Consider the following 487,587-nt stretch of genomic DNA (forward strand, 5'->3'; position numbering starts at 1 on the left):
ATTAAAATTCCAATGAGTTACTATTTTTTCACCCATCAGATTGGCAAAGATTGAAAGACTAATAACTCGTTGTAGCCAAGAGTGTGGAAAAATACGCACTTTCATATATTGCTGTAGGCAGTACAAAACAGCACCACCTCTGGGTAGGGTAATTTGACAAGATCTGTCAAAATTTTAAATATACATATATCCTTTTACTGGCAAACTTATTTCTAGTAATTAAGCTCACAGATGTACTCCCACATGTTGAAATGATATGTGTATAAGGATATTTATTGCAGAATTGTTTGTGATCCTAAAAGCTTACAAAAAACATATATGTTATTCAAACTGAAACTGGTTAAATAACATATGACACACAGACAGTGGATTCTATGCAACATTTAACAACGAGGCAGCTCTGTGTATACCAAGGTGAACTATATTGTTAAAAGACAATCAGGGCTTCCCTGGTGGCACAGTGGTTAAGAATCCGCCTGCCGACGCAGGGGACACGGGTTCGAGCCCTGGTCCGGGAAGATCCCACATGCCGTGGAGCAACTAAGCCCGCGAGCCACAACTACTGAAGCCCGTGTGCCACAACTACAGAAGCCCGGGCGCCTAGAGCCTGTGCTCTGCAACAAGAGAAGCCACCACAATGAGAAGCCTGCACCCCGCAACAAAGAGTAGCCCCCGCTCACTGCAACTAGAGAAAGCCTGTGTGCAGCAGCGAAGACCCAATGCAGCCAAAAATTAAATAAATGAATAAATAAATAAATTTATAAAAACAAAACAACAACAACAAAAAACAATCAAGGTGCTGTGTGTGCATTTTAAGCTACCGTTTATGAGGGTGGGGCTGGACAAATACATATGTGTGCATTTCAAAATGCATAGACAATCTCTGAAAGCACACATCAGAAACATGTAACAGCGGTGTCTTCAGAGAGAAAAACTGGACAGATAGCAGACTAGGGCAGGGTAGGGCGGGGGGGGTCTTACTTTGCTTTTCACTCACTGTACCTCTTGGATTTTTATCTTGTGCATGATGTACCTATTAAAAAAAAATAAGTAATATTTAAAAAAAAGAAAGTGCGGAACAATGTATAATTTGAAGTGAGAGAGCTAGGTTCAAACTGCTATTTACTGCCTGGATGATCTCAAACAAGTGATCTTCCCTCTCTGAGTGTTTGTTTCTTTGGGGAAATACAGGGATAATATAATATTGTTGGGAGGACACTTGAGATATTGGATATGCCATTGCTTATAAGTAATAAAATGTTTCCATGGTCTGTTTGTCTAAGTATTCACATAAAGCATGGGAAAAACAAGCTGTCCCTAAATCAGGGCATTACTCAGGCTGGAACTGAGTCTCACACTTTGGGTTAATGTCACAAAGGGTCTTAGAAGTTTAAGAGCAGGACACAGGATCCTGCAGTGGTTCCAAAACTTGCTACATATTGAAATCAAATGGAGAGCTTTATGTCCCCCAGAATTTCATATTAATGGGTCTGCAGTACAGCTGCTCCGGCAGGTCATGTGAGTGTGCATCCGGATCTCGAAACCACTAGTAGTATGGAAGGAGTCTTACACAGTTAGTCATGGAATGTAGGTTCACACTCAGTTTTTGCCCCGACTGTGTAACCTTGGGCAAGTTAATCCACCTTTCTGGGCCTTCATAGTATATGTCCGTATCTTTTTACTAGCTGTGATCTCTGAAGAGCTTTATGGTTTGAATGTCCTGGGACTCTCATTTCTGTCAGGTGGTGTCACCTATGAAGAAACTCCTGTCTAAGACAGTTGGGAAACCAAAAAAGGGACAGAGACTGTAGTGCTGGTGGTATAAATAAGAATGCTCCTAAGATTCAGTCCTGACAATGAGGGCAGTGCCAGGTTTCTGGAAATGCTACTTTGATGCACAGTAGAAGCAGCTCTGAGCCATTCTGGCACTAGCTGGAACTTTTTATTTCAATTCACCTGAATTTATCTAGAACTCTTAACAGGCAATCTTACTAAATGCCATGGATCAACCTACTCTGCCCATTCTTGGTTAATGAATTAATCTTTAAAACTCTGGCTCTGAAACCAAACTGGTTAAGGATACTATGCCATTGACTGATTCACTCATTTATTTAATACTTAATACCCAAATATTTCTTGAGCACTTACAATTTTTGTGCTACTTGTGTCCATGCCTGCAAGGAATTATAAGTGTGAATAATATTATCTACTCGTCAAGATGTAAAATAATGTAGACATACAGATGGCCAACAGGTACGTGAAAAGATGCTCAACATGACTAATCAGCAGGGAAATACAAATCAAAACCACAATGAGCTATTACCTCACACCTGTTAGAATGGCAATTATCAAAAAGACAAGAAACAGCAAGTGTTGTCAAGTATGTGGAGAAAAGGAAATCATTGTGCAATGTTGGAGGGAATGCAAATTGGTATAACCACTATAAAATATAGTATGGATGCTCCTCAAAAAATTTAAAATAGAAGTACCATACAATTCAGCAATTCCACTTCTAGGTATTTATCCAAAGAAAATGAAATCACTAACTGGAAAAGATATATGCACCCATGTCCATTGCAGCATTATTTATAATAGCTAAGGTATGGAAACAACCTAAGTGTCCATCAATGAATGAATGGATAAAGAAAATGTGGTATGTAATATATACAATGGAATACCATTCAGCCATAAAAAAAGAATTAAATCTTGCCATTTGAGACAACACGTATGGACCTTGAGGGCATTATGGTAAATGAAATAATTCAGACAGAGAAAGACAGATACTGTATGATCTCACCTATATGTAAAATCAAAACAAAACAAAATCTCAAGCTCATAGATACAGAGAACAGATTGGTGGCTGCCAGAGGTGGGGGGTGGGGTGTGGACGAAATGCAAAAAAGGGGGTCAAAAGGTATTGAAAGAGACTGTAGTTTCTACAACTAAAACCAGGAGTTCAAGCAGTGTCCTTGAGCTACCGATTTCTCCTTCTACCTCTCCCCTCTGCTTCTCTTTGCATATGGCCTCATTCTCTCCTAGGGCAGAAAGTTTCACAGTGGCTTCCAGCAGCTGGCACTTACATCATCCATATAGCCTGCACCTCAGAGGAAGACTCTTCTGTCTTTCCTCATAGCTCCAAGAAAAAGCCTCCAGTTTGGGTCATGTGCCCACCTCTGAACCAATCGTTGTGGCCAGGGAGATGGAAGAGTCTGTTTGGCCAAACTTGGGGCTGGGGTGAGCTAAGCCCCATCTGAACAGCGTGGAAAGGGGAAACCAAAAAGCTGTGTGCCATCAATAGTCAGGCTGGCTGAGGAAGATGAGGAACAGCAGCTTTGATAAGGAGTCCACCACGGTAGAGGTGTAGGAATTAAAAGGGAACAGCCCAGGGCCTGAAAGTTGATCTCAGAGCTGAACAAAAAGATAATTGTGGTTCCATAGCAGCCTTAAGCACCACACACTTTAAATTCAGCAGATAGGGCTTCCCTGGTGGCGCAGTGGTTGAGAGTCTGCCTGCCAATGCAGGGGACACGGGTTCGAGCCCTGGTCTGGGGAGATCCCACATGCCGTGGAGCGGCTGGGCCCATGAGCCACAGCTACTGAGCCTGCGTGTCTGGAGCCTGTGCTCCGCAACAAGAGAGGCCGTGAGAATGAGAGCCCCGCGCACCACAGTGAAGAGTGGCCCCGCTTGCCGCGACTGGAGAGGGCCCTGGCACAGAAACGAAGACCCAACACAGCCAAAAATAAATAAGTAATACATAAATTAATTTAAAAAAAATTCAGCAGATAGTCTCCTAGTGGGGCCCAGAACAAAGCTGTGGACCACTACAGGCAGCCACAGGCATGCACCAAGCCATCTTTCTCCAAGTTGACAGATACAATCTCCTCTTTTGCTTCAGACCAAGTCCTAACCATTACTTACCATCACCTAAACCATTGATTGCTTCTCAAAATTTTCCCGTCTAACACATGTAAAGGAAATGATACACTTCTGTCTGTAAAGTGGTTATTTTATCAGTGATGTGGAAGAGAGAAGATGGTGAGATTTTTTTCAGAAGGAAAAGGCATGCCCCATGCTGCCATGGCAGGTGCATAAGGATGCTGAAAAGAGGGAAGAGGGAACAAAATTTTTAAAAAGCTCCCTAGGTGATTCTGCTGCACCCAGTTAGGAAGGCATGCCTCCCTCTCCTCTATGTTGCAACTGAGAATCAATATTATTCTAAATCCAGCATATTAACCCTGTAGGTCATCTCCTGTGATACCACCCACCTATACACAGCAATTGCCAACAAGGCAGCCGCTTGTAACAAAATCCAAATCTCAATATGTCCAACGTATCCTGTGGGGACACTTGCAAACACAGTGTTAAATTTCTTAACATTATGCCCACCCTCTGACCCAGTAAGTTCACTTCTGGGGATTAACTCTAAAAGAAATGGAAATAATCCATACAGAAAGAGCTTTGTAGACAAGATTTTCACTAAGGATTTACATAAAACAATGAAAAATGAAGTAGTCTAAATTCATAGGAAGAAATTGATGATAGCTGCTAACACTGATTAAATGCTAACCATGCATCAGGCTCTGTGCTCAACAACTCATTTAACCCATTTAATTCTCACAACAATCCAGTGAGGTTGGTATTATTTTTATTTTACGTATTTATTGTTTTACAGTTGGGAATTCAAGGCACATTGTGGCAAACACAGATTGCAGTTTTATGTAGTGATTAAATGCAATAATTATGAAGAGCTTGTAATAACATAGAAAAATTATTTGGTTGCAATATTGAGTGGAAAAATAAATAGATGGTATATCAATTATACAAAATATGCACACTAAAAAGACTTGACAACATATTAAAATGTTACCAATGTCTGCCTTTGGATGACAAATTACCTTATGTGTAATTTTCTATATTCTTTAGACTGTCTATAATGAGCATGACTGATTTTTAATATTAGTAAAAATAAAGCAAATTGATTGTTTAAAAGTTACCTTCATGTACACTAAAGCATTACGGGGGATATCTCTGGGTAAGTGGAATTGCGGGTCTTCTTTTTTGTAGTTTCCTATTTTCTGGTAATAAATATTCATTGTTTTTGAGAAAAGGGAAAAATAATTTTAAAAACATATTTAAAAATTAAAAAGAAGAAAAAAGAAATGTCACTTTAGATGCTATAAATGCAATAATTCATTCAAAGCATTTAGGGTTTCCTTCCTCGCTCCTTTTACCACCCAATTCTTTGTAACTTAAAATAAGAGACCATTATCAGTTTTTGCCTCATACAAAGTCATCTCTTGCAGCATTGTAAACCACAAACAGCAGGAAGTCACATTCACTGAGCTGTGCATTTGCAAAATGCATGAAGTCAGGAGTCAGTGTGAGCACTAGCCCTGGTTTGCAGAAATGTTTTACCAGTGCATCACAAATGTGGGTGGTGGAACTGAGTACAAAGACATTTTCAAGTCTTTTGAAAGAAAAGAGTATTCAACTTTCAGAAGCCAACACAGAGTTTAAAAGATTCCAGAAATAAGAATCTTCCGTAAGACCTCTCCATTCTCAGACAGCGAGTTGCAATTACTGTGGCACTGGAAGAGGTAGATACTAAGGTCACACAGCCCTGCCATTTACACCACCGAGAAACAGGCAGGTCTACCACCTTCCCTCCCTCCTTAATACAACCACCCAAGCCCAAGCTCTGGTCATTTCCTACCTGGATTCCATGTCCTCCTTACTTGTCTCAGGACTTCCACTCTTTCCTCTCTCTAATCTTTTCTTCACAGAAAAGTCAAAGTGATTATTTAAAAATATAAATAAGACCATTTCACCTCCTGCTTAAACCTTTGATGGCTGTCCCATTCCATGGCAAATAGAATGCATATTCCTACCCATGGTCTAGGAAATTCTGCAGCATCAAAGCTGCCTTCTCTCCACCCTCATCCTGGGCCACCCTGACCTCACCAGCTTCCCTGCAGCCACATCAGAGTTTGCCAAGATTTTTCCCATTACAGGCCTTCAAACCAGCTGTGGCCTCTGCTGGAAGAATTCTGCCTACTCTTTTCATGCTTTCAGCTAAATGTCAGCTCCTTTGAAAGGCCTCTCTGACCACCCAATCTAAGCAGCTGTCTTCCTCACCCTGCCCCCCATACTCTCTGCTATTGCACCCAATCATTTCCTTCATAGCACTTGTCACAATTTGACACATTATGAATATCTACATTTATTTACTTATTTATTGTCTGCCAGTCAGAGTGTAAGCCCCACATCTGGTTTACTTACCATTGTATTACTTCCCAATGTGATTCTAGAATAATGGTTGGCACTTAGTAGACTCTCCAAGAAAAACAGAACAAAACAAAGCAAAACTTGTGAATGAATGAATGAATGAACTCATTTCTATTGCTTATTCATTATGTGTCCTTGCAGAGCTTATTTAACCTCTCTAGGACTCAGTTTCTTCATGTGTACAATGAGAATACTAGTTACTATCTATGGATAAATGCTTGTAAAATGTCTGGCACAGTAGCTGTACAGAGCAGCTTAAAATTACAGCTCTCATGATGAAGTTTATTATGGGCTGGGCAGTTAATCAAGAAATCCCATTTTCATCTTGTGAACTGACAGGCAGAGCTTGTTCTTCTAACTAGTGATGTTGTTAAAAGAAAAAAAAGAACAGTGCCAGGAACAGAATGGAAGCTTGATAAATGTCTGATCAATGAATCAACTGTAAGCTAAAAACTTTAACATTCTAAAATTTAAGGGCTTCCCTGGTGGTGCAGTGGTTAAGAATCCGCCTGCCAATGCAGGGGACACAGGTTCGAGCCCTGGTCGGGGAAGATCCCACATGCCGCGGAGCAACTAAGCCCGTGCTCCACAGCTACTGAGCCTGCACTCTAGAGGCCGTGAGCCACAACTACTGAAGCCCATGTGCCTAGAGTCCGTGCTCTGCAACAAGAGAAGCCACCACAACGAGAAGCCCGTGCACCACAACTAAGAGTAGCCCCCGCTCGCCGCAAGCGCAGAAACAAAGACCCAACGCAGCCAAAAATAAATAAATAAATTTATAAAATTTTAAAAGTTCACCATGTGCATTGTTTACAATTTTAAAAATTGAACACAACTTAAATGTCAATCAATAGGAGAATAGGTAAATAAGTCTAGTACATCCATACAATGGAATTGTGTTCCTACATAGATTGGGGTATAAAAACTATTAGTTTTTGACATCTATAGATGAAATTACCAAGGCCTAAGGAAAAGAGGAACCTGAACAATTTTTTAAAAAGTGAATTTACTTTAAGAAAACAAGTACACTTTTGTACTGATATGTCCAGATTGGCTGTGAACTACCTTCAGATCTACAAAGGGAGCTTGAGTAATATAAGCATTATTCTAACAATCAAGGCCTGGCTTCTCTCATCCCGGCTCTGGCATTAGGTAGCTACTTGACCTTGGGTGGGTCCCTGCCTCTCTCTCTCAGCCTCATTTTGTAAAATGAAAGGATTGGACTAGATGATCCATAAGGTTCTGCTGAGTCTAGCATCCTGAGAGTTTAATACTTCATTTGCTATTCACAGCCTTCATTGCCAACCATCATTTCCTAATTAATAATGATAGCTTACCTATATTGCTTAACCTCATGAAATAACCACTGTTACTCTACCCGATGGTGGAGAAATTCAAATGGGGTCTATAAGTGTGGCAAACGAGGCATTACTCTATCACTCTAATTCTTTATAATCCAGAATTCCTGTTTGCAATCTAGAACATGAGCTCAAATAACTGTGTAATTTAGATACTCAAACTCAGAAATCTTTAATTTCCCAGGTTGATGCTCTACAGGATAGTAATTCACCAAATAACAGTCAATTGCTTACCAGTGACATTATATGATAATCTTATTACCCCTAATGTAGTAACAATTACCAAGTACTCAAACCATGACCTATAATTTGTAGCAGTATAGAATGGTGCAAAGAAAGCAGCTTCTGTGTCAGCCAGGCTTGGTTCAAAATCCAGCTCAACCCTTAATTGCTGTAAGATCTTGGATAAGCCCCTTAACTCCATGAGCTTCTCTTCCCTGTAGAATGAGAATGTCTCCCTCATAGGGCTATTGGGACTATATTAAATGATGTATATGAGGCACTAACCTCATTGCCTGGTCTGGTATGCGGTTGCCTTTTCCTATTGAAAACTGGACTCTGCTATGGTTTCCATTTGTGGAAAGGCAGAAGGAAGCTCAGAGTAATGGTGACCCTATCCCAGCCAGAAGCCAACTCCAGAATCCAGTGCCTGAGAAGTCAGCATTTCCTGGTTCTAAATCTTAGTGTAGAACCAGGTTGGTTCGCATCCATGCCTCATGAAGAGCAATTCATCTTTCTAACATTTCTGAGCATTTACTCTATTCCAATCATTTATCTGGCTGCTGGGGACTGAAATAGGAGTAAGATATATTCCTTTAATGAGGGTACAGGCCAGTGAGAAAACACTAAAAAAACAAAAGCAAAGTAAAAGATAATAATAACAACATGAATCCAAAAACATGCAGCATAATTGATGGTATAAATGGAGGTATAAAGAGTCCTCTGGGAGCATTAAGTCCTGTCTAAGTACTTGAGAAAAGACTCATGGAGGAAGGGACATAAACTGGAGAAATAAAAATCCACTATATAGAGAAGGGACTTCTAGGCAGAGAAATAGTATGCTCAAGGCCACAAAAGCTCTCATGACTAAAATTAGGTGAGGGGTAGTATAGACAGTGACATGTGGAATGCTGGGAGGTAAAACTGGAAAGGTGTTTGGTTGAGGCAGAGTGTGTCTTTAAAACAATTACTCTGGGAGTAGGGTATTTCCAGAAAAGGAACGGAAAGAAGGAATTATGCCAGATAATTACAGTAATCTGGGCCAAATAAAAGCTCTGAACTTAAGTATTGGCAGTGGGAATGGAGAGGGGGAAATGGATTCAAGAATCATTTAAGACACAGAAAAAAAAGGATTTGTATCTGACTGTATTGTGTTTGCCTGTTGGCTTCTTTTGCTGAACTGAGCTGCTTATATTCAGGGTCATGTCTTAATCATCTTTGTCTCTCCTGTTACAGCACAATATCTAGCAATGGTACATAGTAAATGGTAAGTAAATGTCTACTGAATGAGTGTGCAGGGTCAAGGAGAAGGAATTGTTGAGGATGGCTGCAGATTTTTTAGCTTGGATATTTGGATGGCTGATTGAACTAAGAGATTAAAATACAAGAGGAAGAACAGCTTGAGGTATAGAAAGTTCTTAAGTCCAGTATGGGACATGTATGAGGTAACTGTGGGACAACCCACAGTTGGATATCTTGGGTTGGGGCCCCATAGAGAAGTATGGATTAGAAAACTGGTTTTGGAATTATGGGAGAGAGAGATACCTGGGGAATGAGGCAGAGACATCAGATCTCCCATGCATAGATGGAAATTTGAGCCTCTCTAAATAGACTCTTCAAGCTCTCCTCTTTTTTTTTTTTTACATATATATTTTTTTAATAGTAATCTTTTATTTATTTATTTATTTATTTATTTTTATATTTTTTAAATTTTTGGCTGTGTTGGGTCTTCGTTTCTGTGCGAGGGCTTCCTCTAGTTGCGGCAAGCGGGGGCCACTCTTCATCGCGGTGCACGGGCCTCTCACTGTCGCGGCCTCTCTTGTTGCAGAGCACAGGCTCCAGACGTGCAGGCTCAGTAGTTGTGGCGCACGGGCCTAGCTGCTTCACGGCATGTGGGATCTTCCCAGACCAGGGCTCGAACCCGTGTCCCCTGCATTGGCAGGCAGATTCTCAACCACTGCACCACCAGGGAAGCCCCCAAGCTCTCCTCTTTTTTTATTACCTACCTGTGCTCTTCCCCCTCCCCTCATCTGGGTACAAGCTCAACCCTCTTGGATGTCAGCTTACTCAAATTCCCCATATGAATCTCAGGAGAAACACCCCAGTTGATCCTGTAAAACTTGGATAACTCCCTCTTCTTGCTCATGACCCAATCATTATAAAGTCTAGATACAGTAGAAGACTTAACCACCACCTCCACCATTTCCTCCATCCTTAGCACTCCCACAGCTTTCCAGTGGATTAGGAATCTCACCAGGGGTAACATAAGAACGAGAACTGAGAAGCCCAGTTTCACAAGAGTAGAATCAAAAATTGTCCAAAAAGCAAACCATACACTCTAAGAATTCCTATATAGAGGCAGGAAAACTGATGTTTAATGGCAACAACAATGAAAGGGTAATAGATCATCGATGGCTCCACTCTCCTTGTTAAATAAAAAATTAGCATCCCTCTTCAAGCACTCTCAGAGATCTCAATTTTGATATAAAAAGTGAGATGATTTAACCTTTTCAATTATAGATTCCCAAGTGATTCTCTAGCTCATAAAAATAATATGACCTTAAATTTAGCAAAGGCCATTTTATTTCAACGAAAATCAAACTGCTTTTTTTAAAAAAATATATTTATTTATTTATTTATTTGGCTGCGCTTGGTCTTAGTTGGGGCATGCAGGATCTTTGTTGTTGCGTACGGGATCTTCGTTGCGGCATGCGGGATCTTTTAGTTGCGGCATGTGGGATCTTTTAGTTGCAGCATGCAGGATCTAGTTCCCCGACCAAGGAATCAAACCCAGGCACCCTGCATTGGGAGCGCAAAGTTTTAACCACTGGACCACCAGGGAAGTCCCCAAATTGCTTTAATAAATTTATCCCACTGTACCTCAAACCATTCCTTGCTGGCAAAGAGAAGGCAGAGGTGGTTATCTCCAATTTTTTTTTTTTTTTAAAGATATGGCAATTTATTATTTATTTTTTATTTATTTATGGCTGTGTTGGGTCTTCGTTTCTGTGCGAGGGCTTTCTCTAGTTGTGGCAAGCGGGGGCCACTCTTCATCGCGGTGCGCAGGCCTCTCACTATCGCGGCCTCTCTTGTTGCGGAGCACAGGCTCCAGACGCACAGGCTCAGTAATTGTGGCACATGGGCCCAGTTGCTCCGCGGCATGTGGGATCTTCCCAGACCAGGGCTCGAACCCGTGTCCCCTGCATTGGCAGGCAGATTCTCAACCACGCCACCAGGGAAGCCCTGTTATCTCCAATTTTGTTGGACAAACCTAGCCACAGAGTTATCAAACAGTGGTATAAGGTTGCATATCAAGACAGCACGAAATTAATATCTCAATAGTCAAAGCAGAGGCTGAACACCTGGTTCAGTACTTTGCCCATAAGGCCAGGCTGCCTTTCAGTCTTTTAATGTTCCTAAGAAACTACTATCCCATAAAATCATCTTAGTCTTTTGACAAGAAGGAAAGAAAGAAAGAAAGAAGAAAGAAAGAAAGAAAGAAAGAAAGAGAGAGAGAGAGAGAGGGAGAGAGGGAGGGAGGGAGGGAGGGAGGGAGGAAGAAAGAAAGAAAGAAAGAAAGAAAGAAAGAAAGAAAGAAAGAAAGAAAGAAAGAAAGAAAGAAAGAAAGAAAGAAAGACACTTCAGGAGTCTTAAAAGAAAGGGTATCTAGGAAACCAAGGCCCAAACATGTGAAGTGATTTGCCCAGAGTCATATGGATATTGAGAAGCAGGGCTAGGTTATAAGCACAGAACTTTCAATTCATTTTTCAAAAGCTGTGGCTCTTACTATTTTTATAAAAATCACAATAATGCTTAACATTTACTAAGTATGCATTAAACTGCCAAACACTTGTTCTAAGCCTTCCCCTGCATGAATTTATTTAATCTTATGATTATACTCATTTTACTGATGAAGATAGTATAAAAATAGGTAAAATAATTTGCTTAAAGCTACATAGTGGGGACTTCCCTGGTGGTCCATTGGTTAAGAATCCGCCTTCCAATGCAGGGGACGTGGATTCGATCCCTGGTCAGGGAACTAAGATCCCACACGCCACGGGGGCAACTAAGCCCACATGCTCTAGATCCCGCACACCACAACTAGAGAGCCCACGTGCTGCAACTACTGAGCCCGCGCTCTGGAGCCTGTGCGCCACAACTAGAAAGAAGACTGCACGCTGCAACGAAAGATCCCTGATGCTGCAATGAAGATCCCGTGTGCTGCAACTAAGACCCGATGAAGCCAAATAAATAAATATTAAAAAAAAAAAAAGCTACATAGCTAATTAAGTAAAGGATCCAGAATTTGAATCTAGGTCTGTATGATTAAGCCCAAATTCTTTACCACTATGCAACACTACCCACAATGTCTTACAATTTCAGAATTTGAAGGAACCTTATTGATCATCCTTCTCAATGCCCTACCACCTCCATGAACAATCCTCCATATCTTTGATACCTAATGATCCAATATTTTCTTGAACACCCAGTGGTGGGGAATTTACTGTCTAAAAAGGCACCTCATGTTATTTTAGGGCAGCTGAACTCACTTCCCTAAGCCTTCTACTCACTGGTGCAATTTCTGGATAATAATGGATGGAGCAGTGTCCCTGAAAGACTTTAAAACGAACAAGGAAGGAAGGAGATGGCAACTCCAAGTGTAACTGAAAGTGGGGTCTGGCTGCTTGCCGCTCAAAAGCCAATAAAGAGGCAAGCTGGTGGAAAGGAAAGTTTGCTTTATTTTGGATGCCGGCAATGGAGGTTGTGGGGGGAGGGTGCATGCAGACTCCTGTCCAAAGGCCAACTCCTCCTTTCCCCTCCCCCCCAACAACCAGTGGACAAGAGCTTTTATAGACAGAAGGAGGGGGCTACATGCAGAAACAGCACAGTCCGCTCTGACAGTCATCTTGAAATTGGTCATCGGTGGTCTGACCAGTGTCATCTTGATTGTGTTAGGTACAGTTAGTCTTCAGTTCCAGGGTCAGTTTGTTTCCATTTCTTTGAGGCAAATTCTCGGAATTGTGGCAGCTTATGTCATGGCTGCAGTCTAGTCATCATGTAGTTAACTTCTTCCACCCAGTGGGGGTTTCAATATCTGTAAGACAGCTCACAGTATATGGCTCAGAATATTATCTGTAGCACTTGAGGAGGAACTATAGGTCTTTGACTATGCTTAATGACTACATTATTATTATTATTTGGTCTCCTTTGGCCGTTTTCCTTTGTTTCTGCATTTTCTCATTTCTCTGATTAAACTTATTCTTTGGCTGAAGTTTTTTCACAGACAAAAGGCAGGCTGAGGACATGGCAGGCAAGGACCATAGGGTCCTGCTCCATTTCACAAGGACAGCAAGTTTAATTTATGTGGTCAATGTACAAACAGATGCAACTTCTCTAGTTTTATTTCTCTCTGATCTCATGGAGATATTAATCCAGCAACAATCCAAAGAAGGTACTGCAATGTGTAAGGAAAATTTCAGCCAGTTCTTGTGCTATGAACAACTCACAAACCCTGAAGGAATATTCAGGGACATGTGGAGCCTCTCTCAGCAGGGGTATCCGTAACAGCTTTCCAGTCACTTCCTGAAGAGAATGTGTGGATACAGCCTCCAAAAGCTCCCAAATTCACCAATTGGTAGTGGATATTTTTTGAAAGCCATCTGGCTTAATTTGAAAGTTAACTGAAACCTGCTGACGGGAGTATGAAGACTCTCTGGTGGCTCACAATTACAAGATCCAACTAAAACCCACATTTCATTCTCCCCTTTTGCTCTGACTTTCTTTAGAGCCATTAATGTGCCTGTGATGGGGCTTAGAAAACACTCAGAGTGTACATAAATGCGTAATAGCACATAAAAGACCTAATAACACTGGGATTGGGAATTTAAATTAGTCTTTTTCCAGTTTGGGTTTGAGGGTCTTTGTAGAGTTTTATCTAGAATAGAATTATCTATTTGGGAATAATAAAAAAAAGTTTTTGAAATAGTTATGATGGTTGCACAACACTGTAGATGCAATTAATGCCATTGAATTATACACTTACATTGTTAAAAATGGTTAAAAGAGAAATTTTATGTTTTATATTTTTTGTGTATGTATTTTATATTATGTTTTGTGTTTTATATTTATATATTTACCACAACTTAAAAAATTAACAATGCAATACACCCCAAACCATCAAACTGTACACTTTAATGAGGTGAATTATATAGTATGTGAATTACATCTCAATAAAACTGCTAAAAAAAATAACAAATGGAACCTCAGAAATTATTTAGTCCTAGAAGCTCATTTTATAATTGAAGACACTGAGGCCCAGAGAGGGGAAGGGACTCTACAAAGGTTGTACACGTTTTTCATGTTAAAAAATAGTTCATTTTAGTTTTGTATTATGTGTCTTCTACCATGATAAAAAATATTTCATTTTGTATTTGCAATAGAGAGACTCATAGAAATCCACTTCATCTTAATAAATCTTAGTGAATAAAACTATAAAATATGACTGACTTATTAAGATTTTCTTGACCTCCAGACTGCTGGAAGATGTCTTAAATGAGAAATATCTGAATAACTTCTCTTTACTAATAAGCTGTAAGACCACTTGAACTCTAAGACAAAGGAGAGAAATTGTAGTTCCCTAAGAAGAGAGGAAACATGCCCACTTACAGCCTGACAGCCTCTTTTTAGGGCCTTCACCGAAGAACCCTGAGGTCTTTGGCCTTCAATCTTTTGTTAGATGAGTATCACTAGTCTCCAAATGGTGTTGACCAAAAAGAGTCCAATCACACCCCATGAACAACTTACATACCAATGGTTAGTCAGAAAATAGAGAGCTTATGAGCCAAATGAAGAGCTGAGAAAATGTCCTCAATAGTTCAAGCTAAAAAAGAAAAAAGAAACAGTTACATAGGAAAATAAAATGGAAAGTTTAGCAAAAATTCCTAAGCTGTTTGACTGGCTAAATAATTCCCAACAGTAGTGTCCCAGTATACTTAGGTATAGAGGTTTGTTGAGAGATGCCTCATTGTTATTAAAAATTAAAATATCAGTGTTTTAAAATAATTTCTTTTCTTAAAATAATAAAGTAAATAATGTATGTAAATCATCTGTTGCTTAAATCTGTGAAAAAAAAGTTTCTTTTGGGGGAAAAGTGTGCATTTATAAGTGTTGTGTAGAAGCAGATGTTTTTATTGTGTTGATGTAATTATTTTTAAGTGTTCAGTGTCTTCACTGCAGTATGAAATTCATTAAAAATCCATGTTCTGTAAAAAAATAAAAGGGACTTCCCTGGTGGCACGGTGGTTAAGAATCCGCCTGCCAGTGCAGGGGACACAGGTTCAATCCCTGGTCCGGGAAGATCCCACATGCCACAGAGCATCTAAACCCGTGAGCCACAACTACTGAGCCTGCATGCCACAACTACTGAAGCCTGTGTGCCTAGAGCCCGTGCTCTGCAACAAGATAAGCCACTGCAGTGAGATGCCTGCACATTGCGACGAAGAATAGCCCCTGCTTGCCGCAACTAGAGAAAGCCCACGCACAACAATGAAGACCCAATGCAGCCAAAAATAAATAAATAAATTTATTTTTAAAAAAAAGCTTTATGTAGTTTAGCTACATAAAGCTAAGTCACGTCATGGTTCAGTCTCCACATAAGTTGCGTTCAGCTATCCAATATAAACATGACAGAATGAAAATGTATATTTAGTTTCACTCCCTCCCCAAACCCAAATAAACTGATAATAAAGGAATAAAAAAGTTTTTAAAAAACTCACAAGATGGACCTAGAGATTGTCATACTGAGTGAAGTAAGTCAGATAGAAAGACAAATATCATATGATATCTCTTATATGTGGAATCTAAAAAAAATGGTACAAATGAAACTACAAAACAGAAGTAGAGTCACAGATGTAGAAAACAAATTTATGGCTATGAAGGGGGAAAAGAGAGGGGATAAATTGGGAGATTGGGACTGACATATACATGCTATTGTATATAAAATAGATAACTAACAAGAACCTACTGTATAGCACAAGGAACTCTACTCAATACTCTGTAATGACCTATATGGGAATAGAATCTAAAAAGAGTGGATATATGTACGTGGATAACTGATTCACTTTGCTGCACAATAGAAACTAACACAACATTGTAAATCAACTATACTCCAACAAAAATTAGTTAAAAGAAAATTCACAAGGATAAAGACTATGGAAAAAGTAAGGATAAATGAGACCATTGAATTTTTGGAAGATAAAAAACAGAGATGCTTTTTCCTCAGTGACTTAGCAAACCAGGGGAAGTTGCGAACAAAGTTGCTGAAGACGGAGATGTTGATAACATGTGAACTAATTTTTTAAATAATTTTCCCAGAAAAGTCTTAGGGCTTGGAAACACCAGGCATGGCAGCAGGTATTGGTCCTAAATCTGTATGCAACTCCCACTTCCCCTTGGGATGTATAAAACTACAAAAAAAAAAAAAAAAAAAAAAGATTTCCAACCCTTTTAAAAACATTTTAAAAATGATAACTCTTTTTGAGAACATCAAAGAGCTCAGTTCACAAGGCAACTGAGTAACACGAATTCCAAACAAACTCCTCCAAGGAGAAATAAAACACATAAACACTTGCTTTCGGCAGAGAATGGGAAAAAATGGTGGTTGTCAGATAAGCAGGTAAAAAGAAATCAACTGAAATGTTAATGAACTGTTGAAGCGCAAATGATGGGCAACATGTCAGCTTGGTGTAGCTGGAGGTCCTAGACACTAAGGCAGTTAGTACAGCTCACAATCTGTTCTTCATGGGCCTCTACTGGGTTGTGTTGGTAATGGACTCTTTCAATCTGGAAACTCTGGTTCTTCAGGTCTGGAAATTTTTCTTCTATTATGACTTTTATTCCATCTATTTTTTTCTGTTTGCTCACCTTAGATGTCAAACTTCCTGGACTGATTCCCAAGTTTTATCATTTTTCTATTTTCTATTGCTTTATCTTTTTTCCCATCCTATTCTCAAAAGATTTTTTTCAATTTTGTGTTTCATTTTTTTCTATGGAATTTTCAGTTTCACTCTTCAGGAAAGAGTTAACTTAGCAAGTCTGATGGTGCTATCTCTAGGAGGTTTTAAAGATGGCTCCTGGGAACTTGGTCTCTGGTATGCATTCCATGCTACTAAGTGATAAAAGTGTTTTGAGTGCCTGGGGCACTGAATTCTGTCCTATCAGCCTTAGATTGTTTGTGCAAACAATGTGATTTAGGATGAACACCTGCTTTTCTCCTGAGAGTATGGAACTTTGGTAATTGCGGCTGGTTGCACAGGCAGAGAGTACTTGAATGACTAGCAATAAAAGCTGTGAACTGTGAGTCTTAAGAGGGCTTATCTGGCAAAAACACTGTACAGGTTTCTATATTTCACTGCTGTAAGCCAAAGCATGTTCTCTACAGCAACCCCATGCTGCCCAGAGGAAAAACTTTGGAAGCCTGAGCTGGACTCCTTCAGACTCTGCCTGATGTGTCTTCCCCTTTATGATCCTGCTGTGTATCTTCTGCTGTAATAAATAAGAGCCATGGTTACAACCGTCTCTGAGTCCTTCTAGAAAATCACTGAATGTGTGGGTAGTCATGGGAATCCCTAAAACTTTCAGGTACCATATTTTTTTATTTCTATATGTTCTGTTTTGTTCTCTGATTGTACCTCTTTTGTTAAACCATGGCACTCTGCTCTTGTTTAAGGGATGCAGTATCTTCTCTTCCTTTTTAGAGAATTTTAATTCTAAACTTTTTAGGTATTGCTTCATATATTGTATTTTTTTTTCCCCTCTACTTGGTTTGGTCTCTCTTTTTAATGTTGGAGGCTTTCCCTAAATATTTTGCGATACTTGATTGTCCATTCATGGTTAATCATGAAGAATTAAAATACTGACGGAGGGTGTTTTGCATGGCTAAGGCTTGTTAAATGGTGGGCTTGACTGTTGGGCAAGCTGGCTTTCTTCACAGGGGGTATCAGTATATATAAGCTTTCCACCTTTGAACAGTTTCTTCAGAGAAGAATCCTTTAATTTTCCCCTTATGAAGTACATGCAGGGCTGCTGCATTTTTGTGAATAGAGTATGCAGTGTTTTTCAAACTTTAGTGCACATCTGGAGATATGTATATGGGCCTCTTGCTGCGAGGCCAGCAAATATTTGGGATGGGCCTACCCCATATGTGTCTGCCCTCAAACTCCTACCTCCTGGTAGGTAGAACTCTCTTGCTTCCTTCAGGGTGGCCATTCCACCCCTGTCTCCTTCTTGTGGCCCTAGGGGTTGTCTGCTCTCTACTCTCTTTCCAGGCTGTATGCCCCCTCTCTAGGGTTGCCTCCCACTTTCACCCTTGTCAGATAGGTTATGAACAGGACACAGTCTCTTTGCCTCCCCCATTCTCTGCTTCCCCAAAATATGCCCCATTTTTCATAAGTATACTCCAAATCAAGTGAGGGAAACAGAAGAATGACAAAAATAACAAATGTGAGACTAGGACAGCAGTTTTTGAACTCTTATAAAGTTCTGGAAATTGTTGCCCCTGATTTTTAGTTCCTAATTCTACTGGCCCCACCCCCACCTTGTCACCTCTTCCACCCCGTTCATATTGTACTATAAAAATAATAATAATAATAATAACTTTTCTTATTATACAAGTAATATAGAATTATAGTAGAAAATTATATAGCTAACATTCCCCATTTTCCACCACATACACACAAACAGAAATTTAAGTCATCCATAATCCCTCCATCTACTACTGTTAATACTTTGGTGTATTTCTTTCCAGTCTTTCTTCTATTCAAGAATGTTGATTTATATACATATATGATACATATTTTGCAAAACTGATATTGTACTGTACATATTTTTTTGTAACTCCTCTTTTTACTTAATAAATAATGGGCATCTGCCTAGTTAAATAAATATAACTCACAAGTCCAATTTAATTATGTAGATTTATCATAATTTATTTAACCAAGACCACATTGATGGACATTTAGGTTGTTTTCAAGTGTGTGCTATTATAAATATTGCAGGGATTAGCATACTTCCATAAATGTCTGCACATTTGTCTGTTGTTAATCTTAGGCATGGAAATCTAAGGAAGTCTAAGATAAGGTGTTCTAATTTACATTCCACCAAGAGTGATCCCTTTTGTTGCATCATTGATAACTGCATATCAGCATCCTTTTAAGTTTTTGATCACCTGATAGGCCAAAATTACATTTTATTTGTATTTGCATTTCTTTGATATTGAATACGTTTCTATGTTTACTGGTCATTTGTTTTTCTTTGTGACTTGCATTTTGTTACTCATTTTTCTATTAGGATAGTCAGTTTATTTATTCCTTTAAGGCAGTTTTTTGTGTATTAAATATACTTTTAATCTGAAACATATATTGTGAATTTTTCTCAGTTCATCATTTACCTTTTTATATGCTTATGATACTTTTGGACAGTTAGAAGATATGGACTTTTCCTCGTCAAATCTGTACATCTTTCCCTTTATGATTTCTGCCTGTGGTGTGCATTCTTTAAAAAGGTCTTCAGGATTTCCCTGGTGGTCCAGTGGTTAGGTTAGGACTCCGTGCTTCCACTGCAGGGAGCACGGGTTCGATCCCTGGTCGGGGAACTAATATCCTGCATGCCGCGCAGCACGCCAAAAAAAAGAAAAGAAAAAAGGCTTTCACTCCCTCCCACCCCTGCCAAAATATTTATAAATATTTCCTTCTAGTACTTTTACCCTTTTGTTTGTTTACATTTAACTCTTTAATTCAACTGAATTTACTCTAGTACATGGTATGTGTATTAGTTAGGGTTCTTCAGAACTGTAGCGGGGGGGGGAGGTTTGTGTGGCGGGGCTGGGGCGGGGGGAGAGAGATTGATTTTAAGAAATTGGCTTATGTGATTGTGAGGGCTGGCAAGTCCAAGGTCTGCAGTGCAGGCCAGCACCTGGAGACCCAGGGGAGAGGTGATGTTGCAGCTTGCGTCCCAAGACTACCTGCTGGCCAAATTCCCTCTTTGTCAGATGACCTCAGTCTTTTTTCCTCTTAAGGCCATCAACTGATTAGATGAGGTCCACCCACATTATGGAGGGTACTGATCATCCTTGACTTATGATGGGATTACTTTTTCGATGAAAATATTATAAGTCAAAAATGTATTTAATACACCTACCAAACACCATAGCTTAGCCTAGCCTACCATAAACATGCTCAGAACACTTACATTAGCCTACAGTTGGGCAGAAGCATCTCACATAAAGTTTATTTTATAATAAAGGGTTGAATATCTCATGTAATTTATTGAATACTATATGAAAGTGAAAAACAGAATGGTTGTGTGGGTACAGAATGGTTGTAAGCGTATCCGTGGTTTCCACTCGTGATCACATGGCTGACTGGGAGCTGCGGCCCCCTGCCCTGCCCGGAATCAAGAGAGAGTATCCTACTGCATATCACTAGCCTGAGAAAAGATCAAAATTCAAAGTTCTATGTATGGTTTCTACCGAATGTGTATTGCTTTCGCACCATTATAAAGTCGAAAAATTGTAAATTGAATCATCCTAAATCAGAGACCATCTGTAATCTGTTTTACTCCAAATCTATTGATTTAAATGTTAATCTCACTTAAAAAATACCTTCAAAGAGACATCTAGACTGGTGGTTGACCAAATATCTGGGTACTGTGGCCCAGCCAAGTTGACACATAAAATGTACCATCACAGTGTAAGTCACAGATCTAACTTTATCTTTGCCCTATTCTTTCTGAAAGTGGACCCCACAAAGCCCTGATTACTTCATATGCTCTTGTTATTCTGAGGAGGCTAAAAGCAGGTGTTGAACACATTTTTTTCTCTCTCTGAGCCCAGCCTCACCTTCTCTAGGGCCTGCAGATGTCTTTTCAGGCCCCTAGACCTCAAATGATAATTAGAGAAGAGCAGTGAGTGTGATCCAGTGTCCTCTTGTCTCCAAAAGTGGGGAGCTTGAACAACAGCAAATAAAAGGCATGCCCCATCCTGATATCTGCAGGGATCTTTGCCCATGACACTTGCCCTGTAGAAACAGCCACAAGCATGTTAAGTTTCTACTTATCTTCACACTCTATCGAGCCCTCTAACCATCGTTTCTCAACTACAAAGCAGGATCCAACTGCTCTAGAGCTTCCTAGCCATGGCATTATGAGAACATGGAGGCCACAGTGGAAAGTTTTACCTAAACATATGACATTATTATTATTAATAAGCACTAGCCATTAAGCACTATGAGAGCTTCAGATGAAAGTTTCACAAACAGGCCAGAGTGTCATATAATAAGGATTATAAGCTTGTAAGCATTTCACACTTGCTTTGTGATCAAAACAGAAAAGTCTGTATATATACATTATTAATCAATTCAGATGCCCCTTTAAAGGTGATTAATTGGGTCTGAGTTTCCTTCAGATGCTGTGACTCATTGCAGATTTACACCCTGCTCTGCCTGTTCCAGAACCCCAGGCTTTTTGCCCCTTGACTTGGCAGGAATTTACGTGTAAGGCCAGTCCTGGCTCTGAGTGTGAAGGATCACAAGTGGAGTATCATCCCTTGCATTTTGGAGGGTGCTAAATGCCAACTCCCATTACATGGGGAACAGAATGGACTCAGGGACATTGGTAGCAAGCCAGGCTGCCAGTCTTCCAGCCAGGCAACTCTGCCAACCTGCAACAAACGCTGCCTGGTCTAGCTATTTAGAACTGAATAATTGGCACAGACATAAATGCCTGCTGACTTGCATTTGGTGCCCCCATTTGAATTTTAATTCTTTCATTATACCACAGAGCATCCTTTTAAAAGATCCAGATCTTCCCATGATAATTAGACTCTTCCTAAAGTACCAGGAAGGCTGAATTATTCTTCATGCCTCCCTGATCTGGTTGCATTTAAATAAGGTGGTACTTACTTTCTGAGTCAAGGAAAGAGATAAGATGAGTAAGGCTCAACTCCCTTTTCAAAAGTGCAGACAACACTCCTAAAAATGCTTCCTGATATCTAGGTTGCATAGATGTGCTTTCTTGGGTGCCACAGGAGGGGAGCCTTGAAAAATTGGGCTTTTGGTGTGTGCTTCCCAGTGAATCAAGGCACTAACAGCCCTGTGAGGCTCTGTAAGGTTGCAGTAGTATGGTTTGTGTGTACCTTGATAAAGGATTCTGTTGCTGCTTCAATGCATTTACAAGCCCTCATTAAGATAGCAGGTGACTAGAGGGGAAAGGAATCCTCTTTGGTGTATTTTTAAAAAATCCTTTGGAAAGCTGCATCTAAGCACCCAGGATACATAGAAATGTAATTGTGATTCTCAGCAGGCTGAAACTCAGTAATAGAGAGCCAGAATAACAGATTTCACACAAGCTATTTATTCATTCGTTTATTTTTTATTCATTAATTCCTTTACTGAGTGCCTCTGTTATATACCAGGCTTTGGGTAGGATCCAGTCCCTGGCTTCAATGAGCTGGAAGTGTTAGTATGGGCAATAATTGGTGGGGTAGAGAACAGAGGGCAGGGGAGATAGATAAGTAAATAAGTTATTGATATATTGTGATAATTATTAAACAGCGGTGGGTACGAGTACCAAAATTCAGATGAAGAAGAATTTCTTAGGAATGGTGCCAGAAGAGGGTAGGAAGGAAAGGAAAGGCTTTACAGAGGACAGGAAGGTTTAGCTGAGTCTTGAATATGAGTAAGAACTTGTCAGGCAGACGAGGCAGGCAGAAAAGAAAGGCACTACAGTCAGATAGAGGAAAATGTACAAAATAAAGGGGGCATAAAACAACCTGGTGTGTGTAGGCTACTACAGGTTGGTATGGCTAAACCTTGGGAGCATGGGGAAGGGAGCAGCAAAAATGAGACTAGAGAGGTGGTCAGGGGCCAGATCTACAAGGATCAATACCATGGATCACATATCCCTAGAGCAATGAGTTCAATAAGCTGTACCCTAGAACTTGGGGTCACTTTGCACAAACCATGGCTACCCACATCTATCACTTCATTAAAGCCTATGGACCAAGTAGATCTCCCAGAGAGCCAAGGGTATGGCACATTCATTGCCTGATCTGGTTAATATGCTAATAAAGTGTGTACAGGCCCAGGCCCAGGGCCAATGTCCTGCAGTAGCCACTGGGTATCTGCTTTCTTATCACTATCCATCCATTAATTGTTATTCACTGGACACAATTATGCAGCCACCGCATGATATCTGTATCCTGCCCATCTTTCCTCATCTTGCCTTCAATGATGTCACAAGAGACATGCCTTGCTGTCATCTGGATATTCTGTGCTCACTCTACAACCCTGCTCAGCCATTCTAACGGCCCTAATCAAAAAAGGAAATTAGATTACTCTGGCATGACTTGTTCTACTGAAATGCTACTGACTTAGAGGCATTTCTGCTTAATTTGTAAGCACTCATAAGGCATTAATAGAATAAGCTTTTATGGAATTTTGCCTAGGATTGGTGCCAAACTCATGAATTCATAGTTCGTGAGTGTGGGGAGGGAAAATTAATTTGTATTTCCTAAAAATCAAGACACTTGCCCATACTTAGTCCTTCAGTATGATTCCTATTTTCTGTGAGTCCCTCAGATTATCAACAGTGGTTGTATGGTCTCACCAGCAAATCTCCCAATAGCTCGTGCAGTGATTTGCTTAGTCCAGAAGACAAACTCTTTTAGGACAGCTTTTACCCCGTATCTCCCCTCTCAGGGGATTTAGTCCCTTTTATCAGTTTGTCCCAGTCTTTTTCGTCAGGATAGCCCTGTTCTTGACAGAAAAGAAAGAGCAAAACTTGAGTTACCCATTAATCTTTCTGATTCTTCTTTTTTGTTCTGTTTCTTGAACAGCTGTTTTATGTTCTTGATGACTGTAAATTTTTTTTTTAAGTTTGGCTGGCTCAGAGCATTAACTCTCATTTTCCATATGTTTTATTTCAATGTTTAACATTCCCCAACATTCAAAGTGCACAGGACAAGTGCTTCCAAAGAGACAATTGATGGTCCCTGAAACCAAACATTTGAACTCAGTCTGAGTCACAAGTGGAACTTAGTGCTTCAGGAATTCTCTCAGAGGTAATACATCGTGAGGAAATCTACAGGGGAAAGAATTTTGTAAATCAACCTTGACAAGAAAGAGCCTTTGAACTTATCTACTCTGTACAACTCCACTTTGATATGTCTCTTTTGCATTAGTTGAGTATATAGATTCAGGGTTGAGAAGACAAATTATCTATATGACCTTCATTAATTTATAAAATGAAGAATTTTGGTAAGATAACTTCTAAGATCCCTTCCAATTGGAAAGTTCTACACCCCCAGAAAACCAAAGGGAAAGAGAACTAAAATTCATAGAAGACCTATTAAGACTATGTGTCATACTAAACTCAATACCTGTAACCTCATTTAATGCAGACAACAATCTTATGAACTGGCCCTATTTGGCAGATAAGGGAGCTGAAGTTTACAGATATCAGGCACCTTGTCCAAGGTCACAGAACTATTAATCCTGAATAAGAGGCAGAGTAAGAATTCAAATATTAATCCATCTACATCATTGGTTCTCAACTGGGGCAATTGCCCCGACCCCCCGGGAACATTTTGTAATGTCTGGAGACATTTTTGGTAGTCACACCTAGGGGACTGTCACTGGCATCTAGTGGGTACAGGCCAGAGATGCTGCTAAACACCCTACAATGCATAAACACTCCCCCACGACAAGGAATTCTTTGACTTGAAATATCAATGTGCTGAGGTTGAGAACCTCTAATCTAGAAAGCAGACCCAAGTGGTATGTAAATAATCTAAGTCACTTTTTGAATTAAGAAAACATTAGTCATTGCTACACACAAAGTTTTCTAGCTACAGAGAAGAACAAACACATATCCCCAAAAGAGATGTGGCCATTGTCCAAGTCTGAGAATTTTGCACCATATTCCATAATAGGCCCACAATTACATAACAGAAAACAAAAATTTCAAAGGCTTTCCTTCCAAATCTTTGGGTAAAACCCTGGAAGACACACCATGCTTATCCTATTGCTTGTCATATCCACTAGTCTAAAGCAAATATTATAGTTCTTAATGTAAACCTGTTATAAAAGACAGAAGAGATATGAGTGGCATATGAGGAAAGACCTCAAGATCATCTACGATTTTCTTTATATTGTTATTGGAGTATAATTGCTTTACAATGTTGTGTTAGTTTCTGCTGTACAACAAAGTGAATCAGCTATATGTATACATATATCCCCATATCCCCTCCCTCTTGAGCCTCCCTCCCACCCTCCCTATCCCACTCCCAAGGTCATCACAAAGCACCGAGCTGATCTCCCTGTGCTATGCAGCTGCTTCCCACTAGCCATCCATTTTACATTTGGTAGTGTATATATGTCAGTGCTACTCTCTCACTTCGTCCCAGCTTATCCTTCCCCATCCCCATATCCTTAAGTCCATTCTCTATGTCTGTGTCTTTATTCCTGTCCTGCCCCTAGGTTCTTCAGAACCATTTTTTTTTTTAGATTCCATACATACGTGTTAGCATATGGTATTTGTTTTTCTCTTTCTGACTTACTTCACTCTGTATGACAGCCTCTAGGTCCAACCACCTCACTACAAATAACTCAATTTCATTCCTTTTTACAGCTGAGTAATATTCCATTGTATATATGTGCCACATCTTCTTTATCCATTCATCTGTCGATGGACATTTAGGTTGCTTCCATGTCCTGGCTATTGTAAATAGAGCTGCAATGAACATTGTGGTACATGACTCTTTTTGAATTATGGTTTTCTCAGGGTATATGCCCAGTAGTGGGATTGCTGGGTCGTATGATAGTTCTGTTTTTAGTTTTTTAAGGAACCTCCATACTGTTCTCCATAGTGGCCGTATCAATTTACATTCCCACCAACAGTGCAAGAGGGTTCCCTTTTCTCCACACCCCCTCCAGCATTTATTGTTTGTAGATATCTTGATGATGGCCATTCTGACCAGTGTGAGGTGATACCTCATTTTGGTTTCGATTTGCATTTCTCTAATGATTAGTGATGTTGAGCATCTTTTCATGTGTTTGTTGGCAATCTGTATGTTTTCTTTGGTGAAATGTCTCTTTAGGTCTTCCACCCATTTTTGGATTGGGTTGTTTGTTTTCAAAATCATCTACTTTGGCCATTTCATTTTAGAGAGAAGGAAGCTGAAGCCCAGAGAGTTCAAATGACTTGCCAAAATACACAGCAAATAATGGGCAGGTCCAAAGATCACATGGCACTCAACACTAATTAAAAAATATATTTCTTAAGCAAATAAACAAATCAGCCTAGACCAGAAGCCCAGTGTCCTGACGCCACAGTCTACTGTGGCAGACCCTATCTATTGCCTACCCAACAGCCAAACTTCCACACACACCCTTCCTTGATCCAGAACCCAGATTTGTTCAGGTGTTAGGCAGATAGCAAAGTACTCAGGGAAGGTAGGACTAACCCTTCTCCAGGTGATGAGTCATCTAAGCCATTCATGATAATCTCATTCCTATTTGTTGGTGACGGGTTTAGGGGAGGACTCAAAACATAGGTATGGCCAGTGAGACTTTTAGAAGTTGAGTACCTTTTTGGAAAGGAGGTTTTGCTGTCACACCCAACTTCCCACTTTGAAAGCAGTCTTGAAAAAACACAATGCCTGCAGCTATCTAGGGCAGCCATTTTGTCAGCCTGAAGCTAAAAATCTAATCCTCTGTGAATGCAGAATAGAAAGATAACAAAAGCCTGGATCTAAGATAACCTGGAGTTACTTAACCAGACTTGGAACTGCTTACACCCTGTTTTCTTGATAAATGACATAAATATCTGTAAGATTTAAGACATTACTTATTGGGGCTTCTGTTGTTTGCAGCGAAGCACATTCTAACCAGTACAGCCTGGTACCTGCTTCCTAGAAATGGAGGGATTTCAAGGATGTCTTCTTGCTCCATTTAATCTCTCTCTCTTTCTCTTTTTTTTTTTTTTTTTGGCTTAAACAACATTTATTTTTCTCACAGTTCTGGAGGCTGGGAAGTCCAAGATCAAAGTACTAGCAGATCCAGGGTCTGGTGAGGGTCCACTTCCTGGTTCATAGATAGCTGTCTTCTCACTTCTCACTGCCCTTCACATGGCAGAAGGGGCAGGGGATCTCTCTGTGGTCTCTAAGGGCATTAATCCCATTCATAAGGGCTCTACCCTCGTGATCTAATCAACTCTCAAAGAGCGCCCCCCACCTCTTAATACCATCGCATACCCCCACTTTCCCTAGTGAGAGCAAATCACTCTCCACTTGGGGGTGCAGTAAAGGAAATCAGGTATGAGATACAACTTGGACAGGATGAACTATAAGGCTGCATAAACGATGAGCTTCTCTAACACCAAATAGTTGAGGGTAGTTATAAGAGTGTCAGATTTGGAGTCAGACTGCCAGGGTTCAAGTGGCTGCTCTAACCCTTACTAGCTGTGTGATACTGGGATATTTCAGCTTCCGTTCCTCATTGGTAAATTTGGGATAATTTGTGCAAGAAGTAAATGAAGTACCTGCGTAAAGCACTTATGAGAGCGCCTGGCACAAAGTAAAGGCTTACTCTGTATTTGTAATAATGATTGTGCTGCCATCATGTAACTTTTACTTTGAGGTAACCAGTTACCTATTTTAATCAGAAGGAGGAGGTTTCTATTGCTTGCAGCCAAACTACCAGGGAGAAGTGTATCACTCAGGGATTTTAGCTGCAAACAAAACCATTTTACCTAGTTTAGGCAGAAAAGAGATTTATGAAAGGCTATTAGAAAACTCATAGAATGCCTGGAAGGGCTGAAGGTTACGTCTCCAGGAATAACCCCCCAAACACACCACAGAGCTGCCCTGAGGAGACATAACTGTTGCACCACTGGGTAGAGACGCCAGCTCACCTCATGGAAAAGGTAGGGTCTGGAGGTCATCTCTAACACCTCTGCCTCTGACCCGTCCAGGGACTGCATCTACCAGAGACCACCATCACCAAAGTGGATTTTGTGGCACCTCTTCTTCATGTCACTAGGCTCCAAAAAAATTCTAGTATCTTTGATAAGTAGAGTTGGATCCCTGTGTGTGGATCCTGGCTGCAAAGGAGGCTGAGAAGGCAAGTTTCTGGCCTTCCCCTTGGATTGGTATGGACCTAAAAGGCCAAAAGAGAATTCACCAAAACCGGTAAGGATTTAACTTAAGGATGGCTACACTTTTAAAGAATAAAATTAGTTTAATCGTCATTCTGATGTTGTCAGGAAGAAGTAAGGGAAAGGGAGATGTAATTTACTCACTTACACAGTTACTCAAGCAAGAAACCTCCTTGCCACCTTGTCCCGCTTATCTTAAGTCTTACAAGTTTTACCCTTGAACTCTCTCTAGTGTCAGATCCCTCTCTCCATCCCCTCTGCCCTGGTTTAGGATCTTATCAATTCTTACCTGGACAGCCACCTAACAGGTCTCCCCACCTCTAGTCTAATTCCTCACATTGCTCCAAGAACAATGTTTGTGAAACAGAAATCTCATCATGTCACTCCCCTACTTAAAGAATTTAGTGGTTCCCATTTCTCACAGGATAGCAGGCAAAGCCCTTCATTACCTGATCCTGCCCATCTTTCCAGCTTCATCTGCTGTCACACTCATATACACCCTAGTGTAGAGGACATACACCCCAGTCACAGGGAACTTACCAGAATCCATTATGATGGGTTTTGTTCACATGACTTTCTTTTTGTTTTCTTTGCTTGAAGTTCTGCCCCATCTCTACCTGTGAAATCCTCCTGTTCACTTATGACCTGGTTAAGTGTCATTTCCTGTGTTCCCAGAGAGAATTTGGGATTCCTTTCTCTATGCATCTGTAGCATTTTCCATCTAAGTCTCCTGTAACATCCATCTTGTGGTGTGCTTCTGGCTTGATTCCATGGGTGTTCCTTCTCTAGGTCATGAGCATCTTAGGGACAAGGGTCTGATTTCAGCATCCACTGAGCTCTTATTGACTGACTGAATGGATGATGGTTGTAGTACATAACAAAACAAGTAGCACTTTGGATTTGATCTGACCTTCCTTCTTAGAGTATTCTAGGTTTCTCTTGGGTGGGGGGAGCAGGGTTGAGCAGAGTTTAATTGTATTAAAGGAATTAAATTAGTTAGGTTTGATATTACTTGAATCAAATGACCCATTACAGGTAGAGATGAACCGGTTTGCAGGGCAGAAATTGAGACACAGATGTAGAGAACAAACGTATGGACACCAAGGGGGGAAAGCGGCGGGGGATGGGGGTGGTGGTGGGATGAATTGGGAGATTGAGATTGACAAGTATACACTGATGTGTATAAAATGGATGACTAATAGGAACCTGCTGTATAAAAAATAAATAAAATGAAAGCATAAAAAAAAATGACCCATTACAGATAGGTGATTGATAGACTGATAGATAAATAACATGATACATTGATAGATAAATAACATGATACCTCTATTAAGATAGAGGTTTTTGAAACTACTGTTTTTAGGCAAACATTAGTTCTGCTGGTCATAGAAGGCCTCTCTGAGGAGGGTACATATGAGCAGAGACCTGAATGATGTCGGGGAGGGAGCCACAAGTATCTGGAAGATGAGTGTCCAGCCCCCGCCTCCTCCCCCCACCCCAACTGCTTCCCTAGCAGCTAAATTATTAAGACACAAAAGTGTATCTTATTCTTACTTCCACAGCGCCCCTTGGAGATTTGCTTTAATTTCTAATATAATTCAGATATCACGGGGAGGTTGATGCTCCTCCGATTGTTGGTCTCAAAATCCCCACTCAATGTCCTAAGGCAGTTCAAAGGCCTCCTTGAGATTCCGTGGCTCCCCAGGGGCTCCCAACATTCCAAGGTCTCCCCTCGATCTTATTTCACACCTGTGGTCTCCAGGGTGACCCAGGTGTTCAACTTCAAAGCCCTTTCCTCAGTGCTGTCCTCCCCACAGGCACACACACAAACCCACTCACACAAATATTCCTGAATACTGGTACACTTTACTGACAGTTGAGAGAATGGAGGGAGAGGACATTGAAGTGGTTTGCCTCACTTAAAAATGAACAAACTAACTTGACAATAAATGTGTAGCCTCTCTATTTAAAATGCCTTGTGGGCACCCCATTGTAGGAGACTCTCAACCACCTTCCCAGCTTCTCTCAGTCCCTCCCTCCTGTGGGGATAAACACAGAGGGGTACTGAGGAGGGGCACTCAAGCCAGTCTCGGTGGAGGTGTTGAGAGGAAGGCATTGCAGAGGAGGTAACAACGAAAGGGGGAATAGGGGTGAGCAGGGCAGGAAGGTAGATGACACAATGCATGGAGCTTAGCAAATTCAGCATGTGATAGAGCAGAACATGCATGTGGGGAGGTGAAGCTAGAGAAGCAAGCAGGGGCCAACATAAGAAGTTTATATACCCTGAGAAAACCATAATTCAAAAAGAGTCACGTACCACAATGTTCATTGCAGCTCTATTTACAATAGCCAGGATATGGAAGCAACCTAAATGTCCATCGACAGATGAATGGATAAAGAAGATGTGGCACATATATAAAATGGAATATTACTCAGCCATAAAAAGAAACAAAATTGAGTTATTTGTAGTGAGGTGGATGGACCTAGAGGCTGTCATACAGAGTGAAGTAAGTCAGAAAGAGAAAAACAAATACCGTATGCTAACACATATATATGGAATCTAAAAAAAAAAAAAAAAAAAATGGTTCTGAAGAACCTAGGGGCAGGACAGGAATAAAGACGCAGACATAGAGAATGGACTTGAGGACATGGGGAGGGGGAAGGGTAAGCTGGGACAAAGTGAGAGAGTAGCACTGTCGTATATGCACTACCACATGTAAAATAGCTAGCTAGTGGGAAGCAGCCACATAGCACAGGGAGATCTTTGTGTCCACCTAGAGGGGTGGGATAGAGAGGATGGGAGGGAGATGCAAGAGGGAGGAGATATGGGGATATATGTATATGTATAACTGATTCATTTTGTTATAGAGCAGAAACTAACACACCATTGTAAAGCAATTATACTCCAATAAAGATGTTAAATTTAAAAAAAAGAAGTTTAATGCCTCAGCTAAAGGGTTTTCATTGTATTCAGAAAGTAATGTGGAGCCAGTGGAAGATTTTAAAGGATAACACAAATAGATTTGTACTTTTTTTTTCTTTCTAAAAATCACTGCAAAGACTCCTTTGAAGATAGATAGATTGGAGGAAGGGAAAGAGCCTGGAGGCAGAGTGCCCTGGACTGGGGAAGGGAGACACAGTGCCAGAATGCTGGCCGTGGAGATTCAGAAGAGGGAACTGCTGGAGAGCTATGGAAGAGGTAGACAGGACACAACCTAGTGACTGACCGGGCAGTAAGTCAAGAGGATGTGAGGATTTGAGGATATTAGGATCACAGCAGGTTTCCAGCTGGGCAGCTGGTGGATGGTGTGGCCATCCACTGGGAGGTGGGGCACAGAAACAACCACACACTAATTTGAAGGCAGGTGATAGATCGATTCCCTCCAGTTTTCCCGTGCTGCCCATGGTGACTTGAACTCCCAGCCTACGGGACATCTGCTCCCCTTAACCCCCACCCCATTGCTGTCAGCTTCAGGAGGAACGGCAAGCCCCCTGAGCTCTGCACCAGCTGCAGCTGGGCACCTTTTGAGCCCTTCCTCTCTTAGCTGGTGGTGTGTGGCCTCCCCACAGAGAGCGGCAGCTGGACCAGCTGAGCAGAGGCAAGAGGGCACAGGAGGCAATTCGAGAAACTCTGAGCTGCTTAATAGCTGTGTGACCTTAGGCAACTCAGTCACCCCTCTGAGTCTTAGATTCTCTATCTATAACTTGGTGATGGGGGAGAGTACTTACTCTAGACTTGTGTTTTAAGGATTCACATAAAGCATATGGAAGTGATTCTGTAAAGTGTAAAATCCTATAAGGGGGGTGAGGGGAACTAATATTTGTGGATATATGAACTGAGAATCTCCACCCACCACCAATTCCTCTCAAGGAAGATCTAGGGGGGACAAAGACGGGTTTTGTGGAAGTTTCAATTCATCTTCATTGACTCAGAGTCCCTTTGCAGTGAAAATAGGCCCTGGGAGGAGGAGAACATAGCATTAGCACAATAATGTCAAGGTTAATATTTCACGTCTAGAGTCAAATCACTTTAATTGGAGGAATTTCATGTTATACTGGACTGTATGATCTTCATAAGAAAATAATTCTGGTACAGACATTTGCCTTAAGATTAATCAGGAAGAAAGAGGGCTCAGTCATTACTGACAGAGGGACACCAAACTGAAGTCCAGTTCTCACCCTCCCCCTGAGCCCACCCCCAGGAAGCTTAGTCTATCGCCTGCCCATGCTACCTACTCCCTTGTCTTTAGCAGGAGCCTGGGCAGAGGAAACCTCTGTTCACATCCAGCTGCAGCCTGCAGTGCAGGGTCTACAGGATATGAGGGACAAGGTCTGGGAACTCTGTCATGTGGGGAGGAGGAACAGAGTGTCTGAAGGAGAAGACAAAGGGGAGTCTCAAAAATGCGGTTATGGGAGGAGGACAAGTAATGATTGGAGACAGGAAGGTGGGGCAACAAGAGAGCACCCAGGTGGGACCTCCTTCAAATGCCTAAACAGGGAGAGCTTCCCTGGTGGTGCAGTGGTGAATCTGCCTGCCAGTGCAGGAGACACAGGTTCGAGCCTGGTCCAGGAAGATCCCACATGCCACAGAGCAACTAAACCCGTGCGCCACAACTACTGAGCCTGCGCTCTAGAGGTCGCAAGCCACAAATACTGAGCCCGTGTGCCACAACTACTGAAGCCCATGTACCTAGAGCACATGCTCCGCAACAAGAGAAGCCACTGAGATGAGAGGCCCGCACACCGCAATGAAGACCCAATGCAGCCAAAAATAAATAAATAAATGTTAATTAATTAATTAATTTAAAAAAAATGCCTAAACAGTGAAACTTGTCCCCACCCCCTGGTGCAATTCAAGGGATGACATAAGCCAGAGTCCAAAATCTCTGTCCTCCATCCTGGTGCTCTTTGCAGTGATTTATATGCCCTTTAGTAAGAGAACAGCTCAAGCCTCCAGCAGAACTTGGTGAGGACTCCATTTTTAGGAAGCTGGGCCTCTCCTGTACCTCATCTCCTGTCAGAAGCTCCCCTGCTACCCCCATGGGTTTCCAGGCACAGAGGATTAAGGAGCAGCAAATGCCCGTCCCAGCCAGGAGACACTGATCTGGTCTCCTCGTTCCCCTACCTCCTTGTTCCGTTTGGTAAAAGACACTCACAGTGGGACAGACAGGAAGGCTCTCACCCTTTCTACCCAGGACAGACCAGCACATGGGGGAACGATTCCTTCGCTTTAGGGATAAACAGGCTCAGAGGAAGAGCGTGCATGACCACCATCTCATCCACACAGTACAAGAGGAGCAAGCAGTCAAGGCCACGTCCAGCTGTATTCAAAGCCTTCCTGCTACACCAGCAGTGTACACATTTGCTAAACACGACAACCAGCCTGGCACAGTTGCTCCTTTCCAGACTAGGTTGACTCTGGTTCCCCTTCCCCTAAAACTCCTTACACACACACACACACACACACACACACACACACATCCCATGCTGCCACTGCCACCTCCACCCACAACACCAGGTTCCAACCCAATAACCACAAGAGGCCTTCCCTCAGGAAACATGACTGTCCCCAACACCATCCCTGGCCCCGAGCTGACTCAGGATAGTGGGGGACCCCAAGCTGCTCCTGCCCAGAGGAGCTCTCAATGTAGTAAGGAGACAGTCCTAGAGGCATGTGACACTGACCTGCTCTCAAAGAACATCTCAGTTCTGGGGTTCTGGGACCGCTCCACAAAAACCCAACTCTCCTCCTCCCCACTCCATCATGGGAAGTGGGAACCTGGGAAGAGAGAATGTTCTCAGGTGGCAGAGAAGTTATGTGGGGAGCACCAGTGGAGAGAGGGAGCTGAGAGAGTCTCCCTGACACCCTGATTATCTCCACTTCACTGGGGGCCTCAGGTCCCCTCCCCCTGCCTAGCTGCCTGATGTCCTGGGTACCAGTAAGGGCTCAGGCACCTGGAGATGGTCGCTGTGGCTGAAGGAGACCCACAGGGTAACCGCTGGTAACCCAGCTACACGTGATGGTGGCCAGTTGTCAGTCAGCTCCATCCTGGAGGCTTCCAGCTGGTAGCAGCTCTGAAGTCAGACAAGCAGTGACTCCTGGGCTTTCCCAAGGGATGGTAAGTCCAGGACCTACATACCAAACTGGTTTCCAACACCCACCAAGATAATCAGCTAGGTCCAAACAGGACTTCCTAAAGGCCCCAGGGTCTCAAGCCAGATGGTATATCTAGACTAGAAAAAGCAGAACATGTGAAGCTTACTCACCTCTGGCTGAAGCAGACAGAACAACAGTTCAATAAGCAGTTTTCATTCCATTATGTCATTTCACCTGCCTAACAACCCCGAGAAGGATTCTGCTGACTCTGACCCTCGCCATGCCACGCAGCCCCTCCGTGCCTCAGTAACTGTCTTTGTAAAGTGGGGACAATAAAATCACCTATGTCACTTTCTAGTTATGTGTCCTTGGCAATGTATTTAACTTAACTGTGCTCCAATTTTTCTCATTTGTCAAATGGAGTTAAAAATAGAACCAACCTCATGGGACAGTTGGGAAAATTATATAAGTTAATTCAGTTAATAAGTTAAAACAACAGCTGACTACATAGAAAGTGCACGGGAAATGCTAGCAACAATTATTCTTTCTGTTGTTATTATTGATCACAGGATTGTTAGGATTAATAAAATAATAGCTGGCATTTGTTGCATACTAACCATGTGTCTGGCACTGGGCTGTCTTTTCTAGGAACTACCTTGTATGGTAATGTTGAGCACATGCTGAGTGCAGCACCTTACACACAGAGAGCCCTCAATAAATGGTAGCCACTCTCATACTTCACCTTTTCCCCATTCTACAGAAGGGGAAACTGTGCAGGGTTTTAATGACTTACCCAGGGCTACAAAGCTAATAAGTAGGAGCACTTTGACTTGAATGCAGGTTTTCTGGGAAATAAATCCTTATGATCATACAACCCTCACCTCCTCTTCCTGCTTGGTCCTCAACATTTGCTCTGTAGCTAAAACTGGCTTGCCTTCAAGAAAGCTGCCAGAGGACACATCTGCTGCTCAGCTGGAAGGCACCTGGGCTGCTCTGCACACAGCTGCTATCAGCGCTTGCACTGGGACAGGCTGCGCTGGCCTCCTAATGGCTATTCTCCTTCAGGAGCCAGGAGCCAGGCTCCAGCAGCCACTGGTGTGGGTGAGTGAATGCGATGGGGTCATGGACATTCCCAGGAAGCAGACCTGACCCAAAATCTAGCTCTGCCCTTCTACCCAAACATCCCCCTCCTGATATTCTGTGGTAGAGCACACCAGAAAAGAGCCCTGAGTCTCCCTAAATTGAACAAAACAAGTCCACACTGGCAGCAGACAGCTGAGGGGTGACAGGTGTTTGCCTACATATTACATCTCAAAGGCAATATTTCACTGAAGACATGATTCTGGACTGTGGGCACGTCACTTCCCCTTTCTAGGCCACAGTTCCCTCATCTGTAATACTGAAATACTAAGACCCATCTAGCTGGGTTGCTCTAAGGACCGCATGAGAGAATGGGTGTCAGAGCACAGGGCCTGGCACCCAGTAACACAAGCAGGAGGGGAGTTAGCACACAGTGTGCCCTCCACAAATGCTCGCTGAACAGCTGAAATCTGACAGCCCAGAGCACGGCAGTGGAACACAGTAAAGGGGGCATGAGCACCGTGGAGTGGAGAATGTGGGGATGTGACACACCAACCTCCACTGAAGAATAAAAGCATGTGCCCAGTGCAGGTGGCTCTGACCTGGAAAAGGACACTCTCCTAAGACTTTACAAAACCCCACTTCCTTCTGTCATGTGGCAGAAGGCACAGACGGCAGCCATGGGGAGATGTGAGCAGTGGGGTGACAAGGAAGCAATGGCGCTGTCTTTACATTTGATCCCCAAGTATTCATGGAATGAACTGGTTCCTTGTCAAGGAACCGGCATGCTCTGGGAAGGACCCAGGAACAGTGGTGTACTGCAACTGCTCACCAGAGCCAATTGTTAAGTTTCCAGAACTTTTGCTAACTGGTTGTTTAACATGGTTGTTAAATATTATTTAAAATTATGTAAACTTTCAGTTAAGTAAATTATATTAAATGCAATGATAATAAATACTCAAAACTCATCACTTCCTAATTATTTTACTGTATTTAGATATGCTGCTAAGGTTCCTTACATCAATGCTCTCTGTATGAAGGAAATACTATCTCACAGTGTGCTACTGCTCATCTCTTCCCAAGCCCATGTTCAATGATGTCACATTTGAACTTAACTTTAAATCAACCACAGAGTATTTACACCACAGAAATGGGCAAACCTACAAATCATAATCTCCTCCCTGCCCTAGAGAGCCGGTTGTCAGACATTTACCAGCACACCACTGACAAAGAGCCTCCCCACTGTTCCAATGCCGCCAAGGGAATGGGATTCTGTGAGACTTTGGGTCGTGTTGTGTTTAATGCTCTGGTTGTGTTTTCTATGTTAATTAAATCTCTTCCCACAACTTTGTACTAAGAGTGCTTACAAGGCATTTCATGAGTCTAATAGTCCCAGGAGTACTGAAAGGGCACATTTCTGCAATGACTCATATGATAATGAGGGGGCTTCATGAATCGTGCTGCTGGAATGAAGTTATGCAGGAAGATACCAAAAAAAGAAGATAATCTTAGAACCTTCTCTTGTCCTCCTTAACCTTCAAGACTTATCTACAAGTGTTCAGTTCAATAACAGTTATTCCATACTCACCACTGTCAAGGTATTAGGCCAAGGGGAGAGGAAGGAATACACATGGCCTTATTTCTCAGGAACTTGCTCTCTCTCATCATCCCATCGAGGCCTACACTGAACTCCCTATTTCATTTTATTTTATTTTTTATTTTTATTGGAGTATAGTTGATTTACAGTGTTGTGTTCGTTTCAGGTATACAGTAAAGTACAAACTCCCTATTTTAAATTATAGCTCTCCTCCCCTGGCACTCCTAATCCTCGTAACTCTTTTTTCGCCATAACACTTGACACTTTCTAACACTATATAATTTACTTATTTTGCATGATTGGATTTACTGTCTTTCTTCCCCCTCTAGAATATAAGCCCCCAAGGGCAAGGATTTTCCTTTGGTTTGTTCCAGTGCCTCACACATACTAGGCCATCAAGATTTTTTAAAATATTTATACCTAACATACTAGAAAACACACTGAATCAAATTCTAATTTCTGCTCTACTACTTACTATGTAACCCTGGGCAGATCTGTGTACCTCTTTGAGTTTCCGGCCCTCATATGTAAACCACAGGATTTGGACAAGGCTACCTCTAAATTGGACAATGAAAAATTCAAAATTCAATGAATCTCTGTTCTACATGCCAATCAAGGCATGTGTGCCATATGCATAGCCATTTCTACAGGAAACTGTCTTTCTGCAGCTCCCAGCTCCAGGCAGCTATACCCAAATTCCACCATGCAGCCATCTGGTTTCCTTCAAACCTTCAAATTCTCCCTCCTGCCATACTAGCATGAACACCTGACCCCAAGGCAGACAGAGGTTTATTATGTGGCTCAGGAGAAAGATCTGCCAGATAGGGAAGACTGGACCAACTCAATTCTACTCTTAAGAATTTAAATTGGGAAATATAGATGGAATCGGGCAGTATACAGATGGTTAAAGGTCACAAGTTTGTGAGAAGCTGGAGAGGCCACAACTAGTGATAAATGAACCAAGTTAGAAGTCAGAAAAAAACCATGAGGTAGAGAAAAGACACAGAGTATACAGAGAAGAAGTCCGTTTTTAGCAAGAAGAGAAGTGGGCAGACACAGAGAAGCAGACCTAAGGGACAGTATGTGTGGCATTTCTTGGGAAACACTTTAGAGAAAATCCCTAAAGTCTGCTGCTGAGATCCTTAGAGGCACTGGTCCACTGTCCACCTCCAGTGCCATGCAGCTTGGCCCTGTTTTGCCTGCTGTTCTTGGATTTCCATGAGATTGTCTCCCCTTTGCCCCACAGACATTTCTTGTACTAGCCTGACTGAGTCTCTATGTGTTGCAACCAAAAGAACCCAGAGAAATGATGGAGGGCAAGCCCCACAGACTGGGTATGCTTGGTTGAGTGGTACATTCTACAAACTTGTGTCAATGACTTGTGTAATCCTGTAATTGTTGATCTCTCGATGATGCATGGCTCAGAAATGAGATGGCCCTGTTTAATACACTTTCCTTACAAGATCTGAACAAAGAATAAAATGGTTGGGGATGGAATAAAAGAAAAGAGAATGAATACTTATTTAGCTGCCTGCCAGGCGCTATACTAAGTGTATGTCACTTAATTTTTGCTGCAACCTTGTAAGGTAGGTATCATGCCCATGGCTGAGGTGATAAAATGGAACTTCCAAAAAAGTGACTTTTGTATTTCTTCTTTCCCATTGAGAACCCTGAAATTCCACTGTGTCTCTCTTCCTGGAGTTCCAGTTTTTATCCCAAGCTCCAATATGAAAGAGAAAATATAGGGAAATCCTCCACAACATTCTTCCCTCTTCTAATCTCTAGGAGCCTAGGAGAGACTAAAGCTGTCAATGAATTTGGCCTGATAAACCTAAGGAGAACTGAGAAGTTCTCCAGAGATTTTGCAGAGTACAGGGACCTATCACCCAGGGCCCACTTGAAGCCTAAGCCTGGGAGGGATGAGTTGATGCTGAGACTGCAAGACATACAGACAAGGTGACTCAATCCAAAAGAATACTATTTATCGGTGAGCTGTCACTCTATTCTGCACCAGATGAATAACTCTTTGACATTAAGATACCTGTGAATTCTGATGCCTTGCCTGTCCATGTACAGCAGTATAAGCCAGGATGGAAGTTTGGGGAAAAAATTCAATGAATCTGCATTGTCATTCTGGAAATGAGATTACTTGATTTTCAGTGGTAACAAGGAACGTCACCAACTCTCATCCTCCTCTCATTTTTCTTCTTTTTGCTTTACTCATCTACCTAACACTGAATCCACAGATGTCTCTGCCTGTGGGGTCAGCCTCCCAAACCAGTTCCTACTTCTAATAGGAGCAGGAGGTATTATCAGTAGCCTGTGTTCTCTTTCTCTCAATCCTATGAGCTTAGGGATTAGTCATACTCCTAGATTCAAGATCTGGTATCCTAGCCTCAAAACCACTGTGTTCCCAAGATCCCACCAACCAGAGACCTTCAAGATTTAGGGATAATAATGTAGGCTTTAAGGTTAGAGAGACTTAGATGCCAACTCTACCACTTGACCTTGCACAAGGACAGTATATCAGTCAGGATAGAATAAGCAACAGTGCTAAAAACTCAGCAACTTAAAATAAGAAAATTTATTTCTCATCACAACACATGGGAATCAGCACTCCACACAGTCAATCAAGCTAAAGGAGGTTCTATCTTGTAATGTCACCATCACAACACAACATCTTCAGGTATTCTAAGATGGTGGAAGGCTAAAAGGATCAAGCTTGAGTTTTTCACCATCTCATCCTGGAGATGACACAATGGTACTTCCGTTTGCCATCCATTGGCTAGAACTAGTCACATGGCCCTGACTACCTGCAAGAGATAAGAACACATACCCTTCTATATGCCCAGAAAGTGGAGAAAATTGGATATGACTGAATAAGTCTACTACAGCCAGTTTCACAGTATGTGACAGTACTGTGTGATTACTTTCTTCCTTCAAGGTTCCTATAAATCCAACAGACCAAGGATTCATTAAGCTAGGGGAAATCCCTCTAGCTTATGTAACTACTCATCAGAGGACTCCATCCCCACTTCTCCCTCACCCTCTATGGCATGCACAATGAACAGGCTCAGTTCGCCAGCTTGGGCTTAAGTCCAGGGAGTTTCTTCCTGGTCAGTCTTGCTCTACCGTCCTGCCTGATTTTCTGTCCTCCACCACCAAGCTTGATCTCTACCCTGAGAAGAAATCTGTAGGGCTGAAGTCTTGATGTCTTGTCTAGCTCTTGCCAGTTCTCTTTAAGACCAGTAAAGCAATGTTTTTAGCAGTGAAGTGATCTTGGATACTAGACTTTTTTGGGGCCAAACAATCCACTGTCACAACAAAGTTACTGCTGAAGATATAATCACTCAGCTATCACCAAAAAGTGATCTGCAGAAAAGGGTTATGTACAAAGATGCTTATTGAAGCACTGTTTGTAATAACAAAACATTGGGAATAACCTAAATGTCTAGCAAAGGGGACTATTTATAAATACCAATCATCCACTGATAGATGTACTGGTTTAGCCTGCCAAGTTCATCAGGGTAAAAAAAAAAAAAAAAAAAAGACGAACTCAGATCACTTACTGTGATGGGGTTAATGGGGAGCGTCCCTGTCACTGTAGGTCACAGTGTGACCTGCTCTAATTTTGTTTGTCCTGCAATTGTACTTTCCCAAGTAGATTTTCCAAGTGAAATAAGCCAGTCACAAAAGGACAAATTATGTAAAATACAACTATATGAGAGACCTATAGTAGTCAAATTCACAAAGACAGAAAGTAAAATGGTAGTTGCCATGAGCTGAGGGTAAGGGGTGATTAGTTATTATTTAACTCTGGGTCCAGAGTTTCAGTTTTGCAAAACGAGAAAAGTTCTGAAGATAAACAGTAATGATGGTTGCACAACAATGTGAATGTACTTAATACCACTGAACTGTACTCTTAAAAATGATTAAAATGGTAAATTTTATGTATATTTTACCACAATTTTAAAAAGTGAAATGTGTGAGTGAGTGTGTTGAGAGTGTGTGTGTGTATGTGTGTGCGTAGGCCTAGTGCTCTGCCTCTGGTAATGCAGAGAAAATGCTACAATTTCTTCCGAAATGTTCTTCCTTAGCTAGTGCAAGGATTAGCAAACTATGGCCCTCCAGCCAAATCCAGCCTCCCATCTATTTTTATAAATAAAGTTTTGTCAGAATACAGTCATGCCTATCATTTACATATCTAGGGCTGCTTTTGTGCTACAGTGGCAGAGTTAAGTAGAGAGATAGTATTGTCCAGAAGTCCTAAACTATTTACTATCTGGCCCTTAACAGAAGAAGATTGCTGACTCCTGCTTCAGTGCATTGAGAATACATGTGGAGGCCAGAAGAATGATCAAAACTTTAGTGTGGGTTTCAAGTCCTATATTTCAAATGAAACAGAGTCCACAGGCCTGGAGATTCCAGAGTTGGCATCTCTTCTCTATTCAGTTGTTCTCCAACTTCTCAACAGGTGCCAAGCCTTCATTCTAGACTCTCAGGATACCCCAGGAGGCTACCCTGGACCTGATAGGTGAAGGAGAAAATGGAGACAAAGGGAAGAGGCTCCTACCATAATCAGATCTATGGTAGATCTGATTCATTCTCTTCCTGGAGTTACATTGTTCAAGACCTTCCTCAGTTACTCCAAATTTGGAATGTACTAACAAGTTGGGGAAAGGACATCGTGTCACATTTGCAAGTGTAGATATAGTTTAGAAATCTGGAAGGATGTGTACCAACAAGTTCACTGTGATATCTCTGAGTTGTGGTATTATGGATAATTTTTAAAGTATTCTCTAGAAATTTATTTTATTGTTTGTTACAATGAGCATGGATTACTTTTATAATCAGAAAAATTGTTATTTTCATATTTTTTAAATTATTAAAAGAAAGAAACAGGAGCATGGCAGGTTGAAATCCAGGCAGAATCACATGAGAGACATTTCAGCAGGGTCAGAAATCTGGGTAACAATTAGCCAATCTCAGCTTGTTTTCTTGATCTAAGCTCTTCTCAGAAAGAACTGAAATCTGGCAAGCCCAATATTTTCATGGCATGTTCAGCCACATGGCCCATAAATTTCATTTGTCCTGGTACTCTCTAGTCCCCTAAGAACTCCTGTGCCCTCTAGACCTTTAAAAGCAGCTTCTAACATGCCACGTTTTTTCTCCATTTGGCTACAGGTTCTCTTTTCAAAGGCCACAGACACTGGTTTTGCAGAGCCAAAAAAGTCAGACAGACCTAGGCTGGACATGGGCTCTGCTACTTAGCTGAGCTTGGACCAGTTACTAAACCTCTCATCTATAGAAGGGAGGTAATCCTACCTTCAGGAGGAGAAGAAATTCTCCACTTTTCTGCCCACTTACCTCCCTCTTCTCCCAAGAGGACCAAACACTAATCTGAATTGTAAACAGTGTCTAGGTGGGTTCAAAGCTCATGTAGACTGGTAGCTCTCCCGCTCCTGCTCCTCCTTCCCTGGGGTAAGAGTGATCAGAGGAGCAGAGCTTTCTCCCATAAGGAAGGAGGCACAGCCATCTTGTACCCATTCCTGTGATTTCTTGTGATATAGCTGGTTACAAATTGGTGACATCCTAAGATTTAGGTTTAAATTTAGGAAGAGGAAAAAAGTTCTTACAAAACTTGAGATAATGTCATCGCATTGAGCCCCACCACTACTCCTTCCAGTGTCTACATCACAGAGGTATAGAGAGGACTAAATGAAACTAAATGGGATAAAGCAGCTCATTCAGAGCCAGGTGTATAGTAGAAGCTCAATATCAAGGAAATTTTTCTTTGTCCTCTTCCTTGTTCTCCTCCTCCCTCCATCCTCCTCCTCTTCCTTCATTCTGATCTTAGGACCCTTCCTCTAATCACCACATCATTTATCACACTAAATTATAAACACCAAATTTACTGGACTTTGAGTGCCTAGGAGGACTGAGTTGTATTTTTCTTATTCACCATTTAATTCCAAGAGCCAAGCACAGTGCCTGTTATAGAGTAGCTACTCATTTAATATTTGACAAATTGAAAGAATGAAAAAATGAAAAAAATAATAATGCATCACACTGATTCTCTAAATCTGTTCTTCCCATAGTATTTCCTATCACAATTAATAGCAACTCAGTCTTTCAAGTTGTTCAGGCCAAACATACAGTTATTCTGATGCCTCTCTTTCTCTAATAATTTATATCCAACCATCAGCAAATCTAGTTGACTCAAATTTTATCCTGAATGCAACCATTCCTCACTACCTTCACTGTGACCATCACTGCCAGGGCAAACATCTTCCCTAAGGTCCATTTTCAGTACAACAGCTAGAATGATTATTTTAAAATATTAGCCAGATCAGGTTACTCCTCTGCTCAAAACATTTCAGTGGTTCATCATTTCACACAGAAGATTAACCAAAGCCCAGTCCCAGAGTCTCAGCCTGAGAGCCAGCTTTCTAGGGCCACTCTTGATACCAATTGTCTTGGACTGGGTTTCCCCTCAAAAGCAGAGCCTGAGACAGACCTGTTAGGAAGCAAGAGAGAGGAACCAGAGGGAAAGAAACAGAGAAAGGAAAAGTCAAAGTGTTACCGAGTTCGTCACTACCTTGAGCAACCGGAGCTTAATCCAGGACCTTCTGGGGAGGCGTATAGAATGTGACACAGAAGAGAGGAATTGCCTGAGAGAGGGATGGGGGGATGCATTTATCCATCAGCCCCCATTACCCATTGTCACGGACTGCCCCATAGGGTGTTAAGGACTTCACACCTCCAGGCTGCACATGTGTGAGGGCCAGGCAGATTTCCATCGGGAATGGGAAGCGGAAGGAGGCAGAAAGCAAGGTATGCTCAGTGCAGCTGAGTCCAGATGCTGTCAAGTTACACCTGTGCAAAGATGGCTGTCACAGCAGTGGGATAAAAAAATGGGCCAAATCAGCAAACTTTTTCTGTAAAAGGCCAGATAATAAATATTTTAAGCTTTTCAGTCACATATTCCTCTTTGCTATTTTATAATCCTTTTAAAAATGTTTTAAGAAAATTCTTAGTTTGTGTGCCTTATGAGGACAGGCCATGGCAGATCTGACCAGTGGACTGTACTTTGCTACCCCCTAGCCAAGAAGATGTGGGGTCTTTCCTGTCCTAATAGAGAGGACTTCCCTGACTACCTTAATTATGAGTGCACCTGCCCCTCGCCCCTCCCGATCTCCCTTCTTGCTTGATTTTTCTCTTTAGCATTTATCACTTCCAAAATGTTATAGATAATTTACATATTTATTTAGTTTATTGTACGGATGCTTCAATAGAATGTAAACTTCACGCATGCAGGATCTTTCTGGTGTGCTCACTGCAGTATTACAGTGTGACTGCTTGACCCATAGTAAATTCTCAATACATTTTTGTTAAATAAATCAACACAATAGCATGCTTGTGTTTAGCACTTTACAAGTGACAAGTCTTTGATACACATTTTAATATTCATTTTTGCTTAATTTTTACAATGACCCTCTCAGGTAGGCAAAGCAGGTACTATTATCTTGATTTTGCAAATAAAGAAGAGAGGTTAAGCAATGAAGACAGCATTAGAATAGAAGAAAAACCAGGGACTCTGGATCATATAGACCTGGCTTTGAATTCTGGCTCTAACACTGCATGACCCTGCATAAGTTGTGTAACTTCTCTGCAATCAGTTCTTATCAGTGAAATGAAGATAGTAATACTTGCCTTACAAGGCTATGTGCAGATTAAATGAAATAGTATATTTGGGGAAATAGTAGTAGAATTTAATTGACAGCCCTTGGGCAGGAGTGTGGGAAAGGGCTTTTCACAGAGTACTTGCATCTTTATGTGCCATTCTACAGGAAAGTGACGAAAAACACCAGTCTGCAAATTCTAACCCCATCCATAGGAAGAAAAGGCACAAACACATCACAATTGTCCACAGCCATCATTTACACCACCTATGCCACTGCCCTCGGGCTCAGTTTTGTTTGGCTGCTTAGTATGGTTTTGTCTACAAGTAGGTTAAAAGGCCGTTTCTTTACTTTAGGCAGGTGTTCAGCTTGGCTGCAATATAAGCTGCTTCTTTCCAGTTGTCTTACTCTAGCTCGATGCATTTACTGACCTTGTCTGGCCCCCGTAGACATTTTGAGTTCTATACCCATGGCTTAGTATTAAGAATTTTGGGCAGCAGTCAAACCTAGGTTTGAATCTTGACACTACCATTTATTTAATCTCTCTGAGCTTCAGTTTCTCTATTTATATGAAACTGGGATATTTTGCCTCCCTAATGCTATGTGTCCTAAGGTATTAGGTATTAGCATTAGGTAGGGCTTAAGCCCCCAGTTTGCAAGGCTTCCAGTCCAGTCCCTTTCCTGATTTTCCAAAGCGACCCCAGCCTGCATATAAATGAAGGAAATGAAAAGCTAGTTCTGTTTGCTCTCAATGCTGTAGTCTTGTCTGTAACAGAAACCTCAGCATTCCAAAGAGATGTCTCTAATCCTTGCTGCTGTCACCACTGGTGCCAGAATAACTATCCCTGGAGCTTATGGTAGTTAGTCCTCAAAGACGGCCCCCAGTGATCCATCACTCTGCATATTCATTCTCTTAAATCTGGGCAGACCTGGAACTAACTTTTGACCAATAGCTGTGGCCAAAGTAATGCTGCGTGTCTTCCAAGGCTGTCATAAAAAATGATACAGCTTCTACCTGACTCCCTTGGAAAATGTGTTCTGGGAGAAGCCAGCCTTTGTGTTAGAATTCTAACTACTCTGGGACAGCCATATTGTGAGGAATTCCAAGCTACCCATGTGAATATGTCCTGTGGAAGAAATCAAACCCCTGATGGACAGCTGCAGATTTGCTCTTATCAACAGTCAGCACCAACTTGCCAGACAGAGAATGAAGAAGCCATTTGGATGTCCAACTCACTGAAGCCTCCAGATGACCCGAGCTCCAGCCACCACCTGATTGCTACTGCACGACAGACCACAGCAAGAGCTTTCTTACTGAGCCCAGAACAATGAGAACTAACAAATTGGCTGTTGTTTTAAGCTACTCTGTTTGTAGGAGATTTGATATGCAGCAATAGATAGTGAGTACAAGATTGTACAGACCATTGTTGCCTGGTACATCTGAAGCCACACAGCTTCTGCTTCTGGTTGCTGCCAGCATTGCTGGTGGAAATTCCTGCCCAGAAGACACTGTTCCTCAAAAGGTGAGGGAGGATGACTCTTCTCTCTGCATCATACTTGAACAAGGCTGCCCCATGACAAGATTGCTTCAAACCATTTCTCCAACTCCTTCTCCAGGTCATAAGCCTGCCACCAAGATGACTCAGTTGGAGCAGGTTCTAGGATCCACTGCCAAACTGACTGTATCAAGAAAGGTCCCAACAAAAAATACATAGGGTACTTTCAAATTAGAAAAATAAAGGACTATTTACAGAGAGTGGGTATAGAGGACCCACAAGGAATAGTGGGTTAATCCCAAACTAGCAACCTCAGTGGAATGTTACTACCTCTATGCCCATAAGGATGAGAGAAAGGAGCAGTTACTGGAACCTGAAAAGAGTCATGCAGAGAAGGCCACCTTGAGGGGAACTATGTATTTCAGTCTAGAGATGTAGCCAGCCCTAGGTAACATTTTAGAAAATGAGCCAGAGGAATAAATATCTAGAGCTCCTTCCCATGCCCTCCCTCTGATGTCCTGCTGGAGATTTTCACTGCCAAAATCAAGCAGAAGTTGGAAGTCGAGGAAGTCCATTGGTGTATTTTATTAGTCTATACAGGTCAGCCTCCTGGAGCTTAGATCAGGATGAGAAAGGACAAAGGAAGATATCTGGCATGTAGACCTGGATCCATCATTACCTAACACCTTCAGCCCAACGGTCCATCTCTTTCTCTCCTAATGGAGATTTTATCCTAGGAATCTCAATGTCACTCCCTGCCAATCAGATGAAACCCATCACCTTTCAATAATTTTGGCTCTTAGATAAGAAAAGTTCTGAATCCTTTCTCTCCCTAAAGACCCCTGGGTTCCTTATACAAGTTTGTCCACTCCACTCTCCAGCAATTTTAAGGCTTCAATTACTTCTCTCTCCCTGATACCTTCTCCAAAAAAACTTTAAGCACAGAACATTTCTGGAAGGCTATCCAAGAAAATAATTATTGTGGTTACAGTAGGTCTGGGGTAGATAAGAACTTCTAATTGTCACTTCTTCCGTTCTGTTTAAAAAAAAAAAATTGCCATGACCTTGAGTTACTTTTTATAATTAAAGTAAAATGAAAATAATAACATCTGTCTCATAGAAGAGAATTAAATGAGATAATGAATAATTCACTACTGAGCACATAGCAAGTGTACAGTTAATGACATTTTTCTTCTCCTCCTCCTCCTCATCTTTAAGTAATTTGCCCAAAGTCACAATAAAGGCTCAGATTTGACTTCAAGGTTCTGGATTCAAGTTCAATGTACTTTGTACTACATCACACCTTCTTTAATCATGCGAACAAAATCATTTCTTCCAAAACATACAGGAAGAAATGACAGCCAAGGCCCACTACTGACCTCTGTATACCTGCAGACATGAGGTTTCATAGTTCTAGAACAGAGGCCAGGGAGATGCACTGAGCTCTGAAGAACTTCAAGAACAGAAACAAGGAAAAGTCAACCATTACTATAATTCCTGTGGTTCTGAAGAAGGGCAGAGCAAGGAGGCAAGATCAGGATGGCCAAAGGGAAACGCCAAGGTCAGGGAAGTACCACCTCCTCTAAAAGTGGTATAAGAGTGACACCTGGCTCAGCAAACCTGATATTCCAAGCCACAATTACCTTCTTAACCCCTTTTCTTAAAAAAATCCCCTCTCGGTCTTCAAGAGGTTCTTTCCAGTGGAATATCTTTCAATTAAATAGGAAAAGAAATGAACATAAATAATTTAGCTTCAAGAAATTTCCTTTGCCTATGACTCTACTGGAAGCCATCTATTCTTCATAGACCCAATTCAGTGGCCATTGATGCTTTCCTGATCAATGCCATTACAAAACTGCAGCCTCACAGAGGCTGTTCCACTCTCAGACACTCAAAGTTTGTTGCAGAGTAAAGAGACAGGAGCCCATCTCTTTCAGCCAAACCCTGGACTGCCAGACATTGAAGGGTCACTGTATCAGTTCCTTCAAAGGCAGGTAGCCCATTATAGCGTACAGCCCCTCTCTTTGCATTCCTGGAAGGTGTTGAATCATTGGAGAAGAACTACCTGATGCTACACACATAAATGTCCCTCTCTAGTGATGCCAAGCCAGGCTCTAGATCAGGGCTCAGCTCCTCCTTCTTTTCTTTCTGTTCAACTGGGACATCCTTTCTATAGGAATGGGACAGCCTTTGCTCTTTGTTTCCATTTTCTGTTTAGAAGCTTTCATTAATTTATTTACTAACTAAAAAAAGTTTTAAAAATATATGTATGTGTAGTTTTCGTCTAATAGAGAAGACAGGCAATTAATAACTAGAACACAAAAGGATAACTGTTATAAATGAGAAATATAGGAAATGAGGACCACCAACTCTAAAAGGATGGAAAAGTTTCCCAGAGGAAATGTCTTTCGAGGTGAGTCCTGAAGAAAAATGAAGGTTATTTAGGCAAGTGTGTGTGTGTGTGTGTGTGTGTGTGTGTGTGTGTGTTGAGGGTGGGGGAAGAGAAAGTGACATATGTGAGGACAACATCAAGAAAGTACAGAGATTTTAAGAAATCAGAAGGGTTGAATATTGCTGGAATATAGCATGTGAGGTAGAGATGGACATGGTAAGAACTGTTGAACTGTACAGGTAAGCAAAGACCAGTCTCTATTTCTCCTCTTTATTTGGATGCTTTCATATATTTATTTATTCAATAAATATTTATTAAGTTCTCCACATTTGGCTATTAATGGAAGAACATGAAAGGCCTTGTAAAACCAGGTTAAGAAATTTTGTCTTTATTCTAAAGGCAGTGGGGTAACACTGAAGTATTTTAATCAAGACCAAGCTAGTGTCCTGGGAAAGCTGGTATCAATCACCAAGACCCCTTCAGGTTTTTTCTGAGGGAAGCCCAGGAGATTATCACTCAGATAAGATATAGGAGCCTGAGGAGAGTGCAGAGAACATGACCCTTCTGGGACTCTCACTACACTATGACAAAGTAAACACCAAGTGAAAATGTATTAATAGGTTAGAGATAACTATGCTCCCCACTTTCCTTAACCAGAGACTTCCTGGGGGACCTGGAGTCCCAGGACAGGAATCCCTTAGGGCACCTCCTAGGGTTGAGGTTCCCAAGGGTACCCAGAGCAGCTTTGTTATTAGATGCATAAACTTTTAGGACTGCTATGTCCTCTTGATGGGATGACTACTTTATTATTAGTAAATGACTCTCTTTATCCTTAGTAATATTCTTTTCTCTAAAATCTACTTTGTTTGATATTAACTTAGCTACTGAGCTTTCTCTTGATAGTGTTAAAATGACATATCTTTTCCATGCTTTTACTCTTAACATATTTATGTTTTCATATTTAAAGTGGGTTTCTTTTAGATAGCATATAGTTGAAATTTTAAAAAAATCAAATCTGATAGTTTTGGTCTTTTAACTCAGTGTTTAGATCATTTACATTTAATGTGATTATTGATATGATTTAATTTAAATCTACCATCTTGTTATTTGTTCTCAATTTTCCTCCTTGGTTTTTTTGTGTTTTTTTTGTGTTTTTTTTTTTTTGGCCATGCTGTCTGGCATGTAGGATCTTAGTTTCCTGACCAGGGATTGAACCCACACCCCCTGTGTTGGAAGCACAGAGTGTTAACCACTGCACCACCAGGGAAGTCCCTCTCCTTGGTTCTTTACTTTTTCCTCCTTTCTTCCTTCATTTGCATTCATAGATTTTTTTGATTCCCTTGTATTTCTTTTGTTGGCTTATTAGCTTATTAGCTTATCATAATAAGTGGCTTATTACCACTTTGCTGTGTAATTTTGTTGGTTATCTTATGGTCTCTAGCGTATATCTTTTTTGTTTAATTTTAAAAATATTTATTTATTTATTTAATTAATTTTGGCTGCGTTGGGTCTTTGCTGCTGCACACGGGCTTTCTGTAGTTGTGGTAAGCGGGGGCTTCTCTTGTTGCAGAGCACAGGCTCTAGGCACTCAGGCTTCAGCAGTTGTGGTACATGGGCTCAGTAGTTGTGGCTCATGGGCTCTAGAACACAGGCTCAGTAGTTGTGGTGCAAGGGCTTAGTTACTCCGCGGCATGTGGGATCTTCCCAGACCAAGGCTCAAACCCGTGTCCCCTGCATTGGCAGGTGGATTCTTAACCACTGCACCACCAAGGAAGTCCTCTAGTGTATATCTTTAATTTATCAAAGTCTACCTTCAAGTGGTACTATATCATTTCAAACATAAGGACCTTAAAATAATATATTTCCATTTCTCTTTTCCTGGACTTTTTGCTACTGTTGTCATATATTTCACTCCTAAGCTATCCAGTTTGTTGGCATCAAATTATGAGGCAAAAACTAATAGAATTACAAAGAGAAATAGATTACTCCATTTTCATAGTTGGAGGCTTTAACACCCCTCTATCGGAAATTCACAGATCCAACAGGGAGAAAATCAATCAGGACATAGTTGAACTCAACAACATCATCAATGGACTGAATATAATTGACATCCATAGACTACTTCATCCCACAACAGCAGAATACACATTCTTTCTCAAGCTTACATGGAACATTCACCAAAATAAAACACATTCTAGGCCAGAAAACACACCTTAACAAATTTAAAAGAATAGAAATCATACAATGTCTGCTCTCAGATCGCAATGGAATTAAACTAGAAATTAATAACAGAAAGATAACTGGAAAATCTCAAACTATGTGGAGATTAAACATCACACTTATGGGATTTCCCTGGTGGTCCAGTGGTTAAGATGCCATGCTTCCAATGCAGGGGGCGCAGGTTCGATCCCTGGTAGGAGAACTAAGATCCCGCATGCTGCATGGCACAGCAAAAACAAAAACAAAACAAAACAAAACAAAACCCCACACTTCTAAACAGCACATGAATCAAACAAGAAATCTCAAAAGAAATTTTAAAATATTTTGAACTAAAAAAATGAAAACACAACTTATCAAAATGTTTGGGATGCAATGAAAAGCAGCACTTCCAGAGAAATTTATAGTATCAAATGCATATGTTAGAAAAGAATAATGATCTAAAATCAATAATCTAAGTTTCTACCTCAGGAAACTAGAAAAAGAAAAGCAAATTAAATCCAAAGTAAACAGAAGAAAAGAATTAATAACAACTAGAGCAGAAATTGATGAAACTGAAAACAGGAAATCAATAGAGAAAATCGATACAACCAAAAGCTGGTTCTTTGAAAGGATAAAGAAAAGCAATAAGCCTTTAGCTAGGCTAACTAAGGAAAAAAGTAAAGAAATAGTGTAAAAAACTCTATACACAAAAACTTGATAAACTAGATGAAATGGACTAATTTCTTGAAAAGATACAACTTGAAAAACTCACAAAAGAAAAAATAGACAAGCTAAATAGGCTTATATTTATTTTTTCAAATTGAATCAGTAATTAATAACCTCCCAAAACAAAAAGCACCAGGCCCATATGGGTTCACTGGTAAATTCTACCAAACACTTAAGGAAAAAAATTATCCCAATACTGTACAATCTCTTTCAGAGGATAGAAACAGAGGGAATACTTCCTAACTCATTCTAGGAGGCCACCATTACCCTAATACCAAAAACAAAGATATTATAAGAAAACTACAAACCAATATCTCTCATGAATATAGATATAAAAACCCTCAACAAAGTATTAGCAAATTGAATGTATAAAAAGAATTGTACACCATTAAGAAGTGGGATTTATCCTACAAAGGTATGCAAAGTTGGTTCAACATTTGAAAACTGATTAATGTAATCAATCACATCATTAGGCTAAACAAGTAAAATCACATGATCTCACCAGTAGATGCAGAAAAAGTATTTGACAAAATCTAACAACGATTCATGATAAAAATTCTCAGTAAACTTGAAATAGAGGGAAGTTTCTTCAACTTGATAAAAGAATATCTACAAAAACCCTACAGCTAACATCATATTTAAGTGTAAGAAACTTGAAACTTTTCCACTAAGATCAGGTACAAAACAATGATATCCCCTCTCACCACTCATTTTCAACATATACTGGAAGTTCTAGCTAATGCAATAAAATAAGAAAAGGAAATAGAAGGTGTAAAGATTGAAAGGAAAGAAAAAAAAATTGTCTTTGTTTGCAGGTGACATAATTGACAATGTAAAAATCTGAGCAAATCAACAACAAAAAAAATCTGAAACTAGTAAGTGATTAGAGCAAGATTACAGAATACAAAGTTAATATACAAAAGTCACTCTTGTTCCTACATACCAGCAATGAACAAGTAGAATCTGAAATTTAAAACACAATACCACTTACATTAGCACCCAAAAAATTGAAATACTTAAGTATAAATCTAACAAAATATATACAAGATCTGTAACAGGAAAACTGCAACACTCTAATGAGCAAAATCAAAGAACAGCTAAATAAGTGGAGAGATATTCTGTGTTCACGGACAGAAAGACTCAATATTGTCAAGATGTTAGTTCTTCACAACTTGTTCTATAGATTCAATGCAATTTCAATAAAAATCCCAGCATGCAATATTGTGGATATTGACAAACTGATTCTAACATTTGTATGGAAAGTCAAAAGACCCAGAATGGCCAACACAATATTGAAGAACAAACTTAGAGGTCCGACAGTGCCCAGCTTTGAGAATTTATATAAAGCTACATGTAATTAATTAATTACTACTGTAATTAAGACTGTACAGTATTGACAAAAGAATAGACAGTAGATCAGTGAAACAGAACACAGATCTTCCTTGACTTATGATGGGATTATAACCCAATAAACCCATCGGAAGTTGAAAACATCGTAAGTCGAAATTTAACTTAATGCATTTATACACCTAACCTACCAAACATCATAGCTTAGCCTAGCCTACTTTACACATGCTCAGAACACTTACATTAGCCTAGAGTTGGGCAAAATCATCAAATACTGACTCTATTTTATAATAAAGTGTTGAGTATCTCACATAACCTATTGAATACTGTACTGAAAGTGAAATACAGAGTGGTTGTATGGGTACAGAATGGTTGTAAGTGTTTTGGTTGTTTACCCTCATGATCACTTGGCTGACTGCGAGCTGTGACTCACTGCCACTACCCAGCATCACAAGAGGATATCAGACCGCATATTGCTAGCCCAGGGAAAGATCAAAATCCAAAAATTGAAGTACAGTTCCAACTGAATGTGTATTGCTTTCACACCATTGTAAAGTTGAAAAGTTGTAAGTTGAACCATCATACATCAGGGATTGTCTGTAGAGAGCCCCAAAATAGAACCCCATAGATATAGTCAACTGATCTTTAACAAAGGAGCACAGAAAATATAATGGAGCAAGGATAGTCTTTTCAACAAATGGTGATTGAACAATTGGACATCCACCTGCAAAAAATAAATTTAGACACAGACTTTAAACCCTTCACAAAAATTAACTCAAAATGGGTCATATATCTAAATGTAAAACAACACAAAATTATAAAACTTCTAGAAGATAACATAGGAGAAAACCTAGACTACCTGGGTATGTTGATGACCTTTTAGATACAACACCAAAAGTACAATACATGAAAAAAATATTTGATAAGCTGACTTCATTAAAATTAAATTACATTCTGCTCTGAGAAAGACAATGTCAAGATGATGAGAAGACAAAAGGCAGGGTCAAGACAGTGGGGTACAAAGACCCTGAGCTCACCTCCTCCCACTAATACACCAAAACTACAACTACATATAGAACAACTCTCTCTGAGAATGACCTGAAGACTAGCATAATGGCTCTTCTACAACCAAGAATATAAAGGGAAAACCACACCAAGATGGATAGGAGGGGAAAAGAAGCAATCTAGTCAAGATCCACACCACCAGTGGGAGACTCAGAAGAGGAGGGGAGTATCACAAGCTTGGGGATCCTCCTTAAGAAGTGAGGGGTTCAAGCTCCACATTGGGCACCCCAGCCATGGGGTCCAGCACCAGGTAGATGAGCCCCCTTATCTGGCTTTGAAAGCCAATGGGGCTTACAACCAGGAGAACTGGAGGGCTGTAGGAAATCAAGACTCTGCTCTTAAGGGTATACACAGTTGCTCACTCCCAGTCCCAGTGCATAGGCAGCAGATTGAAAAGCGTCTGATGCGCTGGAAGACCTGCAAGAAGACCACCCCAGCACACACCCCCAGCCTACACTGGGCTCTGGCTCTAGGCCCTGTGGCTCCAGCCCCACCCTCCATCAAGTCAGAGCCACCAGCACACCCCAAGAGAAGCTGCAGCTCACACTAAGCTCCAGCTCTAGCCCTTCTTTTTCTGGCCTCACCTTCCACCAAGGTGGCAGCTCCAGCATGCCCCAAGAGAGCCCCAGCTCACACAAAGTTCCGCTCTAGGCCCTCTGGCTCCAGCCCCAGCCCCTGCCAAGGTGACATCCACCAGCATGCCCCAAGAGAAGCCATGGCTTGCACCAGACTCCAGCTCGAGCCACCCTACCCCCTGCTCCAGCCTGCCCCTGCCAAGACAACAGACCTGGCACACCAGGGGAAAAACTCCAGCCTGATATAACCTCAGATAGAACTCTCCCACCAAAGCCAATGGGCACATGCAGACTGCATAGGGATGCTCCCACACAAAGACACATCTTCAAGACCAGAGTAGGAAACTATTTCACCTATTTCATAGAGACAAACAGAGAAAGTCAAGCAAAATGAGGAGACAGAGGAATATTTTTCTAAATGAAAAAACAAGATAAAACCCCAGAAAAAAAAAAAAAACTAATTAAATGGAGATAGTAATTTACCTGATAAAGAATTTAAAGCAATGGTCATAAAAATACTCACCAAACTCAGCAAAAGAATAGAGGAACACAGTGAGAACTTCAGCAAAGAATTATAAAATATTAAAAAGTACCAATCAGAGCTGAAAAATACAATAACTAAAACAAAAAATACACTAGAAGGAATCAATAGCAGATTCAGTGATACAGAAGAATGCACAAGTGACCTGGAAGACAAAGTAGTGGAAATTACCCAATCAGAAGAGAAGAAAAATAATTAATGAGAATAGTTTAAGGGACCTCTGGGACAACATCAAGCATAGTAACATTTGCATTATTGAGGTCCTAGAAGCATAAGAGAGAGAGAAAGGGGAAGAAATTTTATTTGATAAAATAATGGCTGAAAACTTCCCTAAGCTAAAAAAGGAAACAGGTATCCAGGTTCAGGAAGCACAGAGTCCCAAGCAAGATGAACCTAAAGACATATCATAATTAAAATGGCAAAAGTTAAAGATAAAGAGAAAATTTTTAAGGCAGCAAGAGAAAAACAAAGAGTCACACACAAGGGAATCCCCATAAGGATATCAGCTGATTTTTCCGTAGAAATTTTGCAAGCCAGAATGGAGTGGTATGACATATTATAGTGCTGCAAAGAAAAACCCTACAACCAAGGAAACTCTACCCAGCAAGGTTATCATTCAGAATTGAAGGAGAGAGAGAGAGTTTCACAGATAAGCAAAAACTAGAAGAGTTCATCACCGCTAAACTAGCCTTACAAGAAATGTTAGTGGGGTGGTGGTGGTGGGATGAATTGGGAGATTGGGATTCACTTATGTACACTAATATGTATAAAATAGATAACTAATAAGAACCTGTTGTATAAAAAAAAAAAAGAAATGTTAAAGGGTCCTCTTTAAGCAGAAAAGAAAAGGCTACAAAAGAAATAAATAAGTGTATGAAGGGAAAAAAAATCTCACTGGTAAAGTCAAAAATATAGTAAAGGCAGTGAATAAACCATTTTAAAAAGCTAGTATGAATGTTAAAAGACAAAAGTCGTAAAATCAACTATGGCTACAATAAACAGTTAAGGGATACACATAGAGATGTAAAATATGACATCAAAACCATAAAACATGGGGGGGAGAGTAAAAAATGTACAACTTTTAGAATGTATTTGAACTTAAATGACTATCAGTGTGTGTGTATATATATATATATACATACATACACACACACACCTCATGGTAACCACAAACCAAAAACCTTCAATAGGTACACAGAAATTAAAGACAAAAGAACTTAAATATAATACTAAAGAAAATCATCAAACCACAAGGGAAGAGACTGAAAGAAGAATAGAGAAAAACTACAAAAACAACCAGAGAACAAGTAACAAAATAGCATTAAGTACATACCTATCAATAATCACTTTAAATATAATAGACTAAATACTCCAATCAAAAAACATAGGGTGAAAAAAGCAAGGCACCATCTATATGCTGTCTACAAAAGACTCATTTCAGAGCTTAAGACACACACAGACTGAAAGTGAAGGGATGGAAAAAGATACTCCGTGCAAATGGAAACGAAAAGAAAGCTGAGGTAGCAGTACTCATGTCAGACAAAATAGACTTTAAAACAAAGTCTGTAACGAAAGACAAAGGAGGCATTATATAATGATAATGGGATCAATCTAAGAAGAACGTATAACATTTGTAAACATACATGCAACCATCACAGGAGCACCTAAATATATAAAGCAAATATTAACAGACATTAAGGGGGAAATCGACAATAGTACAATAAGTATAGGGGACGTTAACAGATCATCCACACAGGAAATCAATAAGGAAAGAGTGGCCTTAAATGATACATAATAGTAGATGGACTGAATAGACATCTACAGAACATTCCATCCAAAAGCAGCAGAATACACATTCTTTTCAAGCACACATAAAAAATTCTCCAGGGTAGATCACATACTAGGCCACAAAACAAGTTTCAGTAAAGTTAAGAAGACTGAAATCATATCAAGCATCTTTTCCAACCACAATGGTAGGAAACTAGAAATCAGTTACAGGAAAAATCACAAATATGTGGAGACTAAACAACATGCTACTAAAAAACCAATGGGTCAATGAAGAAATCAAAATGGAAATTTAAAAATACCTTTCAGATGACTGAAAATAGAAATATAACTTTCCAAAATATTTGGAACACAGCAAAAGCAGTTCTAAGAGGAAAGTTTATAGGATTACAGGCCTACATCAAGAAACAAGAAAAATCTCAAATAACCTAACTTTCCACCTAAGTGAATTAGAAAAAGAAGAATATATGAAGTCCAAAGTTAGTAGAAGGAGGGGAATAATAAAAATCAGAGCAAAAATAAATGAAAGAGACCAAAGAAAAAATCAATAGAAAAGAACAATAAAACTAAGAGCAGGATTTTTAAAGGTAAACAAAATGTATAAACCTTTAACTAGACTTATCAAGAAAAAAAGAGAGACGGCCCAAATAAATAAAATTAGAAGTGAAAAAGAAGTTCTACTGATATCACAGAAATACAAATAATCATGAAAGAATACCACAAATATTTATATGCCAACAAATTGGACAACCTAGAGAAACAGACAAATTCCTAGAAACATAAAATCTTCCAAGACTAAGTCAGGAAGAAATAGAAAATCTGAATAGACCAATTACTAGTAATGAAATTGAATCAGTAATCAAAAAACTCCCAACAAATAAAAGTTCAGGACCAGAGAGTGTCACAGGGGAATTCTACTAAATATTTAGAGAAGAGTTAATACCCATCCATCACAAATTATTCCAAAAGATAGAAGAGGAGAGAACATCAATAGATGTGGAAAAAGCATTTGCCAAAGTTCAACACCCATTCATGATAAAAACTCTCAACAAAATGGGTATAGAATGTACATACCTAAACATAATAAAGGCCATTTATGAAAAACCCATAGTTAACATCAAACTCAATGGTAAAAAGCTGAAAGCAGAAACAAGACAATGATGCCCACTCTTGACAGTTGTATTTAATATAGTAATCAGACAAGAAAAAGAAATAAAAGGCATCCAAATTGGAAGGAAAGAAGTAAAACTGTCACTATTGGCAGATGACAAAATACTGTATGTAGAATACCCTAAAGACTCCAACAAAAAATTATTAGAATAAATGAATTCAGTAAAGTTGCAGGATACAAAATTAATATACAGAAATCTGTAGCATTTCTATACACTAATAATGACCTATCAGAAAAAGAAATCAAGAAATTCCATTTAATACTGAATAAAAAAGAATAAAATATCTCAGAATAAATTTAACCAAGGAGGTGAAAGACCTGTACTCTGAAAACTGTAAGACACTGATGAAAAAAACTGAAGACAATAAAATAAACAGAAAGATATTTGAAGGGACTTCCCTGGTGGTCCAGTGGCTAAGACTCCATGCTCCCAATGCAGGAGGCCTGGGTTCAATCCCTGGTCAGGGAACTAGATCCCACATGCCACAACTAAGAGTTCACATGCCACAACTAAAAATCCTGCATGTCACAATGAAGATCCCACACCAGCAACGAAGATCCCACGTGCTGCAACTAAGACCCAGGCACAGCCAAATAAATAAATAAGTGTTTTTAAAAAAGAATAAGTGGGAAAAAAAGAAAGATATTTGATGATCTTGGACAAGAGGAATTAATATTGTTAAAATGTCCATCCTACCCAAAGCAATCTACAGATTCAATGCAGTCCCTATCAAAATAGACATGGTATTTTTCATAGAACTAGAAAAAATAATCCTAAAGTTGTACGGAACCACAAAAGACCGCAAATAGCCAAAGAATCTTAAGAAAGAAGAACAAAGCTGGAAGTATCATGGTCCCTGACTTCAAACTATACCACAAAGCTATAAAATTCAAAATAGTATGGTACTGGCACAACAACAGACACATAGATCAATGGAACAGAATAGAGAGCCCAGAAATGAACACATGCACCTATGGTTACTTAATCTATGACAAAGGAGGCAAGAATATACAATGGGAAAAAGTCTCTTCAATAAGTGGTTTTGGACAAATTGGACAGCTGCACATAAAAGAATGGAATTAGAACATTTTCTCACACCATACGTAAAACGGAACTCAAATGCGTTAAAGATTTAAATGAAAGAGATGAAACTATAAAACTCCTAGGAGAAAATATAGGCAATATGCTCTTTGACATTGGTCTTAGCAATAATTTTTTTTTTCTTTTGGCCACACCGTGCAGCTTGCAGGATCTTAATTCCCCAACCAGGGATTGAACCCTGGCCATGGCAGTGAAAGCACTGAGTCCTAATCACTGGACTGCCAGGGAATTCCCTTAGCAATAATTTTGGACGTGTCTCCTCAGGTAAGGACAACAAAAGCAAAAATAACCAAATGGAACCTAATCAAACTAAAAAGCTTCTGCACAGTGAAGGAAACCATCAACAAAATGAAAAGACAACCTACTGAATGAGATAAGATATTTGCAAACAACATGTCCAATAAGGGTTTAATATCCAAAACATAAAGAACACATTAAACTCAATATCAAAAAAACAAACAACCCAATTAAAAATTGGGCAGAGGACCTGAATAGGCATTTTTCCAAAGAAGACATATGGATGGCCCACAGTCACATGAAAAGATGCTCAACATCACTAATCATCAGGGAAATGCAAATAAAAACCACAATAAAGTATCACCTCACACCTGTCAGAATGACTATAATCAAAAAGAAATAGCAAGTATTGGAGAGGATGTGGAGAAAAGGCAACCCTTAGTACACTGTTGCTGGGAATGTAAGTTGGTAAAGCCACTATAGAAAACAGTATGGAGGTTCCTTAAAAAATAAAAAAAAGAACTACCATATGATCCAGTAATTCCACTACTGGGTATTTATCCAAACAAAACAAAAACACAAATTCAAAAAGATATATGCACCCCAATGTTCATAGCAGCATTATTTACAATAGTCAAGATATGTAAGTAACCTAAGTGTCCATCAACAGATGAAGGGATAAAGAAGATGCGAGACACACACACACACACACACACACACACACACACACACACACACACACATATACTCACAGTGGAATACTACTCAGCCATTAAAAAAAAAGAATGAAATCTTGCCATTTGCAACAACATGGATGGACCTGGAGGATATTATGCTTAGTGAAATAAGTCAGATAGAAAGACAAATTCTGTATGTTTTCATTTATATGGGGAATCTAAAAAGCAAAACAAATGAAAAACAACAAAACAGAAACAAACACACAGATACAAAGAACAAACTAGTGTTTACCAGAGGGGAGAGGGATAAGGGGAGGGGCAAACTAGGTGAAGGGGATTAAGAGGTATAAACTACCAGTTACAAAATAAATAAGTCAAAGGGATATAATGCACAGCACAGGAAATATAGTCAATATTTTATAATAACTTTGTATGGTCTGTAATCTATAAAAATATTGAATCACTATGTTGTATACCTGAAACTAATATAATATTGTAAGTCAACTCTACTTCAGTAAATTTTAAAAAGAAGATGGTAAGACAAGCTAACAAATGGAAGAAAATATTTGCAAAAGACACATCTGATAAAGGACTGTTATCTAAAATATGCAAAGGACTCTTAAAACTCAACAACAGTAAAACAAACAACCTGATTTCTTTTTATTGAAGTATAGTTGATTTACAGTGTTGTGCCAGTCTCTGCTGTACAGCAAAATGACTCAGTTATACACATGTATACATTCTTTTTTTATATTCTTTTCCATTACGGTTTATCACAGGATATTGAGTATAGCTCCCTGTGCTATACAGTGCTATCATTAGGACCTTGTTGTTTAGTCATTCTAAACGTAATAGTTTGCATCTACCAACCCCAAACTCCCAGTCCATCCCTCTCCCTCCCCACCCCTTTGGCAACCACAAGTCTGTTCTCTATGTCTATGAGTCTGTTTCTGTTTTGTAGATAGGTTCATTTGTGCCATATTTTAGATTCCACATATAAGTGATACCATATAGTACTTGTCTTTCTCTTTCTGACTTACTTCACTTAGTATGATAATCTCTAGAGGCATCCATGTTGCTGCAAATGGCATTATTTCATTCTTTTTTAATGGCTGAGTAGTATTCCATTGTGTATAGGTACCACACCTTCTTTATCCATTCATCTGTCGATGGACATTTAACAACCTGATTTTTTTAAATGGGCCAAAAACCTTAAGACACACACCACCAAAGAAGATACACAGGTGACAAATAAGCATATGAAAATATTCTCCATGTCATATATCTTCAGGGAAATGCAAACTAAAACAAAAATGCAATACCACCTATTATAATGACCAAAATCTGGAACACTGACAATACCAAATGCTGCTGAGGATGTGGAGCAACAAGGACTCTCATTCATTGCCAGTTAGAGTGCAAAATGGTGCAGCCATTTTGGAAAACAGTTTGGGGGTTTCTTACAAAACTAAACCTACTCTTACCAAGGATCCAGCAATCATTCTCCTTGGTTATTTACCCAAAGGAACTGAAAACTTATGTCCACACAAAAACCTGCATATGGATGTTTACAGTAGCCATATTCATAACTGTCGAAACTTGGAAACATCCAAGATGTCCTTCAATAGGCAAATGGGCAAGCTCCTCAGCTGTCAGGAGCTGAGGATGAAAAAGAAGCTCACACACTAGGTCTCTATTCATGCTCTCCCTGGAATGCCTGTCCATATCTTTCCCATATATATAACCCAGCTCTTATCCCTCTCTAACAGAAAGCCAATAGGACATAATTTAATTCTCCTCTGAACATTTAGTCACCTTGCCCTGTACCTCTTAGAAAACATTCCACATTCTGGTTTTCATTTGTGGACACAATTTTGCCTCAGTCTATATTATAAGCATCTTAGTGACAGTGATTACTCTTTTGTGGGTTCTAATCCCATCTCTGCATAGAGCTGCATAAAGGTGAACAATTTTTTTAGCCTCTCTGAGCCTGGTTCCTCATCTGTAAAATAAGCATAAGAAAACCTTCCCTGCCGGTACCTCTTGGGGTTGTTGTGAAAGCCCATCAAAGTCAAACTTATTAATTTACCTTATAAACTGTGACATGTTAGGCAAATGTGACTACAAATGGGGACATTGAGGCACTAAATATATTTAAGAAACTTCTTTAGTAGGTCTCTGAGCAGAATTAAAGTGAGGCTACCCATCCTATTCCCATCTCCATTCCTCTGTAAGAGCAAAGTTAAAAGCATAGGCTCTGGAGCAAGACTGCCTGGGTTCTATGGGCTTTGGGCAAGTTATTGAACTATTCTGCAGGCACTACTTCTTATTCACTTTTACATCTACCAGGTGCATAACTGGCATCCAGTGTCAAAGGACCAGAGCAATGTCTAAGGAAGCAGAGGATCAGTTGCTACCCCAACTTGCCAGGTCACGGGCATGTCACCTAAACTCTCTGGGCGATTGGCTTTTTTTTTTTTTTTTTTACATCTTTATTGGAGTAAAATTGCTTTACAATGGTGTGTTACTTTCTGCTTTATAACAAAGTGAATCAGCTATACATATACATATACCCCCACATTTCTTCCCTCTTGCATCTCCCTCCCTCCCACACTCCCTATGCCACCCTTCTAGGTGGTCACAAAGCACAGAGCTGATCTCCCTGTGCCATGCAGCTGCTTCCCACTAGCTATCAGCTTTACATTTGGTAATGTACATATGTTCATGCTACTCTCTCACTTTGTCCCAGCTTACCCTTCCCCCCCAACCCCGTGTCCTCAAGTCCATTCTCTAGTAGGTCTGTGTCTTTATTCCTGTCCTGCCCCTAGGTTCTTCATGACCACTTTTTTGTTTTTTAGATTCCATATATATGTGTTAGCATATGGTATTTGTTTTTCTCTTTCTGACTTACTTCACTCTGTATGACAGACTCTAGGTCCATCCACCTCACTAAAAATGACTCAATTTCGCTTCTTTTTATGGCTGAGTAATATTCCATTGTATACATGTGCCACATATTCTTTATCCATTCATCTGTCGATAGACACTTAGGTTGCTTCCACATCCCGGCTATTGTAAATAGAGCTGCAATGAACATTGTGGTACATGACTCTTTTTGAATTATGGTTTTCTCAGGGCATATGCCTAGTACTGGAATTGCTAGGTCGTATGGTAGTTCTACTTTTCATTTTTTAAGGAACCTCCAAACTGTTCTCCATAGTGGCTGTATCAATTTACATTCCCACCAACAGTACAAGAGGGTTCCCTTTTCTCCACACCCTCTCCAGCATGTATTTTTGTAGATTTTTTCATGATGGCCATTTTGACTGCTCTGAGGTGATACCTCATTATAGTTTTGATTTGCATTTCTCTAACGATTAATGATACTGAGCATTCTTTCATGTGTTTGTTGGCAATCTGTATATCTTCTTTGGAGAAATGTCCATTTAGGTCTTCTGCCCATTTTTGGATTAGGTTGTTTGTTTTTCTGATATTGAGCTGCATGAGCTGCTTGTAAATTTTGGAGATTAATCCTATCAGTTCCTTCATTTGCAAATATTGTCTCCCATTCTGAGGGTTGTGTTTTTGTCTTGTTTATCGTTTCCTTTGCTGTGCAAAAGCTTTTGAGTTTCATTAGGTCCCATTTGTTTATTTTTGTTTTGATTTCCATTTCTCTAGGAGGTGGGTCAAAAAAGATCTTGCTGTGATTTATGTCATAGAGTGTTCTGCCTATGTTTTCCTCTAAGAGTTTGATAGTGTCTGGCCTTACATTTAGGTCTTTAATCCATTTTGAGTTTATTTTTGTGTATGGTGTTAGGGAGTGTTCTAATTTCATTCTTTTACATGTAGCTGTCCAGTTTTCCCAGCACCACTTATTGAAGAGGTTGTCTTTTCTCCATTGTATATTCTTGCTTCCTTTATCAAAAATAAGGTGACCATATGTGCAGGGGTTTATCTCTGGTCTTTCTATCCTGTTCCATTGAGTCATATTTCTTTTTTGGTGCCAGTATCATACTGTCTTGATTACTGTAGCTTTGTAGTATAGTCTAAAGCCCAGGAGCCTGATTCCTCCAACTCCAATTTCCTTTCTCAAGATTGCTTTGGCTATTCGGGGTCTTTTGTGTTTCCATACATATTGTGAAACTTTTTGTTCTAGTTCTGTGAAATATGCCAGTGGTAGTTGATACGGATTGCATTGAATCTCTAGATTGCTTTGGGTAGTATAGTCATTTTCACAATGTTGATTCTTACAATCCAAGAACATGTTATATCTCTCCATCTGTTTGTATTGTCTTTAATTTCTTTCACCAGTGTCTTATAGTTTTCTGCATACAGGTCTTTGTCTCCTTAGGTAAGTTTATTCCTAGGTATTTTATTCTTTTTGTTGCAGTGGTAAATGGGAGTGTTTCCTTAATTTCTCTTTCAGATTTTTCATCATTAGTGTATAGGAATGCAAGAGATTTCTGTGCATTAATTTTGTATCCTGCTACTTTACCAAATTCATTGATTAGCTCTAGGAGTTTTCTGGAAACATCTTTAGGATTCTCTATGTATAGTATCATGTCATCTGCAAACAGTGACAACTTTACTTCTTCTTTTCCAATTTGGATTCCTTCTATTTCTTTTTCTTCTCTGATTGCTGTGGCTAACACTTCCAAAACTATGTTGAATAATAGTGGTGAGAGTGGTCAACCTTGTCTTGTTCCTGATCTTAGTGGAAATGGTTTCAGTTTTTCACCATTGAGGATGATGTTGGCTGTGGGTTTGTCATATATGGCCTTCATAACGTTGAGGTAAGTTCCCTCTATGCCTACTTTCTGGAGGGTTTTTATCATAAATGGGTGTTGAATTTTGTCAAAAGCTTTTTCTGCATCTATTGAGATGATCATATGGTTTTAATTTTCAATTTGTTAATATGGTGTATCACATTGATTGATTTGCATATATTGGAGAATCCTTGCATTCCTGGGATAAACCCCACTTGATCATGGTGTATGATCCTTTTAATGTGCTGTTGGATTCTGTTTGCTAGTATTTTGTTGAGGATTTTTGCATCTATGTTCATTAGTGATATTGGCCTGTAGTTTTCTTCCTTTGTGACATCTTTGTCTGGTTTTGGTATCAGGGTGGTGGTGGCCTCGTAGAATGAGTTTGGGAGTGTTCCTCCCTCTGCTATATTTTGGAAGAGTTTGAGAAGGATAGGTATTAGCTCTTCTCTAAATGTTTGATAGAATTCGCCTGTGAAGCCATCTGGTCCTGGGTTCCTGTTTGTTGGAAGGTTTCTAACCACAGTTTCAATTTCAGTGCTTGTGATTGGTCTGTTTATATTTTCTCTTTCTTCCTGGTTCAGTCTAGGAAGGGTGTGCTTTTCTAAGGATTTGTCCATTTCTTCCAGGTTGCCCATTTTATTGGCATATAGTTGCTTGTAGTAATCTCTCATGATACTTTGTATTTCTGCAGTGTCAGTTGTTACTTCTCCTTTTTCACTTCTAGTTTTATTGATTTGAGTCTTCTCCCTTTTTTTCTTGATGAGTCTGACTAATGGTTTATCAATTTTGATTATCTTCTCAAAGAACTAGCTTTTAGCTTTATTGATCTTTGCTATCGTTTCCTTCATTTCTTTTTCATTTATTTCTGATCTGATCTTTATCATTTCTTTCCTTCTGCTAACTTTGGGGTTTTTTGTTCTTTCTCTAAATGCTTTAGGTGTAAGTTTAGGTTGTTTATTTGAGATGTTTCTTGTTTCTTAAGGTAGGATTGTATTGCTATAAACTTCCCTCTTAGAACTGTTTTTGCTGCATCCCATAGGATTTGGGTCATTGTGTTTTCATTGTCATTTGTTTCTAGGTATTTTTTGATTTCCTCTTTGATTTCTTCAGTGATCTCTTGGTTATTAAGTAGTGTATTGTTTAGCTTCCATGTGTTTCTATTTTTTACAGATTTTTTCCTGTAATTGATATCTAGTCTCATAGCATTGTGGTCGGAAAAGATACTTGATACAATTTCAATTTTCTTAAATTTACCAAGGCTTGGTTTGTGAGCCACGATATGATCTATCCTGGAGAATATTCCATGAGCACTTGAGAAGAAAGTGTATTCTGTTGTTTTTGGATGGAATGTCCCAGAAATATCAATTAAGTCCATCTTGTTTAATGTATCATTTAAAGCTTGTGTTTCCTTATTTATTTTCATTTTGGATGATCTATCCATTGGTGAAAGTGGGGTGTTAAAGTCCCCTACTATGATTGTGTTACTGTCAATTTCCCCTTTTATGGCTCTTAGCATTTGCCTTGTATTGAGGTGCTCCTATGTTGGGTGCATAAATATTTACAATTGTTACATCTTCTTCTTTGATTGATCCCTTGATCATTATGTAGTGTCCTTCTTTGTCTCTTGTAATAGTCTTTGTTTTAAAGCCTATTTTGTCTGATATGAGAATTGCTACTCTAGCTCTCTTTTGATTTCCATTTGCATGGAATATCTTTTTCCATCCCCTCACTTTCAGTCTGTATGTGTCCGTAGGTCTGAAGTGGGTCTCTTGTAGACAGCATATATAAGGGTCTTGTTTTTGTATCCATTCAGCCAGTCTATGTCTTTTAGTTGGAGCATTTAATCCATTTACATTTAAGGTAATTATCAATATGTATGTTCCTATTACCATTTTCTTAATTGTTTTGGGTTTATTATTGTAAGTCATTTCCTTCTCTTGTGTTTCCTGCCTAGAGAAGTTCCTTTAGCATTTGTTGTAAAGCTGGTTTGGTGATGCTGAATTCTCTTAGCTTTTGCTTGTCTATAAAGGTTTTAATTTCTCCATCAAATCTGAATGAGATCCTTGCTGGGTAGAGTAATCTTCGTTGTAGTTTTTTCCCTTTCATCACTCTAAATATGTCCTGCCACTCCCTTCTGGCTTGCAGAGCTTCTGCTGAAAGATCCACTGTTAACCTTATGGGGATTCCTTTGTATGTTAATTGTTGGTTTTCCCTTGCTGCTTTTAATATTTTTTCTTTGTATTTAATTTTTGATAGTTTGATTAATATGTGTCTTGCTGTGTTTCTCACTGGATTTATCCTGTATGGGACTCTCTGCACTTCCTGGACTTGAGTAACTATTTCCTTTCCCATATTAGGGAAGTTTTCAATTATAATCTCTTCAAATCTTTCCTCAAGCCCTTTCTTTTCCTCTTCCTCTTCTGGGTCCCCTATAATTAGAATGTTGGTGCGTTTAATGTCCCAGAGGTCTCTGAGACTATCTTGAATTCTTTTCATTCTTTTTTGTTTATTCTGCTCTGCAGTAGTTTTTTCTACTATTTTATCTTCCAGGTCACTTATCCCTTCTTCTGCCTCATTTATTCTGCTATTGATTCCTTCTAGAGAATTTTTAATTTCATTTATTGTGTTGCTCATCATTGTTTGCTTGCTCTTTAGTTCTTCTAGGTCCTTGTTAAACATGTCTTATATTTTCTCCATTCTATTTCCAAAATTTTGGGTCATCTTTACTATCATTCTGAATTCTTTTTCAGGTAGACTGCCTATTTCCTCTTCATTTGTTAGGTCTGGTGGGTTTTTACCTTCCTCTTTCATCTGCTGTGAGTTTCTCTGTCTTCTCATTTTGCTTACCTTACTGTGTTTGGGGTCTCCTTTTCGCAGGCTGCAGGTTTGTAGTTCCCATTGTTTTTGGTGTCTGCCCCCAGTGGCTAAGGTTGGTTCAGTGGGTTGTGTAGGCTTCCTGGTGGAGGGGACTAGTGCCTGTGTTCTGGTGGATGAGTCTATATCTTGTCTTTCTGGTGGGCAGGTCCGCGTCCAGTGGTGTGTTTTGGGGCATCTGTGAACTTATTATGATTTTAGGCAGCCTTTCTGCTAGTGGGTGGGGTTGTGTTGTTGTCTTGCTAGTTGTTTGGCATAGGGTGTCCAGCACTGTAGCTTGCTGCTCATTGAGTGGAGCTGGGTCTTGAGATTGAGATGGAGATCTCTGGGAGACTTATGCCATTTGATATTATGTAGAGCTGGGAGGTCTCTGGTGGACCAATGTCCTGAACTCGGCTCTCCCACCTCAGAGGCACAGGTCTGATGTCCGGCTGGAGCACCAAGACCCTGCCATCCACACGGCTCAGAATAAAAGGGAGAAAAAAATATATATATATAAATAGAATAAAATAAAGTTATTAAAATAAAAAATAATTATTAAAAATAAAAAAGTTTAAAAATTTTAAAAAAAGAAAGGAAATAGAGAGCAACCAAACCAAAAAACAAATCCACCAATGATAACAAGCGCTAAAAACTATACTAAAAAAAAAGACAGATGGAACCCTAGGACAAATGGTAAAATCAAAGCTATACAGACAAAATCACACACAGAAGCATACACATACACACTCACAAAAAGAGTAAAAGGAAAAGAATATATATATCATTGCTCCCAAATTCCACCGCCTCAATTTGGGATGATTCGTTGTCTATTCAGGTGTTCCACAGATGCAGGGTACATCAAGTTGATTGTGGAGATCTAATCCGCTGTTTCTGAGGCTGCTGGGAGAAATTTCCCTTTCTCTTCTTTGTTCACACAGCTCCCGGGGTTCAGCTTTGGATTTGGACCCGCCTCTGCATGTAGGTCGCCTGAGGGCGTCTCATCCCTGCTCAGGCAGGATGGGGTTAAAGTAACAGCTGATTCGGGGGCTCTGGCTTGCTCAGGCTGGGGGGAGGGAGGGGTACGGATGCACAGTGAGCCTGCAGCGGCAGAGGCCAGCATGACGTCGCACCAGCCTGAGGCGTGCCGTGCGTTCTCCCGGGGAAGTTGTCCCTGGATCATGGGACCCTGGCAGTGGCGGGCTGCACAAGCTCCTGAGAGGGGAGGTGTGGATAGTGACCTGTGCTTGCTCACAGGCTTCTTAGTGGCTGCAGTAGCAGCCTTAGTATCTCATGCCTGCCTCTGGTGTCCACGCAGAGAGCTGTGGCTTGTGGCCGTCTCTGGAGCTCGTTTAGTCGGCACTCTCAATCCCCTCTCCTCGCGCACCCTGAAACAATGGTCTCTTGCTTCTTAGGTAGTTCCAGATTTTTTCCTAGACTCCCTCCTGGCTAGCTGTGGTGCACCAGCCCCCTTCAGGCTGTGTTCATGCAGCCAACCCCAGTCCTCTCCCTGGGATCTGACCTCCGAAGGCCGAGCCTCAGCTCCCAGCCCCCACCCACCCCGGCGGGTGAGTAGACAAGCCTCTCGGGCTGGTGAGTGCTGCTCGGCCCCGATCCTCTGTGCGGGAATCTCTCGGCTTTGCCCTCCGCACCCCTGTTGATGCGCTCTCCTCCGTGGCTCTGAAGCTTCCCCCCTCCACCACCCGCAGTCTCCACCCGCAAAGGGGCTTCCTAGTGTGTGGAAACTTTTCCTCCTTCACAGCTCCCTCCCAGAGGTGCAGGTCCCGTCCCTATTCCTTTGTCTCTGTTTTTTCTTTTTTCTTTTGCCCTACCCAGGTACATGGGGAGTTTCTTGCCTTTTGGGAGGTCTAAGGTCTTCTGCCAGCGTTCAGTAGGTGTTCTGTAGGAGTTGTTCCACATGTAGATGTATTTCTGATGTATTTGTGGGGATAAGGTGATCTCCATGTCTTACTCTTCCGCCATCTTGAAGGTCTCCTGGGTGATTAGTTCTTGATGTATACCTCAAAGCCTCAGACAAGATGAGCTCTTTTTAAATTAACTTATATAATACCTTGAAGTCCTGTAATAAACCATTCTTAAAGGTCTTTTATAAAGGTTTTACACTTCAAAGTACAGGCTATCATTTTGGTTAAAAATTAAAACTTTACTGAGTGCAAGTATATTTGAAGGGCAAAACTCTTGGTAGGCTTCTTACCAGCTTTGCAACCCTGGCAAAGCATGCTCCCTGTGGCTCAATTTCCTCTTAAGTAGCTACATCATAGAATTGCTGTGAGGATTAAATATTTTTTTAAGCACCTAACACAGTAAAGCACAAGGGTAGCCAGCAACACCAACAATAATTACAATTTAGCTTTAAAAATTAATTTTAAAATGGATTTAAAAAACTTGAAATCAGTCTTCATGGATCCAATATGTTGGAATACCAGTCATTCACATTTACATTATCAGCCACCAGAAAGGTACCACCCAATGGTAATCCACTACTCTCTATCTTTGTTTGTATTACTCTTTTTCTCTGAAATAAGCTTCCCTTCTTTTTCACTTGATGAAATCCTAGCCATCTTTTAATGCCCAGATCAAACGTCATTTCCTCCAGTGTTTTCCCCACCCCCTCTGGGCAAAGAGAAGCTTCCCAGTGCCACATACTTCTATGACAACCATCATCATGTGTCATTTCAAATGCCACATTTCTTTATGTTTAGGTCTCCTCTACTAGACCATGAATGTCTTTGTAAGGATAAGAATGAGCACAAGGCCTGGCTCCTGGTAGGTGCTCAGTATATTTTTTAATTGTTTGAATGAATGAATAAGAACAAATAATTTTTCTGCTTTTAGCTGCTATTTAGTAAATTCACTCATTATTTATAACAAGAAGAAAGGGTAAGTTTGAGGCCTTGTGTAACTCTACAGGCTCAGGTGCAATCTAAAAAAAAACTAATCCGTTTTTTAGAAATTCAATCTCAAATAGAAATAGGAAAGAGTTTAGTGATGGTTACTCACTGCCTTGTGACCAGAAAAATAATTCTAACATAGAATAGTTCCAACTCTACATGCTGTTTTATTGAAAACATCAGAAAAGCTTCCAAACTCTTGGGAATCACATGGCTCATCTTTCTAAGTCAAGGCAAACAAGAATAAGAACAAATCCAGGGTTAGTAGACTGTAAGTGCCACCCCAAGCAGGCTTAAGGTTTCAAACAAGTTTGATTGAAAACCATGATTTGGCCTATTTTTTAAGAAAATTATAACTTCGTTGCTCAATTATGGATATTTGAAAACTTAAGCTGAATCACACATATTTATACTCTGGGATCTATTTTCCCAAAATGTGAGGAGTTCAAAAGTTTGAACAGAGCAGGTTTATAGCCATCACTAATTACCATGGGGACATGGGTAAGTTACTTTATCTTTCTGGGTATTAATTTTGTTCACTGCAAAATGAGAGCATTGGAATGGATAATTTTCAAAGTCCCTTATGACTCTCAGCAAAGTCACAGAAAAGGAGAAGCAAAGGGTGTCATTTGGAATAAGCAGAATTGGCATCTGCCAAGATGACATGTTTTGAGAGTCAAAAAGAAAGAACCTCGATCCAAAAATATCTGTCCAAGTAGGACCAAACCCCACAAGGTCAGCAGTAGGGAAGCAGTGAAAAACACAAGAGGCTTTGAAATCAGCCACACCTGGGCTCCAATCCCAACTCTGACACCAGTTTTCTGTCAGTGAGAAAGTAGCCTCTGTTTTCTCATCTGTGAAATGGTAATGCCCAGTCCACACTCTATGATCCAGGGTAGATCAATGACGGTCAAAGTACAGCAGAGCTCTGAGAGTGGCAGGCTTTCCCAGACTTCAGGGTTAGTAATTAGGCAGCAAATAATGAGTTTGTTTTACCAGCCTCTACTCCAACAAAAAGCAAGATGAGAGGGGACCAGTTGCCTTCTGAGCTTCCCTAGAAGAATGGACTTACTCTGGCCCATCAGAAAGCCCAGCCCCACTAGGAAAATGAACCCCTCCTAGGTCCAGCCAACATTACTGTTAATCATCTCTAGATAATAGTTGACTGTAGTATTGTTTTAACTGTGGTTGTAGGTTTTTTTGAAGCTGCCATTTCATCCCTACCTGCTAATACCCTCAATGAATTGAGAGTTGACTATAATCACATGTTAAGAGGTGATTTTATAGGTTATTTTACTTTTGTTCAATGGATGCCACAGAAATACCCTTTAATGATTTTTAGTGCCTGGGAGACTAGAGCTCAACCAGCAATTTTAGAGTTGAAAAGAATCTGAGGCCCAAGGCCCTCACTCACAAGCAGAAGACCCAGCCTTCCAAGCACCTTGAGAAATGTGTTTGGTAGAGATAAAAGGAGATATAGCCATGTGATCCTTCCCACATACGATTTTGGACAGGCTATAATGAGATGATTTCTGCCATGCATCTGACATGATGCCTAGCCCTAGGAGTGACTTATTAAATGGTAATTACTATTATTAAACACAGCTGATCTACGTGGTACCAAAGTCTATGACTGTTTTGCTGTGCCACACTGCCTCCCTACAAACACAATGGTCTCTGGACTTTTTGCATCATATATCACACTATAATTTTTTTTAATGTTAGCATACATACCATACTTCAATACATGTGTGTTTATTTATATAATATACATGTGCTACTTTACATGTTAAACCTTACACAAGATAAACATTTAAAAAGCCAGTAAAGTAAGAAAAAAATGCCTTTAAATAACCTTTATTTCATTAATCTCTGGAACCAAAACAACCTGTAAGCAATGCATTTGAATATGCTTTGTTATTTTTAGAATCTTGGTTTAATATTTTGTGTCACAGCAGTTTGAAGGCATGCATCTAAGTTCAGCTTATATCAACACTTAATTTTAATGGTTGTCATAGCTGGAAAAAGAACTTCACGTGGAAGTTCCAAATGGAACCAAATAGAAGTCTCTCACTGACTGCACTTATTAAATCATAATACTCTTTTTTCAGTTCTAGTCACCATTTATACAGAGATTATTGTTTAAGTTTGGCTAATAAATTTCCATCATTCTTGATGCCAAAAAATTATTCCTGCAAACAAATTAGAAGGAACTGAATATTGATATTTTTAACAAACATACCCAAAACTCACTAAAACTCTTTGGGAGATTATTAAACATACTGGAAAATTCTGTTTACAAGTTTATTAAGCATGCAGGTGACAAACATATATAATTTCTACAACTGAACAATATAACAATAGAAACATTCCCCAAGAGCTATTTTCAAAAATGCCCTCTGGGTTCTTTTTAAAAGCAGTTTGTTTCTCATTATTAAATGTCATTTTTACCATGAAGAGGCAAGCTATTTAATCTGTGCTTATTTTTCTTTTAATTTATCTGCTGGGTTACACACCACCAACAACTACCTGTCATCACATAAAAGGTCAATAAATTGAAGTCTTGTCTTTAACTTCAACAACATTTTTAAGTGTTTGACAAAAGATAAACAGTGAATCTCTATGTTCATGGCTATTCCTCGCTCTTTACAAAGCAGGAGTCAGCAAACTACAGCCCTTGGATCAGATACAGCCTGTCCCTATTTTTATAAATAAAGTTTTATTGGAACACAGTCACAATCATTCATTTACATATCGTCTATGGTTGTTTTTACCCTACAAAGGCAGAGTTGAATAGTTGTGACAGAGACCATGTGGCCTGCAAACACTGACTATCTTCCTCTTTACAGAAAAAACTTGCCAACCCCTGCTATAGATCATTATAAAAGTTTTACTGGGGCTTCCCTGGTGGCGCAGTGGTTGAGGGTCTGCCTGCTAATGCAGGGGACACGGGTTCGAGCCCTGGTCTGGGAGGATCCCATATGCCGCGGAGCAGCTGGGCCTGTGAGCCACAACTGCTGAGCCTGCGCGTCTGGAGCCTGTGCTTGGCAACAAGAGAGGTCGCGATAGTGAGAGGCCCGCACACCGCGATGAAGAGTGGCCCCCGCTTGCCACAACTAGAGAAAGCCCTCGCACAGAAACGAAGACCCAACACACCCAAAAGTAAAAATAAAAATAAAAAAATAATAAATTAAGAGTCAAAATGATTAAAAAAAAAAAAGTTTTACTATTAAAGGCTCTGTTTCACAAGATTCACCACACCTATTTAAAATTCCTGGAATTTTAAACACTATGGCTTTGAGTTCTTTGCTGCAATAGCTGTCTATGAATGATGCAGTGATTAAATTTCTCTTGTGGTTCTGTTCCTCTAGTCTTATCCCTTCCTTTATTAAAGAAGTCATTAATATATTTATAATTAATATATTCCTTCCAGGCTATCTTTCCCTCAGTGAAGACAGAGAGAGAAAATAGTTTTTCATGTATTTCATTATTGGAACAGAATCTAACAAATATCATAACTAAGACAAGTTAGAAACATCTGTACTTTCATCCAGCCATATTACAAATTTCCCACACTGTCAAATCTCTCCTAATGTTTGTTTTTCAGATCTTCAGCAATGTTTCCTATGCATTTTCCAGTGATATTCGCCAACAAAGGAACACATTTTTCTTTATTATTTCAGCCAATTCTTACCATGGCATGTATGTAGCTTTTTAACTTCTGTTCTTAAGCAAAAACTGTAAAGTTAGTAAAATTATATTAAGTGAATTTGAGCATTGCCGGACTATAACATCACTGTAAAAAAGGTGTAGAGATTTGACCTACATGTTCTGGACGCTTTGTTTCTAAATGTCATGATAATCATGACAGCTTCATGGATAAAACTCAAGCACAGTGTTTACTTTGGGTCACTGTCTATTGTTAACAGTATTAGATTTAAATCCATAGTTCAAGGCTCCATGAAATTTCTAATTTTCTGGACTACTTCTTGTCAGATCTGACTAGATCATTATTTGTTTTATCTCTTAACATAGCTGACAAGGAACTTGTAACAGGAGCAGAAGAGTATACTTGACTATTTTCTCGTTGTTTCCTTGTGTTCCCATTATAGGTATTATCTTCAATTCACAATTTCTTTACAGATATCTTTTTAAGCCTTTTGTCCACTTTGTGAGAGTAACTTTAGTTAAAACCGGATAATATACTACTTTTGTAATCTACATAGGCCCACATAAACTGCAATATACAGTTGATTCTTGAACAACATGAGGGTTAGGGGCACTGACCCCCATGCAGTCAAAAATCTATGTATAACTTTACAGTAAGCCCTCTGTAATATCCATGGTTCTGCATCGCAGATTCAACCAACCATGGATCATGAGTACTGTAGTACATATTTAGTGAAGAAAATTCATGTACAAGTGGAGCCATCTCAGTTCAAACCCATGTTGTTCATGGATCCACTGTGATGAAAGTATGCTGAAAGCCAACACCCACGAGAAAATAACCTGGTCGAGCCTTCCGTGTTGCAGAAGCCTCACTCTTGCATCAGAGCACTCTGTGAACCACACTTGACATCTGACCTATTTGAAGGCGCCAATGTCAATCCCTATGTTACATGTTAGTAATACTTAATTTTTCTTATTTTTTAGGTAAACATGCATAGAAGCCATGATTTTTTTCATAACCCAGTGGATTGTTTTGTGCAGTCCTCTTCAGAGACCACTGTACTACACAATGATTCTGCTATTTAAAAGAGTACAATATTCACGGGACTTCCCTGGTGGCGCAGTGGTTACGAATCCGCCTGCCAAAGCTGGGGACACAGGTTCAGGCCCTGGTCTGGGAAGATCCCACATGCTGCGGAGCAACTAAGCCCATGCACCGCAACTACTGAGCCTGCACTCTAGAGCCCACAAACCACAACTACTGAAGCCCGTGTGCAGAGCCCGTGCTCCACAACAAGAGAAGCCACTGCAATAAGAAGCCTGTGCACTGCAATGAAGAGTAGCCCTTACTCGCCACAACTAGAGAAAGCCCACGCACAGCAACGAAGACCCAACCCAGCCAAAAATAAATAAATAAATTTGTAAATAAATAAGTAAATAAAATAAAAGAGTACAATATTCAGAAGAAGGGAAGTGAAAGTTATTCTGTTAATACTTACTGAGCACCTACCATGTACAAAATATCCCAGCATATCAGGTGCTGTTTGAGTATTACAAAGATGAATCAAAATAAATTAAACATGGATCCTGCTTAACCTCTGGTCATTCATTCACCTATTCATCTAGTCAGCAAACAATTGTTAGATGTCTTCCAGTTCCAGGGATGGGGCCATGTACCTGGGTTTGGTGGCATGGAAACTTTCACTTCAGACATGGAAAACTATTCAGCCAACTTGAACTGACTTGAATATGTTGGTCATTATCATGGAAGTTTTTTCATTTTTTAGCCCAGAATTCATCCTCCCTTCTTAGTAGCACTCCAGTTTCCTTTTGGGTAACTACCTTTCCTCCATTATGAGACACTGAACCAAGCTGAAACTATAGGGTCAAAGACACCAGGAATAAGGAGAAATGCATGCTCTGCAGAGAGAAGACCAGAGTGGACAGAAACAGGAAAAAGAGACCAAAGGGTTCCTTAAAAAGAACAGGTTTATGTCCTTACTCTCTATTTCCCTTTTGCAGACCCTCTAAGGCCCAGCTATACTTCATTTCTTTTCCATAAACATCCATAGCATTGCCTCACTGTCCAGGACATGGGGTGTTATAACCACACAATAAGCATAACATTGTACTCGAGCTAATTTGAGTGTTTCTCTTCCTTGCAACCAAATAGTCCCTAACTGAGAATAATTTGGTCCCAGGAAGAGGAGATGCAAACAATAAACACTCAGAAGAAATTAAGAATAATTATCGTAGAAGAACTATGACACTTTCCTCCCTTTCCATCACCATTCTCCACATTAGATGAGGAACTGAGGTCTAAGATATACAGTGGAGAATCAGCTGGTTAAACTTTTACCTTGACTCTCCAGGCAACCTTAAGCAAAGTATCATTAGAAAGAGGAAAGAAAAAACTCATTTCCAGGTTACCTGACTGGAAATAGACTGAGGAAAAGATCCACTTATTACTGTCCCAGCTTGGGGCTCTGGTGTGGAAACTCCTTCCATCATTTCTCTGAGGGTCTAGGGGTTGCCTTTAGTCTCATAATTTTAGCAGGAACACCATAAGGGGTAGCTACCCAGTGGCAGAAGTAGACAGTATAAGCTGCTAAGCTGGGCATTGCTTCTGCTAGAAGGAAAGCTTCTGAGGATGTCTGATTTAAAATATAAAATAATCAAGGTTTCATGAAGAGTGAACACTTGATCTTCAGACGTCCTGGGAATAGGTAATGTAATATTTTCAATCCTATGAAAACTGCATAGTCAGCTGGCAATGTTTCTGATACAATATGACTCCAGGGCACAAAGACAAGGCCCATCACAGAAGTCTTCTCAACTTATTCATCCAGAGTTTTCGGGTGGTGGCCACTCTTGAATTACTTTTGTGACTCTGAGTCAGTGGCCCTTCTAACTTTGTCACCATGTTTCTTTCATCCTTCACACCTGAAGTTTTATTCCCTCTTTCCCCACCCCCTTCACTGAAGTCCTTAATGACTAGACTCAGGATCATCAGAAAGAACTTTTACAGCGAATGAAAAATCAAAGCAGGGTAAGAAAGGTAAGAAACCAATAACAAACAGTACCCTCCCCACCTTCCTCAAGAGCATGAAAGTACTTTTGAAACAATAATCTACAAAATAATATTCCCTAATATTATTGCCTAACATTGCCTAATACTGCCTATTTCCTGGAGAGGAATGAATATACACTCTCTCTCTCTCTCTCACACACACACACACACACACTTCCTGGAGGAAGGTGACCACCACTCAAAAATGAGTTGTTGGGACTTCCCTTGTGGTCCAGTGGTTAAGAATCCACCTTCCAATGCAGGGGACACGGGTTCAATTCCTGGTCAGGGAACTAAGATACCACATGCCACACATGCCATGGGGCAACTAAGCCCACATGCCGCAAATACTGAGCCCGCGCGCTCTGAAGCCCACACGCCACAACTATAGAGAAGCCCGTGCACCACAACGAAGAGCCCAATGCCGCAATGAAATATCCTGCCTGCCGCAACAAAGATCCCACGTGCTGCAACTAAGACCCGATGCAGCCAAAATTAAAAAATTATTTAAAAAAAAAAAAAGAAAATGAGTGCGATTCCTTCTAATTCAAAATAGTAAAGACAAGAAAATTTGGGTTTCCATTTTGATACAAATTAAACATTAAACAAATAAATATATATAAACTATAACCTATTGCAAAGCCCTTTCTGCCTGCAGATAATGATTTAAGTTCCACTAACATAAATGTTTTTATTGAAAAAGACAGGGGACTTCTAGATATTGGAATGGGGCTATCTGAGAGGAGCCAGAGGGACTGAGAAAGCTTGACCTCTAGGCCCTGGGTAAGTAGAGTTGACTCTTGAACAACACGGATTTGAACTAAATGGTTCCACTTATACATAGATTTTTTTCAATAGTAATTACTGCAGTACTACGTGATCCCCAGTTGGTTGAACCCATGAATCCGGAAGCATGGATGCAGAGGAACACGGATATGGAAGACCAGCTATAAATTACATGAAGATTTCCCACTGGAAGGTCAGCTCCCCTAACCCCTGTATTCTTCAAGAGTCCACTATACTTCACTTTGGTAAGATTCCTTCTAGTTGGGAGAACCTGAAGTCACCATACTTTGTGTCTAAGAAACTCGTTACTTTGCCACAGAGGTGAATCTTTGCTATCCCTGATCAGTAGGAGGTAATATTTAGCATAGAAAAATTACTGTTGAATATTGTGTTTCCTTTTTTTCTTTTCTAAATTGTAGCTTTTCATTGTGGGTATTATATTCCTCAATTAGACATGGGTTGCTGAACTAAGAGAAGTAGCATTCAAAGTCACCTGAGAAAAAGGAAGATCTCCCAGAGATTTGGACTTGGCGTTAAATCAGCTGGTAAAGACTACAAATTGTTTTTGATCTGGGGAGGAGGTGAGTCTATTTTAGGGATCTGTATCATAGCTGTGTTATTTTGGCCTAGAACATTCTTGGAATACTATTTTATGGAAGGAGGGTTTGTGTTAGACTGCACAGTAAGGGGTAGATTGTAGGAGACTGTGGTAAGTTATTTTCCCTCCCAGGAAGCTTTCATATGTTCCTTCTGTTAAGAGATTCTACTACCCTGACCATGTACTGACAGATGATCCAGATATGGCAATTCCCCTGGCAATAGCAGTGGTTCAAGATGTAGTATGTGACACAAGTAAAACCAATTAAAATCCTTCATCAAGATTGAAAAAGAGACTCTGGAAGAAAGGTAGTTTTTTCTTTTCTCTCGGATTCCTAAGCTAGGACTACCAGCAGCCATGTTCATATGGAAAAGTAGGAAAGAATGACACCAACATGCAAAAATGCAAGTAGAGATGATAATGAGAGCAGGAGAAAGAATTCTGGGTTTATGGAGGCCTTAGTTCTAATCCCTGAGGGCCTGATTCTTGCAGTTTTTCCTTAAATTCCGTGAACTACTCCATCTCTGCTTGTGATCCAATAAACCACCCCCCCTTGTCTGCGGAGGCTTGTTTAAATGGGCTTCCATCACCCTAAAGAGTCCTGACTAATAAATGCCCAGAACTATGTGGTACTTGGAGAAATAACTAAACAGAAGTTTAGTTTTTTGTTGGTGTTATTTTTTATTTTACTGAAACTGTAATACATGCCTAGGGTAAAAATTCAAACAGTACACAAAAGGTATATTATATAATTATAAAATAAGTCTTCCTTCTACCACCTTTAGAGCCCCTCTGCAGAGGCAAAAGCTGTTAGCAATTTCTTGTGTATCCTTCTAGGAATTTTCTTGAATTCACTTTACAGCACTCTAATGGGACAAGGAGAGAATGAAGGGAGTGAGATGTGTGGTTCCCAGATCTAGCTCAATAAGCAGAGATGTATCAATATTATCTCTATTTTTCCCTTTTCTGATTTAATGCACTTAAATTTGCAGTTGTAAGATTGTCTTACCATGAACTTTTCCATTTTTACATTTTTAAGTAAAATCCCAACAGGGGAGTACTAGCTAATGAGTTTTGTTTTGTCATCATGTCAGGCTTTTACAACATACTTTAAAACACCCAACATCTTGAAACAATTAACAAAACCACTGAACTTCACAGAAAATTGGTTTGTTTTCTTAAGGCCTATAAACACAGAGAGATTTATTTTTAACTCTATTATCTATGCTGCCTGCATTGAGACTTCCCTCCTGCAAAATAGTTAAGAGGTCAGACAATCTGTGTTGTTGCTGTGGTTTCATTTTTTTGTCTTTAAATTTGAGGGGCAAAAGAAATTGCTGGAAGACCGTATTTAAAGGTACTGCTGATTCAAATATATTTTGGAAGTAGCTACACAATATATAAAAGTATGACCAAAAATAGATGCTGCACAACATTGTGGATGTACTAAATGCCATTGAATTGTTCACTTTAAAATGGCTAACTTTCTATTATGTGAATCTCACTTCAATAAAAAAAAAAAAGAGTGTTCAAGAAAGTTCTACATTTTGTAAAGCAAACCTAAATTAAAAGATTTATTAAACTCAACATCTCTGACAATGCAAGAACTAACCTTTGTTGAGAACCTACTCTGGGAAAGACTCTGTGCTTAAAGCTTTCCCATAAACAGTAGACATAATAAGTAAATTATTACAGTATGTTAGAAGGTGATGGGTACTATGAGGAAAGAAGTAGAATAGAGTAAGAATAATTAGAATAGACAGCGGGGCAGAGGACAGTATTCAAAATGGTAGTCCTAGTAGGCCTCATTGAGAAGGTAACATTTAAGAAAAGACTCAAAGAATGAAAGGAAGCTGGTCAAGAAGATATCAAATTGGGACTTCCTGGCAGTCAGTGGTTAAGACTCTGCGCTTCCACTGCAGGGGTCACGGGTTCGATCCCTGGTTGGGGAACTAACTAAGATCCTGCATGCCACGCAGCATGGTCGAAAGAAGAGAAAAGAAAAGATATCAGATTTCTGGGGGAAGAATATTCAAGAAAAGGAAACATCCAGAAAAAATGCCCTGAGGCAAAGACATGTCTGACAGCAAGGGCAGCCTGGCCAGAATGGAGTAAACAAAGGGGAAAGTAATGGGAGAGGAGGTCAGAGGTAACTGAGGGCCTGAAGCCTTTGGAGGCCATGATGAGGACTTTGGTTTTTACTCTGGGTAAATTAAGAAGCCATAGCAGACTTTAGGAGTCATGGCTGAAACCAAAGACTGTGTAGAGAATGAAGTGGGGAGAAGAAGAGGGAGCAATAGTAGAATCAAAGAGACCTATTAGGAGGCTATTTCTGTACCTCAAGTGAAAGACATTGATCACTATGACCAGGGAAGTAAGAGAAGGTAGAAAATGGTCAGATTCTCAAGTTATTTTGAAAATGGAACTCATAGAATTTCTGATAGGCTGGATATGAGGTGTGAAAGAAAGAGAAGCATCAAGAATGAGTTCAAGGTTTGGGACTTGAACAACTGAAAGAATAGAGCTGCCATGCACTAAAGTGAAGATGCTTTGAGTGAAGAAGGTTGTAAAAGAGGCACAGGAAGTGGGAGGGGAGGGGGCAGAAATGACAATCAGAAATTCAGTTTGGGAAAAGGTGGATTTGAAATGTCTATTAGAAAGCCAAGTGGAGATACCTCAGAACTGAGGTGGCTTTTGGAAGTCTGGAGCTATGCAGTCCCTGAGCCTCCTTACAAGGCAATAATATTTAGTTATGTCTGTCAAACCCAATGTTTTCTTTTTCCCTAAAGAGTGAGGTCCTGACCTGATCTATCATCAAATTGTAACATAGTTCTTCCATACTTCTCTTCACTGTGCATCCCCTCACGTGCTTTTCTAGGTGGGAACATTAATTTATTTGAGCCAATGTGTATCACTCTTCTTTAAAAGGTACTAAGGCAACTTACTGCTATTTTTAAAAAGCTATGACTAAATCTTTTACAACAATTATGTTAAAAGAGTCTGCAAATAGTGACTGCCAAGGTTTATTTTCCCAGACTGTGTAGGACATATAGCCCAGTGAAGTGTGACACCCAAAAGGAACCTGGACCCTTATGACTGGGATATATCTGACATGAGTTAGACCAACTATATTAATTTCCTAGTGAAACCAAGAAGAATCCTGCAGGAACCACCAAGTACAAAGGCCCTTCCATGTCCCCTGCCTCTTGTTTATAGAAAAACTGAAGTCTCCCAGGCCTCCCTGAGTCATAAAAGAGCAGGCTCAGTTAATGATTAGCACAATAGAGTCACAGAATCTTTTAGTGTCTGATGCACATTCCTGTAGCCATGACATAAGCTGCTCCATCTTGAGCAGTACTGAATCTATGGCTAGCACAATTCCAAGAACTAGCCTCAAGAGAATGGGATTAACACTATTGCTCATAATCATCTGTATCTTTGTGGGTAACAAAATAATGGTAGCTTGCTCTGCCAGTGTATGTAAACAGGCAACTAAAATTGTCAGCAAAGGGATGCTAGAGACCCATGTCAACAACTTCCACTCTAAGAATACGGTGCCCTACAACAGCATGAAGAAGTAACACAAGGGTAGTGCGACTCCAACCACTCAGGGTCCTGCGATTTACATTAACCAAAGCCTCAGTTTGGCCGTCACCACCCAACACACCGATGGAGAGAGGGGTGCCTTCAAGATGGCAGAGGAGTAAGACGTGGAGATCACCTTCCTCCCCACAAATACATCAAAACTACATCTACATGTGGAACAACTCCTACAGAACACCTACAGAACACTGGCAGAAGACCTCAGACTTCCCAAAAGACGCCCTCAGGTAACCTACATGCAGAGGAGGGCCCAAATCCAAAGCTGAACCCCAGGAGCTGTGTGAACAAAGAAGAGAAAGGGAAATTTCTCCCAGCAGCCTCAGGAGCAGCGGATTAAATCTCCACAATCAACTTGATGTACCCTGCATCTGTGGAATACATGAATAGACAATGAATCATCCCAAAATTGAGGGGGTGGAGTTTGGGAGCAACTGTAGACTTGGGGTTTGCTTTCTGCATCTAATTTTTTAATGGTTTTATGTTTATCTTAGTTTAGTAATTAGAGCTTATTATCATTGGTAGATATATTTATTGGTTTGGTTGCTTCCTTTCTTTTACAATTTTATATATATATATATTTCTTTCCTTTTTCTCTTTTTGTGAGTGTGTATGTGTATGCTTCTTTGCGTGATTCTGAATGTATAGCTTAGGTTTTGCCATTTGACCCAGGGTTCTGACTGTCCTTTTTTTTTTTTTTTTGTATAGTTTGTAGCACTTGTTATTATTCATGGATTTGTTTTATGGTTTGGTTGCTCTCTTCTTTCTTTCTCTCTCTCTTTTTTTTTTAATTACTTTTTAATTTTTAATAATTTTTTTCTATTTTAATAACTTTATTTTATAATTTTTTTCTTTCTTTCTTTCTCTTTTTCTCTCCCTTTTCTTCTGAGCCGTGTGTCTGACAGGGTCTTGGTGCTCTGACCAGGTGTAAGGCCCGAGGCTCTAAGGTGGGAGAGTCGAGTTCAGGACATTGGTCCACCAGAGACCTCCCAGCCGCACAAAATATCAAAACGTGAAAGCTCTCCCAGAGATCTCCATCTCAACACTAAGACCAAGCTCCACTCAAAAACCAGCAAGCTACAGTGCTGGACACCCTATGCCAAACAACTAGCAAGACAGGAACACAATTCCACCCATTAGAAGAGAGGCAGCCTAAAATCATAATAAGGTCACAGACACCCCAAAACACACTACTGGGTGCGGTCCTTCCCACCAGAAAGACAAGATCCAGCCTCATCCACCAGAACACAGGCACCAGTACCCTCCACCAGGAAGCCTACACAACCCACTGAACCAAACTTAGCCACGGGGAGCAGACACCAAAAACAATGGGAACTACGAACCTGCAGCCTGTGAAATGGAAACCCCCAGACACAGTAAGGTAAGCAAAATGAGAAGACAGATACACAGCAGATGAAGGAGGAAGGTAAAAACCCACCAGACCAAACAAACGAAGAGGAAATAGGCAGTCTACCTGAAAAAGAATTCAGAATAATGATGGTAAAGATGATCCAAAATCTTGGAAAAAGAATGGAGAAAATACAAGAAACGCTTCACAAGGACCTAGAAGAACTAAAGAGCAAACAAATATGATGAACAAAACAATAAATGAAATTAAACATTCTCTAGAAGGAATCAACAGCAGAATAACTGAGGCAGAAGAACGGATAAGTGACCTGGAAGATAAAATAGTGGAAACAACTCCTGCAGAGCAGAATAAAGAAAAAAGAATAAAAAGAATGGAGGACAAACACAGAGACCTCTGGGACAACATTAAACACACCAACATTCCTAATTATACGGGTCCCAGAAGAAAAAGAGAAGAAAAAAAGGGGCTGAGAAAATATTTGAGGAGATTATAATTGAAAACTTCCCTAATATGTGGAAGGAAATAGTCAATCAAGTCCAGGAAGCACAGAGTCCCATAGAGGATAAATCCAAGGAGAAACACGCCAAGACATATTAATCAAACTATCAAAAATTAAATACAAAGAAAAATATTAAAAGCAGCAAGAGAAAAGCAACAATTAACACACAAGGGAATCCCCATAAGGTTAACAGCGGATCTTTCAGCAGAAATTCTGCAAGCCAGAAGGGAGTGGCAAGACATATTTAAAGTGATGAAAGGGAAATATCTACAACCAAGATTACTCTACCCAGCAAGGATCTCATTCAGATTTGACGGAGAAATTAAAAGCTTTACAGACAAGCAAAAGCTAAGAGAATTCAGCACCACCGAACCAGCTTTACAACAAACGCTAAAGGAACTTCTCTAGGCAGGAAAAATAAGAGAAGTAAAAGACCTACAAAAACAAACCCAAAACAATTAAGAAAATAGTAATAGGAACATACATATTGATAATTACCTTAAATGTAAGTGGATTAAATGCTCCAACCAAAAGACATAGACTGGCTGAATGGATACAAAAACAAGACCCATACATTAACTGTCTAAAAGAGACTCACTTCAGACCTAGGGACACATTCAGACTGAAAGTGAGGGAATGGAAAAAGATATTCCATGCAAATGGAAATCAAAAGAAAGCTGGAGTAGCAATTCTCCTACCAGACAAAATAGACTTTAAAATAAAGACTGTTAGAAGACATAAAGAAGGACACTACATAATAATCAAGGGATCAATCAAAGAAGAAGATATAACAAATGTAAATATTTATGCACCCAACATAGGAGTACCTCAATACATAAGGCAAGTGCTAAGAGCCATAAAAGGGGAAATCGACAGTAACACAATCATAGTAGAGGACTTTAACACCCCACTTTCACCAATGGACAGATCATCCAAAATGAAAATAAATAAGGAAACACAAGCTTTAAATGATACATTAAACAAGATGGACTTAATTGATATTTATAGGACATTCCACCCAAAAAGAGCAGATTACACTTTCTTCTCAAGTGCTCATGGAACATTCTCCAGGATAGAATATATCTTGGGTCACAAACCAAGCCCGGGTAAATTTAAGAAAACTGAAATCGTATCAAGTATCTTTTCTGACCACAATGCTATGAGACTAGATATCAATTACAGGGGAAAATCGGTAAAAAATAGAAACACATAGAGGCTAAACAATACACTACTTAATAACCAAGAGATCACTGAAGAAATCAAAGAGGAAATCAAAAAATACCTAGAAACAAATGACAATGAAAACACAATGACCCAAATCCTATGGGATGCAGCAAAAACAGTTCTAAGAGGGAAGTTTATAGCAATACAATCCTACCTTAAGAAACAAGAAACATCTCAAATAAACAACCTAAACTTACACCTAAAGCATTTAGAGAAAGAACAAAAAACCCCAAAGTTAGCAGAAGGAAAGAAATGATAAAGATCAGATCAGAAATAAATGAAAAAGAAATGAAGGAAACGATAGCAAAGATCAATAAAACTAAAACCTGGTTCTTTGAGAAGATAATAAAAATTGATAAACCATTAGCCAGACTCATCAAGAAAAAAAGGAAGAAGACTCAATTCAATAAAACTAGAAGTGAAAAAGGAGAAGTAACAACTGACACTGCAGAAATATAAAGGATCATGAGAGATTACTACAAGCAACTATATGCCAATAAAATGGACAACCTGGAAGAAATAGACAAATTCTTAGAAAAGCACAACCTTCCAAGACTAAGACAGGAAGAAATAGAAAATGTAAACAGACCAATCACAAGCACTGAAATTGAAACTGTGTTTTAAAATCTTCCAACAGGACTTCCCTGGTGGCACAGTGGTTAAGAATCCACCTGCCAATGCAGGGGACACGGGTTCGAGCCCTGGTCCAGGAAGATCACACATACCGTGGAGCAACTAAGCCCACGCACCACAACTATTGAGCCTGCGTTCTAGAGCCTGCGATCCACAACTACTGAGCCTGTGTGCCACAACTACTGAAGCCTGTGCATCTAGGGCTCGCGCTCTGCAACAAGAGAAGCCACCACAATGAGAAGGCTGCGTGTCACAACAAAGAGTAGCCCCCTGCTCGCTGCAACCACAGAAGAGCCCGCATGCAGCAATGAAGACCGAACACAGCCAAAAATAAAATAAATAAATTAAAAAAAAAAATCTTCCAACAGCAAAAGCCCAGGACCAGATGGCTTCACAGGCAAATTCTATCAAACATTTAGAGACGAGCTAACACCTATCCTTCTCAAACTTTTCCAAAATATAGCAGAGGGAGGAACACTCCCAAACTCATTCTATGAGGCCACCACCACCCTGATACCAAAACCAGACAAAGATGTCACAAAGGAAGAAAACTACAGGCCAATATCACTAATGAACATAGATGCAAAAATCCTCAACAAAATACTAGCAAACAGAATCCAACAGCACATTTAAAGGATCATACACCATGATCAAGTGGGGTTTATCCCAGGAATGCAAGGATTCTCCAATATATGCAAATCAATCAATGTGATACACCATATTAACAAATTGAAAATTAAAACCATATGATCATCTCAATAGATGCAGAAAAAGCTTTTGACAAAATTCAACACCCATTTATGATAAAAACCCTCCAGAAAGTAGGCATAGAGGAAACTTACCTCAACGTTATGAAGGCCATATATGACAAACCCACAGCCAACATCATCCTCAATGGTGAAAAACTGAAACCATTTCCACTAAGATCAGGAACACGACAAGGTTGACCACTCTCACCACTATTATTCAAGATAGGTTTGGAAGTTTTAGCCACAGCAATCAGAGAAGAAAAAGAAATAAAAGGAATCCAAATCAGAAAAGAAGAAGTAAAGCTGTCACTGCTTGCAGATGACATGATACTATACATAGAGAATCCTAAAGATGTTTCCAGAAAATTACTAGAGCTAATCAATAAATTTGGTAAAGTAGCAGGATACAAAATTAATGCACAGAAATCTCTTGCATTCCTATACACTAATGATGAAAAATCTGAAAGAGAAATTAAAGAAACACTCTCATTTACCATGGCAACAAAAAGAATAAAATACCTAGGAATAAACCTACCTAAGGAGACAAAAGACCTGTATGCAGAAAACTATAAGACACTGATGAAAAAAATTAAAGATGATATCAACAGATGGAGAGATATGCCATGTTCTTGGATTGGAAGAAACAACATGGTGAAAATGACTATACTACCCAAAGCAATCTACAGATTCAATGCAATCCCTATCAAACTACCACTGGCATTTTTCACAGAACTAGAACAAAAAATTTCACAATTTGTATGGAAACACAAAAGACCCCGAATAGCCAAAGCAATCTTGAGAAAGAAAAATGGAGCTGGAGGAATCAGGCGCCCTGACTTCAGACTATACTACAAAGCTACAGTCATCAAGACAGTATGGTACTGGCACAAAAACAGAAATATAGATCAATGGAACAAGATAGAAAGCCCAGAGATAAACCCATGCACATATGGTCACCTTATTTTTGATAAAGGAGGCAAGAATATACAATGGAGAAAAGACAGCCTCTTCAATAAGTGTTGCTGGGAAAACTGGACAGCTACCTGTAAAAGAATGAAATTAGAACACTCCTTAACACCATACACAAAAACAAACTCAAAATAGATTAAAGACCTAAATGTAAGGCCAGACACTGTAAAACTCTTACAGGAAAACATAGGCAGAACACCCCATGACATAAATCACAGCAAGATCCTTTTTGACCCACCTCCTAGAGAAATGGAAATAAAAACAAAAATAAACAAATGGGAGCTAATGAACCTGAAAAACTTTTGCACAGCAAAGGAAACCATAAACAAGATGAAAAGACAACCCTCAGAATGGGAGAAAATATTTGCAAACAAAGCAACTGACAAAGGATTAATCTCCAAAATTTACAAGCAGCTCATGGAGCTCAGTATCAAAAAAACAAACAACCCAATCCAAAAATGGGCAGAAGACCTAAATAGACATTTCTCCAAACAAGATATACAGATTGCAACAAAGATATGAATGGATGCTCAACATCACTAATCATTAGAGAAATGCAAATCAAAAACACAGCAAGGTATCACCTCACACTGGTCAGTATGGCCATTATCAAAAACTTTACAAACAGTAAATGCTGGAGCGGGTGTGGAGAAAAGGGAACCTTCCTGCACTGTTGGTGGGAATGTAAATTGATACAGCCACTATGGCGAACAGTATGGAGGTTCCCTAAAAAACTAAAAATAGAACTACCATAGGACCCAGCAGTCCCACTACTGGGCATATACCCTGAGAAAACCATAATTCAAAAAGAGTCATGTACCACAATGTTCATTGCAGCTCTATTTACAATAGCCAGGACATGGAAGCAACCTAAGTGTTCATCGACAGATGAATGGATAAAGAAGATGTGGCACATATATATAATGGAATATTACTCAGCCATAAAAAGAAATGAAACTGAGTTATTTGTAGTGAGGTGGATGGACCTAGATTCTGTCATACAGAGTGAAGTAAGTCAGAAAGAGAAAGATGAATACTGTATGCTAACACATATATATGGAATCTAAAAAAAAAAAAGGTTCTGAAGAACCTAGGGGCTGGACAAGAATAAAGACACAGACGTAGAGAATGGACTTGAGGACACAGGGAGGGGGAAGCGTAAGCTGGGACAAAGTGAGAGAGTGGCATGGACATATATACAATACCAAATGTAAAACAGACAGCTAGTGCGATGCAGCCGGTTAGCACAGGGAGATCAGCTCGGTGCTTTGTGACCACCTAGAGGGGTGGGATAGGGAGGGTGGGAGGGAGACACAAGAGGGAGGAGATATGGCGATGTATGTATACATATAGCTGATTCACTTTGTTATAAAGCAGAAACTAACACACCATTGTAAAGCAATTATACTCCAATAAAGGTGTTTAAAAAAAAAGTTACAGAAGATGGATCTTTGCTCATAATCCCATAGCAATGGATTTGTAAGCAGCTTTTTGCAGGCAGCTCTACTTCGGGAAGCAACTCTCTGCAGGAGACCCCTTTGTCTTGTCACTTTAGCAAAGCTATATTTTAACTAACCTGCGGCTCAAGCACACCTTTCAAATCTTTTGATCACACAGTGCCTCACCTAACTTTTTGGTTCTTTCCTTAGATCAAAGAAATGCAAATGAAGAATAAGTAATCAACGGATGACTAGATCTTTTCCTCATCTTCCCCTTCAGTAACCTTAAGAGCAAACTGTGCGAACGAGACAGCATCTAAAGAAAGATCACAAGGAGTCTACAAGCCTGCACCAGCGGGAGATGGTAACAAATCTGACCCCCTACCTCAATGATTAACTGAGATTACGTCCCCTTTTTCCCCTTTAAAACTTTCATGGCTGAGCAGAATCTTCATGGCTGAGCAGAATCTTCAGAGTTGGTTCTGGGACATGAATCTGCCTTTTCTCTTGATTACTGGCTTTCTGATTAAAGCAATCTTTCCATTCCTACCAGCACTTGTCTCTCGAGTACTGACTTTCAAGCGTCAAGCAGCCAAATCTCAGTTCAGTAACACTAGGAAGCAATATTCAGTATCTGACTGAATGTGCGTTAAAAAAATTGGTAGAGACAGAATAAACCAATAAAATCCACCCCAAACATTAACCTTAAATTTATCCAATTAATTTCAAACTTTCCTTCCCACCAAACCTCTCAAAGAGCACATTAAAATGAAGACAAAGGGATTTTTAGCTAGGGTACGCACAGGACACTATGGGTATCTCACAGCCATGCAGAGCAGGCAGAGAGGACAAAGCAAAATCCTGGCCCTAGAAGTATACAGTCAGATCTTTAGCAGGAGAAATAGGCCCAGCTGCAAAGGCAAATACCAGACTGGCAGCCAGATGGGTGAGGCACAGTGGCCAAAGGACATAGCAAGCCCAAGCATGATTGAAGCAACTCTTCCAATTAAATGGGTGGAGCACAATGGAGAGGAATCCAAACATCCTGTCTGCCCTCCCCAGTCAGGCAGACAGAAAGGTGGGGAGTTATTTCTAGACAAATTGTCCATGGGCAGCCATAGGCTGGTATAAAGATCCAGGTTCCTGTCCAGGGAGAAGGTTGGCACTGATAGGATATCAGGACCCAGTCCCAGGCTGAGTTCAGGGCCACTGTCCAGTCCTAAAAGGGAATAGTGCCTTTGGGCAGGAGAACTAGAGACCAGTATAAGCCAGATCTATGGCTTGGAACAACAATGAACAGGGAAGAGAACAAATGTCACTTGGGAAAACATGTCATTAGACCATCAAACCCCAAGTTCAGTCAGATGACTGACCACCAAGCCCTACCAATGGCACTGAGGTTGTTGATCTACTTCCTACCTGAATTGGTTTGGACTCAGAAATGGGAAGTGGGGGACAGGGAGGGAGGGCGACTGAAAGTGAAGTGCATCAATGGGCCCAAAAGGGAGCAGCTGGGCAACATAAAGACTTGGAAATTGAGGCAGGAGACCAAGAGGTTTGAATTATTTTGCTTGATCATGCACCATGCTCACCCTCTGATAGAGGTGCTAATGGAGAAGAAATGGCTACAGTTGGAAATCTAAGCCATTGGAAATCTAAGAGGGTGCATTAAGAAATAGTCATTCATTTCAAAAACACTCCAACAACATTTATTATAGCACCTACTATATTCATAGCTCTTGCTTTGGAACATGCAAAGATGCCAAAAACATGGTGCCTGCGCTCAAGTATCCTAAAGTAGAGCAAACATAGTAAGAGACCCACAAAAATAACTATACGATAAGTCTTAGCCAAATACTTGGAGCACAGATAAAAAATGAAGACCAGCCAAATGAATAGAAAAGTCTCATAAACTTTTGAGAAGAGACCATAGCCATTTTTGCCTGGACTACACAATTCTAGCCATTACTCTATCAGATATTTCAATCACCTCTGGGTGGTGCCAGCTGCATCTAACTCCAGGTCTGAAGTCACAGCCATTTTGACTTTTTCCATATCCCTTTCAATTATCTAAATGTTGGGCATTGTGGTCCTATAACAAAGGGAACTTAGGATTCTGAATAGCAGGACTGAAAATTCCCAGCTCTGTCATTTACCAAATAAGTAGCCATGTCAGAAAACAAACTTACAGTTAACAAAGTATAAAAGGGGTGAGGGAGGGATAAATTAGGAGTTTGGGATTAGCGAATACAAACTACTATATATAAAATAAACAACAAGGTGGTACTGCATAGCACAGAGAACTATATTCAATATTCTATAATAAACCATAATGTAAAATAATATGAAAAAGAATATATATGTTTGTGTATATATATATTTATGTATATGTATAACTGACTCACTTTACTGTACACCAGAAACTAACACAACATTGTAAATCAACTATACTTCAATTTTTTAAAAAAGTAGCTATGTCCACATTCCCTGACCTGCGTGACCTTCAGTTTTACTCCCCAGAAAGTGAGAATAAAGACAACACGTACTTCAAAAGGCTGCTTCCAGTATTAAGTGAAATAATGTATGTGAAAGAGTTTTGTAAACTGGAAAAACATTTATCATTTTAATGAGGTCCCAACTTGAGCCTAAACTGGTTTCAACCCTGGGTGGTGTGTTTGAGGAACTGGTATGTAGGGTGTCTGGGAGTCACTCCACGTGAGGATGAGGAAGTGGTTTCATCACAAGCCAGAAAAAGAAACACAGATGGGCGGGAAGCTTCAGACATCTGTGCCTGGCCGACACCATGGCGGGAGTCAGAACTCAGCAGAGAGGGGCTTCCTGCAGGAGCCGAGGGGGCTGTTTTCACAAAGGACATTACCACTTCAGGGCCTATGGACAAACTAAGATGCAAAATGGGGCAGAGTCGGGCTTTGGGGGTACAAGTGGGGAGGAGTGGAAGGGGGAGTGCTCTTCCCAGTGTGGGGAGAACTCCATTTGATGCTGCTTAGTCACCTGAAGAGTTTCCATATGAGGAGAAAGTGTTCTCAGTGCAGACAAGACCACATAAGGTACCCACCACAACCCACCCCCAAAGCTGCCAGGTGATCTAGAAACACTGCCAACATGGGTGTGAGAGGAAGAATGAGAGGGGTACTTGTGAGCAGCTGTGAAATGCTTCTAGGGAACAAAGTTGCAGGAGCAAGAGAAAGCAAAATATAGGTCATTGCCCCTAATAAGATCCCATCATCGATACTCACAGGTTGGTGAGGCCTGGAGAAACTCAAGTCACTTTATCATTGAGTCAGGCTGAGTGTTTGATACATTGTGAGTTCAGGTACCATTAGACGCTGTTCCCAGTCACTTCTTTTGCTTCATTTTTTCATTCTCAGGGATTCTGGGAATGCAGGTGTGTTACCCAGGAAGACTAGAAACCCCTTCTCTTGAGGATGACTGCCCAAGAGTGATCTGAGGCATTGGAAAGCACCCAGCTCATGCTTTCAACAAATGCTGCTCAAATCAGCTACAGCATCCAGTAAACCATTTCCCCTGGTTCCTATCAGTGTTTTCAAGTCTGGAAGAAGAGGGAAGATCAGGTGGAAGGATGTGTAAGATTATGACATAGGAGCTTCATGGTGGGTGGCAAAAGAGGGGAGAGGAGCAAGGACTGTACGCCAGCAAGAAAATGTAAAATTTCCATTTTAAGTGTAGATGGGGGTGGGAGGGCAGTGCAGGGAGCTGGGGGCAAAGGTGAGCCGGAGAGAACAAAATGTACCCCCTCTAAAGATACAGCATCATTAAGTCTAGAATTCTGGCCCAAGCATCTTGAGAAGCGCCTTAGATGTGCCCAGAATTGGACACACCACACAGACGCCTGCATTCACTCAGCAAGAAGAGAGTAAATAATTCATCCAAGGTCTGCCAAGACAGCTCCCTGGCACTATAATGCTCTCTGAGGTTGAAGGTTGGCTGTTGCCAGACAGGGAGGAGTAAACAACAGGGGTCTACTTAGCAATTTGAGATCTCTGTCCAAACAGCAGCTCACAGGCCACCCTGACCAGTCCAGCAGTGCCTGGCCCCCAGCAGTGTGTCTCGGTTCAGCTTCAGCAGCAAATCGCTGCCTCTGATAGAGCTGATGCCCATTTCTCCAGCCCAATCTGGGTTCTGAGTAAAGGAGACACGGCCCCTGACTGCCTTGGAAGAGCTCAGTATTAGAACAGGCTAGGGTGGGAGGCAGCAGACCCATGGGTCCCAAAATGGACAGTGAGTGGCTAACTGGTGAGTGGACAAGTGTGCGTTTGGGAGAGAGTGGGATTTCACAGAGGGGGAGTTATTTCAGCAGAATTTTAAATAGTAAGTAGGAACTCACCAGGCAAGAAAGGAAGTGAAGAGGAGTAACTAACTTTGTGAGAGCTTACTATGTGCCAGGCAATGTATAAAGAGCATTTTGGGCAGAGAGATTAGCTAGCAGATACAAAGTCTTAGAAATGTGAAAGTGAATGATATATTTACAGAAGGTGAACTTGGTCTAGATAATGTTTAGTGCATTGTGGGAATTGTCACAAGATAAGGTTAGAAAAGGCCTCAAAATCTTTAAATAAAATATATATATATATATATATATATATATTTTTACACATATGTGTGGAATGATATATGCCAATATATTAACATTGGTTATAGTGGTGAAGATTCTGGTGAGTTTCAATTTTACTTTTTTAGGTATCTATATTGTATCTTATTTTATTTTTCACCAAAAAAAAAAAAAAGAGGCTGAGGAGGTGGGTCTGAATACAGTCTTAGGAAGTGTGCACTTGATTCTGCAGGCACTGGGGAGCCACTGAAAATTCTTAAGGGAAAAACTGAGCTAACCAGGTGTGAGCCATCAAGAGCTGCTTAGGTGGGAGGCCCTTGGTTACTCACTTTGTTCCTCCTTCCTTGGGACCGGCTTCCCTGTGCCACCTGCAGACCCAGAAGTCAAGCCTGCAGGATTAAACCTCTTAGTCCAGGGGATGGGAGGCCTTTGGTAATGAGCAGAGGCACAGTCAATGCAAGTACATTTCTCTGCCCACGCAGAGCTCCCCCAAACTTGACAGCAGGCACAAAACAACCTGGCTCTGCCCCAAGCATGAAAACAAGGCGGGGAGGGAAGGACAGGTGGTGAAGCATTCACAAAAGCTAGAAAAGAGGCAGATCGGGTTTTTTTTTTTCCTACAATGTAGGAGCTTTTATTACTAGAAAATAAAATCCTGTCTGAGCAAATGCCAGGAAAACGATTAAGGGCTCAATTTAGACCGGGAGGCTTGGCTGGGCACTGCTGAGCAGAGAGCTAAACAATGTCAGCCCCACTCTTTGTGCACATCACGTTTGGGGTGAGCAGCCCAAGGCCCCGCCAGGCCTCTCGCTGCCAGTTCTGCAGAATTACAGTTAAGTTTTGGCCACTTGGTTTCAGTTAAAAGGATTGTGTAGAAGGAAGGAGGAAAGGCTCTTGCGTGCAGACCAGCTACTGCATCTGAGGATTGAGAAGAAATGCAGCCAGGGTGGTGCCAGGCCCTGCAGAAACTCTTCTTTCCTGTGGTTCTCAGGCTCCCCAGCCTGACCCAGAAAGGGCATGAGATGGTAGAGGAGCGTGGACTGGTTTTGGAGTCAGACAGACATGGGTTGGAGTCCCCAGTCTGCCACCTGTGGGAGCTTTAGGAAAGATTTTAATTTTTCCAAGCCCTGGTGTCTTCATGTAGTGAAGTGGAGATAATAATTTATAAAGTTATTATGGGGATAAAATGACATGATATATATAAAAGCACAAACAAAGTAGGCACTTAGTAGTTGGTAGTTTCCTCCTTTTCCCTTTTTTTCTTCAGGGCCTCCTAAGCCAAAAAACTGTGACATAGTGGGAAAGGCATGAGATTAGAGGTTGGGAAACTAGTGTTCTAGCCCTTGATCAACTATGAGATGTGGTGACCCTGGGCAAGTCACTCAGTCTCTCTGGACCGTACTTTATCCTGCTGAAAAATGTGGCTCTTGGATTAAATAATCCCTAAGGGCCCTTCTATCACTGACTTTCAATATTAATTATGATAACTACCACTATTAAACAGTTGCTATGTGCCAGGCGTGTTGCTCAGCAATGCACATGCATTATCTTATCACGTATTATTATCCCTATTTTACAAGTGAAGAAAATGTGGTTTACAAGAGCCTGGGAACTTGTCCCAGATTGCACAGCTAGTAAGGACAGGCCAGGAAGTGTTTGCCCTGACTCACTTTTTAAAACTAACTTATCTCCAGGGTTCCAAGTCTTTTTACTGAACAGTTAATAAAATCCAACCACTCGGAAAGTTCTAGGTCAGGTTTAAACAGCTGCCAATTCTTGGAACTATAGTTGGGGTTTCAGGCCTGAGGAATACTGATCCACTTGTAGCAACATGAAACAGGCCCCACAGAGAAAGAATCTTGTATCAGGAGGTGGGAAAGAGGCACTACAAATAAAAGCCCTGGGGCTTTCAATCAGGCCAGAGAGAGGACATTGTGATGGGGACCCAGGGAGAGCCAGGCAGACAGGTGTGTTGCCAACCAAGTGAACAAGCAGTCAGCAGTAAGGGTCAACACAGCAAAGCTGGCAGAGGCCTCACAGTGGCCAAACTTGAGTTCAAGCAAAGATACAGGCTATTTGGACTGCATCACTGTGGAGTGAGTGGGCTAGAGGGAGAGCTGTGACTTGGCAGCCAGCTGCTATTTCTAGACACAGACCTGAGTCTGACTGGCAACAAGGAAGCTCAGGAAGAAATACCGGAGCCCAGCACTCATGGCCAGGCCATGGAGCCCAGGGCTGAGTAAGTGAACTGCTATTAAGCCTCATATCAGTTATCTACTACTCAAGGAAAAACTGCCCCGAAACTTAGTGATTTAAAACAACAGAGATGTATTATTTCTCACAATTTTGTGGGTTGGCTGGACTCAGATGGGCAGTTCTTCAGCTCCATACTGTGTCAGCTGGGTGGCTACGTTCAGCTAGGAGCTTGGCTGGGGCTAGAATACCAAAAATGGCTTCACTCACACATCTGGCGATGGGCGCTGGCTGTCAGCTGGGACACCTCAGTTCTTTGTCACATGGCCTCTTGTCCACCAGGGCCTCTCTCCACCAGAATACACTGGACTTCTTTACATAGCAGGTGGCTTCCAAGAGGGCAACATCAGAAATAGGTCAGTACACAAAGAATCAATTGTATTTCTTTATACCAGCCATAACAATTTGAAACTGAATTTTAAATTTTAAAAACAGTACCACTGACAATTCCAAAACATGAAATACTTAGGTATAAGCTACAAACTATAAAACACTGATGAAAGAAATTTTAAAAGAGTTAAATACATGGAAAGATGCACCATATTCATAGATTGGAAGACTCAATACTGTTAATATGTCAATTCTCCCCATATTTATCTCTAGACTTATGGAAATCCCAACATTATGCCAATCAAGTTTTACAGCTATTTACAAGCTGATTCTACAAAAGGCAAAGGAATTAGAATAGCCAGACCAACTTTGAAAAAGAACAGCAATTGAATGGTTAAACAATCTCTAGTACATCCATATAATGAAACACTATTGAACAATAAAAACAAATGAAAGACTGACATACACAACAACTTGAATGAATCTCGAAGACATTCATTCTTTATTCTAAGTGAAACAAGCCAGACTCAAATTTTATATACCACATGATGCCATTTGTATGTCATTCTGGAAGAGACAAAAGATAGCAACTTACTATAATCAAGACCAGGTGATAATGAAGATAAGAAAGATCAATGAACAGAATAGAGAGGCCAGGAAGAAAACACATATGGCCAACTGATTTTTGACAGAGATACAAAGGCAACTAAATAGAAAAAAGTTAGATTTTTTAGCAATGGAGCCAGAACAAATGGACACCAATATACAACAAAAACATGAATCTTGACCAACACCTCACACCTTGCACAAAATTTAACAAAATGGATTATAGACATAAATGTAAAATGTAAAATTAGAAAACTTTTAGAAGAAAATATTTGTGACCTTGGGTTAAGCAAAGAGTTCTTAGCAGGACAACAAAGCACAATATATAAAAGAAAAATATTGATAAGTTGGACTTAAATTTTTTAATTTTTGCTCTATTAAATGCATTGTCATATCATTCTGGAAAAAGCAAAAATATAGGGGCATAGAAGAGATCAGTAGTTGCCCAGGGCTAAGAGTTGGTGGAGGGTTTTACTACAAAGAGGCAGCATAAAGGATGAGGGAGAAAACTGTTCATATTCTGATCATCTTAGTTACATGGCTCTGTGTACTTGTCAAAATCACAAAACTATATAACAACAAAAGTAAATTTTACTGTATGGGTATTTTAAAAATAAATAACATAAATAAAATTCAGCCAGAAATATATCTAGTCAATATTCCTCCAGACCTACCCTGGAGAGGATACCAAGTATTATCTCCATAGCAAACAAACATTTCAAAATGTTCATGCCCCTGTTAATTAAAAAAAAAAAATAAAGATTTAATCAAAGAAATGTCACTTTGCCTCTCCGTTACACATATTTTACAGTTTTTAATAATAGTACTGGTATGATAAAATGGGCACAATCAAATGCAATGAAAGGGCACGTGAATCAGTATGTTCTTTTTGGAAGGCAATATAGCAATATGTATCAAGAGCCTTAAAAGTGTTTGTACCCTTAAAGCCACTTCTAGGAATCAATCCTCAGGAAGTAATCAGAGATTTTGATGAGGTTCATTATCTTCTCTGCATTGAAATGCTATCTCCCTCATCACAGGGACAGACGTGCAGCGGCTTCTAAACAAATGCTGCCGACTATCTGGATGGCAACTGACTTCCATAAAACATCTGCTTCCAGCCAGGAGCCTAGTAGGAAGAGAAGCCTCTTCTGCTTGGGCCTGTTTGGTCAGGATGCTGCATTCTGTGTAACAGTGTTAACGACTGTCTACACTCACTGGGAACCACTGCAGTGGTGGTTACATTCCTAATGAGTTAGCAAGTGGTGCCCCTGGCTGTGCCCATAGAGACAGCAGGGGTCCTCATCCAGACTGATGTCTTCATGAGAGAAAAACCTAGGAGACCAGATGGAAGCAGTCAAAGAGACAAGAGAGTCAGTTCAGCAAATGCTGGGAGCTGCTGGGAAAGCCCGGAAACTGGGGCTGAGACTACACTTTAAGAGGAAGAAAGACCCTGGCATAGGACACATGGTCTAGGCCTTGTTTCCAGACCCCACCAGTGATGCCCATGCCCTAAAGAAAATTACTCTCTTTAATCTCAGCTAACGTTCCATTAATCCCCTTGCTCCGTGTTATTATCTGGACACTGCAACTCCACTTCCCAATTCTGGCTGAGTGCCTGCCTGTATATACAACAGCCTCTGTCCTGGCCACGGTGCTCCAGGGACCCCCTCAGTCCTGCTAAGTGGGCTCTCTCCTCTTCCCCAAGGCTCCTCAGCACCCCCTACCCACCGTATACCCCATGCACACCTCTCATACTTCCTCAGAGGTTATAACAGGCACTGTGCAGGCTCGGTTGATGGCACCAAGTTATGAGGGAAGCAAGGAATCTTTCCATAATAATGTCTCTTAAATTGGAGAACACTAACTCTGGATGTTGACTCTAACACAGTGACCATTCCTAACGTTTGTTTAGTAAGTGCTCACCATGTACTAGGCACTGTGCCAAGTGCTCTACATGCATTATAAATTGTTACAATTTAACTCACCCAGCAACCCTATTAGGTGGATACTGGTATGGGCTAGATACTGCTATTATCATTATTAACATCCCCATTTTACATATGAGGAATTGAAATCTCAGCAAGGAATTTTCCCAGGACAACAGGGCTAATAAGCAAACCAGAGACTTAGCTCTGAACTCATCAGTTAGTTAAGTATTGACAGAGGCCAGATACTACTAGGCATGGGGGCTGTAGGGTGAACAAGACAGGTCCAGTCCCTGCCCTCAAGAAACCCATTGTCCAGGAGATTACGTAAACCTCAATAGCTGCCCTAATTGGCCACAGAGCAAGGATTCAAAGCCACGTTTTCTATACCAAAGCCCAAGCATATAATTACAATATTTTCTGCTTCTCTCTTATAGGAAATAGTCCCTCTGTGAGAAACAAAGTCCTGGAAGTTCTCAGGCTGAGGTGAGCTACATACCTGTATGACCAGATGTTGATGATGAGTAGATGTTGTGTATGAGAGTACAGGATACATGGAATGCTTTTCAAGGCTTTGCTCAAACGTTACCTTCTCGAAGAGGCCACTCTAACCATGTGCCTCCTATCAGTACTGTCAACCTATCTTTCCCTGCTCACTTTTTCCATCCTACTTATCACCTTCTTTTGTAATATTTTATTTATTTATTACTCCTATTGTTTCATATGAGTTTCCTCACACTTTCTTATAAGTTCCCCAAGGACAGAGAATCCTACCTGTTTTGTTCACTGAGGTATCCCCAGTACCTAGACAGAGCCTGGTACACAGAAAGTACCCAGTAATTACTTTTTGTGTGAATCAGTGAAGGTGAAAATTATGTACAGGTTTAGAGGCAGACGGTACTAATTAGACAGAAGCCAAGACAGAGCAAGAAGAATTGAGCTGGGAACTAAGCTCCCAATTGGTAGGATGAGAGTTAACCTCCTGGCAGACAAGACAGGTGTGCTGTGAGAACTGAAGTGAGTGGCCAAAGCAGATCGCAGCCTGAAAACCAGAAGACCCTGCAGGAGGTAGAGTGGCTATGCTTCTCTGTGCTCAGAAGCACGTCAGAAATCTGACAGCCAGGAAGCCAGGGTGGATCAGGAAGTGTACAGCCATCTGTGTTCTGCAAGAACCAGGGAGCCAGGGGGTCAGATAAGCAGTCAGGGGTTGGGGATCAAAGCAGGCAAAGGCCTAAATCCAGGAAATCTTGGAAGGCAAGATAATGGTACCCATCCACCAAAACACAGAGAAGAACCTAATCCTGAGGCAGGAATTGTGGGAACTAAGGTTTCTTTCAAGTTTTCTCCCAGGAGGCGTGTGGTCCTTAGGACTGCAGGAGTGAGCAGGGCGGGGGGTATGGTTTAATGGCATGCTACAGCTACAGACAGCTGATTGTGCATATCTCTTCCCAGCTTCAAGTTTAGTGGCTTCACATTTATAGCATGAAATTGGCCAGGGTGGAAGTATTGACACCATGGAAATTAGCAAATGCTATAAATCAGGAATTGTTTGCTTGTTTGTTGTGTAGCTGGTTGTTAAACATTTACCAGCACACTACTAGTACAGTTTAGTATGGAACTGAGGCTGCAGGGAGGCTCGGTTCTCAGCTAGAAGATAGAGGTCGAATTGCAGGTAGGTATCAATACTTAGGCTAAGGCATACTCCATGGAAAGTACTTGTGCCCTTTGGCAACTGCAGATAGAGCAAGGAGCCAACTTAATAGCAAGCTTCCCTGGGGTTCTCCTATCCAGTATAGAACTTACACAGGAATTCTGTCTCTTAAATTTGGAAGAGAGAGACTTGTTTGAACCCATTTATTCGTTTATTCATTCATTCAACAAATACTAATCAAGGATCTATCATGTGCCAGGCTAGCACTAGACCGTAAGGATAATGAGACAGATTTGTTCCTGCCCTCATGGAACTTACTACCTAGCACAGGAGTCCACAAATTATGAGCTGACGACCAAATGTGGCTTGTAAACTCATTTAATACAGCCTTCAAGTTAGGGATGGTTTTTGCATTTTTAAAGAGTTGTAGGGCTTCCCTGGTGGCGCAGTGGTTGCGAATCCACCTGCCAATGCAGGGGACACGGGTTCGAGCCCTGGTCTGGGAAGCTCCCACATGCTGCGGAGTGGCTGGGCCCGTGAGCCATAATTACTGAGCCTGCGCATCTGGAGCCTGTGCTCCCTCCGCAACAAGAGAGGCCGCGATAGTAAGAGGCCCGCGCACCGTGATGAAGAGTGGCCCCCGCTTGCCACAACTAGAGAAAGCCCTCGCACAGAAACGAAGACCCAACACAGCCATAAATAAATAAATAAATAATTAAAGAGTTGTATAGAAGAAGGAAGAGGGGACTTCCCTGGTGGTGCAGTGGTTAAGAATCCGCCTGCCAATACAGGGGACACAGGTTTGAGCCCTGATCTGGGAAGATCCCACATGCCACGGAGCAACTAAGCCTGTGCGTCACAACTACTGAGCCTGCACTCTAGAGCCCACGAGCCACAACTACTGAGCCCACATGCTGCAACTACTGAAGCTTGCATGCCTAGAGCTCATGCTCCACAACAAGAGAAGCCACCACATTGAGAAGCCTGTGCACCGCAACAAAGAGTAGCCCCTGCTCGCCACAACTAGAGAAAGCTTGTGTGCAGCAACAAAGACCCAACGCACCCAAAAATAAAGAAAGAAATAAAATATAAAGAAGAAAGAAGAGGAAGAGGAGAAGAGATAGAGACCATGTGTGGCTTGCAAAGCCTAAAATATTTACAAAGCTGGAGGCATAACCCTCCAGACAATACTACAAAGCTACAGTAGTCAAAACATCATGGTACTGGCACAAAAACAGACAAATGGATCAATGGAACAGAACAGAGAGCCCAGAAATAAACCCACCCACCTACAGTCAATTAATCTTCAACAAAGGAGGCAAGAATATAAAATGGAGAAAAGACAGTCTCTTTAGCAAGTGGTGTTGGGAAAGCTGGACAGCTGCATATAAATCAATGAAGTTAGAACACACCCTCACACCACATACAAAAATAAACTCAAAATGTCTTAAAGACTTAGCTATAAGATATGACACCATAAAACTCCTAGAAGAGAACATAGGCAAAACATTCGCTGACATAAATCATACTTATGTTTTCTTAGGTCAGTATCCCAAAGCAATAGAAATAAAAGCAAAAATAAACAAATGGGACCTAATCAAACTTATGAGCCTTTGCACAGCAAAGGAAACCATAAACAAAAAGGTAAGACAACCTAAATACTGGAGAAAATATTTGCAAATTATGCGACCGACAAGGGCTTAATATCTAAAATAGACAAAGAGCACATACAACTCAATACCAAAAAAACAAACAACCCAATCAAAAAATGGGCAGAAGACCTAAATAGACATTTCTCCAAAGAAGACATACAGATGGCCAATAGGCACATGAAAAGATGCTCATCATTGCTAATTATTAGAGAAATGTCAATCAAAACTACAATGAGATATCACCTCACACCAGTCGGAATGGCCACCATTAAAAAGTGTACAAATAATAAATGCTAGACAGGGTGTGGAGAAAAGGAAACCCATCTACACTGTTGGTGGGAATGTAAATTGGTACAGCTGCTGTGGAGAACAGTATGGAGGTTCCTTAAAAAACTAAAATGGAATTACCATATGATACAGCAATCCCACTCCTGGGCACATATCCAGAGAAAACTCTAATTCAAAAAGATACATGCACCCCAATGTTCATTGCACTATTTACAATAACCAAGACATGGAAGCAACCTAAATGTCCATCTACAAAGGAATGCATAAAGAAGATGTGAGATATATATATATATATATATATATATATATATTTAAAACACACACACACACACAATGGAATACTACTTAGTCATAAAAAAGAATGAAATAATGTCATTTGCAGCTACTAAACAGAAACAGACTCACAGACATAGAAAACGAACTTATGGTTACCAAAGGGGAAAGGGAGGAAGGGATAAATTAGAAGTTTGGGATTAACAGATAAACAACAAAGTTCTATTGTATAGCACAGGGAACTATATTCACTATCTTGTAATAAACTATAGTGGAAAAGAATATGAAAAATAATACATATATACATATACACACATATATATATATTTCTGAATCACTTTGCTGTACACCAGAAACTAACACAACATTGTAAATCAACTATACTTCAATCAAAAAAAAATTTACTGTCTAGCCCTTTACAAAACAGTTTGCCAAATTTTGCTCTAGCAGTTGAGAAAAACCTTACTCTTTCACAGCTCCCCTAATCAGCCATTAAAAGGCCAAGGTTTGAATGAGGACTTGACCTGAAGAAAGAACTGTGAGTAGAGGAGGTGATGCTGATACTTATAAGGAATGAGTCTAGATATCTCCTGGGCTACAGCTCAGTGTCAGCTGATTAGACATGGGTAAATATTTGTAAATATTTGGCTGGCTGGACCAAGGATGAGACTGAGGTACACAAGTTCAGTGCAAGGAGAAAGTAGGTTGGGGATTAGCCCAAGAACTCAAGAGGGAACAAAGTCAGATGATCTTTCCTGAGCTGAGCGGTGAAAGTAGAGAACAATAACAACAGCTAATACTTCTAGAATGCCTGCTGTATACCACACATTGTTCCAAGCATTTACATTACTCATAGTAACACATTTAATCTTCCCAACAGCCCTATGAGATTGATCCTATTACTGTTATTCCCACTTGACAGATGAAGAAACTGAGGTACAGAGAGGCAAAGTAACTGCCAACAGTTGCACAACACAGCTTATAAGTAATAAAGCCAGGATTTAAAACCAGATATCCTATTGTAGGATCTTCATTTTTTGGGGTTTTTTTTAACATCTTTATTGGAGTATAATTGCTTTACAATGGTGTGTTAGTTTCTGCTTTATAACAAAGCGAATCAGCTATACATATACATATATCCCCATATCTGCTCCCTTTTGCATCTCCCCACACCCCATCCCACCCCTCTAGGTGGTCACAAAGCACCGAGCTGATCTCCCTGTGGTATGCGGCTGCTTCCCACTAGCTATCTATTTTACATTTGGTAGTGTATATATGTCCATGCCACTCTCTCACTTTGTCCCAGCTTACCCTTCCCCCTCCCCGTGTCCTCAAGTCCATTCCCTACGTCTGCGTCTTTATTCCTGTCCTGCCCCTAGGTTCTTCAGAACCTTTTTTTTTTTTTTAGATTCCATATATATGGATTAGCATACGGTATTTGTTTTTCTCTTTGTGACTTACTTCACTCTGTATGACAGACTCTAGGTCCATCCACTTCACTACAAATAACTCAATTTCATTTCTTTTTATGGCTGAGTAATATTCCATTGTATATATGTGCCACATCTTCTTTATCCATTCATCTGTCGATGGACACTTAGGTTGCTTCCATGTCCTGACTATTGTAAATAGAGTTGCAATGAACATTGTGGTACATGACTCTTTTTCAATTATGGTTTTCTCAGGGTATATGCCCAGTAGTGGGATTGCTGGGTTGTATGGTAGTTCTATTTTTACTTTTTAAGGAACCTCCATACTGTTTTACATAGTGGCTGTATCAATTTATCTTCCTACCAACAGTGCAAGAGGGTACCTTTTTCTTCACACCCTCTGCAGCATTTATTGTTTGTAGAGTTTTTCATGATGACCATTCTGATTGGTGTGAGGTGATACCTTACTGTAATTTTGATTTGCATTTCTCTAATGATTAGTGATGTTGAGCATCCTTTCATATGTTTGTTGGCAAGCTGTATGTCTTCTTTGGAGAAATGTCTATTTAGGTCTTCTGCCCATTTTTGGATTGGGTTGTTTGTTTTGTTGATATTCAGCTGCATGAGCTGCTTGTAAATTTTGGAGATTAATCCTTTGTCAGTTGCTTCATTTGCAAATATTTTCTCCCATTGTGAGGGCTGTCTTTTCGTCTTGTTTATGGTTTCCTTTCCTGTGCAAAAGCTTTTCAGATTCATTAGGTCCCATTTGTTTATTTTTGTTTTTATTTCCATTTCTCTAGGAGGTGGGTCAAAAAGGATCTGGCTGTGATTTATGTCACAGAGTGTTCTGCCTATGTTTTCCTCTAAGAGTTTGATAGTGTCTGGCCTTACATTTAGGTCTTTAATCCATTGTGAGTTTCTCTTTGTGTATGGTGTTAAAGAGTGTTCTAATTTCATTCTTTTACATATAGCTGTCCAGTTTTCCCAGCACCACTTATTGAAGAGGCTGTCTTTTATCCACTGTATATTCTTGCCTCCTTTATCAAAAATAAGGTGACCATATGTGTGTGGGTTTATCTCTGGGCTTTCTATCCTGTTCCATTGATCTATATTTCTGTTTTGGTGCCAGTACCATACTGTCTTGATTACTGTAGCTTTGTAGTGTGATCTGAAGCCTGGGAGCCTGATTCCACCAGCTCCATTTTTCTTTCTCAAGATTGCTTTGGCTATTCGGGGTCTTTTGTGTTTCCATACAAATTGTGAAATTTTTTGTTCTAGTTCTGTGAAAAATGCCAGTGGTAGTTGATAGGGATTGCACTGAATCTGTAAATTGCTTTGGGTAGTATAGTCATTTTCACAATGTTGATTCTTCCAATCCAAGAACATTGTATAGCTCTCCATCTGTTTATATCATCTTTAATTTCTTTCATCAGTGTCTTACAGTTTTCTACACACAGGTCTTAGGTCTCCTTAGGTTTATTCCTAGGTATTTTATTCTTTTTGTTGCAATGGTAAATGGGAGTGTTTCCTTAATTTCTCTTTCAGATTTTTCATCATTAGTGTATAGGAATGCAAGAGATTTCTGTGCATTAATTTTGTATCCTGCTACTTTACCAAATTCATTGATTAGCTCTAGTAGTCTTCTGGTAGCATCTTTAGGATTCAATATGTATAGTATCATGTCATCTGCAAACAGTGACAGCTTTACTTCTTCTTTTCCGATTTGGATTCCGTTTATTTCTTTTTCTTCTCCAATTGCTGTGGCTAAAACTTCCAAACCTATGTTGAATAACAGTGGTGAGAGTGGACAACCTTGTCTTGTTCCTGATCTTAGAGGAAATGGTTCCAGTTTTTCACTATTGAGAATGATGTTGGCTGTGGGTTTGTCATATATGGCCTTTATTATCTTGAGGTAAGTTCCCTCTATGCCTACTTTCTGGAGGGTTTTTATCATAAATGGGTGTTGAATTTTGTCGAAAGCTTTTTCTGCATCTGTTGAGATGATCATATGGTTTTTCTCCTTCAATTTGTTAATATGGTGTATCACATTGATGGACTTGCGTATATTAAAGAATGCTTGCATTCCTGGGATAAACCCCACTTGATCATGGTGCATGATCCTCTTAATGTGCTGTCGGATTCTGTCTGCTAGTATTTTGTTGAGGATTTTCATCAGTAATATTGGCCTGTACTTTCCTTTCTTTGTGACATCTTTGTCTGGTTTTGGTATCAGGGTGATGGTGGCCTTGTAGAATGAGTTTGGGAGTGTTCCTCCCTCTGCTATATTTTGGAAGAGTTTAAGAAGGATAAGTGTTAGCTCTTCTCTAAATGTTTGGTAGAATTCACCTGTGAAGCCATCTGGTGCTGAGCTGTTGTTTGTTGGAAGATTTTTAATCACAGTCTCAATTTCAGTGCTTGTGATTGGTCTGTTTATATTTTCCATTTATTCCTGGTTCAGTCTCGGAAGGTTGTGCTTTTCTAAGAATTTGTCCATTTCTTCCAGGTTGTCCATTTTATTGGCATATAGTTGCTTGTGGTAATCTCTCATGATCCTTTGTATTTCTGCAGTGTCACTTGTTACTTCTCCTTTTTCATTTCTAATTCTATTGATTTGAGTCTTCTCCCTTTTTTTCTTGATGAGTCTGGCTACTGGTTTAACAATTTTGATTATCTTCTCAAAGAACCAGCTTTTAGTTTTATTGGTCTTTACTATCGTTTATTTCATTTCTTTTTCATTTATTTCTGATCTGATCTTTATGATTTCTTTCCTTCTGCTAACACTGGGGTTTCTTTGTTCCTTCTCTAATTGCTTTAGGTGTAAGGTTAGGTTGTTTATTTGAGATGTTTCTTGTTTCTTGAGATAGGATTGTACTGCTATAAATTTCCCTCTTAGAACTGCTTTGGCTGCATCTCATAGGTTTTGGGTCATCGTGTTTTCATTGTCCTTTGTTTCTAGGTTTTTTTTTATTTCCTCTTTGATTCTTCAGTGATCTCTTGGTTACTTAGTAGTGTATTATTTAGCCTCCATGTGTTTGTATTTTTCACAGATTTTTTCCTGTAATTGATATCTAGTCTCATAGCGTTGTGGTCGGAAAAGATACTTGATAGGATTTCAATTTTCTTAAATTTACCAAGGCTTGATTTGTGACCCAAGATATGATCTATCCTGGAGAATGTTCCATGAGCACTTGAGAAGAAAGTGTAATCTGCTTCTTTTGGACGGAATGTCCTATAAATATCAATTAAGTCCATCTTGCTTAATGTATCATTTAAAGCTTCTGTTTCCTTATTTACTTTCATTTTGATGATCTGTCTATTGATGAAATTGGGGTGTTAAAGTCCACTACTATGATTGTGTTACTGTTGATTTCCCCTTTTATGGCTCTTAGCATTTGCCTTATGTATTGAGGTGCTCCTACGTTGGGTGCATAAATATTTACAATTGTTATATCTTCTTCTTGGATTGATCCCTTGATCATTATGTAGTGTCCTTCTTTGTCTCTCGTAATAGCCTATTTTAAAGTCTATTTTGTCTTATATGAGAATTGCTACTCCAGCATTCTTTTGATTTCCTTTTACATGGAATATCTTTTTCATCCCCTCACTTTCAGTCTGTATGTGCCCCTAGGTCTGAAGTGGGTCTCTTGTAGACAGCATATATATGGGTCTTGTTTTTGTATCCATTTAGCCAGTCTATGTCTTTTGGTTGGAGCATTTAATCCATTTACATTTAAGGTAGCTATCGATATGTATGTTCCTATTACCATTTTCTTAATTGTTTTTGGTTTGTTATTGTTAGTCTTTTCCTTCTCTTGTGTTTCTTGCCTAGAGAAGTTCCTTTAGCATTTGTTGTAAAGCTGGTTTGGTGATGCTGAATTCTCTTAGCTTTTGCTTTTCTGTAAAGGTTTTAATTTCTCCGTCGATTCTGAATGAGATTCTTGCTAGGTAATCTTGGTTGTAGGTTTTTCCCTTTCATCACTTTAAATATGTCCTGTGACTCCCTTCTGGCTTGCAGAGTTTCTGCTGAAAGATCAGCTGTTAACCTTATAGGGATTCTCTTGTATGTTATTTGTTGTTTTTCCCTTGCTGCTTTTAATATTTTTTCTTTGTATTTAATTTTTGATGGTTTGATTACTATGTGTCTTGGTGTGTTTCTCCTTGGATTTATCCTGTATGGGACTCTCTGTTCTTCCTGGACTTGATCAACTATTTCCTTCCCCAAATTAGGGAAGTTTTCAATTATAATCTCTTCAAATATTTTCTCAGTCCCTTTTTTTTCCTCTTCTTCTTCTGGGACCCCTATAATTCAAATGTTGGTGTATTTAATGTTATCCCAGAGGTCTCTGAGACTGTCCTCAATTCCTTCCATTGTTTTTTCTTTATACTGCTCTGCAGTAGTTATTTCCACTATTTTATCTTCCAGGTCACTTATCCATTCTTCTGCCTTAGTTATTCTGCTATTGATTCCTTCTAGAGAATTTTTAATTTCATTTATTGTGTTGTTCATCATTGTTTGTTTGCTCTTTAGTTCTTCTAGGTCCTTGTGAAATGTTTCTCATATTTTCTCCATTCTATTTCCAAGATTTTGGATCATCTTTACTACCATTACTCTGAATTCTTTTTCAGGTAGACTGCCTATTTCCTCTTCATTTGTTTGGTCTGGTGGGTTTTTACCTTCTCCTTCATCCGCTGCGTATTTCTCTGTCCTCTCATTTTGCTTAACTTACTGTGTTTGGGGTCTCCTTTTCACAGGCTGCAAGTTCGTATTTCCCATTGTTTTTGGTGTCTGCCCCCAGTGGCTAAGGTTGGTTCAGTGGGTAGTGTGTAGTCTTCCTGGTGGAGGGTACTGGTGCCTGTGTGCTGGTGGATGAGGTTGGATATTGTCTTTCTGGTGGGCAGGACCACTTCTGGTGGTGTGTTTTGGGGTGTCTGTGGCCTTATTATGATTTTAGGCAGCCTCTCTGCTAATGGGTGGAGTTGTGTTCCTGTCTTGATAGTTGTTTGGCATAGCGTGTCCATCACTGTGGCTTGCTGGTCGTTGAGTGGAGGTGGGTCTTAGCATTGAGATGGAGATCTGTGGGAGAGCTTTTGCAGCGTGATATTACGTGGAGCCAGGAGGTCTCTGGTGGACCAATGTCCTGAATTTGGCTCTCCCACCCCAGAGGCACAGGTCTGACACCCGGCCGGAGCACCAAGACCCTGTCAGCCACACGGCTCAGAAGAAAAGGGAGAAAAGAAAGAGAGAAAGAGAGAGAGGGAGAGAGGGAGAGAGGGAGAAAGGGAGAAAGGGAGAAAGGGAGAAAGGAAGAAAGGAAGAAAGGAAGAAAGGAAGAAAGGAAGAAAGAAAGAAAGAAAGAAAGGAAGGAAGAAAGAAGGAAGGAAGGAAGGAAGGAAGGAAGGAAGGAAGGAAAGAAAGAAAGAAAGAAAGGAGGAAAGAAAGAGAAAGAGAGGGAGAGAGAGGGAGGGAGGGAAAGAAGGAGGGAGGGAGGGAGGAAGGAAGGAAGGAAGAAAATGTAAAATAAAGTTATTAACATAAAAATAATTATTAAAAATTGAAAATAAAAAAAACTTTGCAAAAGAAGAGAGCAACCAAACCAAAAAACAAATCCACCAATGATAACAAGTGCTAAAAACTATACACAAAAAAAAACAAAAATGGACAGACAGAACCCTAGGATAAATCGTAAAAGCAAAGCTATACAGACAAAATCACACAAAGAAGCATACACATACACTTTTACAAAAAGAGAAAAAGGAACAAAATATATATATATATCTTTTGGGAAGTCTGAGGTCTTCTGCTAGCCTTCAGTCAGTGTTCTGTAAGAGTTGTTCCACATGTAGATGTATTTCTGATGTATTTGTGGGGAGGAAGGTGATCTCCACGTCTTACTCCTCCGCCATCTTGAAGGTCTCTGAGGATCTATGTTCTTAACCACTACACTGCACTCTCTCAGACAGACTGGTGGGAAAAGGAAAGAGAGCAGGTGGAAAAGGAGAATAGGAAAGAGTGTGGTGATTAGTCACATCTGAACCCAAAGGACAAACAAGGAAAAGCAAGTCCAGGCCACAGTCAGAGGTGACAGTGAGCATTTTCCCAATCACTTCCCAGTCATGGCTGATCCTGCTCTTTGCCAGACTCTGTGCCAGACTCTGTGCCAGATGCTGAGGGTACAGAGATGAGTCTGACTTGAGCTAGAGGGGACACAGTCATGAGTTAACAGGCAATACTAATACAGTCTGGATTAAGCCCTGTATAGCACTGTGGGGGCCCAGCAAAGAAAGAAGCTCCACCCAGTATATTTGGAAGCTATACCAGTAAACTTGGAGCAAGGTGCCAGGGGGATGTGGAGCTTGAGCTGCCGAGGGTCACCTGGATGAACCATCTCCAGATTATGTCACAAAATGACAAGGGTTCAAAGGACCACTGCAGAGTCCAACAAACATCCATGTGCCAGAAGAACAAAGCAAAGGCATAAATCCTGAAGAAAGTGGTGAGTCAAAAGCCTAGAACCTATTAGAAACAGGGGTGTGGTGGTAGGTAGGCAGCTGGGGAGCCCAGATCAACCAGCAGAAGCCAGATCGGAGGAAGGAGAGATGGAACAAGGGGACCTACACATGTCTGGGTCTTCATGCCATGCCACCTTCCCTACCTCACAGCTTTATCCCTCATCTTATTTCCTAACAGCTGACTCGCCACCAGCCTTATGAATCGGGAACTTACTGACTTTGGTGTCCTCAATGCTGGGGAAGACCTGTCCAGAGTTAAGCATTTTATGCTAATATTCCTCCTATACTCTTTCCTACCATCCAGGATAAGCCAATAGCCTTCCTCTAAAAGGAAGTGTTCAACTCCTTCTCTCACTCACATTCCTCCCCAGAAACATTCCATCTAGAGCTTAAGGCTGTCAGTGACCTGGCAGTGTTGGTGCCATTCACATTCTCCCTCTGGGAAATTAAGTGACAGCAGTCATTAAGACCAAGAAAACAGTGCAAGTCTTCAGTGGTTCTTTGCAGAGCAGAGAAATGTCAGGGCTGTTGGGTATCTGAATGGAGCTGCAGGTCCTGGGGTTAACGTAACAGAAAAAAAAATGACAGTGTACAGAGTTGAAGGTTAGTCCAACAATTATCAAGTCCCCAGGGAGCAAGTCTCAATAAAGACTTGTTGACTCTGTTCTAACAATAGGAAGGGTGGTAAGCTACACCATAGTTCTTCCTTCCTGATTTCCAGCATACTGACTGACATGCCTGTACTGGGCATTACCGTGCATGCAGTTGCTGCTGTGCTATTATATTAGGCATCCATGGGACTGTTTGGCCAAAAACCCCCTCCTCATGGGAACTACTCATCCCACCCCTATCCACATGGCAAATTCCTATGTGGCCTTGTCTTCCCTGACACATTTGACTAGTTAGAGGTGAAGCGCTTGACCCTACGTGAGTTAACCAGAGCCCTTCTTTGAGATTCTCCTAACTGGAATAAGAGAATCGGTTTCTCTTTGGTGGTAGAAGTTGAAAGATACAAACTTTAGGACACTTTAGTGGCTACATTTACAACCATGTGGAGGAATGCTGCCTGCAGGAGAGAATATTAAAATGCAGAAAGAAGCAGAGATTAGGAAGATTAAAAAAAATTCTTGGTAGCATCCAACTCTAAGCACCCAGTTATTCTTGAGGCCAAGTTACAGCCATGCTTCCGGCAGTTTGGTTATTAGAGTCCATGAGGAATTAAATTTGCATTTTTTTGCCTAAGTTACTTCCAGCTTGAGTTTCTTCTAATTGGTTATAACAGTCTAAATCAACCTGGACTTCTGGTGGCACCAACTATGTGGTAGTATGGAAAAGGAGAGTTGTCCAGAAGGCCCCCAGAGACTCCCTACTTTGCTCTCTTAAAGACAGTGTCAGTGTGCAGTGGTGATCAGTCCCCAGCCCAGCCAGACCACACCAAGTCCAGTGTGAGAGGAATAAGGAGCTACCACCTTCTCTATGCTTATCCACACTGCATGCCCCTCTGCTTGCTCTAGCACCTTTCTAACTGCTCATTTGCTCAGCCACTCCAACTGAGGTCTACTTGGTCTGTTTCTCTGGATTCTAACTCACTGCATCATTCCTAGATATTTCTTCCCTCTCAGCATGTCCTCAAGGTATTCAAACCCTCCAACCAGCAAGCTAAGTTAGCCTCTGCTATTCAGCATCACGGGCTGAGCCTAGGTAAGCAGTGTAAATCAGTAAATATTAAACGGTAAAGTATAGACTAGAAATGCCCCCAGGAAGTCAGAAAAGGGAAAAATCAGTGCAGAGTCTTGTAGAACAGATAGTTTAGAATTTGCAGAGATAGAAAGGACATTCCAATCTGGAAAAAAATAAAGACACTGAAGTAGAAAAGAGCTTGAGGACCAGAGGCCTGGAGATAAGAAATGAACCTGACTGGAGTGAGTGCTACAAGAATGGGACCATAATGCCATTTGCAGCAACATGGATGGACTTAGAGATTATCAAACTAAGTGAAGTAAGTCAGAGAAAGACAAATATCATATGACATCACTTATATGTGGAATCTACAAACATAAAATGATACAAATGAACTCATTTACAAAACAGACTCACAGACTTTGAAAACAAACTTATGGTTGCCAAAGGGGAAATGTGGTGGGGAGAGATAAATTAGGAGTTTGGGATTAACATATACACACTACTATCTTTAAAATAGATAATCAACAAGGACCTACTGTGTAGCACAGGGAACCCTACTCAATATTCTGTAGAAACCCATATAGGAAAAGAATCTGAGAAAGAATGGATATATGTATAACGTGTAACTGAATCACTCTGCTGTACACCCGAAACTAACATAACACTGTAAATCAACTATACTCCAATATAAAATAAAAAATTAAATTAAAAAAAAAATGGGGGGCTTCCCTGGTGGCACAGTGGTTAAAAATCCGCCTGCCAATGCAGGGGACACGGGTTCGAGCCCTGGTCTGGGAAGATCCCACATGCCGCAGAGCAACTAAGCCCGTGTGCCACACCTACTGAGCCTGCGTGCTGCAACTACTGAAGCCTGAGTGCCTAGAGCCCATGCACTACAGCAAGAGAAGCCACCACGACGAGAAGCCCGTGCACCGCAACGAAGAGTAGCCCCCACTCGCCACAACTAGAGAAAGCCCACGCGCAGCAACGAAGACCCAACGCAGCCAAAAATAAATAAATAAATAAATTTGTAAAGCAAAAAGAAGGGGACCAACATTAGGTAAATCTGAGAGACAAAACGGGGTCAGATTATACAGGGTCTTAACAATAAGGCAGAGGAGATTAGACTTGATATGCCGGCAGGTATTTTGATCAGAGAAAGAAGGAAAATAATGGTTTAGCTATGTATTTCTCACAGAGGATGAGAATCTCCCTGAATTACAAAGAAGATAAAAGGGGGGATAATGCTTATTCTCCCTACCAAAAACATTTTTCATTTTTCTAAAGGATTTATCATTGCTTATTTGGAGACTTTTCATTGTTAGGGTATTGTTCAATATAGTAATTTAGAAAATACAGACAAACAAAATAAAAAATGAAAGTCTCCCAAAACTTCATGTACAAAATAAGCATTAAGATATTTATATACATCCTCCCAGAATAACTTACAATATGTATTAATTAAAAATTGATTTATGTTATATAAATATGGCTTTTCTCACTTAGCAATATGTTTTCCATTGGTTGCTTTGAGTGGTAAATTCCTCTATTATATTTAAAATATTACCTGATTCAAAAAAATAAAATTTACATGTATCTTTTTTATAATTTTATTCATAGCTCAGATCAACATTTTCCTAAATTTGTTCTACAGAACAGTTAGAGCTACAAGATATTCTGCCCCAAGTAACAGGGTTATGTTTAGGAGAGGCTTCATCCCTTGTGGAAATTAAAGGTTCTTAGGTGTTCTACAATGAATTGATGAAAGTTAAATGAAGTTTGATCCAGGAAATACCTTCTCAATGAAAATTCATCAGTATTGCTATAATTCTAATTGAAATTAATGTATTCAGAAAGAGAGTTCAAAACATGGTCCTGGTCAAAATATCCTACACCCAAGGAAATCATCGAAAGAAGGCCCACTTTCTGCAATAGTGGTGATCGCCCCATTACTCAATGAGGCCAGCAGTGGCCATAGGGCCACTTCACAAGGACTTAGACACCAGAATTCAAGCATCTACTTGAGACTACATATGGAATTGTTAAGGTCCTTTTCAACGCCGAGACTCCATGATTTTTGAGAGCATTAAAAAACCTTCTTTCAGATCCACTCACTCATTTGCCAGCCATTTCTCCTCTCCAAGTCTCAGTTTCGTCATCAATAAAATGAAGGATCTTTGTGTGAAACCAGAGCTGCCATCTGACTGTGGGCCACAATCTGAATTCCCTCGGTGCCCCTTCCAACTATAACATACTCACACCCCCCTGGTCTCCTAACATTTATATTCTCACTGAGGATGTCTATTCTTTCTCTTTGTTGAGGAAGAAACAGTATGAGCAAACAATATCATCAAGAGTTGCTCACATGTGCACACAGAGCATACACTAAACAGCTGGAAAACAAAGAAAGTAGGTGAAAGGTGAAGTTGTTTTGCTGAATGGGTGTCAGAGGTTGGCGTACAAATCCACAGGGAGGATGAGAGCTTCACTAAGGCTAACGCTTGCTCTGAAAAATCTGTTCACAGAACTTCCATCCCAGCAGCCCAGCCTCCCGTCCCCCAGCTGGTTTCTTCTGAAAAGTCTAGAGGCAAGGATAGTCTAGTTTTTTTCTCTCTCTCTTTTTTCCAGGAATACAAATAGAAGTGGTTTTTAAAAATGTTTTTAAGAGACTGAGGTTCAATCAGAAAGAGAGCCTTAGGAAAAAAACTTTCAGCTGTCCCAATGCAGCCCTAGGGCCCCACACGATTTGGCTTCTCTGAACCCTGGGTGGGGGTGGGGTCTTGCTGTTTTGTGTGCTCCTCAGAGCCCAAAGAAACCAATTCTGTGCCACTCTTTCTTCCTGGTGTTGAACAAGAATACAGGAAACTCAAGGGGATTTTATCTGGGATATTTTGCAGTGTGGAATAAAATAGCTTTGAGTGGTGGTCCTTTCTTGAGGTGAACTTCCACTCATCTTCCAGGCAAAATATCAAAAAAGACCAACAAAACCTGAATCTAATTAAGTCTGAGAGAGGCACAGAGCTGATTCCCTGGCTGAACGCAACACCCCTGAGGAAGCTCTAAAACTATCATGGCTCCTCACTGGGTGCAGAACTAAGCCCATCGCCCATGCTTGAATAAAATATACAAATTTAACCAAGCAGTCTGGTATTTTGGGTGTCGTGCCTGAGGTCTAGTGTGCCTCTGGTCCTGTGTCTCTTTCCACAGAGGCTTGTCACTTGAACCACTGCCAGGTCGGCTGGTTCCATCCCTATAATATCCTTATGTTCACTTTAAAGAGAACCCATCATGCTAGTGCTGCTTACAGGGCCTAAGGCAGAGAATGGGCCCCCAAAGCCTCAAGAATGAGTTATAGGACTGTTCTTGCACCTTCTGGCTAATAAACATTTGTAGCCTTAGCAGAATTTTGTCTAAGACCTCACCTGGTGTAGAGGTTGTAAAGAAGGGGATGTATGGTCCCCACCCACCTGAAACTATCAGAGCTATGAAGACCAACTCATCCTTGTTTGCCCAGGACATTGAAAGTCCCATGTCCCAGGAAACCCCACAATTCTAGGCAAACCAGGACATTGGTCACCCTACATATCTACCAAAATAATTTACCAATTTACCAATGCCAAATTAGCTTGAGTCAAGGCAAAATATCTTGTTTCCCTTAAAATAGCTTCTAAAGACCTAAGTTCCCCCCACCCTAAAAAAAAAAAAAAGAAAAAAGAAAAAAAACCCCAAAAAACCTAATAGAAAAATGAGATCTAGAGCCTTGCTACTCAAAGTGTGGTCCACAGACCAATAGCATCTCTATCCCCCAAAGCTTGTTAGAAGTGCAGTCTCAGGTCCCACCTCAAACCTACTGAATTAAGATCTGCAATTTAGCAAGGCCTCCAAGTGAGACCTTGTACAAGAGCCCCATGCACCTTAAAGTCTGAGGTGCACTGGCCTAAAGAAAGATATCTCAGAGGGTGACTTTTACCTTGGTCTTTAAGTCAGTAGGAGTGAGTCGGCAGAGGGAGGGAGCAGAGGCATCAGCAAACAAAGGCACAGAAGATGGCAACGTGTTCATTCACCATGAGTCATTTGTTGTTTCTGGGGGTGAGGGATGGTACATAACCTGGAAGGCAAACTGGGGAGAGACTGTGGAAGCCCTTGAACATAAGACTGAGTAGCCCTGTATCTTCCCTGTTCTCCCTCCTCTCAAGGCTCAGCTACTAAATTCTGTTTTATTTTCTAAAAGCTATAGCCCCTCCCTCCCCCTGACCTATTCTGGCAGTAGCTGGACTCCTACACTGCTAGCTGAGAGGGGGCAGCAGGCCCAGGAAGACCCTCCCCAAGAGCTGCATTCAGGTTCAAGCTCTTCTCTCTGGGGACCTTTGAAGAGTCAGAGTCCTGTGTCTCTGGTTTATGCAACTCAGTCTCTGATGGGGGAAGGCAGAGGAGAGAGCCAGCAGTTAAAGTGATACAGATCAGGATCTCTATTTCCAAATGAAAAGCTGGAAAAATGAGAAGTCTTGAGCAATCTCTCTCTTTCATTCTGAAACATTCTCCAATTCAACCCAAGGGGCCATCTTCATAGATGCTGGCATTTGCAAATACATTATTCTTTGCTAGCTAACAAGATCACCAAATATGGAATGCTAATCAATCAAACACAGGGTGAACTGAGACTTACTATGTACATCAGTCAGGGGATGATCAGAGAAGCAGCGCCAGAACAAGTGATATAGAATAAGATTTATTACAGCTGTTAGACCTTAAGCTAAATAGTACAAAGCCACCACACTGTGTATTCCTATGGTCAATTTTGAGAACTTCACCAAAAAACTCTTAGTCCGTTCTGACTCTATTACACCTCTGTAATAGAACCTGTGTCATTTGTGCTCCAACTATTGTGTCCACCTCCTCCCTGGACTCTGTAAGCCCCTTCAGGCCAGAAGCTGTGCTTCGTCTCTTTTTATCTCCAGCTCCTGGCATGGTTCAGGGTATTCAGAGGCACTGGGCAAATGCTTACCAAATAAGTGAATACAAGACAACCACATACCCACAAATTCTGGTTAAGCATCAAAGAAAGAAAGTATTATACTTGATGTCTTTGTGTGGCCTCTGGGTCCTTATTACATACTCAATTATCTTTATACTCTTGAATGTGGAGGTGCCAATGAGTAAACCCAAACAGGTCAAACACACAGGTTTTGTACCATTTTCAGGTTTCTAGAGCCTGGCAGTGTCTCCACACAGAAGATTAGTGATTCCCCAAGTGGTCAAATACATAGTTTTCTGTACCGTTTTAGTGTTTTCAGAGGCTGGCAGTATCTCCACACAGCTGATAAGTGGCAGACTCTGAGATGGATGAGATTAACTTCTGCGATGGCAAGTGTCCAAAATGGCTCAGGAAGCAGCTGCTGAACTCCGCCTGATTTTCAGTCCCAGCATCATGGGATGGCAAGGAGCTTCAGAGGTCACGGAACCCAACCATATATCACTTGGAACTGAAAAGGAGCAAATGCAAAATAACTGTTTTAAAAAACAAGACGTGTCAGTAAAAGAGAGTTTGAAAAAGTAAAAGGAAAGCAAGAAAGGAAGGAGATAGCTGATACAAACTCTTTACCTCATCCTGCTCTAAGAGGTCTAAAATTGTGAGGTGTGTCAGGCTCCCCCAACCAAATGGACCCCAGTGGCCACCATTTGAAGTTGCAGAGAGGCCTGAGTTGGTGGGTCATAGAGAGATTGTTCTGAACTTTCAAAAAGGACAAAGCTCCAGAGAAATGTTATCCATACAGACGTGCTCCTGTCTGGGTCCAGCCCTGCAATTCCCTGGATTCTGGGCCTCTTCTCATACCCACTTCCTATTCCTTGGTCCCCAGCTCCCCTATCCATCACTACCCTCTGCCCTTGGTTACCTGACGACCTGACTCTGAACCTCCACCCTGGGTCCTGCCTCTCACACCTTCCCTGGTTAGGAGGACAGAGGAAGTGAGCTAAGAGGAGCTGGTTACCTTATATAGGCTACATCATTTCAAATTCACAACAAAATGCTGAGAGGTAAAGATTATTAGCCTTCTCTTTAAGATGAAGTTAGGTATTCTGCCAAAAGTCACAGAGCTAATAAAGGATGAAAGAGGAATAAAAACCCAGGTGTATCAGACTCCAAGCCCATATTCTTTCCAACATGCCACACATGCTTCCTTTCCACTTTTCCTGGAGTCTCATATGCATCTTCCCTACCTGTGATATTCATTCTGACTCCTTCTTCAACCCACAATTCATCTCTTAAACTCCAACAACTTCCCCCACTCAGACTTTGGCCAACTCACAATCTTCTTCTAATAATCTTCTAAGATAGAAGAGCTGCCCACCACTTGTAATCCACAAATGAAGTGAGGGCATACCTGCTCACACCTCACCTGCCTTCCATGAGTCCCCACTACTATAGGAAGGGTCCAAATATCTCATCATGGCATAAATGCCATTCACAATGTAGCCCCTACTGGTCCTGCTGCCCTCCCCTCTCACCTGGCCCTTCTATCTTCTCCTTTTTTCACCAGATTTCAACTACACTTAACCTCTTCTCCAAACGTGCCTACTCTAAGATCAAGTAGCCAACAGGTTGGCCTACAGTACTTATTATAATAAGATGGAGAACTTTTAATTATTTTGGCATCTGGTACTAAAATTTCTCTTTGGGCAGAACCACCTTTATTGGAAGAATTCCTTGATAACCCCCACTGGTGCAGAAGATGAGGTCCTAGGGCCCCAAGTGAGGGTAGTTTGCAGGTTATGCTCTTCAGAAGTAGATGCTGATATAGAGTTTGGAGCCCAAGATGTTTATTAGGACAACCCAATGTACATCAACTGATGAATGAATAAACAAAAAGTAGTAGATCTATATACTACACTGTGGAATATTATTCACCCATGAAAAGGAATGAAGTACTGATACATGGTATAACATGGATAAACCTTGAAACAATTATGCTAAGTGAAAGAAGCCAATCACAAAAGGCCACATATTGTATTATTCCATTCAGATGAAAGATCCAGAATAGACAAGTCTATAGAGGCAGAAAGTACATTAAGGGTTGCCAGAGGTTGGGGGAGGGGGTAATGTGGAGTGACTGCTAACGTGTATGGAGTTTCTTTTGGGGGATCATGAAAATGTTCTGGAATTAGATAGTAATGATGGTTGCACAACTTTGTGAATATACTAAAAACCACTGAGTTGTACACTTTAAAAGGGTGAATATGTATAATATGTAAGTTATACATCAATAAAGTTAAAAAAATTTTAAAGTAACTGTTAGGGATCAATATCTGTGAAAGGAAGGAGGAGGAAGCAGGATTGGGCAGAGGAAGAACCTGACCTGTGATGCAGGCCCAACAAAGCCTCAGCTAACCAGGCTGGGAGCTCTGGAGTGAGCGGTGCCCATCAGAGTGTCTCACATGAAGCTGAAATAGCCCAGCCTTTATACTCCCACCTCACTCAGTCACTGGATGTGGGTCACCCTGGGAAGGGTGTGGCCTCAGGTGAGGTGCCATCCTGCTGCTGAAGCAGACCCTGAAGGAGCTGACAGTGGGAGGCTGTTTGCTGACTCATTCACTGGAGTTGAGCAACAAGTCTTTCTTAGGAGGAGGTCTGAGTGTAAACAAGGAATTAGACCCTTGTTCCAGAAAGGAAAGAGAAGTTGACAGAAAAAAAAGGAGCAAGTAAGACAGAGTCAGTGAGATGGCAGAAAGCTGTGCAGTATGCAATGGGATCCCACCTTATAACTCCTCACATCTTCACTGAAGATAAGGCACAGAGTATAGACCCTTAACATTTTGCCAAATAAACAATTGTATTCTAACACTCTACTTTTTGCTCTTATATTCTCATTTCTTCCGGAGCCTCAGTTATCTGAAGCATTTATTCAACTAAAATTTGTTTAAAGTTTTGTAGGACAGAAGAGCATCTCTTTTTTCCTTCTCTCCACAGACTTGTTAAAAGTCATTAACACTGCAGTACAATTTATGAATTAGGGTCAACACTATGCTTAAAATCTATGAATAATGATTAAAAAAGGAAGTGGTGAAAGAAAAAACAGGAGGAAGTCTACCACCAAAACCAAGGTGGACTTAGGGGTTTCGTCTATGAGCTTTTCATAAAAAGCATACCTGGAAAAGCTGCAAGAAAGACTGTATTTCACATATTTCATCTGGTTAAGACAAGAGCAATGAGAAAACCATAGTAAAAACTTATCTTTGCAAAGGTGCTTTCCATATATCATCCCATTTAGTCCTCTCAACAACTCCCTATAGAAGGAAAGTCAGCATTATTATTTTTTTTTTTTTTTGATTCAATAACATCATGTTTATTGTGATCTACCCACAAGGATTATCCTGCCCGCGGGGCTGGTCAAGGATCTGCCAACCGCTTTGGAGGCTCCATCTGTGGAAGGCGTGGGGAGCCCCAGGTCACTGCCCATCAAGAGCTATCATCAAGGTAGTCCAGCCCTAGGTCTGGAAAAGAGGCTGGAACCTTCTTGCCCCTTCAGGCCAAGGGCAAGTGACTTCCCGAGTCATAAGATGAGATGGAGAGGCAGCAGTGGGGAGAGCACTGGGCTGTGAAATGGGAGAATAGGGCACAAGCCCTCTGCCTCCAATTGCTGCTGGTGCCCCTTGGACAGTCCCCACCCCGCCTGCCTCACAGGTCGTGCTGAGGCCCCAGTGACACAGTGATAGGGTGAACGGGCCACTGCAGGCTGCAAAGTACTATGCCTGTAACCATGGTCCTCAGGTGCGTTCTGCCTCCCCCAGGAAGCCTTCCTTGGCTGTTCGCACTGACACTGATGCACGTGTTCCTCTGTCAGCACCGGGCATGGACTGCGTCATTTCCTCTCCCTGACAGCCTTGCCCACGGCATAGATCATCTGTGCAGATGATCTTGCCCCAGATCATCTGCACTGCCCTTTCACACACTTTCCCACCTCCAACTTGGCACCTTTAACCACCCAGGTAAGAAATTGGGGACAGGGACTTCCCTGGTGGTCCAGCAGTTAAGACTCCGTGCTCCCAATGCAGGGGGCCCGGGTTCTATCCCTGGTCAGGGAACTAGATCCCTCAAAAAGTCAGCATTATTATTATAATCATCATTTATAATTGAGTCACCTGGCGTTCAGAGTTTAAGTGACTGGCTTAAGTTTACATAGCAACCAAGCAATGGTACCAGAACTTCACATAGAGCTAGTGACTCCAAAGGCAATACTCTTTCCGTGACTATACCATCCTGTAGCACAACTACCATCACCTCCTTACCCTCCATGGCCAGAGCTGTAACCACAGGTGGACAGAGAGAAACCTGCATTTCCCATGAGGCAACAGCCATTTGAGGATTAACTTCTTAGAGGAAGTTTTTCATTAATTAGCATGCTTTCATCCAACAAACAGAGCTACCCCAGAGATGCGAGGACTCATTTGTGTGTGGTCTTGAAAAAGTTAAACAGTAAAACTCCAGACAGACAACAAGTGACCATTTTTAACTCCAGTGTGGCAGCAAGAGGAATTTTAGGTAGCAAGACAGAAGAAGAAAATATTGAATAAAGGGCTTCCATAGAACAGAGTAGCATTCAGCCCAGGACTTTTCTTTCCCAACAAAAGTCACTACAACAACACTGGGAAATCAAAGGCACTCATGGGCAGTGATGGTGGACAGGGGCAAAGTGATACATCCAGCATTAATATGGATTGTGCAATTAGCAATGAAGAAAACACAAGATCCCTTGGACAAAAAAATATGTTTCAGAAACTATGTCTCAACCAAGTTAAGTGGATTTCTTTACTCCAGGACTTCCCAGGAGGAAAATAGCTTATGCAGCAATTTAAGATATGGTGAATTCAAGCAATAAAATACAGTCGGTGTCATTTATAACAACTGCAGAGAGAAACGGATCGTTCTGGACAACTAGTTCAGGTATGACAAGTACATGGCTTGTTTGCCTTCATTTCTCCCTCCTGCCTCCATGGCAAGCATGGCTAATTAGTCACTGCACTCTGCCACTGATTCCAGATATAGCCCCATAATCTTTAAAACAACACTCCAAGAAGCTGCTACTAGTTAATCATAAATGATCAGCTTTGAAACAAAAAAGTCGGGCATTAACCAGCATGGGATGAAGAAATGGACTAGATATTCCTCAGGGTGCAACAGATGTCCAGGGTCCAGACCAGGAAGACTTGCTAGCTAACTCCCACAGGAGGAGTTAAGGGCCAGGGACCAGATCCCATTTGTCATTGTACCCTCAGCACCTAGCGCAGTGCCTGACATGGTAGGCTCTCTATATGTCTGGTCAATCAATGGGTTAACACCAAAATCACATGATAGTGATGGTTTTACATAGTATGTAGTCACTATATTTGTATATTGGCCATTAGGAAAAATGTATATAATTGTTCCCCTATTATGAGTCCAGTTTCTTTCTCAGCTACTCTTTCTGCTATCCTTATAAGGACCCTGATAAAGAACCTCATCCAGTATGGTTTAAAGAAGCACCAGGAACCACAAAGACTATAACACCAACAGACCTTGGTTTGAATTCTGAATCTACATTTATTTGCTATATAACCTTGAGAAAATTACTTGATCTCTCCAAGCCTCAGTGTCTTCAATTGTAAAAAGAGGATAATAATAACTACCTTGTAGTGTTGTTATGAGAATTAGGGATTTATTATGCAAAGCACCTAATACAGTTCCTGGATCTTTTTCTATTTACACCTGTCCTTGTTTCCAAAAGGATTTAAAGTGGTTTAAACAGTTACCTATTTCTGACTTACTTCACTCTGTATGACAGTCTCTAGATCCATCCACATCTCTACAAATGACCCAATTTCATTCCTTTTTATGGCTGAGTAATATTCCATTGTACATATGTACCACATCCTCTTCACTCTGTCATACAGAGTGAAGTAAGTCAGAAAGAGAAAAACAAATATCGTATATTAACACATATATGTGGAACCTAGAAACATGGTACAGATGAACTGGTTTGCAGGGCAGAAATAGAGACACAGATGTAGAGAACAAACATATGGACACCAAGGGGGGAAAGTGGTGGGGGGGGGATGGTGTGATGAATTGGGAGATTGGGAATGACATGTATACACTAATATGTATAAAATGGATAACTAATAAGACCCTGCTGTATAAAAAAATAAAGTAAAATTCAAAACTTCAAAAAAAAAAGCAAATAGCAACTGAAAAAAAATAGATAATAAAAACCTGCTGTACAAAACAATAAATAAAATTCGAATATTCAAAAAAAAATTACCTAAAAAAGTTACCTATGATGAAGTAAATAAATTTAAAATAAAGTGGTGGTGAGGCTGCTCAAGATGGTGGAAGAGTAAGAAGTGGAGATCACCTTCCTCCCCAGAAATACATCAGAAATACATCTACATGTGGAACAACTCCTACAGAACACCTACTGAACGCTGGCAGAAGACCTCAGACCTCCCAAAAGGCAAGAAACTCCCCACGTACCTGGGTAGGGCAAAAGAAAAAAGAAAAAAGAGAGACAAAAGAATAGGGATGGGACCTGCACCAGTGGGAGGGAGCTGTGAAGGAGGAAAGGTTTCCACACACTAGAAAGCCCCTTCACTGGCGGGGACGGGGGTGGGGGGGGAAGCTTCAGAGCCACAGAGGAGAGCGCAGCAACAGGGGTGCAGAGGGCAAAGCAGAGAGACTCCCACACAGGGTATCGGTGCCAACCAGCACTCACCAGCCCGAGAGGCTCGTCTGCTCACCCTCCGGGGCGGGCAGGGGCTGGGAGCTGAGGTTCGGGCTTCGGTCGGATCCCAAGGCGAGGACTCAGGTTGGCTGCGTGAACACAGCCTGAGGGGGCTAGTGCACCACAGCTAGCCAGGAGGGAGTCCGGGAAAAAGTCTGGAACTGCCTAAGAGGCAAGAGATTTTTCTTGCCCCGTTGTTTCGTGGTGCGCGAGGACAGGGGATTAAGAGTGTCGCTTAAAGGAGCTCCAGAGACGGGCACGAGCCACAGCTATCAGCGCGGACCCCAGAGACGGACATGAGACGCGAAGGCTGCTACTGCAGCCACCAAGAAGCCTGTGTGCAAGCACAGGTCACTCTCCACACCTCCCCTCTCAGGAGCCTGTGCAGCCCGCCACTGCCAGGGTCCCGTGATCCAGGGACAACTTCCCTGGGAGAACACATGCACGCCTCAGGCTGGTGCAATGTCATGCTGGCCTCTGCCACCGCAGGCTTACCACGCATCCGTACCCCTCCCTCCCCCCGGCCTGAGTGAGCCAGAGCCCCCGAAGCAGCTGCTCCTTTAACCCCGTCCTGTCTGAGCGAAGAACAGACGCCCTCAGGCGACCTACACGCAGAGGCGGGGCCAAATCCAAAGCTGAACTCCAGGAGCTGTGCGAACAAAGAAGAGAAAGGGAAATTTCTCTGTGAGCCTCAGGAGCAGCAGATTAAGTCTCCACAATCAACTTGATGTACCCTGCATCTGTGGAATACCTGAGTAGACAACGAATCATCCCAAATGGAGGCGGTGGACTTTGGGAGCAACGATATATATATATTTTTCCTTTTTCTCTTTTTGTGAGTGTGTATGTGTATGCTTCTCTGTGTGATTTTGTCTGTACTGCTTTGCTTTTACCATTTGTCCTAGGGTTCTGTCTGTACATTTTTTTGTTTTTTGTTTTTGTTTTTGTTTTTTTAGTATAGTTTTTAGTGCTTGTTATCATTGGTGGATTTGTTTTTTGGTTTGGTTGCTCTCTTCTTTCTTTCTTTCTTTTCTTTTATTACTTTAAAAAATTTTTGTTGTTTTTGATAATTATTTTTTATTTTAAAAACTTTATTTTATTTTATTATATTTTTTCTTTGTTTCTTTCTTTTTTTCTCCCTTTTATTCTGAGCTGCGTGGATGACAGGGTCTTGGTGCTCCGGCCGGGCATCAGGCCTGTGCCTCTGAGGTGGGAGAGCCAAATTCAGGACACTGGTCCACCAGAGACCTCCCGGCTCCACGTAATATCAAATGGCGAAAGCTCTCCCAGACATCTACATCTCAACACCAAGACCCAGCTCCACTCAACGACCAGCACGCTACCGTGCTACACACCCTATGCCAAACAACTAGCAAGACAGGAACACAACCCCACCCATTAGCAGAGAGGCTGCCTAAAATCATAATAAGGTCACAGATGCCCCAAAACACACCACTGGACGCGGACCTGCCCACCAGAAAGACAAGATATAGACTCATCCACCAGAACACAGGCACTAGTCCCCTCCACCAGGAAGCCTACACAACCCACTGAACCAACCTTAGCCACTGGGGGCAGACACCAAAAACAATGGGAACTACAAACCTGCAGCCTGCGAAAAGGAGACCCCAAACACAGTAAGGTAAGCAAAATGAGAAGACAGAGAAATTCACAGCAGTTGAAGGAGGAAGGTAAAAACCCACCAGACCTAACAAATGAAGAGGAAATAGGCAGTCTACCTGAAAAAGAATTCAGAATGATAGTAAAGATGACCCAAAATTTTGGAAATAGAATGGAGAAAATATAAGACATGTTTAACAAGGACCTAGAAGAACTAAAGAGCAAGCAAACAATGATGAGCAACACAATAAATGAAATTAAAAATTCTCTAGAAGGAATCAATAGCAGAATAACTGAGGCAGAAGAAGGGATAAGTGACCTGGAAGATAAAATAGTAGAAAAAACTACTGCAGAGCAGAATAAACAAAAAAGAATGAAAAGAATTCAAGATAGTCTCAGAGACCTCTGGGACATTAAACGCACCAACATTCTAATTATAGGGGACCCAGAAGAGGAAGAGGAAAAGAAAGGGCTTGAGGAAAGATTTGAAGAGATTATAATTGAAAACTTCCCTAATATGGGAAAGGAAATAGTTACTCAAGTCCAGGAAGCGCAGAGTCCCATAGAGGATAAATCCAAAGAGAAACATGCCAAGACATATTAATCACACTATCAAAAGTTAAATACAAAGAAAAATATCAAAAGCAGCAAGGGAAAAACAACAAATAACATACAAGGGAATCCCCATAAGGTTAACAGCGAATCTCTCAGCAGAAACTCTGCAAGCCAGAGTTTAAAGTGATGAAAGGGAAAAACCTACAACCAAGATTACTCTACCCAGCAAGGATCTCATTCAGATTCGAAGGAGAAATTAAAACCATTACAGACAAGCAAAAGCTGAGAGAATTCAGCATCACCAAACCAGCTTTACAACAAATGCTAAAGGAACTTCTCTAGGCAGGAAACACAAGAGAATGAAAAGACCTACAATAACAAACCCAAAACAATTAAGAAAATGGTAACAGGAACATACATATCGATAATAACTTTAAATGAAAATGGATTAAATGCTCCAACCAAAAGACTTAGACTGCCTGAATGGATGCAAAAACAAGACCCGTACATATGCTGTCTACAAGAGACGCACTTGAGGCCTAGGGAAACATACAGACTGAAAGTGAGGGGATGGAAAAATATACTCCATGCAAATGGAAATCAAAAGAAAGCTGGAGTAGCAATTCTCATAGCAGAAAAAATAGACTTTAAAATAAAAACTATTACAAGAGACAAAGAAGGACACTACATAATGATCAAGGGATCAATCCAAGAAGAAGATATAACAATTGTAAATATTTATAGGAGCACCTCAATACATAAGGCAAATGCTAACAGCCATAAAAGGGGAAATTGACAGTAACACAATCATAGTAGGGGAATTTAACACCCCACTTTCACCAATGGACAGATCATCCAAATGAAAATAAATAAGGAAACACAAGCTTTAAATGACACATTAAGAAAGATGGACTTAATTGATATTTATAGGACATTCCATCCAAAAAAAGCAGATTACACTTTCTTCTCAAGTGCTCATGGAACATTCTCCAGGATAGATCATATCTTGAGTCACAAATCAAGCCTTGGTAAACTTACGAAAATTGAAATTGTATCAAGTATCTGTTCCAACAACAATACTATGAGACTAGACATCAATTACAGTAAAAAAAAATCTGTAGAAAATACAAACACATGGAGGCTAAACAATACACTACTTAATAACCAAGAGATCACTGAAGAAATCAAAGAGGAAATCAAAAAATACCTAGAAACAAATGACAATGAAAACACTACAACCCAAAACCTATGGGATGCAGCAAAAGCAGTTCTAAGAGGGAAGTTTATAGCAATAAAATCCTACCTTAAGGAACAAGAAACATCTTAAATAAACAACCTAACCTTACACCTAAAGAAATTAGAGAAAGAAGAACAAAAAACCCCACAGGTAGCAGAAGGAAAGAAATCATAAAGATCAGATCAGAAATAAATGAAAAAGAAATGATGGAAACAATAGCAAAGATCAATAATACTAAAAGCTGGTTCTTTGAGAAGATAAACAAAATTGATAAACCATTAGCCAGACTCATCAAGAAAAAAAGGGAAAAGACTCAAATCAATAGAATTAGAAATAAAAAAGGAAAAGTAACAGCTGACACTGCAGAAACACAAAGGATCATGAGAGATTACTACAAGCAACTATATGCCAATAAAATGGACAACCTGGAAGAAATGGACAAATTCTTAGAAAAGCACAACCTTCTGAGACTGAACCAGAAAGAAATAGAAAATATAAACAGACCAATCACAAGCACTGAAATTGAAACTGTGATTAAAAACCTTCCAACAAATAGGAACCCAGGACCAGATGGCTGGTCCAGAATTCTATCAAACATTTAGAGAAGAGCTAACACCTATCCTTCTCAAACTCTTCCAAAATATAGCAGAGGGAGGAACACTCCCAAACTCATTCTGCAAGGCCACCATCACCGTGGTACGAAAACCAGACAAAGATGTCACAAAGGAAGAAAACTACAGGCCAATATCACTGATGAACATGGATGCAAAAATCCTCAACAAAACACTAGTAAGCAGAATCCAACAGCACATTAAAAGGATCATACACCATGATCAAGTGGGGTTTATCACAGGAATGCAAGGATTCTCCAATATACGCAAATCAATCAATGTGATACACCATATTAACAAACTGAAGAATAAAACCATATGATCATCTCAATAGATGCAGAAAAAGCTTTCGACAAAATTCAACACCCATTTATGATAAAAAACCCTCCAGAAAATAGGCACAGAGGGAACTTACCTCAACATAATAAAGGTCATGTATGACAAACCCACAGCCAACATCATCCTCAATGGTGAAAAACTGAAACCATTTCCACTAAGATCAGGAACAAGACAAGGTTGCCCACTCTCACCAGTATTATTCAGCATTGTTTTGGAAGTTTTAGACACGGCAATCAGAGAAGAAAAAGAAATAAAAGGAATCCAAATTGGAAAAGAAGAAGTAAAGCTGTCACTGTTTGCAGATGACATGATACTATACATAGAGAATCCCAAAAGTGCTACCAGAAAACTACTGGAGCTAATCAATGAATTTGGTAAAGTTGCAGGATACAAAATTAATGCACAGAAATCTCTTGCATTCCTATACACTAATGATGAAAAATCTGAAAGGGAAATTAAGGAAACATTCCCATTTACCATTGCAACAAAAAGAATAAAATACCTAGGAATAAACCTACCTAAGGAGACAAAAGACCTGTATGTAGAAAACTATAAGACACTGATGAAAGAAATTAAAGATGACACCAACAGATGGAGAAATATACCATGTTCTTGGATTGGAAGAATCAACATTGTGAAAATGACTATACTACCCAAAGCAATCTACAGATTCAATGCAATCCCTATCAAACTACCACTGGTATTTTTCACAGAACTAGAACAAAAAATTTCACAATTTGTATGGAAACACAAAAGACACCGAATAGCAAAAACAATCTTGAGAAAGAAAATCGGAGCTGGAGGAATCAGGCTCCCTGACTTCAGACTATACTACAAAGCTACAGTAATGAAGACAGTATGGTACTGGCACAGAAACAGAAATATTGATCAATGGAACAGGATAGAAAGCCCAGAGATATACCGACGGACATACGGTCACCTTATTTTTGATAAAGGAAGCAAGAATATACAGTGGAAAAAAGACAGCCTCTTCAATAAGTGGTGCTGGGAAAACTGGACAGCTACATATAAAGGAATGAAATTAGAACACTCCCTAATACCATACACAAAAATAAACTCTAAAAGCATTAAAGACCTAAATGTAAGGCCAGGCACTATCAAATTCTTAGAGGAAAACATAGGCAGAACACTCTTTGTCATAAATCACAGCAAGATCCTTTTTGACCCACTTCCTAGAGGAATGGAAACAAAAACAAAAATAAACAACTGGGACCTAATGAACCTGAAAAGCTTTTGCACAGCAAAGGAAACCATAAACAAGATGAAAAGACAACCCTCAGAATGGGAGAAAATATTTGCAAATGAAGCAACTGACAAAGGATTAATCTCCAAAATATACAAGCAGCTCAATATCAAAAAACAAACAACCGAATCCAAAAATGGGCAGAAGACCTAAAGAGACATTTCCCCAAAGAAGATATACAGATTGCCAACAAACTCATGAAAGAATGGTCAACATCATTAATCATTAGAGAAATGCAAATCAAAACTACAATGAGGTATCACCTCACACCAGACAGAATGGCCATCATCAAAAAATCTACAAAGAATAAATGCTGGAGAGGGTGTGGAGAAAAGGCAACCCTCTTGCACTGTTGGTGGGAATGTAATTTGATACAGCCACTATGGCGAACAGTATGGAGGTTCCTTAAAAAATTAAAAATAGAACTACCATAGGATCCAGTAGTCCCACTACTGGGCATATACCCTGAGAAAACCATAATTCAAAAAGAGTCATGGGGCTTCCCTGGTGGCGCAGTGGTTGAGAGTCTGCCTGCCAATGCAGGGAACACGGGTTCGAGCCCTGGTCTGGGAAGATCCCACATGCTGCGGAGGAACTAGGCCTGTGAGCCATGGCTGCTGAGCCTGCGCGTCTGGAGCCTGTGCTCTGCAACGAGAGAGGCCGTGATAGTGAGAGGCCCGCGCACGGCGATGAAGAGCGGCCCCCGCTTGCCGCAACTGGAGAAGGCCCTCGCACAGAAACGAAGACCCAACACAGCCAAAAATAAGTAAATAAATAAACAAATTAACTCCAATCTCTTTAAGAAAAAAAAAAAAAGAGTCATGTACCACAGTGTTCATTGCAGCTCTATTTACAATAGCCAGGATATGGAAGCAACCTAAGTGTCCATCGACAGATGAATGGCTAAAGAAGATGTGGCACATATATATAATGGAATATTACACAGCCATAAAACGAAACGAAATTGAGTTATTTGTAGTGAGGTGGATGGACCTAGAGTCTGTCATACAGAGTGAAGTAAGTCAGAAAGAGAAAAACAAATACCGTATGCTAATCCATATATATGGAATCTTTAAAAAACAAAAAAAAATGGTCATGAAGAACCTAGGGACAGGATGGGAATAAAGACACAGACCTACTAGAGAATGGACTTGAGGACACAGGGAGGGAGAAGGGTAAGCTGGGACGAAGTGAGAGAGTGGCATATACATATATACACTACCAAATATAAAACCGATAGCTTGTGGGAAGCAGCCGCATACCACAGGGAGATCAGCTCGGTACTTTGTGAACACCTAGAGGGGTGGGATAGGGAGGGTGGGAGGGAGGGAGACACAAGAGGGAGGAGATATGGGGATATATGTATATGTATAGCTGATTCACTTTGTTATAAAGCAGAAACTAACACACCATCGTAAAGCAATTATACTCCAATAAAGATGTTAAAATAAATAAATAAATAAGTAAAATAAAATAATGTGGTAAAAATTTCAGAGCAAAGGGAAAACAAGTATAGTAAAAAAACAGTAAAAGTAGGAATGTGCCTGCTTGCACACAGTGAGGCATAAAATAAAACATTGTTGTTGGTGGTAACCGTCTGTACTAATTATGTTAGTCGTCATTGCTGCTGTCATTATCTCTGCCTGCGGGGTTCCAGTCATCCTTCAACTCCCAAGTAGAAACTAGCTCTACTAGATAGTAAACATAACGTAAAACCTCAAAAAGTAAAACAGTGTGGTACTGGTACACGAATAGACGGACCAATAGAACAAAACAGAATGCATACGAGATTTAGTATATGATAAAGTTGCATATGTATGTGCATAAAGTTTATGATAAAGTTTAGTATATGATAAATTTGCAAAATTTTGAAAACCTCAGATACAGATGTATAAACTAAAGCAATGAGACGTTAAGTAACTTGCCAACTTCCCACAGCTAGTAAATTATACAACTGGGATTGAATGCAGGCATTCTGATTCCAGAGTCCATTTTATTAACCGCTAAACAGTAACATTAAGTTTAAAAAGCAAAGTTCAGACAAGTAAATATAATATGCTACCTTTGGGGTAAAAAGGAAGGGAGAAAGAGAAAAAATTATTTATGTTTGCTTGTGTATGCATTCAAAATTCTGGAAGGACATGAGAAACTAATAGCCATAGTTACATTTGGAGAGCATGGGGATGGGCAGAAGAGAAATGGGGGTTAGGAGAAATATATATATTTATCAATTTATTTTAAAATATATGCATATATATTTGAACTATATGAATGTATAACCTGATTCAAAATTAAAATACAAAAACAGAATGAAAATGCTCACCCTGGGCAAACCTTTTCAGACCCTTTTCCAAACACAGTTAAGTCCACCCCTCTCCCATGTTCCTCTATCACCTGTGCCTACATTTTTTTCTGACACACATCATGTTGCACTGCCCTCATTTATGCTCCACTTCCCTGCTCACCTAGCCCCCTCAAGCTCTGAGCTCTTCGAAGGCAAGGCTCTGTTTCTTTCATTCTTGTATCCCCAGCACATAGTGCAGTCCCTGATGTGTGGCAAGCATCCAGTACATGGGGAAGTGAAAGTGGGAAAAGAGAAGAAGGGGGGCAGGCCGACTCGCCAACTTTGTGGCATTAGCACTCTGGAAAGGGGAATCAACGGGGTCCTTCGTGTAAAACTGGGAATTTGAAGAGGAAGTGAGGAGAGAGGAAAATACAGCAACCCTTGCAGAAAAGGTGTAGCCAACCCAACTAAGGCAAAGGGGTAAAAAGGGTACTTTGGGCAAGTGCTAATCAGGGGGGAATGAAGAAGGTGAACCCCGACTAAGGAAGAGATGAGAGCTGAGACCAGTCCTAGAAGGGCAGGGAACGGAGAACAAGACTGAGACCCAGAAGCGAGTACTCTCAACCACAGGAGGTTCAGCTGAAGACTCTCTACCCCTCTGATAACTGAAAAGAGGGCAGAGGGCACGTGAAAGATTGAGGAGACTGAAGGAGACTCTCAACTTGTATATGCCTACCACACATTTGATCTGTTGCTTTCTGTTCATTTAAACTATTTGCATACACTTACCTGAGAGTTGAAGAGAGATTCAGGGATTGAGTCATGGATGTATTCTCCCCAGCAGAATAAATCCCAGATTCCATACGCAGGGGAACTGGCCCACTGCAGTCAGACCATTCCCACCCCTGCAAAACTGGGCTTCTGTGGACAACTGTGCATATCCTGATACTATGATCCACATAAATATTTCATTATTTGATTGTGTTAATCATCAAAACTGCACAGATTCAATAGTCCTTTTTTTTTTTTCCTGGCCACACCTCGCGGCTTGCAGGATCTTAGTTCCCTGACCAGGGATTGAACCCAGCCCTGGCAATGAAAGCATCAAGTTCTAACCACTGGACCACCAGGTAATTCCCAATAGTCCTTACTTTAGATATAGGCACTGGAAAAGGTAGAAGTGAAGTGAAACAATGTCTGCAATTTGCTTCAAAAAAATAACAAAATAATTTGTAAAATAAGAAGCTTGCATTGTCCAAACAGTAGCCTTTTAGGAAGGGAATGTGTGTTATGCTAAGGATGCTTCCCCTTAAAAGGCAAACCAGTTAAATGAAAAAGTAAACTCCTTCCTAAGTACAGGAAGTGTCTGCAGAAGAAATTTTATTTCATTGCTTCAGCCCTAACTGGTATTAGCAAATACTGAAAAGTAATGAAAGAGGTCATTAGGAAGGAACTAGAAACACCTTTCAATGTTATGGGGGGGAAAACCTTAACATCTTTATTGGGGTATAATTGCTTTACAATGGTGTGTTACTTTCTGCTTTATAACAAAGTGAATCAGCTATACATATACATATATCCCCATATCTCCTCCCTCTTGCGTCCCCCTCCCACCCTCCCTATCCCATCCCTCTAGGTCGTCACAAAGCACCGAGCTGATCTCCCTGTGCTATGCGGCTGCTTCCCACTAGCTATCTATTTTACATCTGGTAGTGTATATATGTCCATGCCACTCTCTCACTTCGTCCCAGCTTACCCTTCCCCCTCCCCATGTCCTCAAGTCCATTCTCTGTGTCTACGTCTTTATTCTTGTCCTGCCCCTAGTTCTTCAGAACCTTTTTTTTTTTTTAGACTCCATGTATATGTGTTAGCATAACGGTATTTGTTTTTCTCTTTCTGACTCACTTCACTCTGTATGACAGACTCTAGGTCCATCCACCTCACTACAAATAACTCAATTTCGTTTCTTTTTATGGCTGAGTAATATTCCATTGTATATATGTGCCACATCTTCTCTATCCATTCATCTGTCGATGGACACTTAGGTTGCTTCCATGTCCTGGCTATTGTAAATAGAGCTACAATGAACATTGTGGTACATGACTCTTTGAATTATGAAAACCTGACATCTTAATTATATTCTGCCACCTAGTGACAAAGGAAATTTAACATACTTGCTTAGCCAGGCTCCAAGAGAAGAGAGAACTGCCCTCCACCACCTGGAGGCCAGAGCATGGTGTCCCCCAAGCGTCTGGTGCACGGCATCCTCTCTGCTTGGGCTCACAGCTCCAGGAGACACTTGCAAATACGTCAACAGCCAAGGGAGCCGTTCAATCTGAAGCTGACAGACTTCACACGGAGCCCAAAGGTCCACCCTCTGCCATTCAACACGGTCCACTGGCCCCTTTGCTACCTCTTGACAGGTGCCAAAGGCTTCAAGGGAAAACAGCAGAAGACTGAAAAGGCACGCTGAAACTGGCCATTTTCATCCTGAAGTTCCACCGTCAGGAAGGAGAAGCGGAAATACTATTATCTCCTTCCCATGAATTGCTTAACTTTTACTCACAAATCTTTGTGCTCATACAAGATGCGGACACAAAAACTCCTATTAATTCCGGAGTGTAAATTGAAGGAGTGTACGTTTTAAAAGGACATTCGGCACACGGCTGTGCACGCGGTTTCTGAGAAGCTTCTTGTCAGTGAGCTTCGTCCCACAGAAGAAGCGCCCCATAATGCACTGCGAGGCACGCAGCCGGGTGGGGGCGGGGCCAGGGCCGGAGGTAGAAGTGTGGCCCCTCTGGCTCGCTCTGGGACCATAGAGTTTCTATGCAAGTAACAGAATTTCAATGTTTGCTCAGAGGTCTTCAGGTTCTGCTGGCATTCCGTTAGCCGTCTCAGTCCATTTGCGGAAGACCATTGTTACCGCAGTAGCATTTAATAAGGAGCTTGATCCTGTACCGAAACTTTTCGTGGACAGGATTAGAGACTATAAATCTACGCAAGCAGCATCTTGAGGACCTTCTTGGCCCAGAGGATCAGCAAAAGCTGGAGAGGGAGCTTTTCTCAGCTTTAACATGTTTAAGGTAAAGTAGACACGAATATGTTCCCTAACTTCAAATCTGAAGATCCCAAATTTGAAAGCATCAAAAAGCCCAAGTCCTGAAGAAATAACATAAAATTAATCTTGCTGTTTGTTATGTATGGATTCGTTGTACAACTAATTAGTATCAGACTAAACTTGTAAAAAAAAAAATAGTGCGTCCAAAGTTATTCATCTTAGATTTATTTCTGTCCCCCATCTCACCCCCTCCAAAAGATTTAAAGGACTTAAAAGTAAGAACATACATAATGAAATTTCAAATTATAAATTAAAGCAGAAACCAGAACACAAAAGGAGAAACATAGCTGAGGTACAATTCCATGGTAAGAATCATCTGGGGAGAATTTATTACCAAAATACTATTGATACTCCAGGACCTTGCTGCTCAAATTGTGGTCCCAAGACCAACAGCATCAACGTCACCTGGGAGCTTTTCAGAAATGCAGAATCTCAGGCCCTACCCCAGACCTGTTGGATCAGAATCTGCCTTTTAACAAGATTCCCAGGTGTATGTATGTAAAGTTTGTGAAGCACTGATCTAGGGTCCCCCCATAAAGACTGAGATTCAGGAGACCTGGAGTAGAGTTTAGGTGCCTGTATGTTTTAAAGCACCCACAACTGATTCTCATTAGGCTCATTAGGCAAGGTGGGAGTTATTGCTATAGGTGAATATCAAATATAGTTTTGAGCTTCCTAGTATACAAAGTAAAATCAGAAAAAAGTAAGCATAATTAGTTCCTCAATGGGAAGCGAAGCATTTTAAGAAGTTTTTCCTGTGAGACTTTAAGAATAAAGTACATAATGACCCAGTGGAAAATGTTCTCAGTGTCTTCTTTTTGTACCCATTGTTGCAACAAACAGAATTTGGTTATGTCTTATAAATTAATAAATCTGAATGTATAGTATCAAAACAAAGCCTCAGTGAAGGCAGTTCTAAAATGGGGCTAAGCTAGTAGTCTAAGTCAGAGGTCAGCAAACTTTGTGACCTGCCTTATAAATAGTTTTATTGGAGCACAGCCATCCTCATTCAATTTACATATTGTCTATGAATGCTTTTACACTATAATGGAGGAGATAAGTATTTGCAAGAGAGACCATATGGTCCGCAAAGCCTAAAATATTTACTATCTGCCGTTTACAGAAAAAAGGTTGCCAACCTGTGCTCTATATGCTTACCCCGGGGAGAACACAGCTTTCAGTCTTCCCAAGAACATCACTTCTCCTAGCCGGCTTCTGATAGGAATTGGAGATTGTACAGTAATGAAAGCATAAGAATTCATTTTTTGAGTTGGTGGTTGATAAGCTGGCACTCAAAAAAAAATATTCCACACTTATGTTTTCCAATTTCCATGGTATAAATCACACCTCAACCTCAGACTATTGACATTTTGAGCTAGATAATTCTTTGGGGTTGGGGGGTGTCTTTTGCATAGTAGGATGTTGAACAGCATCCCTGGCTTCTACCCACTAGATGTCAGTATCAACCCCCCAGCTGTGACAACAAAAAATGTCTCTAGAAATTGCCAAGTGTCCCCTAGGGGGCAAAATCACCCTCATTGAGAACCACTGGTGTAATTACTCCTGCTCTGATCAATTTCATGCTACCAACTTGACATCACTGACCATGGATATGAGAAGAGATGTGTACAGTCTCACAAGCCAGCGAGAACCATCTCCAGCATACAACTGCATGAGAACGTACTTGCACAGGTAGTAATGTCCTTGCCTTATTTTAAAAATTGAGGTACCTAGCCAAGATCTCTACCTGAATCAAAAGTTACCCCTTTCCCACAGAGATGAATCTACTGGCAAAATTATTTTTTTCTTCATGAAGTGGCCTGGATCCCGCCACACAAAGTTATGTCCCACAAAGCATGGTTGAGATTATTTTGAAAGAGAAAATATCAAAAGCAGATGTTAACTGTCACCCCAATGCTTATTAAAAACTCTCAATAATATATCAGTGAATCATGTGACTGCCTAGTGGATTTGGCTGAATGAATTAGCCCCAAGAAAACTGAATGGCTGGACTCGTTATATGGACATGGGTCCAGTTTTATTGTGATTGTTGTTTTTGTTTTGTTATTTATTTAAATCGATTTTGGGAAATATCTGCTAATGGTAGTGACATTAGCTTTGGAATACTTTGCATCAAAAGCACTGACAATGGTTAATTATTCAGAACCAATTACTGAGGTCACTCTTTAGCCATGGCATTAAAGCCATATCATCAGCACCCAGGAAGACACTTACCCTCCTGTTCTGGGAGGATAGGCATCCATATTTATCTACAGTTTGAGACTCATTAGGATATAAGACTATTTCTATCAATTCTGAATTCGTTAGGGGTATTAACATACAGATTTTGTAGAATTAGCCATAATGTAGTGTCTGTATTAAGCTCATGATACTTAGAGTGACAGATGAGTCAAAGTCAACAATATTATTCTTGCCAGATTTCTGCACAAGATCATTCTGCACAATGATCAACGTTACCACCTCTGCGATTTCGTTTCACCTTCCTAGCTGTGGCCTCCCTGGGTTCCCTGGATGATTAAAGAGACCAAGAGCAATTTGGCTCACAGAATCATAAGACTTTTGTCAACTTTGTGATAGCCCCTAGTATCATGTGATTGACAGTGTGACTGATCAAACACGTCTCTAAATTCAAGATGCACGTGCACACACACATATACACACACCACACACATTGAACCATCTACAAATTTGAACTTCGCCTCCAGGCTGGAGCTACTACTTTTCAAGGGTCTCATCTGATTATTTCACCTTCTTGTGGGATCTTGGCCTCTTGTGACATATTGTTAACATCTGCTGACAAGCATCAAAAAGTATCCAGGTAGATTTAGGTGCTCCCAACATTTTCACCTCTAGATATTACTTAAGTATTTGTATCTTCTCCAATAGAGAGCAACAATAAATAAGATAAATGCCAAAATTTATACATCAAATTTGGGAAAACTGAAGAATCCCAACTTGAATTAGACAATACAACTGCAAAAAATTGAGAAATTCTCATTATCGTAAGTTGACCTTTTACAGTAATTTTACATACACACATAAGATGTAAGAACTATAAATACACTGTAGGTTAGGATATGATTGCAAATGCCCCTTAAGCTGGATGAGTATAACTCACCTCAAATCCATCGGAAATATCCTTTGAATAGCTTACCTCTAACAAATAATGTGGTAAATATGCCTAAAGCCCATTTGCTCTGCATATAAAATTCTGTCCTGGAAACCCAAACAAGAATTTTCTTTAAAATGAGGCTGGCACAAAGACTAAAGGAAAATACAACAAACCACATAAGTAAAAATGGAATTTTGAGGGCTAGAAGCTTTCCGTTTGTAAAAATCAAATGGCTTCTCTTTTGAGTGTGCCTAGATTGAATTGTACTTGAGGAGTTAATGAAAAGTGTTTAATAAGGATCAGAGGTCACAAAGAATAACAGACTTCGAAAAAATACAGCAAAATAAAACCTTTATCTAGAGCTTTAAAATGGATTTGAGAGGAGTAATTAGCAGACTCTACCAAAAATGTAGTGCAAGGTCTACAAAATCTGAGGTAGTTGTGAGGAATAATTCTTCTAGACATCAATTGAGATCTTTACTTCCACTCTCCCCATAATTATGTTCATTATAGATTCTCAAGTCCAAAGTCAAAGTCTTACAGAATTTATAATACTCAATTTTTTGAATGATTGTATCAATCAGGATAGGATAGGTTTTATGGAGATAACCCCAAAATTTCAGTGACTTAACATTTCTTTCTCACCCACATGACCAAAAGTGGGTTGGTAGGAGGTCTCAGCCACCATAATCACTTAGATGATAGAAGTTTCATCTCAACGTGTACTTCTACCATCTCCAGAGTAGCAGGAAGGGATCATGCAAATTGCACACAACCTCTTGAAGATTCTGTCTAGAAATGTCCCATGTCACATCCATTTGCATTCCATTCATCAAAGCAAATCACATGGCTACATCCAATGTCAAGGGGAGTGATGAGTGAAAGGGCACCTGGAGTAATGGTAAGCAGCCCTAATGACTACCACAGTGACAAGATGTATTTTAGGATATAAATGTCATGACTCTTTGAGTCACCTCCTACTACTTCCCCCTTCAGCTATGTAGAATTCTGTGTTTGTATAAGGCAGACATAAAGACTTTAGATCCCATAAATCCTAATAAACCTCACCAGGAGAACAATTCAAATTGGGCCCCAGTTAAATGTTCTAGGAAATCCAACACTGAAGTGGAGGGTATTACTCAGGATTCTTTGGGCTCCAAGAGATAGAAATCCAACTCAAACGAGCATGGGCAAAAACATTAACCAAATTCAAAAAGAGCTAATGGCGGACTTCCCTGGTGGTCCAGTGGTTAAGACTCCACGCTTCCAGTGCAGAGGGTGTGGGTTCAATCCCTGGTGGGGGAACTAAGATCCCACATGCCGTGTGGTGCAGCCAAAAGAAAAAAAGAGCTAATGAGCTAATGGCATACCAGGCCTCAAAATGAGACTGGATTTGGGGACTTAAATACTGTTAGTCTTCCTTCGCTCTGTTTTTCATCTCTGATGCTCTCTGCTTTGTCAGCATCTCTTTCTCGAGCCAGCTTCTCCAAGCAGGGGGATGGAGGGGAAATATGACCCTAGGGAGCTCTAGGCTTACAACCAGAAAGGAACTGAGGGCTCCTCCTCACCAGCTCTACTTAGAAAGATCCTAGGGAAACTACTGAAGTTGTGCACAACCAACTTTGTGATTTTCAAAGATTACTCTGGCTGCTATTTGAAGAATCAGCTGGACAGAAGCAAAAATTCAAGTACCACATGACCTTGCTGGCCAATTCCTTAATGAAATTCTCTCTTCCCTTGATATCTGTGACACAGAAACATTATGGGTCTCTTGTAGAGGCTAAGAAGCCCTTTAGGTTCATTTCTGTTGTTATCACAGATCATCTCTTGGGTTCTTCATGAACTACAAACATTGGGGACAGTAATCCAGCGTATTACTATTCTGAGCCGAGGCCGGAACTCAAGTGGAAAATTTTCACAGACTGATCCTGGGGTATTTCTACTTTCCATACTTAAATCCTAACCTTATAGTTACAACGTACTTCTCTGCTGAAACTGCTGTTACTAATCTGCTCAAAAACATCCACTGCTTCTTTTTTTTTTTTAAAGACTGTTGCTTTTTTTTTTTTAATTAATTAATTTATTTATTTATTTATGGCTGCGTTGGGTCTTCGTTTCTGTGCGAGGGCTTTCTCCAGTTGTGGCAAGCGGGGGCCACTCTTCATCGCGGTACGCGGGCCTCTCACTATCGCGGCCTCTTTTGTTGGGGAGCACAGGCTCCAGACGCGCAGGCTCAGTAGTTGTGGCTCACGGGCCTAGTTGCTCCGCGGCATGTGGGATCTTCCCAGACCAGGGCTCGAACCCATGTCCCCTGCATTGGCAGGCAGATTCTCAACCACTGCGCCACCAGGGAAGCCCCTCCACTGCTTCTTAACATTCATTTATTTAAATAAAAACTTCTCAGGTTCTCCACAATACTGCCTGAAGCAGTTTTCCAAGTTTTCCAAGCAGTTTTTTTCCATTTTTACTACCCAAATATAGGTGAACTCCTTTTCACAGAAGACAAAACTTCAGATGTGTACAGAGGAAAATGTGGTAGCCCCCCTCTAGCCAGTTTGGCAGTAAAATGGAGCAGGACCCGATGGTCCCCCCCACCCCATGTCCTCAGCCTACCTTTTGTCTGTAGAAAAACTTTAGTCAAAGAATAAATTTAATCAGATAAATGAGAAAATGCAGAAACAAAGAAAAAGCAGTCAAACAGGACAAAATAATAATATTTTAGTCATTAAGCAAAGTCAAGGACCTTTAGTTCCTCCTCAAGGACTGTAGATAACATCCTGAGCCATATCCTTTGAGCTGTTCTGTAGATACAGAAACCCACACCAGATGGAAGAAGTTAACTACATGATGACCAGACTGTAGCCATGACATAATCTGCTCCATCTTGCACAATTCCGAGAACTGGCCTCAAAGAAATAGGAACAAACCGAGCCTGGAACTGAAGGTTAACTGTACTTAAAACAATCAAGATGATGTTGATCAGACCACCTCATGACTAAATTGCAAGGTGACTGTCAGAACTGACTGTGCTGTTCTTCATGTGGCCCCCTCCCTACGCCTGTGCACCCCTGAAACTCCCCTTTAAAAGCTCTTGCCCAATGATTGTCAGTGGGGAGTCGGCCTTTGGAGAAAAGGTTGCCCTCTCCCCCGGTTGCTGAGCTCCGAAATAAAGCAAATTTTCCTTTCCACCAACCTCGCCTCGTATTGGCTTTCAAATGGCAAGCAGCCGACCCGACTTTCGGTAACAGCGGGTGTTTTTCCAGTCTCCCTTCGATGCATTTATCCTATATACGTAAGAAAATATGGAAGTCTCATTCTATAAATATAACACGAATTATGTAATATGTATTGTTTGGCCAGTTGCCAAATACTCTAACATATGCTATTATTACTTAACATATGCCTTACCTTTCCATTTCAATATGTATAGCTTCCTCGTTCTTTTTAAAGACAAACTGGTACTCATAAGGTAGATACAGTATGGTAAAGGTCCACAATCCTTTAAATGCAGTTCCAGATTCCAAAACATTCTGAAAACTGAAAGTTTTTGGAAAGTTGGCAGCAAATTCATTTGGTGGTAAAACTTGACCTGAACCGACATGAAGCTTTTTAGAGTCTTTATTTATCTTACTTAATGAATATTCATAATTTTTATTGCAGAAATAATAATGTGTTTGATTAGGGCATGTTGCCCCAGACCTCACCAGTGATGTTGCATAATAAATAACAAATAGTTCTGAAATATGAAACATCTACCCTAAGAGTTTCAAATAAATGATTGTGATCCTATAGTTTAGGGGTTTGGGTCCGTGTGTGTGTGTTTGCAGTTTCTTAAAGGAATTTATGAAATATGTAAAACTTACTACTGCTGCTAATTAACATTTATTGCATGCTCATTATATACCATACACTGTTCCAATGCTTTCCCTAAACTAATTAATGCAATCTTCACAACAATACTATAAAGTAAGTATTATTATGATCTCCATTTTACAGATAAGAAAAACTGAGTTGCAGAGAGGCTAAGTCATTTGTACAACTTCTACAGTTAGTAATTTAAGCAGCCAAAAATGAATCTAAACCAGTTTGGCCCCAGAATTTGTGCACTCAACCCCTTGGGCTATTTTGCCTTTATGCCCTCTGAGAATAATGTAGCAAACACTTAGCCAGATCTTAACATTTTGCCCCATTTGTTTGACATCGTTTTTTAAAAATGAAACATTACAAATATACTAGAAACCCTTGTATCCCTACCCAATCCCATTCTCCTTCCTTCCAGAGGTAACCACTGTCTTCAACTGGTGTTTATCATTGTATGCATGTTTTTATACTTTTATATAACAACATATAATATTGTTTTACATATTTTAAACTTTCCATATGGTAGGGAGTTGGATGCACCTGAAAAAAAAAAAGGCTCATAGGGCTTCAAACTACTAATATTCTATTTCAAAACAGATAGTGACTGTATGTGTTCATTTCCTTGTCACTCTTTAAACTGCAAATGCATTTGCATTTGGAATTTTATACCTATAATGCTTTTAAATGTTTTTTTAATTAGTATTAATATTAATAATATTGTACTATTAAAAATTATACCCAGTTATTCAATCAAACACTAATCTAGTGTTGCTGTGAAGGTATTCTTTAGATGTGATTACCATCTATAATCGGTTGACTTTACATAAAGGACATTATTCTGAATAATCTGGGTGAGTCTTACCCAATCAGTTAAAAAGTTTTAAGAACAGAGCTGAGGTTTCCCTGAGAAAAAAATAGATATTTCTCCCATGGACTTCAGCATCAGTTCCTGCGCCAGAAGTCCAAGCCTGCCTTTCCTGACAGCCCGCCCTGCAAGTCTCAAACTTGCCTAGCAAACCCCCACAGTCATGTAAGCCAATGTTCCTTGCAATAAAATTTTCTACACACTCATCCTCCTGGACACATATCCTGCTATATATCCTACTGGTCTGTTTCTCTGGTGGAACCATGACTGATACAGGACAGAAAAAATATTGGAAGATAATGGCCAAAAACTTCCCAAATTTGGTGAAAAACATTAAGTGACAGATCCAAGAATCTCAACAAAACCCAAGTAGGGTAAACAAAAAGAAAACCACACCTAACAGAGTTCAAAGCCAAAGATACAGAAGCACCTTATCAACTCACATTGCTAGGACATACAGAAAAGAATCAGATTTGGAGTGCATTCTGAACTGTCCTGTAGGACTTGGAGTGGCAAGCCCACCTGGAGAGACTTGCAGAAGTCCTAAGGCACTGGTCTAATTTAACTAATCTAAATCTCTAGAGGTAATTAGATCCTGAGATAGGTTCAAATCCTGAGAGTCAGTGGCAGGTGCTTCCCCCCACAAGGGAGGAGATTTAGATATCAAAGGTTTAAATAAAGAAACATACCTTAGGATGGAATCAAGGCTAAGAACTGGTATTACATGTCAAGATACAATGCGCTTTCTACTACTCTCCCCCAGAACTTAACCTACCCATCCAATCACAGAGAAATCTGGACAACCTCTGCTCTCACCCAACACATGCCACCTGAAACCTTACATTATGGCAAAGAGTAGAGAAAGCATGCATTCCCAGTGATCTACTAGTTCAGAAGAGAGAAGAAAAAAATGTGCTAAACCACCCTGCTTAGTACCTTTGCCCAAGCTTACCAACCACATAGGTTACTCTCCCTCTCTCAGGAAGAATGAGAAAAGAAATAGAGAGAAATGTTCTACCTTGGTTGTAGAGTAGAAATTTCTTCCCCTGTGTAGAAACACGGGGAGAAATAAATTGGTCTTTTCTCCCAACTAGATTATAAATTTCTTAAAGTCAGAAAACTGACCTTATATAAACTTCTGTGTCTATCACAGTTCCAAGCAGAGAGCTGGACATATAATAGACAGTGAGCAAATATGTATCAACTTAACCATTCTATATTCAATATGTGTGCGTGTTTTGAAGACTAAACATAATTTTAATATATTCTAATTTTACCTATTATTTGAAGAGTGATCTACAACTTATAAAACATTTACATATACATTATCTCATTAAGTCTTCACAGCAACCAGTATCATGAATGAGGAGAATGAGGCTCAGAGGGGTGACACAATTTGCTTGAAGTCACACAGCTAATAAGAACCAAAGTCGAGACTCAAATCCACTTGATCTGACTCTGATCCAATTCTGCCTCCATCATACCGTTGCTATTTATTTGTTAAGCATCTTGACGTCCTTTAAGAAGAAAAGGATGTTGCCCATGAAGCCCAAGGCAGCAGCTGTATCCCCGGCTGTCAGAAATGCCTCCACCAGGTTTGGCAACAGCTGTCTCAGCTTGACATCTCACTGGGTTCCTGTCAGAGCCCCACCTTGGGGAGTGACAAGTTTAATGAAGAAAAATTCAACCTTCCACCTGAACTCCTAGCTTTGCAAATGCAACTGACATCTGACAAGCCTGGAGACCCTCACTGCAGGGAATGGGGTGACCCCAGCCTCTCAGCTCATAGATTATGTGTTTGGCAGCTTTCTCTGCAATTGGCTGGCAACGTGTGTGCCCTCTCCAGATCTTACTTCCTCGTCCCAATGCTAATTTAGATGCAATTCAAACAAACACTTACTGAGTATTTCCTATATGCCAGGTACTGGGGATACATAAAGAGATGAGTAGCACACCATTCCCACCTTGGGGGCACTCAAAGCGCTACAGAAGAGTCAGGAACTTTACACGGCTAGTATTTCTATGGAGAAAATACCTCATTGCCGCATTTCTTTTGAAAGAGAAACTCTAATAAGACTGCTCAAAAAATTAAATACCATGTTGACTGTTTCCTTTGGCAAGAACAACAAATTCAGATGTCAGCAAGAATCTCAGAAGGGCAAGGTGGATTCAAGAATGATGGAAGGGACACTTTGAAATTAGTGTTTGAGAACCAGAACCGCATTTTTTTCATCTTATTAAAATAAGAGAGTGATCAGCATGAGACAAGGCTACGTGAAAGCACGTGGTACATTAGGGGAGAAACAAGCAGGGCCATTTGTTTGGAGGACAGGGTACAGAAGGTGAGATTAGAAGGAGAGGGGTGAAGAGGCTTCAGTATCACACCAAAATATTTAGAATATATTCTGAATGGAGCCATAGAAGATTTCTACGTTGGGATGGGGTTAGCATGATATGATTTAGAACAGCGATGCTAGCACTTAGAGAAACACACTGGTCAGAACTGGGCCAAAGAGAGAAATAAGATATCTAGTTATGTGATGGGGCAACTACGGAAGGTCTAAACAGAGATGGGGAACCCAGAAGAAGAGGTGGAGAAGGAGAAGTTTTGAGAAGAAACCGCTGAGTTTGGTTTGTGAAGTACATACAACATCCAAGTGAAGACACTTAGTGGACAGACAGAAAGTACAGCCCAGAAACACAGAGCAGGCTCACAGATTAAGCCATGGGAGTGCAGAAGGACCCCCACCCCCAACCAGGAAGAGAGCGCAGAGAGAAGGAAAACAGGTGAAGGAGAGGACAAGTCCCTTGGGAATCCCAACATTTGAGAGCCAAGTCAGAAATCAAAAACAGGAACCCGAGACCAGACACAGGAGATACAAGAGACCCAGGAGACAGATAGCAAGGGCAGAGAAGGAAGGGTGAGCCATAGCAGCGAATGCTGCACAGAGATCATAGGAGGTTAGAGCTGAGATGGGACCCCTGGATTCGCTCTGGAAATTGAAAGGTCATTAGGTTTAGAACATAAACAGGAGAGGAGGAGATGAAATAAGATTGGCAAAATGTCAATCATTTTGGGTCATAAGTACCTGGGTGTTTATTATATCTCTACTTGTGTATGTGTTTGAAAATTTTTCCTAATAAAAGACGGAAGATTTAAAAGATACATATAAAGAATAAAATAAGATGTCATTATCAGCTTCTAATAACTGGCTTTCAGTTGAATATTGAGTAGCAAATGAGAAACACAGAAGAAGTGCAGCTGGTATCAAATGTCATATTTTGAGCTTTGCTGGCAATGTGATGTAATGTTACGGAAGAGCTGGGCCTGGTGCCTATATGATTCACTCAGTGTCACTACAGGAAACAGATGACACTCAAAATAGGGTGACTCCCCAAGGGCTTAATAAAGGGAGTATCTATGGTGTAAGAGCAAGGTGCAGGGAAAGCTCGAGGAATACTGCAGTAACCCTGGTTCTAGTACCAGTAGGGTGTTGCCACCCTTCCTCACACAATCTTGGTGGAATGCAGCAATTAGCATGTACTTCTCCCAGGCTGTGGGTTGACTGGAGATCAGCTGGCTCAGCTGGGAGCTCTGCCTCAAGCTGGTGTCCAGCTGGGCTTGGCTCCTCTGCAGATCAAGCTCTGGGCTGTTCCACATGGGTTCATTCTAGGGCCCAGACTGAGGAGGCAGCAGTGCCAAGGGGAAGGTCTTCTCATGGAGATGGCAGAGGCCCAAAAAAGGCACACAGAAACACAAGATGCTTCTAAAGGCCTGGCCTTGAATCTGGCATAAACAATTGGTTCCACTCACATTCCATTGACCAAAGCAAGTCACAGAGCCAAGCCCAGGGGCAGGGAGAAATACACCCCTCCTTTCATGAGAGTAACTGCAAAGTCACATCCCGGCAAAGAGCGTGGATACCAGGAGGGACAAAGAGTTGGGGCCAATAATTTAATCAATCATATAGCTAGGGTCGAGGAAGGGAGTACTTAGCAGAACTCAGAAAGAATCATGAGAAGAGGGCCCCCTTGGGAGATGCTCCTACCTTCCGTCAGAGAGAACCTGAAGAATCCCACAGGGAGGGCACCAGGGGAATAAACATCCTGACCTCCCCAGGTCTCCTGCCCAGGCTTCTCACCACTGGACCAGCTGGAAGCCAGGAAGCAAAGGAGCCCTTCAGTGGGGTCCAAACAGGCCCACCTCCCAGGGCAGGGAGGAGTGTGAGGAAGAGTGAGAGTGAGTCTGGAGGGACAAAAAGGGGATCTGTGCACAGCACTGGCCGCTTCTTAAAGAGGACACAGTGAAGGTTGGGGGGAGGCTAGTGGGAGACGCTTTGCACATGAACAAAACCCTCATCTTCCCCCAGTACAGCCCAGGAAAATGAGAATCTGAGGGCTCAGAAGTTGTAGGAGGTCCTCTGCCACCCTGCACTGCCACCCTGGGCATCTGATCCAGGGGGATGAGCGGCACCAAGCCCTAAGAAAGAGGTTTTCCCTCCCACGAGACAGAGGCACAGCTGGAGGTGGAAATGGGCAATTAAGTCTGATTGTCTGACTCAGCAAAATAATTAGGCTAGGACAGATAATGATAGTCAAGGGGAGGCAAGTTGCTGGTGGCAGGTGAGATCAGGCAATCAGTGTGGAGACTGATTCTAGAAAGGACCAGAGAAGAGGCTCTGTGTCCAAGGGCTCCAGGGAGACACCTCCCAAAAGGGCACCTTTTACTGGGGCTGACCCGCACTCCCCTGGTGGAACATAGAAAGCTCTGAATGTTTGTGCTGATTATGTTATGTTTCTGGAGACAAATTAATGCCGAATGGAGCCAATGTAATAATAATAACAATTGACAGCCATTTTCTAAATACAATAGCTGTGTTATTTTATAAGTAAAGAATCCTTAGTATTGGGAGGGGGAATAAAATGAGTCCCTCAATCTAAGGTCTAGATGTTGTATGTCCAGAGTTTCAAATCAGGGCACACTTGCTTTATTAGACAAAACTTACTGCACAAAAAAATTGAAGTAGTGCCCCAAGCCAGCCCTAGAAAGGCAGGTTGTAGTAATTCAGAGCATGGATTCTGGAGCAAGCTGCCTGGATTCAAAGCCCAGCTCAGCTGCTTGCTCCAACTGTGAACCTGGACGAGGACAAGTTACCTAATTCTGTGTCTCAGTTTCTCCATCTGTGAAATGGAGGTGATAATCAGACAGCCTAGAGCTATTGCGAATGTAATGAGTTTATAGATGTGAGCGCTTCCTCAAGTGTTGGGCACGTAGTTTGTGCAATTGGACAATTAACTCTTTCTATTATTGACGGACTCAGGAACCATCCCCTGCCCCAGATCCCAACAGCATTCCTACCTTCTGCCACTCCATCCTGCGTCACAGGCGGGAGCCTGGGGTAGAGCTTTCCTGCTTCTAATGAGAGCCTAACTCACCTTGATTTCAGCCCACCGCTGAGCCCTTCTGAGCTAGAAATGCACTCATCACCTAAGGCTGGAACCCAGGGGAAATTTCCTTTCTCCGTGAGAGCTCCCACCATCCCATCCAGCTGCTGACTCAAGGTTGAGAACAATTAGAGGACTGAGAAAGAGGTACTAACAGCTGGAGGAAATCAGCATTTTACTAACAGACAAAGCAAACCTACTAGAAAGACTTGAGTCCCAGGAAAAGGAGGGTTGGACAAAGACAGCCAGCTCCCCGTGGCACTACATGTGCTTCAGAAGTTGTCGAGTCTCCCTGTCTCCCTGAAGCTTCTGCCCCTGTACTTTTGCAGGCTGGGATCTCTCCCCTCCCTGTCTCTCTCACTCATTCTTTCTCCTTCACCTTTCCCTCTATCCCTTCTCCCTCAGCTCCCTCTCTCTCCCTTTATAAAACCTGCTTCCCTAATCCAATAAGACTAGGTCCTTATAAGAAGAGGAAGAGACATCAGGGGTGTGTGTGTACAGAGGTAATGTTACCCAAAAACTGGATTCACCTTCTGGTGGGCGTTGAGCCAAAAGACACAACCAAAGATCAGGAGAAGGAAGGATTTGTTACTACTTGCAGCCAGTAAGGAGAACATCGGGGATCTTTCCCAAAGAAATGTCTCCCACAATAGCAAATTTGGGGAAGTTTTAAGCTAAGGGTACACGCATATTCATGAAGGGGCTTGGGCGGTAGGCAGAGTCCAAGCTTTAGCTGATTGAGGTCACCAGAAAAGGTCAACATCATCATCCCTTAGGTTCCAGTTATCTGGTGGTGAAGCGCTTCAGGCTAATCTTTATCATTGGAACAGAACTGGGAGTCTTTACAACTGATATATTACCTTTGCTATTGTTAACTTCTCTTGCTTGTTCCTGCATTCTTTTGTCTGCTTAAGATCCTTAATTACTGAGATCTGTTCAAGGACAAGCATTGTGGCCAGGCTTAGATCACAAAGTGGCTTAGGCCAAAAATGGCTTCTCTTATGTCAAGAAAGCCACGCCTGGTTTTCTTTCTCCGGGAACCCCCTACGTTATCTGTTTACAGTAAGGCCAGAGAGAAGGCGGCCATCTACAAGCCAGGAAGAAAGGTCTCAACAGAAACCAGAAACCAACCCTTTTTGCAACTTTGTTTTGGACTTCCAGCCTCCAGAACTGTGAGAACATAAAATTCTGTTGTTTGAGCCAAAACAACAACAAACAAACAAAAGTGAAAACGTGCTTTGTATTGGTTTTTGGTGTGTTTGGTCCTTGGTTGTCTGTGGATCTGTAGTTCCTAATACACGCAATTTTGTTTTTCCATTCAGTTACGGCACCTGGGATCTATTCCAGCTCTGTCACTAACCCACTGTATGATGTTCAGCAATAATAATAGCAAACACATATTTTGCTTAATGGGTGTCATTCACTCTTCTAAGTGCTTTATGTATAAAATTAACTCATTTAGTTGTCAGGGCAACCCATGAGGTAGGGACTTTTATTACCTTCATCTGTGGTAAATTAGATTACTATCCACCAAATATTTTGGTTTCCCTCTCTGCAGGGCTCTGGCTTATAGCAGACTTAAATAACCCAGTCCTGCTGGACTAAGGAGTGACCATATACAGGATTTTCTTTGGTCAATGAAGTGAGGGCAGAAGTGCCATGTGTCATTTCCAGGAAGAAGCTTTGAAAGCCAGTGTGTGCTTTGCCCTGTTCTCTTTTCACTGTGGCATGATGACTGGCAGTGTCCCAAATAGTGGCTGCTCTGTCAGCCTGGGTCTGAGGATGAAAGTGGCATGGAGCAGAGCCATAGCCGACTCAGGAAGGACATGTAGTGAGAACAAGAAGGAACCATTTGTTGTTGTCGGTCATTGAGATTTTTTGGAGTCATTTGTTATTGCAGCATAACCTAGCCTATCCTGACTGACAATTTCCCATCTTCAGGTTAAGGAAACTGAAGCAATTAGAGTGGGTCTGGCAGTCTGGCTCCAGAGTCTGAGCTCCTAACCACTATTTTATGTTACCTCCAGGAACCCCAATTCCTGGTTTATGAGGTGGGGCAATCTGCACCCTAGTTGAAGACAATGAATGCTGTTTCAGTCTCATTCATTCCATTGGCTGTTTTCTTTTCAGCTTTAAACATGTTAGGCATGTGTATTTTACAGCTGATGCTGGTTAGGTTCAAGGGAACTGGGGAGTTCAGAGTTGCTACTGATGTTCCCATCAGGTTTATAACCAGAGATCCCTCCTCTCCATGTTCCCAGCTCAGGATGCCCTGAAGGAGAGAATTCCCAAACCTCTGCTTCTCCCTGCCAGGTTTTCTGCCAGGTGTTTTTTTGTTTGTTTTTTGTTTTGTGGGGGGGGGAATGATGATAATAATTGCTATCATTTATTAAGTATTTTCTATGTTCTAACAACTATACAAATATGATCTCTAATTCTTAAAGCCATACTACAAAGCAGGTATAATTCCCATTCTTCTTGAGGAGGAAACTGAAGCTCAGTAACACTAAATAAGGTGTCTAAGGTCACATATCTACTATGCTTTAGGCTCCTGATTCTACTTCAGAGCCATCAGACACTAAAGCCTGGGTTATTTCCTACAGGCTGCTTGTTGTAGCCAGCCCTGCTCCAGCTGGCCTTCTGGTACATTCTCCCATCATTTGTGACCTTGAAGGTATCAGAGTCTTTCAGTATATTCTATGCTCAATAATATTTAAGATGCTTCTGGAGAAGGAAGTAGAAGGGCAGTGAGCTGAATGCTGACAAGTTCCTCGGAAAGACTTAATGTCACAGAAAAACAGAGAGGCTAGAAAAACAAACTGTCTAAGCACCTAGAGGTTTTGTATTTAAATCATAAGTGCTGAGGAGTCTTTGATTCAACGCTTCCTGAGAGCTCAACCGAACCTTAATAAAGCAAACCTCCAAGGGAGGCATCCCAATTAGCCCTATTTTCCAGATGATCAGTCCAGGATCCCTGTCCTATTCCTGTCCCTGGTGCTCATCTTGGAACAAAATTATCCCTATTGAGAAGCTATGCGCCAAATACCACATGTTCAAATAACTGCCTGATTTTTGCACAGGCTTATGTGGAGCCATTGATCGTTACTGTGTCTCAATAAATATTTTTTTCCTGATAATGAGCCAATTTACAATCTAAAGCCAGACATTGTCAGGCCTGGGCTCTTTTTTAAAAAAAAAAAAAGTATCATCATAATTATTATTATTTGGTATTGCCATCTGGGTGGCATTTAAAAAAAAAATAAAAGGCTTTCTTGTGTTTCTAGAAACCACTTCTTCCGGAATACTGTGTCCTCAAGACAACCCCTCACAGCATGACCTCACAAATAGCGAGTCATTGGCGCAGGCTTCTCGAAACACTAACCCCCAAACTGTAGTACCTTCTTCTTCACACAGCTGTCTTTTACAGAGCACCTGCACTATGCCAGGCCCAATGCCAGATGCTGTGAAGAATTCAGAGCTATACAAGGCATAGTCCTGCCCTTAGCACTCAACCTAAAAGGCATTAAATAAAAATTAGTACTATTATGTGATGTTAAAATTTGGAAGCCGTGTAGGGTATTTTACTTTCTAGAGTGAAATCCAGTTCTGTCCACTTTGCCAAGCCTCATTGTCTCCCCACAATCAAGGAAAGAGGTCTTGCTATGAATTGATCAGGTTTAATATTTTGTGGACCACGGTGCCAGGAAGTGGTGCTGTAAGAAGGAAATAAACTAAAGTGTTAAGCTCCCCCAGGGCTCTTTCTGGCCTCCCTTTGCAATCTTCTGTCTCCCTAGACTGGAGGCTACCTCCCCTGCAGGAAGGACCTTCTATTTCCTGGAGTGAAACCAGAGTGGAGCCTATAGGGAAGCCACTAGGCCTATGTAGGCTGGCAAAAATGCTTTCCTGTTGTCTCCTACAGTTCCACAGGAGAGGACATTGGGGTATGATTGTTAAGAAAAATTATCCAAAACATGGTAAGTTTAAGAAAGTGCACCTGTCCTTTTAATGTCATACTGAATACTGTTTAAGAGACCCATCCAACAATTATTTAATTTCTCGTGAGAAGGTACCATTCTATGACATTGCTATTTACTATTAATTAAGGCTCAGGTTCAGTGACATTGCAGTTGACTTGTAGATTTGTGGCTAGCAGAAATGCAAATGTTTTCTGACTGGTAGCTACAATAACCCCAAAGGTTGTGGTTTTTATTGCCCTGTAGGGCATTAAATCAGTTTTGTATCTAACCCAGTGATCTTATTCTGATGTTCCTTTTTTAAATTGCCTACAATTATCCTGTTCCTCAAATACTCTTTAAAACCAGTTTTACCATCTTACTGGTTCCCTCACTAATGAATAAGTTAAATAAAATCTCTGACATGTATTTATTCCATATTTTTAAGAGTCATGTTTTCAACTTTTTAAATTAATATATAATTGATTTACAATATTATATTAGTTTTGGGTGTACAACAGAGTGACTCAAAATTTTTATAGATTATACTCCATTTAAAGTTATAAAATATTGGCTATACTCCCTGTGCTGTACAATATATCCTTGTAGCTTATTTATTTTATACATGGTAGTTTGTACCTCTTGATCCCCTACCCTTGTCTTGCCCACTTCTCACTTCCCTCTCTCCATGGGCAACTACTAGTTTGTTCTCTATATCTGTGAGTCTGTTTTGTTATATTCATGCATTTGTTTAATTTTTTAGATTCTAGATATGTGATAACATACAGTATTTGTCCATCTCTGTCTGACTTATTTTGCTAAGCATAACACCCTCTAGGTCCATCCATGTTGTCACAAATGGCAAGATTTTATTCTTTTTTATGGCTGAGTAGTATTTCATTGGATATATATACACTACATCTTCTTTTCCTATTCATCTGTTGATGGACACTTAGGTTGTTATTGTAAATAACGTTGCTATGAACACTGGGGTGCATGTATCTTTTCAAATTAGTGTTTTCATTTTCTTCAGATATATACCAGGAGTGGAATTGCTGGATCATGTGGTCATATAGTAGTTCTATTTTTAGTTTTTTTTTTTTTAACTTTTTGGGTTTTTATTTATTTATTCATTTATTTATGGCTGCGCTGGGTCTTCGTTTCTGCGTGAGGGCTTTCTCCAGTTGCGGCAAGTGGGGGCCACTCTTCATTGCAGCGCGCGGGCCTCTCATTATCGCGGCCTCTCTTGTTGCGGAGCACAGGCTCCAGAAGCGCAGGCTCAGTAATTGTAGCTCACAGGCCCAGTTGCTCCACGGCATGTGGGATCCTCCCAGACCAGGGCTCGATCCCGTGTCCCCTGCATTGGCAGGCAGATTCTCAACCACTGCGCCACCAGGGAAGCCCTATTTTTAGTTTTTTGAAGAAACTCCATACTGTTTTCCGTAGTGGCTGTACCAATTCATGTTTTCAACTTTTGAAATTTATACTTTGATAGAGGCCAAAGATCGGTCCAGTGATAGGGAGAATTCTTTTACCTGGCCTTGTCCTCTGGCATTTATGAGGGGATGCAGAGACAAGGGAGGAGAAGCCAAGAAACAACAGTGCAGGCTTGGGGCAGGGTCCTGGTTCCCCCTCAAGGGATACACATAACAAGATCTTTGAGCTTTTTTTTTTTTTATAAATTTATTTATTTATTTATGGCTGTGTTGGGTCTTCATTGTGGTGGTGGGCTTCTCATTGTGGTGGCTTCTCTTTCTGCAGAGCACGGGCTCTAAACGCGCAGGCTTCAGTAGTTGTGGCGCACAGGCTTAGTTGCTCCATGGCATGTGGGATCTTCCCAGACCAGGGCTCGAACCCCTGTCCCCTACAGGCAGACGGATTCTTAACCACTGCACTACCAGGGAAGTCCCTCTTTGAGCTCTTTTACAGAACTAAAACCCCCCAAAAATGGAAGATGTTAGCATTCTTCATTCCAGAGAAGGTCACCATTTGATAACCTCCAGAAGCACATCAGGAGACATCCTGAGGCCAGATTAAAGGAACCAGAGAAGCTCATCAGGAGCCCACCTGAAGCAGATTAAAGCAGTGCAGGCCCTGCACACACCCTGACCCTTATCAGCAACTCTGCTCTTGAACCATTCCTATAAAACTCCTCGCCAAATCCTTCCGGGTTCGGACACAGTTTTGAGGGGCACAAGCCCACTGCGTCTTCCTTTGACTGGCAAAACAATAAAGCTATTCTTTTCTATTTCACCCAAAACTCTGTCTCTGAGATTCAATTTGACACTGGTGCACAGAGGCCGAGGTTTCGGCATCATCACCCAGCACAAAGCTGAATAAGTGAAACCTCAGCAATTCACAAAATACAGCTCTAGTGCCCTCCCAGTCTCTGAGTTTCTTGGTCTACTAAGAAGGTCAAAATGTGGTTGAGCTAGCCTGGCTTACAGAGAAGAGCAAAGCCTGAGTGGGTTATGGGGGGAGAGGGCTGTCCTCACTTAGAATAAGCCTGAAGGGATTTGGAAGGTGATTAACTAGGGAGACAACCAAGCTTCTTCCTCCAGGAGCTTTTGTTTGGATGCAGGGTGGGAGGGGTGTCAAACAGCACATATGGGTCTGGGGTTCCAGGGAGCAGGCTGCTGGGTAAAGCTGGGGAGCTCCCAGGCATGCCTCTCTGGACCACAGACTGGGCAGGGGGAAGATGTGACTCTTTGATAAGCTGTCCCTTTTCCTTATCCTGTTATTATTAACATGTCATTGTGTGCATTAGGTTTCTCATTAGGGAACTTTGGAGGTGGTAGAACTGTTCAGCTGGATCTGCTTTACTCTCAAGAGAAGATTCCTGTGCTAGGTTGGCATCAATGTTTCCACGGTTATGTTAATCAGGATTGGGACAACCAGATTCTTTCTCAGAAAGGGAAGTTGTACTTACACATGCCTGTTTTACCCGAGATCTACACCAGAGGGCAGTATGGGTGCTCTGTTCTGGAGAAGCCCTTTTTTCCACGGGCGCCCAGCTGAGTAATGGGTCTTATTGTATTTTCCTGAGTAATGAAAGAGGAAGGTAGGTGTATTCATTTTCTATTGCTGTGTAACAAATTAACCGAAACTCAGTAGCTTAAAGCAACACCCATTTGTTAGCTCACAGTTCTGTAGGTCAGAAGTTGATTGCTTTCTCAATCACGGATCAGAGGCAACAGTGCAGTGGCTGGCTAGGAGGAGTGATCCAGGAAACTAGGCCATTTCCATTGGAGTCATAAACTTGGTTAGTGAACTCTCTCATGCTACAGCCACTTCAATCAAGGAAAAGAAAAGGACAGGATCTGTAGTGCTTGTGAAGAGCCTAAGAGAGCAGCTCAGTTGGGATTTTACTAGGTTTACAAACTCTCCTGGGTGCTCCTGAAATCTGACTTTAGATCAAAGTTTCATTTCCTGTGACCAGATAGTTGGGATTGTGTCCAATTTATCAGTGCACTGAATTTTTTCTAAGTCTCAAAAAGGAAAAAATCAAAAACAAAACAAAACACTACTGATTCTAGAACTTTTCTTCTGTGGTCTAAACCCCCTTGAGGCTGCTCTTTAACTATTCTCTTTTCCAAGCTGAGAAATAATCCCCAAACAGAAAAATGCCAGGTATAAGAAAACATCCTTGGCATTCTTGCCTTTCAAAATTAGAACAACCTAAATGTCCAATACTAAAGGAATGATCAGTTAAATTATGATCTGCAATGGAGAGAAATGAAATGCAATGGAATATTGTGCAGCCATTTAATGTTTATCTTGAAGGATGTATTGCAGCAAAGAAAAAAAGTTTATGTAATGATAAGTGAAAAAAAGCAAAACAGAAAGTCATATTGTACTGTAATCTACTTATCAAATTGTGTGTCTATACCAACATTAAACAGAGGGAAGGGCAAAGTTTGTGTGCCAGAGGCACAGTGAGACCAACAAACCAAAACATCAGAGTTTGGATCAGACAAATGTTTATTGTAGGGCAAAGTAAGGAGAATGGGTGACTCATGCTCAAAAACCCCAAACTCCCTAGTCCTTTGGGGGTAAAAGTTTTTATAGGCAAAATCTGAGTGAGGGCTGAAATGTGTGTGACTTTCTTCTGACTGGTTGGTGGTGAGGTAACAGGGCGATGCTCCAGGAATCTTGTGCTCAACCTGAAGTTGCCATCCTCCACCTGGCTGGGGGCCTTAGTTCTGCAGAAGAGCTCAAAGATATGGTCATGTATATTCCTTGAGGAGAAACCAGGACCCTGCCTCAATGCTGCACTATTATTTCTTGACTGCTCCTCCCTTGTTTCTGTATTCCCTTCCTTCCAGGATTAACAACTGTTTGAATCTGCCCTTTGGAACTCAGGGAAGGTCAAGGAGGCTGAATGATGCCTATTTCCTACAAACAAGAAAACGGGGGACATGGAAAGGTTTTGTACCTGGGAGCCTCACAGAGTCCTGCTCGTTTCAGGATACAGGGGAGTCAAGTCAAGGATAGAACCCTGAAGAACACTGCCATCTATGGCATGTTCCAGGAAGGGGTGCCTTCAAAGGAGACAGAAAAAGTGAAGCAAAGAAACCATGAAAAAGAATGAACCAAGAGAGCTTGAGGTCACAGAAGCTAGGAGAAGATGGCACATCCAAGGTGTCAGGCATTTTATATCCATTACTCTACTTAGTCCTCACCCAAAGTGGAAGATCCCATTATAGTTCTTTTGCTATGAGCATACTTTGAGCAAAGTTTCAAGAGGAACTTAGCAAGTTGGACAACACCCCACTGTAAGGGCGAGATGGGATTTGAGCTGAGGTCTCTCCTTAAGCAAAGCTGATGCTCTCTGCTTTACACCGAGCTGCCTCCCTACCCTTTTAGAAATATCTCCTGTGTCCCCCATTTCTTTGATTACAGGAAACAGCTTTCATTCAGCCTCCATCACCTTCCCTGAGTTCCAATGGGCAGATTCAAGCAGTTGTTAATTAGGGAAGAGGGGGAGGGATGCAAGACAAGGGAGAAACTAGCAGTCAGGAGAAACAATAGTGCAGCCTTGGAGCAAGGTCCTTGTTCCCCATCAACGGACACACACAAAGATATCTTTGAGCTGTTTTGCAGATACTAAAACTCCCTCCAGGTGGGAGAAGTTAACGATGAATGATGGTATGCTGCCCACAAGCACATAGACCCCAGACCAGTTGGAACCTGAAGGTTGATGATGCTGACTCCTACTTACCTCACCACCAACCCATCAGAAGAATGCAAGCCTGTCACTGCCTTGATCTTTATCACCTACCTCCGACCACGAGCCCTGTCTGTAAGACCTCTCCCTATTCCCCAGCGAGAGGGGCACAGATCTTGAGGTGCTAGCCTGCTATGTCCCCTCCTTGCCTGGCAAAGAATAAAGCTACTCTCTCTTTCTCCTCCAAAACTTTGTCTCCATATCACATTTTGGCATCGGTGTACAGAGAGCCAAGATTTTGGCATCAGTCATGGTTTAAGAGGGATCAGTCAGTTGTATTTTCTATTCTGTGTGCAATAGGTTTACACTTCTGATGCAAAGACAGAGGTGGGAGTAGAGGGTGAGCGAATGGACTCCCAGGCGATGGATTATTATGGGGATTGCAAACTCCATTGCCTACAGGACAGGTAAGGTAGAAGCAAAAGCCATGTGGCAAATGGGAGAATGCACACACTGTCTAGAGGAGGCAGGAATATGACCCACAGTCGTCAGATATTTCAGTTTCTTTAGAGGAGCCACAGATCTGGATTTTATCTTTTTCTGTGTAATTTTCCTTTTTTTAAAAAAATTTTATTATATTTCTTTATTTATTTTTGGCTGCGTTGGGTCTTCGTTGCTGTGTGTGGGCTTTCTCTAATTGCAGTGAGCAGGGGCTACTCTTCGTTGCGGTGCGCAGGCTTCTCATTGCGGTGGCTTCTCTTGTTGGGAGCACAGGCTCTAGAGCACAGGCTCAGTAGTTATGGCACACGGGCTTAGTTGCTCATGGTATGTGGTATCTTCCCAGACCAGGGATCAAACCCATGTCCACTGCATTGGCAGGCGGATTCTTAACCACTGTGCCACCAAGGAAGTCCCAATTTTCCATTTTTAAATATTAGGAACTAAATAAAAACATTTTTAAGCACTATGAAGACTAAATAAATCTGTGGAGTCAATTGGGCCCAGGTTAAGACCACTGACTTAGTGCCTCTGAAGGTAATTTGTCTCCAGGAACTACACCTTGAGTTGTGCTAATTCTATGCAGAGCCAATCGCTAGGCTAACAGGAAATCCCTGAGCAGGCCCTGGGTGGGGGCACTTCTCTTTCCATCTTCCTTCCCCAGCTGGTCTTATTGGGCCCATCACTCAACTTTCCATGATGAATGCTTTGTTGGTTTCTGTTCCATGGAGTTTAAGGACCATGGAGGGTCTCTCATCACAGCCCTTCTTTTCTAGGAAAATAAATGGCCATCTCCCTGGAGTTGGGGATTTTTTATGCAATGACTTTCCTCTATGAGATTTATTGCAGCAGCTTTGTGAGAGATTTGTAGTAAGTAGTGTTCAGGCTGTAGGTCTTAAATCCTCAATGCCACAGTCATAACTCTCCAGGAAGGAAATGATAGAAGATCACAGTAGCTAATATTGCATTATGATGATACTGTCTCCGCAGAAATGATTGCCATCTTGCTGCTGCTGTCTTACTTAAGAAACGTGAGCTCTTCAAATGTGCTCTGAGATATCTATTCTGGTGGAGCCTTGTGAGATCCAGAAGAACCTATAAACCAGGCGAAGGAAGCAAACATTTGTTAAATGTCTGTCACTCCCCTTTTCACATATGGGAGACTGAGGCTCAAAGAAATGAAATAATTTTCCTAAGGTTTCTACCTGTAAAACCTCTCTGATTCCAAAGCAGATCTTGTCCACTATCCACACAGAACATATTTTTATGTATAAGAGGATGTCTAATGAATCAAAGTTGATAGGCATAAACGGTGAAATATTTTTTTATCTTTTTAACCTCCATCTATTTCACTTTTAGATTTAGTGTACAGTGTATGGGGAGTCCAGAGACAAACAATCTAGATGACATCATGAGGAAACAAATCAGACAAACCCAGACTGTGGAATAAAGGCAATCATCCCAGTCACTTCGAAAAGTCAGTCTCATAGTGAAAAATGTCTGGGTACTCTTCTGGACTAAGAGAGACTGAAAGGCAAATTAACAAATGCAATATGTAAACTTAATTGGATGCTAGTTCCAAATGGAACTATATGAGATATTTTGGGAACAACTGAGGAAATGTGAGTATGGACTAGATGGTAGATGATATTAGAGATTATTATTAGTTGTCTTAAGTGTGATATTGTATTGCGGTTATGGAGGCAAACAACCTTGTTCTTAGGTTCAGATACGTGCTGAAGTGTTTAGGAGTGAAGTGACATGATGTCTGCCCTTTAATTTCAAACGATTGAGAGAAAAATTATGTGTGTGTATGTGTAAAATATTGTCAATTGCCGAATCTAGGTAGGGAGTATGTAGGTATTTATTACACTATTCTTTCAACTTTTCTGTACATTTAAGTTTTTTCATAGTATTAAGTGAAAATATACAAATAAAAAAACTGGATTGGATTAAGCTGCCTCAGAATAATGGAGAGGGAGCTGCTCTGAAAAGGGTAAAAGCAGTTTGAAATTCCTTTAGAAGATCAAAACTGTGGACAAACTTACGTGGCTTAGAATATGTGTTCATGGGACTTCACTGGCGGTCCAGTGGTTAAGACTGCATGCTTCCACTGCAGGGGGCACAGGATCAACCCCCGGTCGGGGAACGAAGATCCCGCATCCTGTGTGGTGCGGCCAAAAAAAATATATATATATATATGTGTTCATTATAGTAAATGTAAAGAATATTTTTAAAAGGATAGGTACATAATTGCAGCCATGTAAAAATACGTTTGCAGGTAGACAAGCATTAGAAATGTATCTGTTGGGTTAATGGAACTAGAGGTGATCTTTTTTTTTTTTCAAAATTACTCTTGCTGTGTCACCTTTTCTATTAACATAATTAACCAAAATTAAGCCCACAGACCAAGACAGAGAAAGGTCACAGCTGTTTGCTATGGTGTGGGGTTACAGATGAATATTTTTCTTTTAAGAATCATACTTGAAGCCTTTCGTAAAAGTGTATTCTGTATTTTTATAATCGGTAAATGCATTAGTTTACTGCATTACTAAAAACAAATCATTGTGGGAGCTCCAGCTCCATAATTCTAACATGGTTAAGAAGATTTGGGGAAACTAACCATAAGTGAAAATTAAATAATTAAAAATGCAAAGCAGCTTCAGAAAGAGAAGTTTTGTTCATGAATGACTGAACAAACAGTTTTATCTATATTATAGTAACAACTGTCCATAAAATAGGGGTCAACAAACACAAGCTGGCCACCTGTCTTTGTAAATAAAGTTTTATGGGAACAAAGCCATGCTTATTCATTTATGTATTGTCTATGGCTGCTTTAATGACGCAATGGCAAAAGTACGTGGTTTCAACAGAAACGGTGTGGTGTGCAAAGCCTAAAATACCACTACCTGGTGCTTTATGAAAAAGTTTGCCAAGCCCTAGTCTAAAAGTATATATGTACTATATGAAAAAGGATTAAATAAGAATATGGAAAAATAAAGTTGATTTATTATGGTAGAGGTATTATTGTGATTTTTATTCATATTTAATAATTTTAAATATTTGTTACAATGCAATTTGTTCATTAAATAAATATTTTTAAGAAAAAATAATTGAATGAGACATTACTGTTTTTACAATTCATGAAATTGTGATAGGGAAGCAAATAGCAATACATATCACATAGTTATTAAAGTCTGACATGAAAATTCTAACCCTTAGAGTTGAGCCAAAGAAAATAATCAGAAATACAGGAGGAAATTACCAAGATAATTCTCACAAGATTGTTCATAATAATAAAATAGTGAAAATAATAGGGTAACTATTAAATAAATGATGGTGTCTACATGATGGAATATTACACACTCATAAAAAATACTTTTTTAAAAGCATTTATTATTATTATTTCATAATCAAAAAAAATAATATAATATTTTTTTGAAGTTGAGGTGTTGTTCACTGATGATGGAAAATGTTCATGACAGTGACAATGAAGTAAAATAAATTACAGAACATTTAAAAATATCTATCAACATTATCTATATACACTTATAAATATACAGAAAAATGTCTGAAAAATATAAACTATACCATCAACAGTGATTTAGGAAGTGATAGGTGGGAAGATTTTTTTCTTCCTTCCTAATACAATTCTAGAGTATTTAATTTTTTTCTGAGCATGTATAACAAGAGAAGAAATTATATATGTATATACATCCATCTTTAAAAATAATACTTACCAAAAGTTTTTAAATGACCTAGTTAAATGTTATGGAAAGCTGAATACAAAATTACAGAGAAAATATAATCTCAAGTTTAGGAATAAAATGCAGACAAGAATAAAATGTACCAAGAAAATGTCAAAATATTAAGTGTTGCTTCTGAGTGAGGCATCGTGGATGATTCTTGCCTTATCTTTTTTTTTTTTTTTTTTTTATGGCTGTGTTGGGTCTTCGTTTCTGTGCGAGGGCTTTCTCTAGTTGTGGCAAGAGGGGGCCACTCTTCATCGCGGTGCGCGGGCCTCTTACTATCGCGGCCTTTCTTGCTGCGGAGCACAGGCTCCAGACGCGCAGGCTCAATAATTATGGCTCACGGGCCCAGCCGCTCCGCGGCATGTGGGATCTTCCCAGACCAGGGCTCGAACCCGTGTCCCCTGCATTGGCAGGCAGATTCTCAACCACTGCGCCACCAGGGAAGCCCCGCCTTATCTTTTTATACTTATCTCTTTCTCCCTGATCTTTCTACAATGAACATATATTACTTGAATAATCAGGAAAAAAATTGTAAAGTAAGAATTTGTTAATAACTTTTTAAAGGAAAAGAATACTATTATAGCTGTTACCAATCCATATCCCTAGACTTTTGAATCCTTTTATTTCTCTGTGTCTCTGTCTCTGTCTCTCTCTCACACACACACATACAAACACAAACGGTGCACCACACACATGTACACACACACAAACGGTGCACACAGTAATTCCTGACAGTAGTAATGACTTCTATTATTAAACTCTACCAGGTCCTCCATTTGTGTTTCACACTTCCTGGCCTCCTTCCCACACAATTCCCCAAAATCTTGTATGTCACTTGAACTCCACAGGTGAGACAGAAAGGAGGAGGAGGACACAAGCACTTAGGCAAGGCTCCTGACACTATGGAAAGGATAAAATACCCAAGCCCTTACTGTGGCAAACAAGGCACACGTGACCTGCCTCCCCCCAACCAACCTCCCCCCAAACTCAGTGCTCTGATCTCATCCTTCACTCTCTCTGTCTCTCTTACATTTCCTTCAGGTTCCTTCTCAAATTTCATCTTACCAGGGACACCTGACTTTGGCCTTCGCCAACTCCACTGACTTGGTTTCAGGTCTAATCAAATATGCTTTATGAAACCTGAATAAATTTATCATAAAAATGATAAACACTGTGCAAGTCAGCTCCCAAGATGGCCTCCTGGTAGTCACACCTTTGGAAAGTCCCCTCCCACGCTGAATAAGGCTGACCTGTGTGACCATTAGGATGCTGCAGACGCGAGAGGGGGGCTTCCAAGGCTAGTCATAAGAGACATTGAGACTTCTGCGTTACTCTCTTGGATCACTTGCTCTGGAGGAAGCCAGCCACCATGCCAGGAGGACATCCAAGGAGCCAGACAGGGAGACCCACATAGTGAGGACCTGAGACCTCCTGCCAACAGCCAGCATCAACATGCCTTTTGTGTGTGTGAGCCACCGTGGAAGCAAATTGTCCAGCCCCACTCAAGCCCTCATATGACTGCAGTCCTGGCCAACATCTTGACTATAATTTCGTGAATGACCTTGAGCCAGAACTACCCAACTAAGGTGCTCCTGATTTCCTGACCCACAGATACTATGAGGGATTAAAAAAAATCCTTATTGCTGTTTAATCCACTAAGTGTTGGGGGTAGTTTGTTACACAGAAATGATAATTAATACACTCACTAACCTAACTCTTAAGCTCTTTTAATCTATATGGCTCTAATTCCTTCAAGTAACCCACCCCCCGCCCCCAACCCACATAAACCAACACAAACTCAGGCAAAGTAGACCACTGCCCCTGGAACTCATCCAACGTACCATTCTACACTTCTGGTCCTCTCTTCCTTGCTGTTCCTACTTCCCTGTGTCTCTAAAGCCCACCTGTCTCTACATCTCAATGAATGACACCCACCTCAGGACTATTATCCTCTTATAGCAGATTTGGGGCAGATTTCAGCCTCCACCCTCTCCCATAATTCTGTTACTCTCCATCCAGAACCTCAACCTAAAGTCTGGGGGTGGAGACATTTCTCATTTTTGCCCCCCCACCCTTACCTCAGGATTCAGACAATCGAGGCTGGCCACACGTACCCAGCCCTGCCTGCGGAAGAGGATGAAACCATTTATGTCAGAAGCTTATCTGAATGAGGCCCCCTCAAACTGCTGGGTGGGTCAGATTTTGCAACCCAAAATACTGCTGTGAGAGATGACAGCCGCATCTCCACGGAGAAATAATTTCCAGGGGCTTCCCTGGTGGCTCAGTGGTTAAGAATCGCCTACCAACGCAGGGGACAGGGGTTCGAGCCCTGGTCCGGGAAGATCCCACATGCCGCAGAGCAATGAAGCTCATGTGCCACAACTACTGAGCCCACGGGCCACAACTACTGAAGCCCGCATGCCTAGAGCCCATGCTCCGCAACAAGAGAAGCCACCACAATGAGAAGCCCGTGCACTGCAGTGAAGAATATCCCCCGCTCACCTCAACTAGAGAAAGCCTGCATGCCGCAACAAAGACCGAATACAGCCAAAAATAAAATAAATAAAATAAATAAATTTATTAAAAATCATCATCATCATCATCATCATCTCCAGGCCAAGAGGGTCAGTCTTGCCCACTTGCTCTGTTTCATCACTAGTGTTCTTTAGTTCTCTCTCAGCCCCATTCTGCCTCTATCAACAAGCTCAAGTTTCATCAAGAAACAATCTCAGGAGGTATAGTACGAACCCCTAATTCTAAGACACAGCATGTGTGTATATCTGTATGTATGATGTGTACGTGTGTCTGTATGTATGGGGTATGTATCTGTATATCTCTGTGTGTGTATACTGTATGTGTGCTGTGTGTTTTGTGTGTGTCTATACACATGTGTGTATCTGTATGTGTGTATATCTGCATGTGTGCTTTGTGTGTACATGCTGTGTTTGTATGTATATTAAGTGTACATGTGTGTTCTTCGTATCTGTATTATGTTTTGTGTGTGTACCTCTCTGTTGTGTGCATGTATGTATGTATGATAGGTGTATGTGCTTGTGCACACATCCAGCTTCACCAGCTTGGGATTCATACAATTTCCCTCCACAAGAACACCTAAAATACAACAGATGCTTGCTTTTGATAAGTGTACCATGGTTGTGTAAGATGTTGGCATTAGGTGAAGCTGGATAAAGGGTATGCAGGGTATACAGGAATGTTTCTGTAAATCTAAAACGTTTAGAAGCTATTGCCTGGATTAGCAGGAAATTTAATCCTCCCCTCTTCCTTAGGTCTAAAACTTCCCAGGGGCACTTATCTTTGTCCAAGGCACCGACCTGGTTGTGACATCCTCACCAGTGGAGTAGAGTCAGGCCTGATGTCTACACAACCACAGCCCAGACCAACAACTCTCTAACTTGCCAAATTGTCATTCCTACTTGCTACGCCTGCAGAGTGATCACCAACAATCTAGATTCCCTTCCAGACTTGTATACTAAAACATTTAAAAGGTAAAAATAGGGACTTCCCTTGTGGTCCAGTGGTTAAGAATCTGCCTTCCAATACAGGGGACACGGGTTCCATCCCTGGTTAGGGAACTAAGATCCCACATGCCGTGGGGCAACTAAGCCTGTGTGCTGCAATGAAGAGCCCACGTGCCACAATGAAAGATGCCACAACTAAGACCCGATGCAGCCAAAAATAAATAAATATATTTTCTTTAAAAAATAAAAAATTCTTAGAAAAAGACAGAGGAAGGAAGCACAAATTGAAGGGCAAGAGGGTAATTTAGGGCAGAACTGCATTTTTAAGGGACCAGGGGAGAAGATGGGTCTTTTGCCTGACTTTGATTGTCCAAATCTAGGCTGGGTAAAGGTGAGGGCCCAGAGGAGGAGCAGAAAGCTGCTTGCTTAGTGGACTTTGGCCTTAGCTATTCAAATCCTCCCTAAAGCTGTGTGTGTTGCCATGGGCTCAACATTTTACAGATGGCTGTTTGGGGTTTAAATATTCTTCCTCCTACCCCCGCCCCACAAGTCAATTAAGATTTCTTCGGAGAATAGTGGGTCTGCCTTGCCCTGCCCTGCCCTCCCCTGCTAGGCTGGAAACAAAGTGCTCAGGTCCTGGGAGGAATGTGGTCCGTCCTTGCTCTCAGCTCACTAAGCAACCTGTTGACGAGCTTATAATTACCAGAACTGTGTGCTGCACAATGAACGCTCTTGGGGATTTTAATGATCGAAGTGAATGAACATGCTTCAACGTTTGGAAACGTGCTTGAGAAGAATAATTGCTTTAAAGTGTTTCATAAATTGTTGCTAGGAAACCATATCAAGATGGGCCTTTTCACTTTCAAGTTGAAGTTCAACTGGCAGGAAATTCTTCCATTCAAAATACAGGTAAGCAAACAGAACAATACAAGAAAGAAAGAAACACAGAGATCTACTAGCTGTCAGAGAAAATCTTTCACCTGAAACAAAAGGGAGAACAAGAGAGGCAGGACAATATTGATGGCAGTGATGGACTTGCATCTCAGTTCATACTAGTTATATGATCTTGGGCAATTCTTTTTTTTTTTTTTTTTTTTTGGCCTTGCTGCGGGGCTTGCAGGGTTTTACTTCCCCGACCAGGGATCAAACCTGGGGCCCCCGGCAGTGAGAAAACTGAGTCCTAACCACTGGACCGCCAGGGAATTCCCTTCGGCAATTCTTTTAATGATTTATTCTCAGTTTCATCTATCTACTGAAAAATGGGGCTATCGATAACTAAAAGGATTGGAGATAAGGAACATATGAAGCTACTCAGCACAGAATTCTCCATATTTTATTTATTTATTTGTACTCACTTGTTCCAGAAGATTTTAAGGTAGCTTACACATTTATTCCCTGTCTTAGCTTCTGTTCCCCCAAAAGCAGCCTTTTACACAAGAAATTGGGAAGAGATGGCTTATTTGGGAAGTAATCCCAGGAAGTTCAAGTGAAACAGTGAAGAATGTAAGACTGGAGAGGGAGAAAAGTCAGTAGAAGGTGCACCAATGAGCAGGAAAGCCCACTACAGATCAATATTGCTGGGAACCCTCTAAAGGACCATGTAGAACGCATCTCAGAATTTTCCCGCTGAGGGTGAGGGGGAAGTCGAGGTATTTATCCATTGACTTTCATCTTTCAGTGGTTGAGGGTTGCTCCCGGGAGCCTTAAATAACCAGCACCTCCGCAATGCCCTGAGCAGTCTGGTAATTTCCGGTGGAACGAGAAAAAACCTTCAGGAAGAGAAGCAGGGGGCTGCAGGCACGTGAGGTAGGATCCAGCCAGTTCCTAGAACAACCCCCTTCCAGCTGCCTATGAACTCGGGTGGAGCATCGACAGAATCTGCTACACTTAGGGTTCAACAAGGTAAGGTTAACTGATGAAGAAATTGAGGTAAAATAAAAACAGATACTCTGTAAATGTTGCTAAATCTAACGAAAGATTATTTTGCAGAAATGCTGGCTGCGATAACTGATAACACTTTTTTCTTTTTTCTAGACACACAATAGCCTGGAACTTGGGCAAGGGTTCCATATTCATGTGGGCAATAAATGGTTGAGCAAATCCTTTATATACAGCAGTCCTTTGTTGACCAAGGTCTAGGGGATCTGGAACATTCTTATGGGGTTCAACTATGGCTGGACTTCAGGCTTCAAACATTAAATTTGAACTTTGGGCACCAAGTTATATTTGGAAATTATATTCTTACTCTGCATGGGTCAGGGAGAAAGTACTGCAATTACTTCCCTACCTCTAGCAGTCCATCCCCTGACTGACAGTGGTTTGCCATCTGGATCATTAGCAAGTCAAGCAGGGCTCAAATTTGGCACTCCCTAACGTGGAAGAACAAAAGAAGTTCAATGTCATCCTCCGAAGTTTTCTCAGCATGTTTTTTCCCCACCCAGACCTGAGAATATCTTCAGCAGCACCATGATGTCTCGTGGGAATGGAAAGCCACCTTGACAACATTGACAGAAAGCAAGGGGATAAGGCAGGGCAATGCCCCAGGTGGGGACAGAAAGGCTGGCAATCCCCTCCCCTAGACCCCCAACCTCCAGGTCCATTGCCAGGAAGCAGCAAGATGAGATATGGAAAGGAAAGAAGGAAGGAAGTCAAGAAGGAGGGAAAAACAAGCAGGAGAGAGACAACCGGACATTATATGCCTCCTGGTGGAAGAATACAACCCCACTTACGAAGTAGTCTGGCTAAAAAATTGAGCTTGGGTTTGATCAAGACCCTAGTTTTAACCACCAATGTACAAGAAAGGCATAAGACGGAGCAACATGGTAAATGCCACCACAGGGCTGAATGCAAAATCCAGACTGTGAGAAACTCTATAGAACAAACAACCAGGTTTCAACAAATAAAGAGAAACCTATAGATTAAAAGAAACTTGAAAGATATACAGGTGACCCTTGACCAATGTGAGAGTTACAGGTTAGGGGCGCTGACCCTTACAGAGTCAAAAATCCACAGTCGGCCCTCCTTGTACGAGTTTCTTCTGTAGCTGCTGCTCTCCATCCGCAGATTCAACAAACCTAGGATGATGTAGCATTATAGTACTTACTATTGAAAATATCGGCCTAAAAGTGGCCCTGCACACTTCAAACCCATCTTTTCAAGGGTCAACTGTATTAATTAATTGCAATGTGCAAATCATATTTAAATAATAAGGATGATTTTAATCTTCATTCAAACAAACTATTTTAAAAGTTATGAGGTTATGAGAAAGGAAATTTGAATATTGACTGAATATTATGATATTATGAATAATATTATATTGTTAATTACCTAAGTCATGTAATAATGGTATTATAAATTTTAAAACTTCTCATCTTTGAAAGATACATAATCAAACATTAATGGTGAAATTATATAAGGTCTGGAATAGTCTTTAAAAATATTGAGAGGATATGTATAAAATAGATAACTTATACGAACCTGCTGTATAAAAAATAAATAAATTAAATTAAATTTTAAAAAAGAATTGAGAGGGATTGAGAGTGGATGGGTGGGCTTGGTCATGAGTTGATGATGGACACCTGGGGCTTTTAAGCTATTTTTGTCTACTTCTGAGTATGTTTGAGATTCTCCACAATAAAATGGTAAAAATATAAAACAAAACAACAACAAAACCCAGCAGGGAAGTGGGGTTCCTTCAGGCATGACCAGGAGACACATGAAATCTGTTTCGGCAGGAAGTGTATTTTAGATCTGGGCATGTGTTCTGCTTGTGAGGAAGCTTTGGTTTTTCAGCTCGGAAAAGGATCAGGGTGAGGTCCAGAATGAAGGGACGATGCAACTTCTCAGATTGACACGTGATCTTAGGGGAATCCAGGTGACAGGGGATCCAGCCCCCTGCCAGGTGGCCTTCTGAGGAGACCTTCCTGGGGTTTTTCATTAAAATTAGTTTTCTACCCCAGACATGTGAGAGTGTCAGGAGTTACTCCTGCAGGCCTGACTACATTCTTTTTTTTTTTTGCCGTGCTGGGCAGCTTGTGGGATCTCAGTTCCCCGAGCAGGGACTGAACATGGGCCACAGCAGTGAAAGCCTGAGATCCTAAGCACTAGGCCACCAGGGAACTCCCCTGACTACATTCTTGATCATGACTTTAAAGAGGAACTCATAAAACAATTTAGAGCCATTTAAGTTTCATTACAGTAGCACTACATCATGAAGCTAAAAAAATTCCCAAGAAACTAATATTATAATAATAACCAAAATAATAATGGCAGCTAGCATTTATTGAGAGCTGACTTCAGGCTAGGCACTAAGCTAAACACATTATATGTATCATTTATTATGACATAGCTCTGATGACTATCTTCATTTCACAGGTAAAGTGAGACAGATTATGCAACTCACCCAAGTTTGCATAGCTGAGATGCAGCTGAGCCAGAATTCAAACCTGCTATATTAGTTTGCTAGAGCTGCCATAACAAAGTGTCACAGACTCAGTGACTTAAACAACAGAAATTAATTTTCTCACCGTTCTGGAGGCTAGAAGTCTGAAAGCAAGATGTCAGCAGCATTGATTCTTTCCAAGGGCCATGAGGGGAGGGTCTGTTCCAGGCTCCTCTCCTTTCCAGGCAAAGCCTTTTTGATCTTGGAGAACCTCATCTCCTGCCTCAGTCCCCCTGACTCTCAGGCCTCTGCCCTTTGCACAGGCCAGACTCTCTGCCTGGAAGACCTTTCCTCACACATCTGCCTAACTCCTATTTATCTTCCAAAGCTGACAGCAAGAACCACCTCCTTGTGGAAGGCTTCCCTACCCTGCCAGATTCTTCTGAGCTTCCTAATGCTGTAGTTTTGCTACTGGACCTAAAGGTCTCTCCTCTGGAGAAAGGGGGCAGTGTCTCCATCCCTGTGGAATCTCTAACACTGGCCTGGCATATCACCGTGCTGAGGAAATGTTTGACCGTTTGATCCTCAGCCACACTCAAATCCCACAGCACCGACAGACCCCTGAGTGGTGATTATTTGCCTGGATTTTGAAAAATCTCTGTGGCCTTGACCCCTAGCCTTTATAAGTCATTGATTGCTATTGTCTAATCATCCTCTGACTTGGGGCTGCCCAAGCCCTGGGCACCATGCCCATTTCTCCAAGCCCACTCATACCCTCAGCCTGTCATGTTACAGTATGATAGAATAATCCTCCTTTTACCTGCCTCTACCCAGTGTTCCTTCTCTATCACCATGGGGAAGCGTAGGACAGTGTGTGTGTGTATGCTCATGTGTGTGTGTGTGTGTGTGTGTGTGTGTGTGTGTGTGTCTGTGAGTGAGAGAGAGACAGACAGACAGAGAGAACCAGACTGGCTTAAGCAAAAGAAAAGGAATATCTGGGTTTATGAAACTAAAAGACCCAGAGGTAGTGTTCAGCATCAGTCCAGATGCCAAACTCAACCTCTTCACCAATCTCCACAAGATAATCGCACATGCTGAATATCTCATTCGTTTAGCATATTTGACCAAGGATCTGTGTATCCCCACAAAGGGTTCCATCGTGCAGCAGACACCTCCGCGGTTGCACTGTGGTTGCACACTCTTCCCTCCACCTCCCTGGCCTCCCCCTTCTCTGCCCTACCCATTCTCTGCCGTCTCTTAGGAGCAACACAATCCGTCTCCTTGTGTCATGCAAAGCAGTTTAGCAGACATCTTTCCTTGATGGACAAGGCCCTTGGGACTTCACCTTCCACCCCAAATGTCATTGCAAAGTATTTCTTCTAATCAAGCGGAGAGCTCTCCCTAAGAGGGTTCTGGTGACCAACATTTTCTCTACCTCATTACTCACCAGTCCTCACAGTTCTGCCATTGGCTGTGGATAAAGCTTGTATCTCAGGCCCCAAACCCGACGAGTGCATGATTAATAGAGCAGAGGGCTTACTTATAGGAAAGCATCCCTTGGGCAGGGAGCCTGTCCAATTTATCCCACTGAGTTGCCACAGAGCCCAGAACACGCAGAATGGATATCTGATACTGTTTGTGGAATGGAGAGTAGTTTGAGTGATTAACCAGCAACTCTTATGAGGCAGGGAAAAGATGATTCACAGCGCTTGGAGAAAGGCAGGGCCTAGGAGGGCCAGAGTTCAGGCAAGATGTACACAAAGGGAGTCATTTACATTTCCTCCCTTGGGTAGAAGGTGATTTCCTGAACCTAAAATAACGTGTCCATTTCTCTGCATTTGGTGCCTTCTGTAACTACATATTTCCTTTAAATCCTTGTTGTTTATTTCGTTATCTGTATTATAATTATATATATATCCTTGTTTTTTATTTCATTTGTTTTGGAAATATAAACCCGTGGGAACTATTTTAGGAGAAAATCAAAATGTTCTGAACTGACCCAAACTAATTTGGCCAGTCAGCAACTGCCAGGCTCTTGGGGTAAATGTCAGTAGCGCTAGTGCACACAGGTGGGCTGTGGCATACATCCTCTACCGTACAACTTCCACACCAGGTGAGAACTCAGACCTAATTCTGCCAAAACTGCAAATGTTTACTAGCCAGCAGGTACAAGAACAGTCCTGTGACTGGTTCTTGAGGATTTGGGGGTCCGTTTACCACAAGCAGCAGGCACTACAGGCAATGCAAGCACAAACACTTCTCAGGTAGAGTCTGTCCCCTGAGCTTGCTGGAGCTGTACACTCAGCCCTGCAAGAGCAGTGGGGCTTCTATTTCCTAGTCAACCACATGCCTTGTTCCAGCACTCATTTTACCTGTTCAAAAATATTTCTAACATTCCTTATAGGAATTAAAAACCAAGTGAGATTTTGATAAAGGTATTTGAAGTGTTCCGTAGCCACCTCTGGGGTGTTAATTCCTGGTAAGAGAACTTCAAAAGCTAACTGCCTGTCCCAAGGGTATATATCAGAGTTCATTTGTGCACATATGTATTACAACATGTGTAAAAAGTATTTGTAGAGTAAATGTGACCATGCAGAAGATAACATTAAAAAATAGTGTCTATTCCATGATGGGACAGGAGTTGTAAGGTTATAAGGAGAATGTAAAAGGCCCCTTTTGGTAGGGGCAGTAGCAGGAATCCGAGTGGGAGGACCTCAGGGAAAGGGGAAGATGCACAGATGGGCCTGGAATCTGGCTGAAGGTTGGTTGATGATCTAGAATTTTCCTCTGTTTAAACATTAAATGACTTGTGTTTGTTTTCATGTTGGAGGCTGTTCCATCCTCCCTGAACTTGAAAGAACTAATTTCAGCCCTCCTTTTACAACTCCCCTTTTTAGAAGGGGCAGTTTATTCTCCTGCTGTCAGCACAAATGTAAAAATTAGAAACACATCTGATTGCACCTGTAGTTACTCACTTGCAGCCACAATTAGCCATAAGCAGGCTCCAAAAACGGCAAAAGCAGTTTAAGCATGCCTGCGATTAAGTAATTGTGGGCATCATTAGTTGCATCTTTACTCACATGAGTAACTTTCATGGTCTCCATGGCTACCTTCTGATACTAAATTATCCACCCAACAAGGGAGCACTTGGGCTGAAATCTGACCACACCCTCTCCCATTTTGTGAAAATTGTGTGCTCTTTTTCTAATTACTTCATACAAGTGAATGGGGAATGTTTGCAAATTCACACTATTCATGTCAAACCAAAAAGAAATGGTCATCCTGGGTCCTGTGTGTTATCTGTTCATCATTTTTTTTTCCGTTTGACAGACAACAAAGGCAAACTAGCTTTTTTTTTTTCCCCTGGAAGAATAACTCACTAGTGGTATCTAGGTGACAATACAGTCGTTCATTTGAATATTCTGTCCAATAAAGAAGGTTTATTTTATGCCGTAGTTACCATTTCCCAACTTGAATATCTGCTACAAATTTTCAGTTGGAGAGCCTTACTGCTTGTTTGAATGGAAATGATTAGATCTTTTTTCCCAGAGGGTTTTAATATGAAAGGGAAATGGACCCAGACCTAGGAAGAGAGTTCCTGCTTGGAGAATGATGATCTGTGGAAATGTCATTGAGAAATGTATTCTTAATGAATCACCAACTTGAGAATGAAATATCATGTTCTTCAAACTCCCAAGAAACGTATAATCACATACTAGATCAGAGCAGGGTAGAGAGATGCATGTTTTTGTTTTTGTTTTTTAATTAATGTATTTTATTTTTGGCTGCATTAGGTCTTCGTTGCTGCGCGAGGACTTTCTCTAGTTACGGCGAGCGGGGGCTACTCTTCGTTGCGGTGCGCGGGCTTCTCATTGCGGTGGCTTCTCTTGTTGCAGAGCACAGGCTCTAGGTGCACAGGTTTCAGTAGTTGTGGCTCGTGGGTTCTAGAGTGCAGGCTCAGTAGTTGTGGCGCACGGGCTTAGTTGCTCCACAGCATGTGGGATCTTCCCGGACCAGGGCTTGAACCCGTGTCCCCTGCATTGGCAGGCGGATTCTTAACCACTGTGCCACCAGGGAAGCCCGAGATACATGTTTTAATTTATATTTATTTATATAATTTCAAAATGCTTGATATAACAACAGATTAATCATCCCTTACTAAGTAGCATGTTTCAGATTTACCCATCCCAGAGGTGAGGGGCTAGGACCTATTCATCCCATCTATGTGTTTAAAAAGTATGGAATAGATGACTGAACAGCTCATATTTCATCATCTGTCTATTAGCCTCGTTTGCCATTTGAAGAGTAGAAAGATTCTATCAGGGATTCTGACCCCAGCAACTTTGGCTAAAGAAGGAAATCTGGCTCTAGAGCAATGCTGTCCGTCAGAACTTTCTGTGGTGACATAAATGTACTTTATCTGTATTGTCCAATCTGGTGGTCACTACCCATATGTGGCTAGGGTGTGCTTGGAATGAGACTAGAATGACTGAGAAACTGATTTTAAATTTTATTTATTTTCAATTAATTTGAATTTAAGTAGCTACATAAGGCTAGCACCTACCATATTGTACAGTGCAGCTCTAAAGTGTATGGCTACAGCCAGAAAAGGGAATCAACAATGGCTCCTAATATGATTTTTTTTAATGTGATAAGTGGACAGCAAAGTATTTGAATCCAAAATCCCAGGCCCATGGTTTTGGCTTCACCACCTCTTAGCTAAATGATCTCCGATAAAACACTTGTTTCCTAGCACAAGTTACCTTTTAAAGGTAGCGTGCTGATGGTAGGGTGGAAATTGGAGAGAAATCAGAGAAGATCACAGTGAACCAGCTTGTTTTCCTGTTGCTGGATGTGTACGGTCTGTACTAGAGAAGACTGTTGAGGAGAGAACACTGAAGAAGTGAGACAGGAACTGTTCTTACACAAATTAGGAGCCTCTTGACTACAAGTGGCAGAAAAACTCAACCTAAACCTACCTTAAGCAAAAAGGGATACTATGGGTCCACATCTTTACTGAGAAATCCAGACCTAGGGCTGGCTTCAGGTAAGTGGATTCAGGTTTCAATTGAAATCATCTAGATTTAGTTTCTCTCCAATCTCTTGACTCTGCCTTCCGCTATCTGGTTTCAGCCTTGGGCTTTATATGCTGGCAATATGGCAGCAGCAGGCCAACTCCCTATAAACTCTCAAATCTACCTTCAGTGTAAAGAGTGAGAGTCTCTGTCTTATAAAAATCCTTCATTATGGCTCATTGACTCTGCAACAACTAACTAGCCATGTTTGAAGTCCATGGTCCCCTCTGCAGCTTGGCATTGGCTTAACCTTGCCCAAGCCACAGGGGCTGAGAATGGAGGAGGGAGAGCTTCTCAGGGGTAAAGGAGAGTACTTCTAGAGGGAGGGTGAATTGATGCACTATGGCAGAAAACAATAGATATCCTCTAGAGTCTTGTTCCCAGGACCTTGAAAGACAAAAACTCTGACCCCTTGAGTAATCACAGAAGAAATCAATCCAATTCAATTAAATTTGACTCATTTCAACAAACACACCCTAAGACTACCTGGGAGCCCTCTGCTTCTAAACCCATGCCTGTGGTAGCCATGAAAATGTATTTCAGCCATTTTGGAAATGTATCTGGTCTTCCATCTTTATACATGATATTGCTTATACAACAGATCAGAGTTAGTATTTTCTACTGGCTGTGTTCTAGGATTTTGTATCCTTTAGGGATTGTGCTAAGAATGGACAGTAGTTCTTCAGAAATTCAATTTCCACTTGATTGAATTATTTGAGTGGCAGGGATCCCAAAGGTCATTCATTCATGCTGATACTACTTCTTGGAAACCCCAAACACATTCTGCCAGTTTGCTTTCTTTACTCCCTGCTATACTAGGGAGAAAAGGAAGAATCAGGGAGTAGAGTAGCTGTTGTTGGTTTATTTATTCATCATATTTATTATGACACTACTATGTGCTAGGAATGTTACTTGGTGCTGAAAGAGCCATTAAAAAGTCAAATATTACAAGAGAGAGTTGCCGGTGAAGAAAGCACTAGCCTTCAAGTCAGAAGACCTCAGTTCAAGTTCTGACTTTGCTAGCAATTATCACTGTGATTTGGAGACAAAGGCGTCACTTAAGACACTTTGGAAAATCCCTTGAGCTGGAAAACTCTCAGAAGCCATGAAAGGTTAGATCTCCATTAACATGACTAAGGCTTGCTGCCTGACCTTTGAGAACTAAAAGAAAAACACTCCCTTCACCCTCAGAATTCAGCGCACACACCTCCGCTGGGATTCAAGCTAAGAGGATCAAATTAAAGTAGGAGACACAAAAGGAGCTTTTCATTAACTCTTAGAAATTGTTTCTCTCCTTGGGACCAGCTCATTACAAAAGAATCCCTAGGAGCCAGGGCACACCCTTCCTGCAAAGTGGGGTTCAGAGAAAGTAGGGTCTTGCAGGAGGAGCAGGAATTTGACAGCTGGAGAGGCATGGTGAAGGACACTCCAGGCCTTTGACAGTCCAGTGGGGCAAGGCAGAACTGGAGCCAGAGGCTGACAGCAGCAGTAGTGAACATTTGTCCCTCTGGAGCTCAGGCCTGGGAGTGAAGGAGGACTGGTTCCCCAGAGGTGACCACACTTTCCCAGGTTGGTTTTGTGTGTCTACAGTCTCAAGTTCTCTGAGTTCCAGAATCCTATATCCAACTGCTTACCTAAGATTTCTGCAAAACCTCCACCCTGCCAGCAAGCTGGAGAAAGAGTTATCGGGTCTCCAGTGTTCTTGGCCTGCCATGCCTTGGATAGAGACTCCACCTATACATGGGTTTTGGTGAAACTGAGCGGGGCCCTGTCGGGCTCCTGGGCGTGGAGGCCTTTTTGTCCCCTGTTTCTTCTAGGCAAGACTAGAGCCTCCATGACCTTCCCTGAGTTCCAAAGGGCAGATTCAAACTGTTCCTAGTCAAGGGAGGACCAGCCAAGAAACCACCTGAGGCAAGACTAACCGGGAACGAAGAAGCTCATCAAGATTAGGAGACCACCTGAGACAAGATCAAGGGAGTGCAAGCCCTGCACACACCCTAATATTGTCAGCAACCCTACCCTTGAACTATTACTATGAATCTCTTCATCAAATCCTCCCGGCTTGGGACACGTAGTTTTAGTTTTCTCGAGGGCAGGAGCCTACTGTGTCCCCCTTTGCCTGGCAAAGCAATAAAGCTATTCTCTTCTACTTCACTCAAAACTCTTGTCTCCGAGATTCGAGATTTGATTCGGCACCAGTGCAGAGCTTTGGGCATCACTGGGTGGAGGAAGGAAGCCCCTCACCTGTCAACCACACTCCCCAGAGCCGCGGCATGAGAGATGCTGGTGGCCTGCTCCTCCACATCCCTTGACTGGGAGCTGAGAGGAGAAGGAGCTTCATTTTTCTCGGTGATACCTTCCCAGATCTGAGCTTCTGTCATCAAGCTGTGATGGGAAGCGGGGAGGGAGCAGCTTGTGCCACAGACTTTTGCCGTTCTGACCAAGATCTACTAATAGCATTTCTTTAATAAAGGTTTCTTCATTTTCAGACAGGACAGAAAGGGGCAGGACACAAATGCTAGATAATGGAGAAGGGGCTCAGCTGTTGGGATGTGATAAAGACTGGCTGGAACTGGCTGAAACCACGGTGGCTTTGAGAAGAGTCCGGTCATTGACATTTAACTCATTATACCTTCATTGTAATAGTAAAAATCACTCCCCCTTACGCCATGGCAGTTCCAAGTCAGACCATAAAAGGCCAAAAAGTGGGCAGTGGCCCAATCCCCACCCTTCCCCAAAATAGCAAGATTATTCTTCCCACTCGTTAGCCTATGAAATTACTTAACCCATAAAAACCTACTCCCCCATGCCTGGGGGCAGCTCTCACTTTCTGAGATGACCCCATGCCCTGGGGCCACTCACATTCTGAGCCTTCTGAAACTGAACCACCTTCGGCCTACGGAATGTGTTTCTCTAAATAAACTTGCTTTCCCTTTGCTAAGGCTCGCTCTTCAATGTTTTCCTACACAAAGCCAAGGACCCTCACTTGGTGGTCCGTCTTAAGGACTCCTGTGGGTCCCAGGACATGACATCTCCCTCTCCTGCAACACTTCACTACATGGCCTTAGGACAACCTCCAGAGATTTTAATGGTTGGTTTACGTATACATATATATAATAAAAAGGTTACTAGTTACGGTTGTTTCTGAGGAGTGGGTCACTGTTCCATAAGTGGAGCTCCTACAGGTTTTAAACAGGAGTTTTAAGCATTATCAAAACGTTACCAAGGCTGTTGCCCCAGGATCATGCCCCTTTCCCTCCCTCAAATGGAAACCAATTGCTCTTATCTGAGTTTCAGGAGGAAGCTGCAAAGAGAAAAACAAGAACTGGTTAGAGCCAACCAGGTCCAAGATGGCAGAAGATTTGACTTCTAGTGGACCCTGATCCTCATTATATGCTTATTGTAATACATTAGCATGCTAAATGACACACCCATCAGCGCCATGACAGTTGACAGTTGCCATGACAACAAACTGAAAAGCCCATACAAGGACTGAAAAGGAGTGTTGCCTCAGTTCCAGGTCTGAAGCACACCCCTGTTCTTGGATAAGTCAGGAATATTCCTCCCACTCTCTTCATTTCCCTCCTTTTTACCTCCATCCTCCTATATATGTGGTGTCTCCACCAGAATCAAGTTAAGAAGTTAATTTGCAAACAAGTTCCTGCTTCTCCATTCTTTGGCCATTATAATGCTTGCGCCGTTTCAGTCTCAGCATCACTCTCATTATTGGCTATGCAAATCTGAGCAGAAAAAGAACCTCCCTGGCCAAGACAAGGGGTCTCGGCCCAGGCTAGGACCCAGACACAGATTCCAGGCGGCCAAATTAGTAACAGAAAGGTTCTTCTGCCTGGATCAAAGGGAGATCAGAGTGTAAGCAGACACATCAATGAGGAGATAAACAGAGTTGCCCAAAAGAGACATGGGTGATGTGGAGATGGTGAAATGGACAGGGACCATATCTATCTTTTGTTCATCATTGTAACCCAAGCACCTAGTACACTAGCATATACTCAGTAAATATTTGTTAAATGAGAGAATGAATGAGTACTCCCAATTTACAGCTTTGGAATTAAATTTATACATTTTCAAACTTGCCACCCCTGACTTCTCTTTTACTCTGATTCTGGAATATGACAAGACTTGTTTTGTAAAAACGGCTGAAAAGTTAAAGTAGCAATTCTGGTCTATCACGAAGCCTTTGTTTAAACTCATGAGACAAGAAGGGGGCAGGGCACAACCTTTAAAAGAATAACAGCCATTGAGGACATGACATAAACTGGTTAAAACCAACTAGGTCCAAGATGGCAGATGATTGACTTCCACTTGACCTTGAGCCTCAGTATACGCTCATTGTAATACATCAGCAAGCTAAATGCACACCCCCAGTCACCACGACAGTTCCGAGCTCATTCCATAAAATGTCAAAAAGTGGGTGATGGCCCAATTCCTGGAAATCCCTGCCCGTTACGCAAAATAGTTGGAATAATCCTCCCACTCGGAGAGCAGACAGCAGAAGCAAGGAAAACTACAATCCTGCAGCCTGTGGGACAAAAACCACATTCACAGAAAGACAGACAAGATGAAAAGGCAGAAGGCTATGTACCAGATGAAGGAACAAGATAAAACTCCAGAAAAACAACTAAATGAAGTGGAGATAGGCAACCTTCCAGAAAAAGAATGCAGAATAATGATAGTGAAGATGATCCACGACCTCGGAAAAAGAATGGAGGAAAAGATCATGAAGATGCAAGAAATGTTTAACAAAGACCTAGAAGAATTAAAGAACAAACAAACAGAGATGAACAATACAATAACTGAAATGAAAAATACACTAGAAGGAATCAATAGCAGAATAACTGAGGCAGAAGAACGGATAAGTGACCTGGAAAACAGAATGGAGGAACTCACTGCTGTGGAACATAATAAAGAAAAAAGAATGAAAAGAAATAAAGACAGCCTAACAGACCTCTGGGACAACATTAAGCACAACAACATTCACATCATAGGGGTCCCAGAAGGAGAAGAGAGAGAGAAAGAACCCAAGAAAATATTTGAAGAGATTATAGTTGAAAACTTCCCTAACACGGGAAAGGAAATAGCCACCCGAGTCCAGGAAGCACAGAGAGTCCCATACAGGATAAACCCAAGGAGAAACATGCCGAGACACATAGTAATCAAATTGGCAAAAATTAAAGACAAAGAAAAATTATTGAAAGCAGCAAGGGAAAAATGACAAATAAAATACAAGGGAACTCCCATAAGGTTAACAGCTGATTTCTCAGCAGAAACTCTACAAGCCAGAAGGGAGTGGCATGATATAATTAAAGTGATGAAACGGAAGAACCTACAACCAAGATTACTCCACCCAGCAAGGATCTCATTCAGATTCGATGGAGAAATCAAAAGCTTTACAGACAAGCAAAAGCTAAGAGAATTCAGCACCACCAAACCAGCTCTACAACAAATGCTAAAGGAACTTCTCTAAGTGGGAAACACAAGACAAGAAAAGGACCTACAAAAACAAACCCAAAACAATCAAGAAAATGGTCATAGGAACATACATATTGATAATTACCTTAAACATGAATTGCTTAAATGCTCCAACCAAAAGACACAGGCTTGCTGAATGGATACAAAAACAAGACCCATATATATGCTGTCTACAAGAGACCCACTGCAGACCTAGGGACACATACAGACTGAAAGTGAGGGGATGGAAAAAGATATTCCATGCAAATGGAAATCAAAAGAAAGCTGGAGTAGCAATACTCATATCAGATAAAATAGACTTTAAAATAAAGAATGTTACAAGAGACAAGGAAGGACACTACATAATGATCAAGGGATCAATCCAAGAAGAAGATATAACAATTGTAAATATTTATGCACCCAACATAGGAGCACCACAATACATAAGGCAACTGCTAACAGCTCTAAAAGAGGAAATCGACAGTAACACAATCATAGTGGGGGACTTTCACACCTCACTTACACCAATGGACAGATCATCCAGACAGAAAATTAATAAGGAAACACAAGCCTTAAATGACACAATAGACCAGATCGAGTTAATTGATATTTATAGGACATTCCATCCAAAAACAGCAGATTACAGTTTCTTCTCAAGTGCGCATGGAACATTCTCCAGGATAGATCATATCTTGGGTCACAAATCAAGCCTCAGTAAATTAAAAAAAATTGAAATCATATCAAGCATCTTTTCTGACCACAATGCTATGAGATTAGAAATTAATTACAGGGAAAAAAACGTAAAAAACACAAACACATGGAGGCTAAACAATACGTTACTAAATAACCAAGAGATCACTGAAGAAATCAAAGAGGAAATCAAAAAATACCTAGAGACAAATGACAATGAAAACACGATCCAAAACTTATGGGATGCAGCAAAAGCAGTTCTAAGAGGGAAGTTTATAGCTATACAAGCCTACCTCAAGAAATAAGAAAAATCTCAAATAAGCAATCTAACCTTACACCTAAAGGAACTAGAGAAAGAAGAACAAACGAAACCCAAAGTTAGCAGAAGGAAAGAAATCATAAAGAGCAGAGCAGAAATAAATGAAATAGCAACAAAGAAAACAATAGCAAAGATCAATAAAACTAAAACCTGGTTCTATGAGAAGATAAAGTTGATAAACCATTAGCCAGACTCATCAAGAAAAAGAGCGAGAGGACTCAAATCAATAAAATTAGAAATGAAAATGGAGAAGTTACAACAGACACTGCAGAAATACAAAGCATCCTAAGAGACTACTACAAGCAACTTTATGCCAATAAAATGGACAACTTGGAAGAAATGGACAAATTCTTAGAAAGGTATAACCTTCCAAGACTGAACCAGGAAGAAAAAGAAAATATGAACAGACCAATCACAAATAATGAAATTGAAACTGTGATTAAAAATCTTCCAACAAACAAAAGTCCAGGACCAGATGGCTTCACAGGTGAATTCTATCAAACATTTAGAGAAGAGCTAACACCCATCCTTCTCAAACTCTTCCAAAAACTTGCAGAGGAAGGAACACTCCCAAACTCATTCTATGAGGCCACCATCACTCTGATACCAAAACCAGACAAAGATACTACAAGAAAAGAAAATTACAGACCAATATCACTGATGAATATAGATGCAAAAATCCTCAACAAAATACTAGCAAACAGAATCCAACAGCACATTAAAAGGATCATACACCATGATCAAGTGGGATTTATCCCAGGGATGCAAGTATTCTTCAATATAAGCAAATCAATCAATGTGATACACCATATTAACAAATTGAAGAAGAAAAACCATATGATCATCTCAGTAGATGCAGAAAAAGCTTTTGACAAAATTCAACACCCATTTATGATAAAAACTCTCCAGAAAGTGGCCATAGAGGGAATCTACTTCAACATAATAAAGGCCATATATGACAAACCCACAGCAAACATCATTCTCAATGGTGAAAAACTGAAAGCATTTCCTCTAAGATCAGGAACGAGACAAGGATGTCCACTCTCATCACTATTATTCAACATAGTTTTGGAAGTCCTAGCCACAGCAATCAGAGAAGAAAAAGAAATAAAAGGAATACAAATTGGAAATGAACAAGTAAAACTGTCACTGTTTGCAGATGACATGATACTATACATAGAGAATCCTAAAGATGCCACCAGAAAACTACTAGAGCTAATCAATGAATTTGGTAAAGTTGCAGGTTACAAAATTAATGCACAGAAATCTCTTGCATTCCTATACACTAATGATGAAAAATCTGAAAGAGAAATTAAGGAAACACTCCCATTTACCATTGCAACAAAAAGAATAAAATACCTAGGAATAAACCTACCTAGGGAGACAAAAGACCTGTATGGAGAAAACTATAAGACACTGATGAAAGAAATTAAAGATGATACCAACAGATGGAGAGATATACCATGCTCTTGGATCGGAAGAATCAATATTGTGAAAATGATTATACTACCCAAAGCAATCTACAGATTCAATGCAATCCTTATCAAATTAACAATGGCATTTTTTACAGAACTAGAACAAAAAATCTTAAAATTTGTATGCAGACACAAAAGACCCCGCATAGCCAAAGCAGTCTTGAGGGAAAAAAACGGAGCTGGAGGAATCAGACTTCCTGACTTCAGACTATACTACAAAGCAACAGTAATCAAGACCATATGGTACTGGCACAAAAACAGAAATACAGATCAATGGAACAGGATAGAAAGCCCAGAGATAAACCCACGCACTTATGGTCAACTAATCTATGACAAAGGAGGCAAGGATATACAATGGAGAAAAGACAGCCTCTTCGATAAGTGGTGCTGGGCAAACTGGACAGCTACATGTAAAAGAATGAAATTAGAACACTCCCTAACACCATACACAAAAATAAACTCAAAATGGATTTGAGACCTAAATGTAAGACCAGACACTATAAAACTCTTAGAGGAAAACATAGGAAGAACACTCTTTGACATAAATCACAGCAAGTTCTTTTTTGATCCACCTCCTAGAGTAATGGAAATAAAAAGAAAAATAAACAATTGGGACCTAATGAAACTTAAAAGCTTTTGCACAGCAAAGGAAACCATGAACAAGATGAAAAGACAACCCTCAGAATGGGAGAAAATATTTGCAAATGAATCAGCAGACAAAGGATTAATCTCCAAAATATATAAACAGCTTATGCAGCTCAATATTAAAAAAACAAACAACCCAATCCAAAAATGGGCAGAAGACCTAAATAGACATTTCTCCAATGAAGACATACAGATGGCCAATAGGCACATGAAAAGATGCTCAACATCACTAATTATTAGAGAAATGCAAATGAAAACTACAATGAGGTATCACCTCACACCAGTTAGAATGGGCATCATCAGAAGATCTACAAACAACAAATGCTGGAGAGGGTGTGGAGAAAAGGGAACCCTCTTGCACTGTTGGTGGGAATGTAAATTGATACCGCCACTATGGAGAACAGTATGGAGGTTCCTTAAAAAACTAAAAATAGAATTACCATATGACCCAGCAATCCCAGTCCTGGGCATATACCCTGAGAAAACCATAATTCAAAAAGACACATGCACCCCAATGTTCCTTGCAGCACTATTTACAATAGCCAGGTCATGGAAGCAACCTAAATGCCCATCGACCGATGAATGGATAAGAAGATGAGGTACATGTATACAATGGAATATTACTCAGCCATAAAAAGGAAGGAAATTGGGTCATTTGTAGAGATGTGGATGCATCCAGAGACTGTCCTACAGAGTGAAGGAAGTCGGAAAGAGAAAAACAAATATTGTATATTAACGCATGTATGTGGAACCTAGAAAACGGTACAGATGAACCAGTTTGCAAGGCAGAAATTGAGACACAGATGTAGAGAACAAATGTATGGACACCAAGGGGGGAAAGTGGGGGGTGGGTGTGGTGATGTGATGAATTGGGTGATTGGGATTCACATGTATACACTGATGTGTATAAAACAGATGACTAATAAGAACCTGCTGTATAAAAAAATAAAGTAAAATTCAAAAATTCAAAAAAAAAAATAAAATAAGTAAATAAATAAAATGGATAACCAACAAGGACCTACTGTATAGCACAGGGAACTCTGCTCAATATTACGTAACAGCCTAAATAGGAAAAGAATTTGAAAAAGAATGTATATGTATAACTGGATCAGGTTGCTGTACACCTGAAACTAACACAACATTGTTAATCAATTATACTCCAATTTAAAAAAAAATCCACTCATTAGCTTATGAAATTACCCTCCCCTATTAAAGCTGACAACCCCGTACCCTGGCGCCTCTCGCCTTCTGAGATGGCCCACACTCTGTCTGTGGAGTGTGTATCTCCCTGAATAAACCTTCTTTCACTTTACTATGGCTCCCTCTTGAATTCTTTCCTGCGTGAAGCCAAGAATCCACGCTTGGTGGCTGTCCCAGGGACTTGCCTGTGACCTGGGACGTGACCATCCTCTCCAGCCCCACTTTCTTTCCTACAACACTCAGATGGCTCATCTCATCTGAGGCTGCAAAACTTCACAGAAGAGAGGACATTTGATCAGGGCCTTGAAGAGTAACACTGGCAATGCTATAGAGGGAAGGGGGGAAATCTCAGACTCTGCTGACTACTTTTTTTTTTAGAGGAAGGAATCGTTTTAATTAGCAGAAAGCCTCTGGAATATCGGAGCACAAAGGCTCTAGAATTTATAATCTTAGTAAACTTATCTTTGTCATTTCCTCACTGTCCTTAAATGTGAATTAAGGGGATAAGTGATCTGATCTGCACAGATCCAGCCAGTTCTAACATTCTAAGAGTCTATACGCACCCATGAATGGAAATCTGCGAGGAATAAATTATGAAGGGAAAAAAATGCTCTTCCTACCAGATACTAAACTTGAACTAGGACCAATGCATTTATTTGGAATATACATATGTTGTTTCCCTCTTACCCTTGAACTTCACACACGTGGAACTTTAGTATAGAAGAGAACAGGGAAAATATGGTTTTATTGAGCAAATCATCATTATTTTAAATCCCTGTCATTGGCAGGGATTTAAAAAATTCAGCAACATCTAAATGAATAAACACTAGACAGATCTGCTGCCCTCTTCCTGTAGTTGTTAACTTTCTAATAATAATTTGCACTTTTAATTGCTTTTTTTTAAAAAATTAATTTATTTTATGTATTTATTTTTGGCTGCTTTGGGTCTTCATTGCTGCACACGGGCTTTCTCTAGTTGTGGCGAGCGGGGGCTACTCTTTGTTGCAGTGCACGGGCTTCTCTGTGGTGGCTTCTCTTGTTGCAGAGCATGGACTCTAGGCACGCGGGCTCAGTAGTTGTGGCGCACAGGCTTAGTTGCTCCGCGGCATGTGGGATCTTCCCGGACCAGGGCTCGAACCTGTGTCCCCTGCATTGGCAGGTGGATTCTTAACCACTGCGTCACCAGGGAAGCCCTCAATTGCTTTTTAAACATGTTTTTGAAGTCAATGAATCCTTTGAAAATCTTATGAAATTTGTGGACACCCTCTGACACACACATAGCAAAATGCACTTATCTATAAAGTAATGAATGCAACTTGAGAAGGTTCCCCAAACCTTAAGGGACCAGGTTTCCTGAGTAAGATTATGTTGTGACTTGCAATTGATGAGGTACAGGGCAGGCTGTCCCAAGATATACCACTCTGGCACACAGAGCTGAAATCAAGCAAGACCCAAAAGACTCAGGAAGAACCTTTGAACTCCCCCCTAACTGCCTAAAAGAATTTAAGACAGAAGACCTGTTACTGGAAGGAGCTATCACCATAGGTAACTATAATAAAGTATGAACTAGGTGTGGCCGACAGGGAGGAACCTAGCAAGGCCTAGTGATCAAAGTCCTCTCTGTCCCATTGTCTCTACATGTCCCAGCAAACATTTATTTATCAAATATTATTTTCATCTTCCTGTGAATTACCTTATTTCCCTTTGAAGTAAGGAAAGGGAAGACCCCTACCTCATTCTCCTTAGTCCAGAATGACATACATACCTAATCTTACCTTACTGTCTTTGGAATTCATGTTTATGTGAATTCCCCTTTACGTATGTGATAAGTTTGATTTTCTCCTGTTAATCTGCCTTATGTCATTTTCATTGCCATCAGAAAGAACTTAGAGGGTAAAGAGGGGAATATTCCCCTCCCCACAGTTTGCATAGCCGGCAGGATTCAGCTTTACTGGATCCTATTCACCTCAAGACAGCTGCCACTAAGAGATCCTGAGAAAACTGACAAAAGCCAGCCGAAGATAAGAATTCTTACCATGTTAGTCAGTCTCCCAGATCTCTGCCCTCAGGGTCTTTTGGAATCGAGCGTGGTAAGAATCCTTTCTCTTGTTTCTAAAATTAGATAAGCAGGAGAAAATATTTGTGCAGCAAGTTCCTTGGATTTAAGCAACTCTTGGCAAATTTGATAAACTTTTATTTGATTTTTTCTCCTGTTAATCGTCTCATGTCTATTTAATTCTTAGACCAGCCAGAACTTAGATGGGTAGAGGAAAATTTCTTCCTCCTAACACAATTTACAAAAGGCATTTTAAAATCCTGTTTATCACTTATAACTCTGTGAGTGAAGCAGTCTCAGCCCCATCTTAAATATAAAGAAATTAGACCTTAGAGGAGTTGACTACTCATCTTTTTCCAGGAAGGTAAGAGAAAACACTGAGGCTGTTTTTTTCCCCAGAGTGTTGACGGCAAGGGCGGGGGAAATCAAAGCCCAGGTCCTGTCCAAGATGGACTCTAAGGAGAAGTCTCTTCATCTCAAAGAAAATGGGGCCTCAAAGTGTCACACCTCTCCCCGACTTCAGGGGCTGTAAGAAAATTGTGTTGTTGCTGAACCCCAGGTCAGGGAGGGAAAGACGGAAAAGTTGTAACAAGTTACCTCAGATTTGCAGCCTACATTCACATCACTGAATTTGGTTGGTCCAAAAATTTGCAACTTCTGAATTCATTTTATTTTATTTTTAAAATTAATTTATTTATTGAATTATAGTTGATTTACAATGCTGTGTTACTTTCAGGTGTACAGCAAAGTGACTCAGTTTTATATATATTCATACACATATATATATCTATTCTTTTTCAGATTCTTTTCCCATATAGGTTATTACAAAATATTGGGTTCAGTTCACTGTGCTATACAGTAGGTCCTTGTTGTTTATCTATTTACATATAGTAGTGCATCTATGTTAATCCCAAATTCCTAATTTATCCCTCCCCCCCACCCCCGAATTTATTTTTAAATGGTTCCAAATTGTCAATGCCTTTGAGCACCTGGCAAAATCAAATGTATATTCTCCCTAGAGGAAAATACCTCCATCCTAGACCAGGGATCCCACATATAATTTTTCAAATGGTGAGCAGCACACAGTCAAATATAATCAAGCACACAAACAAGGCACCATGAGCAAGAACCTTTTAAAACAATAGAACAAATAGACAACATAAAAAGACTCTCACAGATTTCTGATGTCTGAATTATGAGACCCAGGCTATAAAACAATTATGCCTACTATATTGTTGTTGTTTTAATAGCTGGGGTAGAGGTATTAAAAAAAAATTCCTGGAGAAAACTCACTCCTTTTTTTTTTTTAATTTATTTATTTAATTTATTTATTTTTGGCTATGTTGGGTCTTTGTTGCTGTGCGCAGGCTTTCTCTAGTTGTGGTAAGCGGGGACTACTCTTCGTTGTGGTATGTGGGCTTTTCATTGCGGTGGCTTCTCTTGTTGTGGAACACGGGCTCTAGGCATGCGGGCTTCAGTAGTTGTGGCTCGCAGGCTCTAGAGCACAGGCTCAGTACTTGTGGTGCACGGGCTTAGTTGCTCCACGGCATGTGGGATCTTCCTGGATCAGGGCTTGAACCCGTGTCCCCTGTGTTGGCAGGCGGATTCTTAACCACTGTGCCATCAGGGAAGCCTGAGAAAGCTCCCTTCGGATTGGAGAAAAAAGAAAAATAAGGAACAGGAAACTATAAAAAGGCACCTAATATATTTGAAGAAAAAACAAAAAGAATGTCTATGAATAAAAATTGCAATAACCAAAATTAAGTACTCAGTAACAAATTAAATATAATTGAATACACATAAATGAACTAGAAATAAGCCAGAAGAAATTACCCAGAATGTCACATGAAAGGTAAAAATATGAAAAATATGAGCATTAAGAGGCATGGAGAATATAAATAAAAGGTCTGATGCATGTTCTATTGAAGCTCCAGAAGAGACAGAATGGTTGATATGCCTCTTATATCTCTTTATTTTTTATTAGAAAATTATTTAAACATACATGAAAGAAAGAAAATAGAGGAAATAATACTATAAACCCCATATGCCCATCATCCAGATTCCACAATTATCAAGATCTTAACACATTTCTTCATTTTCTTTCTTTCTCTTTATGTCTCTCTTTGTTGGTACATTTTAAGGCAATTTCCAGAGTTCATATAATTTTACCCCTACAGGCAATATTTGAATACTGAGTGGCTGAGAATTTTCCAAAACCAATAAAAGATACCATCCACACAGATTCAAAAATTTCTACCATTCCGAAGCAGGATAAACAAAAAGAAATCCACATCTGAACACTTTGTACAGAAGTCACAGAAGATAAAGACAAAGACAAACTCTGAAAAGCAACCCAGGGATTACATAACTCTCTCAAAGCCATATAGCCTCCTTTAGTTCTAAATTCAGCATCTTTCCTCAATACTACCTTAAGCTTCTATACTCTAAGCCCCTTGCTCAGTCACCATTCAGAGAGTTGATACGTTACATCTTCCTTCAGCACTGGGACCAGAAGAACTAATACCCAGTTTTTACTGGTCTGTTTTTATTTAAGGATTAAGACTAGGCAGAGATTTTAGAGCTCAATGACTTTCTGTCTTCATTTATAGATGAGAAAAGTGAGTCTACAGTGAAGAAATACACTGAGGATCCCACAGCTAACATATTATGCCTGGATATCCAGGAAGCTTATGCTTGTAATGAAAACTGCTAACCATGTCCAAAATTTCTGGAGAGAGCTTAGCTATGAGGAAGAAATTTTTAAAAGATGGGAAAAAAATATTCCATCTGTTTGGAGAAAGTTAGGCTGTGTAAATATTTCTTTCTTTAATTTCTTAATGAGAGAAAGGAATTGGATGTCTTTTTTAAAAAACAGTTGACACTGTAGAAAAAAAAAAAAGGAACAAACTTGATTTGATGCAAAAGCCATGAGATAACTGGCCCAAAGAAAGTGTGGAGGAAAGAGAAATCCTGGGAATTAGAAAGTAAATGGGTAACTGGGTGCTTTTTGGGGTGGAGTGGGTGTGAAACTATGTACCTCAGATTGGGACTTGAACCCACATGCTGGGACTCAAACCCGGCCAAAACCCACAGTCTTCCAACTGAGATCACACACCTGGTTTCAGGACTTAATGAAGCTCACGTTCTTGATGTCTCATGAAGAAAGAATTCAGTGAGAGACAAAGTGATAGGTAAGAAGTGGATTTATTTAGAGACAAAAACACTCCACAAACAGAGTGTGGGCCATCTCAGAAGGTGAGAAAGGCACGAGAGTATGGGGTTGTCAGTTTTTATAGGGGTGTGTAATTTCATAGGCTAATGAGTGGGAGGCGTATTCCAGCTATTTCAGGAAGGGGTGGGGATTTCCAGGAATTAGGCCACCGCCCACTTTTTGATCCTTATGGTCAGTCTTAGAACTGTCATGGCACCTGTGGGTGTGTCATTTAGCTTGCTGATGTGTTACAGTGAGCATACTGAGTCTCAAGGTCTAGTGGAAGTTGACTTGTCCGCCATCTTGGACCCGTTTGGTTCTAATCAGTTTATGTCATGTCCTTGGGCTATGTCATTCTTTCAAAGGTTGTGCCCTGCCCCCTTCCCGCCTGTTTCATTGGTGGGCACATATTACTTAAATGAGGATTACTATGTATGAAGAAAGCATTTTAGAAAGCATAAATCATTATTTAGCCTTGCAGTAAATAAATAAAATTATAAAAAAATAAAAAGCAGTCACAGAAGTAAATGAATGCCATCCCCCTGGGAAGGTTAGGAGCAATAAAGAATTGGTAGAATAAAAGCCACTAACAGCTGAGGATTAAAGGAAATATGAGGGAAGACAACAAAGTGACAGTTAATTCCAGCCTAGTACAGGTGTTGTTGGAAAGTGTGAGCTGTACAGAACATGTTAATCAAACTTGGTATAAAAGATCAGCATTCAATGATTGATCAGTTGAAGCTTCACCAAAAATTTATCAGCATTTTCTAAAGCAACATTTTTTCAACTTTTTGGAAGTTACACATTCTTATCATAGAAATTCCAGAAAATATTGAAATATATGTACAATAAAATAAGAATCACCAATAGTTCAGTAACAAAGAATTAACCATTGGTGACATATTATTGTTTCCTTCTCATCTTTCTCCCATGTACATAAATATGTGTTTTTACAGCTATCACTCTGATAAATGTCCTCATTCATAAATCTTTGAAAACAATTTTGTTCATTTCCTTTGAATGAATCCCTAGAAGAGAGGTTATAAAGGTATAAAATAACAGAGTTGTTAAGAGATTGGGCTTTTAGTCAAACAGAACTGTATTTGAATCCCAGTTTTGCCACTTATGAGCTTGGGCCTGTAACCTTGGGCTACTTATATAACTTCACTTCTCTAGGTCTCAACTATCGCTTCTGTTAAAAAAAAAAAAAAAAAGAAAGAAAGAAAAAGAAAGAAAAGAAAAGAAAGAAAGAAATTTGAAAAAACAAAAAAAAAGTGAAAAATGAATCTACTGCCTAAATTCATAGTAAGGATTAGAATAATGGAATGAATGTACAGCTCCTGGGATACAGTAAGGGAATCAATAAATGTTTGTTATTGGTGTATAACATGACTACAGGGGATTTTATTGCTTTTTGTGTTCTTTAAAAAATACTTTTGTGGGCTTCCCTGGTGGCGCAGTGGTTGAGAGTCTGCCTGCCAATGCAGGGGACATGGGTTCGAGCCCTGGACCGGGAAGATCCCACATGCCGTGGAGCAACTGGGCCCGTGAGCCACACCTACTGAGCCTGCGCGTCTGGAGCCTGTGCTCCGCAACAAGAGAGAGGCCCGCGCACTGTGATGAAGAGTGGCCCCCGCTTGCCACAACTAGAGAAAGCCCTCGCACAGAAACGAAGACCCAACACAGCCAAAAAAAAAAAAAAACTTTTGTATATTTTCTAAATTAAAATGCATCTATTGCTGTTATTACAGAAGAACATTACTCTTTTTAAAAGATAATGCTACTTCTTTAAGTCATATTTCAATGTCTTTGTTTTTCTCTCTCTGCAACACAAAAGTAAGACCCTAGAAATCTTTCTGATTTCAAAAGACTTGCATGCTGGGACTTCCCTGGTGGCACAGTGGTTAAGAATCTGCCTGCCAGCGCAGGGGACACGGGTTCAATTCCTGGTCCGGGAAGATCCCTCAAGCCGCGGAGCAACTAAGCCCGTGCGCCACAACTACTGAGCCCACATGCCACAACTACTGAAGCCCGTGCGCCTAGAGCCCGTGCTCTGCAACAAGAGAAGCCGCCACAATGAGAAGCCTGTGCACCGCAACGAAGAGTAGCCCCTGCTCGCCACAACTATAGAAAGTCTGCGTGCAGCAACGAAGACCCAACGCAGCCAAAAAATAAATAAATAAATAAAAATTTTTAAAAAGTACAATATTGTAAAAAGACTTGTGTGCCAAGTATACACTGGAAACTGTGCAGTGGTGTGCCAAGGGTGGGGCAGGGGCAGTGGCTGGCCCTGTTGCAACAATAGAGCATGCACTGTCTGGAGAGAATTTTAAAAACCACTCAAGCCTAGCCTGTCTGCTTTTTATTATCATCATGTGCTCACAATTTTAAACAATGCTGGTGATAAAATGCTCTTCCCTAAAACATCTTTGGTTGGTCTATCTACTAAACTGCTGTTTTAACAATATGTATATATATTATATAATATGTATATATGTGTATGTATAATAAACATATACTTATAAATTTATTATATAATATGTGTATATAATACTTATTATAGAATATGTATATGTGTGTATGTATGTAAACTTCAAATTCTTTCTTTTTTTTTTTTTAGACATAAGTAGTTTCTATTTGTATAACCAATATTAGTATCTTGAAGCACTACCATGTAGTTTTGTTTATGTTCTATGAATCAAACCATTCATTTATTCATTCATCATTCAAATTGTCTCTTAATCCGCATTGTACTCTACGTGGAAGATACTTCAGAGAACCCCCAGTTACACAGGCCACCCTGACACATGTGGACGCAGCTTCATGGGTTTGCTTCGAGAGTAAGTTCATCATAGCTAGGAATTGTTCAAGCTCACTTAGGGCACTGTTCATTTCTCCAAGCCCTGTGGTACAATATATCCCTACATTTAAACAGTAAATATGAATAAACAATGATAGCACACTGGTTCTAAAGACAAAGAAACAAAACTGGATTAATTTAATTCAATCATTCCACTGACAATTTGATTTTTTAATTAAAGTTTAAAACTTTAAACAGTAGAATGGTGAGCTGCAAAGTGTAATACCTTGTTTAGTAACTGTGTATTTTAGTTCACACAAAACATACATTTTAGTTCTTAAAAATTAAATTTGTTCTTTTTAATTGTAAATTGTTTTGAAACTAAGGAATAAATTAAGAAAATGATTATTACTGATAATAATTTTCGCATCTACAGGAGTGAGTTAAAAATGATCTGTTGCCAGTGTCAAACATGCCAGGTATACCACTGTAAACTTGCAAAGTTAGATTTTCCTCATTTAATAATCACGATGCTATGTCACAGACGAGGACACGGGCTCTCAGAGAGCTCATGTAACTGGCACAAGGTTCCATAGCTAGTAGTATGCTATGCTGGTTATCAAATCCACATTTGTCTTGACTACAGAGCCCAATATGGCAAGCAGTGTGTCAGGATGTTTCAGTTGCTAACAAGAAAGGGAAAGTAAGAAATAAAATTTGTTATGCTTCAGGCTCCTTTTGAAAAAGAAACTTGCTTTGGGAAGTTCATTACTTTTGCCATGAACCTTGGAACCAAAAGTTATTAATTATCTCTACCAATACTCTCCTAAACAATCATCCAGGGGCCTGAAAGAGTTAATGTGCCTTTCCGTAGCAAACAATTTACTTTCCTTTCCCAGGAGGAAAGGGCCCAGTAGGTTTCTAAAAAGACATTTTTCCTAACACCTGGTTGCTTTAATAGATGTTTAATTCTTTTTTCTAAGTAACATTAAAATAATATACAGGACCTATTTTCAGAGTTTAGGAGAGGCTACAATGGTGAACCAAATGGGTTTTCTCAGTAGGTTAATACCTGAAGGCATTGGTGCTCACTCTACATTAATACGACTTGACATTTACTTCCTAGAGAGGCTCCAACATTTCCATTGTTTTTAAATGTGAAACTGCTCTCAAGCCACAACTTCTAATTTTACTGTGACATTATCTTTTCCTTTTACCTGAAGTCATGAACGAGTTGTGCTTGGCAACACATGAAGGGAATCGCCGATGTCAGGAAAAGGACTTGTAATAGAATCAGAACTTTAATGCTGGAAGTGTTTTAGATCAGGTTACTGAAGGCTTTCCTCTGGCAAAATTTCACCTACAACTTTCAGCGAAAGCTCTTACTATGGAAGGACTTACATCCTAGGAGGGCACCCGCGTGACAGAAAGAGGGACAAGAAGACCATTCGTTGAGAGAGTGTTACAGGTCACGAAGGTCTCATGCTTTTAACTTCACAGTGATTTAATGAGTTTTAGTAACTTCTATTTTATAGATGGGAAACCTGCTCTTAGCAGAGAGGCTAAGGGGCTTGCCCAAGACCTCACAACTAGGAAGTGGCAAAATGGTTAGGCAGACCCACCTGTCACAAGTCCAGGTACCTTTCTACTATGCTATATTTGTTTCCTATGCAATGGCTACTTCTATCCCCAAAATGGCATTATGAAGTGATGAAAATACAATGGTTGAGACTCCCCTGGTGGTCCAGTGGGTAAGACTCCACACTCCCAGTGGAGGGGGCCCAGGTTCAATCCCTGGTCGGGGAACTAGATCCTGCATGCATGCTGCAACTAAGAGTCCACATGTCACAACGAAGATCCTACATGCAGCAACTAAGACCTGGTGTGCCCTAAATAAATAAATATTAAAAAAAAAAAAAAGAAAAGAAAAGAAAATACAATGGTTAAGAGCATGGGCTTTGGGGTCAGGCAGCTTAGATCTGGATGACAATCCTGCCATCTAATAGCTATGGGATGGTGGACAAATTATTACCTTATAAAGCAGTGACAGTAGTGCTTACCAAATATTCCATTTCTTCTCCAGTTCCTCCCTCTTACTGTTATGTGAGACATATGACTAGTACTAGGTAATGAAATGCACGCAATGCAATGTATGCCATTTCTGGGCAGAAGCAGTGAAACATCCATGGATAATTATCCAGTTCTTTCTTATCTCTGAGAGATTGAAAGACTTCAAGTTAAACAGGTTGCAGTTACAATATCTTGGAGCCTCTATAAGCCTGGGTACCTGAATGACTGTATGGAATAGACGCTACCACTCATCTCTCTCCAGCCAGGCCAATTGTTGTGCCATACAAACTGTGAAGGAGAAATAAACCCTTGTTCTATGAAACCACTTAGATTTGAGGGTAAATTTATTGTAGCGGCATAACCCAGTCTATCAAGACTAGTTTTTTCGTACCTCATTTTCCTGAACTCTAAAATAGTGATAACAATTTTGACTTAATAGAATTATTGTGAGGATGAAATGAGACTTTTCAGGCTACACCTGAATACACTGTAAAACTAGCAAGAGGCAGGAGGAAAGAATGGGATGTGTGGCAATCTTGGTGAATCACTGTCTCTCTGTTTTTTCCAAAAGTAAAGGAAAATAGACTGCATGATCTCCAGACTTTCCTTGCCACCAACTAGGATGTTCTGCTATTTCTCACATCTAAATTTCTCTCTGACCTCAGAATTCAGTCATTCAACTGTTTGACCCAAATTTGTTGGTGACTATTCTGTTGTCAAATGCTGTGCTAGGAGCTGGCCTCAGCAGCAGATCTTGAGAAGGGGCAATGTGGACTTTCTCTAAATCCACACTGAGGACAGAGCATACACTTTCCGGAGGTGGTCTGGAGAACCTTAGCAGAGTCTCTCTTTCCTACTTATGAAAAAGCCATAAATGAAACGCTCCAGCAGTGAGCCTGGGAGACTGTGATGGCTGTAAGACGGCGGCCCTTCGGGAGGGGAACTGCATGTCATTTTTGCTTTAGTACTCTCTTTAAATGTCTTTCTACATCCCTGCAACTAGCTGAGGGGGAGTAAGAGAGCAAAGCTGTCAGACCAGCAGCATCTTAATTATGGAGATTAGAAATATTTTATGCAATTGACACAGCCTCTTCTAAATTACATAGTATTAGGGAAAATGACTCTGTCTAATGCCAATGAGAAAGGAAGAAAGGAGCTCTGAGAAAAAGAACAGGTGGATTTTGACAGTTTGTCCAATAAAATAATAATAGTTGGGGGGAAAAAACCTTTAAAAACCAGACTAATGCCACAATTTTCATTGCCTGACAGAAATCTCTTAAGAGGACTTGAGGGAAGCTGAGAATGATGGTAGGTGAGCTTCCAATTGCTAGTCCAGCCAGACCTCACAGCCTGTCCCCTCCCCTTTTCCTTCATTTTGTTCTTCAGCACCACACTAGGAGACAAACTATTGGAACACTTGGGAAGTGAGCGAGTCGGTCGTCAACTCAGGCTTCATTCCCAGGTAGTATATGTCCTTTGCTGAGTGGGAGAAATACCAGTTAGTATCCCCGAAGTGGTACCTTGGTATTCTCAAAAAGTTCAATTACTTCCCATGGCCTAGTTATTTCCTGCCAGGCATAGGAGTATCTGGTTCTATAAGAATTGAGGCCCATTGAGAGCATCCTGAAGACTGAAGGCTTTGGTAAGGATATGGAGGACTCCTGTCAATCATATTTAGGCATCATTTTGCTGAATTGAGCAGGGGAGCTGATGAGTAGGGGCAACAGCTTTAGCACCCACTGTTTTTATTATTTAATCTCTCCTTCCTCTAGACCTCCTTGTAAGATATCATCATAGTGATCTTTTTAAAGCAAAAAGCTCCCTTTATTACCTTTTTGCTCCAAATTCCCTGCTCCTTTTGTCTGTAGGAATTACAAACTCCAAGGCTTATGGATGCCAGTGGGTAATGTAGATGGAAGAAGCTGACTCCTGTCAAAAAAGACTTGAGAGAGTGTTGGGAACCGTAGTAAATTGGAGAGCTCCTGGCACGGCTTCCCAACTTCCCATCCCATATGCTCTCCTTACAACGTGACATTGATATTTCTTCAGTTGGGGGTACGGTGGTGGTGGCATCTATAGTTTCTTCCCTTGAATCTGAATGGACCTGTGACTACAGCAAAAGTCATGCTATCTGCTGTCTGAGGTTAGGTTATAAAACGTAATGCAGTGTCAGCCTGGTTCTCTTGGGATGCTCACCCTTGGAACCCAGCCACATGCTGCAAGGCAACCCAGGTCACACGGTAAGCGTTCTGGCTGACAGCAACAGCCAGCATCAGCTATACCAGACATGTGAGTGAGAAGACTTTGCAATGACTCCTGCCCTGTCCACTGTCTGACTGCAACCACGAGAGCTGCCCAAGAGAGAACTGCCTAGCTGAGCCTACACAGTCCCCAGAACTATGAGAGGTGATCATAAATAATTGTTGTTTTGAGTCACCAAGTTTTAGTTTGGTTTGTGATGCAACAATGGATAGCTGGAACAGCCAACGGATCTTACTCATTTATTTATTTATTTATTTTTTGGCCATGCCATGCGACTTGTGGGATTTTAGTTCCCCGACCAGGGATCAAACCCAGACCCTCAGCAGTGACAGCTCAGAGTCCTAACCACTGGACCACCAGGGAATTCCCAGATCTTATTTCTAAACCTGCACTTTCGCTTAAGTCATTTTGTGCCTTTGAACCTACCTACTGTTCAAGGACCGGCTCAATACCTTTCCTAAACATTGATTAATAGTGATCTGTTCTTTCTCCATATTTTCTCCATGATTAATAGGTCATTTGTGAGGACCCTATCCCCCTGCAGTTATTTTATTAAAATATTCTAATATAGTTTAAAAAACAATACCTGCTTTTGTCAAAACTACAAACAATACAGAAAACAATAATCCAGAAAGTTATTCTGTCTTGCTCTATCTCACTCCAGTTTACCCCCATCCCCTCTCCAAAGGTAACAGCTTTAACAGAGTGGTACATATTCCTCACAACCTCTTCTGCAAACACATACACACACACGTACAAACTATTCACATAAACAGGATTCCATCACAATACTGTTTTATAAACTGCTTTTTCAGTTGATGGCATATTTTAGTTATCTTTCTGTCAGTAAATACCAATCAATCTCATGCTTTTTAACAGCTGTATAGTATTTCCTATTATTTAACCAATTGTTTAACTAATATTCTCTTTGTAGAAATTTAGGTTTTCCCCAACTTTTCCATATTAAAAACAAGAGTATATTGCTGTTGGATACATTCCTGGGAGAAGAATTGTTGAGATTTTTTTAAAAAAGCCCCTTTTAAGTTTGGTATAAATTCTTAAATTCTTCTTCAGAAAGAGGTAACTATATTCCCATGAAGAGTATATGAGAGTACTGTGACTTTCTCTGACACTGGGTATTATCAAGCTTTTAAATCTTTGCCAGTGTTTCAGGTAAGGAATAATAGCTCCTAAGTTTTTTAACTTACAGTTTTATTATTAGTGAAGTTGAGCAGCATTTCACATTTTATTAGTCCCTGTATTTCTTTCATTGTAGATTTTGTCTGCTATGCCCTTTGCCCATTTTTTTTTTTTTGTAGGAGTTTTTTTAGTATTATGGATAATAAATGTCTTAATCCATTCAGGCTGCTCTAACAAAATACCATAGACTGGGTGGCTTATAAAAAATTTCTGTGAGAAACAGAAATTTGTTTCTCACAGTTCTGGAGTTTGCAAGTGCAAAATGAGGGTGCTGGCATATCAAGTTTTGGTGAAGGTTCTCTTCTGGGTTACAGATCATAACCGTGTCCTCACATGGTAGAGAGCTTTCTGGAACCTCTTTTATAAGGCACTAATCTCATTCATGAGGGTTCCATCCTCATGAACCCAAGCACATCCCAAAGGCTTATACCTCCTACTATCATCTTTGGGGTTAGGATTTCAACACATGAATTTTGGGGGACACATTCAGACCACAGCAGTAAACCATTTACATATTGCTTTGCAAGTATTACTTATCTGTTTGTTGGTTGTGTTTATTTACAGAACCTTTTGCATCTAGGAGTTTTAAAAGGGTTATGTAATTGATCCTATCTGTCTTTTACTAAGGTGTTAGGTTAAAGTGTCTTCCAAAGAAAGACACTTTCATACTTCTAGTGTTATATAAGTAAATATTTTTTATTCCAATTGCTTTATAGAAAAAAAAAAGCCAGTAATTGTTTAATGTTTCAGATAACCTTTTCTTTGAGACATTCTAGTAGGCATTTAATTTACAAATCTAAATTTCCAGGAACTCATACTGAGAAAATTCATTCATTCATTGAAGAGATACTTATGACACATTCCTGGGTACCAAGCTCTTTTCTAGGCTTATGGTACCCAGTGGGAACTTGTCTAGTGGAGGTAAGAAAAAAAGGGGAACGGGAAAGAACATAACGCAGCAATTTTTTTTTTACAAACAAAATAATCTGTGGCTTCTGAGCTTATATAGCATGTGGACTCATTCTTCTCATTATATTTAAACATAACATACTCTCATTCTTGGCTTAAATGTCTTTCCACCTCACTAAAATGTAAAACGACTTAAGGGTGAGAAATGTCCTTCATTCATCTTTGAATCCTTGGCATCGAGCTAGTATCTGGCTCATTATAATGGCTCAAGAACTATATTGTTAAATAAATGGATTTCCCTATTTTACAAATTGCCTCTTTCCTTCTCAAATGAATATTCATAATCCTGCCTTCCTTCCCTTCCTTCCTCACCCATCACCCCAAAATAAAAACGAACACTAGTTTTATGTTAGGTCAGATCCCTGGGACTCATGTTTGCATACATGATACTTAAACATGCTTAGCTCATAAGAGGGACTCAATAAAAACAAATTGAATAAATGAATAACTACAGATTTAAAAGAAATGTCTTTCAGAAAAGTCATAGGGAAGTGCCACACCCCTGTGAACACAAGTTCACAGCAAGTATTTTTAGAGAACTTATATGTTGTCTGATCTTGCAAAGGAAATCCAAGTGAAAATAAATAAAAGCCAGAGTTATTAATTAACACTGGAGAAACATCAACTTACAAGTGTGGGCAGGAGCAAAGTTGCACAGCTAAGGAATTATGATTCTCACTGGAGTCTTGCTGGGAACAATGTTGTCTTTTTCTGCCACATGCCTGAGTTCAGGGAAGCTCTTTTCAGGGGTTTCTAACTTCAGGGTTTAACTAGGACGCTGGGATACATTTCAGTCTTCTCAAATAGCGACCTGCTCTTGCATGTCTGGTAATGAATGAACAGTTACAGCCCTTGGTTACAATTAGTTTTCACTTTTGGAGCATTTCCCAGGGGGGACATGCGAATAGCTTGAAGGAGGAGGTTGTGAGGCGGACGTGGAAGCTAGGGCTCTGCCGAGGCAAATGTGCTCGTGTGGGATGCGGCTGTGAACACAGTATGCGCTAAAATGTAAATAACACAGCCAAAGCACCAAATGCCATGCTTTAAAAAAATTGTTTTTAATAGAGGACTCTTCTGAGCGATGAGTCGGGCTTTATTAAAATCTCCGGAAAGACCATTAGTACAGTGTTTTCCCTCGGTGAGTGACCAGCACCAAACCCTCCATTTGAAGCTGGAAACCCTGGAATTCACACGGCCAATTATGCAATACTAGACCACTGGGAAGCATTTCTGGCTGGCTCAGCTGGTGATCTGATTTTACCCTGCAGCATCAAGATTGATAGACCTTGTAATTTTATCCTGGTTAGCGCAGATGCTGTTCTTACATAAGTTTTTTTTTTTTAACCCCCTTTTTCTTAAAAGAAAAAGAAAAACAAACCCAAGTCTTTCCCAAGTGGTTTGCCTTGATGACACCTCATGGTGGTTAAGATCAGTACCCTGATCACTAGCTAGTGGAAAAAAATTCCCTCTCAGGATTTCTGAATTTGCTGTAATTTAATTTCATTGAATGCTGTGTGTGCTTGTTTATGAGAAAGAATGAAAAGAAGCAGTAATTTGCCCCCCTCTAAATCATTCCTTTTATGAGGCTTCTTTGGGTAGGGGGAGGGGTGGGAAAGAGACTCATTCTTAGAAGGTACAGAACATCAATTTGGGAGCTGTTAGTTTCTTTCATGCTAATGACAAGGTATAACTTAAAAATATAACATTCATATGCATATATGGTGCATATATACATAATTAGTATATTGACAAAGCACCTAGCAGAACCTTAGAACTCTTAGTTCCATTAACCCTTAAAGGGAAAACTGGAATTCAGATCAGTCAAGCACAGTGGAATGTGCTCCCTTTCAATTATATTCACCCATCATCCTTGTCGAGGAAAGAGACCTCCCAAAAAAGTGAAATGCATTTTTTTTTTCTGAAGCACTGTCACAGTCTGTTACGTGTTTATCAGTTTTTGCAGTTCTAATTACAAAATAAGCACTAGCTACTACATAGAATAACTACACTAGCCAAAAAGACTTTTATAATCTGAGAGAAATGCTCCCATATTGACTCTGCTAAGAGAAACAACTGCCCTTTCCTTGATTATAAAGAAGGAAGACAGATGGCTTCTTGTTCAAGACTGTAATTTTACTTTCAGCCTCCTCCCTCAGTTAAAAACAAGATGTACTTTGAGGCTTTGAGGGAAAATCTCAAGGGAAAGTTTTTTATTCCTGGCTGCATTGAATAATTCAACAAACATTTGAGAGAGCTGAGAAAGATACAAAGGAGAAAATGCTTTCCCTTGTTCTCAGGGCGTTTACAATCTAATTGTGGAGTTTACAGTCAGAATTGGGACCAGAGCCATTAAAGTTTTATTTATTTCACTTCTATTTAATGGCCTAATGGTTACTGGTAACACACTTAGGATTCACCAGCCCAGTGGTATGGTGGACCCTCTGATCAAATCTGAAGGGAACATAAGGAGAATGCAGAGGAAGAATAATCTCAAGCAGTACTTACTAAGTCCTTACCGTCCTACTAGCTACTTTCAGGTAGTATTTAATCTTGACAACAACCCTTCCTGGTCATCCTTATTACCCATTTTTCACAGACCAGGGGAAAGAGGCAGAAGTGATGCATCCCTGGTCACAGACCTAGGAAATGGTATTGAAACACACCAACTGGGAATTCTTCTTTGGCCTTTTCTTTGGCTGTCCCTAGGTTCCCATCTTGACTTTCCTTTGCTTAGATTCCCTTTCAAGGCACGTGAAGTTAATTTACTTCTGTGCTATTTTTTTCCTCTTAGTCTTTAAAACTTGCTGTCTTTCATTTGGCAAGTCAGGCCTTCTAGAGTCTCCTTTGCAAATACTCTTTCTTTTTTTCTTCTTTTCTAACTGATTTTGTCTTTAAGACATTCTTTGACAGGATGAAAGGAAACATAAAAAGGTGCCTCATAAGTGGTTCTCTTAATATTAAGCAGGATCTTTAGTTTTATTCCTGCCACATTTTAACTGTTCTCATCTCACACGATTTCTCAAGGACTTGGGTTGTACACTTCTTGAAGGTGGTGACCGCACCTACTGTAACTTCTTGATACTGCATAGCGTATTCATGTATCAACAGGGACTTGTAAGAGAGCAGAAACTTTGGTTCTTTTGTTCACCTCTTTGTTCCCAGTGCCTGTAAATTACTGGAACTTAGTGTGCCCTCAGTATACATATGTTTTAACATGATGAATTAATACTCGCTTATTGTTTTTTGTGTACTATTCTGTATAAAAAGTTTCGTTTAGATCCAATATGGCTCTGAATTGAAAGACCTGTAGAATTTTTTGCCTTTTCCCTATTTTCGGCCCTTTATAACAATTTCGACCTTGGGTGCGTTCCATTAAGCTCTTGGTGCCCTTCAAGGCTCAGTTTCCACATCAGCAAAATGGGGCGAGTAGCAACAGTTGCTTGTTTCTCCTTGTTTTCAATCAACTACTACTTCTCCAGGGGTTTATTGCGTACGCTTTCCCTTGGATAAAATCAGCCACCTGAGAGGTAAGAAACCAGCGGGGTCCTCGGGTTGCGCGCCTACTGGGGATAGCAAGCAGCTCCGCAAGCCTCGCCCGTACCTCCCAGGTCCGGAAGCAACCCGACCCCATTTCGGCTGCGAGCCTGTCCAGCCCTCCGGCGCCCCAGCCTCAGGCGCCCTCTCGCACCGAGGTAGCGCTCTGCCTCGGTGCCACCGCTAAATGGGCTCGGCACCGCGCAGGTTCCGACGCGCGCCGAAGGGCCCGGCCTCGTTTTGGCCGCAGCCGCCCGGCCGCCCGCGCGGCGCTGCACTGGGGGCGGGGAGTCTGATGGGAGACGCGCGTGGCGCTGAGAAGGCGGCGGCCCGGGAGAGGGAGCGGGAGAGGGACTGGGCGCGGGAGGCCGGAGGCGGGGGACAGGGGGAGGCGCCGCCGCCGCCGCCCGCCCCTTTCCGCTGGGGAACAGCTGCAGCAGCAGGAGCGGAGCAGGAGCCGCGCAGCCACTACCGCCGCCGCTAGGGGATGTGGTCGGCGCCCGCCCCGAGCCGCGCCGCCTCCTGAGTACCCGCCGCCGCCCGAGCCGCCGCCGCCGCCGCCGCCGCCGCCGCCGAGCCGTGCGGAGCCAGGCCGCGCCCTCCCCGGGCGCCCGCCGGCTCGCATGCCGAGGGGCTCCGGGGCGTAGCTGCGCGCCCGGCGCCGCCTCCGGGCTCCTCCGGCCCCGCCATGGGCTGCTGCAGCTCCGCCTCCTCAGCCGCGCAGGTGAGGGGCTCCCGCCTCCCGGCCGCCCGCCCGGATGCCTCCCCGCGCCGTGCCGCGGGCGCCCGCAGCCTCCCACTACCTGCGAGCGTCCCCTCAACCCGCCGTGCACTCCAGAGACCCCCACTCCCGCCTCCCTCTCCCGCCTCCCCGTGTCCCGAAGATGCCCCCGCGCTGGCTCCCAGGGCTGCCGATTCGCAGGCGCCTCTGCGCGGCCCCCAGGGCGCCCCTAGCTCTGCCCAGCCCCTTGCCGACTTGGCCGCCTCCTCCCAGTCACACCTGAGCGGCCCGTCCCGCCAGCCCGCAGGTAGAGGCAATAAGGGCGTCTGCTCTCCACCCCTGGTGGCACCCCCTTCCCTCGTCTTCCGGGCCTGGCTCCTCTCTTCCTACCTCCTTGGAGTCTTCCCCCTCCCCATCCACAGACTATTTTCTGTGCTCCCTGGAGGAGTACCCCCAGTATGGGCTGTTCACCCCTCTCCCACCTTATTACAGTTTCTGCTCTTAGATATTCTGTCCCTTTTCTCTTGCCCGCCGCCCCCCGTCCGGGTTCAAGTGTTTAAGCGGATCCCGGAGCCCTTCTACGACCCGCTTCCCCGATTCTAGCCGCTCGCCTCCCACCCCATCCCATCCCCCCTTTGTGCCTTGACCCCGGGCACCGCGGCCTCTTCGCACCCCGAGGCCCCTGCGGGAGCGGGGGGATTGGGCTGAGAAGGAGATTGGGCACCTGGTGGGTGACGGGATCGTTACGGAGACTCCCTCTTTGTTGCTAGTGTAACAGGAGGAAGAGGTGCCGAATTTAGTTTTTCTGTGTGCACTGGCTGAGTGTTGTCGCTGAGGGCTGAGATGCAGAGATTTCTCCCAGCTTCTACCCTGCCCCCATCCAGATTTCGCTAACCTCCCTCTTTTGCCGATCCCAGCCCTTAACCTGGATAGAAATGTTTAGACAACTGTATAAGGATCAAACGTAATAGGACTTGACTGCTGGCCACTAATAACTAAGAGGACCTGTTTGTAAATTACCTAATTTAGTGGATTAGTGAGTGTATTTACAAATACGATAAAAAGCAATCAGGAATACTGCATCAAACTGTCTGGTGGTGGTGTATGAAAAATAGGCTCTGACAACGCCTGGGATGTAATCTCACAGTTTCATTAGTGTAGAATGTAACTGTGGTCTTTGATTTGTTTGTTTTGGGGGGATACAAGGGCTCTTGTTTTTAGAAATAAAGGCTGGTCCGTTCTTGGTGAAGAAGAACGCTAGTTTGGAAAAAAAAAAAATTCCTTCAGAGATCTAGCATCTGTGATAATGCCAGAAGTGTTTTGCTGCTTCTAAATGACTATATATAACTCAGTTTTAAATAACCTGCATACTTGTTCTGAAAATCTGAGATCTGTTAGAGAGAAAATGACTAGAATTGCAGATGAATGGAGGACATTTATGTTTTATTAAGTATCCATCCTATTTGTCCACTTCTTTTTTGGGTGTTTGCTTACTCTTTTTTTGATTTTTTTTTCCTTTTCCTGTTAAGATCGTAGTCAGGCTGACTGGGTTAGTTAGTTAAACCTTCCTGTTCAGTTAGAATAACAGAGAAAAACTATATGTAGTGGTGTTAGGAAGGAGAGGTCGATAGACCACAGTTTTCATATTAACAGATAAAGGTGTGGAATCACACAGTACCTTTCAACTGGTTAGAGATTTTTGGGGAGAGGGAGGAATCTAGTTGGGTGCTATTCGTCTGATATTTACTTAAATATTATTTTCACCAAAAAGGTATCTTTCCTGTTGCCTTTCTTTTAAGAATTGGGTTATTTTGCATCCTCTTTTGGAGATAAAATGCCTTTAAGACAGGAAAGTATTGGATAGTTTATGGATGGCTTGTTCAGTGTTTAATCGATTAAATTTGGAAGGGATGGATGCTGGACCAAAACTCTGCTTAACAGGTCTTGCATTTGACTAGCTCCACATCTTACTTTTCAGAATGCTGTCCCATATATTTTCCTTGCCTCTTCCTCCTCTTGCAGCCACTGTTTCCTTCATGCTGTGCTCTACAGACAAGATGCATGTCATGCACTCCAAAGGGTGCATTTTTTTTTCTGTGGATTCCTATAACCAATCAACAGCTGTCACATGCCTTTAAGTTCAGCTTTAGGGACTTGTAGTGTAAATGGAGCATTGAGGTTTCGTGCCAAAGAGCTGGTCATCATTTTTTTTTTTTTCCCTTATTTGAGATTTTGGCATCATTCTTCATTTGTGAAATGTTACCAATCTGCTGCATTTTAATGCTCCTTTCAGGAGCATCGCCAGTTAGGATCATATAGTATCTGTATGAGTTGTGTTGAAACAAAATAGGGATGCAGCTGCACATCTTCTCTAAATGTGAACCTTCACATCCCTTTGAACTTCTCTTAGAGGCCTCGATTGTATTTTCAGGCAGAATGTTTCTTTCATCCCATCTACTGAATTGTAAACTTCTTTTTTTTTTTTTTTTAACTTCTTGAGTATGGGAATTGTTTTTATTTTCCACACGTTTGTATCCATTGCAGTGCCTCACTATACCTTGTACATAATAGTTGCTCAGCAGTAGTCAATGAACAGAATATTAGATACACAGATTGGAACATTTGAACATTTGGCTGGCGAGTAACATTTAATATGAATCCAGCCCCGAACTATGTGCTGTCTTACTTCCATGAGCTGGTTGAGTAATGCCACCACACCACCCTCTTCAAAGCTCAAATTTGAACTAAGTTAAAATTCACCTGCTTTTCCCACATTCCTTCCTATTCTGTCAATGGTACCGTCAGTTTGCAAAATTGAGCAGGTTTTTTCTTTTCTCCTGGTGCTCTGCTCAGTGCTTATATTTTAGTTGGAGCAGTGGCTATAACATCTTAAAAGAGCTTGTCTGCAAACTCTAATGATAACCTGTACAGCACATCAAAGCAATGCGCTTTGAGGTAATCTGCAGTTCAGCTTAGCTTTTCTCAGTGGTATCGTCAGCAACTTTAAAGCCCTGGCAGGTTTTATCAATGTAAATATCGTGTGTTTCCTCTTTGTAGTAGGAATTCACTTTTGAAATACATATAATTTATTTTCCCTCATAGTCTCTTGCTATGTTGTAGACTCTCATAAAAGAGTTTATTGACTTCCAAACTGCTTCATCTCTTGTAGTCTGTTCTGGTATTATTTTCATTTTCTTGGCAGTGTCTGGTTATCATAATTTGCCATCAAAATAATTATCCTGTTTTTGGATTTAGATAAAAGAAAAGTATCACATTCTATACTTACTTGTATTTTACTGTTGAAGGAGGAAATTTTTGGCAAAATTATTTGTGCTGTATCAGATATGTGTTTCTAAGAATCTTAAGAACTCTTAGATATATTTATAGAACTCTTATAGAACTCTTAATTATTTTTTTATCTGTGGCCACTACAAGTTACTTGCTAATATTAGTAATTGCTCAACACAAGCCAATACATGATAGCCTTTGCCTAAAAATCTCTTTGAAGAGAACATAAAAGTGAGATAGTCATGAGTTTCTTTTTACAGCACTCATCCTCCCTAAGATTCTTAAAATTTATTCCCAACTCTCCATAATTCGTTTGTTCTGTTATAACCTGACATAATTTCTATTCTTGTAATGTTAAACTTCAAAGTTCAGTTGTAAATCTTCAGATTTATGAAATGTTCTTTCCCATTGACAAACCAGTTTGAATGAAGGAGGCTTTTGAAAGATTACTTAGCAAATTGCCAAAAGTCTTTGTCGTTAATGGCTAGATCATCATTTCTCACAGCAGCGCTTTGGAGGCCAGGAGATTTCACAAGTGCTCTGAAGTTCTGTGTCCTTTGGTTCTAACCTTAGAAATTGTGAGAGGGATGGAGGAGAATCTTTCTGGTTGAACAAACTGCCCCTCATATCTCTCTGACTTTAGGAGAGATTGGTCTTGTCTCTGGTCTCGTCCCATGTCTTCAAATTGAGAGCTAAGTATTTAACTGTGTTTTTCTAGCTCTCATATCTTGTCTCAGGAGTAATGAAAAACAATCAAGTGGTTCACAAATACTGGTTAACTTTTGAGAATGTTAACTGTTCTTTAACAGAATTTTATTAGTACTGTAGTCTCCTTCTGCTTTGTGAACTTTGAAGTCAGAGGGTAAAAATGAAATTTGAAGAGTGTCCAGCAAAGTAGACCTGCTCTAACTGGAATAAAAAAAAACACAGCATGAAGACAATTTATTTTTTTCTTCTTCTTCTGAATACTATGCTATTAGCATAGAAGATCCATTCCTCCAAATATGTAAATCAAAGTTAATATTAAAATTGACTGGAAAGTAATGTAAAAATGGTGAGAATTTTTGTATACCTATTTTTCACAGCCATTTTCATGTTTTAATTTCTCTAGTAACTCTGAAGTTGACTTTACTTCCATTTTACAGGGGAGGCAGTTGAGACTTGGACGTTAGTTGAGACTTGGCTGAAGTCTCAGAGCTACTAAGGGATCAATCCAAACTTTACCCCAGGTCTTTTGAATGTGAGTCCTGTGCTTTACTTTCTATGTTCACATACATGCTTCCCATATCATAAATTGCAGTTCATTTTATCTTTAGAAAAGGTCCACTCAATAACATTTTGAATTAAGGAATGTCCAAGTTAAAGTCATGCCTTTTTGAACTTGCTGCAGTTACTAGCTGGAGAATGACATAATATAATACAGCAAAACTAGTCCAGTTAGAAAGTTCCCAGGCTTAACATATACTACCAAATACTATCTGATGTGTTAATCCTATCATTTAGAAATGTTATTGGCTTGGAGGATATTTATTTATAGAAATATATTCTCTGTTCTATTACTGGTGATTGATTAGTAGCTATTTTACTGTCTCCTTCCTCCCCAAACCCCCCCCCCAAAAGAAGTAAATATTTCAATTTCATAATTTGGCTCAGATTTGGGGGGCTCTAGTTTATCTCTATTAGAGATAAACTAGGCCTACTATCTCTCTTTTATATTGAGCTAAACTAGAATGTAGAGATAAGAAGTAGTCTAAGGTCAGAGAGATACATTATGAGGTAGCTAGGACTAGAAACCTACTTAGTCGCTTAATCTCTTGAGCTTTCTATAGTTAGTGTTAATTCTTAATGTCTTAAGTCTTCTTATCTTTGCGACCTTGGCTCCACATAGGAAACACTTAGAGAACTTGAAAAAACACGGATTCCTGGGTCCTCCTTTCAGAGGTTCTGATGTCATTGGTCCAGGGGTATTTTTTAAAGTTCCCCTGGTGATTTTCATGTTCTGCCAAGGTTAAAACCCACTCTTACACGCCCTTTCTTTAGATAATTCCATCTCCTTCTATGGTTTCAGTTACAATCCATATGCTGACAATTCCCAAACTGACTACTGAACTGAAACCAATTTTTTCCTGGCTTCTGAGCTATATATCCCCTGATTACTTAGCACTTCCACTAGAATGTCTTGTAGGCAACTCAAGCTCAGCATGTCAAAACTGAACTCAAAATTTGGAGGCACATACACACACATCTTTTTCAGTATCTTTAGTTCACTGAATGATACCAATATCCTGGTGTGGAAACTGGAAACCCGAGGCACATAGGAAACCTGCCTCTCATGATTCCATATCTAGTCACCATATCTTGCCTCTTTTACCTTCTAAACTCCACTACCAACCCCCTAGTTTAAGCTTCTGTCATCTCTGGCCAGAACCTTGCTTCCATATCTCCCGATATTCATTCATGCTTCCTTCTAATTTTTCTCCACACCGCAGTCTTAGTGATCTCTTTAAAACAATCCAAAGCTGTGTGGGGATTGTGTCCCCCACTTACTTGAAACCCTTTAATGGTTTCTAATTGCTCTTAGGACAAAGACCAGAATCACTGACCCTAGCCAACAATGCTGCATGGGCTGGTCTCCATCTCTCTCCAGCATCATTTTCACCTCATACCATGCTTCTCCTTACTCTGTGCTCGCTCCAACCTCACAGATTCTTCAGGAGACTGTATTCTTCTTTTAAAGCTTTTGCACATGCTTTTCACTTGTTTGGAAGGCTCTTTGCTTTTCTCCCTGGCCTTTGGCTGCCTGATACTCATCCTTTAAGTTTCAGCCTCAGAGTCACTTGTTTGGAAAAGGCTTCCTTGATCCTTCAAACCAGGCCATGTCTCCTCATTAAATTCTCACAGCCTTATGTATTTTCCCTATGAACACCTAAAGCAATATGCAGTTAATGTCTAGACTAGGAGTTGGCAAAACTACAGCCCATGGGCCAAATCTGGCCAGCTACCTGTTTTTGTATGGCTTGCAAGCTAAGAATGCTAAAAATGGTATCTATATATTTAAATGGGTGAAAAAAATTGAAAGAAGATCTTTGCATGAGAAATTTATTTCATAAAAATTATATAAATTTGAATTTCATTGTCTGCAAATAAAGTTTTATTGATACAACCACACGCATTCATTTATACATTGTCTATAGCTGCTTTTATGCTACAGTGGTAGAGTTGAGTGGTTAGTTGTGACAGAGACCTTATGGCCTGCAAGTGTAAATATTTATTCTGTGGCTCTTAGGGAAAATGTTTACTAACCCCTGGTCTAGACTGAGTTGATGAGGAGAGGGACCATGACTGCTTTGTTCATTGCTGTTATTCTCTGTGCTTAGTTGGTACCTGGTACCTGGTAGGTGTTCGTGAAATATTGGAACAAATTAGTGAATTTGTTCATATCTCTTTCCTTTCATGGATGGATGTGGATAAACTCCAACCGTAGTGACTCTGATGTTTTAGAATTCAATATAAGGACTTCCCTGGTGGTCCAGTGGTAAAGAATCCGCCTTCCAATGCAGGGCACATGGGTTCGATCCCTGCAGGGAACTAAGATCCCACATGTCGGGGGGCAACTAAGCCCACATGCCACAACTACTGAGCTCGAGCGCCTTAAGGAGAGAGCCCATGTGCCGCAAACTACAGAGCCTACGTGCTCTGGAACCCGTGCGCCACAACTAGAGAGAGAAAACCCGCATGCCGCAACTAGAGGGAAGCCTGCACGCTGCAACAAAGACCCTGTGTGCCACAACTAAGACCCGACACAGCCAAAAAAATAAAAGAAATAAATTTTTTAAAAACGAAAAGTAGTTACTTATTAAAAAATAAAATAAAATTCAATATAAAAATTTTTTAGGGACTTCCCTGGTGGCACAGTGGTTAAGAATCCACCTGCCAATGCAGGGGACACGGGTTCGAGCCTTGGTCCCAGAAGATCCCACATGCCACGGAGCAACTAAGCCCATGTGCCACAACTACTGAGCCTGCGCTCTAGAACCCATGAGCCACAACTACTGAGCCCATGTTCCACAACTACTGAAGCCCGTGCGCCTAGAGACTGTGCTCTGCAACAAAGAGAAGCCACTGCAATGAGAAGCCCGTGCACCGCAATGAAGAGTAGACCCCACTTGCTGCAACTAGAGAAAGCCCACGTGCAGAAATGAAGACCCAACACAGCCAAAAAAAAAAAGCCAAGGGCTTCAGTGTAAAAAAAATTTTTTTAAAGGACAAATACTTTTTTTTTTTTTTTTTGACGGTGCCTGGCGGCTTGCAGGATCCTAGTTCCCCCACCAGGGATTGAACCCAGGCCCAGGCAGTGAAAGCACTGAGTCCTAACCACTGGACTGCCAGGGAATTCCATAAAAGGACAAATACTTTCGAAGAAGATTCTCATCAGAAGTTTTAGCAGCTGTCTTAAGCAGCTTGTCTGTTGCAGGTATACGTCTCCTGTGTGAAGCAAGTGTACTTGTAGAGGTGTAAGTTAGGGGGTATTTTTTTTCCCCTGATGGACTCCTCTCTGATTTCATATCAGCTGTATAGTAAGATTTACTTAAAAAAACATTTGGTTGATAAACTACTGGAATTTTTTTTAATAATATTACTTTTTTTTAGCTGCTCTCTATAACATCCTGCAATCAAATATTTAGACATTTATTTAGTAAGGAAGCCATTAAAAGCTATTTTTATCCTAATCTTTAAGGTTGCGAGATACACTGAAGATTGCTGAACAGACGTGTTTGATTTCTGGATACATCTGTATAATGTAAAATAAGGAAAACAGCAAAAAGATGGAAAAATTGAAAATATATGTTTACTTCAAGATGTTCAAGTAGCAGGGAAGGTATTAAACTTTGCTTCTTTTTTTTTTTGGTAGCATTATGATAATGGTAATGATAATGATCTTGTAAGATTTTTCATTATGAATCACTTAAGGATGATTCAGCTTTAAGAAATGAAAAACCTTAAATCTAAATAGCTAATACATGAAGGAAAACTTACTATCTCTTACAAGTTGAGAGGTAGGGTGGCTTCCAGCTTGGTTAATTCAGTGGCTTGATGATGTCAACAAGGACCTGAGTTGTCTCTTTTTGTCATTTAAGGAAGTTAGTTTTTCCCTCACTTAGCTCCCCTTGTGATCCCAAGATGGATGTGACTCTCACAGACTCATGCTGAGCTGCCGATCTCCAGTGCTTTTTCTTTCAGTAGGAGTTAGGGAGGGCTGCATACTCATCCCTAAACAATCTCTAGCAAGGGGGAGGCAAGGGCACCCTAATTGGCTTAGACTAACCAGGATTTCCCTCTGAGTCAAGTGGAGGGTGGAGCAATACCAGAGCAAAATTAGGGCTCCGCCACTAAGGCTTGGGGGTGCTGGGGAGAGTGGTGACTGAGTAGGCAGCCAATGGTATCTGCTACATAGCTTGTCATTTTCTTCTGCCTATAAAATCACACTTATATGGTGTTTCCTAACATTTTGCTTATAGCTCCATTATAAAACCTCACAGTTCGTAGTTGAAAGTCACACAGTTATCTTCCTATTTCCCCAGTGCTACTGCTCTAGCCACTGCTGAAGCCCCTTCTTTCTCTTTTCCCCACCCCTACTGCTTCTTTCCCATTCTGAGGCAAGCATAGCTTCTGAAAAAAGAAGAGCATTTAAGGTTGGAATAATGGTTAAGTAGGTAATCAGTTTTCCCACAACCAGTGGGACCCAAGAGAACCTTGGGGCTTACTATAACCTCTTCCCTTTCAAGCTCTCAATTTCCTTTTCTACCTCTTCTCACTTCTTTGTGTGTTTATCTCTCTCTGTCCGATTGGTACTCATGTTTTCTTTCTTTTTCCCTCCTTTCCCCTAAAGTTTTCTTTTTCGTCCCTTTTCTTTCTACCCTTACCTGATGCACTTAAGGGGCCGTAATACTGAGTGGAATATGCTAGCATAGAAAAGGAGAAAGAGAGTGTCTTTTTTTCCCTCCTGTTTAATTTTGGGGTTTTTTGTTTTTGTTTTTTGGTATAGCAATAGTAAAACTGAAGATTCACATCATTATTTAGAATACCTCTATGATGTAAAGAGCTCTCACAGTATAAAAATTGCTTCTTTACAGAAGGAGCATCAGTAAACTAATATGTAAATATGTTCAGTCTTGCTAATAATCAAATCAAATTAAGGGTACATAGACACCACTTTCGTCTGTAACTTTGGTAAAACTTAACAGAATAATATTAATTGCTCATGTGGTTTCAACTCAAGTATACTTTATTGATTTGCTGAATAAATGGTACGACCCTCTTGGGACACTGTTTGATGACATACATTGAAAGCCATAAAAAAGTTGACACCCTTTAGTAATCCAAAGTATAGTAAATGCTAGATGACATTACATGTGGCATTATTTGTAATAGCAAAATAGTTTAATTTTAAACATAATATTGCTGATGTAAAATTTTCTTAATATAAAATTCAGTTGAATTCAGTCTGCTATATGTGTCTCACTTCACCATCCCCAACTAAATGATCCTCCCTTAATGGGTAAGTAGCCTTCTGCCATCCTTTAAAGAAATCCTTTCCCTACTGCTGCTCTAAAAGGATATTAGAATCTGAGAATTAAACACCGTCTTGTACTGGCAGGAGTGTGGGCTGTATAGCCAGACTGTATGGCTCTGTCACCAGCTGGGTTATTTGGGCCAAATTATTTAACATTTTGTGCCTCATTTTCCCCAGCTGTAAAATGGGAACAATAATAAAACCTATCTCACAGGCTTGTAGCAAACTGCACACCCCATGAAAATATCTTAGACATTATGATATTAATGTAAACTAAGGCTCTTAGATGTTCTCCTACCCATTAATACCCCCCTAAAAAAATCCTGTGTTTGGGTTTTGGAAAAGGGACCTCGACTTCCAAAAATTTTAAACTGTGTCTGGAAGATGAGTGTTAAGGGTGAAATGAACAGCAATAATGAGAGGCTAAATTGGGTGGTTAGGAGAAGTTAAGAAAGGATGGACTAGTTGGAGAGTGGGCTTCCTGAAAATCATCCTTGATTTGGCTTTGAAGGATGGGTTTAGAAAATGTGGGAGGATAGACAGATTTTAGTACAAAGCAGGGCCAAGAGAGGACATTCCAGTGAAAGGAACAGCTTGAACAAAGGCAAGGAAGCCTTTAACTGACTGCGTGTCCGTTTGGAAAGGAGACCTGGCCAGAATAAAGAGAAATGTAACATGTAGGGAAGACTACTATTCCAAGGGGAGAGACATGGACTGCCATGGAGGGTTTTTCAGAGCAATGTAAGGAGGAGTAATCGGAGCCTTGCCTATGACTGAAGTGAGAGAAAGGGAAACAGGCCACCCTGGAAACTGTTCAGTAGCTCGAACCAACAGTGTAAATGGGAAACAGAAGAGACATTATAGAATTGAAATAGGACAGATTCTCCTGACTTAATCTGGATATGTGGGATAACGGAGAGGGATAAAACCGGTTTAGAATACTGTATAATGGAAGAAGGGTATTATAATTGACAGACATGGGAGTTGAAATGGAGACTAGACTATGGGGAGGGGAAGATGAATTTAATTTTGTGTGAACTGAGTTTGAGATGATATTAATACTCCATGTAGCAATTTCCCATAGGCAGTTGAAGATCTAGAACTGGATTTCAGAAAATGTTCTAAGTCATATGCATAAAGGAGATGCTGTAAGGATGGGTGGTCTCCCAGGGGAAGGAAAGGGCATGGAATATGAGAGCAGACCACTGGGTTTTCCCTGCTTTCATTCCCTGGTTGTCTGCCCTCATAGAATAAATTTCATTTTATTCTTGCAACTCTGAGATGGGTATCAGTGTTAGCCCCATTTTACTGATTAAGAAACTGAGGCTCGGGAATTCCCTGGCAGTCCAGTGGTTAGGACTCGGTGCTTCCACTGCCTGGGGCCCGGGTTCAATCCCTGTGGAATCCCTAAGATTCCACAGTGTGGCCAAAAATGAAAAAAAAACAAAAACAGAAACAAAAAAACTGAGGCTCCTTTTGCTGCAACATGGATGGACCTAGAGATTATCATATTAGGTGAAGTAATCAGACAGAGAAAGACAAATATCATGATATCACTTATATGTGGAATCTAGAAAAAAAGTGATACAAATGAACTTATTTACAAACCAGAAATAGACTCACAGACATAGAAAACAAATTTATGGTTACCAAAGGGGAAAGGGGGAGGGGATAAATTAGGAGTATGGGATTAACATACACACAACTATAAATAAGATACATTAACAACAAGGACCTACTGTATAGCACAGGGAACTATATTCAATATCTTGTAATAACCTATAATGGAAAAGGATCTGAAAAAGAATATATATGTGTGTTCTGAATCACTTTGCTGTACACCTGAAACTGACATTGTAAATCAACTATACTTCAACTGAAAAAAAAAAAAAGAGAGAGAAACTGAGGCGCAGAAGCTTAGGCAGCTTGCCGCAAGGCCCCCAAAGTAGTGTAAAGCCTGGGGTAGTTCAAAATGTGCGTTTCCTGCTGGACTGCATTCCCTTCCTTCTGCTGTACTGAGAACTATATTGAAATAGTATATTAAATGTAGCTTAGATACCACTTTTCTGTCACTGAAATTCAGAGACTGTGTGTACTATTTACTCTGGCTTTAAAGTGTATGTGTGTTTGTGGGGGTGGGGGTGTTGGTTTTCAGTCAGTGCACCCTAAACCAGAGGTAAGAATGTAACACTTTGCAGCAGGGTCTGTATAAGTGGTGGTTATAAACTGAAGACTCCTGGGACCCTTAACTGCTGTGCATTTCCTCCTGCGCCCTTCTGCATTTTCTTCTAAGAACTTAAGTCTGAACAAGTCTATCATGGCAGTAAGTTTACTAAAAGTGACTACAATTGTGTCCTTTCCCCATAACTCAGATTCTCAAGAATAAAGTTTTAATAAGGAATATATATTCATATATTTAGTCAGTCTTTGGAGACCCATGGCCTCTGAAAGGGTTAATGTAATTGATACTAACGTTATTTAATAGTATCGGTAAGGCTCAGGAGAGCAGTAAGAAAGGAAAGGGTGAAGAAAATGGCCATGGTGAAGTAGGAGGACTGTGGCACAAATGATTTGCATGCACATGGGGATCAAATTACAAAGGCAGAGATTTTTACCACTGGAGCAAAGCTGGAGTTTTTTGTTTGTTTTAACTAAACTGCGCTTTAAAACCTCAGTTGTTTTCAAACTGATTTTGCATGTGATTTTGTATTTTCATAAATTCTAAAAACATCAAGTGTTGGAAGACAGTTCTGAAAACATCAAGTTTTAAAGTCTAGCATATTAAATATATTTTGAAACTAGCCCTACTTTTACATCAAGAAAAACATTTCGGAATGGACATTGGTGGTAGAAGTAGATTTCAGTTATGAAGGTATGGAAATAGTAATAAGATACTTCATTTTAAAATTAGATGCAGTTCTAGTTTTGGTGATAATTTTTTTTTTTAATTTTTTAATTTATTATTTATTTATTATTTTTATTTTTGGCTGTGTTGGGTCTTCGTTTCCGTGAAAGGGCTTTCTCTAGTTGCGGCGAGCGGGGGCCACTCTTCATCGCGGTGCACGGGCCTCTCACTATCGCGGCCTCTCTTGTTGCGGAGCACAGACTCCAGACGCGCAGGCTCAGTAGTTGTGGCTCACGGGCCCAGTTGCACCGCGGCATGTGGGATCTTCCCAGACCAGGGCTCGAACCCGTGTTCCCTGCATTGGCAGGCAGATTCTCAACCACTGCGCCACCAGGGAAGCCCCTTGGTGATAATTTTTAAAGGTTTATAGTTTAATCTGAGAAAGTAAACCAAGACCAAGTGGAAACACACGTTTCTGTTGAGGTAGTGACAGGCATACAGGGTAAGGGAGCCCTCCTTGGGGGGAAGGAACATTTCCCCATCACCTGCTGCTCACTAGGCTCTCTGCTCTGTAGGTGGTGCTGCACATGCCCTCCCATTTATGTAAGAATACTGTAAGCAGGGTTTCCCCAAGTATGTGCTCCCGTAGCACCAGGGCTACAAGATGGTACTCCCAAGAAGGGGATCTGAGGTCAGAAAAGTTTGGGAAGTTCCTGCGCATTCCATACCCACCCCACTCCCCCAATTTGTGGAGCCACAGTGCTTATCAGCCTGTTTAAAAGCTCCACATCCCCACACCTGAAACCAGTTTAACTTGGCTTATTTGACCTTCAGTCAATTCATTTGTCCTTAAAATTTATTTTTTTTCATTGCATCTTGAGGAACTGTTCTCCTACAGGACACACTTTGAGAAACAGTGCTTGAAATATTCCTTCTCAGTTTCCTCAAGTGAGAACAAAAGTGAGTGTGGTAGCAAGAACGTTGTTCATCAGGTAACCCTTAGTAGGAAGCGCTTAGCAGGTTTGAAACTGAGTTTGAGCACATCACAAACTTCAATATGTTCTTTACAGTACTGGCAAAATAATGTAGATAAGTATCAAGTCACTCAAGTATATTAGGAAAATGTAAAAGCCTTTCATGTGAATAATTTCTCAGATTTGTAGTTTGAGATTTCCAAGAAGTTGGGAAGGTTAAGGGTTTACAAAAGGATCCTTCAACTTTGGAACTTTAGAACAGAACTGCTGTGAGGCCAGCTGGGCCAACAGCTAGAGAGGGAACCAGCCATCTGCGCTTGGGGTTTTCTTCTCCTTTTGCCTGGGGTCTGCGGTAGAGACTACAGGGGTAGTTGTTATTGCTCAGCATTCCAAATGGACATCTGCAGATGGGACCTGCTCATCGAATGCTGACTATCTTTTGTTAGAGAAAGAATCCAGGACAGAGGTGATATTACAGGGGCTAAGCAAATAATAGATCCCAAATAAATGTTTATTGAATATATGTGGCGGGGGCATGGGGTATTCAGAGACTAGAATTTTAGTTTATGATGCTAATGATTCTTGTCAAAATTACTATTAAAGCAAAGGTAACCTGTCAGTGGAAGGAAATGGGAATGAACCTGAAAATTAAGCCACTATTTGAAATGTTTTAAGTTAATTCTGGTGATTTTGAACCTGACCTTGTTAGCATGTGTTCCCACATTATAATGAAGTCTTGGTAAAGACATTAATACTAACCAGTCAGGAAAAAAAAGAGCACATCATAAGCTAGAGACCAGTGGGCCTCATCAGCCCTGGTCAACAGATTTATAAGAACAGAGGCGTACCTTTCCTGCTGCCACCTGTGCCCACCCCCCCTTTTTTTTTTTTTTTTTACTGGCCCACAGTACAGGATGTACAGTGAAAGCTCTTCTGGCTCATCTTCTCATGCCTGCCTGGGAGCAGAGTGGGTAGAGCTACAAATCCTGCTTATTTTGTTCAAAGTGCAGCCAGAAGGGTGAAGAGCAGCCTGCAGCAATGGCCCGTGCCTGTGACTGGCACTCAGGGGTGAGGGGAAGGCACTGAAAAGAAAAAAAGAAAATCAAGAATGTTAGTAGAATGAAGAGGAAATCCCAGGCTAGTCACATGCTTTGGTTCGGTTCAACATTTATTGACCAATACGCTGCTTAGGGTGCTAAGTACTGGATTCAACCAAGAAGGAGACTTTCCGTCTAGAAGTGTGCAGCCAGTTAACAGAGAGAAGGTGGAGGGGCGTCCACAGAGTGTCGGGGCTCACCTGAGTCTCTGTTTCTTAAGTAACCAGTGGTCACACAGTTTACAGGGTACACAGTGCTGATAATTTCTTGGTAGATTCTAAACTAAGTTTTAAAACTAAGAACTAGAAATACAAAAGTGTCCTGAGGGAACATAGACATTTTTTAAAGTATGATCCATGTCAGCTCTTAACTGGTAAGGATGGAGTTTAGTAAACTTCGGGATAAATTTATTGTCTCTGTAGTCATGACAGTATTTTATTAGACAGAGTGAAAGAAAAAAATACTGGCCTTGAGTAGAAAATAACATAAAGCTTCCCTGAAGCCTGTGGATAAGTCACACTCTTGAGGTGGTCCCGTAAAAATGATGGGACCTATAATGTGTTTAATATTTTAATTTCCACGTTGAAATGACCAACGTTGAAGCCGAGGTGTGATTTTTTTTTTCTTTGATAGCACTAGGTTCTAGGAACTTTATTTAAAGTAGAACAAATCAAGTGTCCCTTTGCTGTTGTTCTCTAATCTCAGGTGGCTCTCTTGCAGCTCGTCTGCATCTAGTGACTGAGCCACAAATCTCTGCCCTTTCACTCTGCCAGGAAGCCCAGGTGCTCCTGCCATGGCCCCAAGGTCTCTTACCTAACTGGGCACTGTGACCTGTTTAATGTCCCACTGCCACCAAACCAGACACAGGACCCAGAGTGGATTCTTCATTTCTTACCACCTATCACACCATCTGCTTGTTTCTCGCCCAGCTTTCTGCCACTCAGACATGCATTTTCTCTTCTACTCTTTTTTTATATCTCATCTGCTTCCAAAATATTTTTTTAATTAATTAATTTATTATTTATTGTTGGCTGCATTGGGTCTTTGTTGCTGCGCATGGGCTTTCTCCAGTTGCGGCGAGCAGAGACTACTCTTCATTGCGGGCTTCTCATTGCGGTGGCTTCTCTTGTTGCGGAGCATGGGCTCTAGGCACGCTGGCTTCAGTAGTTGCAGCGTGCGGGCTCAGTAGTTCCGACTGGCGGGCTCTTGAGCACAGGCTCAGTAGTTGTGACGCACGGGCTTGGTAGCTCCATGGCATACGGGATCTTCCCGGACCAGGGCTCGAACCCGTGTCCCTTGCGTTGGCAGGCGGATTCTTAACTACTGCGCCACCAGGGAAGTCCCTGATTTGTAATGTGTCCTAAGTACCTCAGCTGTTTCACCTGCCGGTGTTTCTAGTCCCACTTCAGAAGGTACTAATTCAAAGGAGACGATTACCTGGAATCCTTTTACAGAATCCCCCAGCTGGTGGGGGCTTAGAGGCCTGTATTCTAGCCTACGAGGGTATGACGTCCACTAAGTGGTTTTGTTCAGGCTCTGCTTAAATACCTCCGTCAGCAGAGAACTCACTGCTTCCTGAGACAGTTCACTCTACTTTCAGGCAGTTATGAGAAATTTCTTCTTTGCACAGCTGACCTCACTTGTCCATGTAACTTTATTGTTGGTTCTGATTCTGCACCCACTAGCTATATAGAATAACTGAACAACTGAAGGTAAAACAACTGAGATCAGCCTTAATGTGCGCCAAGTTGCGTGTGTGTGTGTGTGTGTACATTTAAACTTAAAAACCCTTAGTTTATATAACCATTTCTAAGTGTCATGATTCCAGATCCTGTACTATTCTGCCCCTCCCCTTTTTTTTCTTCTTAGGCTTTGATTTTTTAAAGTTGATTTAATTTTTATTTTTATCAAAGCTATACATGCATATATTTTTAAAGAGTCAAACATTAGTAGCACGATTGTTATTTTCTTTTTAAAGCCTTTCCCCCATTTTCTGCTGTCCTGAGGCTATCACTTTTAAATCTTTGAACTGAATCTTTTGCTATTTCCCTAACATGCTTCTATTGCTACCACCTGATTCTTCAGTTTTCAGCATTAATTTTGGCCTCCGCTATGGAAGATGGAGACTACGCTCGCTTCCAGATGATTCTTTGCCCTGATTCCGTGTACATGCTTCCAGTCCCCCTTTTCCTACTGCAGAGATAATCACAGTTCTGTCTGGATTGATGTTCAGTCTTTCCATTATGACTATGTAAATGCTCTTCACAGCTGAGTCATGTACTATTTCATCATTCCTCCATAATCCCGTGTTGCTCTTGGAGATGATAATTGTCTTGTGTTGCTGTTTACCTAGTTTTCTGTGTACTTATTGAGGACTAATTGACCTCTACATTCTTGCCTGGTTGTGTGAATTTCTTTGAGTCAACACAGATGCCTTAGATAATCTTTCAATTTCAGTTTCCTGACGAGAGACTTTTCCTATAGCTCCAATCTGGGCTGGCCACTTCTCAGGCCTGCTTCAGAGTTATCAGTTTGAGATCTCTCTTCACATCACACCAAGGATTTCCTTTGTCTTTCTTGTGCTGGTGTCCCGATTATCTGGAACCCATGTCCTTAAAAAAAAATTTATAAAAAACTTTTATTTTTGGCTGCGTTGGGTCTTTGTTGCTGTGCGCAGGCTTTCTTGAGTTGCGGCGAGCAGGGGCTGCTCTTCGTTGTTGCACGGGCTTCTCATTGCGGTGTTTTCTCTTGCGGAGCCTGGGCTCTAGGTGCGCAGGCTTCAGCAGTAGTGGCACGTGGGCTCAGTAGTTGCGGCACGTGGGCCCTAGAGCGCACAGGCTTCAGTAGTTGTGGTGTGCGGGCTCAGTAGTTATGGCTTGCGGGCTCTAGAGTGCAGGCTCAGTAGTTGTGGTGCACGGGCTTAGTTGCTTCGCGGCATGTGGGATCTTCCCAGACCAGGAATCGAACCCATGTCCCCTGCAATGGCAGGCAGATTCTTAACCACTGCGCCACCAGGGAAGCCCCTAGAAAACTGCTTTTTTTAAAAAATGGCTAGGCAGCTTTCTTTATTTTACAACTCTGTGTAAGGAAAATGAAGGAAAGGAAGGAAGAAAAAATGGTGAAATAGAATTGGAGGAAGAAAACTTGTATTCTGCCTTCAAACTCGAAGGTCTTGCAAGTTCAAAATATCTGTGGTTGGAATGAGACCAATGAATATAGTCAACTTCGTGGATTGAACACAGGCACTTATCTCTGCTCCTTCCCCAAACTCCTTGGCAGAGTATAAATACAGACTCAGAACACCAGGAATCTAAGGCCCAGGGATCTCTGAGGGCGTGGGTGAGAAGAGAGGCTGAAAAACCACAGAACTGGCTGATAGTCTGTAACTGGAGTAAGCAGACCCTCAGATCACTTCCGCAGCTAAGCAGCAAGGTGACACACTGCCCTACAATATTCTATTTTCACGTTTGACACTTAGGTCTAGAATCCATTTTGAGTTCATTTTTGGATAAGGTTTGAGGTATAGGTTGGGATCTTGGTTTTGTCTGCATATGGTTATACTTTTTCCATTGAATTGCCTTTGTACCTTTTCTAAATATCAACCATATATGTGTGGGTCTCTTTTTTTTTTTTTTGGCTGTGCCGTGTGGCATGTGGGATCTTAGTTTTCTGACCAGGGATTGAACCTATGCCCCCTACATTGGGATCACGGAGTCTTAACCACTGGACTGCCAAGGAAGTCCCTGTTTCTGAACTTTCTATTTCATTGATCTGTTTGTCTTAACTAACACCACATGGTCTTGATTATGGTAGCTTTATAGTATATATTGAAATCAGGTGGTGTGAATCTAACTTTTATCTTTTTCAAAAACTATTTTGGCTATTCTAGTTCTTCTGCCTTTCCTTAATACATTTTAAAATCAGTTTATCAATATCTACCCCAAAAAATCCTGCTGGGATTTTGATTTGGCTTGCGTTGAAACTATAGATCAATTAGGAAAGAATTTGTCAAATAATATTGAGTCTTCCAATCTGTGAATGTGGTGTCCTTCTCCATTTATTTAGCCTTTGATTTCTTTCATCAATGTTCCTGTCCTGGTGTTTTCTTTCTTGGTTTATTCCCTTAATTTGGTAAAATACCTCCTTTAGTAGGTTCCTGAGAAAGGATACATATAATTTTTTTGATACCTTGCATACTTTTATTCTTACTTCATACATATTTAATATTTGGCTGGTTTTAGAATTCTAGATTGGAAATTATTTCCTCTCAGAATTTAAAATGAGTTTTTCCTTTGTCTTCTTTCTGCTAGGGTGGCAGTTGAAGTCTGATGCCATTCTGATTCTTGCCTTTTTTTTTTTTGTATTAAACATGTTTAATTCTCTCTGGAACCATTTAGGATCTTCCTTGTGACCCATGTTCTGACATTTTTCAGTGACGTGCCTTTTGTGGATCTGTTTTAATCCATTATGCTGGACACTGTGGGGTCTTTCAATCTGGAAATTTACGTTTTGCAGTTGGGAAATTTCTTCCTGAATTCTTCTTTTATTCCTTCCCATGTTTCCCCTGTTCCTTAATTTTCTTGTCTTTTCTTTCATTTCTGAACACCTTGTCTTCTAATCCATATTTAATCAGATTTCCTCAACTTATCTTTGTCCTTCTATTACATTTTTATTTCTGCTATGAGTTCTTAATTTCATATGGTATTTTACATTGTTCTCTTCAATATTCTTTTTTATTTTTGCACCATCTGTTCTTCTCTCTCTGTGCTATGTGTGTGCATTTGTTTTAAGTTCGCTTCTCTCTGTGTCTGCCTCATCTGTTTCTTCCAACTTAGTTTCTTCTGTTTGTCTCTGCATTCATGTTAAAGATTTTCTTAAATGTCTGGTGATCCTTAGCTATCTGCTCATTATTTAAGTGTTGGGCTCCAAAAGGTTGCTAAAAAGCACTGTATTCATTTGGGGATGGGATTGTTGACTATGGGGTTCACTGTAGGGTGGTCTGGCTGGCCAGTTTCCTTGGGAAACACCCAGGGTAAGTATCTTTTGGTCTTTTCTCTTAGACTGGTCAGATTTTCCCAAAGAAGTCTCATCTAGCCTCCTGGTGGGTATTAGTCTGGCTGCCAGAGTTCTGGGACCCAAGCAGGGAAAGAACACTGGAGTAGAAGTTGGTCTCAGTATTTACTATGTACACTTGCACTTATTCCTTTTGTTTTCTGCCCCCCTGTCTGCAACTCTTCTGGGTAGAGGAGGGACAGTTAGTTGCCTACCTGCACAGAGAGTCTCACAACTCTTAAACAGCCTTTCATGAATCCTCCCATTGGTAGCTCCACCATCACCTGTAGTTCCAGAGATATCATATACCACTAATTCCTGAAGTTTGGGGGAGTTTTGTGTCATAAATTGGTTTGCTTCTTGGCTTTTCTCACCTAGGCTCTTGTGTTTATTTACATATCGTATCTGACATGTGCCAACTTTGCCGCCACCACCCTTTCCAAGTTAGCCTCTTGTGCTTGGTGCCTGTAGTCGTTTCTCCACACAGCAGCCTCAGTGATCAAAAAGCAACTCAGATCCCGTCTCTCTTGGAGCTTGGAGCCCTCCAGTAACTTCCAGCACACTTAAATATGATATCCAGACTTCCTCTCTACCTTTATCTGGTTCTGCCTACCTCTTCTCCTCCCTTCTTACCACTGTTTTAATTCATTATGTTTTGGCCCAGTTCCTTGTTTGCAGGCTTGTCCTTGTCAGGCCCTTCCTCTTCTCTGGCTCTACCCTCAGATCTGCCAGACTTGCTCCCTTGGTTCGGAAACAGTCCTCCCAGCCCAGCTGTGTCATTTTTTTTCTTTACTTGGCTCTATTTTTCTTTAAGCTGATCATCATCTGAAATCATTAATGTATTTTTATTGGCTTTCTCCTTCCATAATCTCCATGAGCAGGGATTTGTGTATTTTGTTGATCGCTGTATCCCCAGTGTTATACTAGGGCCTGGCACCTAGGAGATAGATGGTCAGTCAGTGTTTGTTGAATGAATGATGCCTTATAGTATCAGTTTACATTGTTTCTTCTACCCTTCCATTTTTAGTTCAAGACCCTTCTGTTGAGAACTTCTATGAGATAAGCCGGTTTCTGGGCAAAGGCATTCTTCCAGACTTAATCAGGTGCCCTCTGGTAGAGTTAAGTGCTTAATCTTTGCAGTGTCTTAAGAGTGTAAAAAACTAAATTCTGTTCTTTTTTTCTTTTTTGGCTGCATTGGGACTTCGTTGCTGTGCGCGGGCTTTCTCTAGTTGCGGTGAGCGGGGGCTACTCTTTGTTGTGGTGCATGGGCTTCTCATTGCGTGGGCTTCAGTAGTTGTGGCACGTGGGCTCAGTAGTTGTGGCTCACGTGCTCTAGAGCACAGGCTCAGTTGTTGTGGCTTAGTTGCTCCGCGGCATGTGGGACCTTCCCGGTCCAGGGATCGAACCCGTGTCCCCCGCATTGGCAGGCGGATTCTTAACCACTGCGCCACCAGGGAAGTCCTAAATTCTGTTCTTTGATGCCATCCGTGTAACCAATGGTTAACTTTCCATATACTTCTTAGTCCTGTTGGAATAATAGATGAAAATACCAACTGTGGCTTTAAGGCCTTAGGTTTCATAATCCCGAGATACATTTCTCAGATTTCTGCTGCTGGGTTTTTTGTCATGTTTATTATCCCATAATCTTGACAGCTTTCTCTTACCTCTTGGATTCTTCATTCCAGACCTTGTTAGACTTGTTCATTTTCTCTTGTAGCATGGGATGATGTTTTTCTAGACGATTCTGACGAATTTTTAGTCTTATAGTTACCTTCTAGCTCCTTTGGTACAGATTTTGCATTCCTTTCCTTCTTTCTGTTTGTCTCCTGGTATCACTTGTTGTTGTTTTAGTCACCTCCCTTAATTCCAGCTTGTTGTGGGAAAGGCTTTGTGAAGGAAATGGAATGGAATTTGGTCTTGAGAATGAATAATAACCGCAGTAGGAGTAAAGGAACTCTAGCCTGAAGGAGTGGCATGAGCAAAAGCACAGAAGCATACAATGCTTAGTATGTTTGGCAAAAGTGGTTTGGAATGACTGGAGTATTGTTTCTCTATAGTGTGAGATCTGGCTGAAGGGTAGATTGTGACCTTAAATGTTAGGCTCAGGATTATGAAGAGTCTGTACTCTAGTCTCATGATACTTTTGTATTTCTACTGTAGGAATTATTTTTTTTCTTTTTATGTATTGGTTAGTTGGAGGTAAGGGACTTTTAATTTTTTCTCCTGTCTTCAATAGCCCCTATATAGTAGCTTGCACATAATAGGTGTTCAATGTTGAGTTGAATTCTGATAAGAGGATTTAATTTTTCCAAGAATCTAGATGGCCAGACTTTTTCTTTTCTTTTTTTTTTTTTTTTGAATTTTTGAATTTTATTTTATTTATTTTTTTATACAGCAGGTTCTTATTAGTTATCCATTTTATACATATTAGTGTATATATGTCAATCCCAATCAGACTTTTTCTATTCAATTAATCTAAAGAAAAGACTTGTGTAATTTTTTTATTGCATACCTTATATGAGGTTGCACTGTGGATATTCATTTTTTGTCTTCTTTGCATCTCCCACATCATTGTTACCATGTATAATTTGTGATCCCTGTACCAGGCAGTGCTGGCACCAGGGAGGGGCCTGCGGAACATTTGGTTTCCTCGGTATCTCCAAGTCCCCGTTCTTGATAAGACAGCTAATATTTTCATAATTTTCAGTGCAGTACTGTGCAGAGGCATCTTCATGCACCCCCTTCCAGTCAGAGAACTGCCTCTGATTCTTGTGGGGACACTTTGTGTCCTTCAAAGAAGAAAATGAGCCACCATTAACTGTCCTGTGTTAGATATAACTATCCTATTTACAGATGAGAAAACAAGTTGATAGAAGTTAAAAGTCTAAAAAGATTTAGCTGGTAAGCAGATTGGGAATTAGAACACAGGTCTTATGTTATTTCCTTTCCTCTATTTTTTAGGTATCTGAAATTCCATTAATGGCCTGTGGGCCAATTGAAAAACAATGCAATTTATGCAGCATTGGCTAGTACATATGCTGAAAGTATGCCTGCCCCATCTGCTAAGGGCTACAGGCAAATTCAAAGCCTCTGGCCTTTCCTGTGACATATGAATAAAAATAGGTAATAAAAAGAAAAATAAACATTATTTTATACCACATTAAATATTATGTTAAAATACAGTAATTCCATTCAACATATTTAGTTTTTAATTTTCTTTCTGATATTTTCAACATTAACATTGTAACTCTCAAAAGGGCCTCCTCCATTTGGCATAAATTATTCCTGTTGGCTGGTAATTTTGATTAGAGTAAGAGTTACCCCAAATTTATTTCTAGGACATATAATGTTGATGAATTAGAGGTAGGGGTGTTATTCCTTATTGTCACTGTGGTTAATATGGACTGCAGAGATGAGTGGATTACATTTTGCTTTATTAATACTTGTCAGGGAATTCCCTGACAAGTCCAGTGGTTAGGACTCCGCTCTTTCACTGCTGAGGGCCCGGGTTCAATCCCTGGTCTGGAACTAAGATCCCTCAAGCTGCGCAGTGAGACCAAAAAAAAAAAAACACTTGTCAGCTAGGTGTTTTCTTTTTTGTTTTTTCAGTTCTGATTGAACAGGTGCCCACTGATTTGAAAAATCCGTATATAAACTCAGGATGCTGGGCTCTTATACCATTTCATGGTGGATGATTTGTGTAAAATTGCAACTGAGTGAATTTCATTCAGGTAATAGGAGTCTTGAAGATGTGAGTCCATTTTGAAAAAGTGTTATGTTCTGTGTATATTGTCTGATTCTTTACCAGCCATCACAGAGCAGTGATAGTTCATACGATTGTACATATCAATATCATAGTTCATTAACCAGTTTGGCATTGCTTTGTTTTCCCTCAACAGAATGTGCCTAAATTTTTTGTTCTTAGTAATGTTAATAATAAAATACTTTTCCTGGTTCTGATGGTCTTCAGAATCAAACAGCATTTTTAACTTGTAAGGAACCCTCAGCCCTATGTCTTCTGCATTTTATCTACACCCTCAGTCACATGTGAACGTATACAATAGTTTTCCAAGTTATTATTTCTCTGTGCATACAAATACATTTCACACTGCTAAAAGACAGGATTGGGTGGGAATACTGACATTGATGTTAGAGATAAAAGTAGTGAATAAAGCTAATAAAAAACAAAGGATCTATCCACTGTTAAGACTTTGCTTATGCTCATTATAGCAAACTCTTATTCATGCATTCATTAGATAAACCACTAATGCTCATTTTCCTGCATGTTTTCCTATAAGCAGTATGAAGGTTCTCCTTTCCCACTTTTATTCTGTTTAGCACAATATCCTTTATACCAGCATTAGATTCATAGTTCTCTCTGGACTCTGCCCTCGGTTTATTCATCTGGCATTTGCCCACTGAGCAAGAACTGTACTGGAGGCATACTTTTTGAATGAACATCTTTACTCTGGCCTCACTGCTTTTACTTATGATGGTCTCCTTTTTGGAATTTTTCTCCTTTCTGTCCAAATCCCATCCTGATGAGCCAGCTCATAGTCTTTCCTTTCAAGGAGGCTTTCTTTCTTTCCTTCTTTCTTCCTTTCTTTCCTTTCCTTCTTTCTTCCTTTCTTTTCTTTCTTCCTTCCTTCCTCCCTTTCTTTCTTTCTTTCTTTTTTTTCCTCTATCTCTTTCTTTCTTTCTTTCTTTCCTCTCTCCCTCCCTCCCTCCTTCCCTCCTTTCTTTCTTTTAAAGGTTACGAACTACAATGCTAGTTCTTTTTTTTTTTAATTAAAAAAATTTTTTTTATTTGACTGCACCAGGTCTTGGTTGCGGCACCCAGGATCATCCTTGCTGCGCACAGGAACTTTAGTTGCAGCATGTGAACTCTTAGTTGCGGCATGTGGGATCTAGTTCCCTGACCAGGGATTGAGCCCGGGCGCCCTGCATTGGGAGTGTGGAGCCTTAGCCACTGGACCACCAGGGAAGTCCCCAAGAAGCCTTCCTTTTGGTCAACACTGATCATTCCCATCCCTGAACACTTAGCACTTAATCATACACCATCCTGGATCTTGTTATCTAAGTGTTTCACATCATCTCTCTATAGAAATATTGACCCTTTTTAAAGAGGGTCCTGTCATTCTGGGCATGAAACAAGTTCTCATAAGAAACACCTATCAAAAGTTTACTTTGCTATATAGTGCTATGTGTTTTACACATACTATCAATAGTCTCAATGTTACAGATGAGGAATTAAGGACACATTGGTTAAGTGAGTTGCCCCCAAGGTCAGACAGTAGTTTCTTTTTAGTAGAGCCGGGATTTGTAAACAGGTTTGTCGAGCTTCAAAATCTGTGTTCTTTGTATTCTGTGAAATTCTTGGTGTCTATAGTTCAAACGTGTGTGTATGTGAACAACTAGGAGAATTAAGTAGAAGTCTAAGTTTCTCTGAACACGATTTCCTTCTTTGATAGACATTTACTCAGTTCTGCTACCCCATGGTATTATCATGAGTCCAAGTGGTGAAGGATAATAATTTAGCTGTTCCTGTTCTCAAAGCTCTTGAATCTAATGGGTAGTTTAGACATATATATTGTTTCCTACATATAAGGTAGGATGAAATAAGATCTATAAAAGGAAATTAAACAGGCATGTGGGTCCATGGAAAAGCTTATCACTTCCACCTGGAGGAATTAGGGATGGTAGTAGAAGTTAGCATTTGTTCTGGGACTTGATGGAATGATAGAAGTTGGCAAGAAGATTGTGTTCAGAGTTTGGACTTTGAAACTTAGAGACTGGGGTCCAAGTTCTTACACCACCATCTACTAGCCAGGTAACCTTAGGAAAATTAACTAAAGCTCTGACTTTTTTTCATTTAGTAGTAGCACTTACCCCTAGGGGTTGGTGAGAAGACTATAGGGAAAAAATGACATGTAAATCTCTTAGCATTTTGCTTAGCATAAAATAAGCACTCAGCAAATGTTAGTTAAAGTAGGTAATTTTATTAATGAGAAGGGCATGAACAGAGGCTTGGAGGAAGCTTGATGGTGGGTATTGAGTTTGTGGAAGGGTTTTTTCTGCTTTAGTCAATAGGTAGAGCCATTAGAGTTTCTGTGGTTTTGTTTCGACAGAGAAGTGATGTGTTGTGACCTGAATTTTAGGAAAATAGCTTATAAGAATGGGAAAATAGACTGAAGTTCAGTGGAGGAGTGTAGGGAGACTGTTGATGCAGTAGACAAGGGGAGAACTGGTCAGAGTCCAAACCATTGCAGGTGAGAGAGGACAAAAGCGGAGCAAGAGCGTGAGAACTTGCAGGATCAGAAATAGCTTCCTGTTATTTTATCTCAGTATCACGTGGACTAATACCAAAATGTATTATGCTTATTGTTCAGATTTCAAATCTTTATACGGCCATTGTAAAGAAAAGCTTAAAGGATAAGATAATCCTTTATAATTCCAGCACATAGAAACAACCACTATATGCTTTAGTTCCCTTCCAAATTTACAACGCCCTTCATATCCCACGTTAGTTGAAATAATGGTTTATTCTAATCTTCACTGCCACTTCAAGTCTATATAAATGTGATCGTTTTTGTTATTTTGAGGTGGTTTTCTTTTATGTGTCTTTTATATTTTGTTGTGACAGAGCAATGGAAGATTTTTTGTTGTTGTTCAGTGAATCTATTTTTGACAACTTGCATATTGAGAGTAGCTGAAATTCCAGATTTCTGTAGCCTTTCTTGATTCTGTATCAATAACTAAATGAAACCATCTTTGTGGCATTGGCTTTTTTTTTAATAGATCACCCTAAAATGGCTAAAAATTTTTGTTGTGTTTCTAGAGTTTTTAATTCTAGAATTAATTTTAATTTTGAAGTAATTTTATTTATTTATTTATTTATTTATTTATGGCCACACCGCATGGCTTGCAGGATCTTAGTCTCTATTCCCCAACCAGGGTTTGAACCTGGACCGCAGTAGTGAAAGCACAGAATCCTAACCACTAGGCCACCAGGGAACTCCCTTGAAATAATTTTAGATTTACAGAAGAGTTGCAAAGAGTATGAAATTTTCCTGTATTCCCTTCATCCAGCTTCTCCTAATGTTAACATCTTACATGATATAGTACATTTATCAGAACTAAGAAATTAACATTGGTACAATACCACTAACTAAACTACAGCCTTTATTCAGGTTTTCCTAATTTTTCCACAATTGTCCTTTTTTTTTTTCTATCCTAGGATTTAATTCCAGATCCCATATTGCATTTAGCCATCATGTTTCCTTAGTTAACTCCTTCAGTCTCTGACAGTTTCTCAGGCAGTCCTTATATTTCATTCCCTTGTCCCTACTGAAAAGTAAGCACCTATGTTTTTAAAGTGATGAATTACATAATTTGAAATCCATACATGTGTGGGCCCATGTGAAGTTTAAATTCTTAACAGTAATGAAATAAAACAGATCTATAATATGATTTCAAAATTAATCAAAGTCAGTTTGAAAAACAATTGAATAAACTTGTTAATCCCCAAAGTGCAGTTACAGGCCTGGAGCTACTCGTATAGTGTTCTTGATCTAATGAGAGGAAAGTGACGCTTAAGAAACAACCATATTCTGCAACTCTAGGTGGATAGTGAGGCATATTTCAATTTATTATGACTCTAGGTTTACATCACAGATGGTAGCTCCAGGGTTGATTTCAACGCTTTCATGAAAAAGAATAGGTTTTCACAGCATCAGGGATAGAAAACCGAGTTGAGCACATGTGAGCAGTTTTAGGATTGTTCTAAGCTTTGCGAATTCATCTTCAGAATGTCATGAATATTGACTTTTTGTTGGTCGGATTTTGCTTTCAGCTCTTGCATTTTGTTCATGAAAATGTGAGCCATGCCAGTGGGACAAATGCGTGATGATTCAAGCCTATCCCCGAGGGATGACCTTCAAAGGCAACCACAGATACTGACAGCGTGATTTCTTTTTAAAATGTGTGAATTTCTTTTGAAATTGATTTATAAGATTCTTCACTTTTTAAATGCAATGATTTCGTTGAGTGCGGGGCTGATCTGCTGTGGACAGTGAATGTGGTCTCCAGCTGCTTGATTCACATGTCCAGTTTTAGTCAGAACGCTCGTACTTCCTTGGTCATGTTGGCAGTGCTTCTGGGTTTTCTTTCCCCCTGCAGTCTCAGTTTTGGTGTGTTCAGAAGTCTTGCCACATCATAGAAGAACAATCTTGTGAGTTGCTGGGGTGTCTGACAAGTCGAACCACTCAAAACCCTTTCATTTCAAGTGTCCTTGATCTGAGGAAGCAGCTCAGTAAATCTCTTGAACAGGTTTTCACAACCTAGCCATATGACTGCATTAAAATAAACTTCTGTGCACTGCTCACCTTCTTCCAAGTATTCCTTGAATTTGGGATGGTGAAGGCCATAACCTGGAGTCATCTTTGTCACTTCCTTCATCACACCATGCAGTGAACCTTATTCAGTCACTCTGCAAATAGTTATTGAGCGAGAGCTATTCTAGGTACTGGGGATGCCGCAGAGAACATCAGGCTTCTTTTCTAGTGGACAGGGCAGGTACAGAAATAAGTAAAATACATAGTTTTAGCTGATGAAGATACATTCTGCTGTGGAGAAAATTAAGTTAGGGAAGGGGGATAGGGAGTGTGTGTATATTTGCAATTTACAATATGGTGGTCAAGAAAAGCCTCTCTGTGGTGATGGTGTTTGAGCAAAAACCTGAAGGAAGTGAGGGGGCAAGCCACCTTGATTACCTAGGAGAGGAGCGTTCTAGGCAGAGGGAACAGCAAGTGCATAAGTCAGGAGATGGAAGCAGGCCTGAGAGGCTGGAGAGGCTACAAGGCCAGAGTGGTTGGAGCAGTGTGTGGAGGGAAGGGAACAGGTCAGAGGTGGTTGGTGCCAGAGCGACTCGGGTCTTGTAGGCCATTCTAAAAACTTTGGCTTTTGCTCTGAGTGAGGTTGGAAGACATTGCGGCCTTTTGAGCAGAGGAATAACGTGATCTGGCTTTCCGAGGAAAAGGGCCTCATCTTATTGAAACTGGTGTTGAGGAGACAAGGATAGAAGCAGACAGAAATCTATTGCACTAACTCAGGTGACAGATAGTGGTGGTAGCCGTGGAGAAGTGAGGACACATGGTCAGATTCTGGACATGGTTGGAAGGTTGAGACAGCAGCATTTCGTGATGAATGGGGCATATGGCATGAGGAAGAAAGGCCATAATAAGGCTTTTAGTCTGAACGCCTGAGAAGGTGGAATTACTGTTTACAGAGAAGGGTAAGGCTGTTGGTGGAGCAGGTTGTGCAGGAGAATATCAGGAGTTTGGTGACAGATGTGCATTGTAAATGGGACAGTGGAGCCCGAGTGTGGCCAGCCTCTTCACGTGAATATACTTCAGAAATTGGCACACCCCCTCTCTTCACTGCAGGTACTCCATCTATGAAAAATGATTTAAACTTTTTAATATTTAACTCAATTATCTTAGATTCCTTGATGGCAGGTACTTCGTGTCTATTAGCTGCCTGGGTTAAAAAAAAAAAAATCTCAGATCTCAAGTGGGCTGCACTGTGATACGCGGGTTGCATTAGACCCGATGGTTCTAGGAGGAACGCAGATGTTTCTCTGCCACCCCATACAGGTGAACCTGGAAAATATGAGAAAGCAAAAACAGCAAGATTAAACCCTCAACAACAATTTAAAAATAAAATAAACTCATGTTGTGCAAATTCAGGTGCTAAAAACAACAGGGCTGATGGAGAAATAGAGTTGGGACAGAACACTTAAAACTAAGGAATTTTGTAACCAAGTATAGTCCTAATAGAAGTACAAAGGGAAACAAACAAACAAAAAGCCCAGCACAGTTTACTGGTGTTTGCATCCAGTATCACAGTCAGAAAAACCCTGTAGCCTTCAACCCTGGAGCTTAGTGCTCTCTTCTTTGAGAAGTAGGTCTTGTAGGATATTTCCTTCTGTCAGAGACCTTTTCATCAGAATTAAATATCTGGTCCAGGACAGAGCCTTCTTAATTAATCCATTGTTTTAATACAGGGAGCAATGTCTCTGCAGCTTTTTCAGCTGCATTTGCACCTTTGCCAGGTAGCTTAAAAGAAGGAAAGTGTAATGGTTTTTTCGAAGCCACTAAATCAGCCATCATTTAAAAGTAAGTCACTTCTGTAGATTTTTTTAGCTTTTTTCCCCTGCTGAAGGTCTTAGATTGCTAAAGCTTTCTCTTAATAATCATGAGGAAACTTGAGTGTGACTACTTGGAAACATTAACATGCTGGGGAAAATTGCACGTGAGCCAAAGTGACTTCTCCATTATACTGACATCATTCATCTATTTGCCAGTTGTGTGTGAGGTAATGCATGTCAAAGAAACACATTTTTTGCAGAACAGACCGTACTACTGACCTAGGATGCCTTATAGCTGACATACACACCAGGACCAAACTCAGACCTACCTCCCTATTGGATAGTCTAGAATTTTTCTGTTTCAAATAGGAAGTTGGTAAGAAAAACCCTAAAATTATCTCAGTGGTATGCTCAGAAACATGTGAAAGTTCAAAGTCTCCTCCTTTATAAAGCTATTTTAAAGCTAGAAGGTAAAGACTACATCTTTAATAAGATCCACTGCCTTGAACCAACAGCCAATATTATACTTGACAGTGATACACTAGAGGATTTTCTCTTTACTTTGGGAGCACATAAGCAAGCCTTCTATCACTATTAGCATTGTTCTAGAAGTTCTGACTGATGCAATAAACCACAAAACAAAAATAAGTATAATGATCAGAAAGGAGACAACATAACAAAACCCAAGAAAATCACCTAAAATTATTAATAAGGGCTATATTTGGTAAGTATACAAAAATCAGTAGCTTTCCCAAGTGTCAACAATAACCAGTTGGAAACATATAATGGGAAAAATATCCCATTCACCTTAGTAACAACCAATACAAAATACCTAGAAATAATCCTAACAAGAAATATGTGTGATCAAAATGAAGAAAACTATAAAACTTTTCTTGAGATTTATAAGATAAAACTTGAACTGGAGGAATGTACTTTGTTCCTGGAGGCAAAAAATGGAATATTGACATGATGTCATTTTTTTCCCAATTAATTTATAAAGTTAACATGGTCTGAGTTAAAAATACATATATTTTTAGAGGAGCTTGGCAAAGCAGTAAACATAAAGGAGAGACCAATATCTGATAAAAAAAGCTGTAGCAATCAGTAATGTGTTACAGTTTAGCAGAGTGGCAGTGAGTTTAGGTGTTGGAGGGAAAGTATTTGGATTTCAGGTTTGCCGCTTACCAGACATGTGACCATAGCTCAGTGACTTAATCTCTCCAAGCATGAGTTTCCTTATCTGTAAAGTGTGAGATTAAATGAGATAATGTAATTAAAGAACTGAGCAAATTCTGGTACATGGAAGTACTCAAAAAATGTTAGCTACTATTGTTTTGTTGTTGACACAAGAGTAAAGCAGGTCAATGGAAGAGTGTAAATGTAAGACCGAAGTGTAAACAAGGATTTATTATTTGTTAAAGGAGCCATTTTGAATCAACAATTGATTAGCTATGATATTTAGTTAAAAGGTTTTGGATAACTCATACATCAAAGTTAATTTCATGAAACCATAAACAAGTAGAAGAAAACAATATTTATCAAATAATTGAAGAGTTTAAAAGCAGTGCGAAAAGGTCCAAAGTCAAATTTATTTGGCTATGCAAAAACTTATTTCTATATAAAAGAAAAACTCAAATTAGATGACAAACTGAGGCACAAGTAGTGGTGTACTGGTTAATGTTTAACAATCAGCTCTGCAAGGGAAGAAAGAAAATGCCCAGATTTGTCACATGTGCTGATTTCCACCGTATAAATACTCCCAGCAGGCTACCAACATGACGTGGGTGAGCAGGAGTTGGGAAGAGATGTGCTTTGCTGGTGCTCGGGAGCTGGTGCACGCCGGCTGCAGCAGCCCGTACACAGACGTGCCAGAGCGTGCTGAGAAACCACCTGGAGATCAACCCCAGGCCAGAGCACATTTCTGCTTGAAGCTGCCTTCCCCAGGAGGCACACAATAGAGACAATTGGGAATAAACATCCACTGTATCGTACCGTGGAGGGTTTCTTGAGCTGGACTTGCCCCAGCACGGGGTGCTGGACCTGCAAAGGATCTCTGGGGTGGAAAGATCCCAGTGGGGTGGTTGGGACCTACTCTAGAAATAGCCCCTTTGGGGCCAAATCATACAATGGCTGAGGACTAAGGGGAGAGGTGTCACTAGCCAAACGCTTAGCAGAAAAAGAAGAGTTGGACTAGAGCAGAGGGTGTTTTCCCCTTGATTTCTTCTCCTTCTAAAGCCCATGATACTCTTGGCAGTGGTGCATGTGTTTTGCTGTCTCTGCATATTTATATTCTCATCTCTTTTTTTTTTTTTTTAATAAATTTATTTATTTTATTTATTTATTTTTGGCTGTATTGGGTCTCCGTTGCTGCGCGCAGGCTTTCTCTAGTTGTGGCGAGAGGGGGCTACTCTTCGTTGCGGTGAGCGGGCTTCTCATTGCGGTGGCTTCTCTCGTGGTGGAGCACGGGCTCTAGGCACACGAGCTTCAGTAGTTGTGGCACGCGGGCTCAGTAGTTGTGGCGCACGGGCTTAGTTGCTCCGCGGCATGTGGGATCTTCCCGGACCAGGGCTTGAACCCGTGTCCCCTGCATTGGCAGGCGGATTCTTAACCACTGAGCCACCAGGGGAGCCCTCATCTCTGTTTTTTATTCTCCCTTTGATACTGTTCAATTACTATGACAGTTTTCATAAGTGAAAGCACAAAAGCTTGTGTCTAGACAGTGATAAGGTGACCTAAGTGATATTTATAGTACACCAGCAGGCCAAAGATGGGTGTCATTGTGGCCAAGGAGCCATGGTGTTGTCAGGATTGGAAGCGGCAAAGGATGGAGCCTTGGAGTCCTATCTCATGTTTGTTGGATGGAGGGATTCTATCAGGGGCTTGCACTTTTATTCCACAACGGATCACTAGCTGGTCATTTTGTAACCCAGTCTTAAATGTACCATCTTAGAATAGGTTGTTTCTTTGTGATCATATCTGTAGTTCTAACAGAAGATTGGTTTATTATAAGGTCGACTTTGTGTAAAGAAGCAGGATTTAACTGGATTTCAGAGAAGTGGCTATCTACTGAAGATGGGAGCAGTGTTGTTAGAAGTTGTATAGTTGTTTGAAGCCTGTGATTGAGAATCATTGCTTTGGGCAGTACAGAAAGAACCAATTGACATAGAGATGGGAATAAAGGTGTGGAGAGAGAGAAAAAAAAGTAGTTCCTCTTAAGGGGTTAATAAATAATTAATCTTAAGAGAAAAGTAGCTTTAACAACCACATAGAGGACTGACTGATGGGAAAGATAGTTTGCCAGAACTGAATACAAACCAGTTAAGATATAAATGACGTCTGCCTGAGCTTGAGACTTGGTTTTGGAGGTGGACAAAAATGGTTTCTTATGAGTGGGATATTTTAATGACTCATTGGGCATGGAGATTTACAGATGCTCATGTTTTCAGAGCATTTATTTATTCAAGGTTGGTCCATTAACATTCATTATTCTTGGTTGATTTTCTTTTTTTTTAAGAGCAAGTTTAGTGTCTATCATTTATAGGGCTATTAATTTGATGATTCAGTGTTCCTCCTCACTTATTTGGGTGTTTCTAGGCTTTGTGTGAGTTTTCTTTAATCACTTTAGGTCTTTAACTAGTTTTCATTAATTCTGCTTCTCCTGGAAACCTTTGCTGATTGTGAAACCATTGTATCTCAGGATTGGAAGGGACTGCAGTAGTCTTCTAATCCAACAGTTAATTTAATGCTTGATTCCCTTGTATTGTTCTTTTCCATTTCAGACTTAAATAACTGATATCTTGATTTTGAGTAGTTGGATTTACCTAGAAGTAGGATTTGGGGGCTTCGTGACAGCATAGTGTTAACAGACCCAGTAGTCATTTGGAGATAACCAATTGGCCATACTTTGGGGTGGCTGAGGGCCAGCTGGTTATCTGATGATGAAATATTGGCACCATCCAGTGGCTACTACTACAGGGTACTCCGACCTTTAATTTTAAACCCCTGGCTGGGGATGGGAATGTAGTTGGATTTAGGATCCAGACTCTAGGGCCAGGCTAAACCTAGGACTCTCATGCTCCTAGGGCTTTCTCCATGATTCTGATCTATTCACTCACAGGGAGAGGGTGTTGGTTGGTGGTAGGATAGAACCAGCCTCTTTTCTTTCAAAGTTAGTTGGCTAAGGCCAGTCTGCAGTTCAAGGAGCTGCCTATTTGTAAATTATGCTGAAATGCTGGGAAACATTCTCTAGAAGGATTCTAAATTATAGTGCTTTAATATTTTCTGCTTATAGAATTTGAATGCAGGGTCCTTGGTGTAGTTCAGGTTTTACCAGGCTGAACCTGGAAGCTTGGCCAAGTATTGTTTTTAGAATTCACGAAGCCCTGGGGCTTTGGAGGCTCAGAAACTTGATTTTTGCTAGTACATTAAGAGTAGATCCTTTCGTTAATAGTAGATTCATGTAAACCAAAGTCTTAAGAGACGTGCATCGACTCAGGAGGCTAATTTATTAAACTGACATACAAGCCAGAAGATTTTTTCAGCTTAGCTAGTATTAAGGTAAAGCCAAGTTATTATTTAAGAAGTATCATATTTATTCCTAATAGAAAAGTAGTGTGGTTATTAAAAAATCCAATCCACATATGGACATGTATAAGTAGAGTCCTTTCTGACCCCACCTCATGAGATAACAATTGTTCACAGCTTAGTCTATATATATTCTTCCCAACTCTCTGCATATGCAATAACCTCTATTGCTCCACTGCTTTATTTTCTATAGCTCTGTAGTTATGTTATGCACACTGCTTGTCAACTTGTGGGAAGCCAGAGGACAGTGAGAAGGTCGCCTAACGTCACGGAATCAGATGAAGGGGAATAGGCTGGATGACTCACGGCACAGCAGCTCACCTGAATTGTCTATTCAGCATTCTAGAGTCTGCTGCCCTGGTACCCCTTCCCCAAGACAGTTTGGAAGGGCAGTGTCAATGTGTATCTTTTAGACCGTTATTTCTCAGTGTAACTGGCCAATTACAGATCCTGGCACCTAAGAGGTGCTAAATAAATAGTAGCTGTGTGTGTACCTTCCCTGTCTGGTCCCTTTTTTCTGACAAGTACATTCTTTCTGTAGCTGTGTTTATACCACAGTCTAGTTTTTGCCTTGGTGTGTGTTTTCTTTGGTCTCTTCAAAAGATGACTTTCCTCTCTCTGCTTGGTCTATTTTACCTTTTATTTCCGTTTTCTGCAACCTTGTTTCTCTTTTCCCCTTATGCTACCTACAGAGGAGTTGAACTATTACATGAAAATCAGCACTTTATCTAGTAATTCTTGTAACTTATGATTTCTCAGAAAAATGTTTTCTTTCATCAGATTTCATTGTTACCCAACTCTTTACCTTAGTTAAATTATTCTGCTTTTATCTTGTCTACCTAATGGAACTGTATTAAAAGTGTTCGTATGGAGTCTATCATGAAATCAGTAGAACTCCATATGTGAGTGGCCAGAATGACCCCCTTTTCGCATGATTTTTCTTATACATATAACAACTTTATTGAGATGTAATTCATATACCATACAATTTACCCATCTAAAGTGTACTATTCAATGGTTTTGAGTATGTTCGCCGAGGTTTGATCATCACTACAGTCAATTTTAGAACATTTTCATCATCCCCCAAAGAAACCCCATAGCCATTAGCAGTTATTCCCCATTTCCTCTTAACTCCCATCCAATCCTAGGCAAACACTAATCTATTTTCTGTTTCTACAGATTTACCTATTCTGGACATTTCATATAAACAGAATTATATAATATGTCCACTTTGGCTTCTTTCACTTATAAAGTTTTCAAGGTTCATCCATGTTGTAGTATTGTATCACTACTTCATTCCTTTTTATTCCAAAATGTATATTCCATGCTATGGACCTACCACATTGTATGTATCTGTTCATCAGTTGATGGGCATTTGTATGTGCTTTCCTAATAGCAAAGTAGCATTTTAAGTAATATTACTCTTGAAATCCAAACAAGTGTTATGCAAAATATAGATGGAAGTTACAGAAGGCTAGGAGGAAACAACAGTTTGTTTCCACCTGTTAAACACCACTGCAGGTGTTTTCTTCAAATATCAACAGTAATATTTGGACATTTGGAAATTATTTTTGAAATCAAACTACAAAATATGTTAATAATCTCTTGTTCTTGGTTATGTCCTATAATTTTCCTGTAAGAAGAAATAGTAACCATGCAAAACATCAGTTTAGATAAAATAAGCCACAGAATTTACTATAGTATTTTTGCTGTGCATTTGAGCCTTGAACAACATGGGTTTGAACTGCGTGGGTCCACTTATTTGCAGATTTTTTTCAACAGTAAATACCACAGTTCTACATGATCCGTGGGTGGTTGAATTCTCAGGTACAGAACCTCGGATAGGGATCCACATAACCTCACATATGGATCCACGTAACCACAGATATGGGGGGGCTGACTATAAAGTTATATGCAGATTTTTGACTACACGGGGATAGGTGTCCCTAACCTTTGCATTGTTCAAGGGTCAACAGTAATTCTTATGCCTCTCATTTTCCTCTTTTTCCTCCTCCCTTCCAACACCCATCTATCCACAGTGTCCATACAGGATAAATATTTTTTTAATTTTTAAAAATTTTTAATTTTTTTTATTGACATGTAGTTAATTTACAATGTTGTCTTAATTTCTGCTGTACAGCAAAGTGACTCAGTTATACATATTCTTTTTTATATTCTTTTCCATTATGGTTTATCACAGGGTATTGAATATAGTTCCCTGTGCTATACAGTAGGACCTTGTTGTTTATCCATTCTATATGTAATAGTTTGCATCTGCTAATCCCAAACTCCCAGTCCATTCCACCCCTCCCCACCCTTGGCAACCACAAATCTGTTCCTTATGTCCACACAGGATGTGTTAACCGTAGTAAGCAAGGCAGAGCGGGGTGATCATGGGCCTTAGGGCCCAACTACCTGCTTCACATCCCTGCTTTTTTAGTGCTTATTGGCTGTATGACTTGGGCAATTTACTTAACCCCTCTTTGTCTAGTTTCGTCATCAGAAAACTGGGAATAATATAATAGGATCAACCTTATTGGCTTGTTGTGAAAATTAAATTAGTTAGTATGGGTAAAGTGTCTGGCACATGGCTTATGCTCACTGATACTAGCTATAGTCTGCATTTAGTGTTACAGTCATTAAGTACTCCAGATGAAACAGATTATTTTGGTAATCTTCTTAAGGTTGATCCATGACCTTTTTCTACCTTCAATAAACATACATTTTTGTCTATCGTTTCAGCAACCCTCACATGTGAACTCAAATGAATTGTTTATGTATAGAAGGGAGGAGAGAGAAGGTAAAACCTAGAGATGAGGAAGGTAAATTAGCAAGAGGAGAACAGTAGAAAGGTGAAAGTAAACTAATGGGCTCTCGGAGTTGCAGCCTAGTTCTTTTCAGGTGGAACAATTATTTATTGAATGCATGGACTTTTTTTTTTTTATAATTTGGTTAACTGTGGTTTTAGGATTGATGTTTTCTTCACAACTCTCTTTAAAAATTTATGATATAAGAAGTCATTTCAGTTGCTCTTATTGTGTTATCATTTGAAAGTTACTATTTGTTTCTTATGTTTATCTCGATTATCTATAAAACTGTGCACTCAATTTCTCCCGGTTGTATTTCCTTTACAAATCATTTTTCACTTTCCAAGCACACATTTTAGAATGTATACAATATGGGAGCAGTTTTAAAATGTTTGAGATGATTGTTTGCAAGAATTCACTTTTTTTTTTTTTTAAATAAAATTGGGCTTATACTTTTTTTTTAAAATTAATTAATTAATTAATTTATGGCTGTGTTGGGTCTTCGTTTCTGTGCGAGGGCTTCCTCTAGTTGCGGCAAGCGGGGGCCACTCTTCATCGCGGTGCGCGGGCCTCTCACTATTAGGGCCTCTCTTGTTGCGGAGCACAGGCTCCAGACGCTCAGGCTCAGTAATTGTGGCTCACAGGCCCAGTTGCTCCGCGGCATGTGGGATCTTCCCAGACCAGGGCTCGAACCCGTGTCCCCTGCATTGGCAGGCAGAGTCTCAACCACTGCGCCACCAGGGAAACCCAAGAATTCACTTTTTAAGATGCTTCATAAGGAAGATTTTTCTCATAGCCCTTTGGGAAAGGATGTTAACAATGGTTTAGGACCTGGTCTAGCCAGCAGCTTTACTTTAATCCTGAAAACAACAGTGAATGGTGTAGGGAGAATCATCTTTACCTTAGAATTGGGAAGATCATGTCAGCTGATCATACTCCTATTTAGAAGAGGAGCTATGATTCACACCCAGGTATGTGTTCCTCCCTCTCACTACACTGGTGATTTCCTCTCTAATGTTTATTAGAGTGTATTACCTCTCTGACGTTGCCAGTTCTGCATTTTTCAGGAGAAACCTTGCTCTTCCCTAGGTGATTCTCGGCATATGGCTTTCTAGTGAAGTTTGAAATGTTCTGATCTCCTGTCAATAAGTGTCAGAGAGAATGACCTGAATATATTCTGGTAGTTTTCATTGTGCATCTATTTATAGCTGACACTATACTGAGGAAGTAGAAAAAGCATGATCTGAAGAAATGGGAGCTAATATTCCTCTTTTTTTTTATATTTCTTCCATAATTAAATAGCATTAATAGAAATCAAAATGAGAAAAATGCATTATAAGTCTAACTATTTAAAAATTGCACTATCCTCTTCTAATGCTAATACATTTGCATATACTATTTTATATATTGTGTCACCGGAGCATGGCATAATTTCATACCATGTTTTGGAACACAGCTTTTTATCACTATCATTTTATATGTTACTGTGCAAAGTCTTCATAATTATCGTTATGATTGCTTAATATTCCATTCTCATTTTTAATTATTTTCTATTATAGATAGTTAATTTCTAATTTTTTCTCATAATATCACTATATTGGACATCTCACGTGCAGCTATTTGAATGTTTTAGATGATTTCTTTGGGTTTTTTAAATGTATCACCAAATTACTTTCCAAAGTGTCGAACCAATGTACATTGCGTTCAGTTTCAGCATAGTCTTTTTTTTTTAATTGAAGTATAGTTGATGTACAATATTAAATAAGTTACAGGTGTACAATATAGTGATTCACAATTTTTAAAGGTTGTACTCCATTTATAGTTACTGTAAAATGTTGGCTGTATTCCCTGTGTTGTACAATATATACTTGTAGCTTATTTTATACCTAACAGTTGGTTCCTCTTAATCCCCTACCCCTATATTGCCCCTCCCCCGTCCCTCTCCCCACGGGTAACCACTAGTTTGTTCTCTATATCTGTGAGTCTGCTTCTTTTTTGTTACGTTCACTAGTTTGTTGTATTTTTTTAGATTCCACATATAAGTGATATCAGTATCTGTCTTTCTCTGTCTGATTTATTTCACTTAGCATTAATACCCTCCACGTTCATCCATGTTTTTGCAAATGGCAAGGTTTCATTCTTTTTTATGAGTTTCAGCATAGTCTTAAACAGTGCTACCAGCCTTTACTTCTGAAAGTGTTTTTCAGTGGGAGCATCAATCCTAACCATGAACCGTTATGCTCTGGTTTCCAGAAACGTATGGTGAGAGAGGTTGGCACTGTCTGTATTCACGTCTCCCAGTCAGTGTGTGACCAGATACATTTTGGAGAGTCTCACAATAAGGTCTCAGAGAAGTCCTGCTCAAAAGACTAGATTTCATTAACTAGGATTTCCAAAACGTAGTTAAATCTGGAATTTATTTTTCTTATAGAACCTACTGACCAACATCTTTGGGAAATGTTATACTTTACAATATCTGTGGGAAAAGGAGCCAGCCTGTGATGCAATAGAATGCTTTTTAAGGAAATGGTCTCATGCAGGAGAGGCAGTGAGGATGTTTGCTCTAACATCATGCTACTTGAATGGTAAAAGACCTCCCCTTATTCATTCATCCATTAAATAAATTTGCTGAGAGCCTATTATGTGCTAGACACTGTTCATCTACTGGGGATATAGCAGTGAATAAAACCCAACAAGTCCCTGCCCGAAGTAGGCAGTAAGGTAGGAAGAATGGCCATTATATGTTCAACCACTTAGGGCAAGATTCTAGTTTCATGTGGAATAGGCTTTCACTTGAAGAATATTAAGTACTTACTGATCCCTGATTTAAACAAAAAATAGAAACATTATCCTTACCCTCAAAAAGTTCGTAATCTACTGGGGAAGCAAATAATTATAATGTGAAATAATAATTACGGTGATGGTGGTGTGTATATAGTGTGTTACAGGAACACAAAAGAAAGGAATGTAATCTATATTTTTGTAAATTATTTAACTGTAATAAGTATTTGTTCCCTTGAGAGTTCTTGGGCACAGCCACAGAACTGAACATATATTTATTTCTGTGCACAATTGCTATGGACTAAAAACTCTTCATTGGCAAAGATGAGATCTAATTTTGATTTAAGACATAAATTTACTCATTTCCACTCACCTATTAGCTATATATACGATCAGTGTAGTCTTCATGTTTCTTCTCCATAAGTCATCATAGTCTTCATAAGTCAGTTCTTAGCCATTCCATCAAGGAAAGGAAGCAAGATTGGAATGATAATCCTCTTTTGAGTACCTATGAATTCCTGCTTTAAAAGAAAGAGTTACAGTATAGTAAGAAAAGTCAGTAAATCCATTAGCTATATGGAAACTGGCTGTACTGTAGCAGGTTGGAGGTGCAAAGTACAATTCTGGTCCTTTCAGTCTGCCCTTGGTGTCTCCAAGTACTGAAGATGTTCTGACACTTGTAGGATGTGATGGGGGGAATGAAGCCCATGAAAACTGTATAATTAGAATAAAACTAAATAGTAATTTTAAATTAAAAACATTGCTTACAGATGATTCAGAAGAAAGGCAAGTTAGAAATACTATTAGAGCATTACAGACAAGGCTTATCTGTATAACTTTGATCGTGTTTCATTGGTCATGGAGGTAAAAGATGCTATTAGCTATGTTGCAGGACAGGAGGAACGTGGCCTCTGCCCAGTAATTATCATGTGCTTGTGTGCAAGAAAGACAGCCCCTGAGAAGTCTGATGGAAGAAGGACAACTCTAACAGACCCACAGTTATTTTTTTTTAGGGCATTCAGGGAAAGAATGAAGTCATTGGCAACATATCTCCCATGATCTTTCTGTCACTGTGTAAATACATAACTTAGAGCAGCTCTAGTTGCCATTTCCCCCTTTTTCCTTAAATAGATGAATGTTTGTGATTTAGCATAAAGTTCATGAACTAAGAAAAGCAGTTGGACACAGATGCCTGTATCTTTCCACTTAATGTATCTTATTACCTTTAACTGCCTTTTAAAATCACAGCACTTATTTTTACCTTTCAAATATGAATTGCCATCACCAAGCTTAGCAAATGAAATGGATTACTTATGGTAACTGTAAGTAGTTATGCACTCCAAATCCTTGAGAGAACTTTCCCAAAGGACAGGCAATGTCTTTCAAAATCCTATTACAAGATTTTAGTTTCAGGTGCTATGAACAGAAAGTTGAAAGCCTCCATGTTTTATTGCTACCCAACTTCATCAGGTCTACTCACTCTATTCAAGAGTGTGGCAAAAATGATACACATCAGCTCTTTTATTTTGTTAATACTCTGCACAAATAAAAGCATTTTGGGGAATTTAATGAACCAGTATGTCCTGGGAGGGAGCTTTGAAGATTTGGAGTGTATGACCATTTGTCTTTAATATTGGAGGTTTTTGTGTAAAACAGATGTGCATGGACAAAATGAAGTCCTCACAGATAGCCCAATGCTTGCGACATATGTACTTAGATCACAAATGTCTGTAGCAGTGACCTTGGAGATGCATTCAGTGACTGCTTTAGAGGCTTTCTAGTTGTGCCATGGAGTAGCTGGGAAATGAAAACTAAAGTAGAGCCGCTGGACAAGGTACTAGGTAAAGACAGTTGTACTAGGTAAATGACAGGGAGCCTGTAGTCCTTTAGCCCATCAGAAATTCCAATTTACAGCAACTCTGGATGTATACGACAAGATAGTACTTAACTCAGTATTAGTAGGAATCTCACCAATGACATCAACATGAAAATATTATTCTAGTAGCTTAGTTAAATATAGCCCTGCACTAATTGTGCCAGAAAACAAAGGAAGATACGTTTTCTCTTTTCCAAAACTGAAAGGCTCCTTTCTAACTGGAGCAGCCATAAAATGTAGTACAGAGAAATCTAATGGGTATAAAGTGAGGAAAATGGCTGATTTTTTAAACCAACTTAATGTTCTGTTTGTTTACTACTAAACATTTCTGAGTGGAATAATTCTTATTTGGCGGTCAATATTTCCCCATCATAGCTAGCAAGAATTTGTAGTATGTTTTGGGCACAAAAACACATTCTATTTTAGACAACAGAGGATCACCTTTTAGTGTTTGCTTCAGAAGTTTATGAGGTAATTTCAATAAATCTTGCAAATGTTTGCTTAATGGTTCCCTATCTCTATTCCTGCAGTACTTTTTACACATCTCTATTTTGGCATCACTCACATTATCAATCCTTAGTTTGCCTCTCTTGCTAAACTAGAGCTCTGTAAGGGTAGGGGCTGTCGTACATGGCTTTGGATCTCAGGTTCTTTGTGTGGTGCTCAGTATTTATTTGAAGAACCAACAGAATGCTTAAGGGTATTACCTGAAAAATTAAGTAACTTCTTAGTATAAATGACAATACCATTTTTTTTAGCACATTTTTCATTATTTTCAAACCATATTTACAAAAAATCTGGTGTATCAAGGAAAGACTCATAGCATTAGGTAATACTGTTACTAGATTACGATAAGAATCTTTCGGGAATCTTTGTACATCTGTCTTAATTAGGAGAGAGTCATACAGACAGTATGCAGAGTATAAAAAGAGGGCAGGGAGCATTCGATCTTTGCCATTAGGTATCACCTGGATCTTCTGACTTCCTGGATTTTGGACCCTACTTGTTTCCATATTTGAGACCTAGCTGACTCTTTTTGTCTTAACTCCAGATTGTTGCTGTTGCCTCTCTGATCCTTTTATATCTTCCTGATCCAACCAGCCCTGCCTACTTCTGTGAACTAGATTCACATCTGCCAGAACTTTTCCTACCTGATTTGTTCCCTGGCTTGGCCCACCCTGCCAGCCCTATTACTGCTGATGCCCTCCAGTGGTGCCTGATTTGGCTAACTGATTGTAACATATCACTTGTCAAAATCTTTGTGTGTGACTATTATCTAAAAAAACAGTTACTCAACAACTGTGTGTTCATTAGGAACAACATGGAAATTTAAGACAAAACCTTTTATAGGTTTATTTCCTAAAAAAATACACACCCCTATCATATCAAATTCACCAGAAGGCCTTGGTTTTAGCTATTAGGGTTCATAGTGAATGTGAAGTCTAGGATATATATAGTTGCCTGTACTATGACTTCTGTAAGATACTATGGAAAAAAAAATTTTTTTTAATCTATGATGTAGAAAATGTAGGAAGGAATGTGAAGATGTTAAATATTGTTCCTTCCTCACTTTAAGGATATGAATATAATACAAACATAAGGCATACATCAGCTGTGGTCTGACTTAGATTTATTTTTTATGGTCTAATACTAGCATTAAAAATTGTAATCCTGCTTTCTAGGTTATTAATCTTGTAGAGTGTGCAAGAAGACTGTAATGTGGATGTTGTTATACACATATATTCATACCCTTATTTTTAAAATACTTTATTATGGAAAATTTCAAAACTTCATTTTACAAGTCTTTATTTCTTTGTGTATATCCAAGTTTGTCTCGTATCATATTCTTTCGGCCTGAAGAACATTAACATTTTTTGTTCTTCAGGTTTGCTGCTGATAAATTCTCTTAGGTTTTCATTGAAAAAGTCTTCATTTCTGAGAGACATTTTCTCTGAGTATAGAATTTTGAGTTAATAATGTTTTTGTTTTTCTTTTTAATTCTTTCAGTAATTTAAACATGTCATTCCATGGTTTTTTGCTTTGCATAGTTTCTGATAAGAAGTTTGCTTAATCGTTGCTTCTCTGTTTATAGTGTGCCTTTTCCTCCCTCTTGCTGCCATCAAGATGATGTCTTTATATTTGGTTTTCAACATTTTGAATATAGTTTGTGTAGGATGTGTTTGTGTGTGTGTATGCAGGCATGTGTGTGTTGTATTTATCCTGCTTGGGATTCTCTGAGCTTCTTGGATCTGTGCTTTGATTTCTTTTGTTATTTTTGGAAAATTCTCAGTCATTATTTCTTTATTCATTCCCTATGCTCCCTTTAATCTTCTTTTGGGATTCCAATTACACATATGTTAGACCGTTTGCTATTATCCTGTAGTTCTTGGATGTTCTGTTCTGGGTTTTTAATTTTCATCCTCTTTTTCTTTGTGTTTCACTTTGGGTAATTTCTATTGACCTATCCTTGAATTTATCGATTCTTTCCTTGGCAGTGTCTAGTCTACTGATGAGCCAGACAAAGGCATTCTTCATCTCTGTTACCATGGTTTTTTATTTTTAGCATTTTCTTAACTCTTATAGTTTCCATCTCTCTGCTAGAGTTTGAGGACTCAGGTTTCAGTACTGAATTTTCCACTTATTTTCTTTGAACCTTGGTTTTCTCTTTTACAGAGCAGAAAAACTGGGAATATATAATAACAACTAACAGAATTGTTTTGAAGATCAAAACAATTGATCTTGGGCAAGTCAGGCAAGTCCCTTCCTTTCCTTTCCCTAGGTCATTTAAAGGCTTAGACTGTATGATTACTTTGGTCCTATTTAGTTCCTGAATTGTAAGATTCTGTGAATGGAAAGGAACCTAACATTGATTGACAGCCTTTATTAACCTCATGTAGAATTTGAGAAAGGGATAAAAATCACATTTAAAAAGTGCTTTTGCAAAACATTTTACTTTTGCTAGGTCTATGTGGATTTTAACTGGAAGAAACAGGCAGCATTAAATCCAGTTACCACTTGGTTAAGTCTGTTAAAGAATCATTAAATTCTTTCAACTGTTGGGTTTCCTGACTCGCTTGGAAAATTTCATGGCTCATAAAACATCTCTCTTTTTCTCTGTGCCTATAGGATTTTAAATTATTGGGTTGGCTCCCAAATTTTGCAGTGTGAGGAAAAACTAATGGAGGTTTTTTTGCTCTTTACTGACTAGTGCAAAATGATTGATATTCTCATCAGATTTGGTTTTGTGGCCACAGACGTGGGTTCAAATCCTGGTTGCACAGTTGTGAAACCTTGGTCTGATTACTTAACTTTTGAGCCTGAGTTTCCTTAGCTGTGAAATAGGGATGATACGTACATCAGAGAGCTATTTTGAAGGTAATGTGTATAAAGCTTTGGGTATAGTGCCTAGTTAATAGTAATCAATAACTGAAAGCATTAAAAACAGTAGCTAAAATGAAAGATGCCACCATTAAGTCAACATTTTAGTAATAGAAGGGGAAAAGGTGAATTTAATATTCTTTCTGTCCTTTTAGTGGAAAGGTCCACCTGGTAAAGGGATATTTTTACAATAGCGAGAAGGTTAACTGAAAAGTGAGTATTGATAAATAAGAATTATAACCAAGAATTAGTGCTTACTGTGTGACAGATGCTCACATTTAATCCTCAGAATAGCTTATGAGGTAAGCTGCCCCTCCTGGAGAAGTCTTTCTTTATCTGAGTGAGGTGACTACCTCCTTTTTTTATATTCTTCTACTCCGTGTTGTACTCTGTGACTATTTTTTATATGTAACCCCTACCCCTTCTCCACTTCTCATCCCCAGTGAAAGGTTTTCTATGTATTTGGCCCAGAAGTGGCCCACAGTAAGTTGACTGTTGAGATATTGAATCTTTGTGTTTTTCTGGTCAAAATGAAATTCTACCTTCTTTATGTTATAGGTAAAAATTTAAGCATTAAAAGCTGAATGTTGGTCTGAAGTAAAAATACGAGGAAAATAGTTGTGGATAAAGAAAATGCTCAATCAGTCTGAGACTCGTCCCCCCCACCTTCCCCTAATACATACTGTTTGTTAAGATAAACAAATATAGTATTTCAAAGTAGCCATTGCTCTGGAAATCACCTTAGAGTAAATGTAATGAATTTCAAAGATGCGTCCAAATTCTGTGTTTGTAAGTAATTTTACTATAATGGGTATTATGCAAGCTTGAAATTATTTCATACAAAGAAACATTCTTTATTCATACTATGAACAACGGTCTTCCAAAACACAGACCACAATGCATGCATTCTTGTTTGAATAACACAGGGAATAATGTCAAATTATTTTTGCAGTTTTTTGGTCATTGCACAAATTTTCACAAAACTGCATTCCTGACCATAGATTTTTAGAGTTGGAAGGAACCGAAGAGATTTAATCTCACTTCTTCCTGCCACCCAGGGAGATGAAGTGTTTTATCTAAAGTCATGTAGCTAACTAATGACAGAGCCAAGGAGAGGACAGAGTCCTTCATCCATTTGCCATAGTGTTATATTCCTCTGGAAAACACTGCCTACTCACTCTTGGTTTTTAATGCTAGTTAGAGTCTTGGGGTGAGGTTTTTTCCATGACTAACTAGTGCTCTTTTGTTTTCTTGTGTGGGTGTCTGGGAACAAGCTATCAAGGGTGGTGGTTTCTGTTGTTGTTTGTGAAAAACTAACAGTGTATAAGACACTAAAGAAGGGAAAGGCATTTGTCTGGTTAGCATTTAGGGGTCAGGAAGGAGTGGTTGTAGCTCCAATGCTTTGCCCTCAGTGTCCATAGGCAGGTATTTTAAAGTTGAGTTTCATAACCTGGGGTCTGAATTCCCTAAACTTTTAAGAAAATTATGCAACTGTATGCTTATCTCCTAAGAAAAGAATCTGTAGCTTTCATCAGGTTGTCAAAGTTAAAAACTGTTTTAGAAGGAGAGAAAGCTAAGCAAACCTGATTAAGAACTGGGTCCCCACTCTTGAACTCTACGTACTAATTATACTAGAGGGCTCTCTTATCTCCTTATCACACCTTGTGCGGGTGTCCTTTCCTACTGACAAGCCTTCTCCGGATAGCTTCCTGGATCTTGTCATGGAAGCCACTGGAGGCCCCGGCCTTCTTTCTGCAGGAACTTTTCCCATAAGTTTCCCAAGGCTACCTTCTCTCTCCCTTCTCTGCTTATTGTTTCCAGGAAAGGGTGTGAGACTCAGGGATTTTTGTTCATTAGAAAGCTCAAGAGTGTTATTTCAGTTACATTCTGGTTAAAGGGAATTTGTGAGCTGATTTGAGAACCTCAGGCTATTGCTGTATGAAAAAAAAAATGCACTCAATTCCAATCAATACTTTGCAAGTTAACTTTTTAGAATGCCTTTAGTTTTTTAGTTAGGGAATCTTTGTGTTTGATCTAAAAACTCTTTACACTTTCTAAAAACAGAATGAAAATCTGTGGATGGTGGTTTAGGAGTTGCCCAGATCTGTCTGTAAAAGTGTTTTAATTTAGTTTTTTGTTCCTGAATTTTATTAGACTTAGAAGAGTCTACCCCCCAATAGGAATTCATAATTAATGAGCTTCCTTCCTAGATGAGAACATGTAGAAAGCACGTTCTACATTTTTAAGTCTAGCATCTGGACACACAAAGAAAAAGCTACCACCAAGATTGATGTTGGAAGAATTTGTCTGTTTATTAATTTAAAAAAGCCCTTACTGAGTATATACCATGAACCCTCAAGCATCACGTTAGACACTGGGAAATGAGAAGTGGTCTCTTCCCTTGCAAAGCTCATGCTCTGCTAGGGGCACAGCTCAATCAATAATAATTCAGCACGCTAACTGCTCTAATAGAGGTACCAAAAAAGCATTGGAATCAATCCTGGCCAGGAAGAGAGGTGGGTGTTAGGGTAAAATTCACAGAAAGGTGACACATATTTGAGGTTCCTATTGAACTCAAAGGTTCAATAGGAATTTGTCAGGAAAAGAAGGGATCTAGGTATCGATGGCATGTTTGCACCTTCCTAACTTTAACTAAAATTCACATTTACCACTCTCTTTGTGTTTTCAATTAGAGCTCCAAACGAGAATGGAAGCCACTGGAGGACCGTAGCTGCACAGACATACCGTGGCTGCTGCTTTTTATCCTGTTCTGCATTGGGATGGTAAGAAACTCACAGATCCTCAGAACCTGAACTCATGATCCGAGGGGATGATGGGGAGTTAGTTTAAAGAGGGAACTTGTTATTTATTATTTATTTATTTATATTTGTAAATAAATAAATAACCCCTCTTGAATTGCTTATACCTGGAAATCCTAGGATACCATTGAAGCAGGTTATTTTTCCCCATACAGTTAAGTGGTATTTGGTACCCCTTGACTTTTTTTTTTTTTTTTTTGGTTTGCATGAAAACTGTGATCAGAATTAAGGAATAATTGAAATTCTATCTTTTTGATTAGCCCATTTCAGAAAGCCACGTCATTTGACCAAAATATCCGTGAACTATGATCTTGATGGGGTGGTGAGCAGAGCAATGGTCATGGAGTCGAGTCCTGAGTATTTATCCAACCCAGTCACACAAACCTGATGGTTATTTTTGTGCCATTCAGTTTCCTTTCTGGGACTTGGTGTTCTTTTCTATAAAATTAGAGGTTTTGCTAGATGATATCTACAATGGTTCCAGTTCTGACATTTTTTAGTTCTTCCTAGAAGGAGGCTGGTTTCTCCCTGCTTCTTCCTCCTTCGACCCATACTAGGCTCCTGCTGCCTGCTGTGTCTATTGTAATAAGTGGCATCTCTCAGTCAGAGGTCACGGGAGCTGGTGATTTTCCAATGGGTATGGAGGATGGAGGAGCAGAGTGCAAAGTGCTGGGGCTGTGCTTACTCAGATTGCATCCCCGCTCTACCCTGCAGGAGTTTCCACACAGGGTTCAGGGACTTTAGTGTCAACTGCCAGTGTGCTGGGCTGGAAAAAAGGTAGAAAGCAGCTGTTTTAGAGCTAGCCGATATTTCGAGCTAGCAAGGACTTAGAAATCCTCACCTGGTGCATCACCCTCATTATATACGTTAAGAACATCAGACCCCAGAGATGATAATGACCATCCCAAGGCCACACTGTTAGTGAATGGCAGAGTTGGGAACAGAGCCCCAGGACTCTTTACCTTCCAGGCCAGTGCTCTTTTCTGCCACTTAGTTTCCTCCCCCTCGAGGGGATCAGGGGATTGCGCAGACAGTATTGTTCTCTCTTTCCTTAGTCTTTGCAGCTGGAAACAAAATTATGCTACGTCGGGCACCCTTTTTTTTCACTCAAGTGTGAGTGTATTTAACCTCCTTTTTCCCATACCTTTTTTTTTTTTAGGAATCTTGTTATTTTTTATTTATTACTACTTTTTAGGTAATCTTATTCTGTGTCTCTCTGCGGCTGCCCACCTCAAAAATGTCATTTGAGAAACACAGAACAACCCTATTCATGGCTAATGCGCATAAGTGTAGGCACCAGTCCAGCTCCTGAATCAAGGAAAAGAAAGCAGTGAACTCTGATGAGATATAATAAACCCAGTAAAATAAAGAGTGTTAGTTTTAAAGATAATAGACAGCTCAGTTTCATCAAATCTAGGATATTTAGAAAACATCAAAATACCCATTTCCTAACTTAGGACTTGTAAGATGTTGTTCAAGAGTCTGCTTAGTTTAATGGAGTAGCAACTGAAATGCAGCATCGGAGTGTGGAGAACATTCTTTGCTAACAGAACTAGTCCACAACCACTCCCCACCCCCAAATTTCACCCTGGGACAAATAGCAGCTGACCTTTCAAAATTAAGTTTATAAAAATATGTACCTGCCACCCGAGGTGCTTTTGATTTTCTGTGCTAAAAAAGCTCAGGAAAGTGCAATCATTAATGTTAATAGGCTGATTTGGGAGTGACCAGAGAGTAAGGAGCTATTTGTTTACTGAAATGTTGTAATGCAGTGGTAATTAATATAATGTTAATTTCAGTGTGATGGTAATTAAGACCCACTGTGTGTACTTTTAAATGCAGGCATAGCGTTATTTGTTTTGGAATGATTCTTTTTATGGATTACCATCTTGGAGCTGAGCTAACATCAAATTTTTCCATGTGGAAACTGGAGAAATCTCAAAGTTCTGTTGCACACCTTACTGGCAAAACAATAGACCAAAGTTTTTTTTTGGTCTTCTGAGTATGCGTTTTGTATGTTTTTTAAAAGTTGTATTTTGTTTTTGCCTTTGGATTTCATTCTATAGTACCTTTAAGAGAAACATTCAACAAATATTTTTTGAGGATTATCATGGGCTTGATGCTTTCATATATGTATTTATCTCACTAAATTCTCCCAGTTACACTATGAAATGGGTTTTATCCCCAGTTTACAGGCAAAGTGTAGTGAGATTAAGTATTAGCTTATCTAAGAATATACTGCTGCCCATGAAAGGCAAAAATAGAATAGGAACCAGAACTTTCTGCCTATATTCTTTTCACCTAGTGGCCCAGTTGCTTCTGCTTTTATAGTCAATCTTTGCAGCCCATTACTCAAACCATATCTTTACTCACTGCCCTTACTTGCAGTTCTTTTCTCACTCCTTGGTATCTATTCTGTAGTTCTGAAATATTTTAAGATCTTGTCATCTTTCACTCATCTTCACCATTAAATCTTTTTATTTACACATGTTCATCTCGTCATAAATACTTGTACTTCTCTTTTATTTCTTCCCTTACTTTTAAGGTTTTTCCATGCTTGAATTGTCTAGAACTTAGGGTATTTTTCAAAGTAAATTGCTATCAGCCTTTGTGAGAGCTATCGTCTTCCAGATTCGAACTTATTCAATATTTTGACATTTTTGGACATATGCTTACCCTGTTCTAAAAAATTACATGTAGCATTGTACTTCTAAATTTCTATTTTCCATTAAGATAGTAAACAAGTGGTTCTTAACACTAGCTGCATATTGGAATTAGCTGGTATTAGAATAAAAATACTCGTTCCTGGGCCCCACCCGAGTGAATCTGATTTAATCTCTGTGATTCTAATGTTCAGCCAGTGTTGAGACCCACTGTTGTAGGCACTGATAAACTACTGAAGAGTTTTAAGCAAGAAATGATATGGCTGGGTTTAGAAACATGGCCCTGGTAGCCAAAATAAATGTAAAGTCATTGTAAAGAGGGAAGAGATTTCAGGCCACCAGTTCAGAGGCTGATGCAACAGTTCAGATGAGTCTAGATAAGAGGTGAAAAACCTGAAATAAGGAAATAGTAAAGGGGAGGAGAGAGATTGAAGGAGTGGGATCAATAATATTTGGTGTCACCAGTGTTGCGGGCAAGTGGGAAACAGATAAAGGATGACTGAGAGATTCTTGTGTTATGGGTTCCGGGTGAGCTTTTTCAGCTCAAATCCTACTCCAGCTCCTTGTAGGTTCCAAACCACAGTTTCTGTGCACATGAAGGAATAAGAGTGGGATGGATAAACAAATTACTACTTTGTTAGTAGCCAAGCAGTCACTTGATTATGCCCAGTAAAGAATTCCTTGGTAAACATGACCAGTGGAATGAAGCTTGGCCCACATGGACTCAAGGTTCTTCCCACCTTGGATAGTCTGACTTCATTCTGTCCCAAGTAGAGGTATATGTGAGAAGAGGAAAGAAAAGAGATCCACCTGGACCACATCTGCCCAGATCATCTTACCTCAAAAGTCAGGAAAAAGAAGAGTCTGGATGGTCCTAACAGGAGTACCTACCTTGGAAAATAGAAGACACAGATACCTCCTCCAACTTAGCCCTGATCATTATTGCTGCTAACTTATGGACTAGGTACTGTTCTCTGCACTCGATACAGATTTAATTTTCACAACTGCTCAATGAAGTAGATACTATTGTTATCATCATTCCCACTTTACAGATAAGGAGGCACAGAGATACGTTGAATAACTTGTCTAAGATTATACAGTGGCGGCAGCATTGAACCCAGGGGAGAAGAGGAAGAAGGCAAGGCATCAAGAGATAGTCAGTCCCTTCTTTGTTGCCCGGAATTGGGAACAACAAAAGAAGTTGCTGTTAAGAACATGGACCTGTAAGACACAGTAACCTCACCTGCCAGTTAAATGTGGTCTAGTCAATATTTCAGACTCTGAGCAAAGAGTTTAGCATTCCTGCTTCCTCTAGTACAGAGTTAGGACGCTAGAGTCTTCTCACTCCATATCCTAGCTGTGCAGTCTAGTCAGGAACGGTGCTGCTAATGGAGATAGGGCGTATGCAGGAAGGGGAAGTGGTTTGGGGAAATGTGGAAGGAGGTGAGTTGTGGACATGTACAGTGTGTGGGTAGGGATAAGCAGTTGGAAACACAGAGCTGGAATTTTGGAGAATGATCTGGACTAGGGCTGGATTTAGGAGCCCTTATAGGTCTGCATAGGTCGTCCCTGCAGACTGCTTTCAAGGACCTTTTCTATTTTATAGCCTTAGTCTAGTTCTTAGCGCACAGTGTTTCTACCTCATTAACTATTGTGGAGTATGCAGCACAAAGTGAAAGACTCAAAGACTCACTGCAGTGTTTCATCACCTGTGTGATGGGCTGTGCTGTGGCAGGATGATAGAATAGGAAGAACAGCATGCCAAAAATTACCTTAAGGTCACCTGATCCAAATGACTACCTACTTTCTGTTAAATCTTTTGGTTTTTCTTTTTATCATTGTGGTAAAATATACATAACTTAAAATTTATTATTTTAACTATTTTTAAATGTACAGCTCAGTTAAATCCATTTACTTTTAATCTACATCCCCTCCCGCCCCTTCCCCACTCAGTCATTATAGTGGATCAAAAGGGCCTATACTTCTCCCTGGAAGTATACCTTGAAAAAATTTGCTCTGTATGTACTTTCCCTTAGAATCATAACATTTTGGAAGTGGAAAGGGCTTTTGAGATTAATCTAGTCCATTCTTAGTGACAGGTAAGGAGACTGAGGCTCAGAGAATTTAAAGTGACTTGTCTGGGATCATGAGTATTTGCAAAAGAGCTGGGTTCAATTCTCAGTACATATCCTTTGTCTGTGTTTTCTTTTTCATTGCTCGAGCTGCCCATGAAACTGAACCTCTCTGATTTTGCTCCCTCATGCCCCATTATTTTTTTCTTTTGAGAACACTTCCGTTCTTTCAGGGTGAACTTTACGTATTATAACCCTTTGTACCTTGCATGGCATCTTGCGTTTTTATGTGCTCAATAAATGCTTATTGAGTGGACATTTCCTAGACTTCAAACCATTCTTGTTTTTTTCCTCTTTCCTCTTTCTTAGAGTAATGTATCCTATTAAACTTTAAAGAAATCCAGAAATCTGGCAGATTGGCAAAGCTTTTAACTTTGTTTTTGAAATTTGCTTGCATAAGTATTAGTTCTGCATCAGACATTCTAATTCTATCCCATCTGCTGGGTCCTAATAGCCCCCTTGTCTCAGGGTTCTCAGAACAGGAGGAAGAGAAGCCAAGTGTTACTCTGAAGTCTGACAAATTAGTTATTAGCAGACTGACTCCAAGTGTTGATTGAGATAAGAGAGGAAGTCTTTGAGAAAAAAGCCTGGATATATTTTCATTAATCCCCGGGAGAAGGCTGTAAGCCTATGTCTTTTCCCCCCATCTTTTTATGTTGAAGCATAATGCCATATCATACCCCATCCCCACCCCTCATGCATGTTTTGTTGACTTTTTTTTTTTCTTCAGAGAGAAACTAAGGCCTCTGCCTTGCTCAGTGGCATGGTAAATGCTCCACGTGTGAAATTCAAACATGCTTGTGAAATAAAATATGTCCCTTCTTTTGACTGATAGTGAATGAAACTAAACCAAAACTCTTACTTAAGTTGAACTAAACCTTGTGATGTGAAGGGGAAATGAGCACAGTTCATTAATTAGCAAATTTTCTTTCTCTGACGTAGGCAATAGGTACTTATTAGTTGCCAGATCTTGCCTGTGATCTACCATCCCTGTATCCCTTTATCTGATTTGAGTCACCTCCTGTTTGTTATTAGATTTGTCTGCTCCTTCTCTCTCTCTTCAAATAGCAGTTCTGAAAGCACTTCAATAGCTTAGTCATTTTAAGATTTTAGCCATGATTCTCTTCCTTACTAATAGGCTTACTTTCTCTCTAGTGATTGCTCCCTACTATAGGTGTATAAAAGCTTTCCTCATCCCCCTTATCATTTGCTTCGTTAATGTGATTTCCTTCTGTTGAGTACGGCCCCCATCTGCCTCATGGAGCCATTAAATTATTGAGTGCATTCTGTAAAATTTCTCTCAGCCTATTTTAATTTCATGTACCACATTTTTTCTCATTTGAAACTGTATTGCTTCCTGCATTTGGATTTCACATTTTTTTAAAAAGGAGATTGTCTTTTTAATTATATTTGGCCTAGTTCTCCATTGTCACTACTTGTACCATATGGGAAGTCTCTGGAATAACAGTCTTGGTTTCTTTCTATCTTATTAGCTTCCTATTCTCCTTCCTTCTCCCCTGCAGCTTTTCACCCTCTCCACTCTAATGCTTTGGGAAGCTACTAAGAAGTTTAAATGGCCTATGTGAAAATATGTCAGTGTCCCATTTTACCATATATATGTAACATTTATAATTTATACTCTGCCTACATCCCAGAGGGATACGAGGTGGCTTATGATTTTTAAAAAAAAACAACACAAACACACACACATGCACAAAAACCGCATGTCCAACAGTATTGTTAAAAATAGTCATAAAGGGAAATCAGAAACCATTTAAGGCACTCTGTAACACAAAGTACTTATCAAACATAAGAAGAAAATTTCTATAAAAAGTGAAAGAAGAACATAACCTTTTAATTATGCAAGGGCTTTCCTATTTTAGGCTAGTAGTGAAAGAAGATTGTAATTGTGGTCTGAATGTTTCTGTGTCATAACAAAATGACTGACAATATTTCTCACTTCCCCTGACCCCTTAGAAAGTCTTGTCTAAAATAGAGAACTGAAGGGGTTTTTGGTTTGTCCCCAATTACTGTTGTCAACCTCTTTAGTCTGACTTTCTCACTAACAGGCACCATATATTGACCACCTGCCATGTACCAGACCAGCTAGAAGTCAGAGATGCATTATGTCATTTAGTCCTCATCATTAGGCTGTGAAACAGTTGATATTACTTTGTGTCAGAGATGAGGAGGAAATACCTAAGTAGGTAACTGGATCAAAGTTATACAGGTAGTAAGTGGTAGAATGAGGGTTTGAATCCAGAACTTTCTGATTCCCTTTCTATTACTCTGTGATCCTTCTTGTTAAAGAACTGTATTGGAAAAGTTAGCCATGAAACCTCCAATATTTACCTCCACCTCCAGTTTTGTTTAGTGTAGGGCTTCCTAATGTGAAGTTCAAGGATATGCTTAAAATAGAATGCTGGGAGAGCGGACCCCACAGAGCCCGGAGCAGCGCCACCGCTGCCACCGGCCTAGTTACCATCACAGCCCGGGAGAAGCCGCAGGGGGCCCCAGTCACCGTCGCCGCAACCAGGAGCAGCGAGGCCGAGACCCGCTGCCGACACCACGCCCTGCACGACGGGCAGCGGCGGCGCAGGGCGCGGCGGCCCGGGCGGCCTCACATCGGCAGCGCCTGCCGGCGGGGACGAGAAGGTCATCGCAGCGAAGGTTCTGGGAACAGTAAAATGGTTCAGTGTAAGAAACGGGTAGGGCTTAATCAACGGGCATGACATCAAGGAAGATGTATTTGTACACCAGACTGCCGTAAAGAAGGAGAACCCCAGGAAGTACCTTCGCAGCGTAGGAGATGGAGAGACGGTGGAGTTTGATGTCGTTGAAGGAGACGAGGACGCGGAGGCAGCAAATGTTACAGGCGCTGGTGGATTTCCAGCGCAAGGCAGTAAATATGCCGCAGACCATAACCATTATAGACGCTCTCCACGTCACAGGGGTCCTACCCGCAATTACCAGCAGAAATACCAAATTAGTGAGAGCAGGGAAAAGACGGAGGGATCCGAGAGTGCCCCCGAAGGCCAGGCCCGACAGCGGCGGCCCTACTGCAGGCGAAGGCGCCCACCTTACTGCGTGCGGAGACCCTATGGGCGTCGAGCACAGCGTTCCAACCCTCCCGTGCAGAGAGAAGTGATGGAGGGTGCTGACAACCGGGGCGCAGGAGAACAAGGTAGACCAGTGAGACAGAATATGTATCAGGGTTGTAGACCACGATTCCGCAGGGGCCCTCCTCGCCAGAGACAGCCCGGAGAGGACGGCAGTGAAGAAGATAAGGAAAATCAAGGAGATGAGACCCAAGGTCAGCAGCCACCTCAACGTAGGTACCGCCGCAACTTCAATTACCGACGCAGACACCCAGAAAACCCTAAACCACAAGGTGGCGAAGAGACAAATGCAGCCGATGATCCACCAGCTGAGAATTCCTCCGCTTGTCTGCTCCCGAGGCTGAGCAGGGCGGGGCTGAGTAAACACCCGGTTTACCATCTCTACCATCATCCGGTTTAGTCATCCTACAAGACATGAATACGAAATTCCAGCAGTAAGCAATGAACGAAAGATTGGAGCTGAAGACCTTAAGTGCTTGCTTTTTGCCTGCTGACCAGATAACTAGAGCTATCTGCATTATCTCTGCAGCATGGGGTTTTTATTATTTTTACCTAAAGACATATCTTTTTGGTAATGACAAACGTGTTTTTTTTTTTTTATTTTAAAAGCCTGGTTTTTCTCAATACACCTTTAAAGGCTTTTAAATTGTTTCATATCTGGTCAAGTTGAGATTTTTAAGAACCTCATTTTTAATTTGTAATAAAAGTTTACAGCTTGATTTTTTCAAAAAAGCCAACAAACTGCAAGCACCTGTTAATAAAGGTCTTAAATTTTTAAAAATGGCATGCTGATTTGCACATGTATATGTATGTTGGGGATTATACATATTTTTCTCATGTCTTAGTATTGGCTTGAAGTTCTGATGTGGGACTAATTGCCCTGCAGTGTCCTTGGAGGAGTCAGGAGAGAGGGAGAGGGAAACCGGGGTGAGGGTGAATGAGTGAATACTGACCAGCCTATGCCTAACTCCAGTGCTAGCAGTTAGCTGTGCTTTGAGGCAGAAGGGTACTAACATGTACTGAGACAGACATTTTACATTATTATTTTAGATAATTGTCACAGCAGCCTTAGTGGTAAGTGGTTTTAGCCCCAACTTAGAGATGGGTAAAGTGAGGCATGGAGAATTAAGCAAGTTTGTCCAAGGTCACCTGAGTAGAAAATGGACTCATCAGTATTCCACCGATCAGTGCAGGTTTATCTGACTCGAAAGCCCATGGTCTTTCCCTTACAACATGTTCTCATTTCTAGCGACTGTAATAGCCAACATTTATTGAGCTGTTACTATGTGCCAAACAGGATTCTTACCCCCTTACTGGATTGTTTCATTTAATCCTTACAGCAGCCTTAAGAGCGACACTCATTATCTTCATTTTACAGGTGAGTAGATTGAGGCACAGAGAATTAAAATAACTTGGCAAAAGGATCAGAGGGTGAGAGGGTAGCGAATCAGGCATAGTCTCTGCTCCAAGTCCACTTTCTTACAAAGCGTAGTTTCAAGACGTTTTTACTAGGTAGACCTACACTCTCTATGCTTCCCCCTTCATTTTCCTTACCTGCACGATAAACATAGAGGAGCTATTTAGAAAAAAGAGTTTGTTTGCCTTTTTAGGAAAGTAGGTTTAAGAGGGAAATCCTTTGAGGCATTGCATATGAGTACAGTATTTACCAGTGTAGACCTGAGCTCTAGCAGGGCTGCTTAGGTAAGTACTACTCATGATACTTGGCTATGATGAGTGAAACAGTGATCATCTCTATCTTCATTCGTCACTTTAATAAAGATAACAAAAAACTCAGCCTTTTTAATGACCGTGTTGCAAGAATATTTCTTAACCCCCATCCTTTCTCCCAATTCAATCAGTTATTAGTAGGGACTCACCTTATTTCCTGTTCTTATGCCCAGTAGCCTGCAGTTGAGTGTAGGGTTTTATTGCTTTGCTTTGGTCAGTGCATCCTCAATTTAGCAAGCATGATGCAGTTCTGAAGGAAGTACCATTTGCCTTTGGCACTGTGGCGAAGCATATTCCCATGAAATGAAGTGACCTTTGCGGCACATGGACCCAGTGCCTCACTCTCCTTGAGTCTCCAATATTCAGAGCGTGGTGGTGCTTCATGGTATAATTCTTTGGCTTGTATTCAACTTTACTGCGGGAAGGGAACAGAAGTGTTGTGTGTACTGAAGTGATAGTAATTCAAAACCCACGTACCTATTGTTCTTTGAATTTTTGTCTTTCATCTGTTGCTGTTGTTCATTTAACAGAACTCTTTTACAACCAAATAAAACTAAAGAATGAAGAAAGCTGGGTCTGAGTCTATGCTCTGATCTTTACTAGCTTCTATGGCCTTGGGCAACTTATTTATGCTCTCTGGGCCTCAGTTTCCCCATCATCAGGATTAGAGAAAATGTATGGTAAGCATCTGGTACAGATCCTGGCATTGAGCAGATGTTCAATACAGAGAAACTGCTATTATTATTATAAAATGCAAAGACAATCTTATGATGTAAAAGCTTGAGATTTGTTATTGTAGTAAATAGTGTTACCCTGTGGACTGCTTTGTATATAGCTTATGTGAAATCCAAGGAGAACAGTGAAATAGTGTTTGCAAAAGGAAAGATAGCTCTTTATTCCCTTCAAGGGACAAAAGCAGCTCATTATTGTATCAAGTAGTGACTGTTGCTATTGAAATGGTTTATTTGTATGTTTTTTTTCTGTTTTTTTCCCCTAGGGATTTATTTGTGGCTTTTCAGTAGCAACAGGTGCAGCAGCAAGACTAGTGTCAGGATACGACAGCTATGGAAATATCTGTGGGCAGAAAAATGCAAAGTTGGAAGCAATACCAAACAGTGGCATGGACCACACCCACCGGAAGTGAGTAGACTGGCTGAATGGTGAACACTGGAAACTTTGAAGGGGAGGGGGGCATCCTGCTTTTCTTACTGTTATAAAGATAATATCTTACGGAATATTATTTTTATATGCTTCCTGTTGATGTTTTTTATTTTCTTTTTAACTGTCCACTTGAATCGTTTCTGGTTTTGGTCTATAAATACATTTTCCAGGAAACAAAATTAGGTGCCATGTTAAAATGGGCTACCTTGAGGTTTTAATGAGTAAATGCGTGATTTGAGAGGGTTACTCTTGTACTCTGTTTTCCAGCTCACCTTTAGGCTGTACACTAAGTTTTAACACAGAAAATAATATAATATTTTTCTTCCTAAGAGTGTACTTGATGGAAGGCAGAGGGATAATGGATTTTGACGCATTAAAGTTACAATGAAGCATTTTGTGCTGCATCATTTATAAGTACACATTGATTTCCAATTTTATAAGAGATATATTTTCTTTGTCAGACTTTGAAATTTCTTTTGGTTCTCAAGGTTCAGCTTTTGGATTTCATGAAATTCCTGACTTAATCACCTCTTTTCTTCAAAAGAGCTATTTTTCATTTTTAATGTCTGTGAGGAAAATATATTTCATCAAACATTTTATGTATGATAGTATGTTTGTTCAAACTGTGTATTTATGCCCCATCAAACTTTATTAGACAGGTCTAATAAATAAATACAGGTCTTCAGAATTAACCGAATTAATTTTAAGGTAACAGGTTAACCAATTCCATTAATGAACTTAATAGGAAAAGGCTAAAGCAGATAAAAACATTTTTTAGAATGTAGTTCTATTACATTTGGGGGGATATAATAACTATATTTATTGTTAGATAAATCTGTTGGTTAAATCTGGGCCCCTACTTAAGTAGAAGTTTCATTTGATAAATGCAAAGACTTGAAAAAAATCCAAGTAGTTCATCATATCTTAGATATTCCTCCATTTAATGAAGGAATAATGCAGTTCAAATAAATAATTCTAAATAATGATAGTGAATACTTGTATAGCATGCCATAGTCAAAAAGTATATAATACCAACCTGTGGGGTAGGTGTAGCAGAGGCTTAGAGAGATTGAAATGACTTCCCCAAAAGTCTGGTGGGCAGTGGATGTCCAAGACAGACCATGGGCTTTTCTCTTGATAGGTACCTGCATCCCTTAACAGGAGAAGTGAAAATTGGACTCTTAGAGCATAACTTGGAGAATTGTTTCATTTGTCCTTCTTTTTGATTGCTTCATGAAATTAACACAAATTTTAAGCTTTGTGTTATTTGTTGTAGCAAATCTACCCATACTTCTTATTTTGAAATAATTTTAGACTCATAGAGAAGTTGCAAAAATAGTATAGAGTTCTGCATATGTATATATTTTTGAAGGTAGTGTCAAATATTTGTAACTCTTTAATGCTGTTGACATGTACCAAACATGAAATATTTCCATTTAGATAATTGAGACAGGAGGAAAAGGGCTCTACTTCCTCAGGTCTACTGCTGAGATGAGGTCATGATCTTTCTTATGGCTCCCTTTTTAACTTGCTGATAACTCCAAGCATATTCTTACCATGAAGTTTGTGTAACTGTCACTTCATCCTTAAGCTTATAGAGGTTCATTTGGTCAGTTTTTAATTTCATATCCTCGGATTATTCTATGTACATCTCGGCCTCTTGCAAAGAAAGCCTGATTATTTTTCCGAAAAAGTGGTTCCCTTTCCTTGAATGCTTAGCACAATTGAGACACATTCATGGATAGCTGTAGGGTAGTGTCCCAAGTATAGCTATGCCTTAACTCATGTATATATGTTTAAAATTTATTTTTGATCTCTACTTCTTCTTCTCTGCATATGAACATTTTAGCACTGAGCCATCTAAGTATTTCTATCTATAAGTAGTAATTTTTTTAATAAATGAATGGTACTGTTTTGAATGTATCTTTCTCAGGTAAGTCTATACTATTTGGATTTGAGAGGAGGTAGAAAATCTTTGTGTTTGTTACCTATACTCCATCCTTTTTTTTTTTTTTTTTTTCCTGCCAAATGCATTGGTTTCCTCCTTTTTCACACATACATCTTTGGCTTTATTATGAATACCATGCCCTTCCATTCCTATAGAAACTTTTATACCTGTTTTGTCTGCTGTTACCTCAACTTGACCTTGATCATTTTCTCCCATCCCTTATCCTCAGCCCCTAGTTCCTGGTACTTACTAGAACCTCCATACATAGTTGTTGAATAAGTTAATGAATGAATCCTCTAAAATCTTGAATACAACTCTTTCTTGCCTTCATGAATATTGTTTCCTCTATCAGAAAAAAAAAAAAAATCCTCTTATTCTTCATGTGTCTAAATTCTATTCATCCTTCAGCTCTCAGTATAAATGTTACTTCCCAGAAAGGTCTTTTTTAAACTCATAATTTGTCTCATTTTATCCTGTAATATGTGCAATTATACATTTATTTTGTGATTATTTGTTAAATGTTGGTCTCTTCTAAGTTCCATGAAAGCAGAGGTGAGGTCTGTTTTGTTCACTGCTGTATCCTCAGTACCTGGAATGTAGTAGGCACTCAAACGTTTGTTGAATGAGTAAATAAATTTATTTATTGTTTTGAATATGTTCTCAAAATGAATTACTGAGTCTGAGGATCTGAATATTTTAAGGTTATTAATGCATATCACTAAGTGCCTTTCCATACAGTCTGTTCCATTTACATTCCCACCAACAAAGTGTCTGAGATTTCTTTATCTTTGCTAGTATTATTAGTTTTTGTACTAATCTGATCAACCACAAAGTGGTATTTTATAGTTTTAATTTGCATGCCTTTGATTATTCATGAGTGTGAAAGCCCCCCCCACCCCTTCACAACAGATGAAGACTGTTGTGCCAGCATATCTATTCTTGGTCTTCTTATCTCTAATCTTCTCCATCCTTTATACTGTGATAGGATTAAGTTCTTTGAAGCACTTTTTACTGTCATTTCCCTGCTCAAGAGCCTTTCCTTTTGTGTGATTACCTACAGTATTGAAAATGAGCCCACTTCGCCCTACCGTGACCTAGACCCAATGTACCTCTTCAGTCTTAGCTCACTGTTTCTCAGTGTAGTGATACTATTGTCCATGGTATTCAGTTTATTCTACCTCTGTGCTGTCCCTCTACCTCTCTGCCAATCTGAATTCTTGAAAGAATGTGGGTCTCATACCCTCTCTATGGAATATTTCAAAACTAACTTTATCCCAGAACTTTATACTTGGATTTCTATTGCCTTTAAGTTGTTCTCTAATTACACCGTGCTTCTTATCTGCTTGTATTAGTGATCAGTTGCTAGGTAACAATATTTCCATAAACTTAGTGGCTTACGACAGGAGACATTTATTATGTCACAGTTCCTGTGGGTCAGGAATCTGGATTTGCCTTAGCTGGACTCCTGCTTCAGAGTCTCTCAGAAGGCTGCAATCAAGGTGTTGGTCAGAGCTGGCGTTCTACTGGGGAAGTTCCCCTTCCAAGCTCAGGTGGTTTTTGGCAGCACATACCCCTTGAGGATTGTTAGGCCGAGAGCCTTAGCTCTTTACTGGCTGTCAGCCAGAGGCCACCTTCGTTGCATGCTACGTGGGCCTCTCCACATGGCAGCTTACTTCAAAGCCAATGGGGAGGGAGTCAATACAGAGACTCTGCTAGCAAGATGGGAGTTACAGTCTTATGTAATGTAACTATGCAAGTAAGATCCCCTCACCTTTGCCATATTCTACTGGTTAGAAACAAGTCACAGGTCCAACCCAAACTTAAGGGGAGGGGTCTGAATTATAGGAGGTAGGGATAATTAGGGCATCTTAAGAGTCTCAGTGCCACACTACCCAACTCTGTCTCCCTGGAGCACCATGTTTTGTATGACTCCCAAATTTCAGAAACCAAGAGTTGTTTCATAAGGGCTTATTGAATTGCAATAAAATAGGAAGGAGGTAAGTCAAGAGAGTCATGGGAAGGGAAATGTCTTTGACCTGTTCTAACCAGAAAATTTAAGATACCAAGAAGACCGTAAGAATTCTATAGTAGTAAAGAAAAGGCTGTGTTTTATTTTTTTAATCATTCTAATTATAATGTGTTCTTCTTCTCCAAATAATATTTACTGTAGTAATAAAGATGTATAGGAACATGGCAGACAATATTTTATGAGATACTGGAAGGCCTCAACTTCAAATGGATTATGTTCCCAAAGTTGATTTTTAAGTCAGTTGCTTGAGATGTATAAAACTTTTCTGCATAGAAACAATGCTATAAATAAAGTTCTGACTCTGGGTCAATGTAGAAAAGCTCATTTATCTTAGAACCATAAAGTGCCAGAGATGAAAGGGATCTTTAAGATTATCTAATAGGTAACCTCCTTAAAGCATTGCATCAAGTATTTGTGAGTGCCAACTAAGGCCCAGAGAAGAAAATGACTTGTATTTATAGCTGAGCTATGGTATTAATGGTACTGTAAAGCACGGGTGTAGCTTATAGCCATTTTTTTTTGGTAGTGGGGATTGGAATGGTAATAATATATTTTGAACTCTGATTGGCAGTTCCCAAAACATATCTCTTCTGCCACATTCTAGATTGCCTATCATTTTCAAAACCATAAAGCTAGTCTTAGGGCTTCCCTGGTGGCGCAGTGGTTAAGAATCTGCCTGCCGAGGCAGGGGACATGGGTTTGAGCCCCAGTTCGGGAAGATCCCACATGCCTGGGAGCAGCTAAGCCTGTGCGCCACAACTACTGAAGCCCACATGCCTAGAGCCCATGCTCCACAACAAGAGAAGCCACTGCAATGAGAAGCCTGCACACCTCAGCAAAGAGTAGGCCCCGCTCACCGCAACTAGAGAAAGCCCGCATGCAGCAATGAAGACCCAACACAGCCAAAAATAAATAAATTTTAAAAAAACCAAAAAACAAAAAAATAAAATAAAGTTAGTCTTAGAGTGTATGTGTCAATTTTTAGACAGAGAATCATTATTATTATAGAAATTGTTCCCAGAAAGGAAGCCCCATCTTTTTTTATTTTATTTAAAATTTATATTTATTTATTTATTTTTACAGTAGGTCCTTGTTGGTTATCTTTTAAATATAGCAGTGTGTACATGCCAATCCCAAACTCCTAATCTATCCCTCCCTCCTTCCTTCCCCCGCTGGTAACCATAAGTTCATTCTCTAAGTCTGTGAATCTGTTTCTGTTTTGTAAATAAGTTCATTTGAATAATTTTTTTTTAGATTCCGCATATAAGTGATATCATATGACATTTGTCTTTCTCTGTCTGACTTACTTCACTTAGTATGATAATCTCCAGGTCCATCCATGTTGCTGCAAATGGCATTATTTCATTCTTTTTATGGCTGAGTAGTATTCCATTATATATATATATATATACCACATCTTCTTTATCCATTCATCTGTCGATGGACATTTAGGTTGCTTCCATGTCTTGGCTATTGTATACAGTGCTGCAATGAACATTGGGGCGCATGTATCCTTTCAAACCATGTTTTTCTCTAGATATATGCCCAGGAGTGGGATTGCTGGATCATATGGCAACTCTATTTTTAGTTTTTTCAGGAACCTCCATACTGTTCTCCATAGTGACTGTGCCAATTTACATTCCCACCAACAGTGTAGAGGGTTACCTTTTCTCCACACCCTCTCCAGCATTTATTTTTTGTAGATTTTTTGATGATGGCCATTCTGACTGGTGTGAGGTGATATCATTATAGTTTTGATTTGCAAAATGAAATCATCCATCAAATCTCTGCTTTATCCTTATCAATTTGGATAAAGCAGAAATGCTTCTAGTTCTAAGATACCTGAATTAGTGTATGTGAGGACTATATGGGGGCAAAGTATCTAGCTCTGTTGACCCCTGGTAAGACGATTGGAGGAGGGGAGGTACTGTGTTTCCTCCACGGATAGTCCCCTTTTCTGGTTGCTTGGGATGGGAGAGGCTAAGGCAAGGTGGCGGTGGCTCTTAGTATACATAGGCTATTGTAAAGCCGGGTGAGGGTATGTAGGGAACTGCTTTTAATCATTTTGATATAGGCATTATATTATTAATAGAACTCTGTTCTCCATTCTGTAAACAATCCTAACACACAGCTTAGTGTCCACTTTCTTTGTTGCTCTAAGAAATTTTCTCAGCTTATCTCACTTATCAATATTGATCTTTCTGCAGAGGTTCTGAAGGTACCTCTAATACACAAATTTTTTTTGTGTGTTTTTTTTTTGCACAAATCTAACGTTCTTCTTTATCTTTTTGGCTTTTCTCTAAGGAAGCCATTAAAGTCCCAATCACTGATAAAGGCTCTGTGGCCCTAAAATGCCTCTCAGATTTCAGATAAATCAGTGTCAACAAGATGTACAGGAAGTAGAGGTCTGAGGAGGTTGATGGCATGCATGTGTGAGTAAAATCCATAGGGGGCATTTTATTTGAGACCTTTTTCAGTTACCTTCATAATCTTAAGCAGGGTATCTAGCGTGAGTTTTACTTCTTTTCTTTAACTGTCTCATTCCCCAGAAATCCACAGCTTAGAATGTTTGTGCTGGAAGGGCCCTTGAGATCACTGAGCCCCTTCATTTTATAGGTGAAGAAACTGGGGTCTAGGAAACATCAGTGACTTGACAAAGACAGTAATACCAGGACTAGCTCTCCACTCTCCATGCTTAGTCTAGTGCTCTTTGCTATATGCTATACTGTCTCTGGTAAGCTACACAGTGATTCTACTTTCTCACCTTTTTCACTTTTGGGGCCTCTCCCTTCCAACATTTAAAGATGAAAGAAACTTTTAGTAGAACATGCAAAGAAGAAAGGGTAGGTTATATAAATCAATAAAGTTATAACTAAAGAAACTTTGTGAGGAACCAAAGCACCTATACAGTCTCTGAAGGCTTTGAATAATTTGGAGGCAATCTTGTGTGTTTCTTTCTCTGTAAGATAAAGAATATGAATTTTAATGATGAAATGCATTATTCTCATTTCACATTTGTATATTTTTACCATTTGTATGTGTTAAATATTCACTGAAAAACATGTAGCTTAAAACTGGCAATGTTACTTTCTTAGTAAGATCATTGATTATTTAATAGGCAATAGTCTTATTTTAAAGAAACTGTCTATTTTTATAATCTCTACATGGATACAGAATAGGACTTCAGGGACTTCCCTGGTGGTCCAGTGGTTAAGACTCTGCGCTTGCAGTGCAGGGGGCCAGGTTCGATCACTGGTCAGGGAACTAGATCCCGCATGCTGCAACTAAGACCTGGCATAGCCAAATAAATAAATAAATAAAATATTAAAAAAAAAAAAGAATAGGACTTTAGTGGCCACTGAATCTCAGAATTCTGTAGGTTTAGTGTCTGGTTCAGTCTATCCCATGATTGCTCATTACCTTATTAACTTTTTTCCCCTGGTTTCTTTTTTTTTTTTTAATTGAAGTATAATTGATGTACAATACTATATAAAGCTTATTAACTTTTATGATGTCTTATTTATTATTTAGGGGGTTGGTAGTGATATTATACCCATATGAAGAATGTGTTCACATTTTAAACTACTCATGACCAGATTGCCAAGCTTTCTGGGCCTATACTATGCCATATAACCATATATTTTAGGAAGAACTTAAAAAAAAATTAGTTATCATATAAAACATAGGCCTCTTTTGAAGACTTTTTAAAGAGTTATCAAATCTTGTTGACTATGCATACCTGTCTCTGTTTGAAAAAAAAAAAGACTAGAAAAGTAAAGAGAAAATTTGCTAGAATATTCACTTTGAGGATCCTTTTATCAGCTATGTACAGTTCTTCATGTTTACATCACTAGGGCATATTTCTTTTCCTCCCAATGACTTAAATCAAATTACTGCCCACTGAATGACTATCCTTCACCATTCCTTAAAATTCTGTTTATTATTTTATTTAGTTGTCAGCAAACATTTATTGAAAATCTACTGTGTGCTAAAAACCTCTATTAAGAATAACAAAATAGGAAACAACCTAAATGGCTGAAAAAAGAGGTTTGCTTTAATTAATTCATTCATTCATGAATTATATTTCTTGGCCATCTTCTTTGGGTTAGGCATTGGAGATTATACTCCTGAGAAAAATAGGCACACTCTTTTATCTCATGGAAATTACAATCTAGTAGAGAAAACAGAACTTAATAATATCATCATACAATCACAAATGTTATTACAGCTGTCAAAAGTGTTATGAAGGGCGAGATATAAGGGCACCAGAGTGGTTATAACAGGAGGACCTGGCCCAGTCTGAATACTATGGAACGGTAAAAATGATGGTATAGAATTATGTCCATTGACGTGGAATATCCACATAACATTATTAAGGGGAAAATAAAGTTATAAATCAGTATATATAGTGTGATTTTTATTTATATATATGAAAAATACATGTACATAATAAAGTATAGAATGACATGAAAATATTAACAGTTGAATTATTAACTGTTGAATAGTAACTGTTGAATTATGGGTCATTTAAATTTTCTTTCATGCTTCTTTTTTTCCTAAGTTTTCTACCATCAGTGTATATTATTTGGGCAATGAAAAAAAATTAGAGTTAAAAAAAAAGGAATTCACAGTCCCTGTCCTTGAAGAGCTTGCGTTCTAGTGAGAAAGACAAAATACACAGATAAACTATGACAGTGCAGTGTGGGGCATCCTATAAAAGTGTTGTATATTGAAAGCTGGGTGACTCCAGTTTCCTGGGTTCCTAACTGCAGGCTGGTGGGGGCAGGAAAATAAGGCAATTTGGTGGTAGCACTGGGGGCACTATTGTGTTCAGTTCCACTGCTTCTGTAACAAATTGCCACAAACTAAGTGCCTTAAAACAATAAAGTTTTGTAAATCAGAATTCTGTGCACAGCACGGCTCAGCTGGTTCCCTGCCCCAGGTTTCACAAGGCTGACATCGGAGGGTTGGCAGGGCTGTATTCCTTACTAGAGGCTCTGGGGAATGAATCTTCTTCCAAGTTCATTCAGGCTGTTGGCAGAGTTCAGTTCCATGTGGCTGTAGGGCGAGCTTCCATTTCCTTGCTGGCTGTCAGCCAGGGGTCATTCTCAGCTTCCAGAGGTAACCTATGTATTCTGTAGCCTATATATTCTGTGGCTTATGGTCCCTTTCCTTCAACAACAGTGGGTCAAATCCTTCTCATGCTTCAATGTTTTTGACTTCCCCTTCTTTAGGGTTGCCTCTTAGTTCTAGATTGTCCATGTGGGTTGGAGAATCTCTCACCCAATGACTGGGGGTTCAGGAACAGAGTCATTCAAAGTAGGGTTTTTTTAGAGCCCCAGTTAGGTGAGTTGGGGGTTCAGAGCAGAACTTGCATTCTAGCAGGGGAAAAATCAAATAAAGTAGATCTGTGGAAGGAGGGCACACATAGTGATGATGGTGCAGGAGGGAGCTGATGATGGATGGTCATGTGGGTTCTTGGGCCAAGAGGCAGCTCCAAGAGCCCACCTGTAGTGAGGATGAGATTCTGATTAGAATGCTAAGCTTGGTTCTTGTTGGCTGAAGAACATCGTCTGCAGGTTGGGGTTCTGCAGGCCAACCTAAAGCCTGATGAAAACTGGTGCACACAGTAAGGAGCTCCCAGCTCTGTCTTGTGGAGTTGTAGAAACTTAGGAGAACAGAGGTAGCACATTTATCCATTGTGCTGGGTTTTATGTAGTGTCCCGGGTAGTCTTCAGAGCAGCCCAGTAGATATCTGCTCATTCCCACACTTAGGGATAAGTTTGAACAAATGGAGATACTTTGAGCCTTTGTTGAGTTTGCCTTTTCTTCGAGGGAAAGCACTCTCCTCTGTGCCCTCCTGTCAAATACTCTCTGACTGCAACATTAACCTACCACCTGTCCTAGTTTGGCTTGACACAAAAAAGAGCAGCCTAGATAGAAACTTCACTTGAACTTGCATTTGTGGACGCATTTGCCCACAAATTTACAAGCATTTGGAAACAGTAACATTTATGGTGTTCTATGGAAACTTACTGTATTATTTATGCAGTTTTCTCCTAATTTTTCATTTTTCTCTCGTGGAAGTTGTGAAAATGATAGTTAAATTTTCAGAAAGCAGATTTATGATGGCATCTTTGGAAAACAGTTTTTGTCATTTCATGATTACACCCTCTTTATCCTGAGTTTTTAAAACACTTTTTACGAAGTAATGTCTGTATTGCTAGTGAAATTCTTCCTTTAGGAGAATACTTACTCTGGATAATACTGCTAGCAATTTGAAAGAAGAGATCCAAGTTCATGCCATAGGAAATTCAGGACTTGAAAGTCAAAATGTTGAGCAGATTCTAAATAAGGAAGTAAAAAGCCACTCAACAGAATTAGATGATAGACATACACCTAGGCAAGGGAGGGATGATTGGTTTCTCTGTGTTACCTGCCTAGGTTGTATACTTGACATATCTAAGTTAAACAACTGATTACACATCCTCAACCCAGAGTCTTACTACTTGGGTTGGTTCCAGGTTAACCAGACAGCTGTAAAAGTTCTTTGTTATTTTGTCATTGTACATAAGCTTATGGATATGACCTTTGCAATATACTTTAGGTTATTATGAACCACTTCAACTGAATTTTATAGTCATCAATTTGCAACCTACTTATGTTTATCTGGATGTGAGAGTTGAGGGCAACTGAGAAGTTAGAGGGTATACAGTCCACACATGACCACACTCACTTCTGACACCAAGTGCAAGTTCAGGGGTCCACAAGACCACCCTTAGGTTCGATAATTTTCCAGAAGCCCTCACAGAACTTACTGAAATCTATTACACTCACAGTTACAGTTTATTATAAGGAAAAGCAAACAGATGTAAGGAGATGCTAACAAGAGAAGCTGGTACTGTTGTTCTCTCCCCCTGGAGTCAGGGCATGTTACTTGCTTGGCATTGATGTGTGGTAATATGCATGGAGTATTGCCACCTGGGAAGCTCAGCCAAGCTTCAGCATTCAGAATTTTTATTAAGGCTCCATTATGCAAGCATGATTCATTACCCGTGTGGCTGACTCAGTCTCAGCCCCTTCTGGTCAGGCTAATACCATATGATCCAAAACTCCTGGTCTATATGACATTGCTGATCTTTCTAAGAGTGGTCAACTTCCACCCTAAATCCTATCTGGTGAGGCCCACCTCCAACCTTCACATTGTTGACTACCTGCCATAACCTAAATCCCCAGGCAAATAAAGACACTCCTACAAAGCTTAGAGGTTAACTCCCAAAAGCCCAGGGCAAAGTCCAGACCTCTTTCTGAGTAGGTTAAATTTGTTACTACCCACTGGGACTCTTTAGATTAAGTTGGATTTTGTAAAATGCATTTTCAAGATGAAATTTAAAATATAGTCTTACTGAGGTATAACTTACGTATAATAATTTATCCATTTTAAGTGTACAGTTTTGGTAACTATACAGTCATGTATATACCATCATAATCCATACTTCTTTTACCCCCAGAAAATTACCTCATGCTCAGTTGCAGTCAATCCATGTCCCATCCTTGTCCCCAAATAACCACTGATCTGCTTTCTGTCAGTATAGTTTTGCCTTTTCTAGAATTTCATATATATACATGGAGTCACACAGTGTGTAGTATTTTCTCACTTTTTTTCACATAGCATAATAATCTGAGATTCATCCATGTTGTTAAATATGTCAGTAGTTTGTTCCTTTTAAATTCCTGAGTAGTATTTCATTGTGTGAATATATCACGTTTTGTTTATCTGTTCACCAGTTTTTGGTTGGGTGTGTGTGTGTGTGTGTGTGTGTGTGTTTTCCATGCTTAACATTATTTTTTTCTATTGTGAATAACACTGCTTTGAAAATGTGTGTATATGATGTTGTATGAAGGTCTGTTTCATTACTCTTGGGTAGATACCTAAGATTGGGATTACCAAGTCATATGGTGAGGCTATGTTTAACTTTATAAGATATTACCAAACTGTTTTGCATTCCCGCTAGGAAAGGAGGAGAGTTACAGCTGCTCCATCTCCTCACTAACATTTCATATTATCAGGCTATTTAATCTTAACTATTCTAGTACATGTGTAGTGGTATGTTCCTGTGGTTTTAATTTTCATATGTCTAGTGACTGATGATGTTGAGCATCTTAAGTGCTAGTTGACCATCCATATATCTTCTTTTGCAAAGTATTTAAGTCATTTACACATTTTTAAATAAATTGGTTTGTTTGTTTTAATAAGTTATGAGTTCTTTATGTATACTAGATAAAAGACCTTTGTTGGGCATGTTCTGTAAATATTCCTCTATTATGAGGTTTTCCTTTTCATTTTCTTGATGGTATCTTTCGACAAATGAAAGTTTTTAATTTTGATGAAGTCTAATTTATCCATGAGATAAATTTTAAAAACATCACACAAAAATGTGTCTTTTTAATGGTTCATGCCTTTTCTGTTCTAAGAAATCATTGCTGTACCCTAAAGTCACAAAGATTTTTTTGTTTTCTTCTGGAAGTTGGTTGTTTTTTTTTTTAATTTATTTGTTTATTTATTTATTTTTGGCTGTGTTGGGTCTTCGTTTCTGTGCGAGGGCTTTCTCTAGTTGTGGCGAGCGGGGGCCACTCTTCATCACGGTGCGCGGGCCTCTCACTATCGCAGCCTCTCCGGTGGCAGAGCACAGGCTCCAGACGTGCAGGCTCAGTAGTTGTGGCTCACGGGCCCAGTTGCTCCGCGGCATGTGGGATCCTCCCAGATCAGGGCTCGAACCCGTGTCCCCTGCATTGGCAGGCAGATTCTCAACCGCTGTGCCACCAGGGAAGCCCCCAGAAGTTTTTTTATTTAGCACTTATGTTTAATGTTTGTGTACAGTGCGAGAGGTCAAGGTTTGTTTGTGTTTCCCTTACAAAAATCTAGTTATTTCTGCAGCATTTATTGAAAAGATTATCTTCCCCATTGAATTACCTTCGCACTTCTGTCAGAAATAGATTTCATTTTAAGTCTGAGGGCATGAGGGAAGTTTATGGAGTTTATAGTAGTGGCAGGTACCAATATTATGGAGAAATAGTCTATTTAAAATTAAACATAATAAGGATGTCACCTTTTTTATAGTATTATTTTAAGTAAATAGTTGCAACAAATCATATAAAAGAGATAAGTGAAATGTGTGTAGATCAGTAGAGAGAAAAATAATGCTATTTGTCAATGACCAGGGACTGTATCCTGAATGTTTAGGAGATTCAACAAAACCATGTCTTGAAATGAGATGCTTAAATCATGGGTTATAAAAATATGCCTAACTGAATTCAGTCATTTATTTTATCAGTAGACAAAACGTAATGAAAAAGATACTTGTTTTATTAAAAAATCTAACAAGATATAGGGCCAAATACAGAGCATTATAATACTTCAATAGAAAAAAAGAAAACAAATAGTAAGAGAAATATAGTCTACTCCTGGTTGAGTGGTCTTAATATGATAAAAACGACAATACTAACGAAGTTAATTTATAGATTTAATATAATACCAGTTAAGATCTCAATAGGATGTTGAATTGAATTTGAGTGATAGTATAAATCACACAATAAAGGAGCAGGCAAGAACTTCAGGGGACAAATGTTTTTAAAAGTTATTCTTGTTCATAAAATTATTTGAGACGGTTAGAATTCGGTGCATATATTTTAAGATAATTAAATGAAGATAAAGATCAGGAGCCATACCATGGAAGTAGAGAAAAGATTAGACCAGAAATCTAGGTTAAGTGTGGTTACTGAAGTTGATCATCAAATTAACTGTGAACTTTCTGGCTTTGAAGGCAGAGAGGGGAAACTCGTAGGTTTTACCAGAAGTTGCAATTCAAAAGCCTTTAGGCAGACACTGTTAGTCACTTAGGTGGCCTGGGATAAGACAACAGGGAATGTTGGACACTTTGAACTTTATATGTGTGTGCCCATATGAAGGAGGGGAGGTAGTGGCTGATTGATTCTAGCTAATTCTTGGCATGTGGGTACATGGGCCCAGTGATACTAATTTTTCAAGAGAAGCCAGAAATTTATAGGCATGCTTAGGACCTAATCACCTCCCAAAGGCCCCTATACCTCCTAATACCATCACCTTTGGGGGTTAGAATTCAACATGTGAATTTTGGGGGGACACATTCAGACCATAGCACCTATCATCTACTGATTTTTATTTTATTTATTTTACTTAATTTAATTAATTAATTTATTTTTGGCTGCATTGGGTTTTTGTTGCTGAGCGTGGGCTTTCTCTAGTTGCTGTGAGTGGGGGGCTACTCTTCGCTGCGCTGTGCAGGCTTCTCATTGTGGTGGCTTCTCTTGTTGCGGAGCACGGCTCTAGGTGTGCGGGCTTCAGTAGTTGTGGCACGTGGGCTCAGTAGTTGTGGCTCACGGGCTGTAGAGTGCAAGCTCAGTAGTTGTGGCACACGGGCTTAGCTGCTCTCTCTGCAGCATGTGGGATCTTCCCGGTCCAGGGCTTGAACCCATGTCCCCTGCATTGGCAGATGGATTCTTAACCACTGCACTGCCAGGGAAGCCCTACTGATCTTTAAATACTGGCAATTAGTGTACTGGCCAGACAAAATGTGTAGGGGGGAGGGGTTACTCATTGTCTGAGTAAGGATTATATGTGTATAGTTGTCATTATCTAATTAAGGATTGTGTAGCTTAGAGAGGCACAAAGGGAGTTTTGCCATTCAAGACCAAAACGTATTCCAAAGTATATTAACAAGACTACCTGAATGTGTGTTAATAATAGTGATGGAAACAAAATAGAAATATCAGAAATAAACTCATAGTGGTTTAATATATGAGAAAAGCGATCAGTGTTTAATAAAAAACATTGTTGAATGATAATATGAAGAAAACTGCATTTAGCTCTATCTTAATCACATTCCATGTGGAATAGATCCCAGATGAGTTAAATATTTTTAAACAAACATTATGTACTTACCTTTGTTATGGAGAGGAGATCATTTATACATTGTTGAAGCAGTAAAGAAATAAAATAGTACCAAGGTAGGCATGTTTGATTATCAAAAACTTTGATTCTCTGATATAAAGAAAAAAGCAATGCAGTGAGAATAGTATTTGTAGTTTTTCTCTGATAGGTAAGATTTTCCATGAAATTGGGATGTATCTATAAGTAGGCAGGTAACCAGTTATGGTTTACACTATAACCAAGGATGGTTTGCACTAGAGAGAAAAACATGAATATGTTTGGCTTAAAGATCTTCATTTGTAAAGTGAAGATAATAGTAGTACCTACTTCCTAGGGTGTTTTGGAGGAATGAGTATGATAAATGATGTCTACTCCTTAGCACATTGCCTGGAACCATAAATGTTAACTGCTATTTATTATAATCATCTTCATTATTACCATCTTCCAAAACAAGTTTCAAAGTTACTTATCAAAGCTTTTAACCCAGTTGGGAAAAACACAGCTATTTTAACCAACCTTACATTTGTGTAGTTTACAGAGCACTTTCACATCTTCTGTCTCATTGATTCTCACCCTAGACGTGGGAACTGTTTTAATTTCTTCCCAGTGGGGGTTTTCAGGATTCACTGTTCTGTAGTCACAACTTCATCTTCATCATCACCCTTAAATCAATTCAGCCTGATTCAAGAATTCCCCATTCTGACCACAGCCTTCTCTCCTTCTGGCTTGGGTGTTCTTCTTTGCCCACTGGAGTCATTCTTTCACTTCTAGTCCTTTGACTCCTGTACTTTCTAAACACTCTTCCTTCACTACTTTTATCCCTATTTTTTCTTCTAATATAATTTTTTCATACTGTTGTGATAGTATCTAGTACCTTTCTCTGCCTTACTCTGTCTTTCTCAAAGATTAAAAAGAGATCTGTGATGGGCAAAGGATTTGAATGGATATGTCTCCAAAGAGGAGAGATCAATGACCAATAAGCACATGAAAAGATGCTCAACATCATTTGTCATCAAGGAAATGCAAATCAAAACCACAGTGAGTTACCACTTCACATCCACTAGAATAGTTATAATAAAAAAGGCATACAGTTAAATGTTGGCAAGAATGTGGAAAAATTGGATCCCTCTTACATTGCTGGTGGGAACAAAACAGGTGCAGCTACTCTGGGAAATAGTCTGGCAGTTCCTCAAAATATTAAACATGGAGTTACCATATGACCTAGCAATTCCACTCCTTGGTATCTACCCAAAAGAAATAAAAACATATGTCCACACAAAGACTTGTATACAGATGTCCATAGCAGCATTATTCATAATAGCCAAAAAGAGAAAACAACACAAATGTGCACCAGCTGATGAATGGATAAATAAAATGTGGTATATCCATACAAAGGAATGTTATTTAGCCATCAAAAGGCATGAAGTACAGATATATGCTACAACATGGACAAACCTCAAAAACATTGTGCCAAGTCAAAGAAGCCAATCACAAAAGACCACATATTACATGATTACATTCATATGAAATGTTCAGAATAGGCAAATCTATGAAATGAAAATAGATTAGTGGTTGCCTAGGTCTGGGGGTTAGGGAGTGTGGGGGGATTGGAAGTGACTGCTAATGGGTATAAGGTTTCTTTTGGGGGTGACAATGTTCTAATATTAGATTGTGGTGATGGATGAACTTGGTAAAATGCACTTAAAAACATTGTATTGAATTATACAGTTTACAGGTGAATTTTATGGTAAGCAAATTATATCTCAATAAAGCTTAAAACTAAAAAGAAAAATAAATTTCTGGCCTTTGGCTCTTAGCAGATAGGATTTATTTTGAGTACTGGAACAAGATGATTTTGAGAATCATCCCTTTGTGTAGTGTTGACCATGAACTTGGGTTTAGGTATATTCTTCTAGTTAACTAGATTAAATAGAAAATTTTTCTTGTAGCTCTTATGAAATATTTTTAAAAGGCTGTTTTAATTTTCTTTCTGTCTTAGTTTAGTATAAGGAACACAATATGATATCTGACTCTTGGTTACCATTCTTGCAATTGTTTCTCCCTTTAATGAACAAGTATAAGGAGGAGACAGACACTGGAGCTAAACGGGAGAATCATTTTTTCCCCATGGTTTCCAGTCCCATGCCTTTGTTTTGCAATGTTGGTACCTCTTTTGGCTCTTTGCTCATCTTACTTTACTCTTAGTTTTAATCTCTTTGGGGGCTTTTGACAATCTGTTCAAAACTATGAACTATGAAGTCTCTCTTCAGAAAACTACACGTGAATTTGTACCAAATTTTGCTTACAATTTCAGGAGAGTCACAGATTTCACTTAGGATAAGAATCTTTACCCCATACACTCACTTTAGTGATCTCATGCCCTCCTAGGGGTGAGGTTATCATTTATATGCTGATAATTCCAAAATCTCTGTCTCTTGTCCAGATTTCTCTGCTAGAACAATACAGCCAACTGTCTAGGTCCACTTGGACACCCCACAGACACCCCTGACTCAAATTGTCTAAAGTTGGATCATGGTCTTTATCCCGCCTTACTGTCCTCCTCCTCCTGAGTTCTCTGTCTTATTGAATGGAACAAGAGCCCAAACCAAGGATGCCTTAGCTGCCCTGCCCTAAATCAGATGCTAAGCATCCTTCTTAATTTCTTCCTTTCCCTCTCCATGTATAGTTACCGGGTTTTCTTAATTATGCCTATGTGCTCTTGAAATCTCCTTTTCATTCCCTTTCTCACCCTAGTCCAAGTCATCCTTCCTTGGTAGAGATTCAGTAGCCTCCTGAAAGTCTCCTTACTTTCTCTCTTGCTTATCTTTAATTGTCTCCCCATGGCAGCTGATGAACTCTCAATGGTTTCCTAGTGTCTTTAGAATGAACTCCAAACTTTCTGACGTCTTTAATACCACTTGCAAGGCCCTATGTGATCTAGTTCCAGATGGCCTGTCCAGCCATCTGTCTCTTGCATCACTGTCTGTATCAACCTTCCCGACCGTTTCCATTTTCTCAGTAATGCCATGCTGTCTCTCACTTCATACGCCTTTGCGTGCCCTCTTCCCTCCCTGCTCCCACCCCTCTTCCTCCACACCTTGCTAACTCTTACTCACTCTTTAGGTTCTGGCTGTAGATTTTCTTTCTTCTGGACTCCTATCCTGACTCTCCATTCATAGGGCCCTTTTGATGCATCCTCTGCTATCCTCTTTTCTCTGTTAAAGCATTTACACACAGTTTTGTCATTGCCTCCCTACTCTCTGGGCTATAAATGCTGGGAAGGGAGACACTGGTTTGCGTTGGTCTTACTTTTCACTGTATCACTAGTGCTTATTTAGCCCTGCACCTCAAAGTGTTCAGTAAATTTCTGTTGAATGAATGAGAGTTGTCTCTTTTTACCTAAAATATCTTCTTCCTTACCTTCCCTCTACTCTTGCCACACTTGGTAAAGTCTTACACACTTACCACCCATTTATTAATTCAACAAATAAGAATGAAGCTCTTTTCTTATTCCAGGCACTATTGTAGGCACTGAGCATATAGTGATGAATTAAACAGTTAAATATCTCTGCCTTCTGGGAGCTAATACTCTACCAATGGAGAAAGATAATAAACAGATAAATAAGTAAAATATACATTGTCTTATTGAGTGTAAGTGTTGAGGAGAAACAAGGCAAGAAAGATGGATAAGGTGCATCAGAGTAGAGAGATGGTATTTTAGATAGGGTGGTCAGGGAAGGCTTCTTTGAGAAGGTGACTTTTAAGTGAAGGCTTGAAGCAAGTGGAGGAGCTAACAATAGCCATGCTGCTATCTGAGGAAGGAACATTCCAGGCAGACAGAGGTGCAAAGGCCTCATGTGAGAGTGTGCCGGGCTGTTTGAGGACAGACTGGAGACCTGGGGGAGTGAGGTCAGGGAGGTATTTATTCTCTGAATATCAGTTGCTGCCTCAACCCAATCCCTGGGCTTCCTCTATAGTTCTAAGTTTTTCCCAGCTCTCAATGCTATGAGTTTCCCAGGAAGGACTCTGAAAATTTCTCTTCTTAGCAGTGACCTGTGCATCAAGGGCTCTGGCGGTGCTGGCGTAGAAAGCTGCCGTGCTGGTGAGGGTTCAGTTGCTTCTTTGGAGGTTGGTGAGGTGCATTTCTTTAAAAAGAACTACCTCTTTCTCAGGACGGTTTCACCATTTTCTCGTTGGGATTGGGGGGGCAGTGGGAAAGTGGGACACCACTGTCATCAGCCTCACGTGTTGGGCTCCCCACAGTTCACCTCAGTCCTTTTCTGTTCTCTGGTCTGTCTTCGTGGAGTCTCGGGGGCTTTATAAAAATTGTACAACTCTGTCAGCCACCATCGGGAGTTACAAATTTGAAGTCCAATGGCTGCTCTCAGCTTGTTTCTCTCTCTCCCCTTAGCTTTGTCCCAGTAAAGTTGTAGTTAATTATGTGTTGCACTTAGTTGTGTTGGGTTAGGCTGGGTTTCACCGACATCAGTGTGCTGGCCCCGTAGTGCTATTCTTGTATAACACAGCTCTTCGTGGGGTAATTGGGTCCCCCCCCCCCCCTCCTGGGATGACTGGACTTGCCGTGCTGGCACCCCGCACAGGAAGTAAGAAGCCTCCTCTGGGCGGAATTCCTCTGTGACTGGAGTACAGACCCGGGATTCTCTGCAGCCTATATTTAGCAGAAGCCTCTGCTAGGCCGTCGTGTTTTCCTTTTGGTGTGACTCACTAATGGCAGCATACTCTGTGGAAAGGGGCTATAAATTGTAAATTGATATGAGGTAATAATTGGGAAAACGATCAGACTCCATTTTTATTCCCCTCTGGGGAAAACACGTGTCAGGAATCACTAAAACAGAAGCGGTGGAGGGATTTTTAAGCCGGCTTTCCAGTTTTAGTGCTGCAGGGCTTCCATCCTGATGAGAGAGGAGAGAAGCCAAATTTGGCAGGAGGCGGCCAGCAGACCCAGTATCTGCTTGCCACCTTTTGCTCCAAAAAGCCTTGCTGCAGAGAGTTGCCATGGCAGCGAGAGGCAATTTAATGGCAAAGGCTCATCTCTGGGGCAGCGCGCTGCTGGTACTGTAGCCTTCCCCTCTCTGGCCTTCAACCCAAGAGGCTGGTTATACTAGGGCATCACTGTGTCGTGGCCATTTGAAAGCAAGTTGTCTAATGGGGTAGAATTGAAAGATTCTCCCAAGTCTAGGGATAGCTATTTCTTCCAGCGCCTGCCTCTCCTTGGTGCATAGCCCTTTGATGTCCCATCCTGTAGTCCACTTTCTCAAGTTATTTACAATTCCTTAAATATGCTCTTTCATGCTTCTGTGCTTTTACATATGCAGTTTCTTCTGCCTAGAACGCTCCCTTCCCCATCTGTCTGGAAAATTCCTACTCACTTTAAGAATGTGGCTGAGCTACTGGCTCCTGCTCTGTAATGCTTCCTCTAACCCCATATCCTCTGCGGAATTACACTGTTTCCTCTGCCATCCAAACCCTGCCGCGTATCACGTGATTTTGAGATGACTCTCTATTTTTCTTTTCTTCTCTAGTTACTTGCATTCAAGAATTTTTTTTTTTGTGGTTTTTTTTGTGAATTTTAAAAAATTTTTTATTTGTTTATTTATTTTTTGGCTGCATTGGGTCTTCCGGGCTGAGCGCAGGCTTTCTCTAGTTGCAGCGAGTGGGGGCTACTCTTCGTTACAGTGTGCGGGCTTCTCGTTGCGGTGCGCGGGCTTCTTGTTGCGGTGGCTTCTCTTGTTGTGGAGCACAGGCTCTAAGCGCACGGGCTTCAGTAGTTGTGGCACGGGGGCTCAGTAGTTGTGGTACGTGGGCTGTAGAGCGCAGGCTCAGTAGTTGTGGCACACAGGCTTAGTTGCTCCGCGGCATGTGGGATCTTCCCGGACCAGGGCTTGAACCTGTGTCCCCTGCATTGGCAGGCGGATTCTTAACCACTGCGCCACCAGGGAAGTCCCTGGCTTTTTTGTGAATTTCATATCCCCAGGACCTAGCCCAGGAGTGGGCACATAGTAAACACTTATAATGTTTGTTGAATGAATGAAGTGTTTTCATATCAACCTATTTAATCCTTGTCATGGGGGTGTTGCATACCACGTAGCGGACAACACCATCATGTCCAAGTAGGGGTTCATCTGTTCTGGGATTCTAGAGGATTGACCCATCTTAATTCACTGATTTGATTGCTCTGTAACTCACTTTCCATTGCATTTATTCTCACTTTCCAATTTGAATTGGAATAGCAGTGGTGGAAAGAGCAACCCTTGGGAGTCAGTCTCCCCAGGGCTCGTGTCTGTGTAGCCTTTGGTTAGTTGCCCAGCTTGTAAGTCTCAGTTCTCTCTTGTTGAATTAGGACGTGTGAGGACAGTGCCGACATGCTTTGTGGCCCAAAGTAAGTTCTTGGTAAATCTTACTGTTTTTACCTTGCCCTATCTTCCATGAGGCAAAATAGAAGTTTAACTTCTATTTGTGAAGTTAGCTTCTATTTTGTGACAGCAAAATAGAAGTTTAAACTAGGTTTGAACCTTCTCTGGCACCTTTATCTGCATCAGATTGTTCACTGTTCATCTTTTTGGCTCTGAGCACGGCTTTGAAAGTCACCCCTTTCTGTGCCTCTTGTCACTTTCCTTGAGCTTCCCTGTGTTAGTGCCCCTCCCTTTGCCTCATAGCCCTGTTTTCATCTTTGGTGCATCTGTCCCCTTGAGTTCACTGTGTAGATAGATATTTCATTTAGATATCTCTCCTTTCCTCCCCTTTTGGGGATACCTTGCTATTGCATTTCAAGAATTTCAGTTTTAAATGAATTTATCTTTTTCTCTCCTTCGATAATTCCCAGAAACCACTTCGACCGTAATATATATTTATCTGTCTTAACTGCTGTCCTCTCTAATGTTTGCATTACAGTTTGGTTTGAACATTTTTCTCCCTTCCCCTAACTTTTAAGTTCAAAGCTCTCTTCAGCTGCTTTACAATTCTCTTTGCAAATGTGTTCTTCTCAGGATCATGCTGTGTGCGTGTTGTATAGGCCAGTGCCTGCAGGTGTCTGGGCTGTTTCATTTGTGGAGTATTTTTCTCTTGGTGCTTCTCTTCTCTCATTCCCACTTTTGCTATTTTAGTCATTCTAGTTCCTCTAAAGAATGGGAAGCTTATATCAAGCTGTTTTTAAGTTATTACTAGGTCTAGTAAAAGATTCACTGAGGATAGCAATGAAAATTTGCTTTTAACTTAGGTTTATAAATTATCTGTGACAGTGGTTCTCCGCCCTGAAAGGATGGGGCATAGGAGCCAAGGCGTGTAATTAGAGTTGCCTGAGATGCTTTCTCAAAATTCATATGCCCCATCCCTTTCCCGTCCATTTGCCTGGTGGCAGAGCGGAAGTAGGATGTTTTAAGAAATCTTTCTAGAGTATTTTATAGCTTTTTACCCAGTATCTCTTGCCTCCTCTCAGTTAAAAAACACTCATCTGTTGATTTGTTATTAAAGTCTGCCAATGCCATGATTATTTGAGAGTTGGTTATTTGTTTCATTTCAAAAAAATAAAATTACCACATATAGTTCATTTTGTTTGAAGTGAAAACTGAAGCTAATCTAAGGATTTATTTACTAGGCTAAGGGCATTTTCAAATCAAAAGGCAAGAGAGTGCAGTTTTAATGAATCCTAAATTTGTCTGTTTAATAGAAGCACTTTTCCTACTCTGTAAATATTCAATTAAATACCAATTAGTTAAAATATAATTACTTATAGATATGTTGCCATGGATTGGATGAACTTCAGAATGCTGGAAACAATATTCAGAGTTAATATAGAACAGTTAAAATTATTAATTGTATTTGTGGGAAATATTTTAAGAATAGAGCAGATTGGAAATAGAGTGAAACTCAGAATCAGAAGGACTAGGTTTGATTTCATAACTCTGACACCTACCTACTAGCTCTCTTGGGCCATGTAGTTAGGCCCTACTACAAAACTGAGTTCATCTCTGTTTTGTCCTCTGTGGAAGGTTAAGACCTCCATCTCATAAAGTTGTTGTGAGGATCAAATAAAGTCATTAGCGTGACAGTTCCCAGCACCCAGACATTCAGTAAATGTTGATAGAATCTAAATCTAAGGCCTACAAATTATTTTAAACGTTGTGTGTGTCTACATGTGTTATGGGTATATGCATTTGAATATGGGAAATGTATAGGGAATTAAGTTTATTGTGTTCTTAGACTGTGGAGTTGGGTGACTTTTGAGTTTAATGACGTGTATGTATGTGAGTGTAATTCCTGAGGATACCATTTAAAATTATTTTTGTAGTTCTGTTGAAGCAGATTCTTCTGAACCATATACACAGGGTAAAAAAATGTGCAGTGTTTTACAGTATTATAGTCAGTGTAGAATTCTTCTTTCCCTCTTAATATTGTTTGCCTTGTGCTAGATCAGTTCTGGAGACCCGCTTAGTTCTTATCAAGGCTAATGCCCTAACAGTCATGACTACACCTACACAGATTTTTCCTCCAAATGAAAGCTAAATACTAATATTGTAGTCCTGTTTTATGTCCATATCAGAAGGTGTTGAATTTAGTGCCTTACTATGAAATGTAAATTTTTTGAAAGGCAAGTCAGTTTCTTAATGATATGAATCACTGAGTATATACTGCCTGTTAGATGCTTTATGTACATTGTCAATAACATTACAACAAATAAAGTAGGTGGTATGCAGTTTTACAGGTAAGGAAACTGAGGCTCAGAAGGATAAATATATTCCCCAAGGCCAGAGGACTATTAAGAAAGAGAATCAGAAAGCAAGCTCAGATTGGTCTGACCCAGGTGTGGTATAAGACAGCTGCCCAGTCACTAGTGTAAATCAAGGGAGTGTGCTTTAAGATATAAAAAAAGTTGGAAATAAAGTGAGGGCACTCCTGGCCTTGGAGGGGGCAGAAGCTTGCAGGACAATCAGACAAGGCATCTGTTCTCAGGAAGCTGTAAAAGGCACTGTCATTGATCCAGCCTAGGCCCAGCTATCTGCAAGACCCTGGAAACCTCTGGCTTTCTCTCCTTTTCCCCAAGCATGTTTTTTGTTTTTTTTAAACTGTCATGAGATTCTCCAGATATTTCTTAAGGCATTGCTCATCACAGTTAACTCCTGTACCCCACCCCAGTTCTGCTGTCCACACCCTTCCCACCCCAAGCACGTACCTAGAAACACACAACAGGATTGTTGTGAGGATAAATGAGTTAATATGTATAAAGGGTTTAATACAGTGTCCGGTACATAGTAAGTACTCAATAAATGTTGGCTACCATTATTTTCATTGTTAATAGTATTATTAATAGTGGTGGTGGTAGTAAATGATTCAGTGGTTCTAGGACACCTTCCTCAAAGACCAGCATGTTCCCTGCCTAGTGGCTGGCTTGAGCAGTTCATTGCACAGGGTCCCAGGCATGGGCATGCCCAGTAAGATGCACAGGATAGATGGAGGGAGAGTTAGTTAGGGAAAGATTGCTTCCACACAAAGGGTGCCAGAAAGTTTTCTCTGTGCCCTAGATCCTTTGTTACCAGTGAATCCACTTCCAAACCACATCTTCCTGCCTGACTTCTTTCCTTTCCTTTTATCTACGTAGAACATTAATGGTATTGGAGTCACTAACAGAGCTACAAAAAGTTCATTTTTTTTAGTTTGGTGGTTTGTAGCTTATACTTGGCCTGCATGCTGGGTTCCTGGTCCCCAGCTCCATTGAAGTGTTCAGTGGTTACTCCACCTACAAAGGCCTTCCTGGTCTGTCATAGCCACCACTCCCAACTTTTTTTTTCTGTTTAATTTTTTTTCTGATATCCCTTTATATGATCCATCTGAGCGCATATATTGACTTTATCTTTTTGCTTTTCAGTTTTCTCACCTAGTTCTTGTATTCGGTTATATTTCCTGATTTGAATCATATTTTGTAAAGCAACAGAGTTTAACAGCGTGAGAAAGGTATTGGAAGATATATTATTTTATAAAACTTTCCATGGATCCAGTAGAGTAGAACCCAGGGCTGGAGGTTCTTTAACTCTTATTGGGAGAAAGTATCCCTACTTGTACTCTCTCCCTGGATCAATAATATTAGACTTTGTTTATCTAAGTTAAGAGTGTTTGGCTCTTACCGTCTCTTTGAGCAAATGATAACATCTGCAATCTTTGTCATCTCTTCTACCTTATAACATTAAAAAAAAATGTTTTAGTGTAATTTCTAATTAATTTTCTCTTTCCTAAAATATAAATGTACAGGAAACCAAAGGATAATTTAGGATTTGGGGAGTATTTTGTTTACATGAAATGGACATTTTTAGAAAACAACATTTATTATTATAGTCATCTCAACTCAAAAGTAATTGGCATTCATTCTAGAAAATAATAATTTTTTTTTAACATCTTTATTGGAGTATAATTGCTTTACAGTGTTGTGTTAGTTTCTGCTGTATAACAAAATGAATCAGCTATATACATACATATATCCCCATATCCCCTCCCTCTTGCATCTCCCTCCCACCCTCCTTATCCCACCCTCTAGGTGGTCGCAAAGCACGGGGCTGATCTCCCTGTGCTATGCAGCTGCTTCCCACTAGCTATCTATTTTACATTTGGTAGTGTATATGTGTCAATGCTACTCTCTCACTTTGTCCCAGCTTACCCTTCCCGCTCCCTGTGTCCTCAAGTCCATTCTCTACGTCTGTGTCTTTATTTCTGTCCTGCCCCTAAAAGTAGACGAAAAAAATTAAAATCACTTTATTCTAACATCCAGAGATGACTGTAGTTGAACTGGTGGTGTATTTTCCTCTAGTCTATATTCAACTTTATATATTAAATTTTATATAATTTTATAATGCATTTTTATAATAATATATTCATTAGCTCAAGTTTATATGTCCTTCTTTCAATTTTTTTTACTAACACCAGAACATTCAGATGAATCAATGAAACAAAATAGAGAACAGAAACCCATATCCTCTAGTGTAGAAGAGTGACAACATGCTATGAACAGGAAATAATATTTTAAAAACAGCACTAGGACAATTGGTTAATTACTTAGAAAATTAAAGTAACATCTTTTCTCTCTTTTCTGTACACCAAATTGTATCTATGAAACATTTGATATGAGAATGGGGAGCTACTTTTTGAAGCATAAAAAAGTAGTGAACTAATTACAAAAATAAAACAGAAAAGATTTGATGACAAAAATAGAAAACTATTTCAAAGTGACAGTTGGCAAATCATGAAAATACTTGTATCAGCCTTAACAAATATTTAATACCCTTAATATACAAAGTTTTTATGATTCAGCGAGTAGTAGAACACCTCAATTTTAAAAACAAGGGAAAGATACAAAAATTTTGAAAATACAAATGAACAATATATGAAGTAATGTTCAAACTCATCAAAAATGCAACTAAATCAGTAAGATATTATTTTTTACCCATTAATTTTTTTGGGGGGGGCCCTGCTGCATACCTTGTGGGATCTTAGTTCCTCGACTGGGGATTGAACCTGGGCTCTCGGCAGTGAAAGTGCAGTGTCCTAACCACTGTACTACCAGGGAATTCCCTTTTGTTTTCTTTTTTTAATTGAAGTGTAATTGACATACAACACAATGTTAGTTCCAGGTGCACAACATAGTGACTTGATATTTCTATACATTACAAAATGAACACCATGATAAGTAGTTACCATCTATCACCATACAAAGATATTACAATAATATTAACTCTGTTCCCCATGCTGTACGTTTTGTTCCTGTGACTCATTTATTTTGTAACTGGAAGTTTGTACCTTTTAATCTCCCTCACCTATCTCACCCATCCCCCACCTCCCCCAGCCCCTCTGGAAAGCACCTGTTTGTTCCCTGTATCTATTTTCTGAGTCTGTTTCTGTTGTGTTATGTTTGTTCAATTGTTTTGTTTCTTAGATTCCACACATGGAATCATATGTGTATTTGTCTTTCACTGTCTGACTTATTTCACTTAGCATAATACTCTCTAGGTCCATCTATGTTGTCACAGCTGGCAAGATTTCATTCTTTTTTATGGTTGAGTAATATTCCATTATACATACATGTATATAACACATCTTCTTTATCCATTTATCCATCAATGGGCACTTAGGTTGCTTCCATATCTTGGCTATTGTGAATAATGCTGCGAATGAACATAGGGGTGCATATACCTTTTCAAATTAAGTGTTTTATTAGTTTTCTTTGGAAAAATACCCAGAAGTGGAATTGCAGGATCATATGGTAGTTCTATTTTTAATTTTTTTAGGAACATCAGTACTATTTTCCATTGTGGCTGTACCAATTTATATTCCCAGTAACTGTACACGAGGGTTCCCTTTTCTTCACATCCTCACCAACACTTGCTACTTGCTGTCATTTTGAGAATAGCCATTTTGACAGGTGTGAGGTGATATCTTATGGTTTGGGTTTGCATTTCACTCATGATTAGTGATGTTGAGCATCTTTTCATGTCCCTGTTGGCCATCTGTATGTCTTCTTGGGAAATTGTCTGTCCAGGTCCTCTTCCTATTTTTTAATTGGGTTGTTTGTTTTTCTGATGTTGAGTTATATGAGTTTTTTGTATATTTTGGGTATTAACCCCTTATTGGACATATCATTTGCAAATATCTTCTGCCATTCAGTAGGCAACCTTTTCATTTTTTTGATAGTTCCTTTGCCGTGTAAAAGCTTTTTAGTTTGATGTAGTCCCATTTGTTTATTTTTGCTTTTGTTTCCCTTGCTTGAGGAGACAGATCCAAATAATTTGCTACGACCAATGTCTAATAGCATATTACCTGTGTTATCTTCTAGGAGTTTTACAGTGTCAGATCTTACATTTAATCTTTAATCCATTTTGAGTTTATTTTTGTATATGGTGTGAGAAAGTAGTCCAGTTTGATTCTTTAGCATGTGGCTGGCTGGTTTTCCTAACACCGTTTATTGAAGAGGCTGTCTTTTCCCCAGTGTATATTCTTGTCTTCTTTTTCATAGATTAACTGATCATAAGTGCATGGGTTAATTTCTGGGCTCTCTATTTTGTTACATTTTTCTATTTGTCTGTTTTTGTGCAAGTACCACACTGTTTTGACTACTGTAGCTTTGTAGTACAGTTTGCAGTGAGGGAGCATGATACCTCCAGCTTGTTCTTCTTTCTCAGATTGTTTTGCCTATTTGTGGCCTTCTGTGTTTCCATTCAAATTTTAGAATTATTTGTTGTAATTCTATGAAAAATGCCATTGATATTTTGATAGGGATTGCATTTACTCTGTGAATTGTGTTGGGGAGTATGGTAATTTTAACAGTATTAATTCTTCCAGTCCATGAATATGGTGTATCTTTCCATTTGTGTCATCTTCAGTTTCTTTCATCAGTGTCTTAGAGTTTTCTGAGTGTAGGTTTCTAACCTCCTTGGGTTAGATTTATTCCTAGGGCTTTTTTTTTTTTTTTTGATGCAATTGTAAATGAGATGTTTTCTTAATTTCTCATTGTGATAGTTTGTTGTTAGTATATAGAAACATAACAGATTTCTGTATATTAATTTTCTTATCCTGCAACTTTACTGAATTCATTGATGAGTTCTAATATTGATAGTTTTTGGTGGCATCTTTAGGATTTTCTGTATATAGTATCAAGTCATCTGATATCAGTGATAGTTTTACTTCTTCCTTTCCAGTTTAGATTCCTTTTATTTCTTTCTCTTGTCTGATTTCTGTAGCTAGGGCTTCCAATACTATGTTGAATAAACTGGCAAGAGTGGGCACCCTTGTCTTGTTCCTGATTTTAGAGGAAATGCTTTCAGCTTTTCACCTTTGAGTATGATGTTAACTGTGGGCTTGTCATATGTGGCCTTTATTATATTGAGGTATGTTCCTTCTATGCCCACTTTGTTAACAGTTTTTATCGCAAATGGATGGTGAATTTTGCCAAAAGTTTTTTTCCACATCTATTGAGATGACCATGTGATCTTTATTTTTCAATTTGTTAATGTAGTGTATCACATTGATTGATTTAGAGATGTTAAATCATCCTTGCATCCCTGGGATAAATGCCGTTTGATCATAGTGTATGATCCTTTTAACGTATTGAATTCTGTTTGCTAATATTTTGTTGAGAATTTTTGCATCTATGTTCATCAGTGATATTGGCCTGTAATTTTCTTTTTCTGTGACATCTTTGTCTAATTTTGGTAGCAGGGTGATGCTGTCCTCATAGAATGAGTTTGAAAGCATTCCCTCCATTTCAATTTTTTAGTATAGTTTGAGAAGGATTGGTGTTAATTCTTCTTTAAGTGTTTGGTAGAATTCACCTGTGAAGCTATCTGGTTCTGGACTTTGGTTTGTTGGGAATTTTTTGATTACTGATTCAATTTCCTTACTAGTAATCAGTGTATACATATTTTCTGTTTCTTCCTGATTCAGTCTTGGGAGATTGTATGTTTCTAGGAATTTATTCATTTCTTCTAGGTTGTCCATTTTGTTGGCATATAATTGTTCATAGTAATCTCTTGTGATGCTTTGAATTTCTGTGGTGTTGGTTGTAACTTCTCTTTCATTTCTGATTTTCTTTATTTGGGCCTTCTCTTTTTCTCTTGATGAGTCTGGCTAAAGGCTTATCAATTTTGTTTGTCTTTTCAAAGAACCCACTCTTAGTTTCATTGATCTTTTCTGTCATTTTTTAGTCACTATTTCATTTTATTTTTGCTCTGGTCATTATTATTTCTTTCCTTTTATTAACTTTGGGTTTTGTTTGTTCTTCTTTTCCCAGTTCCTTTAGATGTATGGTTAGGTTTTTTATTTGAGATTTTTCTTGTTTCCTGAGGTAAACTTGATCACTATAAACTTTCCTCCTAGAACTGCTTTTGCTGTGTGTCATAGATTTTGGATTGTTGTATTTCTGTTCTCATTTGTCTCCAGGTATTTTTTGATTTCCTCTGTGATTTCTTTAGTGACCCATTGCTTGTTTAGTAGCATATTGTTTACCCTCCACATGTTTGTGGCTTTTGTAGGTTTTTTTTCTTATAGTTGATTTCTACCAACTATGGTCTCATACCATTGAGGTCAGAAAAGATGCTTGATATGATTTCAGTATTCTTAAATTTATTGAGATTTGTTTTGTGGCCTAGCATGTGATCTATCCTGGACAGTGTTCTATGTGCACTTGAAAAGAATGTGTATTCTGCTGCTTTTGGATGGGATGTTCTCTATAGATCACTTAAGTCCATCTGATTTAATGTGTCATTTAAGGCCAGTGTTTCCTTATTGATTTTCTGTCCATTAATGTAAGTGGGGTGTTAAAGTCCCCTACTATTCTTGTGTTAATAATACAATTAGCAATTAACAATTAATAATACAAGAAACTGTGTCAATTTCTCCCTTTGTCTGCTAATATTTGCTTTATGTGCTTAAGTGCTCCTGTGTTGGGTACGTATGTATTTACAATTGTTATATCTGCTTCTTGGATCAATCCTTTGATCACTATATGATATGCTTCTTTGTTTCTTTTTACAGTCTTTGTTTTAAAGTGTATTTTGTCTGTTCTAAGTATTGCTACCCCAGTTTTCGTTTTGTTTCCACTTGTATGGGATATCTTTTTCCATGCCCCCCACTTTCAGTCTGTATCTGTCTTTAGATCTGAAGTGCATCTCTTATAGGCAGCATATAGATGGGTTTCATTTTTTTATTGATTCAGCCACTCTATGTCTTTTGATTAGATAATTTAGTCCATTCATATTTAAACAATTATTAATAGGTGTGTACTTACTCCCATTTTGTTAATAGTTTTCTGGTTGTCTTGTAGTTCTGTTTTGTTCCTTTCTTCTTCATTTACTCTCTTCCCTTGTGATTTGATGACTATCTTTAGTGTTACATTTGGATTCCTTTCTCTTTTTTGTGTATCTATTATAGATTATTGATTTGTGGTTATTATGAGGTTCATATATAACAACATATATTTATACATGTTTATTTTAAGTTGATAATCTCTTAAGTTCAAAGACATTCTAACAAGGAGGGTGCAATTTTAACACCCTCTTCCCCCTGCAATGTTTAATGTTTTTGGTGGATGGGCCTGGGCCCTGGCATGGCTGACAGTGGGTCCCAGGGGGTCCAGGGCTAATGTCAGTCTGCTGGTGGGCAGGGCTGGTTCCCAGCATGGGTGGCTGCAAAGTTTGGTGAGTCCTGGGGCAGGTGCTAGCCTGCTGGTGGATAGGCCTGTGTCCCAGCATAGCTTACAGTAGGTCTTGGCCCTCTGGTGGGTGGGAGTAGGTCCTGGGGTAGCTCTCTATGGTGCCTGGGGCTGGTGTTGGCCCATTGGATGGTGAGACTGGGTCCCTGCATGGCTGGCTGCTTGTCCTGGGTTGGGGGGTGTCCTGGGCCTGGGGTAACCAGCTGGTGGGCGGGTAAGCCCCTGGTGCTGATAGGCTAGAGGGAGGACTCCAAAATGGCACTTGTCAGCACCAGTGTCCTTGTGGTAGAACAAGTTCCCTAAAATGGCTGTGACCAGCAATCATGTCCCCAGGTGGGTTGAAATTGCCTCCTACCTGTCTAGGAGGCTCTCCCAAGATCAGCAAGTGGGTCTGACCCAGACTCATTTCAAATTACTATATCTGTGCTGGGTTTTGGAGCATGTGAGATTTTGTGTGTGTCCTTTAAGAGTGGAGTCTCTGTTTCCTACTGCCCTCTGACTCTCCAGTGTGCAAACCCTGCTGACCTTCAAAGCCAGATGTTCTGGAGGCTTGTCTTCCTGGTGCAGGGTCCCAGGGCTGGGTGCCCATATGGGACATGGATCCCTCTCTCCATGGGGAGAACCTCTGCAATTGTGATTATCCTCCCATTTGTGGGTTGCCTACCCAGAGGTGTGGATCTTTCCTGTACCACGTCTCCACCCCACTATTCATCTAATTGTGATTCCTTCTTTATATCTTTAGTTGTGGGAAATCTTTTCTGCTAGTCTTCAGATCATTCTCATCAATAGTTGCTCTTGTAATTTTGGTGTGCCCATAGAAGGAGATAAGCTCAGGGTCTTCCTACTCAGCCATCTTGGCTACACCTTGTATATATATATCAATATATGTTCATTTTTACAATGATATACTTTATATATGATTATGTATTCATTAAAGTTTATGTTTAAATTACAATTCATGTTATATAACAGTATTTCAGTAATTTGGGGGATACAACTTTGTCAAAAAAATAAAACTAAAGTTAGTTATTTAAAAAAAAACTAAAATAGATAATTTCTGATTATAAAATACACATTGCAGAATTTTAAATATTAGAAAAATAGATCATGAAAAATATGAGTCCCGTATTTCCTCCATCCCCACTGTTAACAGTATATTTATAAGCAATTATTGTTTTTAAAATTCATGTTTGATTAGATTTGTGAAATGTTTGTTCATCTATGATTAAATTTGTGAAGGGGAAATGAGATGTTCTTTGCTCTTAGGTTTATTCAAATATGCAGTGAACCAGACTGTATTTTGTGAAATAATATCTCAATATTTTTCTTCATGCTTTAGGTACGTATTCTTTTTGGATCCATGCAATCTGGACTTGATAAACCGGAAGATCAAGTCTGTAGCACTGTGTGTGGCAGCATGTCCAAGACAAGAACTGAAAACCCTAAGTGATGTTCAGAAGTTTGCAGAGATAAATGGTGAGACAGTAGGCCATCCAAGTCTACAGCCCAGTCACTGTTAAATATTGTGTCTGCCTTTCAATATAAATTTGTCCTAGCATTAAATAAATCATCAAAGAACCTTAGAAAGAAAAAGAGAAGTGAAGGTGCTTTTGGACTTCCTTGATATAAATTATTATAGTCACCTAGGGAGCTGTTGAAACTCCAGATTCCTAGGCCCCACCCAGGGAAATTCTGATTGTGTAGGTCTTTGGGCTCTGGAAGTTTGTATTTTTTACAAATGTTTCAGGTGATTTTGATGTAGCCTGTTTGAGTATTTGGGAATTATTAGATTACTCTATGGGAAATTTGGGGTTTTTTTCCACCTCTTCCTAAGTATAGGTTAAAAGTATTTCAATTAGTTTATTTTATTTTTACCCCTGGATGTAATATATGTCTATGATAGGAAATTTGAAAAGTTCAGAAAAAAAAATAATGAAGTAAAAAGGAAAATTCCAGCATTTTTCAAATTTTGTGTTTTGCTTTTTTAATTAGACATTATGTCTTAACCATTTTTTGAAGAAATAAGTTTTGAGAAACTGAGGTTAAACATATGGGAATTCCCTGAGAAAACAAGCATAGTCAATTTCCTGAACTCTAGCTCTCTTCTCTTGGGTTGCTAATCTCCAGGTGCTATCCTCAGCTCCATATGACTCACAGCATTTCTCTTCAGAGAATTTTTTTTTTAACCTCTCTTCGTGGAGGGCTGCATAGTGATAGTTCTTCAAGGCTGTATTTTTCCATGAGGTTTCAGGTTTGTATTTTGTGTATAAGAATCCTCAGAGCTGCCTCAGTCCTGCCCAAACTCACAGGCTAGTTCTAGCCTTGGAACAAGGGCTGACTCAGGCGTCCACCTGGTGTAACTTCTGGCTGGGTGGAGAAACAGCCCAGGGACGTAACTATATACATACCAGCGTGGCTCCAGAGTGTTTCAGATGGGGGTGCTAGCCTTCTGAGGGCAGAAGGACTGCAGCCTTCCAGACTGACAGTATTCCTGTCCCATTGCTATATGCCCTCCACATAAGATAGTAGGAAGAACATAGGATTGATTTGGATCTGGATTCTACTTCTGCTTCGGTCACTGATGGGCTCTATAATGAGGGACAGAAGGTATAGCCTCTCTGAGCCTAGATTTCCTCAACTGAAAAAAGGTTTTAAAATAATGCCCCTCTCTTAGGTTGGTGTGAGGATTAAATGAGATGATGCATGAAGAATACTGGGCACTTGGTGGGCATTGAATAAAGAGGTACCAACTATTCTTTAAGATCTCATTTTCTAGTCCCACATGATATCCTCACATGTGTTGATTTGCTGAGTCTAATACCAGAACTATCAGCTCTGTCATTATCAGGTTTCAGGGGTGGATGAGTTATTCCTTAAGCGTTTTCCTAAAATATTAGACAATGTGAGCATATGTAGTATACTCTGAGAAGTGGTATCATAGAGTGGTTAATAGTAGAGACTCGGGAGCTAGGTTATCTGGGTTCAAATGTTGGTCCTGCTACTTAATATCTGTGAGACCCTGGGCAAGTTACTTAACCTCTCCATGCCTCAATTTCCCCATCTATGAAATAGGGATAATATTTTTACCTAAAGTACCTCATAGAGTTGTTATGAGGAGTTAATACATGAAAAAATCATTAGAACAATGTTTGGCTAATATAAGTTGTTAAAAAAAAAAGTGTTGGCTACTGCTGTTACATCATCATCATCATCATCATCCTTATTATTATTATTATTCTACCAATGAAATGTAATACTCTTCCTGTCTCCAGTCTCTAACTTCTAGTGCCCTTACATACTGCTGCCATATTAATATTCCTAGAGCTTCAATCATGTTAATCTCTTATTCAGAAATCAGTGGTAAGAAAATAAAATAAAAGTCTATATGTCTTACCCTGCGTTCAAAACTATGATCTAGTATTGAACTAACTTCTAACAAGTTCTCTTGGACCTACCAGATGTGTCTTGGTCCCTTGAACCTGACATATCATCTGGAGGGCCAGAAAAGAGCCAGTTCCTTGTTGGCTGTATTGCCTGCTGTGATGACCCACTGGGGAGAAATGCTCCATGCTGCCCTGCTTTTATGCTTTGTTTCCAGGCCCCTATCCTGGGTGAATATGATACCGAGTATGGCCTTAATAGGCCCTGATAAGAAGCCCCTTCTGGTGAGTTTTGCAGCTTTGTATTACCCATAGTATCTTGCACAAAGTGAGTGTTCAGGAGTATTAATGAATAAACATTATTTCAGAAAACAGACCTCTTAGATTGGTGCCTAGTGACAAAGGCACCCTTAGGCTTTTGAGGCAGCTGTTTGCAAAATAAGTTAACAGATTAGGCATTTTAAAAGGTAATAACAATGGCAGCATCAAAAGGCATGGCAATGGAGGATGGAGAAGATAATAATTTAAAAAGGCAAGTAGAAAACTATAAAACTGTAATAGAGAGAGAGCCTTTGGTGTAGCGGCCTAAACACTTTAATTCTAACAGCAACCCTAAGTTGAAATTTCTAAATTTCTCAAAAGAATCTATATTGTTTTTTGGATTGGTGACTTAAAACTGGAGGTACAAATTGATTTGGAAGGAGCAGATAATTTTTATTGTTATCTGTGTCCATTTGTTATTACAGCTATATTTCTGTTAGAAAATACACAGTTCTTTGACCTCAAATATATATAGCTCTCAGTCATTAATTTCAGAGAGTTATATCTTTAGAAGATAATTTAGGTTTAAGTGGGAACTTTCCAAATCTGTAAGAGAATTGTTAAACGTCCATGAAAGAACCCTAATGCATGAGAAAACTGCAAAGCTCCTAAAAGAAAACATAAGAGAAAGCTTCCTGATATTGGATTTGGCAATAATTTCTTGGATGTGAACCAAAAGCACAGGCAACAAAAGAAAATGTAGATAAATTGAACTCATCAAAATTTAAAACTTCTATGAGTCAAACACAATCAACAGAGTGAAAGGCAACCCATGGAATGGGAGAAAATGTTTGCAAATCTTTGTATCTGGTAAGGGGTTAATATCCAGTATATATAAAGAACTCTACAACTCAACAGCAAGTAGAAACCTACAACCTAATTAAAAAAGGGGCAAAGGACTTGAGTAGACATTTCTCCAACAAAGATATATGAATGGCCAATAATAAGGATATGAAAAGATGCTGAACATCACTAATCATAAGGGAAATGCAGATTAAAACCACAGTGAGATACCACCTCACACCCATTGGGATGGCTACAATAAAAACAAAAAAAGAGAACGTAACAAATGTTGGTGAGGATATGGAGAAATTGGAATCCTTGTGCACTGTTGGTTGGAATATAAAATGGTATGTCTGCTATGGAAAACATTATGAGGTTCCTCAAAAATTAAAAAAATGGAATTACCAAGAGGATTTCTAGGGCAGTGAAAATACTTTATATGATACTATAATAATGGATACATGTCATTATACATTTGTCCATGCCCATAGAATGTACAGCACCAAGAATGACCCCTAATGTAAACTATGGACTTTGGGTGATTATCACTGGTCATTGTAGTTTTATCAGTTGTATCAAACATACCACTCTGGGGCGAGAATGTTGATAATGGTGGAGGCTGGGCATATGTGGGGGTATGAGGTATACAGGCACTCTTGTACATTTTTCTCAGTTTTGCTGTGAACCTAAAACTGCTCAAAAAAAAAAAAATTAAGTCTTAGAAAAAACTAGATTGCTATATGACCCAGAAATCCCACTTTTAGAAGAATTGACAACAGGATTTCAAAGAGATACTTGCAGACTCATGTTCATTGCAGCATTATTCTGCCAAGAGGTAGAAGCAACCTAAATGTCCATTGACGGATGAATGGATAAAGAAAATGTGGTATATATCAATACATACAATGGAATATTAGTCATCCTTAAAGAATAAGGAAATCCTGTCATATACTATAACAGGATGAACCCTGAGGATATTATGCTAGGTGAAGTAAGCCAGTCAAAAAGACAAACACTGCATGATTACACTTATATGAGGTATCTAAAGTAGTCAGATTCTTTAAAGGTAGAATGGTGGTTGCCAGGGGCTGGGGGGGAAGGGGAAATGGGAAGATGGTGTTCAGTGGGTATAGAGTTTCAGTGTTGCAAGGTGAAAAAATTCTGGAGATCTGTTGCACAACAATATACATATAGGTAAGACTGCCATACACTTTAAAAAATGCTTAAGATGGTACATTTTATGTTACGTGTTTTTACCACAATTTTTTTTAAGAAACAAGGAAATTCTGACGCATGCTACAATATGGATGGACTTTGAAGATATTATGTAAATGAAATAAGCCAGACACAGAAGGACAAATATTGTATGAGTCCCCTTATATGAGATACTTAGAGTAGTCAAACTCACAGAGACAGAAAGTGGAATGGTAATTTCCAGGGGCTATGGGGAGAAACGAATGGGAAGTTACTGTTTTATATATAAAGAGTTTCAATTTTGCAAGATGAAGAGTTCTGGAGATGGATGATGGTGATGGTTGCACAACAGTGTGAATGTACTTAATGCCACTGAACTGTACACTTAGAAATGGTTAAGATGGTAAATTTTTTGTTATGTGTGTTGTACCACAATTTAACAGTTCATGAAAGAGAAGGATCCTGTTTGGGGTAGTAACGTTTTTTTTCTTTAATTTATTTTATTTATTTATTTATTTATTTTTGGCTGCGTTGGGTCTTCGCTGCTGTGCGTGGGCTTTCTCTAGTTGCGGTGAGCAGGGGCTACTCTTCGTTGTGGTGGTGCGAGAGCTTCTCATTGCGGTGGCTTCTCTTGTTGCGGAGCATGGGCTCTAGGTGTGCAGGCTTCAGTAGTTGCGGCACTCAGGCCCTAGAGCGCACAGGCTTCATTAGTTGTGGTGTGCGAGCTCAGTAGTTATGGTTTGCGGGCTCTAGAGCGCAGGCTCAGTAGTTGTGGCGCATGGGCTTAGTTCTCCGCGGCATGTGGGATCTTCCCAGACCAGGGCTCGAACCTGTGTCCCCTGCATTGGCAGGCAGGTTCTCAACCACTGCGCCACCAGGGAAGTCCCTGGGGTAGTAACTTTTTAAACGATACTTTTAAACCTTATTTTAAAATGCAAGGTAAAATAACATTTTTCTTGCCAGAGTGAAAAGATAATATAAATCTTTTTCAGAGTTTTAAGTTTCCATGACAACGTTTGAAGGTACTTTTTAGCACTTAACCATCCATTCATGTGAACTTTTATTACCTTTACCAACTATTTAAAATCTTTATAAGGAAAAGCTCTTAGTTCCTGTAGTAATATAAGAAATGCATTTATTAGGCAAATAATATTTCCTCAATTCTTTGTTTCTTTTAGACAAGAAAGAGGAGATGTTTTCTTGGACACTTAAGTTCGTGGAATGCTTCTGTCAAATATGTCTGACTAGAATAGAAAGCTTGGAAGAAATAGCTGGAAATTAGATTAGTTATGTGAAGATGCTGCCATATTACAAGGAGCTTTAAAAGACAGGCAGAAGATTTCAGATGAATATAAACGTATAAGTTTTAGTACATGAATTGAGTGGTAGGTGTATAAATGTGCGTTTTATTATTTTGGTTCATAGTTTATATAGACACAAATCATAAATATATGATGCTAGAGAATAAAACAATTTAACAATTGCCTTTAAAAAATTAGAGTTGCCAAATACCGTAAGGACTCAGTTTTAAGCTTCTTTGGTTCTTTGTTTATCATCTTGCTGCAGTGGTGCATGAGCTTCCTGGGGGCAGGATCATGCTCTATTCATCTCTGAATATCTAAGCCCTAATATAGGACCTCACATAGCAACTATTCATGTTTTTTGAAAGAATAATAGACTGAATTTCCCTCTTCATCTCTATTGCCACTTAATAATTTCTCATTCTCTTAACATACTATCCTTTGCTCAATTCTGTATCCATGTGAGTTGCCACCAGCAGGCAAATTGTTTAGCTTCAGTCTAACTAGAATTGCTGTGAAATCAGTTCTTTTTATTCATCTCTAAATAATTCATCTTATTCATTCATTTATCTCTCTTATACATACTCTCCAAGGATTATTCATGCCTTTTATTCTCTTAAGCTCTCTTGTCCTTCCTCTTTCCTAACCTTATGCCCTACAGAGGAAACTAAAACCATCTGGTGAGAGCTCCCATCTGAGTTCTTATTTTCAGCAGAGCATGAACCCAGCAATGTTTCTTCCCTCCGGTTTCTGATGAAGAAGTTTCTTTCCTCCTTTATTATCGTTATTTTTGAAAACTCAGTAATGTATACATTGTAGGGGGGAAAAGAATCACCCTTCTTCTGAAACTAACTTCAGCTTTACGTGAGACTTTCATCTCAGCCCAGCCAGACCATGACAGGTGGTGAAGGGAAGGGAAGATAATGCCTGCTCAGATGTTCTTCCCCTTCCTCTCCCCCTTCCCTAATTCTGGCCCTACCACCGCCTCTGGCCTGTAGTCCACCCTTCCCTTTATTCCACTGTCCCCATTGTTCAGCATGGGCATCTGAGTCTGAATAGGTAAATCAGACTTAAGCCCTGCGTTTTGTTTCAACATACTATTGGTACCTACTTTGTGTCATGCACTGTGGCAGATGCTTTACATGTCGTTTTATTCTTTCCACATGCAGTCTAAATTCTAAACAAAAGTTTAGAAATGAGAATAACCCGTAGGTTGGGGGCTGGCTGCATGTTCTCAGTTGGTGCTAATATTTTACATGGAATTCCTTATTTTCTTTTGTATTACTCTTATCAAGCTATTGTGTCAATATTTATTTTGTTTTCCCTAACACAGTAGTAAGATGACAGAATTATTATTTTCCTTTTGTTTGTGTCCCTTTTATAGCACTCCTATTTAAGAGTGCTTCTTCAGTGTACTGTATTTTGTATAAATTCTGAGAGCTTTATCACCTGCCAATTGGACCATGTTCACATTTTGAGTAGAGCCATGCAGCTTGGTGCTTTCTCAGTGATCACTGCTGAAAATCATGAAAGATTATGTGATCCATTCGTGTAAGATTTATGAATACTAACAAGCCTTTTGATTATCGTTATCTGGTTGGTAAGTGTAGAGTTAGTATGAATGGATGATCAGATTATTACCCTATTTTTTTACCTGGCAATAACACTATAACTTAAGCCACAGAGAGTATGGATTCTTTTTGGCCACAGTGAATCAAAAGATTGGTCTTGATATAATTTATAAATGAATGAAACATACAACCGTAGCAACTGATTTAATTGCCTCCAAATCAGAGACCAGCAAGGCAAACTTGATTGTTAAAAAGGGGAGGAAAAAAATCCTTAAATTTAGTAATGCAATTTTAACTAATTCCTTTATTCAACAAACAATTATGTGCCAGAGAGACGAAAACAAGGTACAGTCTGCCCCACGTTTAAGGAGCTTGCATTAGAGTAGGCAGTCAAACTTCTCTTTGTCCTCCACAATACCTAGTAGAAGTCTTGTACATAGGTGGCCAAAGTTAATTCACTCAGCAAATATTTCTTGTGTGCCTACTGTGTGCCAATAGTGATTGACAGATGATGTCTTATATCCAGCTGGTTAATGGTGCTTCTTGGGAATTGCAAATACGTCCATCCTTTTCATTGGTTACTAGAAATTGAAATTGGAAAATTGTCTTGCTTTCTTCTGGCATATAAATATATAATGGTTTCCTAATTGGAGAGAAAGGGGTTAAATTCATTAAACTTCTCATAGCAATGTAATTTGTTTTTCATAATGAAAACTGTTCTGCATCAAAAGTTTTTCTTTTTTCTTTATTTTTAATTGTATTGATTGATTGATTCATTGATTGATTGTTGGCTGCATTGGGTCTTCGTTGCTGCGCGCGGGCTTTCTCTAGTTGAGGCAGGTGGGGGCTACTCTTTGTTGCGGTGCATGGGCTTCTCATTGCAGTGGCTTCTCCCGTTGTGGAGCACGGGCTCTAAGCACACAGGCTTCAGTAGTTGTGGCACGTGGGCTCAGTAGTTGTGGCACATGGGCCTAGTTGCTCTGCGGCATGTGGGATCTTCCCAGACCAGGGCTCGAACCCGTGTCCCCTGCATTGGCAGGTGGATTCTCAACCACTGCGCCACCAGGGAAGTCCTAAAGCATGTTTTTTAAGGACTATTTTTTCTCTTTGTATATCCTACAAGTATTATTGAGATAGCAAATCAAACAAAATTTTTAAACAAGAATTAGCTTCCAACTTGCCAATTCTTTGTTTCAAATAATTTGATGTTTTAGACCAGTAGATCTTAACTAAGGGTGATTTTGCACCTGCCACTGCTGCCCACCCTCCAGCCCCCCACAAGGACATTTAATAGTGTCAGGAGACGTTTTTGGTTGTCACAGCTGGGTGAGAGGTTACAGGGAGGCTGCTGGCATCTAGTGGATAGAGACCAGGGATGCTGCTGAACATCCTGCAAATGCACATGCCAGCCCCACACAGCCACGAATTGCCCAAGAATTGCATTAATACCATGGTTTAGAAATTCTGTTTCAGATAGTGTACTTTGTAGTCAATGCTGAAAAGCATATATCATTATATATAACATGTAACACCAAAATATGAGATTAAAAGTAGTTATTTCTGTCTGTTTTATTTACCAGATGGCTTTTGAGTGCTGTCTGTATGCCGGGAGATAGGAGTTCCAGATATTTTGAAGGCATAAGGTCCCAGTTCTCAAAGAGCTCGCATTCTAAAGTTAGAGATGATATGTAAACTAAAAAATTATACAATAATATGCTAAGTTTTATAATAGAGCTAAGAAGTAAATAGCTTTGTTTGGGTGCATCAGAGAAGACTTGACAGAGGAGGTAAAGCTTGAGTAGTTTGTAGAAATTCTGCTCAAACTTGGAACACTCATTCAGATGCTAGTTAGGAAAGGACAGCCCAAGCAGAGGGAACAGCATGTGGAAAAGCCTGGAAGTTTGTGAAACAGCAAGAATTATAAGTAGTTTATTATGCTTAAATGAGGCTGGAGTTTTAGGAAGAGGCCTGCCTTAGGAGGGCCTTGAAGCCAAGGAGTTTGGAATTTTCCTGAGGGCAGGGATGTAATACAACTAATGCCCAGTTTATAGAAATCATTCTGAAGGTTGTACACAGGATGGAGTTAAGAAGCCCTCTGAGAGAGTAGTTTAACTGACCCAATAAGAGATTGTGATGGTCTGAAATAACACAGAAAGATCTGATTTTCGGGACTTGGTATCTTGAATGTCTTGAATAGTGTGGGAAGACGTAGATGGAAGATGTAGATTAAGAAGATATAGGATGACTTCCACACTTCATCTTGGGGATTTTATGGGTGGTGGAGCCATTAACCAGGGTAGAATTAACACGGGAGGAGACAGCAGATTTAGAGAGTGGGTGATGAAAAAAAATGTTTTCAAACATGTTATCTTTGCAGTACCTGTGGACCATATGTTTTTTGCCCAGGAGCTTATTGAATACGTGTCTGATTATGATTATTAGAAAAGACACAGAAGAAGCACTGTAGCCTAGGAGTAAAGAATTCTGTTTCTTAGTTTGCCAGTGATTGCTTAAAAGGCCTTGGAAGTATGACTTATTTTTTTCATCTGTAATGTTTGGAGCATGGCAATGGAAACATACCTCTTAGGGGTGTTGTTATAAGTGATATTGAGCTAAAGAATAAATAATTGACTATTAAAAGGCATTTGATATATTGTAGTAGTTAAACATTCTGGGGACTATAGCAACCGTTTACCAAGATAAATGTTTATATACCCAAGTTAGGTTCCTAAGATCACTCATTCTGATGGCCTTTGAATAATACTGGCTGAATTGCATGGATTGCCTCTGGTGTGGTTTAGATAAGCTTTTGTTTTTTGTTTTAGACTTTTCATTGCTCTAGCATGGTTTTTCCCTGCTTTTTGCATTAGAAGAAAAATTTTGTCTTGCTGTTTATAACCAAACATCGTATGTTTATACTTCTACTATTAAAAAAAAAATAAAATAGATACTACCTTAAAAGAGTTCACTAAAAATGCATTAGCTAATAAACATGAAAAGAAAAACAATTGTAAAACATTGGCCATTTCTGGGTTGTTTTAGTGTTCTTCATTGAGGCTTCTCTGTCCATGAACCCTTTGAGCAGGAAGCAATATAAGGTTTCTTCTGATTGTTACTACTAACACATTGTAAAGATCTTTTTTCTTTAATCTGTTTAGTACAGGATCTATTTAGTACTGGCCTCTGTCCCAGAATACCATCAGAGATAAGGCTATTATCCTTTCATTGAGCATTATCCTGGGAAAGTCTTTATAAAATTGAACTCTGTTGCACCTGCTGACCTCCTTTTTTAAATGAAAAAATGGTGGGGATGGAGATTATGTTCACTGAATTCAGATGGAGCCGTGTGTTTGACAGCACTGACACAATATGCTTTAGTTAGGGCCTTTTATATTGTGCAAATCGATTCCATCTTGGACTCTGAAAGAAATAAGTTGACAATTCAGATCAGGAAGTTGATGATCACGTTGGGTGCTCTGCAGTTATTGGCACAGTTGCTATTTTTTCTGAGCAATTCTATAATAGGGCTCCCAGTTATTTTAGAATTAATCTAAGGTGTTTGCTTGCCATTGCTGTCATATTTTCTCTAAAATTGCTATAAATAGTATCTAGTTGCATTATCTTTAAACACGAAAGCCTAATTTTAGAAGAGTTAGATGCTTAATATTCATGTTTAACTTAAAGAAAAGAAAGTCACTAAAATGGAAGAGAATGATCGAAAACAATTTCAGAAACTTAGTTTTCTATCGAGTCTATCTTAAGAGCTGAAGAAACTTGAAGAACAGTGCCATGTAACTTTCAAGTGTCTCTTTAAAAATATTTTACACTGTCAAATTACTTGAATTATTTTTATATAAAATAGATGCTACATGTATTTATATAAATGTGCTATTAAGGCCCACGTATTCAAGCACTTAACAAGTTGGTTGCTGGTTTAGGGGCAGCATTACTGAATTAAATGCAGGTTTGTGGCTTTCTAAAAGTGCTTTTGATTGAAAGGACCAGATATAAATGAAACAAATCTCCCAATTTTGTTGTCCCAACAACTCTTTTTTTTCTATATTCCCTTCTAGTTCCTTCTCACATCCTCACGTGATGTTTCCATAATTAATCCAATGTTAAAGTCTGACTTCACATTATAATTTAAACATTTTCCATGGTGATACAGTGCAAAATCTCATTATTGCTATAATATAAATGCAAAGCTATTCTATTTGTATTTAATAATGAAGTATTTGACCAAATTAGTAACCTCGTAAGCACTTCAATTAATGAAATACAAACAGTTTACGTGATATAATGTAGTAGGTCTCAGCAAAATTAGAACTAAAGCCTAGATCTCCTTAGTTAACAATATCTGTTGTACAATGAATCTTACAGTATTCTAGTTGCTATGTTATAAAATTAGCAGGTCAGTTAAATAAGACTTATCAAAGATAGGGTGTACTGTATCCATTTGAATTTTATGTATTATTTAGATATATATTAGCCATATAGTCAGAGAATAACCAATCTAGGACTGAATTTAAGCTGTTTTAAACTACCTGAAAACAGGGAATCCTTTGATCAATTTATTGGTTTTATCAATTAATTCAGTTTATTTACAGTTACTGTTTCCTGCCTTTTAAATAAGGAGAAAGTAATATATTATCTGAATGCATATGTGCTATATGCAATAATTTTAAATATTTAGTAATGGATAGCATCAGAAGGAGAGATGGCATATGTAGTTGAAGTTGGGTTTCGTAGTCAAAGAGATCTAGGGTTTAACCCCAGCATCACTGGCTTAGCAGCTGTGTCATCCTGGACAAGTTATTTACCTTGTCTCTTGGCCTCTATTTTCTCCTCCATCAAGTGGGCTTAAAAAGGCCTGCCTAATGGAGTTATAGTAAATGATATAATTTATATATATGATGAGAGGAGAGGCTCACCCCACTGCATGATAGGCGGAAAGGCCAGGTCCTCTGTCTATCCCAGCCCTCCTCTTGGCGTGGGGAAGAGAATCAGCATCAGGAATGGGCTGCTTTCGGTCTAACCCTCAGAAGCACTGGGGCTGGCAAAAACTCTTGGTTTCTTCAAGAGGATATTTTTATCATGTTTCTTTGGTTCTGTTGTTTGAAGACATTCCTAGACACAGTTTGGTCAGTTACAATGAAAAGTTGACTCTTTATTAAAAAAAAAATATGTGTAAATGTATGTCATCTTGTATAGGGCCTGATATATGGCACTCAATAAAAGTAGCTCTAGTACTTATTGTTATTACCCTTAATATTATTAATTAACATTTGTATATAAGTTACCAGAGAAAAATCTGTTTCAAATGATTGAGAATTGATACTATAGACCAAATCAGACTCTTATTAATTCTATAATGTTTGAAAGTTGTATATGTTGAGTTAATATTAACCTATAAAATAAAGTTAAAGTGAATTAATAGAAGAATTTATTTGGACTCTGTTCTGCTAGCTAACATATAGCTTTTCTTTCAACAGGCTCAGCGCTATGCAGCTACAACCTAAAGCCTTCTGAATATACTACATCATCAAAAGCTTCTGTTCTTTGCCCCAAACTACCTGTTCCAGCGAGGTAAATTTTACTGTATTTTGTTAACTTGTGACTTCTGTTTTTGTAGGTAGATTTTAAACTGTATATGTTTTTCTGAGAAAAGAGTCACTTGATGATACCTGTTGCCCAGTTTCAGTACTCTTACAACAAATTTTTAAAAGTAGTAATAGAAATGACATTATGAATTTCACATCGTTTTAAAACACACACACACATACACAGGCAAACAACTTTTCTCATTCCCAGATATTTTAAATTTCTTTTGGGGGCTCACTTTTTATTTTTTTAATGCCATAGTTTTTAAATATACAAAGCTGCTGAATCATTATAAAACCCACAACAAAATTTGAAGCCAAGTCTCACACTCTCCGAAGATTCTTTGAAGTTGGTCATACTTATTGGTATTATTTTAAAATTTTCTTTGTAAGTTTAAAAAATATGCCAGTGATTATTCTCCATAGTTTATTTCAGGCTATATCCTTTAGGTACATTCTCTATAGTAAGCTGTTTGTCTTAATCAACAAACATTTATTGTTAAGTACCTACTGCATGTAATGGATGCAAAGATGAAACAAGAAATGTTTTTTGTTTGGAAGGATCTCACAGTAGTTTTAAGTAAAGCAAATTTTAAAATTATATATTGATTTTTTTAAAAAAGGAAATAAATTCTCAAGCATTGAGGAATATATCCTCAGAATTAGGTATATAGTTTTTGGAGCATGTCTGATCTTGAGAACCTTAGCATATATCACTAACCATGTATGACATGAGTATTTCCCAGGAATATTGAATCAAAACCACTTTTTACTGTATCTCAGTATGTTATAGCAAGCTATTAGTTAAAATTCTTATCTTATGTCTTCTTTCCTTCAACTTGCTTATGGGTGTTACTTGTGCTTTATTAACTTGAATTTGAAATTTTCTGTTGAAAAGTCGACAAAGGATATATCAGTTTAATTGATTTCCAGCTCTTTTAGTCCTGTCAAGTTGCTACTGAAACTAAAATTTAAAGCCTACAGACATAAAAATAATGGGACTGTTTTAAAAGATACTAAGTAGGAGGGACCTACAAATTATGGGCTTAGACCAGTAGGTAGGGAAACTCCATTCATGAAAATTGAGAATATTAGGGAGGCTGAGACAGTAAAGAAAGGAGGTTCTTTGAATAGAGAAAATTATCAACGTAAAAACAAGAAAAGCTCTGTTCTCTATTCAACTGCTAAAGCCTATTTTAAATGCATACTTTGAGTATAGAGTCACTATTTTAAGGCATAAGTATATTATAAAAGGATAACCAGAAAGCCGTGGTATGAGAATGAGGTTGCTCTGCTCTAGTATAATATGGGTGGGCAGTTCATACTGCAAATCCTCCGGCACCTCTGACCTCTGACTCTCCCATGTTGAGGACTGCCTGTTCCTGGTTATACTGGGTGATCCAGTCTTGGCTGCACACTCATGGACGTCTCACATACAGCATCCTAAGGGCATTCACTAGGAGACAAAACGTGGTATTAGGGGCTTGGGTTTTAGAGATGGACAGGCTCGGCTTCTAACAAGGTTATCCACTAATGTTTTAGTAATCCAAGATGCAACGATGAACCTAAACCACGTGAAAGCCGGCTATATGCTATATATATATATAGTATATATACTATATATACTAATATATACTATATTTACACTGTATTTAAAGATCCTCACATTTTACGTATCTTAGTAGTTCACAGTCTATCACTTTTGTCTGAACTCACATTGTTGGAAGGTAAAAGAGAAGCAACAGTTGATAGAAGGAAGGCAAATCAAGATCTAGTAAACAGCATCATCTGGTATTTGGCAAAGTGAGAGGATCAAAAAACAAGAATAAATTTGTTTTAATAAAAAACTTAGGGCACTACCCTGTTTCACACACAGTATTAGATTAGATACCAAATCTCCAAAGACGAGTAAGATCTCATCTCTGTCCTTAAGAAACTCTGTCCTTAAAAAGAGTAGGGACTATGCTTTCATTGACTTTTCTATATGCACCATAAGACCAGCACTAGGCAAACCTGTGATGCAGGCAAATGGCCCTCAGCATCTTTTATGCCTCCTTTGCTGTCCCTCTGGGAGCACAGCAGTGGGACAGAAAGAACTGAACTTTGAGTCCAGATAGGCCTGGGGCTGAATTCTGTGCTACCACTTTCTATTTGTCAGCTTAAGCAAGTCTGTTAAGCCCTTAGTAAACCAAGTTTTCTCATTTGTAAAATGGGAATATCAATACCTCTCCCATGGAATTGTTGTAAGAATTAAGTAAGATAATATGTGTTAAATATTCATTATTGTGCTTGGCATTTGGCTTAGGGACTATTATTTGTCTCAACTTCTAGAGCCTTCCAACCTTCCTGGGTACCCAGGAACCTTCTGCAGCTTGAAGGTACCTGTTTTAAAGAAAAGCAGTTGTAAACTAATTTGCAATAAAACATTAGTGCCACATAATTGCCAAATGGTTACTATTCCTAAGAGCTTTTGAATTTTAAAAGCAAATGCCTAGAAAGGGCCATATTGTATCCAAATTCAGAACTCTACTGGTGACATGCTAAACATAGTAGCAACAGGGAGTCTAGCCAGCCCTTATACTTAGAGTGCTTAAAGGTTTGGGTATAGCTAGAAAAAATTGCAATACTAGAAACAGATTTCATAAGTTCAGTTTATTCATCAGACATTTATTTTGGTACTTCCAGATGCCAGAGAGGATACTTGGTGTTGAGGAATTAACATGATATGGAAATAAGAAAATAGTAGCCAAGAAAAAAAATATTATCTATCTATATTTTTTTAAGTGAAGGATTCAAGGTGAATTACCATTTATAAATCATCTATTGGATGCCGAGTACCATATTATGTTTCTCATATGTACTATCTCACTTAACCCTCACAAAAGCCTATAAGGATATTGTCCCTAATTTATTGATGAGGAAATAGAAGATAAGAGGTTAAATGGGCTACCCAAGGCCACACAACTAATGGCTGGGAATCAGAATTTGAATCTAAGATCTTGTGACGTCTACACCACAGTTAGTTTGAAGGGAGAAAAGGGAGTATAGGAATGAAAGAGGAGAGAAAAGAAATAAAATGAAATGTGTGAAAATCACTGCACATTGCCATTAGATTCTTGATTACTTATCTCCTGCCTTTGCTGTGCTACAGAGATATTGCCAAAACCCTTTATTTTTATTCTTTCTTAAATAAAACTTTTAATTAGAAGCCTTGTGTAATTGCTTATTTATAACCTGAAGTTTTAAAATAATTGTGTGAAGTGCAAACTCCTATCTTCTCTTACAAAGGCATATGGACAAGATATTAGGCATTCTTTGTCATCATTCTTTGAGGGAGCTCATTAACTGTGATAGTCTGGACTTAGAGGCAAATGGGCAATATGTTTGCCAAGGTAAGAGACAATTTTCCTATGAGTGGCTAATTTAAAAAAAATCTTTAAAAGACTCATTATAAATTCATTTTGTTCTTGTTGACTAATGTTTCAATAAAGTGAAACAGCATCTGTTTCTAATGGGACAGCACTGACTTCTTAAAGATTCAATATTCTGTAGGCTTCAAAAGGTAGAAAAACTTACTGTAAATAGAATTCTTTATGCTCGTTGTCTGAATTAAGAAGCACAGAGTGTGTCATTTAGGTTAGACACTAAAGTAGAAGTGATCTCGTACACTAGGTTCTCAGAAGGCTTATTTTCTGAGAGGTATATGAAATCAGGTAACATCTTAAATTCATCATATCACATGGAATTTAAATGGTAAAATATAAGACAAACCATTTCAATGCCATGACTACTAAAATTTTTTTAAATAATAAAATAAAATAATTCAAACAAAATAATTCATGACTAGTCAAGTTGTTTCTGTTTGGGAAAGAGTTGAGAAAAAGAATGACAAGGGAATCTAGTACTTTTTACTTTAAAGCTAAGTATTTAATTTCATTTTTGCGGTTGTGTCCAAATATTATCTTTGGTTTTGTTTGCCTTCTATTTCTGTTATTCCTTACCACTAAGAGCAGCTTTTGACCATTTTGACCATCAGCTAAACAGTGTAGTTAATCAGTTTGTGCTATTTTTATACCTTTAAATTTAGAACTGTCAGGTTTTTTTAACTGACATAGATTGAATTATAAGGCAAGGGACTGTTATTTTATTCCAGTTCTTTGAAGGATACTTGTAAAAGTACTCTTTCTAATTGGCCAGGTGTTTATATACGGTATACAAATGACTTGAAAGCATAAGTTCAAAACTGATATTACTCAGCTTTTCCTCTTAAATACAAATGAAAGATTAGAATTTTAAGACTATAATCCTTCCCTTTTCAAATCAGCTATCCTCATTATAAGTATGAAAAGCAGAAAAATACTAAAGCTACTGGGCATCCTGCTTCTACTAATTTAGAATCATTGATTTGTGGGTGGACATTATTATTATTATTATTATGATGATGATGATGATGTGAAAAGACTTATAGAGGACTTACTTCTACCCTTTCAGCTAACAGAAGGACGGACTGAGAAAGAGAGATGAAGTGACCTGTGTAATGTTAGGAGAATCACCCAGGGCTTTTGAACCCAAGTCCAGTTTTCTTTTCTTTATCACAAGTTCCAATCTCTTTTGGAAATGATGTATATTTCTCTTTGAGTATAAAAATACATCAACATCCTGTTAGGATATGGGAGATTTAAGTGGAGCCACCTCTGGACAGAGGATAAAGTTCACGGTTATATGACAGGAAAAAGGAAACAGGGGAGCAGGACCAAAAAAAATTGGTGGGTATTAAAAACAGAACATCAGTATCCTTAAGGTGGATGTATTTTATGTTCAAGGTTGGAGGCAAGTGAGTTAAACTGAGATGACATCAGAGATGTAGGGTAATAAAGCAGATGAAGATGTAGACAGTCATGGAGCAGAGACGACTTTAGTTTTGAAGGACAGAGAACCAGCCTTTTAGTTAAAATACGGTTAAAAGTCCTTAGACAGGGACATTAACCTGGCAGGGATAGTATCTAGACAGTATCAGGAAAAAAATAGTTGTAGGTCACAACACAGTTGTCAAGTTTAAAGTTTTCTGTCCCAAGTTAGCCTCCATTGAGTAGGAACTTGTAGTTAATCTTTTTTTATTCTTTCCTGTAATATTTCTAACTAAATCCATTTCACCTAAAAGTATTCTGTAATTTAATGTCTTTTTAAATCATTAGTAAAACAACTTTCGGTCAAAAAATGGTGACTTACATACCTGTAATTCAAGCATTACTCAGAATGCTCTGGCTTTCTGCACTTTGTGACAAAATATCAAATCTTTGGTATTATCTTTCACCAACACCATTTTGGAGGTGTATACAAACACACCCACACATCACAAGAGGCAATTTTAAAAAAATGAACATGCATGTCATCATCATTTTTGGATACATTTTACTTTAGAGCATAACTAAGGTAAGGCTAGATCTTTAAAATTATATTATTTTATTGCTCCATGAAGTTTAACATCACGGAAGATGTTAATTATTCTTACTCCCAACCGTGCTCATGTACCAACATTTAAGGAAAATCAATATATAGTTCACTTATATTCTTACTTGAAAAGAAATATTCTAATTGTTTTTTGAGGAAGGAAACAAAGGTAGTATTTTGCTTTGCGTTATACAAAGTTGCTTTGCTGAGATTAGAAACCTTGGGATTTTATTTGGTGTTCAACTATGTAATCTTATTCACTAATTTGACCAAAATACAGTGCCAGTCAAGAATGAGAACACACTTATTTCAGTCCAGTCAAAAGTGTTATGTTAGACTGTGACTGATAGTCCTACAAATAATTCTGACAATGTGGGATTCGTGTTAGTAATGACTAAATTTTAACTTAATGCACACATAAATGTGTGTTTGTGCATAGGCGCATGTATGGGCTCTTTTAGAATCCATATAAGTCACAACTGAGGGCATGTTCATAGAGCTTGGCTTAAAATCTCTCACTGATTAGTGCATACATGTTCTCAGAAGCTAAAATAGAACCATGTTGTAACAAGCTATATTTATGTCATGGTTTATACATAGCTATGTTCCTTCACAAGTGAAAGCTGCAGTCAGTATAAACCTGATATAATTGATTCCCTCTTTTTTGGACACAAATAATCTCATAATAATAATAACATACAAAAGGAAAAGAAAATGGCCCAGAATCCCATGACCCTAACAAATCAGAGATTTTTCATTTCTTTATATTTTTTCCTGTTCTCATTATTATGTATATATCTTTTATACAGAGATGTAATCATCACATTAGATATCAATTTTTGGGTTTTTCCCCTTGTACTATTAAATCATAAGTTCTTCCATACATTAGTATTCAAAGTTATTGTTTCAAATAGCTGCATATTATGCTGTATGTTGATGTCTTGGTATGACTACTTTGTATGAGTTATTAAGCTTGTGCCCCAAATACCTTTTTTAATCTGAGGTTTTGTATGCCATTCTGAGAGAAGAAATACTCTATTAATGGTGGCATGTTTCAAGCAAAAGTATGTTTGTTTTTATTTTTAGATAGCTTATGGCAAAAATTCATTTTCAGTTCAATGAAGTATATGTTTGTAAGTTTTGCCATCTGCCCCTTGATTGATAGATGTGTAGGCTGAGGAGTTTAAGTGTTTGGTTTTGCTTTTAGTAGTTGTGTATGTGTGTGTATATGTGTGTGTATGTGCGTGTGTGTTTCTTTTCAGAAGGGGAGGGTAATGTCTTCTGTTGGAATATGCACTCCACCCTCTTTGATAAGGCTTGTGGTAAGATGTGCATCATGCCCCATGACGGTCATCTTCATAGCATTAAGCTCACAGCTCTTAGCTCCCATATGACGCGTGGAGGGTGGACTGTATTGCAGTCATATTCACCTTTCATTTGTGTGTTTGATGTGGCATTTATATTAAGTAGGAGTAATTTTTTTTCTGATTTTTTTTTTCTTGTGTCACCAGTGCACCTATTCCATTCTTCCATCGCTGTGCTCCTGTGAACATTTCCTGCTATGCCAAGTTTGCAGAGGCCCTGATCACCTTTGTCAGTGACAATAGTGTCTTACACAGGCTGATTAGTGGAGTAATGACCAGCAAAGAAATTATATTGGGACTTTGCTTGTTATCACTAGGTAATTGTTTTTCTCATTATTAGCTATTGCATAGTACTGCAGTAGAAGACTGTTCTTTTAACCAAAATATGAATACTGCGGGGGATACTTGTAAATTGTTTAACTTCCCATAGCCAAAATAATTGTTTCAGAATATATATAGTTATAAATAGATACATATTTTAAAAAGAATATATATATATGTCTGAAACTCATTTCCCGTCTTTTTCTCTCATTGGAGAAAACTGGTGTATTCCCAAACTTTGATTACAAAGTCTATAATAACCTTTAATATGATAATAGGAGGTTTCTATTATCAGCATCCCTTTGTTTTTAGTTTTGATTCCAAAAGGCTTACTTGCTTATAAAAAGAGGCTACATATTCTCTTTTATATTTCCATCAAAGAGCATAGATTTCTGATATATTATGTTTGGATTATGTAATTTTTTTCATTGCTACAATTAATATCTGTATTGCTTGAAAAAGTAGGAAATCTCCACTTGTTAGCCATTTAGTTTTTTGGTCAATAAATAGATAATAAAATAAATAAAAGCAAACAAATGTTATTTTCAAAATGTAAATTCCCTATATTATCCGAGAACTATATGTAGCCATATCAGAATTTATAGACTTTTTTAGTTGGGAGAAGTAAACTGTAGCAGGAACCAAACAACTCTTTTGTTATATAAGTAAAATGAGTGTTTATGCCTGTTAACACCAATTATAGTCATCGAGAAGTCTAGCTATATTTCTATCTTGTCATTAGAGAGTATTTTCTTTTTGCTTAGGTAGTACTTGACTCAGTTGAAATAATGCTGTCCATATGAAAAGCTATTTCTGTGATATTTGAAACGCTCCCATCTGTTTTTGGTTCCTGTACATTTATTGCAAATGTGAATACCTTAATAATGTTACCTAGTCACAGATCCCAACCATTTATTTGGCTTTGCAAATGGTCCAAGGAAACTTGATTATTAGTCTAGTTTTATATAAAAATTTTTTGATTTCTGAAATAGTTGAATACTTGAACCAAGAAAAAAAAATCCAAACCTAAAAATAGTGTTAATAATGTTGTTAAGCCATTGGAATTCCATTTTTTATTAGAATGGTTTTCTTTTGAAGTTTAAGATCTTTATTCATTTGTTTGTGAAATGGGACTTTAGATAATTAAAGATGAACAAATTATGATTTCAGAAATGAATTTCCCCATGCAAGGGTTAAATCTTCTCAGTTTCTTTTGAGATTTTCACGCAAGATTTTGGCATGTTGGAATTTAGCTTGGGGTGGGTAGAGGAGTTGGTTAAATAACTCAAACTAAGCTTTGCTCCTTTTTTGAAGAGCTTCTTAGTCAGGACCCCTGACCTCAGTTGAGAAGTAACGTCAGAGGAATTTTGGCTTCAGTAGGTTTCAGGATATTATTCTATAGGGTCAGACCATCTCTTGGAGTTTTAGAGGAGAAACAACTAGAAAAAGATAATATACCATCTGGCTTGTTGACCGAACATCAGAGAAGTTGGTCCTGAAACGCATAGGTGACTCAAGGAAGTGTAGCACCTAATTTAACTGATCTCTGTCTACATGTGGTAATTTTTCCGGTCATCAACATGGCATGTCATTCTCTACACTTTGTGTGTTGGCATCTATGTTTGCATGTGAGTTCTGAAGTCTTCCTGTGGCAAATCCACAACAGTTCTGTGCTGTTTTTGAGTCACCATATACATTTGCATGTATTCTTTTCTGTCATTTATAAACCCAGTTAGGTGCCTTTGGTTTTAAGTGATGCTGTTCAAGTGGTACAAGTACCAAAGTCAAAGTACAAAAGCAGCCAGCTTCCTTTCTTACCTAAATTGGAGTCATGAACTTGTCAATAGCAACAAATTATTTCCCTAGCAGAAAACAATTGAAAGAGTTGCTCTTTATATTTTCTAAAGTTTTCAAATGATATTCTGTGTGTTCTTTATCTTCCCTGCAGTTCTGTCCATGATTTTGATGGTGATAATCAGGTATATATCAAGAATACTTGTGTGGATCTTAACAATTCTGCTCATCCTGGGTTCACTTGGTAAGCTGCTTATTCCTTTGTTTTTTAGTGATTAGAATTGAGAGTTAAAGTTTGCCTTTAACAATCCCTCAATTCAGAACTATTTTGGTTATTTTAAATAATTTTCCTCTTGTAAGGCCTGTGAATTCATTGATAAAATGTAAAGACAGGTGAGTGGATTACATTTAAGTTAGTTCACTGTGAGATCACTAAATCAAATAAAATGGGAAGGTCAGTGGCTTTTGGAATAAGAGCAAGTGAGATATTTTTAAATGGGGACTAACGTTTTTCTGTCAATATCAGTTTGAGGGGGAGAGTACAATTGAAAAGAAAGGAATTGAGCCTCTGTTCTGCTCCTGCTTTTGAATTTTCACTTGATTCTTCCAGTGCTCCCTGCCTGGCAAGTGAAGGGACCCTTTCTTTTTATCTTGCACTTTTTTAAGGCCTGAATCAGCCATTCTAAGGTGTTGAAATTCTTTCTGGTTGAAAAGTGTTCCTGGCAGGATAACTCTGTCGGGGGGGGGGGGGTGTGTGTACATGTGTGTGTTTAAAATTTTGTTACTCGTTTTTCTGTCTATTGACATTCTATTTTGTTTTTATTTTAGTGTTTCTAATGAAACCTTCTGGGTTTTCTGTGTTTATTGTCTTTAAAAAAAAATTTCCCCCTCCCAATTACAAATGTCATACCTACTCATGGTATCTAACTACTTCCATGGTAGAAAATAGAAATATAGGAAAGAAAATAAAAGTTTTATTTCACATGCTACATCTTCTCTTTAAAGAGTATTTACCTTTGCCTTTAAAAATGTCATAATTATAGGGACCCACCTTCAGTTCACCAGTGTTAGCATTTGGAATCCAGACCTTGATATTCATATATATATGTATGCGTGTGTGTGTGTGTGTGTGTGTGTGTGTGTGTGTGTGTGTGTGTGTATGTATATAGTATAAAAACGTTTTAACCCAATATGAAACTCTTTCAGTAGGAGAATTTGTCACGTTTACCTGGTATGTTTGGTCTTACTGATGTCATCTGTTTTATGTTTTCCTTAAATTTATGCTTCCTTATTTTGTTTTCCCTATCTTTGCTGTATGGAATTGTGTTTTCTTTGGTTATTTTCACCATTGCTTTGGATGGTATAATTTTATTTTCACTTCTTCAGTTGGTAACCTAAACATTTTCAGAAAATATTCTTCAGTCTAGAATTCTATAATTATTAAAGGCTGAAATGAAACAATATTTGTTGAGGTCCCCCCCCCTTTAAATTTAGCATAAACTTTCCTTCCTGTCTAATCCTACTCTCTTCTGCCCACTCGCACTTTTTAGCTCTTGTTAAATATTCTGAGTGTTCATATTCAGGTTATTATTAAACTTAAAATATTATTTGTTGTACTATATCTTTTCAAAGAATTTTGCTTACCTTTGCCTTGAGAAGTTTCATAATTATATTTAAATTTATTTAAGTTCTCTCCTGTCCTGATTTTAGTGAGAACTACTGGTCCTGTTTTTATTTCTATTTTTATTTTTTTTTAATTTTTATTTTACATTGGAGTATAGTTGATTTACAATGTTGTGTTAGTTTCAGGTGTACAGCAAAGTGATTCAGTTATACTGGTCCTGTTTTTATAAAAGTTCATTCTTGAGTTCTAAATTTCAGTTCATATTTGTTTTGACTGGAATCTGAGTTCAAGTAACTTATTCATGAAAGACTTATGGGTTGTAATATTCTGAATTCTTGGTTATCTAAGATTGCCTTTGCCTTCACATGTGAATATTGAATTTGTTGCATATAAAAGTCTTAAGATACAGTATATTGCCTTATGTCTGTACTTCATTTCAGAGAAGAACTTTGAGACCAGTCTAAATTTTGTTCCTGTGCCCATAACCTATCTCACTTACCTAGATGTTTATATAATTTTTAACTTATCCTTACAACTTAAAATTTTTGTCTGGTTCAGAATCTTAACTCAGTTTGCCTATGATCTCTTTTTTGGGGAATCTTTTTCAACTTTGAAAAGTTTACTTTATTTCTATACTTGTTTATTGTTTCCATCCTGGTGGTTTTCTCTTTAAGATCCTTGTTACTCTCCTGCTATCATCTTCTAAATTATCATTTTAATCCTTTTGTCATTTTCTTTACATTCAGGAAGAACTCTTCAAGTTTATCTACCATATCACTGATTTTGTTTTCCTTGGTGTCAGTCTGTACTTGGCTACTTAATTTTGTTATTCCAATTTCATCTTATTTGTAGGTCTTCCTTCTCTCAGCCATCTTCCTTTTCATTTCAGTTTGTAGTCTTCAAATCTAATTCTGTGTTTAGATGATGTCTTAGTCAGTTTGGGCTGCTGTAACAAAGTACCACAGACTGGATGCCTTATAAACAACAAACATTTATTTCTCACAGTTCTGGAGGCTGGGGAGTCTCAGATCAAGGCACCAGCAGATTCGGCATCTGGTGAGGGCCAGCTTCCTGTTTCCGGCCATCTGATTGCTGTGTCCTCACATAGCAGAAGGGGGAAGGAGCTTTCTGGGGTCTCTTTTATAAGGGCACTAATCCCATTCATGAGGGCTCCACATTTATGGCCTCATCATCTTCTAAAGGCCCCACCTCCAATTACACCATATTGGGGATTAGGATTTCAGTAGATGGGTTTTGAGGAGACACAGCATTCAGTTCATAACAGATGGATAGCTTTTATAATAAAAGTAGATTTGAATCCCAGCTCTCCCACTTACCAAGTATGTGACATTTGGCATGCTGCTGAAATTTCCTAAATTTCAATTTCATCATTTGCAAAGTGGAGCTAATAATACCCACTTAATAGCATTGTGTTTAAATGTGGTTGCATCTATTTGTGCTAATTCCTGGCACAAGTTTAAATGTTTAATTAATGATATCTACTGTGGATGTTATGAACAATGCCCTTGGTAGGTAGTCATCATTATCATCTCATTCTATTTTCCTTGAACTTCAGGCTTTCTCTCAACTTTTTATTTCTGTTTGTAGAGAACGTATTTTATTCCATTTTTTGAGGATATTAAACAGTTTTCCAAACAATTTTCTTGTACATTCAAGATTCCAAAATGGAAGTAGCCTTTCCCTTTCTCTGAAATATTCTCCATAGACTCATGGTTGTTTTGGTTTGTTTAATCATCTTCCATAGAAGAAAAATTCATGCTTAATATTTGCCCACAGGTAGTTGGAATTTCCCTTTGACACTATTCACTCTTGACTTGAGTGCACATGGAGGTCAGGTTGATTTGCATAGATCTCAGCCCAGTTGCTTCTCTCCCAGGCATTCATCTCATCCACCTATACATACACATCTCTACTCTGAATCTTCCATTTCCTTACCGTGGCCTACAAGGCCTTGCAGTATGATCTGGTGCCCAGCCCCCTCTCTGCACACATCTCTTACTGCTTTCCCCATTGCTCATTGCCGTAGCCACAGTGGCTTCCTCTTTTCTTTCCTGCCAGGCATGGCCCACATCAGCATCTCAGAACTTGCTGTTTCCTCTTGCCTGGAACACTCTTAGATAGTTTCATAGATTGCTTTCTCCCTGTCTTTGATTCTTTTGCTCAAATATCGTCTCACCCCAGTGAGGCCTTGCTTATATACAATTGTAATGCTTTCCCAGCCCTAGCACTTTCTATTCCTTACTGGCAACTTTTTTCTTAGATTTAATATACTCTATTTTCACTTGTTTCCTTGTTTTTTTTTTGTTTCCCCATTACTATATATGCTGCATGAGAGTTGATGTTGGTTTTTCACCGCTCTATCCCCAGCCCCCAGAACAGTAGGTGCTGTAGGCACTCAAAGTGTTTGTCGGATGGATTGAATGAAGGTGTCCAATGCAGCTGTCTTATATGGAGGCAGGTCTGCCTCCCTCTTCAGTCTAGATCTCAGAATCTCTGAACCAGTCATGGAGATAAAAATTCCCATCCCTAGTGCCCACCGCTATCCAGCTATCAAAGATTTCCTATCTTTGTTCCTACCTTTGGTGGGAACTACTCATTTGATCTTCATTTATTCATTGTACAAATATTTCGTCAACTGCACGAGTGTCTCCTCACTAGGCACTGGGGTTACTGTACAACAGAGAAGATCTTTGCCTTCCTCAGCTTCATTGCTGATTTCTGTAACCCTTACTTGCTTCCCACAGGCTCCTTAGCTTAAACAGGCGCTGAGGCTCTCTTCGTGACCAGTTCCTCTCAGGGGTATCTGTCCTTGCTGGCTCTCTCTGAGCTTCAGAGTTGATAATAAGTACAGTTAAAGGAAGTTTATTTGATACAGTGAGAGATTTGTAAGTACCTAATGTGGAAGTTGTAAGTGGAGTCATTGGAGTTCCCCTTATGCTGGCAAAAAGTTACAGCCACGCACCTCCCAGCCAAATGGATTGCTGCTGTGTTAGTCCACGTTGATATATAGGAAGGGTCCAGAAAATTGAAGATTTATGTTACACATTTTCTTGTGCCAATAATTGCAAAAACAATTGGTTTTTTTGTCTCCAGGTGGCACAGGTGTACTATGGTGGCTATATGCAAAGCAAAGAAAGTCTCCCAAAGAAGCAGTTATCCCTGAACAGCTTCAGGTAGCTGAAGACAATCTTCGGGCCCTCCTCATCTATGCCATTTCAGCTACAGTGTTCACAGTGAGTATAGGCCTTGGTGTATCTTTCAGGTTTATATTTTTATTTATAGATCATTAATGAAGCAGAAACTCACGCTTAGCCATTGCATGCCTAACCATGATCCCTATTGGATAAAATCTCTGCCCCACAGTGTATGACATACTCAAAAGTCTTCAGAAGGCTCCCCTAAATGATGAGTGCTATTTGATGTGACATTTTGTTCTGTACTGCCTGCTTTTTGAGAGGGAATTTTCACCTAGAATATTAATTATCATTTTCTAGTAAGAACATACATCTTATTGTCATGAGATAGTGTAATTATTTTTAAAAAACAGTTCTCTTTACTATAGAAAAGTCTATTAAGAAATAGGCTACCTAGTGTAATTCCATCTACTTAGTCACTAATTATTTTCCCATTTTTCCCTTTTAAACTTTTAACAACATTATTTTAAAAAGAGAGGTGAGCTTCACTAACTAGTATAATTATTATAATAATTGCAGTAAAATTATTCATTAACATGTGGTTCAGTAATCTATATTCATATCTTTGGTTCATCTCCTTCTCCTCTCTGAAAAAAGGGGAAAAAAATCTCAGTCCACTTCTTGGAGCAATCCCAAGCTTTTCATTGAGCATTAGAAACTAAAAATAAAGCCATCATAAAACCATTGGTGCCAAAAGATTTTTGTTTGCTATCATTGTACAAATATTTATTAATCATCTTTTAAGTACAATTCTCTGTGCCAGGTGCCAGGACAGAGTGGGGAGTGACAAAGGGTAAATTTGACATGGACCCTGCTTGTAAGCTGCTTTTGGTCCAACAAGGGAGATGAGGTATAAGTTCTCTGTGCTTTTGTGGTCATAGCATATCGTCTTTTCGCCTATTTTCAGAGTGGCAAGCATGTATCTATTTAAATAAATTAAGAGTCTCATCCTGATGACAAACAACATGTTTTGATTCATAACTAGTGGAAAAAGGGAAAGTAGAAGAATTAATACATCTAGGATGTATTAATAAATTGAGAAACTCTTTTATGTTTAGCTTTAAAAGATATTTTCAATATATAATGAAAAATAAGGGCTGCAAGAGAGATACAGACTGTTAAAGTGTTATTGGGATTCAGAGAATGATACATCCCCATTTTGGAATGAAGGGTTATGTTAAAAAATTTCCACCATTGTTCAGTTTCTGTTTTTACTGCTTAAAACAGTAGCTGGAATCTTTCCATCTGTTCTCTCCTACAGGTTATCTTGTTCCTCATAATGTTAGTCATGCGCAAACGGGTTGCTCTCACCATCGCCTTGTTCCACGTGGCTGGCAAGGTCTTCATTCACTTGCCACTGCTAGTCTTCCAACCCTTTTGGACCTTCTTTGCTCTTGTCCTGTTTTGGGTGTACTGGATCATGACACTTCTCTTTCTTGGCACTACCGGTAAGAAGACATGTTACTTCTTTCTTTTAGCGATGAAACTGATTTGCATTAAAATATTTTAAAACATCAGAGAGATATAATTCTTAAGACATTTATGGACTAAGGTCTAACAACCATCAGAACTAGCAATGGTTATGGCTCTTCAATAACATATTCCCCGTTCATGATTTTTAGAACATCCCAGCAAAGTGAGTCTAAACCAGGTAGGGCCTGAAATCATATCCAGTTTCAAGATGGTTATGGATTTGAAGTAAGCTCCTGTACTGACTTAGACATTTGGATTCATTCTAAGATGAACTAATGAATGCAGTGCTGCTCTGGAATTGCCTCAAACTCCAGTTACAGCCAAAGATCAAGTTGCTTCCTCGGGACTTTCTAGTTTGGAAATGACCTGAACCTATGTAGAGCTAGTAGTGATACAGTTCACAGTTAGACTCTCAGACTTGCTTGTAGGCATACTTAATATCAAAGGTTATGTATGTCTAAATGGAATTAATTATGAGGAGTGGTATAAGGATAGTAAGCTTATATGTAACTTATCTGGCCATTCAGCACACCATCACCAATTGAAAATAATATTAATTTCTGTACTTTGCTAATAATTTAGGTCTATAATTATTGGACAAGTAATACCTCTGAAAAAAAGTTGAAGCGTTTGAAAATTCATGCCTACACTAAATAACTGATAATGTGGTAAGAACTATATTCAGGGACTTCCCTGGTGGTCCAGTGGCTAAGACTCTCAGCTCCCAATTCCGGGGGCCCGGGTTCGATCCCTGGTCAGAGAACTAGATCCCACATACCTCAACTAAAGATCCCGCACGCGGCAACGAAGATCCTATGTGCCGCAATTAAGACCCAGTGCAGCCAAATAGATAAATAAATAAAAATTTTTTTTTTTAAAAAAAGAACTATATTCAAATAGAACAACTTTTAAAAGCTATATATCATGCCTTTGAGGAAAACAAATGCTTAATTGTACAGTGTTTGTCTTTACAAGTTCTTAAGTGATAATTACTTTTGTCCCTTAATGTAATAGCACTGTGATCATGAAGTCAGTGGTTTGGGGATAGGGACATACTGTTGGAAATTAGATTAATCTCTTAGATTTAATAGCCATACTTATTGGTTTATGCTTTATGTGCTTCTTCTTTCCTTCTTTGATATTTTCCTAGGCAGCGCTGTTCAGAATGACCAAGGCTTTGTGGAGTTCAGAGTTTCTGGGCCTCTGCAATACATGTGGTGGTACCATGTGGTGGGCCTGATTTGGATCAGTGAATTTATTCTAGCCTGTCAACAGATGACTGTGGCAGGAGCTGTGGTAACATACTATTTTACTAGGTGAGAATTTATACTTGTCAGAAAACTTAACTTGTAACTACCTGGATGGACCTAGAGGGTATTATGCTAAGTGAAATAAGTCAGACAGAGAAAGATAATAACTTAACTTGTAACTACACGGATGGACCTAGAGGGTATTATGCTAAGTGAAATAAGTCAGGCAGAGAAAGATAATAACTTTGTATAGTGACCAATGATAACTAGACTTATTGTGGTGATCATTTTGTAATGTATAGAAATATTGAATCACTATGTTGTACACCCAGAACTAACATAGTGTTGTAGGTCAATTATACTTCAATTAAAAAAAGAGAGAAAGAAAGAAAACTTAAGATCATCTAAGTGATTGTGTCTAAAGGAAGTGGAACTGAGACCGGTAAGAGTTCCATTTCTTCAAAAAGTAATTGGAAGTGAATATAACAAAATGTGTAGTTGATCATTCTGTGAGGTAGGAAAATGGGAGGTTATTATTTTATTCTTTATACTCTTCTGTAGCTTTCTCAAAAAATTAATTAGAACCTCAGGTCATGCTACACTTAAATTACATTTAGCAGAAGAACAAATCTTGTAGTAGTGTCTTTTGTACTTTTGCTTTATATAAACGTCCATCAAAGGATAACAAGTCTTTTTAATTTGTATGGATCAGAACAAGTATTGTGACTTCCTTTCCTAACTTCATAGCTGAATATACACTACAATAGCCTTATAATGAGGTGCCAGGTCTAACATCTTTTTAAGTTCCATTATCTGATTCTACAATTAACCCCATAACGATTTACTAATAAGAGCTTTCAAAGCACAGTTTTATTTAACTTAAAGTATTACAGCATAAGAACCCCATGAAACTACCATAAAGAAATGAAACATTAATTTTACATGGTACATCTGTAGCATTTGTATTACTTTGCCATTTTGTCATAGAGCTAGAATAAGAAAAATGAACTAATTTTTCACTCTTTTGTACTCTAAACCATTTCTCTGTTTCCATCTTGGTCTTTTATATAGGGATAAAAGGAATTTGCCATTTACACCTATTTTGGCATCAGTGAATCGCCTTATTCGTTATCACCTTGGTACTGTGGCGAAAGGATCTTTCATTATCACATTAGTCAAAATTCCACGAATGATCCTTATGTACATTCACAGTCAGCTCAAAGGAAAGGTAAGGAAAAACCCTTTTCTGGACTTACTGTGGGCACATTCCAGAACTTCAGTTCTGCATGTAGCAAAGTTCCCAGCGATATTAAGTCCAAGTGCAAATGTTTTTTTCAAAGTCCTTGCCTAGTAGAATCTAATTCTTCCCCTTTGTCTCCCACTCTTGCACTCTGTAGTTTCCCCATATGTCCTGTGCTTCTCTTCCTCTGTGTGGACTCAACATGCTTTCTTCCTTGGAACCTCCTTCCTGTCCGTGACTGCAGAAATACCATGCATTTCTACATAGCTTAGCTCAAATGCCCCCTCTTCCTAGAAGCCTCCCCTGAGTCCTCTCACCTCCCAAGTGATGTCTTCTCTCTCTCTTCTCCACTCTCATAGCACTAGTATCTATATCATATTCTGATTGTAATTGTGGTTATGTTTAGCGCTTTTTTTTTTCTCCTACTAGATTATAAGTTCCTTATTGGTCTTATATACCTTATATCTTGTATGCAATAGGTACTAAGTAAATGTTGAATTGAACTGATTAAAAATAATTCAGCCATTACATTTTGAGGAAAAAAAGGGTGAGTGTGGAGGCTTTGAAGCATAGGTTGTGATTTTTCTTAATTTTTATTTTTCTAAAACTTAGAATATTCTGTATGATATGGTTTGATTCTTTGGTCTTTAATTATTTCCATTTTTCATTCTTTCCAGGAAAATGCTTGTGCTCGATGTGTGCTGAAATCTTGCATTTGTTGCCTTTGGTGTCTTGAAAAGTGCCTAAATTATTTAAATCAGGTAAAATGTTTTTTTTGGTTTTTTATTTTTTTGTTTCTTTGTTTTTAATTGTCATATCCTTTCTATGTTTCTTTTTTTTTTTAATTGGGGTATAGTTGTTTTACAGTGTTGTGTTAATTTCTACTGTACAGCGGAGTTCCCTGTGCTATACAGCAGGTTCTTATTAGTTATCTATTTTATACATATTAGTGTATATATGCCAATCCCAATCTCTCAATTCATCCCCCACCCGGCCCCAAGGTAAAATGTTTTAAAAATACATTTAACATTCACTTTCAAAGATAGGTTCATTGTTTCTTCTTCCAAGATAAAGTTATTGAGCTTAAGTGAAAGATGTTTTGTTTTTCTCGTGGTGTTATACATTGTGCCTTGATCAAGTATAATTGTTTCAATCATATTCTTGTTTTTAAACGTAATATGTGTTCTTACCAAGGCTTATTATTAATTAATTGTAGTACATTGATAAAATATCATTAGGGACCATCTTTCAGGAAAGACATTTATCTCTTATCCCTTAATTCACATCCTTTCATCTTTGATTTTCTCTGAGAATCTGTCTACTCTAGCCATAGTTCTTTAATTTTTTTAATGGTTTTTGAAAGCTTTAGTGAAAAGCTGTTGTGACACTTGCTCCTTTTTGCAACTGTCTACTATTGTTCAAAACTAGCATGCTCTGTATGCCGTGGGGTTTTTTTTGTTTTTGTTTTTGTTTTAATTTTTTGTCTAACTGCTGAAGACTATGATACTGGCCTGGAAAATATTATCAAAGGAAGTGCTATTTCTAAGGTCAAATGGAGGGATTGATACTTATGGGGTAACAGTTCTTAGTGGAGTGGGTCTTTCTGTATCTGAGCATGTAGGACTCTCGCTGTGAAGTACTCTGTTCATCTGGGTTGTTTGTTTTTTTTTTTTAACCACTTTTCTCCAGTCGCTGAAAATCAATTCTAATGTACTGATGCCCTCATCTAATAGACCAAAGATAAAAATTGACTTTCTCACCATTTACCTTTAAGTGATTGCAGGGTAGCATTGCACTTTCCATTCACTCACGGGTAGTCAAAGGGTAAGAGTCCTGTGGTGATGGTGTTGAGCTTGCCTGGAGTTTGCTTTATTGGAGTTTTATGGTTACTGTGATAAAGTAGGTATGACATGTCATTAGCAAAATACATTCTTGTAGCTCATCATACTCTATGGATGTAAAGCATTTGGAAGGTTATTATTAAAATAATTAGTAACAACCACAACATTCTGAAAAATTATGTCCTTTAAAATTTGGTTTGGGATCAAGTCATCTTCATCAAAAAAGTTGATGGATGCACTAAAGATAATCATCATTACATTTTGTATCTGTCACTAAATAGCTTATTCTCAGAGAGATGTGCTAACCTCAGCTCTCTGTTTTCAGTTCCCACAGGCACCTTTTGCTCTCGCAGTTTCCAAAATGTGCCGGGAATAACTTCCTTCCAATGCTTGACTAACTCCTACTGATCCTTACTGATTCTGCCTGAGCATCACCTCTAAGGAACGTTCCCTCATTACCCCAGCCCCTCCTCTGACTTTCCACAACACCAGTTCATACCTCTGTGAAAACACTAAGAACACTATATGGGAGTTGTCTGTTCACTTCTTCATCTCATCCTTTAGACTTTTACATCCTTAAAGGCAAGATCTTATTTTTTGTCTCTCCAGAAACTATCACAGTGCCTAGTATACAGTAGGTGGTCTTTAAATGTTTTCTGAATGAATGATTAGTTAATCAATGAATATTTGGACTAAAAAAGACTGAGACGGTGATATAAAACTCTAAGAATCTCAAAAAGGATATGTGCAGTTATACTACAGGAAGAAAACAAATCACATCATGTCAAGATGGTCAGTAACCAGGTGCAAACATCCAACGTTTTCAGCTCATTCCAAGCTAAACATTAGTCAGCAGTTTAGTCCCAACAGTCCTGAGATGTATATCCAAACTACAAGTTGGTCTTTCTTTTACAGGTTTTGTCCATTTTGCATCCTCATTAGGTAGGCATGATGTCTGAAGATTCAAAGGAAGCATCAAAATAGTAGTAAATCAAATATGGGAGCAAAGGTTTAGGGAGAGTGGTTCTGAACTCATACCTGGTAGTTCTCTTTGGGAATATGAAGCGTTGCGATATGGGAACTGGTTACCACTGGAGCTTTATGTCTCTTGTTTTCATAGGAATTTTATTTGAAATGAGGTCAACATATTGAAGACATTAGAATACTTCCTGCCGTGACAGGTTAGGCATAAGTACCAGTTACCAGTGGAATTTTTTTAACCCTTGTTCCCGTGAAATGTTTCAGAGCTGGGTGGGCACCCATCTGTTTGAAGTGTTTAAGATGATAGGGGTCATGGTGGTACTGAATAAATGAGCTCCAGAGACTTTTCTAAACTTTGAGAAAACAGTAGGCTATAAGAGTATGATCTACTAGTGCAAGAAGGGACATTTTTAGTGCTATCACACACATTCGGCAGTTGTAAGCTCAGTGCTCTGCTAGAGATGAAGCCATAGCTGGCACCAAGATGATGGAGTCGACTCACACCTTTCGTTTTGTCTCCTGTATTTTATTTATCATTGCTTTCTGCAAATGAAGTTCCTTTTCCCATACACATAGGATTAAGCCCACACTTTTATAGCCTTGTTGGAGAAGGTACAGTGGATAACTGGGGGGAGGCCCAATAAAGAGAGCCCAGATGTTGAAGACGTGTTTCAATCCCCAGCAGTGTAACTGTTTGGCAAGCTCAGTGAAAGCTCTGAGTCTCAGTTTTCTTCTTCAGTAAGTGAAGAAAAATATACCTGTCCTCACAGGCTTTAGGTTAGGATGAAATAGAATGCAGATAAATCAGCTCTTCCAGTGTCTAACTCTTGGCAGACACCTAGTAAGTGTTATCGCTCTCCCTCCACCGCATTTTATATTTTTATAAAGAACTCCCTATGTTTTTACTCTAAGATAACAGAGCTATGACAAAGAAAATTCAAAAGGTAGTTCTACAAATGAATCTATTTTCTCTAAAAAATAAATGTAATGTAAGATACTGAAGATTTTGGAAAACCAAGACAAGAACAAAACATCACCCATGATCTCACCATGCTAACATAACACTTTTGTTACCGGCCAAACGGCAATTCCTCTGTCCTTGACCTCCGGAAGGAGAGAACTCAGTCGAGAGACATAGAGCAGTTTTAAGCAGCAGAAGTTTTATTAAGCAAAGCGAGAATATACTCCCAAGAGAGAGAAGGGGAGCAGGCCGTCCGGAAACCAGAAGCAGCCCCCAACGGGCGTAGGGCTGGTTTTTCAGAGTGGTGGAAAGTCCCTCCTTGTGTCTTGCGTCATTTGACTGCCGAGGTGATTGACAGCTTTAGGTTATATGACTTTTCTCTTTGTGCGCAGGCGCTTACCCACAAGCACCCAAGCGAAACCCCGGGGGAACTTGGGCAAAAACCGCAATGCTAATTTATTATAAATACGGCATAATGAACCCCGGGTTTTACTCTGAGGCACCTTTTAGGTCTTGGTGGGCCTGTGTCAACCTGTGCTGGCGGGTTCGTCTTGTTTGGTCTCGATAAGGCTGGAATCCTAGCGGTCCGTGACTGCAAAAGGGGAAGATCTCTGGGCATGTTCTGATCACCCGTTTCCAGGTCGGGGAGGGAAAGATGACCCCGTCCAGGACAGGGCGAGGAGCCGCTCATGTCTAACTACCTACCACTTTCATTAAAATACTTATCATTAGCTTTGAGAAAAAGTTTGCAGTATTTCACTTCAATTAATGTCTGATAAGCTCCAAACCTCATATGTAAAATGGGGCTAATAAGAGTATCTGTAGTGGGACTTCCGTGGTGACGCAGTGGTTAAGAATCCGCCTGCCAATGCAGAGGACACGGGTTTGAGCCCTGGTCTGGGAAGATCCCACAGGCCACGGAGCAACTAAGCCCATGCACCACAACTACTGAGCCTGTGTTCTAGAGCCCACGAGCCACAACTACTGAGCCCGCATGCTGCAACTACTGAAGCCTGCGCACCTAGAGCCCGTGCTCTGCAGCAGGAGAAGCCACCGCAGTGAGAAGCCCGCACACCGCAACGAAGAGTAGCTCCCACTTACCGCAACTACAGAAAGCCCATGCGCAGCAACAAAGACCCAACGCAGCCCCCAAAATAAATTTAATTAATTAAACAAATTTAAAAAACAAAAGAGTATCTGTAGTGCCTGTTACCATGAGGATGAAGAGAGTGTACAGTGCTCTAAGCATGTGTTCAGTGAGTGGTGAATCTTATTCTATAGTACTGTCCACAGTTAATTTCTTTTACATTTTTATAATGTGCAGCAGTTAAATTTTTTATTTTCTCTTGTCAGTTCTGTTTAACTTTTCTTTCATGGTTTCTTACTTGGCTTTTATACTTAGAAAAGTTTTCCCCACCTCAAGATTAAATAATTATTCTAGCATTTTTTCTTATAGTCCTTTAGAGATTCCCCCTTTTTATCTTTTTTTTTTTTTTAAGTTTTATTTATTGATTGATTGCTTGATTGCTATGTTGGGTCTTCGTTTCTGTGCTAGGGCTTTCTCTAGTTGCGGCAAGCGGGGGCCACTCTTCACCGCGGTGCGCGGGCCTCTCACTATCATGGCCTCTCTTGTTGCGGAGCACAGGCTCCAGACGCGCAGGCTCAGTAGTTGTGGCTCACGGGTCTAGTTGCTCCGCGGCATGTGGGATCTTCCCAGACCAGGGCTCGAACCCGTGTCCCCTGCATTAGCAGGCAGATTCTCAACCACTGCGCCACCAGGGAAGCCCCTCCCCCTTTTTAAAAGGGGGGAAAAAAAAAACCCATTTTAGTTTATCTGGGATTTAATCAGTTGTCCCAGGACCAGTTAGTGATTAATCTATCCTTTCTTCTGCTGTGAAATGTCAATTTGATCGTGTATTAAACTCTTACATATCATACTTGAGTCTGTCTTTGGGCTTTCATTTCTGATATATTCTTCTACTGGCACTGTTTGTTTTTAATTTTAAAAATTTTTTGAAGTATAATTGATGTGCAATATTATATGTTACAGGTGTACAGTGCTGGAATATTTAATTATACTTCATTATATATCTCAAGTATCCTGTGATGCAAATCTCTCATTCTTATTTTTCAGAGATTTCTTGTCAAGTCACCTGTTTATTCTCTGAGGTTATCTTTAGAGTATTCAATAGAGTACAGTGAAAACATAATACTAATTATAATGCCAGCTGACACTTACTGAGCCCTTACCATGTGCCATGCACTGTGGCTCACACTTCACATGCAGAGTCTCTCAGTTGGAGTTCTGTTTTGTGTAGTACTCTCTGGAAATGGTTAACAATGAGTTAGTTAATGTCCCTTTGCATCATTTTCCTCCTATCCTTTCTTCTGCTGTCTACTCCTGATGTCAGCTTGCAACCCACAGTCAAAAGCCTGGAGCAGGACTGGACAACACAAACCCCTGCAGGGCCGGTTGAAGTCCGTTACATCACTTCTGTAAGTGAGTGCAGCAGCCAGGGTCTAAAGCAATAGGGAGCAGTAGAGAGTGGTCAACTGGAGAGCTCATTTTCCATCCAAAGAGGGCCATCACTACTTAGCTCTGGGATACTGTTTGCCATGTGAGAATTTATAGACAGTTTGTAACTCTTCCAGTTTTCTAAGAGAAGCCAGAATTCTGGATGTTTGCATTTTATCTCCTGCTATTAAAATGTTGACAACTAATAAAAAAAAGAATAACTCTGAGTGAGCCAAAGCAAACACTGTGTTGTCTTTGGGCCCCACAATGTCAGTTGCCCATAGGCCACCAGTTTGTTGCCACTGCCTTAGAGGATGTAGAGGATAATAGAGAGGGGTGTTTACGTGGAGGCAGGGTAGACCAGAGTCATTGTGCAGCACACTATGAAATTCCATAATCCCAAACCATGCTTCAATGCTAAACAATGTGGAAAATACAGCTGGCTTCAAAAAAAGAGCTTTAGATTTTTAAAATAAGCTATTAACTATTTACAGCATAGGTGCTAGAGTTTTGCAGATAAACAGAGTGAACTGTGAACTGCTCTTTGTTTCTGCAGGTGCTTATCTTAATGTGACAGGAAAGTGATGGTACATCTAATCTAACCTATAGAATTCACTTTAGGTAGAAAGATTGTTACAACTAGAATCTGTTACATTTGGGCATTGGATTACTCAGGCCTTGATTTACTTTGACTCCACTTGAAGATAGTACATTTAACACTGGAGGGTATCTGCTCTCTGGCTGATAAGCTCTTAAGATTATAAAGCTTTTCTCTACATAATATGAGTGGGAGTTATTTTTTGAGCACCTACTTTAATCCTTGATAGTATACAAAGTGATTCATATATATTATCACTTTCTCTACACAACTCTGTAAGGAAGGCACATTTCCTCTGTTATACATGAGAAAATTGAGCCTGGTACCTTGTGGTAGATCACATGACCTAGAGGTGGAAGAAGTTTCTAATCTAAGTTTACCTAGATCTTACCATGACAATGCACAGCTTCCTACAGTTGACCCTTGAACAACATAGTTTTAAATTGTGTGGGTCCATCACAGATGAACTTCTCGCCCACCTGGCGAGAGGGATTTAATTTTAAAGGGAGGAGGAGTGAGGCTAATGATGGGGAGGCACATGCATTAGTCTACCAGGCAAGGGGCAGGGCTTTTTCGAGGGAGTGGGGTGCCACCCCCTTTTTATCCTGTTTTGGTTCTTAATGTACAGTTCTGGCATGGGTAGGTGTGTCGTTTAATATGCTAATATAGTAAAATCAACATAGAATGAAAAACAAATTGTGTGGGTCCACTTATACGCAAATTTTTAAAAATAAATACTACAGTACTACACAATCCACTGTTGGTTGAATCCACGGATGCTGGAACCACAGAAAACATAGACTATAAAGTTATATGTGGATCTTTGACTGTGAGGGGGAGTTGGCACCCCAGCCCCTGCGTTGATCAAGGGTCAACTGTATATACATTTTTGTGAAACTTAAAAGAAAACTAAAGTATAGTTTATTATAGAGAATATGCGAACATCTCAAACTTTCATGTTTCATGCTGTAAACTAAGATAAGTGATGGTTTTAAAGACAGTCTATTTAAATTAAGATTTGCAACATATTTTTAATTCTTATGCCCCTTAAAAAAATATTTGCAACCAAACTGAGTGAAATATATGGTATAGATTGGACTTTGTGCCCCCTCCATCCCTCACTCAAAATAAGAAAGGGATCATTTTACTTACCATTTCTCTTATTTAATGTATAATGATCCACAAAGTTGTACATAACTGTTCCCCTTTTCCTACCATTGCTTTCTAGCTTGCCCCTATTAAGTGAGTTATTATGTAAAGATTTTAAACTTTAAGAGAATTTCTAGGTCCTTCAGTGAACAAAAGAAAGAAAGTGTAAAAATGTAGAAGCTGTTGTCTGACCGGTGGCCAGGCAGGCCTGCGTTACCTGCCCGGCGATCCTCTGCCCTAACATATTTTCTTCCACATGACCAGTACTTTTTCACAAAAATGCACACACCAGGGACCACTTGGACTAACAGGCATCCTTTTAAAAAGATTCCTGGATGGTGATCATCTTTTATCTTGCTTCTGAGAATTGAATAGTCTCTAAGCCTGTGTCCTACCTGAGCAGATGTTGTGCACAGGCTAAATGTTAATCATCATGCCTGTCTGTGGGCAGTTTAGCTCAAGATCAGGAAGGCTGTCTGGGAAGCAGGTGGGTGGGCTCTAAAAATCTTAACTAAGTGGTCTGCAGAAAGCTCAGAGAACAGTTATTAGGCAAAGCTACAAAGGACTGAGAATCTCTTGAGAACCTTAGCATGAATCCTTTAGACTAAGAGGTATAGAAGCAGAGGGAAATTTCAATGGCCTGCTATGATCTTTAGCACATTGTTCTTCCTGAAGAGGTCATCTTGACCTTTGTGTATCACATGCATGTCATCTTCCTGCCTTGAGAGAGGGAAAACGTTTATAAAATATCCACCTACTTTTTTCAGTTAGGTTGAATATAAAGGAGTTGCATAGATCTGTAGGAATATTGCCAAGAAGGCTAAATTTCTATGAGCATATCCAACCCTGGAACTGAGGAGTGGAGAAAAGAAATCATTGCTGCCTCCTTTCATGTCTACAAATAGCCTTTTGCTCTAAAAGTAGATGGAATGGGTGGAGCTGGGTGGGGAAGAGAAGAAAGAAGCAGCAGAGGAAGAATAATAATTGTCAAATGAACTGAAGCTTCTGAAAATTAATGAGAGCAAAAAAAAACTTTTGTAGTTTACTTTGGAAGTGTTGGGTCTGCTCCTAGACTCAGCTGGTCTGATGATAACAGAGAAGAGAGATTGGAGGTGTGTGGATCCTCTCTTGCTTCTGTCTCTTCTTTCAAGGAAAGTTATGTTCAAACTGGAAAGGGGAGAACAACATAGTTAAGAGTTGTTGGTCCTCACTGACGGGGGTGGGATTTAAGACAACATCTAGTTGATTTAAATGGGTCATCCAATATCCTTGATTCTAGACATTATAGTGATGCTTTTTTATATCAGCATTAATAATATATATAGTTAATATGGTAGGGTATTTCCCTCTGAAAACCTTTTATTAAATAACTGGCTTATTAGCCCCTGGATCATATCTTAGAATAGGGGAAATAAGGTTTTTCTCTTCAGGGAAATTGTATCTCAGATCACCAAGGACGTTTGTCAATTGTTGAACTGAAGAATTATAGTAAAAATTGCTACAAGTCTGGAAGTTGTGGAAAAAGGTACTAATAGACTGGAAATGAGCAAATGTGGTTTGTATTTCGAAAGGGATGAGAAGGTGGGTTCCATAGCCTGTAAGTGAGGTTGGTATTGATTCTTGGCGTTACTCTAGAGCTGGGGTCAGCAAAGTTTTTCTGCAAAGGACCAGATAGTGAATATTTTTGGCGTTGTGGGCCATATAGTCCCTGCCACAATTGCTCAGTTCTGCCATCATAACATGAAAACAGCCAAAACAGTTTGTAAACAAATGAACATGGCTGTTTTCCAATAAAACTTATGTACAGAAGTACAGATTTAGCCCACAGGTGGTAGTTTGAAAACGTCTGCTCTAGAATAAATTGTTAAATAGGGTTTTTTCGTGAGTACATAGGGAACTGGTGAGAACTGGGAACTAATCTGGGTTCTTTGAGAATAGATCAGGCTTGGGAAGTTCTTTATCATTTTTCAGCCGAGTTACTGTTATACAAGATTAGAAGTATAGTTTATTTCGATGTCATGAGGCCTTTGGCAGAATGTTTCAAAAGAAGCTTTGTAGAAGATGAAAAAATGTGAAGCACTGCAGTTAGGTGCCTGCTGTCTTTTAACTGATAGAAAGCACTGGCAGATGACAGTATAAGTGAGCAAGCAGCAAATGAATGCTACCAGGACAATTTAATAGTATGATTTCCTTAAAATGTTGTATATATTAGCTTTCAAGATAAGAAGACCTGCAAACATGATATAGTAGTATATTGTGATGTTATGCCAATTTGTATGATGGAATTTCATATATCACAATCATACTATATTTCTCAAAGAGCAACATAATTTCTTGCTGCTCCATTACTGAAAAAAGTTTATGAACCACAAGTAGTGACCTACTCAGTACAGTACTCTCTCCTTGGCCCTGAAAAGTTCTGCATTTTTAACCAATAAAATTAAGCATATAATGGCAAATTAAATTTTTGATAACTCAAACCTCATCTTCATACCAGGTTCTTAGTAACTAACAAGCGTACAGTTGGAACATTCATAAATTAAAGACCATCTCTCCTGGGCTCAATATTTAAAACTTTTCAGACAACACAGTGTAAAGTAAGCCCTTCGTGTCCTGCAGTGTTTCAGCAACTTCCATATTTTGGACTCACCAATAATTTCTTAAGTCAGCACAAAGCCAAAAATTCCTCAGGACCGTAAGTTTTTGGGTTTTTTTTGTCAGAAGGAAATTATTATTAGAATGATGAAAAATACCAAATCCATAAATCATTAAATGTGTATACCTAAATATATACATCACTGTATTTTTTTTCACATTTTTTTTTATTCAAACAGAAAGTCACAAAAATTATAATCACCCTCATCAGTTCACTCAGTCCAATGTAATACATTTTTTTTTCATCTTGATCTTTTGTTAGCACTTTTATGAATTCATCAGTTTTCCATTAGATTTCTGAAAATGCTAATTCATTCAGTTCAGCAATACAGTTATCAGAAACCTGTACTTGTCAGAGTCTTTTCCATGAATTCCTTGAAGATGAAACCCTTTTATAGGAACATTTTTGCAAAAGCATCAAAGTACACCCAGAACTGTCTGTAAATGACAAAAGACTTAAAAATGACCACGGTTAAAGATTTGATGAAAGTTCATAATAATGCAATTGACAAGGAAATTTAGTTATTTCTGAGGTATACATTTTAAAGTAATAACTAGAATTATGACTTATAACATTATACCAGAACATATAAGATTTTTTAGGAATCTCATGTAATGTCTGAAACATTTATATTAACATCTTTCCATACAAATAACCCAAACAAAGTTTAGTATTAGTTTTTTGGGGTATTTTTGAATTTTTGAATTTTATTTAATTTATTTTTTTATACAGCAGGTTCTTATTAGTCATCAAGTTTATACACATCAGTGTATACACGTCAATCCCAATTGCCCAATTCAGCACACCACCATCCCCACCCCACCGTGGCTTCCCCCCTTGGTGTCCATACATTTGTTCTCTACATCTGTGTCTCAACTTCTGCCCTGCAAACCGGTTCATCTGTACCATTTTTCTAGGTTCCACATACATGCGTTAATATCTGATATTTGTTTTTCTCTTTCTGACTTACTTCACTCTGTATGACAGTCTCTAGATCCATCCACGTCTCAACAAATGACTCAATTTCGTTCCTTTTTATGGCTGAGTAATATTCCATTGTATATATGTACCACAACTCCTTTATGCATTCGTCTGTAGGTGGGCATTTAGGTTGCTTCCATTACCTGGCTATTGTAAATAGTGCTGCAATGAACATTGGGGTGCACATGTCTTTTTGAATTATGGTTTTCTCTGGGTATATGCCCAGTAGTGGGATTGCTGGATCATATGGTAATTCTATTTTTAGTTTTTTAAGGAACCTCCGTACTGTTCTGCATAGTGGCTGTATCAATTTACATTCCCACCAACAGTGCAAGAGGGTTCCCTTTTCTCCACACCCTCTCCAGCATTTGTTGTTTGTAGATTTTCTGATGATGCCCATTCTAACTGGTGTGAGGTGATACCTCATTGTAGTTTTGATTTGCATTTCTCTAGTAATTAGTGATGTTGAGCAGCTTTTCATGTGCTTCTTGGCCATCTGTATGTCTTCTTTGGAGAAATGTCTATTTAGGTCATCTGCCCATTTTGGATTGGGTTGTTTCTTTAATATTGAGCTGCATGAGCTGTTTATATATTTTGGAGATTAATCCTTTGTCCGTTGATTTGTTTGCAAATATTTTCTCCCATTCTGAGGGTTGTCTTCTGGTCTTGTTTATGGTTTCCTTTGCTGTGCAAAAGCTTTTAAGTTTCATTAGGTCCCATTTGTTTATTTTTCTTTTTATTTCCATTACTCTAGGAGGTGGATCAAAAAAGATCTTACTGTGATTTATGTCAAAGAGTGTTCTTTCTATGTTTACCTCTAAGAGTTTTATAGTGTCCGGTCTTACATTTAGGTCTCAAATCCATTTTGAGTTTATTTTTGTGTATGGTGTTAGGAAGTGTTCTAATTTCATTCTTTTACATGTAGCTGTCCAGTTTTCCCAGCACCACTTATTGAAGAGACTGTCTTTTCTCCATTGTATATCCTTGCCTCCTTTCTCATAGATTAGTTGACCATAGGTGCGTGGGTTTATCTCTGGGCTTTCTATCTTGTTCCATTGATCTGTGTTTCTGTTTTTGTGCCAGTACCATATTGTCTTGATTACTGTAGCTTTGTAGTATAGTCTGAAGTCAGGGAGTCTGATTCCTCCAGCTCCTTTTTTTTCCCTCAAGACTGCTTTGGCTATTCGGGGTCTTCTGTGTCTCCATACGAATTTTAAGATTTTTTGTTCTAGTTCCGTAAAAAATGCCATTGGTAATTTGATAGGGATTACATTGAATCTGTAGATTGCTTTGGGTAGTATAGTCATTTTCACAATATTGATTCTTCCAATCCAAGAACATGGTCTATCTCTCCATCTGTTGGTATCATCTTTAATTTCTTTCATCAGTGTCTTATAGTTTCTGCATACAGGTCTTTTGTTTCCCTAGGTAGGTTTATTCCTAGGTATTTTTTTCTTTTTGTTGCAATGGTAAATGGGAGTGTTTCCTTAATTTCTCTTTCAGATTTTTCATCCTTAGTGTATAGGAATGCAAGAGATTTCTGTGCAGTAACTTTATAACCTACAACTTTACCAAATTCATTGATTAGCTCTAGTAGTTTTCTTGTGGCATCTTTAGGATTCTCTATGTATAGTATCATGTCATCTGCAAACAGTGACAGTTTTACTTGTTCATTTCCAATTTGTATTCCTTTTATTTCTTTTTCTCCTCTGATTGCCGTGGCTAGGACTTCCAAAACTATGTTGAATAATAGTGGTGAAAGTGGACATCCTTGTCTTGTTCCTGATCTTAGAGGAAATGCTTTCAGTTTTTCACCATTGAGAATGATGTTTGCTGTGGGTTTGTCGTATATGGCCTTTATTATGTTGAGGTAGGTTCCCTCTATGCCCACTTTCTGGAGAGTTTTTATCATAAATGGGTGTTGAATTTTGTCAAAAGATTTTTCTGCATCTACTGAGATGATCATGTGGTTTTTCTTCTTCAGTTTGTTAATATGGTGTATCACATTGATTGATTTGCATATATTTAAGAATGCTTGCATCTCTGGAATAAATCCCACTTGATCATGGTGTATGATCTTTTTAATGTGTTGTTGGATTCTGTTTGCTAGTATTTTGTTGAGGATTTTTGCTTCTATATTCATCAGTGATATTGGTCTGTAATTTTCTTTTTTTTTTTTTGTAGTATCTTTGTCTGGTTTTGGTAGCAGGGTGATGGTGGCCTCATAGAATGAGTTTGGGAGTGTTCCTTCCTCTGCAATTTTTTGGAAGAGTTTGAGAAGGATGGGTGTTAGCTATTCTCTAAATGTTTGGTAGAATTCACCTGTGAAGCCATCTGGTCCTGGACTTTTGTTTGTTGGAAGATTTTTAATCACAGTTTCAATTTCATTACTTGTGATTGGTCTGTTCATATTTTCTATTTCTTCCTGGTTCAGTCTTGGAAGGTTATACCTTTTTAAGAATTTGTCCATTTCTTCCAGATTGTCCATTTTGTTGGCACAGTGTTGCTTATAGTAGTCTCTAAGGATGCTTTGTATTTCTGCCATGTCTGTTATAACTTCTCCATTTTCATTTCTAATTTTATTGATTTGAGTCCTCTCCCTCTTTTTCTTGATGAGTCTGGCTAATGATTTATCAATTTTGTTTATCTTCTCAAAGAACCAGCTTTTAGTTTTATTGATCTTTGCTATTGTTTTCTTTGTTTCTCTTTCATTTATTTCTGCTCTGATCTTTATGATTTCTTTCCTTCTGCTAACTTTGGGTTTTGTTTGTTCTTCTTTCTCTAGTTCCTTTAGGTGTAAGGTTAGATTGCTTATTTGAGATTTTTCTTGTTTCTTGAGGTAGGCTTGTATAGCTATAAACTTCCCTCTTAGAACTGCTTTTGCTGCATCCCATAGGTTTTGGATCGTCGTGTTTTCATTGTCATTTGTCTCTAGGTATTTTTTGATTTCCTCTTTGATTTCTTCAGTGATCTCTTGGTTATTTAGTAACGTATTGTTTAGCTTCCATGTGTTTGTGTTTTTTACGTTTTTTTCCCTGTAATTGATTTCTAATCTCATAGCATTGTGGTCAGAAAAGATGCTTGATATGATTTCAATTTTTTTTAATTTACTGAGGCTTGATTTGTGACCCAAGATGTGATCTATCCTGGAGAATGTTCCGTGCGCACTTAAGAAGAAAGTGTAATCTGCTGTTTTCGGATGGAATGGCCTATAAATATCAATTAAATCTATCTGGTCTATTGTGTCATTTAAAGCTTCTGTTTCCTTATTTATTTTCATTTTGGATGATCTGTCCATTGGTGTAAGTGAGGTGTTAAAGTCCCCCTCTATTATTGTGTTACTGTCGATTTCCTCTTTTATAGCTGTTAGCAGTTGCCTTATGTATTGAGGTGCTCCTATGTTGGGTGCATATATATTTATAATTGTTATATCTTCTTCTTGGATTGATCCCTTGATCATTATGTAGTGTCCGTTCTTGTCTCTTGTAACATTCTTTATTTATTTATTTTTTAAAGAAATTCACGTTCTTTTATTTATTTATTTATTTATTTATTTATGACTGTGTTGAGTCTTCGTTTCTGTGCGAGGGCTCTCTCTAGTTGCGGTAAGTGGGGACCACTCTTCATCGCAGTGCGCGGGCCTCCCACCATCGCAGCCTCTCTTGTTGCTGAGCGCAGGCTCCAGATGCGCAGGCTTAGCAATTGTGGCTCACGGGCTTATTTGCTCCGCGGCATGTGGGATCTTCCCCGACCAGGGCTCAAACCCGTGTCCCCCGCACTGGCAGGCAGACTCTCAACCACTGCGCCACCAGGGAAGCTCCACATTTGAAGTCTATTTTATCTGATATGAGTATTGCTACTCCAGCTTTCTTTTGATTTCCATTTGCATGGAATATTTTTTTCCATCCCCTCACTTTCAGTGTGTATGTGTCCCTAGGTCTGAAGTGGGTCTCTTGTAGACAGCATATATATGGGTCTTGTTTTTGTATCCATTCAGCAAGCCTGTGTCTTTTGGTTGGAGCATTTGATCGATTCACATTTAGGGTAATTATCGATATGTATTTTCCTATTACCATTTTCTTAATTGTTTTCGTAGGTCCTTTTCTTCTCTTGTGTTTCCCACTTAGAGAAGTTCCTTTAGCATTTGTTGTAGAGCTGGTTTGGTGGTGCTGAATTCTCTTAGCTTTTTCTTGTCTGTAAAGCTTTTGATTTCTCCTTCGAATCTGAATGAGATCCTTGCTGGGTAGAGTAATCTTGGTTGTAGGTTCTTCCCTTTCATCACTTTAATTATATCATACCACTCCCTTCAGGCTTGTAGAGTTTCTGCTGAGAAATCAGCTGTTAACCTTATGGGAGTTCCCTTGTATATTATTTGTCGTTTTTCCCTTGCTGCTTTTAATAATTTTTCTTTGTCTTTAATTTTTGCCAATTTGATTACTATGTGTCTTGGTGTGTTTCTCCTTGGGTTTATCCTGTCTGGGACTCGCTGCACTTCCTGGACTTGGGTGGCTATTTCCTTTCCCATGTTAGGGAAGTTTTTGACTATAATCTCTTCAAATATTTTCTCTGGTCCTTTCTCTCTCTCTTCTCCTTCTGGGACCCCTATAATGAGAATGTTGTTGCGTTTAATGTTGTTCCAGAGGTCTCTTAGGCTGTCTTCATTTCTTTTCATTCTTTTTTCTTTATTCTGTTCCACAGCAGTGAATTCCACCATTCTGTCTTCCAGGTCACTTATCCGTTCTTCTGCCTCAGTTATTCTGCTATTGATTCCTTTTAGTGTAGTTTTCGTTTCAGTTATTGTATTGTTCATCTCTGTTTGTTTGTTCTTTAATTCTTCTAGGTCTTTGTTAAACATTTCTTGCATCTTCTCGATCTTTGCCTCCGTTCTTTTTCCGAGGTCGTGGATCATCTTCACTATCATTATTCTGAATTCTTTTTGTGGAAGGTTGCCTATCTCCACTTCATTTAGTTGTTTTTCTGGAGTTTTATCTTGTTCCTTCATCTGGTACATAGCCCTCTGCCTTTTCATCTTGTCTGTCTTTCTGTGAATGTGGTTTTTGTTCCACAGGCCGCAGGATTGTAGTTCTTCTTGCTTCTGCTGTCTGCAGTCTGGTGGATGAGGCTATTTAAGAGGCTTGTGTAAGTTTCCTGATGTGAGGGACTGGTGGTGGGTAGAACTGACTGTTGCTCTGGTGGGCAGAGCTCAGTAAAACTTTAATCCTCTTGACTCTTGTTGGGTGGGGCTGGGTTCCCTCCCTCTTAGTTAGAACTGTAAGTTTTAGTTACAAAGTCCATATACGTTCCCTTCTAAGACTCAGGCATATTTCATGTTATGTTACTTATTCACATTTCCCAGAAAATGCCAATGCTGTTCTAGAATGCAATGTAAAAAAGAAGGAAAAAAGTCAGAGTGGTCAAAGAAAACATGGGGCAGCAGAAGCAGGTATGACTTAATAAAAGTATGTCAGCTGGGGACTCAGTACTACAAGGGACAGAAAGCCAACTCAGTCTGGCCTAAAAAAGAGCAAGAGTGAGAAGGGGGTGGGGGAGAGAGGAGAAGGGAGAGATTCTTAGCTATTTATTAGCTTCAATAACTAAGAAGTCCAGAATCTGGCTAGTTCCTAATCATGCAAACATTGTCACCCAATGCGAGTACCTGTTTCTCTCTCTGTTCTGACTCCCATTATGTTGGCAAAACAGCTATGGCAAATTCGTACCCTCACACCTTGGTGTCCAGAAAAATGAGAGAGCTGCTCTGTCAGGAGCACCTATGGAAGAGAAAGGAAACATCTTTTTTTTCCCCTGGAAGCCCCAGGGAACATCTTTTACTTTCATAGGCTCTGATTAGTTTATGTACCAATCCCTGAATCAGTCGTTGTAGGTAGAACATGTTGATTGGCTTACATCAACCAAGGCCCACCCCAAGAGCTGGAGATAGTGTCAGTCTCACTCAGACTCCAAGAGAATGGTGAAGGTCTGTTTTCTTAAAGGGGATTTAGGATCCTGCCCCAGGAGGGAGGGGTATAAGATCGGCAACAAACAGCAATCTATTGCAAGAACTATGAGGTAAGACAGCATAGAAGAAAGTACCAAGGAGGACGTGTTCCAGTTAAAGCAGCACAGCAGTCTGATGCCTTTATGTGTGTGTGTGTGTGTGTGTGTGTGTGTGTGTGTGTAGCTTTTAAAGCATCACTGAAGTGGTAATAATGCATCACTGATATGCATGGTAATGAACCCAAGATATCTAGGAAAGTTTAAATTATGGTTTGATTTGCTAATATATGGAAGAAGTTAATGGATATTGGAAAGGTTTATGTGTGTTTTAGTAAATATCAGTGTTTTTAAAGGACCTAAACTAGGCCAAATGAGAAGCTCTCATTACCATATCAGGTTTTTTTTTAATGTCTCATATTTCCTTGTGCTTAATCTAAATCTGTACCTCACCAAAGCCATGGGTTTAACTGTGAAATATTTTTACAAGCTATGCTTTAACTATGTTTGGTTTAAATCTTAAAGATTACATTTACTGATGAAAAATTGTTTTTGCTTTTGTCCAGAATGCATACACAGCCACGGCTATCAACAGCACCAACTTCTGCACCTCAGCGAAGGATGCCTTTGTCATTCTCGTGGAGAATGCTTTGCGAGTAGCTGCCATCAACACAGTGGGGGATTTCATGTTATTCCTAGGCAAGGTAATAAGACCAAGTATATTATCTGAGACAGACAGTAAATTTTTGCATATGCATATAGTTGCTCTTTAATTTCAAAAATATATGTAGCCCACAAAAAAACTAAAAGTCACATAATATAAAGCAAGCACTTACAAAACCCTTAATATGTGTCAGGCACTGTTCTAAGTACTTTTCATGTATTGTGCTCATTTAATCCTCATAATAAGTTTGTAAAGGAAGTACTATTATTATCTTCATGTTTCAGATGGGGAAACTGAGGCACGGAGCAGTTAAGTAATTTGCCCATTACATATTTTGAATTAAGAAACAGTCTGTGTAGTGGTTAGGGGCAGTGCATCTGCAGCCTGACTGCCTGGATTTAAATCCTGGCCTGACTAGCTGTGTGACCTGAGGCAGGGTATATAACCACTCTGTGCCTCAGTTTGTCCATTTGTGAAATTGAGGTAATAATAGTGCCAAACCCCTAGAACTGTGAGGGTTAGACTGATTAATAACGTGTAGGGTACCTAAGATAGTGCTTGACACATTGCAAGTTCTTGATGAATATTAGCAGTCATCGTTACTATATATAAACCCCTAAAATAGAGATGTTAGGGAATGAGACCTAACTGTCCTCAAAAGTGTTTTTCTATTCTGTGCTATTAAAATCTGCAAAATATTAGATAACATAATAATTGAGGACTCACTTTATCTTTGTATCTATATTTCAAACCATAACATACTCAGAAAATTTGAAAAATTGAGTTAAGAAAACGGCACCACCACTATAACCTAATAACTTATTTTTATATTCCCTCCCAGTGTTTTTTCACAGGCTTATATTTCTATAGTATAACAATCCTGGTATACATAGCTATTTGTTCTGCTATTTTCACTTCATATTCTATCTATACATTTTTTGTATTACTTTGATAATCTTCATAATTACTCATTATCATGATGGCCACTATTCCATCAAATGCTATTCTCTTACTGCTGAACACTTAAGTTACTCCAACCACTGTGCCTTTAAAATGTTTTTGAAAGGGAATTAAATATTTGATGTAGAAAGGCATTGATTAGCACTGTGTAACGTAGTTTTAAGTTCTCAGGCAATTGTCATCTAAAAAGAATTATAAAACCATACAGATAGTTATTTTGAAAATTTGTAATTAAACGTACATTATGACTCCTGGATTTGCTTTTGTCACGTTTTAACAGTAAGAGGAAATTTTTTATAGTAAAAATTGAATGAGTTAATTCATGTTAACGAATGAGTACAGGTCTGACCCTGTCACTAACCATTGCTATTATTTATGTGCTATGTGACTAACTCAGGAAGGCTTCAGATTTTTTGTTCATTTTTTATGTATTTATAATTGACCCCTACTGCTAAGAAAGATATGAAGCAACTTAAAATAAAAACATATATATATGCAGAGCAATTAAAATAAAAGAGAAATAAGAAGACATATAAAGAATAACGGAGAAAATTATACCAAGTGGCAACATTTGATCACGATGATGATTTTAGTAACTCTGATTGAGACACTTGCTGGGTACCATGTACTGAGGGCAGTGCTTTATGTGAAGTGTTATATTTGGTCCTCCCCTGTAAGGAGACCTACTACTATTATCTTCATTTTACAGAAAAGGAAACCAAAGTTTAGAGAGCTAAGTAGGTTGTCCAAATTTAGAAAACTCGAATGTGGCAGAGCTGGAGTTCAGACTCAGATCTGTCTGACTTCAAAGTTTTTAATCACTATGTGCTATAATTGCCTCAACTGACATTAATTTTGTCCCTGGGCCTTTTTTTTTTTTTTTTCCCCTAAAGCCTTTTGATTCTGATGGTGGTAAACTACTGGAGATAATTCTAAATACAGCATTACTTATAGTAGTGACTAATTGTAAACAATCTACTGCCTAACAATAAAGGTTGGAAATAATAATCAACAGACTATTCACCTCTTAAACCCTGTTTTTTTATTTTATTTTTTTAACTTTTTAAATTTTTTTTGGCCACGCCATGTGGCTTGTAGGATCTTAGTTTCCCAACCAGGGATTGAACCCGGGCCCATGGCAGTGAAAGCGCCAAGTCCTAACCACTGGACCACCAAGGAATTCCCTAAACCATGTTTTTTATTGAGTTTATAATGTGATAATGTGTATAATAAGTGGAAAAGCTGAGTAAAACTACTAGACCATCACAGAACCATTTAAAAATGTGTGTAAAAATGTGCATAAGAAAGAGAAAGAAAGTTAATATCTCAAAATGTTTTTAATAACGATTGTTTCGGGATATTGAAAATATGAGTGATTCCAAACACCTCTCCCCAGTTTATCATATAATGGTAAAGTTTCTATGATATGATAGAAACTTTGATAAAGTTGATAAACTTTATGATATGATAAAGTTTCTATATTAAGTATGCATTTCTCTTATAATGGAAAAATATATACATGATAAAATACAGTGTTTTAAAATTGGCTTTGAGTTTTTCAGCAACCTAACGACCTGTCAAAATTTTTTCTTTAGGTTTATCATAACCTTTTAGTCATTCAACAAATATTTATAGAGTACCTACTGGTAATGTACTAGGGGCTATTCTGGGTGCTGCTTATATACTAGTCAATAAAGAGAATTTAAAATCTGGTAGAAAAGGAAGTTTTGTATCCCTTTTTTCACTTCGTGTTATATTATGAGCATGTCTCATTTTATTAAAAATGGTTATATAGTTGTTGTATCATTTATTTAACAAAGCCTCCGGGATTTTTTTGTTTTTTTTACAGTTGAACTTTTCTCAATTTTTTACTATTATAAAGTGAAACTTTTGTATACCAGTTCTTGCCCACATTAATACTTATTTCCTGAGGCCAGAATCCTAGAAGTGGAGTTAATGAGTTCAAATACATAATAGGATTTTTGATACGTATTTCCAAGTTGCTTTCCAGAAAAATATAATTTTGAATAACATAATATTTCTAATGTTGTAAAAAAAGACTTTTAAAACCATAAAAGGTAAACACTTTTTAAATTGAGAAATCAAAAAAGGAGAAAGATAAGAGGAAAAAATAACTTCTGGGTTTCCAACATACTAAGATAAATTCTTGTTTTCCTTTTCCAAAAATATAGTTCTGATCACAGGATACAATAAATCTTTTAAAGAGTTTCTTTCATTACAATTAATGAAATTAATGTCTACTAGTATGCAGAAATAGTTTTTGATCAGATAGTTCAACTAGGTAGATCATAATAAACATTATGAAAGTGTCAGGAACAAACTACTAGTACATGGAACAACTTGGATGAATCTTGAGGGAATTATGCTGAGTGAAAAATGCCAGTCCCAGAAGATTAAGTGCTGTATGATTCCATTTATATAACATTCTTGAAATGACAATATTTTATCAATAGAAATGGAGACCATATATGTGGTCACCCAGTTAGTGATAGGGGAGGGGGGAAGTAGGGATATCTATAAAAGGTTAAAGCGAAGGATGCTTGTGGTGATGGAAATGTTCTGTATCTTTGTCGTATCAGTACGAATATCTGGGTTGTGACTTTGTACTATAATTTTGCATGGTGTTACCATTGAAGGGAACTGGGTAATGGGTACATGGAATCGTTCTGTTACTTTTTATAACTGCACGTGAATTCATAATATCTCAAAATTTAAAATTTAATTTTCAAAACCTTGATTTTAGAAAGAAAACAAAAGACAGTGTCTTGTATTCCATTTCTATGAAGCCCCAATGATTTTATGGAATGGTAAATTAGATTTGGAAGAGACCTTAGCTCCTCTAGTTTAGTGGCTTGTGACCTATGATCATTGGCCTACAGGGTCCTCAAAGATTAAGAATAGTGATTTAGAAGCTTTTTAAATATTTTTAAGTCTAATAGATATTGCATTTTAAGTCTAATAAATATTGCATACTGCATATTTATTGCCAATAAAACTATACCAAAAAAATCCCCCAAATCTTGTTTCTTTGCTTCTGTTTGAAGTTATTTTACCTCTATTTGATAATACTTTTTATGACAATTAGATGTTCTAGCTGATAATTTAATCTGGCTTCAATTATTAAAAAAATATGAGTTATTTGTTGATGCTATTTTGTTGGTAAACAAAATCTTTCAAAATATGGGTTCAATGGGGGAAAAGGGCATCATAAATGCAAGATTTATGATGACAAAAAAAAAAAGAAAGAAAGAAGCTAAGTTTGCCAGTCACTATGTTAAATGCTTTCAGAATGCTTATTTTAACAATTACGAGATGTATGTCCTATTGTGTCTCTCTTAAAGATGGAAAAACAGTCTCAGAAAAGTTAAGTGAACTTGCTTAGAGTCACGAAACTAAGAAGGTCTAACTCTGATTCAGTCCTACATCTTTCTGACTCCAAAACCAGCATCCTTTTCTTCCTGCTTCTCACATCCTACTCTGTGTATGAATCTCTTCTACTGCATCACAAATAATTTATCCTTTATAACAAGAGTGTCTAAACCTTTAAAATCAAACATCCTATTACCAAAAAATAATTTGAGCACATTTCCCCAATATATTTACATTTATTTATTAATGACATATGTATAGCTTTCACTAATATATGCTTTATAAAGTGTAAAATTTTAAATGTATGAGAAATACAAATAGAAGTCCCAGGTGATTCTCTTGAACCTTCTCTTGGCTAGGTGTACTCTACCATGGAGATCAGTGATATAGAGCAGTACTCCTTATAGGCTGTGGACTTTCTAAGAATCACCCAGGGGTTCTTTTAAAGTGAATATTGCTGAGCTTCATATTAAATCCAACCAATCAGATTCTCTGGGAGCAGGACCCAGGAATCTGCATTATTCACAAACTCCCCAAGGGATTTCCAGCCCCTCTAATAGTTTGAGAACCACTAATGTATCTTCTGCTTGAATGAGTGCATGATACCCTTTCCTTATATTGGGGAGTAATTATTACATTTCTTTGACTTTTTAAGGTAAATGTCACTAGTTTTTGAAGTTGGTTCTCATGTGACAGTGTTCTACCTTAACAGCTTTTGTCTCAGCATCTACTTGTCTGAGCCACATCTTCTGCCTATAATTGACTGTAACATTTCAAATGTGGTTTAACTTTTAGTGGCACAGAGAGAGTGTAAAGCAGCTGAGTTCTCCCATAAGGTGGATGTAAAAACATTGAAAAAGAGTATAAGAAATACCTCATCCTAAAATTGAAACAGAAGAGTGAAAAAAAATGGACCTAATTAGCTATTTGTGGACATGACCCCAGAAAATAAGTCACTGTGAGAGAAGATTCATAGGTATATTGCCACAAAAAATGATGGGAGGGGAGCTGACCCAGATTTGCTCCCTAAAATCATCTGAGAGAGGGATCAATTTATAGCTTAACCAATATATCCTCTGATGCATTAAAATTCCTGGTTAAGATAATGGTGAGTGAGAGATGTTTTGGTGTTGATAAATAGTGGGGGAAAGGCAAAAGAAGAATTCTCAGTCTGCCTGTCCTCAGCACTGGGCAAGGAAAGGCTGCTGTGGTTCTAGAGAACTCTTTTCCTTTGTTATTTAAAGCTTGATGCTAGGCCAGGTAAAGGGCTGGGGAAGAGTGTGACTAGGATTCAGTGTAATCTGTTACGGTGATATATCAGTATCCAAGTATCTGCTGAATTTTTACCTGGAAAGAGTACTGGTGTTGGCATCATAAGACCATTTTTTGAATGGTATCTGCTCTTTATTTCTACTCTGTGGCCTTGGGCAGATCAGCTAGCCCCTCTAAGCATGTTTCCCAATCTATAAAATGAGGGTGATAATGTTTGCCATAAGCCATTCATAGAGTTATTGAAAAACTGAAATAAAAAGTATTAAAAGGAACATAGAAAATTTAAAGTGCTGCATGTACAGTGTTGAAGCATCAGAGTAGGTGGTTCTTGACAGTAAGCAAATGGCTATTTCTTTTCTTTTTACAGCATGAGTGTGTTTGGCAACCTCTTTCTCCACAAATAGTCCAAATCAACACTTCATGGCAAATCATATTAAATTTAGCACATATTCTATGTGAAATAAAATATGAAACAAAGAAAAAGCTCTTAGAGATGTTCGTTGCAGCATTATTTATATCTGAAAACAATATGTCTCCAAGTATAGGAGAATGGTTAAATAAATTTTAAATCACCCATAAAATGTAAATATGTAGCTGAATACATATTTATGAAACATTTATGATATATAAATATTAATGAAGAGCTTTTAATGATATGTTTATATAATACTATTTCATATGTGTAAAAATGCTTAGAAAAAATACATAGCAATACCCTGCAATGTCAATAATTTTCTTCTGAGTGCTAACGGTGTGTATAATTTCTTTTCTAATATATGTATACATTTACCTTAAAAATTGCCACAGATGCTAAATGAGTGAAGTCTTAGGAAACAAGCATAACATTTGGAAAACTTGATTATTTTTAGTGTCAACAAGGATGATATTTATGTTATGTGATATACATGTATATGGGTATTTATGGACTATGCTTTCTAATGTGAGGTGGCATGGACTCATGCAACCATCATTTATAAATGGTAAAGTCTGCAAATGATGAAGAAATCATGGTTTTCTGCAGGAGGTTATTAAATGTGATCTTTGTTCTCTCTGCTTCAGGTGCTGATAGTCTGCAGCACAGGTTTGGCTGGGATTATGCTGCTCAACTACCAGCAAGATTACACAGTATGGGTGCTGCCTCTGATCATCGTCTGCCTCTTTGCTTTCCTAGTCGCTCATTGCTTCCTGTCCATTTACGAAATGGTAGTGGATGTATTATTCTTGTGTTTTGCCATTGATACAAAATACAATGATGGGAGCCCAGGCAGAGAATTTTATATGGATAAAGTGCTGATGGTAAGTACCACAAATGCCCTCTACTGCTTTAAGGATAAAAATACTAATATAAATATTTTGTAGACCATTCTCTGTATTTAGTTCCCATTATATGAAACTGAGTAATTCAGAATTAAACCTTCAGCACCCGTGAATGAGGTTAGTCTTGGGGAAATCAGGGAAGAAGATCCTCTTGGCATGAACGAGACCATTTCAAATCTACCTAGCTAGAGCAGTTTCCCATTAATAGTCCTGAGTTCACACTATTCCATACTGCTCTCTCCATCTCTCCAGTTAGATACACTTGAATAGACTTCTTTAGCCCTTGAACTGGAACATTGGACAGCTGGTGTTCTAAATGCCTTTTCCTGAATCAGAGCTCAAAGACAAAAAGTTTTATTTCCCAGGTTGTAGTGCCTATCTGTATTTCTCCATCCACCACCTTTCCAAGTATTATTGCTGTCAGCCCTGTTAAAACTCATTATCCTAAGTATGCCAGGCCAAACTGAAGGAGTTTTGTAATGAATACAGGTTATCAGACCCATGACTGGTAGATGGTATTGTTTTCCATTAGTCAAGATCTGAACCTTTACACAGATATTATATTCAGATTCTTTATAGTTACGTAGCCTCTGCAGCCTCCCTATATTAGAACCTCAATTAAATTTTTTAAAAAATTTAGAAACCATTCTAATATGGTTTAAATACTAGTATCAATGTCAAATGCTGCCCAATTAAAGATGTGTTTTAATAAAACTGTAAAATATTCCTATCTCAAGAATGGATAATATTTAAGATTAAACATTAGACCTTGAAATAACAAACCATCTTCCAGAAACATGGTTTATCCAGTTAAATCTAAAATAAATGTATTAATAAATAAGCTAGATTCTTTTTTTTTTTTTCAATCTCGAAAATTCCAAGTGATTCAACTGACCTATTTGGTACTCATTATCTCTTTTACTAAGAACATTACCAGCTACATTTTGGACATTTTCATAATCTCAATTATAATCCTAACTGATTATTTTCATAATGGAATTTGACATAGAAGCATCGCATCTCTCTTGTGATTAAGGCATTTAGGAGGAGAGGTTTGTTTTTGTTTTTTAAGCCGCTGAAGAAAAGCAGAGTAAAAAATATAGTTTTTATTATTTTAGTTTTCTCTATAAGAATGATGAGATATTGAACGAGGAAGTGCTCCATAAACTTTGACAGGATAAAAATGTTTCCTTCAGGGCATAATCCCATTTTAACTACTTCTATCCACTGGTTCTGGTTGTTACTCCCTGTCTTCCTGCTTTATGGAGTAATTTCAAGGCCAGATAGACTTTTTTTTTTTCAAGTAGCTTATTTATGGCTTGGTAAAAACAGTATACTATACTTAGTAGTATCAATGCTTTCTTTTACCTCCTAGGGTTATTTTAAAGAGGAGGCTTATAGAGTAAAATGTTGTTGCTTTTCCATTTAACCTTGATATGGAAAAAGTAACACAACAAATAAAACAATATTCTAAGTGTGGAAAAATAGTCTTTTCTAAAAAACAAAAGATATTTTCTCTTTCACATAGAACTAACATCTCTTTGAGCCTAAGTGAAATTGTCACAAGGAATGGTGGGAAAAAAGGTTTTATATCAACAGATTGCATCCCCACAAATTTAGCTGCTCTTGTGTGTGGTACCAAATATTACTTATTGCTATGTTTTTAGGCCATCCATTTACCATTACTGAGTCAAAAATGTAAATGTTCTTTAGAAATCATCTACCAACTGAAGTCTGAAAGGACCTAAGAATTTATGTAATTTGGTCCCTGTTTTGCAGGAGTTTGTGGAAAACAGTAGGAAAGCAATGAAAGAAGCTGGTAAGGGAGGTGTTGCAGATGCCAGAGAGCTGAAACCGATGGTAGGTGGAGATGAGGAGGTGGCCGCCCTCCAAGAATTTCACTTTCACTTCCTCTCTCTCTCTCTCTTCACTGACTGCACTTCTTCCGGAGAAGCTTTTGTGATCTGTGTCACGCAGGACGTGCTGCTCTTTCTGTTTGTGTGTTTACCCATCACTTGGATGGCAGAATTCTTGTCACAACTGAGACCACCTTCTGTAAAAGTAAGCTGAAAGGAACAGTGTTCATGGTGGGGCAGGGGATATTTTTGTCCCTGAGGTGAACTTGCAGTTTCCATTTTTTTCTTTTTAACTGTCAGTGTTTAGTTTTCATGGGACTGAACATTTGGTTGTGCACTTGAACTGACAGTTTGATACTTATTTTAGAAGTGATGATAGCAATTCCTTTCAACTTGCTGAAATTCATATTCCCCCCTTCTTTTAATATTGGTTTGTTTATGTTGCTGTCTTTTCCCCTTTGCTGACTTTTTCTTCTGTTGCCTGGATTGTACTTTCTTTGTTTCTTAAGCTATTTTTCAGTAGCAAACAAGGCTATTTCCATCAACACCCACATTCCCACTCAATAAGACAATCTGGTCTTCTCCAGCCTCAGCTTAATTGTGAGAAAGATAAATTACCTCTGGTCAGTGATATATATAACCACTCTCCTTTCATTTGATAAAAGCAACTTAAAGTTAACCAGTGTAAGAAAATCCTGAGTAGCTTTTCCCATATATGCTCTTACCACTGCATAACGACAGATGTCTTTAGCTATATTGGTCTAATTACTGCTTGTATTACAAGTGTATTATTCTTAAATAGCATGTTTATTTCAGAATATTATATAATTGCCTACATCCTTAAACACTTAATTTTAAAACAATGTGCCTTCTATTTGCATATAATGTCCAAAAAAAGGAGAGGTGAGGACTCTCTTTTCTTTCTCCTTTATACTTTAATAAATGGTTTGATTTGTAGGTGTCCAACTTAAGAAATATGTAGTATAAAACAAGCCCATTTAAGTATGTAAGAATAAAGGAAATGGCTTCATTGCAGGGGTGGGGGGGTGGTATATGTACATGCAAAATAACTGCATATTCAACCTACATTAAAGCCTCAACAGAATGCTTGGATATAAACTCTTCTCTGTAACCCCATCCAGTGCCTGTTTTGGTGTTGCTCTTAATAGCATTGATGATGATAAAGTCAAAACTTCAATGTTTATATTCCCACGGCACAGATCACTCTAATCATAAGTAAGAGCATGTAGAATGGCCATGTAACTCTTATTTTTAAGTGTGCATCAGACAGAACTGGATGAACAGGGAGGGGGCGCTAATCACCAATCCCTCCTGTCAGGTTCCTTGCCTCCCTACCCTTTCTTTCTGCATCCCTCTTACTTCATGTGGGCTGAGGGGGACCACAGTGAAAATTCTGCCAACCCTAAGATAGCCTGGAAAAATGAGGAAGGTTTCCTTCTTGCCACTGCTTGGTTGTCCTAATTGTTCAGAAAATAAGGTTTCAAACCTAAAACTTTTAAAAGACATATAAAATCTTAAAATGTAAACCACCCTTCCCCCCTTTTCTGTCTTTCCAGTGGTTGAAGCGTACATTAAATCACTCTTCAGTAACAAGCATTTAAAGAAAGGGAGAAATAATTAGAGGTTTAGGACTAGCTACTTCGACCATGAATTGGCATGTATTTCTGTATTATTCTTGAGGGAAAGATAGCTGAATTGTGGTAGACCAGAATGCAAATATACCTTCTCTTACCTAAACCCCTGATTCATAGGTATTAATAGTAGGAGAATTGCCTAGGTTATGTGGCATTCATCAGAAGCCAAAAATGTAGAAATGTTTTCCCCCTAATATTACTTTCAGCTTTAAATTAATGTCCCTTAATTCAAACACCACATTAAAATCTTCATTCCACTTTTACTTTTATTTTATGTTATTCGTTGCTTGCAGATTAATGGCAAAGCCCTCTGCCGTCTCCCAAAATACATCTTCTATGTGCATTGTTTTTCTGGTGCTTTGGACATTGTAGCATTTGATCTCTAAGAATGACGTTTTAAGTGGTTCAGAAAGTCCCCATGAGAGATGTGTGAATTGTTGCTCACAGGATAGTTAAATCTTTCAAGCATATCAGTACCTCTAAATCTGCTCTCTTTCGAAGTATGCATGGTAAGAGTTGACCCGTAATACCACCACCATCTTGTGTGTGTCCCTAAAGAAGTACCTGAGAAACTCCATCCTAAAGTTTGGGGATTGGTAGAATTTACGATTGCTTATTTGTATTTGCTTGGTTTAATTCACATGTTATTCCCATAGATGAAAGTTCTGTTAACAGAGCGTCATAACTATTTTGCTGCATCTGTAGAAACACTGCTGTTGGAGTTCACTGTCTGTCTCCTTAATGGGATAGTTTAATATGGGTTTTTTTTAAGTCTATAAAATAATGTTCAGAAAAATGAGGTTTAAATTTTTACTTTTGACAGGACATCACTAAACTAAACATAAGTACTTCCAGTTTTCCTCTTAGACTTTTTTTTTTTGAGAGAGCCTCACTAGTTAAGGAAACTTTGAAGGTTTGTAAGGTCTTTCTATAAATCTTTGAAAATTATTTTAGAAAAATTTACCAAATGTGATGTAGAGGTTTAAGAAAGAGACATCTGGCCATCTGCTCGCTATCATACAGGAAAAACTTAGAGAAAATGGAGGAAAAAACCTGGACACTATAACAATATAGACTAGAGATGAATTCTCTGCATATCTCAAAGATGACCCAGAGGGAAGTGTGACTTTCAACAGTCACAGGAATTCCAGCCCCTGGAATTTAGGTTTGGGGGAGAAGGATTCTCAATCCATTTTGCTTTACTGCTGTTTGTGACCATCTGTGTATCTGTAACATCATTCATGATCTCCTTTTAATGGTAATTGTCTAAGATTATACTCTGTATGACTTTGTTTTCTAGGCTTCGGGAGCAAGTTCTGCTTGAACCTAGCCGACCGTTATGGAACCCATTGACATTCCAAAACAATATATACACATAACTATGTATTTGTGTGTGTGGGTGTGTGTATATATGTATATGTATGTGTGTATATATATGTATATGTATATACACACACACACATAATCAGCCAAAATCAGAGAACAGGAACAGGGATTTAATACCTTTTTTATGCTTATTTTTGTCAAACATGTACTCCTTTCATACGGGTGGCTTTTACAAGGCAACTGCCGTCATTTAATGTTTTCAATTGTAATTGTCTTAATGGAAATGTTAAGATTCATATCTGATTAACATTTTTAATAACTTAGAGGAGATTTTAACTTTAGTTATTTAAATTAGGTAAAATTATTGTACCGAATTCTCTGTCTAACGTTCATTCAGGGGTGATTTCCCTGATGTGTGCATAAAAATCAAGACCTTATTTTACTGATGCATAAGTCCTAGTGGGATGAGACTAGGCATATGCTTTCAGGTAAATAAGGAGTTACTCCATTCAGTTTTCCCCAATCAAAGAAGCCATGTCGTTTTCCTTTTAGAAACATACAAGTGGATCCAATATGGGAATTTTCGTAATAGCTCATGCATTTGTCAGCCAACATTAAAAAGTAACCAACTCCTCAGGTATTTGTAGTTTACCCTAATGCTTCTATAAGAGAGTAGGTAAAAAAGGAAAGGGTAGATAATCTTTCTTATGCAAACTTTTCTCTTATATTTTGTCTTTCTTTCATTTTGACGTCAGTAGCATCCTCCACACATTTGTGTGCCTGATTTGAAAGGAAGCTGGGGTACCCAGCAAGTTTAGCCTTTAAGTTTCTGTGTATAGGTTTGCAGACTAAGTAATGCTGGAAGGAATGAAAAAGGGAGAGAAACATGCAACACAAAGCATTGAAAATTCTGGTACTTGGGTTTCTGCTTCAGAGGAACTTCAGTGGCTTAGGGCTAAATAGCCATTTTATTCAAATGCTTGCTATAAAATCTGAAAACATACTGGCAGGTGCTCCTCTCCTTGACAATACATTAAGTATCCAGAATTCTACAATGTTTAACTGAAGAATTGGTTAATGTTTTGATCCTCAAGTGTTGAACGTTCTTTGTGTTTGGGGATGGGTTTTGGGTTTTGGGGGGTTTTTTAATTCCTGAAGCTTACCAGATATGAATGGCTAATATTTCATTGTTCTGCTTATTGTAATGGTGAATGCTTTAAGAAAAAAAAGTGTAATTTGCTAAGAATAATTCATGATCTGTTTATGCGATAACTCCTTTTTGTTACAATTTTTTTAAAAAAAGCTATTTTTGTTAATGTAAAGTAAATATTTCAGAGCAGATTTTTTAAACTTATTGCACTAAATATAGGCTCTGTACAAAAAAAAAAAAAAAAAAAAAAAAGCCTCAGCATTTTATCTTTCCATGGAAGGAGAATCTTTTGAAAGAAAGCATTGCCTCCTACCAGAATTAGACAGTGAATTAGACCGGTATTATGGAAATGTGTACAATTAATGTCACTAGGGCTTAATAAGCAGCTGTTTGCTAATGTGCTTCCTTTCAAAGGGTTGGACCTTTAAATTTCTGCAAAAGGTAAATTGTATTTTTTTTTAAGTATCCATGTTCTTTACTCTAGCTAGGCTAAAATTTGCTAAATGCCTCGGTTTCTTTTCAAAGCTCATGTAATATTTCTGATTTTTCAGAATATTTGCAATAACAGTCCAGAATTTTTTTTTTTTTTTTTAAAGAAACAGGAGCTCACGTCTTGGCAAGATCACAGAAAACAATATTGTGAGAGTAGCTATTTTGAAACAGTTAATTCTCCAGAAGTTAACATTCTAACATGTGATGTCACTAAACGATATCATTGTACTCTTTTATATCATTTGAAATGGAATAAATATAATTACGTAACTAACAATTATCCAAATAGGTGAGAGAGCAAATCATGTAAGAAAATTCAGACTACCTTCAGTTTCCTAGCCACACAGATTGTGGACATTAAGAAACATTGGGAAGTAAATTTAGGATTGGCAAAAGTATGGAAGATGGGTATCAGAACAGAAGACATTCATTACAGGAGCTACTTATCTTAGGAGGTGTCCCTCCAGAGTGACCTGGTGGAATTATTGAATTTGGAAATTAGCTTCTCCTCACTTGGACGTCCCGGCACCATGGACTCCTGCTGCTGCCTGTTCTCTATGCTCGCAATCTCAGCTGTTTGGAAGCCAACAGGAATGCTTTCTAATTATCATTTGCAACTAGAACTGTAATCAGAAAGAAATTTTGTATTTTTGTATAACTTGATTGTGTGCCATTTTATATAACAGGTCCTGTTTTACAAATAAATTTTGTTTTACTAACATTGTGTTTAGCAATTATGATCTATGTGTAACCATGTCATTTGAGTTCCAAATTAATTGCCAGGCTGTTTCCCCTAAGTGAATATGTGTGCCATATAGGTAGATATATGCAGATATGCATATATATTACACAGACACTCACAGAGAGATATTTGACTTACAGACTATCACTCTCTCATGAGCTTCATTCGTTGATGCATTTCAGAGAGCCTCACAGAGGCTTTTAGCGATATTTGAATGTTTTGAGGCTATGTTCGGATAGACCTGCTGCCGCTGTCATTCCTCGTGAGCCGTTCTTCAGCTGGCTCTGGGCTGCCTTATTGCTGTTCTCTCACTGCCTCCATCTCTGCCCAAGTGAGAATAGATGAAGGACCAAAATTATCTGTGAAATGTGGTTACCTGAATACTTTTATCAACCAGTGACTCTGTGTGGTGGGTTCTGTCTTTTGTCTGCGGTGGATCTTCAAAATTGTGTTCAGGACGCCTACTTCCAGAGTTAAGTTAGCATCTGCAGTTGTCAGTGGTGATCACAGTGAGAAGAGAATCGTGATCGTTTGCTGCCATTGGAAAATTAAGGTTCTGGTGCCTGATTTAGACTTTCTAGGCTCCTGCCTCAAGAGTAAGCTCTGCCGTGTATGATATGCAAGGGAAAAGGTTATATTTCGATATAAATCCAAGAGACCCATCTTCTGTGGGAGGCTTACCAGTACGTTAGGTAAACATTAGGAATTTAGCCAGAGCGCTGAGATTGTATAATCTCTGCACCGACGAGCACAGCTCAAAGCAGGCTCTTCCTTTAAACCATTTAATGCAATGTTTAATGTTTAAGGATCAAAGCTTTTATCCTATCCTATAGCATAATTAAGTCCTATGTTACTGCAATATAAGTAGCTTAACTGTGTGTTGGTCCCTAAACTTTTTGCATAATGGTTGAGGAGGGGGCATTCACTGAGTCTATTTAAAAATTAAGCTGGAAATAAGTTTTTCCTTTGTAGAGATGCTCCCTTACTCTAATTTTGTCTTTTTTTTTTCAGCCAAGTGCGTTAAGCTGCCAGTTCCCAATACCACTGACCTCGGTATCTGCCAAGGGCTCCCTTATCTTCCCAGGGCAGTTTCAGGATTTCACCCCAGTAGGGGGTGGTGAGGAGATGACCCCTTTTATAGTGGTCCTGAGCCCCTTGAAACCGGAGTAATGCTCCTCTGCTCCACCCTCTCCCTTAAAATAGCTGCGGAAACTACAGGCACCAAATATTTGTGAGGCCATGTTAGTGCCCTCAAGACCCCGACCATTTCCACCAAGCACCACTAATAGCTAATAAAGGCCATTTCAAGAGGGCTCCTGGCCTTCAAAGTAGAATTCTGGGGTCAGTTCTAAAACCAGAGCTGCCAATTATGGTGACCTGAACATTTTATCTTATTTTTCATCAGCAACCTCACTTGAATTTTTGGAGTTTCCAATAGCCTTTAACACAGCCTCTGAGAAGTTTCCTTCAGAAAGGTCTTTAAAAGTTTTCACCTTTTCAGTAAGTTCTCTACTGCATTTTTACCGCTACTTAAAAAAACAAAATCAAAATCCTCAGAGTCTGGAGGCTTATCAATGCACTTGCCACAGTTAATCTCTGTATTCTTTTCATATATTCCATCTGACAGATAAAAGTGCACTATAATGGCTTGCCTAGAGTTTTTAAGATGTGGTCTGTGAATATATATTGGAAAATTGTGGGTTCATAAGTAAATGCATAAAGCAGAGCTTTGTGTATTATATAATCACAGTGCAGAATGCCTTTTGCTTTAAATGCATATTCATGTATCTTTGTGTACTAAGGAATACATGTTAGCCCATTTGAAAAGTAGGCACTCTTCATATACAGTGGCTACTTTCAGAATAAGCTCATCTTTTTAATGACACATAGCCCACATTGTGAAAAAGCAGGGTGCTTGAATGTGCCAAGAGAAAATATAAAGCTAGCAAACTTAGAAAACAAAATAAAAAGCTAAACATGTTGTACACACCGAAAAATTTTAAATAGCACACTTTCCCCCATTCACATTTCATAAATTTGAGTCAAATTCTTATTCTCCAAGTTTTAATTTAAGAGGAAATTTTTAATCCAAAATTTAAATCTTTGAAGATATCTTTCTTACAAAAAACTTCAGTGCAGTGTTTTTAAACTTGAGAATTTCTGTGGAAAACCTTTCTTTTCTATGGAAATATTATAGTACCTTTTCTTCCACCCCATCTCCTTGATTTTTATATGTGTAAAAAAAAGACAAATGATGCTTCCATTTCAGTATCACATGAACAGCTATCACTTTTCTAAATTAAATGAGCAGGATTTAGGTTGGATATTTTTTAAAGGAATTCATTAGTAAATTTGTGGAAAAGATATGCAATTGTTAGAGACCCAAATATTAGGCTATTTTCTTCAGTTTTGATACTCAGTTTTACAATATAAATGATTTCCTGAGGAATAAACATTCTAGACCAGGGAATTCAGAATAGTAAGGCTTTCAGGTTACTCATGGTCTAGGCAAGATCTAGCTGAACATGAAAACGTTGTAATTTCCAAATGTTTCAGAAATCTTTCACTTTTATTTTCTAAGACCCGAATTTAGTATTTGATATTCAAAAGCAGGTTCTTAATCTTTTGAGGGGACCAAGGGCCCCTTTGAGAAGCTTATGAAAGCAATGAACTACCTTTCTCTCAAAGTCACATAGCCTACTTAGGAACATTTAAAATACTAATAGAATTTCGGGACCCTCAGACTGCCAGTCTCCACCCAGCCCCCAGCCCCTCAGGGCCTAAGGAACACAAGTCAGAGGCTGCTCTAAAGTTGGTTTGATAATGTGTTTTGAAATAAAGTAGTGATTAGGCCTCCACTGAAGATACTTTTAAGATGGTACTTACCAATTTCAGACCTGGAATCGTTTTTTTTTAATTGAAGTATAGTTGATTTACAATGTTGTGTTAATTTCTGCTGTACAGTAAAGTGATTCAGTTATATATATATACTTTTTTTAAATATTCTTTTCCATTTTGGTTTATCATAGGATACTGAATATAGTGCTCTATATTCACTATAGTGAATATAGTGCTATACAGTAGGACCTTGTTGTCTGGAATCCTTTTTATAACTTGAAAACTTCTAGTACCAGCTTTGAAAATCAAAACCACACTAATCTGAATGAAAAACAGGACGTCAACACTGAATCTTCAAGACAGTAAGATTTCTCTCCTTGGAGGTGTGAGGTTGTATGTGTCCTACGATGAATTTTTGGCAAGGTACCAAATTAGTTGCAATGGACAAGAAAATCCAAGAAGAAGTGAATAGGGAATCCCTGTAATTATCCATCTACCAAAACACTAGATTCTTTATTATTGTCACTCAGCTATGACATCTGTAGCATAGTGTTTTCAGTTAGATCACTGTCTAAAAATATACCTCTGTCAACATGACCAAGAACATTTGAAGATGGTGATAAATTAGCAAATTTACCGTAGTCCATAGCTGACAAAAAACTTTTAGTGGAAAGTTGGAGGAGCAGATGCTGGGGGGACAAATTCAAAAGTTATTTTTTTCTCCTTCGTAAATCAGTGAGGCTTTCCTCCTGTTTTCCGGTCACCACTAGAGCAGCCTTGGACCACTGCCCATGGGACTGTGCCTCCACTCCCCCCCCATCCACATCACCTTCTTTCTTTAGGGAGCATGTGGGTTTCTTCACATTTACACCTTACTATTAGGTAAGCTTGCTGCAACTATATGGAGGGTCCTCTGGGCCCTTGAAAAAGCAGGCAGACATCCTTAAAGGAATTTGAAGTTTTTTAAGATTTGATTCCAGGCGGTCATGACCTGTAGTCAGACATCAAACTATTACCTACATTTTCAAGCTGAAGAAAGCAGTGGAAATGTCTTAATTGACTGGTGAAGAAAATAGAAAAGTCAGCTCTCCTCCCCACCCCCCAACCCCAGAAGAACTCTATTGAACCTTCCACAGTAGCAAAGGGAGAGACCACAGGTGGAAGTTCCCATATTGGGTGGAAAAGGGCCCAAGTCCGGTGTAAGTATCTATATTTGATAATGTCTTTTTGTCATAGAAGTGTATGACCTAAAGGAAATGTCTTGACTTTCACATAGGAATCTGATCCACCCATCCCATCAGCTAGGAAATTAGTTTGAGTTAGTTTTTTGTTTTTTTTTTAACAGATGTAACTTTATTTATTTATTTATTATTTTTTTTTTTTTGGGTGTGTTGGGTCTTCGTTTCTGTGCGAGGGCTTTCTCTAGTTGCGGCGAGCGGGGGCCACTCTTCACTGCGGTGCACGGGCCACTCACTGTCGCAGCCTCTTGTTGCGGAGCACAGGCTCCAGACGCGCAGGCTCAGTAGTTGTGGCTCACGGGCCCATTTGCTCCGTGGCATGTGGGATCTTCCCAGACCAGGGCTCGAACCCGTGTCCCCTGCATTGGCAGGCAGACTCTCAACCACTGCACCACCAGGGAAGCCCCAGTTATTTTTTGAGGAATAATGTGTTAAACCATTCTATGTGAGTAAAGTAAGCACTGAAAAGAAGACTTGAGGGACTTCCGTGGTGGTCCAGTGGTTAAGATTCCGCGCTTCCAATGCAGGGGACGTGTGGGTTCGATCCCTGGTCAGGAAACTAAGATCCCACATGCTGCACAGTGCGGCCAAAAAGAAAAAAAAAAAAAAACAACAAAAAAGAAAAGACTTGAGGAATGAATGGACACAGGACTGGAGTGAACGTCCTACCAGCATCCTGCAGACCATTCTACCTGCCACTAGAAAGTGTGAGCACTTCCTTCATTTACCACATGGATCATTAAGACAGGATTCTTTTCAAAAATTGTATGAGGTGATTCATAGGAATGAAACAATACTAGGACAGCTTTGGGACTGATGATTGGAGACAGAGACTACTGAGTAAATTTTCCCCTTCCTCTGGGTTCTAGCAGTGTTCTCCCAGAACTTTTTGGCCCTCTTGTTTTGGCTAGTTTTGATTTTCAAAGACATCACGGGGGGGATGTTACCTTTCTTCTACTATATTGCCTTAGTGCTACTAGATTATGTTGCTGTTGAGGTTCTCTTGATTTTGTCCATCCTATAAAAGGGTACTGGGAGCTCCATAATGAAGTTTCAGTTACACTGTCTCAGAATATTCTTGACCATTGAATGCACTTCTAATAGATGTGGTACCCAGTGAAATAAATTCAGGAGGTTGTTAGCTGATCTGATTTGTTACAACTAACACAGGAGTGGGGAGAAAAGTGTAGAGGGCACCTAACAAAATGACAGGGGCTCTGGGAAAACAACCAAAGACAAAAGCATATCTTTTGAAGACCTAAGGTCCAACTTTAAGTACTTTCTGCCACAGCCTTCCTGAACTCCTGAGTTTAGAATAGGCTCCTAGAATAAAGCAGCCAAGTCTGAAAGATCAGTCATTGCAGAGGGACCTGCTCTTTGTCTCTCAGGCTCTGAGCCTAACATCCCATCCAGTCAGATCCCATCCAGTGTATGGGGTGATTTGAACAGAAAATGCCCATCAATGTGTTTCGACATCTCACTGCTGTGAAATCCAGCATGAGAAGTATGTTGTGGTGCCACATATTTCTCAATCTGAGGCCTTTTTTGTCTTTTTGGTTTTGCTTTGTTTTACTATTTGCATCCTATTTCACAGTGTCAAAATGAATTTTTGTATCATGTCCGGTCTTTGTCCATTACAAACTATAGGATCATGGTTAAGCCTTCCATGAATTCCCTGGTTTGGGATCTTTTACCTTAGCATTATCTTGAGCTTTTTCCTTATTATTATTTCTTTATTACAGTGTCACTACACTGTATTCAGGTGGGGAAACAAACATGTAGGTGCTTGAACATGCCCCGCAGACATGGTCATAGCCCTGTAGTATTTGTGACTGTCATTGACACAGTGCAGACTTTACAGAGTGTTGTGCTCTCAGAGGACTTTAAAAATATGTATATTAAGCAATTAACTTTCTGGAGTTATCAAATCTTGCTGGGAAATTAACTTCCAAGAGCTCTGAATTGGATGGAATTCCATCTGGCTTCAGAGTACAATGAGCCTATATGAAATGGAGCTTTGAAATGTTTTCCTTGTGCAGAAATATGAACTAGAAAAAAAAGTACTGATCTAATGCTAAGTTTTCTGTGTACTGACTCAGTTTCCAGAATTATAACGAAAACTGTATTTTAGTCTAACAAATGTATAGAATTTTTTTATGTGATAAATAAAATTTTATAGGAAAGAATGTCATTGTCTACTGTGTCGTAGCACTTTCCCATGCCCAGGGTGGTGATGAATAGTGTAGGGGAGGGAAAATAATTGTCCCCCCTACCCTTCTGAGTTCTTAGCTGAGACTCTGTAATAGAAGACACATCAACAAGGGAAAAACACACAGAAGTTTATTAACATGTATACCTCAGGTATACATGTGAGATACCCAGGAAAAATGAGTAACTCCTCTAAGTGGCTTAGAATTCAGATTTAAATACCATCTTAATAGGGAAAGGGGAGAGAGGATGTAGGCCTCTTAGGGGAGAGTAAATGATTTTTAGGAAAGATGAATGGACCCTTAGAGGAATAGCTGGGCGGCATGATAGCTTATGGCAAAGTGTGTCTGGGTGTGGTGTCGACTTCTAGGCTCTTCTCCTGTGATAAGAGTCAATCTCCCCTGGTTGATGAAACTCCTGAGAAGGGGATTTATGACATTTGAGTTCTTTTTGGAGAATCTGTCCAGGGAGATAAGGAGAGTTCAGAGAATACCTCACCCACATTTGCTGGTTTTCAAGTGCCTTCAGCTCGCAGTAATACAACAAAGCGGCATTTTTTTGAGGTGGCATGTCCTGAACTCCTGCAGTCATATTTGGGGGTGGCGTATTCTGCTGTGCTGCAATAGAAAGTGATTGTGGGCAACACCTTGTTTTCAGATTAGGTCAATATGCTGCAAGGGTGCCCTGGAATTGGCCAGCTGTTTCTTTCCAGCATCTCTCAGCATGTTCTAGGATCCCTGAAGTATGAAACATAAATGTACTAAATAAAACCTAATTTCCGAAGTACAAAGTTCATCCACTGCCCAGCCAGGCTTCCTAGCTGGAGTCTGAGTCACTCCGTGAATGCTAAGGCTGCAACTGAATTCAATCATCAGGCAGAGAGGAAAAGCCTGTTAGATAACGTTTACCATGGAAATCACTCGTGCTTGGTACAGTGCCCTGCACATAAATTGAAGCCTGGATCTGTGCTAAGTTGGTGAGCTGGTGGAACTGTGGTGTGCCATAATGTAGGCAGTAAATTATGGAAAAATCAAGCTTGTTGATTTTTCAGCAAGCTTGAGAAGTTTGGAAAAATCAAGCTTGTTTAAAACTAATCCTATTTTAAATGATATTGGGGACTAAGAAAGGGGTGTTCTTAAGTGGAAGACCTTTTGCAATACCAATAAATCTCTCCCAATTTGTTTTTTAATTTTGGATTTTTCTTGAGAGGCTGCTGTACAGACTGCTTTTCATTAGCAAATGTGAGTAATGCCCAGATCATACCCCTAGTTATTTATCTATAACTTGCTTGCCAAAAGAAGTTGTTAGAGAACATTTGTGAGGAGTCCTCAGACACTACAGGTGTTTGAGATACTAAAGAATATTAACCAATCTGGACTGTTAATTCTTTTTGGAGGTGTGGTCCTGATGCAAATGTACACAATTTCTTGTTCCGTAGACCACCTAGTGATTAAAGAGCCTGTGAAAAGCCTCACATCTCCTAAAAGGTACCCAGATATTCTTTTTCTGTTTGGCTATGAAAAGTATAATCTGTATTCAATCTCAAATTTTAGACAGTAAAGAAAAATCCAGAGGGTCTCTTTTAAGAGGCATACTGCTTGTGCGCTTTAGGATAATATATAAGTTGTGATTGAAATTTCAGCTTCAGATGGTGCTCAAAGCTCCTAGAGGTGTCGAAAGTTTCAGAAAGAAGCCAGCATCCTAATGAGGCCCTCTGGCCTCCTATTTTTGACCAGGTGTTGTGGAACTAACCCACAAGGCCAGGCCTCTTCACATTATTGTTAATTTTTTTCAGTTGTTGCAAGTAGCAGTGAAGGTAAGGAATACTTTGTGCCTTTAATTTGATATTGTGCCTCCTTTACTGTCCAAATCCTGAGAAAAATAATTTTAGAAGATATACCTAGGTTACATACTGGAGTCCAGAAAAAGCAAAGCTACGCTATTAGACCACTTCCTGGGCTTATCAGCAATTTCAATAGAAGTCTTAGAGTTCTCTAGGTAGTTATAAGCTCCCTGGCCAGTTATGTCAGACCAGAGAGGCGACAGTAAGGAATTGCCTTCAAGGCAAAACAAAAGGGCTTTCAGTCAACCAAACTCATACTATAACCTCACACTTGGAGACAGGATATTAAGGGTTTGTGTTTGGTCTATTCTCTTTGCCAGAAGGGATTCTCCCAACTTAAAACAAGAAACAATTTTAACACAAAAATTAAAAAAAAAATTTTTTTTTAAAGCAGGCATGTGAAAATTGAGAAAAGGAGATTAACTGTATAAGACGGCTGCACATAAAACTAAACTCCAAGTTTTCTGTCAGTCCCACGAAGAGGAAATCAAGAAAGGTACATAGTTTTATTTATTTTTTTAACATCTTTATTGGAGTATAATTGCTTTACAATGGTGTGTTAGTTTCTGCTTTATAACAAAGTGAATCAGCTATACATATACATATATCCCCATATCTCTTCCCTCTTGCGTCTCCCTCCCTCCCACCCTCCCTATCCCACCCCTCTAGGTGGTCACAAAGCACTGAGCTGATCTCCCTGTGCTATGTGGCTGCTTCCCACTAGCTATCTATTTTACACTTGGTAGTGTATATATGTCCATGCCACTCTCTCACTTTGTCCCAGCTTACCCTTCCCCCTCTTCATGTCCTAAAGTCCATTCTCTAGTAGGTCTGCGTCTTTATTCCCATCCTGCCCCTAGGTTCTTCATGACCTTTTTTTTTTTTAGATTCCATATATATGTGTTAGCATACGGTATTTGTTTTTCTCTTTCTGACTTCACTCTGTGTGACAGGCTCTAGGTCCATCCACCTTACTACAAATAACTCAATTTCGTTCCTTTTTAATGCCTGAGTAATATTCCATTGTATATATGTGCCACATCTTCTTTATCCATTCATCTGATAATGGACACTTAGGTTGCTTCCATGTCCTGGCTATTGTAAATAGAGCTGCAATGAACATTTTGGTACATGACTCTTTTTGAATTATGGTTTTCTCAGGGTATATGGGCAGTAGTGGGATTGCTGGGTCATATGGTAGTTCTATTTTTAGTTTTTTAAGGAACCTCCATACTGTTCTCCATAGTGGCTGTATCAATTTACATTCCCACCAACAGTGCAAGAGGGTTCTCTTTTCTCCACACCCTCTCCAGCATTTATTGTTTATAGATTTTTTGATGATGACCATTCTGACTGGTGTGAGGTGATATCTCATTGTAGTTTTGATTTGCATTTCTCTAATGATTAATGATGTGGAGCATCCTTTCATGTGTTTGTTGGCAATCTGTATATCTTCTTTGGAGAAATGTCTATTTAGGTCTTCTGCCCATTTTTAGATTGGGTTGTTTATTTTTGGTACATAGTTTTAAATGCCTAATAAAAGGAAACATTAAATAGGACTTCAGCAGGAGGGGCTGGGCGGGCATTAAAAATGTTGTAATCTTTAATGACTTGAAATAATGTCTACAGTATAGTCAGTGAAAAAGGGGATAAAGCAGTATTTATAGCATGATCTCATTTATGTAAAAATCAATATTTTTATACATTTTTAAATGACTGAAGGTATAATACATGCTCTCTTAACCAAGTCTGTGGGCACTGGTAGCTGATCGGTTAATTGAAAAATTTGGTTAAGGAGGAGAATCTTTATAAATGAAATGTTTTTTAAAACTACAACAAGTAAATAATCATTGGCCAAACTTTGGCATAGTTATTAGTTCTACTTATGACTCTTTGAGTCCTCTGAAGTTGTCTGTTGTCTTTTTTTTTTTTTTTGGCAGCATTAAACATACCAATAATGTAACCACCAAAAAATGTAAAAATGTGAAATACTGGTTTCTTTAAAATGGATCAAGAATTTAGAGAAGCTAAATAATGAAGCAAGCTGAGTATAGACTCCTAGATTTTTATTTCTTTCCAATGTTTATAATTCTCATGTACACATAATTTGAGTAATATTTTTAGTATCTTATCTTTATAGAGTCTTTCCAAAGCATTCAACTTACTTTTCTTAGAAATTACTCTCTTCATACTCATTGTTTTTATCAATATACATAACATTTAAATAATCATACCATTTGAATAACCACTGCACCTGGCATAACATGTTGGAATAAACACAGCTGACTCTTGCTAAGCACAGTCCGCTGATGCTGAGAACAGTGCACAGGCCGCCCTCCTGGACCATTCAGCCTGCTATGGACATCAGCCAGCACATTCTACCGAGGACTAGAGGTGTCAGTTAATCTGGCAAGATGGTTAAGTGGAAGTCAGCTACCACTCTTGTTACATCAAAATGATAATTATCGTTATCTCTGGGACATGGCATTAGAGTAATTTAATTTTTTCTTTGCTTATCTGTATGTTTAAAATATTCCTGTATTCTTTTTTTTTTTGAAGTAAGCTCTATAGTTTTTTAACATGAAAAAATATAGTTAAGTTAAAAAGCAAATATCCAGGTACGTATAATAAGATGACAGCAACTAAACCCGAGTGATAATAGGCCAATAGGGTAGAAGAGAATTTCCCCAAAACAAATTCTATTATTTATAAGAATTTAATAAGAGCTAAGGCTACACCTCAAAATGAATAAGAAAGGAAAGAATTCATTTAATAAACAGTGTTTAGGACAATTGGCTTTCAGTTTGAAAACAAATCTAAGTCAAATCCAAATGGAATAAGGAATTTTTTTTTTTAATTGGACAGAGGAAAGAGTGGGAAGGACTTAATAAATGTAGAAGAATTGAGGTGGGAGAGGGGGAAACATCAAGCTGGTGGAAGTTGGTGAGGTCCACGTCTCATACTCTGGAAACTGTTATGAGTGAGGCCCGTTTCGTGCGCGTTCACTGTGTCTACAGCAGTGTGCTAAGCATGTCCACGTCCGATCAACAATCATTTCCTGAGACCTGCTCTGGTCAGTAGGATTTATATTCTGGGGACTCTGGTAACTTCACTCCCTGATCTGAAGTAGCTCACAGCCTAATGAGGGAGACAGACAGCAGTGAAGGTGCTTCAGGAGCACATAGGGAGGTGCTGGGTTATTAGGAGAAGCTGTCTGAGCTGTGTCCTGAAGGATGAGTGGGAATGAGCCAGATGATGAGAGGGCAGGAGGGAGGAAGGGAGAAGATTCTTCCCAGAGGAATAGCGCAGGCCATCATATAGCGACACGAGGACACCTCAGTCGTTTAGAAAATCCAGAGCCAAGAATGCGTGGATGGGCAGCAAGAGGTGACCCTGGAGAGGATATGGGAGTTTTGCGCGTTCATTCAGACCTAGAGCCTGTGGGAGACTTGGGACAGAGGGGGAAGGGGGAAGGGGAAGATCCCAGTGGGAAATTTACAGACCTGGTGACTAATTAGATCTGGGGGGAAGGGAAAAGGAATCGTGGAGGTGTACGCTCAGTGTGGGGTATGCCATTTCATTTAAAGATAGGGACTTGCTCCAGATGGCCAAGTTCTTCCAGGCTCTGAGTCTCTAATTCACTGAATACTGGAAATGTTTACCTTTTCTTCTCAGTGCCGTCTGATGCAAAATCTCTGTAACGATAAGAAGGAGCCATTTGGAGAAGAGTTTGAGGGCCTGAAAATATTTCTCTGTGCCAACAAAATTTTTTTCCACTCCCTCATGAAGGAAATCTACCTAATTTCTGGTTTTCATTTAAGAGACCCCAACCTAACAATGGCTTGTACAGCTAAAGTAACTGCAGACAAACTCTTTCTCAATGGCTCTAACTCTGCTCTTCTGCATTGTCACCTTAACAATCTGTGTGTTTCTCTGCTAACAAGAAATACATACAATGTATTTTTAGCATATATATTTACATATTTATGCTCCACTTTTTTCCAAAAAGGCTTATGTACAGTAAGATTATTAAAATAAAAATAGAAAAGCAAAGACATAAACAGGAAGAAACAAATATGCTAGACTCTAGGACTAATATAGTTACAGAACAATGAAGCATTAAATACTTTGAGTGTCCTAGCAACCTAAAGAGAAAGAACACTAAGATTTATATAGAATGTTATCCTTTGATGGAAGAAGGTATATGCATTCTTCAAGTTACTGTGAAAACAAAAATAATCTGCGTATGGCTCTCAAACGGGGCTTGGGGAGCTGAGTTGGTAAAGTCCAAGCATATAACTTCCTGATTCTTTAACTGAATTTGTTACCTCATCCTTATGTAGATCCACTTCTGTTAGGACTTAAAGGACATGTTCGTAAATATAAATAAAACAGAAAAGTAGTCTTTATTCCAAAGACATTTATGAAGTCTTATATTCACTAAGGATACAGAAATGAGAGACCTAGTCTTTGCCTTCCAAAACCTCATGGTCTGTTTAGGAAGGCAAAGGGGTAAGCAGATGATTGCATTCTAGTGTACCAGCTGCTCTGAGCGGTAACTCAGGAGTAACACAGAGACTGCCTGAAGTGGGGAGGGGCAGGGACACAGGGCTGTGGCAAAGAAGCCTTTTGGGAAAGGGAGGTAGTGTTCCCAGCGGAGGGAACAGCATGTGTGGGGAAATGATGTGTCTGTGACTCTAGGGTGTGGGGACAGGAAACTGGAGAAGTCAGCGGGTATCAGACACTCTTGAAGTGTCTTTGGGCCATACTGAGGGACTTGATTTCATGCTGAAGAAAATCGGGACTCACTGCAGGACTTTTAGCAAGGGAGTGCTTTATGATATTTGCATTTTAGGAGGAAAAAAATCACTGTGACAGCAGTGGGGGAAACTTAACCTGATAAAGCGTGTTTACCAAACACTCACAGCTAACATCGTACTCAATAGTGAAAGACTGAAAGCTTTTCCCCCAAGATCAATAACAAGACAAGCATGCCTCTCTTGCCATTGCTATTCAGTATTGTACTGAGAGTTCTAGCCAGGGTAATTAGGTAAGAAAAAGAAATGAAAGACATCCAAATCAGAAAGAAATAAAATCTCTCTCCTCAGATGACATTACCTTATAGGTAGAAAATCATAAACAATTCATACAGACACACACAAGTAGACTTAATAAACGATTTAAGCATTGTTGTGGGATACAAGATCCACACGGAAAAATCAGTTTTATTTCTATGCACTAGCAATGAACAATCCAAAAAGGAAATGAAGAAAACAATTCCATTCACAAGGGCATCAAAAAGAATAAAGTACCAAGAAATAAATTTAACCGAGGAGGTACAAGACCTTTACATTGAAAGCTACAAAATACCATTGAAAGAAATGAGCAAAGACGTAAGTAAATGAGAAGACACACATTCATGGATTGGAAGAGCAAATATTGTTAGAATGGTAATACTACCCAAAGTGATCTACAGATTCAGTGCAATCACTTTCAAAATCCTAATCGTCTTTTTTTTTTGTAGAAATGGAAATGGTGATTCAAAAATTCATATGGAATTGCAAGGAAGCCCATATAGCCAAAACAATTGTGAAAAAGAAGAAAAAATTGGAGAGCTACCATTTCCTGAACTCGAAACTTACTAAAAAGTTATGGCAATCAAAACAATGGGGTAATGACCTACAGGTAGATATAGAAATCAATATTAGAATAGAAAGAATTAAAAGGACAGAAATAAAAGTGCGTGTCTGTTGTCAACAGATTTTTCAACAAGATTGCCAAGACTATTCAACGAGGAAAGGATAGTCTTTTCAATAAATGATGCTTGTACAATTTGATAACTACATGCAAAAAAAGAGGTTGGACCCCTACCTCACATCATATACAAAAATTAACTAAAAATGGATCAAAGAGCTAAATACAAGAGCTAAAACTATAAACCTCTTAGAAGAAAACATAGAGGTGAATCTTCATGACCTTGGATTTGGCAATAGCTTCACGGGTATGACACCAAAACACAAGCAACAAAAGAAAATTGGACTTCATCAAAATTAAAAAATTTTTGCTTCAAAGGATACTATTTTTTAAAGTATGAGAAGGCACCCCACAGAATGGGAGAAAATATTTGTGAATCATAGATCTGATAAGGGTCTAGTATCCAGAATATATAAAGAACTCTAACACTCAACAGCAAAGATAAACAACCCAAAGCCCTTGAACTCTCCTATATACAGCCCTCCATACTGCCATGATGTGTTTGCTGGGCTGCCACACTTGCTCTCCTGTCTTTTAGGTCATATCTCTCATTTTTCTTCAGCGTAAGCCTGGTTCTGGGAGCTGATCCTGTTTATCCAAATTACAAAGGACAAGACTCTTAGGAGCTAAGCAGACCTGAGCAGGTATACTGGTGAAATAGTCATTAATTGAAGGACCAAGCCCAAGTCTTGCTAATTAATTTCAACCCAAGGGAGGTTCCTGTAGAGGAGGCCAACTCCAGATGTGAGTAAAGAAAAAAATCCCAAAACAACAGTTGCCAAAATAAGACAGAAGTTTACATCTCTCACATTGCCCAAAGGCAATGCATTATAGTGATTAATTAGGAACATGAGCTCCAATTCAAGCCCACTTGTATCCCTTATGAACTATATGACCTTGGGCTTCAGACTCTCTAGGCCTTTGTTTTCCCACCTACGTGTAATATAGTATAATTATACATAATTATACTACATAATTATTATTATTAATAATATAATAGTGCCCAACTTCCCCACAAGCATCTGAATTCAAGGCACGCTCTGTATGAATTAACAGCAGGCTGTTTCAGTTCAGGGAAATTATAATATAATAGTGCCCAACTTAAGAATGTTTTTGTGATGATTAACTACATTATTACACGTAAAATGCATAGGGCAGTGGCTGGCACATAGTAAATGCTCAATCAGTACTATCTCCTATTATCGTTGGTGTTTTTTGCCTTCGTCTTGGATAGTTTAATGTTTTTACCACTGACGTGGATGAAGAATGGAAGGAGTGGCCAAGACTACAGGTTGTCTCCCCATATCTTTTTACTTAATCTTTGATGACAGCAGTCACCTGGTTTTTAAATGGATATGTAGCCATCCTGAACAAAGACTGCATTTCCCAGCTCCCCCTTACAGCTAAATTGTGACCATGTGACTCAGTTCTGGCCAGTGGCACGTAAGTGGAAATGACATGTAACTATCAGGAAATATCTTTAAAGGGAAGGGCCATTACTCCTTCCTCAATTTCCTTTTCCCTGCCAGCTGGAATTCAGATGTGGTGGCTAGAGGTTCAGCAGCCATTCTGGACAACAAGGTGACCTTGACACTGGAAGACATGCATGATGGAACAACAAGACAGAAGGTGCCTGCATCCCTGACACTTCGGCATATCATGTCAACTTGGCTAACAACTTCCAGACTTTTGAATTAATTTCTGTCTTACGTTAGCAGCTATTATTTGGGGCTTTTTTTTTCATTACAGCTGAACACAATCCTAACTAATACCAAAGATACATCATATTTTATGGTGACTTAGAGCTAAAAATGCTAGATATATAGTCCATTGGGTAATAATCCGAGCTCAGGAGCAATGGACTAAATCTGATAGCATGGAGGATGGAGGTTAGCAGTGATAATGTAAAGTGCTTCCTTGGGTCCATAAAAGCAGGCTTGCAATGGCTAAATGAGGTTGATATGGCCTGGGGGGGTCTTCTGAATGGATGCCTTATAAAGGAGATGGTGGGGTGCCTGTCACAAGGTAAATACTCAGTGATGTGTGCCCCCCTTGGCCCTACCCCTTCCCCGCAGGCATCTGAGTTCAAGGCGTGCTCTGTATGAATTGACAGCGGGCTGTTTCCATTCAGGGGATTTTAGGCTCTGTTAATAATAGTATGGTGTACAGCAGGAGGAAGGAGATGACTCTGCATTACTTTTTATAGGTCAGGCCGCACCTGGAATATAAACAAATGGGAGTGTTTTCAGAGACAAGCCTGGAAAAGACATCACTTGGAAAAGAGACATCTTGAGATGGGGAAAAGGAAAAGAAATGATCACAGTGTGCAAATATCTGAAGGGATGTTACAGAAAAAGAAAAGAGTTTCTATAATCCTGTCCTAAGCCCCTAAAGGGTTCTAATGGTTAGAAAGACAGATTTCATCAGTCAGTTAGCATATTAGTCACCTGATATTACTCTCAGGCTGTGGCAGTGACTGCTAATCGCCCTCCCCAAAATCTGTCCCAGCCTTCTTCCTCGTGGATATAACCCAGATATTGTTCCGGTCACCAGCTAAAATACCCACCGTCCCATACTTCCTTGAAGTTTGAGGTGGCCATGTGACAGAGTCGTGGCCAAGAAGGCCATGGCTTCTCTCACTTGAGTTGTCTTCTGGGCTTCCTGTTACATGAGAAGAATTAAGCCCTGCCTTGTTTAAGGCACTGGATCAGGTTTCTCATCAATGCAGCCGAGATGCCATCCTAATCCAGGCACCCTGCTCCATTCTAGGAGGGGAAAGCCTTTCTGGTGAAAACAACAAAACTGGCTTTTCCTGCTTATCAGACAGGATGTGAGGTAGAAAGTGCTAAAAACTGGAACAGTCCCAAGATGGGCTGAGCTCCAGGGAGGCAGTGATCCTCTTGACCCACAGAGGAATAGAATGCATGCAGAGGCTGTAGGGCACTTCTGCAGCTGCGATGTTATAAAGCAGTATTGAGTGTGGACTGAAAGGTCGGAGTTAATGACCTTTAAAGTCCTTTCTAGAACAAAAACTTTTCTGATGGTCAGAAAGTTAAAAATAGGTGAACTCTGGCATAGTAAGTTTTGGTCACTGAACAGATGGTGTTTTTCAGCTGTAGCCTGAAAAACTACAGTGGGATATGCAATTTTCATTATAGTTTCTAAAAAAGCGCTCTCCCTCAAATCCCCCGGGGTAACCATATCATGGTGATTTAAAATTTCTAATGGAATTTTAGTTTATGTTTTATTTATAGTAATGTAATTTATCCCACTGTTTAGTACCAGGATTTTTATTTATCTTGGACTTACAAAGTTAACATGGCAGTGAAACATACTCAGCAGCATTTTGATTTTCAGATACACATGGATTTATTATTTTTGTCTGTGTTTTTAAAGCCATGGATTTATTATTTTTGTCTGTGTTTGAAAGAATGAATCTTGGTAACAAGATTCCTTTCTAACTATATCATTGGAATGTTTATATCCTATAAAATAACCATTAGGGATCAATTTAGAGGCAGGATTTCTGTAAACATGGCAATGTTCTTTATGCAAAAGGGGGGCTTTTTCCCCTATCATGGTGGAAGCCAGGTTCTTTGATGGGGGTGAACATAAGAAAGGATAGGCTAAGTCTTTACTGGATTCTATGATTGATCCCTTGATGGGGATCTCAAGCCTGAGAGAGGAAGATGAGCTGCATGACTTTGTGAAGGTGCCCAGTGGTGACTGGCTGGCAGGCTGTAAGGGCCCAGTAGGTGTTTGACGAATGAATGAACAAATGAGTCCCCTTCCAGCCTGTCTCTGAGTTGCGGCTGTGAGATGATATTGTACAGTCTATGTAGGTGCAGATCAGTGTTTCTCAAAGCGCTTCACAGTGGGAGGTTGGAGGGAGAAGAAGATGGTGCCTAAGATGAAAATTACCCCAGGCTCCACTCCAGACCTACTGAATCGGAATCTCCACAGCTGCAGCTCAGGAATCTGCATTTTAGCATCCCACCCCCACCCCCCGCCACCGCCGCCCCCGAGTGATTCTCCTGTATGATACACTTTGAGAACTGCAGGTGTGCATACTGGCTGTTCCAGCTGAAGCTCCCACAGAGGGATAGGATCTTAGGAGGCAGCAAGAATTCCACCTGGAGCAGAATTTGGGTGATCAGCCTCAAGAAGGCAGCCATCGCAAACGCGCTAGTCTCTGACGACACCTGCTGGTTGAGAGTAACAATTAGCAAAGGCTCAACCCCTCAAACTATTGATACACCGGTGTTTTCTCTTAAGGGGCCCAGATACTGAAGGTGCTGCATTTTAGTGTCTGAATTCTAACAGCGATGTTTAATATACCCAAAACCCCAGGTATCTAGGGGATATGCTTTTATATTTGTATCTTCTTTTCACTAGCTTCAAGTAGAATCAATATATATTTGAATATTATCCTTCAATTATCTTACATGTTTCTTAGAACAAATATTCTTATTTCACATTTACTTGAAACATTACCAACTCTTGGATTTCCTCTGAAGGGATTTACTGAACTCTTCGGCTGGGGAACTTATTCTTTGTGGTTGTTTTAGAGGAAAAGTGAGAAGCCAGCTTTTACCTCTCATTGATGACTCCAGGCAAGATTAAAAAAAAAATTGTTTCATGATATCTTGGTTCCCTCTTTTTACTGAGCACCTACTTATGCCAGCCACCCTCTCAGAGAACTCGGGGCTCAGGGATGGAGAGGGCGCAGGCGTGGTCCCTACAGTGGAAGTGTGTGTGATGCGGAGAAGCAGCGAGAGGAAGGGGTGGAGTCAAGGACGAAGGTGAGATGTGGGAAAGATTCGTTCTTCCAGATCCTACATGGACATTACCAGGTCCCAAGCTCCCAGAAGAGAGACTGGCATGTGCTGAAACACAGAGGTGTGAAATGGCATTCGGGGTGAATGTCACAGGAAAGGGGTAACCTCCAAATAATTTGCCCTTATAAAGTGTGAGGCTGGAAGTCAGTGATGGGTGATGGGACCAAGGAGTCAGGCCAAACCTCCCCCACTTGCCAAGGTTAGATTTCATCCTGTAGGTTATGACTAACCACTGAAGAACTTAAATTTAAGATGCGCTTTTTATCAGATTGTTTATTCCATTGGAATAGCAATACACAAAGCAGAGCACCTCCTTTTTATCTGATGGTCAACAAATTTAACTGAGTCCAAATTCCTGATTAAAGTTCCCTGGTGGTCCAGTGGTTAAGACTCCGTGCTCCCAGTGCAGGGGGCCTGGGTTCAATCCCTGGTCAGGGAACTAGATCCCACATGCCACAACTAAGACCCAGTGTGGCCAAATAAATATATATATTTTTTAAATTGTATCTAATAGTTGAGAATTTCATGCATATTCAACACACAAAAAAGCCCCAGTCCATTTGAAAAGACTTTTAGCATTCTGGTAATTAGATTTGGCTTGTGTGCTATAACAGAGGTTTGGTGGGGGGGGGGGGGGGGTTGGTTGGTTGGTTTCTTTGTTTAGTGTAGCTATTAGTCAGAGCAGGCTCTCCATGCCTTTTATTTTGGAGCTTCTGCACTGCCTCCTCTTGCTGTGCTAACAGGGCCCCATATGCAGCAGTGCCCATCACACAGACCCCGGGAAACTCCCACAGGTGTCCTTAACAGGGCCAAAAGCTGAGGTCTGGTTTATATTCAGAGCCTGAGGCATGAAATAAACCAATTCATTATTTTGTGCACAATTTTTCACCTTGAACCTATAATAAGTGATAATGGATATATTTGCATGTTGCTTTTGACAACAGGAGGAGGTGCTTACCTTGGGGCCATGCTACACAATCAAGAAAGATGGACAAACACAATCTCTTTGTTTCTTCCACCTCCCTTCTGCTTGGTCTTCAGCCACACCATGCATAGCCTTACCCGCTTGGCATAGTCTAGAGGAAAAAAGCATGAAATTTGAAATCCAAAGGACTTGAATTTGAATCTCGTCCTTCCCTGCCCCACCTCCCACCCCATTATGTTGGCAAGTCACTTAACTTTTCCTCTTTCTCTACCTGGCAAAGGGAGTTAATAATACCTTCTCTTGAGGATTGAATGAGAAAAAATATGTATAGAATACCTGAGAGCAGTGCCCAACACACAGCAGGACCTTAGTAAATGTTAGCTTTCCCCCCTTTTTTTTCTATCCTTCCCTTGATACCAGTGAGTCATCAAAAGACCAGGAAGCACACGGCCTTCAGACTGCAACAGTGGTGAGTGGCCATTAGTTCCTGCTGTTCTGTGCTGTTCTATGGAGTTTACCTCTGAAACGGGTTAATTAAATTAGAGACCTTTTCTTAGCTTACAGATTTCCTGTCCCAATCTCTCTGTCTAGAGGTTAGGACTCGGCGCGTTCACTGCCATTGCCCGGGTTCAGGGAACTGAGATCCCGCAAGCTGCGCGGGGTGGCCAAAATTAAAAACAAAAACAAAACAAAAAGATTTTGAGCTCTTTCAAGTATGGAGTTGGACGGTCATTAACCAGCCACCCACCCTCCTTGCAGTTCCAAGAGGGATCCAGTTCTGTCAATATTTGCTCACCACCGGACATGGACCACAACCCTGACGTGATGCCCGAAGACAGGCTCTCCTGACCTGTGGGCGGGGCTGCCCCCATCTGCACAGATAAGCAGACTGGTGCCTGACTGGCCCGACCCCAAATCAGGAGAGGGTCTCTTAGCCACTCATGCTGAAGTATGACTTTCCTATTGGTAGATATTACCTAACAGACCAAGGTTTCTTACTCATCGGCCAAGTCAACAGCCTAAAGAACATTACCCTCAAAGATCTGGTCCAAAGGTAATCTTTGACTTAAAGGGACAGTATTTCAGGGACAGTTCCCATCACGCATATTCTGTTCTGTTGTACTCATCTACTCTTAATATCCTGGAAATGCCGAGAAATTGGCAAATTGTGACTAAACACAGTATGGCAGTGAACATGACAGTCAAAACAGAGCCAAATGACACAAGATTGAAAAGCCGCCAAAGAAAAAGACTCACAAGCTGAAGAACCCTTGTGTTAGCATAGAAACTTTTGGTGAGAAACATGCTAGTTTGCACAGCTTTTGTACTTGGAGTAGCGCTGGTATAAATGCCTGCCCAAGGGTGGCTGCAAGACAAAGCTGGTGACTGATGTGGGGAGATAATGATGATGCTGAAACATTACCCTGCTTTATTTGTACTTGAAGGAGTTTTTAAATCTGATTTTTAAAAAAATTTTATTGAAGCATAGTTGATTTATAATGTGTTAATTTCTGCTGTACAGCAAAGCGACTCAGTTATACATATATATGTCCTTCTTCATATTCTTTTCCATTATGGTTTATCACAGGATATTGAATATAGTTCCCTGTGCTATACAGTAGGGCCTTGTTGTTTATCCATCCTATACATAATAGTTTGCGTCTGTTAATCCCAACTCCCAGTTCTTCCCTTCCCTATCTCCTCTTCCCCTTGGCAACCACAAGTCTATTTTCTATGTCTGCGAGTCTGTTTCTGCTTCGTAGATATGTTCATTTGTGTCGTATTTTAGATTCCAGTTATAAGTAATATCATATGGTATTTGACTTTCTCTTTCTGACTTACTTCATTTAATATGATGATCTCTAGGTTCATCTATGTTGCTGCAAATGGCATTATTTAATTCTTTTTTATGGCTGAGTAGTATTCCATTGTATATATGTACCTCATCTTCTTTATCCATTCCTCTGTCGATGGACATTTAGGTTGTTTCCATGACTTGGCTATTGTAAATAGTGCTGCTCTGAATATAGGGGTGTGTGTATCTTTTTGAATTATAGTTTTGTCTGGCTATATGGCCAGGAGTGGAATTGCTGAATCATATGGCAACTCTATTTTTAGTTTTTTGAGGAACCTCTACGCTGTTTTCCATAGTGGCTACACGAACTTACATTCCCACCAACAGAGTAAGAGGATTCTCTTTTCTCCACACCCTTTCCACCATTTATTATTTGTAGACTTTTTAATGATGGCCATTCTGATCCGTGTGAAGTGGTACCTCATTGTAGTTTTGATTTGCATTTCTCTAATGATTAGTGATGTTGAGCATCTTTTCATGTGCCTGTTGGCCATCTGTATGTCTTCTTTGAAGAAATGTCTGTTTAAATCTTTTGTCCATTTTTCTATTGGGTTGTACTTGAAGGATTTTAAAGTATGTTCAAAGTAATTTTTATTTTGCTTTTAATAAGCTCAAAGAGTAGGAAAGAAAATTGTACCTGCATTGTAGTTTTACAAAGGGAGTATCAGAAAATACACAAGTCAGGAGAAAAAGCCTTTGGACAGGTGATCTGTCCCAATCTGGGATTTAGAAGGCTTGAATATGCTATACTCCAGAAAGCTTCCTGATTGCTCTGGATCTCCTAATTTGCAGGTACAGCCAACGCTAATTATTAGTAGAAGTTAATTTAGTAATTCCTATCTTCTAACTGGTTCAGAATCCTCTTAGAAGGCATCGTGTTCCCATGCTGGCTGCCCTGATGGTTAGAGAGCAGGGTCTGCTGCCTTGCCCCTTCCACACGCTCCCTGCTCTGTCTTCTGGAACAGCTGGTGCCTGTGTTATTTGACAGCCTTTCTATCATTTTATCAGAGGTCTCTTTTGTCTGCCATTATTTAGGACAAATGCTGCCTTCGCCAGAACCCTTCCCATCCAGGATCCCCCGATCCTGGTGGAATATGCCCTGTTGCCTGCAGTACCTCCAACATTTCGGCAAGATGAGAGGTGAGAGACTAAATGTCCTATTTTACTCTTTGTTAGATTCCTAGGAAGAGGGAGGAAGTTAAAGCACTTGGTTAAATAAAAGTCATGGTTGTCTGTAACTTTTATTGTTTAAGAAATGTTGGCCTCCTATTGGGATTCAAAAATTAAAGTTATCACAACATTCTTTAATTTGTCCTGGAGACATGTGTGCACGGTGGGGTATGAGAGAGAGAATTAGAAAGACTCTTTCCTTCCCCTGGAGAGCACGTATTCCTTTTTTAGACATCTCTTTCTTTTCTTCCAAAGTAAGGAAGTCTGCAAAGTGCCAGAATGTTGAGTTGATTATAGTCAGTGCAATGCTTGTTTGAGTAGGATGGTCTAGATTGATCTGCTGTTGTATTGCTTCAGTATCCTACTGAGAAAAGAATTGCAAGAGCCCATTCAGAAAGACACAGATATATAGCATAATTTTGGTAAATAAAAAATGTTCAGCAAATGTGGAATAAACTAATAAATATCTAGAGTTCCAAAGATTTAACCACATCGTATATTTTTAAAAGGCAGTTGTTAATTCTTTCCAAAATCATTTTACTCTATTTTTCATTACAAAACAATACCTGGAAATGGTTCCTCTGGCTTTCAAATAGATGGTCTGATTAATAAAATGCATTAATATTTTATGACTCAGATGTGGTATGATGGTGTACACTGTTCCAGAAACAGCCACCACTTACTAAACACTAAGTGAAAGCTACTATGGGCTTTAGGTGCATTATCTCCTTAAATGCTTATAAGAATCATGAGACTAGAATGTTGTTTCCATTTTAAAGAGGTGAACACAATGACTCAGAGACTTAGGTAGCTTACTAGAGGTCAAAGAGCCTCTACCAAGTTACTTAAGTAAGTAAGTGTTAGAGCTCTGGATTACAGGGATTTTCTAATAGCCCATGTTTAAAAAGAGAGCAGTGGTACTCATGATTAAGGCTTGTGTTAGGTTCACAATACTCCAGGAATCTCCTTTTAATTCCTTGGACACATAGGTACACTGTCATTATTTTCCAGCCTTTCAAGGGGCCTAAGTCTCCAATGACTGGTAATAAATATGGTGTTATGTGTGCTGAATGAAGTCTTTCACTAAGTGCCAGTTGAGAAAAGATATTGTTGTTGGGTTGGACACTCCTATCTGAATTACAATAATAAGGAAGTCCACCGGTGCCTGTTTTAACTCAAGGTCATAGTTAAATCCAGCTACTCAGGTGTTCAAACCAAGTAGTATGGGATATAATCTCAGAAAAAGACATTGGGGGTTGGCCCTAGTGTGCACAAAGAGGCCTCATGCTGGGAACTCCCGCCCTGACCTCTGGTCTCCTGCTCCATCCTTCTCTATCAGCTCCCAGGAGACAGACCCCTGGCTAGGGCAACCCTACCTCAAAGCCTGGAGAAGTGATGTGGCCATTGGCTAAAGTGTAAAATTTGCATAATATTTTAAAAGCTCATTGGAAAATGATACCCTCTAAGTTACAGTTCTTTGGGGGCAAATCCTGGTCTCAGTGTCCTATTCGCAGTCTGCTCAAAGGTAAACATTTTTTCTTCCAAATTCTTAGAGTGGCATCACCAACCTAAATGAAGAAGGAATTTTAACTAATTTGGCCTGCTATCCAGAGAGAAAGAAGTTTGTGGGTGGGATATCCAAGTCATCCAATTCAAAACTCTAGCGTCTTCTATAGATCTTCCTCTCCCAGTCACCTCGCAGCCCCCAACAAGGAACAAAGCTAGATTTATCTCAGGCCCTGTGTGGGATATAGTAGGTACTTGATAAAAGTTTAGTTATTGAATGGACAAAGGAAAAGTGGGAAGGAGAAAAGGAAAGAAAAAGAGGGAGCGTACTGAGAACCTCAGTATTCAAAATATACCCTAATAATAACAGTGTGAGGAAACAGCTCTTTCAGAACTTATTTGGCAATGTGTATTAAAAATCTAAAGAATGTGCACATCCTTTAACCCAAAAATTAAGTGTTTAGAAATTAAGCATGTGTGAAAAGATTTTGCCGTAAACCAGAGTATTGTTCCTAGTTATAAGATATTGCAACCAACCTAAATATCCAAATATAGGGAATCAGGTCAACGAATTACGTTACACCTACACCTGTTCTTCCCCGGTCTTTCTCCTCTCAGAAAATAGCACCACTGTTAAACCAGTTGCTCAATCTGGAAACCTAGAATCATTTTAAAATTTCCCTCCTTCTCTTTCAACTTGTCATTCCGAGTCCTATCATTTTCTAAAATATACAGGGTATCGTCTTGTAGATATATTAACTTAAGCAGGTAATAGATGCCATCAAGCCTAAAAGCCAATATATAAGGAAGGTTGAATGCTTTCAAGGGTTTATTCACCACCGATAGAGGAAGATGTATCCTCTGCACATCCCTGGGAGATGACTAGGAAAAAGAAAGAACTATGAAAGGCATTGTTTAAGTAGCCAGGTAAGTGGGCGTTGATGACTCTGCAAATATCGTGGAAGATGAAATTAATCTGAGAGCCACGGACAAGGAAGAATTAGAAAATAGTGATATAGGATTTTACATATATACAGTACTATACTTTATGGATAATTTAAGAGGTTTTTCAAGGTTAATTTTGACAGGATGGGATCAGTACCACCTTAAGATCCTGAGCCTCAGGGTCCTCACCCTTGCCCTCTTCCCTCTGGACCCCTTCCACAGGGCAAGAAGTCAACCCAAAGCCCACTTCCTCCCCCTGAGACCACAAAGGACCCCAGAACTCCCTCCTCAAACAAGGCTTGCATAGCTCTCTTCTCCAGGTACTTCCTCCTAAGGGTGGATCCTGGCTATGGCAGGTGGTGTGGTTGGAGCTTGGAGTAGTGGGTTCAGGTATCCACAAGCGAGTGTTAGGGCAAGCGGTGGGGAGAGAATGGGAGAAGGGTCTTCTTTTGTCCTCTTGTCTCAGCCCTGAAAATGTTAGCAGCCACCCTGGATGCAATATTTACCGCTGACTATTCGGAGTAACCAACTCCCCACACCGTTATATCTCATATCCAACTATTACCTCTACACTACTCCAAGCCCCCAGCATCTCCGGTTTGGGTTCTTGCTGTACTCCCCTAACTAGTCTCCCATCTTCCACTGTTCCCCCCCAATCCATTCTTCAACACGGAACAGGCAGAGTGAGCTTTCTAAAATAGAAATCAGACCATGTTGCTGCCACAGACTGAAGGTACAGTACCTACTCCCTGCCATGGCAGAGAAGCCCTCCAGCTGCATCTGTCCCAGCCTCATTAAGTGCGAGCCACAGTGAGCACCTTTCAGTTTCCAGTGCTTCCTAAGAATTTGTTTCCACCTCAGGGCCTTCAAATACACTGCTCTCTCTGCCTAGAACTTTCTTTCTCAGTTTTCACATGACAGATTTTTCGTCCTTCAAGTCCAAATTTTTTCCCTCCGGCAGACCTTCTGCAACCAACTTGGGTACCCCTATTTTTTTCTCCTAGTATCCATTTGTTTCCTTCATGGCATTTCATCACAAATCAGGCTTCTGTATTTCTTTTTCTTGTTTATTTGTTTAATGCCTGTTTCCCCCTCATCAGATTGTAAGCACCATGTTCATAATGTGTATATCAGAAGTTAGAACTGCATAGTACATCTATGCAATTAAGTAATCTATCAATATACAATGGAATACTATTTAGTCAACAAAAATAATGTTTTCTATGGATATTACTGGCATAGAAAATTGCACATGATAGAATTTTAAATGAAAAAAAGGTCATATAGTAATATAATCCCGTTTTTGTTTTTATAAATGTGAATGTATGCTAATATATGTTTACATATGTATTATATGTGTGTGTGTGTGTTTAAAAACTCTGCAAGGTGTAACAGTGGTTATCTGGGTTGGAAAATTGTGACTGTAGTTTATTTTCTTAATTTTGCTTAACTTTTAAAATACTAATTGTGTATTACCTTCATAAGAACATATTTTAATTTTTATAAATAAATAAATACCTCATATCTACCTGTAAAGAAACTATCGCAGTAAACTGACATTTTACCTGGAAGCAGTCTAGATGTCCAGCATTAAGGGAATGTTGAAGCGGGGTATGGCACGTCCGTTCAACAAAACGCTAGGCAGCCATTAAAAATCATTGTGATGAATGTCACAGCACGGAAAATCCTAATTATATAATATATTATAATATTATAATATTAACTTAGAAATGAGTAGAAAATGGGATGAAATAATAGAAATAATTTTTGAATGATGTCATCGCTTTCAAGTGACAGAATTCTGATTTTTTGTTTGTTCGCCAAGTGTCCTGTAACGTCACTTTCTACAGTTAACTTTTTTATTTTCAAAGGAAGTATGTGCTTGAACAATTTATGTATGATCTCACCTTGTTACATGTTATTTTCTTTTGTAAGAATATTTGCGTAATTTAGTCTTTCTATACCGACTATGTAAAAAAACCAAAAAACAAAAAAAAGACTCAAATTTCCTCGGATATGTAATGCATCACTAATTCCACAAGGTGGCAATGTCATAGTTATTAAGCAGCTTTAGAGAATTTGCTGGGGTTACCTCATGCATTGCATTATTCCTAACATTATTTTTCCTCATGTTTGATCTTGATTTGCATTGACATTTGCATTCCTTTAAGGTCCCAGGATTGTAATATCTTTTATGTTTTTTATTTTTAAATTAGAAATTAAATAACTCCCTTGTCCGGGAAAAAATTCCTCTGCCTTCACTACTACTTTGCTTCCTAAATCTTTTCCATTTTTAAAAATAACAATCGAATAATATCAACTGCTATTTCCTGAAAGCCTTTTTATGAGTGAGTCATCGTGTTGGGTCTTTATATACGTTTCCCCATTTACTCTTCTTTTTTTTTTTTAGCATCTTTATTGCAGTATAATTGCTTTACAAAGGTGTGTTTCTGCTTTATAACAAAGTGAATCAGTTATACATATACATATATTCCCATAACTCCTCTCTCTTGTGTCTCCCACCCATCCTCCCTATCCCACCCCTCTAGGTGGTCACAAAGCACCGAGCTGATCTCCCTGTGCTATGTGTCTGCTTCCCACTAGCTTTCTATTTTATATTTGGTAGTGTATATATGTCCATGCCACTCTCTCACTTCATCCCAGTTTACCCTTCCCCCTCCCCATGTCCTCAAGCCCATTCTCTACATCTGCGTCTTTATTCCTGTCCTGCCCCTAGGTTCTTCAGAACCATTTTTTTTCCTTTAGATTCCATATATATGTGTTAGCATACGGTATTTGTTTTTCTCTTTCTGACTTACTTCACTCTGTATGACAGACTCTAGGTCCATCCACCTCACTACAAATAACTCAACTTCGTTTCTTTTTATGGCTGAGTAATATTCCATTGTATATATGTCCCACATCTTCTTTATCCATTCATCTGATGATGGACACTTAGGTTGCTTCCATGTCCTGGCTATTGTAAATAGAGATGCAATGAACATTGTGTTACATGACTCTTTTTGAATTATGGTTTTCTCAGGGTATATGCCCAGTTGTGGGATTGCTGGGTCATATGGTAGTTCTAATTTTAGTTTTTTAAGGAACCTCCATACTGTTCTCCATAGTGGCTGTACCAATTTACATTCCCGCCAACAGTGCAAGATGGTTCCCTTTTCTCCACACCCTCTCCAACATTTATTGTTTATAGATTTTTTTTAAAATTATTTATTTATTTATTTATTTATTTATTTATTTATGACTGTGTTGGGTCTTCGTTTCTGTGCGAGGGCTTTCTCTAGTTGCGGCAAGCGGGGGCCACTCTTCATCGCGGTGCGCGGGCCTCTCACTATCGCGGCCTTTCTTGTTGTGGAGCACAGGCTCCAGACGCGCAGGCTCAGTCATTGTGGCTCACGGGCCCAGTTGCTCCGCAGCATGTGGGATCTTCCCGGATCAGGGCTCGAACCCGTGTCCCCTGCATTAGCAGGCAGATTCTCAACCACTGCGCCACCAGGGAAGCCCCTATAGATATTTTGATGATGGCCATTCTGACTGGTGTGAGGTGATACCTCACTGTAGTTTTGATTTGCATTTCTCTAATGATTAATGATGTTGAGCATTCTTTCATGTCTTTGTTGGTAATCTGTATATCTTCTTTGGAGAAATGTCTATTTAGGTCTTCTGCCCATTTTTGGACTGGGTTGTTTGTTTTTTTGATATTGAGCTGCATGAGCTGCTTGTGTATTTTGGAGATTAATCCTTTGTCAGTTGCTTCATTTGCGAATATTCTCTCCCATTCTAAGTGTTGTCTTTTCATCTTGTTTATGGTTTCCTTTGCTCTGCAAAATGTTTTAAGTTTCATTAGGTCCCATTTGTTTATTTTTGTTTTTATTTCCATTTCTCTAGGAGGTGGGTCAAAAAAGGATCTTGCTGTGATTTATGTCATGGGGTGTTCTACCTATGTTTTCCTCTAAGAGTTTTATAGTGTCTGGCCTTATATTTACGTCTTTAATCCATTTTTATTTATTTTTGTGTATGGTGTTAGGGAGTGTTCTAATTTCATTCTTTTACATGTGGCTGTCCAGTTTTCCCAGCAACACTTATTGAAGAGACTGTCGTTCCTCCATTGTAAATTCTTGCCTCCTTCATCAAAAATAAGGTGACCATATGTCTGTGGGTTTATCTCTGGGTTTTCTATCCTGATCCACTGATCTATATTTCTGTTTTTGTGCCAGTGCCATACTGTCTTGATTACTGTAGCTTTATAGTATAGTTGGAAGTCTGGTAGCCCGATTCCTCCAGCTCCGTTTTTCTTTCTCAAGATTGCTTTTGCTATTCCAGGTCTTTTGTGTTTCCATACAAATTGTGAAATTTTTTGTTCTAGGTCTGTGAAAAATGCCATTGGTAGTTTGATAGGGATTGCATTGAATCTGTAGATTGCTTTGGGTAGTAGAGTCATTTTCACAATGTTGATTCTTCCAATCCAAGAACATGGTATAAATCTCTTGTCTGTTTGTATCATCTTTAATTTCTTTCATCAGTGTCTTATAATTTTCTGCATATAGGTCTTTGTCTCCTTAGGTAGGTTTATTCCTAGGTATTTTATTCTTTTTGTTGCAATGGTAAATGGGAGTGTTTCCTTAATTTCTCTTTCAGATTTTTCATCATTAGTGTATAGGAATGCAAGAGATTTCTGTGCATTAATTTTGTATCCTGCTACTTTACCAAATTCATTGATTAACTCTAGTAGTTTCTGGTAGCAGCTTTAGGATTCTTTATGTATACTATCATGTCATCTGCAAACAGTGACAGCTTTACTTCTTTTCCAATTTGTATTCCTTTCTTATCTGATTACTGTGGCTAAAATTTCTAAAACTATGTTGAATAATAGTGGTGAGAGTGGACAACCTTGTCTTGTTCCTGATCTTAGTGGAAATGCTTTCAGTTTTTCACCATTGAGAACGACGTTGGCTGTGGGTTTGTCATATATGGCCTTTATTATGTTGAGGTAAGTTCCCTCTATGCCTACTTTCTGCAGGGCTTTTATCATAAATGGGTGTTGAATTGTGTAGAAAGCTTTTTCTGCATCTATTGAGATGATCATATGGCTTTTCTCCTTCAGTTTGTTAATATGGTGTATCACATTGATTGATTTGCATATATTGAAGAATCCTTGCATTCCTGGGATAAACCCCACTTGATCATGGTGTATGATCCTTTTAATGTGCTTTTGGATTCTGTTTGCTATTATATTGTTGAGGATTTTTGCATCTATATTCATCAGTGATATTGGCCTGTAGTTTTCTTTCTTTGTGACATCTTTGTCTGGTTTTGGTATCAGGGTAATGGTGGCCTTGTAGAATGAGTTGGGCAGTGTTCCTCCTTCTGCTATATTTTGGAAGAATTTGAGAAGGATAGGTGTTAGCTCTTCTCTAAATGTTTGATAGAATTTGCCTGTGAAGCCGTCTGGTCCTGGGCTTTTGTTTGTTGGAAGAGTTTTAATCACAGTCTCAATTTCAGTTCTTGTGATTGGTCTGTTTATATTTTCTATTTCTTCCTGGTTCAGTCTCGGTAGGTTGTGCTTTTCTAAGAATTTGTCCATTTCTTTCAGGTTGTCCATTTTATTGGCATAGAGTTGCTTGTAGTAATCTCTCATGATCCTTTGTATTTCTGCCATGTCAGTTGTTACTTCTCCTTTTTCATTTCAAATTCTATTGATTTGAGTCTTCTCCCTCTTTTTCTTGATGAGTCTGGCTAATGGTTTGTCAATTTCCTTTATCTTCTCAAAGAATCAGCTTTTAGTTTTATTGGTCTTTGCTATTGTTTCCTTCATTTCTTTTTCCTTTATTTGTGATCTGATATTTATGATTTCTTTCCTTCTGCTAACTTTGGGACTTTTCTGTTTTTCCTTCTCTAATTGCTTTAGGTGTAAGGTTAGGTTGTTTATTTGAGATGTTTCTTGTTTCTTGAGGTAGGATTGTATTGCTATAAACTTCCCTCTTAGAACTGCTTTTGCTGCATCCCATAGGTTTTGGGTTGTCATGTTTTCATTGTCCTTTGTTTCTAGGTATTTTTTTCTTTCCTCTTTGATTTCTTCAGTGATCTCTTGGTTATTAAGTAGTGTAATGTTTAGCTTCCATGTGTTTGTATTTTTTACAGATTTTTTTCTGTAATTGATATCTAGTCTCATAGCGTTGTGGTCAGAAAAGATACTTGAAACAATTTCAATTTTCTTAAATTTACCAAGTCTTGATTTGTGACCCAAGATTGATCTATCCTGAAGAATGTTGCATGAGCACTTGAGATGGAAGTGTATTCTGTTGTTTTTGGATGGAATGTCCCAGAAATATCAATTAAGTCCATCTTGTTTAATGTATCATTTAAAACTTGTGTTTCCTTATTTATTTTCATTTTGGATGATCTGTCCATTGGTGAAAGTGGGGTGTTAAAGTCCCCTACTATGATTGTGTTACTGTCGATTTCCCCTTTTATGGCTGTTAGCATTTGCCTTATCTATTGAGGTGCTCCTATGTTGGGTGCATAAATATTTACAATTGTGATATCTTCTTGAATTGATGCCTTGATCATTATGTAGTGTCCTTCTTTGTCTCTCGTAATTGTCTTTATTTTGAAGTCTATTTTGTCTGATATGAGAATTGCTACTCCAGCTTTCTTTTGGTTTCCATTTGCTTGGAATATCTTTTTCCGTCCCCTCACTTTCAGTCTGTATGTGTCCCTAGGTCTGAAGTGGGTCTCTTGTAGACAGCATATATACAGGTCTTGTTTTTGTATCCATTCAGCCTGTCCATGTCTTTTGGTTGGAGCATTTAATCCATTTACATTTAAGGTAGTTATCGATATGTATGTCCCTATTACCATTTTCTAAATTGTTTTGGGTTTGTTATTATAGGTCTTTTCCTTCTCCTGTGTTTCCTGCCTAGAGAAGTTCCTTTAGCATTTGTTGTAAAGCTGGTTTGGTGGTGCTGAATTCTCTTTGCTTTTGCTTGTCTGTAAAGGTTTTAATTTCGAATCTGAATGAGATACTTGCTGGGTAGAGTAATCTTGGGTGTAGGTTTTTCCCTTTCATCACTTTAAATATGTCCTGCCACTCCCTTCTGGCTTGCAGAGTTTCTTCTGAAAGATCTGCTGTTAACCTTATGGGGATTCCCTTGTATGTTATTTGTTTTTTTTCCCTTGCTGCTTGTAATATTTTTTCTTTGTATTTAATTTTTCATAGTTTGATTAATATGTGTCTTGGTGTGTTTCTCCTTGGATTTATCCTGTATGGGACTCTGTGCTTCCTGGACTTGATTGGCTATTTCCTTTCCCATATTAGGGAAGTTTTCAACTATAATCTCTTCAAATATTTTCTCAGTCCCTTTCTTTTTCTCTTCTTCTTCTGGGGCCCCTATAATTCGAATGTTGGTGCGTTTAATATTGTCCCAGAGGTCTCTGAGACTGTCCTCAATTCTTTTCATTCTTTTTTCTTTATTCTGCTCTGCAGTAGTTATTTCCACTATTTTACCTTCCAGGTCACTTTTCCATTCTTCTGCCTCAGTTATTCTGCTATTGATTCCTTCTAGAGAATTTTTAATTTCACTTATGGTGTTGTTCACCATTGTTTGTTTGCTCTTTAGTTCTTCTAGGTCCTTGTTAAACGTTTCTTGTATTTTCTCCATTCTATTTCCAAGATTTTGGATCATCTTTACTGTCATTACTCTGAATTCTTTTTCAGGTAGACTGCCTATTTCCTCTTCATTTGTTTGGTCTGGTGGGTGCTTACCTTGCTCATTCATCTGCTGCGTGTTTCTCTGTCTTCTCATTTTGCTTACTTTATTGTGTTTGGGATCTCCTTTTCGCAGGCTGCAGGTTTGTAGTTCCCGTTGTTTTTGGTGTCTGCCCCCAGTGGCTAAGGTCGGTTCAGTGGGTTGTGTAGTCTTCCTGGTGGAGGGTACTGGTGCCTGTGTTCTGGTGGATGAGACTGGACCTTGTCTTGCTGGTGGGCAGGACTGTGCCCGGTGATGTGTTTGGGGGTGTCTGTGACCTTATTATTATTTTAGGCAGCCTCTCTGCTAATGGGTGGAGTTGTGTTCCTGTCTTGGTAGTTGTTTGTTATAGGGTGGCCAGCACTGTAGCTTGCTGGTCGTTGAGTGGAGGTGGGTCTTAGTATTGAGATGGAGATCTCTGGGAGAGCTTTTGCAGTTTGATATTACGTGGAGCCGGGAGGTCTCTGGTGGGCCAATGTCCTGAACTCGGCTCTCCCACCTCAGAGGCACAGGCCTAACACCCGGCCGGAGCACCAAGACCCTGTCAGCCACACGGTTCAGAAGAAAAGCGAGAAAAAAAGAAAGAAAGAAAGAAAAAATAAAATAATATAAAATAAAGTTATTAAAATAAAAAATAATTATTAAAAATAAAATAAATTTAAAAGTAATAAAAAGGAAAAAAAAAACGGACAGACAGAACCCTAGGACAAATGGTAAAAGCAGATATACAGACAAAATCACACAAAGAGGCATACACATACACACCCACAAAAAGAGAAAAAGGAAATATATATATATCTCGTTGCTCCCAAAGTCCACTGCCTCAATTTTGTGATAATTCATTGTCTATTCAGGTATTCCACAGATGCAGGGTACATCAAGTTGACTGTGGAGATTTAATCCGCTGCTTCTGAGGCTGCTGGGAGAAATTTCCCTTTCTCTTCTTTGTTCACACAGCTCCTGGGGTTCAGCTTTGGATTTGGCCCCGCCTCTGTGTGTAGGTCGCCTGAGGACGTCTGTTCTTCTCTCAGACAGGACGGAGATAAAGAAGCAGCTGATTAGGGGGCTCTGGCTCACTCAGGCTGTGGGGAGGGAGGGGCACGGATGTGGGGCGAGCCTGCGGCGGCAGAGGCCGCCATGACCTTGCAACAGTGGAGGCGTGCTGTGTGTTCTCCCGAGGAAGTTGTCCCTGCATCACGGGACCCTGGCAGTGGTGGGCTGCACAGGTTCCCGGGAGGGGAGGTGTGGAGAGTGACCTGTGCTTGCACACAGGCTTCTTGGTGGCGGCAGCAGCAGCCTTAGCGTCTCATGCCCGTCTCTGGTGTCTGCGCTGATAGCCGCGGCTCACACCAGTCTCTGAAACTCGTTTAAGCGGTGCTCTGAATCCCCTCTCCTCGCGCACCCTGAAACAGTGGTCTCTTGCCTCTTAGCCTGTTCCAGACTTTTCCCCGGACTCCCTCCCGACTAGCTGTGGCACATTAGCCCCCTTCAGGCTGTGTTCACGCAGCCAACCCCAGTCCTCTCCCTGGGATCTGACCTCCGAAGCCCAAGCCTCTGCTCCCAGCCCCCACCCGTCCCGGCGGGGGAGCAGACAAGCCTCTCGGGCTGGTGAGTGCTGGTCGGCGCCGAGCCTCTGTGCGGGAATCTCTCCGCTGTGCCCTCTGCATCCCTGTTGCTGCGCTCTCCTCCGTGGCTCCAAAGCTTCCCCCCCGCCGCCACCCGCAGTCTCTGCCCGCGAAGGGGCTTCCTAGTGTGTGGAAACTTTTCCTCCTTCACAGCTCCCTCCCAGAGGTGCAGGTCCCGTCCCTATTCTTTTGTCTCTGTTTTTTCTTTTTTCTTTTGCCCTACCCAGGTACCTGGGGAGTTTCTTGCCTTTTGGGAGGTCTGAGGTCTTCTGCCAGTGTTCAGTAGGTGTTCTGTAGGAGCTGTTCCACATGTAGATGTATTTCTGATGTATTTGTGGGGAGGAAGGTGATCTCCACATCTTACTCTTCTGCCATCTTGAAGGTCTCCCTCCCCATTTACTCTTGCAGAGTAGATGTTCTTCCCATTTTATAGATGAGAAAACAGAGGCTAAGGGAAGATTGGTAATTTGCCCAAAGTCACACAATTATTTTTTGCCAGAGTCAGAATTCAAGCCCAGTCTTTGTAAAGAAATTGTTAAATGGGTAAATTGGAAAATAAACAAATAAATGAGTAAATAAATAAAATTGCTATACATAAATAAATGAGTGTGTGTGTGTGTGTGTGTGTGTGTGTGTGTATCTATCTGTCTGCCTATCTGTCTGTCTACTATCTATCTGATTCAACTCATATGCAAAATAAAGGTTATATGGGGAGTTCCCTGGTGGCATAGTGATTAGGATTCCAGGTTTTCACTGCCGTGGCCTGTGGCCCGGGTTCAATCCCTGGTCGGGGAATTGGGATCCCGCGAGCCATGTGGTGTACCAAAAAAAAAAAAAAAAGGTTATATGAAACTAATATAACATTGTAAACCAACTATACTTCAATAAAAATAAAAGGTTACAGTAAATAAGATACATACTAAATAATCTGTAATTAACATATGTTTAACATGATATATGCTTCTGCTTAACATGATATATGAGAATTTCCCCATGTTACTGAAATTCTTTGAAAGTTGGACTATTAATAATATTCTTTCATTTGAACGTACTATATTTTATTCAGTCTTTCTTCTATAATTGAATTAAACAGTTGCCTCTCAAAATTAGGGGATTATTAGCAATGCTAAAATGATCGTCTTTGTATAGAAATCTTTGTCTATATCTCTGCCCATTGTTAAGGATACATTCCTAGAACTTCAATGACTTGTTAAACAAAATGAAATGAACTTTTGAAAGGCTATTGTTTGTTATCATTTTTATTCCTGATCATTAAAGTAGCACATTTTTATTTTAAAATACATAGCAAATGTTTCCAGAAAAGACAGAAAAACCGTGTGCATCCATCTAACCAGAATAACTACTTTAATGATTTTTGTGTATTTCCTTCTATATATATTTGTGTATATATATATATATCTACATATTTATACTGATTTTATTTATCTACATATCTATACCGATTTTCACAGTTGATAATAAAATATAGATATATAGAAACTTTCATATCCTGTCCTTGTCACTTAACATTATATAACATTATATATATCATATATATGTATAAAGCATGTTTCATATCATTAAATATTCTTCAAAAAAAATGGTCATGAAGAACCAAGGGCAAGATGGGAATAGAGATGCAGACCTACTAGAGAATGGACTTGAGGACATGGGGAGGGGGAAGGGTAAGCTGGGACAAAGTGAGAGAGTGACATGGACATATATACACTACCAAATGTAAAATAGCTAGCTAGTGGGAAGCAGTCGCATAGCACAGGGAGATCAGTTCGGTGCTTTGTGACCACCTAGAGGGGTGGGATAGGGAGGGTGGGAGGGAGGGAGACGCAAGAGGGAAGAGATATGGGGATATATGTATATGTGTAGCTGATTCACCTTGTAATAAAGTAGAAACTAACACACCATTGTAAAGCAATTATACTCCAATAAAGATGTTAAAAAAACCCATGATTTTTACTAGTGGATTTATATTCCCTTATATTAATTTTTTATTAAACTTTTATAGAATATTTATATATATATTTATTTATTTATTTTTGGCTGAGTTGGGTCTTCGTTGCTGCGTGCTGGCTTTCTCTAGTTGTGGCAAGCAGGGGCTACTCTTCATTGCGGTGCACGGGCTTCTCATTTTGGTGGCTTCTCTTGCTGCAGAGCAGGGGCTCTAGGCGTGTGGCCTTCAGTAGTTGTGCCTCGCAGGCTCAGTAGTTGTGGCTTGCAGGCTCTAGAGCACAGGCTCAGTAGTTGTGAAGCATGGGCTTAGTTGCTCCACGGCATGTGGAATCTTCCCAGACCAGGGATCGAACCCGTGTCCCCTGCATTGGCAGCTGGATTCTTAACCACTGTGCCACCAGGGAAGTCCCTAAATGTTTAGATTACTTATAACCCTTTTACTGTAGAGATATATTTGTCACACTGCTGATTATTTCCTTAGAATAGACTTCTGGAAATAATATTACTAGATGAAAAGGTGAGGGTACTTCTTTATGAAGGTTGATACATTTTGCTAAATCACTCTCTAGAAAGGTTCTACCACTTTGCATTTGTACTAAAGTGTATGAATGTCCCTGTCTTCCCATACCTGGCAGATACTCATGACATTATTCTCATTCACCTTTGATCAACCTAAAGCAAAAGTTGACAGTCCTTGGTTGTTTACATTTGCCTTCTTTTATTAGCAAATTAAATATTTTGCATTTATTTATCAACCCTTTTATTTCCTCTTCTATAAATTCTCTATTCATGTCCTTTGCCAATTTTGCTACTGAGATATCACGACTTTTCTTACTGTTGGATAAAAGATTTTTATATATTAGGACTTTTTCACTCACATTTATGGAAAATATTTTTCCTTCTGTATAATTTGTCTTTTAATATTGTTAGTGATGTTTTTACCTGTAAATGATTTAAATTTCATGATAAACAAATTGATAATTTATTTTGTGTTATTTTCTCCTATATTTTTTTCTGTTCAAAAGTCTCTCCTTAAGCCCCTAAATCAGTAAAATACTTATCTATCTTTTCTTTGATTTTTTTCAATTTTTTTCTTTTTAAAAATAAGGTATAATTTATGTTCTATTTTTAATAGTTTTATGTCTTTATCTTTCATATATCTTAATAGCTGTAAATAATTTTAGGATATTATATGAAGTGAGGACTGTGGATGGGCTCAAAATGGTGGAGTAGAAGGATGTGCACTCACTCCCTCTAGCGAGAGCACAGGAATCATAACTAACTGCTGAACAATCATAGACAGGAAGACACTGGAACTCAAAAAAGATACCCCACATCAAAAGACAAAGGAGAAGCCTCAATGAGATTGTAGGAGGGGCGCAATCACAATAAAATCAAATCCCATAACCGCTGGGTGGGTGACTCACAAACTGGAGAACAACTATACCACAGACGTCCACCCACTGGAGTGAAGGTTCTGAGCCCCACGTCAGGCTTCCCAACCTGGAGGTCCGGCAATGGCAGGAGGAATTCCTAGAGAATCAGACTTGGAAGGCTAGCGGGATTTGATTGTAGGACTTCGGCAGGACTGGGGGAAACAGAGACTACGCTCTTGGAGGGCACACACAAAGTAGTGTGCACATCAGGACCCAGGGGGAAAGAGCAGAGACCCCACAGGAGACTGAACCAGACCTACCTGCTGGTGTTAGAGGGTCTCCTGCAGAGGCAGGGGGTGGATGTGGCTCACCACGGGGACAAGGACACTGGCAGCAGAAGTTCTGGGAAGTACTCCTTGGCATGAGACCTCCCTGAGTCTGCCATTAGCCCCACCAAAATGCCTGGAGCCTCCAGTGCTGGGTTGCCTCAGGCCAAACAAGCAACAGGGAGGGAGCCCAGCTCCACCCATCAGCAGACAAGTGGATTAAAGTTTTACTGAGCTCTGTCTACCAGAGCAACACCCAGCTCTACACACCACCAGTCCCTCCCATCAGGAAGCTTGCACAAGCTTCTTAGATAGACTCATCCACCAGAGGGCAGACAGCAGAAGCAAGAAGAACTACAATCCTGCAGCTTGTGGAACGAAAACAACATTCACAGAAAGATAAACAAAATGAAAATGCAGAGGATTATGTACCAGATGAAGGAACAAGATAAAACCCCAGAAAAACAACTAAATGAAGTTGAGATAGGCAATCTTCCAGAAAAAGAATTCAGAATAATGATAGTGAAGATGATCCAAGACCTCAGAAAAACAATTGAGGCAAAGATTGAGAAGATGCAAGAAATGCTTAACAAAGACCTAGAAGAATTAAAGAACAAACACCTAGAAGAATTAAAGAACAAACAAACAGAGATGAACAATACAATAATTGAAATGAAAAATACGCTAGAAGGAATCAATAGCAGAATAACTGAGGCAGAAGAATGGATAAGTGACCTGGAAGGCAGAATGGTGGAATTCAGTGCCACAGAACACAATAAAGAAAAAAGAATGAAAAGCAATGAAGACAGCCTAAGAGACTTCTGGGACAACATGAAACACACCAACATTCGCATTATAGGGGTCCCAGAGGAGAAGAGAGAGAGAAAGGACCCAATAAAATATTTGAAGAGATTATAGTTGAAAACTTCCCTAACATGGGAAAGGAAATAGCCACCCAAGTCCAGGAAGTGCACAGAGTCCCAGGCAGGATAAAACCAAGGAGAAAAACACCGAGACACATAGTAATCAAGTTGACAAAAATTAAAGACAAAGAAAAATTATTAAAACAACAAGGCAAAAACAACAAATAACATACAAGGGAACTCCCAAAAGGTTAACAGCTGATTTCTCAGCAAAAACTCTGTAAGTCAGAAGGGAGTGGCATGATATATTTAAAGGGATGAAAGGGAAGAATCTATAACCAAGATTACTCTGCCCAGCAAGGATCTCATTCAGATATGATGGAGAAATCAAAAGCTTTACACAAGCAAAAGCTAAGAGAATTCAGCACCACCAAACCAGCTCTACAACAAATGCTAAAGGAACTTCTCTAAGTGGGAAACACAAGAGAAGAAAAGGACCTACAAAAAAAACCCCAAAACAATGAAGAAAATGGTAACAGGAACATACATATTGATAATTACCTTAAATGTGAATGGATTAAATGCTCCAACCAAAAGACACAGGCTTGCTGAATGGATACAAAAACAAGACCCATATATATGCTGTCTACAAGAGACCCACTTCAGACCTAGGGACACATACAGACTGAAAGTGAGGGGGTGGAAAAAAATATTCCATGCAAATGGAAATCAAAAGAAAGCTGGAGTAACAATACTCATATCCGATAAAATAGACTTTAAAATAAAGAATGTTACAAGAGACAAGGAAGGACACTACATAATGATCAAGGGATCACTCCAAGAAGATATAACAATTCTAAATATATATGCACCCAATATAGGAGCACCTCAATACATAAAGCAACTGCTAACAGCTATAAGAGAGGAAATCGACAGTAACACAATAATAGTGGGGGATTTTAACACCTCACTTACACCAATGGACAGATCATCCAGACAGAAAATTAATAAGGAAACACAAGCTTTAAATGACACAATAGACCACATAGATTTATTTGATATTTATAGGACATTCCATCCAAAAACAGCAGATTACACTTTCTTCCCAAGTGCACACAGAATATTCTCCAGGATAGATCACATCTTGGGTCACAAATCAAGCCTCAGTAAATTTAAGAAAATTGAAATCATATCAGTCATCTTTTCCAAGCACAATGCTATAAGATTAGAAATAAATTACAGGGGAAAAAAAAGTAAAAACCACAAACACATGGAGGCTAAACAATACGTTACTAAATAACCAAGAGATCACTGAAGAAATCAAAGAGGAAATCAAAAAAATACCTAGAGACAAATGACAATGAAAACACGATGATCCAAAACCTATGGGATGCAGCAAAAGCAGTTCTAAGAGGGAAGTTTATAGCAATACAATCCTGCCTCAACAAACAAGAAAAATCTCAAATAAACAATCTAACCTTACACCTAAAGGAACTAGAAAAACAAGAACTAACAAAACTAATAAAGATCAGAGCAGAAATAAATGAAATAGAAACAAGGAAAACAATAGCAAAGATCAATAAAACTAAAAGCTGGTTCTATGAGAAGATAAACAAAATTGATAAACTATTAGCCAGACTCACCAAGAAAAAGAGGGAGAGGACTGAAATCAATAAAATTAGAAATGAAAAAGGAGAAGTTACAATGGACATTGCAGAAATACAAAGCATCCTAAGAGACTACTACAAGCCACTCTATGCCAATAAAATGGACAACCTGGAAGAATTGGACAAATTCTTAGAAAGGTATAACCCTCCAAGACTGAACCAGGAAGAAATAGAAAATATGAACTGACCAATCACAAGTAATGAAATTGAAACTGTGATTTAAAATCTTCCAACAAACAGAAGTCCAGGATCAGACGGCTTCACAGGTGAATTCTATCAAACATTTAGAGAAGAGCTAACACCCACCTTCTCAAACTCTTCCAAAATATAGCAGAAGGAGGAACACTGCCCAACTCATTCTACGAGGCCATCATCACCCTGATACCAAATCAGACAAAGATATTACAAAAAAAGAAAATTACAGACCAATATCACTGATGAATATAGATGCAAAAATCCTCAACAAAATACTAGCAAACAGAATCCAACAGCACATTTAAAGAATCATACACCATGATTAAGTGGGATTTATCCCAGGGATGCAAGGATTCTTCAATATACACAAATCAATCAATGTGATACACCATATTAACAAACTGAAGAATAAAAACCATATGATCATCTCAATAGATGCAGAAAAATCTCTTGACAAAATTCAACACCCATTTATGATAAAAACTCTCTAGAAAGTGGGCATAGAGGGAACCTACCTCAACATAATAGAGGCCATATATGACAAACCCACAGCAATCATTCTCAGTGGTGAAAAACTGAAAGCATTCCCTCTAAGATCAGGAACAAGACAAGGATGTCCACTCTCACCACTATTATTCAACACAGTTTTGGAAGTCCTAACCACGGCAATCAAAGAAGAAAAAGAAATAAAAGGAATACAAATTGGAAAAGAAGAAGTAAAGCTGTCACTGTTTGCAGATGACATGATACTATACATAGAGAATCCTAAAGATGCCACAAGAAAACTACTAGAGCTAATCAATGAATTTGGTAAAGTTGCATGTTACAAAATTAATGCACAGGAATCTCTTGCATTCCTATACACTAACAATGAAAGATCAGAAAGAGAAATTAAGGAAACAATCCTATTCACCACTGTAACCAAAAAGAATAAAGTATCTAGGAATAAACCTACCTAAGGAGGTAAAAGACCTGTACTGAGAAAACTATCAGACACTGATGAAAGAAATCAAAGATGACACAAACAGATGGAGAGATATACCATGTTCTTGGACTGGAAGAATCAATATTGTGAAAATGACTATACTACCCAAAGCAATCAACAGATTCAATGCAATCCCTATCAAATTACCAATGGCATTTTTTACAGAACTAGAACAAAAAAATCTTAAAATTCGTATGGAGACACAAAAGACCCTGAATAGCCAAAGCAATATTGAGAGAAATAAATGGAGCTGGAGGAATCAGACTCCCTGACTTCAGACTATAGTCTAAAGCTACAGTAATCAAGACAATATGGTACTGGCACAAAAATAGAAATATAGGTCAATGGAACAGGATAGAAAGCCCAGAGATAAACCCATGCACCTATGGTCAACTAATCTATGCAAAAAGAGGCAAGGATATACAATGGAGAAAAGACAATCGCTTCAATAAGTGATGCTGCGAAAACTGGACAGCTCCATGTAAAAGAATGAAACTAGAACACTCTCTAACACCATACACAAAAATAAACTCAAAATGGATTAAAGACCTAAATGTAAGACTGGACACTATAAAACTCTTAGAGGAAAACATAGGAAGAACACTCTTTGACATAAATCACCGCAAGATCTTTTTTGACCCACCTCCTAGAGTAATGGAAGTAAAAACAAAAATAAACAAATGGGCCCTAATGAAACTTAAAAGCTTTTGCACAGCAAAGGAAACTAGAAACAAGATGAAAAGACAACCCTCAGAATGGGAGAAAATATTTGCAAACAAATCAATGGACAAAGGATTAATCTCCAAAATATACAAACAGCTTATGCAGCTCAATATTAAAAAAAAAAAAACCCAATCAAAAAATGGGCAGAATACCTAAGTAGACATTTCTCCAAAGAAGACATACAGATGGCCAAGAGGCACATGAAAAGCTGCTCAGCATCACTAATTATTAGAGAAATGCAAATCAAAACTACAATGAGGGGGGCTTCCCTGGTGGTGCAGTGGTTAGGAATCTGCCTGCCAATGCAGGGGACACGGGTTCGTGCCCCGGTCCGGGAAGATCCCACATGCTGTGGAGTGGCTAGGCCCGTGAGCCACAACTACTGAGCCTGTGCGTCTGGAGCCTGTGCTCCGCAACGGGAGAGGCTGCGGCAGTGAGAGGCCCACGCACCGCGATGAAGAGTGGCTCCCATTCGCAGCAACTGGAGAAAGCCCTTGCACAGAAATGAAGACCCAACACAGCCAAAAATAAATAAATTAATTAATTAATTTTTTAAAAAAAGAAGGAAAAAAAACTACAATGAGGTATCACCTCACACCAATTAGAATGGGCATCACCAGAAAATCTACAAACAACAAATGCTGGAGAGAGTATGGAGAAAAGGGAACCCTCTTGCACTGTTGGTGGGAATGTAATTGATACAGCCACTATGGAGAACAGTATGGAGGTTCCTTAAAAAGCTAAAAATAGAATTACCATATGACCCAGCAATCCCACTACTGGGCATATACCCAGAGAAAACCATAATTCAAAAAGACACATGCACCCCAATGTTCATTGCAGCACTATTTACAATAGTCAGGTCATGGAAGCAACCTAAATGTCCATTGACAGACGAATGGATAAAGAAGAAGTGGTACATATATACAATGGAATATTACTCAGCCATAAAAAGGAACGAAATTGAGTCATATGTAGAGATGTGGATGGACCTAGAGACTGTCATACAGAGTGGAGTAAGTCAGAAAGAGAAAAACAAATATCGTATATTAATGCATATATGTGGAATCTAGAAAAATGGTACAGATGAACCGGTTTGCAAGGCAGAAATAGATAAACAGATGTAGAGAACAAATGTATGGACTCCGAGGGGGACAAGTGGGGGTGGTGGTGGGATGAATTGGGAGATTGGGATTGACATATATACACTAATATGTATAAAATAGATAACTAATAAGAACCTGCTGTATAAAAAATAAACAAAATTTGAAAAAGTGTAAAAAAAACTAGAAAAGAAAACAAAACAAAAGACTAAATAAAGTATGAAGTGAGGCACATGGTGAATATTTAACAAATTTTTCACCGATTTATTAGGTAATTGTTCCTTCCCCCATTGATTTGTGAACATATTTTACCATATGTAGTAGATCCTTAATATTCCAAGAATTACAGTAGCTAATAGATGGACTTTGTGATCAGCACATCTGGGTTCAGATCCTGGCTCTGCTGGTTTTTTTTGGTCTTGAGCAAGTTACTTAGCCCATTGAATCCTTGGTTTCCCCATGTATGAAAGAGGGATTGTAGGGAGGATTACGTTACATGGTGCATGCAGAGCATTTAGCATGAGGTATATAACCTGGAAAACCTCCAGTACGGTACATATTAGCTACTCTGATTATGACTATGATATTGGTAAAGTTATTGCATACTTCAAAAAATATTGATGGTCTTGAACAGTGTAGAAAGCTGTAATGAGATACTGGGAATTTGACTGAAAAATGAAATGAAGCTGCATTAATATCTTCACAATGGGCATTAGCTTGACTCACTCACAGCTAAGTGATACGCATCCACAGAGCACACAATTCATCTCATGCCTTAGAAGGGAGATCTGGAAGGATATAAAACTAGATTATCTCGAAAGTTTGAGGGATTTGAAGGTAGGGTTTTCTGTATTTAATTTCTTGACAATAATTATGAATATTGAGGGAAAAACAATAAAGATGTTTCTGGGAAAAGTACATACCTCAAAGTTAGAGATGAGGGCTTCCCTGGTGGCGCAGTGGTTGAGAATCTGCCTGCTAATGCAGGGGACACGGGTTCGAGCCCTGGTCTGGGAAGATCCCACATGCCACGGAGCAGCTGGGCCCGTGAGCCACAACTACTGAGCCTGCGCGTCTGGAGCCTGTGCCCCACAACGGGAGGGGCCGCGATAGTGAAAGGCCCGCGCACCGCGATGAAGAGCGGTCCCCACACCGCGATGAAGAGTGGCCCCCACTTGCCGCAACTAGAGAAAGCCCTCGCACAGAAACGAAGACCCAACACAGCCAAAAATAAATAAATAAATAAATAAATAAAATTAAAAAAAAAAAAAAGAAAAGAAACTCTATTAAAAAAAAAAAAAAGTTAGAGATGAATCATCATCCAAAATTTCATTACAAATAGCAAAAACATCACAGTTAAATATGCAAATGCACAGAGGCCTTTTAGGAAACATTTCAAGGTATATCTCTAGTTTCATCCATCTCTTTTGGATTTCTTGTGCCAGTTTTATTTATTGTAGTTTTAGATTGCACTTTCATATCTGTAAGGACAATTCCCTACATTAATCTTCACATTGAAATTTTACTTAGCAACGCTTGCCCATTTTTCTACCAGATGAAATTTAGATTCACTTTAGGCCATTCCAGTGGCCTACCTGCCATCACCATGGATTTATAATAACTATGTCTCACTTAACATTCCCCAACCAAACTCCCTTCTCAGTAAACAGCAACACTGACCTTCCATTTGTTGAGAATGAAAGCCATGCAATGATCCTTGACCACTCTTTTTCTCTCATACCTCACATACAGTCCAGCAGCAGTTCGGACTCTATTTTTTCATAAAGATTCATAATGCAATCACTTCTCACCTCCTCCACTGCTGCCACCATTTACTTCTTGCCTGAAAAATTGCAATAGGTTCCTAACTTGTCTTCCTGATTCCAGCCTTATCCCCCTACCTATTCTCAACACAGGAGTCAGAGTTATGCTTTGAAAATCCGTCAGATCCCATAACTCTTTTGCTCAGAACTCTCCAATGGCTTGTCATCTCACTCTGAATAAATTTCAGAATCCCTACATGATTCACACCCACACACTCATCTATTACTGCTCTCAAATCATTTCCTGCCAGCTCCTCTTCATTCACTCCACTCCAGCCACCAGACGCGTTGGCCCCTTGCTGTTCTTTGTATAAGCAGGCATATCTCAGGGCTTTTGTACTTGCTGCCACATCTCCTGCCCTCACTTGCTTCATGTCTCAGTACAGATGTTACCTCATCAGTGAAGACTTCCTTGAACTACATATGTAAAAGTGTAACTAACTCCACCACCATATTCTCTGTCTCGGTTAATATCTTTCATTTTTCTGTATAATACTTTTTATCCTTTGGCATAAAATCACTTATCAACTGTTTACCATCTGCCAAAAAGGCCTCTGCTATTTTAATTAGAACACCATTAGGTATATAAATTAATTTGGAGAAAATAATTTTTAAAATAATTCTTCCCATGCAGAACTTTGATTTTATATCAATTTTGTTTAAATCTTCTTTTGTGTCTCTTTATGTGTCTGTGTTTGTGTGCTTTAACTACAGTTCTTATCATGTGGGGCTAAATAATTTCTTACTAAAGTTTTTCATAGGTCTTTTCTCTTTTTTTTATTAAGATATAATTTACATATCATAAAATTTACCATTTCAGTGTACTATTCATGGCTTTTAGCATAGTCACAAAGCTGTGCAACCATGACTATGATCTAACTCCAGAACATTTTTCTCATCCCAAAAAGAAACCCCATGCCTTTTAGCAGTCAATACCTCTTCCCCTCACTCAGCACCAGGCAACCACCAATCTACTTTTTTTCTCTATGAATTTGCCTGTTCTGGATATTTCATGTAAATGGAATCATACAATATGTAGACTCTTTTGTCTGGCTCCTTTAACTTAGCATAATGTTTTAGAGGTTTAACCAAGTTGTAGCATATACCAGTACTTGACTCCTTTTTATGACTGAATAATATTCCATTGTATAATATACCACATATTGTTTATTCATTCGTCAGTTGATGGATATTTAGGTTCTCACCTTTTAACTATTACGAATAATGCTGCTATGAACATTTGTGTACGAGTTTTTGTGTGGATATATGTTTTCAATTATCTTAGGTATATACCTTGGAATGGAATTGCTAGGTCATGTGGTAACTGTGTCTAACTTTTTGAGGAACTGCCAAACCATATTACACAGCAGCTGCACCATTTTACATTCCCAGCAGCTATGTACAAAGGTTCCAATTTCTCCATCTTTGCCAATATGTGTTATTTTCCATCTTTTTGATTGTAGCCATCCTAGTGGGTGTGAAGTGGTATCTCATTTTGGTTTTGCTTTGCATTTTCCTAATGACTAATGATTTTAAGCACCTTTTCATATATTTATTGGCCGTTTGTATATCTTCTTAAGAGAAATGTCTATTCAGGTGCTTTGCCCATTTTTTAATAGGATAGTTTGTCTTTTTGTTGTTGAGCATAAAATTTCTTTCCATACTATGGATACCAGATCCTTATCAGATATCTGATTTGCAAATATTTTCTCCCACTCTGTGGGTTGTTTTCTTCTCTTTCTTATAGTGTCCTTTAAAGCATAAGAGTGTTTAATTTTGATGAAGTCCAATTATGTATTTTTTCTTTGGTTGCTTGTTCTTTTCTTATCATATATAAGAAACCATTACCTAGGTTGTAAAGATTTAATCTTTCTTTTTCTTCTGAGAATTTAATAGTTTTAGCTTATATATTTAGATCTTTCATCTATTTTTAGTTAATTTTGTGCATGGTGTAGGGTATGTGTTCAACTTTCTTCTTTTGTATGTGGGTATCCAGTTGTCCTGTCACTCTTTGTTGAAAGACGATTCTTTCCCCATGAAATGGTCTTGGCATTCTTATCAAGGCCAAAATTAATTGACTATGGATGTATGGGTTTACTGCTGGACTTGCAGTTCTATTCCATTGGAATTTATGTCTTTGCTGAGTTTTTGATGAATACTGGAGTGAAATGAGTACATTTTGTTCTCTAACAAGTACCTGGAGTATAGTTGAACACTGGCCCATGCTTCTTACCTGTTGCCTGGCGTGGGTAGGAGACTGACATCTCCTCTAAGACATGAGGGTCATAAGAGGGACACGCACCTGAAAAGACGGTGGAACTCTAGTCTGCTTAGAGACAAATTGACAAATTAGGCCCAAATTCCAGCCCATATAGTGTGGTTAAAAGAATTTGAAGCCCTGTCAATTTTAGGCAAATATAACTCCATACACTCATCTCAGCTTCCTCAAATTCATCTGGTAAATATTTATTGAGCCCCTCCTCTGTACCATGCACGATAAAGCAGCTTTGATTTGAGGCCTTCTATTTCTGGCCTACCTCCAACATAAACTATTTGCAAAGTTACCAAAAACAGTACACTGACTGTATGAGATTATCTTTTTCTGGTCAAAAACAGTTGAATGGTGGCTCTAGTTTGTGAACAGTTGATTATAGCCCTTCTCTTTGTCAATAATTAGCTAGTAGGCCAACTACAGTATCTGTTCAGGCCACTCCTTGTTAAAGGTAATAAAATCTTATCATTTGTATATAATAAAATGCTTGTCTTTCTGTTCCACTTTGTTGAAGATGGGGGCACAGGAGTATTCAGGATTGCATAAAACATCCAAAATGATATCAGATTATTAACAAGTGATGTATAAAGTAAGGGGCAGAGACAATGATTCCCTGGGCCTGGAAGCTTTGTCCGTCTGTCTTTAGAGATCAAAGCTTTGTTGCAGTATGGTCTCCTAGAACAACCAAAGACTGATCCCTCTCTTCCTCCTTGCTGTTACCTGTAGTAGCATAATATAGTTTGTGTCTGGTAATGTTTAATCTTGATGACAGCTGGAACAAGAATCATCATCCTGAACCCTGGAGCAAAGATGGTTTTCTGCTCAGCATAAGTTTTATTACAGTACATTAAAGTGAACTCAGAAAGACGGACCAGACTTTTAAATGAAATCATTCCCTTTTAAGTTGTTTAAAATTGAGCCTTCCATTGGACATTATAAAAATCAAAAGCTTCTGTTTGTCAAAAGACAGCATTAAAAGAGAGAAAAGGTAAACCACAGACTGGAAAAATATTTGCAAAACTCACTTAAAAATGGACTCACTTAAAATGTATAAAGAACTTCTGCAAATCAATAAGATAAAGACAGGTAACCCAAATGGGTAAAAGACTTGAATAGGCACATCACAAAAGAGGATAGTCCAATGTCCAATGAGCATATAAAATGATGCTTAACATCTTTAGTTATTGGGGATATGCAAATTAAAACCATAATGAGATACGACTACCCACCCACCAGAATGGCTAAAATTCAAGGTGTTGACTAAGTTGTGGAGCAATTGGAACTCTCATACACTGCTTGTGGGAAAATAAATCAGTACAAGCACACTGGAAACTTGTCTGGCTGTATGATTAAAGCTAAAAATAAATATATGTCCTAAGATCTGGCAAGCCCACTCCTGGTCATGTACCTGACGGAAATGCATGCACATGTGCACCAAAAGACAAGTTCAATGATGTTCATGGAAGGATTATTTGTAAGAGCCTCAAACTGGAAACACCTCAAGTTTCCACAACAGTTGAATGGATTAATAAATTGTGGTATATTCATATGATGGCAAACTACACAGAAACAAAAAATAATGAACTACAGCTAACTTGAAACAATATGAATAAATCTCACAGATATAATGTTGAGCAGAAAGCTAGACACAAAATAATACACACAGTGTGATTTAATGGTTAAATCAAGATTAAGAACAGGCAAAACTAATCTATGGTAAAAGATATCAGAATAGTGGTTACTTTAGGGAGTACTTTGACTGGAAGGGGTCATGAGGGAGTCTTCTTGGGTGCTGGAAATAGTCTATATGTCAATCTAGATGGTGTTACATGGATACATACATGTGTAAAAATTCATTAGTCATGTAAGATTTGTGCACTTTATTGTATTTAAGTTATAATTAAATTTTTAAAGGTATGCTAAAAAAATTAATTTTTCCAGACACCATCCTCTATTCTGTGAAGTCAGGCCCCTTTTCATACCCAGCAGACAATTAGGGGGGGAATCTCTGAAGAGGGTAAAACAGGACGTAGGGTGGCATCAGAAGCAGGGAACCATAGTACAATTTGGGGGTTAAGGGGAAGTCTACATACTGAAAGTAGAGGACCTGTGGCCTCCTTCCCCCTCTGAGCTCGCAGAAATCTAGCAACCAGGCCTTCACCCACCATGCATGAGATTGGAAGATTATTCTCTGGGGAATTTGACTAGGCCAAAGGAAAATACCTAAAGATGTTGACACCCAGAGTTCTCCAACTAAATGGCCCAGCGAGGTTACCCTGTAGTAAAGCTCTTCAATTCCAAAATCTACCTAAAATAAAAAGCTTCCAATTAGTTTTTAGTGCCCCATTCTTTTGGTTTTTTTTTAATTGAAGTATAGTTGATTTACAATGTTGTGTTAGTTTCTGGTGTACAGCAAGGTGATTCAGTTATATATATATATTGTATATTCTTTTTCAGATTCTTTTCCATTATAGATTATTACAAGATATTGAATATAGTTAGTGCCCCATTCTTAAATAAGAATTACCAGACCCCTGAGGCAAGTCTCTACCATGAAAGATAGAGACCAAAACAAAGAGAAAACAACAACAACAAAATGACTTGGAGGAAACAGACTGTAAGATGCAAGAACACTTTTTAAAAAATTACTAAATTAAGATACATAATAGGGCTTCTCTGGTGGCACAGTGGTTGAGAATGCCAATGCAGGGAACACGGGTTCGAGCCCTGGTCTGGGAAGATCCCACATGCTGCGGAGCAACTAGGCCCGTGAGCCACAACTACTGAGCCTGCGCGTCTGGAGCCTGTGCTCCGCAACAAGAGAGACCGCGACAGTGAGAGGCCCGCGCACCACGATGAAGAGTGGCCCCCGCTCGCCGCAACTAGAGAAAGCCCTTGCACAGAAACGAAGACCCAACACAGCCAAAAATAAATAAATTTGTTTTAAAAAAAAAAAGATACATAATAGAGAAGATTGTATTCATTAAAAAGTTTGGTTATTTAAAAGAGGAAGATTCAGGGAAAAGAGGTTGGAGGAGGAACAGAGGGCGGGAGAGAGGGAGAGAAAGAGAGAAGGGAAGGGGAGAAACATTATACATAGTAAAAGGATACAGAGTCAGAACAACATTGGCTTCCTCAAGAGAGCACTGAGAGCTAAAAGAAAATGAAAAGACAATTTCAAAATTCAGAGGGAAAATGATTTCCACTGTAGAACTCTATAATCTATACAAACTATGAAATAAATGTGAGGGTAGAATAAAGACATTTCAAATACACAAGGGATTTACATGGAATCATACCAATCATCATCAAAGAAAATTGATCACTCAATGTTTTCTACATAAAAAAGAGAAAATGATCGTAATAAACTTTTTATTTCATGGAGGTAGAGTGAGAAAAATTAACTAGTCAAAAGAAGGCAAGATGAAATTTGAAAAATAATAATATATGAGTAAAAATTTGAAACCATTTGAATTTACTTTTTATTCAACAAATATGTATTGAGTGTCTACTTTTTGCCAGCATTGTTTTAAATGCTGAGGGTACAGAGGTGATGAAAACAGAAGTCTATGCCCTCATAGAGCACATTAGGGAAATGTTTAAATAATAATTATACATCTGCTTAATGAAATGTTATGTAACCATTGAAAAATTACATGAATACCAGAAACACAGGGAATGTGTCTAAAATAATGCAAGGTGAAAGGGGCACATGCTGTGGACAAAGACAAAAGGGGAGTCATAAACCTGAAAACAGGTATGTGAGGATGGCAGAATTACAAATTAATTTTTCTTTTTTCAAAATTCCCTTTAATTTTATATTGGGTTTTTTTAACAGACAAGGGAAACATCAAAAAATTTTTTAAATAAAAGTGATAAAAATCCTATGTTGCTTATTTAAAATTCTATGCCAAGTATTTCATTTGGAAAGCTTTGTTGTTACTTTTCAAATATTTTTGTTATCTGAAATCTTTATAGCTATTAGCCCTTAGCAGGATGCTAAAGGATATTGTACTTAAATTCAGGTTCCATCTAAGAAATTTTTCTAGGAAGTGGTATTATCTCTCTTCCTTAAGAGAGAGAATGGGAAATTACCCACTCCTGATGGGAAAAACGTGGCCACTTGGTTAAATGTTATCATGAATTTTTTCTTTCTACTCCAGCTATGCAGAGAAAGATGAGGGTGTTGGAAAGAATGCAGATCCAGTGTCAAATCGGTGGCTAGAAAGAGCGATTAAACATTGCCTGTTGGGCTTCCCTGGTGGCGCAGTGGTTGAGAGTCCGCCTGCCAATGCAGGGGACACGGGTTCGAGCCCTGGTCTGGGAAGATCCCACATGCCGCGGAGCAACTAGGCCCGTGAGCCACGATTACTGAGCCTGCGTGTCCGGAGCCTGTGCTCCGCAACAAGAGAGGCCACGACAGTGAGAGGCCTGCGCACCGCGATGAAGAGTGGCCCCCGCTTGCCGCAACTGGAGAAAGCCCTCGCGCAGAAACGAAGACCCAACACAGCCATAAATAAATAAATAAATAAAGGAGTTCCTTTAAAAACAAACAAACAAAAAACATTGTCTGTTAATTGGCTCCACGAGCTAATGAGCTCTGTGAGTGGGGTAGGTAGACTCCCTATAACTGAATGAGAGAAGAGTCTCCGCCTGTTTAAGGGCAGTTGATACCACAATTTTCCATACAGGACACTAGTATTCCTGGCCCATGCGGGAATAATACAGTGGTGATGTTTCTGAGGTACTTTCCACAGGTGGTAGTGAAAGCCCATTTTACCACCATGTGTTTGTGTCAAACAAGAGATTTCAGGAATCTCCATGTGAGTTACTGTGTAGAGAATTCCTTTACATTGTATAGGAAGCAAAGCTTTCTTGGACCAGCTAATTAGATGTAGTCTTGGACATGAAATCTGAGAAGGCTGTTCTGGGTTCCCAAGGGATCTGACACAAGGAGAAAACTCAGGATAAATGTTCTAATCATGCCTGGGGATGAGTTAGATGCTGTGAGTTTTTTCGTGTTCAAGGGTAGTGGGAAAGATATTGCGTCAAACTGTCATATAAAATCTTATTCAGTTAGACTATACACTTTGTTTACATTTGGCTTTTAAAATAATATTCTACAATTTAAAAATAGGAGGAAAGCTAACTGTAATGTGGTCTCCTGGATGGAATCACGGAATAGAAAAGGACATTAGGGGAAATTAATGAAATACGAATAAAGTTTGGAGTTTAGTTAATAACTATGTACCAGTGTGGCTTCATTCATTGTGACAAATAAATGTACCATAGTGACGTAAGATGTTAAAAATAGGGAAGACTGTGTGTGGAGGATATGGAAACTCTTTATCTTTGCAACTTTTCTGTAAACCTAAATCTATTCTAAAATTTAAGTTTATTTAAATTTAAAAATATATAGGAGGAAAGAACTATTATCTCAATCTCAAACAAATCACAATTTTGGCATAAGCTTAGTGCTCAGGCCACATGACTGCAACTAAACATCAACCACTATCGGGTATCAGTTGAATCCCAGGTTCTGTTATTTTCAGCGACAGGGAAAAAAGCTGAAACTGCAAATCAAAATACATAAAAATCAGAAAATATGGAACTGATAAGACAGCAAGGTTTAGATTTGGGTTGTGGAAAATAGGAAGCCATTGTAATTTCCTGAGTGAGGAGGTGATGTAGTGAGAGCAACAGTTGAGGGATTTATTCTGCGAGCAGTTTGCAAAATGGGTTGAAGTTGGGGAGAAGTTGAGGCAGCGGATCAGCAAAGAGGTGACAAGTGGCATGGGAAACAAAAATCTTAAGACTAAAGCCCTAAAATGGAGCTTATGGCAAAGGTTTCAAGCAATGTTATTCTTAGCGCCACATACAGCCTGTTTTAGGCACCTGGGGACAAGCAGAGCCTCCTGCGGAGACGGCTGTATCAGACGATCTTAGTTTGCCTGGTTCCATTAGATATTTGAGTCACAGAACCACTTTCCTTGTTCCAGGTCCAGGCTCTCCTGGTGTCTTGTCAAGACTGTGCCTTGTCCCCTCTGCTTGTCCTGTAGCGGCCCAGTGCTTGCTTGATCGTCAAACTTGAGTCAGTGCTTCTTTTTATTTTTAACCCATCCTAATGGGTTTTTTAAAACTTATCTGGAAATGATTTCAAACTTACAGAAAAGCTGCAAGAATAAGAATTGTACACTGAACACCATAGACTCTTGTTACACCTATTGTTAAACATTTCTCCCTCTCTCTCTCTATATATATATACATATATATATGTATGCACATCTAGTATTTTTTAACTACTTGAGAACAATTTGCATACAGCATGGCCCTTTAGTCCTAACTACTTCATTGTGTATTTCCTAAGAATTAGGATATTCTGTTCCTTGAATTGAACTACGGGACCACCCATCATCCTGGTCTGACCTCTCCCACCGCTGAGTCATGGGAGTGAAAAATCCAAAGTTTTATATGAATTTTGGGTTTGGGTCTTTGACTGTACCACAGAATCAGATTTTTCAGATTAGTTTTGAATTTGATTCATTATGTGTTTGACTCAGTTGTTCAGCTATTCTGAAAACATCTTTGTGAATGAGTAATACTGATACCAAATAATGGCAAACACTAACCTAGTATTCATTACTAAGTGTCAGGCACTGTTCTAAGCACTGTCTACTTAGTAATGCATTTAATCCTCACAAAAACCTTAAAGGAACTTACCGTGATTATCTTCATTTTATGATGGGGAAATGTAGGCACAGAAGTAGAATCACTTGCCCAGAAATGAACAGCTGATAAGGGGGCAAAACCAGAATTTGAACCCAGGCTCTCAGATCTCTTTCTTGTCTGTTAACCTAAGTGTGTGTGTGTGTGTGTGTGTGTGTGTGTGTGTGTGTGTGTTTAGCCTTCTTACATTTCACAGTGTCTTCTCTAAAGATGATCCCACACTATTTCTTGTTATTGATTGCTTCTCATTGTGTCGTGTTCCCCTAGGAGAGATGCATTCATTTTCTTGATGTGTTTATTTTTCAGTTGAGGGGAAGGTGACTGGTCCCATGAGCCCGGATGAATGAACTCAGAGGAAGCTGTTTACACGAGGTTCTCCCGCTCACCAGCTGTTGAGAGTCTGTGGATGGAGAGCAGGATCTTATTACTTCAATGGAAGCCTGGGACCATGTTCCCAACCACCAACCCACCAAGAGGATTTGGTACAGTGGGGCTGCCTAATAAATGATTCATCAGGAGCATTTGATACAAATGTGTCTTGCAGCAGCCTCTTTAAATTTAGTGTTGACTTCTTTTCTAGCCTTGCATGTGTTTAATGATCCCACTGCCTCTCACTCCAGTGCCAGTACTGACCTGAAGGCTGGATCCACAATGGAATTCTCTTCATGCAGGCTGGGTCTGTCCTGTTTGACAGCTATTTATAGAGCCAGTGTGGGTTAGTAACTATTTATTGAGTGCCAGTTCCATGTCAATTGTTAGGCTGGGTGCTTTACAAACATTTAATCCTCACAAAAACCCTGTGAGGTTGAACCTATTATCTCCATTTTGCCCACGAGCAAATGGAGGCTCAGAGAGGTTGTGCGCTCTGTATAAGGTCACACAGTTGGTAGAGTCAGGGCTCAAATTGAGATGAAATCCAAAGCCCCTCCACTTTAACACGCTGCTTTGCCTATCACTGCTCCAGAGATCACTAGCCCACCATATCATCACTGGCATTCCTCTCATAAATAGAGGTGGGGATGGCAGCGTATGTGATGGGAAATGTCTGAAAGGGAGGGTCAGGGAGCTTTAGAGGCACTGAAAAATCACAGAATTATTCTCTAAGAAAGATAACACAATGCTCTTTTAGATCAGAAGTTGATAAACTGTGGCCTGTGAGTCAAATCCGCCCCCAACCTCTTTTTGTAAGTTAAGTTTTAGGGGAACACAGCCACACCCAGTCCTTTATGTACTGCCTAAGGCTGCTTCCTCTCCAAAATGGCAGAGTTGCATAGTTATGACAGAGGCCATATGGCTCTCAAAGCCTAAAATATTGATTCTCTGGGCCTTTCTAGAAAAGGTTTGCTGACAGCTGTTTTAGATGACTTAGGAAGAGAGCCAATAGTTTTTATTAAGGCCAATTAATTATTTTTTTCATTTGACTGAAAAACCGACTTAAAGATTCGTACTGCTAAGCCCATCACTGGTGGTGGAGTGGGGCATGAGGGTGGGGCTGCAGGGATCCAACCAGGGGAGGTTAAGGGACAGGGAGGAGAAGGGGGAGGCCTGGGCCTCTGGGTCCCCACTCAGCTCCTCCCCCAAGACTCATCCCACTCATGTCCTTCCGATTTCCCCTGCCAAATCAAGTTTCCGAAAATAACTCCGCTCATAAACTTGTAAGTGGCTTCCCACTTACAAAATGCTCAAATTCCAACACCCCAGCTGGGAATTTAGAGACCATAACAATCTGACCCCTATGAATCTCTCTCTCCACCCCTTTTATTCTTTTTTTTAATCATGAGGAAGTCACGCCAAGTTTGGGTTTATATTTCAGAGCCAATGTACTTGTCTTTGATTCACTTTTATGTAAGCAGAAAAGTAAACATATAACAGTTGTAGGTGATAACAGGAAACCAGGCTGAGCTTTCTCATGCATGATGTATTGATACTTCACCTAAGCTAAAAGTTATATCAACAGGGACTTCCCTGGCAGTCCAGTGGTTAAGACTCCGTGTTTCCACTGCTGGGGACTCAGGTTCGATCCCTGGTGGGGGAACTAGGATCCCACATGCCTAGCAGCGCAACAAAAACAAAAAGTTATAAACAGAAGAGAAGTTTATAAATGTTTCAGTTACTTTTCTACAGAAGGCATTATCCAATTGTGTTTAGAAAAAAACTATTCCAGCTAAGGTTTTTGTTTTGTTTTTAAATTGTATTATCATAAGCTCTCTTCCACGTTGCTGTGTATTTTTCATAAAGATAATTTTTCATGGCTGAGAATATTTCATCTCCTATATGTTCTAGAATTTTCCTAATACTGCCCGGGTATTTGGGCATTAAAGGTTGCTGTTTTCCTTTGTTTCAACTCCTATCTCCATTCCCTCTAGTTATTCTTCTCCTTCTTGTTCACCTTTGCTCAGGCTGTTTTCTTGGCTTGGGAAGGATCCTATTGTCCTTTCCCGTCTGCTTAAGTCCTGTCACCTTCCCTCTTCAATCTCTGATTTCTAGGAGAGAGTTCAGATTTACCTTTAGAATGAGGGACAGATTTCAAGAGACTCACTTCCCCAGAAGGTGCTGACATGGTACCATCTGAACTTGACTGCTATGGCACTGCAGTATCAAAGGGCTCAGAAACCATTATTTCCTGGTGCTGTACTCAAGAATGGTTTATTTTAGAAAAGAATAATAGATAGCGGATATATACTATGTACTTTCCATATGTCAGGCATTATCGTAAGCACTGTATATACATTGTCATTTATCTTCCCAACAACCCTTTCAAGTGGGTCCTGTTAATACTCTCATTGTACAAATAAGAATATTGAGGTACAGAGAGGTTAAGAAATCACCCAAGGCCACACCACTGATAAGTGGGAGATTTGGCATTTGAATTCACACAGTCTGGTGTCAGAGTCCTGGAGCTTAGCCAGTGAAATAGAAGTGCCGTCAACTCACAACGGCCCTCTCTCTCCCTAGTCTCAATCATGCAATCTCAATCGGGCCCATACCATCTTCAGAGCATATGCAGAGGGAGAGGGGCTGCTGAGCAATGTTCTTACTAGCAACAGTGAGTCTGCTCTGCTGTGTTGGAGAGACCTGGCTGGAGGCCAGCATCCTTTCACACAGAGGAGCTCAAGAGGCAGATAAATTTGCTGTGTCCTTGATCATTCTCTGAACATGATGAATCCAGGGGCATTTCCAGAACCAAGGTAGGATGTGATGGAAACACGTGTGTCTTCCAGACCTCACTTATCTCAGTGTCCCAGGGGCCTAGCATAAAGCAGGCCATCATTCATGGAGAAGGGCTTGTGACATAGTAACATCATAACGGCTACAGTTTAGTTAACTGCCCCTCTCATGCTCTCTCCCAGGAAAGAGTGGGACCTCTTGTGATGGATCTTATGAGAGTGAGGGTGGGGAGAAGAGATTCAGAGTGCATTCCAAAGGTGAGTACAGTTGCAAAGCTGAGTCAGAAAGGGAATGCATAGTAACTGGCCTCTAGTTTGAAGAATGAAAGAACCTCAGGGTTCGGAAAGATGTTAAAGGTTATCTCTGCCAGTTATTTTCCAGTGCCTGATCCCCGCCTAGGACAGCTCTGACAAGGAAATGCCCAGCCCTCTGTTTGGACACCTCCACAGATGGGGACCTTCCAACCAAACAAAAATCCATTCCAGTTCGGTATGGTTCTCTTAGAAAATTGGACTTTTTGTTGAGTGGAAATCTATCTTCCTGTAGCTTCCACCAAACTGGGTCTAATTCTATCTGTGGGAGGCTAGAGGACAAGCCAGATTCCTCCTCCACACAACAGCCCTAGAGAGATTTGAAGTCTAAATGACTGTGTCCTCCCTGAGTTTTTCCTCTCCAGTCTAAATACTCACAGGTGCTTTAATTGTGTCTCTTCTCACATGGTTTCCAGGCCCTTTGTCAGATTTGTGTCCACTGACTGCTTCCCGTTTTGCTTAGAGCTCTCCAAGTATGGAGCTAGACCACCCCACAGAGCACAAGCTCACGTCAGACCAGAACCATCCCTTCCCTCCTATGAGAGCTTCTAGGATCAGAAATTAGTACTCCAAGTTCCAAGGGGTTCCAGGGATTTTGGGTGAATTTATTTTTGGTCAGAAGGGGGCAGGAAAAAAAAGAGTGAATTAGATTTCTGTGGTTGGGAAGAGATGATAATAGATAATGTTTTTTGAATGCTTATTACATGCCAGACACTGTGCTTAACGTTTAATATGAATTCTCTCATTTAATCCACTCAACCACCCTTACAGGTGGTACTGTTATGATGCCCATTTCACAGCTGAAGAAACTGAGGCTTAGAGAAGCTCAGGGTTTTCCGAGGCTATGTGGTGTATGTCAAGACTCAGGCCAGATATTAACAGGGAGCCATGGGTGAAGATTTGGCTTCAACAAAGAGCAGCATCTGGCCAGTGATTATGCTTCAGAAAAGCCAGGTATGACAGTGAAAACTGGTTAGGGGTGAGAATAGGACTTCTAAGACCCCAGAGATCAAGAAGCAGAAAGCCATGCCATGGTGGCACAGAAGGATATGATGTACAAGGCAGTAATAACAGTAGCAGCTACCATTTGTTAAATGTGTCTAAATCAGGCGTTTTGCATACATAATCTCCTTTAATCCTCACAACAACCCTAACTGGGAATTACTACCACTATGATCGCTATGTTACAGATAAGGAAATTGAGGCTTATTGAGGTTAAATGACTCACTGAAGGCTACACAGCTGGTAACCAGCAGTGGCAGGATTAAAATTTGGATGGCTGACTCCAGGGCGATGGCCCTACACTGACTCCCAAAGGGAAAGACTGTTGGCAAGAAACTTAAGGGAAGAAATTTTCTTTCCCAAGAGATGGGGGATCCCAGAACTTACGAGGGAACTCAGGGCTGCAGGCGATGCCTGGCAAGAGAGAACAGGAAACCTGGTTCTGGAAGAGACAATTTTGCCAGACTCTTTAAATCAGCAGTGCCAAGCCTGAGGCTATCCTAAATTGGGATTTAGTCAGAAAGGCTGTCCTGAAGGCCGAGGAACCTCATTCAAATAAATATCTATGACCAGATATGCTATCTCAGAATCAGAAACCTGTGTTGAAAAGTCATCTGTTTTTGTGCTTCTGTAGTTCCCTTTTTCCTTTTTTTTTTAAAAACAATTTGCTTTCTCTTAGTTCAATGGCAATCAAACTTTAGTGTGCATCAGAATCACCTGGAGGACTTGTTAAAACATTGATTACTGTACCCCCCTCCCACCCCCTGGAGATTCTGATTTAGTAGGTCTGGGGATGAAGCCTGAGAATTTGTACTACTAACAAGTTAGCAGGTGCTGCTGATTCAGCTGGTCTGGGGATTACATTTGAGAACAAGGGCTTTGGTTTATTAGAAAAGCTACTTTTGAAAATTTCTAAACTGACTCGGCTGTGAAGAGGCAAAGGACTTGCCCACAGGCCAGAAGCAGCGGGAGTGGGTCGGGGAGCAGACTTAGTGCCCAGCTAGGTGAATGCCTGCTGTATGGGCTGGGGAAGACAGAAGTCACAGCTAGAAGAGACTAGCTGTTTACAGATGAGAATGAGGGAAACCAGAAGGCCCGGGAAGCTGGGCAGGGAGCCAGACTGGCCAAAGGAGACAGAGATCTGGCGAGAGCAGAAGTCAAACGGGGTAGCACTCTTGTCAAAAGCTGCAGGCTCTTGGCTGGGTTGCAGGGAAAGAACTAGGGGAGCGGGGAGGCAAGGGGCCAGGAGTGAGCTCCTGGGATGTGGCCTGGGACAGAATCTGGAGATCGCATTTCAGCTGTGACTCACTGTCTCCAAAGCTTCTTTCTGCCTCCTTTGGGGGTTAAGCCCATCAGTCACAGAGTGCCCAGGAGTTACCCTCTGACAGTAGTGAGGTTAAGTCCTTGCAGCAAGAGAACTGGGGACAGTGCTAAATGCTGTTTCTTCTTCACTGGGTCACACAGTGGCAGGCAGGTGCAGGGCTGGGGAGCTCACAGTAGGGTGGTTTGACTTCTGATGTTCTCCAGTCCCTAGGCTGCATTTCTCCCTCATGGGAAACTGACTCAGCCGCAGTGCGCGTGCGTTGTGGAGAATGGCCTGCGTGGCCGCAGCGGCAGGCTAGTCGCTGGGTGCCTGGCTGGCCTCATCTCTCCTCATGGAACTGGGGCAGCTTGGAGAGGAGGCTCCGTTCCCTTGATACCAGGAAAAGGAGCATCTCTCTGCAAGGCTGCATGCCACTACTTTCAGATGCAGGAGCAAAATTGTGCACATAGGCCCTGGACCCTGGTCTTCAAAAACAACCCACCTAGCCTGAACTAGTTTTTCCTTGTTCCCTTCATCCCGTTTCTTGTACATGTCTGGCCATTTAAAAAAGGATTTATTGAATGCATACTAGATGGCAGGCCCTGTGCTGGCGATACAGATATGGGTAAAAGAAATTTCTACCCACAAGTATAGTCGGGGAGATCCATCTACAGAGATAATTACAGCCTTGTAGGATAAATGCTGTTTCTTAAACATAGAGACCGTGCCCTCTCAGGACCTTTGTATTTGCTGTTTCTTCTATCTAGAATGCTCTTCTCCAAATGTTTGTATAGTTATTCTCTCACTCTCAGGAGTGGCCTGAGAGAGGCCTTCCCTGACTCTCCTACCGAACGTGGAACCCACACAATTCTCTGAGTCCATTTATCCCATGTAATTTTTCTCTGTAAAACGTCTAAACTCCTTACATTTTATATATATATATATATATGTATGTATATAAAATGCCTTGTCACTGCTGATTCTCAGTCCGTGGAATTGGTACCTAATAGGTACTCAATATATTTTTCCCTTTTGTTCATTCACCATAAATGATTGCCCAGTTGAACTTTTCTGAACCTCTCCAGTCATCGAAATGGAAGATGAGGCCTGTCCACTTGGGGAAGAACATTTTGAATCGTACCTTCCCAAGCTTTCTCGTCTCTATTGTCTCCTCAGTCCAGACTGAGCAGGTTCTAGCTTCCCACCAATAACTATAATTACTGAGCATTAACTATGTACTGGGCACTTCCAATACGTTATTTAATCTTCATAATGCTCTGCGAAGTCAGAATTTTTTCTTATTTTACCAAAGATGAAACAGGCTCTGGGAGAGTAGTTGCTCAAAGTCACAGCGAGCAAGGTTTCCAGGGGGCTCTTTGGGAAAGGTCTACCAGGCTCCACAGTCTACCCAAGTTTCTGTCACGTTCCTACAGGCTTTCCCCATGTTTCCACTACATCCCCCTCCCACCCATTTCCTTCTCACTGGACCGCTGGGCCTGTCTTAGCCTGGCTGCTTCTCCAAGGCTAGCATAAGGAGGTGCTTCAGATGTTTGCAGGATGGAGAAGGGGCTGATCTATCTCCAGGGCCAGAGCTTTCCTTCCGCTGCCCTCCCACGGAACCGGCTGCTGGATGCCCAGTGGTCCATTCCAAAGCCTGCAGCAATCGCGCGCTCTGGAGGAAAAAGGATGTGGGAAGGAGGGCGAGGCTTCTTCAAACGACCGGCGGGACCGAGGGGCGAGCACTCCTCTCTCTCTGACGCTCCGTCGCTGCACTGGATAACCAGCACCCCCCTTCCACCCCTCCCCATCTCGTCTCGCAGCAGGGCGCGTGCGCAAGGCGCTCCTCGCCCCCTCCCTTCCGCGGGCCGCCCTTTCACCCTGGCAACGGCGGCGCGACTGCGGCGCGCGCGGGGCTGGGCGCGGACGGGGCGCGGCCGGGCGGTGCCGGTGCGGTGTGAGGCTGAGGCCGAGGCGGCGGTGGCCCAGGAGAGTAGCTGCCGCGGGTAGCCGTGTCGGCGTGTCCGACCTCCCTCCGTCTCCTCGCAAGGTTCTTCGACGCGGTTTTGGGTCTAGCGGACACAGCCCCTGGCCATGGACTCCCAGAAAGTAAGCGCGGGCGGGGGGCGCTGGGCCGCCGAGGCTGGGCGGAGCGCCCCGGCCGGGTGGGCGGTGGGCGAGCAGGGCTGACCAGGCCAGCCTGGGGCTGGGCTATGGCCGCGGAGGGCGAGGCCGCCAGGCCGCTTTGCTCTTTCCCAGGAGCAAAGCGGCGCCCGCCGGGCTGCGGGGACCGCGCCCCGTGATCCTGGATAGCTTCTGTCCTGTACTTGGTCCTGGGTCCTGGGCCCTGGCTCCTGAGGGGATAGCGGGAGCCGCCCCCAGTTTTTCATCATTTTTTGCAACGGTCTGGGCCCCCTTTGATTCTCGCAGCCTCCCGGCGTGCTAGTGAGGGTTTATCCATCCTTAGCAGAAGAGGAAGCCAAGGCACATGGGGGTCTACCGGCTGACGCCGAAGCTGACCCCTCTCCTCGACCCAGTCTTCTCCTATCTTGGCAAAATCTGTGCCTCTTTAGGTCGGGAACCCGATCTCCTTAGTACCGCCCCTCGCCCCAGCCTTGTCCACCGCCCAGCCCTCCTCGGGACTAGTTCACTAGAACGTCTTGGTGTTTAGTGTTGGTTGAATTGAGAGAAAAGACTGACAGTTGTCAGAGCAGCGGTCCCACCCTCCGACCAGTTCAGTGTTGCTGGTCAGTTACCTTAATGGTTGTTTTGGCATGTTTTGTACTTTCTGAACAAGTTAAAGAAAGGGTATACAGAACTAGCCGTTTATATTAACCAAAAAAAAAAAAAAAAAAAAATTTAGAGAACATAGCCAACGTTCTGAATACAATTAGAAGTGTTATTAATATTTAGTTATAATCCCTATATAAAAATCAACCACCGTGCTCTCTTTGTTAGATTATAGTAATTGAAATATAGTGCAGTATAGGAAGGAACACAGTGTTACTAATAATGTAGCAGGGAAAAACAAGGGCATGTCCAAGAGGCCATTCTTTTCTATTATTAGATAGAAAGCACTGGAAAAAACGTTAGAACATTGTTTTCTATAATTTTGCCTGGATTCACTTCCTTGAGGAGCACTGGGGGCATGAGAGAATAGTGTAGTCATGTGTTTAGCGTTAACTATTACAGTATTTAACAAAAGTCATATGATTTCATTGTATGTGTGCATCTTGAAACTCAGGTATATTCAGTTTTTTTATTTGCATGACTATTAGTAAGACATTTTTTAAAAATTACATTTTGTGTGTTTTGAATTTGTAAAACATTTCAAAGCTTATTTAACTTTTTAAATAAAAGTCATGTGGTATCTGAGTGGACATTAGTTCAGAGCAAATGGAAGGGCAAAGACTTGGAGTCCAGAGACTTGGGTTCCATGCTGCTATATGTAGCTCTGTGATATGGAGCAAATCACTTAACTATGATTAATCAATTTCCTCATATATACAGTGGAAATAAGAATATTGTATAGAGTTACTGTAAAAAGCAGGTAATATAATTAAGTATGAATTATGTACTTTAAAGTACAGTGCCTTAAAGTTTACAAAGAATAAGTACTAAAATACTCTGTGTGCTGTAAAATATAATTTTAAAAAGTATTTTAATGTGGATCATCTTTTTTTGCCAGGGCATGCATTGTCTCTCATTTTAATGAGGACTCAGGAGTTGGAGTGAGTCCTGCAAGGTCATACCACTAGCCATACATAAGGCTAAGATCTGAACTTGATTTCATTCCAAATCTTGTATTTGAGTACCTACACATACTGTGTACAGTTTTACCAGAGGTAGCGAAGAATTAGCTGTTCTTTCTTACCGGTACTAATGTATCTTAGATAACTTAGAGAAACAACTTCTCAATATTAGAAAATACGTTGAATTTCATTGATAGTCTCAAATAATATTTCTAATAAAAAACGCTTTGCTTTATAGCTTAAAATAAGCATCATGTGTTGATGCTTATAACCAATTCAGTGCTCTGAATTTGAGCATTCTTTTCTCATGAATTACTGCAGAATCAATTATATACCTCAACTAATAATGAACTGAGCTGGTTATGTATTTCTCTTGAAATAAGACAGTAGTAGTACACCCCTGGCATGATTCTTCTTTTCTATTATAGAATGTTACAACGAAAATAATAGCAGGGATGATACCTTAGTCAGCATAAGGAAACATAGTTACTGCAAGTGGCAAAGGGTGAGAGTGGCTTGAATGTATACCCATTTGTAAGGTATTTGGGATTTGGGCTTTAAATTATTAAGAGGATGGCTTCAGAGTCGTCTCCAGTCCTACTATTTATGAACTGAATGAGGTTGGGCAATTTGCTGTCTCCATTTCCTCATCTTTAAAGTCTCCTTACCTCAAAGGGTTATGAAGATCGTGTTAATTTTTAAAAATCACTTGGTGCCTAGCACACATTAAGTACTATCCGTTAGCTATTAGTAATCTCATAATCTCAACTTCAAAATAACTTTATCCCTTTGTTGATAATTTGTATAACCGTTTTTCTAATCCAGTCTAGCCATTTCTTACCTTTGTCCTTAAGTTTAAAGCATGTTTTCTGCGTTTATGTCTGTAATAAATGTTTCAAATGATGGTGCCAAAGAAGAGTTGTTAAATCCTAATTGAAAGAGGATTGGAAGTTCTGACTCATGCAATCTGACAATAGAGGTTAAGTTAACTGGACAGTCTTACAGAAGCTTGATGGTGGCTAGTCAGCAAATGGATTAGCTTGACCAGCTGCTTTTTTGTCTGTGAAAACAACTTGGACTTGTGTTAGCAACAGATGCTCTGTTTGAGTAGAGGAAGAAAACATAATTACCTTGGGTATGTAAGGTGTACTGTTGGATACAGAAAACCACAGTATTATCTTCTGGAAATAAACAGAGGGATTTTGTTTATATCGAGTTTCTGGGACACTTGTGAACAGGATGTGTTATGGATAGGTGGCTTTATTTGATACTCAAACCTTTTGATTATGTCCTTAAGTGGTTTTAAGATAAAATCCCAATGGTTTCTTTACCTGATAAAATGTGTATGTTCAAAGAAACCATTGAAACAAATAAGACATTTGCACCTTTCTAGAATCTTGGTGCTTGGAATTTGATAGTTTCAGTTAAATTCTTGTGCAGGAGATCATTCATATTCATAGGGGTTGCTGTTTCTAGGAAAGGTTTGTGCTGTAGGAATAATAAAGGTGGAGAGGAAAGGGGAAGGGATCCCAGAGGAAAGATGTCATCAAGAGCATACATTGTCAGTTGTTTGCTTTTCCTCACTTTTCCCCGCATATTCTACTTTCTGCTTGGAAAGGAATAGTGACAGTCAGGTAAGGCTTGATGTGCAAGACTGGACAAACCTAGACTGAGGAGATTGAACTGAGTAGGGAGAGTTTTAAAGCACAACACAACCTGCAACCAGTAGCATGTCTAGACTTGGCTTCCTCATCCCAGTTTCTTCCTCTGCCCTGGTATTTGCTACCCTTTGCCTTCTTGTTGTACCCTAACAGTTCGGAGACCTCCACCATATCCAGATAACCAACCGTCTCTCATGTTCCAAAATTACGCCTTTTTCTCAGTTCTGAGGAAAGGAAAGAGGAATGAAATTTGAGTATTGTTCTGTATCCAGTATTGTATTAGACTGCTTTAAATTCTCACAACAGCTGTTATTCCTATTGTAAAGATATGGAAGATGGAACTGAGAGAGGTTAAATAACTTGTTCAGAGTCACACAGCTAGCAAGTGGTAGTCTGGATTCATACCAGGTCTTTCTTCACAGCTCAAGCTTTTTTCATTGCCACCCTTCTTGCCTTGCTCCTTTGCCTTTAAATGGTGGTATGATTAATGTCATTAAAACTTAAGATATTAACTTAAGATATAAACTTAAGATATGTCTTAACTTAAGATATAAACTTAAGATATATCTTAAGATATATCTTTATCTTAAGGTATATCTTATATCTTAAGATAAAACTTAAGATATAAACCCCTATAAAGTAGTTTTTTGTTTGTTTGTTTGTTAAGAAACTAGTTTAGTCTAGTAAAAATCGTTGTTAGAAAGTATAGAACATGATTTAGATAAAACTCTGGAATTTGGTCTCCCTTGCTGCTACAAATCATTTTTCTGTAGTATATGTATCTCCCTTCTCTCCAGCTCTCTTTCTTTTTTGAGGGACGGTCTTTGCTTTCTAAAATAGAGGTGTGAACAGGAAGGTATAACTGGGGTTTTATACACCCCAGCCAAGCACAACTGCAGTCATTCCCGTGGAGTGGATCAGAGTAATCTGGGATGTACAAGGTACGAAGTACCCTCTTCAAAGGACCATGCTGACATACTCGTATCACTGTGTTTAAATACAGACACCTTCATTTTTATTGAACTTGACAGTTTAAAAAAACTAGAAATATAGTGAAACAGACCTAACTTTAAAAAATTTTTTTAAAGACAATGGTTCTTTGCAATGCCTGGCTGAATGTAAGCAGGATTATTCATGCAGCAAACACATATTGAATGCCGTAGTGATAGATATTCCACTCCAGTGTAGGGTGGACAATACTTTGAAGTTAGTGGATTTTTTTCTACAGCTTTCTTTTTGTATGTTTTATATCCTCAGTTGGCACTTCTTCCCAGCCACAAGGTTCTGATGAATCTGGTCTCAGTTATTGATATTTGTTGAGGATAGCTAATTATATTTTGAACTAATTTATAATAGTGTTAGCACTGCCAGCCTGTGCACTTCTGTTGCATTATAAATATAAGTAATACAAGTTTATTGTAGGAAATTAGGAAATATAGATAAATGAAAAAAATAAAATAAAAATCACCCATAATCCTGCCACCCAGAGATAACTTCTTTTAACATTTGTATGTATTACAGTCTAGTCTTTTTTAATGCGTATAGAAACTTAAAAAAACTATGGTATCATGCTATGTATAGTGATTTATAATTTGCCTCTCACTTAATATGTAATGATATCTTTTACCATGTTAATATCATTCTACAGCACTTTTAATGATTTAGCAGAATTCTTTAATATGGATATATATTACGTGATTTTTTTTTTAATTTTAATTTTTTTTGGCTGCGTTGGGTCTTTGTTGCTTCACGCACGCTTTCTCTAGTTGTGAGCGGGGGCTACTCTTTGTTGCAGTGCGCGGGCTTCTCACTGCGGTGGCTTCTCTTGTTGCGGAGCACAGGCTCTAGGCACACGGGCTTCAGTTGTTGTGGCATGTGGGCCTCAGTAGTTGTGGCTCACAGGCTCTAGAGCGCAGGCTCAGTAGTTGTGGCGCACGGGCTTAGTTGCTCCGGGGCATGTGGGATCTTCCTGGACCAGGGGTCGAAGCTGTGTCCCCTGCATTGGCAGGAGGATTCTTAACCACTGTGCCACCAGGGAAGCCCTACTTGATTTTTAGTTAGTATCCTTTTGTCATACGTTTATGTTGGTCCTAACCTTTTAATATTACAAACAACAGTAAGATGAACATCTTTGTCGTCAAGTCTCGGCTTATACTCTTTAATTATTTACTTAGAATAAATTAGTAGAAATGGAATTACTGAGTCATTGTGTATATGCTTTTAAATATCTTTTGATGTGAATTGCCAAGTCGCCCTTCAGAAAGGTTATGTCAGTTTATACTGCTACCAGTGGTACCTGAGAGTACCCCCATCTCTACTTCCATTCCACCTCCCTTAATTAGATGATGGGACCTCTGGTTTCCGTGGCCGAATGTGAGCCTCCTAGACTTCATTGGATGGAACAGCCAGTTCAGAGGCTGTGAAAATGGATGAGGCTTCCTCAGCCTCTGATACACTGTATTTCCTCAAATCCTAGTTGGGAAAGAACCTCTTCTTCTGCCCTGATATCTGCAGCTGGGCTCAGGGCGAAAAGACAGTATTCCCCACCAGGTCTTTTATTAGATTTTTTTTCTGTGGATCACCTCAGTTGCATCTGTATACAGAGGTAGTAATCCCAGCTGTTTCACTGTTACAGAGGGCGTAGCTTTCTACCAGGTAACTATTTATGATTATCAGATTCTTGAATTCCTCAACAATATATAATTCTCCTTTTCTAGCTCGTTGCATCACTTTTGAGCACAATACTCTTGTTATGTGTTGCCATAGCTATGGTCAGCTGGTAAGATTCTGGTTGTCTAACTTACCAGCTGGATAGAGCATTGTGGATTTCTATTCATCACCTAATTCAAAGGAGAGGTCTTTGGTGTGGAGTGATACAAGTGGCGTAATTCCTGGTGGCATTAGGATTTTTCACTGATCCCTTTGCTCTGGTTGCAGGAACCCTGTGACTGTTTTGTACAGTCCTCTGCAGTGTATGCAGCCTAGAGTGGTGTAAAAGTACAGACTCTGGAGGCAGCTTCCTGGATTTGAATTGTGACTGCCATTTGACAGCTGTGTGATCAAAGGAAGTTTCTTAACTTCTTTAACCTTCTCTTTCTTCAACCATAAAATGCAAAGACTAATACTACTTTCTATTGTGATGATTAAAAAGATAGTCCATGTTAGAAGCTTAGCATAGTGCCTGGCACATAGAAAGTGCTTAATGAATACTAACTGAAATGGCTATAGTAATAGTTTGGCCCCGTTAAATTGTAGATTGATTAGTGATATTTGCAGTGGTTCTAGATTCGTGTATCTCAGCTGTCTGGAATACTAATGTAGAATTTGAATCAGAAATTTTCTCCTGGTCTGAGTAGACGCTGGTGGGAAACCCATATATCACAGTGTCTAATTATGGCCACTTGGTTATTGATGCCTTTGGATTCAGAGTAGCATATAAACACAGGTATAATTGTTTTTTGCCACTGGTTCTAAGAACAGGAAGTTTCTGCATCATAACTTCAGGGGCTTATTGCACTGGATAGTTTCCAGTTAAGTAGCCCAGTTGGCAGAGTTTTTTGTTGAATGCAGAATTAAGACTCACATTTGAATTTGCCATATTCACATATATTAAGCTAAAACCAGTAGAACCATGCCATTTCAAATGGTGACCGTCCTCATGTTCTCGGACATAACGATCATACGCCTGCGGTAAGCATAGCTGTTACTGTTGCCCTTGTGTTCGGCAGGGTGGCGCATGTTACCGCCGGTTGCTCATCCCTAGTTTTTTCCAGTCTTAAAGAAAATCTTAAGTCCTTTTGATGCTCTTAGATGTTGACTTTCTTTTCATGGACCTCTGATCTTTGTTTTCAGGTAGTACAGTGCTAATTGTTAAGAGCACAGACTCAGGAGTCAGACTGTCTTAATTTGAATTCTGGTTCTGCCACATACTAACTCTGAGGTCCCGGGCAAGTTACTTAACCTCTTTATACCTCAGCTTCCAAATTGGAAAATGAGGATAACCAAGTATCCTACTTCATAGGATTCTTGAGAGGATTAAACAAATTAATGTATGTAAAGAGCTTAAGATAGTGCTTGGCCCTTAAGAGTATAAAAGTGTTAGTTATTATTATTTTGCTTAGAGTCAGTTGATTGTGCTTTTACTTCACATGATTTATAGGGACTATAAGCATAACTTTAAGCTGTGCTGCTTTGAAGACGGTACCTCGTGCCTTGTACACCCCAGATTACTTTGAGCCGTTCCATGGGAATGACTGCAGTTGTGCTTGGCTGGGGCGTGTCATTCCCCCCCTCCTTTTGTGAACATAGCAGTTACCTTAGACTAATTCCATAGTCAAGTAATTGAGAGGCTTAATTTTGATAGTGTAGGTTTTCTTGAGCTTCTGGTGACTGAGGTGCGTGACCAAAGGATAATGGCTGAGATTGCCTATGCATACTGCCTCTGGAGACATACATTCTATATATTTTGCTGTGATCCAGCAGAATTCGTATTTGTCAAAGCATATCTTCAGACCTGTATCACCTAAAGCTTTTAGTCATGGCCACCTGAAGTCTTGCAAAATCAGTTATATTATCTAGATAAACTTCAGATAATTTATATTGCCTTTATCCATCTATGTTTATCTGTCACTTTATCCATCAGTATTTGGAGGGTAATGGGAGACTTGAGATCTGAGATGAAGTCTGAGAGACCCTGGTAGGCATTCTTTCAGGTTGATAGAGTCCCAGTTGAAAGTTGTCTTTGCCCTTCTTCACCATCAGGCTTTGATAATAAAAGAAATGAAGCAAGTGTGCATGTGTGTGCACGCGCGTGTGTGGGTGTATACTTAGATATATAGAATGGGCTCATTCTATACTTTTTTGGAACTTGTTTTAACAAAAAATTGTGTATATGTTTTAGAACAGGAGGAATTGATAAATGTGAGGGTTCCCAGATGGGAAGCAAAGCATATTAGAGAAACTCACAGCAGGCTACTGCAGCTGGAATACAGCAAGAGAGAAGAAGTCTGGTGTGAGTTGAAACAGGTGAGGTAGGCAATGGGAAGATCATGCAGGGTCTTACAGATTATGTAATGTCACGTTTAAGGTCATGTTAACAGCTCATGTTAAAAGATTTTCAGTTTTATCCAAGGACTTGTGGCAAGACGATTAAGCAGGAAGAGTGATGCTAACATATTACTCTAGCTGCAATATAGAGAACTGATTACTGGGGAGAAAGAATGGATCAGAGGCCTGTTAAGAAGTTTTGCAAGAGTATAAGTTGCGATATGATACTGACTTGTGGTAATAGTGATTACAGAGTTATTTAGGAGGTAAAATCTACAGAAGTTGGTGACTGCGTGTAGAGCACAAATGAAAGGAAAGGATGTAATGATGATGGCCTAGGTTTCTGGGTTTTTTTTCCTTCCAGTTTTATTGACATATATCACTATATAAGTTTAAGGTGTACAGCGTAATGATTTGACTTACATACATCATGAAATGATTATCGCAGTAAGATTAGTGAACATCCATCATTTCATGTAGATAAAAAATAAAAGAAAAAGAGAAAAGTATTTTTTCTTTGACGAGAACTCTTAGGATTTACTCTCAACAACTTTCATATATACTAGGCAACAGCATTAATTATATATAACATATAGCAGTGTTAATTATATTTATCATGTTGTGCATTATACCCCTAGTACTTGTATCTTTTGACTACCTTCATCTACTTCTGAGTCCCCCCACCCCCTCCCTGCCTCTGGTAAACACAAATCTGATCTCTTTTTCTGTGAGTTTGTTTTTGAAGTATAATTGACCTACTGTGTTAATTCCTGTAGGAATTAACTATGTTAATCACACAACATAGTGATTTAATATTGCTATGCATTACAAATGATCACCCCAATAAATCTAATTACTATCTGTCACCATACAATGATATTACATTATTATTGACTGTTTTTACCACACTGTACATTTTATCTCTGAGACTCGTTTATTTTGTAGCTGGAATTTTTTACCTTTTAATCTCCCTCACCTACCTCACCCATCCCCCTACCCCTCTCCCCTCTGGCAACCACCTGTTTGTTCCCTGTATCTATGACTCTTTCTGTTTTAATATGTTTGTTCATTTGTTTTGTGTTTTAGATTCCACATATAAGTGAAATTATATGGTATTTATCTTTCACTGTCTGACATATTTCACTTAACATAATACCCTCTAGGTCTATCCATGTTGTTGCAAATGGCAAGATTTCATTCTTTTTTATGGCTGAGTAATATTCCAGTGTATATATCTCACATCTTCACTAATCATTCATCTATCGATGGGCACTTAGGTTGCTTTCTTATTTTGACTATTGTGAATAATGCTGCGGTGAACATAGGAGTGCATTTATCCTTTTGAATTAGTATTTTCAGATTAGTATTTTTGTTTTCAGGTAAATACCCAGAAATAGAATTGCTGGATGGTATGGTAGTTCTATTTTCATTTTTAAAGAAACTCCCTACTGTTTTCCATAGTGGCTGCACCAATTTACCTTTCTACCAACAGTGTGCAAGGGTTCCTTTTTCTCTGCATACTCTCAAGAGCTTGTTATTTGTTGTCTTTTTGATAATAGCCATTCTGACAGGTGTGAGGTAATATTTCATTGTGGTTTTGATTTGCATTTCCCTGATGATTAGTGATGTTGAGCATCTTTTCATGTACCTGTTGGCCATCTGTACGTCATCTTTGGAAAAATGTCTGATCAGGTCCTCTGCTGATTTTTTAATTGGGTTTTTTTTTTTTTTTTTTTTCTGTTTTTGATTTTGAATTGCTAGGTTTCTGGTTTTACAGCTGGTAGTGCCATTGGCAGAGATAGAACACTAGAGGAGGGCTCAGGTTTAGTGGAGGACATTATGACATGTTGAGCTTTGAAGTGCTTTTGAGAATATCCGAGTGGAGATTTCTAGTAAGCAGTTGGATTAAAATGGTCTGGAGCGGGCTTCCCTGGTGGCGCAGTGGTTGAGAATCTGCCTGCCAATGCAGGGGACACAGGTTCGAGCCCTGGTCTGGGAAGATCCCACATGCCGTGGAGCAACTGGGCCCATGAGCCACAATTACTGAGCCTGCGCGTCTGGAGCCTGTGCTCCGCAACAAGAGAGGCCACGATAGTGAGAGGCCCGTGCACCGCGATGAAGAGTGGCCCCCGCTTGCCACAACTAGAGAAAGCCCTCGCACAGAAACGAAGACCCAACACAGCCATAAATAAAATAAATAAATAACATTAAAAAAAAAAAAAATGGTCTGGAGCCCAGAGAATAGGTGCTGTACACAGCTTACATCACTTTCATTGAGACTTCTGGCTTTGCACTTCCTCCTCAGCTTCTTTATCAATTACTTGTGTCTCCATTATAAAAGCTAGTGATTAAATTTGGAGGCCCTGGAGGGGTAGAGTAGGGTAGAAAACTCCATGCATTATGGTATCTTTTAGTTCTTTTTGCCTCTTTCTCAAAGTTTCTTATCCTGCCCTGGTATGTTGCTTGGCATATTTAGAAAATACTTTAAAAAAAGTTCTACTGGACTTGCCTCCCCTTGCATATCTCCTATATTAGGAACACAGTATCCCTGTATAGATCTCTTCCCTGGGTCTTACCACCTAGAGAAAACTTTAACCTCACGTCACATACACAGGCTAGGATAAAGTTTCAGAACTCAGCTTATGTAGTCCTGCTTTCAGAACTTTTTTCTTGGAATACCAGAATTTCTATATGTGTTTATATTATGTCAGATTCTTGAATTATTTTTTTAAAATGATACTCCTTTCTTTTTTTTTAAACATTTATTTATTTATTTGGCTGTGCCGGGTCTTAGTTGCGGCACACAGGATCTTTTAGTTGTGGCATGTGGAATCTTTTAGTTGTGGCATGTGGGATCTAGTTCCCTGACCAGGGATCGAATCCTGACCCCCTGCATTGGGAGCGCAGAGTCTTAGCCGCTGGACCACCAGGGAAGTCCCAGATTCTTGAATTATAATAGCTGTATGTGGATAGAAGTTAAAATGTTACAATCAAGTTCCTTTACCAGAAATTCACTAATTTCAGTGGACAAAGCTTAAGCTCAAGCTGTGATTCTCCAAGAAAATTCCAGTGGTTTTATATGTCATTGAAGAGTCTTAGCAAACCAAAATATTAAAACAATATGTAATTTATTGTATGGGTGTTTCATATAATGGGCAAATTGGTTAGGTTTAGAGGCAGTATTCTAAAGTGGTAAAGAGCATGGGCTTTCGAGATAGACTGAACATAATAATTACCTTACAAGCAGTGTCACTTTGGGCCACTGATTGAATCTCCATTTTCTCATCTATATAATATGGATGTAACCCTACCATTGGGAGGGTTAGAAGAGGATGCAGATAGTCTGTTAACCTGAAAAGCCCAATCTTAATTGAAGCTTACTGTACACAGGCCGAGGACTGGCAGAACCATTTTTACTGTTCCATTGTGTTTTTTAAAGTATATAGAGAGTCTGTCTTGGAGGAATACTCGAAAGACTCTTAAGTCTTCTACCCTCCTTTTCTACATCTCTGTACTACCACTCTCGTCCCTCCAGCTGTGCCCACCCCTCCCCCAGGTACTGGCTGCCTTCTGCGTTGTCTTTGTACTCAAATCTCCATGTACCTGTTTCTGGAGGGAACACCGAGAGGATAAACAGCTAACTCTTTCATAGCATAACTTCATTGTGTTATTATACTAAAATAACAACAGTGGTGAGGATGGGAAGAAATAGCATTGGTAAGTGAAGCAGAGAGGCTTAGTCCGGCCCAGGGATGATAATACCTACTTATCTCCAGGGATTGTTGGGAGAATGAAAGGAGAGCTGTAATTATTTTAATTTTTTTACTATAATGCTTTATGAACATTTATATGAAATGTTATCCCGTTATCAGATTATTTCCTGAGCTCTTTATATTTAGCCTTTTATCAGTTTTTGATAATATTTTGAGGAGAAACTTTATTACACAAAATCTTACAGGAAATTATTGAAATATTTATGTTTGTAGGTGCTTATGGAAATAAGGCTTGTACTTCTGGGAAAAATTATAAAGTGGAAGTACTTGCTTTTGATTTTTACTGAGAATGCAAGTACCTTGTTTGGATTTTGCTTTTACTACCCACGAAGAGTTATTAAACAACTAGACCTGTGATGTACAATGTGACAGCACTTGTCACATGTGTAATAAAAAGTGAAATTAATTCAAGTTAAAATAAATTTAGTTTCTCAGTTGCTCTATCCACATTTCAAGACCTCATTAGCTTCATGTGGCTAGTTACCACCATACAGAACAGCACATATATAGGATATTTCCATTATAGCAGGAAATTTTATTGGACAACACTGAAGCAGAGAGTATGAGAAAGTTAAATAATCAAGTGTTTTATTTAAATAGGAAGCATTATCAAAAAGTCTGAGGTATTTGCTACTAAAATTACCTTATTTATTATGGTTCTATAGCATCTGTAACTATTGCAATGAATGTTGTAATTTTAACTGCAAATTTATTATCTACTTTCATACTTCTAAAATATAATGTTTTTAATTTTTATAAATAAATAAAATGTCAAATTTCAGTGTCTCTGCTTTTATTCCTCATTTCCTGATGTTGATCAGAAGTTTCCATTTATTTTTGCAACGTTTAAGGATTTGGTTCTGTTCGTTTGCCATGGCCTTATGACCTAAAGTAACAGTCTTTATGTTAAATAATATTGATCATCTTCAGTGTGAAAGATATGGTGGTAATTAAGTTGTACACTAGGAGTAAGAGGTTGTAAAACAGTACCAATATATATCCCATCTTTTGTAATTATAGCGTTTGAACAATGAACAGTTTTACATTGCTCCTGTTTATTATGTAATATACTCTTACATACAGAGTTTGTTTAGAGAATTGTTATAAAGTTTATAATTCTCTTTTAATAAAATATAGTGTTAAAAAATTTTTTTTATCCTAGGAAGCTCTACAAAGGATCATTTCAACTCTGGCAAATAAAAATGATGAAATTCAAAACTTTATTGATACACTAAATCAAACACTAAAAGGAGTTCAGGTATGAATCTGTTTTAAAAAAAATTTGTGTGAATATGTCACAATTAATGATTGTTGGGTCGAATCAGAAGTATAAATATACACTGTCAACTATAGATTATAAACTAATGGAGGTGAGAGCAGGGTTTTTAAATGGCAGATAAATAAAAATGCTTTATTTGTTATTACCACATTCTCCATGGAAAGATCGAATAGTAAGGGAAAAAGAAAACTCTGGAATATTGCTAGGAGTATTATAATGCTCACTTTTCTTCCTTTCCGTTTCATGTTTGTCTTTTCTAATTCCAATTAAGAGCAAATTGTGCCTTTCTAAAAGTACTGGGAAGCTAAACATTTCTTTTACTGTAAATAGTAGAAAGAAAATGTAGATGATAAGAGGTCCACTTGCAGAACTAGATGAAAGTAAGATATAAAAGTAAAAGGTAAAGTGCCCATTGAGGAGAGAGGGGAATACTTAAGGAAATGGTCCCAGGTATAGGTGGATAATCCATACTGTAAATAATCAAATGTTGATTGTGGAAGAGACCTTAAGATAAGCTGGTGATGCTTTCCCATGAATGTGCCTTAATTAATTTAAGGGTCATTTCTTTGTGAAATAAACATAGAAGATTTCCAGGATACTTGTAGACAGTGAATCCTTCCCTGTGGTTTTTGTTTGGTTCAACCTAGGTAATTGCATGGCCTGTTAAACCTTATGGTCTTGTATTTTCTTTACTTCTGAATTTGCTGTAATTGAAGTTAGTTAATTATAATCTTCACCAGTTTAACTGTCTTTCTCAAACTATTTTATTGGAAAATTTGGTGAATCCACTAATCCAGTTTCTTTAAATAAGCAGAGCTAGTGGTTCTAAAACTCTTGGTCTATGGACGAGAGAATCATCACATTTGAAATCTGTAAAAGGGTACCTTTAGATAGAGCTAGCTCACACTGTTCTTCTGATTGACAGATTATTAGGACTTTACCTTAGCATCCATAAAAAAAATAGAGGGGGAATTAAGCTACACCCTCGTCACTGAAGATGGGAGCATAAGCTGTAGTGGACGAGAGACCATAAGAATGTGCCAGTTGGTTATTGAGGGGGAAAAGAGCAGTCCAGTTCCTTCTTACAGATGAAAAAATTGAGGTCCAGGAATTTAAGTGGCTTGTCCAAGGTCACACTGTTGCTGAGTGGTTAATGTGGAATTTGACTTAGGTCTTCTGCCTTCCAGACTGCACATTTCTTCCTCCACATCATGTTCTTACTACTGTAAAGAAACTAGTAAAATGATTAACACCACTTTTGGTAAGACTCCAGTGAGATGATGTCTGGTTTTTATAAACATTTTAAGCAAAAGTTTGGATTGTAATATTACAGTAGATTTTGTGTATTAGTTTTGTAAACCAGTGCCAATTTCGCTTCTCTTAGTTGAATGATTCATCTATGTTGAAAAATGCCTTAAGATAATTTCTTCTATCTCATAATTGTTGCAAGTGTGAATATCGCTTATCTAGGGATTTCACAGATATTTTGTTATTTCTTGTTGAGATAGCATCATCTTGCTTAATGAGGCAGTGAGGAACTCTTGGAGGTCAACAGACTTTATAAACAGATTTCAGTTTATAAAATTTAGAAGTTTGACTACAAATTCTAGTCAGTAGATGATTTCTGAGGTTCCTTCTAGCACCGAAATTCAGCATTTGATAAATCTCTTAGGACCCAGTAAGGAATTGCTTAGTGTTTTAATTCTGCTTATCTTATGTAAATGCAGTGTTTTAGGCAACCTGAAAGATTTAAAAATTTGCGCAAAATCAGCCCCATCCCTATATGCCCAGACTATTTCTCAGAGTTACAGAATCAAAATCTCTGGAATATTTTATTAAAATCTGCTTCACTGATGATTCTGATGCACACCAAAAGTTGAGAACCACTGGCTTAGGGTCTGCCTTAGAGCCTAAAGGTCTGGACAAAGTTGACAACCTTAATACAAACTTTCACATTGTCCTGTGGAAACAGTCTTATAAAAGGTGAGGAGAGTATGGGCTAGTTCATAAAAGGCTGCTTAACTCATAGCATTGCTGAAGTAGAACTATCAGCATTAGCAGCCAGCTTCTTGGATTTATCTGTTTTTAAAGGTGTATGTCAAATATTAGAATTTTAATTATTTTATGATATTAGGCTGATATTAGATTCATAATATGAATCTATTCTCTTCTTTGATAAGTGCTATATCTTTTAGTTTTTTAATGTTTGACAGCTCTTAAGTAGAATCTTTGTTTTGTTTGTTTATTAAACAGGAAAATTCTTCTAACATACTTTCAGAGTTAGATGAAGAATTTGATAGTTTATACTCCATACTGGATGAGGTAAAAGAAAGTATGATTAACAGTATCAAGCAGGAACAAGCTCGTAAATCACAGGAGTTACAGGTGAGATCGTGCAACTATTTAAATATGAATAATTTTGGTCTGTATAATGCTTGATTTATTGAAAGCAAAAATTAGTGAATTTTTTGTATAACTGTACTGATATCTTGTAGAAGAATGATTCTTAATTTTGTTTTGGTCATAGATACCGTTTTTTTTAAAATTGTGATAAAAAACCTAAGATTTACCCTCTTAACCATTTTTAAATGTACAGTAGTATTAACTATATTCACATCGTTGTGTAACAGATCTCAAGGACTTTTTCATCTTGCAGAACTGAAACTCTATACTCATTGAACAACGCCCCATTTGCCCTTTTCCCCCACTGCATGGCAACCACCATTGTATTGTCTACTCTAGATATCTCATATAAGTGGAATCATACAGTATTTGTCCCTTTGTGACTGGCTTATTTCACTCGGCATAATGTCTTCAGATTCATCCATCTTGTAGCATGTGTCAGGATTTCCTTCTTTTTTATGGCTGAATAATATTCCACTGCATGTATTTACCACATTTTCTTTATGTGGTATGTCCATTTATCTGTCTATGGACATTTGGGCTGCTTCCATCTCTTGGCTGTTGTGAGTAATGCTGCAGTATACGTGGGTGTATATTGAAATTTTGATAGTGATTGCATTGAATTTGTAGATTGCTTTCGGTACAGTGGTTGTTTTAACAATATTAAGTCTTCCAATCCATGACCATAGGATGTCTTTCCATTTATCTGTGTCTTTAATTTCTTTCAGCAGTGTTTTGTAGTGTTCAGTGAATAGGTCTTTTGCCTCCTTGGTTAAATTTACTGCAAAGTATTTCATTCTTTTTGATGCTATTGTAAATGGGATTGTTTTCTTTTTTTTTTTTTTTTACAATGGAATAATATTTATTGTTCATATGGAAAATTTAGAAAAACTATAAAATAGAAAATAAAGATCATCCATAGTCCTGTCACTCAGAACTAGTCACTATTTTTTTCTTTTTTGTAATATACATTTAAATATACATATATAATACACATATATAGGGACATTTTTAATAGAATTAATATCTTATGTATAATTTTTAACCTGGCTTTTTAATCATTTATTATGCCAGATACATTTTCCCATGCCATTGAAAAGTCTTTGAAAACATTCTTCTTAATATTACCTACCAAAATTTGTTAAACCAATTCCCTATAGTTAGGTATCTAGTTATTCTGTTTTTTGCTACTGTAAGTAGCTCCATGTTGTACAAGTATTTTGTATTTTTGTGGACATCTCTGATGATTTCATCAAGATTAAACAACATTTTTCGTGTTCTTTATACTACCATATTGTCTTCCAAAATGGTTGTATTCCTTTACCCTCCCTGAACAAGCTGCAAAAACGATCTTTTCACTGCTGAGTAAGGATATATATTTTTTTAATTTCTACCAACTAAATGGAGGGAGGAAAGCATGTTATTATTTGAAGTTCCTTCATTATTAGGTTGAATATTTTAACATGCTTCTTGATATTTTTGCCATTTATGAATTATCTTTTATGTTCTTTCCCTTTTTTGGTATTGGTATGCTTGACTTGTTGATTTTATTTATTTATTTATTTTTTCCGAATTTTGAACTTTATTTAATTTATTTTTTTTATACAGCAGGTTCTTATTAGTTATCTATTTTATACATATTAGTGTATATATGTCAATCCGAATCTCCCAATTCATCCCATCACCACCACCACCACCACCACCACTACCCCCCCTTCCTTTCTCCCCTTGGTTGTCCAAATGTTTGTTCTCTACATCTGTGTCTTGCAAACCAGTTCATCTGTACCATTTTTGTAGATTCCACATATATGCCTTAATAGACGATATTTGTTTTTCTCTTTCTGACTTACTTCACTCTGTATGACAGTCTCTAGGTCCTTCCACGTCTTTACAAATGACCCAATTTCGTTCCTTTTTATGGCTGATATTCCACTGTGTATATGTACCACAGCTTCTTTATCCATTCATCTGTCGATGGACACTTAGGTTGCTTCCACGACCTGATTATTGTAAATAGTGCTGCAATGAACATTGGGGTGCGTGTGTCTTTTTGAATTATGGTTTTATCAGGGTATATGCCCAGTAGTGGGATTGCTGGGTCATGTGGTAATTCTATTTTTAGCTTTTTAAGGAACCTCCATACTGTTCTCTATAGTGGCTGTATCAATTTACATTCCCACCAACAGTGCAAGAGGGTTCCCTTTTCTCCACACCCTCTCCAGCATTTGTTGTTTGTAGATTTTTCTATGATGCCCATTCTAACTGGTGTGAGGTGATACCTCATTGTAGTTTTGATTTGCATTTCTCTAATAATTAGTGATGTTGAGCAGCTTTTCATGTGCTTCTTGGCCATCTGTATGTCTTCTTTGGAGAAATGTCTACTTAGGTCTTCTGCGCATTTTTTGTTTGGGTTTGTTTTTTTAATATTGAGCTGCATGAGCTGTTTATATATTTTGGAGATTAATCCTTTGTCTGTTGATTCATTTGCAAATATTTTCTCCCATTCTGAGGGTTGTCTTTTCATCTTGTTTATAGTTTCCTTTGCTGTGCAAAAGCTTTTAAGTTTCATTAGGTCCCTAAATGGGATTGTTTTCTTAATTTCCTTTTTGGATTGTTCATTGTTCATATATATAAATGCAGCTGTTTTTTGTGTGCTGATTTTGGTCACAGATGTCTTTGAGAATCTGAAAACTATGGAAGAATACAAATGTTCTCTTTCTCTTACAAACATGCTGTACACACACAATTTCCCAGTATTAAATATGCTTTCAAGTCTGTCCATTCTTCCCAGGTTGAAATTTGTTGTTTATATTTAGGAGGTGGGAGTTGTATTGCAGTTGAACAACGTGGGTTTGAACTGTGAGGGTCCACTTATACACTGATATTTTTCAATAGTAAGTACTACAGTACCATACAGTCTGTGGTTGGTTGAATCGTGGATGCAGAAGAACCACAGATATGGAGGGTCAACTCTAAGTTATATATGGATTAACCCCCCCATTGTTCAAGAGCCAACAGTACTTAAATCATTTAAAGGTAATTAGTTTAGTCATAAAGTATCCATAAATTTCAATAAATAAGAAATTCATTCATTTAAAAAAGCAGGATTGGAGAATAAAGGAAAACTCAGCATCTTCTGAAGATCTCACCCATGACTCATCCTGTGGAGATTTCTGTTCTGTCTTGGGCCGAAATCCTCCATCATAGCACCAGTTTGGAATACCCTTTAAGCGTTCAGTTGCTTAATCTCTAACCTTCCCTTCTCCCTCCCCATACTTTTTCTCTGCCAGAGCAGCTCTAATTATCTTCATTGTATTCACCAGACACCATTTCTGTCAGCCTGGCCTATACCACATATTAAATTTGCTACCAAAATGGTCATGAGTCATATTTTTTCTCCTACATTTTCCTCTTCCCATCAAGTGACAAAAATCTCACGCATATTGAATGTGCATTATCAATTCTTATCTGCCACCTTTAACCATCCCTGGAGTGAGTGATGCTCCAGTGCTGCTACTATTATTTTTCTTCTCTCTTACCTGTAAGTTTCAAATACCTGGTTGGTGCCTTTTTTTGTTGGCACTTTCTTTCTGCTTAACTGTGCATGCAGTTTATTTTTCTGGCATTGTTAATAGGGAAGCTAGAAGCAGCCAATAGACACAATTTTAAAAACTTGCAATTGGGGAGTTCCCTAGTGGCTTAGTGGTTAGGATTCCAGGCTTTCACTGCTGTGGCCTGGGTTCAGTCCCTGGTCGGGGCACTGAGATCCTGCAAGCCATGCTGCGTGGCCAAAAAACAAAACAAAACAAAACAAAAACAAAAAACCTTGCAATTGGCTAAATAAAATTGAACTGATAACACCCTTCATTAGAAGTAGAAACTTTTCCAAGGAGGAAAAATACTTCCTCCTTGTCCCATATTATTCACGTATCTTATTATATTGCTAGGTTTTAAATAATGGCAGTTGACTTGCTTCTCTTAGGTCCTTTTCTCTACTTTTCCCTTTCTTCCTCTCCTCAAAATTCACATACACTGGAAACAAAGCTCATATGATAATAGCTTTAGAAATGCATTATTAGACATTGAAGTCATAATTATCATTGGATTTTTAAAAATTATATTATCATCTTCATTATGTCCTGTTATGCTTACTCTAAAGATAGTTTAGAGTCATAAAAGAATTTGAAAAACCTTGGAATGTTCCACATCTTTTAATGTTCCAAATTCATATTTGAGAAGCTACTTTAATAATTTATGGGGAAGTCAGTGATACTATTTGATTGCCAGTATCAAGATTTTATGCATTCATTCAGTAAAATTTGAGTTAGGCTATGCTGGATTTAGAGTAAGTAGTAGTGAGCAAAACAGTTCCTGCCCTCATGCATTTCACATTCTCATGGAGGGTAATTTGCAAGAAATGCAGAAGAAAGGAAAATCAAATTCTTTTGCCAAAGAGATTAGAATTTATAAGAGTAAGCAAAAATGTATGTAAGATATAACCAATTTAAGAATAATGTTAATGTAAACACTCTACAGCTGTATATAATGCAGAGGGATCATGAAGGGAATTGAGTTCAGGAGCAATTCTTAGAAACTGATTTGAAGCACTTTGAGGGAGGGGAAAGCTTACTTAATAAAGGGAAGAGAGGGTATTCCAGGTAAGAGGCAGTTCAGTTGTTAACATAATCAAAGATTAAAAGTCTAGAAGAGTCTTAGAATCATCTTTAAGCCAAGTCACCGCTGATTTGGAGGAGAGATCTAATATTCATGTCATGGCATGTGGATTTTGATATTTAGGTGTGCTGTCCTTAAGTCAAGATGTTTGAGATTTTCAGAATTAGGTACTCTCTATCCATTGTGGAGTTTTGGTTTAAAATATGTCCTTTGACTTCTAGAAGAAGTGTGATATTTTCATATCAGAACTTACTTTCTGGCAGCCCTATACAGAGCTAGGTATATGTGTGTACACATAAAATCTATAGTGCTCATCTTAAAACAGGCTGCATTTATTGCTCTTGTAAACTATTGAATTTATATTTCTAGTTATTGGCTAAATTCCCAGTAATGAATAATTGGGTCATATAAATTTATTTAACCTTTTTTTCTCATGGAGTCTTAGATGAACTTTGTCCACTTTGGGTTTTGTGACTCTTAATTACAATGCTAATGAACATAATTATTATTATTATTTTTGCAACTGATCTGATTCGTGGAAGTCTTCCATGCAAACTGCATTTGGGCTCTTTTTAAATGAGATGATGTTACTCTGATTTTTTGATCAAGTATTCTATCAAATTCATCATTAGTTGTTGAATATTGATGGGGGATTCAAAATGTTGCAGAAAATGAGAGGAACAGAGTTCTAAATACTCTTTGGAAGTGGTGACTGCAGAGATGTTAGCACCATCTTTTCTTCCTTATCATCATTTCAGATCTTCATTTTTTATAGCAATTCCATTTTTTCCATCCTTTTATTATCCTTTGTGATTCTTAGTACTTGACTTTTCTTCTCAATGGCACAAACATTTTCAGTTTTTTTAATGTATTTTTTTAAAATAAATTTATTTATTTATTTATTTATATTTATTTTTGGCTGCACTGGGTCTTCGTTGCTGTGTGCGGGCTTTCTCTAGTTGAGGTGAGCAGGGGCTACTCTTCGTTGCAGTGCGTGGGCTTCTCATTGCGGTGTCTTCTCTTGTTACGGAGCACAGGCTCTAGGCACGTGGGCTTCAGTAGTTGCAGCATGCAGGCTTAGTAGTTGTGGCTCATGGGCTCTAGAGTGCAGGCTCAGTAGTTGTGGTGCACGGGCTTAGTTGCTCCACGGCATGTGGAATCTTCCCGGACCAGGGCTCAAACCCGTGTCCCGTGCATTGGCAGGCAGATTCTTAACCACTGTGCCACCAGGGAAGCTCCTTTCACAGTTTTTTAATAGAAATGGTTATCTAGGGCAGAGCACGGGATATTGAGGGGACAGTAGGCTGTAAAATAAAACTCTTAAGTTATTGAGATGTAAGCTTAGTGAACATAACTTCATTCTTCAGTATGTTCTTGTGTTATGGTTCAAAGGAAAACCTATGGTGATCTCAAACCATAAAGCTTTCTTGGGGTAGTTTGAAAACCAAGTATTAAAAAGAATCACAACTTGGCTACTGATGCCATTTCTTTCTTTATTTGGAGTTAATAGAGCATCTCTGTTCTTTCTTTGGGTTCACAAACTCAATAGCATGTTGTTTTTATTAAGGTATTTTAATAATTCCTCTGAATAACTAAGTGCTCTTTAAGTTGTAATCCTTTGTTCTCCCTTTTTTTTTGCTTTCCCTCTTGACTTCAAAGCAAATTTATAGCATTTTCTTAGAATAAGATATTTTTTTTCAAACTTTGACTTCAGATTGGTTTTTTTTTACTTTAATAGTTCCTTGAGATATATTATTTATTCTTCTTGGTATTTTTTACTTTTATACTACATTGACTTACTCTGCCCTAGTGATCCTGTATGGACCATTTACACCTACCATCTTATTCTCAGTGATTTTGCTTTTATAAAGCTCTATTTCAAATGGTGGTTTGTTAATTCTTTGAAACTCATAAGAGGCTTACTCATAGGAAGAGCAGTATTTTTATGAAATTGTAGTTAGGTTCTTAGAATGACACATGAAAACCTATTCTAATCCAAACTGTGACTGAACTATTCTACTTTTCCAAAGTAAAACAGGACACATCAGAAACCAATAAAATCAGATGTAGTTTATCTTTAGTTTGTATCAGAAGGGGAAATTAAGTAGATTTGAATATGGAATAGATATTAATAAATATTCTGAAGAAGAATCTTGGATACATTTAAAAGCTTAGAAATGGGTCCGTTTCTTTGTTTAAAGGTATCACTAACAATATTTTCACATAACTGGGCTTAGTTTTAAATCTACAAATGATAATGGAGAGAAGGGGGGAGGAGAGGGGAGAGAAAGAACTGAATAAGAAAGGTTGTGTTAGGTGAAATTAACACATCACTATAACAGAGCTTATCACTGTAACAGTTACCATTTTTTGTTCCTATTTGATTTTTTTGAAATCTAGGCACTTCCTGTGTTATCCAGTTTTGGAAACTGTAAATTAGCATTTATAGGAGCATGTATTACTTGAGTAATGTGATAAGTGGAGTACTAAGATTGTGCTCAACTGAATGTACCTGTAACTTGATTCATGAACTTTAGCTTAATTAAATATCATCAAGAAATTTTGTCTTCATTATAGAGGATGTTGCCTGCAGGTGGATTATTTTGATATTTTACTTTAAATTTTCTGACTACCTGATTGAGAAGAATCTTTAAATAAATTTGACCCCAACCATTTATAATTGCTTTGTTTTCTTTTTTGTTTTTAAATGATGAGTATATCTTTATCTGTATGTAATTAAGCTGTTCCGGACAAATTATGGACAGTTTAAGATAATTAAAATTTGTTATATATATGACTAGTGATTACCTTGCTTCAGTACCTCTCTAAAATGTTTGTTCAATTATTGCTATTAAGATTGTAACATTCATTGTAACAATATATATTTAAGATTCTGATGACAATAGGAAATTCTATTTTAATGATTTTTTGTTATTATTATTTTTAGAGTCAGCTTAGTCAATGTAATAATGCCCTGGAGAACTCGGAAGAACTACTAGAATTTGCAACAAGGTCATTAGATATAAAGGAACCTGAAGAATTTTCAAAGGTACCAAAAAACTAACCAAAAAAATGAAACTAATCCACTTAAAAAGGAAAGTTTTGTTGAAAAGAAAATGGTGTTTTCCCGTTTGATTTTGGATTCATTCAGTCATTTCTGATACTAGAAAAGGTTTGGCAGTTCTTGTTAAGTAAAATGCTAGCTGTTCATTTATTCCAAAGCGTATACTTAGAAGTGTGTGTCATTGGGGTTACGAACAAATTAATTATTTGTTTAATGCTCAATTCTGATGAATGACGTTACTCTTTTTTTTCAGTTACTTCCCCCTTGGTCATTTATTTTAAAGGTACTTGTATACTTTAGCCGAGTCATACCTTTGTTATAAACATTTTATAACTAAGGAAAGGAGATTGATATTGCTATTAACATTCATAAAAATCTAAGTTGGTGTTCCTTTCAGTGAGCTGATTGGGAAAACATCGTCACTTGATGCATATGAAAGCATTGTGAAACTTACTAAATTTGTTATTAAATGTCCCAGTGTTCAGCTTAAGTAATTGTTTGAATGCTTTATTAAAATATGAAAATGTAGGTCCCTAAGGGGTATATTTGGTGTGAAGATACAAATAGTAGAGCAAGAAGACTGCTAATGTTTTAACCTAGATCCTGGTGTTTAAGAGATTCTGAATTCTAGATTCTTCTTCTTACTTTAAGTAGAGTCATTTTTAAATGATTGCCAGTTTATCAAATCATTTGATATTTGATACAGAATAAGTATGTAGACTATATAGAAAATGGCATGAAAGAGTGTGAAATAAAGCTATATAATTAGTAAAATATATACTGTGAAGTAGTCTTATCAAGATAAGATATTTGAGTTTGATATTTTCTTGGTCTTTGTGGACTGTGTAGTGAGCTGCTTGAAAGGTAGCTTTATAATCCATGTGTGCCCACCACTGATTTCATTTTATGATTTTTCTATGAACTTGAGGGTAGAAGAAACTTCCTTGAGAAGATAACATTTGCTGACTTAAATCCCTGCATCTTGAAAATGAACTTTAAAAATTAATTCCTTTTGACTAAATGAATGGAAATTTCTTTTGCTGTAAACGAGTTAACTAATTAATTCTTGAATTTGGATGTCGGTTGTAAGAAAATTCATCTTTGCACTTTGTAAGACTTATTATATAAAGGAATTATGAGGGAATAGTATCATACTTTAAATTATTCTAAAAGTATAGATATGTCACCTATTCAGAGGGCATTTATGTGATAACCTCAAATACCTGGAACATAGCCAAAAAAACATGCAGAAAGCAAAAGATGTCTGAGTCAGCAGAATCAGTGTCGCACAGTTCGTGAGTGGGAGTTAATATCTTCTATTCATGATAGCGTCTCAGAATCTGTTGACTATTAGTATGTACATGGTACTACTAAGTTTTTCGGGTTTTTTCCTTTTTATTTCCTGGTTGTCAACAGATTCCCCTTCTAGTGGAGTAGGGCAGCTGTTAATGACAGACATAATCATAGCAGCAAGAATTAACAGCTGAGCACCTGAGAGCGGAAGAAGACAGGAAAACTATAAAATGTGGACATAGTACTCAAAAATAGCTTGAATCCAGGTGAATTTAAATAGGACCTGATGCTTGGAAAAACTGATAAAAGTTTGTTTCTCCCAAGTTTCTCTTTCCATTGACGTTTTCAGAGTCCTTTCTTCTTCCTCTCAAAAGATTCTGTTCTCTCTTTCTCTCTCCTTTGTTCTTTCCAGCTTTGTTAAAACTTGTTTCCAGTATACTGTAAATTGGAAAGGTTCTGATAAAATAAATCACCTTGTGGTTTAAATATATTTTCTTCATGTGCCACTTTGCTTCTTATCTTACTATTTTGGTCTTGTCTTCCAGCATTTTGCAGTACTTCCTAGTAGCTTGATCCCTTTGGAGATGTGTTGAAATGAATTATTTGTCAGTGTTTCCTAGCCAGAAATCTGAGTTTATTGTTCAAGAAAAATGCTTAACTGAGAGTTACTTGCAATTATTTTCTTAGTATATCCAAATAGTATCCAGATAATGTTTTGATTCCAAGTCAAAAACTAAATGTACTTTCCTAACCAGCTGCATGGACTCCAGGCTTGCCTCAGATACCTAATTGCTGACAGAGTTGGGAAAGATGACTTGGAAGATTAATTATTGGACTAGGAGTATGTTGTTAGATATTTGGAAACAATTCTTTTAATGTATATTATTTGCAAATATCTCATATTAAAGTGATTAAAGCAGATTAATATGAATAACTCATGGGGACAAAAAATATTGTAGGCTGAAATCTAGGCCATGAGTCTTTTTAGACTTCATTATCTTCAAAAAGAGTATTTTAAATACTAATATTTAAGTGATCATGTTGCAGTACATCAGCATGAGAATTGAACAGAAAGCTATGCTAATTATTTACCAGCATTAGACAGTCTGAAAGTGAACAAGTAAACTGTTAGAAGTTTGGTTGATAGTAAATATATGCAGGAAGATCACCAGCAAATGAGTTCTGGATCATTAGCTTTATTTCTGGATGAACAAGTAGCCAAAGCCCCAGCAGACTTGGTTTTTCTGCTAATAACTGGCCTGCAGAACACTGCATGGATCCCTTAGCAAAATTAATATTCCCACCAACTCCCCCTCTCCTCCGAATTTAGAACTTGAATTTTACTTATGAAAAGAATTTAGAATTTGAACTTGAATTTTAGAACTTGAATTTTACTTATGAAAAGAGCTGAGTTTATGGGACATTTTCCAAGTCAATATAACTAACCACTTCATCCCAATCTTGCCACACATAACTCAGTTGTCAGACAAGGAGGGAGGGAATGGTTTCCTGCCCACAGGTGCTTACACTGGAGAAAAAAGTACAGAGTAAGGTGAAAGGGAAACAGTCTTCTAGATTAGATCACAGATGAAAAGGGAGAAAGGATTTTGTGTATTTCCAACTTCTGACTCACATTAACTCACCATTAGAATATTATTCAGCAGGTGTCAATCTCTGACCACTGGAAGGAGCAAATAAGGAGAGGGGTGGAAGCTCACTCAGTATCTTCAAGGGAGCAGAAGTAGTACTGGCAGAAACTGCTTCTGTGGCTGCAGTCAGGAATTCTGGGAGAGGAGAGGACCATCAACAAAAGCGTGAAGGGAATTCCCTGGCGGTCCAGTGGTTAGGACTCTGTGCTTCCATTTCACGGGGCATGGGTTCGATCCCTAGTCGGGGAACTTAGATCCTGCAAGCTGCTCGGTGTGGCCAAAAAAAAAAGGCATGAATGTTTCAGTTATGAAGGCAGTTTAAAAACAAGTCTAAATATTTAAGAATAGCTCAAACTATAATTTTTCACCTTTACTTCGTTTGTAGGTGTTTATGTCTTATAGAAATGCAGTCTCCTGTTATATAAATGTACTTAGTCATAGAGTACAGATGTATGTGGTACTGTATTCCATGTTTATTTCAAGTTATTTACTAGGGTTTTGTGAAGAAGACTTTTAAATGATCGTGTTTTTGGAAAATAGTGCTTTTTATAAACAGATAAATATATGTATAGGAAATATAAAACTTCTAATGTTTGGAATCAACCAGTATGCAGTAATTTTTTTTGAAATCTAGTATTTTTTGCCTAAGGGAAAATTGCACTTTGAAACGGTCTCTTATTTACTCTCTCTGACTGAGTCCCCTTCATTTCCCAAGTTATTCCTTAATATGGTATTTTTGGGGTGAAGGTAGAAGTCTCAGTAATATATTGTAAAAAGTATTAAATATTTGCCCCCTAGCCATTTTCAGATTGTCTCAAGGAAAGATTGCAAAATTATCTGTCCCAAATCTAATAGGATAATCTGAAGTATGAAACAATGTGAACATATAAACATAACTTGAAAAGTTTCTTCAGTGTTGTGTGGCATTCACATTTTTAGTAGGAACTCTCTTGGACTTTACTGCAAATCAAAATCAAGACAAATCTTCTCCTGAAAATGTGACATCTAGCCTTTGCTACATTCATTGTTTTGACAATGTTAGTATATTTTTCTCTCAGCAGTTATCATTCAGAAACAGATATATTCTTATTTTTGTTGCTGTTTATCAGTGCTCTGATTTTAACTAACTTTTCCCTTGCTACCTTTCTCCATTTCAGCCTGTATTTTGGAGAATTAGATTGTTAAAATGTTTAATTTATTTTAGATAATTTTAAAAAGTCATTTATCTACACATAAGATGGCTTAGGATGGAGTTTAGGGTTCAAAGATATCATTGTGCTCATCATTTTATAGATGAGATAATTGAGTCCTAAAAGAGTTAAGTGACTTGCTGGTTAATGTGATGGGCTGAAACTCAGAGCTCTTAAAACTTGGTCTAATGCTCCGTATTTTTAAAAAGTTTAAAAATTTCTGCTGGTTGGGAAGAAATTTGGAAATCTCAGATTTTGTTCTGTTTGGGTAAATGATTCATTGAGTACAGTAAGCAAGATCTAAAACTTCTTTATTATTCCTATTTTAATTGTGTTTAGGAAAGACTATTTAATTAGCTCCTCCATATATGGAACTATTTTAGAGTACTTTGCTTCTAATGTCTTTCTATAAAAGGAGAAAAATGAAGATATTAAGAAGAAATATAGAAACAATAAGACCTTAATCTTCAAAGGGCTGAAATAAATTCACTGAGGAAAGTAGTTTCTATATCTACTCATTGCAGATTGGGAAAAGATCTGGTTTAAATACTTTATATTTAATTGGTAGTGATAAAGAACCATTTGTGATTACTCCTCCATTATTATTACAGTTTTATTTAAGGAAGTGGTCTCAGGTGACAGATTCACATAACTGGTAAAATAAAGGGTCAGAATTGTAGGATTTATTTTAAATAACATTTGAGAGATGGAGGAAGGGAATCTCAGAGAGAGAGAGAAAGGAGCCATCTCTGATGATAATAGAGAGAAATGAATTGTTGGCAAACAGGATTTCAGTAGAATATTGAAATCGAAATAGTGATTGAAATTGAAATAGAAAATAATGATGTTGAGCAAAGTAATAGGACTAATGTTTCTTGAAGGCTTTCCAATAGTGTACACTGTCATAACCTAAAAATCTAAGTATTCACTGAGACCTCTTCATAATTCATGAAGTGGTATTATGTAGATACAAATAAATGTATTGGAGACAGAGCAGTGGTAAATCCTGGGATCAGGTGGTACTCATTAAGTAGAGATGTTTAATTGACAAAAATGCATCACTCTTGAAACTGAAACTTAGAGGAATCAAGCAACATATTAATGTGTATCTTTTAATGTGACAGCTTTCTGCTTTGGGAGAAGAAATTCCAGAAAAAAATTAAACAATCTATTTTCCAATTTAAGACATTTCTTGAAGTTGGGCCCTTTTATTGAAATACCTGCATAATTTTTTTTTTTTACCTGCATAATTTGAGACTTTCTATCCTTTTCTCATTGCACAGTATAACTTCTTCAACCCCTCCTGCATTTATACAGTATATATACTATAAAATTTGAACCTAAATGAAAGAGGAACCATGGAGGGTCTCCAGTTTTACCAACTGGGTGTATTTATATATATAAATACATGGGGCAACAATTTTTCCTAGATTATATGGCTTTTCATCTATTTATTTTCTGGTTTGTCATGAACAGCCTAGTATATTAAACAATAACATGAAAGCTTTACATGCATGTGTACATGTGCACACTTGCACACAGATGCACTAAAAAAATGGCACCTTACTAAATTAATACTAGACACAAAATTGAATCATTATGGTCAGTTTTAAAAACAGTAATGGTCTTTATATTGTTGGGTTATTTGGGAGTGACTGGTAAGTAGCATTCCTTTAACCAAGTTCTAAACCAATTGGGAAATAAGACAAAACAATAAAGTTGATAAGAGGCCAAATAAAATGATATTGAAGAATTTGGCTTATATCAATGGGCACACTTCCTAATATTGAATCCTAGAAGTAGACAAACTTACCCCACCCAGGGATGTAAGTACAGGGCTACCTCAGGTCTTTGTGTGTGAGGGGAGCCTGTTTCAATGAAACTTACTGAATAGAGGGAAAGAACCGAATATAGAATATATGTTCTCTGTGGGCAAGCAAGCTGCCAGAAAGAGGGAAAGGTGCTGAGCTACTTATTTCTAGTTTGTCCTTCCAGACTCATAATCGGATTAAGTCATATCATCTTCCCAGGAGAAAATGAGGGAATAGAGAGTAAGGCTAGTGGCACTTTTCTCCATGTGTAAAGAAACATCAAGTACAGAGTCGAGTCTCCTCTTCCCCTCCTTTCACACTTGTATAAAAATCTTCAGTTATAATTCTAGCTATAATGACAATAATTTTTAAAAAATCAGTGTAATTAACTTTTTAAAGGTAAATTCAACATACAATATTAGTTTCAGATGTACATGTAATTGACTTTAACATTTCTTATTCCTAGTACCAAAGTAGGTACTTTGTACTTTTATGTATGACTTAAGACACGTATTATAGATGCCACAGAATTGGGTTGTTTGCTGTAGTATTTGGAGCTTGGAATGCGTCTTTAGAAGCATTAAGGACCAAATAGAATGATTAGTATACAAGGTCATGGAATTGATTATGATAGTGCTGTGATGTGCTCATTTTCTAAATCTCAATTCTGTTCTTTTTGTGTAGACAGGTGTGCAGACCAGAATATTTTAGGATGGGTATAAAAATGACCAATACCAAGTAAGAACAATATTAGAACTGAAGAAGAGAGACAACAGAAACATTGCTGAATACATCTAATTAATGTTCAATTAACTTTAGTAGTTATTAAATATTACTATGTGCCAAGCTTTATGCTAGACACTGGGGTTAGAATATCAAGCATAATAGCCATGTTCTACATTAGATGTGTTGTTAATTATGATGGTCAGTGTGGGGAAAAAACCTTTTGTTGGACCTATTATATGGTATGTAAATTTAAAGGGGACAGCAGTTTCTGCATGTATTTTTCATCATTTTTCTGTAACATACAGCACCGAGTAATAGCTGTGCCCTCTTCCTAAGCTTGTGCTAGCATTCTCAAAAAAAAAAAAAAAAAAAAGATATCTTAAGTAGCGTAGGCTTAAGTTGGCAGCTTCTATGAAGTCATCTGAGGGAAAGACCCTATTGCTAGAAGTGTTTCTTTGGTTTCTCCTTGTCTGAATTTTTGCCATTACAACTTCATTTTTTGGGGTAAAGGATTGTAGAACTGCAGCCTAGTTTTATATGTTAGCAGGCAAGCTCTCAGAATACAAAGTCCTTGCCCAGTGAAGGCAAGTAGAGAAAACTTGGAAGAACCATTATGAAGTGGTGAAAGAGATCTCTGAAGAAAAAGTGAAGAGCAGATTTGAAATGTATAAGAAAACCATCAGAATGCATAGAAATGTGTGCCCCGTGAAGGAGATTGATTGTTCTAGTTGAAGAGTGTCAGACTGAATGAAAGTGGAGGTGTGTGTTGATATCTTAAGGTAAGAAAAAACATTTATAGTCATCTGGAATTAGTTTGAAGTGTTAAATTTTTCTCCTTATTTTAAGGTGATTTATATCGGGACTGGATTTCCAACTATAGTTCTAACATCACATTATGCAAGCTGATGTGAACTGTACAGATTTCTTGTAATTTATGTTTTGGTGAATATGAACTAATCTATTTCAGGGTTTTTATCCTAACTTTTCTTGCATGTCACTGCCATTGAAACTTGCATGAAAAGCACTAACTGCCTTCTTTCTCTTCTCCCTGATTTGCTCCAAGGCTGCCAGACAGATCAAGGATAGGTATGGTATAAAACCTACATTTTTATTTAAGTATCAACATTGAAGTCAGAAATGAAATTCAAGAAGTTTCTTATTAGAATCTCGTTAGTTAAAATAAATATACCTAATGGCGAAGTGCAAAAAACAAAAGAGAAAAAGTCTTCTGCATATATTCCGGAATAAACAGTATATCAGCAAGATTTTTAAAAAACATAGTTATTGACAATTATGTACTTCCAAAAGAATTTCATTTCTGGTATAATATAGTTTTAGTACAGTTCTTAATTAGCTATGCTAGTAGTTGGGGAACCATTTTGAATAATTAAAAACATATATATTCCTGAATGCACTTTTTGTTGTTCTTAAATTTTACCAGTATAAGTGTGTCTTATTTTATGAGACGTTACAGCCTTATTTCGTTCCTCAGGAGCTAAAGCTCTCCTTTTTTGCTCCCTCCTGCAGCTGGCGCAGCCCTAATAAAGCCTTGCCTGAATTTCTTGTCTGGGCTCTAGTCAATTTCTATTGATCGGGGGTGGGGGGTGGGGGTGGGGTGGAAGGCCAAGACCCCTGGTCAGTATCACAACCACCACAACAAAAGCCAGCCTGATGATAACTCGTTATGTTTGTGATCTGTGTCTCAGATGTACTACTTGGACTCAACCTACTGGACCTACTGGGTCAATAAAGTCCTTAAAAGCCACACACACAAAAAAAGAGCTATTGCTCTCCTACTTAACTGCTCTCCTGTTTAACACCTTTGTATTCTCATTCCATCTTGTTCCTGGTGCCATCTCTATTTCTAATGCCACTACTGTCTAGTTTGTGGGAGGAGAAAATTAAAGAAAATGATGATAGACTTTGGCTTAAAGGTCTTTACCGTTGGTAGAGCCAGGATTAGCACAGGTAATTTAGTACTTGCTGTAATGAATATACGAAAGGGCTAAAAGAGCTGTTGGCAATTTTGGATTGGGTTATCACAGAAGGGATGGTTTTGATCTGCTTGGCTAGTCACTAAGCATTGACTGTAGTGAAATTTATCACTTAAGCTTTCTTCATTTGAGGAAAATGAAATTCTCTGAAAGGCACAGCTCTTCAAAGCACCACTCTTGAGTCCTAGATTAAATTATTCATCAGATAATTCACAAAATTATTCTGTATGTATTATGTGAAAACCAGTGTTGCTATTGTTAATCTTGGCTGAAGACTTCAACTCTTGTGTTTTTCTAGTGGCCTTTTATTTGACTAGAGGCAAGATTCACATGGCAGTCATAGCATTCTTAGCACAAATATTAATTTTTCTATTTTTTGCATATTTTATTTTTTAAATTAATTTTTATTGGAATATAGTTGATTTACAATGTTGTGTTAGTTTCTGCTGTACAGCAGAGTGAATCAGTTATACATATACATACATCCACTCTTTTTTAGGTTCTATTCCCATGTAGGTCATTACAGAGTAGTGAGTAGAGTTCCCTGTACTATACAGTATTTTTCGTATATTTTATATCAGGGAGTGTTTAAAGACTTGGATCATTCTTATAAATCCTGGATGTAGAAAGGAGATTATGAGAGTTTGAAAGTGAAAAGTATTGGCTGTATGAGGAATGGATGCTAGGTAGGTCAGTTTTCTGGATAAGGTATATGTGGGTTATGTGCGCTGGAATTTGCTATAAGTAATCCATCTTCCACCCTGGCTAGAGTATTCTTCTGTTTAGCCACCTACTGCACAAAATCCTGCTCTGGTCCGTGATTTTCTGGGTTAGAAGTCACTTCCTAATCAGGCTTTGGGCCGTCCAAAGACTTTGAGAGAAACCTTGCAGTTATTTTCTCTTTGCAAAAATAAAACTAAGAGGAAGAGATCCTTGTGTTCAGCTTGTACTATTAGAAATGAACCTAATGGTACATATATACGATGGAATATTACTCAGCCATAAAAAGGAGCGAAATCTGGTCATTTGTAGAGAAGTGGCTGGACCTAGAGTCTTTCATACAGAGTGAAGTAAGTCAGAAAGAGAAAAACAAATATTGTATATTAACGCATATATGTGGAATCTAGAAAAATGGTAATATGAACCTCTTTGCAGGGCAGGAAGAGAAACGCAGACATGGAGAATGGACGTGTGGACACAGGGGTGAAGGGTAGGGTGGGATGAATTGGGAGATTAGGTTTCACATAAATACACTACCATCTGTAAAATAGATAGCAGGTGGGAACTTGCTATAAAGCACAAGGAGCTCAGCTTGGTGCTCTGTGATGACCTAGATGGGTGGGATGGTTGGGCGAGGGGAGTCCGAGAGGGAGGGGATATATGTATACATACAGCTGATTCACTTCATTGTACAGCAGAAACTAACACAACATTGTGAAGCAGTTATACTCCAGTAAAAAAAAAATGGGCAAGGTGAATTAAAACATTCCTAACCACATGGATCCTGTAATGTAGAGAATTATCTGTGGATTTTAGATTGTTAGTTTGGGCTTTGAGGCACAGTTGTCTAAATATATTCAGTTTAAAAATAAAAAGTTCAGTCTTTTGGAAAATTATAGCATTGTTGTACATCTAACTTGATTAATGGAGACTGAAATTTTCATTGTCTAGAAAATAAAAGTCATTATTCTTTTTTTAGGCTTTGATAGGCCTTTCTGATATATCTTTAGGGGATATAATTTTTCTTTGCGGCCATAGTGATATTTTTTCCGCCAGATTTATCTTGAAGAGTGTACATACTATGCTTTTATTTGTTGGGTTTTTTTTTAGTTGAAGTATAGTTGATTTACAATGTTGTGTTAATTTCTGCTGTACAGCAAAGTAATTCAGGTATACATAGATGTATACATTTTTAAATATTATTTTCCATTATGGTTTATCACAGGAGAGGCCATAATGGTTAAATCAAGTTTTACAGATAAAGTTTCAGGTTTAAATTCCTTAAAATACTTTCAGATATTTTTCTCAACAGTTCTCAACAAACTTTTAAATCATCAGGTTTCGAAGCAACCAAGTAAGTTCAAACCTGTTCATAGATTTAGTGGGCATTTACCAAGTACCTATCTGAATATAGCTCTTTAAGAAGTCTTTAAATCAAAAGATAGTTGGGACTGTCAAGAACAACATATGTAAGATTTAGCCTTTGTTCCTAACTTCTTATTAATGTAATCTGAAATTTTATTATTGAGAACCAAGAGCTTAAAGTAATAATGTGTGAAATGCTCAGCGTTATACTTGGCATTCAGTTAAGTGTGAGTTCCCTTCTCCATAAATTGTTTTTTAGTATAGCACTTCCTTTTTTTTTTTTAATTAAAGTGTTGTTGATTTACAATGTTGTGTTAATTTCTGCTATACAGCAAAGTGATTCATTTATACATATATATATTCTTTTTTTATATTCTTTTCCATTATGGTTTATCACAGGATATTGAAGGTAGTTCCTGTGCTATACAGTAGGACCTTGTTGTTTATCCATTCTATTGATATATATAATAGTTTGTATCTGCTAACCCCAAATTCCCACTCCATCCCTCCACAACCCCTTCTCCCCCTTGACAACCACAGTCTGTTCTCTCTGTGTGTCTATTTCTGTTTTGTAGGTAAGTTCATTTGTGTCATATTTTAGATTCCACATATAAGTGATATCCTATGGTATTTTTTTCTCTCTGACTTACTTCGCTTAGTATGATAGTCTCTAGTTCCATCCATGTTGCTGCAAATGGCATTATTTCGTTCTTTTTTTATGTCTGAGTAGTATTCCATTGCATATATGTACCATATCGTCTTTATCCTTTCATTTGTCAATGGACATTTAGGTTGTTTCCAAGACTTGGCTATTGTGAATAGTGCTGCCATGAACATAGAGGTGCATGTATCTTTTTGAATTATAGTTTTGTCCAGATACATGCCCAGGAGCAAAATTGCTGAATCATATGGCAACTCTATTTTTAGTTTTTTGAGGAACCTCTATACTGTTCTCCATAGTGGCTGCACCAATTTACATTCACACCAGCAGTGTAGAAGGGTTCCCTTTTCTCCACACCCTCTCCAGCACTTGTTATTTGTAGACTTTTAATGATGGCTATTCTGACCAGTGTGAGGTGGTGCCTCATTGTAGTTTTGATTTGCATTTCTCTAATAATTAGCGATGATGAGCGTTTTTTCATAGCATTTTCTTCTTGATAAATTGATCAGCTCTTGTTCACTCTTTGTTACTACTAAAGTGACTACTTTCCTAGTTTTAAGATGAAAGAAAATGACTGAATACAGCAACAGTGTGACATTTTTCATCCCCAAGTAACTGAATACAGCAACATGTTTGATACCTTTCATACCATTGATCTTTAGGGTAGTTTGGTAGATCTGAATGACTAGGCCTGGTATTCCCTTTGTTTCTGCGGCTCTATTTACTTCCTCTGCCAAATTCTGTACTAGGAGGACAACATTCATGAATAGCATTTTTGTGTCATTCTTTGACCAAAGATAATAAGGAGAGTTACTTTGTGATACATGTGGAAATCTACTGTAATATGAAAAATTGAAATTTGAGATAAAATAACAAATGAATAGAATATGAGAATTTCTTTTAATCTCTAGTTTTAATTGACAGACAGTTTCCCCCTGCTTTGGGTAAAATGATGTCTGGTATGGCTTCTTTCTTTTTTTGTTTTGTATACCACATTCATCTAAAATATATTTATTGAGTTTTTATTATTTCCATGGCATATGGTTTCACAGGGCTGTTTCTTCTTGTCTCCTTCCATTCAGCTGATGTTGATACATCAGAGTGATACCTACTAGCATGGTATTCAAAATTGTAATTTTACTTCTCTCCTTTCTCATCCATGGCCTATAGCAGCTACCAAGCTATGCAGTATTTGGTCAGTGTACCTCTACTTTTATTTAAGGACACATGGAATAGCTGTGACAACTAGGCAGAATGTTTGAATCAGGGTATATTTACAGTTCATTATTTGGCATATGAAAAGGAGTGAGGCTGGCATCAGGAAATCAGATTGAGTGTACAGAGGTTCAGATGACTGTTGGGTCTGTTAAAGATGATTTATCTTGGATATTTGTCTCTTGAGTTATTTGTAATTTTATGCAATTTTATAAAACTGGCTGGAGGAAAGTTCTTTAAAGGTTATCTTAAATGTCTTTAAATTTAAAAATATTTTACAGTTTTTTATTAAGTTAATTTTCAAAAGATCTAAAAGCAAATTTCTATTTAGTTTTGTTACATTTGTTAATAGCTTCTGAAATCACTAGAGCAAAGTAAGTTCTATCTGTTCGTTTTATAAGTTAAATAGGATACGATACTTCCCATTCTTTTATTTTTAAAAGAATGTTTATGTTTGTGTTTTCTGTAGAGTGACAATGGCTTCAGCTTTTCGCCTTTCTTTGAAACCAAAGGTCAGTGACAACATGACTCATTTAATGGTGGATTTTTCTCAGGAAAGACAGATACTGCAAACTTTGAAGTTTTTGCCAGGTAAGTTAGTACATATATTACATATAAAGTTATTTATAAAACCTTTTTTTTCCTTCAAGATTTTTCTGTAATGAACATTAGAATGTAAATATTAAGGAAGTATAGTGTGATTTTTTTTTTTTTCTTCATTCAGCTAAGGAATAACTGAATTTGCTAGTCTTTATTTTTAGAGGATTATTTTACTGATAGTAAAGATTCCATTTTAAGAATCCCAGAAAGGGATACCTTTTGTTGCTAGTTTGGCAGAGAGAAGCAATATGCCATGGTGGTTCACAGTGAGTCGTGGGCCAGACTTCTAGATTTGCATCCTGGCTACCACTTACTTGCTGTGTAGCCTTAACAAGTTATTTAACTCTCCCTCATTTTCTTCATCTTTAAAATGTGATGTTATCCCTCTGGGGTTTTTATAAGGATTAAATGAATTGAGAACTCTAAAGCACTTGAAATAGTACCTGGCACATAGTTAACACGCAGTGAATGTTAATGGTTATTATTACCATTATTGTGGTGGTTGCTGGTTCAGATGGAATTTTACTTCCAGTAATAATGTGTTAGCATTGGTTTAGTAGAGTATTAGTATGAGGGTATTCCAGCAGTCAGAACCATTTGAAATTGAGTCCCAAGTTATTGTCCACAGGTGTGAAAGAGCCAGGTAAGGACCTTTCGGTCATTATTCTCTTTTTAATAACATCAAGTAATGTGGTTAGGTTGATAGCTAAAACAATTTGGACTTGGTGATTTGGGGGATCAGGAAATCTCTTGAAAGCGAAGTGTTTTACTTACAGGCTTATGGTTTTTGGAGGTTAGCTGTTTTTGAGTAGAGAATGTTGATCATATGAAACCATTCTTTTCTTCTCTGAAGATTTGGTCCAGGACTTTAGAATATGATTGGAAAGACAAAGTTAGTAGTCATGAAACTATAATGAAACTAGTAATGGTAGTACAAGTGAAGTATTAACTTGTGTGGTATAGATCAGAAGTTCTAGAGGAGTTTAGAGAAGGAAAAGATGAGAGAAGGAATCATAGTTGTAGAGGAAGGAAGTATACATACTTGTCAGTGGATACCTACCTGTAAATTGGCCTTTCAGAATTCCTAACCATTATATTTTCTTTCACACTACTACTCAATTCAGAAGGAGAGTCAGGAGTGGTAGATTGTGAATATACACATGAGTAGTAGTAGTTTGATTTAAAAAAAAAAAAACTACTAAAAAAGTAGTCCTCTCACCATCACTTTCCTTCTCTTGGATTTTCAGTGATGGCTTAATAAACCACGGCCATGTCTGCCGTACAGTCGAGTAGATTGCATGCACAGTTAGGATTTCCTCTTTTGCAAACTGTTAAGACAGTCTGAAGGAATGAGGTATAATGAAAAGCAAGAAATCCTTTTGTGGAGGAGTTTCATCCTGAAGGAAGGTATAATAGGTTGTTAAAATTTATGAAAGGTGAATTCATATTACTAATTTTTTTGTATTCTGCTATAGCATAAAAATTTCCTATAAGATCCAATCAGATTAACTTAAAAATGAATACCTTCATCCCTTAATAATTCCTTCTGTAAACACTGCAAAAACCAACTCTATACTGAATTATGTATAGTAATGAGCTTTGGACTTATCTGAGTCTGAAAATTGTAAGTGATGATGATGGATGATAATAATTGCAGTCATTTTCTTCTGCTCTAATCCATTATTTATACATTGAAACTTAGAGTTTATATCCTTTCTGAGCCTTTGCAGCCAAGAAGAGAAACATGTTTGTGGCAGTGTTGATGTCAGTTGTCCTTTTACATTCACATGCAGAGAAAAACATTAGCAGAATTCTTACACCAATGTCCACACAATTTAACTGTTGCTTTATGGAAGTTGCTGTGAATTGCTTTCCATTCGCATTTCTAAAGAGAGTTCTGCCTTTCCTAATATTTTTATATTACAAGTTTACAAACATTCATCTTCCCCTGAACTTTTATTCCACATTTGTTGAAACTCTTCTCTTACTTCTGTTTAGAATATTGGGTGAACTTCCTACATATCAGATCCAAGTCACTCTTAATTTGACCTACCACTCCTTTTTTTAAATTTAATTTTTATTTTATATTGGGATATGGTTGATTTACAATGTTGTGTTAGTTTCAGGTGTAAAGCAAAGTGATTCAGTTATCCATACGCATATATCCGTTTTTTCAGATTCTTTTCCCATATAGGTTATTATAGAATATTTGACATACTACTCTTAAATTATCTAAATTTTCTTTTTCCCTCCCAAGTTTGCTTTCTTCTGGGGCCATTATTCACAAGAAAGAAGAATCTTCTTGCCAGTACATTCTTACTGGAATGGTAGCTGAATTTGGGAGATAGATAGTGGGGAGTTAGCTGGACCCACTTACAAATTAAGTGATTCTCCCTGTATACAAGCCTCTTGAGACATTCAGTACAGGTTTTAACTCAGCAAAGCTATAAAATTACTACATGCCATAGGCCGTTACACTTCCTCACATGTAGGCACTGCACAGCATATTAAATTTATGAATGCCTCTATCTCTTCCCATAGCAATGAATAGTAGTCTGTATTGCTTATGTTCCGGTAACAAGAGACTAACATCTGTAATGTATTATAGGGACGAAACCCCTACAGACAGATGAAGGAAATTAATCATAATGAGAAATGATAAATATTTCTTTGTCTGTTGTCTTACTGATAAGATATATCAGATTCCAAGTATTTACTGTACAATTACACACATGCAGTAGTTCAACTTTGAAGACTATAGCTAATGGAGATCAATTGCCCCACCTCTCTCCTTTCCTCCCTTTCTTACTAGTTAGGCTTGAAGCTTTAAAATGTATATCAAATTCCTTTCATCTTGATCTTGATTATTGTATCTAAGATATTTGGTTTACTTTGTTATTTGTTAGGTCTCACATTGCTTTGAATTTTCATGTATAGAATTCCTTTGTTGTTATTGTTACAGTTTTTTACAAAATTAATACTTTGTTTTTTAGAACAAGGTTAGGTTTATGGAAAATTGAACAGGTAATACAGAGAGTTACCATATACTTCCCCTCCTCCCCCACATACAGTTTCCGCAGTTATTAATGTCTTGCATTAGTGTAGTACTTTTGTAGTAATTGATAAATTATTATTAGCTAAAATCCACAGTTTACATGAGGGTTCACTCTGTGTTACACAGTTCTACGGCTTTTGATAAATGTATCATGTCATGTATCCACCACTACCGTATCATACAGAATAGTTTCAGTGCCCTAAAATTCCCTTGTACTCTGCCTGTTCATCCCTTGTATCCTGCAGCCTTGCTATAAGCTTGTTAGTTCCAGGAGTTTTTCTGTTGATTCTTTGAGATTTTCTACATAGACAATCATGTCATCAGTAAACAAAGACAGTTTTATTTCTTCCTTCCTAATTTGTATATGTTTTACTTCTTTTCCTTGTCTTACAGCATTTAGCTAGAACTTCCAGTACAGTGTTGAGTAGGAGTGGAGAGAGGGGATGTCATTGCCTTAGGAGAAAAGTATCTACTTTCTCAACATTAATGTTAACTGTAGGTTTTTTTGTAGATGTTCTTTATCAAGTAAAGTTTCCTAGTTTACTGAGAGCTTTTGTCATGAGTGAATGTTGGATTTTGTAAAATATTTTTTTCTCCATCTATTGATATGATCATGTAATTTTTCTTCTGATCATCTGATTTTTCTTCTACTGATGTGAAAGTTTACATCAGCTAGTTTAGAATGTTGAACCAACCTTACATACTTGGAGTAAATCTTTTAAAACTTTTTTTTAGCAACGAAAGGTTTAAATACAGTACTTGCAGTTTCACACATTTCAGACACATCTGTATCACTGGAGGACCACATTCTCCAGTTAGCCTGCTATTTAAATGGAACATCTGTTAATGTTGAGGAGCTATGGAAAACCTCTTTCATGGAAAAGAAATTGATTAATGTTCATTCATGTTAATTGTGATTCATTTACCTCAGTTTGTTTTAATGAATTATAGAGCTCTTTGGAGAAACATTTAAAAATTCTTAAATATTTTGTGGGATTGCGGAGTTCATTTTTGTTCAGTGTTGAGAAATTACAGTTATTTTATAAACTAGGTTTTTTAAATACATTGAAAATACCTTGAATTATTTTAATCTTTGGATTCAAAGCAAGTTATTTTATTTTGTCAATAGTGATTTAATTTATATTCTCCAGCTGTTTGAAGTAGCAGATTAAAAACGTGTTGAGCAGTAACAAATCATTCTTGATTCTCTATTCTTAGCATGTTTGAATTGCTTTTTGCTAACTAGGGTTTTAATGTACTTTGAATAAGTCTATGAAAAACTTTGAAATATGAATTTTAAAACAGAGCTATGAAAAATGGTTATTTTGCATTTATAAGGTATCCCTTCTCTTAGCCTGATTCAGTTGAACAGTTTAAAAGCGACATGAAAAGCGTAATTTGAACGACAAACATAAATACTGGATTAGTACTATAGTGAGAAATGAGCTTTTTTTTTTTTCCTTCAGTCCCCAAAGCTCCAGAGATAGATCCAGTAGAGTGTTTGGTGGCTGACAATTCTGTAACAGTAGCTTGGAGAATGCCAGAAGAAGATAAGAAGATTGATCATTTTATACTGGAATATAGGAAAACTAATTTTGATGGACTTCCACGTGTAAAGGATGAGCGATGCTGGGAGATAATTGATAATATTAAGGGTACTGAATATACACTATCAGGTAAGATGACTGCATTTCATGAATCTCATTCTCGGAAGATAGATGTAATTGTGAAAAATATTTTGAATTACATTAAAAGATGAAGTTATTAAGTTTCTTTAGCCAAGCTGACTTTTTGTATATTTATTATGGAAATGAATTTCTCTTAAAATATCAAGAAAACCTTCATTTTAATTACTTCTGGATATTTGCAATCTGGTAAAACAGTGTATTTAAAACAAACATGAAGGGATGTTCTGGAAACTGTATTTCAGAGTGACATTTAATTTTTACCTTGGTTTTCTAACAATAAAAAAGCTGTCAATTTTCTATATGTATACACTACCCCTCATTTCAGTGATACTGTAAAGACTTGCCTTTACCCTTTTTTGATAAGCTTCACGATAATACTTAAAGTTAAGCTATGACTTGGTATTAGAAATTTGTGTGTTGGCCTTTTGATAGTCTTTAAAAACATATCTCCATGTATAGGGGACTTCGGGTATTTGAAATGGCCAAATGTTGCCTGAGTTGTTCAATATTTGTTTTATGTGAGCAGTAACATTAGGAACGTTACCATTACTGAGCACTTACCATTTGTCAGCAGCTGGGCTGAAGTGTATTACACAGTACATCTCATTTAATCAGTACAATACATCTCATTTAGTCTTTACGGTGAAGAGGTTGGTTTTCTCTTTTCTATTTTAACAGATACAAAACTGTGGCTCTGTCAAGTTGTTGAAGGTCCCATAGCTAGTAATTTTTGGATTGAGATTTTAATCTAGACCTGACTGACTTCAAAGTTTTGCTATTAATCCTTATGCTTCACTTTCTCTTTAAATTCATTTTTCACATATGAAACAATGTGTCATAAATATAAAAATTCTATAGTGTCTACTTTCCAGAAATTGAATATGTTATTTTAAACTGTAGTGTCTCTCCATGAATGAAACCTTACTTATAATGAGGCTTGAGAGTATCTTTTTATTGCTAGGTTTAAAAAGCCCAGTGACAAACTGTATAATTTATTTTGAAGAAAATAATAGATAAATCATGATTTCTCTTATTTCAGGCATTATCACCCTTTTAACATAAATTTGTACCCTTCCTGGGTGAAAAGATAGTTCCAGGGAGGGAAAAATGTCTGTTTGAAGGTTCATACTCATACTTTTGGAGTAGATTCCTTTACTTTTCATATCTGAAAGCCATTTTTCATTTTTTCAGGCCTAAAGTTTGATTCAAAGTATATGAATTTCAGAGTGCGGGCTTGTAACAAGGCTGTGGCTGGAGAGTATTCTGATCCAGTGACTCTAGAGACCAAAGGTAAGATCAGTAGCTACTTATACAGCATGAAACAGAACTTGACATCAGTCATTATTCCAGACTTCGTGACAGGAAACATTTCATGTATAGTTGCCTTCCTTCCCCACCTTGATCCCCCCGCCTTCCCCCCACCCACCCTGCAAAGGAATTCTCAACAGGAGGAATTTTAAGATGGGAAAATTAGGACTACAGTAGTGGTTTTCATTAGTTTTTCTTTTACCATGGTTTCAGATGGGTAAAATAGACTGATGATGGTGTTATGTTCTCTCATGCATACTTACTTTACAAATTTCAGTCTAGTATAAATACATTCGCATGACTGAAGTTTGCCCAGAGTTTTCCCAGAGAATGGATTATGACTCAATAATGGGGAAGTACGTATTCAGTTTAGTTCAGGTTCTTTTTGTTTTCTAAAATCTTATTGTAGAAATTAACATTTAAATAGTTTATTAATGTTTACAAAGCTCACAAGTCTTCATTTGATCATTGAAACCATCTTGAGAGATCAGTAGAATAGATATTATTGATATCCATTTTTCAGGTGAAGAAAGTGAAGTTAAAGTCAGTTCCTAGAACTAGCTTGGAAAGTTGTGAATACGAATCGATTTACAAGTTCTGTGCCAGCCCTTATTGTGGGCCTGGAATGTAAGTGCTTCTAGTCTCTGAGAACAGTTTGGATTTACTGTAGAATAACATATTTAAACACAGAAGATTTTTCAGGTATTTACCAATTTGAAGGCCACAGTGCTAGAGGTCTTTCCAGTTGTGAGGTGATAATTGACTCAGTTTACTTCCAGAATCAGATTCTACACATTGTTGTTAGATAGTTGGGCCTTAGAGTGTTCCACTGACCTCTGGTTCATACAGCATTTAAATAGGGTTTGAATGCCAGAAGTTTGATATGATTTGGAGGCTGATATAAAAATATCATATTAGAATAAAGCAAGATAGGAGGTTCATAAGTTATTGACAAGACAAACTCATAAGAATATGTTTGCATCAGAAAGATTAAAAGAAACAAAACTAAGTCAAAGTAATTTGGATTAGCAAATGTTTTTATTTGAGAACTACGGATAACTTAGCCAAGAAATGCAATTACTTAGAATTACTTGTTAACAAACTGAGATGATACTGTGGTTTCTTTAGAGATGTTTACCATTTCACAAACAGTCATCTTTACAGGCAGATAATCCTTCCTATTTAACTTGAACTGATTTTAGCCCTTGTCAGGTAAAATTGCATTATTATTAATATCCTCCCTCAAGAATATTATATGTTTTTTATTTCTTTTGTTCCTTCTCATTTACTTTTTATGTTTAGTGACCAAACTTGGGCCTAAATGTGGTGAATTGTAGATTTCCATTCAAATTCCATAGATTCAGGAAAATGAATAACTGGCTTGTAGTTTCCTTGGAGCTGGGCTGTCTGCTCCTGTTAGCAATGTCTGGATTTTACCAGTCAAATTCTTGGTTTTAGGGTTTGTAGGGAAAGACTAAGTTGATTCTAGTCCTTTTGAGCAGTTCTCTCTGTGGGGTAAACCCCCTGGGGTTGGGTTAGACTGACACTAAACGCTGCGGCCCACTGAATCTTCTGGGACCTTCTGGGAGACTCAGAGTAAAATTATCTCTTTCTTTTTTTTTTGGAATTCCTTTATTTTTTATTTTTTATTCATGTATTTATTTTTGGCTGTGTTGGGTCTTCGTTTCTGTGCAAGGGCTTTCTCTAGTTGCGGCAAGTGGGGGCCACTCTTCACCGCGGTGCGCGGGCCTCTCACTATCGCGGCCTCTCTTGTTGCGGAGCACAAGCTCCAGACGCGCAGGCTCAGTAGTTGTGGCTCACGGGCCTAGTTGCTCCGCGGCATTTGGGATCTTCCCAGACCAGGGCTCGAACCCGTGCCCCCTGCATTGGCAGGCAGATTCTCAACCACTGCGCCACCAGGGAAGCCCTAAAATTATCTCTTAAGAAACTATGGGTCACAGGTTTTCTAGGGTTATTCCATACCACTGGAGTGGCCACTAATGACAACAGGAGCTCCAGAGAAAAGTCAGATTTTTAAAATGCTGTGTTAAACAGTTGTTTACTAATTTTTTGACTTGTTGCAGCCCTTTTTGACCAACCAGTAGAAATAAGTATATGAGCAAAGAACTGGAGGGAAAGGGAGAGAGATGGAGATTTAATAGTTGAGGCCTACCAAAACTTCATATCCTGCCACTTGTGGTGCTTGGTGTGGAAAATAGTGAACGTTGTTAATATCTGTCTCTCCAATTGTATGTAACTCTATTTCTTCTGTTACTGGAATTGTCAAAAGTGATGAATAATATTTCTTACGACCAGAATTTTTAAAGTACATTATCCCTTACTTCCTTGTAAAGGTAAATGATGTGATATTAATCACCAATTACTTTCTAGCCTCAAATGTTAGTGTCTATGATATAATTTTACAGTGCCTAGAAAGCAGCCACCAACACAAACTAAACACATGAAACATATCTGTGTCTGTGTTCTGATTTTTTTGGTACTTTGTTTTCACACTTTTAACGATATGGAAACTAATATCTGGCCATATTACAGGGCTTATATGAGAGACAGGACTAAAATTTGAGACCTCACTTTTGAGGCCAGTCTTTTATTTGCTTTTAAACTGCATGGTATTATCCCTCTTACCTTAGAGAGCCTCTATGATTTAGTTGAGGCCTCATAAAGGGACAGTGTCCAAAAAAAGAAGAGATAAAAGGTTGCACCCCTGGGACTGGAACCCATGCTTTTCTGTTTGGGTGCTGTGGTATTTGATAAATCTGGTCTCAAGCGGCTTGGGGGTGATACCTGTTTTTGCCACCCTTGACTCTACTCATCTCTCCATCATCAAACACAGGGAATAGCTTTAGAATTTGTTTCTTCCCTTAGGATTTTAACAGGCAACTGAGAGTGATGGCACCTTAGAGTTATATCCAATTTTTCTTTCTCTCAAAAATGCAGATGCCCTCACATGTATTAACTAATAACTAATATAGAGGCTAACTCTGTTTTCTTAAGGCAGTTCATTCTTGGTAATACAGGGTCTCAGTTTTGCTTAATCCTAACTTTTTAGTAACCCACCTGTTGAGGAATTCTGTTTCCATTTTTACTGAAAAGCTGTATTATTTCGTCTTTCAGTAAGCTCTTATCTGTTTACATGCAGATTTTGAAAGCTATTAACTTTTTTGCATATAGTATGACACTTTCTAAAAGTGGTTATGGTCAGTAGATTTGTATTTAGAATATTTAAAATACACTGAGCAATGGGTCAGATGCATAGGTAAAATTAAAGTGCTCTTTTTGAAACAGTAGAGTATGAAAGGATTCTTGATTCACTAGGTAAGCACTAGTTCTCTATATGAATATTTTGTTGTTTGATGATGTATATTTCACGGACACACTGAAACCTTAGCTAAATCACGTATTATCCTTAAGTGAAATGGGGTATTGTAAAGGAATATTTCTTCAGTGAGTACTTACCAGAAATTTCAACTTTTGGAGGGAAGTATAACTAATAAGCAGATTTATTGGTAACTATGTAGTAGGTAATACCTTGCTTAAGACCCAGTTTCTAGGAATTGCATATTAAATAGGGGGAAATGTGCATTACTCAGCTGTGAATCAATACATTTCAACAATTAACCCTCAGTCAGTATCCAAAGGGAGAAGGTAATACTGTGTTACACTGATTTCCTAAATTAGCAGTTCTGAGTAAGTCTTGTGAATAGTACAGATAGTTCCCCCGATACCAAATAATTTGAAAAGCATAGTTTTGTTTTGGATTTTTAAAATTTGATTTCATTTAAGTAGCCCCTCTCCCCAGTCTGTTCTTTGCCATGTATATCATCTTTAGCTCTATCAGATGGGTTAGTTCCCTTGCTTCTGCCATCATGGCCTGTTTCTCTGTGCTTGCCTTATTTTGAAACTACTAAGAGTTTAAATATGAAATTATTAAGTGTTAGAGCATAAGAGAAAATGTGTGTGTGCCAGGCTCTATAATTTTTTACACCACATCACTTTCTCCTCATCCTTAATTCTACCAGCTCCTCTTCCTATTTAGTCATAACAATCAGCTGATGCTCTAATAATAGGTAATTGAGTTTATTGATTCCAGCAGAAGGAATAGCAGAAAGACCAGTGGCCATGAAAGTACGTTGTATTTGGTTGGAGTACAGGATAGATATATAGAGGAGAATAATGGGAAATACAGTAGGAATTAGTAGATTACGGCTTTATCGTTGTAGACTTTAAATTTTAGTCTTAGGAATTAGAACTTTATTCTCTATATACAGTGTTAAATCCATTGAGTAGGAAAACAATGTGATGATGGTTGTGCTTCAGAAACTAGAGATATGCTACATTTAAAAAAATTGAAATATTGTTTTGGTTAGCACTTAACTTCAGTTTGGATAACTCATCCTCCCATTTGAACCTGAGAGTTGAAGATACCTGTGTAGAGTGGGATCCTACTGGAGGAAAAGGTCAAGAAAGTAAAATTAAAGGAAAAGAGAACAAGGGCAGGTAAGCTAGTTTATTAAATCTATTATCTGAATAAAATGCTTGTAAATTGATTCTTACTTGACAATAACTTAAAATGAAATTCTTGGGAAGGGTAAGCTGGGGCGAAGTGAGAGAGTGGCATGGACATATATACACTACCAAATGTAAAATAGATAGCTAGTGGGAAGCAGCCACATAGCACAGGGAGATCAGCTCGGTGCTTTGTGACCACCTAGAGGGGTGGGCTAGGGAGGATGGGAGGGAGATGCAAGAGGGAGGAGATACGGGAATATATGTATATGTATAGCTGATTCACTTTGTTATAAAGCAGAAACTAACACATCACTGTAAAGCAATTATACTCCAATAAAGATGTTAAAAAAAAAGAGAAATTCTTATTAGTAACACCAAAGTGAAGAATATAATATTATCAGTACTTGAATTTGTCATTAACATTTTTCATTACTTTTTTTTTGTTTCTTTCCTAATCCTCTTCTTACTTACACCTTTTATTTCAGTATTCCATTTCTTTAAAGTTATATCTACAGCAGTTTGAACTGCTTAGAGAGAAATTCCTAGCAATAGTTCCTGAATTTTAGACTTATAGATCACCTGTCTTACCCGAAGGTCTGCAGTGAATGACAACTATTACCATGTACAGTCCCAGTGTCTGGCCCCTGATCAGCAGCCTTATGAACAAAGAGGAAGGCTTGGGACCTTTTGTTATTGTAGGACTTATTTAGATAGTCTCAAAGTATGGGGGCCTCTTTAAACAGAGATAAATTTTGCTCAAACTAAAATAAGGTAATCACTGTGAGTTAAACAGTGAATCAAAAGAAATTCCTCAGCAGGCTTTTGATCTAATTTTATTATAAACTGTTAAATTTAAGTTGTAAAGCAGTCTCTTAACAGTTGCCTATTTTTATCTGACAGTGCCCATGTTACTTCACTGAAGAGACATACAAGGTGATGATCTATGTCTGTATAGTTCTAGGACTTAGTATATCTAGCTTGGCTGAATAACTTACATTTTTCTTTAACCAATAAGCAGAAGCCATTGCAGCAGCCTTCATAAGCTAAAATATTGGTCTGTGTAGACTGTCTGTATTGGTGGCTTATGTTTTGAATTTACAGCATTATAATGTGCTGTGTATTATTTGGATTATATTGTATACAATAACAAAACAATAAGCTCTGCTTTAAAGTCTTTCTTGAATTATTTTCCTTTATCTGATTTTTTCTGCATTTACTTATACTTGGCACCTTTCTTGTTGTGCTGTATTCAATATATCTAACATTACAGCTTTGCATTTATATATATTTGACATGAGGCAGGTTTGAAGTGTCCTATGTTTTATAATAATCATGCAGTTTCAGAAGCATCAAGGATAAAAAATAAAGGTCATTACTGAAGTTATTAGGACAGTGCCAGAAAGATGAATCACTTCAAATTGCACAAGTAATAATGTGCTAATTTGAAGATACTCCATATCTTTCCCAGAAACAGAATGTGTTCTGTTTTCAAAATTATCTTTTCTTTTTTCTAGTTTATTTGCTTATTATTGGTGAAAATGATTTCATAGTTAGTATATTATAAATTGTAAAGTGCTGCTGGATTTAATAGGATCAGTGAAGTTTCATTTGGTCATTTGGAGATTTTTAGACTACTTATATGTAGAATTTCATCATGTTATTTCTCTCTCTCTCTTCCCTCCTTTTAAGAGTATTTTATTATGTAGGCTACTTCTGGAATGTTATATACATTTATTCTTTCCATAAATATTTGTTCACTGCAGGATGTCAGCTGGATGTTTTGGAGTTTATAGGGATAAACACTGTCCCTGCCTTCAAGGAATTTGCCCTAATTTATGTAGATGAGATATATCTCTCTATATAAATAACAATAATACAAGATAGAGATTATGTGTAATAGTATGTGTGAATCAGGGAGTTTAGAGGAAGAAAGATTTCCTGCGCTGCCACATGTTGAAGTGGTCAGTTAGGACAATAAGCCAAACTGAAAGTAACAATCAAGACTTCATGCACTTACTGTGATAGTATAAGCAAGAGGCCACAAAGGAAAGGGTGTTAGCTCCCCCAGAGTTCCACTTTTCACAACAGAATGGCTCAGGGTGAGGGTTAGGTAAATGAGAGCAGATGGCAGATGGTGAATATCTGAGGATCATCTCACTGGCCAGGAAGGCCCAAGCAAAAGGCTTCTCCGATTGTTTTATGGACCTGAGGCCAAGGAAATGAGAGAGGGGGAAAGGTTAGGAGTAGAAAAGTATTGAGACAGAGTGGAGAAAAGTGTCTTCAGACTGCTTCCTGACCCCTGCCCTCTTTAAGGAGGTCTCTGAAGAGGCAGCTGGAAAGGGTCTCAGCTGGGGGCCCCCTGCTGTAAGGGGGCCTCTGAATACAGGTGCCCAATCTAGGAATGCAGACATGCATATGAGCATGGGGTTGCAGGGGGTATTGCAACTGCTTCTAGAAACTGCAGTGAACTAGCTCTGCACCAAGTCTGGGGTAGAGAAGGCAAGCATTTATAATTGCTTGTTGGGCCTGAAAGATCATACTAGGATTTTGGCCTGGAGCTGGACTCTTCAGAAAAGTTATTTAGCCTGGTAGGATCTGGGAAACCTTCATTAGTGAAATGATATTTAGGTTGGTTCTCAAATAAGTGGAAGAATGTGTAGCGTTTGGACTTGCAGTGAGAGGAGCAAGGAAAGGAAAAGGCACTGAAGCAGATTGCCTGAGTTTAAGGAACACTTGAGTGACTATATTTAGCTGGATAGTGCTCTCCAGAGGTGAGAAGGCTGGAAAAGCAGAGTGGGCCCAAATCAAGAAGAACCTGAAAAGCCAAGCTAAGTCGTTTGTAGGCAGTAAGAAAGTGCTTGAAGATTTTAAAGTAGGAGAATCAGTTAGGTTTATCTCGTAACAGTGAACAAATGAATTGGGTAGCAGAGAGATCATCTGGGAAGCTGGTAAAACAATCCAGAGTAGAGGTAACAAAGAGCCTTAATTCAGATAGTTGAGTGACTGAGGTGTCTTTAAAGGATGGGATCACGTTTGCTTTAAGACAGGGGGTCCCCAAGCCCCGGGCCTGGCCATGACCTATAACGGTCATCCTGGGAGGGGGGGCGCACAGCAGGAGGTGAGCGGCAGGTGAACAAGCGAAGCTTCATCTGCAGCTCCCCATCGCTCCCTGTTGCTCGCCTTACCACCTGAACCATCCCGCCCCCGGTCCATGGAAAAATTGTCTTCCACGAAACCGGTCCCTGATGCCAAAAAGGTTGGGGACCGCCGCTTTAAGACAATAACAGCTGTTGTACTTCTTGCAAAAATGTACTTAGGGTTGGAAGTCTAGAATGCTGCAAAGGAAGACACCTCCTTATTTAATTTTTCTCTGAAATTTAAGCTGCCATTCTTAGTAGTTACATCTGTTTTTCTTTTTGCCATGCTTTCCCTTTATTTCTTTACTACTGGTAAGTTACAAATTTTTTTTGTTTTATGAATGCAGTGATTTGATATAATTGAAATGTTATTTTTTTAAACATCTTTGGGATTTGATCTATTTTGAGCTTTGGGGAGTTAGTGAGAGGCCTTAATACTGTCCAGTTTACCATATCATATAATTTGATAAAGGGAGGTCAGGTTGCATCTTGTCCATTTTAGTGGAAGAAATGCTTTATAATACTTGATATTATCCTGTGCCTGGATTTGGGTAATTGCTATTTTTCTTTTTAAGAAGAAAAGATACAGAACAAAAATATTGGGTTGGCCAAAAATTTCTTTCAGTATTTAAGTAAAAATAAAATACCTATTTTTCATTTTCGCCCAGAACTTTATTGAACAACGTAGTCACCATTTTGTTCCACTACCTTCTGCCATTTTTCAGGCAGTGTCATAATTCCATCTTCCTAAAACTTTTTATCTTTTTGAGCAAAGAACTGTTCCAGGTGCCTTTTACAGTCTTCCAGGGAATTGACATTTTTTCCGTTAAGAGAATTTTGTAAAGACCGAAATAAATGGAAATCCAAAGGTGCAATGTCTGGTTAATACAGTGGATGAATCAGAACTTTCCAGCCAAGCTGTAACAGTTTTTGCCTGGTCATCAGAGAAACATGTAGTCTTGCGTTATCCTTATGGAGGATTATGCATTTTCTGTTGACTAATTCCAGATGCTTTTCATCGAGTGCTGCTTTCAGTTGGTCTAACTGGGAGCAGTACTTGTTGGAATTAATTGTTTGGTTTTCTGGAAGGAGCTCATCACAGAGAACTCCCTTCCAATCCCACCATATACACAACATCACCCTCTTTGGATGAAGACTGGCCTGTGGTGTGGTTGGTGGTGGTTCATTTCACTTGCCCCATGATCTCTTCCGTTCCACATTATTGAACAGTATCCACTTTTAATTGCCCATCACAATTTGTTTAAAAAATGAAACGTTATCATTACGTTTCAGTGGAGAATCGCATGCAGAAATATGGTCAAGAAAGTTTTTTTCACTTAACTTATGTGGAACCCAAACATCAAAGCGATTAACATAACCGAGCTCATGCAAATGATTTTCAGTGCTTGATTTGGATATTTTGAGTATGTCGGCTACCTCCCATGTCGTTGATTGTTCTCAATTAATGTCTCGATTTGATTGCTATCAACTTCAACTGGCCTACCCAACCGTGGCACATTATCCAGTGAGAAATCTCCAGCATGAAACTTTGCAAACCACTTTTGACATGTTTGATCAGTCACAGCACCTTCTCCATACACTGCACAAATCTTTTTTTGCGTTTTTATCTTTCTTGAAATAATAAAGCATAATATGCTGAAAATGTTGCTTTTTTTCTTCCATCTTCAATATTAAAATGACTACACAAAAATTCACCGATTTTGATAAGTTTTTTTTTTAAATGCACACTGATATGATAGCTGTCACAATACAGTCTAACAAAACTGTTTCGAATGAAGTTAAAGACAACTAAGCGCTAGTAGAGCCATCTTATGGAAAAAAGCTGCACGAAACTTTTGGCCAACCCAATACCTACTGCTTATAAAAAAGGTTATTTAGTTTTGATTATAATAAGTCTTAAAAAGAAAAATAGCAATTACCCAAATCCATGCACAGGATAATAACAAGTATTGTAAAGTATTTCTCCTACCAAAATAAGACTTGCTTTTCATTTAAATTTAACTGCAAGAAATGTAAGCTATAATCAATTATCTTTCTTGAGTTCTTTTTTTTCCCTTGAGTTCTTTTTTTCCCTTTTTGTATTGTCTCCTATTTCAACTGTGTGTTCTTTGTACAAGCCTTGCTCAGTCTGCATGGTATTAGTGTTTTTAGCATGCTTTATGTTGATGACTTCTTACATTTAAGTGTTATAATTGACAAATCTGTTTAATAATAAATAATTCAGATAAAATTAAATGTTGCTATTTGTGCAGTGTGATTAGAAATCTTTAGAAAGGTTCATTTCTTGATTTGTAATTTTAGTTTGTGAAACATGTGCAACATAGAATATTTGTTTTTCTTTTTGTTCCTGTTTATCTAGAAGTGGTACACCATCCCCTAAACGGACATCCATAGGCTCCAGGCCACCAGCAGTAAGAGGCAGCAGAGATCGTTTTACTGGGGAATCATATACAGTGCTGGGTAGGATAAACATAATAGTTGTTCATTATCTCAGATTAAAGGATAAACATAATAGTTCCTCATTATCTCAGATTAAAGGCATCATAGGCACATTGGTGGACTTTCCACTCAGCGGTGGAGTGGCTGCCTATGTATTGAATGAATCGTTGCCAAAGTTTCTCCCTCTTGAAGCTTAATTACTTTGGTGGGTTTTCAAATTGTCTTTTTATTGATATGTTTTAAATTCTGCTTCAGTTTACATAGTGCTCCACATTTATAACTCTTGAGGGGATAGTAAGGAAGAGAAGTTCTGAAGCCTTTTATATTCAGAAAAATTAGCAGTAAATGTACAAGTCATTATAGCAGATACTCTGCATTTAGTGTCTGTGTGTTAGCATGATTTTTCTCCTGAATCAGATATTTTGTGCCACTTTGTGGGACAACATATAGATAAAACTGTGACTCATAAGGAAGAGGTAAGAGTCAAATTTACCTTCTGATCTTTTGTAGGAGACACTGCTATTGAAAGTGGACAACATTATTGGGAGGTCAAGGCCCAGAAGGATTGTAAATCCTACAGTGTGGGAGTAGCATACAAGACTTTGGGGAAATTTGACCAATTAGGAAAGACAAACACTAGTTGGTGTATCCATGTCAACAACTGGCTACAAAACACATTTGCAGCAAAGCATAATAATAAAGTCAAAGCCTTGGATGTTACTGTTCCTGAAAGAATAGGTGTATTTTGTGATTTTGATGGGGGTAAGTTTACTGATTTTCTCCTAAGTTATTTCGTTATCGTTGCTTGTATTTCAGTACTTTTCATTAGTAATCATCTCTACAGAATTTCCATAAGTATTGTGGTAAGGGTATTTTGACCTTCTAGGATTTGATCACAAACATAATTTCAGCCCTGTAATTGACTGAAAGGGCACGCGATTCTGCTTGCAGGCCTGCAAAAGCACTCATCTATAATATACTAAGTAAGTCTGAAAAAAATATTTTGCTAATTTTAGTCTTGAGCCTTAAAATTTCTTATGCCCGTTTTAATTCCTCCTTTACCTTGTTTTATTACTTGTTAAGAGTGGTAGAGTCAGATTTTTTGAGTTGGAGTAGACCTTAGAAATTACCCAATCCATTTGCCACATAGTGTAAAATCCTTATTACATTATATCTGCAAGTAGTTTCCACTCCTATGCTTGAACTTTTCTATGTGAAGCTAATTGTCTTAGAAGGCAGCCTGTTTCGCTATAGGAAAACACTTGGTTAGAAGGTTTTTCTTAAATCAACTCACTTTGTCTTCTCAGTAACTTCTGAGACTTTTGCTCTTAAATTTTGTCATCTGAAGAAACACAGAATTATGTTCCCTAATTCATACTTACATTACAGTAAGTCCCCTACATATGAACCTTCAAGTTGTGAACTCTCAAAGATGTGAATGTGCGTTCACATGTCCAATCATGTAAGTTAGTTCAAGTGTCTAGCGTACATTGTCACGTGTATACGTCCTCTACAAGTGGTTGTGCTTTTGTGTACTCTACTGTACGGTACTGTATAGGGTACAGTAGTACGGTATCTTTATTTCAAGCCCAGGATGTCAGGAAGCAAGCCTAAAAGCAGCGGTGATGTAGCTGGTGCTACTGAGAAGAGCCAAGTGATAAGGATGGAAACAAAAGTGAAAATAATTGAGAGAGTGGAGCAAGGTGAAAAGATGGTAGACATCGCTCATTCTTATAACACGAATCGTTCAACCATCAGCACAGTTCTAAAGAACAAGGACAAGATCGGACATGTGAAGTCTGTTGTGCCGAAGATGTCGACAATAATATCGAAGAAGCGTGGAAAAGTGATGGAGGAGATGGAGAAACTTCTCAGTGTGCGGATGCAGGATCAGCATCAGCGTCGAGTCCCGCTCAGCTTAATGCTGATTCAAGAAAAAGCTAAAAGCCATCATGAAGACTTGAAGAAGAAACATGGCGAAGAATCAGAGGGCACACCTTTTAATGCCAGCCGTGGCTGGTTTCATTGGTTCAAGGCTAGCGCCAACCTTCACAACATAGAAGTAAGTGGCGAGGCAGCGAGTGCAGATATGGTAGCTGCTCGGGAATTTTCTGAAACGCTTCGAGAAATTGTTGATGAAAGCGTGTATTTACCCAAGCAGGTTTTTAATGTGGGTGAGACAGGACTGTACTGGAAGAGGATGCCAGACTGAAGTTACATCAGTAAGGAGGAAAAGGTGATGTCAGGCTGTAAAGCAGCAAAGAATAGGCCAACTCTGTTGTTTTGAGGCAATGCTTCCGGCGATATGAAGCTGAAGCCTCTCTTAGTTTTATCATTGAGAGAACCCAAGAACCCTTAAACACATAGCCAAGGGCTCTCTTCCTGTTTTGTGGAAGAGTAACCCCAAAGCCTGAGTTACACAGACCATTTTCCAGGACTGGTTTTCCCACCACTTTATCCCGGAGGGAGAGAAATATTGCTTGGCGAAGGACATCCCATTCAACATTCTTTTGCCGCTTGACAGTGCTCTGGGCCACCCCCTATTCATGGACAACTTTCATCCCAACCTCAAAGTAGTGCATCTGCCACCAAATACTATGTTGTTCATCCAACCTATGGACCAGGGAGTTATACCAACTTTCAAGAAATATTATTTACATCACACTTTTCATCAGGCAGTAAAGGCAAGTGATGGATCAGGGACAACCTTGCAGCAATTTTGGAAGGACTGTAACATCTACAAGGTCATAAAAAATACGGACTTTTTTGGCCGTCACCATGACTGGGGTTTGGAAGAACCTTTGCCCACAGTGTGTTCACGATTTTCATGGATTTGAGAAGGTGGATGAGGAGTCCAAAGAGGTCTTCAGCAACTTAGTGACCCTCAGCGAGTAGCTGGAGCTAGATCTGCAAGAGGACGACTTCATTGAATTCCTTGCTGTGCAACATGAGGAGCTTACTAATGAAGACCTGATGGAATTGGAGGCCCAGAGAAAGGATGAAGAGACAAGAGGAAGAAGAAGTAACTGAAGAACTGAAGAGATTCATGACGCAGGAAGTGGCAAGGGGATTTTCTTTATTCGAAGAGGCACTGTTAGTTTTTGAGTCACAGGACCGGAATGTAGACGGTATACAAAGGTTGCAGCAGCCATTCAGAATGCAATCCAGTGCTACCGTGTCATCTATAACGAGAAAAAAAGAGCTACTACCCAGACATCACTGGATTGTTTTTTCAAGAGGGTAGATAGAATTGAATCCAGCAAGGAACCAGGACCTGTGCCATCAACGTCAGGCCTGAGTGAAATTGCAGCTTGCCCTCCATCTCCTATTGCTGACGATCCTTCAGCTCTGCCATCTCCCACCTCCTCTCCCTCTTCCAGTCAGTAACTCTTCTTGCCTGTTCACTTGATGCCACCCCCTGTATGCCAGCTGTTGTACTGTACAACTGTACTTTTCAAGGTACTGTACTGTAAGATTTTAAATGTTTTCTTTATTTTTGTGTTTGTTTTTTATGTATTATTTGTGTGAAAAGTATTATAAACCTGTTACAGTACAGTATTATATAGCCAATTGTGTTAGTTTGGTACCTAGGCTAATTTTGTTGGACTTAGGAACAAATTGGACTTATGAATGCACTCTCAGAATGGAACTCATTTGTATGTAGGGGACTTACTGTATAATCCTTATTTGTTTAAAAACTACTAACATTGCTTCTCTTGCCCTGTTTTTCCAGACTGTACATTCCCTATACCATTAGCTGTTCCTTTTATAATTTAATTTTTCCAAACCCCTTATTATCTCCTATGGTTGTATGCTATGTCTATATATATTTTAAAGATTGGTTCTCAAAGTAGAACACACAACTTCTGACCATCATAGGTTAGTGATTTGGCAGCATAATTTCTAGTAATATGACTTAACAGCACTGTAGCTCAATATTGAGCTTGTAGCCACCTAATCCACTAGATCTTTTTCCATGGAGTTCTGTCAGATTATCTTTTTTCTCTGATATTGTCAGTATAAGGGTGTTTTTTTGTTGTTTATAACTCAAATGAAGAATATTATATTCGTCCTTAAGTTTCATCTTAATAGATTTGGCCAATCTTTCCCTCCTGTTAAGATCATCTAAAAATTAACTTGGTGGGGTTTTTTTTGGCAAAATTTCTTTAAGCTTTTTGAGTTAGGTATTTGATAAGTATCTTCTCTACTGTCATCTAAATATTTATAAAACTTTTGAAGATGAGGTACTGTTGAACTAGGGAACAAAAGTAATTCCCTAAATGCTTCTCTCCAAGTTGACACTTAGAGCTAATAAAACCAAATTTTACCGTTTTAGTTAACATTGTGTCCAGATGATTCCATGAGGCATCAACCTGGTTACTCAAACAAAAAAGTAAACAAATTGATTTTGGTTTGATTTATTTTTAGTGATAGTGATGACATGTCAGTTTTGCTGCATCTTTTTTATTTACTCCTTTTGAATCAGATAAATATTTTCCTCAGGATAACTAGTAAATTTATTGGCATACATTTTTTTTTTCTTTTCCAACTACCAAGATAGCGTTTGCTTATCTTCTCTTTTCCCATACTTGGTGGTTCCTTAAAGATAGTAGTAAGAAGTATAATTGTTAACCTAGAGCATAGGGTATAGGAAGAAATTGTAATGTAGGATGGGATCAGATTCTGAGGGCCTTGAAAAATAATAATAGGCTAGTCTTTTTTTAGTAGTTGGTGGGGGGGCTTCTGTTCATTTTAGAAAACTGTAGTCATATGATTGTAATATAGTTTTAGAAATGTTAGAGAGTAAATGGTTAAATGTGGAAGAGACTGCAAACATTGATAGGGGAAGACTTTTCAAGGAGGTGGTCTTTAAGCAATATAGACAGGACCATGTCTGTTTTGTTAAGTATTATGTCCTTATTGCTTGGCAAGTGCTTCACATAGTGAGCCCTTAATAAGTATTTGTTGAGTGATTAGTGGTAAGAGGGATCTGAGCAGTGAGGAATCAAGAAGAATGAATTTGATGGTGTGAAAGTAGAATTCACAGGACTTGATAACTAAATATGGTTTGGGGGGAGAGAGACAAGAACTGAAGATGACTGAGGTTCCATCCAGTGTGACCAAGAGGGTGATAGTATCATCAACAGGATAGGGAGCGTAGAGTCCTGGGGAAAGATGAGATGCCAGCAGGACAGCCATGTGGCATTATTTAGTTGAAGCTAAATATTAGAGATGGCATCACAGAATGGCCACTTAATATTGCACAGGACAGTTAAGCATTATTGCTCTGCTGTGTACTAACTTTGTGACTGTATATAGGTTGCTTGATATTTTGAGGTAATGTGTATAAATCACCCAGTTCTTTAATAGTAGGCATAGATATTAGTTTCTTTTCTCTTCTTCTCTGTTTAGTGGTAGCAGTGGGAGCATTGTAGAGAGAAAGAGCCTGGACAAGCATCTACATTTATGTTTTTTTAATTAAGATATGATTATTTTGATAGCATCACTAAGAGTTCCCACTAATAGAAATAGTTGTCCATATTACATGTTGGGTATGGATTTAAGCTCCTTTTGCATATTGTTCTCACTTAATCCTTATAACTATCCTAAAAGGTCAGAATTATTAATCTCATGTAACAAATGAGGAAACTGAGGCTCAGAGAGATTAAGTGAGAAGCATCTAGAAAGATGGGTTTGAAAGAGCAATGAGGTGATCTGTTTCCTCCCTGGGAGTCTACCCACTGTTGATGCCCCTGTTTCTGGCTTTAAGCATCTACATTTAGAATAGGAGAAAAAGAGACAGAAGATATCCTCAGGATTAGGAAACAAACCAAGAGAATAGTCATGAGAGAAGAGTTTGAAGAAGTGATAACAGTTGTGAGGATGCCATCAGGTTGGACAGTTAGGTGGTCAGAAAGAGTGATTTAGTTGCATGATCATTGTTGAAAGACGGACTGTGAGGAGATTTTAAAAATTAACAAAGCTGAAGCAGTGATAACTATACCATGATTTCAGAAACTCAGGTATAAGCATGGCTTCAAGTAGTTAGAAGACAAAGTTTCATAGAGTAAACCTTTAAATGGTGATAGGATTTGGGTGGAAAGGCTGATTATATAATAAAAATGAGGAAGAAATAACCATGGCTTTTACTGGGCTAAGGAAGCCATTTGTTAAATAATAATAAAATAAATAGTCTATAGTTGAGTAAGTAGAATAGTGCCAGATTATGCAAGCACTATGGAGATCTTGAAAACCAGGGAAAGAAAACTGGATTTGGGCTTTTTCTTAATCATGTTTACTACTGATTTGCAAGTGAGAATTACTAAGTCCAGTCCTCATAGTGACAAAAAAATTAATGCCAAAATGTACATTTGGTTATTACTTTTATGCATGATTTTATGTTAGACTTAATTAGATATTATAAGTTTTTTCAATAATAAATCAGACGTTTTTTTTCTCCTTCCTTTTAGGTCAACTTTCTTTCTATGATGCAAACTCAAAACAGTTGTTGTATTCCTTTAAGACAAAATTTACTCAGCCAGTACTACCTGGTTTCATGGTTAGTACGTAATTTATATTTTATTTGGTTTGGCAACTTTAAGGAGAACAATCTATGCTGTATATTTGGGGAAGCACAATATCTTATTTTTTCTTTATATTCCTCTCCCTTTCCCCAGTCCACCTCTCCCAAATCTGTGTTTGTCTGTATATTTTTGGTATATTTTATTGCAATAAGTGTTAAGACACAAAAGTCTGCAAATCATAAGCGTGTAGTTTGATCCACATTCATAGGACCGCACTCATTTTTGTAACCAGCATCTAGGTTAAGAAATGGAGGATTGTGCCCATTTCCAGCCCCTAATGGCTCTCCTCCAAAGTGGTTACTGTCTTGAGTTTTAATACCATAAATTCATTTGCCTTCTTTTCAACTTTGTATAAATGGAATCATACAGTATCTTTTTGGCTCAATATTATGTTTGTGAGATTTATCCATGTTTTTCTGTGTGGTGGTAGTTCACGTAGTTTTCGATTGTATGTATATGTATAGTTTTCCATTATATGACTATATCATAATTTATTTACCCATTCTAATTTAGTTGGATACTTGGGTGGTTTCCCATTGGAGACATTTACAAATAGAACTTCTATAAATATTCTTCTTAATGTCTCTTGGTAGATATGTATATGTATTTCCAATGGGTATATAATTAGAATTGAGGTTGCTAGATCATATGGAATGTGTGTAACCAACTGTAGTAGAGTTTTCCAAAGACGTTGGTTATACTAATTTACCACCAGCAGTATATGAGAGTTTGAATTCCTCCACATCTTTATCAACACTTGGTATTGTCTTTTTAAAAATTTTTGTCCTTCTAATGCGTATGATACATTACATTGTGGTTTTCATGTGCATTTCCTTGGTGATTAGTGCTGTTGAACACCTTTTAATATGTTTATTGACTGTTTGGATGTATTCTTTTGTGAAATGCTTGCTCAAGTCTTTTGCCTGTATTTCTGTTGGGTTTTCTTCCTCTTTCTTACTGATTGTTTTGGAGTTATATCTGGCAAAAGACTCAAGACTATAGAAATATGTATTGCAGTTATCTTTTCCACTCTGGCTTTCCTTTCCCCTCTCTTATTGGTGTCTTTTGATGAACAAAAGTTGTTAATTTTAATGTTGCTCAGTTTATCATTTTTTTCATTTATGGTTAGCACTTTTTGTGTTCAGTCTAAAAAATTTTTATTCATTCCCAGGTCATGAAAATACTGTGCTTTCTTCTAAAAGCAAAATTTTCCTTATACATTTAGACATAGACTGCATTTATAATGCAAGTACAATATAGAAATGATATGTTTGGTATGATGTTAGGGTTGAAATATATCCTTTAATTCCATATGGATAGCTGCTTATTCCAGGACCATTTACTGAGATCATCCTTTTTCCACTGCAGTATAATCTTTGTAAAATATTAGATGACTATCTATGTGTGGTAGACTGAGTATGTGTATGTCTATATACACGTATATAATTTCAGGACTACTCAATTTCAGAAAAAGTCATGATTCTCCACACAAAATGAAACTTGGTTTTGAATTTATATTTTTATTAAGAAATATTACTGCTTCTCCTAATTCCTTTATCTGTTGCATTTCCCTATAAGATTAGGCCACTGTGGGGAGTTCTGCAATCCAGTTAAGATCATCATTATTCTGGCTAGAAGTTTCCTTAATTTGGGGGCTGCTTCTGCAGATCAGGATGGTATATTTCCATTGCAGACTTGGTGGAGTGTTTATATGTGTGTTCTTCCACAATCACCCCCAACTGTAACGCCTAAACTGTAAGGATAAAGTATTCAGGTTATATGTGGGTTTAAAATACAGTACTTTTAAATCTCACAATTGATAATGATTATTTACCCTAGATACCCTAAAGTCATAAAATAAGTTTAAAAGACTGCTAATAACCAAGACTCCTAGATTTCCCTTAAAAAGTAAAAATGATTAGTGAATAAAGTTATTGTTTGTAGTACAATACTTAGGGATATTGGAAAGGTTATTTTCTTTTTAACTTCTGCATATGATTTATTTTTGGCTGTTTTTCCAAATTGGTCACTCAAGGACAATATTTTTACCATGTGGAATTCAAAGTTATTTTTCCCCTAAGTCTCAGATATGCTTTTTAAAAGGGTAGATTTCATGTTTAATTTGAATCTATCTCAGGAAAGTACGTAGTGAGTTTATTCGTTGTTTTTTCATTCCAAATGATGAAACTATAATTACATTAGTGAATGTCATAAGATGCTTTTTTCATGTGCTTATTTGCCATTTGTATAATTTCTTTGGTGAAGTATCTTAAAATCTTTTGCTCATTTTTAAAAATTGGGTTACTTGTTTTCTTATTAGTGAGTTTTAAGATATCTTTATGTATTCTGGATAAATCCTTTATCAAATAAATGTTTTGCAAATATTTTCTCCCAGTCTCTGATTTTTTTCCATTTTCTTGACATTTCAAAGAGAAGTTTTTCATTTTGATTAAGTCTAGTTTATCGATTTTTTTTCTTTTATGGATCATGCTTTGCCCAACTCAAGGCCACAAAGATATTTTCTTTTGTTTTCTCCTTGTAGTTTTATAATTTTAGGTTTTACATTTAGGTCTGGGATCCATTTTGAGTTAACTTTTATATATGGTATAGAGTATGGTTTGAGATCTATTTTTTTTAACATCTTTATTGGAGTATAATTGCTTTACAATGGTGTGTTAGTTTCTGCTTTATAACAAAGTGAATCGGCTATACCTATACATATATCCCCATATCTCCTCCCTCTTGGGTCTCCCTCCCACTCTCCCTATCCCTTTTTGCATATGAATGCCCACATGTTCCAGTGCCACTTACTGAAAAAGACTAACCTTTCTCCATTGATTTTCCCTTCCACCTTTGTGCTAGATATTTTGAGTAAATATTTTTTTAAATCAAATAATTTTCAATAAAGAAGATAGTAGTTTTGTAATCAGTTGCTTTTGTATTTTTTAATTTATTTTTTATTGAAGTATAGTTGATTTACAATGTTGTATTAATTTCTGCTGTACAGCAAAATGAGTCAGGTATACACATATATACATTCTTTTTTGTTTTTGCCACACAGCTTGCGGGATCTTAGTTCACCAACCAGGGATTGAACCCAGGCCTCGGCAGTGAAAGTGCCAAATCCTAACCATTGGACTGCCAGGGAATTCCCCTATACATTCTTTTTTATATTATTTTCCATTATGGCTTATCCCAGGATATTGAATATAGTTCCCTGTGCTGTACAGTAGGATCTTGTTGTTTATCCATTCTATATATAATAGTTTGCATCTACTAACCCCAAACTCCCAGTCCATCCCTCCCCTACCCCCATCCCTCAGACATAAAGAACAGCAACCACAAGTCTGTTCTTTATGTCTGTGAGTCTGTTCCTGTTTCGTAGATAGGTTCATTTGTGCCATATTGTTTTTTTGTTTTTTGGCCATGCCACATGGCATGCGGGATCTTAGTTCCCCGACCAGGGATCGAACCCATGCCCCCTGCGCTGGAAGCACAGAGTCCTAACCACTGGACCGCCAGGGAAGTCCCATGTTTTTGTATTGTTTTGTATTTTAAGAGTTATCATTACCTTCTGTCATTAATATTTTAGAATGTTAATTATATAGTTATACATTTCACAGGTCAGCAAATTCTTTGTAACTATACTATACTTAGTAAATATTGAATACTTTAGGATATAGTTGAAGTTGGGAATACTTAAAAAATTTCTAGACTCTCCCTCGATTTATGCTTATGTCTGCTACATAAATGGCAGTTGATGATAGTTTAAATGATTCATATTTTCACATTTTAATTCTCTTGACTCTATTCCAAATAAGTTATAGTTTACTTTACTGAATGACAGCTGCTCTGTTCACAAGTGAAGCAGTTTCATCTTTCATAAACTCATTCACATTTATGATAATAGAATATGGCAAGTGTATCTGGATATTGCCATTTGCATTTTTCTCTGACAACCTTAAAGAATTATAAAAGAGTTCTTATTGTTAACAAGCTAGGGAAGAAACTCATGGAATTACTCTGTTAACAGAGGGGTGTTAGATTCCTATAGTGTCAGGCCACACCTCGTTATCAAAATCTAAAGCAGTAACTGGGGTAAAGAAGTTGACTCTTTGTGCACTTCTCTTGGTTGTGAACATTAGCATCAATAATGATAATGTCTTTTGCCTAGATTAATCCAATTTAGTCTCTAAATTTCTACAGCCCTTACTTCCCTTTCTTGTGTGCAGCTCCAGTGGGTTCTGCTGTCATAAAGACTTCCTTTGGTCTCTTGGAAAGTCTAAAAGACTTCTTTGGTTCTAGAAGACTCTTGAGTTAGCCTTTCCACTTCCCCTCAGTTCACATACGAAAGTTATCAGTTTGGAATTTGATGATGTTCACTTATGTGGCATTTTGCCTTTCAAATGGAAATATAAGGATCATTTAAGTTTTCATTTGATTTGAAATCTGACTGAAGCTTTGTTTTTGGCCTTTCTTAGGTTTGGTGCGGTGGACTTTCTTTGAATACTGGGATGCAGGTTCCAAGTGCTGTGAGAACACTTCAGAAAAGTGAAAATGGAATGACTGGTTCGGCTAGCAGCCTAAACAATATTACTCAGTAATGCCTGTTCAGAATATGTTTACCTTCCCTCACCCCTTTTTGATTGGGTGGCCTTTTCTGTGCAGTTACTAATCACAGAAATTTATGAGTGGTGGAAATCAGGTTTGCTACATTCTGCTTTAAGGTGTGGAATCTGTTAGCATCAAGCATCTAGTACGAAGCATTCACAGGAACCTGCTGAGCAATATCAGGGAAGCAAGCAGACATCGAGCAAGAAGCTGACGTTTTGAAGAGTAAATGGGAAAAAAAGGCAGTGTTTAAGTAGTTACGTAGAAACTCATTTTTGTGTTTCTTGGATTACTTTGGTTCTTCTAATATGTTTAGTTACATATGGTAGCCCTAGGACCTGAGGGAAAAACATTTAAATCTTGTCTTCTTTCCTCTGTACTTTCTCTTTTTTAATGTCATTACTACCTGCTATTTAGTTCTTACACTGAAGCTTGAAAACTGTACAGTCCTCCGTGGTTTTCTAAAAATGGAAATAATTGGGGGTGCTAGAAAGGTTTTCTTACAACAGTTTATTTTTCCCCTTTTATAAACAAGCTGAGGTTTGCTAAATTATCCTCTTTTGTTTATTGACTGGATTGAATATCATTTTCTCTTTTCCAAATATTGTGATATTTCTCTTATGGTTATAACTCAAAAAAGAGAGTGGATAGGAAGAGTTTCTAGACAAAATAGCTTAAAATCACCCAAATTTCAGTTTTTTACCTGCTGCAAAGGGATATTCTTTATATGTTACCCTGTTTAATTAGACTTTTCTTTCCATCGTTTTGGATGATGGGTAAGATTTTTTAAAGCTTTATATTTTCTGATTTTTTGTCTAGTTTAATACTACCTTTAATAGTTACCTTTGGTAAATTCCCACTTGAATTTGGTAATAACTGATTTTTAACATTTCTAGGAAGATGAAAGTTTATTAAAGCTATATAGTAAGTAGAGAAAGCTACCTATTCAAGTTTTATCTACGAGGAATAGGTTATAGAGGGAGGTGCCTAAAACTATTCTTTACTGAAGTCACTTAAATCTGCTTTTTAATAAGATGGAATGGTTTAAACAACTGTTTTGAAAAACTGCAAATCTCTGACTTATTTGGCACATGAGTTTTTCAGATATAACTATTCAGAGGTGGTTTTTCTCTCAATCTTTTTGCTACATTCATTTGCTTTCTAAAGGGTTGTAATTCTTCCAAAAATCAACATAGAGTAATCTTACCAAACTTAGGGAAAATGTGTTAAACAAAGAGTAGCACCCATGGTTATTGAGCAGAGTATTTATATTTTTAAAGTTGATTAAAATTTGTAACAAGTCCTTTGAGCCAAACTGAAAGTTGTAATTACAGTATTTAAGAATCCCTTGAGTATTTTAAAGAGGTCTGGATTTGTATATTCCTTAATTTTTGAAACTTTTACTTTCTCATGTTGACTTTCTTTCGTTCACATTTTAAGTATATTGTGTTATGACAACCTCCCTAGAAGTGACCGTGGCTGCTTATTACATTTGAATTGCTTTCTACAGAAAGCCCTGTGGAATAGGAACAGCTTGATCTCTCTTAAAGTTTACTGATAGGATGTTTTGTTCATTGTAAAACAAATCTAAATGAGGAATTTCATTTGAACTGGGTATTATTTTTTCAGAGGACATTCATATCGATACCATTGTCTGATGACATATTTTAAAGACTATAATGAAGTTTAGAGAATGACATTGTCAATAGATATTCTTTTGATTCTCCAAATAAATGTAATTTTGGTTTTTGTTTCTGCTAGAGATTTTGAAAGAAATTTTTGGCTGTCCCTACAGCAGGGTCATTCCAGGACCTAGGGAAACAGGAAGTTATAATTCTTTTTCATAGAGTTAAACCTGAAAGCAGTAAGTTAGTGGTGGAGCTTTATGTGAACTGCTTTTTGTGAACAGTTACGTATATTTTAACAAAATGACACAGAAAAAGGCAGAAGTTCTTGTATTAAAAACTTTTACTGTTACGTCTATATAATTGTATCCTCTCTTTAATTTTAAGTGCCTTCTTCCTCTAAGCATGCTCTTGCTCCATTCCCCATGCAGTGTCAACTGATATTTAAACCAGAGACCATTATGTTATACTGGTAAGGGGCTTCTATTGCAGGGGCATGAGGAAAAGGAAATACTAATCAGGGGCTGGAGGAGTGCATATTATTCTTCCTGTGCTCATGCCATCATTTGAAACCCTTCATATAAAATTTTCTAATATTCATTTGGAAAATTCATTTGAAGTAATACTATTATACTTCAGAATAAGAATCTGAGGTTTTCCTCTTACTGTGCTTCTTCTTAAAAGTCTCTAAAAAAAAAGAACAAAATGTGTGGGGTTTTAGCTTAATTGATTTACGTTTATTTGTGTTAAGTTAAACTGGAGGAAGTTTGCCACCCTTATTTTCAAACTAGAAAATAATCTAACTGTAGTGCCTATTTACATAGTCTCAAATTAAGGTAACTATTAACTTGACACACAGTATATAACATTCTCTTTGACATTTGAATTAAAAAATATTGAGATTTTTTGCGCTCTATTGAAGACATTATGGAAAGTTGGTATACCTTTTCAAATATTCTTTATTGTTTTTTTTTTACTCTTCGTTTTGACAGGTCAAACATGATTGCTTTCCGTAAAAGAAATGCATGAGAGGTTGACGGTAATGTATGTTATCACAGGTGTGAAAAAAATTATGTTTTATAAAAACGTACATTTAGTATTGCCTTTCTCTTTTAGCAGTTGAATCCCAAAGCAGTTTTAGTAAACTGGATAAAGAAATGAAGGAATTGCCTTAAGCACTTTAGAAAAAGAATTCTTTTACAATTCATTTTGACTCTTTGGACTGACTGTGTCACATACATCTTTGACTTTTCGTAAATATGTATATACCAAGCATTTACTAACTGAATGCACATACAAATTTAATATACAGTAATTCTTCGAATGTTCCAGGTGTAGGTAAACAAATTGAAAGTATTAAAGGCGTGCCTGTCTGTACATGGGTTTAACTGATGGCACCTGTACCATTTTGACAAACCATGAACTGCTGCTGTACAGCTAGACTTGACCGAATTTGTTCTGCAATCATTTTTTCCCCATGTTATCATCTAAAGAGACATACTGGCTTGGCTTTATTTGCTCATTTATGAAATTAAGGTGTGTACAGTATCATGTATAATTTGAATTTTTGAGACTAATCCTTGGTGGTATAAAGAATAAATAATTTGTAATGAAATCTTTTAATTAGGCTAAGATACTGTATTTCATGACTT

General features: G+C 39.1%; 2 protein-coding genes and 1 pseudogene across 14 annotated transcripts; all 3 read left to right on the top strand.

Moving 5' to 3' along the window:
* Positions 1 to 202,799: 202,799 nt before the first annotated feature.
* Positions 202,800 to 412,812, top strand: SLC44A1 (solute carrier family 44 member 1). 6 transcript variants are annotated; one of them, XR_014247878.1, is made up of 17 exons: positions 202,802 to 203,188; positions 251,282 to 251,371; positions 262,047 to 262,189; positions 294,703 to 294,839; positions 307,406 to 307,499; positions 314,476 to 314,645; positions 316,598 to 316,687; positions 321,182 to 321,321; positions 322,544 to 322,730; positions 323,906 to 324,071; positions 325,077 to 325,233; positions 325,923 to 326,006; positions 343,485 to 343,622; positions 350,264 to 350,500; positions 352,301 to 352,381; positions 360,772 to 360,942; positions 412,587 to 412,812. XR_014247878.1 is itself a non-coding variant. In XM_082403969.1 (16 exons), exons 1-16 carry the CDS (start codon positions 203,153 to 203,155, stop codon positions 409,733 to 409,735), a joined length of 1,968 nt encoding a protein of 655 aa, XP_082260095.1. In that variant the 5' UTR covers positions 202,802 to 203,152; the 3' UTR covers positions 409,736 to 410,096. The 6 variants fall into 6 exon arrangements, 4 of the variants coding, with proteins under 4 accessions (XP_082260093.1, XP_082260095.1, XP_082260094.1 ...); XR_014247879.1 differs by lacking the exon at positions 360,772 to 360,942 and adding an exon at positions 366,261 to 366,365; XM_082403969.1 differs by lacking the exons at positions 360,772 to 360,942; positions 412,587 to 412,812 and adding an exon at positions 409,718 to 410,096.
* On the top strand, positions 255,502 to 262,035 carry LOC309633790 (Y-box-binding protein 1 pseudogene; annotated as a pseudogene). The gene is made up of 2 exons: positions 255,502 to 255,513; positions 258,681 to 262,035. The product of its transcript is annotated as a Y-box-binding protein 1 pseudogene (transcript).
* Positions 412,813 to 412,952: 140 nt separating the features above from the next.
* FSD1L (fibronectin type III and SPRY domain containing 1 like) lies at positions 412,953 to 486,072 on the top strand. 7 transcript variants are annotated; one of them, XM_082404048.1, is made up of 14 exons: positions 412,953 to 415,705; positions 433,456 to 433,551; positions 435,826 to 435,957; positions 443,597 to 443,698; positions 451,446 to 451,468; positions 456,807 to 456,928; positions 461,459 to 461,668; positions 462,872 to 462,970; positions 467,377 to 467,506; positions 468,419 to 468,451; positions 473,036 to 473,136; positions 473,626 to 473,877; positions 479,586 to 479,674; positions 484,181 to 486,072. In XM_082404048.1, the coding sequence occupies exons 1-14, from the start codon at positions 415,652 to 415,654 to the stop codon at positions 484,301 to 484,303; spliced, it is 1,566 nt and encodes a 521-aa protein (XP_082260174.1). In that variant the 5' UTR covers positions 412,953 to 415,651; the 3' UTR covers positions 484,304 to 486,072. The 7 variants fall into 7 exon arrangements, 6 of the variants coding, with proteins under 6 accessions (XP_082260174.1, XP_082260169.1, XP_082260172.1 ...); XM_082404043.1 differs by lacking the exon at positions 412,953 to 415,705 and adding an exon at positions 419,959 to 420,170; XR_014247884.1 differs by lacking the exons at positions 412,953 to 415,705; positions 484,181 to 486,072 and adding an exon at positions 419,959 to 420,170 and having other exon boundaries at positions 473,626 to 474,098.
* The last annotated feature ends 1,515 nt before the right edge of the window (positions 486,073 to 487,587 follow it).

The sequence above is a fragment of the Balaenoptera borealis genome, assembly GCF_965194805.1.
Source record: "Balaenoptera borealis genome assembly, chromosome: 8".
Lineage (NCBI taxonomy): Eukaryota > Metazoa > Chordata > Mammalia > Artiodactyla > Balaenopteridae > Balaenoptera > Balaenoptera borealis.

Excerpts from the sequence above, each read along its gene's own strand:
- SLC44A1 (XM_082403967.1), top strand. The coding sequence starts at position 203,153 with ATGGGCTGCTGCAGCTCCGCCTCCTCAGCCGCGCAG. Across the intron at positions 321,322-322,543 it reads TTTCAGCTACAGTGTTCACA|GTTATCTTGTTCCTCATAAT; the intron begins GTGAGTATAGGC and ends TCTCTCCTACAG. Across the intron at positions 326,007-343,484 it reads GCCTAAATTATTTAAATCAG|AATGCATACACAGCCACGGC; the intron begins GTAAAATGTTTT and ends GCTTTTGTCCAG.
- FSD1L (XM_082404048.1), top strand. The coding sequence starts at position 415,652 with ATGGATCTTATGAGAGTGAGGGTGGGGAGAAGAGATTCAGAGTGCATT. Across the intron at positions 451,469-456,806 it reads GCCAGACAGATCAAGGATAG|AGTGACAATGGCTTCAGCTT; the intron begins GTATGGTATAAA and ends TGTTTTCTGTAG. Across the intron at positions 456,929-461,458 it reads AACTTTGAAGTTTTTGCCAG|TCCCCAAAGCTCCAGAGATA; the intron begins GTAAGTTAGTAC and ends TTTTTCCTTCAG.